Source organism: Peromyscus californicus, unplaced genomic scaffold (assembly GCF_007827085.1).
Source record: "Peromyscus californicus insignis strain IS unplaced genomic scaffold, ASM782708v3 Scaffold_20__1_contigs__length_68692818, whole genome shotgun sequence".
Lineage (NCBI taxonomy): Eukaryota > Metazoa > Chordata > Mammalia > Rodentia > Cricetidae > Peromyscus > Peromyscus californicus.
The window spans coordinates 41,762,179-42,246,894 of record NW_026294503.1 but is presented as its reverse complement, the minus strand read 5'-3'; the positions used below and the strand labels follow the sequence as shown (position 1 = coordinate 42,246,894).

At 45.7% G+C, this 484,716-nt stretch overlaps 10 protein-coding genes and 1 non-coding gene across 51 annotated transcripts; 5 read left to right on the top strand and 6 right to left on the bottom strand.

The window, feature by feature from the left end:
• Positions 1-33,633: 33,633 nt before the first annotated feature.
• LOC128116277 (60S ribosomal protein L31) lies at positions 33,634-34,079 on the bottom strand. The gene has a single exon (XM_052747460.1). It carries the CDS (start codon positions 34,043-34,045, stop codon positions 33,668-33,670), a length of 378 nt encoding a protein of 125 aa, XP_052603420.1. The 5' UTR covers positions 34,046-34,079; the 3' UTR covers positions 33,634-33,667.
• A 4,088-nt stretch (positions 34,080-38,167) lies between these two features.
• On the top strand, positions 38,168-292,877 carry Rbfox2 (RNA binding fox-1 homolog 2). Of its 34 annotated transcripts, none has more exons than XM_052748212.1 (15): positions 38,168-38,459; positions 126,176-126,226; positions 241,179-241,403; positions 254,944-255,087; positions 258,030-258,083; positions 266,262-266,354; positions 268,949-269,009; positions 271,838-271,891; positions 271,995-272,089; positions 273,521-273,663; positions 277,203-277,242; positions 282,001-282,032; positions 285,794-285,882; positions 286,274-286,346; positions 287,677-292,877. In XM_052748212.1, the coding sequence occupies exons 1-15, from the start codon at positions 38,280-38,282 to the stop codon at positions 287,729-287,731; spliced, it is 1,389 nt and encodes a 462-aa protein (XP_052604172.1). In that variant the 5' UTR covers positions 38,168-38,279; the 3' UTR covers positions 287,732-292,877. The 34 variants fall into 34 exon arrangements, with proteins under 34 accessions (XP_052604172.1, XP_052604183.1, XP_052604200.1 ...); XM_052748214.1 differs by having other exon boundaries at positions 38,171-38,459; positions 271,995-272,087; positions 273,531-273,663; XM_052748211.1 differs by having other exon boundaries at positions 38,179-38,459; positions 254,941-255,087.
• On the top strand, positions 60,178-60,285 carry LOC128117295 (U6 spliceosomal RNA). The gene has a single exon (XR_008220777.1). It is a non-coding gene; the product is annotated as a U6 spliceosomal RNA (small nuclear RNA).
• A 25,040-nt stretch (positions 292,878-317,917) lies between the features above and the next one.
• LOC128116697 (apolipoprotein L6-like) lies at positions 317,918-335,311 on the bottom strand. 6 transcript variants are annotated; one of them, XM_052748207.1, is made up of 5 exons: positions 335,165-335,311; positions 329,762-329,857; positions 325,644-325,740; positions 323,121-323,970; positions 317,918-319,783 (listed from the first exon to the last, which is right to left on the bottom strand). In XM_052748207.1, the coding sequence occupies exons 3-5, from the start codon at positions 325,700-325,702 to the stop codon at positions 319,643-319,645; spliced, it is 1,050 nt and encodes a 349-aa protein (XP_052604167.1). In that variant the 5' UTR covers positions 325,703-325,740; positions 329,762-329,857; positions 335,165-335,311; the 3' UTR covers positions 317,918-319,642. The 6 variants fall into 6 exon arrangements, with proteins under 6 accessions (XP_052604167.1, XP_052604169.1, XP_052604168.1 ...); XM_052748209.1 differs by lacking the exon at positions 335,165-335,311 and adding an exon at positions 334,664-334,976; XM_052748208.1 differs by lacking the exon at positions 335,165-335,311 and adding an exon at positions 334,664-334,976 and having other exon boundaries at positions 329,762-329,853.
• Positions 335,312-351,996: 16,685 nt separating this feature from the next.
• Positions 351,997-359,817, top strand: Mb (myoglobin). Its single transcript, XM_052747459.1, has 3 exons — positions 351,997-352,136; positions 357,285-357,507; positions 359,274-359,817. Exons 1-3 carry the CDS (start codon positions 352,042-352,044, stop codon positions 359,418-359,420), a joined length of 465 nt encoding a protein of 154 aa, XP_052603419.1. The 5' UTR covers positions 351,997-352,041; the 3' UTR covers positions 359,421-359,817.
• A 40,049-nt stretch (positions 359,818-399,866) lies between these two features.
• On the bottom strand, positions 399,867-402,034 carry CUNH8orf33 (chromosome unknown C8orf33 homolog). The gene is made up of 5 exons (XM_052748202.1): positions 401,701-402,034; positions 401,347-401,616; positions 401,145-401,229; positions 400,851-400,997; positions 399,867-400,418 (listed from the first exon to the last, which is right to left on the bottom strand). Exons 1-5 carry the CDS (start codon positions 401,704-401,706, stop codon positions 400,279-400,281), a joined length of 648 nt encoding a protein of 215 aa, XP_052604162.1. The 5' UTR covers positions 401,707-402,034; the 3' UTR covers positions 399,867-400,278.
• An 8,262-nt stretch (positions 402,035-410,296) lies between these two features.
• LOC128116679 (zinc finger protein 250) lies at positions 410,297-448,665 on the top strand. 2 transcript variants are annotated; one of them, XM_052748172.1, is made up of 5 exons: positions 410,297-410,408; positions 440,498-440,590; positions 440,784-440,910; positions 441,161-441,274; positions 446,582-448,665. In XM_052748172.1, exons 2-5 carry the CDS (start codon positions 440,549-440,551, stop codon positions 447,898-447,900), a joined length of 1,602 nt encoding a protein of 533 aa, XP_052604132.1. In that variant the 5' UTR covers positions 410,297-410,408; positions 440,498-440,548; the 3' UTR covers positions 447,901-448,665. The 2 variants fall into 2 exon arrangements, with proteins under 2 accessions (XP_052604132.1, XP_052604133.1); XM_052748173.1 differs by lacking the exon at positions 410,297-410,408 and adding an exon at positions 433,268-433,394.
• Znf16 (zinc finger protein 16) lies at positions 410,302-427,439 on the top strand. The gene is made up of 3 exons (XM_052748186.1): positions 410,302-410,408; positions 410,899-411,117; positions 424,427-427,439. The coding sequence occupies exon 3, from the start codon at positions 424,643-424,645 to the stop codon at positions 426,095-426,097; it is 1,455 nt and encodes a 484-aa protein (XP_052604146.1). The 5' UTR covers positions 410,302-410,408; positions 410,899-411,117; positions 424,427-424,642; the 3' UTR covers positions 426,098-427,439.
• Positions 448,666-450,737: 2,072 nt separating the features above from the next.
• Positions 450,738-452,940, bottom strand: Rpl8 (ribosomal protein L8). Its single transcript, XM_052748198.1, has 5 exons — positions 452,657-452,940; positions 452,431-452,572; positions 452,084-452,302; positions 451,084-451,199; positions 450,738-450,933 (listed from the first exon to the last, which is right to left on the bottom strand). Exons 1-5 carry the CDS (start codon positions 452,792-452,794, stop codon positions 450,775-450,777), a joined length of 774 nt encoding a protein of 257 aa, XP_052604158.1. The 5' UTR covers positions 452,795-452,940; the 3' UTR covers positions 450,738-450,774.
• Positions 452,941-457,073: 4,133 nt separating this feature from the next.
• Commd5 (COMM domain containing 5) lies at positions 457,074-458,924 on the bottom strand. Of its 2 annotated transcripts, none has more exons than XM_052748199.1 (2): positions 458,793-458,924; positions 457,074-458,392 (listed from the first exon to the last, which is right to left on the bottom strand). In XM_052748199.1, exon 2 carries the CDS (start codon positions 458,337-458,339, stop codon positions 457,665-457,667), a length of 675 nt encoding a protein of 224 aa, XP_052604159.1. In that variant the 5' UTR covers positions 458,340-458,392; positions 458,793-458,924; the 3' UTR covers positions 457,074-457,664. The 2 variants fall into 2 exon arrangements, with proteins under 2 accessions (XP_052604159.1, XP_052604160.1); XM_052748200.1 differs by lacking the exon at positions 458,793-458,924 and adding an exon at positions 458,571-458,786.
• Positions 458,925-466,632: 7,708 nt separating this feature from the next.
• Positions 466,633-476,441, bottom strand: Znf7 (zinc finger protein 7). Its single transcript, XM_052748171.1, is given in 5 exon segments — positions 466,633-467,334; positions 467,336-468,950; positions 470,283-470,408; positions 474,804-474,847; positions 475,946-476,441. Coding segments are annotated over 5 exon segments (1,956 nt in total). The 5' UTR covers positions 475,975-476,441; the 3' UTR covers positions 466,633-467,192.
• Between the last annotated feature and the right edge of the window lie 8,275 nt (positions 476,442-484,716).

Below are 484,716 nucleotides of genomic sequence, written 5' to 3'. Positions count from 1 at the left end.
TGATAAAGAAAGTGCTTCTGGCTTAAGGGCAGCCGCCAGGCACAGCAGCCATGCTCTGGTCCAGCGCGAAGCTACCGCTCATCTTGGCTCCAAACCCCTCAAGGCTTCTGTGTCCTTCAGAAGTTCTCATTCATTCGCACAGTGGAAGGCTAAGGAAGGGCAGGCTGGGGAGAGGTGTAGGCAGACCTTTGGGGATCTGCTCAAGAAACCTAGGAGGGGCTACTGGTCACAAAGGGACGGGCCAGCCCTGCTCCAAGCGAGCTGTGAGTCTCAGAATCTGGGCAGAGTCTCACGAGAAAAGCTGTGTGAAATCAGAGCTGCAGGTGTAATGGCTGCTGTACTGGGGCTGCTCCTCTCCATCCAGGCAGCACCACACCCCTGCTCCTCTCCATCCAGGCAGCATCACACCCCTGCTCCTCTCCATCCAGGCAGCATCACACCCCTGCTCCTCTCCATCCAGGCAGCATCACACCCCTGCTCCTCTCCATCCAGGCAGCATCACACCCCTGCTCCTCTCCATCCAGGCAGCATCACACCCCTGCTCCTCTCCATCCAGGCAGCATCACACCCCTGCTCCTCTCCATCCAGGCAGCATCACACCCCTGCTCCTCTCCATCCAGGCAGCATCACACCCCTGCTCCTCTCCATCCAGGCAGCATCACACCCCTGCTCTTCCTGCATCCAATCATCCTCAACCAGGGAAAGTCCTTACTCGCCTTGATGGGCATAACCCCTACTAAAAACATGGATTTGATTTCATTTTATGTTTGGGGGAGATGGCCAGAGAATACGGTGGCTGGTCCAGGTCCCATTGGTATGACAGGGGAACTTGGGAAGGGGCACACACACATGTGAGATTATTGCAAGAAATTGGTTTGTGTGGCTCTGGGGGTTGACTGGGTAAATCCAAAATCTGAAGGGCAGGTGGTGGAAGGGCTGGAAAGAGCGGGCACAGCTAGCTGCTGTTCACAGCAGAATTTCCTGTGTCCAAGAGCCATGGCTATTCTTAGATGACGCGTCCACTGATGAACTGAGACCCACCCAGCCGCTAAGTGACTTAAGTAAAGAAATCATATGCCGAGGGGAGCTAGCAATGCCCTCAAGTACCTCCGTGTAACAGAGACAGTGCCTAGGGCCTGGATGTGTGGAAACCACAGCCTAGCGTTGTTCATACATAGCACAGGCCTCTGGAATGGCTTAAGCCAACGTCGTGTCGGGAGGAGCCTGGGGTCCCTCAGATGTCCTACGTTTGGATCTGCTCTGCCAGCATTAACCTTGTGATACTGTTCCATCTTGGTGAGCTCCCTATGCCTCAGTTTCCCGATTGTGAAATGAAGATAGTTATAATTCATTACGACTGTAATGAGGATTAAAGGGACAAGAACGTGAAAAGGGGCTTGAAACCAGACAACACAAGCTCGTTATGTGACTTTGCCACCCTGAGTACCTCACAAGGTAAGTGGGCAAGCCAGGCTCCGGGACCCTGGTCCCAAAACTGGGCTTGGCGTGCGCACACCCCCTAGAGGAAAAGGAGACGCAAGAAGGCTTAAAGGAGGTTTTCATCTTTAGGGATTCTGGCAGCTTTGCTGTGGGGCTTTGCAGCACAGGCAGGTTTCTTTTCTCCATCAGTTAAAGGAGACTTGTAGGAGGCACGTGACGGGCCATCACACCACACTCTCCAAGCAGAGATGGAGGCAGGTCACTCCTCGCACCAGGAGGCAGGAGCCAGGAGTCAGGGGCGAGAAGCCTCCAGGGGGCGCAATAGAGCTTCTGCTGCGGTCGCGGGCGGGAGGCGCGGGCTTCTGGGCGTTCTTGGAAACCCTTGGAAAACACTGGACTTCCTGCCACGAAATGGGTGGGGACCGCAAGCGTTTGCAATTCCGGGTAACACTGCGCCTGTAACTCCATTCGCACTGCCAGATTGGGGGACACCCATCACGTGGCCCTGTCTGCTTTACAGGCCAGCCTGATTTTTTTGGAGCCAGGCTGGTTTCTCTTGGGTCCCTGGATGACCCACTCTTTCGGTTTGATCTATTTGAACGTGCCTGTTGTCCTTTACCTACTGTAGCCCAGGAGCGGTCTTTTAACTCCGCAGACCACGCAGTGATGCAGGATAGGCAGGGGGTCGTTTAGAGCGTGCAGGCAGTGGGAAAGCCTGCGGGCGGATGTTATATGCCGCGGTGGCTGACTTGGCTCACCGCAGGCTAGAAGGAATGGAGAGGCTTTAGTAAGAATCTCCCCAGCCAGGCGTTCTGAATCACGCTGGTGCCCTCGGACTCTGAGCCCTGCCTGGGCACAGAAGAAGTAGCTCTTATCCTGGGCTCTTACAAGCCATCTGAACCTCATACACACAGATTTCCCCCAAAGACGGCAGTTCACAGTCATTTTTACCCTCATCTCCAGGGGACCCATACCCTCTACAGGCACACGCACACATAACATAATTAATTTTTTAATCTTTAAAAAAAAGTTAAATGAAAATAGTAAATCCATCACATTCAATATTTGTGAAGAAGAAGAAGAAGAAGAAAAAAAAGGCTAAATCTTACAAGACACAGACACCGGGTGAGCAGCATGGTGGTGTTCCCTGGTCTTGTCCCTGTTTTTCTTGTGTGGCTGAAACAGAATAGAGCTTGCTTCTCTGTTTTGTTTGCTCAGCCTGTAGCACTGCGCGGCTCTGTTTGAGATTCAGGGAGGAACTTGGACCCACATGTACTTCACAGGAACACGAATCTGGAATGAGGAGTGTTTTAATAATCTCCCAGGCCCTTGTAAATAGTCTATACTCCACCAGAACTCAACAAGTGGTACTTTCTTCTTTTTTAAAGATGTTGTCTTACTCTTTGAGGTACGTGTTTTGCCTGCATGCATGTATGGGGCCCACATGTGTGCTTAATGCCCTCAGAAGACAGAAGAGGGTGTCAGGCCACGTGGAACTGGAGTTATGGACGGTTGTGAACTGCCTTGTAGTGAAAGACCCCCGTCTGGAGTCTTCCCTCTGGAGAGACCCTCACCCAGAGATCACACCGAGACCACAAGTCAGATGCAAACAGCAAGAGGCTTTATTCAGGAACACGGGTACCCGGGGCGATACAGTCCCTCCAGAGGCTGAAGAGACTGGCGCGCCCACGGGCTGGAGTGGAGGGTTTTTATAGGGTTGGGCAGCGGAAGGGCGGGTACAGAAGCAGGAAGCATAGTTTACAGGGTTCTGATTGGACGATTCGTATGAGGCCAGGTTCAAACTCAGGACAGCTCGTGGTTTTTCCCCGAGCTCGACACGCCTGCTGACTTGGCTCTTATCCAGGGTACAAGTTGTTTTTCTGACCTTTAGTTCCCTGTTCCGGGGCCAGGTGGCCGACCGCAGACACCCCGCTCGTTCCTGCGCCCATGTCCTCCAACTGAACCCTCCCCGTACTCCTCAGGCCCTGCTCAAAATGGCGTCAGGTCAAGCAAGCATGCTGGGGCCCCTCAGCACCACCCCAGAAGAGTCCCGGGGTCCCGGCCTGCACCTCCCTGCAGGGCTCCCCAGTCCTCAGGCCGCGCCACCCCCACAGGGTCCCCGAGTCCCCAAGCTGCGCCACCCCGGGGGTACCCGGGTCCCAGTTTGTACCGCCCGGAGGGTCCCCGGCCCTTGGCCTGCTCCATCCCGCAGGGCCCCCGGGCGCCCGGGTCGCGGCCCGCACCACCCCTCGCCGGCGGCGGCACCGGGCGCTGGCGCCGGGCAGCGGCGCCAATCGGGCTCGAGGACACGGCGGGCCCGGGCTGGGAGCCTGCGGTCTCCGCCCGCCGCGCTACGACGCGGGGCCCGGGCGCGCGGGCCGCTGCGGGGCGCGCATGGCGGGCGCGGGCGGCTGGCGCGGGGACGGAGATGCGGCCCGGCCTGCGCTGCCCCGCGGCTCCGCTCCTGGCGGCCTTTCATTCCCCCATTTTCTTATCTCGGGAATGGAATCCTCCATTCATGGGGAAGAATAGGGATGTGGCTAGCTGCTCCTGATAAGCCTTGGCTAGGGGCTTCCAGATCTCCCTCTGCACCAGTTGGAGGGCTTGAAGATGTGCCTCTAAGGTAGGGGTGGTAGCAAAGGAGGAAATATCAGGATGGAGAAAGTCTACAACAGGAGGTGGGGCCCCATACATGATCTCAAAAGGGGTTAGGCCGTGTGGGCCAGGAGTATTTCGGGCTCGGTAGAGAGCCAAGGGAAGTAGGAGCACCCAATCTCTAGTGTCAGTTGCAAGCGTTAATTTGGTTAAAGTCTCCTTGATTGTTCTATTAGCTCGTTCTACCTGTCCTGAGCTCTGGGGGCGGTATGCACAATGGAGTTTCCAATCATCCCCCAATAGTTTGGCCACCTGCTGACTTACCTGGGAGACGAAGGCAGGCCCGTTATCCGACCCCAATATTTGAGGCATCCCATACCCCTTGTTTAGATGAACCTTTCCTGCGTTGACTTGAGCACAGGCTGGGCAGGTAGAAGTTACCTGCTGGAGTACCTGATCCTGGTTCAGCAGCACTGCCCAGGTGTTTTCTCTGTCCAATAGGGTCTTTATCTTGTTTTTGCTCAAATGGGTCAATGCATGGAGGAATCTCAGCATATATCGGGTATGGGAGGTTGGCATGACCATCCGGTCCTCCTAGTATATATGCCTGTCTTCCTTGTTCCCAGTCCGCCCCCATTTTCTTTGCTAGCTCATGGTCTTCTGGGCTATAGGGCACGGGGTCTCTCTCAGGCTGTGGTTCTTGTATGGCCATCAACTGGCTGCTCCCTGCTGGCTGGGAAGCCACTGTTCGGAGCAGTCAGATCCGCCAGCCGATTCCCTCTGGCTACCGCAGAGTCATCCTTTTGATGCCCTGGGCAGTGGACAATACTGAGTTGGAGCGGGAGGAACAGGGCCTTTAGGAGGTCTAGGATCTCTTTTTTGTTTTTGAATTCCTTACCCGCGGACGTCAGCAGGCCTCTCCGTCTGTAGATTTCCCCGTGGACATGCGCAGTGGCGAAGGCATATCTGCTGTCAGTATAAACTGTGAGCTTCTTACCTTCTGCCATCCGGAGAGCTTGGGTGAGCGCAATCAGTTCTGCGCGCTGGGCCGATGTCCCGGGCGGGAGTGACGATGCCCATACTACTTCCGATTCGGTGGTTATAGCTGCCCCGGCTCTGCGTTTCCCCTCCTCCAGGAAACTGCTCCCATCTGTGTACCAGACAGCGTCTGGATTCTTAAGCGGCTGATCTGTCAGATCAGGGCGGGTGCCATGTGCTTCGGCTAGAATCTGGAGGCAGTCATGCTCCTCGGAGGGGCTAGGCAGTGGCAGCAAGGTAGCAGGGTTAAGGGAAACTGTCGGCCCAAAATTTACCCGGTCTGAGTCCAGCAGTAAGGCCTGATAGTAAGTCATTCTGGCGTTAGAAAGCCATCTGTCCGGTGGTTGTCGGACCAAGGCCTCCACTGCATGGGAGGCCAGCACAGTCAACGGCTGTCCCAGAGTCAGCTTCCCGGCATCCTTAAGTAATACGGCGATGGCTGCCACCATGCGGAGGCATGATGGCCATCCTGTAGCCACTGGGTCCAATTTCTTGGACAAGTACGCTACAGGTCTCCTCCAAGGTCCCAGTCTTTGCACCAGTACCCCTTTGGCAAAACCTGAGTTCTCATCCACAAACAGCTCAAAGGGCTTGGTTAGATCTGGCAGACCCAGAGCCGGGGCCTCGAGTAAGGCCTTCTTGATCTGTTGGAAACGCTTTCTGATGCTTTCTCCTCCCATTGGAACATGGCCCCTGGTTTAGTGAGGGGGTACAATGGGGCTGCCAGTTCGGCAAAGCCAGGAATCCAAAGGCGGCAGTACCCAGCCGTACCCAGGAGCTCTCGAACTTGGCGGGGGTTCCGAGGAGGGGGGATGGAGATTATCGTCTCCTTCCTCGCTCTTGTTAACCATCTTTGCCCCCCGCTCAGGGTGTAGCCCCAGGTAGGTAACCTTATCTCGGCATATTTGAGCCTTTCTGGCTGAGGCTCTATAGCCCTTTTGTCCAAGTCTGGCCAATAAGGCTCGAGTGCCCTCCAGGCACTCGGTTCGACTCCTGGCCGCCAGGAGTAGATCATCCACGTACTGGAGCAGAGTCAGGGTTGGGTGTTCGACCCGGAATCCGGCCAGATCTGCATGTAGGGCCTCATCAAAGAGGGTTGGGCTATTTTTGAAGCCCTGAGGGAGCCGGGTCCAGGTTAACTGTCCCGAAAGCCCTTTTTCTGGGTCCCTCCATTCAAAAGCGAATAGCATTTGACTTTGAGGGTGCAGTCTCAAACAAAAGAAGGCATCCTTCAGGTCTAGCACAGTGTACCAGACGTGGGTCGGTGGGAGGGTGCTCAGAAGGTTATAGGGGTTGGGCACCGTGGGGTGTATGTCCTCCACCCGCTTATTGACCTCTCTCAAGTCCTGGACCGGCCTGTAGTCCCCTGTCCCCGGTTTCTTAACAGGCAAGAGAGGGGTGTTCCAAGGGGACTGGCAGGGCTTTAGCACCCCTTGGTCTAGGAGCCTTCGAATATGGGGCTTGATCCCCTCATGAGCTTCCCGTGACATTGGGTATTGTCTAATTGAAACGGGAGTTGCGGAGGCCTTTAGTGAGATCACCAGCGGTGGCTGATCGTGTGCCAGCCCCAAGCCCCCAGTCTCTGCCCAGGCCTGAGGAAACTCTCTCAGCCAGTTCTGTAGTTCCTCAGGAGATTTCTCCGGGGGTTCTGGTTCAAACAAACGGTATTCTTCTTCTAAACTGAGGGCAAGGATTTGTAGAGGGTCTCCTTTAGGACCCGTGACCCTCGGTCCCTTCTCATCAAAATAGATTTGTGCCTTCAATTTGGTTAATAGGTCCCGTCCTAACAGCGGATGGGGGCATTCAGGTATGTGCAGAAAGGAGTGAGTTACTTGCCCTGATGCCAGTTGGACTTTTCTCTCGGCAGTCCAATAATACCTCTTGTTTCCAGTTGCCCCCTGCACCAGTGCAGAATGCCGGCTAAGAGGCACTCCGGCATGGGTTAGGACTGAATGTTCGGCACCAGTATCAACCAGGAAGGTCACGGGCTGCCCCCCGATCTTGAGGGTTATCCTAGGCTCAAGGGGGGGGCTCCTGGCCTCGACTCCCCTAGTCTTCCAGACTAAGGAGGTCTACGGTCTTGGGCTTGGGCCGGCGGGGTCCTTGTGGCTTCTTGGGGCACTCTCGGGCCCAGTGTCCCTTCTCCTTGCAGTAAGCACATTGATCTTTATCAAGGGGTGGCCTCCTTCGCTCTCCCGACCTATCTCCCTCTCTCCGCTGTCCCTGAGACACAACGGCGGCCAAAACCTTTTTCATCTCCCTATGCTGTTTCTTGTCCCTTTCCTCTTGTTTCTGCCATCTCCTTTCCTCACGCTCCTCAGGAGTTTCTCTCTTATTGAACACTTTCTCTGCTTCCTTCAATAAGTCTGGCAAACCTAGCGCCTGTAAACCTTCCAGCCGCTGCAATTTGGTTCTGATATCTGAGCTAGACTGATAGATAAATGATAGGATGACACCTGGTGCTTGCCCTGGGTCTTCTGGATCATACGGAGTGTACATCCTATAAGCCTCCTTCAGCCTCTCTAAAAATGCAGCGGGTGTTTCTTCCTTTCCCTGTATCACATTCCTTACCTGGGCCAAATTGGTAGGCCTTCTGGCGGCCGCTCGGAGACCCGCTAAGAGCAACTGGCGATAGAGACGTAGATGCTCCCTACCTTCAGGTGTATTGAAGTCCCAGTCTGGGCGGGTCAAGGGGAAAAACTGCATCGATGATATTTGGGAGTTGGGTTGGCCTCCCATCGTCGCCCAGAACCTGCTTCCGGGCCTCCAGGAAAACTCTCTGCTTCTCCTCTACTGTTAAGAGGGTCTGCAGGAGCTGCTGACAGTCGTCCCAAGTCGGCCTGTGAGTCACTAGGATGGACTCAATTAGGCCGGTTAAGGCAACAGGATCCCTGGAGAAAGGGGGATTATGTTGTTTCCAATTATAGAGGTCTGAGGCTGAAAAGGGCCAGTACTGCAACTGGCGATTCGGCCCCTCTCTAAGCGGGAAGGCCCTGGACTCAATAGGGGGGCCATCCCGGCGGCCGCGGAGGCGGCCGGCAATGGGGGACGGGGCTGCGTCCTCTTCTTCAGCCCCGTGGGTCCTGCGAGTCGAGGTGACTTCCGGATCTGCCACGGGCACGGCCGGGGACGCCGCCACCGGGGCGGCGGCTGGGGCCGCTTTGGCCGGCTCTCCAGGTGGTCCGGCTCGATATGGTGGTGGGTCCTCCGTCAGGAGATCTATAAGGGGAGTATTGGGGTCTGGGGGAAGGACTGGAGGCTTAGGAGTCTCCTTGTGAGGGAGCACGGGGTAAAGGGAAGAGTCTGGGTTGGGGGGCGCAGAAGGCCCAGAGACTGGAGGGGGCTGCGGAAGGAAAGGCTTAACCCATGGAAATGGGTTCTCGACCAGTGATCTCCAGATGGTGATATATGGGACCTGGTCGGGATGCCCATAAGGGCTAGGGGCGAAAACCTTACCCTCCACCTGCGAAATAAGAGAGAGGTTAAAAGATCCCTCTCGTGGCCAGCCGACATTCATCATGACCCATTCGGCCTCGCAGAAGGTGATCCATTTCTTCTTCCTGACAATGACACCTTCATTATTTCCTCGGGCCTTAACATCGGACCAGTGGTCCTTGGTTAGGCTCAATGGGGTGGCAACAGCCTGTCCCATGGTGGTCTCCAAATAAAGAAGGGTTAAACACACAACGAGAAACAAACAGACAAGACAGACCACAGAATTTTTCGCTGCGCGGCTCCGGCGTAAAACCGAAAGCAAAAACTCAGATGGGGACGCGGAGTGTTTGAATTCTCCGTCCCCTGCCAGTACCACGTATCCTTCTGATGCGTGGGTGGCCCCGAAAAAACCGTGCCCCAGAGGGGACTTCCCGTGCCCCAGAGGGGACTTCCCGTGCCCCAGAGGGGACTTTCCGTGCCCCAGAGGGGACTTCAGATACCCGTGGAACGTCTTCCAGGGTTTCGGTGGGCGAAGTCCGAGCTCGTCAGCTCCTTCTGCCCCCACCGACTCAGACCTGACTTAGGACGTCCGACGAAAACGAAAGACAAGTAAACAGAATGAGACAATACAGACAGACAGTGGCCGGCCAGCTTACCTCCTGACAGTGGGTCGGTGGTCCCGAGGCGGGGGTCTCAAATCCCGGACGAGCCCCCAAATGAAAGACCCCCGTCTGGAGTCTTCCCTCTGGAGAGACCCTCACCCAGAGATCACACCGAGACCACAAGTCAGATGCAAACAGCAAGAGGCTTTATTCAGGAACACGGGTACCCGGGGCGATACAGTCCCTCCAGAGGCTGAAGAGACTGGCGCGCCCACGGGCTGGAGTGGAGGGTTTTTATAGGGTTGGGCAGCGGAAGGGCGGGTACAGAAGCAGGAAGCATAGTTTACAGGGTTCTGATTGGACGATTCGTATGAGGCCAGGTTCAAACTCAGGACAGCTCGTGGTTTTTCCCCGAGCTCGACACGCCTGCTGACTTGGCTCTTATCCAGGGTACAAGTTGTTTTTCTGACCTTTAGTTCCCTGTTCCGGGGCCAGGTGGCCGACCGCAGACACCCCGCTCGTTCCTGCGCCCATGTCCTCCAACTGAACCCTCTCTGTACTCCTCAGGCCCTGCTCAAAATGGCGTCAGGTCAAGCAAGCATGCTGGGGCCCCTCAGCACCACCCCAGAAGAGTCCCGGGGTCCCGGCCTGCACCTCCCTGCAGGGCTCCCCAGTCCTCAGGCCGCGCCACCCCCACAGGGTCCCCGAGTCCCCAAGCTGCGCCACCCCGGGGGTACCCGGGTCCCAGTTTGTACCGCCCGGAGGGTCCCCGGCCCTTGGCCTGCTCCATCCCGCAGGGCCCCGGGCGCCCGGGTCGCGGCCCGCACCACCCTCGCCGGCGGCGGCACCGGGCGCTGGCGCCGGGCAGCGGCGCCAATCGGGCTCGAGGACACGGCGGGCCCGGGCTGGGAGCCTGCGGTCTCCGCCCGCCGCGCTACGACGCGGGGCCCGGGCGCGCGGGCCGCTGCGGGGCGCGCATGGCGGGCGCGGGCGGCTGGCGCGGGGACGGAGATGCGGCCCGGCCTGCGCTGCCCGCGGCTCCGCTCCTGGCGGCCTTTCAGTAGGTGTTGGAAATGGAACCCAGGTCCTCTGCAAAAGCAGCCAGTGCTCCTAATCACTGAGCCATCTCTTTAGTCCCCTGTGGCAGTTTTTCTTTTTCTTTTTCTTTTCTTTTTTTTTTTTTTTTTTGGTTTTCAAGACAGGGTTTCTCTGTGTAGCTTTGGAGCCTGTCCTGGAACTCACTCTGTAGCCCAGACAGAGATCTACCTGCCTCTGCCTCCCGAGAGCTGGGATTAAAGGCGTGCGCCACCACCGCCCAGCCAGTTTTTCTTTTTTTTTAATGTATTTATTTTCATGTGTATGGATGTTTAGCTGGCATGTATGTCTGTGTACCACATGCATACCTGGTGCCCAAGGAGGGCATAAGAAGTTGTTGAACCCCTTGAGACTGGAGTTATAGGCAGTTATGAACCACCACATGGGTACTGGCTATTGAGCCTGAGTCATGTAGAAGAGCAGCCAGTGTTCTTAACTGCTGAGCAATCTCTCCAGACCCCCAAGTGGTAGATTTTTTGTTTGTTTGTTTGTTTTTGTTTTTGTTTTTGTTTTTTCGAGACAGAGTTTCTCTGTGTAGTTTTGGTGCCTGTCCTGGATCTCACTCTGGAGACCAGGCTGGCCTCGAACTCACAGAGATCCACCTTCCCACCTGACTCTGCCTCCCGAGTGCTGGGATTAAAGGCTTGCACCACCGCTGCCTGATACCAGGTTGTAGATTCTTTTTTTTTTTTTTTTTTTTAAAGATTTATTTATTTATTACATATACAGCATGTTTGCCTGCAGGCCAGAAGAAGGCATCATTACAGATGGTTGTGAGCCACCATGTGGTTGCTGGGAATTGAACTCAGGACCTCTGGAAGAACAGTCAGTGCTCTTAACCTCTGAGCCATCTCTCCAGCCCCAGGTTGTAGATTCTTAAAGATCAGTTGCAATATGGAATATGGTTTCAAAGTCATTGGCCTTTGTTTGTTTGTTTTGTTTTTCAAGACAGGATTTCTCTGTGTAGCCCTGGTAGTCCTGGAACTCTTTGTAGACCAGGCTGGGCTTGAACTCACAGAAATCTACCTGCCTCTGTCTCCCGAGTGCTGGGATCAAAGGTGTGCACCACCACCACTGGGCTGTCATTGGCCTTTTCTTAGTGTATTACATTATCCATTTATTTTGCATTTTATTTATTTTTTTTATTTTATTTTTTTTTTTGGTTTTTCGAGACAGGGTTTCTCTGTGTAGCTTTGCGCCTTTCCTGGGACTCACTTGGTAGCCCAGGCTGGCCTCGAACTCACAGAGATCCGCCTGGCTCTGCCTCCCGAGTGCTGGGATTAAAGGCGTGCGCCACCACCGCCCGGCTTATTTTGCATTTTAAATGGAAGTTTCACACATGCATGAACTTACAACACTGATTCTGTGGAACATACTGACTTACCAGATCTCACCAGTGCTGGCACAGTTCATCACATGGCTAAATGCTGAATGATAGCTTCAGCTCCCAATAATACTGGGTTCTATTTATTCTTATTTATTTTTATTTATTTATTTTTTTTTTTTTGGTTTTTCGAGACAGGGTTTCTCTGTGTAGTTTTGTGCCTTTCCTGGAACTCACTTTGTAGACCAGGCTGGCCTCGAACTCACAGAGATCCACCTGGCTCTGCCTCCCGAGTGCTGGGATTAAAGGCGTGAGCCACCACCGCCCGGCTCTATTTATTCTTTACAGGCAAGGTCTCATGTAGCCCAGGCTAGCCTCCAACTCCAAAGTCCTTATGTAATAGACAACGGTTTTGGACTTTTGAATCTCCGGCTTCCATTCCCCCCCTACCACCCCCCCCACCCCCACCACCTACCCCACCACCACCACCACCACCACCACCACCCCACCCCCCCCCCACCCCCCACCCCCCCCCCCCCCCCCCCCCCCCCCCCCCGCCAAGTGCTAGGATTAGAGGCACGCATCACCACAAATGGATTTATACGGTGTTGGGGGCTGAATCCAGGACTTTGTGCATACCAAGCAAGCATTTTACCAACTACGTCCCCAGCCCTTACCACTCGTTTCATCAGGAAAATAAAAACAAACCAAAAATCTCCTAGTGTCATAGTTAGGGTTATTATTGCTGTGATGAACCCATGACCATAAATAACTTGGGGAGGAAAGGATTATATATCCTGAATCATAGTCCACTGAGGGAAGTCAGGGCAGGAAGTCGAACTGAGCAGGAACCCGGCAGGAGCTGATGCCGAGGTCATGGAGGGGTGCTGCTTACTGGCTTGTTCCTCATGGCTTGCTCAGCCTGCTTTCTTATAGAATGCAGGACCACCAACCCAGGGGTGGCATCGCCCACAATGGGCTGGGCCCTTCTATATCAATCACTAATTAAGAAAATGTTTTACGGGCTTGCTTACAGCCTGATCTTATGGAGGCTGAATTAGTCAGGGTTCTCTTGAGGAATATATATATATATATATATATATATATATATATATATATATATATATATATATATAATTTATTAGAGTAGCTTACAGGCTGTGGTCCAGCTAGTCTAACAATGGCTGTCTACCAACAGCAAGTCCAAGAATCCCGTAGTTGTTTAGTCTGTGAGGCTGGATGTCTCAGCTGGTCTTCAGTATATGCCAGAATCCTGAAGAAGTAGGCTCTAATGCCGGTGAAGGAATGGTTTGCCAGCAAAGTAAGGGCAAAGAACAAAAGCTTCTTTCTTTGTGTTCTTATATAGGCTGCCACCAGAAGGTGCGGTCGATATTCAAGGTGTGTCTTCCTACCGAAAAAGATCCAAATTAAAGGTGGGTCTTTTTACTTCAAATGATTTATTGTGAAAAACCCCCTTACAAGGTTTACCCAGCTTGGGTTTTAGTTAATTCCAGATGTAGTTAAGTTGACAACCAAGAATAGCCACCACAGAGGCATTTTCTCAAGTGAGGTTCCCTCCTCTCAGATGACTACAGCTTATGTCAAGTTGAACTAAAACTAGCCAGCACACCTAGTTTTAGGATTCTGTCAAATCTTCATAGTGTAAAATTTCTAACATTTTAGCCGGGCAGTGGTGGCACATGCCTTTAATCCCAGCACTTGGGAGGCAGAGGCAGGCAGATCTCTGTGAGTTTGAGTGAGTTCCAGGACAGCCAGGGCTCTCTTATACAGAGAAACCCTGTCTCAAACAAACAAACAAACAAAAGCCAATTCTAACATTTTAACTTCCGCTCAAAAGCTGAAATTTTTATCGTTGGCAATCTACACTAACAGTTGCCTGGAGTGTTACGCTCACTGCATTTATTTTCAAGAAAGCCCCTGCAAATACATCTGAATAAACAAAACTGGGGGAGGGTTTGCTTGCTGCCCCTGACACGCAACATCTGCATGAGCTCTCCCTAGAGACAACCAGGGCACTTTGCTAGGACACCAAATGGCTTCATGTGTACTCCCCATTGCACCCCACAGAAACTTTGGGCTCCTTCTGGGGAGGGATCCCTGGCTGTAGATTTCAAGCTACCTAGTAGGTTATTTTCTCGGGGAAAGAGGCACAAAGTGGCATTGTTTCATGACCTCTGGACCTTGCCTACATTGCTTAGTCTGCCGACGGAACCCTCTTGTACTTACCCCAGCAAGATTCCTCCACCTAGACCTCTCCAAAAAGTACCTCCAAACGGGGAATGATTCCATGAGCCTATGGGGAAACGTTCTCATGCAAACCACCATACCATTCTTTTGCTTAAGCAAAACCGATGTGTCCTCAGTTCCACCAGAGCACCTGGGAACAGCAGCAGGCAGCAGAATTTGCAGATTCAGGTGAATTTATAAGTTCTCCCTAGCTCCGTGGGGATCTCCCACACCACGTTTCATGAAGCAGGACTATAGCTTAGAGTTTTCTGGAAATGTTCAAGTCACAAAGACAGGTTGAATATGCGTCAGATTTTGCTGTCTCCTGAAACCTTACCAGAATTTCTAGAGAAAAAAAAAAAAAAAAGACAAACCCACACTGTTGAGAATAAAGAGGAATGGAAGCCACAGCCATGAGAGGGCTGGTGGTGACTAAGCTGGCAGGTCCTGGAAAACCAAGTCCAAGGCGGCGGCGGTGTGAAGGCTGAGCACCAGTGATTTACAGAGTGGAGTCTGCCAGGGACAAAGAGGCTGGCCGCCAGGGTGCCTCTGCAGTGGGGGGTGGAGCTAAAATAAGGCCTGGCAGCGGGACTCGGCAGGACTCAGTCAGATTCCTAGGTTTGCCTGCCATGACCCGCCCCACCCTCCTATTCTATAAAACAGCTCTAAGAGTATTCTCGGGTCGGGTCGGGGAGGCATGAGGTACAGTTGAGGATGTTACTGAAATCCCAGTGACCCAGAGTAGGTGGAAGCAGGAGGAGCCCAAGCAGGAGGAGCCCGAGCTGGAAGCTAACCTGGGCTACATAGCAAGACCCTGTCTCAAAACAATGAGATATCCAACAAACAAACAAACAAAAAAGTTTAAAAATAATAAAAACCAAGAAAAAATTAACTGGGTGTGGTGGCGTATATCTGTAATCTGAGCACTTGAGAAGCTGAGGCAGGAGGATGGTTGTGAATTCGAGGCTAGCCTGAGCTACACTGTAAAACCTTGTCTCAAAAACAAATTAAAGGGGTTGGAGAGATGGGTCTGCAGTTAAGAGCATGCGCTGTTCTTGTAGAGGACTCAGGTTTGGTTTCCAGCTCCTATCTGGAAGTTCACAATTGCCTCTAACTCCAGTTTCAGAGGATCCAGTGTCTTCTTCTGTCCTCTGAGGGCCCCAGGTATGCATGTGGCACACAGACACACACAGACACACACAGACACACACAGACACACACAGACACACACACACACACACACACACACACACACACATTCGGGCATTCACACACACATGCGGTCAAACACACATACATGAAGGCACTCACACATATACATAAAATTAAATTAGAAAAATGCAGAGGAAGAAACAAGTATGTTTTAAGAGCCAAATGTAGAAAGAGCACATTCTTGTTGCTTCAGCCCTCAGCCATTACTCAGTGTGACCTCACCCTCCAGGGAGGGAAGTGCAGGATGACCAAGTTCATGGAAACTCATAAAAACACTGGCATACTGGGGTTCCTAGCAAATAGCCACCCAGACCACCCTGCGGTGAAGCTCAGAGTGGACAGCCCATATACGCTCAGAGCTGCCAAAAAGCCTCTCAGCAGGGCCCTGAGGAGAGAGCCAGGAAACACCTCACAGCCTGGGAAAACTCTGAGCACCGAAGAAAGACCAGAATCAATGGGATAGGCAGCCTGGAAGAAACAGATGTGTATGGTGGGAGGTGTGTGTGTGTGTGTGTGTGTGTGTGTGTGTGTGTGTGTGTGTGTATGTGTGTGTGTGTGTAAAGCACTTGTCCTCAGATTAAAAGTACATGCTTTTAGTCCCAGCCCTCAGAAGGCAGAGATGGGCAGATCTCTGTAAGTTCAAAGCCAGCCTGGTCTACATGTTGAATTCCAAGCTAATCAGGACTACACAGTGAAACCCTGTTGTGACCCCCACCCCTGGAAAAAGGTAAAGATCTGAGTAGGGTATGGGGTACACCCTTGTAATTCCAATACTAAAGGATATGGACCGGAAGATCAGAAGTTCAAGGCCATCCTCAATGCATAGCAAGTTTGAGGCCAGCCTGGGCTACAAGAGACATTATCTCAAAAAAAAAAAAAAAAAAAAAAGGAAGAAGGAAAAAGAGAAGAAGGCAGCCCTGGTCACTGAAATATCTGAAATAATAATAAAAAGAGTCGGAAGACCAGGCCGGCAGTGGTGGCGCACGCCTTTAATCTCAGCACTCGGGAGGCAGAGCCAGGTGGATCTCTGTGAGTTCGAGGCCAGCCTGGTCTACAGAGCGAGATTCAGGAAAGGCTCCAAAGCTACACAGAGAAAGCCTGTCTCAAAACAAACAAGCAAACAAAAAAACAAAACAACAAAATAAAAACAGAACAAAAACATGATCAAAGAGTCGGAAGACCAAACTGAGGGGAGAAAGGAGCAAAAAAGAAAGATTGGAAGTGGGGGGCAGGGTTAAGTGGAAGTCTAGTTGAGACAAGCCAGTACTAGGTAATTGGCATTCTAGAAGACAGCAGAAAACCAGAGAGGATCACCTGCCTCTGCCTCCCGAGTGATGGGATTAAAGGCACGTGCCATCACCACTCGGCCAGAGAGGATCAGTGACGTTTTGTTTTGTTTTGTTTTCAAGACAGGGTTTCTTTATGTAGCCCTGGCTGTCCTGGAACTCACTTTGTAGACCAGCCTGACCTCAAACTCATGGAAATCCGCCTGCCTCTGCCTCCTGTGTGCTGGGATTAAAGGCAGATGTGCACCACCACCACCTGGCCAGAGAGGGTCATTGATTAAAAAAAAAAAAAAAGCCTACAAACTGGAGTCCAACAAGTGCTAAGCATAATGGGTGAAAAACTAGTTCACATTAAGGCCACTATGAAGGCTCCGAATACTAAGAAATGAAGAAGGAGGAGATGGGAAGTGAGGCGAATGCAGAGGAGGAAGACGAAGAGGAGGAGGAGGAGGAGGAGGAGGAGGAGGAGGAGGAGGAGGAGGAGGAGAGAAAAAGGAAAAGTGAATCAAGATCACATCAGACATCTGATAACACCGACAGCCAGAAATGACACGGTGCCTTTAAATGTCCAAGAAAAATCATTTGCAAAATATCTGGACAAAGCCGCTTCGGAGCTGTGACTCAAGAGTGGCAGTTGTGCCCAATTGTCCGGAGGGCAGACAAGCAGTTCACCTAGTCCAGAGCCTTGTGAATCAGCGGGTGGACACGGTTTGGTTGTTATCGAAAGGTCCTAGCTTGAGGAAGACACTGTGCAGATGAGCACGCTGGCCCTTCCTGGACTACCTAGCCCCAGGCAGGAGCTCCAGCAGGCCCTCTTCCACCTACAGAGTCAGCACAGCTCAGCTCTGTACTACCTTGAGGCCTAGAGATAGGCACTGAGCTAGGAAACAAATCAAACAAATCAAGGAAACAAGATCTTCCCCATCATGCAAGACTGCAGTCCGTGCCTTCCTCTCCAGCAGTCCTCCTGTCCTCTGGCCATCCCTGAAAGAAGGCTCAAGCCAGCCGAGGCAGCCTGTGACTGTGCTCTGTCCAGCCTACTCTGCTAAGTGACTTCATTTATTTGTACCCATATTGCCACTCCCTTACTACAGGTGCAGAGGGATTCTTGGTTTTCCAAACGGAAAAAGGAGTGTGTCACTTTCTGGGTAGTCACGTAGATAGTACAACTACAAATTGGTGTGAGGGAAATAGAGGACTGTGTCTGCAGCTTTGGTGGTAGAGCAGGTCTGGTAGGCAGGAGGGCCTGGTTTCCATTCCCAGAGCCCCCCAAGGAGAGGAACATCCTTTAAAAGAATCAGAACAGCCAGGCATGGTGGCACACACTTTTAATCCCAGCACTCGGGAGGCAGAGGCAGGTGGGTCACTGTGAGTTCAAGGCCAGACTGGTCTACAGAGTTCCAGGACAGCCAGGGCTACACAGAGAAAGCCTGTCTCAAAAAACCAAACCAAACCAAACCAAAACAAAACCAAAAAATCAGAACAGAGGTTGCCTTTGCAGAAGCAGAAGAATGAAATTCCAAGTAGAATTTCAAACTATAGGAAGAATTTTTCTTTCTTATTCCTTTAAGTGAATTCTTACACATTTATATATAATCCACAATTTAAAAGATAATTTAGGGTAAATGGGAGCTATAGCTGTACTTTCTTTGGACCATCAGCTCCAAAATAATGACATGGAGACTTCTTATTAATTATAAGAACTTGGCCTTAGCTTAGGCTTGTTCCCAACTAGCTCTTAAAACTTAAATTGATCCTTTTATATTAATCTACATTCTGCTACGTGGCTCATTACCTCTCCTCTATACAGTACATCCAACTTCCTCCACTTCTGGCTGGTGAATCCCCCCCTTTCAGACTCTTCCCCTGAGTTCCTCTCTTTCCCCAGAAGTCCCACCTATCCTCTCCTACCTAGCTATTGGCCATTCAGTTTTTATTAAACCAATCAGGAAGTGTCTTAGGCAGATGAGGCAAACAGAGACATCTTCACATAGTGTGATCTGCAAAGGGAGCATTTTAATTTTTTCTTTTGTTTTATTTCATTTTAAGTTTTAGTAGCATACTTGTGCATATTTATGGAGTATAGCAAGAATTTTAAATAGCAACTTGGAAATATCAGATATTTGATTTATGCTTATCTTTTCACTCCAAATTATAATAATAACCCCCTTTTATTTATTTATTTATTTATTTATTTATTTATTTATTTATTTATTTTAGTTTAGTTTTTTATGAGGGTTTCTCTGTGTAACCCTGGCTGTCCTGGAACTTGCTCTGTAGACTGAAATAAAAAGGAAGGACTGTCTGCTCCTAGGTGTGGTGGAGGAGGAAGTTTATTGTAGATAAAAGGGAGCGTATAGCCAGAGGCAGGGACATTTGGGAGAATCCAGAGTGGACTTGACCCTGAGCCATGTGAGAAGATGGGGGAGAGGAAGGGAGAGAGGTAAAGGGGAACCAGGTGCAGCAGCCAAGAGGGCAAAAGGTAAAAAGAGGCAGGCAACAAAAAATGTCAGGATTATGTGGGGAAGAGCCTCTGGGGGAAGGGCAACCCATCCCCTGGGCTGAAGAGTTCAGGGTAGAAGTTGAGGTTCGCCTGTCATATTCTGTAACAGGTGGGGACTGGGGGATGCTGGGAAAACCTGGCCAGGTCCACTTTGATATGTTAAATAAGCACCTCAGCCATTTGTCCCAGGGTTTGAGATGTGACCTAGACCAGGCAGCCTCAAATTTAGAGATCCACCTGCTTCTGCCTCCCAAGTACTGGGATTAAAGGCACGCACCACCACTGCCAAGCTTATAATTTGTTTTCTTAAAGATTTATTTTGCTGGGTGGTGGCAGTGCACGTCTTTTTTTTTTTTTTCTTTTCGTTTTTCGAGACAGGGTTTCTCTGTGTAGCTTTGCGCCTTTCCTGGAACTCACTTGGTAGCCCAGGCTGGCCTCGAACTCACAGAGATCCGCCTGGCTCTGCCTCCCGAGTGCTGGGATTAAAGGCGTGCGCCACCACCGCCCGGCGAGTGCACGTCTTTAATCCCAGCACTGGAGAGGCAGAGGCAGGTGGATCTCTGTGAGTTCGAGGCCAGCCTGGTCTACAGAGGGAGTTCCAAGACAGGATAGCCAGGACTGTTACATAGAGAAATCTTGTCTTGGAAAAAAAAAAAAGAGGTTTGTCTTTATTATTTTAACTATGTGTATGTGTGTGGGTATATGCACATGAATGTAAGTGCCCACAGAGACCTGAGGTGTCAGATGCCACTGGGGCTGGGCTTACAGACAGTTGTGAGGCACCTGCCATGGGTGCTGGGAATTGAACTCAGGTCCTCAGGAAGAACAGTATGTGCTCTTAACCACCGAACTGTCTCTCCAGCCCTCTATAATTCCCTATTTAATCCTGCAAGCCGCGCCTCCTCTGTGTCCTACACCTCCCCCTTCATCCCTTTCCATTCTCTCTGCTTTTTCATTTTCTCACACTTCTTACTAACTTCTTAATAGTGTCTACAATAACAAGGATCTCCAGGTTTTGGACCCCCAAAAGATTATGTTCTTCAATCTGATTGAAAGCTCTGACAGATCCATTACAGGGGTTATTATCTCTTGCTATTCACCAGGTTTTAGAAATAAAGCCAGCTGAGCCTGGAGCTCACACTTGTGATTCCAGCAGCACTCAGGAGGCTGGGGTAGGAAGTTCAAGGGCATGGAATCCTATCTTAAAAATGAATAAACAGGGGGCTGGAGAGATGGCTCAGTGGTTAAGAGCACTGGCTGCTCTTCCAGAGGTCCTGAGTTCAATTCCCAGCAACCACATGGTGGCTCACAACCATCTGTAATGAGATCTGGTGCCCTCTTCTGGCCTGCAGGCATACATGCAGACAGAACACTGTATACATAATAAATAAATAAACCTTTAAAAAAAAATGAATAAACAGAAAATGTTTTTAAAGGCCAGTGAGATACTCAGCAGGTAAAGGTACTTTTGGCTGGGCCTGACAAGAGTTTCATCTCTGCGACCCATGTGGTGGAGGGAGAAAACTGACTCCCACAAATTGTCCCCTGACTTCCACACATACTGTGACCGTCATATATATACATACACAAAATAAATAAATGTAATAAAAATCCTTAAAAGGGGGCTGGAGAGTTGGCTCATCAGTTAAAAGCCCTGGCTGCTCTTATAGAGGACCTGAGTTTAATTCCCAGCACCCACATGGAGGCTCACAACTGTCTGCAACTGCAGTTCCAGGGGATCCGATGCCATCTTCTGACTTCTCAGAGCAGCAGGCATACACATGGTACAGATATACATACAGACAAAGCATCCATACACTAGCCAGGTGGTGGTGGTGCACGTCTTTAATCCTAGCACTCGGGAGGCAGAGACAGGCAGATCTCTGTGAGTTCGAGGCCAGCCTGGGCTACAGAGTAAGTTCCAGGAAAGGTACAAAGCTACACAGAGAAACAGAAAAAAAAAAATCCATACACATAAAATAGTGAAATAATAATTTGAAAATCCTTAAAAGAGAAAACCAAAATAAAATGAAGCAGAAGCTTGAGAGCAGAAGAGTCCCAGACATACAGTGTGTGATCTTTCTTGTCAACTATCTCGTAGCTTTGAAAGTTCTGCTGTAACTGATAAGGTAACAAGAATGAAAAAGAGCCGTGCATGGTAGCACATGCCTTCAGTCCCAGCATGGCAGAGGCAGGTGGTTCTTTGTGAGTTCGAGGCCAGCCTGGTCTACAAAGCAAGTTCCAGAGCAGCCAGGGCTACAGAAAAATCCTGTCTCGAAAAACCAAAAAAAGAAAAAAAGCCTGGCAAAGTTTGGCATTGCTCTAAAACACTTTTTATCTTAACAATCCCCTGAAAGGGCCTTAAAAACCCTTATCAGGCCTGGACAGTACTCTGAGACCCATTGCTTAGAACAATGGCTGGCCCATGGAGGGTACAGGAAGCCCTGTGCCGGGTGCTGCAGATGTTTCTCACAGAGGAAAGACTCCCCCGCCCCCCCGACACACACACATGTCATAGACACCTTCTGAGGTCTCTGGTAGAAGACAGTATTACAGTCCACCCTTCCTTCCTAGTTTTTTCAACGGTGGATTCAACCAACCATGAGTTAAAAATATCTGAAAAAATATTGTGTGTGTCCTCAACGAACGTGTACGGTTTCTTTCCCCGACCTCCCCAAACAACAGAGTAGAACAGAGCTATGTACATATCACTCACTTGGCACTGGGCAGTGCAGGTTAACCAGGGAAGACTTGAAGAGTATGGGAGGAGCTGGGCGTGGTGGTGCATGCCTTAAATTCTAACACTTGGGACACCGAAGTAGAAAGCTTGTCAGCCAGGGATATACAAGACGCTGTCTCAAAGTATGTGGGAGGAGCCAAAGAAAATATATGCCGTATCATTTTGTGTTCAAATTCTGTTTCTAGACAGACCCTTTCGGGGCTGCAGGCCTGGTGTTAGGACAGAGTCTACAGCCTGAGAGCTAGTAAGATGCCTCAGCTGGTAAGCGCTGCATGAGCCAGGCAACCTGAGTTAGAATCCCCAAACCCCCACAAAGATGGGAGAAGAGAACTCACCCCACAGCCAGCCTTTGCCGTTCCCATTTGGGAGGCTTTGTGACATATTTGAGTGCCTCTTGCAAAGACTAGCCCCTGCTTTATAAGGGAGGAAATGAGTTCATGGGACTCTCACTGAGAAGTGGAGGAGAGTCCACACAGGCCCAAGAGTCATACAGCCAGTCAGTTCCCTCCTCTGCTAATTAAAGCTACACACTAGAGTTTATTCCCTCGGGGATGGGATACTCCAGGCTTCCAGAGTGCCGAGTCTACAGTTTTGTTAGCACCAACAGGGTTGCACTTAGCCAAGACATGTCTGTCTCATTACAGCGTGATCCAGCTGAGCTGCCTGGGAAAATTAGCCAGTTTGGGAGACATTTGATCTCACCAGAAAGCCCCTGGGCCACTCAAGTCGTTTGGGACAGTGGCATCATGAAGAACCCCATCACATAATCTTGTTCAGAAAACAAAGCCTACACTCTGTCCCCATGGAACCCGAACTCGGCTAAATGATGCTGATCTTGTAGTTACTGACAATCATTAGCTGCCATGCGGGTGCTGGAATTGAACTAGGGTCCTCTAGAAGAGCCGTCAGTGCTCTTAACCACCGAGCCATCTCTCCAACCCCACCGGGATACGTTTTTGTTTTTGTTTTTGTTTTTAATTATTCATTCATTTAACAAATAATGTTCAGTAGCTGTGGTCTGCCATTATTTATGTGCGGTACTGTAGAGATCTGAATGAGAAATGTCCCCCCATAGGCTCATGGATGTATTTGACCACTCGGTCCCCAGGTGGTGGTGCTCTTTGGGAAGGTCATGGGACTTTTAGAAGGTGGGGCCTTGCTAACAGAAGTATGTCACTGGAGATGGGCTTTGAGGGTTTATAGCCTGGCCCCATTTCTTCCCTCTCGCTGTGTGTGCGGATGAAAATGTGATCAGCCAGCTTCTGCTCCTGCTGCCATGCTTTTCCTGATCAGTGCACACCTTCTCTGCCATGATGGACTCTCCTTCTGGAACCATAAGCTGGAATAAACTCTTTTCTCCCCTCAGTTGCTTGTGTTGGGGCATTTTATCATGGTAACTAAGTAACTAAGGCAGACACTGATAGTTTGACTATAAAATGAGGTCCTCATGCTGAAGGTTCAGGGGGCTGTAGGTCAGAGGTGGTTTAGGTGCAGTCTGTCCCCTGAGGGTGTATGTGCTGGAAGCCTGGTCCCCAGTGCAGCAGTATGAGGTGGGGGAATGTTTTCGGAAAGTTCACTGTGGGTGCTGCCCCTGGATGGCATCCATGTCAGCATCCTGGAGTAAGCTAGTTCTCATGAGAGTGGCTGTTATTATAGGAGCAAGGTGAGCTGCTGCTGCCCTCTGTCTGTCTGTCCATCTTGCCATGTGATCTCTTGCCATTGTGATGCCATCTGCCATCATGTGCTCACCGGGGACTGAACTACATGGGGCTGCTGGATCTTAGATTTCAGCCTCCAAAGCTGGAAGATCCAGGCTTGTCATATTGCCCAACAGGAAAATGTGCTTGCTGCTGACAGCCTGAGTTCAAACCCCAGAACCAACTTGGTGGAAGGAGAGAACAGACGCCAACAAATAGTCCTTTGACTGCTACATGCTACACATGTGTGTGTGCACGTACTATCTCTCTCTGACACACACTAAACAAACAAACAATTGTTGAGGGAAACAATCTTTTCTTTATAAAATTACCCAGCACTGACTGTTTTGATATAGCCACAGAAAAACTTAACCCTTCAAAATTATGAACTAATTCTAACATTTTTCTCATATTCCTAAAGTAATTCTGAGATTTAAATATCTGGAGATTTCTCTCTCTCTCTCTCTCTCTCACTCTCTCTCTCTCTCTCTCTCTCTCTCTCTCTCTCTCTCACACACACACACACACACACACACACACACACACACACACACACATCCAACTTCATGGAATTACGTGAGAACTGGCTGCTATTACCAGGCTTCGTTCAAAGGTTACAGGCATGGACTTTTCCCATCCGATGGACTTTCCTCCATCAAGTCCTTGCTGTATAGTCGGAGAGGAAGTGTGTTAATAACAAAGATTGCATATCATACATGCTGCCAAGGAGCCCTTCAGTCTGAAGTTTTCTGCATACCTACTGTGTGTCCAGCATTCCCCTAAAAGAGGGACAAAAAAGAAAGAGACTCTGGCTCTATAAAGCCCCCAGTCCTCCCTTGGACCTTCCACCATGGCATCCTTTCTTTATGGAATGTCTCCCCACTCTATTTTTCTATAGTTAACACTGTCTTCTATTCTGCTTTAATCTTAAAAGTGGCCCTCACAAAGAAGCCTTCTGTGGGCCACCCATCAAAAACATGCCCGTTTCCACCGGTCTCCACCCACTTGCGTCCTCTGAGTGGCACTTACCCGGATTGCATGTCTTTCTTGCTACTTTCCCATCCTCCACACTAGAATGTAAGTAAGCTCACGAGAGTGAGACCTTTGTCGTCTTCATGGTCATGTTTGCAGTGAGGAGCTGCTCAACATTGGCCGAACGGTTCCGAAGGGACAGTTGACAAATCCTAAATTGCAGACTGGAAAGAAAGAAGGACTTCAAGATGTCTAAGCCAAGGCTGGCTGGCACCAACATGGATGACTACGAGGTCACAGTGGTTTGACAGGAAACCAGAAGCTTCTTCGAGAGTGCCCAGAGTGGACTGGACATCAGATGCTCCTTGGTGACAAAGATCAGAAGTATACGGCCCAATAATTTGGCAGAAGAATTCTTGCTGAATGACAAGAGATTAAAAGGGTCTTTTAAAAGTTTATATTTATTTTTAAATGAACAGATAAAATTATGCCTATTTATGGAATACAGTATGGTGTTTTGATATGTGTATATACATTGTGAAATGATTAGTTCAAGTTAATTAACCAACATACATTCCTCCACAACTTTGTGCATGTGTGATGAACACTTAAAATCTGTTTTCTGAGCAATTTTCGAGTCTCTGAGACAGTATAAGCACATGATGCTGTGCAGTAGATCTCCAGACTCGTTCTTCCGCTCTCCCTCAAACTCTTGGCCCTGAGACCAACAATGTCCGACCCTCCCTCCTCGGGCCCTGGAAGCCAGCGTTCTGTACTCTGCTTCTGCTAGTTCCACTTTGGTGGTTGTTGGTCTGTCCGTGCCCGACATGCTTCATTCAACACAATGTCTTCCAAGTTCATCCATGTGGTTCAAGTGGTAGAATTTCCTTCTCTCTTAAGACAGATGCAAGCATGGCGGTGGTGGCCCATGCCTTTAATCCTAGCACTCAGGAGGCAGAGGCAGATGGATCTCTGAGTTTAAGGCCAGCCTGGTCTACAGCGAGAATTCCAAGACAGAAACCCAGTTTTGGGGTGGAGGAATCGTCCAGCAGTTAAGAGTCCTGGCTGCACGGGGCGGTGGTGGCACATGCCTTTAATCCTAGCACTCAGGAGGCAGAGGCAGATGGATCTCTGAGTTTAAGGCCAGCCTGGTCTACAGCGAGAATTCCAAGACAGAAACCCAGTTTTGGGGTGGAGGAATCATCCAGCAGTTAAGAGTCCTGGCTGCACGGGGCGGTGGTGGCACATGCCTTTAATCCTAGCACTCGGGAGGCAGAGCCAGGTGGATGGACCTCTGTGGGTTCGAGGCCAGCCTGGTCTACAGAGCAAGATCCAGGACAGGCACCAAAGCTACACAGAGAAACCCTGTCTTGAAAAACCAAAAACAAACAAACAAACAAAAGTCTTGATTGCTCCTTCAGCAGCAGCAGCAGCAGCGAGCACACACACACACACACACACACACACACACACACACACACACACACACAGGCTTACAGCTGGCTCTAACCTCAGTCCCAGGAGACCTGATGCCCTCTTTTGACCTCTGCAGTCATGGCATGCATATGGTGCATTTAACATGCATGCAGACAAAACACTTAGACACATAAAATAAAAATTAACTAATCTATTAAGACAGAGGAACACATATACCTGACATATTCTTTCTTTTGTTTATTTTTAAATCAGCATACAGAATAACAGGTTTCTTTATGGCATTTTCATACATATTTAACTGTGACTGGTTCCCTTATCCCCGTTCCTCTCCCTTATCTTCCTTTTTTTTTTTTTTTTTTTTGGTTTTTCAAGACAGGGTTTCTCTGGGTAGCTTTGCACCTTTCTTGGAACTTGCTCTGTAGACCAGGCTGGCCTCAAACTCACAAAGATCTGCCTGCCTCTGCCTCCCGAGTGCTGGGATTAAAGGCGTGCGCCACCACCGCCTGGCTTCCCTGATCTTCCTAAGCCCCCTTCCCCACTTGAAATCTCCTCCCCATCTACTTTCATGTCATTTGTTTACTACTCTTTTGACACCCTCTCTTAAAACCCCTTTTTCCTGTCTCTTGGGCCCCTTTCCAGTTTCTTGACATCTACCCGCAGTGAAATACATATGCTTAAAATGAGAAGCAAGGTCGGAATATGAGAGAATATGCAACATTTCTCTTTCTGAGCCTCAATTACTTCACATAACATAATATTTCCAGTTCTCATCTATTTTGTTCTAAATTTCACAATTTCATTTCCTTGCAGATGAACAAAATCCCATTGTGTAAATGTACTGCATTCCATGCAGGCTGGTTCCACGTCTGCTATTGTAAGTAGAGCAGCAACAAATATGGATGAGCAAGCGTCTCTGTGGTAGGATATGGAGCCTTTTTAGAATACGCCCAGAAGTGGTATACCTGGGCTCTATAGTAATTCTGGTTTTAGTTTTCAGAGGAACCTCCAATGCCTCACACTATTTTTCCTTTTGTTAGGAGCTAGGAAACATCCTTGTTGAACTGGGTTTCTCCAAAACAGTCCGGGAGCCAACAATGTGGGTGCCGTGGTTTATGTGGGTGGTAGTTCTGCGTGGCAGGAAGATGGAAGGGAGAGAAGGAAAGGGAAAACTACTTCCCCTTACAATACCCAGAAACTCCTTAAAACAGCCCTAACAAAGGAGGAATGGGGCCGGGCACTTCATACAGACCTCCTCTGTGTGTGGTCCAGCATGGTTGCCGGCATGCTTAACCCCAGCAATGTGCCCAGCAGGCACAGAAAGTCCTTTGCCAGGTTAGGGCAGCAAATGACATCTGTGGGGCATGTGGGCTTTGCCTACAGATCTGCAGGAGACTTCACGGTAGAGCTAGAGGGTGTGTGGCCAAAGCAGCCGCTGCTTCTCCTGGGCTTTCGTACGGATTGGGAGAAGCAAGCCACGCCTTTATTCCTCAGCCCACCCAGGAGAAAAGGTATGGACAATGACCGTCCTCTCAGAAGGACTAAACACCCCACTCCACGGAAGGAAGAATCAGCCAACGGAACAAAAGCAGAATCTCGGTGTCTCCTCCCGTGAGAGTTGAGTGAAGATGACAGACAGCTGACCACAGGAACAAAGACCCTCAGAGACTGTCGGTTACTGCTACATTCTTTGGTGCACAGAAGCGGTGATTTATTGGATTTGTGACTTTGGAAGAAGAAACTGGACAGGGCTACAGTGAGGCTAGAGAGATGGCCCGGCTGGTAAAATGCCCACTGGGAGCAAACATAAGGACCTGAGTTTGGACCCCCAGCCCCTGAGGAAAGATTGGTAGAATCTACCCATAATCCCAGAGCCGGGATGGCAGAGACAGAAGGACTCTAGGGCAGCAGCTGATGGCTAGACGGGATAGCTGAAGCAGTGAGTCCCAGGCTCAGTCACGGACCTGTCTCAGCCAACCAACCAACCAACCAAGTAAGGAGAAGAGTGGTTAGGGAGATCCCAACATCAACCTCTGGCCTTCACACACACATGCATATACCTGCACCCACAAGTACATACATGAATATATACACACGCACATACATGCACACATGCCATACATGTACACACATACACGAACATGTAAAGAGAAATAACCAGGACCTAGGTTTTGAATCTCAAAACGTACTTTTGAAATGAGTTTTGAAAGAAAATCTCTGTTTTTTAAAAAGCCTGGCCTTTTTTTTTTTTACTGGCCGCACCTAACCCTGTATGACTCTGGACATGAAGTCTATGCTCTGGGAATAAGCAGAGGTTCAAAAGAGTCCAAATCAGCTGGACCAGTCTGGTACCCCACTCAGAAGAGGCGAATGCAGCTGGGGGTTACAGAGAATCAGGGCCAGGGCTGGGGAGGATGTCAGGAGGATGCTGATGCCTGTGTCCTCCGATGTGGAGCCTCAGAGAGGCCAGAGGGAGAGTCAGCACTCCAGGTCTGTGTGACATCTGAGAGGCGAGAAGCCCTTGCCTGCTCGCTCTTGCTCTTCAGGGTCCTGGGGAACAGCAGTTTAGCAGTTTCTCTCCAGTAAGGTGTTGGGAGCAGAGACACCTGAGTGTCTTCACCATAGGGGCAGCAGCTGAGTCAGCAGCTTGAAGTCCCGAGCTCCAGAGCCTGGGGGGCTTGGCGGCGGGGGGGGGGGGGGGGGGATGCCATGATATTTTTCTGTGCCCTTGACTGAGGAGACCTGCATGGCTCAAGGACTGGAGATCAGATAGCCCGCTCAGTGAAGGCTGATGGGATTGGTACTGACAGCCAGACAGGAACCCAGAGGAGGACACTTGAGCAGAGGCCATCAGGGACAGCAAAGATAACAAACACCTCATGCCTTGATTCAGAAAGCCCAGGAGATCACGCCACCGACACAGGGCTTGATCAAGGCACTTCAGTTCCTTATCTGAGAATAAAATGGTAAGCCTTTTTGGTCTCCTTTTTCCTGTAAGATCTGGACCTGCTCAAATGAAAACAGACTAAAAGATCCCTTAAGAGGTGTCTGCAGAACTGGTGAGAGGCCTCAGTCAGTAAGGAGATGAGTTCAGTCTCAAGAACCCACGTCAAAAACCAAAACAACAACAACAAACCACACACGGTAGTTCACCTTTACCAACCCCAGCACTGCGATGATGGAGACGGCAGATCCCTGGGGCTCACTGGCAAGCCTATTTAACAAGTTCTGGGTGGGGCCTGTTGGGATACATTTGAGCAGCAGAGGCGGACAAATTTCTGTGAGTCTGAGGCAAGCCTGGTCCTTGTAGCAAGTTTCTGGCCAGCTAAGGTTACATAGTGATATGACTCTGTCTCAAAAAAAAAAGGAGACTATGTGTCAAGATTGACCTCTGACACACACACACACACACACACACACACACACACACACACACACACACACGCACATACTTGCCCACAGTCCACACAAACAAAGACAGGGCTGCACTGGAAGGGACAGAAATGGAGTAAAGGAACAGAAGGAGGGTCTTTGTCATTAATGATCCCATGTGACCTTGAACAGATCATTTCATTTCTCTAGGTCTCCATTTTTTTCATTTATAAAAGGAGACGTAATGCTGCCCACTTCACGGGCCTTTTGTGAGAATTAAAAGCGAAAAGAGAAAGGCAAACAAAGTGAAGCATAAAACTATTCAGGGCTGCTATCCATGAGGGGCTAGGCCAAAATCTGCACCTCCCCGCCCTTCTCCTCTGAGGTTGTTGCCAGAACTGTGACCCCGTAATTCTCTTCAGGAAGGACGGCACATGAGGCTATGTATAGCCTCGCCTAGAAAATGGAATAAAATAAGGCTTTCCTCCATTCCGCGAGGAAGCAATAAAAGCCGAGGGCCAGGCACAGATCAGACAATGAAAACATGACTTAAGAGCAGGGCAGGGGGCAGGGGGCAGGGTGAGGGCGGAGACTGCACTAAATGAAAAACAACAGCTCAATACCCTGCTATCATCCTTCATCAAACTACAGAAATAGAAACCAGACAAACACATTATGTGAAGGGCGAAAGGGTTGGCAAGGTCCTGGCCTATAGGAAAAACCCAGGTTCAATAATGCCACAAGCAGAGAGGACGTAGGGAAGTGAGGTCAGAGTCAATAGCAGGGCTTGCGTTCGAACGGCCGCTTTTACAGTTCTAATGAGGCTTAAGCATCTCCTGGTCCTTTTCTGCTGAACTCAGTTTCTCATTAGACTCTGTATCTGCTCCGGGATCTGCCAGCCACATGGCAGAAGTTGCTTCCACTTCCTCTGGCCGCTGAATTGCCGAGGGTATTCTCCGCCTTTCTTTTTTTGGGAAAACGAAAGCTTTGGCGTAGAAAGCAGTCTCTTCTATTTATATGCACTCTGCTGGGTCTGATTCTCTAACATGGTCAGTTCTGGAGATGGGGTGGACTGGGTTCTGAGAACTCTGTTTAGAGGGGTGTACTGTGAGGACTGCGGTCTAGGAGTGCTCGCTCTGCTGGGGGTCTCTACCTGTTCTTGGGGGTGGGGATCTTAGACCTGACTGTACCATTGACCTTACCTGGACCATTGGGCTGTCCTTTTTAATATCTTTATGATTGTTAGAATAGCTATATTTTATGGCAATCTCACAAAACCTACATTGTGTGTCTCTGCTAGGTTCCAGGGACACAGGAATGAAGAAAAGGACTAAGTCAAGCTCATGTTCTCCAAGAACTTATAAATAAAGAGACGTCACCAGCTTGTCAATGACTGTTGATAACCAAGGGACTGGGTTAACTCACTTTTTGAACCCATCTTTCCTAAGATCTTTGATCTCCTAGGGGCCTTGTAATAGTCTTGTGGACGGGTGCTCTGGTCCCCACTTCCAGAAGGAAAGGCGACTTCAGTTTCTGTTTATTTGAAGACCACTGCCATTGTTCCTGAGCCAAACTGATAACGTCTGACTTCCGACTTGAGGAAAGGCAGATGCCGGCATTTTTTACTTCTCTTTCATCCGGACACCATAGCCTGGGGCTGCCAGGGTGGCCAACTGAGTTAAAGCCCTTGCCTTGCCTTCAAGCCTGAGTTTGATCCCCACCCCCACCCCCACCCCCTTCCCCGGCCCCGCCCATATGCTGGAAAGAGAGAACTGAAGGCAGCAAATTGTCCTTTGACCTCCACACACACAAAATAAACATGTAAATGTAGAAACAAAGCAAAACAAACAACAGCAACAAAAATCAACCAACCATAGTCTGGTAACTTGTTCATTTTAAAGACCCAGTTAAATGTAGTATTCTGGGTGGAAATTATTTTATCTCCTCGTGCCAGGGAGTAGTAGCATTTACCTCTGCAGCCCTCTTGGTTTGGGCACATGCGACAGTCATGGTAATAAGAATGGGACATACAGCGGGAGGAGTAAAAGGTCTTTGGTACCACTCGCTCGGTGTCTGTGAACCAGGTGTTCAGCTCACTGCCTTACATGCATTATTTAATGCTCAAAAGAACCTCGGGGGAGACACTGCCTTTATCCTGCTTATAGAGCCTATCAGTTAGGACTTGGGTTGGGCTGGCTGCATGTTGAAACCTATCCACAGTGGCTTAGCCAAATGCGAGCTGAGCTTCCATTTCTCAAATAACAACGAATTACAGGTAGCCCGGCTTGTGCGGGTCTGGTGGTTCTCCAATACCATTCTCAGAATGCTGCCTTGCTGCTGCTGCTGCTGGGCCAAGATGACTGCTGTTTTCCCAGTTTGCATTCTAGGCAGGCAGAAGGCTAAAGGGCAGAATTTCTTTTCTTCTTGTGATTTTGTCTCACTAGTTGAGATGGAACGCTACCTCGTATGGACATCTTGAGGGCCATAATCATGCTACATGGCTGTCCTTAGCTGCCAGCAAGTCTGGAATTCTTCATTCTTGGCCTTGCACTTACTAGGCAAGTGCTCTACCACTGAGCTAAATCCCCAACCCTCTATTTTCATTACATTTAGTATGTGTGTGTGTGTGTGTGTGTGTGTGTGTGTGTGTGTGTGTGTGTGTATGTGTGTGTATGTGATGGTGTGTGTGGAGATTAGAGGACAATGTGGAGAAGTCAGTTCTCTCCTTCCATCAGGTATGTCCTGGTGATCAAATACAGTTCACGAGGCTTAGCAGTAATTGCCTTTCCCCACTGAGCCTTCTTACCAGGCTCCCTCCTCCCCTCCCCTCCCCCTTTCTTTCTTTTTCAAATGTGGGAAGATTGAACAGAGTTGTGATTTGGTAAGTAAGAAAGTGGATGTTGGGCAGTGTATGTGATATAAAAGGCAAACAGGTCATCATCAAGGCGAACATTCTTGCACAAACGGAGCTGGAAGGGAAGAGAGTTCAACTCACGTCTAGTGGACGCCAGAGTCTGTGTTCTTGCCCACTGTGAGAAATGAACTCCAACCATGATGCATTACAGTTAGCTCTTTATTTGTTCATTCTTTCTTCCTGAGAGATGGGTTGTTTGGTACTAAGAACAGATTTTAGCTACTTTGGTATTTGAGAAGCCTGTCCACAATTTAATCCATTTGTTAAATGGATAGATGAAAAAATGTCAGGAAAGCAGTCATTTCTCCAGATAATTTTTTTTCTAAGAAAGTGTTTTTCTCTTTTTTTTTTTTCCAAGTAAGTTTGTACTCTATTTCTGAACTCCAAAAATCCATTGAATGTCCTCAGAGGGTGCACTAGATATTAAGGTAAGAACAGGTGCTGGTACTTGATATTAGTGGAAAGACCAAGGAACTATTAAAAAATTTTTTACCCCTCATGCATACATATGTGTGTTTGGTATGTGAACCCTTATATGTGTGAATGTGCACATGTGTGTGAGGCGGCCTGAGGGTCTTCCTCAGTCATTCTCCACCTCGTTCTTATGGCAGGGCCTCTCAATAGACTCCAGAGTCCATTGATAAGGGTAGGCTGGCTTGGCTCACTGCAGGTATCCCTTGGCTCTGCCGCTGGAGTGCTGAAATTACAGGAAGCAGGCTGTCATACTTGGATCTGAACTCTTGCCCTCACACAAATGCAGCAGGTGCTTTAACCATGGAACCAGCTCCCCATCTTGGACAGTCTTTAATGTTATCTTCTATACTTTGTTGTGGGACTTTTCCTGGGGCCATGTGAATAAACGTCTATTCACCCCAGACAGGGCACCAAAGACAGACCAAAGAAACAATTCCACCCAGGTCTAGCTTGTGAGCCATTAAGTTTACGAGGGCTAGTTACAGTAGCGTGGATGGGGGTTACCTTTAGCAACATGGACAGCTCAAAGGCAGGTGCATCAAAGAAAAGCCCATCCTAGCATGGATGATGACTCACAGAAGCTGCATCCCTAGAGCTCATTGCAGGACTTAGAGGCAGTTCCACAGGTCAGAGAATCTCTGGGGATCCTACTGCTTATATAGCCTTGGGGGAGGGAGCATTATGAATCTTTTACGTTTCAGGACCTTCCTGAGACCTGGGAGTTGTTTACTTCTTGATTTTGAACCTCCAGGATGGAATGTTTGATTTTCGAGGAGACTGCTACTTATGTAACTATTTCCAGACAAGATAGTAAGAAAAGAATGAACCGTCTTTTGCAGTTAGTTGTATTTGACATGTTCATTGACAGACTTCTACTCTCTCTCTCTCTCTCTCTCTCTCTCTCTCTCTCTCTCATTTACTTTTAGCTGGGCATGGTGGCGAATGCCTTTAATCCCAGCACTGGGGAGGCAGAGGCAGGCGAATCTCTGTGAGTTCGAAGCCAGCCTGGTCTACAAAGTGAGTTCCAGGACAGGCACCAAAGCTACACAGAGAAACCCTGTCTCAAAAAACCAAAAAAAAAAAAAAAAAATTGCCTGCATATATGTCTGTGAACCATGTGTGTGTATTGTCCTGGAAGGATAGAAGAGGGTGTTGGATTCCCTGAAACTAGAGTTAGAGACAGTTGTGAGCTGCCATGTAAGTGCTGAAAATCAAACCCAGGTCTTCTTTTTTTTTTTTTTTTTTTTTTTGAAGGTAGTTCTCCAACTTTATTTGACACTCTGCAGCTTAGTTCTCATCCACATTGACTGTCTGTAGATTTTTGAATGTGGTAACAGGTACGTAAGTTACCAATGTGTAGAGCTTGTTTGGTGAGTCCTCATCCTCATTACGTTTTCTGGACAAACGTACACGGATACGGTATGGAACATTCCTTATTCCTTTGGCCCAGACGGCTTTATTGAGCCTAGTATCAATGCGCACATCTGGAGTACCCATCTCCTTCATGGCAAATTTCCGGATTTCTTTGAGTGCCCTAGGGGCACGCTTCTTGAAGCCCACTCCATGGATGCGCTTGTGAATGTTGATGGTGTATTCTCGGGTCACCACCTCGTTGATGGCAGAACGGCCCTTCTTCTTCTCGCCACCCTTCTTTGCGGGAGCCATTCTGCCGGGCCCAAGCTGGAAAGGACCCAAACCCAGGTCTTCTATAAGAGCAGCAAATGCTGTTGTTAACTGCCGAGCAGTCTTTCCAGGCCCCTTTTAGTCTCTTCTTGTTCCCTAAATGCTTTATGTGTGTTTACAAAGCCATGGTGCTGTTTCTCTTTGTTCCAAATCATCCAAACACTCCTCCACTTTGCCGCTCTACTTCTTAGGGACTTTAGGACTACCTGAGTAGCTATAATTTGAGTAATAAGCAGCTTTGTTCCCAAATCTTATTTTTCAAGGATCTGACATTATTTAGATGATAGAATTTTGGCAAAGCAGGTAGGGAGGGGAGAATTATTCTAAAAATAGCAGTTTAGCAAGTAACAAAATTCAAGAAACCAACCATTTATGTGCTTAGGCTTGAAAGAAAAAAGCCATTGTCAGCCCTGAGGCACCTTGATTTTCCTTCAGGCTATTACGGTTGGGTGGACAGGATCAGGCTCCATCTGTTGTTGTAGGCTACGCCTGTAGGAGACCTTTCATTTAAGTGGGAGCTGTCTAGTTAAGCTCGGTGAGCTGGTAGGCAGATGGACTTCTCCTGTGGTGGTGCAAACAGTCCTATTAAGTAAGAGATGTCTGGGTTTCCACTCCCAGACCCATGAGCTCCTGGCCAGTAGCTTATTGGCACCGTATAAATTAGATGACAAATAATTACTACCTATTAAACAGTTACTACGTTAGGCATTCTGTTAAGTGCTTTATTTACTGCTCAGAAAAACATCATGACTATTATTATTGTCATCTTACAAAGGAGGGATGTAAGGCTTAGTAAAAATGAATAATTGGCTTAACATTAGTGGTTACACCCTTGGGTGACTTGTGGAGCTTTGTCCAGCCCATCTGAAATCGTATGAAGCCTTATCCAAGCCACCTTAGGTAGCAACCTCAATAATAATTAACTCTTTTCTTTTGCTGGACATCTGAAGGCAAGATGGGTCACTGCAGCTCTCCTGGAGTCACCCTTGATAATTCAGCCAGGGTTCTCACTCCTCATGTGTCTGCTAACTGCCACAGTCAGATCCAGAAATACTGGCTAAGCATGAGCCCGCAGTGTTTCCATCGGTATGGAAAGGACATACACTCATTAAGTTGGACTAAGTGCCCTTCCTTGAATGGATTATTCAAGACTCTCTACCCACTAAAAGAGATTCTGCTAGCTCACTGTGCACAAAACACTTAATAACCTTAAAAATAGTGATAATGACAGTTTTTGATTTCAATAAAGAACATTTATTTGGTCGATCTGACCTAGAATGTGAAGAAAACCATAATGATTGGGCCAGGAAGATGGCTCGGTGGGTAAGAGTGCTTGCTGAGAAATCCTGATCTCAGGGACCCAGTGGAAGGACAGAACCAGCTCCTAAAGGTTGTCTTCTGAACTCCACATGTGTGCTGTGCCATGTACATGCCTGCACTCACATGCCTACCTGCACACATGCCTGTGTGCGCACACACACACAGATATCTGAATAAAAAAAAAAATGAGGGGGCTGGAGAGATGGCTCAGCGGTTAAGAGCACTAACTGCTCTTCCAGAGGTCCTGAGTTCAATTCCCAGCAACCACATGGTGGCTCACGACCATCTATAATGAGATCTGGTGCCCCCTTCTGGCCTGCAGGTGTACATGCAGGCAGAACACTGTATACATAATAAATATATCTTTAAAAAAAAAAATGAAAATTCACAATAGCAATAATGTTAGTAACTAACACTTGCTTACATTGGCTATCCTGAACTTGTTAGTTTTTGTGTGTGTGTGTGTGTCTCTGTGACAAAGTACCTGAGAAAACAATGTAAAGGAGGAAGGATTTATTTTGTTTCATGATTTCAGATCGTGGTCCCTCTGTGGCTCCTGGGTCTGAGTGAGGGAGGTGAGGTATAAAAACACCACAGAAAGGATTCGGTGGTGGAGCAAACAAACTCACCTCCAGGGAGACTGGAGAAGGATGGAGACAAACAGGAAGAGGCTGGGGACTAGAGACAGGCTTTCAGATCACGGCCCTAGCAACCCACTTCCTCCAATCCAGCCTCACTGTCCACCGTTTTTACCACCACCCCCATTATGAATTAATCAATGCATTAATCCACTGTGTGGGTCATTAGGCTCTAGTAATTAGGTCCTCATGATCCAAATACTTGCCACAGTCTATCAGCTGTTAGCACATGAGCCTCTGGAGGACATTTTTGATTCAAGTCATAATACGATCAACTTTCTTAATGCTGATAACTCATTTGGTCTTCACAGTAATTCTTTTGAAAAATACTATTATTATGCTAATTTTAGGTGTAGAAGCTGAGGGACAAGAGCCACCAATTGGCTTCCTTGCATAAGGTGTCAAGATTTGTAAATAACTGAGCTATTTCAGCCTAAAAACATACAATGTACTCAGTAGGAAAACCCAGCTTCAAGGCAAGTTGTGTAGCCTTTTCCAATAAGCCTGCAAATCGAGCCTCATTGGACTGGTCTGACTCTGAAGCAGAGATCTTCACCACTCTGTCCATTTTTAGGTGCTTAATTCAAGTTCAAAGGCCAAGTCATAGTTGTTCCAAGTGACCTTAGAAATCATCTAACCCGGGATTTCTCAATCTCTGAACTGATTTGGACAACTCTCTCTTGTGCGGACTGTCCTATGCACAGTAAAGTTTCGAACATTCCCAGCTTCTATTCACTAGAAGCCAGCAGCAGCCCTCCATTTGTGAAAAATAAAATGTATCAAATGACAAACATGGAAATGGGTGGTGTTGGAAAGGTACCAATCCTTCCCTGGTTGGGAATCACTGACCCAAACGATTACTTTACAGATACTGACGTTGGGATCCAAAGAGAAAAACGAACTTGTTTAAAGTAGCAAGAGTGGGAAAGGCTAGAAGCTAGGCTATTGTGCAACATTCTTTCACAATGTACATGTCACAGTATGGGACCCAGAGAGGCAGACGCAGTTTCCATTTACAATCAGGTAGAGAACCTACTGGACAGACCTAACTGCATGAAGCTGATAAGCAGTGAAGGGCTACTCAGGCAGTAAGGAGTGAAAACAAGAGAATGCGATCTGGATCGACCACGTTTCTGCTCCAGGACTTGAAGAAATTCAGGTCCATCCACTGGGACCGAAAGCATGCTTTCTATTATCAGGCTCAAAACGGGTCCGTGCATGCATTGTGTAAGCCGTAAAGCTCTTATAAACATCAGGCATTATTAAAATCATCAGGAATGCGATCATTCTATTCATAGCAAAATTTCTCAGAAAAGCATATATGAGAGCCTTCATTCCTGGACTTCCCAGTTCTTGGGAGGGAGAGGAAGCAGGCAACGAGACTCTCCCCCCCCCCCCCCCCCCCCCCCCCCCGAGCTCCCTTCTGCTTCCCTATATCCCGGGCAGCCAGATGGGAGATACCAGGTCACCACTTCGCACAACTAATACAACTAGCGGGAGCCGCAGCCCTGTACTCCGGCCCTTCAAGCTCCGCCCTCCGGCCGCCGCCCTAAAAGAGGCGGACCGTTCCCTCGGCGAGCCTCCCTGAGCATCCCGGAGATTCCCGAGCTTTTCCGATCCCTTCCCGGCCTCCCGCGGGCCGCCCGCGCGGAGGGGGAGGCGGCGATTGCCGAGGGGCGTAGCCACGCCCCCTCGCCCCAGCCTCCTCTCGCGCGGGCGGCCCGAGTCCCCACACATCCAGGTCCCTCCTTCCCTCCCTCCTTTCTCTCTCCCCGCCTTCCCGGCGCTGCCACAGTGGCGGGACGGAGGATCCCGACCAGTGAGCTGGCTGCGGCTTCGCGCTCCTCCTCCTCCTCCTCCCAAATAAACAGCCCTCCCCACACCGGGAGCCCGGGCCGCCCCCTTCCTCGCGCAGCCGGCGAGTGCTGAGGGAGCGCGGGACTGAAGGACCAAGGGACGGAGGGAGCGGCGCACGCGCGTGCGAGCGAGCGAGCGTGCGAGCGAGCGAGCGGCCGGCGCGAAGCCGGAGTAGAAGCCGGAGCCCGAGCCGGAGCGGGAGCCGGAGCCGAAGCCTGAGTTGGAGCGGTAGCGAGAAGCCGAAGCCGAAGCGGGGCTCCGGGCCGGCGCGCACGCACGCACGCACGCGGGGGGCGGGGCCGGCGCGCGCCCGCCTGTCGCGACTGTCGGCGCCGAGGCCCAGGGGGGAGGTGGCCTGTCGCGGGTCGCCCGGCTCCCGGAGGCGAAGGGGGCGCGGGCGGATGGCGGAAGGCGGCCAGCCGCAGCAGCAGCCGCCTCAGCTCGGGCCCGGTGCCGCTGCCCGGGGCATGAAGCGGGAGTCGGAGCTGGAGCTGCCGGTGCCCGGAGCGGGGGCAGACGGACCCGAGCCCGGCCTGAGCAAGCGGCCGCGCACCGAGGAGGCGGCCGACGGCGGGATGCAGGTGACGGCGCGGGACGGACGCCCGGTTACGGCGGCGGGCCGCGGCGGGCTCGGGCCTCGGGGCGCCGGGTGGGCCTGGCTGGGGAGTGGGCTTGGGGCCCGGTGCAGGGGCTGTGCTCCCAAGGGGGCCCCCGGAGGCAGCGCGAGGGAGTGGGATTTTCCTTGTGGAGTTGGGGGATTGAGCAGGATCGGGATGCAGTCTGTTTCTTAAGCCCGTCCCCAGTTTCTTGAGAAGTTGGGGCATCCTGGATCTGTTGGTCCTGAGGAGAGCTGTTGGGCCGAGTCGAGAGCGAGGGAAGCTAATGGGAAAGCTCCCGAGAAGAAGGAGACTCCTTTTGGTTTACCCTGGGCACACTGGGATGGGGAAAGGGGAGCGGCATGTGGAGGACAGACTGAAAAGCCAGCCAACTCCTGGAGAGAGCCGAAAGGGGATGTGGCTTAGCTTGTGGGTTCAATCAGTTACACGGGGGAGTCCTGAGAAGTCCGCGGGGTTTGGTAGTGTGGAGGCACCGTGATGCTCAGTAATTTTGTGCAGCATGCTACTAAGTCTGGAGAGAGATATCAGGCATGTCCCTCCCGTGCTTTACCCGTTGCATTCTACATTCGTAGGACGAGTGTCCTGGGGTAGCGGAGAAAATTTATAGGGTTGTTAGGAGGCTGGTTTCTTGAGTTGTGGCCTCAAGGGTAAGCTGACTGATGAAGGTAGGGGATGGCCAAGATATTGATGCTGTCGTTATTACTTAGTTTGAGGAAGGGCTTTAGGATTTGGTCTCTGTTTAGAAAATAATTGGTTATGAAATGGAGAGGCTCATTCAGCAGCAGTGGGATGCTGTTTAATTCTTTTAGAATCGTAGAATGTTAGAGATGGAAGGGGCCAGAGATACCCACCTACTTTTCCACTGCGGGTTCTCAGTCTAATACACTTGGCAGAGTTAAGCAGAATGGCTTATGTGCACTTTCAGTGAAGGGTCAATACTTTGCATCTTTGTGTGTGTGTGGTGGGAAAGGGTGTGCTCAAGTTCCAGCATGTTTTAACAACCTCATTTTTATAGATAGGGAGTTAGAAGTCCTGAGAAGACGAGTGATTTGACTAAAGCCGCCCAGTTCACTGCTTCTAATTCCTATTCCTGTGCTCTCTCCATTACACCACTCTTGGAAATCTCTGCAGTGCTGAAAGACTTCCTGTGCTCTGCCTGACTTCCTGTGGCAGGGAAGGAGCTGTACTTAAAGCCTGGCATGTTTGCTGTGTGCCTCTTGTCTCCTTTGCAGAATCTGCCCTGTTAGCTCCATTGGTTTGGTTAAAAGGGACTCCCTGGCTGTTTATTTTTGAATTCTTTTGTTTGCTGGCTTTTACTTCCCTTAGAAGAAGTCTGTGAGGCAGAGGGATTGTGAAGTCAATCTCGGAGCCATAGAAGAATGGGGAGACAAAGTGAGGTGGGTTAGCACTGGATGATAAAGAGGGATCACCGGATACAGCTGTTGATGGGCATGTTCCCTTGGTGTGTGCACACATCTGAGTACACGTGTAGTCACTTTTTCCCCGCCTCTGTGTTAGTCTTGGTTAATAGTTCTCTTTGCTTTCTCATTCTTTTGCCTGGGGCCTATTGTTTGCTGACTGCTTTTACATTGGCTAAGGATAGTGATACTTGGAAATGGAGTAGTGCATAGGGACTTTGGGATGTTCAGAGGAAGGAGTGAATTAGGTCCTTTGGGTGCAATTGGATAACTTAGAACTATCCCACAGAGAATTATTTTACTCTGTATATTTATGAATATTCTTTACTTTTCCCTTTGTACATTCTTATGATTGTAGGTTTTGGTTTTGTTTTTGAGACGGAGTCCTATTTGTAGCCTAAGTTGGTCTTCAACTCATTATGGTAGCTGAGGATGACCTTCAACTCCTGGACTCCTGACCTTCCTGCTTCTACCTTCCTAGTAGATTTCTGAGATTACAGGCATGTACTACCATGCCCGGCTCATCATAGTAGTTCTCTCTCACACCCTGTCACACAGGTGTTAGCATGGTCATTGACTTAGCTCTCCCTCTGTTTTTAACTAGCTCTGTATTAACCCTGGGGAAAACCCGGGTTTTGGGACCTCTGTTTCTTATTTAGAAAAGTGTTTGTGTAAAGTGATTTCTAGGTTGCCTTCTTGAAAAACATAAGCTAAGTTCCCTTTCCTAACTGCATGTGACCTGGGCAGGGAGACAAATGAATGAAAAGTTAAATAAAAAAAACTGTGGGTGTGTAATGCTTATTTAACTAATGTTTATCAAGCGGCTGTGACACTCTTAGGCACTGGTTTTGTTTGTTTGGTTTTTTTTTTTTTTGAGTTTGCTATGTACACCAGGCTAGCTCTGAATTCAGAGATCTTCCTGCCTTTGCCTCCTGTGTGTTTGGCACTGTTTTAACCCTAGAGGATAAATAAAGAAACCCTACCATTATTGAACCTAATAGCCCATGGAAAGAGACAAATCAGTAGTTTTTCTTAGCTTGTGGGAAAATTAAGTAGAGAAAGAGACAACTTCAGAGATGGTGCAGGAAGGTCTCTCTGTAGGTGACCTTTGAAGTGCAGATGTGGGTCATTCAGAGGTTTTAGGGAAGAGGATTCAGGCCATTCAGTGGTTTAGGGAAGAGGAACCCAGAGGGCTGAGACATTGGGAGAGAAGCAGCTTGGTGTGCTGCATAGGAGGCCAGTGTAGCTGGGACAGAATGAGCAGGCAGGGGCCTTCTCAGGAGATAACATCAGCATTAGACGGGCCTGGAGGCGCTACATAGATATCTTATCTTTATGGATTTGTCTTAGAGCATATATGTATTTTTCTCATATCTGAAGACAGCTAGAGTTTTTTCTGAAGTCATAGCCGGGTCCTTGAAGATTTCCCAACAATTGGCACTATTAGACTTTGTTTTTGCCTGCTGGTATATTTATGCGTATTTATGCTTCATCTTTTATTGTCATTAGAGGCTTTATTGTGCCTGCTTCTTTAGACTGTAAGCTTCTTCAAGGCAGAAACTGTATTTCCTTTATTTATTCTTCATAATACCTGGGTTTATAGTAAATGTTCAATGTCTGTTAAATTGAAGTTGAGATTTATCACTTACAAATAACCTAGGGATTAATCGTGAGATTCCTGAGTGAAGGAACCATCACAAAATTATCAGTGCCCTAGAGTGCAAAGAATTAACTCTCCCCCTCCCCCTCCGAATTCAGTAGTTGACTGAGTTAATTCTACTTACTAAATGGAACTACAACCCTAAACTAAGTTTCAAGGCTGAGTCTTGTTAGGTTAGACCTCCAGCTTTTGGACATCATTACTTCCAAAGTGGAGTTCTGGGGCTTCAGAGTCTGGGCTTGTGTTGTAAGCCCTAGGCTCAGAAGGAACCTGAGGGAGAGAGGAAGACTTAGTGCTTTCTAGAACAGTGCACGAAGCCTCATGAGGGGAGAAGAATCCACTCAGCCTGGGGAAGAGTTAGAGAATTAGAGAAACCTGGACTGTGGAGTTGGAGGAAAGAGATGGAGTTGGTGTGAAAATTGAAGCATGGTGAGAAATGTGGCTATTAAAAATGGAGCCTGGAGATGAAAGCTAAGTGTGTAACATGTGTAGATGTTAGCACATCATCTCACTTTCAGCAAACAGACCGACAGATGCTTTGGGTCAGCCTTTCTAGTGATTGCAAACAATTTAATTATAAAGAATTGTATTTTTATGTAATCTAGGAATTTGGCTGCAGTATAAGGTAAGGTGTATTTTAATTATTACTTATACCTTCAGCAAAAGTCTTGGTGGCAGTGAAAAGTTGGTATGTGATTTTTGTGGCTTAGTAACTGCTTCTGACTATAGTCATCAGTCTAGAGTAGCTTAGTGAGTTCAGCAGTGTGAACAAGTGTGGTGTACATGTATGTGTGTATTAGTGTGTATATAAAAGCATACACTCTGGGGAATGAATCAAAGGCCTCATGAGTGCTTGGTAACTGCCCTACCACTGAGCTACCTCTGTGAGAGTTGTGTGTGTGTGTGTGTGTGTGTGTGTGTGTGTGTGTGTGTGTGTGTTTGTTGTTGTTTTCTTCCAGTACTGGAGATCAAACCCTTGATCATGCTAGGGAAGCATTCTACCATTGAGCTGTATCCCAGCCCTATTTTTATTCTTTATTTTGAGATAATATCTTACTGCTTTGCCTGGGCTGGTCTTGAACTTACTGTGGCCTAGGCAGGCCTGCTATCCTCCTGAGTCAGTCTCCTAAGTAGCTAGTATTACAGATCTTGGCCATCAGGTGTGGGTCGCTGTTTAGTGACTGTAGTAGCCAGAAGGCTCTTCCTGGTCTCAGGGGAGGGCTCTCAGCTATCCTGGTGTCTTTTGAAGTCAGTTATCTTCACATTTGCTCATTTCCAGGTTGATTTCCTTCTAGGTAGGTATCTTTTTGGACCCTTGTTTGGGTTTTTGGTTCTGAAACTGGGCATTGTGTTACTCTCAGTAAAGTTACTCAATAGTGTGCTTTCCTTACAAGTAATTTCGTGGACAGTGTCTCATCTAAATGACGTAAACCTCTTTCTTCTCTGCCTTAGTTTTCTTAGGCAGCCACAACCAAATGTCATTCACTGGTGATTAAACAACAGACATTTCTATCTCACAGCTGTGAACGTCTAAGATGGTGCCAAGAGGTTTGGACCTGGTGAGGGTCTGCTTCATGGCTTGCAAATAGTACCCTCTGGCTATCTGCTGAGGTGGCCTTCAGTCACTCAGTACATCAGGGGTAGAGAAAGTGAGAACTGTGTAATGATATTTATCTCAATGGCCCCAGCCTCAGGACCTCATCAAATCCTAATACTTTACAAAGACTCCCATCTCCAAATGCTATCACTCTGGGAGCTAGGGCATCCACTGAATTTTGGGAGGATATTCAGGTGGAAAAAAATTGAGGCATAGTCAAGGGAAAAAAAAATCACTGGAAATTTTTTTTTTTTTTGAAAAATTTCGGGTTGGGGATTTTGCTCAGTGGTAGAGAGAGCACTTGCCTAGCAAGCTCAAGGCCCTGGGTTCGATCCTCAGCTCCAGAAAAAAAAAAAAGGAAAAGAAAAGAAAAGAAAATTTTCCTTTCCTGTATGACGTGGAAGCCCAGAAATGTAAACCTGGTGATGTATTTGAGTTACAAGTAGAATTAGTCTTCTGGTAACTCAGACTGAGGGGACTGTGTCTCCACTCCCTCTCCTCTTCTAACCACCATGTCATTCTTTTCTCTGTCACATTGACATTTGAACATAACCTAAGCTGACTAAAGATTGAACTTTCTTCATGTTGTTGTAAAGCAGACTAGTACAGACAGGCCTCAGGATTACAGGATGAGGGGAAAGCAGTGCAGAAAATGAGTGTAAATGTGCACAGCACCGGTGGGTGCCCGTGAAGTGTCTCTCAGGCCTTTAGTGGCCATTGTTGGGCTTTAATTGCCGAAACAATTGTGAGTGGACGTGTTTGAATTTTTGTTGTATGTTCGTAAACACAACATCATAAACACCTTTTTCTGGGGCACACTTAAACTTCAAGAAGAGACAGAGGGAAGGAACCATAGAGATGGCGGGAAGGAAGCGGCAGACTCTGGAGCATGAACAGACAGATGGAGCGAGGCATGACGAGTGCATGCCATGTTTAGGTGGCCCCTAGCAGTATTGAGTTTCTTATTCTTTTCCCCTGCCACCCCAGGAGGAGCGGGCAGCTTACATGCTAAGGTTTCATTATCTAATCCATCACAGATCAGCTTGACTAAGCCCATTGGCCGCTGCTGATCTAGTTAGAGTGGTGCAAAGCTGCTTGAGCCAGGATTGGGACAAAGCGGATCAGAACTGCCATGTGAATCCTGGACATATTTCTGTAATTTGGGTTGGCAAAACGGTTTGGAAAATTAACTGAGAGAGCCAGGGAGCAGCAGGGCATTTCTCCCCCACCCCGCAGACATTATCTTAGGGACCCTGAGGAGAGTGTATATGGAGGGTATGTTTCTCTGGAGTATGGCTAAGTTGCTTTGATTATTTGAGCCTGAACTTTAAAAAAATTTTTTTTAGATTTATTTACTTTATGTGTACAAATGTTTGTTTTGCCTGTATGCATGTATGTGTAGAATATGTGTGCCTGTTGAATCTCCTGGAACTGAGGCCACACTATGGCTGCTGGGAATGGAACCCAGGTCTTCTACAAGATCAGCCAATGCTCTTAACCTCAGTCATCTCTTTAATTCCTGAGCCTGAATGTTTTTTGATTATTAATGTTTTTTAGCAGCATTTGGAAATTTAATTTGTTATCATCTGGTTGTGTCTGACCTTTCTGGGTAATCCCTTATCTGAGATTTTAAAGGGTTATCTCTTCCTTTAGAGGGGGAGAGCCTGTTATTACCAAGCTGGTTGTATAAACATTTGTTATCTATATATTTTACAGGTGGTGTAGTAAACACCACTGGAGTCTTCCCGGTTTGGATTTGAGTCCTGACTTCTCCACTTACCAACTCTTGGCAGAGTCCTGAGTCCTTGCACGCACATCTGTGACCTGGGATAATTAATGCTTATGAGCTACTACAATGAGTAACTGAGATTATTTAAAGTGCCTATCAGTGCTAAATGTTGATTCCCAGCTCTCCTTATATCCTGCTGTACAGCACTCAGTAAGTTCCTGCTTACTGCTTGATCAGCATGGAGTGGTTAATGTGCTTCCGATTGATTAAGTGCCAGAGTTGGGGACTGTTAGAGATGAGCTGATGAGCTGTGTGTTAAACTGGGAAACCTCATTTGCTCTATATCCAGGGGAGGAAGAGAATGAACCTGGCATTAAGGGTGTGTGTGTGTGTGTGTGTGTGTGTGTGTGTGTGTGTGTGTGTGTGTGTGTGTGTGTCTTTATTCTTTGTAAGAAGCGAAGGCTACTGAAGTGTCTTGGTTCTTGCTGGGCCTGAGGGTAGTGTGGCTAGTCTGTAGAATCCAGGGGAGCCTTCCTGGGAGGTGGGTGACAGATTGGCTGTTGTTCTTCCAGAGGACCAGGGATACAGGATCAGTGAAAACGTTTTTCAAATCATTAAAGTTTGCTGAATAACTGTGCTGCCTTAAGTAGATGGATTGCTGTCTTGTATGCTTTGTAATGGCTTGGGTGAGTGGAATTGAGCAGGGGTACCTCTTTTCTCAGTGTCATCAAACCAGCTTCAGACTGTAAAAGGAGTGACTCCCAAAGGCAGAGCCGCTGTTAACTCTGCTCAGAATGTTGTTGGAACCTGTGCTTGCCTCAGCATCATGTTCGTTCTCCTGTGTAGTCTACCGGCCCTCTTTTTCTACACTCCACCTCCTGTTCATGGCCAGAGACTTGGAGTTTCTGAGGACACCAGGCCTCCACTTTGTTTCTGTTCCTTTTCAGGAAACTCCTGTCTCTTCCTCTGCACTTGCCCCTGCCTTCTTACCCCTTATTTGTAAGGCCCAGTCTTCAAGACTTTCCTGAGTGTTGATCGTCCCCAGATGTCTCCTGACTACTCTCATCTACCAGTGTCCATGGTTTTGTTAGTTGTTTTTCTGTTGTTTCTTTGTTTTTGTTTTTTTTTGGTATGCACATGTGTCTGTGTGTTTGCATGTGTGTGCATGCTCACTGGTGCATATGTGGGTTTAGAAGCCTGAAATTGATGTCTGTTGTCTCCCACAATCACTGTCCGTTGTATATCTTATATAGGTAGGTCTTTTGCTGAACCCTGAGCTTGCCTTTTCTGCTAGTTTGGCTAATGAGCTTGCTGGGGTCCAGTCCCCAGTCTCTGCCTCTCTCTAGCTCAGAACATAGGCTGACCACCATGCCCATTGGCATTTATGTGGGTTCTGATCTGAACTCCAGTCTTCACACTTGTGTGGCAAGCACTTTACCCATGGAGCCATCTCCGAAGCCCGTTACAGGACTTTCTAGATTAACATTTGCTCAAATGTCTACCCCTCCTCTCCTGAATAGACTGTGAAATCTTTAGGGCTTTATAGGATTTCATACTGTGCCTGCCCCAAGAGGCCAAGGAACTCTGTTCTTGGAGAAGTGAAGATTTTTCTTGTTTCTCAGTTGTGGCTCACAGATGGCTTTAATAATTGCCCCAGATTTTCCCTGAGGGTCTGGCCCTTGGTGTCTGCCTTGCAGCTCCTGTGAAGGTTGGGGTGTTGCATGCTCTATGTGTGTTACTGGATCTCTCCATTGCCATCAGGGTTAAAGGTGAGAACAGGCTTTCTGAGAACAGAAGCTGGAGTGGAATTGAACAGCCAAATGTGTCAGGTGGGCATGGCAACCTGATATTTGGTTTCCTGTGCTCAGATACTAATTGACTGCACATGTGTATGTCTAAAAGCCCCTTTGTAACTGTGTTAAGGAAAACAGGAGCCATACCAGTGAAGGGCATTTGGAACTAACATGTCAGGTTCACTGGAGCAGCCTGTTGACTTGCCTTTTACGATGCTGCCTGGAGAGTGTGGAGAGCTGTGGCTGAGATAGAGCACTACAGTTGCCACGATGTACTTGATCAGTTGTGGATCTTAAACCTTTCCCGATCAACCAGGGCCTTTTCATCATACTGTAAGGGGTCCAGGAAGATTGGTAAGTGGAGACATTTTACACAACACACGTTTGTTTTTTAGGTCACCCATGTTGGGTATATTTGAAAATGAGGAAGTTTGACACATTTCTTTGAAATATCAGCTTTGGGGGTAGATTCATAGAAGAATTTTATAAACATTTTCTTCCTGGCCCTTGTTCTTCCTCCTGGTTTCTCTTGGAGCTACTCGTTCTGGATCCTCTATAACTCTGGCCTGCTTTCCACCTTCCAGCCTCCCCTGGTTAGTGTAATAGAGGCTTCCTAAGGGCATGTTTCCTGACTGGCCTTTTAGATTCTGAGTGGGTGTCACAGGCTCTAAGAGGAGGAGGGAGAGCAGCCACGCACCCCTTTTGACCTATCTTGCACTGTGTGGCATCTAGGAATGCCATGAGTATTCATGATAAACACCATCACAAAGTGGGTTATATTTTTGAATTAACAAAGATAGTAGTTGAATAACAGCATTAAAAACCTGCTTTTCCAAGGGAGGAAACTGAGTTTTTCAGATGGGTGTTTTAAACCATACATACTTTTTCATTTTAAAGGACCCAAGTCCCCAAAAGTGTTCTTGTGAGAACTTTCCCACAAAGAGGCTGGTTCCCTGGTTTCTCTTTGTTGAGGAAAAGTACTTTAGCTTTGGGTGTTTTTTTTTTTTAATTCCAGTTTTGTGGTTTTTTTGTTTGTTTGTTTTTGATACAGTGTCTCTAGCCCTGGCTGTCATGGAACTCACTGTGTAGAACAGGCTGGCCTCTGTCACCCAAGTGCTGGGACTAAAGGTGTGCACCACTATGCCTAGCTCAGGCATATATGGCATTTAAAGGAGACATTCTGTTTATTTTTCTTTCTGGCTGCATTGATTTTTTCCCCCCTTATCCTGATTGGAAGTACCACAAGCAAAGCATGACTATTTTGAGAGATGGGCTGGTGGCTGTGGGACTCCTCTCGATCTGGAGGTGGAGGTGGGTGTGGGCAGAACAGGGGGCAGAACTGGTACTAGGAGAGCTAGAGAAACTACAGACAGGGCTGTGGGGTCCAATGTGGCCTCCAGCTAGCTACAGCTTGAGTTGGAACATTTAAGGAACAGAGAGGCTCATGGGAAGTTCTTCCAACTGTTTTATTTTGAGAGCTTTTTCCTCTGCATATTGGCAGCTGTTTGGAGGAGGGGACATTAATTGCTGACAGTCAGAATGTTTTCCAGAGCAGACCTATATGGATCTCATTAGGGATTAGTTTCTGGGGACTTTGGTTCTGCTTCCCAGGTTTTTGTGATGGGCCTGCCTCATTTGCCTGGGACGCGGGCTGGTAGAAAAGCAGTTGCCTGAGGCATGGAGCTAGTCACAGAGATTACCTTTAGTGGGACTTTCAAACTCATTCCTACAACCTGAAGTTTCTTTTCTCTATCTTTTTGTTTGTTTGTTTGCTTGCTTTTCGGGACAGGTTTTCTCTGTGTAGTTTTGGTGTCTGTTCTGGATCTCACTCTGTAGACCAGGCTGGCCTGGAACTCACAGAGATCCGCCTGAGCACTGGGATTACCACAAAGGCATGGACCACCACAGCCCGGCTTATCTTTGTTTTTAACTGTTTTCTTTCTGCAATTCAGCATGCTCCACAGAGATTCTTGAGAGGGTTGGAAATAATCTTGGTGGAAGGCAGGGCTTGCAGATCTTTGCTCAGCGTCATCCCTCCTTCAATGTTCCACCCCTGTGTAAAAGCTTCTACAAATGAGGTCCTTACCCCTACTCTGTCTGGATGTCTAGTTTTGGCAGCCCTTACTGCTGCTGCTTGGTTTCTGTGGGATGGGATGGTAGGACTGTGTGACTTGAAAGCACAGTCTGGCAGAATTGGAGGTTTTATGGTAGTTCTCAGCATCACATTGCTTAACTTATCAGCTTTCACCTCATAGAAACTAGCAGGACCACTCTCACTGTTAGTGGTGGGCAGAGTGGGCTTGATGCCTTTGTTGGAACTTCAGGAAATCTCCACAATGACTGCCTCTTACACTGGGAGATTTGGCAGAACTTGTTGGGAGTTAGTAATGCTTCTTTTGAAAGTACCACCAGGTTTTGAACTGTACATATCTCCAGGAGAGAGGCAGAGAAGCAAATGGTTTACCAGAGTGGAGCGGAGTGCTAGGCAGGGTTTCATGTATCCTGTGCTTGCTGTACGCATAGGCTTTACTGCATGTTTTATATGGTGCATTGGAACTTGAAGCCATAGGCTGATTCATTCCTCCCAATAAAGCCAATTTAATATCAGTGAAGACTGAGGTAGGTAGTGCTGGTCTTGTTCAGATTTGCATCTGGCTTTAGACATTCCTTTTTTGAGGGATGGGGGGCGGGGGCAGCAAGGTCTCTTGTGTTCCTGGCTGGTCTTGAACCAGGTGTGTAGCCAAGGGTAGCCTTGAGCTTGGCTCTTTCTGTCTCTATCTTCTGAGGCCTGGGATTGTAATAAGCATGCACCACCGTGCTCAGTTTAGGCAATGCTAGGTGCTGAACCAGGGCTTTGCTCTTGCTAAGCAAGCTCTATACTACTGACTGAGCTACAGCCTGTGCCCCTAGATACTAACATTTTGACCACCTCTGGTTAACTCATTGCTCATTGTAGACATCTTTGGCTCCCTCCTGTGCATAGATCTGCTTCCTGTGATACTAAGTAGGTCTTTTTGCTGTAACAATTTGGCCTTGAGCTGGTTGTTTTACAGTGTTAGAGATCAGTTGGTTTCCTTGGTACAATCTACCTTCAGACTTTGTTACAGTAGTCACTCAGAAAAGATGCTTATCAAGGACCATTAATGATTTTTGTCAACTGGCTAAAAATGCTGTGATGATAGATGACCCTGTGTCTGTGTTTGTGTCCCTTGTATACTTACGTCACTGTAGGCTTTGCTTTTTAGCCATGGAAAGCCTATTTTAAGACTTCCTTTGATATTCTTGGGTTTAGTGGTGGGCTCATTTACTTTTTTTTGGATTTTAGCTTTAGTGTTAATTTTAGACAGTTAGTTAAAACTTAACTTGATCTCCAGAGCTTGACCAAACAACTCATCTGGTCTAACATTCTTTTAAGCAAAGCAAATTGTTTAATTTTTAGTGTCAAAAACTATTCTGTTGATCTTTGAGAAACATAATAAGTATCATTTTGAAAAAAAAAAAAGAAGTCACATCACTTTGGGAATTAAACAAAAAGGTAAAACTGCTTTATTGTACACTTCCAAGCAGATGTTGTGACTGTGAAGTCATTTGTTTTGGTTTTTCGAGACAGGGTTTCACTGTGTATCTCTGGCTGTCCTGGAACTCACTCTGTAGACCAGGCTGACCTGGAACTCACAGAGATCCACCTGCCATTGCTTCCTGAGTGCTGGGATTAAAGGTGTGCGCCTCCACTGCCGAGCAGTGAATGTGAAGTCTTACACGGAATTTCCAAACTGGCTTAACCGAGTCCAGATTTGTGCCCCTGTTTTCCACATCTAAGTTAATTCCTGACTCAGATTTTATAAACATAACATTTAATGAAATGCCTCCCTCTCATGGTGAGTCCCATCTGCCCCAGATGTGAGTGCATTGTAGTCACCACTTGTTCTTGGAATCCTACATTTTTCATTCGCTCTACTAGAGTGTAAATGCATTTTAATATGGCAGTGAGAGTGTTCCCGTTAATGGTTTCAGGCCTGTGATGCTCACAGATGCTTTTCTCAGTCCCCATTAGAAAAACTTGAATGGGCCTCACACAGTCTTCCATTTCCAGTGCCAGGGAATAGTCATAACTTACTAAATGTTTATTGAAAACAGATCAAACTGTGTATATCTCAGAACATCTCTCGATGATCACATCTCTGAATCTGAAGCATACTGCCTAAAGTTGCATGTAGTGGTCATGAAGCTCATGGTGTGTTTGTAAAAGGCTTCCCCACAGGCTTCAGCCAGTCCCTACAGCAGTCCTAAAAGGTAGGACTAGGGAGAGGCAAGCTGAGACTCCTCCTCCAATCCAGAGGCTCTTTATCAAGGCCTTCTAAGTTTTGTTCTTCCATAGGAATTAATGGTATGACAGATGAAAAATGGAGCACATAGGTACTTATTGTCCTTGAATGTCACATACTTAATATTGAAAGTATTTTCTCCCTCCTGCTTCAGGTTCCCAAGTGCTGGGATTAAGGGTGTGTCCACCAAGCCTGTCTCAAAAACATTTCCAGTGCTGTTGCTTTCTATAGAACTTAAAGCTAGCACTGAAACCCAGTTTTTTTCTTAAGTTATTTGGATATAGCCAGTGTATAGTCCAAGTGCCCAACAGTATATCAGGGCTTTGTGTTTATCTTGGTTTCCTGTGGTTTAGCTTTGTGGGAAGCAACATGAGCTCATTGGTTGTGGTGTGTATGATGGGTTGAGTTTTTGTTGTTGTTTTGCCTCTGAATTATCTCATTTCTAATTTTATTGTTGCTTGAATGATGAATTAACAGCATATCAGTAGATTGATCATGGAAGGCAAAATAGAAATCATTTAAGATGGAAGGCTTGGAAGGTAGCTTTTCCCTTGGCTTTAGTTAGGGGGAATAGTTGATGTATTTAATTTACTTTTGGGACAAGGTCTCGTTGTGTAGCTCTAGCTGGTCTGGAATTCACTATGTTGATCAGGCTCAGACTCAAGAGATCTGCCTACCTTTGGCTACTGAGTGATGAGACTAAAGGTGAGTGCCGCCATGCCTGGCTTTACATTATTTTAAAACTTAGAGTATATTCGCATGGTTACTGTGCAGAATACACAGAGATTAAGGGGTAGGAAGTCTGCCTTCACCAGCTTTCCATTCTCTCCCAGGGTAACTGATGTGGTGGTGGTTGTGGCTTCTCCACAACAGAGACAGTTCCTATATATTTCCCTACCTCTGACAACTCTAATGTAGGGCAATACTCACACTGTTCTGATTGCTGCTTTTCTCCGTTTGGGCATCCTCTCCTGTCAGTTTGACCCTGCCCCCCTCCCCCTTCTACTTGTTAGCTTTCTAGAATTAAGATGATTTTGTTTTGGTCTTTTGAGATAACCATATCTGTGTGTTCAGTGAGAATGAGTGATTAGTGTTGGTACACTGCCATATTTTTCATGGAACCAGAAATAAAAGGCCAGAGACCTAAACTGCATCTTTATCCCTGACTGGTGATGGAGTAAAGACAAGTACCATCAGCTTTCTGCCTTCCCAGCCAGCTGCTTTGGGTTGTCTGTCTGTCTGTACTAGTAGGGCAAGCTGTGGGTCAGATAGCCCATTTGTCATTGAGCTTATGGACCTCAGGATCTGCCTTGAGTCACTGCACATGCAATCTGACTGCAGTGATTTATTTCTTATGACATCTCTTGTAGATCAGACATCTCCCAGGTGCCCAGGTTTATTATGATTGAATGTCACTGCCAGGCAGTGAACCAAATTTGGTGTTGAGTTGTGAGAAAGGAGGGTTTAATTGGTAGTAGGTGTTCCCATCTCAGCAGCCATAATTGCCATTCTCCTCATGTAACCCCTATGTTTGTGGAAAGCCCCAGGTTGATGCTCTTCCTATAATATGGGCTCCATGTAACTGAGGCCTGTTGGAAAGTAAGATACTGCTCAATACACAGGAAATATCTTTGTTCCCGGATGGTAGAGGATTAGATTTCAAACTTAGGCTTGATTCTCGCTCCGTTACCTTTACAGACTGATGCATTTAAAGATAGGAAAGAGCTTTTATACTTTGCTTTGAGACAGGGTTTTGCTGTGTAGCCCTGGAACTCACTGTGTAGACCAGGCTGTCCTTAACTCACAGATTTACCTACTTCTGCCTCCCGAATGCTGGGATTAAAGGCAAACACTGCTGTGCCTGACTTGAGCTGTTTTTAGAGTTGTACTTGAGCTGTTTTTAGAGTTGGCTTCTGTAGTAGAGTTTGTTCTCATGAGGAAGAATGTATCGAGGACCAGCATCCCATAGCTTCTAGATGGATGTCAACCTCTCCTCAGTCCAGGCTCATCACACAGTCATTGTGACCTCCAAGGCTCCTCAATGGGTGAATCAGGTTTGCTCTGTCTTAGTGGCCTGAGTCTTTTGCCTCAACAGTGAATGGAAGCAGACAGGGCACCAGATGCTCTGTTGTTTCGCCTATTGCTCTCTCCTTCACACCCAGTGTAAGGTTTCCAGGCATTTGTGCAACCTGATCGCGGAAAGCGCCTGCCTGCGGGAGCAGTCTAGAGATGGGTTGGCGGGGGCTCAGGTTCCTCTTTGATCTTGATAAGAGCCATCCATCTAGGTTGGTGGCTGTTGGAGGTGGGGGAGAAGCTGCCAGTGCTGTCGCCAGTGGGAAAGGTGATGTGGGCCTCTGCAGGATCTGTAGAATGTCCCCCAGTTAGCCTGAGGGGCCTAGCCGGTATCTCTAGGGAAACAGCACACGTTTGATATGTCTATCTTACCTTCCAGAGAATGTGGCTTAGGGAATGATGGCATTCAAAAGTAGGCTAACAATGTAGGAACTGTGAGGTGCAGACCTAAGGGATAGGGTTATTATTTTAAAAACTTTACCCCTTAACCTAAAACCAGAATTTACTTGAATTATGAAGTGCCGGGCACAGTATCTTGAATTTTCAGTGGGGCAGTGACATGTGCATAGACTAGTGACAGAGGTAATGCTTTGGTGACACTGTATTTCCCAATATGAACAATTACTACATTGTAATAAAATCCCGAGTCTAGAGGACTCATGCTGGTATGAGATTGCCTAAGATCAAATTTTGTCTCCAGTTACTTATCTGAGAGTCTTATGGGCAAGTTACTTCTGGTTTTAGTTTTTCATTTGTACATTGAAGATGGTAATTCCTGACTCACAGGTGATTAGGTTAAATGAGTTAATAATAGGTAACTGTAGTGCTGCAGCAAGGGCTATGTGTTATTTGTTGCTAGGGGGCTGTGACACATATATGTTGACACATATAGTAAGGATACAGGAGACCATGGCAAGCACAGCTGACAGGTGTGCAGCTCTGAGTTTCTGTGTTCACGGACAGACTACCCGGAAGCAAGAGAGTACAGTGTTAATGTGACTAAGTACTTGGGTGGGGGTGGGGTGGGTCGGTGTTTTCAAGGCTGTGTAGAGTGTGGATGGATGCACTTTGGGTTCTGTGATGCTTTCAGAGTGGGATTCCCACTGTCCTGCAGAGCTGCATGAATGTCTTTCAGCCTTCTTGGCATTTGAAGGACAGACTTATGTACTTGAAGGCAGGACTTCTTAAGCTTTTTCTGCAAATAATCTCTTTTTGCCCTAGAATTTTAGAATTTAATTTAAAACATTATTTAGGTTGTAGAGATTGGTCAACAGTTAAGAGCTGTTCTTTTTGAGGACTGGGTTTCAATACCTAGTACCCACATGGTGGCTCACAACCATCTCTAACTTCAGTCCTAGAGGCTCTGACGCCTTTTTCTGGCCTCTAAGGGTACTGCATACATGTAGTCCACAGATGTATATGCAGGCAAAATGCCCATACACATGAAATAAAAATTAAAAAGGGGCTGGAGAGATGGCTCAGCAGTTAAGAGTGCTGACTGTTCTTCCAGAGGACCCAGGTTTAATTCCCAGCTCCCACATGGCGGCTCACACCTGTCTGTAACTACAGTTCTAGGGAATCTGATACCCTCACACAGATATACATGCAGGCAAAACACCAATGCACATAAAGTAAAAATAAATAAGTTATTAAAAAACTAAAAGAAAAAAATCCTATTTATTTAGTGTATGTTTGTTGTGTACCCATGCGACACACGTGAAGGGCAGAGAACTTATGGAGTACATTCTCTGTTTCTACCTATGGATCTCATGGATTGAACTCTGGTTGTCAGGCTTGGTGGCAGGTACCTTTATCCACTGAGCCATTTCACTGGCCCTAAATTTTTATTTTTTCAAAAACTTCATATATTATGTAGTACACACTAACCACTCTTATCCCCCACCTCCTTCCCGCGAATCTCTCTCACATTCATGTCTGTTCATTTTGTTTTGTGACCCACTGAGATTAACCAGAGTTGTAAGTGTGAGCATGGGTTTGGAGCTGCCCATTGATTGGATCTGGTGGACTCAGCAGAGGGCACACAGATGAAGACAGTGGTTCGCCCTCTCCCAGGTTCTGTTGCTAGCTAATAATTCAGAGGTGAAGTGGGGAGGGCCAGTAAGCTCCTCCTTTTTCTTTGACTAGTTTTGATGGGGCCAGACTTTGGTAACTACAGTTGTTGTGAGTGAATGATTATAATGGTTGTATCGAGTCTAGAGGATGGCACTTTGTAGCCCTTCCCATCTTCCGGCTCATATATACTTCTACCCCCCCTTCCCCAGTGTTCCCTGAGCCTTAGAGGGAGGGGGTAGTATGAATGTCTTTTTTTTTTTTCCCCAGAGACAGGGTTTCTCTGTGTAGCTTTGCACCTTTCCTGGAACTCACTCTGTAGCCCAGGCTGGCCTCCCCCTGGCACAGTGCCTTATGTAGAGGTGGTCATGATGGGGTTTGAACTAGAGTCCCACTACCTCAGGGGACACCTCTCCTCCCCCACTCCTGGCTCCTACAGCAGGAGGCCTCCATTACCTCTTACTGCCTCAACCCTTGAACTCACAGAGATCCGCCTGGCTCTGCCTCTGTGGGCCACCACCGCCTGGCTGAATGTCTTATTAGTGTTGCTCATGTGCATCTTGGGCAGCCATGAGTCTGCATTCACCACCATTCATTGTAAGGAGAGGCTTTTCTGATGAGGGCTGGGGCCAGCCTTTACCTATGGGTATAAGAACAGATACTTAGGAGGCAGTTTGCTGCTATGTCAGTTTAGTTAAGCATCTACAATAAGTTCCTCACTGGGCCTGCAACCTTCCCAGATATTTACTGTATTAGGCCCAGCCATGTTCCTTTTCTTCCTCCCTGTGGAGTAGACCTCAAATCTAGTCAGAACGCAGACTATGCCCCCACCATAGTCAAGCTGCTGTTACACAGGAGAGGTGGGCGCACGTATCTTGGCTGGTAGATTGGCCTTTTTGTTCATACAGTGATGCCTTTTCTGCCGGAGGCTAAGTTCCCTGAATGCTAGGCGCCAGGGAGGAAGTTTCCGGTTCTGTTCAGCCTGCTTTCTCTGTGTTTATGACCGAGGTGTGTTGTGTCTTTGATAATAACATCTTATTTCTCTACTTCTGGTTGCCCTAGAATTTTTTATACAACTCTGGGTTTTATGTGTATACAATATTTACACAATGGAAACATTTACTGGTAATAAATCACAAAGGCATTTATTTTAGGAGAGATGTTCCAGTGGTTAAGAACACTAGTTTCTCTTACAGAGTCCTGGGATTCTATTCCAAGCACAACCATTTCTAACTCCAGTGTCTGGGGATCTGTCTCTGTGTTCTGAGACAGACATTGCAGACACCAGGCATGCACATGGTGCATATAGACTGCATGTAGGCAAAACACTTATAAAATAAATAAGCTAAAAATATTACTTATTTTAAAACAGTTTTTGTATATATTTTACAGCCAGTTAAAGATGAAAACATCTGCATAGTGAGATATGTGTGGGTTCGAGGCCACCCTGGTCTTCAGAGCAAGTTACAGGACAGCCAAGGCTACATGGAGAAACCCTATCTTGAGAAACCAAGGGATAAAAAAAAAAAACTATTTTAGATCAAAATTTATTAATGCTTTTTTTTCTTTCCTCTCTAAAAGAAAAATTGCTAATGTTTTAAGAACTTTCTTATTCTTTGCAATATGAGTACATTTCTCAGCCCAGCATGGTATTGAATTTTAATTCCAGCACTGGGGTGGCAGAGGCAGTCAGATCTCTGAGGTAAGTTAAAGACCAGCCAGGTCTACATTGTATGTGAGGGTGAAAGGTCACATAACTTTCATAAAGACCTATTTGGAGAGCTGGCTCAGTGGTTAAGAGTGTTTCTTCTGCTCTTACAGAGGACCTAGGTTCAGTTTCCAGCACCCACATGGCAGCTAACACCACCTGTAATTCCAGTTCCAAGGACCAAGTGGGAATGTGGATAGTGTATTCTCATTTCTCAAAATAGCATACAATTGAAAACTTACGTCTTATTTCTGGACTTTTCTATTTAATATTTTTAGATTGTTTGACTGAATAATTGAAATTATGGAAGTTAAACAGTATATAAAGGGGACTAATATACATGCATTGGCTGAGTGTGCCACTCAGTGGTTGAGCACACAGTGTGAGAGTCATCCCAGCACTGCAAAAGAAAAGTTATTAATTAATAATTACATGTTAAAGAAATGAGTGAAGTGATGCATTAGAGCAGAGGTTTGCTGGTTCTGCCATAACAGTCAAGAAGTGAGTGGCACTTGTAGTGCCATACAATCAATTTAATTTTGTCTTATAATAATGTTTTGTGAACACATAGGGTATTTCCATTACTAAGCATATTTATGTTATGTATGTTGTTATGCATAGTTTTGCATATATTTATTGTTAGCTATGTCGTTTATTGTTGACTGGAAGTGCTTATATGAAGGGATGGGCAAATGCGGAGAAGAATTAAAAATGGAAAATAACATCACCAGGGAGGCTACCTGGAAAACAGGTCCCCAAGAAAGACACGGGGATCACCCAATGACAGAGATATGGAATGAGATCTACATGAACAGCCTGGACATGAGTGGGGGTAGTGAAGGGCGTGGGTCGAGGGAAAGAGAGCTTGGGGGAGTGGGAGATCCCAGCTGGATCAACAACAGAGAGGGAGAACAAGGAATAGGAGACCATGGTAAATGAAGACCACATGAGAATAGGAAGAAGCAAAGTGCTAGAGAGGCCCACAGAAATCCACAAAGATACCCCCACAACAGACTGCTGGCAATGGTCGAGAGACAGCCCGAACTGACCTACTCTGGTGATGGGATGGCCAAACACCCTAATTGTCATGCTAGAAACCTCATCCAACTACTGAGGGATCTGGATGCAGAGATCCATGGCTAGGCCCCGGGTGGATATCTGGGAGTCCAATTAGCGAGAATGAGGAGGGTTTATATGATCGAGAATTGTTGAGACCAAGGTTGGATAAAGCACAGGGACAAATAGCCAAATGAATGGAAACACATGAACTATGAACCAATGGCTGAGGGGTCACCAACTGGATCAGGCCCTCTGAGTGGGTGAGACAGTTGATTGGCCTGATCTGTTTGGGAGGCATCCAGGCAGTGGGACCGGGTCCTGTGCTCATTGCATGAGTTGGCTGTTTGAAACCTGGGGCCTATGCAGGATTGCTTGACTCGGCCTGGGAGGAGGGGACTGGACCTACCTGGACTGAGTCTACCAGGTTGATCTCAGTCCTCGGGGAAGGCTTTGCCCTGGAGGAGATGGGAATGGAGGGCGGGTTGGGGGGGGAAGGTGAGGGGGGCGGGAGGGGGGAGAACAAGGGCATCCGTGGCTGATATGTAGAACTGAATTGTATTGCAAAATAAAAAAAAAAAGAAAGAAAGGAAAAAAATGGAAAATAATATTAGAAAGTTTGATGTGCGTACAAGTGAGTCATTTAACAGTACAGTTATAAAAGGCCAAGTGCACATCAGGCAGTGGGCTGAGAAGAAGCCAGGTAACTCAAAACCAATGCATAAGCCTCTGCGGGTATCTATGTTTTCATTGGTTGGTTTTCTTTTTGGCATTTTATGGGCAGATGGACTTGGGAGCAGCCTTTTGTTCCCATATCTGAGCTGATGGTAGATGGAGGAGCTTCTGTGACCTGACAGGAGAGAGCACAAGCGTGGAGTGGAGAGTTCTCAGGAGTGTTCTGCTGGAGCTCTTGCTGAACTCTGAGGGAGAGAAAGGAGCAGTCCGTTCTAGGAGAAGCGATGGAGTGTTTATGGACAGGGCTTGCAAGCCTGGGGTCGGGACTGAGGGTGGGGGTTTTCCACAGTGTCATTGGCATTCCCAAGACAGCCATTACCTGACCATCCTGTGCCAGTGTTCACAAAGCTAGCTGCTTGTGGCTGTCTTATCCTGTTCCTCAAGGAGTGTGTACTGTGGTGTAGTGACACTGTGTTTTGTTCATTAATAGAAAGCTGGGGCTGGCCGTGGAGCACAGTGGGAAGGCACTTGCCTAGCAGTCCCAAGGCCTTGGCTTCCACCCTCTGTACTGCATCAGGAGATGATGGCAGGTCTCCATTGTCGTCTCCAGTGGACTCACTCATTTTCCTCTTTCTCGGCTGTCATTATTGTAGAAGAAACTCCCTCAGTTTGGAATCACAGTTTGCTCGGTGGAAACAGCTTGAACTTTGTGCTGTTTTTTTAATTCATGCAAAGCCCTTGCTCCCATTCGGGTGTAGGTTTTGATTTCATAGCCTGGGATGCTGCAGCTGGCTTGATGCTGAGAAACTTTGAGAAGCTCCCGAGAGTAAGTGCTCCATTGCCATAGTGCACTGAGTAGGTGCAGCTAGGCTAGTGGTGGTTTCCGTGAACCCTGGGTGTTAGCACATTGTGACTGTCTGTCTCTTTTGGAGAGAACTGTTCCTTTGGAGCTGAAGGTTCCATACTTTGAATCCACTCAAAGACAACTGAAAACAAAGCTGGAGCTGAACCTGGTCAGAACCTCTGAGTTAGGAGAGAGAGGGATTGAAACCAACTTTTCCAGCTAAAAATAATTTTGCTCACATGTTACCAAAAATGGCTCACTAGAACTGCTTTTAAGACACTTGTCTAAGCTTTTAGGTCAAGAAAAAGTTTAGAACACATCTTAAGAAGGATTTGGCTCTAATTTGCTAAAACTTTTGCCAGGCTGCTTACCCTGCAATTACCTCATGAGACAAAAGCTAGTAAAAAATGTTCTGCCTTGGATTCAGTAGGGGCCAAGTGACTCTTTTTGTTTGTTTGTTTGGTTTTTGAAATGGGGACTCATGTAGTCCAGGCTGGCCTAGATTTTTTTTTTTGTTTTGTTTTTAGTGTGTCATGAATGTGAGGTTAGGGGAAGGGAGAATAGTAGGTGTCAAGAGTGCTTTTGCTGGATAGGAGAAAGACTGTAGAAGTAGCTGCTCTTGGTCTGAGAGTAGTGATAAACACTTACAACGCCATGCTTGGGAGGGTAAGGCGAGAGGATCACTGAGTACAAGGTCAGACTGTATATCAAGACCCTGTCTCAGAAAACGAACAGGGCTCACGTGGGTAGCACATAACACTGAAATGGGAACTGTACAGAGAAGGTGAGCATGGCCCCTGTGCATCGGTAACATGCACATTTTTGAGCCTTTCCATATGTTTTTAAAATTGTGCTTATTTTTATGTATTTGGTGTTTTGCCTGCATGTATGTCTGTGTACTACTTATATGCCTGGTATCTGTGGAGCCCAGAAGAGGATGTAGGTTCCCCTGGGACTGGAGTTGCAGGCAGTTGTGAGTCACCGTATGGGTGCTGGGAATTGAACCTAGGTCCTCTGCTAGAGGATCCAGTGCTCTTAATCAGTGAGCACCTCTCCAGGCTCTTTGTTGCATACTGTTATGACGTGAAAGAAAGACGGGGTGGGGAGGTTATAAGGGGATGGGGCACAGGGGAGTTGGGAACATGAGGGAGAGGAGGATCTTCTAAAACATACTTTGTTTACAGTGTCATAATTATCTCTGACCCTTTGTATGCTAATTAAAAAATTAAAACAGAAGCAGCAGCAACAACAAAAAACCCCAAATGAAACAAGACAAGTAGTGAGGACTTGTGAGGAACTCTCAGGCTTGGAGTCAGGTGGTCTGGATGGTTTAAATTTTTTTTTTCCAAAATTTGTTGTTAGTGTATATGAATGATTTATGTATGTATGTATGAATGGTACATGTGTGTAGACACACATGCCATGGTGTACATTGTGTAGGTTAGGATAACTTTGTGGAAACAGTTCTTTCCTTCCACTATTATGTGGGTTGTAGGGATCAAACTGAGGTTGCCAGGCTTTGGGCCATCTTGCCAGCCCCAGTTCTCTTCAGTTTATCACACAGACTTACAAGTCCATGAATGTAGTCTAGTGCCATTACTCAGGACCAAGCACTGATCTGCTGCTGAGGCAGATGGGTTTGGGCAGACTCAAGGAGTAGGAGAGAAGGACGGGTAGGAGGAGCCTGAGATCTGAGCCTGAGATGAGGGCGTTGCAGGTTTGGGTAGTGATGAATCCTGAGGGTCTGGTGGGTGACTGGCGGGGTGACCCCTGGAAATAAGAACTTGGATAGAGTCTAGAGTGAGGATATGTCTGTCAGCTTGAGTGTTGAACAAACAAGATTGAACATTGAAATCACTGGGCAGGTTGGATAGGGAATGCTTCACAAGTTGGAGACTGAGAAGGTGGAGGTGGTGGAGGGCTGGAATTCACTTTGTTCTCGACTGGAGGCCATCATTGGACTCTGCTAATTGTGGAGATGCTGGCATCTAGTGGCTCTAGGGCAGGGGTGCTGCCTTCTGTTTGAGCAGGCCCAGTCCCAGGCCCGCAGGGAAGGGCTCTCCAGTAGTCTGGAGGTCCAGAAGCTACACTAACTTAAAGAACAGTGGCCATACAAGGCAGTACTTTTTGGAATATGATTTTCTCTTCTTCCATTCTGCTGTGTAAGCCTTGCCACATCATCTGGTGACAGTTGTGGAGCTCCAGTTACCACTAGGTACTGTGCTCGACAGGCCTAAGGACAATAGGTTAACTAGACATTATCACTTTTTTGAAGTTTCTTTTTTACTTCCATTTTTTAAAAAATTTAATTTAAACATTAAAAAAAGAAAAGACTCTTACTTTGTAGTTTAGGCTGGTATTGGACTTGTGGTCTCCTGGCTCAGCCTCCTGAATGCTAGGATTACAGGTATACACCACCACCACACCTAGTCAGTTAACATGTAAATCTGTTCTTACAAATATCCCATCCACACACGCACACTCTAAGATACAAAGCCGTTGGTCACAGTGACCACCACCTCCAATTTCTGTTGGTCTCTTAGAGATGCCCAGTGGTAGCAGTTTGCTTTGTTTAGCTGAATGCTTGACTGTTCCCTTCTGTAGTCCTTTTCTTTCCCATTCTTTTTCTGTTCGTTTTTGTTTTGGTTTGATTTTGAGACAGGGTTTCTCTGTGTAGTCCTGGCTGTCCTGGAACTCTCTTTGTATACCAGACTGGCCTCTAACTCACAGAGATCCACCTGCCTCTGCCTCCCAAGTGCTGGGATGAAAGGTGTGTACCACCATGCCCGGCGATTCTGTCCTATTATATGCCATCCTAAGAAGTTTACTACTGAAAATCTCTCCCTAGGCTGCAGTTTCTGAAGATGGGGACTAGGAACTAGCCTTTTCTTTCTTTCTCTCTCTAATTACAAGGAACACAGTTGTCACCCAATAAATATTTGTTTGTAGTAAATGAGATGAACTAATAGAGCTGTCAGTGGGGAGTGAAAGAATGCCAAGTCTCAGTAAAATGTCTTCAGGGCCTGCAGGCAGGAGGTATGCTGCTGGGAAGGAACAGTCAAAGCTGGGGTGAGTAGGGGGTCCCGGTGGGCACAACTGAAGACAGGACCCTTACTATGGAAGGTGCAAGAGATCAAGGAGTCTTTCTCTGTTTCTTTTTGAGATAGTTTCACTAAGTAGCCCAGGCTGGCCTGGACCTTGGTCATCCTCCTGCTGTAGCTTCCTCAGTGCTGGCCTACAGGCATGAGCTACTGAGCCCAAGAAGCACGAGATTTTTAAGGAGAGAAAACACTTAATTCACCCTTCTTGAGTTACTGCCCTAAGCTCCCTGCCTCTTGTCTCCCCTCCTCCCTTACTTTCTTTTTCTTTCTTCTAATCCTCTTCAGTTCCCTTTCTTTTTCCTCAAGGTTAAGTATAAGGCAAAGGTTATGAATAAGCATCATAAATGCAGAAGTCAGAGCTTCAAAGTCTTCCTTTTGTTACACATCCATAGCATTTATTTAAAGTCAGGTCCTTCTTGGGGTTGTTAGTCTGTTGATTTATTGTTTCTAGCTCTACGGATCCTTTTAAACATATATGGGCAGGCATTTTGCCATTTTCCTGGAATCTATGGCTTTTACATGTCCTCCTTTTAGATAGTATAAAATCAATACTGTATTTGTGTGTGTTTGGTGTTTCACATGTGCCCTCATGAATTCATGAAAACGAGCCTTTGTCCTGTGAGTGGGACTGTGAGTGTCCTGTAAGTTTGTCCTGTCCTCGGTGGGACGACTGTGAGCATGGCTGTTAATTGCTTCCTGGTCTGTTGAGCACTGAGGTACTGTCTGCCTCACAGTATGGAAGGCAGACTACTCGCAGGGACTTAACCTTTTGATGTTGTGACATGATGTTGTCATTTACAAAGTTCACATTTGAGAACTGCACAATGACTTACAAAAAAAGGACACAATTTTATGTTTAAGTAAGTTTATGAGCTTGTGTTGGGCTACATCTGTAGCTGGCTCTGCATGTAGGTCTTGGGTTGGACGGGCCTCAAGCATTGATTATTGTATCAGTTCTTTTTAAAAGGTCAGTTTGTGGCTTGAGGAATGCCTCAATGGCTTAGAGCACTGGCTAGTCTGCCAGAGGACCTGAGTTCGGTTCCCAGCACCCATTTGGTGGCTCACAATCATCTCTAACTTCAGTTTCAGGGGATCTAGTGCCCTTTTCTGATCTCTGTGGATACCAGGCTCATGAATACACACACAATGAAATAAATAAGCAGAAAAAAAACCCAACTGCTTTAAAGCAGGTCAGTTTGTACTTTGCCCTTAGATTCTAATTATGACTATCTTCTTGTTGTTATCTTGGCTGAAAACTGAAAAACCTGTAGGAAAAAATCCTGTGGTTACCATGTGCATACTTGGGTTGAATACTCTGACCTTTCACCTAATGGTATTTTCTTTTAAAAAACTCAACTTACCTTTCCAACTATGCTGGCCCCTCTGGAGCTGGCCTGGGCTGTTCTCTTTTGTTGGCTTCTTCAAGTTGCCCTTGAAAACATGATTAGACATATCAAAATGGTTTCTGTGGCATTGATTCTTCCTGACTAATTGGAGGAATTTTCTGTGGTCAGAAATTCGTAAGGAAGGAGAAGGAGTGAAAGTTCCAAATAGCTTTGGTTCCTTAGCTCTGTTACTGATCCTTTGTCAGGTGGCGGTGGAGAGATCACCCCTTCCCCATAACTTCCATGATTTGGTCGGAAGCTTTTACCTTCTCCACCACTGGAGTGTGGTTCACTTCTGTGATTCCTCATTTGTGTAGCTTCGATTCAGTCCATCCTAGCCCTACCCTCCTGTGTGAACTGGAACCTGGTTAGAGGTATTGTCTGAGGCTCAGCTGTGTGTGTATGGTAGTGTGGGAAAGGGATTCATAGAGGGTTCAGGATTTAGTTGGTGACAGTATGGAAACTCATCCCTTATTATTTATTTAAGTGGGTGATGAATAGTATAGGGTCATAAATCGCTGTTTTGTTGTGAGAAAGATATGACTATATTTAACATCAAATTGAACTGGAATTTAATAAATAGTTTTAGCTTTGACACTGACTGGGAAAAGGAAAAACAAAAGGGGTTGAAAGATAAAGACTGTTACCTAATGCAAATGAAAAAAATTCTTGTGACTATTTTCTTTCTTTTTTTTTTTTTTTTGTTTTTTGAGACAGGGTTTCTCTGTGTAGTTTTGCGTCTTTCCTGGAACCCACTTGGTAGTCCAGGCTGGCCTCGAGCTCACAGAGATCCACCTGGCTCTGTCTCCCGAGTGCTGGGATTAAAGGTGTGCGCCACCACCGCCCGGCTCTTTCTTTTTTCTTTTCTTTTCTTTCTTTCTTTTTTTTTTTTTTCTAAGACAAGGTCTTATGAAGACCAGGCTGGTCTCAAATTCATGATATAGCTGGAGATGACTTTGTACTCCTGACCTCTCAGGTGTTGGGATTGCAGGCATGCACCACTGCCACGTCAGGATAACTTTTAGATTCTTCAGTGAAATTGTCAGTAATTATTTTCGTCTTAAACCTGGTGTCCTCTGTAACTTTGTCTCACCCTGGAAACAGTCTCTTGGTCTGGTTTCCCCCCTTCTGCTTGCCATCCACTGCTTGCAGGACCTCCTTGACTCTTTGTTACTGCAAAATGTTTCACAAAATCATGCCTTAGTAAATAACATTTGTGGAAGAAATAAAATTCTGTAGAGAAAAAGAAAAAGTGGGAGGAAGAAGCATATAGAGTATTTGGTATCTTGTGTCTTGCTTAGGGACAGTGTTACTGATGGCCTGGCTGGCCTGGAACTGGCTGTGTAGATCAAACTGATCTTGAACTCACAGACATCTGCCTGCCTCTCCTTTCTGAGATAAGATGCAGGCCACCACGCCTGGCTTCATTGGCTTTTAGTAATCTCTACATCTCTTCTGAAGGCAGCCTTTCTTCCATTCTCATGATGGTTTGGCTAGTGTCTCCTGTTTGGACTGCTTCAATCATGTGACTGTCTGTAGTGGCTGAAGACTGACCACCCAAGGAGTATGTGGATCAAATTCATATGAATCATTGTAAGTCAGAGATTTTGAAGGATTGCCATGTGGGTGTAGAGAGAGCAAATGGGACAGGTTGCTCCTTAGTTCTCGAGGTCTTATAAACGGGTGCATACTGGGTCTTTGTAAGGTGCACAGTGCCAGGAAAAGTCTGTTTTCTTTCCTGTCAGTCACTGAGAAGTTCTTGTGTAGAATTGGTGCCATCTCTCTGGAGCACTGCTGTTCGTTCTGGTAGTGATCAGGACCTGTGTGCAGCCACTTTTCCTTCTAGAATTGATGTGTGACCAGTTTTGGGCACAGTGGAAAGTAGATTAACAGTACTGAGGCTGGTGGGCTTGAACTTGTCCAAAGAAACTCTTCAGAGTCTTCTTTCTTTCTTTCTTTTTTGTCCCTTTGTGTACAGAATTTTTTAATAACTAAAACACAGATATAGATGTCTTCTTTCTTAATCAACAGTGCTTGAAGATCTTTGTCATGTGAGGCCCAAGAGCTAGTTCTTGGGTTTCAGCAGCCTTGTATTTCTTGGTGTCTTCTCCCCCGGTGAGTGTGTGTGTGTGTGTGTGTGTGTGATGTGTATGCATTCACATGTGTGGGTGTAGGTAAGTGTGTGCTACAGTGGGCAGGTGGTCAGAGGACAGCCTTGCATATCAGTCCTCACCTTCCACCTTGTTTGAGATAGAGCCTCCTTGGTGATTTTTACCACTGCTAAAGCCAGGCTAACAGGTCCACAAGCTTCTGGGGACCCTCCTGTCTTTTGCCTCCCATCTTGCCAATGGGAGTGCTGGGATACAGACTTGTGTACCACCCTTGGCTTGGTGTGGATTCTGGGGACTCAGATTCAGGTACTTATACTCATGCAGCAAGTACTTTACCCACAGAACTATTTCCTCAGTTGGACATTTTTTCTTTTCAAAGTTTTACTTAAGTCAGAGGTATTGACTTTAGCAGATACTATTAAAACATTCTTTTCTCACTTGGTGGATTCTGGTCTACTATGTATTGTGGGAGACCCATGGTGGTCACACATACTGGCTAGTATTTCTGTGAGGTCTTTGGTTGTGAATCTGTCATTTCCTGCGTTAGGAAAAGAATCTTAAGAAGGGAGAAGAAACATTGTTTGGGAGAAATCAGAAGTAGCTTTTGTGAGGTCAGAGTGGGATCATGTGTGGTACACTGTGACCCCTCCTCCTGCTCTCATTCTGTAGATCTCGTAGCAGCTGTCTCCAGCCGTCTTCTGGATTTTGCCCAGGCCTCTTGGGATGGCTGCAGTGACTCACACAGCTGGACTTTCCCTTCCATAATGATCTGAGTCTAGAAATGGTGGAGGAGGAGGAGAAGGGTGTGTTGATTACACTAGAGTAGATTTTTTTTAGTGGGGATCACTCTTAAAGGACTCCAGGTTTGGTTGGTCCTTCTTTAAATTGAGGATTCTAAGAGGTAGCGTTGGTGGGAGGGAGTGTCAAAGGAGTTAACTAGAGAAAGCCAGATGTGCTGCTATGCTTCCTTCCTGCTTTTATTCCTTTACTTAGTTTTTAAATATTTGAATCTTTATTTTATGTGTGTGGGTAAAGTTTTGCCTGCATGTATGTCTGAACCATTGTGTATGCAGTACTGGGGAAGACCAGAAGAGGGCCCAGCATCCTCCTGGGATTGGAGTTAACAGATGGTTGTGAGCCATCATGTGGGTGCTGGGAATAGAGCTCAGGTTGTCTGGAAGAGTGGCCAGTGCTCTTAACTCCACGGCTCCCACTTTTTATTTGAGACAGGGTCTCTCTACATAGTCCTGGAACTCACTATGTCGACTAGATGTAGATTAGGCCAACCTCAAACTCACAGAGATCCACCTGCCTCTGCCTCTGCCACTCAAGTGCTGGGATTAAAGGCATGTGCCACCATGCCTGACTCCCTCTGCTTTTTACTCTTCCATTTCTTTCACAACCCTCTGCTTGAGGTCAAACCACATCTTGCCTTTAGTCCTAGGTCGGTGTGTGCAGTAGATGGCGAGGGAGCACCAGTTAATGAAGCTGCAGGCAGTGTTTTCTGTGCTCTTGGTTTTGGTGCTTTATAGGGAGAATTCATTTCTTTTGGGGTTTTCAAAGGGGTCCTTCCTTTTGCTGGCAGCAAACAATGAAGCACTGTCTTCTCCAGCTTTGGGACCTGTATAAGTGAACTAGCCAAGTGAAGAAAAGAGAAAGAAGCCTTTGGGTGTTTGGTGTTTCACATAGTATACCACACTCTGCAAGGGGAACAAGCTGCAGAGCAGACACTGCACAGGTCGTCACTGCTGGCCGCAGTCGGCCGTCAAGGACCTTAACCGGCTGGTCTGCATTCAAATGCACTGCAAATGTTAAACATAGGCTTTGAAGAACTACTACAAAAGTTATGTGAAATATTTCATTATGCTTTTAAAAACACCATGTTTTATCTCAATATGTGAAATTCCAATATTTCAGATATATTAGATTTAATAAAATATATTATTAAATCAGTCTCACCTCTTTTTACCTTTTTAATGTGATTGTTAGAAAATTTTGACTTGTGTAAATGTCCCATATTTCTGGCTCTCATTGTATTTCCAAGCCCTTTCTTGGTAGAAGTCACTGTAGTACAGGCAGTGACCCCAAGATCCAGAACCTTTAGTGGTTTGGGACTTCTGACACCGTGGGCTATAGTGTCATCTTGATATCAGCTGTCAGTTGGTGCAGAGCAAATGGCACCCATGCCAACTGGCTTCAGACAACAGTTTCTTCTGGTCACAAATTTGGTAGCAGCTTGGGGTCTCTCGTGAGGTTTAGGCTTGCAGTTGGCCGGACCTCAGTCATCTGAGGGCATGGCTGCAGCAGTGGATCTGCTTCCATTTCTGCCCAGGCTATTAGAAGCAAGTCTATCTCCTCCGGGTGGGAGGAGAATGAGGCACCGCTTCTTGAATGGACCTAGTAGCCGAGTATCTGTGATGTGGTTTAAAGACTGCCTGGATTTCAGTGGCTGCTGCTTATGGTCAGTGCAGTGGCAGGATCTCACTCCACCCTCAATCAGTGCAGTGACTGCAGTTCACTCAACCCTCAGCTGTCAGTTCTGCGGGATTACTTGGAATAATTGTTTATTTTGAGATCTCAAATTCTGACCTATTGTAAAAACAGACCTTTAGTGGGGAGGGCAAAGGTAAATTTAGCTTCACCATCACAGATGCACATGTGTGCGTCACCTGTGCCTCAGCTGAGGCTCAGGAGTGCAATAATGCTGCTGGGGCTTTGCATGGTAATTGTGTTAGGAGTACTAGTGAATTATCTGTGTATCACATTTCTGTTAAATCCAGCAACATAGCAGCTTTTTATGTTGTAAGTAGGGAGATGAGGTGTGTTCATTTCCACGTGAGGCTAAGTCAAGGTGGGTGGGGAATGTAGAAGTGGATAAGGCAGAGATGCAGTTGTATCGGCAGTGGGTTCACATGTCCCTCCTATCATAATATAGCTGTTTTGTTTTGGACTCAGCCCCAAACTTCTGAAGCTTATATTGTGGCAAGAGCTCTAAATTAAGTGGCCAGGAGATGCAGTCTTGAGAGTAGATTGCTGTCTGCTTGGGTCAGAAAATGAGCTTTAGTACAAGGTTAAAAGGAGTGCTGGAAAAAGGTTTGGGGTTAGGATAGGTCCAAGATTCAGGAGAGCAAGTATTCAAACCCCTTGGATGCATGTTTTATGGTATACTGTGCTTTACCCAGGTGTTTCCTACAGAGTGTAACCATTGCTGGGCGGTAGTGGACACACCTTTAATCCCAGCACACAGGAGGCAGAGGCAGGTGGATATCTGTGAGATGGAGGCCAGCCTGGGGAGTTCCAGGACAGCCAGAGCTGTTACACAGAGAAACCCTGTCTCAAAAAAAAACCAAAAAAACAAAAAAAACAAAAAAGAATGTAACAGTATCTCTTCAGCTTGGAAGTCTGAGATAGGCCCATGGACTGTGTAAGTTTGCTGTCTTAGATGAGAGTTAAAAAGCTGTTGACTTGGGGGTCCTCTGTGTCCTTGTTATTTCTGTCCCTGTTTAGCTATTAAGATTGAATTTTGGGGGGCTGGAGAGATGGCTCAGAGGTTAAGAGCACTGACTGTCCTTCCAGAGGTCCTGAGTTCAATTCCCAGCAACCACATGGTGGCTCACAACCATCTGTAATGAGATCTGGCGCCATCTTCTGGCCTGCAGGCATACATGCAGACAGAACACTGTATACATGATAAATAAATCTTGAAGAAAAAGAAAAGATTGAATTTTGGGCGCCCACTTGCCTTTCTTTTCAATTTAGAGATGGTCTCACCTAGCCCAGGCTGGCTTCTGTGAAGTGAGTATGGTCTCGAACTGCTGATCTTGTCTCTACATACTAAGTGTAGGGATCACAGGGATAGGCGACATGCCTGTGTGTGTGTGTGTGTGTGTGTGTGTGTGTGTGTGTGTGTGTGTGTGTGTGTGTAGTGCTGGGGTTGGAGCCAGGGCCTAATGTGTGTCAGACAGGCATTCTGTCAGCTGAGCTGCATCTCTAGCCCTGTGGTCAGTATCTGGTCACTCCCTTCATACTAAGTTTCTAACACTAGTGCCTTAGATTTCTTTATTCTCCTTGATAGCTGTGTTCTGAACTGTGTAGGCGAGGGGAAACGTACTTAAGCACACGGATGGCCATGGCCACTTTTGCAGTTCATGAGCAAGAAGCAGAGCCCAGTGGGCAAGAATCTCGAGTTTAAAGCCGCTTGGCTTTGCAGGCAAGTTCCTTCTTTGAGGCTGGATGTCCTCACCTGTAAGGTGTTGCTAGTAGTTTCTACCTCATAGATTTGTGGAGATTAAAGGTATGTTATGTGACAGGTACAGCACTTGGTACAAAAGAGCTATGCATATTATTAGGTCGGTAACACATATTATTTTATTTTTCACTTAAGACATCAAAGTTCTTGAGTCTTGAAGTAATAAGTTATTTACCTGACATTTATTGGTTAGTCATTACTGCCCGAGGTGTCAGGAGACTGAGTGTTAGGCCTGCCAGCCTGAATTGATCCAGATCATAAGTGACTCCATTTAGAGCTCTCTTGTCTGATCTGGGAAAATACAAGCACAAACCAATTCTTAAGAACTTTGCAGTGGCCCAAGGGCACAGCTCTACAGCTCTGTCTGCGTGCAGAAGGTACAGCTCAGGTGCCCGTGTGTTCCCGTCCCAGGCCCAGCCAACTTTGGTTTTCCCCCTGGACCTAATTGTCAGTGGCTCGCTCTTGTGTGGTTTGTCCATTTTGCTGTTGTGTAGTAGCAAAGCTCCTCCTCAGCCTCCTCACGGGCTTAGTCCTGCTCCTTTTAACTGAGCCCTGTTTCTTTCAGAGGGTCCTGTCCTCTCAGTGGGTGCTCCTAGTGCTCCTGTCAAGGGAGGTGAGGGTCTTCTCCTGGCCGCTCTTCCTTCTCCATTGCCCGTCCCAGAGCACTCTGCCCTGGGGCAAAGTCCCAGGTGTCTCACATTCTGATGTCACTTGTTTGTCTTACCAACCCCTCCTCATTTAAAACAAACAACTTCTGGCTCTTGGACTGTGGGCCATTATTTTAGGAGACTCCAGTGCCTCTGGGAAGATTTAACATCTGCTCTACTGACTGTAGTCTCCCCTCCCACCTATTTTAAGGCCTAGCTCTGTCAGGCTGGAGCTACTTCATTTCTGAAAAGGGTTACAGTGTCCTCGAATTAAGTCTGCCTAGTCTTGGCTTCAGGCACTTGCAGCCTTTGTGCCTCCAGTGTCACTTAGGAATGGGGGCGTTGGGCTTTGGCCTCTGTGTTCTTGTCTTTCTTCCTCTTTGTTCCCCTCTTCAGCTTGTTCAAATTGTTAGTTTGCTCTTTGCTTACACAGCCCTTTGGTCAGTATCCTTGCAAACCCAGCCCATTTCAGTACAGGCGCTGGCTGCCTTCTGCCCGCATGCTTTCCAGCCTTTCCTAGCCCAGGACTCCTGCCGTTTGTGCCTTTTCACTTGGATCTGGGGTTTTGAATTCTTGTCCTTACAAGTATGGCAAGTGCTTTTACCCAAGGAGCCACCTCACAGCCCCACCGGTCTGTCCGTCCTCCTTCCTTTGTGCTCCTTTTCTCCTGCAGGAAGGGCTCCTGGGCTTCCTAGATTTTTGACCTGTCTTTCTGTTTTATTTCATCAGTTGTGAACAGAATGTTTGAAATCCAGCATGTTTTGTCCCATGACTATGTTCACTTCCTGCTTCTTTTCACTCTTCTCCCTTCTACAACCCCCTTCTTGCAATAGCTATCCGTCCGTCCGTTTGAACTTGATAGAGTCGGGTTTTTCCCTCAGCTACTACTGTTTTCCTCCATATCCCTGTTTACCCTGTGCTGACCCTGGTGGGTTTCCCTTCCTGCCGTCTTGTCCTTGCAGTACCTCCATTCTGCTGCTGTCCTGGCACTATCCTTTGAAACTGTTCCCTCTCTCTGTCTGCCATTGCTCTTTCCCAGTCCTCTCAGGGAAAGATAGACTCCAGGCCTTTCATTTTGGGTTATTATATATGCTCTACTTGGGCAAACACATCTATGGATAACTTTATTTATCTGTATGGCGACAGTTTCCAATTTGCTTTTTGTGGCTTACCTGCATTTAGCTAGCTGTGTCTGCCTGTGTCCTGCGTGCTTACATCTGTATTTCCTTGCTTTGTAGCCACTGAAGATCTAGCATTGTATAAAACTGAGGGTTCCCATCTGGTTTTGGTGGCAAAACTCCTGACATATAACTCAGGAACCAATGCCACCATTTGCCCAGTTTCAGCCATTGCCTATAGCCTCCTAAATGATCCCTTTACTCCCATTTTTTGTCACTCTTGATTCCTGTCACTGCACCATGGTGACCTTAGAGTGATCTTCTGAAAAGCAGCTGTGATAACACCTCTGCCCATCAGTGTTTCAGTGATCTTTGTGAACTGTGTGTCAGCCTTCCACTATGGTTGCAAATTATCCAGGATAATCAGCTGTCAAAGGAGAAAAGGATTTAGGTGTTTTGGTTTATGGTCCCTTGGCCCTCCTGCTTTGGATATGTGGTGGCCAGAACAGTGTGTTGAGAGTATGTGGTACAGGAAGCCTGTTCACTCACAACAGTGGAAGGTAAAGAGAGAAAAGCAGGCCAGGGCCCTTCTATCTCTGTTAAGGGCACTCACTCCTAGTGACCTAACTGCCTTCCACTAGGGCCACCTGAATGGCTTCTCCTCCACTGCTGCAATAAGTCCAATTGAGCTGAATGAAAAAGTTTATTCAGGGCTTAGTCACTTTGGGCGGGCGAGTTCCTGGTCTCACAGTAGGAGGTCCATGAAGTTGAGGGTCTGGACTGGGTAAGGGGCTTTGGACTAGAGCAGGGTGGGAGGTAGTGACATGCTTGATAAGGTATTGGAGAATTGCTTGGATTTGGGGGTCAGTGTGTCCTGAGTCTAGTAGTCACTCTGGAATCTGGAACTAAGCGTCCACTTTGTCCAGCGTTTTGTGCGGGCCTTTTAAGCACTGGCTTCTGATGGGAATCTCTTTGTCTCATTCATGGACTTCTGCAAGCGTCAGCTTCTGCCTGGGGGTATAGGGGTGTGGATTTTTGTCCTGAAACCTCCAGCTTAACACTACTCCTTAAAGGTTCTGGCACCTTTCAGTAGTGCCACTGACTAGGGACCAAGATCTGGAGACATGACTGGAGGACATTCAAGATCTAAACTAGAGCAGACCATGCTGTAAATGCCTGTTGACTTCATATGATTCACATTGAGTTCCTCCAGGGTGAATGAGTGCCATGCTTGACCATTTCCCCTAGTATCTAGCACAGTGCCTGGTGAACAGTAAGGCCTGTATTTAATTAGATGGTTAATGGTTGGAGAGACAAGGATTCCTTTTGTATAGAACACATACATTCCAGGTTTTCAGGGTAAATGATGTTGTATTGTATTTGATTCCTGTGCACATGTCTTTAATACCAACACTGGGGAGGCAGAGGCAGTTTAATCTCTATGACTTCAAGAACAACCTGGTCTACAAATTGAGTTCCAGGCCAGGCAGTGTTACATACCGACACCCTGTTTCAGTATATGAAACAAGCCCTGGGTTTGATCCCCCAGCATAGCATAAAACCAGTTCTGGGGCTGGAGAGATGGCTCAGTGGTTAAGAGCACTGGCTGCTCTTTCAGAGGACCCGGGTTCAATTCCCAGCACCCACATAGCAGCTCACAACTGCCTGTAACTCTAATTCCAGGGGATCTGACACCTTCACACCAATGCACATAAATTAAAAAACAAAAACCAGTTCTGGTTGTGAATACCTATAGTCCTAGCACTCAGAGCATCAGAAGTTCAAGGTCATTTGAAGACTGGACTACATGATACATGAGACCCTGTCTTTAAAAAGAAAAAACAAAACAAAACACCATTGTACCAATATCATCACATGAATGACAGAATTAATTTTATTTTGTTTTGGGAAGATATATATACCCCATCTGTGGTATTGTGTTCCCCGAAATATTGTGCATGCTAATAAAATTTTCTGGGGTCAGAGACAGAACAGCCACAATGTTAAACATAAAGGATAGGCAGTGGTAGCACACGCCTTTAATCCTAGCATTCCAGAGGCAGAAAATCCGTATGTTCAAGGATACAGCCAAGCATGGTGACTCACACCTTTAATCCCAGAAATCGAGCCTTTAATCCCAGGGAGTGATGGCAGAAAGCATCTGGTGAGGACCAGAAACTAGAAGCATTTGGCTGGTTAAGCATTTAGGCTTTTGAGCACAGTTCAGCTGAGATCTATTTGGATGAGGACACAGAAGCTTCCAGTCTGAGGAAACAAGACCAGCTGAGAAGTTGGCCAGGTGAGGTTAGCTGTGGCTTGTTCTGGTTCTCTGATCTTCCAGTTCACCCCAATACCTGGCTCAGGTTTGATTTTATTAATAAGAACTTTTAAGATTCATGCTACACCCATCCATTTTCTGGTGTATTAAAGGTGGTCAACAGTGTTTTTTTTTTTTGTGTGTGTGTGTGTGTTTGTTTTTGTTTGTTTGTTTTGGACTGAAGAAAGAAGATCAGGTAAGACTATATTATCTCATTTTTAGGTGCAGCAGCCATTAAGCATCTAGAAATCTGGGGCCCTTTTCTATCTGAGACTTTGCCTTATGGACCTTGGATCATGATCTGTAACACAGTTTGAATAAGTTTCCATCTTTTGTCTCTTCTAGAGGGTTCTGTGGGTTGAGTCACTGCTGTTGTACTACTCTGTAGAATGGACTGGCAGATTAATTCCCTAGAGGTTGGCTGGTTGTAAATAGGAGCATTAGTTATCACTGGAAGAAGCCAGTTTTATTTAATTACTTTTCCATTTTAATGCCTTTTCTTCATTGCTTTTAGGGCTGAAGTATTTCCCAGTCAGCCTTTGAATTTTGAGAAGTTCTTTATGGCTGTTGATAACTGGGAAATCAGGTTAATTTTCAAAATGTTTTTTTAAAAGGATGAGCTCACACTCGGTGCATTTATTTGTGGCATTAATTGCTTGACAAGACACTTCCTGCTGCTTAGCCAGTGCAATAGTTAGGATCTGGTCTTTGCTTTAGAACATCTGTCTCTTTAGAGCCTTAGGATTTGAAGTACACCCAGATATGTTCTTCATTCTTGATTGTTGCAGCAGTGTGACATTAGTGTATAGCATTCAGAAGCCAGTGCATGCTTTGTGTGTTGTTAACAAGTAGCAATTTCACAGATGCAAGATGGAAGAGTTATCTGCATTAGTCAGTATTACAATTGGGGAATTTGAAACACTTGAACCATTTTGAATATTCTCCTGTTGTCATTAACAAACAAAACTGGAAAGTTAAAATGCCAAACTGGGCCGGGCGGTGGTGGCGCACGCCTTTAATCCCAGTACTTGGGAGGCAGAGGCAGGCGGATCCCTGTGAGTTCGAGGCCAGTCTGGGCTACCAAGTGAGTTCCAGGAAAGGCGCAAAGCTACACAGAGAAACCCTGTCTAGAAAAACCAAAAAAAAAAAAAAAAAAAAAAAAAAAAAAAATTAAAAATAAATGCCAAACTGATCACAGATACTTGAAAATGGGCTGCTCACCAGTTTTCTTCCCTATGTCATTTATGTAGTAGGTTTTTATTTTTAAAATCTTTACATATACCCCACCCATCAATCTTAAGAGTTAATGATGACTGACTAATGCTCCAGCTATAAACTGGATCTATTTTCTCAACAGGCCTAGGGGTTTGGGTTAATAGTGATGGGACGCCCGTAAGTCAGAGGTTGGCATTGCCAGCTTGCAGATAGATGTTAATGCTTTGACCTTGCTTCCTCCATGGGGTAGTAGTGGAAAAGGTTGGGAGGAGTGCCTCTACTTTTAGCTCTCCTGGCTGATAATTCTTTCTTTTATGGTTTTGTTGTTGTTGTTTGATTGTTTTGTTTTTTGAGGTGGTCTTACTAGTTTGCCCTGGCTGGACTTGAACTCAGATCCCCTTGCCTCTCTCTGCCTCTGATGTGCTGGGTTTAAAGACACATGCCCCCTAGAGGCATTCTTAGAAGATGAATGTGAATAAAATACACACACTAGTTCTTTTTTTAAACTGCTTACTTTCAGGTTTGGTCATTTATAATGAGTTAGCACTCAGAAAAATAAACTTCTCCCACCCTCCCCCCTCAGGTGCTGTCCATTCAGACAGCAGTCCCGGTGCTTTTAGCTGAGGGAGCTCAGTGCACAAGCCATGGGGCTCAGCTTGCACATGACAGGACTTGGTTAAGTGACTCAGGCGTCTGAATTTGTCCCTCTTCTCCATCCCACTGTTCATAGTCCATTCCTGCTGTGTTTTGGGGCATCTCGCCAGTCTGAAGTGTAACTGACCTCCTCATTGTCCTGTGCGGGGCATATGTCTGTGTACATGGCTTGTACCTGTTTAAGCACCTCATCACCTAGGGTCCTGCCTGTTGAGCACGCAGTCCAGGTTAGAGTGTCTCTTTTGGTGACACCTTTGCTGCTTTCCTGTGGGGCAGTAATGACGGCTTTCCTGTGGTCTCATTAGATCATTTGGGAGGGGACTGTTCTCTTTTTTGTTCCCTAGCTCTTGTTACCTCTTTGCTGTTTTTTGTTCAAAAGCTATTTAGAGTCTGGACTCTTAGAGCTATGAAGAATTTAGGGATGGTGTGGGCTGGAGAAGCAAGCTGTATGGCAGTGGATTGACCTGAGTGTGAGATTGTGTTTGACTACACCTAATTTTAAGGACAGGTTTCAAGAGTTCAGGATTGTTTTGAACTCATTGTGTAGCTCCCCAGGGTGACCTTGAACTTCATCCTCCTGCCTCCACTTCCTGAGTGCTGGGATTACTGGCATGCACCACCAGACCATGTTTATGTAGTGCTGTGGATTGAGCCCAGGGCCACACAGATCCGAATGCTAGAGGAGCACATGGAATATAGCAAGGAAATTTGAGGTAGGGTCTCATGTAGCCCAGGTTGGTCTTGAGTTTACTATATATCTGAGGCTGGCCCTCAACCTCCTATTATTTTTGTCTTCACCCCCAAATGCTGAGATTAAAGGTGTGTGCCTCCATGCCTGGTGAAATTCAATTTCTGACTTTTCCTGGCAGGGTGGAGTAGTCTGCAGTTGTGTAGATAGCAACCTCTCACTCCAGTTTCAGGAAGTCCCTGTCTGTGCACTGCATGATACCAACCCAGTTTGTTTGGTCTGCCTGTCTTACAGAGAAGGATTGCCTACAGTCCCGTAGATGATAAGAACAACTCAGGCTTCCTGGTTCTTGGCCTTTAGTTGGTTGTGATTACTGCTACCAGTTAGAAATTTCTACTTTCTCCTTCATATTTTAAAAATTAATTTATTAAAAATATTCATTATGATCCAAGCCTGGTGGTACACGCTTTAGTCTCAGAACTCAGGAGACGGAGGCAGGTGGATCTCTGAGCTTGAGGCCAGCTTGGTCTATGCAGTGAGTTCCAGGACAACTAGGGTTATGTAGAGACCTTGTCTTAAGAAAAGCAAACAAGCCAGGCGGTAGTGGCGCACGCACTCAGGAGGCAGAGCCAGGTGGACAGACCTCTGTGAGTTCGAGGGCAGCCTGGTCTACAAAGCGAGTTTCAGGAAAGGCGCAAAGCTACACAGAGAAACCTGTCTCGAAAAACAAAAAAACAAAAAAAAAGAAAACAACAAAACAAAAACCACAAACAAAATATTCATTGTTGACTAAGAATCTGAAAAGGAGCATGGCGCATGGCAAGTTTCTTGTTCTTGATTTGGCCTTGAGGACTCCATGAGCCTACCACTATTATTAACTACTGTGGCATTATGCTGTTACTCTTTCTGCTATCACTTTACCTTAACCACTGTCTAGAGTTATCTTTTTCTGGTGAGGGAGGGGAGTTGAGACGGTTTCTCTGTGTAGCCCTGGCTGTTCTGGAACTTGCTCTGTAGACCAAGCTGGCCTCGAACTCACAGAGATCTGCCTACCTCTGCCTCCTGAGTGCTGGGATTAAAGGCATGCACTACCATGCCCAGCTTCATGTAGAATTATCTTGTTTCCTAGTTTATTATCTGACTTCCTAATAGAATATAAGCACCATGAGACTACTCTATACTTTATTCATTGCTTTTATTTTATTTTATTCTTACTATTTTTGTTGGTTTGTTTTTTTCGAGACAGGGTTTCTCTGTGTAGTTTTGGTGCCTGTCCTGGATCTTGCTCTGTAGACCAGTCTGGCCTTGAACTCACAGAGATCTACCTGGCTCTGTCTCCTGAGTGCTGGGATTAAAGGCTTGTGCCACCATCGCCTAGCTTTATTATTATTTTTAAAAGACAGTTTCATTGCCTTGTTCTGGCTGGCCTGGAAATAATGTAGACTAGGCCAGCTTTGCTCTCATAGAGATTGGCTTGCCTTGGCCTTCCTGAGTGCTGTGTTTAAAGGCATGCACTTCCACCCCTGGCTTCATTGCTATATCTCCAATGCCTGTGTCAATTCAAAACACACCTGCTGTCACCTTAACCTAAGAGATAACATATACTAAGTCAAATATTAGTAACTATGGCCTGGGAATGTGGATTTCATGTTGCCTCACATGATGTGTTCCAATCTGGAAGTGTTTACATGAACGATTATAGTTACATAACAAAAGAAAATCACAAATTGGCGGCGCTCTCCCCGCTCCTTTGGGTTTTTGAGATAGGGTTTCTCTGTGTAACATCTCGCTGGCCTGGAACTTGATCTGTATACGGGCCTGGCCTTGAACTCACAGAGATCCACCTACCTCTGCCTCCTGAGTGCTGGGATTAAAGTCATGGGCCAACACTGCCTGGCTAATTGGTGGCATTAAAAAAAGAAAGTGTTGATGAGAGCATTAAGTGGGTGAGTTACTGGAAAGCAGGGAACACTATAGGTTAGATGTTACCTGTTGACATTCTCAGCCTTTGGTATGGTGGAGGCTGCTGGTCTGTTAATACATTCCAGATATTTTACCTGCTGATTAAGAAGATGCTAGAACTCACATAGAAGTAGATAGTGAATGACTGATTAGGGAACTAAAGATAACCCAGGATAATTTGCCTTTGGATCCACAACATTCCAATTCTTCATAATCAGAGATTTGTAATCCATCAACTGGCCTTATAAGAGTCATTAAAATAGATGTGGTTTTTATTTTCAGTTTATACTCTCCATGTAGTAGAGTCTTAGTGTTTGTTGAGTGAATCACTTAAAGGTAGTGGTTGAAGGGTTTTGAAAGATGAATAGGTTTCGTAGAGTTAACAGGAGTTAAGTATGCACAGGACAACACATGAAAATGCCTGACGTAGTCTTGTGCCTTGTTGGGGTTGGGTTTGTACATGTACCACAGAAAGCTGTTTTTGATGCAGAAAGACCATCTGGATTCTTGGTTTAAAAGAAAAAAAGTGAAAAACTAAATGTTTTTGAGTAAAAAGCCTCCCTTGCAGCCCTTTCTCCTTCTGTGCTCTTCTAGCTTAGTGGGATGCTAGTCAGTTGTTGTCATTACTGAGCTTTGGGACTCTGCAGCCAGACTTGTCTGAGTGCAGCAGGGAGCGCTTCCAGCGGGACTTCTGTCCGGAGCTCCTCTGCCTTGGTATTTTATCAGTCCAGAACTACTGGTAGTGTTTAAAATGGTGAACTTCTGAGGTGTCAGCCTTTGCTATCTGTGCATCAGAATCCCCTTAGGACCTTAGAAACATCCAGTGCTTGACAGCCACATCTCATTGGGAGCAGTGAAACCTGGATTCTGTGGATGGGGTTTAGGAATCTGTATTTCAAAACTTCCCTGGTTTTTATGCTGCCACTAGTTTAGGAGGCCACAAATAAGCAGGAGGAGCAGGCTTCAGGATGGTTTATAAGTTAATGTAAGAGGATTTCCAGAGAGGACAGTCTTTGAGAGAAGCTTGGTTAATTAAGAGAATTATTAGAAGAGACTCTGAATGGACAAAGAGGGATGTTTTAATTTACATTTTAAATTTAAATTTTGTTGTTGTTTTCAAGACAAGGTTTCTCTGTGTAGCCTTGGCTGTCCTGAAACTTGCTCTGTAGACCAGGCTGGCCTCAAACTCAGAGATCCGCCTGCCTCTGACGGAGTGCTGGGATTAAAGGTGTGCACCACCACTACCACCACCACCACTCAGCTTGTTATTTTTAAAAGATTTTATATGAGAACTGTATTTACATCACCTCTCCCTTCCTCTCCTCTGACTCCTCCCAAGTCCTCACCCCCATCCCCCAATGCATAGAATAGGGGTGTTTTTTGAAACTAGTTTAGAAATGTATAATTTTTAGAGTAGTTAGAAGAAAGGCAGTCTGGGAATCTCAAAGCTGGTTCAGGGATGAAGGAGTATGCCTGGGTATTGAAGCAAGATGTCATGGGCCATAGTTCCAGCTTTCCCATGAGTTACTGTGATCATCCAGTTCAGTTCATGTCAAGGGTTGAGCACTGCTGGGGGCAAATCAGATACAGCTCTGTCATTTTTGATTTGACAGTGTAACTGCCAATAGCAGTTTTTGATTCCTGTGAACCTTCCTCCATCTGTTCAGGGTTGGGAGAGGCTATTTCTGAGGTTGCTTTAAGCTCTGATGCCCCATTACATAAAATTTGGTCAAGACCAGTGCCTCCTGAAAGTAGTTGCTGTTTTTCATCAGGAGGGAGAAAACATCTTAAGCAAAACTGTGACTGAGGATGCAATCAGAAGCAGCCTCAAGACCTTGTAACTGCTTTACCTGCCACACTCTGTTCTGTTTGGGTTTTACCAATGTAGTTAGTAAGGAATGCTGGGACATTAGAACCAGCAGTCCTAAGATAGCTCTGTGCAGGTAAGACCCGCAGGGCAGGTGCTGTTGTAGGGACTTTTCACATGTCTTCTTCCCAGTACCTTATTGAGTTAATAAATGCATCATCACCCAAATGAGTTTTGCTGTAATTGGTAATAAATTACACATCTTCTTGACAGCCTTAAGAATCATATTGGAAGAAGTGAGGAAGACAGTCTTTCTGAGAATTTATGAGGATTGGAGTGCATTCCTTGTTTTCTTGGGGACCTCATGGGGGAAATGGTGAGCAAAAGGCCGAGAGAGGAGCCCTTGGAGAGCTGCTAGAGGATATAATACTAATATGAGAAGTGGGTTTTTGTTTTGTTTTAAGTAAATGATGCTCTTAACTTTATCTTATTCTAAAGTTCTCTGTTAAAGACTGTTAAGAGCCAATTTTCCCATATAAATATGCTCACCAGACAGGTTTTTTTCAGTGTAGATTTGAGCTAGCATGGTTTCTGTGCTGATAGTCCTGTACCCTTGCACCTCCAATTGCTACCAACTTTTTCCTTTCCCACAGCCCACTTCCCTGTTCATTCAGCACTTTTTGTACTGATCTAGCATATCTTTATTTTGCACGGTTGTCCTCAGCACTCTCTGTAGGTGTTGTTCAGGATCCTGGCGTGGGGGAGGGGAGGAAACTCTATCCTCAGTAGCTCTATTATAATGAGGAGACCAGTACTGGCCACATTGCAGTGGAAAGCTGAATATCTAGGGAAATGGGGAGGGGATTTTTAAGGCAGCCAGGGGCAGGGTAGATGTCAAAGAGAAGGGCTGGGCAGTGGGAAATGCCAGCTCATTCAATTGGAGACTTTTTGGTCTTTTGTGTTCAGAAGTACAGTGGCTTTCTTTGCTTCTTGTTCCTGGCAGCGGATTATCTATTCCTTTGAAATTATGTGGGTTGGAAAAGAATGGAAAGGAATTGGCCCACCTGCATGGAGGGAGAGGGTGGCATTAGGGATGTGGGTGTTTAAAAGCTCTTGGCATGCCTGCCTCTAAGTACAGATGGCTATTTGTGTTGCCATTATTGTAGCTGTTAATGCCTACATTCCCTTCGCTATGCCTCTCTACAGGGATAATTGTAGGGCCCTAACTTATATCTCTTCCTGCTGCCAGATAAAATGGATGCTGATGTGTTGTGTGCTGCAGAATATACAGTGAATTCTGTGTGGGCTGTCTGCTCCCTTAATCTTCTGGGGCTCCTGGAACATAAGAGAAATATGTTGCATTTTTACAACCCACATTGGTGAAAACATAAAAAACGAATATACTAGATTTTACTGAAGGATCTGCCTCCAAATGGGGCCAGATTTACTTTGGTGAATGTTTGGGATTTAAAAGTGTTAAATACAAAGGACTTGAATATCCAGGCGGAGGAGATTTGTTAGTGGAATCCAAGCAGCCTGTCAGGTCTGAGAATAACTCTTGAGGTGGTAGAGCAGGAAGATGGATTTTCCAGTCAGGCTGTTGTGTGTGTGTGTGTGTGCGTGTGCGTGTGCGCGCCTGCCTTCAGTTTCTGACTCTCAAGTCCTCACTTTCTCATTAATAAAATGAAGCTAGTGATAATTACCAGAGAGTTGTGGTGATTGTTTATTCCCTGCTAAAAAGCCCTTCATAGGATGCTTTATTAAACTTACGTTCAGTCGAATAGATTCATCCTCTGTTTTTCTCTTTTTTGCATTGGTACATTTCTTTCTTGAAAAATTCTTAACCGATTGCTTAAAATTCTCTGCAGAATTAAGATATGAACTTGACAGAGTCAAGTTGATGCTTGCTTGTTATTACTATATTTGCACACTTACACATGAATGTGTGCTATTGTGAGTGAATATGGGGGTGTGCCAGTCAGAGGACAGCTTCTGGTGTCAGTGCTTGCCTTCCACCTTGTTTGAGACAGAGTCCTTGTTTCTATTCACTCTGTACACCCGGATCCCTGTCCTGGGAGCTTCTGGGGAGCCTCCTGTTTCCACTTCCCAGATTCCAGACATGTGTGCTGCGAACCCAACTTTCATGTAGTTCTGGGACTCTGAACTCAGGTCTTCGTGCTTGATCAGCAAATACTCTCCACCGAATCGTCTCCCTAGCCCTTTCTTGTTGTTTAGATGCCAGCCAAGTGGTGTTTCCTTTTCGAGGAAGCTGATGGCTGGTTATTTTGGCTGATGGTTCTGGAGATTGAAGTTCAAGGTCTGATCTCTGGTGAGAGTGGCGTATCTTGGTGAGACAGTGGGTCAGAGCAATCTCACATCTGGAGCCAGGAGGCAGGGAGAGGGAGAAGAGAGAAAAGAGAAAAGACCCAGTTTCTGTAGTCGCTTTGAGGGTTTTCTAAAGGGTTCCAGTGCCTGAGTTGTTGTTTTTCGTTGTTGTTGTTGTTTTGAGACAGGGTTTCTCTGTGTCGTTTTGATGCCTGTCCTGGATCTCGCTCTGTAGACCAGTCTGGCTTTGAACTCATAGAGATCCACCTGGCTCTGCCTCCCCAGTGCTGGGATTAAAGGCATGCGCTGCTGCCACCACCACCCAGCTACAGCAACTCTTACAAAGGAACACATTTAATTGTGCTGGCTTACAGTCCAGAGGTTTAGTGTATTACCATCTTGGTGGGTGGTGTGCAGGCGGACATGGTGCTGGAGAAGGAGCTGAGAGTTCTACATCTTGATCCACAGGCAACAACAGGAAGTGAACTGTCCCACACTGAGTGCAGCTTGAACATATATGAGACCTCAAAGCTTGCCCCCACAGTGACACACCTCCTTCAGCAGGCCACACCTACTCCAAGGCCACACCTCCTAATAGTGCCACTCCTGTAGGCCAAGCATTCAAATACATGAGTCCATGGGGACCATACCTATTCAAATCACTACATAAGCTCACCATTTCCTCTCTTATAATTGGTTGCTTTCTTGTGGAAAGGTATTTTGAGATTATATATTATTGTGTTTTACAGCAGACCTCTACCTGAGGGCCTTAGGTTTTTTGTTTTGTGATGTTTATGGCGCTGGGGAGTGAATTCCGGGGCTTGAGTATGCTAGAGTGTTGTGTCAGCTACAGCCTCAGCCCTTACCTTAGTACTCTTGGTAATTCCTCCCTGGGCCAGCCCCTTCTGTGCTAGTTGAGTGATGAAATGATCCCATTTCTCATGGTCTGTGTTTATCGGTGCCATTCTGTTATAGGAAGGAATGTTCTTGTTGATTTCTCTGTGTGTCTTTTTCAGTGTGTTATAATGAAGTTATATAATTCTGCTACTCAAGCTGTTCTGCATTTGAGTAGGGCCAGTTGGACCCACCTTAAGCTTCTTTGTCTTTTGATCTGTCTCCATCATTCATGAGACATTTCCTTGCTTTCTGGTATAAGGTTTTTTCTTGCTTGTTTTGTTTTATTCTTGTCAAAGGCCTGGAATGAGTCATTTCCAAGGAGCTCCGATTCTTTCAAATGAGGACGCTGGTTAGAAACCAAGGTCTGGGTGGCAGCTATGCATGTTGCTAGGTTTGTCATTTCCTCTAGGCTCTCAGCAGACAGAGTAAAATGCTACAAATACAGCATACATATGTATTTTGTGTTCTGTGCATGTCCAGCATTTGTATGTCTAAATGTGTTATAAACCATGCATTTTATATTATAAAACCATGCATTTACACAAATAACTCCATTTAACACTTGCTCTCTCTCTTTCCAGTTTAGATATCTTCTCCAGCAGGGAGAAACTTGATTCCCTTAGTCTTAGTATAGTTACTTATTTGCTCAGTGGAAACATTTTCTAACCACCGTGACTATGTCTTCCACCTCTATAACCTGCTCTTCAGGCTTGGAGTGCTCAGTCAGGGGCTGTTAGCCCGTTCTCGATCATGTGACTTAGCTTTGCCACTAGTCCCTAACTCTCACTGTTCCCATAGCTTTGCTGTAGGTCTGCTAGTGTGGGCATTCCTCAGTGGGCATTCCTCAGCTCTCCATTTCACGTGCGTCCGTAGTTGCTTTACGGCCCAAGATGGAAGGAAAATTATATATATATATATATATATATATATATATATATATATATATATATATATATATATATATATATATATATATATATAGTTTGTTTTTGGAGACAGGGTTTCTCTGTGTCGTTTTGGTTCCTGTCCTGGATCTTGCTCTGTAGACCAGGCTGTTCTCGAACTCACAGAGATCTGCCTGCCTCTGCCTCCCAAGTGCTGGGATTAAAGCCCTGAGCCACTGATGCCCGGCCAGCTTTTTACAATTTTTTTTTTGAGGAAGATTATATATTTTATTTTATTTACTAGGTGTATTTTATGTGCAGTAAAATACATCCTTGAAGATTTTTTTTTTTTTTTTTTTTTTGGTTTTTTGAGACAGGGTTTCTCTGTGTAGCTTTGTGCCTTTTCCTGGAACTCACTTGGTAGCCCAGGCTGGCCTCAAACTCACAGAGATCCGCCTGGCTCTGCCTCCCGAGTGCTGGGATTAAAGGCGTGCGCCACCACCGCCCGGCTCATCCTTGAAGATTTTATTTTTAATGAATTCTGACAAACTTAGTCATGTAGCCATTGTCACCATCAAAGTACATACAGTGTTCTCATGGGCTCCTTTGAAGTAGGTCTCTCTTGTTCCCAGCTGCTGGCCTTTCCATAAATGCTTCATGTACATACCTTTTTTAATTTGGCTTCTGGTGTAATTCCTTTGGAATTAATCCACTGTGTTTTGTGTAATAATTAATAGTTTATACACTCACTATAGTTTGCGCATTCTCTTTCTGATGAACATTTGCATTGTCTTCAGTTTTTGACATTTCTGAATAACGATCTGTATGTGGATTCTTGTGCATATCTTTGTCTTTATTTCTTTGGGGTAAATAAGTAGAGGTGGGATTGGTGGACCATGTAGTTAAATGTATGGTTAACTTGATGGGAACACCAAAATGTTTCTCAAAGTGGCTGTTGTATTTTGGTTTCCGTCAGCAAAGACTATATCTGCCTTCTTTCCACTACCTGGTATTGTCAGATTAAGAACCCAGCCAGGCTTTTTCCAGGAGGCGTGCAGTGGTCTATCTTTGTGATTTCAATTTTTTTTTTAAAAAGATTTATTAATTATGTATACAGTGAGTGTTCAGCCTGCAGGCCAGAAGAGGGCACCAGATCTTATTACAGATGGTTGTGAGCCACCATGTGGTTGCTGGGAATTGAACTCAGGACCTCTAGAAGAACAGCCAGTGCTCTTAACCTCTGAGCCATCTCTCCAGCCCCGTGATTTCAATTTTTACTAATGAGGTTGAGTGTTTTTCATTGTATCTTTGTCCTCTGAACCTCTTTGATGGGTTTTATAAATCTTTGCCTTTTCTTTTTCCTCCTTGGTGACTGGGATGGAACCCAGGACCTTGTGCATGCTAGACAAGTTGCTCTACCATTAAAGCTACAACTCTGGCCGCTTTAAAATTTTTTTTAATTTAAAAATATTTGTTTATGTATTTTATATAGATGAGTGTTTTGTCTGCATGTATGTCTGTGCACAAGAAGAGGGCATTGGATCCCAGGAGCCTATGGTTATAGATGGTTTTTTTTGAGCTCTCATGTGGGTGTGCTGGGAATTGAACTCGGGACCTCAAGAAGAGCCGGCAGTGCTCTTAACCATTGAGCCATTTCTCTAGCTCCAGTTTTTGTTGTTTAGAAAGTTCTTCATATTTGTTACCAGTTACAGGTTCCCCACAGATGCATGTATTTGAACACGTGACCTGAAGCTGCTGGTGCTGTTTCAGGAGATTATGGAGCCTTCAGGAAATGGGGCCTGGCTGATTGAATCAGGTCACTGGAGGTGGACCTTTGAAAATATGACTCAGTCATGGTTCCAGTCCTGCCCATTTTGCATCCTGTCTGTGAGCAGTGTGTGACCAGTAGACTTGCTTTCTCTCTCCTTCAGACTGTCACTCTGAATCACTGTGCCTTTTCTGCCATCGTAGACTGAAAGGATGAACTCCTAGAATAAAGCCTTCCTGCCTCAGCTGCTTCTGTCGAGAAATAGAACTAAAAATTGCAACCCCTTTTCACATACGCATTTGCAAATATTTTCTCCTATTTTGTTCCTAGTTTTAAATAGAAATGTAGCTTTTTTTTTTTTTTTTTGTATACTAAAGTGTTGGATTGGATTCTTTGGGGCTTTACATATATCCTTTATGCTGTGATTCCATAAGGAGAATGAGTATTTGTGAGAGAAGGAACCTTATCCAGAGGTGGAGCTCTCGGGGATCAGAACTGCCTCTCCTCCGTGGCTAGGAAAGGAGGGCTGAGGGTGCTGGTGATCAGGGCCTTAGATGGTAGGTTAGCATGCTAAATGCAGTTGTGGGAAGAACACTGCTAAACTTTTGAGAACAGAAGACAGACAGCAGCAGGGTTTGACAAAGCATTGAGCCCAGATCAGATCTTACAGTGAACTGTAGAGAGTCTTAGCAACCATATTGCTCCACTTCTTTATTTGAGAGCTAGGAGTTGGCCTTAGGAAGGGATGGAGCTTCCTGAAGATCAGATGGGCTGTGGAATGGCTAAGTTAGGACAGCAGTAAGGGAGACACTGAATCCTATGAAGTAGGGTGGGTAGGAGGAGAACTAGAATATTAAATACATAGTTCCATTGTTTAAAAAATATCCTTGTCAGGCAGTGGTGTGCACACCTTTAATTCCAGCACTCTGGGGGCAGAGGCAGGCAGATCTCTGTGAGATCAAGACCAGCCTGGTGTACAGAGCGAGATCCAGGACAGGCAGAGCTGTTGCACAGAGAAACTTTGCTTCAAAAAACCAAGCTAAACAAACAAGCAAACAAAATTGTATCGATGTAGTATTTAGTATAATAGCAGTAATAACAAAAGCACAGTGGTATAATTAGTGACAGAACTGGGAATATTTTGACTAGAAATGAGATTGGAATATATCTCAGGTCAAACAGATACTGCAAGAGATCAATTGAGAATTTATGTTGGCAAGCAAGAAAGTGTTTTTTCTGAGACCAAAAGGAAATACAAGAGATTGTAGGTCTGGATTATGCTAGTTATAATTAGCTGTGAAAACACAAACTGCCAAGGTGAGAATTTCCTGGAGTTTGTATTGCTTTTGGATTAACAGAGTTTGCCAAAGGAAGTACCTAGAGGACCTGACAGTGGTATTGGGCTCCTTGCCTCTACATTTTCCTAATCCTTCATAACAATGAGGAGTATCTTGTGACATTACATTTCTATTTATAAATGCCAAAACTGGGATTCAGAGAAACTGGATGACCTGGCCAAGGTCATAAGACCAGGAAGTGGTTGAGCTGAGATTCACTGTAGGGATGGCAAGGTATTCCAGCATGCTTTTTCTGTGCTGTGCCAGTGTTAAGGTGTCAGGTGTAGGCTGGTATTATTTCACTCACCATTTTTTTATTTTTTTATTTTTTTTTGGTTTTTCGAGACAGGGTTTCTCTGTGTAGCTTTGCGCGTTTCCTGGAACTCGCTTTGGAGACCAGGCTGGCCTCGAACTCACAGAGATCCGCCTGGCTCTGCCTCCCGAGTGCTGGGATTAAAGGCGTGCGCCACCACCGCCCGGCTTCACTCACCATTTATTACCAGTTCATACAAGATAGGTACAGAAATTGAAAGCACTTTGACACTCATAGTAATTTGACAGTAATTTTCTGAGTGTGCAATCCAAGAAGGTTGTGTGTCTTTGGATTGTTTTTTAATTTGATTTCACACTTTTAGTAATAAATTTTAGTTCATTTAAAAAAGACAAAAATGCTATTCACTGATGGGTAGAAACCTATAAAGAAAGGATTTCTTTTCATGGTTGCTCTGAGAAGCCCCACTGGCCTTGCTGTAACCTAGCTGCAGCCATGTGAGTGGCCGGGAATGAGCTCAGGGAACAGGAGAGGCAGGAGTGGAGGGGTGAGGGAGGACCAGGGAAGAATGTGCAGCAGTGACAGTAAGGTGAGGGCTGCCCTGCCCTCTGTGGTCGGGATGTCTGGCTCGCTGCTTTCTGTAGAGCCCTGACTTGCTGTTTCTTACCCTCAGTGATTGCAGTTAGTGGCTGTGATGCAGAAGGGACCAAATGTAGAAGAAAGTCATAGAAATGCAGTTAATTAAAGATGGGAGTTCAGAAGAAACACACTCTCTCTCTCTCTCTCTCTCTCTCTCTCTCTCTCTCTCTCTCTCTCTCTCTCTCACTTACTCCCCTTCCTTTAAGTGTTTCCCTTTAAGGAAAAGGCTGTAGCGTTTTGGCAGAGCCAAGAGTTTTGATTGGCCCCTTCTGTTGTTTGCCAGAAGAATCCTGACCAGTCCAGTTTTGTTCAGAGTTGGTTTGGGAGTCAGCCCAGCAGCCAAGTCTCTGGATTTAATTTGAAGTGTATAATGTTTCAGAGAGGGTTGGACCCGGCAGATGTGCCCCCCTACTTTCAGCTTTCCACTGTCTACCAGGGAGTGTGCCTTTGCTGTTTTTAGAAACACTCCCCAATCCCCCGCCCTGCCTCATGGATGAGTCTTAGTGAATTTCTAAGGTCTTGACAGTATGGGGAGGAAGGAGGTTAACTGACTGAGGAGACTGGTGTTAGGGACCCCCATGCAGTGGCTGTGGAAGAAGCCATCCCACCTCTGTCTTAGCCTCAGGACATGAGGCTAAAGAATGTGCTCTAGGACTGGATAGATTGGTTTTCTCTTCTTGATCTCTACGAGCTAGATCAGTTTCTGTTTTGAGGAAAACATCTTGGACATTGACCGGAGACCAGAGTAGGTGTTGTGTATAAATGGACCCTCTTGCTGAAAACTTTACATTTGATTTTTTTAGTCAATCTTTGCCATCTTAGTTGGGTCCGAAGGCAAGGCTGCTAGCAAATGGCAATTTAATTCCCCAAAGTTTAGTTGCTGACTGATCGCAAACCCCAGAACTCAGCCTGAGGTCAGGAGCTGGCTCCTGACTGCTTAGGTATAACTGGTGCCCATTGGGACCACAGTTGGAGTATTCTGCTAAGTCTGGCCTGATGTGGCTTACTAGGTCTGCCCCTCTGTGTAGAGAGACTGCTTGTTTATTAACATTCATTGGCACTATGGGGAGGTTGGAGCCTGCACATTTCATGTGAAACAGTTTTCAGATTTGTTATACTCTTGTAACAGATTAACTGAATATAAAACAAAACAAAAAATACCCTCTTTGAAAAGTACCCCTTAAGGAAGGCTTGGGGGAACATCAATCATAGGACTCCGATAAGTATTTATCATTGTATACAGCACAGATGTCTCATGGTACTTAAGGGCTCCCTTCCCTCATACACAGCTCCCAGAGTCCCTTGTCTAAATGGCACAGTGCTTGATGTTAACCTGGGTATCCTGTATGTTCTCAGTGGTCTCTAGACCACTTAAGATATCTAATACATTGTCACGCTCTGTAAATAGTGGCTGCACTATATTGGTTAGGAAATAAGGACAGAAAATCTGTGTATGTTCATAACAGGTGTAGTTTTTTGGTTTTGTTTCCCTCAAATATTTACAGTTGATGGTTGTTGCAGGTGTGGAACCTATAGCTGTGAAAGGTTAGCTTTACTTATCAACAGTGTGAAGTAAAATTGCCTTCCAACACCTATGCCTCTCCGGTAGCCTGTAGCTTCCTGGGGTGCAGGGCAGTTTCTTAGTCTGCTTTCTTCTCAATCTGGTCTTGGTAATTTTGACCCTTAAGTGATTTAGTTATATAAGAAGAAGCTTTTAAACTGAGAACAAAGGATGGTGCTTTTTCTGTGGCTTATTTGCGAATTGGTGCTGTACTTCTCTGATAGTTGCTGGGTCCAGGGGCTAGTAGACACGTCTTCCTTTAACCCTGTATACACCTGCCTTGGGCTGTTGGTCTCTAAGCTTAGGAGGAGGATCTGAACATGAGTTTTACTAACAGACAGGCTGTGTCCATTCTCCCGAAATACACTTAACTCTTTATAGCCTGGAGGGAATGAGAAACTGCCTTGAAGTGATAGTTCTTATCTGTGCTTCTGTTTTATTAAGTATGTGGAATTGGAGGGGTTTGGTGGGTGCTGAAAGAGACTGCTGTGCCCATTTTACCGTATTAAAAGATAGAGACCTGGGAGAGTTAAGTAATAGCTAATAAATGATGGCCAATATTATTGTCAAGACTCAGATTTACTGAGCTGAGTCCCAGGCTTTCTCTACTTTATCAGGATTCCCATTTTTAATAGAAAGCATCAATAAAAATTGACTTCCTGAAGAAACAAGTGTTAACAACTAACTCAGGATTGTGAATGGGAGAAACAATCTCCCTCTGCATGCTAGGACAACTATGCAAGCCTTTTTTGTACTTTTTGCACAATTTAGAAGACAAGATAAATGCTGAAAGTTTCACAAAAGATATGCTTCGTTTACAGCTTTAAAAAAGTGGAACAATATTTGGATGTCTAAATATAGCATTTAAAAGTGCTAATTGTTAAAAAGGAATTTTGATTGCATGAATGGTATAATTTTCTTGGGGTTCCTGGGCCCTGAGAGAATGCTAGCCATTAATCATATGGGTCTCCTGATTGTGGCTCCCAGGAAGAAATGGAGAAGTGAAGTTTCTTCCCCTTTGTCCCCCTCCTTTCTCTCTCTCTCTCTCTCTCTCTCTCTCTCTCTCTCTCTCTCTCTCTCTCTCTCTCTCTTTCATCTTTAAGAGAAAGCCAACTACAAGCCTGGTCCTAACTGATTCCAGATGGGCTTGCTACAGTACAAAGGTTTTCAGTGTATTTGGGCTAAGGCTGACCATGAGGCCCCTGAGCACTTCCTGTGCAGCTCCGCAATTGTATTCATCTAATAAGAAACAGCCCTTACTGCTGGAGCCCAGAGCAGCCATGTTGGTGTCCTGTCTTTGTGCCTTATTCTCTGAACCACCTTGTCCTCTTGCCTTCTTTACCAACTTCGTTTCCATGGACTCACATGTACGCATATTTCTCATGGATGAGAGCAAAGTGTCCAAATAACAACAGATGATGACTATTTAGGAAAGCCAACCCCCCCCTCCCCCCCCCCCCCCCCCCCCGGTTTTTCGAGACAGGGTTTCTCTGTGTAGCTTTGAGCCTTTCCTGGATCTTGCTCCGTAGACCAGGCTGGCCTCAAACTCACAAAGATCTGCCTCCCGAGTGCTGGGATTAAGGGCGTGCGCCACCACCGCCCGGCGCCTTTTTTTTTTTTTTTCTTCCTCTTTCTGAACCTGAGGGGAGTTGGTTGGCATGTAAATCAGACTGGGAAAACCAAGGTACTCTTTATTTTTAGTTTTTAAAACATCCTGGTACTCTTCTGGAACAGTTAAGAATAACATGCGTGGTGGTTTATTCACTTTATACACTGAGTATCACAAGCTGTGTATGTGCGGAAGGGTGAGCATGACCTTGAACTCAGAGGAAGGTGTTTTGCAGTCAGACTTTGTGCAGCATTGTTGCCAAGGGAGCATGCCTGCTGTACTGTGACACTGGCTTGGATTTGGCTATCCTCCCAGCCACTGCAGTGTATCTCAGGCCTGCACAGCTTGAAAGAGGATTCTGTGATGCTCTACTGTAGGCTCTGTGAATTATTCTTTGGGGCCTTCTACATGTTGTCAAAAACATATTTTATGTATATACTTGACTTTCTATTTTGGTTCAAGTGCCTAATGACTGAGGATGTGCTGATCTCAACTCTCAATTTTTTAGATCTAGCTGATGATTGCAGAAACTCTGCCATCCCTGGGGTTCATCTGGGCCTTTGCAGCCAAATTCTAATCTATTTAGCTTAGTTGTTAGAGGAGAGCTTATGGGAACCTGTTTCTCCTTCCTTTGTGTGGTTCAATCTGGTGATTGAACTCAGGTTACTAGACTTGGTGCCAGTATTGGCAAGTGCCAGTACTCATGGAACCATCTTTGTGGCATTCCCCTCAGTTTTTTCTTGAGCCAAACATGAACTGTATTTGATGAATTATGCTGTTTCTGAGTAGTGAGGTTGGCTATCTGGATGTTCTGGTGTTTATGATAGGTCGGAGTATTTAAAGTGGGATGACTTAAGACAGGTCATGGAGTCACCTTTATTATGAATGAGCCCTAGCTTTGCTGCTGAAGATTACCTATATTTAAACACCCACATCTTGTAATGTTCTCAGATGACCAATAGGATCCTCTTTTCTTTATTATTGTTAGCTGTGGAGAAAAGGAGGCAGCCAAGGTGTGCACTCATTTGTCAAGTACAAGGCTCCTGTTATCTCTTCTTCATTAAACTGACAGATGCGCCACCTCATTTCCCCTTTCACATAGGAAAACTTCATTCACTATTGTCACAGAACTAGTGACTATCAGAGAGGTAGGCTTGACTGTTGCATGCTGTGTCCAAAGGTGCGTGCAGTACATTCTCCTGTCAAACCTTTCTCAGAAACTTCTCCAAAAGGATGCAGTGACCTAGAAAGACATAAAAATAATTTTAAGCTTTTTCGAATATTTATTTATTTATTTATTTAATATGCAGTGTTCTCCCTGCATGTATGCCTACAGGCTAGAAGAGAGCATACAGATCTCATTACAGATGGTTGTGAGCCACCATGCGGGTGCTGGGAATTGAACTCAGGACCTGGAAGAGCAGCCAGTGCTCTCAAGCTCTGTCTGAGCTATCTCTCCAGCCCCAATTTTATCTTTTTGTTTGTTTTCATCATCTTGTTAGGTTTGCTACCTTGTTGTCTCTGACATATAAAATGTTAATACTGGGGAGAGAAAGAGGCAAGCTATTTAGCCATTGTTTATAGAGAGACTTAGGTCTCCAAAAGATGCCATTTTTTTTTGTTGTTGAAATTTTTTCAGAGCAATTAAAGTGACACGTATTGTATAAAAAGCAGCTTTGAAATCACAAAAAGACAAACTTTCTGACCTGGACAGACACCATTCACTGTCTTCCAAGGCATTGTTCAGGGAGAGTATGTGAGGGGCTTTGGGGATCCCACTTTAGGATGCACACTGGTCAAATACTCTGAAGTGCTGTGCTCTGAGGCACCTGATGTGTAGCCCAGAACTCAGACTGTACCCTGAAATTTTACTGATTTGCCTGGGCAGACATAACATTGAGAATGTGGGGCTAGGTGGTGGGGTACAGTAGTTAATCATGAAACGTAGTTGGAATTGATGGAGGTGGGGTGGGTTCACTCAAGTCTCCTTATACATTTTTCTTGTGCTTGCAGTGGTGACATATAATGATGTATTTCATGTAATGTCTTTGTCCCAACTTAACTAAACTTCACGAGGGCAAACACTGGGTCTGCTTTTTCATGTAGGATTCATGGTGTTTGTTTATTGGGTTCTGGTCAAGCCTTTGTCTGTTATTTTGGGTCAGGGAACTGACTAGGCAAATTTTACTGAACTGGGTCTTTTTTTTTTTTTTCCGAGACAAGGTTTCTCTGTGTAGCTTTGTACCTTTCCTGGATCTCACTCTGTAGCCCAGGTGGGCCTCGAACTCACAGAGATCCATCTGCCTGGCTCTGCCTCTCCAGTGCTGGGATTAAAGGCATGTGCCACCACCGCCCAGCTGAACTGGGTCTTGTGGTATAGATTTGCATTCCCAGCCACGAAGGAGACTTAAAGCAGGAAGATTGAATGTTCAAGTCCAGCCTGACTGGGCAAGTGAGTGAGAACCTCTTTTAACATAGGTAGAAGGACTGGAGCTGTAGCTTAGTGTGCTAAGTGGTAGAGTGCTTGCCCAGTGTGAACAAGGCTGCTGGATCCAAACCCACCTACATTGGACAGAGGGGGAGGGGATTCTCTTGACCCTTGCTACTGTCTTGTAGTCTTTCTGAAGCTCACCAATAGTCCTTGCTTGGTGTGTAGGATGTGCTCACAACCTGGAAGTCTGGGTGGGTGTTTCTCCCTGTTTTGCATGTTTGGAAGAGAACAAGTTCTGTCTTAAGATGTACTATAAAATGGGGGAGAAAGAGAATTCAAGAACTGTGCTTTCAAAATTCTGTCCATCTAACAAAATTGGTTTAACTACTGTTCTTTCATTTAGCCCCTTTCAGCTTCCCATCTTGAATTGGACTGTAAATCTTTTTTTTTATGAAAAGTGTGTGTGTGTAAAATCTCTAGCTTACTGGTTCTCCTTCTTAAGACCTGGGTAAAGCCTTTCCAAGACCAAGAAGAAAGAGATAAACAGTTATGGGCAAGAGAATTAGAAAACATTTGGGGAAAAGAGTAGGGTTGTCTGGGTGTATGGCAGCATGTTTCCCTTCTCTGCTCTTCTCTGGCTAAAATGACCTAGTTATTTTGTTTGCTTTGGATTTTTTTTTTAACATTGTGGAAAATAGTGCATAATTTGTGGACTAGGTAGTTGGGTTAGAAAATACTGGACTTGTAACTTCCTCTTTAAAGATCTTTCTTATACTTTTAAGAAAATTGTTAGCTGGACAGTGGTGGCACGCCTTTATCCCAGCACTCGGGAGGCAGAGCCAGGCAGATCTCTGTGAGTTCGAGGCCAGCCTGGGCTACAGAGTGAGTTCCAGGACAGGTGCAAAGCCACACAGAGAAACCCTGTCTCGAAAAACAAAAACAAAAACAAAAAAAGAGAAAAAAGAAAATTGTTAAGTGATGTGGATTTTAGATATGTGAATTGAAGAGGCAGTTGCAGTAATAACGTAGTGGCTTTCCCCTCATGTTTTTTGTTGAAGTAGAAATTGCTCAGAGCTAGGATAATGGAGTATTATTTATTTTGGGCACTCTGATGTCAGAATCCTTTGATTTAATTGCTCAATTAATGTATTAGCTTGTTTTTGTTACTGTAATGAAGTATTTGAGACTAGATATGTATAAAGTTTTGAAGGCTGGAAGTCCAAACTGCATAGTACTCCTTGTGGAGAGGCCCCTTTGCTACACTATTTCATGACTGATGACCGCCTGTAGGCCCTGGGATAAAGTTTAAGATGTCCAACCTATATGGTAGAAGAAACTTCATTTATACATGTGGTGATACATTGTGTACCCTAATAAAATTTGCCTAAAGATCAGAGAACAAAACAAGCCACTAAATTAAACATAGTTACCAGGCAGTGGTGGCACACACCTTTAATCCTAGCACTTGGGAGGCAGAGATCTGTCTGGATCTCTGTGAGTTCAAAGCCACCCTGGAATGAGATTGACTCAGTCTAGGAGAGAAACAGCCAGGCAGTGGTGCTGCACACCTTTAATCCCAGGACTAAGAAGGAAGTGATGGCTGGATGGAGAAAGGTATAAAAAGCATGAAGAGACAGGAACTGAAGCCTTTTCAGGCCTATGAGTCCTAGAGGTAAGATGTGGCAGTGGCTTGTTCCTTTGTCTCTCTGATCTTTTAGCTCCAAGTTTTTTATTAATAAGACCTTTTAACATTTGAGCTTACATATACATTTTATGTATACATATCTGATATACAATATGCCTGGGAATCTTAAATGATTTAAGATTTTAAATTTAAATTTTAAAATTTAAGAACTTAAATTTTAAATGCTACTATATTAAAGTTTCTAGAAGAAAGCAGACAGATACTGTCTAAGGGTTTCTGTTGCTGTGTTAAAACACCATAACCATAGACAACTTAGGAAAAAAGGGTTTATTTCAGCCTAAAACTGTCAGCTCACACTTCATTGCTGAGGGAAGTCAGGGCAGGGTCTCAAACAGGGCAGGAACCTGGAGGCAGGAGCTGAGGCAGAGGCCATGGAGGAGTACTGCTTACTGGCTTGCTCCTTATGGATGATTGCTCAGTCTGCTTTGTTACTGCATCTAGGACCACCAGCCCAGGAGTGGCCACTGCCCACATCAATCATCAGTTAAGAAAATGTACCACAGGCTTGCCCACAGGTCAGTCTGGTGAGAGTATTTTCTCAGTTGAGGTTCCATTTTTCCAGATGACTGTAGCTTGTGTCAAGTTGGCATAAACCAGTCAGCACAGCCATCATTTCATGATACTCTTTATTTGAACAGGACTATTCAGAAGACTCAGGATAATCTGAATGCATTGATTTTAGGAATTGCTACTCATTAAGAGACACTTTTAAGAAAGTAAAAAAGCAAATCACAGAGTAGGAGAAAGTATTTGCAACACACAGATTTGACTGCTATCCAGAATAGGTCAGTTATTCCTGCAACTTAGTATATAAAAGGAATGCTATAAATAATTTTTAAAAAACAACCTATAGCAAAGTGGGCAATATATATGAATAGGTACTTTACAGAACATGATATCCTGCTGTTCAAAAATGGTCACATGACTCTTCCAAGGTAAAACAGATGACCACAATGAGGTTCTGTTACCCTGTCTCCTGAATGACTGAACAAAGAAGGCAGACATTTAGCACCTGGAGCCCTCATGCAGTGCTGGGGAAAGGTTAAGTAGCATAGCTTTGGAGAACTAAAAGTTGGTAGTATCTCCCAAAGCTGAAAACAGGAGTGCAATGCAGCAATCTTTTTTTTTTTTTTTTCTTTCAAGACAGGGTTTCTCTGTACAGCTTTGCGCCTTTCCTGGAACTCACAGAGATCTACAGCTTTGTAGACCAGGCTGGCCTCGAACTCACAGAGATCCGCCTGCCTCTGCCTCCTGAGTGCTGGGATTAAAGGTGTGCGCCACCACCGCCTGGCACAATGCAGCAATCTTACTCCTTGCCACAGCAGCAGAAACCTGAAATGTATATATATGATTGCTAAGAGTATGTACAAGGATGTACATGGCAGCATGTTTTTATAACAACTTGAGATAGTGACTCTTTGTTGCCAGCTTGGCTGGATTTGGAATCACTTAGAGATATACCTTGTGACATTACCTGTTCTTTGAGGAAGGAGACCTATCCTGGATGTGGCCAGCATCAACCCTTGCTGGGGGTCCAGGCTGAGTTAAAAAGGAAAAATGAGACAGCCGGTTGAGCACTAGTATTCATCTCTCTCTGCTACCTGACCTGCCCCAATGAGAGCACATAGCGTCCTGCCACCATGTCTTCCTTGCCGTGGTAGACTGTACCCTTAAATTATGAGCCACAGCAAGCCACCTTCCCCTTCCATAAGTTTCCTCTTGTCAGCTGTTTGTTAATAATCACAGGAAAAGTAGCTTGTACATAGCCCAAGCTGAAAATAATGGGAATATTTTTCAGCATCCTGAAGTGCTTTCCAGTACATTAGGATATTTAACACATACATGTGTTATTGAATACAGTGCTTCACAGAAGGAAGCATGGTGTGTGACCATTCCTCGAAAAGTCATAGCAGAGTCATTTATGTTGTTGTGAGTAACTGAGAATGACTGCAGAGGCACAAGACAGACCTCTAGGGTGCCAGTACGTTTTCTTCTCTTTGTCTTGGTGCTAGGTTTCTCTTGGGGTGGGCTCACTTTGTGAGAATGTATTACATTGTACACACAGGATTTCTGCATATATATAATTAGCAAAAAGTTTACATCCTGTGATAGCTGGCCCCTTAGATGTGGTGTACTTCATCTGTTCAACTGGTAAGATGTGAGTATGCACATACATTTATGTGTGTTAGAGTATTGCATGGGGATGAAGGGGCTTTTTGAAAATGGTAATTTCCTTGCCAAATAGTCAACATGCTAATAATCTTTTTAAAGAGACATAGGAAAAGAGATGTGATAAATAAACTCCAGTTTACTTTCAAACCAGGTCTCTGAGAAGAGCAAGAAAATGTTCACTGTCCTCACCAGACAGCAAATTTGGACTTGTTTTCTGGACAGAAGAACATTCTTCATGAGTGTTCTTAGCTGCTAAAGGCTTCGTTTTCAGGACATAACTTCATTTTGGCCTTTAATTTCACCATGGATACTTTAAAGATAAGAACTATCCATATAACATTAAAATGTTTTTTTGTTTTGTTTTGTGTTTCAAGACAGGGTTTCTCTGTGTAGCCCTGGCTGTCCTAAAACTAGTCTGTAGCCCAGCCTGGCCTCAAACTCACAGAAATCTGCCCACCTCTGCCTCAGTGCTGGGATTAAAGGTGTGCACCACCACATCTAGCTGACTTAAAATGTTTTAACCCATTACTTTTTGGAGATCTAACAGAAAAGACATTCTAGGCAAACCCTATCTGCTATGAAAGATTTTAAGAGAGATACCTGTGCCTTCTATTAACGGTCATTTCTCTCAACTTTCAACCTGGCCTTTATACTGAACCCGAAAGTTCTCTATGTTTGCTGTGTTGCCTTGCTTTCCTCTTTCATTTGTGCTCTTTGTTCTCTCTCCCCGAGATGCCTTTACCTTCATTCTTTACCTAAGAATTCTCTACCTAATAAATTCTGCTTCATGCATTCCCTGGTGCTAACTACGTGGCTTACCCACCCCCTACAAGTGAATATCTTTGCTGTGTTGCATGTCATGCATTGTTGTGTTTATTTGCCTAAAGCACTTATCTTTTGAGACTTGCTTATGATAGGTGTTTAATTAATATTGGAAGTCAGTATCTGTTTTCTAAAGGATAAAAGGGAGTTACATTACATGGTATTGGTAGATGCATGCTTTGAATTTGTTTTCAAAAGATGTAGGTTACATTACTTTTTGGTAAAAGCAAGCATACGAGTTTATAATTAATTGTGTGTGGCGGTAGGAGAGAGTGATGCCAACTGGATTCCACGAGTATCAGACATGTGACCTTGGCCTCTTTGCATGGTCCTCTAATCACCTGATTTAATTTTAGTGAAATCCCTGCAGAATTGCTCTGATTCTGTATGTAGAATGTGGAAATTATAAATTTAATATAGACTCTGACTGCATTAGGGTTTCTGGAGTAAAACTGATGGATGAGCTGAGGCATAGCTCAGTCAGTAGAGAGCTGCTCATGCTTAGCATGTGTGAAGCCCTGGGTTCCATTCCAGGCACCAAAACCCATTTACAACCGCTCCCCATCAGAACAGAACAAGCAAATGAGACCTTATAGGCATTATGACATTATGACTGGACCAGTATAGGCATTAAGACTCTGATAATTGTTTTTTTTTTTATCTCAAATGTAAGAAAATTAAATTCCAGAATATGTTATCCGAAGTTTTGGTATTTCACTTCAGCATGTAATTTCTTAAGCTAATCTTAATTTTAAAAGATCTGAGTAAAATCATTACCATTTGTTCAGAAGTTTAGAATAATAGGATTAGAATAATAAATTAATAAGTATTGAGTACCCACTTATAGTTAACTGTGGTTATTAATACATCAAAAGTATGACGTTAACTTTGATGTCCAACAACTTACGTTTTATTGATGATATAAGAGAACATAGACACAAAATGATACTTTCGACATTTCTTTATAATTATGACTGTGTGTGAATGGGAGTAGAAAAACTGCATAGGTTCTGGAGTTCAGAGAGACCTACTGTAGATACTAGACACACTGACTTTTTGAACTTCCCATTTTCAGAATGGAAATAAGAATATATACAACTCACTATTTTTGTCTTAGACATCTTTATTATAAAGGTTCAGTAACTGATGTGATGGATAGTCTCAGAGGCCACTTGGGTCTTCCCATGTAGAATAAGGTGACCATCTCTGAGTGTTAAGAATTGTTCTTGGTGCTAGAGAGATGGCCCAGTGGTTAAGAGTTCAAGCTGCTCTTCCAGAGGACAACTCTCTGTAACTCCAGTTCCAGGGGACCTGACACCTTCACATGAACATACATGCAGTAAAACACCAATACACATAAAATAAGAATAAATAAATTATATATAAATAAATATTAATATGTATATAATTATATAAATAATTGTGCTTATCATAGTTAATCTATGGAGTCACCTCTACAGCAGTGTTGTTGAGAGTGGTTTCACCTAAGGACTGGTTTGTTAGGGGTGAATTTGGAGAGCATCTACCTCCATCTCAGAGGCAAGCTAATCATATCTACCCCTACTGTTGGGATGAGAGTCTTCAGTGTCTCTCATGTACTTTCGAAGCTCATTCTAGATGCTTTGTGTATTAGTTTGAAAACACTGTCTTTTGCCATGCAGAATTATGCTACGTTGATGCCACCCCGCTTTGGAAAACGGGTGCCCTGGAGTTGGGTTTCTACCCTGTAACAAAACCACAAATTTCCTGGTGTGCCTTATTTTTATTCATCCCCTTTTCTGATATAAGGCCCTGACCTGCTTGGTGCATTTCCAACTTAGTTACAGCTTATGTTTTGTCTTTCAGAGTCATATAGGACATACTTAGTTTAAATCAACCAAATAGTTTCTGAGAAAGAATCCTTTTCTAGATGGGAAATGGATAGCTGGATTGAGAAGCAAAGCCTTGGTCCAAATTTACCTGTTGTTTAGGGAGAGTGGGGGCCACTTTAGAATTCAAGCTTGGATTAAGGCAAGAGTAGGACCAGTTCCAGATGTGCACTGAACACAGACCAGCTCCAGAGTAGAGACCTTCGAAGACTGTCCAGGGATTTGAGAGAGCATATACGTATTTTACGGCATTATGAAAAAGTGGTTTTCTAGAAGTTCATCTTCGGTGGCAGTTTCAGACTTCTCATTAAAACTTCAGGAATTTGCTTATGGTGTCAACTTACTCAGTCCCTTTGGCTCAGGGACCTAAACTACTTCCCATTTTGTCAGCAGTTTTGAGAGCATCCTTGTGTGGAGCTATGTTGTCGATAATGGGTGTGAGAGTGTGCTCCAGTTTCCATAGTAGGTCAGCCTGTGAGGTGAGCACTTGGATGCAGAATTTACAGTGTGTCAGCTTTCACCCTCACCTCCCCACTCGTGTTTCTGTGATGGAGGAAGTTCCGTCAGAGGGTAGATACTGTTCTGCCTGTAGGCATGGCTTTTCTCTCCTTGGCTTAGGGTGGAAGGAGTCAGCAGACTGATGTTCCCTACACGAGTGCCCCAACGGTGTTTTTGTTATTGTTCTGTTTTTTCCTCTCCTGATGGGAGGAGGTGAGTGGGGAATGTTCTCTGTATGTGGGGCAAGCCATCTGGTTGATTTTGAAGGCTCAGCACATGCTGCTGTTTGAGTTGGGGGCCAGACAGAAGGAGAAAGAACCACTTTGGGGTGTGGTTTAGGGCGGGTAGAATATAGGAAGGAGGATATTTCTGTGTTTTCTTAGTCATAAGACACAGAATCGCAAGTGGCTAAATTTAGCCCAGGTTCCTGTTGAAAGCATCATTTTTGCGGGCGGGCAGTGGGGGCAGAACGGAAAACCTTTTTGTGTATCCTGCTCCATGAAGCCAATAGGGAAGCAGGAGGAGGTGAGGTTGCCATGGAGATGGTAGCTGTGTGCAAGGGGAGAGCAGCAGGGTTTAGAATTCCAGGAAGGAAGAGAGAGTGATGTCATCAGATTCCATGGACCAGCCCAGGAACCCCTGTGAGGTTGGTGGGGCGTTGGGTGTGTGTATGGTGGGGGTGGAGTGGGAGTTTGTAGAGGGGAACGTTGGCCTCAGTAAGGTGTGGGGAGTCCAGTTCAAACAGAGGTTGGTTGTGTGGAATTATGCTGATCTGCATTAATGCTTGTTTGAGAAAAAATTTCGTAAATCATTTCTGAATTTGCAGAATATTTTCTTTGTTGAGAAAGGACATGTTTCTTCCACAAAGGAGCTCACCAGATATAAAAATGTAATGTCTTTTTATAGCTAAATCCCTATAGTATTTGTGTATGCTTTTATCCCTTGTATGTGAGGGTATTTGGGTGCATATTTTAGAAATGTACTTAGTTACCTTTGCACTATTTCTTTTATGATACTACATGCTATTAAATGATTCATTAATGCCAAATTATGGCACCTATTTTTATATGGATGGGTGTAAATAAAACACTTAAATTCTGAAATCAAAAGCAATTGCTTTTCAGCAGAGAGGAAAACTATATGCTTCAAGACAGTTCTGAGCACATAAATGTTTATATTGGTAGCCAAGGACAAATGAATTTGTGTAGATGTGACTAAAGGATGATTTTTTAAAAGGAAAACATGTGACAGAATCTGTGCATCCAGATGAGTACTGTCCTTCAAACAGTCACCTGGGCTCTGGCGATAGAAGCATTGTGCAAGACAGAAAGAACTGGTTTGAGTCGGCTTCAGAGACCAGTGAGGAGGAAAACATTTTCCAAATCTAACTGGATTTTCCACCAAAAAACGTAGTCAGAATTGGCTTTTCCTGATTATGTCCATGCTCAAATGGGCTTTTATCCCAGTTAAAGCTATTTCAAGCACGTGTCGGTTCTGAAGGCATTTTTGTTTTCTGAACAAGAGCTGTGGTATGCTGTCGTTTAGCAGTGATGTTTGGAATGACGGTAGCATGTGAGAATACGAGAATTAGCTTTCCCTGGATGACATCTCCGAGGTGACCCACTTGGGTTGATTTGTTCAGATGTACCACTGGGCAGTGCAGTTGGTGTGTTTGAGAGCCTAGGTGCTGGCATCAGAGAGCTCGAGTCCAGACCTGAGCTTCTCTAGCTGACCGTGGACAAGTCACTGTTTCTTGCTACCTTGTTTTTCTCATATATATGAGCTGTGATGTAAGAACCAGCTTGAGGATTAAGCAAGCCAATATATAAAACATTTCCAAATTTTATATGTTCTCAGTGCTTGCTGACTGGTCATTTAATAAAGCCTATTTCTTAAGCCGGTGTGATGGGACACTCTTAGAATTGCAGCACAGAGGAAGCTGAGGCAGGAAAGTTAGTTCAAGGTCATTAAGCCGTTAAGCCTGATGGTGTGAGCTTGATCCCTGTGACCTACAGTGGTGGACGGAGAGGACTGACTTCCACAAACTGTCCTTTGACCTCCATATGCATAGTGTGGCATATCTCCCTCTCCCAAAATAATTAAATAAAATGTTTGAAAAGTATTAAGACCTAACAGGCACTGGGGAGATGGCTTGGTAGATAAAGTGGTTGCTGTGCAAGTGAGGACTGGAATTTGGATCCTCAGCATCATGTGCAGCTGTGGCCGCCTGTGTTCCCAGTGTGGGAGGCTGAGACAGGATTCCCACAGCAAGCAGGCTGGCTTCACTGGCCACAGTTGGTGAACTCTGGGTTCAGTGAGAGACCCTGCTTCACAAAATTTATAGATTGAGGAAGACAACCTCCATCCACTTCAGTCTTCCACACGCACTAGCCAACTTGCACCCACACACAATGCGTTCACATACTTGGGAAAGCTCTTACACATGCATGCATCTCAGGGGTGTACACACACCACACAACAATGTGTTTTTTGAGATGAAGAACTATGAGAAACAAGTTATCTGGGATAGGATAGTCCAGTGGGCCCACTTTGGTATTAGAATCAATCTGGGACCTTTTCTACATAATTTGGGACCCAGAAGGAAGGGGCCCAGAACTCAATAGTTTTAAATGGTTGCCCAATTATCACTTAAGATTGAGAACCACGCAGAGTAACCTATTTAGAGTGTAGACCAGGTACCTTAGCTTCATCATGCGTCACCTAGGAGAGGTGAGAACTTCATGTATCCCTCAGAACAGCTCTAATTTACAGAGCCTGCATTTTAAGAGGGAACCAAGTGACCTGTCTTTAAATTAAAGTAAAAGGCAGCACTGGGAATAACTATAGGTTTCCTCCATTACCAGAAGAGGATCAGTTTGCTAAGCCAGTGTCCAGATCATCCCCTTCTTGCCTGGCCCTAAAGAGCAAGGCTTTTCTGCACTAAGCTCATGTTTAACGTATAATAGAAAGAACATTTGCAGTTGTGACTGTGGTTCAACCACAGGTAGCTGTTTGCTTCTCAGTTAACCTTTCTGAATCTCACTGTCCTCATTTGGTAGTGGACATAAGACCCAATCATGACCTAAAGTATATGAATTGTATAGCACCTTGTGCTATGTGAAAGTTACAGTCCCTCTTGCCTCTCCTTCAACCTTTTATTTGCAAATGTGTGTAGTAGTCCTGTTTCTCAGAAGGGTCCCTTCTTGAGTCTCAATATCATCTCATCTCTTTAGGTTCCTTGCCACTTAACCTGTCTCTCAGCTATCTCAAATATTTAATTGTACACACAGAGAACTGTATGAATAGGTTTTCCCTATCAAATGTTTATTATTCCCAATAAGGGTTATGCGAGGAGGAACTGCAGGAGCTGAATAGTTGAGTGGATTCAGGATTCAAGTGTTCTGAAAAAGAGAGCTGATGAAGACAGCTCTGTGAATTCCTGATAGTTGATCACATGTTTAAGAAAGAGGAGTTTGTGGTTTTTAGATCTTGATCTTGAGAGAAAAAGGATTGTTTGGCAGGGAAGGTACCAAGATCATGAAGAAGATTGCATTTCAAATGATATCCATTGCATTTTAGGTGAAATCCATTGCATTTTGGATGTGTTGACCCCTGCAAATTCTCAAAATTGGGGAAACTCGGTTGTGTAATTTGTGAATGAAGAAATTGTGTATACACACCCCCGCTGGCCCAAATCGAACTCTCAGGTGGTTTTATTTGTGGTTTCCTTGATTGATCCCAAGCCAAGAATAATCATGCTGGGCCGGAGAGATGGCTCAGCAGTTAAGAGTGCTCACTACTCTTGTAGGTGCCCTGGGTTTCATTCTCAGCACCTACTTGATGGCTTACAACTGCCCCATCCTTAATTCCAGTTCCAGGGGATCCAGTTGTTTCTTCTAGCTTCCATGGGCACCAGGCACGTCCATGCAATGCATTTACATATTCAGGCAAAACACTCATACACAAAATAAGATTTATCAGCTGATCATGGAGTCAACAGCAGTGAGTACTGCCTTCTTCCTGAAGGGAATCAACACAATGAGAGGAAGGTCAGGGAATTGTTTTAGGGACCCCAGGAGAGATAGGGAGTTGGCATTGGAAGCGACACAAGAGTAGGAAATAGAAAAGGCCCATTTGTACTTAGTCATGCAGATATTAAGGGAGGGAGAAGAAAGACAGGATTTCGAGCTCAAAGCTCACAATACCAGTGACTGTAAGCTTTTCTCTGTAAGGGAGGTTGACTTGCAGGTGCTTCTCTGCGTTATGCTGAATCTTAACATCTGTGTACAGCATAGGTATAATTACATACATGTTACAGATCAGAAAACAGATGCCTAGAAGGATTGTCCTAAGTCACCGGGCCAGTAAGCAGTAGAGCTGATTTGACATCTTGAATAGCAGTGTGAGTCAAGAGACAGCTGCAAAAGCTAAATTGAAACAGTCAGTATGTGCCAATTAAGAAAAAACATTATTGTTTTGTCTGTATTGACTTTGGATAGAACTGTTAATTTAAATATAGAGTATGATATTCAACATGTTAGTGTGTCTCAGAGGGACTTTTTTGAATGTTGCGGAATGGTTATTTGGGATGTTTCTTTTGTGCTCAAAAGCTAATTAAGAGGTATATTTTTTTTTAAGTGCCAAAGCTTGTGAATCCTTGGTTGGGCTGAGTGAAACACCAGTTTGAATTGAATATCACAACACACTAATTTGTTGGTGGTTATCAGTTGGCATATTTAGTCATAATAAGCATTGTAATCATGGCTGCTTCAAATCCAGATGCAGATGATTATCAATTATTGCACAAAACAAATATCATCTTCTTAGAAAGTTCTAAGTTCCAGCTGGAAGAACCCCAAGTCTGTAGTTAGAAAAAAGTCCAGGCCACTTTGTTATTTTACTGCCTGTGAGCCCTTGGGCATGTCATTTAACCTCAACCAGTCTGAACTGAGATTTCCCTTATCAGCCAAAAGGGGACATGGTTGTTCCTCAGTGTCTGCAGGGATTAGTCTCAGGATCCGCTCAGTCATCCAGATCTGCTTACACATCTAGCATAAATAGAGTGGGTTTTTTTCTTCTGTGTAACACATACACATGTATCTGTATACTTTAAATTTACAAATACATTGTCAGTGCTGTGTAAATAATTGTTATTCTATGTTGTTTAGGGAGTATTGACAAGAAAAAAAATGTATGCCTGTGTTCAATACAGACAGTTCCCCCTGCTGCTCCCTGAATGTTCTTTGTCAGATGCTGAGGTTATGGTATTGGGGTGGGGCGCAGCTTAATGTTACCTGTTCACCAGGACTGTTTCCAGTAAGATGTTTAATAGCAAGTGCTCCCTCTTCTCAGTTCTGTAACTGCAGGAAAGGCATCGGAAGCCTGCTTTGGCTTTCCTATGTGTTTTGTGTGAGGACAGTGCAGGTAAGGAGGGTGCATACCAGGAATCTCAACCTGTACAGGTCAGAACTGCCCACGTTTGTGGGTGTGGAAATGTGTACAGCTGAAGCATTGTTTCTCATTATCTTTGTTCTTTTGTTGTTGTTGTTTTGTTTTTTGAGACAGGGTTTCTCTGGGGCTTTGTAGACCAGGCTATCCTCGAACTCACAGAGATCCGCCTGCCTCTGCCTCCTGAGTGCTGGGATTAAAGGCGTGTGCTACCACTGCCCGGCTTTTATCTTGGTTCTTTAGCAAGGCTACCCCATTAAGGAGCAGGGACTATGCAGATAATTTTGCATATAATACATTGATCCTTAAAACAAATAGATGGTGCTCTCATTTATTAAGAATTAGAGGCTGAGAGACAGACTACCCTCACGATCACAGATAGTTGTGATACAACTGTTCTTTCCTCTTGCACAAATTGTAACATGTCAGACTAAGGCATGGTTCTATTATGCCATAGACAAAATGCTGGTAGTAAAGGAATGTAATGACTGTTAAATTATATTCTTTGTGAGTGTGTACTTATCCATGTGAGTATGTGCAAACATGCATTCCAGTTGTGTCCATGTATACACATGTCCCTGTGTGTGTGCAGGCATGTAGGTTGAGGTCAGAGGTTGCCATTAGATACTGCTTTTGGTCACTTTCCATCTTACTTTTTAAGATAAGATCTTGCTGGACCTAGGCCTTGATGATTTATTTCACTGACTGGCTGGGATTCACCCTTCTCTGTCTTCTCAACCCTGAGGTTACAGATGTGTGCTGCTGTCAGCTTTTATGTGGGTGATAGAGATCAGAACTCAGGTCTTCATGTTTTACACAGCAGGCACTTTACCAACCAAGCCATCGCCTTAGTCCCCAAGAAATGATATTCTTCACTGACACATATTTAGCATTAAAGAAGGGGAGAATAGCATAACTGTCACTGCTAATGTTTAATTTTCCACCCTGACTATGTATCTTTTTAAATACATAGTGATAAAATGGCAGTATGTAGAAAGCACTTGTGGTGTGTACTGAGTATAGTGTCTGTTGCAGTAGAAAGTGCTTTTGTGATTATTTGAGTTATCAGCTGAACTAGCTACTTTTCCAAGGGATGCCATTTTTAGTTGAAAGCACAACCCACAGACCATGATTACTGAGGCTTGGGTACTGGCAGACATTTTATTAAAAGTGGATGCCTGTTATTTGAAGGAAAACAGTGACAATATTTGTTGCAGATGATAAATTTTGAGTTTTCAAGGAAACATTAAAATTTTGGAAAACTTACCCAGAGGTGTGCTTTATTGATCTCTTAGGTAGGCACTCCTCAACCAGTTAAGTTGACAGTCAGAATTTATTTACACTTTCCTAGTCTACTTGCGGCCATATTCACCTGTTTTCCTTGGCCCTTTGCTTCATTTTATTGCATGGCTAATGTTAATGTTTTACGAGTCCTTCTCCCTTAGGAGTCAAAGTTTCTCGTGACAAGAATCCCTGTGGTGATTTGTTATTTGCCTTCTTTATGTTTTTGTTTGTTGAGATAGTTTTATGTAGTTAAGGGTGAGTGCTGGGATTACAGGTGTGAATACAAAACTGGTGTTTGCATTCTTAGTACAGAACTATACACATTAAAAAAAAAAGTTCCCTAGCAATACTTATTCAAGAGGCCACTAAACTAGTGAGGCCTGACTTAGAATATTGGGAACTTAATCTTTTAAGATAAAGAGTGCCATTAATATTGAAGTGAGAGAGTGTGGTTGTAGGCAGTTAACCCTGACCTTAAGAAAGCCTTGGAGAAAGTTTAGATAGCTATGTTGCTGGGCCAGCCAAGAAACTGTTATTATAGGAATTCAGGCATGAGGTAGTCCAAGTTCTAAATTAAGGAGAATGTTTTTGCTGTAGATGATAAGGCACTTAATTTGAGGAATATTTTGAAAAACAGTTGTAGTATCTAATGCCCAATAAGGGCTTTATGTGTGTTACCTGCTACAGTCTCTGTGTTTATCCCAAACTTCAGTAACATCAGGCTTGTTTTAGCATACTATATAATAAATATATTGCTTTCAAAACCATTTTATTTGAGTACAGATTCACATTATGATTAACCTTATTTTTATTATTATTGTTATTATTTTTTAAGATTTAAGCTGGAGAGATGGCTCAGAGGTTAAGAGCACTGACTGTCCTTCCAGAGGTCCTGAGTTCAATTCCCAGCAACCACATGGTGTCTCACAGCTATCTGTAATGAGATCTGGCACCCTCTTCTGGCCTTCAGGGATATATGCAAGCAGAAGCAGAACACTGTATACATGATAAATAAATAAATCTTAAAAAAAAAAAAGATTTATTGTGAGCTGGACAGTGGTGCTGCGTGTCTTTAATCCCAGCATTCAGGGAGCCAGAGACAGGCGTATCTCTGTGAGTTCAAGGCCAGCCTGGTCTACAGAACGAGTGCCAGGACAGCCAGGACAACACAAAAAAACTCTGTCTCAAAAAATAAAACAAAACAAAATATTTATTGTGGGTTTTTTGTTTTGTTTTGTTTTAGGTATGGTGGGTGTTTGTGTGTATGTCTGTGCACCATGTGCAGGCAGTGCCAATGGAGGCCAGAAGAGGTTGTTGGATCCCTTGTAGCTAGAGTATCAGTTGTGAGCTGCCATGTGGGTACTGGGAATCAAAGTCACATTCTCTGGAAGAGCAACCAGTACTCTTAACTCATGAGCCATCTCTCCAGCCCCAAGATTAACTCTTAAAATGGAAAATTTTGTGGCATATAGTACATTCTCAGTGTCAAACCTATCAGTGCCTCCATATTATTCTGACATTTTTCATGACCCCAGTAGAGATTTGTCTTTAGCAATCGCCAGTCCATTTTTGGTTTCCAGGATTTTGGCTGCTTTCCATATTTCATGCTCTTTTGTGTCTGACTTCTTCCAGTAGTGTAATGAACAATAAGTTGCTACATGGCACACGTGGATGGACCTAATAACAGCCCTTTGTTTATGTAAGTCATACTTTATGGACTGATGTGCTGGTTACAGTTGAGAAGAGTATCGGGGAGCAGTGCATCTAGAATTTGTTTGGGTACCCACTCTATGGTTTATGTGCCTGGGAGTGAAATGACTGGGTCATGTGATAGCTCTTCATTTAACTTCCCAAGGAACTGGCATGCTGTCTTCCATAACAGCTGATCTTTTACATCCCACCAGGAATGCTCAAGGGTTTATCAATTTATTATTAATGAAGACCACACTAAGATGGGGAAGGTAAGAGAGCAATGTGTGTGGTCTTTTGAGTTTATTAGAGCTCTGTATTTCAGATTTGTCTGATGGACTTATTAAATATTTATTTACCATCACTTCAGCACTAAGAATGAAATTTAGCTCAGGGAAATATATCTAATCCACTTAAGTGGTGCACAGACTAAGAAATGAAGACCAGAGAAGTGAAGGAAGGGAAATTTAAATAGCCTATGAAGTTCCTTGAGGGCAAAGGACCTACTTATCTGTACATCTCAGCATTTAACAAAGTGATTAGCGTGCCAGGAGGTTGTTTTGGGGACTCCCAAGACATTTCAGGCCCCATGATTTGCCCAAACTCACCAGCACTGAGTGCAGTAATGCTGCAGCTTTGTAACAAGAGGATGTGGTGAATGACAGCAGCTGAAGGAAAGGGCCGGGTTCTCTTTCTCATACCGGAACAGAATCTGTCACAGTGAGTTGTGACAGCGTTGTCTACTAGGGAAGCTCAGCAGAGACTTGAGTGCTGAGGTGGATATGGTGGGGCTGTTCACATAGGGGTACCCTGACCCTAAATTTCAGACTCTCAGTAGAACAGCAAGCATCAACTGATAGAGTCAATATGACTGGTTCTGAGCTAGAACCCTGCCCAGATCTAATTTCTTAGACTCCAGCCTTCTTCAAAGTGTGGCAGTGGGACTTGCGCTGTCCTTCTGTACATAGATGCATTTCTAGACTTTGTGAAGAAAAAGAAATAAGAGTAGAGAACCAGCAGACACTGGAGCATTGAATGGACCTGGAGTTGTAATACTGTGGAGAAAATGCATAGTTTTTCTGAGTCTGTTTCCTTACTATAGAATGATGTATCACAGGGTTTTAATGAGGTAATATATTAAGACATTAAACACAAAGTTTATCATGTACTAGTCAGTAGCTTTCACTGTCTCATTTATCTCACTTGTAGCACTCTGGGTCTTATCAGGAGAGAGAGACTGCTGGAATTTGGACAGGAAGTTTGGTAAATGTAATGCAGGATTGACTTATGTTAATCAAGGTAAAATCGGAAGAATGAGACAGATAGTAGTTATCATATGCTATTAAGATTGATACATGATAAAACATATTTAGTGTAACTTGTATATGATACCACCTACTCATGAAGTAGAACACCTAAAGAGCTGGCTCCTTCAATGGCTTCCCCACTTTTCATCTCTTCAGATCAGATCTGGACATTGTTGGAGAGGGTATGTCCATAATTCTAGATTGCAGAGAATGAAGTCTCATACCAAATTGCCACAAGTTTGCCCTCCAGGATACTGGAGAATTCAAGGGGAGCTGAATCACCAGAGGTCTTCTGCTGTGTAACAGTCTACAGGGGACTCCTGGGGAAGCTTCCAGCTGTTGGCTGCCCTGTATTAAAGGAGCTAGAAGGAAGGGGAACTTCTTTTCCTATAGGAGTAGCTAGGACCTGGAAGCAAGACCTTTTCCTCCTAAAGTGTCTCTGCTATGCCCTCTACTGACAAAATTCCACATTATGCATGTTTGAAAAGCAAAACTAAAGGGCCTAGGCAAAAAGGCAGTTTGGAGATAGAATCTTTGCAGATGCATAGAATGAGTATTTAATTCCATATCCTTAGAACTAAAGAAGATGGTAAATGGATGGAATTCCAAGGAACCTTTAAAAAATGCAAAGAAGTTGGATCCTTATGTGGTGTAGAGCGCTCTACTTAGGGTGGAGCCAAGACCTAGACATGAGGAGGTGAGACCTTAGAGCCATCAGAGAAATCTACGGTGAATCTTTATGACCCTGGGGTTGGCCCTGGATTCTTGGGCATGACACTAAAAGCACAGAATAAAGACAAAAGAAACCAATATGTTTGATTTTATGAAAATGAAAAGCTTTAGATGGGTTTGGCATCTCCTGCCTATAAATGTAAAGGAGGCTGAAGCGGATTGTCGTGAGTCACATGACTACATAGCAAGATCCTATCCCCAAAAGCAAAATAAAAATCCAGAGAAGATTTAAACACTTTTATGCATCAGAGGATACTAATAACAGAATGAAAGGCAACTTACTGACAGAAAAAAATATTTGCAGACGGGTGGTGGTGGTGGTGGTGCCCTCGGAGGCAGAGGCAGGTGGATCTCTGAGTTTGATGCCAGTCTCTAGCCTATAGAGTTAGTTCCAGGACAGCCAAGGCTACAGGGAGAAAACCCGTCCTGTAAAACAAAAAAAACAACAAAATTAAAAAAAAAAAAAAAAAAGGGAAAAAAGAAGAAGATGGTATTGGTAAACACAAGATGAACAATAGTACCTAGTAACAAAATAATCTTCAACAGCTCAATTGAGCAAAATAATTTAATAGGCTGTCAGGATAGTTCTGTAAACATATGTAAATGACCAATAAGAACATGAAAAGATGCTCAATTCACTGATCATAAGAAAAAGAAGCCGGACGGTGGTGGCGCACGCCTTTAATCCCAGCACTCGGGAGGCAGAGCCAGGCGGATCTCTGTGAGTTCGAGGCCAGCCTGGGCTACCAAGTGAGTTCCAGGAAAGGCGCAAAAGCTACACAGAGAAACCCTGTCTCGAAAAACAAAAAAAAAAAAAAAAAAGAAAAAGAAAAAGAAAGTTAAAGGTATCGTTAGATGCTACTTCATACCCACAGGATAGCTGTTCATAGAGGGGAAAAAAAGGGACAAAATAAGCAAGTGTCTGTAAGGAATGGGAGAAATGAGAACCCTTGTGTATTATTGCTAATAGAAATGTAAGATGGATAGTACAGCTGCTATGGAAAGTAGGTAGCATGGTGGTGACTCAAAAATTTAGGAGCACCACTCCTGGATGTAAACCCAGTTGAGCCGGAGTCAGGTAGTGAGCAGGTGCTTGTCTGCTTAGATGCTTCGCAGCTTCACTACAGTGGTCAAAGGTAAAAGCAGCCCAAGTGTCCAAGATAGTGAAATATGTTTCCATATGCAGCACAGTGTTACTGAGACGTAAAGAGAAGGGGGTTTGACACATGCTACAATATAGATAAACTTCAAAGCAACTGTGATAGTGAAATAAGCTACCCACAAAGAGACAGATGCCATGATTCCATTCGTAAAGTATCTGAATAGTTAGCTCTATTATGACCCATTGTAGAGTGGTATTTGCCAAGGCATATAGAATGGAGAGTTAGTGTTTAATGTACACAGTTTCAATTGGGGAACACAGAAAGTTCTAGAGATAGGCGATTGTAAAAATGGTAAATTTTGTATATAACAAATCACAACTTTTTGTTTGTTCATTTTTCAAGACAGGGTTTCCCTGTTCCCCTGGCTGTCCTGGAACTTGCTCTGTAGATTTTGAACTGTAGGCTGGCCTCGAACTCAGAGATTCACCTACTTCTGCCTTCCAAGTGCTGCAATTAAAGTTGTGCACCACCACTGCCTGACTTAAACCACAACATTTTAAGAAAGAAAAACAAAAACAAAAACCAAAAAACCAACTAAAAAACCTTTCCCTAGGTTGAATATCCTTTACCCAAAAATGCTCAGGATTTAAGATGGTGGTGATGATGATGATTGTGTTTTGGAATGTTTGCGTGTTTGTAATGAGGTTTGGGAAATGAGACTCATCTACATATAAAATTCATGTATTTTATGTACCCTTCACATATATAATCTGAAGGTGATTTTATGTTGCATTGTAAATAATTTTGCATGTGAAACAAAGTTTCATGGTTTGGCATTCTACATTAAGGCATCATGGTGATGATGTAAGGTGTTCAGACTAGGTGTCCTGTCTATACTATGAGCATGAACCTTAGAACTGGAAGAGGTAAACTAAGGAATTTTGTTTCTTTTTACTCCAAAATAGTACTCTGTTTTCATGAACAAATTTTAGTTAAATAATAAAAACAAGGACACAATAAAGTAAAAAACCCAGGGGATGGATGGCAGCAGCATGTCCTACCTAGTTAGGAAGGACATTCATTATAAAAGGCAAAGTTGCTTTGCGGTTAGAGGTAACCGCATTTGTTTCCTCCTCAGATACAGGGATTGAAGAGACAGAGCCTTGTTGTGTAAATCAGGCAGACGTCAAATTACATATCTCCAGCCTTCTCCTTTGGAGAGCTGGGATTACAGGTGTGCACCATGATGCCTAGCTAAGATTTGTTTCTTTCTTCTCTCTCTCTCTCTCTCTCTCTCATTCATTGTTTTTTGTTTTGTTGTTTTGTTTTGTTTTTCGAGACAGGGTTTCTCCTTGTAGTCCTGGTTGTCCTGGAACTTACTCTGTAGACCAGGCTGACCTCGACCTCAGAGATCTGCCTGCCTGTGCTTCCTGAGCACTGGGATTAAAGGCATGTGCCACCACCGCCCTCTATTATTCATTTATTTTAGTTTTGCTTTTCCAGAAAGGGTCTTAAGCTGGCCTTGAACTTTCTATGGAGCTAAAGCTTGTCTTGAGCTCCTGATCCTCCTGCCTCCACCCCTGTAGTACTTGGGTTACAGACATGAGCTGTCACTCCTGACTTTCATTATTTTTTAAAACAGTTTATTCCCTACTCCCAGGTCCATTCCTGAGCAGGCTTTGCTGTGTCACCCAGGTTTTCCTTGTACGTCACTCCTCAATTCAACATCACTTTTTTTTTTTTTAAATCAACTTTTTAACATCTTCTGTGAGACTGGGTGGTCATTTGACACATATTTCTGAGGAACTGATATTAGAGAAAGCTAAGAAAACAGTTGTTTGAAGACGTGGTAAGTTGTGGAGTGCATGTTCACTTGTCATATAATTTCTCTTTTGAGTCATTCTTCAGCTGTAGAAACTGCAACAGGGAGGCCATTCTTTTGAGCATCTCTTGTGTTAAATTCTGTACCAGGTAAGCTTGTCCTGTGTTACCTAGCCATCACTGCTGTGCGAGGTAGACATTCTTTCTTACATCATTGAGAAACTGACGTGTGGTTCCTTGCTAGCATCAGGCAGTTAGAAAGCAATATATCCAGTATTTGAAAATGTATCTTCCTGACTCCCAAAGCCCACACCTTCCCTGATGCATGGAGACAGGAGTTGGATATGTAAGGTCAATGGTCAGGAGGATTTGAGAGCAGAGAATTCTGATTTCCCTTTTACTTGGCACTGTCTGTTTGAAAGACAGAATAGAGAACATTTCTCAAACTCTTTGCGTACTCATCTCTAAAGAGAGGGGTTGATTCATATTTTAGATCTCATGACTTACTGAAAAGATGAGCTATGAGGAACCAATACAGTCTCCTTTCAGGTTTGGTATAAGATGCATTTCAACCATGGGTATTTCTTTCTTTTCTTTTCTTCTTTCTTTTTTTTTTTCTTTTCTTTTCTTTTCTGAGACAGAGTTTATCTGTGCAGTTTTGGTGCCTGTCCTGGATCTCGCTCTGTAGACCAGGCTGGCCTCGAACTCACAGAGATCCAACTGGCTCTGCCTCCCGAGTGCCGGGCAGTGGTGGTAGTAGTGCATGTCTTTTTTTTTTTAAAGATTATATATATATACACACACACACACACACACACACACACACACACACACACACACACACACACACACACACACACACTGTGTTCTGCCTACATGTGTATGTAGATACCAGAAGAGGGCACCAGATCTTCTTATAGATGGTTGTGAGCCACCACATGGTTGCTGGGAATTGAACTCAGGACCTCTGGAAGAGCAGTCAGTGTTCTTAACCTCTGAGCCATCTCCCTAGCCAGGGGTATTTCTAATTAAAGCAAACAAGTAATAAAATCAGCAAGATCAGGGTGTGTGTAAGTGTAACAAAGAACTGTCATCCATTGTGACCAGGAGCTGCAGTGAGCTGTATTTTGTAATGTCAAGAAAGCTCATAATGTAATGGCTTTAGCAGTTAGCAATTGAACGTTGAACTGGGAGCATTGCTAGACCTCCCAGGTCTACACCCTTAGAGCCTTCATCTCATCTCTAAGTACTTTGAACCCTGTGGTTTGGAAGCAGAGTGCTACCATGATTGCTTAGCAGCCTCTCTTCTTGAGTTAGAGGTGTTTGTTGCTGGGATTCATGTGCAGCTTAGGCTCATGTTCAGTGCCTATGGTATTTACTTCTTTCTCTGTTTAAACTAGAGTCAATACTTGAAAACGACCAACTTGCAGTGAACAAGGTAATGAAATATCCCAAAGAATTGCCCCCAGTCCATGTGGCAAAAATCATTTCTCCTTCCATTGTTCCAAATGTATGCAAGTCAATAAATTCATTTCAAACAGAGATTAAGTCATGGGACAGTCAGAGTTTGTGGTTGGTAGAGAAGAGGTCAGTTCCTACCTTCCTTTGCTTCCTTTCTTCTCCTGAGGCACAGATTTATTTTATTCATAGTATCCTTCCTCTTCCATTTTGTGAAATTGGTTTGATTTTGTTAGATACAAAAATAAAAAGCAGTGATGTTAAACTGTGTCCATTTGTGCCTCTCCTGGGAGGGGCCAGTAAGGAAATTGCTGACACGACCACTCCATTATTTGGGAAAGTTTTGTTGTAGATATGAGAGAGGGAGGGAGGAAGAAGTGGGGAGGAAGGAGGAAGGAAGAGCTAGAGGCCTCTGGAAGAGTCCAGAGAAGAGAGTAAGGGAATCAGACTGGACATGGCCAGTGCTAAGGAAATGGGAGAGCAGAGGAGACTAGTGGGTATAGCCAGAGATAGAGAGTAAGAGAGAGAGAGTGCAGGATAGTAGAGAGAGAAAGAGAGAGAGTGCAGGATAGTAGAGAGAGAATAAGAGAGAGAGTGCAGGATAGTAGAGAGAGAATAAGAGAGAGAGAGTGCAGGATAGTAGAGAGAGTAAGAGAGAGAGAGTGCAGGATAGTAGAGAGAGTAAGAGAGAGAGAGAGTGCAGGATAGTAGAGAGAGAATAAGAGAGAGAGTGCAGGATAGTAGAGAGAGAATAAGAGAGAGAGTGCAGGATAGTAGAGAGAGAATAAGAGAGAGAGAGTGCAGGATAGTAGAGAGAGAGTAAGAGAGAGAGTGCAGGATAGTAGAGAGAGAATAAGAGAGAGAGTGCAGGATAGTAGAGAGAGAGTAAGAGAGAGAGAGTGCAGGATAGTAGAGAGAGAATAAGAGAGAGAGTGCAGGATAGTAGAGAGAGAGAATAAGAGAGAGAGTGCAGGAGAGTAGAGAGAGAGTAAGAGAGAGAGTGCAGGATAGTAGAGAGAGAATAAGAGAGAGAGTGCAGGATAGTAGAGAGAGAGAATAAGAGAGAGAGAGTGCAGGATAGTAGAGAGAGAATAAGAGAGAGAGTGCAGGATAGTAGAGAGAGAGAATAAGAGAGAGAGTGCAGGATAGTAGAGACAGAGAATAAGAGAGAGAGAGTGCAGGATAGTAGAGAGAGAATAAGAGAGAGAGAGAGAGTGCAGGATAGTAGAGAGAGAATAAGAGAGAGAGTGCAGGATAGTAGAGAGAGAATAAGAGAGAGTGCAGGATAGTAGAGAGAGAATAAGAGAGAGAGTGCAGGATAGTAGAGAGAGAGAATAAGAGAGAGTGCAGGATAGTAGAGACAGAATAAGAGAGAGAGAGTGCAGGATAGTAGAGAGAGAATAAGAGAGAGAGAGAGTGCAGGATAGTAGAGAGAGAATAAGAGAGAGAGTGCAGGATAGTAGAGAGAGAGAATAAGAGAGAGTGCAGGATAGTAGAGAGAATAAGAGAGAGAGTGCAGGATAGTAGAGAGAGAGAATAAGAGAGAGTGCAGGATAGTAGAGAGAATAAGAGAGAGAGTGCAGGATAGTAGAGAGAGAATAAGAGAGAGAGAGAGTGCAGGATAGTAGAGAGAGAATAAGAGAGAGTGAGTGCAGGATAGTAGAGAGAGAATAAGAGAGAGTGAGTGCAGGATAGTAGAGAGAGAATAAGAGAGAGAGTGCAGGATAGTAGAGAGAGAATAGGAGAGAGAGAGTGCAGGATAGTAGAGAGAGAATAAGAGAGAGAGAGTGCAGGATAGTAGAGAGAGAATAAGAGAGAGAGAGTGCAGGATAGTAGAGAGAATAAGAGAGAGAGTGCAGGATAGTAGAGAGAGAATAAGAGAGAGAGAGTGCAGGATAGTAGAGAGAGAATAAGAGAGAGAGAGTGCAGGATAGTAGAGAGAGTAAGAGAGAGAGAGAGTGCAGGATAGTAGAGAGAGAGTAAGAGAGAGAGTGCAGGATAGTAGAGAGAGAGAATAAGAGAGTGAGTGCAGGATAGTAGAGAGAGTAAGAGAGAGAGAGTGCAGGATAGTAGAGAGAGAGTAAGAGAGAGTGCAGGATAGTAGAGAGAGAATAAGAGAGAGAGAGTGCAGGATAGTAGAGAGAGAATAAGAGAGAGAGTGCAGGATAGTAGAGAGAGAATAAGAGAGAGAGAGAGTGCAGGATAGTAGAGACAGAATAAGAGAGAGAGTGCAGGATAGTAGAGAGAGAGAATAAGAGAGAGAGTGCAGGATAGTAGAGAGAGAATAAGAGAGAGAGAGTGCAGGATAGTAGAGAGAGAATAAGAGAGAGAGTGCAGGATAGTAGAGAGAGAATAAGAGAGAGAGAGAGTAAGAGAGAGTGTGCAGGATAGTAGAGAGAGAATAAGAGAGAGTGTGCAGGATAGTAGAGAGAGAGTAAGAGAGAGTGCAGGATAGTAGAGAGAGAATAAGAGAGAGAGAGTGCAGGATAGTAGAGAGAGAGTAAGAGAGAGAGAGTGCAGGATAGTAGAGAGAGAATAAGAGAGAGAGAGAGAGAGTGCAGGATAGTAGAGAATAGGGGATTATAAGGACGGGGAGTAGCTGTTGGGAGGGAAGGGACAGGGTAGCTGAGTGGGGGCTTTGAAATGTGTAACAACTACTTGTGATTAGGGACTGAGAGAGCTTTGGAATAGGCTTTGGTATGCAGCCACAGGTATATGTCAGGGGAACCATGCATCCCTTCTAGCAGTAAGGGAAATGACTCCTTTTGGTAGCTGGGAACCAGTTTCACAAGTTCCTGAGGAATGCTAGCTTTTCTCTAACCACTAGAAATCCTCCTATAGTCCAGTGTGTGCTCATTTCTGGATATCTGGACAACTTGAGCCCTTAACAGTGGGATAGTTCTTGAACTTTTTTCATTGATTAGCTTATTTCATCGTATATTATTTCTGCTTCTATTCCCAGCCAGCCTTCATTAGTGATACTGGCCAGGATGACATGCTTTCATGATAAAGCTTTAGATTGGTACAGCATGATATGTACATAAGGCAGGAGGATGGCCAGTGTGGTGTCCCCCTAGGCTCCTGGGAGACTTCGCTTTAGTGCTGTATGGACTGCTGTTTGGGGTCTGCCTCACAACTGTAATTGTGAACCAGAAGCAGGACCTTTGATGCTCAGCATCGGTGAGTGTTCTCAGCACCCCTAGTTGTACTTACAGTTGTTCTACCTACCTCCCATGCAGTGTTCTTAACAAAGCTGGTGGTTTTATGTATTTGCTGGTGTTTTTGTACATATATTAGCTAATTCAGAGATGACACTGATAATTTTCACAAAGCAGTTTTTAAAGAGTGGCTTTAAAGATTACTGTGTCAAGAACAGAGTATGGTAGAGCTCTTGCTTGGCATGCATGGGGCCCTAGGGGCAGAAACTGACCACTACTGCAAAAAAACATACTGTTGTCGTTCAGCATGCACCAGTCTGTCAGATTGATTGATTGATTGTTCTAATAAAAAACTAGGGGTATTAGGCTATTGTGCCCCTCCCTCTTTCAAAAAAAGCCCTGTGGTTCTAAACAGCTCTACCCACGTTACCTTGTAATCATCAGGACTGCACCGTCAGAACCAAGGACACTGGTGCCTGGATTGTCACACAGCTGTTGCCAGGTTCGTTCTTGCTCCATAGGGAAGGTTCTTCTGCTCAGCTGGATCTTCCATACATAGGTGTGTCAGGGAAGGTAGGGAAGCAGGTAACATTTGTCTTGCTGTGTCACTTCACAGTGTCCACCAGCACACTCAGCATCCATTGTGGTTTTGCTCTACTTGGCAGTTACTTAGGGACCTTTTGTTGCCTTTTCACATGTCCACACAGGTTTAATTGCTGACCTCTGTAGCTAAGAAACATTTCTGTGGTAGTGATTCTCCTCCACCTCCTCCTTTTTTTTTTTTTTTTTTTTGAGACAGGGTTTCTCTGTGTAACAGTCCTAGCTGTCTTAAAGTTCGATTTGTAGACCAGGCTGGCCTTGAATTCACAGAGATCTGCCTGCCTCTGCCTTCCAAGTGCTGGGATTAAAGGCATGTGCCACCACCACCTGGCATGGTTATACTTCTTATATGTGTATATATTTAATTAATTAGTTAACTTATTATGGGTTTTTGAGACAGAATCTCATGTATCCCGGACTGGCTTGGGTCACTGTCACCAAGGATGGACTTGAATTCTTGGTCCTCCTGCCCCATTTCATCAGTGCTGGCGTTATATAGGTTCATGTGACCATGCCCTGCTTTTATATACCTAGTTTCTATCTAAGCTTTTAACTTTCTTTATAATTCCACCCCTTGTTGGTTTGTACTGATTAAAAACTCAACATTGGGCCAGTAAGATATCTTAAGTGCAATGAAGTGCATGCCCTGCCAGCCAGATTATATGCTTTTAGATCATTCTTAGAGATTTTCCTTGATTTTTAAATGTGCACATAGGATGTTGAGGGAAACTGAAGTTCCTCTTAGGTTTGTACTGTGACTGACAACACTGACAATCTGCACACATGCTTCCTGAGCACATGTACTGGTGATTCTCTAGAGTAGAGAGAATGATGAGGTTCTACTAGGTAATTTTGTCCCATTGCCTGCCAGTGGCCTCTGCATACTTATTTCCTACCTCAGGCATGATGATCCCTGTTTGTGCATCTTCTTGACAGTTGTAATAGTCTCATTTTACTTCTTGTTGCATGCATGAATGGGAAGTGGTGTCTCAACTCTAAAAGGATGCCCACAGGCTGTGTGGTTAGTAAACACAGAGTATAACCAAGAGGAATTTCAGTATTCATCAGCAAGAAAGTAGGATGGTAATACCTGTTGGCGTTTATAAGGATACAGTACTAATAGAGCAGTATTCAGAATGAGTGGAATTAGTGCTGTGGAAATGAGTCTCACAGTATTAAGCAAGTTGTTAGAAAATACATACCGCAAAGATCCATATTTAGAAAATCCAAAGCCATAAGAAGTTAATGCAGAGAGATGGGCATCTATACAGTAAAATTGAAAAGGAAAGCCATACTTTTTCATTTAGTTTGGAGTACTCTGAGGCATGGCTCTCGAACTCCCAGAAGAGTTCCCAGTAACCTTGGCCTTGTTGTACAACGGACAGTGATGTTGTTCAGTCTTTGCTTCTGGTGTTTTTGACGATACTGGCTTCCAGGATCATGATCTCTCTCTCTCTCTCTTTTTTTTTTACAGAGTTTTCTGTGTTGTGGATTTCTAGGATGTCAGGACACAGGATGTATATGTTGTTTGGAGGGGGAGTGGGTCTTTGTTAGTAAGCACTTGGACTTTTTGACTACTTTTTTTATTTTATTTAAATAACTTTTTTTTTGTTGTTGATTTTACTTACTGACCTCAGTTTCCCCTCCCCCTTCCCATCTACCCTGCTCCCCATCCACTCCTCCTCCAGCTTCATTCAGAAAGGGGCAGGCCTCCCATGGGCTTGAACATAGCATGGCACATCAAGTTGAGGCAGGACTGAACTCCTTCCTTTGTGTCAATGCTGGGTGAGGTAATCCAGCATGGGGAACAGGTTTCCAGAAGCCAACTAAGCTCCAGGGACAGGTCCTGATCTCACTTCTAGGAGCCTTACAAAGAGACTAAGCTATGCAGCTTTGACTACTTTCTTAGTCATATAACCTCTTTGAGAAATTGTTAAAGGGTAATATGGAATGGTCCTTGAGATGAGAACCTGCAGAATGGGTAGAACAGGTCCCTGGAGTACTGGGTTCTGCAGGCTAAGTCAGCAGTTCTCCCAAAGATAGGAAGTACGTACACCCTGACACATTCCTGTGTCATCTCCTCTTTACTTTGTTCTCTTCTCCCCATCCTGGAGTTATACTGCAGAGACTGCCCATTTTCTGAGTGCTTTCTTTGTCGTCATCACTGTTAGGGAATGGTGTGGAGATAAATCTGCGGATCCAGAACAAGTAAAGTGTGTGTGGACTTCAGGAGCCATGTTCTCTGTCCTCTCCTATCTTGTCGTCTTCTGTCCTACCCTGCCGTATCCTGCCCTGCCCCCTTCTCTCTCCCCTTTTATGAGTAATCTAAGTTATATATCTCTCCTGTAATTGCTAGTGTGAGGGAGAGGCAACATTGCTTTTAACTGTTACTGTTTTTGTTTTCTCATCTTTTAATTTTAAAAATGTATGTGTGTAGACATGTACATACATTTTGTATGTACAAATAAATACACGCCACAGTGCATGTGTGGAGGTCAGAGGACAACTTCCGGGAGTCAGGTCTCGCCTCCTATGCTGTGGGTCTGAACTCAGGTCTTCAGGCTTGGTGGCAGGCACCCTTACCAACTGAGCCATCTTGCTGGCCCCTAACTATTATTATTTTAAAGTAAGAGATTGACTGAGGTGTTCCTACACTATTAATTTCACCTTTTCAAAGGATTGGTGTATTTTTACCAGTATAATGACTGAGCTGTACATCTATCACCAATACCCAATTCTGAGCAGTTTCATCACCCCCAAATAAAGCCTATTAGTGTTATTGCTCATTTGTACCCTGTTGCCTCTGAAACCATTCATCTATTTTCTGTTACTGTGGATTTGTCAGGTTTGGACCTTTCCTGTAACTAGAATGGTGACATTTGTGGCCATTTTCTCTTTGGTCTTTTTTCACTTACTGTGCTGTTTTCGAGATTCATCCACACTTAGTATCTCATTTCTTTAATTATTCTGTTGTTCACTGTTTTGCTCTCTGGGTCCATTGGAATTAAGCTGCTCTGAACACTTATGTCCCAGTCTGATTGGACATGTGTTTTTGTTTCCTTGTCTGTATTCCCTGTTACGGAATTTCTGAGTCCTGCGGTAACAGCTTGTTTAACTTTTTCTTATTTTTTCGTGTGTGTGTGTGTGTGTGTGTGTGTGTGTGTGTATCTGTTTGTGTGTCTGTCTGTCTGTGGTGAGTATGTATATGTGAGTGCAGGGGCCCACAGGTGCTACAGGTATCATCAAAGCTGGAGTTATAGGCAGTTATAAACTTCTGACTTAGGTGCTGGGAATGAAGCTCAGGTCCTTTACAAGAGCAGTCTGTGTTCGTAACCACAGAGTCATCTCTCCATCTCTCTAGCCTGTGTTTAACCTTTTGGGGGACTACAAGTTATAAGATGACTTGCTACTTTTCATTTTCACCAGTGTTGTACAGAATCTTGATTGTCTTCCATCCTCATGTTGTCAAGTCTTGATTGGAACTACCCCACAGTGTGTTGTCTATGGTTGGGCTGTGTCAGTGGCTCATGAGACTGAGCCTCCTTGCATGTACTTTTCTTACCTGCTATCTGCATATCTTTAGGAGAACTGACTGTTCAAACTCTTATTTATTTTTAAAGTTATTTTTTCTTTCATTGTTGAGTTGTAAGAGTGCTGTCTATACTTTGTACACTTTTCCTTTGCAACTGTAACTTTCAAATGTTCTCCATTGTGTAGATTACCTTTTTTCCTGGTGGTCTTTGAAGGACAAATGTTGTAACTTTTAATGGTATTTAATTGGCCTCACTTTCTGATCTTACATGCTTTTGGTGGTGTAGTGGAGAAAGTGCTGTTTATCCAAAGGTACTGAAGATTTCCTTTTTAAGTTTCAGTTTCAGGCCAATCTATCTGGAGTTAATTTAATACATAGCACAGAGCTTTAATTTCTTTGGCATGGGGCCTATCCAATCGTCTTATCAAAGTTTTTCTTAAAAAGACTAGTCTTCCTGCCTTTGGCTTTCTTGGCATCCTTTAAAAACATTAATTGGTTATAATTGTGAGGCTTTTTTTTTATTTGCTCAATTCTCAGTTATACTTTATTGACTATATATCTAGTTTTCATCCCATCCAAAGGCTTTTATTTAAATAAATATAAAAGGACTGGGGACATAGCTAAGAGGTAGAGTGTGTGTCTAGTACATCTAAGGCCCAGGATTAACTTCCCAGCAGCACACACATACACACAAAGAAATGGATGCAGGGAGAGGATAGTTCATCCTTAGGCAGAAACAGACATGCCAGTGTCCCATTGTCCTGATTGTTAGAGCTTTGTAGTCAACTTCGAGATCCTGCTCTTCAGCTCTTTTCTTTCAAGATTTTTGTTTTTTGATATCTATAATTTTTTAAGGCAGTAGTCTCTAATGATGACTAGTGGTTGTTGTTTTGTTTTGTCTTGAGACTACAGATATTTAAGTGTCCAACAGAAATTTAGGTACAGAAAATAACTTAGATTAGAATTCTTAGCTTGTATAAAACCAATTCTATCTCTTTGCTTCAATATTGTTTTAGGTATCTACCATGTGTTAGTCATTGTGCTAAATCTTGGGAGAGAACAGAGCGTGATGGACAAGATACAGTGGTCCTGTATAAGCTTAAGTTGACTCTGCCTCATATTTTTGAAGTGAGCACATACTTTGAATGTATATGCATAAATATCAATGCTTTTGAATGTAATTACATCTTTAATGTCTCTGCCATTAAGTGGAAAATTTATTCTCTTCCCATGAAGCCCATCAGGGAAAATTCTTGCTGCTTCTCTTCAGATGAATGAAAATCCAAGTGCCTGGAAGAGCATGGGGCTCTTTAAGTAGTTGCATTGAGTTCTTAGAAACTAAAAGAAATTATAGGCTGTCATTACTCCTTTGTGTATACACTGTTTCCTCCTAAAGTTTCCTGGGATGCAAGGATATCGTTTTACTCAACTTTCTCATGTCTTCAGTCATATAACATTACTCTGGAATTTTCAGTGTTCAGTGTCTGTTGCTTGAATGATCAAGTGGGTCCAGCGAGCCCTAAGTAGATGCTTAGGCCATGGGTTGTGGGACTGAATTAGTTGCATAACTTTAGTTGGCTAGCACCTCTGTCCTTATGGATCTTGATTTAATTGTTTGGTGTGAAGATGAGACACACTAAATATGATGAATTTTTTTAAAGGAAGAAATTAAAATAGTAACATGGAAAGTGAATTGTGCAAGTAATTTAAGTAATACTAACATATATGCACGCTAGGTCTCACTTCAGTCCACAGATGATTAAGTGGTACGGAAGCCTTGAAGCGAAGTGGAATTTCTTTCTTTCTTTCTTTCTTTCTTTCTTTCTTTCTTTTCTTTTCTAATTTTTCAACAATTTTATTTTTAGATTTATTTTTTGGGGGTGAGGTGCTTGCAGGAGTCAATTCTCTGCTTCCATTCTGTGGAACTCAGGTCATCAGGCTTGGTGGCATGTGCCCTTACCTGCTGAGACACCTGACCAGCTCCAATAATTTAAAAAATTTTATTTTGTGAAAAATCTATTTCAGCCATAATGTCTCTAAGAAACAATGGAGATGTTTAGGAAATCAGACAAACACTGTATGGGAAGAAATTACTAAAAATTGTGAGCGAAGTGGAAGTTATCTGTGTTTTAAAGAACTGATAGGATGAACTGAAACTTCCCAGGTTAGAAAGCATTTCTCAGCAGAGTGAGAGCACACATGGAAGTGCGTGGAGCTCTGGTTCTCCTACTGTCAGCTTCTGGGTCTGCTCCAGCTCCAGGGGTGAATGAAGTTAGGAATAATTCTCCCTGTGTCCTCTCAGTAGTACTCTGCTTGAGGTACACCGTGAAGGAAACAGTTTATCTTCATAAAAAGGGAAACTAGGATTTGTCTGTAGTGTGTGTGTATATATGGCATTGTAAGGCTTAACTGGAGAGTGTGTGTAGTAGGCAGGTAGAGTACTGAAATGGCCAGTTTTCGTAACTTGGGCAGAAATTCATATTTGATTAGTTTGAATGATTTTGATTCTTAACATTTTCTTTCCTCTTAGAGTTTGATTATTATTTTTCTCTGTCTTAGAACGAGCCACTGACCCCGGGTTATCATGGATTCCCAGCACGGGACAGCCAGGTGGGTGTCTGCTATGTCTAATTCTGTTATGTGTGTTTTGAAAGGATGTGTTAAGAGAGAAATGGTGGCTTTTCCTGAAGTTATTTATTTTGGAAGGCAATATAGTTTGTTTCACCAATGAATTTGCTTTTAGAGGTTATGAGTTAAATACATTTCTTAATCCTAAAGTTATTGTAATCATGTTATTTTAATTATGGGTCTTATAGGAGGAACAATCTCTTAGCCACAATACCTGCTTTTGATCTCTAGGCTGTGTAATTTTTTGGCCTGGTTTTCCTGATACCTCCTACTTCTTAATACTGGACTTGTCTTTTATTTTCTATCATTTGGCTTCTGTTCACAGATTACTTGAATCTTTGCAATAATCTGCAGCAAGACAATTCCATTCTTCTCCCTGGAGTGTTCTTAGTTGGGTGGGTTTTAATAAGGGAAGCCTTACTTGAGAGAAAGCAGTTTCTGTTGCCTTCGTTGTTGGTTTGTTGGTTACAACCTCTATGGCAGCCTGGGCTGAAGTGCTTTCTATAAGACAGCCTCAGTACAGCTGGTGTGTAAACCCTCAGCCTCAGTACAGCTGGTGTGTAAACCCTCAGCCTCGGTACAGCCGGTGTGTAAACCCTCAGCCTCGGTACAGCCGGTGTGTAAACCCTCAGCCTCGGTACAGCCGGTGTGTAAACCCTCAGCCTCGGTACAGCTGGTGTGTAAACCCCCAGCCTCAGTACAGCCGGTATGTAAGCCCTCAGCCTCAGTGCAGCCGATTTGTAAAACCTTCAGTGTCTTTCTGATATTTAAAGATTTGAGTCATAAGAGACTGGAACGGGGTAAGGTAGACCCATAAGACCATCCCTTAGAGAAATGTTGTGAACTAACTTCATCTTGTTGGCAGGATATTGACATTTTTTCTTTTTCTTTTCTTTTTTGGTTTTTCGAGACAGGGTTTCTCTGTGTAGCTTTGCGCTTTTCCTGGAACTCGCTTTGTAGACCAGGCTGGCCTTGAACTCACAGAGATCTGCCTGCCTCTGCCTCCCGAGTGCTGGGATTAAAGGCATGCGCCACCACCGCCCGGCTGATACTGACATTTTAAAGGAAGTTTGAAAGGGTAGTTTCTGATACTGTCAAAGGTTTAGTCATGGTTTTTTATAGGGTTATCCAAAAAAGACACCCAGGTTACACTTGTCCAAGGAATACATGAAATGTCAGTGCTAAGTGAAAGATTAAGTAGTTCCCCGTTCTAGAAGGTAACTGAATCTCATCAGAGTTGCTGAAGCAAATCTCACCAACTAGGATAATCAATAGTCCCCTGCATGGTTGCCTTCTGCATTAAAGAATATTTGCCTGATGTTTGCATTTTTGCTAGGTTGATATCAAGAGCGCCCACAGGTAGGATAGGAAGGACAGAGGAAGAGTTGTTCTTCTCAGGATTCATCTCCCAGTGGAAGGAATCCTTACTGTTGAAATAGAAGATGAGCTCTTTTATTGAAAGATATGGTCACTGATCCCAAAATCTAAAGAGAATGTAGAGTGTGTGTATGTTTTTCTTTTTAGTGTAGGTCTGCCCTGGAGCTTCTACTGGCTGTGGTATTTATGACCTTCTATAGTTCTATATCTTGGCTGTGCATCTGAAAGAAAATGCTGGTGCCTGGAGATGAGCCCTGCAGATTCTGACTGAGCAGGTCACGGGTTGGGCTTAGTGGTTCTAATGTTAGAAATCACTATAGGTGGTTCCATCATGCATAGAGGGAATGATAGTGTTAGGGGCTGCTTTACAAGGAGGGATTTTTCTCTGTATTGTCTTTTGTTCTTCATCCAGGGTGCTAACATGAGAGATCATGCCCAGTCTCTTTTTTTTTTTTTTTTTTTTTTTTTTTTTTTTTTTTTCCGTTTTTCGAGACAGGGTTTCTCTGTGTAGCTTTGCGCCTTTCCTGGGACTCGCTTGGTAGCCCAGACTGGCCTCGAACTCACAGAGATCCACCTGGCTCTGCCTCCCGAGTGCTGGGATTAAAGGCGTGCGCCACCACCGCCCGGCCATGCCCAGTCTCTTAATCTAGTCTTAAACAGTAACACACATAGTTCATTATTTATAAAACATTGCCTATTTGGGGATCAGAAGGTAGGTTAATTGATGTACCTGCAGGGAAATAGACTTCTGAATTTGAAGGCTCTGAAAGAATCCTGTCCAGTTTTGTGTTCCTGTGGGGATTGCAGATCAATGAGCTAAGCAAAGGGACTTAGTGAGAAATTGTTAAAGCTCATACAGCAGCGTCTCTGCCCCACAACCCTTCATTTCTCTTCTTTTGCAATGTGGAGCTGTTGTGTAACTGTGTGCTCATTACTTGTGCTACTGTCTGTAGACTGGTGCAGATCGTTTGCCGTGGGGCAAAGCTGCTGATTTTACTTGAGCCACAGTCTGTTGGTGAAAGGTTTATTTCAGTTTGTTTTTTTGGGCTTTGTTTTGTACTGTGGCTGGGTCTTTGAGTTAGGGATCTTAGAAGAGTGCAAATATGCAAGTATTGAGTAGCTGCTTGTTGTATTTGATGAATACAGAATCCAAGTAAGTGCTGCTAATTAATGCCCTAACCTTGTGAACTCTCACTCGGTGCTTTGAGATTTGGGAGACATTTATCAGTGTGAAACACTGGTCACTGAGCAGGCTATGCTGGGCAGGAACTGAACTTGTGACCTTTACAGCTCCCCAGTGTGAATTTGTCTTAGCAAATTCAGGAGCTGTGGTGGAGGTAGGGTGGTGGGGTGAATTTTAATTGTGAGCCTTTATTTGCTTTCCTTATTCTTTTGGGATTCCACTCTAAACATGTAGGAACTATTTCTGCCCAGGGCTTTCATCAGCATCTAATGCTCTTCTGATTGTTGTGGAATGCTGTCATCAGAGATTCTCATTTCATCCCCTCAGACTACTCTTAAAATAAACAGGCAAGTGTTCACTTTGGAAAGGTAAAATGCCTTCCCCGAGGCTGCAGTTCCAGTCAGTACTTAATCAGATCTTACACTTCTTTTGTGCTTGTGGTCCTTCCCTTCAAAGTGGAGAAGATGATTTACACTCACTCACTCACTCACTCACTCACTCACTCACTCACTCACTCACTCACTCACTCATATTTTTGCTTCCATTTAGACATTTCCTAGACTTTGTGATGTTTAGTCGAGATCTTTCAGTTCACTGTCAACTTAGCGGACCAGCATTGCACTGTGTCTGCAACACGTTCATCATGTTACACACGATGAGACACAGTTATGTTAAAAACCTAGGAATAAAGAAAAGCAGAGGAGAACTCATCTACTGGTAGAGATTTCATTGTCTTCCTTTTTGGTGGGGTTTTGTTTTCTGTGTAGCCCTGGCTGTCCTGGAACTCTCTTTGTAGACCAGGTTGGCTTGCAACTCACAGAGATCTGCTTGCCTCTCCGCCTCCTGAGTGCTGGGATTAAAGGTGTGTATCATTACACCTGGCAAGGTATTTTTGTTGCTGTTGGTTTAAGATTTTTCATACATGTATGCACATGTATGTGCATGTATGTGTGCCTGGTGTCCATGGAGGCTAGAAATGGGCTCTAATCCACTGGACCTGGAGTTATTGATGGTTGTGAGCTCCCCTGTGGGTGCTGGGAACCAAACCAAGTCCTCTGCAAGAGCAGCCAGTGCTCTTAACAATCTCTCTAGCCTTACTTTGGGTTTCTTAAGCAAGGTTGGCGTAGTCTTTTTTCCTGAGCAATGACAGTAGTCCATTCATTCATAAAGTGCCCAAACCCACACTGGTACTTGCCAGTATGGTCATTCTGTAAAAGTGGAGAAGGCAAACATTGTTCCAGTTTCACAGATGTAGAATCAGCTCAAACATCTAAGTATTTATCAAAGCCATGCAGGATTTTAGGCTGGTAATGCCGTTTAGTGGTTTAGAATCTTAGCTACTGGGGGCTGGAGAGATGGCTTAGTGGTTAAGAGCACTGGCCGCCCTTCCAGAAGACCCTGGTTCAATTCTCAGCACTGACATGGCAGCTCACAATTGTCTGTAACTCAAGTTCCAGGGGTTCTGACACCTTCACACAGACATATATGCAGATAAACGCCAATGCACATAAAATAAAAATGTTTTTATTAGCATATACTGGTTATGCATAATAATGAGTTTTAAAATGACATTTTCTTGCATGTATATAGTATATTGATCATGTTTATACTCCGCTTGCTCTTTTTTGTCCTCCTGTCATTGCTTTTACTGACCCTTTCCTCTTCCCAGTTCGTCCCTCCTCTTCTGCTTTATCCTCCAACCTGTGACTTAATGGGTTTTATTAAGACGGCTTTTAGAAGCGCAAGGTGAGAGGTTATTTATAGTAACATTGCTATATCACTGGGGGGAAAAGGCCCCTCCCCTGAAAGAAACATTCTTAGGGGTAGATGAACCTCTTGAGTTTCATCCTGCTCCATAATGAATGTTGATGGCCCAATGTTGTGCAGGTAATTACAGCTTCTGTGAGTTCAAGAGTGCCACAAACATGTCATACTCAGAAGATAGCATTTTGTAATGCTCCACCCCATTCTTAGTTCTTTCATTGTTTCTGCCTTCCTTTGTGATGTCTTGGAGGGGATGACATAGATGTCTCATTAAGGCTGAATGCTACATGATCACTTACTCTCAGCACTTTGACCTTTTATGTATGTGTTAACACTGACCAAAGGGGGGGATTCCTCTATCAAAGCTGTCATCAGCACTTATCTATAGGGATAAGCATGTTGGTTTAGGTAGCAACTTGATATCAGGTCCATTCAGGAAAAACAACAGTTGGAGTGTCTCTACTAGAACCTACGACTCCATACCACCCTCAATAGGCTTTTGACTAGATTTATAACCCTGGGCATGAATTCCTTCTTATAGAGTAGATTTGATTCCAGTCTGAATGTGGTTGGTTGGTTATCCTCATAAAAGTCATGCCTCTGCACACCAGTGGGCACATCTTACAGCACTGTCTATCGCTGAGTAGAGCTTTGACAGTCTCCACAGCACCTGAGCAGCAGCTCCTGGCACTGTGCAGGCTGGCCAGCAGAGGATGCTCCCATCTCAACCCCAGCCTGAGCACTCCATGTCCTCCAGCCATAGTGTACAGATTCAGCAGCAGGGTCTTAGCATCTAATTCTGGTAGACAACTAGCTATAAATTGTCATGCATGTGCTTATAAATGTACCCAAGTATAGTAAAAACGAGACTTTATGGGCTTGTAGTTTTAAATGGGAAGATAATTGCATGAGTTCTTGTATAGAGGGATTTAGGAATGGTAATCCAATTAGAAGAGGGCTTAGTTTTCTATAAAAACTTCATTGATTTGCTAAGATTATTGATTTGGAATTGGCTGTCAGGAAACCTTGAAAGTACATGAGGAATTCTAAGGCTGGTGGTCCTTTGTCACTTCTGAGTGTCACAACTTTATGTATCTGCTATTATTAAGGTGACTATATTAATCTGTTGTTCAAGTTGGGGCACTTTTGAAAGTGTAAAGAGATGCTGACAATCGCACCGATACAGCCCCAGACCAACTGGGTGGCATGGGATGAAGGCTCATCTTAGCTGTGATTAAACAGCTTGTTCTTGTAGTGTGATGAGGACTAGCAGGCCACCCAGGGTTAACTAAACATTTGGTTAAAGTGGGGAGCAGTTTTAAACTTTTGTTTTAACTCAGAGTATTGTACTTTAATTTAAACAAACGTGTTTACTCTTTAGTCTTTCAGTAGGAGGTCAAGGCATTTTATGTGCATATTGATCTACTGATAGAAATGCTACTAAATTGTTTCATAATCTGGCTTCACAAAACGTCCAGTGCCTGTTAATTTTTGTTTGTTTTTTTTGAGACAGCTTCCCTGTGTGTTCTAAACTCACCTCCAATTTGGGATCTTTCTGCCTTAGCTTGCAAAGAACTGGGGTCACAGGTGTGTTGCCAGACTTGGCAGTGGGTGTGCTTTTCTGAAGAGAAGCAAGGCGCTAACGGCATTGCTAGTAGTTCATGGAAGTCCCTTCCTGTTCTCTCTCAGTCTTGACATTTGTCTTGCCTGCATCTAATCTGACTGAGCAAAAATTTCTGTCTTATTAAATGTTCTCAAAGCTTTCAAATGTGAACTGTTTGCAGGGAAACTCTGTTAATTTCAGTTTCATCGATTTATATAGTATTTACTCTGTACTCTAAGAACTTAAATTTATGTGGCCAGGTTGCATGTAGCCCAAGGGCTGTGAGAAGGGTTTAGAGGAGGAACGCAGAATTGTGAATGGGTTTAGCAAGCAGGATGGCTGGAAGCATGTTGGCTAGGAAATGCAGAGCTAGTGTGTGTAACCCGTGAGCTGATTAAAAGCACACTACCAGCTGAGATGGTTTTACTGTCTGGAGCTCTGTGTATTTCTGGAGTTACTCAGTTGACTTTTGTTTTGGAGTCACCTCAGTGCAGGCATGAGTAAGGGTAGAAGCAGATGTGTGCAGATAAACAGCAGCCCATCTAAGACATGCTCAGTAGTGCGGTATTTGTAAACTGGTATTGGAAGCTAATGCTGCAGTATCCCCTTGCACTCCCTTTCAGAGCTTTAATTCAGGCACATCTTGGTGTCTCCTACTTAAGCAGTTCGGAAATGAGGTGTTACAGTCAGGATTTGAGACAAGAACGCAGACTGGCTTAGGTTTAGTTGTTGAAGTCACCGTAGAAATGGAACTATCAGTAAATTAGCAAAACTAAGGTCTGTAAAGTGCTTTGTGGCTTAGGTTTACAGAGCTCTTTGTGTTTGATTTTTAGAGTGACTCTCCCAAATTGGGCTTTATTCCTGCTTTAAAAAAAGAAAACCAAGCACTCGTGTCCCAAAGTTGTATTTCTGTCAAGTTTTCTTCTTGTCTGTCTTTAAAGGGCTGGTGGCCTATAGTTTATCTCTTTATTTTAAAATTAGAGAAAATTACTCTTCTATTGTCAGGTTCTTGATTTGATTGAAGAACAACTTTCAGTTTTTAAAGTTCATTTGATTGTATGGATATGATTTACAGAAACCAGTGATTCACAGAAATAAGTGAAAATTTCAGAGCTGATGTTTAAGTTGTCAAGTACAAGGGAGTCACAGCTCCTTCAATGCTGAGAGCAGGCTCAAAGTGATGACTTTTATTTCAGACCAGCCTAAAATTTTTTTAGACTTATATATTTGTTTGTTTATTTTTATGAGTGTTTTGTCTGTATGCATGGGCACTATGTGTATGTCTCGTGCCCTTGAGGTCAGAAGAGGGGGTCAGATCCCCTGGAGTTAAGGATGGTTGTAAACCCCTGTATGGGTGCTGGGAACTGACCTAGATCTCTGTAAGAGCAACTAGTGCTCTTAACCACTGAGATACCTCTCTAGCCCTTCAGACCAGTTTTTGCGATGAACTTCCCAGAATTTTAGTTATTTTGACTGGGAAGTAAGGACAAACGCAAAGGAATCTCTTGTAGTCATTTGGCCTTGTGGCAAAGAAGTGCTGGCTGCTCTGCTTCCCATGGTGGTTAGGAGTGTTGGGTGGGGGAGGTGGGGAAGGGTTCCGTTACATAGCTCACTCAGAGCCTCCCAGCTTAAAAATGGACACAGGTCTGTGTGAGGTGTGCCTTTCAGGTCCTGAGCCAGTGCGTGCGTGCGTGCGTGCGTGCGTGCGCGCGTACCTTGCCCCCTCCCCCATTAATTTTTACCAGTGCTGTGTGTACACTGATCCTTGCTTTAAGTATTGTAAGATTTTCCATTTTATTTCGTTCCATTAAAAAATTGTCAATTGTGGTCAACAGTTGATTGATGGAAATTATTTCCTGGACTTGCTAATGGATTATAAGCTGTGACTCTTGAAAAACATTATTCCAGTCATTCTTGCCCTTTAGAATTCATTCAACCTTAGGGGCCGAGAATGTAAAGGGCACTTAGCATGTATAGGTCCTGGGTGTAAGCCCCAGCACAAATACAAACAAAAAAATATAAGGATGCCCATGTCTTTGAGCATTCACTGTCCTACCTGTACACACAAGTCCCCAGATCTACCCCCTCCCCCAGATAGAGGCTAGATTAAAATGATGGATTCCTAAGTTAAATATCCCTTCTGTTTCTTAAGTCCATAATCTTGTGCCCCCCCCCCCCCAAGTGTTGTCCTTACACCCTCTAGTGGAGGAAAGGCAGACACATGCAGCAGCTTCTCAACTACATAGGGAGCTCAGCCTAGGCTTTTGCCTCTCATCCCTCAGGTAGTTCACAAACTGCGTTCTCCTGGGAAGAGTTTTTTTCTGTTTTACTGTCATCGGTCTGCATAACTTGCATTCTGCCATATCTTCTGGCTTTCTGCTGCTGAAGATAGGAATTATGTTTTATAAGCATACCTTCTTCCATCTAATAAATTTATTATTTGTTAAGCCACTATTTATCATTGTGTTATAGGTTACATGGTACATCATCAGCACTGTAATTTTTTTTTATTTTTTATTTTTGTTTTTTCCAGACAAGGTTTCTCTGTGTAGTTTTGGTGCCTGTCCTGGATCTCACTCTGTAGACCAGGCTGGCCTCAAACTCACAGAGATCTGCCTGGCTCTGCCTCCCAAATGCTGGGATTAAAGGCGTGTGCCACCACTGCCTGGCTAGCACTGTAAATTTTTTATAGCCAAATGGTAAAGTATTATGACTATATTTCCTTTCTTATATACTGTCTTCCCCTCATTCATATCGGATATGAATCTATTTAAATGTATGTGTGGCAATTGCTTTTTTAAAGCTCCATTGAAATAAAATTTCCACACCATGAAGTTCGTCCAATATAACATTTTCATGTAACAACTGTTGGTAAGTTTTGGTGGAGTCATGGCCCTATCCCCATACTCTAGTTTTTTAATACCTCTGTTATCTCCTATATTCACTCAGATTCTCTTTTAGTCAGTTGTTGACTAAAAGACAAATGCTGTGATAGGCTTTCTGACTATCAGATGCTCTCTTCTGGATGTTTCCTATTGATGGACTTGTTTGATGTATATAATCTGGTATGTATGACTCTCTCCTAGCATAATGCTTTGAGGCTCATCTAGATAGTAGTATATATCACTATATAGTAATGTTTTAATCATCAACAGTGCTTTAGTTTTCAAATTTTTGAGCCAATAGAATTTGGTTGTAGCATGTTCTCTATAATTATGCATTTAAGCAAAAACAGAGCTCTGATCTCACTGGAGTCTTTATTACCCCGCTTAGCATGTATCTGCTGAGGACATGCACTGGTCCCAGCCTCTTCCCTTCTTTCTCATGTAAGATTCTCTGTATTCTAGCCTTACTGGAGGGCCGGGTAAGGGAAAGGTGTTGTACATTCTTTAGAATGGGTTTGGATTCCAGGACCCTCCATTGGGGTACTTCAAATGTTTAAATTCAGCCCATCCCTAAGTCTCACTTTAGTTGCTACCTCTGCCATGAAGTCTTGCCGATCCATTGATTTAGGAATAGATTCTTGGTGTTTGCTATCCTCTGAAGGACATACTTCCTACTTCTGTTGGTACTTTATCATTGCCATTAGGTGATGGTTAAAAGGTTATGACCCATTCAGCTTTGTGATAAGAACCCGATATATTTGAACAAAGAGGAACAGGACAGCTTTGGCTAGACTTGCCTGATTTCATCGCCTTTGGCTTGCCAGAGCTTTATGAAAAATTAATACTCAAGAAGCAAGATATCTGATCTGCTGTGAGAAAGCACCTCTTACAAATTTAATGAGTTTGGTCAAGTGGGCATTAAATGTAAATCTGTCATTTTATGTAGCCCTTGAAGGCTCTGAGAATACCCAATAAATGTCTTTATTGAATTAGTAGAACTTTCTCTGTGTGTGTCTCTTACTGTTAGGACAGTGCACCTGCAGCCAGTGCTCTCACAAGCTTCCTGGCGTCATGTAGATCACACTCACCTAGGAACTCGGTAACTCTGTTGTTTTGTGACTGTCCCCCACCCCCAACCCACACATTAGTTGTAGTAGATGTGCTCTAACCTAAGGATAGCTGGTAGCCACGTAGCAGTGATGTGATGAAGGCACTAACTCATGGAGAGCATGATGGTGCCAGAACCTATAGGAGTCATTCAGACATTCAGACTTGATAGGTACAGAAATAAGGCACAGGGAGGTTAAGACAGTATATAGGGCTCTGTGTCTCATAATTAGTGAATCTGAATTCTAAATTTAGATGTGCTATGTTTCAAATTTTTATGAATTTTCAAGTAGGCATATCTTGTATTTCATTACTTTCACTTTGATTAAAGAAACAATTTAAAGAAACCTTTTTGGGCTGAAGAGATGTCTCAGTGATTGAGATTACACACTGATTTTTTCCAGAGCACTGGGATTTGCTTCCCAGCCTCTGTGCCAGGTGTTCACAGCTGCCTGTAACTATCCAGTACCTTCTTCTGGCCTCTGCAGGCCCTTGCACCCGATGTGAACATACATTATTGTGTACACACACACACACACACACACACACACACACACACACACACACAGTTACAAACAAAATAGATCTTAAAAGAATTTTGTTTTACATTTGATTTTCCTTTAGTCAGCGTTAACTTCCCCTTCGCTGAGGGGTCATCGCTTGCTTGTTTCTATTGTCCTGCACGGTTTGCCTAACGTTATCGTCATACTGATTTTCCTTTGATCTCAGTGAGACCTCCAAGGAGTCTATATGCAGGGGGACAGAATTTTAATCTTTGCTGGCACATGAGGAAATTAAGATTTCCAGTTTTGTGAGAGCTTGATGAAAGGCTGTAAGAAGTGGCATAAGCTGGCTTCTGTTTTGGTGAGATGCACTGAACTTCAGACTAAAAAGCTTAACTTTCAAAAATAATTTTTCTTCAGGTGATTGCATATGGTGGAAATAAGGAGACAATCAAGTATGATTTGGTGAATCCTACAGTTTATTGCCACACAAAGAACAGCTTCTGAGGCTTACGGTACTTAGGAGGTAGAATGATATGGTTAGAATAGTACAGAATACACTGGGTAGACAGGCATGTTAACCACACAGTGAGAGAATTGGATGGCAGCAGGCCTCCATGGAGAGAATGCTTCCTTACAGTTCTTGGGAGATGCCAGCTTGCATGCCGTCACATTGGAGATCTGGGCAACACAGGAGTCCTGGATGCTAGAGGATTGTATTGTGTGGTCAGGCAAAGCTTTATAGCTCCCAGGTAACATGGTGTTCCTTGCGACAGTTCTTGGAGGACACAAAGAGAGTATAGCCCTGCCATGGCCTAAATACTCAGTGTTAATCAAACTCTTGAGTTTGGCATGTGTTGAAATCTAGTAGTTGAGGCTACTAACTCATATGTGGCTGTTGTCCAAAGGTTCTGAGGTAGCATTCCTAAGGGGTGGGGTCTGATGTCATACTCTAAGGAGGGAGAGGGAATGCATACTGTGTAGCAAACCATGGAAATGCCTGAAGTCATTTCATAGCTCACAATATGAATTACTCCAACAGTTTGTACAGATAGGTAAGTGGTGGTTGGTACTGCACAGATGATAAACTTCCTATGAAAATGAAGGCCCCTAAATCACATGTCTCAGTAGTTTAGAATGGGAGAGGCCCTGTTTTTGTCAAGTAGTGAGTTAGATATGTGGGCTCGTCACTGTTAGTTCTGGGGAAAGGAGACACAAACAGTAGGAAATTCAGTATGTGTAGCCTTTGCTCTGCTGACATTTCATTGGTGGGCCTAGAAATTAGAATTTTTAATCAAAGTTCCACCTGCTTTTGATTTTTTTTTTTTGTTTTCGTTCATTAAAAAAAAAAAAAAACCACAAAAACTAGGGCTAGGGAGCTAGCTCAGCTGGTAAAATAATTTGGTGCACAAGCACAATCTTCCGAAGCTGTGTAAGAGGCTGGGCCTGGTGGCACACTTTAGGTCTTACCACCAGGGAGGCAGAGACAGGTAGATTCCCTGGGCTTTGCTGGACAGCCAGCCTAACCTAATCTTCCAACCCTAGGTCCCAGCGAGAGACTGTCTCAAGAACATGGTAGGTGGCTCCTGAGAAGCAACTCCCAAGGTGGACCACGGGCCTCTACAAATACGGGCATCCATATATGCACACAAACACCAGGAAAAAGGGGGGTGGACTGCATGTCTCACAATCAGGCTCCATGCAGCTTAAACAACAAGTGACAGGCTGATTTTGGCCCACAGTCATACTTAACTGGTCCCTCATTTAGATATTTCTTTTTAATAGCCTATGCAGCCTTTGGCCCCATGAAAAACAATTTTTAAAACAGATTGTTATTAGTGAAAGATTGGGATTAGGAAAAGCTTAGTTGTGGTACTGGAAAAAGTAGGCTCACCCCTGTGAATAGTTACATGTTCGTTAGTTTTTCTTATCCCCTACTTAAACAGGTGGTTAAAAAGTGGTTGTAGCCGGGCGGTGGTGGCGCACGCCTTTAATCCCAGCACTCGGGAGGCAGAGCCAGGCGGATCTCTGTGAGTTCGAGGCCAGCCTGGACTACCAAGTGAGTTCCAGGAAAGGCGCAAAGCTACACAGAGAAACCCTGTCTCGAAAAACCAAAAAAAAAAAAAAAAAAAAAAAAAGTGGTTGTCTTCAGTGGCTGAATGAAAGAAGTGTTCTGGCTGGGGCTGAATCCAAGTGCTTAGGTGGCAGAGGTAGAGGCAGAGGCAAACCTCTGTGAGAGAGAGGATCTCTGAGTTCTAGGCCAGTCAGGGCTATATAGTGAGACCCTGTCTACCAAAAAGGGGAGTGTTCTAAGGAACAAAAGACCTGGAGTCTTGAGTTTGTTGTTGATACTTGTGGCTCATTGTCATTTGACCTTTGGCCCATTCATTTCCTCAAGTGAAGAGTTGAAGAAGGTGGACATGGAGACACTTTGTAGCTCTTGCTTTTAGCTGGAACAGGATGGTACAGTTCTTGCCAATATAGATGCCCAGGATACCATCAGCATTTCACATTGTACTGGACACTTTACAAGAGCAGAGGTTTTTTTTTTTTTTTTTTTTTTTTTTTTTTTTTTTTCTGTTGTTTTGTTTTCCTATGCCACTTCTGAAGTGACAGGCAAGTTTGGCTTATACCCACAAAATCATTCTAGCAAATGCTGGCCACTTAGTCTTTAATCCCAAAGCAGTAAACATGCATGGAGACAAGATGGGACCCCACATATAGGGAAAGGACCTAGGAGAGCTGCCAGAAGAAAAGTCTGTCCTGCCTACTGTGGGCTGAGGGAAGTTTCTTTCTTTATAATTTATTTAATTTAATTTTATGTGCATTGGTGTGAAGGTGTCAGATCTCCTGGAACTGGAGTTACAGAAAGTTGTGAGCTGCCATGTGGGTGCTAGGAATTGAACCCGTGTCCTCTGGAAGAGCAGCCGTGCTCTTAACCACGGAGCCATCACTCCAGCCCCTGTGGGAAATTTCTTAACTGGAAACTTTTTTTGTACTCTGAATCATACTCCTATGGACTCTTTAGTTTCCTGGGTGGGAGAAGAAAGGGAGGAACAAAGCAGAAATTGCAATGTTGGGTTTTGTCAGCAGAGGGCACCCAGAGCAAAGCAAGTACCCATTGGCCATGAGGGAGTTTACCAGACAGACACAGAACAACTTGCCCTGGGCTCACAGGATCTGTCTCTTGCATTTTGTTTGATCTGTGTTAACATTCTCAGATGGTTTTACATGCATAAGAGTTTGCCCTTGTTTGTTGTCCGTTTTCAGTAGAAACCCAGCTCCTAGAGTGTCCTGAGGTGAGTTATCCCACACCATAGATCTGGGCTCTTGGATGCATATGTGGCATTAGACACTGTTTATCTCATATCCAGTAATTAAATAGACCTGGAATAGCATTGATCTAAAAAGGCCCTTAAAGGCTGTGTGGCTTATTGTCAAGTGACTTTGTTCTTGCTACTTGAAACAGTGGTCTTCAGTGGGTGGCTTCTGGACCAGCAGCATCAGTACCACCTGGGAGCATATGTAAATTTATGGTCTTCCTACCTCCCAGGCTTACTGAACCAGAAACTTAGAGGATGGGGTCCAGCAGCCTGTTCCATCATGCACTCCAGAGGATTCTGGCTCACACTCACAGCAGAGAAAGCCTGCTGTTGTAGGGGAAGGGGTAGCAGAGCTGGTCCTTTCTGAAGGGTTTTCTGCCAAGTACCCAGCCAGGAATTTTCACCTTCACTTTCTAGGCAAGGATTCAATCCACTCACTTGTCCGTTGTATATGATAAGAGATGGGGAAAGCTCTGAGGTCTGGTCTTTCTGATTCACAGCTGTGTGCTAGTTGCTAAGAGAATGCTGAGTCATTAAATTAATGTTTTAAAGTTTTTAAAAGCAGTACACACCCATCAAAGAAAATGCAATACACAGTAGATCAAAAGGATAAAATAAAAGTTCCCCTGGCACGTTGAACCTTTTGTTCATTGTTCTAGTCTTGTTTGTATGCAGCTGCTTTGTGTGTATGCACTCTTAAGTTTTTTCCAGAATGTCAGTTGTATTGTAAGAGGCTTCCAGCTCAAGCCTACCCAACTGAAACTTTCCTCTCATGTTATTAACGACTACCGAGATTATATATATATATATATATATATATATATATATATATTGTGGTTGCTTAGTATTCCACTGTGAGAGTATCAAGTTCCATTACGATTCTGAGTCTGTCTTAAGTAGTTTTCATGATACACTTTTAGGAAGAAGGATTGTTAGTGCTGTACTGGGCAACAGTTACCCAGGGTGGCTTCCAAGTGTCATAATTAAGATGATGAATACAAATGACGATGGAGGGGGGAATGTGATGTTGGAGAGGCAGTACTTAACAGGTTTGGGATTAGAAGTGAGTTGAAGAATAGAGAAACAAATTGAAGAGTGGGCCAGTGGTACTCTGCATTCACCTGGCCTTGAGCAAGGTGGATCAGGTCGTCTAGGACGTGGTTATAACCGGCTTGGAGCTAGTAAACTGCTTTTATCACCGGCTTTTTGACATGGAGGCCAACCTGCTGTTTAGGTGCCATGAGAACTACTGGGTGGACAGCTTCTATAGTTGGCTTTATTATCGAGTACTTTCGGGTGGTAGGCACCATATTAATAATTCACGTAGATTTTGTTGCTTGTTTACCTTTTGTTATAGCTACATTTATTAACTCTTAGGTGGCATTTCTATTTTACAGAAGCGTTGATGCTCCCAAACCTGTGCCTTTCCTCTGTTCTCAAGATATGGCAGGCCTTTGCAAATCCTGCACTCTCATGTGTGGTTTTACTTTTTCTGCTGCACAAAGGACAATTAGATGTATGTGAAAGGATACTAAAGTCAGGACTGAGCATGGGCCAACTGTAAGACCCAAGTCAAGCTGACATGAGCCCAGTTGTTGTCTTGGGGAGGTGGAAGCCTGACCTGAATACTACTACAGAGAAGCAGAGAGTGGGCCTACAGAAGTTATAGGCAGGAGCTAGCAGGCACTGTAAACAGAGAGGCTGGCTGGAAAAACCAAATCTCCCTTAGCAGCTTTCTTTCCTGAAGAAAGACGTCATTTCTTAGGATGTTTTAAAAACACCCGCTCTGAGCTAGAACCCGCATGCTATACAGTTGAATCATTTAGCATATATAATTCCACCGACTTTGTATGCTCACAAGAGTTGTTCAGCTGCCTCAGCATCAGATTTAGAACAATTCCATCACTTCATCCAAAGCAGCTTCCCACTTAGTCATCGCTTCCTAATTCCTGTATCCCGCCCATGCTCCACGTTGTGGGCAGCTACAAGTTCTACTTTTTCTTGACAGATTTTCCTTTGCATATAGATAGGTGTGTGACCCTTTGAGTCTGCTTCCTTACGTTGACTATTCATGTATCTGTCCATGCTGGGTGGGGGATTGGGTCAGTGCTCCTTTTTTCTTTTGTTGTTGTTGCTAAGGCGTGTTCCTTTGCATGGCTGTGATGTAAAAACTTAGTTATTCTGGACAATATATTTTTTTATGCTAGAGAGAAAAGGGTAAAGGAAATGGAACAATAAATAAGCCTTGGTAATTCTTGGGGAGTGGGGAACTGCTATGTAAAATCCCAGCCTGCTTGAGTATCTACAGCTGACAGCATAGGAAGTAGGATGGCTGGTACCCGCTTCTTCGTGGGTCATTTGCAGCAGAGCACAGTGCTTTTGACCTGAGCACGTGTGGCTTTCAGGAACCTCATTGTGTAAATCTTGTGTGTTGGCCAGCATATCACCCCTGCAGCACCTCGTGTGGAACTAGAGAGGCCTTTGCTGATCTAATCTGGATATACTTCCCTTGATTCCTGCAGCTCTGGGTCCCTTGAGCATCCTTTCTAAAGAACTGCCAGTTTGCTGAGTGCAGGCAGTTGTGAGATTGCTTCTGACCATATGATTAATCCAGTGCAGATAGCTCCTTTCCTTTAGCCTTTAATCCATTGGTCAGATGTAGCAGTCATCATTTCTGTGTGTGGCGTATGAAGACCCCTGTTTGTCCTTCTTAGCAATGGTGTTTGGGAGGGTTCCTTTAGCAAGCCAAAAGAGTGCCCTTTCAGGGTGACTTTACACATTTGTTCCATTGTTTCCTGCTACTTGCTTTTAGTTTATACTCCAGAGTTGTGTCTTGATGTGAACTGTCAGTCTGGTCTAGAGAATGAGCTATAATTACTTGTCTTAGTGCCCTGTCTCTTCACTGGCATGTCTTCCAACATTAAAACAGCCCAGGTTAGGGAACATAAGCTGGGCCTTCAGGTCCTAAATCACTGAAGGTCAGAGCTGGGTCATGTCATCCAGGTTCTGCAGTGGGGGAAACCGAGTCAGAGAGTGGTTCTTGAACTTACCCCAGGCCATACTCTATCTGGTATGCCTATACTCTAGCTAGTAAAGAGCTGGGCCTGTGATACAGGGCCCTTATTATCAGTGTGCACTTTCCCCAGAGCAGTTTCCTGGTGGACTTGTACTGTCGTGACCAAAGCTTGGCTTGGCCTTGCTCCACTCCAGCACTGCAGGCTTTGAGGTGTGGGTGGGTGTGAGTTTGACAGGTTGGAGTGATGATGATGATGATGAAAATCTCAGGAGTCGACAATCGGAAACAGCACTGGGTTGTAAGCTCAGGAGCCAGAGTCGCAGAGTCCTCCTCCATGTAGAGTGTATATTTGTCTGTGATTATATGATTGTAATTCCTTGAGAGTTTATTTCTGTTGGATAAAAACGTGCTGCTGCTCTAGCCAAGCAGCCATCTTACAGTGTCTGGTAAAAATGTTTGGTTATGGTTGTCAGCTCCATGCCTGGTAAAATGTGCAGAGATGAGACTAGAGTCCTCCTTCTTCTTCTTGTCCACGTTTCCTGCTCTTCTGTCATTCTTCGTGTGTGCAAGTCTGGAAAGGGTTTGCTTTCAAGCACTCCACTTTTATCTCCACAGATCTGTTCACTATGGCAGCCCATTACAGTGGCGTACTTAAGCTGAGAGCTGACTGTATTGAGAGCCTCCTCACTATCTGACTTCATGACTTCCTTTTCTCTATGCTTCCTTCCAGCCATGAGCCTCTGGCAGAGATGGTGTATTGCATTTTACTCCTTCAGTGGTCTGGCATCCTCATCTTGTTTATGTCTCACCCATGGGATGGGTAAAGTACAGAAATGCTAATAGGATGGTTGTCAACTGGCAGTGTTAACCCCTTCACAGGAGTTGTTTTACAGTCCTCCATTATACTTTATAGCAACAGCTACTATTTATTGAATGCTTACTGTGCATCAGGTACCACACTAAGTACACACACCTATGTACACATCCCTTCAACTTCTCATTATCTTAATGACTACTCTCTTTCCAAGGTGACGGGAGAAGTTGTAGTTTGCAGATTCATAGACTGAGCTTTAGTGAGACTCAAGTCTTAGAGGCTGAAAGTGGTGGAACGGGTATTTAAATCTAGACCTGGCCTGACAGCCAGCCTGTGCTTCTAGCAGCTGTGCTTCTGTCTCCCCTGAGTAGTTAATTTGTGAACATTCCCGAGAAAAGACTGCCTGGTCACCAGTGCTTCTAAGATGTATACAGGAGACACTTGTGTTAGCAAAGGGCATTAGCAACATAGTTAAACTTGGCTTTGGGATAACAGCCAACACAGAAGAGCCTTAGGAGGACCCTGCCACTTATTTCTCCTCAGCTATGTTGAGGGAGATTTTTACCCTTGAGGTCAGAATGATTGCAGGTCTTCCATAATCTCCACTTCTGGAGAGATGGGGCTGTCCAGCATTTCTGGTTTGTTCGGTTGGGCAGGGGAGGATTTGGCCCAGCCCTGGTTCTTAGGCCACCCAAAGGTGAGTTCAAGTTCATTCCTGCACTGACTTGGTTTAGGTTCCCGAGCTTTGCCATTGAGCAGGAGCACTCCCCTCCCCCAATCCCTTACCAGGTTAGAATTTGTGATGCTTTGTAGGTACAAAGGCTACAGAGCTAGTTTCAGTGGCTCCTTACTGCTTAACATATGGAGTCCTTGTCAGCTGCCAGGCAGAGCAAATGCTACTCCAATTCTCTTCACAGAATTTACACTTCCTATAAAATTTTGAAATGGGACAGAGAAACTCCTGAGCAATAAAGAGTGGATAGTTACGGTATGAGGGAGTCTCACATTTCCTACCTCTACCCTGGGGGAGAGAATGTAGCTAGGACTGAAGGGCATCACCTCAACAAATTCAGTTAAGTGGCCCCAGCCCCGCTAATGACTTGGGCAGACCTCCCAATGGATTTGGCAGGGTATTAGGTTTCCCTCTTCTCTTCCTTCCGCACATGTGTGCTAACAATTGCTGAGTTATAATTTGCAATTCCTTCCTTCCTTCCTTCCTTCCTTCCTTCCTTCCTTCCTTCCTTCCTTCCTTCCTTCCTTCCCTCCCTCCCTCCCTCCCTCCCTCCCTCCCTCCCTCCCTCCCTCCTCTTCCTTTTCCTCCCCCACCCACTAAGTGGAGAGGCTCCTTCTGAAAGACAAAGCAGAGAAGGGAATGTGATTGAGTAGCCAAGTCATGTTTCCAAAATGACAGAGCAAAAACCAGGGAGAGAGAAGGTAGGCTGGGTCCACTCTGAAAGGAGAAGGGTGGCAGTGTTGATTTTCATTTCCAGCCCTTGAGTGTGGGGCACTCACTTTGCACTGCGGGTATATGAAACTGCCCTGAAAACCTTCAGTCATCCCTGCTGTATTCTTAGGAATCTAGTCCTTGAACAGCAAAGGCGGTGAAGGTCAGGAGTTACCATTTCCCAAGCTTGGTGGTCACAAGTATTCAGAAATATGTCACAGATTTAGTGGAAAACCTGAACAGATGCGCCTGCTGTTGTTTACTGTAGAGATCCGGTGACATTCTTCTTTCTTCTTCCCACCCCTTTGGGAACGGACCAATCACAAAGAGGAATGGATTTCAGTGCTTTTGGCCTCCTCCCATAAGGCCCTGCCTGGCAGCTCCAGTCCTAGTAAGGCTGGGGGTTTAACTCTTGGGTGTCTGAATCACAGAAACGGACTCTAACGGACTCTGAGCCACCCCCAAGAGATGTGGATGCATGAGCAAGAAGGAGCTGCTTTTTAGCGTGAATCCTGTCAGTAACCAGTAGCATTACCTTCGGAAAGCTGCTTTGCCTTCTTGGGCTTGATGCCCTATTCTCTGGAATGAGAAGGGGAAGAAAGAGACAGAGGGAGGATTACGGCATATTCCCATACAAACCACCAGCGTTCCATGTATTGCCAGGCTTTGAGGTGGAGGGAAAAGCATTTGACCTGTAGTAGCTGCCTATTCTGAAGCAGCTTACCTTTTGTTAAATTCTCACAACTCAGCAGAACAACTACTGCCCACTCAGTTTTATAGATGAGAAAACTGCTAGAGGGGCTGTCCTGCTCCCAAGGTCACTTCTCTAGGAAAGCCCGACGGTTCTACTGCCCAGACTCCCTCCATTCCACTGGATGGCAGAAAAAGCCCTGGACATCTTGCCAGCCATCTTACTCTAATACTCTGAAAACTTCATTTCTTAGCTTTTAGTCCTGTCCTGCAGAGCTAATACTGCCTCCTGCTCTGTTGCCCTAGCAGGCTGATGGCTTCTAGATGTTCTTTGTGGGCAGCAGCAGCAGGTGCAGCCTTGGGTATTGCCAGGATTCCCTTTCCTCCATGGTCTTGTATGGTCATCCCTCCCCTACCTCCCACCCCCATGCTCATGCATACACCTCTGTTTTTCTTTTTTCTTTGTCTTGTGTTTGTGATTACCAGGCACATATCAGTGGTTTAAAGGAGAAATGGAATTTTGAAGAAGTTTAAAACAAAAACAAAACTCCTTTATTAAGTCTTTTCCATCACATAGAATCAGTAGTATTTGGTTCACCTTTACACACACACACACACACACACACACACACACACACCCCTATAGAAAGGAATAAAGAGGGTGTGTGTGCAAGTGTGTGCGTATGCTTGGTTGGTCTTGGAAGAAGAATAAACTTTGGTGCTGTGGAGATGGCTCAGTGGGTAAATGTGTCCCATGGTAGAAAGAGAACTAGTTCCCGGAATGAATTGTTCTGAACTCCATATGCCAGTGTCAGCACCACTCCCCAGTATATATCTAAAACAGTAATTGTTTTTTTAAGCCAGGCATGGTGGTGCACCACTTTAATTCCTAGCACTCAGGAGGCAGAGGCAGGTGGACCTTTTGAGGCCAGCCTGGTCTACAGAATGAGTTCCAGGACAGCCAGGGCTACACAGAGAAACCCTGTCTGGAGGTGGGAGGATTTAAAAGAAAAGTTTTGTTTTTTTCTCATATCCTAGCTACCTGATTTGATAGGGACTCCTAATCCTAACTTCGATCTTTTCTTTGTTTTCTGTTTTTTCCTCTTTTATCAAGCCTAGGTAGGTCTTTAAGAATAAGATGCAGGAGGATGGAGACAAGGAGAAAGAATTTTCCTGGGGTAAAGAAAAGCCTTACCCATTGCCTAGTACATGTTCATTTTTCTGAACTCCTTTGAATGGTGATGACCCTAAGGAAAGGTGGGCCTTTGTTAATGAATGCCCAGGAATCCTGACTTTCACTCCTCATGAATTGCTTGCAGTTTAACTCTGCTGATGTTAGCTTGAGGTTCCCAGTCCTGTTTGAGGTTCCCAGTCCTGTTCTGTGTGAGGCTCATAGGAAGTACTTCTATCCAACACTGAAGTGTTCAGTCATCTCCAGTTACTGTGTGCCTGTGATGTGCATGGCATGATATTGTTGGTAAAGAGGTGGATGTGGCATGTCCCCCAGGAGGTCACAGTTTAGTGGAATTTGCAATCTCATTTACAGATAAGACCACTGCACATGAAATTAACAAGAGGCAGAATAAATACAAATTGCTGAACCAGACACTGCAAATGTCACCGGGCTTTAGATACAGAAGGACTTCGGGTTCGCCAGAGAAGTAAAACCAGGGTTCACTCAGAGTTTGATCTGGAGCTCAGGTTGGGGCAGCAGGGCTGGGTGAGGTGGAATCTGGGACCTGGCACAGCAAGTGGGAAGAAAGAGGGAAGTGGCTCAGTGGGTTAGAGGAGCACTCCTGCCTTCTAGGGTTGTTGACGGGGAGAGCTAGAGTTCGTATCTGTTAGCTCTTTAAACTTAGAAACTATTTATTTGTGGGAGGGGTAGGAACGCATACAAACCATGGTATATGTGTGGGGGCCAGAGGACAATCTTGGGGAATCGGCTTTCTCCTTCTGCTCTGGAACCCAGGGATTGAACTCAGCTGGGGCATCCTTCCAATCGCACTTAGCTTTTGTGTATGTATGTTTTAATTTTTTACTTATTTGTATGTGTTTTGTCTACATGTGTGTCTACCAATTGCATCCCGGTTGCCTGTGGATGTGGAGGCCAGAAGAGGGAGTTAGATCCCTTGGACTAGAATTATAGACTTTTGTGAGATGACATACAGATGCTGGGAATTGAACCTAGGTCCCCTGGAAGAGCAGCAGTGCTCTTAACCCTGAGCCATCTTCAGCCCCACTTCTTTTTAAAAACAGGGTCTTACTATGTAGACGTGGCTAGCCTGAACTCACTGTGCAGACCAGGCTGACCTCAAACTCATAGAGATTTGCCTGCCTCTACCTCCCAAGTGCTGGTGTTAATGACGTGGACCACCACACCTGGCTACCCCCTTTGGCTTTTAAAGTGAGATTGTAAAGGTACCAGCAACAAAAGTAAAAATGCCTATCTACCACACCTCTAATCCTCGAGATCACAGTTTTTAGAAAAAGTTAATGTCTTATGTTTAGTCTTTGGGTCCCTTGCTTAGCTTTGTTAGAAATCGGAGAATATATTATGCTTTACTTTTATTCTTTGGGGGGTGTTTTAAGACAGTTTCACAATGTAGCCCAGGTTAAGGAAGATTAGAGTGAGATCAAGCACAGATGCTCTCTCCCTCCCCTCAGCCATGCTTGCTTCATTTAAGTACCCTAGAGATAAAGATAAATGTGGAGACTTGAGATGAGAGGAACATTAGACCCAGAAAAGTCAGGGGAGGTCATATCAGCTTAAAGTGGAAACTATGTTACAACCTAAGTAAGGAGCAACTGATAGTTCTATTAATAGGATTTTATCTCCTCATAGAACATTTCTGGCATGGTTTGTAGCTTCCCATGTGGGGGACTATAATATTTACTAAAAATAAACCGTTTTTCAGAAATAATTAAAATAAATCACAATGGACTCAGTTGTGTTATTAAAAGTATTGTCATGGCCTGAAACTAGTAGTCTGTACTAATTTTTAGGAACTCTTGGTTCTTGAATCCATTGGTTAGATCTGGAATAGAACAGCGTGGTCCATCTAGTGTGGATTTAGAAAGGCTACCATCTTAGAGAACTAGGCTTTTCCAGTCAGTTCTGCTTGCTAGCTCAGAAGACCCCTGTGCTTTCCCTTGCATTCACACACAGGAAGAGTTAGTGCTGTAAGTGTTCGTGTAGGCAGGTGGGCCAGCTCTCACTGTTAACAGCTCGCCCTGTAAAGCTGCATGCACGTGGCAGTTCAGAGCAGAGACTACATAAACTAGCCCTTCCAGTGGAGAAGCAAAACCTGGAACTGTCGGGAGCCTGTTTTTCACACCCCCCTTATCCTGATTGTAGCTCTTTAAATTTTGTGGCAAATTCTTGGCATCTGCCTGCCTGTCAGCTCATCTCTGACACCCCTTAGTAGTTCCTTCCTATCAGTATTTGTAAACTGTGTCAAAACAGCTATTCATTCTTAAATTGGGCAAATAGTAAAATTGCTTAAAATGTAATTCTTGGTGATCTGACCCTAGAATTTCTTTAAAGTGTACTAGATTGAACAACACCGCACTGGTGACTAAGTTCATGTGGAACGAGAGTCACCAACAAGTGGCCTCAGAAAAGGTGATTTCATTTTGCCATTTAAACTGTGAAGTACATGTGAAGACCTTAAACAATTTAGGAATACAAAAATTTTAAGGAAACTGTGCCAGTTTGGTTTTGAAAATAAAATCCCAGAATGTTGAAATTAAATATTTACGATTTGTCTATCACCAGAGTAGACTGCATGTGTGACACACAGGTTGAAACTTGCCTTCCTGTGTCCCTCTTCTCAGGTCCCTTCTTCTCAGATCAGTTCTCACACACTGAGTAGAGCTGTATATATGCTTGGCTTATTTCACTTGGAAGCATTTTTTGTCTGTTTTTATACTTTGGTTTTTTAAAACAGAGATTCTCTGAGTTCCCGGAACTCACAGGCTGGCCTCAAACTCACAGAGATCCTCCTGACTCTGTTTCCGGAGTGCTGGGATTAACGGCATGCGCCACCATTGCCTGGCCCAAGAATTTTTTTTTCCAGAAAAAATGATAGCATCAATTAAAAAATTCTTGGGGGGCTATAGAGATGGCTCAGCAGTTAAGAGCACTTGTTGCTCTTGCAGAGGACCTGGGTTTGGTTCCCAGCACACAAACGGCAGCAAACAACTTTCTGTAACTCCAGTTCCAGGGAATCCAGTGCTCTCTTCTTTCCTCCTTGGGCCCTAGGCACACAGGTGGTGTGTGTGTGTGTGTGTGTGTGTGTGTGTGTGTGTGTGTGTGTGTGTGTGTACACGCACACATGCATGCATGCATATATATGCATACATGCAGACACATACAATAAAAGTAAGCAGATCTTAAAGATAGCAATAAAATTATATCTGGGCTGCCTATTGACAGCTTGTGAAATGTTAGAGCAGCTTATAGACTTCAGTGGATCCCTTCATAAGGCATTTTAAGTCTTTAACTATTCTTTGTTTTATTTTTGTTTCCTCCCCTTGCCAGCTACTCAACTCCCCTGGTGCTGTGAAGAAGGGAACTGAAGTTCCCAAACAAGAATAGTTTCTGAAAGATACAAAAATGGGAAAGTTGATAAAAGAGACTAGACAAATTCACTGATTGATTTGGGCTCCAAGCCCAAGTTTTTGTCTACTTAATTGCTCTCATAGAGTAATTTTTGTTTGTTTTTCGTTTTGTTTTCTGACCACATTTACCCATTGTCTGTTACAGTGGTAACGGTGAATGTGTGAATGTAAATATATGTGCACATACTGCTGTGCTTACAGAGTTTTCAGCATAGCTTGGATCTGTCAGCATTGCTGTTGTTGTTTCCATATTTTCAGATGAAAAATATGAGCATAAGTATTTGACTTTATAGAAGTGTGTAAGTGTGAGTGATTATGTGTGGGTGTGGCGTGCACATGGAGGTCAGAGGACCTTTTGGGAATCAGTTCTCTCCTTCCACTATATGAGTTCTTTAGATTGAACTCAGGACAACAGGCTGAGGTGCCTTTACCCCTGGGCCATCTCACTGGCCTGTGTTAAACTTTGATTTTAGTTATTCTCTGCAGCGTGCTTAGAGACAGGGGTTAGGGAGATTGACTAGTTAGTTCACTTCTTGCCAGGATTTCCTATGTAGACATTTCTTGGACAGTTGCTTAGTCATTAAATTTGTGTACTTTTGGTATGTATAGAAATTTCTATTTTTTCAAATGAATTCGAATTGTAAATTTTAAGTTAGTATGAAATAAATTATTTGGGTAATGGTTACTGTGTATAACCAAAGCAAACTAAACAAAAAACACCAAACACACACATACACACACACACAACAAACCACCTCTCAGATAAGAGAGGTTATTTACTTAAATAGGAAAGGTTTATTTGTCTTTAACAAAAAATAAGTCTGGACACAGGTGGCCCAGGGCTGATACTGTGCCTCATGGTTGCTGCTGTTGGCTTTTTTGCTGATGGGATGCGGCCCAGATGGTTGCTACCTTCCCTTTCCTTCCTCCTTCCTCCCTTCTCCCTTTCCCCTCCCCCCTTTATTTATTTTTTGGTATGTGTGTGGGTAGATGCTTTTGCCCGTAGAAGCCAGAGGTCAATTTCAGGTCTCTTTCTCTAGTGCCCCCCCCCCCCCCCCCTTTTTCCCTGACATTTTGACTGGCTGACCAATAATGAGCCTGGAGGACCTGCCTGTCTCCCCTCTAACTCCCTAGCACTGGGATTGCAGGCATACGCTGTCATGCTTGGCTTTTCATGTGTGTGCTGAGGATCACTTTAGCCAGAGACATTTCCTCAGCCCCTTATCTCCCTTAGGCATGTCTCGTAAGAGGACAGGATTTCAAGTAACTTTCTGCATGAACTTCTTGGCCAGAGCTTAGTCTCATGGCTACACCTAACTGCATCGAGGTAAGAGGAAGAGTCTCTTCTGACAGGTGTTCATGGTTATGTGCCGGAATGAAAATCGAGGTTTGATTACTAAGAAGGTGATATTCCCAGCGTTCTCAGCCTCAGTGCCTGTCCCAGTGGTCTAACTGTACAGCCATATGGCATTGAAGACCTTCTGCAGCCTCCCTGGGGGCTTGTTTAACCCTTCTTCCTATCCAGTGAACCAAATTATCCAGTAACATGACTCAGGCTTAAATCTACACATCTGTGGGCTGTTATTATTACTTTTTAAGTTCAGTGATATGGAATAGTAAAGACCATTGGCATTTGTTTTAACTTTGAGGGTTTAAAAAAAGTGTGCACGAATTTGTTGGGAGTGTTCATGCACTGCACGTGTGCACATCGGAGGGTAACTATGTAGAGTCAGTTCTCTCTTCTTCCACCTTTACATGGATTCTGGACAGCAAACTCGGGGGGCCAGGCTGTGGAGTGAATGCGTTTACCGGCTTGGCCATTTTGCTGGTTCCAGTTTCAGGGTGTTTTGTTTTGTTTCTCTTGGTTTTTCCAGACAGAGTTTCCCTGTGCCAGTAGCTCTAGCTGTTCTGAACTAGCTTTGTAGACCAGGCTGGCCTTGAACTCACAGAGATCCACCTGTCTCTGCATCCCGGAGTGCTGGGATCAAAGGCATGCCCCACCATGCCTAGTTTCAATTTCAGGGTGTTTTTTTGTTTTATTTTGTTTTGTTTTGTTTTTTTGGTTTTTTGAGACAGGGTTTCTCTGTGTAGCTTTGCGCCTTTCCTGGAACTCACTTGGTAGCCCAGGCTGTCCTTGAACTCACAGAGATCCACCTGGCTCTGCCTCCTGGCTCTGCCTCCGGAGTGCTGGAATTAAAGGTGTGTGCCATCACTGCCCGGCGGTTTTTTGTTTGTTTTTTGTTTTTGTTTTTAATGTTTTTATTAAAGAGAGAAAACATGAGTGAAACATTTAAATGTCTGATAAAGGAAAACAATTTTTAAAAAGGTTTGATTATATTTTAGTTTTTTAAAGCATGAATAAGCCATTGATTATACATTTTTGTGGGGAATACAGATACAAAAAACAAAATTGTTACTTTTTTTTTTTCTCTCTCTCTGTAGACCAGGCTGGCATCACACTCAGAGATCTGCCTGCGTCTGCCTCCTGAGTGCTGGGATTAAAGAGTTGCACTACCATTGTCCAGCCAAGATTGTTACCTTTAAAAAAAAAAAAAAAGATATATTTATTTATTTATTATGTACACAGTGTTCTGCCTGCATGTATGTTGTATGCCGGCAGGCCAGAAGAGGGCACCAGATCTCATTACAGATGGTTGTGAACCACCATGTGGTTGCTGGGAATTGAACTCAGGACTTCTGGAAGAGCAGCCAGTGCTCTTAACCACTGAGCCATCTCTCCAACCCCAATTGTTACCTTTTAAAAAAACTAATAACAAATTTATTTCAGTCAGTCTTAAAGCACACAGTGGTCACATGAGAAGTTGCCACCCCATTCTTTCCTCTAAAGCAGCGATTCTCAACATGTAGATCGTGACCCCTTTGCAGGGTACTAAACAACCCTTTTACAGGGTTTGCATGTCAGATATCCTGTATATCAGATATTTATATTATGATTCATAACAGTAGCAAAATTATAGTTATGAAGTAGCAATGAAAATAATTTTATGGTTGGGGTCACCACAGCATGAGAAACTGTATTAAAGAGTCACAGCGTTAGGAAGGTTGAGAACCACTGCTCTAAAGGTATTAGTGTTTTGGTCTTGTATGTGGCTCTTTCTCTTTTTTAAATAATTGGTAGTGTGATTTACATCATTCTGAACCTTTATCTTTTCACATGTGACGTATATCAGGCTATTTTGTGTGACACTATGTAATATCCCCCATACTCCCATAGTGTTTTGCTATATGTCTCAGCCAGTTCCAGAAAGCTAGGGGGCTTGTCTCACCCTCGTAGATACCTGCTTTGTGAACAGCATTTGCTCATGTTAGTTAAATTAAAGTCTTCAGTTTAAACATTCAGGACATTTTTAGATGGGTTTTGGTTTTGTTTTTGTTGTTGAGTATCCTAACTAGCTGAGAGAATTTCCTCCTTTGAAAACCAAGATGTTTAAGATTTGGTCATTGAAAGTAAGTCCTTTAAGAAAGTGCTGCATAACTGTTTCTTTTCAACAGTGAAATGTAGGCACTCCTGAAAATGGATTTTAACACAGTTGTCAACATCTGTAATGACTGGGAGTGTCATTGTGTGCTGTGGGAGTGGAGGCTGCTGTTCCTTACTCAATGCCGTTTTGCCCTTGTTTTGCTTATGTCTTCTGTGCCGTTTGGATCTTTCCCCGCTGTGTCTTCTTATATCTAACACAGTACCCTATTTCCTACACTCCCTACATTCCTTTCCTCATTTGCCTTTTGAACTTTGGTGCACAGTTAGCCAGATCACTAGGACAGAAGTTCTCTGAACCTAAACGAAAGTTCTTTAGAGAAAAGGCCTCACCAGCTTTCCCACTCGGAAGGCATGCACAACAGTGTCATCTTCTTTGTACTTCTGCTGCCTGGTTGTCACTGTTCTGTAGTAGTTCTGTCCATACAGCTTTCTGTTGGTGAAAATGCTTTATACTTGCTGTGTCCACTGTGATATCTACCTTCGGTATATGGCTGTGGTTGAGGAATTGAGGAATTTGAATACCCACAAAGGACCACCTCATGGTTCTAAACTTACATGTGCTTAATTTGATTAGAGTGCTGTTTCAGTTGGATGGTTTTAACATACTGAGAATAAATTTACAACATTGGAAATGAGGCAGTTTGGAATGTTGATAATTAAATTAGCTTAAAATAAATGAGTAAGTTGGATCTTCTTTTAATACTAGTATTTTGATTATTTTCAACTATCATTTTCAAGTCACTGATACTGATGTTTATTTATGGCTTGTAGTGGTGATAAAGCTTTCTGTCCTTTTGGTAACTAGGAGGAAACTAGTAGCACTCTAATTTTATTTATAGGACTTGGTTAGACAGTTGCTGAGTGCCAGAAATGCCTACGAATAACTTTGACCTTCCATAACAAAGAGTCAAGGGATAAAATGAATATTCCGTGACAGAAGGTCTCACTTGTGTCTGACTGACACACAAAGTATTGCTTTCTAAAGGTGAAACTAGCCACAGACAAGGGGAAAAAGACGTTTAAAGAGTTTTTAGAGCTGTCAAGAAGAAAAGAAGCAGGACATGGTGATAGAGAGCCAAGGGTTGGGAAGAAGGACCTCATTTGGATAGAGCATCTGGGGAGTCTTATTTCAGGGAAGGATGTTTAAGACTTGAAAGATAAGAGGAGCCAGCCTTGCCAAGAACAAAGGTTGAATGTAGAGGAATTTGGAGATGAGTTAATAAAGGGCTTAGAGTTTGGAGGAGAGAGATGGAGTTTACCTGGTCAGGAGCTGACAGAAGTATATTCAGAGCAGTGATAGAGAGGAGAGAGTGGTTTGAAGACAGATTGGAGGGTTGGGAACCTTGCAGAGCACAGAGGACATTAAAGGAGTTAGGATAGAAAAAGAATTCCTGTGTATTCTGACATTGTAGAGGGGGTGGGTGGTGTGTGCTGTGATCTTGTTTCGTGGCTGCAGTGAGATAGATATTTTGAAGGGGAACAGCAGCAGAAATGGGAAAAGTATTGTCAAGTTCAGAAAAGAGATGTTAACCCCTTGGGTTATGAGAGCCACATGAAGAGAAAGCAGATACATAGAGGGTACAGGAGGGGTCCATGTTCTTGTACTTGCCAGGTGTTACCATTCATTGAGGTAGGGAATGGCAGGGGCATGCTAGATTTCAGAGGTGATGGTGGTGACAGGTTAAAGAACCAGTTTTGAGCATGCAGTGTTTTGTCATGCCTGTGGGACAGCCAAGTAGTGATACTGGAACTTGGGAAGGGAGGCAGCCTAGGCTAGGCATGTCACTTGGTCATTAATAGCATGATCAAAGTAATGGGAATAGAGGAGACAATTCAGAGATAAGAGAATGACCTAGATTGAATAACAAGGAATATTTTCTTATGAGGGAAAAGCCCCACTTCCCAAAAATCATTTAGGATTAACCAGTGATAATGTTAAAACAAAACACAACACAATCCCCAAGTTGTAGCATGTCCAAAACTGCAGGAGAGCTTCTTGCTAAGAAGCCAGGTAACTTCAATGGGTTAGGCGACATGGAAGAGAGTGCAGGACTTGGAAACTTTGATCAGAGGGAGGTGAAGAGAAGACAGATCTAGACAACTTCTTTGAGTTCTGCTGTGAAGTAGGGAGCAAGAAAGTAGTAGGGTGGCAGGTAGCTGAAAGGGAGTGAGGGATGGGGTCAAAGGAGAACCTTTAATAACCATGCTTTATCTAGCCCAACCTGTCACTGGATATTTAGGTTTAATTTTTGTGTTTTACTCATAGAGATTGATGCAATAAACTTCCATTCACACTTGGTGTCTGTTCTCAGATGGGCCACTTGAGGGGCATTGCTATGCCAAAGGCTGCTGCATTTCACAATTCAGGGTATTGCCAACCCGACTTGCAAAGTCAAGAACTAATTCACAAGTTGTCCATCAATATATGAGAGCAGAAAGGGAGGTTTTCAAAAGATGAGGTTAAGTGTTTCTTCTTTGACCACGATCAACAAGGAGGCGAGGTTTCTTACAGTGACACAGGAAAGAGTAGATGGATGGAGAGAGTGTCAGATTTTCACTTAGGGGATAGCATACATGTGCCATAGTGAGGGGGTTACTTGGTGGGAGAAATACCCTTTCATTTTGTTGGAATGTAAGTAGATGTGTACATCTCTAGGCAGAACTGAAGATTCAGAAGTTGAGAAGACACTGTTCTTCTCTTTTAAAATGTCTAGTAAATTGTAGAGAGCACCACAGCTAAAAGTAGGTGGTAGGGAGAGAGTGAGACAGGTTCCAGAGGGTCCAGAAGCCTCCAAGGGCAGCCTGGGTAGAATCACCCATTTACAGTGTGCAGAGAAGACAGAGACTTGTGCTTACTCAGGATTTTGCTGGCAGTGACAGAGCAAATGCTTGAGGGTATTTGCAAGGCAGGGGTTATAATTACGGTTCTTGAATCAGTTGGACAGAGGCAGTAGAAGACAAACTGGAGTGGGTAGGCGATGCAAAGCGGTAGGAAGTCGTCTTAAGGTCTGAAATTAGGGTGTTGGGAGTACTAGAGAAAGTCAGAAGTTGGGGAGGTTCTTTGAGAGTATTTGAAACAAGACCCCTAAGACAATAAAGTTTTCTGTTTCAGGGATGGTGGCCCTGGTTTCTTTCCCTTGGAATTGGAGAAAAAGTCCTAACAGATGTCTTGCTTGCCTTTGCCAAGAAGCCAACTTGGAGATTTCCCCCTTTTATGTGTATAACTAGAGCTTATTTTAGTTGTCCTTGATAGAACATAGCCTCACCTCACAGGACCCTTTTGTCACCTACAGCATATGCTTTGGTCAGTGCATCAGCAGCACACATACCCTCAGTCTCTGTCCGCTCCTTGGCCTTCGTTTTCAGGTAATGGGCAGAGGTAGAATGCAGGGTGACATCCTAGTGGCCTTGCCAGTCTTGTAGCAAGGCGAGTAGGTATGGCATAGAAATGATCATGTCATCTTGTGCTCAACTTAGAGCCCTTTAGTCAGTGCTGTGAGAGCGTGCGTGCGTGGTGTTTAACCTCTTTTGACCTTCTTGTACTTTGTTATATGTGATAGATAAAGTTGACTTTCAGGAATACTGGGGAGATGTTAATGAGGTACTGAATGGTGTGTTGTAGTTCACAATGAGCTTGGAGTGCAGAGTAGATGAGGCTGCTGTTACTGCTGGTGCAGGGTCTCTCCACTGCTGCCTTGCATTGAGCCAGAGCTCTCTGACCAGCTTCTGGGATTGCCTGTGCATGAAAAGCACTTAGAGCCCTTGTTGCAGTGTGTATCCTGAGCCAAGAATCTCTGTATCTAAGAAGTTTCTCTTTGCTGATGTGGGTGCTGGACTTGGGGGCACATTTTGAGTAGCAGAGTTCTGTCAGAACTGCCCTGTGGGAATCCCTGCTATTTTAAGCTGAGAGGAGATAAGGTAAAAAGAGGCTCATTCTTTTGGGCTTTTATTAAAAGTCAAATTCAGCTGGACTGCCTATCTGATATCGCTAGCTTGCCCCCATCCCGGGCCCCCCGCGCCCCCTGGAGGTGAAAGAAATATAAAGTGTATAAAGATGATTGCCTCAGGTTCTTAAATCTCAATGCCTGACTTTTCAGGTGTGTTCTTGAGAAATTATCCTGACTCTCCATATATAGACTCCTCACCCCAGTCTTTCATAGTCACAGGGAGCTTACTCTTCATGGTATAAAATCCAGCACCTCTGTAAGCAGCAGTCAGTGTGCTTGCCGAGGGTAGCATTGTTGACAGCACCCACAAGCTGTTCTGAGTTATCTTTCTTTCCCAGAACTGAGCATACTAGAGATTTCTTCGGACCTTCCCTGGAAGAATGCCTCCTCTAGTGCTCAAACTGAACCATTCCCCCTGAACTAATAATACAGAGGCCAATAGAATTCAGGGCACAGACACACAGTCTCTATGTGTGGGTTTTCAGGTAGCTGCATAGTGTGGAATCCTTAGACCCTTTTGTGGTGGTACCCAGGGCCCCACACATACCACCCAAGCACTTTTACTCGGCTGTGTCCCCAGCTCTTTAACATGAATCCTATGTTGCTATAAACCACAGGTTTCCTTATTTGACTCTGATGATTGGAAAGACTTTTTTCTCCTGCTGCTTTGTTTCTTCTGTTTAAAGGTAGAGAATGTGAGCATGCATGGGCATGAACACAGGAGATTCCCTTGGCTTGTCCGTGTCCTTCCTGTTTGTGAAACAACACAGCAGTTTATTTTCTGACTGTCCACCTAATTGAAAAGTTATAATAAAGAAAGAATTGCATACATTTAAAACAAAAATTTTCATATGGTTTCAAAGATGTTTCTAAGTGATTCTACCTGTGAGAATTGTAAAGGTGGTTTTCTGATTTTTGTGAAATGGTTAGACTTTTCTTGCTTTATTTTGAGGATTTTTCCCATGTGATTTTCTCTGCTTTATGACTGTTTTGTTTGTCAAGACAGGGTTTCTCTGTGTAACAGACCTGGCTGTCCTGGAACTCGCTTTTAGACCAGGCTGGCCTCGAACTCACAGAGCTCCCCCTGCCTTTGCCTCTCAAATGCTGAGGCCAAAGGTGTGTGCCACCTCACCTGGCCACAGATACATTTTTATTTTTTTCTTATCCCTTAAAATGAGAATATGAATATTTGTACTTGATTGTGTTTGTTTTATTGATGCCACAGTTGATGAATGATTAAAGAATAACAACAATGTCTTAAGCTGGGTGTGGTAGCATAAGCTAGTACTTCTAGAACTTAGGAAGCTGAAGCAGAAGGATTGCTGTGAGTGCAGTGTTAACCTGGGCTACACAGTGACGCCGTGTCTTACCCCCCACCCTTCCCCTAACTACAGTTTTTTAATGTGATGTTAACATGTTTATTTCTCATAGGTGAGGGCCAGGTCAGGTGACTTCAAATTTAGATCATTGACTGTGAGACAGGAAAATTGCATGTACTGAGTAGCTGTGGACATATTAAAGATTCTAAATAACAGTTTGTTTAGTTAAGATTTGTTTTCTTAGGATTGGAGAGTTTCTCAGAAAAATATTTGTTTCCTTATTTAAAAAAATTTTAAAACAAAAATTCAGTGTCAGCTTTAAGCTTAGAAATTTTTCTCTGCTTTTATACTAGGAAGGAGGTAACCTTGTCCTCAGAAGAAGCAGAGAAAGGTTTTGTGGGAAGAACAGAAAAGGTTGAGACCATTGGTTCTCAACCTGTGGGTCATGACCCCTTGGGGTTGCATATCAGATATCCTGCATACCAGCTATTTAAATTTATGGTTCATAACAGTAGCAAAATTACAGTATAAAGTAGCAATGAAATACTTTTATGGTTGGGGGTCACTACAACATGAGGGTCACAGCATTAGGAAGGTTGAGAATCACTGCTCTAGACAAAGCCAAGAACCCTGCCCCAGCCCACCAAGTCAAACAGAGCTGATGAGGGAGGGAGGGAGGGAGCAAGCGAAAATTGTTATAGGCTCCCTGCAGAGGCCATGCTTAGAGTGGAAGCAGCAGAAAAGGGACTAGGAGGGACCAGGCCCCGACTCTCAGAGAACCAGCCCTATTTTCCAGGCATGTGGAACCAGAGCAGCACGGCAACAGTGCAGGAGATCGCTCCCTTGCCTTCCTGGTACTTGCATCTCTTACTCAGAGATTTCCCAAGCTGGAGGGAGCTGTTTAAACAGCTGTGTCAGAAGTACTTGAAAGGCAGTAGACTTTGTTTTTGTTTGTTTTCAGTTTTGTTTTGGTTTACTTTAAATAAGTTAACCAAGCAGAATATTCCTCAAAAACAGTAACATTTTGAGGATATTTTATAGCTCTATGCCAATCACTAGGCAAAAGACTCCAGGGCCAGAATTAGATAAACTGTACCCGAAGGATACAGAGAAGATTTGTATGGACATACCTGCTGTAGAGGTGGTGGATACTGTGTTAGAAGCTCCAGGCCCAGGAGGGGAGTCAAGTGCCAGTAGGGTGGGCCTTGGTTTGGTTGGTTTCACTTTGTAGCCCTGGCTGATTAGCTTCAGACTGTAGGATCTTCTTCCTGCCTCTGACTCCTGAGTGTTTGAGGTGGGAGTGCCTTTGAGTTTAAACGTGGCAAAGTGAGTCAGTGAGGTCAGGAAAGTGTGTGGGCATTGACGGGTGGGGGCAAATTGAGCTGTTTTGGGAATGAAAAGCACCAGGACAAGTGATTTGCTAGTTCTTACTCATCAGTGGTCATAATGGGTAGAATATTTGGCATGCAGAAGACACAGTGTTTAAATTGAAATTAAAAAACGTGGTGAGCAGGATTTGTGGCAGAGGATTAAACGGTATATATGCCTTTATTTAATTGCAGCTCCACCAAGTGTTACACCTGGGTTTTTTGGGTGAGGAATTTAGACCCAGGCCTTGTACCCTACCCTGTCCACATGCTCAGGTAGAGTCTGTGTAGCATGCTAGAGACCCAAGAGCTATGCGACTCTAAAAGCCCTTGTTGCTGGTCCTTTGAGACACAAGGCTGTGTTAAGTAGGGACAGTAGTGATGACAGCAAGGACTAGGAATGATGAAGATGAAAAGCCTTTTTTAAAAAGAAAGAAAAGAGAACCTTTTTAAAAAGCGTGTATCTAAGTTTTCCTGTATTTTACAATCTTATAGATGGGAGTTTTTAATGGTGAAGTGACAGAAAGCATAGTGGGCCCCAGGCCAGTGTCACGGAAGGGTTCTGTGTGCGTGCCCGGCCTCTGCCGGGGGACCCAGAAGAATCAGGACAGGGGGCAAGCTTGGTGCATTTGTCTTGATCTTGGAGGGCAGTTTGTTGGTTGCAGCACTCATTTGAGCTGATTTGTGTCTAGCACTAGAACCTGGTGCTGGTGGTTCATTACCAATGCTGCCCAGCCCTGCCTTTTGCAATAACCTTTGTGAGTGGCGATTGTGCCTGTAGAAGGAGAATGGCACAGAGATTCCCTGAAGGCAAACACAGAGAGTGAGTGCTGTACACTCCAGTTTAGACACTTGGGCCGGGAACTCCCTGCGGGGGGTGGAGGGAGGGTAAGAGGGAGGAGAGAACAACAGAACAGTCGGCTGGAGAGGAGGGAGGAGGGGGGAGGAAACTGGTGTGTGTGTTTTTTAAAGAGGATTTTTAGCTCAAGTGATTTTTTAGGGGTTCTCTCCACTTGATCCTTTGCCCCCCATTCTGGTGTCCTTTTTCCTCTGGTTCACTGAAGTGCCTTTTTGCAGTCCAGGCTCAACGCCAGCTGAGTCTGCAGCGGCTCTGCCATGATGTACCTCTGGGTGAGTAGAGTGCTGTGGTGAGGCTTGCACTTGCACATATAAGGAGTGGAAAGCTGAGATTCTGTTCCTGCACAGAGGCTCCGCAGAGCACAGGCCACAGCCCTTCCTCGAACAGGTGTGAGGGCCTTTGAACCCCGCAGATTATAATATTAGAGTCTGGTTTCTAAATGTTGTTTATCTTGTTAGACTTCATGCAAGGGCTGAGCTCCCAGAGCAGTGCTGTCCCCTGGGTTTGGTAGGTTTGGAGAAGGCAAGTGGGTAGATGACGTGAGCTGGAGGTTTTAGGAGTGGCAGTCTTCCTTGTGGGTCAGGATGGGCTTGCGTGTCATGTGTTGATAATCAAGCTACATCTGTAGATAGCACCAGTAGATGGCACAGTCCTTAATAAGCTTTTGTGAGTTTTTATCTAATAATTAATGTCCTTCACAGTTGTCTTGTGAAATAGGTCATTGTTGTTACTAAAACTACGAGGGAAGTAATTAAGTCACAAAGAATGTCTTGCTCATAGTTAGAAACAAGGCCCATGGCAGCTGGAATAGTAATTAATAACCAGCCATTATGAAGCATTTTACATTTGTAAATCCAGAACTTAATATGTACCTTACTTTATTTTTAACTTTCTGGTAATTGTGACATTGTAATTTGTGATAGAGTGAATATTCTATAGTTAGAGAAGTTTATAAATGGTAACTATAAAAACTTTTAGGAAAATGTCGGGGAAAAGAATCCTTCAGAGTCCTCTTCCCTCTTTGCTTTTAGCTGCAAAAACACTAACATCAGTAATCCCTTGTAAAGATGGCGATAGCTGTCTTGAGCAGACAGCTGTTGTGTGTTGCTAAGGGAGACTATTAGTCCATGTGATGCCTTTGGCTACTAGCCAGATTTTGGAAGTTTCACTTTGCCCTTTGCCCTTCATCCCAGATATCTGGAAATGTAGGAACCTTCTTGGCTCTGGGAAGCTACATTTGTAAATGCCAGAAGCCAACATTTTAGTGATGTTTGTGAAGATGGAGCTGGATCAGAGTGTGTATCTGTATGGCATGTTGGGGAGGCTTCTTTATCTGTTTCTCCTTTCCATTTGAATATGACCTTGAAATGTAATTTCCTCCCCTCTATTGATTTATTTTTGTAGTACTGTATTTATGAGAACTCGAGGGTTTGCTGGCACACTAATGCACACTAAGTAGTTTTCGCTGGGTGGGGGATTGATCCACGTCCTTCTCTGGAAGGATGTGCGCGTCTATCTTTTGATTGTTTTTAAGAGAGGTTATGAAGGGATAGGAATTGAATTAATCTCATTTCAGCTTACTTAGGCTTGATGAAACTGACACTGACAGTCTCCTTCCTTATTTCTTCTGTGGCTTACTGTTACACATGTATTTTTTCTTGGTCCAGTTACTATATTAGAACAGCTTGCCAACTAATACACCACATGCTGCATTGAGATGCTGTTGTGCCAAGAGAACTGGAACAAGCCAAAGGGTCTTGTGATTCCCCTGGTTGTGTTGACCATCTGCATCTGCAGTTGTCACTGTGTGCCATAAACTTTGACTACTCACCCAACCGTCCATCCGTCTATCCATCTGTTTACTTACTTATTTGAGACAGGGTCTCTTTATGTAGTCCTGGCAGTCCTGGAACTCAAAGTGTAGAACAGGCTAGGCTTGAACACAGAGATCCTTCTGCCTCTGCCTCCCAAGTGCTGGGGTTAAAGATGTGTATCACCAAGCCCTGTTCATAAAAATAAAAATGTTAATTTCCAGGGATGGAGAATAGCTCAGTGGATAAAGTACTTTCTGTACAAGCATAAGGATCTGAGTTCAGATCCCCAGCACCCATGTGAAGGAAAATTTGAGTGTGGCAGTGTGTACCTGTAACTTCAGCACTGGAGGAGGAGGAGGGTAGAGACAGGAAAGCTGGCCACCCTGATCGAATGAAGAGTTGGAGTGTTAGGGACTTCACTGAGTGCTACTTGTACCCTTCCCAATTGTGTGGCTGTGAACGAGTTACTTAACCTGCAAACCTCAGTTTCCTCATTTGTTGTGCAGGGAAATTAATTCATACCACATGGTTATCATGATTCGAGAAGACCTGTGAGACACACATGACACGGCATAGGCACACTGTAGATGCTCAGTAAATAACTAGCACACAGCACCTGTGTGTGCTTCGTTTTGTTCCTTCAACAGTCTCATGTAGCCAAGGGTGCTCTCAAACTGAGTAGACAAAGATGGCCTTGAACTCCTGGTTCCCCCATTTCGCCTTCCAGTTGCTGAGATAGGCATGCATCACCCTGCTCTTGCTCTTGCTGACCATCCTTTTGCTTTGAATATTTGCATAAACAGACTGCAAACCATCCCTGAATTTTTTTCCATTGTGTTGAGGATGTCCTTGAATTCACATAGGGAGAACTTTGACAAACACAAATTAGTTTTGTGTGAAATAATCACCCTTATTGATATTTGAAGTGTTAGTGGGTAGGAAGCCCTCATTACGGCTGCCTTTCAACTCTTTTGGGAGTATGTGCCATACTATGGAGAGTCCTTATGTCATTTATTCACCCTGTCTTCATAATCTCAAATGATGAAGGCAAGGAAGAAAGAGACAGAAAGAACTGATTCCTATGTTAAGCAAACATGCTTGCTTGATGATTATGTGATTTTTATCAAGTAAACAAAATTATACCTCATTTTCCAAAATTCCCAGAAGACACGGCCTGCTCTCTAGTCCAAATTGAGTTTGGTTCGTCTTGCCTACATGGTGTATGGCTGTACTTGTAGATCTCATTTGAACTGTTTGGTCATCAGTCAATTCTGTCTTAATAAATCAGTTCATCCAGTATTTAAGGAGCTCCTGAAATGAGCGGAACCACCTCTTGCAAATACAAAGATGGTTAAAGACATCTTGTGTCCTTAAAGAGTAAATCCAGTGTATGAAGAGTGTATATAACAATAGGGATTGTTATCTGATTTTATTCAGTCAAGAAAGTTCTTTTATGTATTGCATTGTTTTATTCATTATCACAGCATTGCTAAAGGATGTCACTACTGCACAAGTGAGGAAGAAGAGATCAAGAGAGAGTTCATATTACTTAGCAAATGGCAAGGCCAGAAACTCAACCTCATCTCTTAAAGAATGGCTTTTATTTCTTTAAGTAGCCTATTGAGTACTCACATGTCTGATGGACATAGATGTACCACTTGCAGTCCTTAACAGCTCTGGAAGTTCTCCACCCCTGCATTTTACAGACTAGAAAGCAGCCAAGTGTGAGTTACAGTCAGGATGTGTGTCCTGAAGCACACTGCACCACTCCTAAGGTCTCTCTTATGTGTTCACTGGTTTCCTGTTGGCACCACTGCACTCAGGATGACGACCCAGGAACAGAGTAGGGAAAATAAGGAGATTTGAATTCTGTTTCACCACCACTGGTTCCTTGAGCCATGCTTTGCAGGTTGTGGAAAGGATGTTATAGTGCTTGGGAACATTCTTGAAATGTTCGTGGAGTCCTTAGAAAAAAGTCTTTTTCGGCCATTTTAGAATGAATAGCAGCAACCCGTGGGTATCTTAGGCTGAATGTCGGCCTCGCTTGTGCTGTGCATCAGTGTGCAACATTTCAGAGTATTAGGTTCAGATTTCCAAAACAGGATGGGTAGACTAGTGATGTAGTTTCTGTGAAAATATAAGGCAATAATAACAGCACCTCTTAAATGGAAGTTATAGGCTAATTTTTTTAGTGACCACCTTCCACTTGCCATTCTAATTGGTGTATAGGACTAGAGAATGAGACAATAGTAAATTGAATGATCACAAAATGTAGTAACTGTTCAGCTCAGATAACATAAGGCTAGGTGCTACAAATGGGTACTTGGCAGTGAAGAGCCGTAAAAGACTTTAAACGGGATTAGGAGTACATGAAATAGAATTTATAGTTGGTTTTTGTTTTCTTTTTATTGTTTTCGAGTTGTCTATGCAGACTAAAGCAGAGTAAACATGCAGCGAAGTGCAATGACTGTAGTGAAGCGGCCTCAGGGACAAGGCTGGTAAGTGGGACTCGGGGAGAGAGACTCAGAGGTAAAATAGGCGGGGCGTTGCCATGGTGTGGATGAGTGACAGGCTTTTGTAGGAGGAAAGGTGAAGGGCATCATGGGCTTGATTTGGAAATTAATATTTTGGTTGTAACTTTAAGATGTTCAGAGAAGAAATACTGTTTAGGTAGCTGTCTACCTAGGTCCAGGAAACCATGGAAAGGTAGAGGTTTACTTTGTGGAAAACTGCATAAAGTGTCACAGAAGCTGCATGCTTAAAATGAGAATGGCTTCAGGAGGAAGTGGAGGGCAAGAAAGGAAGTTAGTTCCTGATGGAGGGGGACAAGCCCCGACAGGAAGCAGGGAGCCTATCCTTCAGGAGTAAACCCAGGATGTAGAAACCAAGGTAAGAGATTGGGGGTCAGCAACGTGATGGTCGCTAGTGACTTTAACAGGAGTCATTTTGGGTGAATGATGAGGACAGAAAGTTGCCGGTAATGGAGTCAGGTAGGAGTCCATGGGGGAGAGGCAAGGGAATAAGATAGAAACAGTAGATGCAGAAGTTTGACTCTGAGGAATTCAGTGGGGAGAAGCTGTGTTCGTATTGGTTTAAATACAGAGACTTCTGACAGGGAGTATAGCTTAGTGGTCAAGGTTCAGGGTTTGATCTCAGGTACTCCAAGAATATAAAATACAATAGAGTACACCCATGTTGAAAGGTGACCTGAGGACATCCATTAGAGTAAAAGAAGTGGAGTATATAAGAGTACAGAGGATACTTGCTTGTGCTCTGAGAAGGTAGGATTGGCTTTGGGAGTAGGACAAGCTCAGAAGGAGAAAGATAAATAAATAGTGGCTTGAGGAATTAAAAGGATTTTCTAAAAGAGAATAGGTTACTAAAACACATACACACACTCATATTCTCCCTCTTTCCCTCACCCTCTCTCCCTCTCCCTCTCTCCTTCTCCCTCTCTCCTTCTCCCTCCACCTCTCTCTTTCTGTGTGAGTGTAGATGTGTGTAGAACTTTAGAGAATTCCATAAAACCTGTGTGCAGGGCCTGAGTAGAATGGCAGTTATTGGTAAGAAACATTACAGACTCTTGGTTATCTAAAGCACTTGAGAATGACTGGGCCAGCCGTGGTGGTGTGCTCCTGTAACCCCAGCACTCTGGAAGGTTGAGGCATGAGAACTGAGAGTTCCATGCCAGCCTGTGCCATAAAACAAGACTTTGTCTTAAAAAACAAACCAAAACATAGGAGACTGCTTATTCTAATGAAGATCTACTAATGGATCTAAGCAAGGTGACATATCATCAGATTTATATATTAGAAAGATGACAAAAGGCTTCCTTTGTTATTGCAGAGTTTACAATCTGAATAAATTTGGGTTAGTACATAACATCTTAGAAAGCCAGGTGAGATCTCATACCTGTAATGCAAGTACTTGGGAGGCCAAGGAAAAAGAATTGCTTCGAGTTCAAAACCAGCTGTTGTACATAGTGAATGAGTTCTAGGCATCCTGAACAACAGAACGATAGTCTATCTTCAAATGAATGAATGAATGAATGAATGAATGAATGCCCGGAAAACTGGATTTGGGGGATGGCTTGGTCAATAAAACACTTGATGATTATATGAAAATACCAGGCATGGTAATAGCACTTTCCCCCACTGGGAAGTCAAAACAGAGACAGGAAGATGGATCCCTGCGAGTCTCTGGCCTTGCAGTCTGACCTAATTGTAATCTCCAGGCCAGTGAGAGACCCTGTTTAAAAGGAAGCGATGTCAACCCTGGGGTTGTTTGCAGGCCTCTATACACACACACACACACACACACACACACACACACACACACACACACACCTACCTGCACACAATATAGACAGACACATTAAAAGAAAGTTCAGTAAGCTCTTAGGTTATTATGTTAATAATAAGACTTAAGCAGTTAATGTACATTAGCTGAAATTGTGTTCCATTCATTGTGTTGTGGGTGGCAGAAGAGCAGCAAGCAAAGTGGGGAGTCTTCCATAGATGGTTTTCTTTCCTTGTTTAAACTGGTAAGAGAGAGCAGATTGAACACATCGAGAAAAGCTCTGATAACTCTTAGGTACTTAAGGAAACAAGGAAATGTGACCATGGATAGTTTCACTGGAGTAAACGAGACCGAGTGAAGAAGAACGCCTTTTGGGGCCTATAAGGAAGCACTCCAAGCAAGGGATAAGGTAGGAATAAGCTGAGACTGGAAGGGAGATGTGACTAGGGTGGAGAGGACAGAAAGGGGATGGTCTGGAGAACTTGGGAAGGCCGCCTCTCTCACTGCCTGTGGGAGAAATCTGAATTTTGTCCAGGATTAAAATGGCCAGTGTTGGCAGGTCTTAAGTGCGTGGCTCTCTTTGGGAAGAGAGAAGGGAAAGCAAGTGGAAGCTCTTGCCAGAGTCTTAAGCAAGAAGCTGGGAGTCTGAAGAGTTAGCTCGCTAGACCCAGCAGGCAAGTTTTGGATATGTGTTAAGATGGAGAAACCTAGGTACTCAGCTGTTGGCTTGAGGAATTAGAATGGAAAGGACTGTTTTTATGGCTTGTTTTTTTTTTTTTTTTTTGGTTGTTGTTGTATTTGTGCTATCTATTAGGTATGTAAGTGGATCTGGAGCTCAGAAGAGACGTGAGTCGTAGGTAGAAGGTTGAGGTTCATTGTGTATAGTGGTGTATTTAAAGCCTGGGGATTAAATGTAATAGAGAATAGGCTGAGATCAAAACCCTGAGTCACCTCTGAAAGTGACTGAAACGAATGGGTTGGCTAGGGGAAACTAGACAGAGTCGCCTGGAGAAGAAAGTGCTACTAGGTTTGGGTAATAAGACCAAGTAATTGACATTGGCCTTGGTAGGGTGTTAGGTTAGAGACTAGGAAAAGCTATTTTGGAGAATATTGGCATGAGCTGCATTGTTAATTGGTAGGTGTGGATGTTGAGACTAGGAACACTGTTGAGCAGAGAACAGAATTGGGCAGTAACTGCAGGGAAATGTAGACTGAAGGGCTTTTACAAAGGTAAGGGTCAGGCATGTGTCATGTCAGTGGGAAAGATCAAAGTAGAGGGAAGAAATACAGGGTGCTAGGAAGAAAAAGGCTAGTACAGGAGCAGAGTGTGTCTCGTCCAGCCCGGTGCACAGGTCTCTAATGGCAAGGAGGGCGTCTGCCTTACTGCCAGGTTGGATGGGAACATTGGTTCATGGAGGTCTTCTGGTTTTATCTTCTTTCTCTGTTGTGTCCCATGAACGTAGCTGAACCTTGAATATAAGGAGTGGCGAATACTACAGCTGTTACGCCTGAGGAAAGGTGTAATGAGTAGTATTAGACTGTTGCATCTAAGCTGCCCTAGGAAGAAAGGAGGGACATGATGGGGAGTAAAGACAGGAAAAAGGATGGAGTTGCTTTGTAGACTGGAAAGCATAAGAAGGCTGAAAACTGCTGTAGTGGGAAACCAGCACACACAAACTCTTCTTTAGATGCTTGACATTGTAAGAGGTGATGGTGGTGTTAGCCTGATGCTAGTAGGTGGTTCAGGGGAAGAGTTGAAAAATATATTTGGTGCTAAAAACATTGAAAAATAATCCTAGGAGGCCAGATGTTGGTTCAATATGAATGTGCAAGTCCCGAAAAGTAGACAAACAATGGAATTGAAGACAGGACTGAGACTAGGAAGTCAGTAAGTGAAACCGCTTTTAAAAGATGTGCAGTTTGGATGAGGGCAGGCTAGGGGTTTGGAAGCTGTGCTGGGAAGCAAGGAGGATGCTTGCCTCTGCCAAAGCCGGCAAACAGCTTTTGCTGCAGAAACAGCTGTATTCTCAGGAGCTGTCAGGCTTCCTTTAGAGCAAAGGGGTAGGGCACATCGTAGAATTGAGGGTGGATTTTTAGACGAGTCTGCTGAGGATACTGTTGACCTCAGTTCTTGGGAGTAGAAGGTAGGATTGGGAACAGATGTGGACAAGCATTCATGAGCTGTCCTTTTAAGACAGCGACAGGGGAGATGAACCAGATGGGGTTGTTTTGGTAGTCTCTCAGAAGAACAAGGAGCTTTAATAAACCCATTGGGCAGTAGCAGCAATCTCAGACGTACTTGTGCATCAAGATTTCAGATGGCTGAGCTCTGCCTCCAGCTTTAGATTCCTTGGATCTGAGTGGGCCTGGAACTTTACATTTCTAGTAAGTTTCCCATGATGCTGATGCTGCAGGTAGAAAACACACTTTGAGAACCACTGGTCTAGAGAGATGGTTGTGGTTAGTTGTGAACTGTAGCTTGCAATAGAGAATGCCCTAGCAATAGGCAGAAGAACTGACACCGATAGAGATATGGCTTCATGTATTGTAGGCAGCACTGGACCACTGATCTATATTCTCAGCCCCAGAATGAATGTCATGTGTTGTAGCCGTTCTCACCCAATCTCTGAGTAGTTCATATCTCAATCAGCATTGAAAGTCACATGCCCTACACTGGCCTTGGTGGCCCTGTTGTTGGTTCTCCTGCTTAAGTGTTGGCACCGTTTTTTTTAGAAGCCTTTCTCTGTTTGCTCCACGGGTGTCATACTGACTGACATCTAATATCTGAACATATCAGGCAGACTTGTTGCCTCCAGGCCACAGCACTTAGCCATTTCACTGCCCTTTTCTCAGATGTCGTCAGAAAGGAGTAGCCTACCTATGTGCTGATTCCTTTCTTGTCTACCTTCTAGTCTCAATTTTTATTTTTCTTTTATTTTTTTACTGTACCTACTACCGATTGATATTCTTCCTTCATGAAGTTACAGGTTATTATATGTCCCTAGAAAGGTACCTGACACATAATGGACATTTGTAGAGTGAAAAGAAGCAAGAGTGCAAAATTTGGGTAGAAACAAGGACACCAGTGATCATTGGAAGTGACAGGCATGGAAGAGATGTGTGGTGGATACACTGGAGGACCTTGAACATTAAGTCACTGTTTGCTGAGCCTAGAAAACTCTTGACAGTTTTTCAGCACAGTATCACGCATGTAGTATCTTGAAACACTTTTTTAAAATTTGGGTTTGAGGAAAGGATGGTTCGAAGAGAGACTATGATGAGGGAGACCTTTTTCCATTGCAGTCATACAGGAGAGAAAAAAGGTTTGGGGATGAAGGGTTTGCAGTGAGGTTAGACTTTAGTTAACTGAGTGTCTTCTGTAGAAATGTTAATGGTGGCCAGCTGCTGATTCCACAAGAAAGCTGTTTTTTATGATTGTTCTAATGTGGCCTTTAACTTTGAGTATTCTTAAGTATATTTGCCATGTTTCAAACTAGAGTGTAGTGCTTTGCTGTTATACAGTTTATAAATTAGAGAAGAAACCAAGTATGTAGAGACTCATTTTTCCATTTTAAACTGTTTGGAGGGCTAAAGCATCGTTGTGTTTATGTGGTCTACACATGGGCCAGAGACTCTGGAGGTCACTTTGTGAGGTCCTTTGTTCCATCAACAAAAAGCATCCTAGGAATGGTAGTCACTTACTCTCCCCCACTTTCTTGGATCTGGAAATATGGATTGTTTTAAAAAATGACATCCCTATATGAACATGAGCTACTGCTGCTCTTCACATGCTTCTTCTGATAGTCTTCACTTTTTTAAAGAAGAGAACACATGCTGCCTAGAGTATAAGTCTAGCGCAGACTAGGCACTTCACAAACACTGCACAGAAAGAAGGCTGGCTAGATATGACATGTAGGTGTAATGAGCTGTCAGTGGAGCAGTGTCCACTTGAGATCCTGGGTTTGTATTCCACTGCTCTGCACTGCTCTGAGTCTGAATGCCTGTGGGTCTACTAGCTTTGGTCTTAGACTCTAGATCATTCAGAAGCTAACCGAATTAAGGCTGGGTGTACATTATTTAAAATAACTGTTATATTGTTTTTCGTGAGTATGAAATGAACTGCTTGATATGTAGCAGTTTTAACAACGTCTGTACATTCCTGGAAATTAGACCCAGTGGCTGTGGCTCTGTTGTGCATTGTGTCACATCTGGTTACATTTCCATCGCTGGCTCAGTCATTAGTTGGTTCTGTGGTCCTTAAGGCATATGATCTTTATGCTGTTGTCTCGCATCTAAAAATGGGTGCAGTTACTTCCCAGTACTGTTTTAAAATGATATTCTTCAGGGAATTTGAAAAAAATTTAACGTGTGTGTGTGTGTGTGTGTGTGTGTGTGTGTGTGTGTACAGAGTTGGTTCTCTACTTCCACCATGTGGATTCCAGAGATTGAACTCAGGTTGTCTGGCTTGATGATAAGTGCCTTTACTCACTGAGCTGTTTCTCCAGTCCAGAAAAGCAGATATCCAAAGATTCTTAATGATTATTTTGTTTAATGTAGTTACAGTTACTGTTAGACCAAAAAAATGTTTTGGGTTAAGATGAGCTGAAAGTCTCCCTAAATGGTACAGTAAAGCAAAGGGGAGAGGTGTTAGTAGGATATATTTTTAGGGGGAGAAATTGCTGTGTGATCTTCCTGTTAGGTCTCATTATTTGCAGATGTTTATATTTTTTTAACTTCTGATTTTTATCAAATTTAAAAGTAAATGTCCTGGACTCACTGAAAATGAAAATCATTGTGTATGGTACTCAATGCCATTCATTTATAGATATCCACTGACAGAGTAAATGTCAAGATTGTTAAGACAGCTGAGATTGGAATGGAGAGGAGACTAGGAATCACCAGATGCTTCCTACAGATGAAGTGTTGGGTTAGCTGTTCAACTGTTACCTTCTTTTCTCTTCGTACAAGGAAGCAAAATTCAAACCTAGGCTGAGCATGGTATCTGTATTCCCAGAACTCAGGAGGCAAGCTGGAGGCCAAAATAGGTCATGTGGCAGAACTCTGTCTTTCAAAAAGATTCAAACCTTGCTGTAGTACTTCAGAATTGAGTGAGCTTCAACTAGACTGTGATAGACGACATCCAGGATACTGCTCCTGGTGATTGCACCTGCTCACATCTAGGCCCTTGTGCAGTTTCTTCCCTTAATGACTTTGTGGGACTAGAATATGACAGTAAATGTGGCTGTGGAGACCAGCTTTGCTCTCGAGAGCTCGTCCTTCCCAGTGCTTTCTCTTTGGGTCTGTCCTTTGGGGGAACAACTTGCTGTCTTATCAGTAGCCCCATGGAATGACCCATGTGGCAAGGAGCTGATGATTAGGGCCAACAGCCAGGTGAATGAGCTTTAGTTAAGCCGTGGTGACTGCCAACACATGGATGGCAACCCTAGGAGAGACAGACCCCAAGCCAGAAGCACCCCACTAACCCAGCTGGATTTCCTCTTAAGTGTGAGTGATGCTGTTGCTTTAAGCTGCTGTGTTTGAGAGGGGTTTATTACACAGAAGTAGGGAACTATGGGTTTTGGTAGCAGAAAAGGGGTGCTCTACAGCACAAGTCTAAAATACAGGTATGATTTGGAGACAGGGCAGTGAACTTTAAGGAGAAGGTTACTGTATCTTGAAGATTTCTAATTGAAGACTTTGAGGGGATTGCCATGAGGGCTAACAGGAATGAAATTGGGGATCCTTGCTTTGTAGTAGCAGAGAGTTTAGCAGTACTGTCATTTGTGGTTCTGTGCCTAGTGAGTTGGGAGATCTAGCTAAGATGTCTAAGCAAAGTACTGAAGATGCCTGCTCTTTTTTACTGCTTATAAGTAAAGATAGTGGGGAGTGGGATGAGATGAGGGAGGACTACTAAACACACAGGAGCCAGAATATGATGCTTTTGAAACTTCTCTGCCTTTCTGGACGATAAATGGTAATAATATTTAGGCATGTGTTCTTGGCCAATGGCAGTTCAATGAGAAGATGGTTGTCTTATGGTTTCTATTGCTTTGAAGAGACACCATGACCATGGCAAATCTTACAAAAGAAAACATTTAATGGGGTGGCTTATAGTTTAGAGGTTTAGTCTATTAAGGCAGGACATGGTGGTGTACAGGCAGACATGGTGCTGGAGAGGGAGCTGTAAACCATACATCTTGACCCACAGTCAACAGAAAGAACTGAAACACTGGGCACGGCTTAAGCATATAGGAGACTTCAAAAGCCCACCTCCACATTGACACACTTCATCCAACAAGGCCACCCGTACTCCAACAAAGCCACACCTCTCAGTAGTGCCACTCCCTGTGAACTTTTGGGGGCCAGTTATATTCTAACTACCACACTGGTCTAAAGAAGAGGCCTAGGACTATGAAACCTTTCAATAAGGCTTCACACAGACCAAAGGCATTAGCAAGGGCTGATGGCCGTTATCACAGGATCTGCCTTGCTGTTTGTGGATGCAGCTTTTCTAGTTTGCTGAACACCAATGCATCTGAGACAGGAAAGAAGAAGAAACTGTGTCCATGAGAAGAGGCGGTTGGACATCCCTTTATTTCTGAGAAAACTCCTTAGCTGTTAACATATGCCACCTTTCACAAAGATGGAATGACTCAGTGGTTGGAACTGAGTTCAGACAGTGGAGGTGAGAGTCAAGGAGAGCTGTTCCCCAGCCCTGAGACTGAACCAACGACCAGAGGTTCCCTTGTGCCTGCCTGCCATTCACTGTCCCTTTCTCAAGAAAACATTTATCCATTGATGATTTCAGAGAACAGAGCCCAAGAGAGTGAGGTAGGAAGGTGCTGCAATCTGTGCCAGAACTCCACACTTGCTATTCAGTCACCACGGGGGTGGGAAGAAGAGAGGATTCCCTATGGTTTTCAGAGGACATGTGAGAAACTGAAACAGCAAGGAGAGGATCTCCTGCACACCACCATCAGCCAAGGCTCTCCCCTTTCTCGGAATCATTGACTTTTCTCTCTGTTTTGTCTCTCATCTGTGTGTAGTATGCATGTCACCTGTGGAAAAGTCACAGTCCTCCTGCCTTCTTCATTTTTGCCGGCACCTGTGGGTTCCCTTTGCCTTTGAAGCCAACGCAGTAGGGCTGTTCATGCTGGGTCTCCCTTCATCCCTCTTCACCCACACAGTCAGGTTTCTCTTACCATTGTATTACGGAAATGGCTCCTGTCAACATTGCCAGCAACCTGCCTGCCAAGGAATCTGTTGATCAGACCTCAGCTCTCATTTCTGTGTCCCATTTCCATCCCCACCCCCGTGGTATAATTTGCTGGATGTTTGACTTCCCTCGATACTTGTAAAGTTGATCATCGTCAGTCTGAGGCTATAATACTCGAGGCCAAGTCCTTGCTCTTCTTTTAGTCAGCGGTTTCTCCATCCATGCTTTAGTGCACAGTTAAAAAGAAAGTATTTTTTAAATGTTTAGCATCTGAGTCCAGTGGGCCCTTTACATTTTTTATATTTTTCAGCCTTATGACTAATTTAGAAATAAAAATAAAAGGGCTAATGAAATAACAGATGGGTGTGATGGTACACACTTGTGGTCATAACACGGGAGGCCAGGCTGTGAGAGTCACAAGTTTAGAGTCTGGACTGCAGAGCAAGACCCTTTGCATCTCTCCCTCTGCCCCTCACAAAGCAAGTTGTGGGCTTTTTCTTGTGTATTTCATGTATATTGCCTCTACAGTGTTTACAAATCACACTTGTGGGCCCTGCCCCCATATTTCTGTTCTGGGGTGCTAGATGGAAATCAAGGCTTCATGTTCCCACCAGCTACATCTCCTGTCTTTATTCTGTGTTTTAACCCCCCTTTGCAACATTTCATGCTTTCTTTCTGTTTCCATTTTTTTTAGTTTCTGAGAGCTGCTCTTCTATATTCTTGCAGGCTCATTTCCTAGAGTGTGAGGACTTGTCTTGTTTGTGGTACTTGACTCACAGAAGCATTCACTGCATTAATGTCCACTGTATTGTAGAGTATCACATGGACTACCCTCTAGCCACTCTGCTGCAGCCGTGGTTCCTGGTCACCTTACCTCTTTGCCCTCCTTCAGTTTTGTAACAGTGTCAGGTCATCTTAGGTGTGTTTTGTTCTGTATTTATTTATGATGTATGCATGTGTGTATTTTAAAAATGGGGGTCTCACACAGACTAGGATGACCTTGAATTCCTGATCCTCCTGTCTCCACCTTCTCAGTATCAGGGTTATAGGTGTGTTCTGCCATGACTAGTGGATGCAGTGCTGGGGATTAAACCCAGGGCTTCACACATGCCAGGCAAGCACTTTACTGAGCTACAGGTGCAGCCCTTGCTTATTTCTTTCTTTCTTTTTTTTAAATAGCACTGGGAATTTAGGTCAGGGTCTTGCCATATGCTAGACACGTGCTTGACCACTGCAGGATGTCAACTTTGGGCTTTTTTGGTTTTGGGGTTGTTTTTTGTTGTTGTTGTTTTGTTTTTAACAGGTTTTGGATCTGTTAATCTCACAATGAGGTTAAGTTGAGATCATCAGTGGTATTCCTTAGGACAAAATTATTGAATCTCTTTGAAATCTATAGAATGTGCCTCATTTCTCATTTTTCATCTGTGAAGATGTATTAAAGCTGAACCGTGGAAGATGGCGAGATGGCTCAGCAGTTAAGACCAGTTGTTGCTCTTGCAGGAGAGGACACCCAGGTTCAATTCCCATCAGCTACCTAGTGGTGTACAGCTGTCCATAATTCTAGTTCCAGAGGATCCGATGTCCTCTTAGGACCTCCACCAACACTAAGCACACATGTAGTCATATACATACATGTAGACAAAACACTCACAAATAAATTGAATAAATCTAATCCAAAAAACAAAAGCTGGATTCTGTTGTATTAGTGCCATCTGAAGCAGATTTTCTGTTAAAAGCACAGCTAAAGCTAGTCCCAGTACGCAGGTTGTGTGGTGGCGGGTTGACTTGTTACATCAGCCTTTGCACTGCTTTCACTCTTTGTTCTGTTCTTGTTCTTCTGTAGGTCTCGAGCTGTGCAGATCTGAATCTGCCTAGTGTATCGTGCTTCACAGGCATACGTCATCCACATTTTGATTCCCTAGTTTCCTTTAGAAGTATATGTACCTCAAAAGATAACTTTCTTTATATGGACCTGATAGTCTATTACCTGCCACTCAACACCTTACGTAGCCTTCTTACAAATTCTGATTCCAGACTTCAGGTGTGTTTCCAACAGTCCCTCTTTACAACTACTCCTATTCTTCTCATGCACAACTTACAGAGCATTCAAAGGCTGTAAAAAACCTTAGTTACATAGACATAGCATTAAAAAAAATGAGCTAATTTTATTGAAGAAAAATAGGTGTCTTTGTTATATAGCTGCAAAACATTTTTATTTCTTATTTACAAACACTATTCAGAATGATAATGCAGTCTTTCTACGTTGTGCTTTTCGGTTCACTATGTGCGTGTCTTCCTGCACCAGGGGCTTTCATCTTTACAGGGATCGAATGGTTAGCTCACATTCTCACAGGGTTCAAGGCATAGTTTCTTGGGCCAGTGCCACATCATGGCAGCAGGCATCTAAGGTAAGGAGAATGTCTTTACCTCATTGTAGATAGGAAGAAGAGAGAGGGAAAGAAGAAGGGGACAGGAGTAGTTACCCTAACAACCTGTTGTTGGAGTGACTTCCTTCCTCCAAGTAGGCCTGACCTCTCAAGTTTCCAGAACCTCTCAAAATAGCATCAGCATGAACCTGGGGACATGTTCAATTCAAACTGTCACCCTACCACCACATTTACCAAACTGAACTATATGGGAGAGTTTTGTCCTATGAACATGATAAGGTGAGAGAAGACTGTTGTGTGCCCTCTTAGGGAAACTGACCTCAGTGTGTTTCATCCAGGTTGTTGATTCTTACCTTGAGAAAATCCATCTGTTAGGATATCCTCTAAAAAAAATCAGTTTTGAGCTGGGCATGATGGCTCATGTCTGTAATCTCAACACTTAGGAGCTGAGCCAAAGGTTTACTATGAGTTTGTGGCTAGCTTGGACTACCTAGTAAGCTCTAGGCCAGCCTGAGCTACAGATGTGACCCTGTATCACAAAACAAACAACTCTCTGCACCCTTGAGATTTCACTCATAATCTACTATGTCCAAGGCCACTGAGTTTAGAATGCTGCTATCTGTGCATCTTGTGAATCATTCAGTAGTAATTGTGAAATGTCTACTTTAAAAATTTTATTCTCTTCACTGTTGTGGGTGAAAAGACACTGAATTTGTAAATGTTCAGAGAAAATTAAGCAACCTGTAAAAGACAGTCTACAGACTTGTTTCTGCTCTTTTTGTGGCTTACAAAGCTTTACGATGCAGTGAGAGAACAGGAGTGTCCTTTCCGAGTGGCTTGTCCACGGTTCCACCGTTCTTCAGTCATTGAGTGCTGTTGATCTATTGTTTAGTCTTCACTGCAACACAGATGAGAGTCTAATAACAGACAGAAAATCTGTCGTGTGTCGTGTCCCCTCCCCCCGTCTCTCCCTCCCCCCCCCCCCCCCCCCCGTCTTCCCCTCCCCCCTCTCCTCCCTCTCCCCTCTCTCCTCTTTGGAGACAAGGTTTCTCTGTGTAACTCTGCCTGTCCTGGAACCCGCTCTGTAGACCAGGCTGGCCTCAAACTCACAGAGATAGGCCTGCCTTTGCTTCCCAGTGCTGAGATTAAAAGGCATGCACCATCACAACCCAGCAAACATAAATGTGAATAAGATTCCTAAAACCTCATCACAAGTATTGAATTTATAAAAGAATCTAAGGAATTATAATATATATATATATATATATATATATACACACACACACACATATATGTATATGTTAATCAAAGTAGAGTCAGGTTTTTAAAATATTTATTTTAGTTCTTGAGATTATAATATAATCACATCATTCCCTCCTTCCCTTGCCTCCCTTTAAGCCCTTCCATATAACCTCCTTGCTCTCTTTCATTTCATGGCCTCTTTTTCTTTAATTGTTACATACACACTTGTGTATGTGTTCGTTCCTGAACTAGAAACACCACCTGCTCGGTCCATATAATGTCCCTTTCCTTGTATGTATATGTACTGGACAGCCACGGTCCATATAATGTCCCTTTCCTTGTATGTGTGTATGGACAGCCACTTGATGAGCTCTTCCCTGGGCGAGACCTCGGTTTTCCCATTCTCAGCATTCTTTCGTTGTCTGTAGTTCTCTGTCTAGAGTAAAACAGAGTCAGGTTTTAGAATAACCTTTTCAGATTATTTTTGGGATAGTTCTATTTAAGAAAAAAAAAGTCATAAAATGTAAATCCTCCCAAATAGAAACCCCCAACTCCCATTCCCCTGGGGAAAAAAGAAAAACCTGTAGACTGATGGTATATTGAGATAGAGGACTAAAGTCTGTCTGAATGCTGAGGCTCTTAAATGCATACCCCTTAGCCAGACCTCTCCTAGCTTACAGATAATGCTCACACAACATTTCCATATGTAATAGCTACCTTAAACTTACCATTTCCAAAGCTGAACTTCTGATCTGTTTTTTTGTTTTTAAATATTGTGTGTGTGTACACACATGCACATGCTTGTACTTGCCAGCCATAGTCCACTGGTGGAGGTCAGAGGGGGGGCTTCAGGAGTCAGTTCTGACCCCACCATGTGGGGACTAGGGATAGCATTCAGCAGGCTGCTTGGCAAGTGCTTTCACCACTGAGCCCTCTCGTAGTCCCATGAACGGGTCTTTACTTGCCTTCTGCACCCTGACATGCCCATAGCTTTCCTCTTTTCAGATAATAACATCTCTCGGATTCTTACAACTACGGAATACTGTAGTGACTGTGATCTTATCTTTTTCCCTTGTGCTAGTCCTGCTCAATAGCAACTCCCCAAGGCTTTACCTTTCAAAAATAACGTAGGTCTGACCCTTTCACTAGGGCTACTATCTCTGTCCTGACTCAGGGGACCATCCTCCTCTGCCTGGGTTATTGTTCCTGCTCCTTGCTTGGTCTCTTCACCTCCAGCACTGAGTAATTCATCTCAAGCAGTCTTCTTAAAATCTAAATGTGATCATGCTCAGAATATGTATGTCACTCCGAGCAAAAGCACAGACCCTGCCAAGGTCTGGTGTTTGGATGACCCCTCGGTACCTCTGCTTTCCATTCCTCCTTCTCCTCCCAGTCTCTCTTTTCTAGCTGCTTTGGTCTTGCTTCTTTTTCTGTGGCCTTGCCCTTTGTGTTCTTTTCTCTGCTTGTAGTGGTTTTTCTAGGTCCCTATACCCTACTTCCTCAGTGTTCTCAGATATCTGCACAATAGGATCCTTTCAAAAAGCCCCTTTCAAGCCTTCAAATTCTCCATTACACTTAAATATCTTCTAAATACTGTAAAAAAATGTCTTGAAAGAACTCTCCCAACCCCCCCCCCCCAAAAAAACCCTACCTGTGTGTCCTATAGAGAGTTTTTATTTCTTGCTTTTTTTTTTTTTTTTTTTTTTTTGGAGACAGGGTTTCTCTGTGTAGCCTTGGCTGTCCTGGAAAACTCTATGTAGACCAGGCTGGCCTCAAACTCAGAGATCTGTGTGCCTCTGCCTCCCGAGTGCTGGGATTAAAGGATGTGCCGCCACTTTCCCTGGCTTTGTCCTCTTTTTATCTGGCTTTTCTACTGTTGTCTCCCCAATGTATATGTCAAATGGGTGCCAAATTCCTGACATTTCCTACTTGTGATCCTCTCTTTTACAAAGAGGTACTAAGTGGTGATGGAACACTCAGCCCTTGCCACCTGTCACTCTTCTATGAGCGCGTGTGTATCTGTGCGATGGCCCTGGTGCTTCAGCAGAACTCACCTGATTCTGGTGGGTGTACTGTTTGGATGATTTTTGACAAACCATTGTACTCTTGACTATAAAATCTAACAGCAGCATTGAAGACAGACGTTTGTGGCAACAGAAAGCTCTCAAAAATGCCTGGTGTGTAGGAGCTGTTGATACTGTGCTGGTTACCACGATTACTGATGTTGTAGCCCCAGACCAGCTGTGTGGTGCCAGCTGTGCTCCCAAGCAGCAGGACTGAGCAGGCTCTTTGCCATCTGCTTTCTTCCCTCTAGGGATACCCTAGGTGTTTGGGTCCTCTTCCTCTGCCCCCTCCCCCACCTCTCTCGTGCCTCCAGCATCTTTTTAGGTTCTCAGGTTCTTACTGTTTCTTCCCTCCACTCTATCCAGCAGCATTTAGTAAGGTTTACTTTTCCCTTCCCAGTCTGTTCAGAATCTTCCTGGGTTTTTGTTTGTTTGGTTGGTTGGTTGGTTTTGTTTTTTTGCCTCCCATCTTTTTAAAAGTTCTGTGTGTAAAATTTCCTTATCAATTGATTGTCTCTAATTGCATTTGTGTATATAAAAAAGGAAATATTGTAGGTGTCCAAACAAAGATAAAATTGATTTTTTATAGAGTGGAAAAATCCACAAGCAAACCCAACCTTAAAGGTTGTATCAGGCATCGAACCAGGCACTCTTGCTCCTTCTCTTGTCTCCACACCTCCACTTCCATGGCCAGTGATTAATTTAGTCTCCTACCACCCAACTTGGAACATGACAGGGGAATAATTTCCTATGTACCACATTAGTGTTGTTTGAAGCATCCTACTATTTTAGAGTCTTAGTTTCTATTGATATGGCTTAGTGGTCTCAAAGCCCCTCTCCACCCTTTATTGTATCAGTAGTTCTTGTGGCCCAGTCTGGAAATCTAGCCACCATTTAAAAACCTGTGTATGTATATGGGTGTGTGAATTTGTGTTGTTGGTGGTGGTTTTTTCCCCAGTGATCAAATGTGATCAGTGTTCTAAACTTAAAAAACAAAACATGTTTTTAGAGTGTGATCTATTTTGTGAATTTCAGACAAAAATTTCAGAGTGACCTCCTTTTAGCATGCACTTGAAAGGGCTTTATTTTGAGAGCTTAACAGTCTTTTATTTATAAGGTGAGCTCTTCTGTTAACCTGTTGTTACAGTATTACAAGAACAGCATTCTTTTTGCTCCTTGGCATTTTAAACATTATTGATGCTTTACTTCTATATGTGCACCATGTTTGTGCCCATTGCCCAGGGAGGCCAGAAGAAGGTATCATATGCCCTGGAACTGGAGTTTACAGAGGGTTGTGAGCATCCATGTTAGTGCTAGGAAGTGACCTAGGTCCTCTAGAGGAGCAGCCAGTGCTCTTAATTGCTGAGTGATTTCTCTAGCCCTCTGCTCCATTTCTTGATAGAATAATATTTTGGTGAGACCATATACTTTGATTTAATGGTAGTTTATAATTTTTCAGTAACACTTTTTTCTTTTGAAATGCTAAAATTTGCTTCTTTCACATAAGTAGACAAATTTTAATTTATACCTTTTAAAAATTATATTTGAATTGAGCAGTAAAGCTCTGTTTAGTCATTTCCCTGTGTGTGTGACAAAATACCTGACACATTGAGGAGGGGTTTCTTTTGGCTCACTGTTGATGGGTAAAGTCCGTCATGGAAGGGAGTGGGAGGAGAGGGAGGCAGCTGCCACATTCAGTCTGCAGTGGAGACACTGACAGAGACAGTGCTCTAGTGCCCAGTTGACTTTGCCTTTTTATTCAGTCCTGACACCAGGTAGTGCTTCCCACAGTAATAGTAGATAGTTCCACCTCATTGAACCCAGTCCAGCAACTCCTTCGCAAGTGTGTCCATAGATGTGTCTCCTAGAAATACACGTCTTCACTTGTATTTCTACTGTTTCTCTAGACAAAATTTATTAGGAAGATTTCTGAAACTAATGAAAAGTTCAAAGGAAGAGGGGAGGAGGAGAGGAGAGGAGGAGAGAACGTCTCATCCCTCTACTCATTCCTTACGCGGGAGCAGTTGGTGCATTGCTTGGGAACTAGGTAAAAGATAACATGACTTTTATACCTACCTCTACTTTGAACGAAGGTTCACTGAGTTTCTACTGTGCCTTTAAAGAATTTATGTGCAACTCTACTATCCTCCCACGTACGGATCTATAATCCCAGCATGTGGGAGGCAGAAAGACAGAGAGGACATAGATTTGAGGCCAGCCTGGGCTATGTAGCAAGTTCAAGGCTATTCTGGGTTATAACCAGAGCCCTGTCACAAATAGACACAGGTACATTGTCTAGAATTTTGCTAAAAACTAAACCTGGTCAGTGGCCCTCTCATAACATTTTTATTCTCATCAACAGGAAGAAAGGAGAAGGAAAAAGAGAGTAAGGCATATGTTTGTATTTTAAGTTAGAACTTAACCTTTTGAAGGCTTTTCCAGAAGACTTCAAGGCTTAATTGTCTTAGCCTGCTAGGACTAATGTAAAAAATTACCACAGACTGGTAACCCAATAGAAACTTGACCTCAGAAGATGAACCTATCAGCAAGGACTGCTTTATTCCAAAGTTTTCCTCTTGGTATATAGGCTTTTGCCATTTACCTTTTGACTCACATCCCTTCTTCATGTGTAATGTGGTTGGGGTCAGGAGGGAGGAGTTCTGGTGTCTTTTCTTACAAGGATACTAATAAAAATAGGACCCCCCCCTTTCTACCACTTTAACCTCATTGCCTTCCTTAGTGGTCTCCTATCATAACTACCTGGGGGCTAAGGCCTCAACATGTGAATGGGCAGTCAAGGAAGACATAGACAGCTCATGACACTTTAATTCACAAAGAAACAGAGTTTGTAGCCCAGTGTGGTGGTACATGGCTATAATAGAACCCCAGCACCTGGGGCACTGAAGCAGTCTACTCCTTCATGAATTGGACATGGTTTCTAAGAACTTAAAAGTTAAATATACGTGTTAACTCTTTAACAGATTAAGCAGTACGTAAAAGATTTCATGTATCTTTCTGTTAAGCATACTAAAACCCCATAATCTTACTTTAAGTGAGTTACTTTTTAGTTGCTGTAGCACAAACTTGATTAGTTTTCTTGTTGCTTACTGACTGCCTTTTGCTAAGCACATTTTTCTCACAGCATTGTTCCCAGATGTCCAGAGGTTGCTAGAGATGCTGTTGTTTATACATACTTTTACTAAAACATACTTTTATAAAAGTATGTTTATACATACTTATATTTTTTTATTTTTATTTTTTTGAGATTATAGTAGAATTACATCATTTCCCCCTTTTCTATCCCCAAACCCTCCCATATACCCCTCCTTGCTCTCTTTCAAGTTTATGGCCTTTTATTTTCATTACTTGTTAAATACATATACACACATGGATATATGAGTGTGTCTATATAGTCTTACATACATAAATATATAACATAAATATGTATTCCTAGATACATACAACAAGCTCAGTCTGTATAATGTTGCTTGTATGTTGTTGGGCTGACCTTTGGTCCTGGGTAACTGGGCTCTTCTCCGGGGAAGATGACTTCTCCTGCTCTCAGCATTCCTTAGTTGCCTGGAATGCTTTGTGTAGGGCTGAGGCCTTGTGAGCACTGCCCCACCACCACCCCATGGAACTTTTAGAAAAGAGCAGCCCAGATGAAGCTAGTTTGATATATCCATAAGGCTTGCTTCTCTCTGTGGAAGATCAGTCTTCCTTCAGTTTCTACTTTGACCAGCCTTTATTTCACTTTCACAATCTTGCTCCTACAATTTCAGTTTTCCTATATTCCCATTACTGCATTTTGAGGCTACTCTGGGTCTGAAGAATTCTTCTCCTTCTGCTTGGACATTCATAATTTCCTACTTTTTCCTTCTCTGATCTTCACATTTTTTATGTTCTCCTTCGCCTGGCTACCTGGTACATAGTACGTGGAGAAGCCCAGTTATATTTTGGAGTGTGGGCCTTGGAAACATGTTCGTTCACTGTCGAAGCTGTTTTTCATCCCTCCCTCCCTCCCTCCCTCCCAAGGTAATTAGCACAGATGAATATAGTGACCTTTTGGAGTCTCTTTCAAGGGCAGCAGCCAATGTGCCAGCTTCCCCAAGGAGACTGTTGGATGGAAGCAAGCTCCATGAAGTAAGAATGAGAAGTGTGAACCCTTAGCATAAGTGATTTCAAAAGTATGGAAGCAATAAAGGATGCCTAGAAATGCTGCTGTCCCTTAGCACTGAAAGGGTTAAAAACATCCAGTGAACTATTTTCTTTAAATTTCATGTTCTGTGTAGTTGTGTCAGTGTATTGATAAGTGGACTAAACTCACATTTTAAAACTCATTTTTTTGCATATAAAGTTAAATACATACAGTTTGTTAACACTTGCATGCTATCAATAAAGGGACCCTAAAATTTCAAGTCACTAACTGTCAGAACCTAAAAATATACTGCACTGTTTTGGGGGAGGGGATGAGACCAGCCTTTTTCAAACTTTATCAAAAAAAGCTGTAAATCCAGCCATGTGTCCTGCGCTGGCTACGTGTGTTCTCATAAAATAGTTGATATTCGTAATGAGGTCCTAATGTTTTCAGCACAGCTCAGTTAACCCAAAAGTTCTGGGCTTTTCTTTTGTCTTTGCAGTTTATTGTTTGGTTTTTTTGAAAGTGTCTTTATTGTTAAAAAGTGGGGTTGGGGATTTAGGTCAGTGGTAGAGCGCTCGCTAGGGCCCTGGGTTTGGTCCTCAGCTCTGAAAGAGGAAAAAAAAAAAAGTGACAGGAAGCATGATCCTGAAATGCTTGCCATAATGTGAGCATATCCTATCAACATTAATCCCTAGTACACTGGTGTAGATGTAGCTACCCAGACTACAGTGTTACCATTGGCAGGCTAGGATTATGCATGGAAATAATATTCTACTAATGAAAACTTGTTTTCTACCCAACTGGGCTATGACTGAACTGTTCTGGGGTTTCTCTTATAGCTCAGCAGTGCTGTTTTCTGTTAGCCTTACTCTGTTCATATAGATACTGTTCTGAAACTTTTAAAAGAGCCTTGCCACACCAGTCTACATTGATGTTTTGTATGTTTAGAACCCTAGTCCCAGAAAGGAATGGGAGGTCAATGAGACCAGAATCTTGGCAGTGACACACAGAGACTCTATGGTTCAGAGAGGAAGGTTTTTGCAGGGTGTGGTGGCGCACATTCTTTTAATGTGGAGGCTGAGACAGGAAGAGTTCTGTGAATTCAAGACCAGCCAGGGGTACAAAGTGAGACCCTGTGGAAAGAAAGAAAAGGTTTAAACCTCTGTGTCATACATAATAAGCATGTCAGAAAAATAGATAGTACATGCTATTCTGGGTTGCTGGAAGATTCAGAAGATAAGAGTAGGTATTATGAAACGAGGGTTTTCAAAAATGGTTAAACACTGGTTTAGAGTCTTTCATTTGCTCAGACTAAAAGAATTTTTACTTTGGTAAATCTGCAGTAGAAGCATGTCATTAGAACTTGTTCTGACTCCAAGATGTGGGACAACTTAGTAAAATATAGGACGACCACAGGGGTGATATATTCCCAACCCCACATTTTCACATGGAGAGTTGAAGCCAGATTAGTTCAAAAACTGTAAACTGCCCAGCTTTCTCAAGGGGTGGGGGTGACTGTCAGTGGGTGTGCCCCTTAGTAGGCACTGAGAGTGGGAGCTGGAATGTGCCCTGTCAGTTAGTCCCTGCCTTGAAAGAGTCACCATGGGGTAGGCTAGGGTTTAGAGCCTGGGCCATTAATAAACAATTAATGTGAAACAAGAATCAGTATTGCTTGACATGCAGCTAAAGGATGGATTAGATTCAGAATAGAAGTATCCATGTTTGTTAGCGCTGTACTCTGTGACAGGTGGAAATAGATTTTGGGTTTTAAGGAACTTACCTTCTTTTAGATCTTTTTAGTCAGTACCTTTTTTTGAAAATTGAAGATGATTGATACAGCCGAGGTATATGATACATTATCTGATGACTAACTGAGGAGCTTAGAGAAGCATGAGCACTTGGGACTTCATCACTTACTGTGGTCCTGGACAGAGCTTGCCTGCCACTTACCCTGTCATAGGAAACAAGAGAAAAGGACACTACTAATGATTCCAACTCTGGAGACGGTGACTTGAATGTGATAGCAGAGCTCTGGGGATACAGCTCAGTCTATAGTTCTTCCTTGTCTAAAAACCCTACTGGGCTTGAGCCCAGGACTTAACAAAATAACAACAAGAGCTTTCCTGGTGGTGGAACTGTGATATAAGAGATTGCAGAGGCCACTGTGAGGTTGGATGCTTTGGTGCACAGCGGACTTGTGAACTTGAAGACAGTAGGTTGGATCCAGGTTTGTATTTGGAGTGAGGATGAGAAAGCTTAAGAACACACTAGAGCCAGCGAGTAGCACACTTTCTCACTGGTGCTGAATGAGAACGGAAAGCCAGAGCATATTGAAGATCTGTAGGTAAGATTCTAGAATCCAAGGAGACAATCTTGGCAGAGGAATTTTGATGCTGAGGCAAATAACTCAGGCAGAATTTTAGGAATGAGATTCTTGGGTATGGTCCCTGAATTCTAGGGATTCAGTTTCTCCAGTCAGTAGGTTTCAGATACCATTTATTTCTGCATTTATTTTCTTTTACTTAGTGCACACATTGTGCAGACCTACCACCTTTATTCTTTCCTTTACAAAATAATTTTCAAAGACTTTTAATTAAAAAGATGAGGCATGCCAATGGAGGAAGCACCCTCCATTGAGTTCTAGGAGCCCTTAGGAAGGTAGTAAAAATGTAATATTTGACAGGCTCTTTATATACAAGCTCAGGACCAGAGAGGTCTTTCAGATTTGCAGCTCCTGGCACTGTGGGTGTTTGTTGCTTGAGCCTCCATGATCTGAAGATTTTGAAATCTAAAATGCTTAAAAATCTAAAAATTTTCAACAGGCATTTAAAAATTGCATTCAGTTTTTAGATTAAGGATATTTTACTTCTGAATTAAAAACATGAGCAATAAACCAGAGGGTTGTTACATGGTCTGCATACTGACTATGATTTGTACAACTGTGTAACCAGTGAACACAAAGGATACATTGTAAAGACAGGCGGTGATGGTAGCTCATGCCTTTAATCCCAGCACTCGGGAGGCAGGGGCAGGCGGATCTCTATGAGTTCAAGGCCAGCCTGGGCTATAGAGTGAGTTCCAGGAAAGGTGCAAAGCTACACAGAGAAACCCTGTCTTGGAAAAAAAAATATATTGTAGATTTCACAAAATATTTTTTTAGCTCTATAGAAACACATCATAAATACCATTTTGTGAAGTTTTGGGTGACATAAAATATAAAGGTGCTGCTGGGTGATGGTGGCACACGCCTTTTATCCCAGCACTCAGGAGGCAGAGGCAGGTAGATCTATGAGTTCCAGGCCAACCTGATCTACAGAGTGAGTTCCAGGACAGCCAGAGCTACACAGAGAAAGCTTGTCTTGGAAAACCAAATATATATAAAGGTGCTGACAGGTGTACTCAGATTATTCTTGATCTTGGTGCTAAGTAGTTTTTGGATTAAATGTTTTGTTCTGAGATAATTATCAATAATTATCCATTGTCCATGTTTGAAGTATGGTGTTAATGGAGGTTTGATATGGGTAAATACCCATGACACATTGCATTCAAGATTATACTCGCCAGGCGGTGGTGGCGCACGCCTTTAATCCCAGCACTTAGGAGGCAGAGCCAGGCGGATCTCTGTGAGTTCGAGGCCGGCCTGGGCTACCAAGTGAGTTCCAGGAAAGGCGCAAAGCTACACAGAGAAACCCTGTCTCGAAAAACCAAAAAAAAAAAAAAAAAAAAAAAAAAGATTATACTCATCAATCCAGAAAGATTTTTTTCTTTATCTTTTTGTCTTAATTGCTTTAACATCTTTTAAAAATCACCTGAAAATGAACTTTAAATTGTGTCTGTGCAAAGTGTCTTGAAGGTTCCCAATAATTCCATATCTAAAACAAGGACATTCTCCTACTTAATTCCAGAATCAGAATCAGACCATTAACTGTGGCTACTGTCATCAGATTGGCAGACTATAGTCTAGTTAGGGCTGGATTTTTTTTTTAAATTACATATAAAGTATATGGTTTGCAAGTACTTTTCTTCCAACACTGTCCTTGGCAGTGGCAGGCTTTCCTGTGATTGAACTGTGTGTGTGCGCACACGCGCGCAGGTTGGGTAAGGGCTTGTGGGAGCCAGAGATAGACACTGGGTGCCCTTCTTGATTACCGTCGTCTAGCACATTTTGAGACAGGGTCTTTCGGGGAGTGCTGTACTCACTGGTCAACCTTGGCTGGCTGAGCACTGAGCACCAAGGGCCTCCGTTCTTTGTTGTCAGTGAGTTTTCAGACAGGAGCTGCTGTCCAGACTTGAAGGTGGGTCTTAGATGTCAGAACTCAAGTCGTCCTGCTGACAGGTACTTCACTGCTGAGCCACTTCTGCCCCTTGTTGAACTTCTTGTTTCCAAATGCAGCTGCCTAAATACAGAGAGTTCCCATGGGCTTTTCTTCTCTAGTTTTTCAGATGACAACATGGAAAACTAGTGCAATACCAGGACCCTGGCTGTGGTGCTGTGGAAACCCAGACTCTGTCACCAAGAGTTTTCTTCTTGTTGCTCTTCTGCAGCCCCATCCTCTGCTCCTACTCCTTGAGTAATATGGCTTCCCCTAATCTGTTCTTCATTTCAGGAATCTTCCCATGTCACTGTAGCCCTGGCTGTCCTGGAACTCACTCTGTAGACCAGGCTGACCTTGAACTCACAGAGATCCTCCTGCCTCTGCCTTGATAGTGCTGGGATTAAAGGTGTACACCACCACTGCCCAGTGGGTTGAATTTTTAAACTCAGTGTAAACTGAGTTTCAGGAAGTTGCAGGTATCAATCATTTATTTGTCTTTATTGCTTAGTTCCATGGTGTAGATGTATCAGAGTTTAAGTGATCACACAGTAGAAGACATATTTCTTTCTATTTTCTCTGTCTCTTGTTTCTTACCCCTTCCCTTCCCCTGTCTCACCTATTGTATTACAAATAAATAAAGGTATTACAAACATTTATATAGAGATTTTGTGTGAGTATAAACTCTCATTTCTCTGGGTAGATGCTTAAGAGTGAAAATGCTGGATCATGTGGTAATTATATGTTTGTTTGTTTTTTTAAAGCAAAAATCTAAGCTGTTTCTAGAACTAAAGTACCATTTTCTATTCACCAGTGGTATATGAATGATTCAGTTTTCCCATATTCTCATCACATTTGGTATCATTACTCTTGTTAATTCTTTTTGTCAGTGTGTAGTCTATCTTGCTAGAGTTTCAATGTGCATTTCCCTGTTGGCTAAAGATGCTGAGCCCATCTACATGTCTGTTTCACTGACGGTGTATCTTTGGTGAGATGCCACTGTCTATCCATATTCTAATTGGATGATTTTCATTGTTGAATTTTAACAGTTCTTTTTATAATTACGTAGTTTCAGATACATGGTCTACAAATGCTTTCTTCAATTTTGTTGATTTTCTTCTTGTTTTATGTCACAGGGCAAAACAAAAACTCAATTGTAATACAGTCCGGTTTATTTTTTTCACTTATGGATCATGTTTTTGGTGTCTAAGAACTCTGCCTTGCCTTAGTCCTGGAGATTTTCTGGTATCCCCTCCCCTTTCCTAAAAGTTTTGTAACTTCTCAAGGTTAAATGTTGGTAATACTACCTCTGCAGACATGAGTCACCTGGTGAGGGAGAGGTCAAGGCCCAGCACCCAGCATATGCTTGCTTGGTGGTGCTGTTAGGCTGGATTTCAGAAGTCTGAAAGCTGTTTGTGTTGCCCTTCCTTTGGTTAGAGAGGCAAGGCACTTTGTCCATGCCCACTGGTATTCCTGGGTGCTTGTGCCACAGGTCTGGTCCACAGGAGACAAGGAAAATCAGAGAACTCCCACCCTTCCCCGAGGGCACCACCTACACTTCTCTGTTCTGAAGAGTCTTAGTGGTTAGAGATGGAGCTCATGGTCAGAGCATAGCTGGGGCTGGAGATGGAGCTCAGTGGGAGAGCATACCACCACCACCACCACCCCAAAAAAGAGAGAGGGAAAGATTTCCTTGGGTTTGTGTGAATCTAAATGGTTGTTGGCTTTTAAATTGTACCCAAGGGGCGGGCAGTGAAAACTGTGTGTGCACCATCTTCCTGGAAGCAGAAATCAGTAGTTTTGTTTTGCTAATTGAATACTGCCAAACAAGAAGATGCACAAATTAACATGCAGATATTCCCAGAGAAGTAAGTGGTGTTTGAAATTAACTTATAAATAGGTGAGTACAGAAGCCAATTTACTGACATAAACACTCAGAGGGAAATAAAGGGAACATACAGTATCTTTCAAATAGCCTTTCTGTGTTACTTTTTTTTCTTTTCAGGAGCTAAAACTCTGAAAATCACACCTCCAGACATATCCAGCAAATACTTACTCATCTAGTTATGCAGCCTCAGAAGAACAGTCATGTTACCTTCCCTGGTATATCACACAAAGCTTTTGCTGATCCCTTTTGTGTGGCAGCAAGTTTCAAAAACAGCCCCCAATCAAAAGTTCCGAGCAATTTTTCTTAACCCTTACTTCTTTTCTGGAGCTGGTGAAATGTAAAGAGCAGTGCATGGGCCTCTGTTGTGGTTCTCATCAGTGCACGTCCGCCTCACTCACATTGATAGCCATTATTCAGTGTGCTGTGTTTATAGAGGGAGCCAGCAGCTGAGCACATGTTCCAGATTTGCCATTGCCTGAAGATAGAGAACACCACCCTTGCACAGCGGCTCACAGCTCCTTCAGCTATGAGTGGATGTACCAGAATCCCTTGAGTCTAGGAATTCAGGGATAGCCCCAGCAAGACAGTCAGACCTTGCCTCTGAAAAACAATGAGTAGAGCTGGGCAGTGGTGGTGCACGCCTTTAATCCCAGCACTTGGGAGGCAGAGGCAGGCGGATCTCTGTGAGTTCGAGGCCAGCCTGGGCTACAGAGCGAGATCCAGGACAGGCACCAAAACTGCACAGAGAAACCCTATCTACAAACAAACAAACAAAAAACAATGAACAGGGCATGGAGACACAAGCCTTTACCCAGTACTTGAGAGGCAGAGGCAGGCAGGGGCATCTCTGTGAGTTCAAGGACAGCCTGGTCTACATAGAGAGATCTGTCTCAAAACAAATAACAATAAAAACAGTAACACATTTAGAAACTGAATACAGACTCACAGCCTTTACTTAAAACACCCAGGGCTGTCATCTGGATTCTTGGATTTTAGGAGGAGTAATGGCTGCACTCCCTGTTAAGAGTGCCCACTTGTTGGTTTGTTGATGTTTTTATTTTGTCTTTTTTTTCCCCCCCAGAGCTGAGGACCAAACCCAGGGCCTTGCGCTTGCTAGGCAAGCGCTTTACCACTGAGCTAAATCCCCAACCTGATGTTTTTAGATGTTCACACGGAAAAGCTCTAAGTCTACATCGGTTTAGCTCACATTTGTCACGCAATGAATCCTCTCCTACCACCACACAAAAGTCAATCTTAGGTATATGAATATAGAAGTGACGTCATGTTTACAACAGTGATGTTAATCTAGAGACCTGTGAAGGGCTCTGTAGCTCTTCATGACAAAGTTCAAGTTCTCTTTCAAAGACAGAAAGAGGGACATGGCTATCTTTGAAAAATAGTTGTGTACACACACACATACAAATGCATGCACACTTACCACTGAGCTAAAGGGTGTGTGTGTGTGTGTGTGTGTGTGTGTGTGTGTGTGTGTGTGTGTGTGTGTGTTTAGAGACTCTTAGAAATATTAGTTGAATTAATTATAATTGTGATAACTACTCTCCTGTGGTGGAACAGAAAACCAGATTTTTGTGTTTTGTTTTTATCTTTATACTGAAATTATGCAGTGTGTGTTAGGAAACAAAAATACACATTTAGTCTTCTAAAGGAAAAGAATGAAAAAGAAATTGTTCTAGACTTTTGGACCTTAGAACTAAGGAGAAAGGGTTTTGGACCCTAAAGTATGCTTATCAGCAGGACTAGCCTCAGCAGAAGCCTGTCATTAGCCCTCAGCTCTCCAAGGTAACCAGTAACGAGATGGAATAGGTCTGAACTGTGATTGTTCACATAATGAAAACAAAAGTAGCTATTGATTTCATCCTGTTACATGGTGTTGATCTTCGAAATCATTGGATTCATGCTAGGATTTGGGGTTTAATCCTGTAAGGATCAGACTTTCTCATCTTATTTATCCTAAGTCCTTTGTAATCTTATTAATTATGCCAGGCTATTTTCACAAAGTGCTAGTGCGTGCATGCATGTGTGTATGTGCAGGTGTGTGTACATACATATATATGTGTGTATGCACACAAGTGTGCATGCATTTGTATGTGTGTGTGTACACAACTATTTTTCAAAGATAGCCATGTCCCTCTTTCTGTCTTTGAAAGAGAACTTGAACTTTGTCATGAAGAGCTACAGAGCCCTTCACAGGTCTCTAGATTAACATCACTGTTGTAAACATGACGTCACTTCTATATTCATATACCTAAGATTAAAGTAGGTCTTGGCAGGCTTCTGGAGAGGGACTCTAGTCTTGGATTTCCTGAGAAGGCATGTGGTACTCTGCTGAAGGGTGTGTGTGTGTGTGTGTGTGTGTGTGTGTGTGTATGTGTGTGTGTGTGTGTGTGTGTGTGTGTGTGTTTAGAGACTCTTAGAAATATTAGTTGAATTAATTATAATTGTGATAACTACTCTCCTGTGGTGGAACAGAAAACCAGATTTTTGTGTTTTGTTTTTATCTTTATACTGAAATTATGCAGTGTGTGTTAGGAAACAAAAATACACATTTAGTCTTCTATTTTGTGTTCACTTTTGTAATTCATTTCTTAACTGAATGGGACCTTACGCTCTCTAGTTCATTCTCCCCCCCCCCCCAAGTATAATCATTATTGGTCATCCCAACAATCAAAACAAGAAATTTTAGGTAGCTATAAATTATTATTTGGGGGTAGGAATTTTGATAATTGGATCAGCAGTGTTATGATTGATGCAAGAACTATTTCGTGTGCTAAATAGTGCTGCCCCCCCCCCAGGTTCTCTGGTTGTTTGCACTCTAGTTACAGAGTGTGCCAGTGGTTGTTTTTAATTAGCATGTCCACATTAGTAGTTTGTTGTTTTTATTGGGAGGGAGGCTGCCATAGCACCTGTGTAGAGATCAGAGAACAATGTGTAAGAGATGACTTACACTTTCCACCATGTGGACCCTGGGGATCCACCTCTGGGCTGGTTTGGTGGCAGACGCCTTCACCCACAGAGCCTTCTTGCTGCCCCAATATGCAGTTTCTAGCAGGAGTGTTTAGTGCAGAGTCTATGGGTTGCTGTAAAAAGTGTTTTGATGTTGTAGGTGGGAAACCTCTAGAAGATGTTCTGAACCCTTACATGACTTAAGGGTTAAGAACATCTTACGGTAATCTTATGATTTAAGATTTCCATGTATACAATGTATGCCATAGCAAACTGTTGTGGTTTGAAGTGAAATAAAACTGGGGAGGGGGCTTTATTGATTTTTCAATAAATTGAGGTGTCCCCCCCTCCCCTCCCTTTTAAGACAGCATTTCACTAAGTATCTGTCCTTTATCTTGTGGTTCATCCAAGAGTTAGAGTTACAGGCTGGGCCTACAGTGTCTTTAGGCATGTATGTATGAATGTTACTTTACTTATTTAAAAGGAAATTAAGGTAATTTCTTTACCAGAAGGCAGGCTGAATCTTTAGTGAATTCCCTAATGCTGACATTATGGTCTTGAAAAGTAGAAAGAAGAATCTAATTATATAAAGGAGAAAAACGTAGGGCTAAAGAACCTACGGTAGGTATAGGGTAATTGTACAGGAAGGGGAAGGGGCTTTAGTTTCTAATCCTCTTTGGAGGAAGCTTCGTATCAGGCCTGCACAGAAACATTCAGTGGAGCAGCTCCTTTATCATAAAGGGAATTTTAATTTAAAAATGTTCTTGCATCATGAGCAGAGTAAGCGACAGACAGCTACACTGGGCATTTATCTCCTTCAAACCACATTACCAGTAATTGCTGCATTAAATCAAAGTCAGAAGAGATCACAGGTCTGAATAGAGCAAGGAGCCGGTGCCAACCCAGGGATTCCCACACGGCTTCGTGTTGTCAGAGCCCCACCCCTTCCTCAGCGGGGATGAGAGTCAGGAGCTGCCCTGATGTACACTGTCCATATACACTGTAGGGTGCAAGGGGATCAATACAGCCTGGGAAGAGAGGCAGCCACACATCCAAGACCCCACAGTCTTCCTTTCTGTTAACTCTTTCATGGACCCAAGGGGGTGACTAGCTATCATCTGTCTGTCTGTCTATGGAACTACTAGATAAATAAAGAGGTAGGCATAAAAATCATATTTTCCCCTAAACTCATGTATAGATAATATTCCCTCCTGCCTAAATTGTCAGAGATGATGCTGAGGATTCTTCACTATTTTCTGGGCTTGTTTGTGCACTGACTGATTTAATGAAATGCTATTGTTACCTTCTTCTTTCAGAGGAAGAATTTGAAGCAGAGATATTAAATAACTCCCAAGTCACACAGCTGTAGAGCCTTGCTGCTAAGATTTGACTCCAGCTAGTCTGGCTTCAGAGCTATCTCCAGCACACACTCTGTTGTGTAGGCCATTCCGGGATTCTGCTGAGTGTAGGTGACACTTGAAGAACAAAGGTCAACTATATAGTCCCTCTCTTCCCAGAGTTGGAGTGACAGAAGGATATGGACAACAAACTGAAAAGGCCATGTGCAAGTGTGAGTGAGGAGAGTCTGCCAGCCACCTAGCCTCGGCAGTTAGTAATTTCCAGAGCAGCTTGTCCTTCCCCTCTGCTTACATTTCAGACCTGATTTCCACCATATCCTTTATCTCTTCCCCCAGGACAGGTTGAGGCTTTCCTCATTTCCCTTGGCCAGCCCTTCCTCCCCTCAAAGCAGATAACTAACTCCTAAAACCTCTCTGCAATGAGAGGGTGGGAACTGAGTCTTTGATTGGCAGTTCTGCTGAGGTGTAATTAATACACAAGAAGTGGTACACGCTGAAGTCAGTTTGTTAAGTTTTGACATGTACACACCGATGAAGTTGTCATCACAACTGAGATCATTATCAGATTGAAGATCTCCAGATTCTTCATGTCCTGATGCCTCCCCTGTCCCAGCACACTAACAAGCAACCAGTGATTTGCTTTCCGCCATTGTAGATAAGTTTGCACTTTTAGCATTTGACAAAAATGAAATAATACAGTAAAAAGTTCTATGCCTGGGGTTTCTTGTATCGTTATTTTGAAGTACATCTTGTGTGCACTAAAGGCTTTTGTTGCTGTGTTACAAGTGTTCACTTGTGACTTTGGCGGTATGTCAAGCATTATCTCCTAACGGGTGTTTGGGTTGTTTGTACAGTAGGGTTCATGGACAGGTGGTTATATGGATATAGGTTCTCATTTCTCTTGGGTAAATATTAATACTAGCAGAGTAGACTGGGTAGGCTACATGAAAGGTATAGGTGTGATATTTTAGGAAGTTGCTAAGTACTGAATCTTGATCGGTTGTACAATTTTCTTATGTATTTTGGCTTAAAGCCCTTTATCAAAAACATGCTTTATAAATGGTATCTCTAATGTGTGATTTACTGTCTTCTCCTCACAGTGTTCATCAGTGAGGAAAAGTTTTCTGTGAAGTCTGATTTGTTGGTTTGTTCTTTTCTGGCTTGTTTTTAGTCTGTTTGATGCTAGGGATCAGACCAAGGGCGTTGACTATGCTAACCATGCACCCCACCACTGGGCAACACCCATAGGCAGTCATAGCTCAGAAATCTTGCTTAATCTAAGCCATTTTATTAATCTAAGGAATTTTATTCCTGAAGTTTGTAGTATCCTGTTTTGTGTTTTAGGCCTGTGGTCTAATTTTTTCTATGGTACAAGTGTGTACATTGGTTCATTTTTACCATGTGTGGCTGTGCAGATAGCCAGTTCCAGTTGTTCTGATACTGTTTGTTGGAAAGACTATTCTCTCTCTGTATTGCCTTTGTACTTCTGGATGTGTTTCTGGATTTTTCTGTCTGTTTCCCCTACTCCACCCCCAACATCAGTACACTCATTTTTTTTTTATTAAGAATTTTTTAAAATTCATTTTCCATATCAATCAAAAATCCCCCTCTTCCCTCCTCCCATCCCTCCAGCCTTCCCTACCCCAACCCACCCCCTATTCCCTCCTACTAGAAGGTAAGCCCCCCCCCCATGGGGAGGTGCATTTAGTAGAAGCAAGGTCCAAGCCCCTCCCCTTACCTCAAGGCTGTGCAAGGTGTCCCATCACAGATAGTGGGCTCCAAAAAGCCTGCTCATGCACCAGGGATGGATCCAGATCCTACTGCCAAGGGGCTCTGTACACTCATTCTTGTAGGGATGAGTATTATGGAGTCTAGTAGACTTGAGGAAAGTGATCAATATCACAGTGTTTAGCGGGAAGATAATCACAATCATAGAACATGAATAGCACAAAGAAGTGGGAGAATAGCTGTGCATGGACTCTGTTCTAGGATGCTAAGTCAGCTCCAACTGGTCTGTGTATTCAGTGTAATCTCAATCAAAATCCCAGACAAATTTTTATAGAAATTGACAAACCTATTATAAAATTACTATGGAAATGCCAAGGACCTAGAATAGTTCTAACAGCTTTGAAGGGAAGAAGGGCTTATTTTAGCTTGTGGGTTCAGAGATTTCAATCTGTAACCATTGGCTCCATTGTTTTTGGCCTGTGGTGAGGTAGAATATCATGGTAGAGTGTCAATGGGAAAACAAACAAAGCAGCTCACCTTGTGGGGGATGGGAGGGAGGTGAGGTGCAGGGATAAGATGCAGTTCCCGAGGATACACTCCACTGATCTGTTTCCTCCAGACTGCACTGGTACACAGTACCATCCCATTCCAAAAGGGAGGACAAGACTGTAGCAAAAGGATGAACCTTAAATCCTGTAGCCTCTTTCTGGCATTGTGGGCATGTGCTTTTGTGATATGAGATCAGAAGCAGGTAACCCCGTCCCTTTGGCATTGCTACCTTCAGACCCTTCTCTTGGGCTGGCTGCTCCTACCTGCCTGCTCCTTTCGTTGGCAGAGGTTTCATGTTCCTAGTCATCTTTTATCTCCTGTGGTCTCTATTACATCATCTCCTTTTCTGTCACAGCTTCACATACCATCCTTTTAGGGACTGCCCATGGGGATGCCAACACTGTCACACAGTTAGTGGCCTCCTAGGCTTTCTTCTGTAATCTTGGTAGAGGTCTTTATGGTCCCATAACTCTTTCAGCATACCTGCAAAACCAATATTACACACATGATAGCAAAGTTCCTACCAGCTTGACTCATAGTTAGAACCCCCAGAATCAAAATGCTGAGATTTCTGAGTGCCTCGATGTCTGAATTGGGGAAACATTTCCTAAGTGGTCCTGTGTAAACAAGGGACCATCATGGCTCTCTTCTCAAGGGAAAGTCATTCAAAATACATACATGTTTATACCCTTGAGGTGCGTGGGGTCTAGCCAATTTCTGAGGTACCTCTGAGGCATCTTTTCTGTTGCTGTGGTGCCAGATTTATTTTTCATCTCTTCAGTAGTCAAAATTTCTGAGGCCTTAATTTTATGCAGCTTCTTTTTTTTTTTTTTTGTTCAAACCACAAGCTTTAAAAATCCTTGTGCTCTGCTTTTTGCCCCAGATTCTTACTATATAAACCTAGCTAAAAGCAGTTAGCAATAATCATGCAATAGTCTACCTATTGGACTACTTGGGAATTTTTTTCTACCAGATTAGTTTGTAGCCTTTAAATAAGCCTTCCACAAAGTCTCAGGACACAGACAAAATGTAGATAGTTTCTCTTTGATAAAATAACATGAGTGGTCTGTCGTCCAGTTCCCAGAAAGTTGGTGTACCCATCCGAAATCACATGGATATAATCTTTTCTGACCATATTTCTGTGGCATCTTGGTCTTCTGGCCTCCTACTACTCAGAGCTGTACAGTAAGCTTGGTTTATATTCTAGGCCCTCTCTAGCCTACTTCTTTGTTTTCTTTGATTTTAATTTTATATGTATGAGTGCTTTTCCTGCATGTATGTTAGTGTATTATATGCATGCAGTGCTTGCAGAGGCCAAAAGAGGGCATTGAATTCCCTAGACCTGGAGTTACAAACAGATGTTATGAACTTGGACTCAACACTGGGCCTCTGGAAGAGCAGCCAGTGTTTTTAACCACTGAGCCATCTCTCCAATCCCTAGCCTACTTCTTCAGACTCTTCTAAATTTCTTGATAAACCAGTTTCAAAGGCTTATGTACTTATGACAGAATAGTTTTTAATTATCAACTTAACACAATCTAGAGTTTGCTTAGGATGAAATTCTCAATGAGGGATTGTCTAGATAGGTTTGCCTATAGACACATCTGTGGGGATTGTCTTGATTATGTTAATTGAGTTGTAAAGACCTGCCCATTGTAGCTGGCTTCATTTTCTAGGATCCTAGACTGTATAAGCCTGGAGAGAGTGAGTACGAGCATGTATACGTTATTCTCTCTGTGCTGCTGACTGCAGATGTGACTAGCTGCTCCACACTCCTGCCAGCTTAACTTCCCTGCAATGATGGACTCGAATCTGGAACTGTGAGCCAAATAATAAAGGAAGAGAAGCTAACACAGCAGGGTCTGGTCAGGGGCAGTCACAGCAACAATTCCACTTTCTGTGTTGGCTATGTCTTGTCCTGTGACAGAGCATCCGAGAGAACAGCTTAAGTGGGGAGGTATTGTCTCAGTTCTTAAAACAATGATAATTGTTTATTTATTGCATTTTGTGGGCCAGGAATAGGTGGGCATAGGTACTGTAGAATGATCATATCTGGCAGTTAAGTAGGTTGTCTTTTCTTAGGGGTCTTAATTAGAACAGCTCATTTTTGTTCTGTTTGGTCTCACTGTCACATTCCTTTACACGATGGCATCATCGGGACTACAGATAGATGCAAAATAAAGGCTAGCCCCAGTGAGGAGGCACCTGTCAAATTCTCTGCTTTTCATTTGCTAATTTTTATTCTTTCACTTAAACATTACTTCTTTTTTAATCTTTACTCCTTTATATTATCTATCAAGATTTGAATAATTATTATGCTATTATTTATAGATACATTTCACTATTTTCTCTTCGCTCGCTTCTCTTTCTCTTTCTCTTCTTTTGAGACAAGGACTCACCATGTAGCCCTGGCTGTCCTAGAACTCACTATGTAGACCAGGCTGACCTTGAGTTCCCAGAACTCCACCTGCCTCTACCTCATTAGTGCTGTGAATGAAGGCTTATTACTTATTAACAGTACAGGTTGATTACCCCTTATTGGAAATTTGAGGGACCAGAAGTGTTTTAGATTTTAGAGGGTTTGTGGGGCTTTGGAATACTTTCATAGACTGCACTGGTTGAGCATTCCTAATACAAAACTTTGAGATCCAAAATACTAAATCTGAAACTTTTTGAGTCAGTGTCAATGACCAAAGATTTTTATATTTCATAGTTTGGGGATCAGGGATTCAAAAACTTGGCCAATTTAGAAAGAGTAAGGACAGGCACTTCCAAGAAGTGTTGTCGACTTGCCATGCCTTTCATTCCTGAACAAGATGCTGTTTCAGTCCTACATACACTGGTTTGTTACTGCCCACATTTTTTATCCTCTGTGTCATGCAAAGGCATGTTTCTACCCTTTGCTGTGATTTGCCACGTGTCGTAGTAGGCATCATTTGAAGCCTTTCTCTTGGTTAGAAAATTCAGCTGTCTCATGCTAGAACCAGTAGAACTCTTATGCAGATAGTCATATGAACTTTTGGCTTTGTGATGTTTTTCTGACCTTCTGTGAGTACCTGAGGATGGCTTTGCTTATAGCATGTTGTTTATTAGAATTTGAATGGTGCTCCACTCTCCATCCCATACCCTTCCCAGTCTATCTGGAAAACTTGCTAAACCCTACAGTTTATTTAATCATTGTCTATGGAATATTCCCAGTCTTCCTCACCCTGGAAAATGAGGTAGTAACAGTGGAAAACAGTAGGCTGCCACTGTGTTTCACTTTTTCCCAGCTATCTTCAACTAGGTGTGGCATTCATCAAATGCAATTCCATGTTTCTTCCTTCCTCTCCCTGCATTGTCAGCTCTTTTGGGAGCTGTTTTTGCTCTTCATGCTTTACAGCATGTTGGGCATGTTGTGTTGCTGTGAGTGGACATGGACTGAATGAAGAAGTTAAGGATGGTTGATAGAGTAGCTCTTCTACTTTTCTTCTCACTGTAATCAAAATGCTTGGCAGAACCCAATTCACAGAGGAGAAGCTTATTTAGGTTCATGGTTTTAAAGAGACTGCAGTTTGTCTTGGTTCGAGGAAGCTGGGGTGGGAATTGACTCAGCTCTGATGGCAGAAACTTGTGGCAGTGACTTATATCAGCATTGTTTTGAAAATGATGCAAGATGAGTGAACAGGTCTTGTCCTTAAGCAAAGCATCTAATCAGTATGTACCCAGGATCACATAGGAAATGCTATAATACTCAGCAGGAAGGCAACTGGCCCTTATTAGACATAGGAAGGGAGAAGAACCTGCTGTGTGACTAGTTTTCCTGGGGAGACATAACATGTCTACTCACCCCAGAAAAGGATCCCAAAATAGACTAAAGTATGGATATCACCTAAGTCCAATTGGTGAACCAGTGAGTTTTATTGGGGTTACTTACAAGAGCAGAAATGACTCAAGACAGCTGCATCACCAGGGCCCACCTTAGTAGCATGGGTGACAGCTCACAAAGCTGGGAGCCTGGAGCATACTGCACAGCCTTTAGGCAGCTCCACAGGTTGGAGAGTGTCCCTTCCAAGTGACTCTGCTCTAAACCCCTTCAGGCAGCGCAGCTGCTTTTGGTCTGCTCACAGAGCCTTGCAGCTTTTCCCCTTTGAGAGTCGTCTCTGCAGCTCAGCTTCCTTCCTTGGCATTTACTGCCTCCTCTGCAAAGAAGGGTCTAGTGAATCTGGTCAGTTTCAGGGACTTCCTGAAGCTATTTTGAGTTGTTTCCCTTCCTGCTTTAAGAGCTTCCCTGTTGGATGGAATATTTCAATCTTGGAGGAAACCATAGCCCAAGTAAGCCTTATACAGCAGTGTTGAAGACAGGCCTTGAAAGGGCCTGTTTTTAGATTCAGACTCCAGGGTGCAAAAGGAAATAATTTGATCACAGGCACAGGGATGAACATCGATGGAAAAGTCAAAGGTATGCCACTGGTGGTGCCAGTAGCTGTCCTATGCATCCCACCTGGGCCCAAGGCAGAAAGTTTTGGTGAAATTCATATTCAGGTGTGGTTTCTACTTTTTTTTATTTTGACCAGCATTGAGCCCACCCTAGTACCAGTGTCACCAAACCAGCTCTGAGAAGTGCAGTTTTCTAAATCCTCATTCTCTTCAGCCTTTGCATGTTGCTAAATGGCATCGTTAAGGGATGTGGGGTACAGAAAAGTAGCAAATGCCCTCTGTGTTCTGGCTCTTGTGAGGACTCCCAAACCCCACTTAATCTTGTGCTGTCTGCTTTCTAGAAGTTCAGGGTTCTGTAAGATTCCATTTACAGCCCCTTTGCCTTCTCTCTGAGTGTCTCTCCCCACTCTCATCCTTTTGTTGTTGTTTGTTGGTTTTTTGTTTTTGTTTTTGTTTTTTTTGTGTGTGTGTGTGTTTTTTTTTGTTTTGTTTTGTTTTTTTTTTTTTTTTTTTTTTTTTTGGTTTTTCGAGACAGGGTGTCTCTGTGTAGCTTTGTGCCTTTTCCTGGAACTCACTTGGTAGCCCAGGCTGGCCTCGAACTCACAGAGATCCGCCTGGCTCTGCCTCCCAAGTGCTGGGATTAAAGGCGTGCGCCACCACCGCCCGGCTGTTTTTGTTTTTTGAGACAGGGTTTCTCTGTGTATAGCCCAGGCTGTCCTGGAACTCAGAGATCTGCCTGCCTCTGCCTCCTGAGTGCTGGGATTAAAGGTGTGTGTCACCACTGCCTGGATTCTTCTGTTACCTTAAATACAATACCACCTGAGCATTTAGTCTCCTGTAATTAATTCACCAGATAGCAAACTGGGTTAAATGATGAAGCTTTAAGTTTGTCAGACATAGTTTATTATTATGATCCCATTTTCAAGTTTTTACATCAGGAAGAATCTTAGAAGATTTAGTGGGCAGCTATGCTCACACTGACTGCACCACCAACACAGACTCTCAGAAGATTTATTGGTGACTTCAGTCAGAAGCTAACTGACAAGTGTCATGTGATCAGTCATGAAATACTGCTCTATACCAGTAGTGAAGTTGGAGTCACATAGAATTCCTTGATTTAAGAGGGTATTTTGGGTAAGATTTTTATTGCAGACACCTGCTCCTACCTCCCACACCTCCTCTCCCCACCTTAGGATAGAACCAGGGTCTTATGCATGCTAGGCAACTGCTTACCCTTGAGAGCTACCCCAGTCCTCTTCTGCTATTTATTAACTTCAGAGGGGCTTTTAAGATGTGGCCAAGCAAATGTAAGATGTTAGGAGGTTCTGATGATCTTCTTCCGAGTTGGCAAAGGAGGTGTTACAGTTTAGTGATAGGCAACACTGTAGAAGTATGTGTAGAGAGCACCTTTAAACAGTACTCGTTCAAGTATGCTAAGTTGCTCACAGTGCTTATATTTGTGCTATGGCAGTATTTCACCTCTGACTCACCTATACCTTCAAAGTCCTTTGCACCGGACTGTTGCTACTAATTTCTCTAGTACTTAGCATAATATCTTATGTAGAGTAGATGTAAATAATTGTCTTTTGATATGGGACTGGGTGATCTTGCTGTCCTTTGCCATTCGGGCCTTGAACTCTGAGCCTCTTTCCTTAGATTTTCAGTAGCTGGGATTTACAAGCATTCTCCATCAGACCAGCTGTTTTAGGGCTTTTTTTTTTTTTTTTTTTTTGGAGACAGAATTTCTCTGTGTAGCCTGGCTATCCTGGAACTCACTCTGTAGACCAGGCTGCCCTCAAGTTTACAGAGATCCTGCCTGCCTCTGCCTCCTTAGAGTGCTGGGATTAAAGGTCTGAGCCACTACTGCCCAGCTGAATTGGTTTATTTTTAATCTTCATTTGTAATTCATAGAGAATCAGTGCTAGCAAGTTTGAAATATTCTAGTATTTTGTGTGGTCCTTGTTGTAGCATGAATCCTAATTGGTCTTATAATAAAAACCCAGAGTCAGATATCAGGGTAAAAGCTGAAAGATCAGAGAAGCAGAGCAGCCAGCCACTAGAGTTCTTACCTCTACTGAATCCTAAGTCCGAAAGGGCTCTCAGCTCCTGTCTCCTCCTGCTTTGTATTTCTCTCTCTGCCCAGCCATATCCCTTCCTGTCTCCACTTCCCTAGTGCTGGGATTAAAGGTGTGCCACCACTGCCTGGCCTCTCTGGCTAACTAGTGGCTTAGCTCTGCACTCTGATCTTCAGGCAAGCTTTATTGTTAGATCACAAACAAAGTATCACCACACCTTGCAGTCTATTTGATTGATTTAGGGTACATGTTGTACCTGGAAGACCATCTCTAGATGTGTCAGTGCGATTTGAACCTTAAAGAGCAGTTTCTCCTGAACACTCTTGCACTTACCTTCAAGGGCCATAGAAGGCTGCATTGAAGGTGTGTGGGAGCAGCCATACCATCACAGGCCCTCACACTCAACCTTGCTAACCCCATGAAGGCATGTCCTAGCCTTCCTGGTTCTGCCTTAGTAGATTAAGAGGTCATAATACGGAAACAAACTTAGAATTACCATTTTGAATTTTTGAATGTTTGTCCCAAATACAGGAATAGTTTTACCTGGTGTGTCTCTACGATCTGTTTATTTTCACTTTTTGTGCATTGTGTGTTATTGTCTAAGGACTACTTAGCTGTTTTGATTGTAGGTGAAAGCCAACTCCAGCTTGCTGTGGACTGTCAACTAACCTCACACCTGTCCGTGTTTGTTACTGCTTTTAATATCAGTTACAGAAATAATGTGTGCACATGTGTGTGCAAACAATGGCAGGGTGGGTGAAGCCTCTTCCTAAAAGGAGAAAAGCAACTGCTTTTCTGTAGCGACCTCTCCACCCCCACCTCTTTACAGGCAGCCACAGTTAATCCCTCCAAGTTTGACTGGAACAGCTGAGAGCACGCCCTGCATATTTGCAGGCCTCCAGTGGACTCATGTTGCTCAGAGTTGGGGCCACCTTCCTCTTTTCTAGCTGACCCTGCCAGCTGTCCTAGCTCCTGTTAAAGCAGGAGGGGCTGTGTGTTAAACGATCCAAAACATACAGGATCATGAAAGGGACCCTTTATTGCATGTATCAGTGTGACTCTTTTCTGCCAGTTCTTTTCATGGCTCGGCTTTATGCCGTTAATCCTAACACCTGTCTCTGCCGGCAACAGTGAAGAGGGAGAGAGAGAGAGAGAGAGAGAGAGAGAGAGAGAGAGAGAGAGAGAGAGAGAGAGTGAGTGTGTGTGTGTGTGTGTACATGCACGCACATTCCCACCCAAGGGAGGGCTAGAGAAATACTACAGCCCCACTTGCCTCCCATGTCCTAGGTTGGGAGTATTCCCTTTGACACACAGCCTGGGACTTACTATTTGCTCTGGATACCTTGTGCTTCTGCCCTTGTTTGCCACTTTAAGGAGCCAGAGGTCTCTTCCCTGGCTGTCATCTTCTGCCTTTTGGCTTTCTGGTGGAGTTGTCAGCTAAAAACCAATCCCAAGTGCTGTCTTTAGTGTGTACAGCTAACTCAGTTGGAGCGGTTTGCTTTTCTTTGAACATCTCTTGTGGATACTGCTGAATCCTATTGGTCTGAACCAAACTCCGACTTCACCAGCTGAGCCAGCACAACTAACTGTAGACTGGAAAGTAGGACAAGGATTTTTTTTTTTTTTTTTTTTGAGGGCTTCTAGTTCCCTTGGACAGGACACATCAGACAAGACAAAAACTTAAGGTGATTTTTGTGCTGTCCAGATCTGGAGTCTCTTTCCCTTTGCTATGTATGGTGTATATTGCATGGATTATCAGTATCCTCTTGTCCAGGTAAGCTGGGATATGACTTGTTTTCCAAACACTTATTTGATTGACGTGAAAGTTTTATGATAGAAGAATACAGGCTTTCTAACATTTGACTTTCTAACATTTGCCATTTGGGTAGATTTCTGAAGTTTTGTTTTTGTTTGTGTTTGTTTGTTTTGCTAATTTGCTATAGCAAGAGATTTGATTTTAATGGTGATGGTAACTGGACAGGAGTGGTTGGCTTTTCAGTTTTAGAAATTCTGTAGCTTCAGCGATTGAGGGGCAGAATAGGTTGGGCAGTATAAATGTAATATTTATAATGCCACTATGATATAATAGACTTCAGGCTCTTGGGAAGCAACTGAGAGGTACAGGTAGCAGTCTCCAAGTGTTGCTATATTTTTCAGAAAGGTAATACATAATCAAGGCCATGCCTAGGCTATTTTAATTTGGTTTTAGCCTAGCATTTTCAATTATTTTGTGGTAGAATTAGTGACATTTTCATTGTTAACTTGTTGAAACCCAGAACCAGAAAAGATTAAGTCATTATAAAGCATATTACATTGTGTAACTGCCTTTCAGTTGGTAGCAGTATAGAGAGAGAGCAAATTGAGAAGAGTTCTGGATTCTGGCTCCCGCTATGGTAGTTCTACGTATCCAGCTCGAATATCTTCATTTTTATTAATTGTTTGAATTTTGATTTACACATATTTCATGATCCTTAATTACTGTCCTTCCAGGTGCCATTTCTAATAACCTGCACCTAAGTTGCAGGTTGAGCAGAGATACCCAGGGTTAAAAAAACGATGGCCAGAATTTTACCCCAGCCACCTCCATTCCCTCAAGACCTTACTGGGAGTTTGGGGCCTGGTAGGTAAACTCCCTCTCCAGGCCCCAGGCCTGGAACCATGCGGAGGTTGTGTTCTGTTTCTCTTTAACTGTGTCCTGACATGCTGATCTTGGCGTTTTATGAGAAGTCCATAGCTATTTCCATTGTTTTTGATTTTTTAAATGAAGTGCAAGTGTACATCACATTTGTCATGAGGTTTGCAGCATTTACAGATTTCGTTTATCTGTGGACTGTTTCTCCACTGACACATCAGGGTATTGGTCTTTCTACCTGCTTAAGACTGGACATGTCATGAGACTAGACTAGAAGCAACTCTTCTTACAAGTAAATACTGATGGGCCTCAATGAGATGCAGCTGTGAATAACTAGCAGTGACCAGAAGCATAATATCGCTTAGTGGAAAAAGTTCTCTTCAGACTATGATGCAATTGGATAAAAACTTTGGCAGTGAAATTTTGATTCTTTTGTGATAAGGTGAATTAATGTTCTAAATCTTTTTGGTCACTTAGATTTATTATTGGTTGGGTTGGGGATTTAGCTCAGTGGTATAGCGCTTGCCTAGCAAGCTCAAGGCCCTGGGTTCAGTGCTCAGCTGGGGCGGGGCCGGGGGAGGGGGGATTTATTATCGGTGAATACAGGATTAGTATTTTAAACCATACTTCCCGAGCCTTGCTCTGTTAGTAGGTTTATTCTGTCTAGCATTAAGATAGCTGAGAAATACAGGGAAAGGTGTTACAATTAAAAGTGTTTTCTTCTTTCTGCCACACCAGGAAATTAATGGCATTGGGGGGGGGACAGTTTTACGTGGAAGAATTAAAAGTTATTTTATGAAGATATTTATTAATTTTTTTTAATTATTTTTTATTTTTTTAAGATTTATTTATTATGTATACAGTGTTCTGTCTGCATGTATGCCTGCAGGCCAGAAGAGGGCACCAGATCTCATTATAGATGGTTGTGAGCCACCATGTGGTTGCTGGGAATTGAACTCAAGACCTCTGGAAGAACAGCCAGTGTTCTTAACCTCTGAGCCATCTCTCCAGCCCCCTAATTTTTTGATGGAACAGTTTTCAGTGCATTTGTAAATGGATGATAAATGGTTGTTTGTTACACACTTTTTTGTTTTTTGTATCTGCTTTCTTTCTTTTCTTTTCTTTTCCTTTCTTTCATCCAAGACAGGGTTTCCCTATGTAACCGTTCTGGCTGTTCTGGAACTCACTTTGCAGACCAGGCTGGCCTTGAACTCAAAGAGTTCCACCTGGCTCTGCCTCCCAAGTACTAGAATTAAAGGCACATGCTGCCACTGCCCCGATTGCTACACACTCTTACATTGACTATAAAATGCTTTCTTTTTAAATTTATATTATATTATTATACTTGTTTTAATCAAAACCCATTGCATAATACTTGGAGTCGTGTACCACTGCATTATACAGTGAACACACTTAAGGACGTGACTGAATAGTATTTTTAAATAAAATTTATATCTGCTTTTAATTGAGTATTTCTAGAATTGCTAATGTTGAGATAATGAAAGAAAGTGAGTTCAACAGAAGGCAATAAAGTATTTCACATACTTGACCTTTCATTACTCTTAATGTTAATAAAATAATGCCTGCCTAAGACGTGCAATTGAAATTTATTATTTTATTAGTTATAATTCCTGTAGAACCCAATCTGTTTAAAAATACAGATAGGTTAAAAAGGATAGAGGCTTGCTAGAGAAGGGTGTAAGAGACACTGAGTTTCTTTGTCCAGAAAAAAGATATGAGAAGTTATACATATCTAAAGTAATTCTTTCTCCTAGCTGGGCTGTGGTGGCACATACCTTTGCTCCCAGCACTTGGGAGGCAGAGGCAGGTGGATCTCTGTGAGTTTGAGGCCAGCCTGGTTACAAAGCAAGTTCCAGGACAGAACTATTACACAGAGAAACCCTGTCCCAAACCCCCCCCCATTCTTTCTCCTTTGTTTATTTAATTTGTTTATTTTTAGTCTTTTAGACTGGATTGCACTATAAACTTGCTGTGTAGACCAGGCTGGCCTGCACATCAAGATCCACGTGCTTCTCCCTTCCTAGTGCTGGGGTTAACCAGACCAGGTCCTGAAATTCTTGTAGGTGGTCTAGATTAAACACCACCACCTTGACTAGATAGTTACATGTAGCTGTTGTTGCAAATTAGGGGGATTATTTATTGTCACAGTTGTTCCTCAGTGAAAAAATGTTACAGACTACTGTCCTGTCACCCACTAGTAGTGAGGTGGTTAGAGGAGGAGGAAGCAGGGTCTTAAATCACTGGAGGCAACTAAATGTACTGATTGGATGGTTTAGGACAGCCAAGGGCAGCCCAAGGATGTTTGGCTGGCTTATGGAAAAATAAGACAAAGGTACCTATGCAAAAGATACTATTAATACTAAGATATGCTTGTATGTGCAAAGTACTAGAGCATGAATTAGTGCCTCTGCTTTGTAGTTCTCCAAGAAATGATGATGCTGACATATAGTGATACACATGTTCCTTAATTTCTCATCCTGAGTTAGTTTATTGTACCTTTTTTTAAAAGTACCTCCCATGTGCCAGATGTAGAGATACAGTGACAGCCAGCCCAGCATAGTCTCTAATAATTTAGTTGTAGACACAAGGCATATTTTAGTATTAGAAAAAGAGCACATTTTGGTTTTCAGTTTAATCATGTATTTTCTTGATAATTTAGTATTGACACATTTGTTTACATTGCACCCTTTTAGTATTGATCTGAGAAATTTCTCTTTAATTTGTTATGGAAAAATACGAAGAAGGGCATACATCATTTCAGTTGTATAAATGTTTAAGGTTGGAATGTTATATGGTATGAGTAAATTACCTAAAGCCAAATTATAGTTAATGAAGTAATAGGTTTTGATCTGTCTGGCTTTAACCAGGGTGTTAGTACATGTTTTTAATGTTCTTTTCTAATGGTTAGATTTGGGGGTACAGAAGTAAATGTGAAGAATTTGTGAGTGTATAAATGTATAAGGTTTAAAATAGTTTTCAAATTCTAATCTCACCCATTTTACTGAAACGGGCTGTCTGTATTGCACCTTGCAGTACAGAAGAAAAGCAGCTGGCAATTATAGAATTAAATCTCATCATCATATATCGAAAGGAGTATTGGAACAAAGGAGGATATTGAAGTCATATCTTAAGATGCTTCTGGAAAGGTGTCCAATATAGGAATAAATTTATCATTTAGGGTTATTGCAGGAGTGTGCTGTGAAGGACTTTTGTACTAACAAGGTTTCATTGTTGGAGGAAGTAATCTCTCGTTAATGTTGCTTTTCACTTAGGTGTCAGAGGCCCCCTAGGGAAGTGTGAGCAAGCCCCGCCTCTAGTCAAGGACTCTGGATCTGCTTTTATAGCATAGCTTGTATGTGGGTGGAAAGTAGGGAAGTTGATACACAACCATAAAATTACAAAGAGCAAAAGTATGTGAAGTGAGTTGTTTGTCATCCCCCCTCCCCCCCAAAGACAGGGTTTCTCTGTGTAGCCTTGGCTGTCCTGGAACTCATGCTGTAGACCAGCCTGGCCTTGAACTCACAGAGATCCACCTGTCTCTGCCTCCCTAGTGCTGGGACTAAAGGCATGTACCCCACACTCAGAATGAAGTCGGGTTTTAATTAGCAGGTATTCTGTCTACAATCTCAAGCAGTCTAATAAAGGTGAAAATAAAAATCTTTATCTCACCTTATCTTTCTGCATATCTTTCCAGTTCAGTGTTTTAAAAGATACTGAAATAAATTTATAAATTTGAAAATATTACCAAGAAATATATTCTTAGAATAAAGAATGCTTCCATAGTACTCAGTAACTACCAAGATACTTTCCATCCTTTTTTTGTTTCGTTTTAGGATTTTGTTGTTGTTTTTTTGTTTTGTTTTTGTTTTGAGGGGGTTGTTTTGTTTGTTTTTCAAGACAAGGTTTCTCTGTAACCCTGACTGTCCTGGAACTCACTCTATAGACCAGGCTGGCCTCAAACTCTTGAGATCCACCTGCCTCTGCCCCCTGAGTGCTGAGATTAAAGGTGTGTACCACCACAACTCAGTGATATTTTCCATACTTAGCAAAGTATGCCTAAATAATATCTAGAGACAGATTAATTCATCATTTGAGTTCAGCAAGCATCACCACCACCACCACCACCACCACCACCACCACCACCACCACCACCACCACCACCAGTTCATCTAAGCACTGGTAAGAACTGGGGTGTGATATAAAACATGATTTCTACCCTCTAGCTGCTCACAGGGTAGTAAGAATTATGCAAAAAGGCTTATGCCCATGAGAGATGCCAAGATAAAGTGTACACACAAATATGGGACGACTAACTGGGATGTAGAAAGCAGATAGATCAGGAAATGTTTTCAGGGCTAAGGATTTCTGTAAGTAAGCCTTAGAGAATGGATTCACAGATAGAAGGCTGTTTTCAAGGGTCAGAATAGAAACAGCATCGAACTAATGAGTTGCTCCCGTGTGGCAGGATGTGACAGAATACTAGAGGGATGGGAGCTGTGATTCTGACAGGTCTGCTAAACAAACAGGTGATGCTTTCAGTTCCTACTAAAGAGTTGGGATTTTCCCAGGAAAATGGCTTCATTTACATTAGCCTTTTAAGGAAGGAAAGGAGGAAAATAAGGAGGCAATAATAAACCCAACCAGTAAAACAAAAAATTTCAAAAATATAAAATGCCAGACAAGGAAATTGAAGGAGATACTATAAGAAGGAACGACATCCCATGTTCATGAATCAGCAGAATTAATGCAGTGAAATTATTGTATTACCCAAAGCAGCCAATAAAATTAACCTCAAAATTCACTGACATTCTTCACAGTGGTGGGGGGAAATTCTAAAGTTCATACGGAAGCACGAAGATCCTCAGATAACCAAAGCAATCCTTATCAAAAAGCAATGCTGGAGATAGCTAGCACAGTACCAACTAACCGTTATACTAAAGATCCATAGTCAGTATGGCTCTGGCACAAAAGGACCCATGCATTGAATAGAGGCCCTAGAAATAAAACCTCACATTTGTAGCAACCTGGTTCCTCACAGACACCAAAAACACACATTGCAGAAAAGCCAACCTTTCCGACAAATGGTGCTGGGTAAACTGGATGTCCACAGTTTGAAATCCCTTTTTCTTACTTTGCACAAAAGTCCATTCAAAATAGCCCAAAGGCTTTAGCACAAGATCTAGAACTTTGAAACTGCTAGTAAAGTCTTTCGGGAAATCATTTCAGAATACAGGCACAGCCATGGACTTTCCGAGTGGGACTCTGGTAACTCAGGAATGAATAGAAAGACTGATGACTAGGAGTGGATCCAGATGCAGAGCCTGCATGGCAGAGGGACAGACAGTGAAGAGAGCTTCAGAGTGGGAGCCCCTTCCAGCTGTTCATCGGCAGGGAATTGATACCAGAATATATGAACAACTCAAAAACCAAGCCCCAAATAACAACCCTTACAAATAAATAAATGGGCTAATGAGTGAAGTAAACAGTTGTCAAAGGAAGTACACATGAGTAATAAATACACGAGAAAATAATCAACATCCTCAGCCATCAAGGAGTGGAAACCAGATACACAGAGACTTTTAGCTGGGTGGTGTACACTGGTAAGCTTGTTACTGTGTACAATTAACACTCATTTTAACAAAACCGAAGAGAAATGGCAGGATGAGATCTGTGGTTAGAAAGATTACTGGCAGTAGTGAGATGCTTGGAGGATAGACCAGAGACACTAGTAGAGAAGCAGGTCCAGAGCAAAGAGTCTGTGGGCATGGGCAGGAAAAGAAAACAGGACTTACTCTAACTTAATGTAGCCTTGAGTAAGGAGGAGCCCTCTACCTGTGGGCTTGGGTTGGACCCCAACTTTTGTAGCTTGCTAGCTTGGCTGTCTGTGAGCAAGATGCTCACCCTAACCTAGCTGAGTTTCCGTCATCTCTACAAAGGGGAGTTCACTTTCTCACCAGTGTCCTGAGCATAGAGTGAGCTAATAATGCACAAGAAGCCACTTCGGAGTAAGTTCTTCAGAAGCAGTGGCTATGTTGCCTGCTGTGAAATCTAGCCTTCATCAATAAGACAGGCATGCTAGAATGCAAGAGTCACACGAGAAGATTCTGCTCTGCTTTGTCCATTGCTGTTTCCCTCCGAGTTAGAGGGATGCCTTGGCATAAGCACAGCAGGCACTTGGCTGTTCTGGACTTGATGGTTCAGTTTTAGATTTAAAGACTGGTTTGTTTTGTTTGTTTAAATGTGTGTGTGTGTGCGCGTGTGCTTGCGTGTGTGTTGAGGGGTGTGGATACACATATGTACCACAGAACATACATAGAGGTCAGAGACAACTTGGAATGACCGGTTCTCTTTGAACTTAGCTTGGTGGCTAGTGCTAGTGCTTGGTGGCTAGTGCTCTTTCGTTCTGAGACATCCCATCATTCCCAGTTTGGGACTTTAAAGAAGAGTACAGAGGTGACTGTTATGAGCAGCTGGATATTCTGCTCTGAAGTTAGGAAAAGATGTGGGTGAGATTCAGAAATAGGTCCTCAGGGTTGATGGGCATTGTTAACTGAAGTGATGGAGTGAGATCCAAACCTAGACAAATGTTGTCAGTGCCAGCCTCCTTGAAGTTTGGACTCCTGGAAATCTGAAATACCTGGCTCCTCTCTGCACAGAAAAGCACAGAAGACGACATGCTTTGACTGGGGTGCTGGTGTGAGGAGCTGTGTGCTTTGGGAGGATAAACTCCTATTGCACTAAAAGATTGAGGATGGCACCTCATGCAGTATCACCATTCAGAGAGTGCAGAGGAAGGAGATGAATGGGGAGCAAGAAAAGTTAGAAAAGACTGGTATATTGTCCCCCTTTCCCCTGTCTCCCTCTTGCTCTCTCTCTCCCCCATTTTGAGATGGGTAAACAGCTGAGGAAGCCTCATTGCCTGGAATGCTGCCAAGGGACAGCTGTAGTCTGAGGTCCAGCAACAACAGCACCCAGGCTCCTGTGTGGCTGTGGATGTCAGGGTGGCAGTAGATGAAGCAACATTTGAAGCTAAGGGTGAGTTTCCCAAAGACAGGAATCCAAATGCCACAGAAATGACCATTGAATTTGGTCATTACCTGGAGATCCTCGGTGACTCACTGAGATAGAGTTTCAGTTGAGCAGCATAGAAGAAAGGAAGCAGGGGTTCTGGAGACTGAAATGCCAAGGAGACGGTCAAGAAATTGAGACACAAAGTACCCTTCCCTGTGTTTGTTTATTCAGCAAATATTTCCAGTACTTCCCTTGTCCAGGCATACCTCTGAAAGCCAGAGGCTGCTCTACTAGGCTATACAAGATCTTTTTTAGCTGCCTGTTGTACTCTGTTCAGATGCCTGCTTCCTCATCACTCCAACCTCATCTGTCTTTCCAAGAGAGAGACAAACAGACTGTCAAATGAGCTTTTTCCTTGGTACACTCAGCCACCAGGGACTTCAGTGGTTTTGCTGGGTCAGATTCAGGCTCTTCAATTGCTCTTCTATCTCTTGGGCACCAAAGAGCAAATTGTCCTCTCTCAGCCTTTAAAGTCAGGGACATACTTCAAAATACCACTGGCCAGTGCTCACGGTGATCCTGCTATTCAGAGACTTTATAAAAAACATTTCAGCATATTTTATTTTTAGCTTATTATACGGTCCCTTGTGGTAATGAATTTGTAAGCCTATTATTTGCAGGTAAAATATTAATCCTATGTATAAAAATGCAGTTTAAGTTTCTGGGCTTGTGGAAACCTTTATCCTTGTCCAACACTTTTGTTTATGGGAACCTTGCATTTCTCATTTATTTTTTAAAGAAAAGAAGTCCCCTTGTCTTTATAGTAAGGGACTAAAGTCACACCCAAGCACCCAGGTAGCTTTCTTGGTGCTTGCAGCTTTTTGTTAAGGACGGTAGATGGCCTGATAGATTCAAAGCATACTGTACAGGGACATACAGGTTTATTTTGTATATCAAACTTTTTGTTAAGGACGGTAGAGTGGCCTGATAGATTCAAAGCATACTGTACAGGGACATACAGGTTTATTTTGTATGTCAAACTTTTTGTTAAGGACGGTAGAGTGGCCTGATAGATTCAAAGCATACTGTACAGGGACATACAGGTTTACTTTGTATGTCAAAGCTGAAAACACAGTTATTTCATAAGTATGACTTTTTTTCTTAAAGTACAGGAAGGATTGCAAGCATGTATTACCGCATTCTGCTTCTGCCTACCTCTTTTTTCTTTGCCTTTTAAAAATATTGATGTCGCCGGGTGGTGGTGGCGCACGCCTTTAATCCCAGCACTCGGGAGGCAGAGCCAGGCGGATCTCCGTGAGTTCGAGGCCAGCCTGGGCTACCAAGTGAGTCCCAGGAGAGGCGCAAAGCTACACAGAGAAACCTTGTCTCGAAAAACCAAAAAAAAAAAAAAAAAAAAATATTGATGTCATTTGGTTGCATATTCTGAAAGCCCTGGATGTTCAGACTTCAGCGTGTTCCTAAAGGTGTTAATTTTGTGATCTACTCCTCTCCCATTTTTGTTTGCTTAACATAGAACTTGAAGACCTCATCCTTTAGAGGTGCCAGCAGAATTGAGACGAGAGTGCCAGGTCACCTGGAGCTGCCCAGCATAGGTGCCAGGAACTGAACTCAGGTCCTCTGCAAACACGATCACACTCTTAACCACTGAGCCATCTCTCTAGCCCAAGATTATTCTTTTGCACGTATTTCTTCATATCTATGAAATATCAGGACAGCTTCTGCCCGATTACACAATCAGTATGCTGCCCTGACTGTGGTCTCCAGATTTCCTTCATGGTTCTGTAGTCTATGCATTCTTTTTGGGATTGTTAAAATAATTGGCAATTGAGAGAACATGGTGGTGGTGTGTTGGCAAAACGCCAACCAACTGTATTACATGTTACATTTTAAAAGCCTGGTTCGACATCAAGCCAGACAGTCCTGGTAGAGACAGCAAGGACCTCTACTATTGTGATTACTGACTTACAGGTTTTTTTTTTTTTTTTTTTTTTTTGGTTTTTCGAGACAGGGTTTCTCTGTGTAGCTTTGCGCCTTTCCTGGAACTCACTTGGTAGCCCAGGCTGGCCTCGAACTCACAGAGATCCGCCTGGCTCTGCCTCCCGAGTGCTGGAATTAAAGGTGTGCGCCACCACCGCCCGGCCTGATTTACAGTTTTGAGTATTTATTTTTAAAATAAGAAGCTAATTTTGCAATTGATCTCTTCTACATTTCAATGAATATAGTAGAACTAAAACATGTAATCTTCAGGACAGGATCTTGTCAGAATCTACTTAAAAATCTTAATTTATGAGATAATTGGCAGACGTCCTAAATTTATCAAATACTCACATAATTTGAGTCTTTATATAGAGATGATGAAATTTATGTTCAGAATTCAGTGGGTGTCTTCGTCGTCGCCCCCCCCCCTCCCGCCCAGATCACTAGTAATGGACAGAATGAGATGAACACTCCTGCCCAGCTCATCACTATGAGAGACTTTTTTATTTGAGTTTTAAATGTGAGACTTAAAAGAAGCATTTGTGTAGAGTAAACATTGTCCTGAGCCACTGCACTCTCTAGTAACTGTTACTGTTTGCAGTAATGACGCAAGTGCTGTGTGGGGATAGAAGAAAGGTGTTCTTTTTTGCTGTGGGCTGAAACACAGTAGGGCAAGTAGGCAGAGCAGTTCTCATTAACCTGAGCTTATGAAGTGGGGAGCTTCAGCAGTCAGATGTCCACACCTTGAGATTGATGGTGACACCTTTTTCAGAATCTCCAGGGCTTTTAGAGGAGAAAAAAATAGGCACGTAACTGACCTCCCTTCTCTCCTAGTCCTGTGCCCTCATTACATTGCCTGTCTTCCAGCACCATTCTGCATGCTGCTGTCCTTGAAAACCTTCCCGTGTACTCACTTGAGCAGCTCTTCGTTCCATACCTTTCAGTAGACCCACTCTTACCTGTGAATGTCCATCAATGGAAAAAAAACTTCCATTTCTTTTTATTATCAGATATTCATGGCCATAATCTTTTAAATCTATATTAACTGTAATAAGTTGTGGTAAGTGCTTCCAGAGCAATATAATTAATACCACCATCGCAACCTTATAATATGCCAGCACATGATGCCTACCCCCTTCACTCTCCCCCTCCTTCTGCCTTATGTGCTCGCGAGCATAAACACACATACACACACTCACGCACACGCACACACGCGTGCGCACAGTAAAGCACAGGCCGAACTGCCATTCTCCAGCAGGCCTGCTTCTGGAGTTGGGAGCTGTCAGCCTGCTGGGAGGGGTCGGGGGGAGGAGGAAGAGGTGGGGCTCCACTCTGATTAATTACCTTAGGCATTCAGGGGTGGGGCTTCCTTCAGCCATCTGCCTGAGATATGGGAGGGAGCTGGAGAAAGAAGGAGGGGGAGAGACTGCCAGAGAGGAAGAGAAAAGAAAGGAAGAAACACTAGAAAGAGAAAGGCAGGAAAACGAATAAAGGGAAGCCGGTCACCCGCCCTAAACCAGCTAGCTGGGGACGGGTGGCGGAGAGCCACAGAGGTGTGCCCCACTACGGCGGCTTCTACTGGTTATCATCTGCTTCTTCTGGTTTATGGAGAAAAAGAAAATGGTAACTCAGGTAAGACTTGTGCGTCCTCCACACATTTCTGTCTCAGGGATCTGCGGGAAGGTCTTGGGGTGGAGTGTAGCCAGCCAAGTTTTAGTGAGGGTTGTCTTCTTTAAAAGGCAGATTTATTGTTATCAGCTGAAGTGTTGGTCCTTCGAGCATGAGCATGTGTACTGTATCGGTGCCCTTTTCTCCCCTCCTCCGGCTCCATAACCGATCCCAGTTTCCTGTAGTGTGCAGCTGGAGCTCAGGAAAGAGCCTGTGGGGATTTGTCTACCTCTTTGTCTTGGTTCTGAGAAGAGGGAGGGAGAGAGACTGCAGAGGTAGGAAGAGATTCTTGTAGACTGCCAGAAAGGGGAGAGGGAGTGACTTCCTTTTAAGAATTGCAGAAGAATTTGTGTTACTGGGAAAGCTGATTCACGGGGGTTTCTTGGGCATGGCTATGGAATTGCAGTTTGCTGCTTTCTTTCTAAACGGATTATCAAAAATGAAGGCGAGGAAAAAACGTTTCGTTTCTGTGGCTTTGTCGTTGGTAAAGGATGTTTTCCATAGGAACCCACAGAACATCTTGGTGTAGCAGAGGCAGGTACTGCTTTTTCTGATGGGATAAATTACGTACATAAGTGACAATTGCCCGCTTTAAAAGACGTTTGAAGGAGATGGAGTAGGAAATGGAAGATCTCCATCTCTGTCTCCTCCCCATCCCCCTTCTCTCTCCCTCTCTGGTTGTGTCAAGCAGTGTCTACTCTGCATTTTAGCAAGTCATTCCCGACAGATGGAAAGGTGACTGCTGTTCCGTTCCTGGCAGGGCTGTTTTTTCTGGTTGACACGCTACTGATGCTCCTTTACCCCCTTTCCTTTATGTATGGCTTGGGGAAAGTGGTGAGGCAGTGTCACCACTTATCAGAGGACGTCATTTCCATGATAGGACTTTCAGACCCTTTAGTCTTAGACTTGGGATCAGTCCGCCCCAGGCTTCCCTCACAGGACAGTGCTTTCCTTTTAAGGAGGTTGCCCCTTTTTTGTATTCTCTCCCCTCTTTTCCTCTCAGAGTCGCCACCGGAGGGCGAGAGGCAGCAGGCTATCCGATAGAGGCATCGCCTTTGGGGCTGGAGCCCTGTTTAGTTAAATGTTATATAATGCCCTGCAGTGCCGTTTGGAAGGAGGGATGAATCCATCCTGACCCAGAGAAGAGGGAAATTTCAAAAGATAAATCTTCCCAAGGAGGATTTTCTCCAAATCTAAATTGAGGAATTGTCAAGAAATTTCTCCTTTGGAAAGTGGAGAAACTCTTGAATTTTTTAAAAAAACACTTCTTACTCCTTTATAAAATCTAATTAATGCTTTTGAAATCTCACTTTATTTTGTCAATCTCCATAGAAAGAAAGCCCATGTCTTGATTCTCTCTGAAGCCTGGGAGATGCTGCTCACTTCACCTGAGTCCACACCAGGTCTCCACTGAGGAGCTGTGTTAGAGCACAGTCGCCCACAGCTCCATGGAAGACTTTACCCTGCAGTTCTCACGCATTTTAAATTCAGTGAAGGAGCCATCTAAACAGCAAATGTTAGAAAAAGACTTCTATGGCCTTGTGGAGCATGGCCTCTTGGTTTTAGAAATTTGAAGTGTGTGTGACAAGTTAGGATGTGCACGCTCGTTCATACTTTGTATTGTGCTCCAATTCCTTAGGTCTATGGAAAGTGTAATTTTAGGAACAAGGTTGAAGAAATGAATGGAACCTGGAAAGAGACTGGTTTAGTGGTTAAGAATTCCAATAGATACATTTAATCTTTGTGCTTTCTCAGCTGTGTTAAGTGCTGAAGGAAAAAAAGCTCATTTTCTCATGTTGAGTTCATACAACTGAGAAGAGCAGGATCTGTGTGACATTTGTTTAAGTGTCTACACCATCTACCTGACAATCACGGAGATGGTTGGTTGTAATCTAGAAAACAGAATCAAAGGAAATGGTAAGTGGAGTCAAACCTTTGGGCTAGCCTGGGGTTTAGTTGGTGGGTTTGGGGTTTGGTGTGTGTGTGTGTGTTTTTTTTGTTTTTGTTTTTGTTTTTTTTGCTTTGTTGTACAGGTTTGTGTGTTTTGAGCCAGACAGCAGATCCAAACACTTGATAATGCCCTGTCACCTACATGTTTTCAGTATAAACTGTGTGTACTGGTCAGGGGTGACTGTCAGAGTTAAAATGGCTTGTTACCATACTTAGTGTTCTGGCTAGGATGTAAAAAAGTGGTATGATGTTTGCTCAGTTCACACCTTGGTTTGCTGTATCTGTGCCTTAGACTCTCTGCCCTGCCCCTCATCCCCATCACTGGGTGGAAGAACATCTTCATCATTTGTTGTTAGATTCCTTTGTGTACAGTGTGCTTTGTTATTACATAGACTGTAGTTTTATATGGCCCTTTTTGTTGTACTAGCTAACAGTTTTATCATTGACAGTAAATAGAACTTGGCTTTTTAATAAAAATAGTATTTTAGTGGCAAAATTTTCATGCAGTCGTAGCCAGACATGCTCATGTGATACTTTAAATAATACCTTTATATCTCTTGTTCATGTTCCAGAAGTTTTTCACTGAAGTCTCTTTAACTTGATGGACATACTAAAGATAGTGCGTGTCCTGTAGAAAAGCAAGAGGATAAAAGGAAAGAAAATCATTCTCATAATATGTGTAAACTAGAAAAACAGAGTTGAAAATGACTTTACCTAATTAATTTTAAAAAACATTTAGCAAGACACAAATTCTGTTTATTGTTGAGAGGGAAAGTATATCAGGCAAAGGGGAAAAGCTTACAGTACAACCTGAAAGCAGATGTTGGACTCTACGAGGGTGTGAGACTGCCAACTTGTGTGGAGCACAGGGCCCTCCCTTTCTTGGACAATTCAGTGCTTTGCTGGCATTTTCTTCAAAATGTGTTTTCCATCAGAACCAGGAGGAGAGAAGGTGTTAGGAATAGGGGAGGTTGGGAAGGAGGTTGCTGTTCCTTTAAATAGTGCTGTGAGCCCAAGTGGCAGCAGGCAGCAGGCTGCTCTGGAGTGTATTCTTTTGTAATGAATCACCAGCTCCATTGTCTGCTGTCTCCCCCTTTGTAGCTGGCAGGCCTGAGTCTTTCACCTGAGCTGTGTCCTCTTAGGTTCTGGGTAGTTGGAGGAGACAGTGGGAGGGGGTATTTTAGGCTCTAATTAAAGGCAGATAAGACAGCAGGTATGTTTGCTTTGTTTCGATTTCCCTCCCCCTTCGGTTTGTGCTTTTCTGAAATGGACTGTTGTTGGGAATCTGGTCTGTGAATTTTCTAAGCACATCCCATTCTGTGAATCTGGGAGTCCTGCCCTTCATTGAGTCTCCATTTTGTGGCCTTCGTCTGAAGTGTCTCCATTCTCTTGCCTGCACTCCTTTCCACACAGCCTCGTCCCCTCCTCCCGCAGAGTGGAGCCCACAGTGTTTGTGTTGGCACACTTTCCACTTTCTATGGGCTGCGCAGGATTCTGGGGGAAGTTTGGGGATAGGTGGGGATGTGGATTGGAGGCTAAATTTATGTTCCTTTACAATGAACCAAAATGAAAAAGCCGTACTTTTCCCAGTGATTTTGTTTCTTTCTGAATTCCTCTACACTGGTCGTTAACTTCAGTTTTAACCATTTCCTTACTGAGACCAAGGGTGACTATTTAAAAGTGTCACTATTCTAAAAAGTATTTATCTTTCCTGGAAGATACCCAGAATTCCATAAATGGGGATGTTACCGATCTGAGCATTTGTGATGCTGTAAATGTGTTCGCCTCGATCCCATACCCCTCTTCTCTTTTGTCCCTTCCCACCTTTATTTTTCCTTTTGCTGCTAGGTCTGGTAGTTGAGACTGAGAAAGCTTGGTGTCTGGCAGCTTCCTGTTGAAGCGTGCATTGCTAGAAGACAGCATTATGCTGGAAGGTAGTGACAGCCCTCATCCCTCTCACTGGTTGTGTTCTCCCTGAAGAAACTGCGAAGTCACATTGTCCAGATGGCTATCTGGAACAGGCTCATCTCTTTCTGACCTGTGGTTCGTGGAATGCTCAGCTTTTAACCTCTCATGATGTGATGTCTTTGTTTAGAATGTCTCATGGAGAACCTATTTGTGATGTTCATGCTGTCACTCAAGATCAGTCACACCCCAGTCTCCTTCCACTGACCCCCGACTCAGGGATCTACTGTACAAGCTTGATTCTAGAGCCACAAGTACTCACTCAGTGTCCCCTGATATTCCAAAACCAGTCAGTTCATTCCTTGCACGTTCCCACCCCAGAGGATGTACAAGAACTTGGCCAGTCACAGTCGCAGTGGCTTCCTACTGGAAAACTTTGCCGTTTGGACCACAGCACCTTTGTTCTTGAGCTCAGATGCTCAGCCTCTTGTAGGCAGCCAGAGTGCTGTGACCTTCCGCTGTGGTGCATCATTTCCACTTCCAGCCTCTGAAGTGTTCCTCTGTTACTTTTGGAATGACTAAATTCAGGAAACCATGGAGTCATTTAATTCCTGAGAGGACTCTGCCCAGGGTGACTCCCCCAGCTCTCCACCACCCGGCCACCTTGCACTTGTCTTGCCGGGCCTTTTCTTCTCACTTCACCTGCCCTCCAGAAACTGAGCCACCAGGCTTCCTCTGCATACTCCACTGTCTTGAAGGGAGTGTGCCTTTGACTGGCCCGCTTCAACCAGCACTCTGCCTGCTCCTGTTCACCACCCTTCTTTTCATCCTCTTGCCACTGCTCTTCGTGCTTATCATTGTCTGTTGTCTGTCTCTCCTCATCCCCTGGATTCCAGGAGGGCAGGAACTTCATAAGTAGTCTTCCCTTCCTGTTGTCTAGAACAATCATCACAGCAGCTAATCCTATATGCAAGTATGTAATGTCATTATCAAACACCATTCTCAGCACATTACCTAAATTAACTCACTGAATCTGGCAACATTGGGATTTGAGTAAACCCAAAGAGTTTATGTCCACCATTCTTGTTCTTAAGTATCACCAATAATGACTGTCGTTAAAATAAACATTTTACATACCTACTTTGCACTGATACATACATACATACTGCATTTACAAATGTGAATTATGATTGCTTGCCAATCACCTTTTGAGTAGTTGTCACACATACTGTTGGTTAAGGGGTGGCAGCCATGCCGACGGAGGAGAGTGCTGGATGCATTGGTGACCTTTCTAGAGCCTTATTGGGACAGAGAGAGAGACAGAGACAAGAGACAGACAGACTGCGAGGAGGGGAGAGAATGCGGAAAGAGAAAGCTCGCCCCCTTTTTAGGCTGGGATGCCATTGCAGGCTGGTGACGTAATTAAGGACATAATCCTTACACATACAACATACCCTGTTGAGGTAGTTTGATGTGTGTCTTGTCTCCTCCTCCCCACCCCCTTATTCCATGAAACGCTGAGATTCTGGAAGTCAAGCAACCTAGTAAGTCTTAAGTCCAGAGAGATTTCCAACCTGAGGGCGATTGACTTCCAGATTCCTATGCTGTTTGATTGTATTGCTGGCCTTGCAGTACTTTCCATGTGGGCTGCTGGGAAGCAGCCACGGTTTCCTTGTGGTGAGCTGAGTCAGTCTCTGCTGTTGCCTCTCACACCTCCTAGTCTTTCCTCTCCGGTCACCTAGTGTTCCCGTCACTTTTACTCACACACAGCCATTGGAAGATACTGTGATTGTCCCTTCAATCTTCTGTTGTCGTGGCCCATTTCACCTCATTCCTTGAATTAGTCTTCCTAGAAAAGAAAATGTGGTTTCCAGGATCCTTACTGTCCTAGACTAATTGTATTAATTTGTATAACTATCAGTTTATTGTATTTAGTATATTATACATACTTTTTTATATCATATACTTTAGTATATTAATATAATCAGTATTACTAAGTATCATGTTTTTATCAAAAGTTTGCTTTATACTATCTTTTCCCCTGTTAAAGTATTATTTTTCTGTTCCATTTTATAGCATGTCACCACCTTACTAGCAAGAACCTACTTGTCATTGAGCCTCTGAGCCTTGCCTCAACTCCTGAACGGCAATCAAGATTATTGATTGACTGAGTGTGTGTGTGTGTGTGTGTGTGTGTGTGTGTGTGTGTGTGTGTGTGTGTGTGTACCTGTGTATGAGCACTCTCATACACATGGGTGGAAGTCAGAGGACAACATGAAGAGTTGGTTGTCTTTTTCCACCATGTCATCTCAGGAATCAAACTCAGGTCATCAAGCTTGGTGGTAAACACTGTTACTCAAAGAACCATCTTATCCACCCAGGATTCTCATTTTAACTTACTTGTTAGAAACAATATTTTGAAAATGGTAGTTGAATTAACAGTGAAAATATTCATATTCCTATCATGCCCTTTAAAATTTCCTTTTAAAGGGACTGTCAATCTCAGAATATTAGAATAACATTTTCTATTTAACCAGTTCAGAAGAAAATGGATATGGCAGATAGTTATTAACAAAAGAATACAGTTTTTAAAAATTGTAACTTGAGCTAGGTGTGGTCATGCATACTTGTAATTTAGTACATGAGAGTCTGAGACAGGAGGATTGGAAATCCAAGGCCAGACCAGGCTGTGTAGTAAGACTCTGTCTCCAATTAATTAATTACTTAAAAGTGTGTGAGACTTACAGTCATGAAGAGATTTTAATTTCATTGAAAATTACAGGGAAAGATTTTGGCACCAAATTTTGAATGATATTTCCTTTTTGGTTAAAAGAATCTTAATACAGAAGACATGGTAATAGAAACCAGTAATTATTTGTGAAATTACTGATGAATGACTTTATATCCATGACTATGTTTTTTGTTTTAACCTAGTGTTTATTATGAGATTGCCTGGAAAACTCTGTGTGTGTGTGTGTGGTATGTGTGTGGTGTGTGTGTGTGGGGGGGGTGCGCACATGCTGGAGTTGAGTCTGTCCTTCCACCATGGGAGTTCTAGGGATCAAACTCAGGTCGACAGGCTTGATGGCAAACATCCTTGCCTGCTAAGTCATCTTGCCGGCTTTCCTTGCAAGGCATTTTAAAGAGACAATTTGAGACTTAAGCAAAGGAGATTAGATTTTGAAAGACTCTTAACTAGATCCACAAACTTTTTCTGGAAATGTTTGGTAATAACCAAGTTTTGCTCTACAGGCCTCTGTTTGTGTTTTCTCTGTTCCACTCTGTTGCTGTAGCATTGAGAAAGCCATAGACAATACTTAAATGAATGAATGTCTGTGTTCTATAATACTTTATCGACAATAACATTTGAATTTCATGTCATTTTCATGTTGCAAAGTGTTATTCCTTTGGGCTGTTTTTCAACTATTTATAAAGATAAAAGTTTGCTTGGTATCTTGGTTACTTTTCTATTGCTGTGCTAAACACGATGACCAAGGCAGCTTAAAAAGAAAGCATTTATTTTGGGCGTATATCAATGTCAGAGAGCTTGGCAGGATTCAGGCAGACAGGCATGGTGCTGGAACAGTGACTGAGGGCTCACATCTTGTGAGACAAGCATGAGGCAGAGAGAGCTAACTGGGAATGGCCTGGGCTTTTGAAACCTCATAGCCCACCCCCAGTGACACACCTCCTCCAACAAGGCCACACCTGCAAACCTTTCTTAAACAGTTCCACTAACTGGGAACCGAGTATTCAAATATATGAGCCTATGGGGGGGGGGGGGGGGGGCTTCTCATTCAAAGCACCACAATTGGTTTGCTGGTTATATAAAACTAGGTGGGTAGGCAGGCTTTGGACCACAGCCATAGCTTGTTGACCCCTGAGGGGTTATGTTTTTAGCATGGGTTAGGTTTTCCTATGTAGATTGATCATAGTAACATAGTTCCTGAGCAGTTTGGCAGGCTATTTTGAATCTCTTTTTTAAAAAAACCCTTTAAAGTCTCACCACCATGACTGCCCAAATGTGAGCTGAACAAGGTTGACACCAACAGTCATGCCAGAGTGCACGGGGAGAAACCCAGGAGGCCTCACCCTACACAAAGAACTAGAGCCAATTGAGGAAAACTGGGAGCGGAGAGCACACCCAAGGAAGAGCACACCAATTGGTTGTCCAGTACCAGTGGTCAGCCCTGAAGACATACAAACAAGTGACATACAGAGCAGGTGGTGTTTAGGAATGTATATGTATCTACATACATGCATGCAATAACAGTGAAAAAAGAAAACAGTGAGTTTAAAGGATAGTGGGAAGCAGTATATGGAAGGGTTAGGAAGGAGGAAAGGGAAGGGGGAAATGTAATTATATTGTGATCTCTCTTTTTAAATTTTTTTTTTGTAATCATAATCTTTAAACTCTTGACCTTTAACCCCCTTATGAATATTTTTCTTCTACCCTTGAGTTCAGTGTTTTTGTATTATTTTTCATATATCATTATTTTAAACCAGAGTGCTTCTTTCCCCTCAGTTTTGTTTTTGTTATTCAAGAATCACTGTAAAGCTACCCTGGTTTAGAAAGCTTGCCTGGCAGAGGTATGCCTCTCTGCTCCATTGGCCCCTGTGTAGCTCATCCAGTAAGCCACCCTTATGACGTACTTCTGTAGCTGGGATGTGTTGTCTGGTTCTTCTGTCAGGCCAAGTCACCAGTGTCCATCACCAGATCTGATTCAGTTCCGTGTTCTTGATGCTTTACTTAGCTAGAAGATAGGTAGATATGCTGCTCTGTGGGGACCCAAAACTTGTAGATGTCTTAGTAGAAGGCTGAGTAGATCTGAGGATAGCCTGAGATTCAGTGGCATAGGCCATTCCATCTCCAAAAAGTCAGCAAGGAAGGAAGAGGAGTATGGCAAAGAAGGAAGGGAAAGGCATAAAAGAAGCCTGAAAGATGGCAGCCCAGGGTGAGGATGGAAGTGCGGCAGGCTGCAGGCTGTCTGCCTCCCTTCCTTCCCACCATTCAAGATGGCGTAGAGCTAAGAGTCTTTGTCTAGTTTTAAAAGCTGCCAACCTAGATATGTTTCAGATCATTCCATCTTATTTTCAGGGCGCTCTCTCTCGCTCTCTCGCTCTCTCGCTCTCTCGCTCTCTCTCTCTCTCTCTCTCTCTCTCTCTGCCTCTTGTTTACTTTTGCATTTCTTACTACAATGTCATCATGTATACTGATCTTCCTGCTGTGCAGAGCTTAGTTGTCATCAGTCCAATCCAATTTCCACATCTAGAATTTTGATGTGGATCTTGTTTGTGCCTCTCAATTCACCCTAAGGCGCTCATGTTTTTTCTTCACATCTCAAACACAGGGAGTGCAGATGCCTTAGTGCCCTTCACTACTAACCCCAAATATATGTTGTTTCTGGGTGACGGGTTTGTGTTTTCCTGTTTCTTTGCAAGCCTGTGAACTTTTTAAAAATTGAATTTCAGACATAGTGAATTTACCTTTTGGGTGTTGGTGTTTTTAATCTTATAAATAACCAAGCTTTATGTTTGAGCTTCACACAGCTAAGTTTCTTAGCAGTACCACAGTCCTTTTGGTCTTGTTTTAAGTGTTGTTAGACGTGAACAGAGCTGTGTTTAGTCTCTGGCAAATTGTCCCTGCTGCAGAGCAAAACTGGAATTCCTAACTGATGGTACTGAAAGCATTGGTTTTCTGTTCTGGCTAAGAGCGGGCGCTCTCCCTGACACCTCGGGAGTTCCTAGCCTTGTTTTCTGTGTTTCTTTCCCTAGCCTCTTCTTCAACTCGTGAAAGTGACAGCCAATGTTTGGGGGCTTGTGTCTTTTGAGTCTCTGAACAGCTTTAGCTTTCCCAAGACTCCCATAGTGACCTCTGTCAGGCCTGGCTCTCCCCAAACCTCTTGCCCTGTGCTCACTTCCTGGAGACCACCAGCTGCATCCCAACACTCTTCTCATTCTCTGGGCAGCAAGCTAGGCAGCCGTACAGCCCATTTATATCTTGCTGTCCTATCCAAGGAGTCATTGCCCTTCTTTGCCTCCTGTACAGTCAGTCCTTTGAGTGCTCTTGTTTTATTTCTTTGAGCCTGTTTTGGGTTTGAGGTAACAAGGCTGGAAGCAGAAGAGAGATGATTTTTAAATAAAAATAAAATCGTGTCTCATTTAATGTATTAGATAGTGCATGAAAATCAGTTGAACAGTAATTTCAAGGAGCATCAAGAAAGAATACCTAAGATGCATGTACAGCAGTAATCCAAAGGAACACTGATTAATTTCTGTAACTGTGCTTTATGTCTTTAGTAGAGCAGAATGGGACTCCGCTTCCCTTATGTTTTTATTAATGTCAGTATTTATGGGGAAAAGAACACAGAGAATTTAAGATTCTAATTCAGCAACTGACTTGTATTTAGGACTGTGTGGTCTTTTTTCTTCCTTCACAGTACTAGTGACTATTGTCTCTAGTGTCTGTTTTTTATTTTGTTGTTTTTTTATTTTTTATTTTTTTAAGCCAGAAGCAAAGAGTTTTGTTCACCTGATCTCAGTACTTGTGCACTGATGTGTAGTGATCCCTTTTTCCATTTTACAGGTGAAAATCTTGAAGCAGTGAGGAATTGAAAGACTCATCCCACACATAGAGTCTGGATTTTAGCCTAGATTTATCCTTCCAGTGTCTTGATATCCTCTTTCTCCCACCATGGTCTGCATTATGCCAAATACAGCATAAAGAGTAGATAGACCTTGGGCTGGACTGTGGCTCAGTCCATAAAGTGCCTGCTTAGTATGCATAAAGTCCTGAGTTTGTTTCCCAGCACACATATGGTGTGCATTCCTGTAGTCTCAGCATTTGAGAAATGGAGGCAGCAGTATTGGAAACTCACTGTCATCCCTGGTGTATATGGAGAGTTGGAGGCTAACCTAGGCTATGTGAAACCCTTTCTCAAAACAATAATCTAGGCTTTAATATTTCTTTAACTTTTACTTAGCAGGAGTTCTTTCTTCACTTACAAAACTTTTGTAAGCCATTTTATCCAGTACTTTGAGATTTGTGTTCCTTTTCTGAGAGCCTGAAGTTCTTCTGGGATAAGTGGAAATGTCCTCAGTTTAACTATTTCCTGCCATTTTGTGTCAACACAGTGGTTGAGAGTCTGAGGGTGCAGTAATTCATGTGGAGAGCATTGTAGAAGGTGCTAGAGACTGGGAATGCTCAGTCACCTAGGTGTTCCCCAGAGAGTTGGTTCCACCCTCCTGAGGTATTTTCATAAAACCCATGCATGCCATCAAACCCTGATGCAGTGTAAATACTGTAAACAGTTGCTATCCTTGAGTCTTCCAAGAATAAAGACAGGGAAAAGGTATGCATCTTTAATACTGACTCATCTTTTTCTATATATTCTTTTTTTTTTTTTTTTTTTTTTTTTTTTTTTTTTTTTTTTTTTTTTGGTTTTTCAAGACAGGGTTTCTCTGTGTAGCTTTGCGCCTTTCCTGGATCTCGCTCTGTAGACCAGGCTGGCCTCGAACTCACAGAGATCCGCCTGCCTCTGCCTCCCGAGTGCTGGGATTAAAGGCGTGCGCCACCACCACCCGGCCCTTTTTCTACATATTCTTAATAAACAGTTGGGAATAGATGTAGCTGCAAATATGGAGGACCAGCTTTATTGGCTGTCTGCAACAGCTTGTAGCTATTTGAGCTTGGGAACAAATAAACTGTTTAATAACATTTTGTTGACTTTGTTACAGAGAAAACACTTTTATATGGTAATATACCAGACACATTTCTTCCTTTTCTAGAAACTTGATTCTTTCCCTGAGTAAAGCCCCTGTATCACAGAACTACAGACTATTAAATCCCAAGTGAAGTTCACTTAGAAATCAGAATACAGGCTGTGGGTTACTGGGGCACAGAACTCATGTTTCCGTGTTTGTGTCCTGCTGCCTAACAGATGGCTTGACCTGTAGTGTCCAAGTGTCAGGTGCTTTTAGCACCTCCTTCTGGAAGGAGAGGATGAGCAAGTTAAACTTGTGTGGTAGGACTTTGTCCTGGCGCGTGCGTGCGTGCGCGCGTGCGTGCGCGCGTGCGTGTGCCTGATACCCAAGGGGGTCAGTGAAGGCCTAAGATCCCCTAGAACTGGAGTTACAGATGATTATAAGCCACCATGAGTGCTGGAAACTGAACCCCAGTCCTCTGGAAAAGATTCCAATGCTCTACACTGCTGAGCCATCACTTCTCCAGCCCTGCTAAAAATAATTTATATGCAATTTTTTCCCCTGTGGTGGGGTTCAAACCCAGGGCCTTGCACATGCTAGGCCAGTATTCTATCCATGGCTTACATCTCTAATCTGAATTTTTATTTTTGAATAATAACTATGTAATTTTTATATGGTTGATCAAATTCAGGTAAGGAGAAGAAATAGCTCACACACCACTACCTCTTAAAATTGGCATTGACTTGGTTTTCACAGGAGAGTAGAGAAAAATCTGGATGTGTTTTACATATTAGATCCAGTGGAGTATAGATTCCTTCCCTATGGTGCTCTGAGAGGCGGTTTCTGCCTGCCTCCTTTCTGGTCCTGTGTCTTCCTTTCCTCCGAGACAGGCTGCCTTGACCAGGGGAAGAGGCCTGCTGGTGGTTCCTTCTCTGATTTGTCTTGTGAACAAGGATTAAATCTTGTAATCGCTAGTTTATGTTTCATGGCTGTTCCTGACTGAAGGATAAGAGTCCATGACATGCCTTATTGATCCATTTGTTAGATCAATGAGGCAACAGAAATCATTTTCCTCTTTGGGCTGCATTCTTGTCTGGGCCACTGTTGCATTCATTAAAGAGGAGGCTTTCTAGTCGGTAAATACTTGATTTTTCTTTTGTTTTCTGAGAGTAGTTAGACACTTGCAAATCTGTGTGTGTCAAGGTTTAGAATAACTGCTCCCACGTTGTCTTGGGGCACTTGGCTGATAAAATGCCCCATGCACTTGATTCTGATGTTCCTCTGAGTTGCTTTGCTTTCCACAGTCTCATTGTACCTAATTTTATCTTTAAAATGTTTACTTATTTTGAGATGTGTGTGTGTACATAACACATGAGTGTGCATGTTTGTGTTTGTGTGGAGATCAGAGGATAGCTTCATGGCTCACCTTCTACCTTGTTTGAGACAGGGTCTCTTGAAATTTGCCACTGGGCTGTGTATCCCAAGCCAGCTGGCTCACAGGCTTCTAGAGTCCCCACCTCAGTCCCCACCTCCCATCACAGTTGTAAAAATGATAGGATTACAGACACGAATCACTGAGTTTTACATGGCTTCCTGTAAACTGATCTGAACTCACTTGTACAGCAAGTGCTGTTCCCCACTAGCCATCACCCTGGCCAATGCACCTAATTTCTTGAAGCTTAAGTGCAAGGCCTGTCTCAGGAATTGTAGCAAACACTATTCATTTTCCTTTGAAGCTTTGGTTTGTTTTTAGGGAGCTTCTTGGTGTCCTTGATAGCCAACCTTTCTCACTTACATAGAAGTCTAGAACTAAGCTCACTTAAAGTTGTGATTGTCTTACATAATGCGAGCCTTGACTTCTAGGTTAGGATGCTTTTACATTGCCTCCCATCCCTTGTAAGATCCATTAGCAATATAGAAATATGAAAAAAATGGTATAAATCAGCAGAAGAAAGTGAGAAGTGGCATACCTGATAACAAGGGCTAAACAAAGTTCTGGAAAATTAATGCAGATGAAAAAACCTGATAGGTAAAAAGGAGGAGGGGCTAAAGCCTGAGGGCGGCCTTATGTGGCTGCTGTAGTAAAGGTAGTGTACCCAGCACAAAGTGAAGACAGAAAGCAGCAAAGGTTCTGTTTCTGTGGGCAGAGGCTGCTTGGCACTGTTCAGGCCTCTCCAAGCACTTCCTCGGTACTGTGCCACCCCCTTTCTTCAGCATCAAAGTGGAACAGCCAATGCTGTAATTGCCTCTCTCCAAGAAACCTGATCAACATGTTTGGGGGAAATTTAATGATGCTTTATTTTATTTTGTTTGTGTTTTGGGTTTTTTTTGAGGGGGGGGTTGTTGTTTGTGGGTTTGGTTTTGGATTTGTTTTTTTGTTTTGAGACCAAGTCTTAACTATGTAGCCTTGACTGCCCTGGATCTCCCTATGTAGACCAAGCTGACCTGGAACCCATAGAGATCTGCCTGCCCCTGCTTCCTGAATGCTGGGATTAAAGGTGTATTCTATCACACCCAGCTTTATTTTTATGTATGTGGGTGTTTTGCCTGCATGTATGTCTGTGTACCACTCGTTCAGTGCCCACAGAGATCAGAAAAGGACCTTGGATCCCTGAAACTAGAGTTGTAGATGGTTGTGAACAGCCATGTGGGTGCTGTGACTCAAACCCGGATCCTCTGGAAGAGCAGAGAGTACTTTTAACTGCTAAATGATCTAACTCCTTAATTTTTAAAAATTTTATTATTAACTGTGCATATGTGTGCTTGTCATAGGGGGGTGGGGCTGAGTATGTAGAGGTACCCACAGAGGCCCTAGAGGCCTGAGGCATCAGATCCCCTTAGAATTGGAGTTATAGTCCAACACAGATGATGGAAATGAAACTCAGATCCTTTGCAAGAACAGTATATACTCTTTAACTGCTGAGCCATCTCTCCAGCTGTAGAAGTTTAATTCATTATTATGATATTTGGTGGATGAAGAGATGATGTTCTACACTAACAGAAAGCCTATGGTGTCCTCCTGGCCCTGTCACATTCTGAATTCCCAGTTGGAATTTTAATGCCAGAAAACCGATGAGCAGAGGAAACCACAGCAGGTCTTTCTACCTGAGTCATTGGAGCATGAAGATCATTGGCAATCCTAGAGGAATCTGAAGCATCCAAGAGCCAGAAGGAACAAAAAGAAACCCTGACCTGAGGGGAAACAGATAACCCTGGGAACAGAAGAGAACTTCAGGAAACCTTGTGGGTTTCAAAGATCATGCATTCATAATTACTAGTAACTGAATGTCAAAAGAGTTAAGAAATGCAAAGGGAGCCCAGCACTCAGGAGGCAGAGCCAGGCGGATCTCTGTGAGTTCGAGGCCAGCCTGGTCTACAGAGTGAGATCCAGGACAGGAACCAAAACTACACGGAGAAACCCTGTCTGGAAAAACAAAACAAAACAAAAACGAAAGAAATGCAAAGGGTTTGAGACTAACAACATGCCTCAGAAAAGGACATGCAGAGGAAGGAGAGGAAGATGGACTTCAGACCTTCCAAGGTGTAAAGTAGAAGACACAGTGATTTCCTTAGCTTGTGTTCTCTAAGACAAAGCCTGCTTACACTGTTACCAAGAAAGATCTCGGGGCAAGGCAATAATGCCACCCAAAGCAATATGATTATTTATGATGCCTTTGGTAAAAGTCTTCCAAGAGACTGAGGGTGTTTCTCTACTCCCCCACCCCAGCAGAGGCTGGCATAGCACTGTTTTGTGGCCCATTTCCCTCTCACTTGTTGAAGTTTGCTTGGAACAAACTCACTTGATCCTTCCTTCCTCCAGGAGCCTCAGGAGGGGGTGCCAGGCCCCGCTATGTGTGCACTGTAGTATGTTGGCCTGTCTAAGTCTAAGAGCTTCCCCAGCATCTGCAGCCCCCTGCCTAGGACCTCTCCCTTTTTAAGAGATGTTAAAAGCAGACCCCTCCCCCCCCTGAAGACCGAGGGAGGAATAGAGCTGCTACTCTTCACAAGTTTGCTGTCAAGTTTGGTTTGCTGTCACCTGCATGGCACATTTAATAACAATAAAGGGTTGGGGATTTTTACCTTTTATTTATATGTATGTACCTGTGTCTATGTTGAGTATATGTATGCAGGAATCAGAAGAGGGCATCAGTTCCTAGATCTGGTATTATAAACAGTAGTGAGCTACCTGATGTGGTTGGTAGCAACCAAACTTGGGTCCTCTGGCCAAGCAGGAAATGCTCTTAAACCACTGAACCATCTGTCCAGCCCCAGAAAGAAAACTTAAAAGGGGAAAAATGAATTACCAGCTACACCTTAGAAATAGCTGTCAAGGACCTTTCTGAGTTAGAAGCCTTCCATCGAAGCTCCTTGTCTCTTCCTGCAGTCCCGTTTCCCCGTGCTGGGTTTTTCTAGTCTGTGTTCAGTATCACTTTGGGTATTTCTCAAAAGTAGCAGAAGTTTATATGCACTAGATGGTAACTCTTCTTCTGTGTCTTTAAAAAATACCCATGGAGAGGTTGAAAGGTTTAAATCGTTGCTGGACCTAAGAAGAGCTGGAACTGGGCATTTACTTGGTTAGGGAGTCCCTGCTCTGTGAAAGTCAGTGGGTCAGCAAACGAGGACTGGAGGATATAGTGCTAGGAAAGTTAGACATGAGGGTGGGAGGAAGAAGAGGGAGAGCTCTTTGGGGCGAGGAAAGAGCCTAGAGAAGAGTAGGTACCTGAACCACATATTAAACGTTGTGTGTGAATTAGCCAGATGGGGAGACGTGGACAGAATGGTTGGTACAAAGAAACTTGGAGGATTGGGCGGGCCTAGAGAGATAGATGGCTCAGTGGTCTTCCAGAGGACCTGGGTTCAATTCCCAGCACCCACATGACAGCTCCCAACTATCTGTAACTCCAAGATCTTACACCCTCACACAGACATACATGCAGGCAAAACACCAATGCACAGAAAATAATAAAAATAAATAAAATTTAAAAAAAAGAAACTGGAGGGCAACACAGGATAAGATGTCTTTTCAGGATTTCAAACTTTGAGCACCGTCTCTCTAGTGGACTGTTTGGAATGGATCCACCTGCTCCTGCCTTCACTGAAAGAACTACATACAACCTGACCTCTCCACACCACTTCTCTGCTCGAACTCTTTCTTAGACCACAGAAGCCAGAATGCTGGCTGGCTACAGCTCTACCAGCTCCCTCTTAGCTGTCAGTCTGTCCCCACCACCGCCTTCCTCACTTCCTCACCTGTCACTGTACCTCACCTGTCTGTTCCAGTCTCTTGCTGTGGACCTCAGTACTGTGTTCCTCTTGTCTGCCATGCTCTTGCATCCAAACAGACATCTTGCTACCTTGATTTCCAAAGAAACCTGACCTCCTGTAGAAGGTAACCCCCCCCACCCCCACCCATGACCTGCCTTCCAGCAGTCCACCTGGTCATTGCTTTGCTAGTTTGCCATTATGTTTCTCTCCCTACTAAAAAAGTCAACTCCACAAGGGTTTTGTGGCTAATTACTGGTGGTCGCCCCCAGCAGAAATTTTATCTGTCCCATGACAGTCATGGAGAGGATGAGCTGAGGGCAGAGTAGACCAGAGCACAAACAGCTTTATTTTCAAAGTAGCTTCTTAGAAATGAGTCAAGTTGAAGTTTAAAATTTTTTACTGTGTGTGTGTGTGTGTGTGTGTGTGTGTGCGCGCGCGCGCGTGCGTGCGTGCGCGCGCGCCCATATAGTCTGGAAGAGAGCATCTGATGCCTTTGAGCTGAAATTACAAGCAGTTATGAGCTTCCCAAAGTGGGTGCTAGGAACTGAACACAGGTCCTCTGCAAGAGCAGTATGTACTCTTCAACCACCCATCTTCAGCCTTCTATTGTTGATACAGAGTCCCTTGTAGCCCACACTGGCCTTGAACTCTGCATTCCCAGCCCTCTGACTTTTCATTCTCCCATAGTACATAACATAAGCCTCCCGACTCTCACTGTAGCCTTCCAGTGATTATACCTACTCTAGTAGAGCTGAAGGAGAGAGACGTCGTCTTTTTCACAGATGGTACTTGGTACAGAGTAAAGGATCAGTTCAGTAGGCATTCTCTGTGTGCCCATCAGCCACTCATGCAGGGAGGATCTTAGGATGAAGAAGTTTGTAGTTCATTTCTGACCAGCTTAGAGACTTGAATGCCCAAGCCATAATAGAATGATTGTAGACACGGTCCAGTTTTATTCTGGGAAAGGAATAGGGAAGAATTTTGCTAGTTACTATATGTGTATCTAATGAATTTTTTTCCTCATCATGAAGTAGACTACAGTAGAACACCACCCATAAAACGTAGTTATTTTATAATTCTGAAGACACTTTGAGCCCCTGCCACAGTGTTTTATTCTGAACCAGAGTTGTTACTATTCCTAATAATATTCCAGTTTTGACATAGGATGGATGTAAACTTAATTATCCATGAAGAAAAATAGCAAATTAATTTCAGTTGTTGTGGGAATTTTGGTTGAAAAGAGAATCATGTGTAGATTGCATAAACCATCAATCAGGTTGACAAGACTAAACTTGTAACCCATAGGAAGGGGATGGGAGAGGGGCTTCCATTTCCAAGCAGCAGATGACGATGGATAGAGTTGGTGGTCTTCTGTTGCTGATGGAAGGCATGCTTCATGGATGTTTGGGGCTCTGAGTGCTGCTTTAAGGGGAAGTGGAAGAGAGGTTTGAGAGTTTGGAGACATTAAGACTATTACAGGGTTTGTCACTTTTGTTGTTGTTGGGTTTTGTTGTTTTTTGTTTTGTTTGTTTGGGTTTTTTTCTTTTTTTTTTCTTTTTTTCTTTTTTTTTTTTTTGGTTTTTCGAGACAAGGTTTCTCTGTATAGCTTTGGTGCCTGTCCTAGATCTCTCTCTGTAGCCCAGCCTGGCCTGGAACTCACAGAGACCTGCCTGGCTCTGCCTCCCAAGTGCTGGGATTAAACGAGTGTGCCACCACTGCCCAGCGTCTTCAAATTTCTGATAAAAATAACCCTAATATTATTTGGCTGAGCAGATGCTATAAAACATAAAGCTTTATCCCAAGTCTATTCTCTTAGCCTATAAATATTTTTAGCAGAAAATTGAAAAAATATTGCTGTCTGTCACATCTCTCTAAGTAAAAGGTATTCCTGACCTCCTGATGGAGGCCTGCACCCCTTTTCTGGAAGACAGAGTCCCACTGTGGCTGCATCTCTGCTGTACTTAGACTGTGGCTGGATCCTAGAAACATCACCTTTCCCCCATCTCCCACCACTAGTTGGTGTGTTTATTCAGTTGACTGAGCCAGCCCTGGCAGGAGTGACCCCATGGTGATTCATGCTGTGTACTTGTGCACCCAGTCTCACTCCCGTCGGGGATGAGGTGGAGAATGGAGGTTAGACTTCAAGAAGAGCAACGTCAGAGCCAGAGGCAAGTCCTTGGCCACTAATCTGAACTTGGAAACTGGGTCTTTAAGTCCTCGTGTGTTTCTTAATAGACCCTTTCTGAAGATTTCTGAAATGCAGTACGTTAGGTAATACGACGTTAGGTGCTGCTCATCCACCAGTCCACCTGAGTTTGCACTTTTGTCTGTTTCACACCTTTCTTCAGGCCTCAGTCTTCTAGGGAAGCAGTGTGCTCTGCTAACTATGGGGACAGGCAGAGCAGCAAAAGATTTGGAAGAGAAGATCAAGAATTAAAATTCTGGGCTGCCAAGATGGTTCAGCAGGTAAAGGCACTTGTCGCCAAATCTGAGTTTGATCCTAGGGACTCACATCAAGGGAGGACATGGAATCATAATGCTCACAGGCACGCATGCACACACACACACACACACACACACACACACACACACACACACACACACTAGATAGGTAGGTAGATGGATGGATGGATGGATTGTTGGATAAATGAAGGTTTGAAATGATAAAAAAAAAAAGTTAAAATTCTGTATACATTAAACCATATTCCAACTTAGAGATAGTAAAAATAAATTATGTAGCAACATAAACAGGCATTTTTCCAGGAAAAAAAATTACGAATAAAAAAGAAATTGTGTCCTTATAGCATAATTTCTAAGAAGTAAAGGGAAGATTTTTATGTTCCAAGTCATATTAACCTGGTATCTAACTTACTTCTACACATTTTGTTCTGGTTGATTCCTCTGGGACTTTAAAATCCACTTATCCTCCAGGTCCCATCTCTTCCTGTCCCTCTTTTCTTAACTTCCTGATCAATATTGCTGAAGCCCCCTTTCACTTCTTTCTATTTTTTCAGGTTTCCTGTCTTAAGAATCCCACACACCTCAGTTATGCTCTCAGCTTTTCTTGTATTTCAGTTCTCTTCTGTGGAAGCTTCTGTATGAGCTCATCGGTGCTGCATCATCACTTGGTATACTGTTTGATTATGTAGTTTCATCGTATGATGAAGCACACCCCCTTTGCAGGCTTCCCTTTCTCCCTTCTCTAACATTCTTGGTATCATATTAGAAAAGCACCCAGTCTGCCGCCTCCCACAGGTACATGCCATTTGCTTCTAATCGGAAAGGGAATCAAGGGCCTCTTATTTGGATGATTAGTGTTAAGTACTCAGAACAAATTACAGCTTTTAGTTATTCAAGTTTTGTTTCATATGGTGTATGTTATAATAAATTAATAACTAGTTTAAAAATATAAACCTCACACATTTTTTAGTTCTAAACAGGTAGTCATTTTGGTCATTGATGAGTTTGCTCTTTTGACTGTAATTTATAAAAAAGTGTTTTCCTAAATCCCATCTCTGGTCATTTGCTAGCTATTATATCACAGTGTCTGAGACAAATGTTTTAATTGGTATCTTGATGTTGTCTTTCAAAGAACAGATTTTTTTAAATACTGATAAATTTCATTCATTAGTTTCTTCTTAATGGTTCTTGCTTCTGTCCTAAAGATTGTTCCATTAATTTTTCTTACACTTCTGGAAATCTTGCATCTTTGGGTGCGTATTAGGGCGGGGGGGGGGGGGAGGCGAAGTCATTTCTACCCACCATTTATTCATGTTTTAAGATCTCTTTTTCCGGGTTGACTTGTCCTGCTGCCTTTGAGTTGGCAGTGTGCATGGGCCCTGTTTCTGGGTTGCTTTCTGTTTTATTCTCCTGTCTTCTACTCCTAAGCCACTGTTCTAATACCGGCTCTAGAAGAGTACATCTTCAGTCAGTGAGTGGCAGCGTCGCTTGTTTGGTTGGTTGGTTGGCTGGTTGGTTTTTGTACACTTTCAGAATTGCTTTTCACTTTTCAGTTGAGTTTCCATATACTTTCATAACAACTTGCCAGTATGGATAAAAAATGCCTGCTGAGAATTTGGTTGGGTTTTTGGTTATTGATTGGGGTGGATGATCATTTTTTTTTTTTTTTTTTGGTTTTTCGAGACAGGGTTTCTCTGTGTAGCTTTGCGCCTTTTCCTAGAACTCACTTGGTAGCCCAGGCTGGCCTCGAACTCACAGAGATCCACCTGGCTCTGCCTCCCGAGTGCTGGGATTAAAGGCGTGTGCCACCACCGCCCGGCACATTTTTAAGAACATTGAATCTTCCAATCCACATCTTTTTTTTTCCTCATTTATACCAGGCTTTGCCAGTTTGTTATGTTTCAGTGTTTGCAGACTAACTGTACTAATGATAGCTAAGCCTTCCTTTAAAAAGTACCCTCAGCAGACTAGGTATGGCTTTAGTGATGGAGTGCTTTTCTAGCACACAAGAGACTTGGGGACTCCCCTCTCCACCCCCACTCCCCCACAAAGGGTTTCTCTGTGTAGCCTTGGCTGTCCTGGAACTCACTTTGTAGATCAGGCTGGCGTCAGACTCACTGAGATCCGCCTGCCTCTGCCTCTTGAGTGCTGGGATTAAAGGTGTGTGCCACCACAGCCTGGCAGCATGAGACCTTTTGATAGCTTTGAATTCATCATGTTTGAGACGGTGTGAGTCACAGCCAACGTGTTTGATGGTGAAAGCCTGGAGTAATGTTTAGAAAATGCTTTCAAGTTTAGCTCCCCAAAGTTCTTTCAGGCTGGAGAGTTCCCTCTCAGACTAAGGGCAAAGTAGATAATCAGGACTGGGGAGAAGGGGAATGATTGCCTCTTGGCTTACGGCTAACAGGAAACCAAGTGTTATAAACCCAGATTCTCTGTGATACCCAGCCTTAATCTTAAACATTAGGGGAGGGGCAACTTAGCTAAGTGCCTGCCTGTAGCTAGAGTTTTCCTGCCTGGCCCATAGTCAGGACAAATCTCTATCACCTGCCAGTCCCACAGCCGCTCAGACTCGACCAAGTAAACACAGAGACTTATATTGCTTACAAACTGTATGGCCGTGGCAGGCTTCTTGCTAACTGTTCTTACAGCTTAAATTAATCCATTTCTATAAATCTATACCTTGCCACGAGGCTCGTGACTTACCGACATCTTTACATGCTGTTTGTCATCGTGGCGGCTGGCAGTGTCTCTCTGACTCGGCCTTCCACTTCCCAGCTTTATTCTCCTCCTTGTCCCACCTATACTTTCTCCTGCCTGACTACTGGCCAATCAGTGTTTTATTTACCAACCAATCAGAGCAACACATTTGCCATACAGAACATCCCACAGCACTTGCCCTTATTGTGAAGCCTCTGGCCATCTTGGCATCTATTTCCAGAAAGACATTGCAGATTTATATGTTCAGTAAAATAGTGACATTTGCTTTTCTTGAGTGAATTGGAAGGTTGGGAAGTCTTGTTGAGAAGTGGGGTGATGGTAAGGGCTTCACAGAATCTGTAACAAGATTCCTTTTTTATATTTGATCTTCAAGACTGAACAGACAGGAGACAGAGGCCATGACACCATAATGGCTTCAGTTTCTGTAGTTACTTTATCTTTTTTAATTTCTTTTTTTTTTTTTTTTTTTTTTAACTTAAGTTTTTTTTTTTTTTTTTTTTGCTTTTTCGAGACAGGGTTTCTCTGTGTAACTTTGCACCTGTCCTGGAACTCACTTGGTAGCCCAGGCTGGCCTCGAACTCACAGAGATCCGCCTGGCTCTGCCTCCCGAGTGCTGGGATTAAAGGCGTGCGCCACCACCGCCCGGCTTTAATTTCTTTTTTAATTAGCATACCAAGTGTTAGTTTTTGTTATGGCATTTTCAAACATAGCTTGATTTTGTTCATCATCCTCTCCTCTCTCTTCTCTCCTATCCATTTACTCTCCACCCACCTGTCCACTACCAACAGCCTCCACTTTCATGTCACAGAGCTACAATTCTGTATCCCAAATCTGTGTCTCAAAGCTTCTGGGAATGGAAGTTGCGGGGCGGGGGTGGGGGGTGGTACTGTGCTTTCAGCTTTACAGGCTTGAAATAATTATTTAAAATGTGCATATTCAGTTCAGTCTGATAACTACCTTTCTGTTTTTAATACATTTTGACATTTTGTGTGTGTGTGTGTGTGTGTGTGTGTGTGTGTGTGTGTGTGTGTGTGTGTATGTGTGTCTGAGTGTCTGAGAGAGAGAGAGAGAGAGAGAGAGACTATGGGTTCATATGTGTGGAGGTCAGAAGACAACTTTCAGGAGTCAGTTTTCACTTCAGGTTGCCAAGCATTTGCTTTTACCCACTGAGCCATCTCACTGGTCCCTTATATTTTTTAACTGAAGGAAAGTTTTATTGTTAACCTAGTAGCCACAGTTTAAATCAATCTGTACTTTGATGTCTAAGCCTCTAAGCTGATTGTTTAATAATATTCTCTTTTCTGAACTCTACTTTAAAATTGTAGGTGCTATGTCTTGTTTCAGGCTCTAATTTGTAGTGTCTGTCTTCTAGATACCATGTATTGTAATTGTAATTACTTCCCTTTGGTTTCCTACGCAGACTCAAGTCATAAGAAATAAGAGTTATCTTAGTTAGGCTGGCAAAATGGCTCAATGGTTAAGAACACTTGCGCTTGCAGAGGGACCCAAGTTCAGTTTGCAGCGCTCATATGGTGGCATGGCCATGTGTAACTCCAGTTCTAGGGGATCTTATTCCTCCTTCTGACCTCTGCAAGCACCAGGCATGCGTGTGGTACACATACATATATTCAGGCAAAACATTCACATAAAGTTAATCAATTTTTTTTTAAAGAATGAAAGTTATCTGATGATCCAAACAGTTTTTTCCTAAGTGGGGGTACAGTGATAAAGCATGCCAAGAGTTCTATATACTTACCTTGTAAGTCATTCTATAATGAAGTTTTATTCACTCACTTCCACTCTCCTGTTGCTTACTCTAGGGTAACCAGGAGCCAACAACAACTCCTGACGCAATGGTTCAGCCTTTTACTACCATCCCGTTCCCACCACCTCCACAGAACGGAATTCCCACAGAATACGGAGTGCCACACACTCAGGACTATGCTGGCCAGACCAGTGAACATAACCTGACGCTCTACGCGAGTACACAGGCCCATGGAGAGCAGAGTAGCAATTCACCCAGCAACCAGAACGGATCTCTCACGGTATGTGAAGTAGGAGATGCAAGACAGAATGATGTGTGAAATCTTCACCTTCCTCTGAAGACAGAAAGCCCTTTGAGTTAGCTGTGCATGTACTGGCTGTTCTTCCTGGACCTGCCTTCCCACATCCTCTGTCGAACCAGTCCCCACGCTCTGCTCTCACCCACTCTGTCTCACAGCAACAGTCTCACATTGCCTCTCTCTGTTCCCTAGAGCAATGGGCATGGGGCTTGTACCTCCCTCCAGCTTTTCCTATTCAGCAATGGCTGTTCTGATGGCTGCTCCTCCTCTTACTCAAATCTCAACTGTTTCCGTGTTCTGGGTTTGGGTCTTGAAACCCCTTTTTTCGTATTTTATGTGCTTTCTCTATATTCTTACACTCAAGTCTTACACTTATGTACTTATACACTTACAACTTACACTTAAGTCACTCAGTTACTTAATAAAAGCTAGGCTTTGCTGGTTCCTTATCCTTCATTTCTACCCTTAATCATTACAGAGTTTAGCAACCACAGTTCCACAGTAATGTACAACTCAGCCCTTTTCTCGTGTCCTCTCCGAGGCAGAGAGCTTAGCTCTTCTGTCAGCTGCTTGGGGTCAACTCAGGTGGGTTGAGCTTAAATCACAACTTTACCTCAGAAGAATGAGTTTAGGCAAGTTATTTAATGTTCCTGTGCCTTGAAAGAGAAGAAAATAAAGGTCATAGTGTCTACCTCAAAAGCTGTCAGGAGCATTACAAGAGTTTCTGATAGGCCTGGTGGTGGCACAGGCTTATATTTTAGCAACTCAGAAGTCTGAGGCAGATGGATTGCCATAATTTAAAGTCTACTGGAGTTACAAAGAGAATTCAAGGCCAGCCTTGATACACTGGCAAGACCCTGTCTCAAAAGTACAAAGGGGCTGGGGATAACTCAGTTGTGGGGCACATGTGCTAACACCACTTGAGTTACCTCTCTCTAACTTTTCATCCCCTGCAAAGCAACCATGACGGTTTTGTTGTCTAGTCTACGCTGTCCTGTGCTCCTGCCTAACTCCTAATAATTGAAAGTCTACGCTGTCCTGTGCTCCTGCCTAACTCCTAATAATTTTCTAGCACAATTAGAAAAATGTCCAAACTCTGTACTTGGTTTTCTATTTTCCTCAGCTCCAACCCACCTCTTTGACCTCACCCCTACTACTTAATGAAAGAAAAGAAAATGTCCTAAGCTCACCACAGATATATGTCTCATACATATCTATAATCACATCATACTGCCTGTGGGATTTTATTCTAAATGTTCAAATGTTCTGTTGTCTGAATTGAGCTGTTTCTCATGCTTAGATCCCATTTTTCCTCAGTATCAAGTTAGCAGAGGGGTGCATTATTTAGACCTTAAGCATCTTGATAAGATTCATTTCCAGAAGCTAAAAGCGTCAATTGAATAAAGGTGAATGTAACCTGCAAAGACATTCATTTTATTTTTATAGATATCAGACACCCCACCATGAAAAAAAAACAAAAAACAAAAAAAACTTAGTTACATGAAAACATGCAGTCTTTCCAGTGATAGTTACTTCTGTGGGGTTTTTTTGGTTTTTTTGTTTTTGTTTTTGGTTTTTCAAGACAGGGTTTCTCTGTGTAGCTTTGCGCCTTTCCTGGAACTCACTTGGCAGTCCAGGCTGGCCTCGAACTCACAGAGATCCACCTGCCTCTGCCTCCCGAGTGCTGGGATTAAAGGCGTGAGCCACCACCGCCCGGCACTTCTGTGTATTTTATATCCAGTTGGGTTGAAGGAAGTATCTAGGTCTGAGACGTAACAAGAGGCTCCTGTAGCATTTGTTCAGGACATGGAAGATACAGATTGCTGGGTCAGACATGGTCCAGGTAGTTGCCTTTCAAATGATAATAAACTCACAGACTTTCTAAGACAGTTGGTTCAACCAAAGGACTAAAAAGGAAAAAAAAATATGTATCCGAGGCTTTTCATGATATTTTAACTTCAAACTCTATTTCTAGAGTAGTTAATTAATTAATGGTAGTTAGTAGTTAATTAACTAATGGTCTTTTTAACTGCTGTTTCTTCATTTCTATTTTCTTGGTAGTTTTGGTCTTTTGTATGTCTTTCTGTGGAGCTATTTTCTTCTGAGTTGATAATTTCATTAAATACAATTACTAAGTGTGTAAATCAGCTGATGAGTGCTTGCCTTACAGACATTAAGCCCTGGGTTTGATTCCTCAGAACTGCATAAAACCAGTCATAGTGGTGCATACCTATAATCCCAGCCTTCAGAGGTGGGAGGAGAGTCAGAAGTTTAAAGTCATTTCTGAGGGGCTTCGAGGCGAGCCTGGGTTCTATACCTTATCACAAAACAACTTAAGCATAACAATATATGATCCTCTTTTTACTTTCTATAGTTTATAATAATACCTTATTATTTTTGTTTGTTTGTTGGGAGACAGTTTCTCTGTGTAACAGCCCTGGCTGTCCTGGAACTCACTCTGTAGACCAGGCTGGCCTTGAACTTACAGAGATCCACCTGCTACTGCCTCCAGAGTGCTGGGATTAAAGGTGTGTACCACCATTGCCTGGCTCATTTGATTTTGATAATTTTTACCTTCACTGGTCAGTGTACAAATTAAAGTTTATATTTATTTGTGTGTGAGGATGTGGGTGTATGCATGCTCATGTAGGTGCACATGCACACCATATACATGTGTGTACCTGCATGTGGAGAGCAGAGGACAAACTTAGGTGTGATTCCTTGGAAGCCACCCATCTTGTTTTTTCCTTGGCCTGGAGCTCACTAAGTAGGCGAGGTTGGTCAGTCAGCAGGTCTCAGGGATCTGCCTGTCTCTGCTTCCCCAGAGCTGAGATCATAGGTGTCTGCCATCATACTTGGCTTTTCTGCTTCGGTTCTGGGGGTTGAATTCAGATCCTCACTCTAGCAAGGCAAGCACTCCACCCGGTCCCAAGGCTTCCTGTCGTCCCATTCTGGTCTGCACTGCCTCCCACTTTCCTGATTGCTGTGTGACTTTTCTTCCTCTACAGTGTGTTTTATGTGTCATATGTCTGCCTGCATGGCTGTGCACCATGCGTTTGCAGTGCTCTCAGAGGCCAGAAGAGGGCATCAGATATTCTGGGACTAGAGTTACAGGTGGTTGTGAGCTGCCATGTGGGTGTATCTAACCCAGGTCCTCTGGAAGAGTAGCAAGTGCTTTTAACTAACCTGAGCCATCTCTCTAGCCCCTTTTTAGCTTTTCAGGTTAGAAGCTAAGGCGATTGATTTTCAGGATTTCTTCCTTCTGTGTTTAAGCTCTATGTTTCCCTGTAAAAATCCTTTTAGGTGGAACCCACTATTTTCATTTCAAGACATTCTTAAAACTTCCTTAGTTTCAGGCCGAGCAGTGTTGGTACACACCTTTAATCTCATCACTCATTAAGCAGAGGCAGGCAGTTGTGAGTTTGAGGTCAGCCTGCTATATACAGAGAGCAAGTTCCAGGACAGCTAGGGCTACACAGAGAAACCCTGTCTCAAAAAACCAAAAGGAAAAAAAAATTCCTTAGTTTCTTCTTTGACCCTGAATTAATCAAAGTGTTGATTTCCAACGTTCAAGAATTCCCCCAACTTTCTTTTATTTATTATTTAATTTGTTTGTGGTTTGAGACATACTTTGTATGATATCAGTCCTTTGAAATTCATTGAGACTTATTTTATGGTTTAGTAGATAGTAGCTAGAAATGCCCTCTTTGTCTCTATTCACATTTCTTGCCTTAAAATATACTTTGTCCCCAGCACTCGGGAGGCAGAGCCAGGCGGATCTCTGTGAGTTCGAGGCCAGCCTGGGCTACCAAGTGAGTTCCAGGAAAAGGCGCAAAGCTACACAAGAGAAACCCTGTCTCGAAAAACCAAAATATATATATATATATACTTTGTCTCATTTTAATAAAAACCATGTAAGCCCTTTTTTGTTTGCTGTTTGTATGATACATCTTTTTTCTTTATTTGTTTTAGTGTCTTTTTAGTGTCTTTAGCATATATCTGATTTTAAAGAGCATCAAGGCCTGCAGTGGTGGCATATGCCTTTGATCCCAACACTGGGAGGCAGAGGCAGGCGGGTCTCTGAGTTCCAGGGCAGCCAGGGATACACAGAGAAAAAAACCCTGTCTCAAAAAAACAAACAAACAAACAAACAAACAAAAAGTCAAATCTTCCTTCTGTATCTAGTCTGGGAATGTTCACTTTCTTTCTGGTCCATCAGCATTTTCATGCCATTTACCAAGTCTGTTGTCTTCCTGTTTTCCTCTGCTCCTGACCCAGTTAGAACTTATATTACTTTGGTAAAACACCATGGCCAAAGAAAACTTGGTGAAGAAAGGGTTTATTTCATCTAAACTCCCACATCACAGTCCAGCTTTGAAGGAGAATGAAGACAGAATCTCATGTTAGGAACCCGGAGGCAGGAACTGAAGCAAAAGCCATGGAGGAATACTGTTTACAGGATCGCTCAGCCTGCTTTCTTAGGACACCCAGGACCACCTGCCCAGGTCGGCATCACCCACAGTGAGCTGAGCCCTCCCCCATCAATCAGCAATCGGGCAAATGCCCCTGGGGAGGCACTTCCTCAGTTGAGGTTTCCTCTTCCCAATGACTCTCGATTGTGTCAAGTTGATATAAAACTAATTTCAAGACCAATCAGTATAGCTCCATCTGCTTTTCTTTCTTTATTATTATTCGATCTAGGTGAGGGGAACACTCGTTACTTTCCTAGTAGACTTCTATTTCATTTTCAAGTTTAATCTGGATCTCAACAAAAATCTGAAATTCTGTTTATTTTTCTCCAGTCCTTTCCCCCTCTTTTGTCGTTAAATTTAATAATTTCTGTTTTCAGCTGATTCATTCTTTGTTGAGCCATCTCAGATCTGCATTGCTCTCAAGCTAGTAAATTTATTTGTTAATTCACTTTTTAATTCTGGAGTTGCCATTATTCTGCATATCTCTATATATAGATTTCTTACTTGTCATAATGTCCTCCTGTAATTCCTTAGCTATATTTGTATTTGCTCCATTGGCATCATCTCAATCCAGCATCTGGGCCTGGGTCCATTTCTGGTTACTGCTCTTTTTTGTATGTTGTTTTTGTTTTTGTGTTTGCTGCTCATGTTTTTAATCTGAGTCATGCTTTGCACTTTCCTGCTTTCTGTAAGTAGTGACTCTCTTTCATTTGTTTTCTGAGAGAGTGCTTATGCACATGTGCTCTAAGTGGTTTGCCTACACTGGAACCGCATTGCCAAGACACTGGTGTTGCTGTTCTCTTTCTCTCCTCCTTCCCAGCTAGAAGGCAGATGCTGCTGAAACACCTGCAGCTTTAGAGAATCCAATTCATCCTGTGAGCTGCCTGCCTATTAGGAGATAGATTCAGAGTTCAGCCCACTCATGCTCAAGTCTGCCTTGGGTTTTCTTTCTGTCGTTTCTAGTTTCTCTTTCCTCCCTCCTCCTTACCTGTGTGCTCTTGCACCCTCCGAGGAAAGGAGAGTTTAGCCTTTCTGTAGTTCTCTTTTTCCTGGGATCCCCCTTTCAGCTCTCTGGCTGGCTCCCTTCTCCTCCCCGCCAGAGCACAGCTTCAAGCTCAAACTGTGTGCTGTTGGGTTCTTACCGATTGGCCACTTGTTACTGACTGCATCCTGAGGTTGCTCATCTCCTCCCTCCCACGTTTGTAGGAGGTGGGGAGTCCATTGCTTAGAGATGAAGTGGAGCAGGAAAACTTAGACCCAATGTCTAGTCTACTAAACTTTTACCATCTGCTGTGGATCTCATAAAATAGCCTAGCAGTTTGTATGGCCAATTAAATCCAAGAGGCAAATAGGAAGCAAATTAATTAATCATAACCCAAGTTTGCATAGCACCTTTCAGTTTAAAATGCTTCTTCAAACATTTTATTGTGGCTTGTAAAATAACCCAAGTGGGCAGTTCTAGATCTGAACCCGTCACTGTGTCACTCAGATTCTGCTGCTCATACCCAGTGGAAATAGATTGTGTGTACATTTATTAATCTTCTCGGGCTGTGAGCATCTTGTCACTCAGCCCGTGCAGATGCTGTCATTACCAGAAAGCCTTCCTGACTTTCCGAAGCTTCTAGAAGAAAAAGTTCTGTCGTGTTCATCTACATCCCATAACTTCTCACAGTGCCTAGCATTTGAGGATAAAACAGGTATAGATATACTCAAGAGGGAGTGGCTGGGTTTCCCTGGTAGATGTCGTAAGTGATCTGTCCCTCGTATTATCAGAAGTAGGAAGTCAAGCCTGCATAGATAGTGATACAAAGGACTAAAAAAGTCACATCTCAGTTAGGGGTTGGAGAGAAGGACTCAAAATGACTACATCAGAACATGGATTTCCCTTTGGGCAAAGGTCAAGGGGTTTGATGAAGGCCTGTGGGAGAAAAACCATTTGAGCATGAATTGGTAAGAGCTTTTGAACCCTGGAATGAGAATCAGGGACTTCGTTGGAAGTTTTAAGCAAGGAAATGAAGTGAGTAAAATATGCTTCTAGAACATGGTCTGTTGCAGCATAGGCAGCAGGGATGCCAGAGCTCGAGTGAAAGTGCCCACCTCCACAGTGAGTCACTGGTGTGGTTCTTACTAGGGCTCATAACAGCTATGTAGAGAAGTGAATTTAAGAGAAATAGTGCAGGTGGGAGTCCAGAATTGGACAGATGACTGAAGTGAAATAAGTAGACAGGTAGCCGGCCACATAGTGATTGGGTACAGGGTATTTGGTTTCACTTCCCTTCTCTGTGTGATGAAGCTGCTAGTCACCTGAGCTGGAGTACAGAGTAAACTAGAAATGCACAAACCTTTGACAGAATTGCTGTGAACACGTCATCTCATTCTGGTGATGTCACAGGTTAACCAGGACTTTGCATATGATAGCTAGGCAAGTGCTTGCCTCAGAGTTACATCCCCAGCCCTGGGATTTTTGAGGCAAAGTTCACTTTGTATCCCAGACAGGCCTTCAATTACAGACTCTCCTGCCTTATCCTCCTGAGTCCTGGGATTGCAGTGTGGGACTGCACCTGGCCAGCTGTTCTGAGTGCAGCTTTTGCTTGTGTTGGATTGGATACTCCTGTCTTGTTGGAGAGAAAGGACTTTTCATTCAAAGATGAGAACTGAGCATTGAATTCTGGAGTTTTTATTTTTAAAATGAATTTTAGAAATTAATGTTAACATCAGGCTAGAAATTTGGCCTGCTTTTAAGATGCGAGCTTGTTTTGACAGTCGTTTGGTCCCTTGCTATGCATTGGTAAAAGCAGTAGCAGTTAGGGGCTGCCTCTTAGAGAAGAGAGGAGCCCAGTTCCTCCAGGAGTGCAGGTAATGAATTCTTTCTTCTAAGGACGGTGGGCTTAAATAATCAAAGCATTTGAAGTAGTCTAGTGGAAAAATTAAATCTACTGGATTATATTTTTCTTGAGAGCCCAATGCCTGCCCTTTTAAAAAATAAAACAAAACGCTTTTAATGAGAGAAGGCTTACTGGTGTAATTCAGCTTCAGTGACTGATTGGCAGTAAGGTTTTAGTCTTCCCTCTTTCTGATGGTCCCCGAGCTATGAGGGGTGGAAGATGTGATACAGCTAATCCCATTTGTGACCTAGTACTCTACTGACACTCTGTTGCGCTTGACCGGTGTGCATTTCCCTTCACTTCCATCTACTGCATAAAGAGACTTCTGATGAGGTCTGAGAGCTGCTCTAATTGATGGGTATCAACACATAAATTTAGAGAGCCGTTTGATACCATGTGTGTTTGGCCAAGTACTAATAGTAGGTTTCTCCCTGGACCTGTGAGCTCCCCACCCTTGAATTCTTGGCTGGATTCACAGTACCAGGCATGCATGTCCTCCTGTGGACGGGCCTTGAATACAGTCAGGAAGTGCTGGTCACCCCATAACATCTGTGCCACTGTTGCACCCATGGGCAGAGTGTGCGATGCCAGCCCTTAGTGTAGTCATGGAGTTGACATCTGAGGAAGACCGTTGAAGACTTGTTCCTCCCAGCAACCTGCATAACACCTGAAGAAGACTCTTTTGTCTTAGAAGATGACATTTCTGTGTGTGTTAATTGCCTCTGAAAACATTATAGTAGGACAGGATGTGGGGGTAAGTGATAGCAATACCCTGACTCTGGAGGCCTAGGCAATGATGTGTGTTGTCTGTGTCTTGTTTGTTTTAATTTATTTTATTATTTTATGTGTATAAGTGTTTGCCTGCATGTGTGTCTGTGCACCATATGTGTGCCTGGTGCCCATGGAGGCCAGAAGAGGGTGTCAGATCCCCTGGAACTAGACTTGCAGGCAATTGTGAGCCACCATGTGAGTGCCGGGAATTGAACCCTGGAAAAGCAGCCAGTACTCTTAAGTACTGAGCCAACTCTCCAGCTCCTGTGTCTTATGTTTTAATAAATAAGTATAAAATATAATAAAACTAGAAATTTTAATATAAATAAATTGAATAAGGATTATTATTCTAGTTTATTTTGTTTCTATGGTAAATGCCTTGCCAAAAAACTATTTGGGAAAAAGATGTATTAAGAGAGAAATGAGCCGGGCGGTAGTGGCGCACGCCTTTAATCCCAGCACTCGGGAGGCAGAGGTAGGTGGATCTTTGTGAGTTCGGAAAAAAAAAAAAGAGAGAGAGAAATGAATGTACGCATGTTCACTTGCTTGTGCTCAGCTCAATTTCTTCACTTTTCTACAGTTCAGGACCCTTCCCAGGGAATGATGTCACTCATACCTGGCTGGCTGAGTCTTCCCATGTCAATTAACTTAAGACCACACCCCCTTCCAGGTGATTCTAGGTTGTATCAAGTTGACGGCGTTAACCATCACAGATAAAAACATGTTTTATGTAGCTGTATGGTGCTTATGTTTTTGAAGCTAAGTGTTATTACAAGAGTTTTAAAAGTAGTTGACCCTGGTGACACATGTTTTTATTCCAGTTCTTGGAAGATGGAGGCAGCAGGGTCAGGAACTCCAGGCAGCTTCTGCTATCAGCAGTTCTCAACCTTTGGTTCACTACCCCTTTGGAGGTCGAACGACCCTTTCATGGCGGTCACCTAAGACCATTTGTATATTAGATATTTATATTACGATTCATGTCAGTAGCAAAATTACAGTTAGGAAGTAGCAATGAACATTTTGGGGTCACCATAACATAAGGAACAGTATTAAAGGGTCACAGCATTAGAAAGGTTGAGAACCACTTTGCTACATGATACTCTGTCTCTTTAATTTAAAAAAATATATAAAATAAATATAGAATTTTATTTTAAAAGTTTATATTAAAGTTATATAATAAAAGTATAAAAATAAATAATAAATATAAATTATTTTTAAGTAAAAAAATAATAAAATAGCAGGAGGTCTCTGAGTTCCAGGCTAGCCAAGGCTACATAGCAAGAACCTTGTCTCAGTTACCATCAACTATGATTCATTATTGAAAACATTATAATGTGTTTTGTGTATCCTGATGTGATGAGTGTGGTAGGGCAGTGGCAGCCTGGGTCTTTGTGTGTGCTCACACTCATCATGATCTTAGACATTTTTCAGTCCTGTAGACACCTCTCACGTGCCCTGCACAGGTGTCCACAGTTTAACCTTTGGGGTCTTCGTTTGTTTTTTGAGACAGTTTTACTGTGTGACCCAGTCTGGGTTTGAATTTGCAGCAGTGCCCCTCACTCAGCCTCCCAAGGGCGAGGATTGCAGGTATGATCTAGCACACCCTGCTCATTTGTTGACTTCTGACACTTGAGGATTTTTTTATTATTATTGACACTAGCATTTTAATGACATTTTATTTGTTTACCTGTATGTGGTGGGAGTGCATGCATATGTGCCACAGCATGTGTTCATGTGGAAATCTCAGGACAACCAGGGGAATTGGGCTCTTTCCCTCCATCATGTGGGTCCCAGGGATTGAAGTCAGCTTGCTGGCTCTGGAGTGCCTCTGCTTTCTGAACCAGCTCATTTTTATCTGTCTTTGTTTAGTTCTGTGTGCATTGACAGTGGTAATTTGTGCATGTTCATGTATGTGTAGGTGTGTGATGTGCATACATGTGTGTGCATATGTGCTTGTAGAAGCCAGAAGACAGTCTAGTCTTGGCTATTATTCCTCATGAGCCAGCCACTTTAGGATTTTGTTTTTGAGGGTTTTTCATTGGCCTGGAACTTCCCAAGTCAGTGAGGGTAACTGATCAGCAAGCCCCAGGGATCCACTTCTCTCTGCCTCTGCAGCTTTGGGATTACAAATGTGTGCCACAGCAGCCAACTTTTTATGTGGGTTCTGGGGGTGGAACTCAAGTCCTTGTGTTTGCAAAGTGAGTACATACTCAACTGATCCATTTCCCCACCTCATTTACAGTTTTTATACCATATTTATACTGTACCTTTTCTCTATATAGACATTATGTTAAGAACTTCCCCAAAATGTTCAGTACAGTAACATACCATGCAAATTTGTAGACTGGCAGTAATCAACTATACTTTATGGCAGTGGTTGAAACCCCTTTGGGAGTTGAACAACCCTTTCACAGGGGTCGAATATCAAATATCCTGCATATCAGGATTATGATTCATGATTCATAACAGTAGCAAAATTACAGTATGAAGTAGCAACAAAAATAATTTTATAGTTGCGGTCACCACAACTTGAGGAGCTGTATTAAAGGGTTGAAGCATTAGGAAGGTTGAAAACCACTGCTCTTTAGCCTAAGTATACAGTAGGCTGTTACATCTAGCTTTGAGTAAGCATATGCTGTGACGTTTACACAGCAATGAAATTTCCCCACACTTGACGTGCCTGTCATTAGGGATTTTGGGATGTACTTAGAAGAGTTTTCCAATGGAATCAATGGTGATTAGCAAATATGGTGGGAAGGGGGCACTCAAGGGTTAATACAGTAAAATGTAGAGTGGTTGGCACACACCTTTAATCCCAGGACTCAGGAGGCAGAGGCAGGCAGATCTCTGTGAGCTCCAAGCCAACCTGGTCTACTGAGTGAGTTCCAGGATAGCCAGGGCTACACAGAGACACCCTGTCTCAAAAACATTAATTAATTAATTAATTAATTAATTAATTAATTAATTAATTAATTAATTATCAAATAAATAATAAAAACTGCCTCATCATCAGCAAACCAACATTTTTTTACCATTTACAAATAATGTTACAAAATCACGCGTGGGTGAACTAGCCACACAAATTACTTGGTTGTCCAGTAAGCAGTAGCTTAGCGAATAGCATGAGGAGTTTATTGACATTGCCCTTAGCCTTGTAGAGACTGCTGCTTGTCAGGCTGAGGGTGTAGCTCAGTGGTCTAGTGCTAGCCGAGTTAGTGTATGTGTGGCCCTGGGGCCCATCACCAGCAAGAAACCACAGCTTGTCGACTTAGGGTATTTTATCCAAGAAGATAATGCGCAGTTTACTGAGAGGACTGTCAAGTACCTCTCTCCCTTTCCTAGCAGTCTCTATGGGTCAGAACAATGCATTACAACAGAATGAATGTATGTGTTATAGAGATCACTAATAGTTAACTGAGTTTTGTTTTGGAAAATAGTTAATTTTTCATAAAAATGTTACTTTAACAGACAGTAGGCATGTGACTTCTATGTAATCTACCTGTTTTAAAATATTTCTCGAGCCGGGCGGTGGTGGCGCATGCCTTTAATCCCAGCACTCGGGAGGCAGAGGCAGGTGGATCTCTGTGAGTTCGAGGCCAGCCTGGTCTCCAAAGTTCCAGGAAAGGCGCAAAGCTACACAGAGAAACCCTGTCTCGAAAAAAACAAACAAACAAAAAAATATATATTTCTCTTAATGGTAAATAATAACAAATATAAATCCACAGGATAAGAAACCCTATGTGCTCTGTAATGTAAAGTTGAAAGGGACCAGGCGTGTGTTGCAGTCCTTATAATCTCAGACCCCAAGAGACATGTGCAGGAGAATCAAGTTTGAGACCAGCCTTGACTGCACAACTAGACTCTTATCTCTAAAGAAAAAATTAAAGAGTAGAAATAAGAATGTACATTGAAACCTTTTTTATTGATGGTGAAAGGTGGCTCATGCTTAGGGTTATAGCATGGTGTTCTGAGAGCAGTGTATTTGGTGTGAACATGAGAAGAGAGAACCTCAGTTAAGAAAATGCCTCCATGAGATCAGGCCTGTGAAGTATTTTCTTAATTCGCTACTGATGTGGGAGGGCCCAGCCCATTGTGGTCCCTCTCACGTTAGTGAGAGGGCTGGTGGTCCTGGGTTCTATAAGGAAGCAGGCTGAGAAAGTCATGGGGAGCAAGTCTGTAAGCAGCACCCCTCCATGGTCTCTGATCATGGTCTCTGTATCAGTTCCTGCCTCCAGGATCCTGTCCTGCTTGAGTTCCTGCCCTCTGCTTTTGATGATGAACTGTTCTATCAAGGTTCTCAACCATCTCATCTGCTGACCTCTGGCTGCTTCATTCTCTTCCTTTGTCATGCTAATAGTAATGCCTTTCTCCAGGGTCTAGCTATAAAGAAACAGTACCTGAGAGCCTGTTCTGTGTGGGCTGGAGAGATGGCTCAGGTTAAGAGCACTGGCTGCTCTTCCAAAGGTTCTGAGTTCAATTCCCAGCAACCACATGGTGACTCACAACCATCTGTAGTGAGATCTGGTTCCCTCTTTGAACTGCAGGCACACATGCAGACAGAACATTGTAGACATAATAAATAAATAAATCTTTAAAAAAAAAGAAGAGCGCTGGCTGCTCTTGCAGAGGACTCTCTCCATTCCTAACACCCATATAGTGGCTCACAGCAGTCTGTAACTCCACCTCCAGGGGATCCAGCATCCTTGCCTGGCTTCCATAGCGCTCCACACCCCACCCTGTGCATACACTCATAAGACACAACAAGATTTCAAAGAAAAGGATTTAGAACACAGATAAGGGTCCCCTAATACCAGAGTCACTTGGAATTGAATCAGGGAGAGGTGAGAATAAAGATGAATTCAAGACAAGAAGCTGCCTCAGTTTTTAAGCAAACTGACTGTCGTCACTAGGTTTTCTGCCTTCATAAGTAATAGCATTGCCAACTCTGAAAGCAGTAAGAAGACTCGAATGTTAAAGTACTGCCTATTGGTTTCCTTGAGAGTCTGAGACGATGGCACTACAGAGGCAGTGACCTCTACAACCAAGCACAAGGGATGCTTTGTTATCAAAACAGAGAGATCTCCAAAATAGAAGGCTCTACTCAGGGCCTGAGAAGAGAAGGGCTATTTTTACATCTACATGTGGGCTTCAGCAAACCACAGAGGGTTCTGTGCCTGTGCTCCCATTTTGCTAATGGACTAAAAATAATCAAAAGACCCAAATTTTGTTTGTAGACTAGAAGCATTTTGAGCATCAATGACACCTTGGGCTTTTTCTTCTTTAAAAGAACAGTAACAAGTATGTTTTTCCACTGTTTGACTTCATTTCACATCATTCTTAGGAAATAATTACTGGTTTTGTGATGTTCATTGCATTTACTTATTTCTTTAGCAGACAGAAGGTGGAGCACAGACAGACGGACAACAGTCACAGACACAAAGTAGTGAAAATTCAGAGAGTAAATCCACCCCCAAGCGACTACATGTCTCTAATATTCCCTTCCGCTTCCGGGACCCTGACCTCCGGCAGATGTTTGGGGTAAGTTTCTAATACCTTTTTATGGATTTAATTAAAACAATTTAATCCACCAGAGGTGTTATTAGGACTTTAGGGTAAAACTATAAGGAAGTTAAGAAAGAGCCTTAATAAATCACTGTCGTCTGGACACCTTTTCCTGTCACCTTTCCTGCCCTAGACATAGTGTTACAGGTTGTCACACAGACACGGAAGCTGCATGCAGCTGTTAGCTAAGATGAGACATTCAGTGCCCATACCACTGAGATAGCCCCCTCCCTTCTCACACACCAACCTTAGCGAACATGTCAGTAATAGTCTTGGTTTCACTAAAAGAGCAAACGTGCACAATCCTCTATGGCACGATTCCTAAAGCTCTGGGTGCATTAGAATCCTCTGAGAAGCCTACAAATGCTGTACACCCAGGTGTGATGGAGTTCACTTAGGCTGCAGTTTAGACCTGTGCACTCTAAAAGGTCCTCAAAAGATTCTGTGTAGTGCTCGGTGTAGCAACATGTTCATTTTCCTGACACGTTACTGCTTCTGCCCTCGCTGCCTCTTCATTCCCAGGATGCATTAGTTCTGGTCTCTACCTCTGCACTGTCCCAGGACATCTGCAGTGTAGATAATACAGGTTTACAGGTGGCTCATCTAAATGGAGCAAGTATGGAATGGCATTTTAAAGAGCCCAGGATAAAATTCTAGTTACTTAGGACCTTGGGAAATTCATGTAATCTCTCTTTTGACCTTGAAGTTTATATCTAAAAATGGAGTAGGAATCTCTAACTTGAGTGTTAGAAGTAAATGAAGTACTATCAGTATTTCCAGGGCTTTGTTTTCAGTCCCTTCTCATACTCAGTAGTCTCAGGGCCAGCGTCTAAAACAGGGGACACTATTTTCCCACCTCTGATGAGTTCCTTCAACTGTTCACTTCTTCCCCAAGTCACCATCACAAAAACAAAAGTATAATAGTACAAAGGCATGTTGTTGAAGGTGAGTGGCTGCTAATGTTTTCTGAGCCTATGTGTTGCTGTCTGTTTTATTTTGGCTGCTGTTAACTTGACCTAGGACAGAAAATAGTCAATAGTTCCCTAAACATTTCCTAAGGACATCTGACTTTGTCAGAACAGATGCCTTACTATGGCTTGGCTGTGCTGCTTCATGGTGACAAGGCATGGGAACCAAGTTCTGTCACAGCTAACTACCTGGATATATTTTTGCCACCAAAGAAAAGGTTGGAGTTGAGGTGTAATGACATTCTTGAAGTACTTAAAGAGCTTTGCCACATATCATGGTGACAGCTGTTTTCCGTCGTTAGAGAAAAGAGAGCAGTGAAAATAGAAAGGACAGTTACAGGACTTAGTTCACATGGAAGAAGGCACGTCCTAAGAGGACAAATTGTGTGGTCTCCTCTGACCATCAGAGTCATTGCAGAGCCTTGACCTTGGATGCTGAGGATGGCAGGCTTTGGCATCTGCCGTTGGTGTTTCCTCTTGTGTCAGAAGGATGGTGACCTTGCAAGAGCTACCTAGGTCCTTTAGTGATTTCTCAAAATGGTTCAGACCTAATCCTAAAGCATAAAGTAGAAAAAAAGTTTTTCTTTACAAAGGACATCTAAGTGTCTCTTTTCTTCCATGTGGGTGATGCCTGTCGTTAGAACAATAACACTGAGAAACAGCAGGGATTCCATGCTGCATTCAGTTAGCCCTGTGAACTTCCACCACATCTACTTGAGCTCCATTCTTCTTGACCATAAAAAGAGGACAGACCTTGCTCCAAAAAGTTGTTATGAATGGGCTTGGAAAGTGCCCTGCTGTTAGAGCACTTACTGCTGTTGCAGAAGTCCAGAGTGCAGTTCCCAGCTCCACATGGTGGGTCACAACCACCTGTGACTGCAGGCCCAGGAGTTCCAACACTGTCTTCTGGCCCTCATGGACACCCACACAGATATGTGCATGCATGTGCACACACAAACACAAATAACAAAACTTTTATATAAAAAGGGATGTTTTAAGGGCTTTTCCCCCAACCCCAGCTAGTTCAGTTTGAAATTCAAAAGAAGCAGATAGTAGGGACAAGTCAAGTGCAGTGCTGCCTGGGAGGCCCTGTGGCCTCCTCTCACTCAGGCTTGGTTTAGCAGGTTGTCCCCTTAGCACCTCTCAAGTGACAGGTGTAAACCCTAGATAGGTGTCGGGGGCTTCACTCCATAAGATAGAGCTTTGTGGCTCTGTATCTTGTAGCTCTGACATGGTATTTAAATAATTATTGAACAAATTGTTACTTAAAAATATTCCTGATATTTTGTTACAAAACTATTAAAATGGCAAATAAATGGAATCATCCTTTATGTCAACAATGTTTTAAGTATGACAGAACATTATGTTACCTATAGAGACTGTAACAAATACATATGTATTGGGGTCAGTCATTGGTGACAGTTTCAAAAGACAAAAGCAGTATGTGGCGTTCATCTGGGGTTGTGTCTGTACACCTGAGGAAAAGCACAGAAGGCCATGTGGTCTAAAATGGAAGAAGGCCTGTGGTTGGTCTCTTGTTTCCTTTTTCCTTTTTGTTTATATTAACTCATTGTTGTACCATTTTTAAGGGAGGTGGGGTGGTAGCAGACTGCCCTCAACAGTGTATTGATTCTGCTTGAGATTTAACTTTTTAAATTGAGACATTAAAAAAATGAAGGCAGGTAGTTAGAAAAAGATCCAGGCCTTGGCCACATGGTTGCAGTAGGGCAGCTCTTTGAAGTGTTCGGTCGGTGACTCCACACATGGACAGGGATGCACCTGAGTGAATAGAGGAACCACTGGCCTTTCATGTCGGATTTGCTGACCCTCAGGAACATGCAGCTTAAGTGAACACTAGTTCAAAGAAGAAAAGCTGACTCCTTTAGAGGGAAGGCTAGTGTCTAGACAAAGGTTGACCTTAAGTAAATGCTTTTGTTTTTGTCTCTGCAGCAGTTTGGCAAAATCCTAGATGTGGAAATAATCTTTAATGAGCGCGGCTCCAAGGTAAGCCCTGTGTCGGTATCTGGTGCTCAGCTTCCTCTGACTTGGTTTATCAGCACAGTGAGCATTCAGAGAGCAAAAGCGGGTCCCTGCTGCACAGAACTCTGCCCAGTGTCTTCCCTGGGCCAGACTCTCAAGAAAGAGGCTGCTGACATCTGGAGGGTACAGGGAAGCAAGAGAAGGTAGAGAAGAGTGTGGCAGTTCAAGGGCAGGAGGCAAGGTTCCTCAGCCAGCCTGGGCCAGCCTGCACTGCCTTTAAAGGCAGGGAGAGGCACCAGGAGGATGTGAGAGTCCAAATTCTCTCGGAACGAGTCCGTTTGTGAAATGACAGGGTGGCATGCTTAGTTAGAAGACCTCTGTGAGGACTCTTTTCTCTCAGTTCTCCAGGTCACTTGTTCTCTTTGGAGTAAACTCTGACAAGCCTCTACTCAGTGAGTAGTGAGGTGTTCTCATTCCCAAGTCACACCCATGAGTGAGCCTCAGGATGCAGCTACTCTGGGCTCACAACAGGTTTCATATGAAGAATGAGAGTAGCATCGGTGTGCAAGCTGGTGTATGTAGTCTCTAATGTGTTCTGTGTAGGGACTGACATTTCAGTTTAAATTATTTTCCTTTTTAATTAGTGATTTTAAAACTAATTTTTATTTGGTCATATCTGCTGCTTTCCAAATAGGTCTTGGCCGTGATTAAAGCCCTAAGAGTATAATTTAAGGAAAAGCTGAATGCAGTAAATGAGTTAACATTTACCTTTCTTCAGTCCACTGCAGATTCCTGTGCTTTAGTAGTTGCTAGCCCTCACCTCCCGCCTTCCTGCACGGATGCACACACGCACACTGTTGTGATGCCTCAGTACTCTTGCATCCCTTATAGAGTGTACCAATAACTGGTATCTATTCATTGTTAAAGAGCTAATTATACTTTAAGCTTTCAGCTTTCATTTTAAACAAAAAAAGATTAACATGTCTATACAGACCTTCCTCCAGCACTTTACCTGGTAAGTATCTTTAAGTGAATCTGTTAACTAACCTTAAGACTACTGATGCTTGTACTTCCTTATATTTATTTTTATTAAGCATTTAGCTTCAAAGTAGGAAAATAACCATGGCTTCAAGGTGGAAGCATATGAATGAAGATGAAAATGAAAATCAGTAAATGAAGATCATTGACCACACTGTTTATCTAAAGTAGTTAACTGAGGCATTTTTTTTGGTTTTAAGTTGTGTGTACTTCAAATAACCTTAGCTAAGCTGTACCAGCCACAAGGCCAGCGTAATTGCCCCAGGTGCTAAGCACTTGCTCCTTACAGAAAAGAATGACTGAACTCTTGTAAGGAGAAGGGAACTGAGCTTTCTAAAGGCTTTCACCGACTTCAGGATTCACCTACTACCAATATTTAATTTCACCATGAGCAGTTACCTCTCCCATGTGATTTCATTTTAAAATAATGGCACCTGCCTGCCTTTTTCCCTTTGGGGACCCTCGAAGTGTGTGTTGCTTCTGTAGTTCCAGGCAGTGTCCTCACTGCCCCTACTTTCTTTGGGCTGTGATAGTGCTAATTGGTAAGTGTATCCAGAGCAAAGCATAGAATCACCCTGGACCCTCATTAAGGGCTGAGAAAACCCTGGATGGGACCTTTGCCTTCCTGACTGCTGTGAGGCCTTTCCCACAGTAGGCAGCCCTGGAACCCCACTCCAAATCTGCTGAAAAAGTGATTGTGGAGTCAGATCAGTAATGTCTCCTCTGGGATCCACCTAAGAGAAGGAATAAGCACTCGTCTTTTGGGAATGTAGCTTCTCATTTCTTTTGTTTTTTCTTTCTTGGTTCATTGTTTTTGTTTTTGTTTTGAGACAGGGTTTCACTATGTGTCCTGGCTGTCCTGGAACACTCACTCACTCTGTAGCCCAGGCTGGCCTTGAAATCACAGACATCCGCTTGCCTCTGCCTCCCAAGTGCTGGGATTAAAGGCGTGCACTACCACCACCTGGCTTCTCATTTCTTTTGTATATTTGGAGTTGACTACAAAATTTCAGAAAGACTTTACTGTGATACTATGGTTTTACCAGAAGCCCTGCCCAGGCTTTTAAACAGTACTTTTCTAATCAGAAATGAGCTTTATTAGAAGTTTTAAGTAGTAATAAACTGGTCATAAATAAGTCTGAGATAAGTAATACTGACATGTAATTTAATGTTTAACCAAATTATTCTAGAGCAAAACCCAAAACAAAACAAAAAACACCCTCCCCCACCCTGTGCTGGCTCTGGAGCCCAGGACCTTGTATCTGCTAGGCAAGCACTCAGCCAATGAGCTGCATTCCAAACTGTCTTCTTTAGAGTGAGTCCATTTGGAAGGAGGTAAGTAGTGCTCCCTGCACTCTCCTCAGCCTTCTGCAGCTCCTCCTGTAGAGTCTGCTGTGCTCTGCAAAGCAGTGATGGCCCCTGTTTGCCTAGTTCCTTTTTGCTTTGACTGTCGCTGAATTCTGCTAGGGGTACATAGGCCATCGTCACAGTGTTTCTTAAATGACTTCACGTGAGTTTGTTGTCATTTTATGTTTTGCTCTGTGAAAGCAATCAGCTGTGTCTAAATTCTGACCAGCTGAAGCAAAGATGAAAGAAAGCTCTGCCTTTGAAAATGTATAATTCAAATGTGTGGTGAGAAGTAATACTCCTGACCCGGAAAGTACCTCATTCCCTCGAAGGATCTAGAAAGTGAGTGTGAGTTACACATAGCTCTCCTGATTCTCAGATTTCACTAGTAGCAGCAGAGTGTTAACATATCATGAGGTAACCTAGATAGACTTGTCATACTGTTCCTGGTGTCTTACAGTTATTCATAATGCCCCTTTCTTCCTCAAAATGTCCTGATTTCATCCTCAAAATGTCCCGATTTCAATAATAAACTACAGTATTCTCTCCTTGTAGCTCCTTTTTTTGTTTTGGTTTGGTTTGGTTTTTTGTTTTGTTTTGGTTTGGTTTTTTGAGACAGGGTTTCTCTGTGTAGCTTTGCGCCTGTCCTGGAACTCACTTGGTAGCCCAGGCTGGCCTCGAACTCACAGGGATCCGCCTGCCTCTGCCTCCCGAGTGCTGGGATTAAAGGCGTGCGCCACCAACGCCCCACCTTGTAGCTCCTTTAAGCAATGACTTTAAAGTAACTTTTTTTTTTTTTTAAGATTTATTTATTTATTATGTATACAGCATGTATGACCGCAGGTCAGAAGAGGGCGCCAGATCGCATTATAGATGGTTGTGAGCCACCATGTGGTTGCTGGGAATTGAACTCAGGACCTCTGGAAGAGCAGTCAGTGCTCTTAACCTCTGAGCCACCTCTCCAGCCCCTAAAGTAACTTTTTAGAGGGGAAAACAGGCCCTTCATGAAAAGTTGGAAGTAAAAAAACATAGCCGCCTGTCCGCCCGTGAGTAGTTTTCACTTCCACACTGGTGTCTCGTGTGGACTCGTCAGCAGAACACTGAGTCATGGCTGCCCTTTAGCCCCAGGATGCTTGAGCTGCTAGCTCTTGCTTGTGGGTTCCAAAGCCTGAAAGCGTTTTCCTAAATTCATCCTATTGTTGAACTCGAGACTTTGCACTATCCTTCTGTTCACCATCACCTAGCTCCATAGCAGGTTGTCGTGATAATTGCCACGCTTATGATTCATGCCCCCCGTGCTCGGATTCCTTCCCTCAGGTGGATTATTTCTGTTTAGGCTGGAGTGCAGATGTGAGGTGTCTTGTCCTCACACACACAAGAACTGTGCTCTGGTTTCTTGACCATTGCCTTGGCTTTGATTTCACATGAAGAGAAATTATTTATTTCCAAATATGGTTAAAAGATTTTCTTTGAAATCACACTAAGTGAGCCTTTGTGATTTTAGGTGAAATTGATAGATAATGATAGTATGAAATGTTTCCCATTGTACTTAAAACTGAATTAACAATAAATATGTCCAGAAGGCTTCGTTTATTTTCTTTTGTTACCACTTTCTGGGTTTTTTTTTCTTCTCCTCTTCCCCCCCCCCCATTTATTTTTTTAATTTCTGTGTTCTGGCCATACCCAGGAGATCCGTCTGCTTTTGATTCTCCCTTAAAAGTTACATGGTAAATTTTCTTTCTCATTCTTCTGAGATGGAAAAATTCAAAAATTATACAAAATTTAAAAAAGAATGTTTTTACACTGTTCATCTTATTGCTTGTTACTTATTACAGCCTGAGGCCAGACCAAAAAGGTGACAGTTACTTGGCTCCTGTGTGCCATTGATGATAAATGGGTGTCAAGGCAGGTATGAACACACTATTCCTCCTGATAGAAGTTGGAACATGGCCATGTACCTAACACGGCGCTCTGTTTCTTAAGTACAGCTAAGACAGTTGGAAAAGTGCAGCTGCAACATTAGAATGTTTCATTAACATTGAGGACAGAGAGCCCTAAAACAAGTATGTATAGACCTGTGTTGTCCACTGTGGTAACCATGTGAGACTTTGAAATGTGAGGAAGTCTGAGATTCGCACCATGAGCACACACACATCAGACTGCAGGGACTTAGCACAGAAAGAGCACTAGGCACCTAGTAGGGTTTTTATGTTGCTCTCATATTGAAATGATGATATGTGGTTAGGCTGGGTTGAATATGTTGTCAGAATTGATTTCATCTCTGTTACTTTAATGTGACTATCAGGAGATTTAAAGTGTATGTGGTACATGTACTTCTTTCTGGTGGATGGTGTTGGTGTAAGCAAATGTGGCGGGTTTGTTCTTTAATGAAAAAGAAATTTACTTTTTATTATCTGTTTTCATTAGTGGGAGCTAAATAAAAATCATTGCCTTATATACTTGAACTATTTCCTCTTGTTAAGAATTTAAGAGTAAACAGGGCAGTGGTGGCGGTGGTGGCACATCTTTAATCCCAGCACTCAGAAGGCAGAGGCAGGAGGAGGATCTCTGTGAGTTTGAGGCCAGCCTGGTCTACAAAGTGAGTTCCAGCACAGCCAGGGCAACACAGAGAAACTCTGTTTTGGGGTGGGGGGGAGACAGGACAGTAAATTGGGCATGGTGGCACACACTTTTAATCTCCAGTACTCTGGAAGGCAAGAAGAGGCAGGCAGATCTCTGAGTTCAAGGCCAGCCTGGTTTGCATAAAGAGTTCTAGAACAGCAGGACTATATAGTAAGACCCTCCCCCACCCCCAAAAAAAGAATGAGTGATTACCTTTATTACAAATTATATCACGTATTATTATTACATACTATACTAGTGCAGGTTGAGTTTTATATTTCAGCATAATTTATATGGTCATTTTTAACTGCTTAAGTAAAATGTGTTGAATTTAGTTATGGTTTTATTTTCCCCTTTAAAACTAGAGATTCGGTGGGGTGGTGGTAGCATGCTCCTTTAATCACAGCACTCAGGAGGCAAAGGCAGGCTCAAAAAACCAAAAGGAAAAAAAAAAAAGAAACTGGAGACTTGAACTAACTTATTTTCAGTTCAATTTTGAAGGATAGAGGTACATTAAAACCTGGTTTTCTGGAGCAGGTTTTCCTGCGGGTGACCCTTAACCCAGAGAAGCTGTGGCTGCGCTTAGTATATAGTCCCTATGCCTTTTCCAATCGTCAACTTTATAGTATTGACACTGGAATATGAGTGTGTTAGGTAAGGAAGCATGGGGTTTAGGTTAATGGAAAAATGCCTTTTTAAAGTTTTCACAAAGAGCTTGGTACCCTTCTAACAATAGACTTTAATTCCTAGGGGTTATGCTTTGTTTTGTTATGTTTTCTTATGTTTCTGAACAAGTGACCACAAGTCTGATGGCTAAGAGCCACACAGTTATTACCTTACAGTACTAGAGGTCTGTGCAGTCTCACAGGGCTGCACAGAAAGTTAGCTATGTTGCTTTGGGAAGCTCCTGCCTTTTTGAGCCTCTAGAGGATGTCTGCTGCTACTAGACTGTGGCCCCGTTTCCAAGACCGACATGAGCAGTCAGGCCTTCTTTAGGCTGCTATCATTGGATTCTGGAGTCTGGCCCTCTTGCATTCCTTTGCTTTATAAATACTGTGGGGATTACATTGAGCCCACCCAGATTGTCGGGGTAATCTCCCTACCTTGAAATCATTTAATCACATCTACAAAATCCCTTTGGCCTTGCAAGGTAACATATTCTGTGGCTTCAGGGATTAAGACTTGAGGGACTTAGGGGTGGGGAGCATTATTCTGCCTACACAGGATCTGTTTATCTTCAAAGGAAAGAGTGAAATCTTACCTCTGCTTCATATCAAAGAATCCCAGCCATCCAGTGGGCCTTCCTCCTCTCTCACCAGGGAGACCTGCTTTAGTTTGATGTCTTTAGTTTGATTAGTATTTCCTTTGGCATTTGATCATCTTAAAATAGGAAACACTTTAATATAGACATTTGAAAATGCAGTTTTCCCCCAAATAGTCATTACTGAGAAAACCTAACGTGGATAGTCATGTTAAATTCCCCAGACACCACCTACCACCTACCTTGTCACCACTTAGACTGCTGAGGGATCACATCCTGGCTTTTGTAAGCTCTGCCTAAGATGGGGTTTATGTATGGAGGCATGCTTCTGCTTACACAGCAGTGACTCCTGGGAATCGTGAGGGGTTCCCCTCTGCAGGTGTTAACTGCTAGGGAAGTGAAAAAAAAAGCTAGAGCTGTGGAGGGTGGACAGTGCCAGTGCAGCTGTAGTGAAGTTGGTGGGCACTTGATGAAGTAGTCTGTAAGCACGTAGTGATCTTCCCTTGCAGGTAGTGGGGACACGTGAACAGAGGAGTAGGTTAACTAACTCCTGGCCTCCTGATTTGTGTGCTCTATCTTTGTGTCCACTACAGGGGCACATTATATTAATCCTAACTCCCATGGCAGCCACATCGTTACATCATAGCATTTTTTCCTGTCGAATAGGGGACAACCACCGTTCCTAACTTTCCTCACTCCTGATAATTGTTGACTATTCCTTCTTTTCCTCATATGGAAAATCACTAGTTTACCTTTAACAGCAGAGATAGACATCAACAGATTCATGATATAGGCAGTTTAGGTTGTCAGTTTTCCAAAATTTACCTGTACATATATTTTCTATAAAGTGCCAATCTGAATTAAAATTGTCATTGAAGAAACATCCTAGTTGTTGGTTGTCCAGTGATAGTCTCCCTTGCTTCCACAAGTGTTGCCTACAGAACTAGATCCTATCCCAAGACAGTAGTATAAGACAGGTTCAGTGGGACTGAAATAACGCCTTAAATCTTACCATGGAGCATCAACCTTAAATGTGAGAGAAAAACCTTAGGGTCTGGAAAGATGGCTCAGTTGGTAAAGTACCTTTCTTGCAAGCATGAGGACCTGAGTTTATTCCTCAGCACTCAGGGGAGAAAGGGAAAAAAAAGGCCAGGCATATTGAGATGCTCGGCAGATGAAAGATCCCTGCTGCCAAGTCTGATAACCTGAGTTTGATTCCCAGAACCCATACTGGAAGGAGAACCAGCTCACTCAAGTTGTCCTCTGACCTCCAGGAGCACACTGTGGCACACACATAGCTCACAGACACACAGATATTTTTAAACTGTATGTATGTATGATGACCCAAGTTCTATCCGTGGGAGCCACTAGCTGGAAGGAGAGAGCCAACTCCTGAAAGTTGTCTGCTGACCTCCTCTTGTATGCCATAGTACATGCATGCCCATACACATACACACTAAATAAATAAATGTTGAAAGAATAATAAAACTAAGGTTCTATTAAAATAATAAAACTAAGCAGTTGGGGAAGACACTGCATTTATCTCTGCCAGCCACATGCACCAGTGCATGCATGCACTCACAGTAAGAATAGTTTTATGGTTTGGTTTGGTTTTTTATGTTCAGATTTTTGGTTGAATAGTTTGACCCGAGTAACTTCCTGCCTTAATCTTGGTCTGGCCTCATGTACTTTATATTTTATTGTTATTGTTGTTAATTAAGTTACTGTTACTATTATTACAGTTCTTTATCCTTTTATTGGGTTTAAATTTCCCTTTACAAAATATGCATGGATCAAAAATGTGCCTTTGGAAGAAATTGCTGGTGTTAGTTGTGCTGATGTCACCTCATACTGTGATGTTTTCTCTGTTTACCAAGAGATGAGTATTTCAATATAACGATGTGCATGTTTTCCCCTTCTCCCGCTGCATGCAGGGATTCGGGTTCGTAACTTTCGAGAATAGTGCTGATGCAGACAGGGCCAGGGAGAAATTGCACGGCACCGTGGTAGAGGGCCGTAAAATCGAGGTGCATGTCTTCAATAATTCAATTTCTCGTTTATATTTTCCTTTCTCTTTGTGTCCCGCCTCACTTATTTCACATTTGGAACCCTGTCCTGTCCATGTGTGCACACCTGTCTGTCTGTCTTCACCCCCTTGCACCACGCTGTGTAACGTAACACCCTGTCTGCCTCTCTCCCGCCCTTGGTTGTCTGAGCTGCAGTGGGGGGCGGGGAATGTGTGCTTACCTGTGCTCTCATTTACTTTTTTTTCCTCTTCCAAAATGTTTATCCTCTGCTCTCTTGATTTTTTTTTTCCTTTGCTTCAGTTTCTGCAAGACTCTGAATTCCTATTATGAGGCCTAAGCAAAACTAACTTCAAAAACGTCTGAAAACTACCTAGCTTGTAACATTGTGTCTTGGAGGCCAGTTCCCCTCCACGTGCGTTTGATAAGTGTGGATACACGATGATGGAGGTTTGGGGGGGAGGACAGAATCCAGAACTCTGGTAGTTCAAAACTTTACTTAATACCAAAAATTTTACTACTTGATTACAAAGTTGACAGCAGAGGGTTCGAGGGCAGCTGGTGGCATAGATGGACAGATACTGTGATTGCTAAGTCAGCCCTGGGCTCACCAGCACTAGAGGTACTAACGCATTGAAGGTTAACTGGCTCCTCTCTCCTTTACCAGTTCTTTAAAGTATTAAATATAAAAGCCACCATTGGAGTAAGATGTCTGCATATTTTGCTTTTTTCCCCCTTTCCGATGGTTTAGCCTTTAGGGCCCTTCACTTGACTCACTCTTTCCATGGTAACTATACACAATGCTGGCGATGGTGCCCGTTGGCGGTAAGTGAATCAAAAGTACTAGAGAAGAAGCTTTTAAAAATGTAATCACCAAACAATTAAGAGAGAAAAAGTCCATCTGCCATCTCACATTAGCACTACCAGATGTGGTTTGACTTGCTTCTCCCCCTTCCTGCCCCTCTTCTTTTCCCTGCTGTGGGGTGATGTCGCCTGGACTGTGGATGTACCATCCTGTCTTGTAGCAGTCTGAGCTGTTTGGTTACTGACTTCATGGTGATTTTTTTTTCCCCTGGCGCATCTTACTCAGAGTCACTGAACTCCGGTTTGGCTGGTTTTATTAATGCACTTCCTCCTCCTCCTCCTTTCCCTCTTTCCCAAACCACTGTGCACCTCTTTCCTGGTAACACCCTTCCTCACGTTCTCTCCTGTTTTCCCCACCACTCTGTTCTTTCCTGGACTTCTCATTTCTGCCCCTTCCTTTCTTCCTTCCCATTCCCCTCTGTCTGGCAGCTATTGGTGTCTCTTGCTGACTGGTAGTGTCTGGTTGGTTCTGGCTGTTTTTCCTTTGAATTGCTTGGTGGCTTTCTGCTCTAGCAGCTAGTTCAAGCTTTTGCTCCATTCCGATCTTGCTATCCACTTTCCCTCTTCTTTCCAAGTTGTTTCTTTGTTTCTTTGTGTGAGTTAATTGCATGCTCTCAGTCTCATCCTTGTTGTCTCCCATTCGTTCCTTGTAAATGTGAAATGTTTCCATCTTCTGGTGGTCAAACTAGAGTAAATGGAGTTTCAAGCTGTCTTCACACAGGGAGGGCAAGGGGTCACCCTCCAAGTCATAAAAGATATCAATGCTTCTAAATTCCAATTTTACCTCAAATTGGTCTTCATAAAATAAATCTAGTTTATATATATATATATATATATATATATTCCTAGAGGCCAAGTAAGCTGGCCTTGGTGGCACAAGCCTATAATCTAAGCATTCAGGAGGCTGAGGCAGGAGGATCACAAGTTTAAGGCCAGCCTGGCTACATAGCAATTTCCAGGCTCAGTTGGAGCAACCTAGTGACACATTTATATTCCCTAAGCTCTGAGCTCAAGGCTGGCTGTAGTTGAGTTTATGGTGAGGCTTTATCCTCCAGACAGGAGCTCCAGGCTCCATCCCTCCTTTTCCAGCAGGACCATCTTTGTTAGGCGTGCTTACCTTGGCACGGAGAGTGCCTCAAACTGTGTGCTTTGTCAGAGGGGAGGACCACAGCACAGGAGAAACAAACACTCCACTTTTCACAGTTGAGTTGTGTCAAATGAGTAATCCATGTGGTCTAGAAAATTCAAGATGGCCCTACAGGCTGTCAACATGGGAATCTTTAGTTCCTCTATTTATTTAGTAATCCCAGACAATTAAAAAAAAAAAATAGAACATCAGGACAGAAGGGTGGCAAGCCTCTGTTTTACAAACAGGCTTCAAAGTTCATTTGCAGATATATTTGTTCCCTATTTACTTTTTTCCAAATTGTCCTCAGTACAGAGATATCTCAAGGCCATCCAGAGAACTTGTAAGTGCATCATTTCTCTGGAGTGCTGAGGGTAGACCAGCCACAGTTTTCTTTTTGGAGACCAAGAAACTGCATTTTACTCTTGTTAGGCTCATTTAATAAGTACTTACATAAAAATTCTATGACTATTTTATAATGCTGTGTTAATAATCTAAATGCTATCAGACATTTACATTTTAAATTACGTACTATGTTACTGGATGAGCAGTGTCGTGTTCCCTAATGTGTCGCTCCCCGCCCCTCTTGTCTGCTCCTTATTTTTAGGTGAATAATGCTACAGCACGTGTCATGACCAATAAGAAGATGGTCACACCATATGCAAATGGTGAGGAGTTACGTGCTGCCTTGGGGGAATGTTTGTTCTCATGTAAATATATGGAATTTTCATGACTTTCTAGGACCATCTGCTCAGTTCACATTCGGCCTCTTAGAAGAATGTCTTATCTTTACACATGGATTTTTTCCTTAAAATTAAGCTAAGCTTTTTACTTATGAAGATGTTTTGTTCTTTTCATCTTCTACGCAGTACCATCATGCCACTTGAGGCTACCTGTTAAATAGACTAAGTAGCATGTGGGCAGCCTCCTCTTCAGCCTCTGTAGTTCCTCGTAATGTGGGAATTGCCCATGGAGCCCTGGTGGTCCAGGTATATTTTCCCACTGATTCCTCTTCAAATAAGTGTGATCTGGATTAGTGGGAAGGAAAAACCTAGTCTCTTTTGTACGTATAGATTCCTTGCTTTCCTTAAGGCCTGGAAGTAATGGCCATCGGGCTTAAGGGTAGCTTTTTATTCCATGATGACAAGTCACGTAGTGAGTTTAATGAATATTTGTGAGAACGGGATTTTCAGCAATAATTTGCCCCCAACAAAAACAAACACTGGGCTGGAGAGGTGGCTTCTCAGGTAAAAAGCACTAGGTATGCAAACCTTAAAAATGGTGTTCAGTAACTGGAACCTCCATGAAAAGCCACATGTGGTGGCCGGTATCTATAATCCCAGCACTTTACCTAGAGATCAGAGGCAGACACAGGAGAACAGGCAGAAGTTTGGGCCAGCTAGCCTGAAATGGCGCCATACAGTGGCAGAAACAGTAGAGGCCTTTGCTTCAGCAAGGGGGAGGGGGAGAACTGACTTCAAGAAATTGTCTTCTCATCTCCACTGCCCTCTGTGGCACACCCACACCCATACTCTTATATACAAAATAAGTTTAATTTAAAAAACAATACAGAACTTAGGGCTGAAGTACAGCTCAATTTAAGAGCCCATACAGACCTTGCAGAGGACCCAAGTTCAGTTCCCAACACTCGTGTCAGGTAGCTCTGAACTCCCTAGAACTCCAGCTCTGGGGAGAAATGAATTTGTGCATGACTGCCCACATGAGCATTGTATTCATCTTGAGAGGTGTGTATGTATGTGTGTAGGTAGATGTACATGTACAGACACCCTCAGACCTACATAAGTCTGTTCTCTCCTTTCACCATGTGGGTCCCAGGGATCAAACAGGCATGGTGGTGAATGCTTTTACTTACTATCTTGTTGGCCCTCGTGAGCATTTTTATCAGAATAATGGATTGGATTGAGAAAGAGTTACTTGAGCCAGACAGTGGTGGCTCACACCTGTAACCCTGGCACTGGAAAGGCTAAGACAGGAGGATGATGAGTTCCAGAGCACATAGCCTGGACTTGGTAGGGCCCAGTAAGTAAGGATGCTTCCCTCCAAGCCTGATGACCTGAGTTCAGCCAACACACGCATGGTGAATGGAGAAAACAAGCAAGCACCTATGAGTTGTCCTCTGGCTGCTTCACATGCACCTGCGCGCGTACACACACACACACACACACACACACACACACACACACACACCCAGGGTAAATAGAAAAAAGACAGGAAAATTTATAATTTCAATAGAAGTAGCCTTTCCTTCTCTTCATCCTATATTTATAGTGTAGCAGTGACCAACCCCCTCTGGAAAATAAATGCAGTGTGTTGCTTATGTAGAGACGTCAGTAGATACTTAAGTTGTTATGTAGAGTTCTACTCACTACTAGAGGGAATAGCATATATTCCTTGCTTACAAACAAAATACTTGCCATATTCCTCCTATAAGTATATAAAAAAATAAAATTTTCTCCCAGCATAGTATTATTTGGAAACTCAACCTTTCTGAATCTTGAACTTAATGTTTGACAGCAGTCTGGTGTCCTTCAGAGTCTGAGTAATCTGTTCATTAAATGTATTTGTTATAAATTAAAACCTCTGAAGCCATACACAGAAGATAGGAATGGAGTTTGCATTTTATTACTGCCTATCTTTCCCTTCCTACTTAGTGAACCCCAGTTTTTACTGTGAAAGGGGATTTCCATTCACCCACAAAACTTGCATGATACAACTGAATGTGCCATCCAGTTCCAGGTCACATTTGAATTCAGTCTGAGGACACCTTACTGAATGAAGCCTGTAGTGGAAAGTACTGTATAAGGAAGTGTTGTCATGCGCTACCAAATGATAGGTGTTAAGATTTCTTTCCTCTTCTAAGCTCAGAGCAGGTCATCTGGGTACAGTTCTGAGCACAGTCGGCCAAACCCCACAGTTTATTTCTGTTTCCTCTTCCTCTTCTCCTTCCCCCTCCATCTTCCTCTCTCCATTTTCTTGCTCTGTTCTAGTTACAGTCTGTCTCTGTGACAAAACACTCAGAGTAAAAGCAACTTTGGGGTCACATTTTTATCATTAAGGGAAGTCAGGGCAGCTCTCAAGCAGAAACTGTGGAGGAACACTGCTTGCTGAGTCACTGAAAAGCTCAAGCTTAGCTATATAACACAGGACCACCTACCTGCCCAGGGAATGATGCCACCCACAGTAGGCTCAGCTCTCCTGCATCAGTTAATAATCAAGCCAACCCCCACAGATGAACCACAGAAATCTGATCTGGACAATCCCTCTGTCTTCCCAAACCTTCACTCCGTGCACCCCTGCCTGCTACCTGCCCAAGCCCTTACCCCTCAGTGATGCTGCTTAAAGATGCCCTCTCCTATAGACTCTAACTTAGGGGGGGAAAACAGCCCAGAGATACCTGGAGCCATCTTGACATGCAGCATTCACACCTGTCTTCACATAGTCTTAAAACGTTCACGGTCTTCTTTTTCTGTTCCAGGCTGGAAATTAAGCCCAGTAGTTGGAGCTGTGTATGGCCCTGAATTATATGCAGGTAGTGTTGTACTGCTTCCCTTTCTGCTACTTAATGACATCTGTGCTCTTCATTTGCCTATGTCTTTGTAACCTTTTCACATTTTTATTTTTTATGCACCTAGCATCCAGCTTTCAAGCTGATGTATCCCTAGGCAATGAGGCAGCCGTCCCCCTGTCAGGAAGAGGAGGCATCAACACTTACATTCCTCTAATCAGTAAGTAGACAACACTGGCCTGGCATGGGTTTTGACTGTTGCCACTGATGGGTTGGATTGGTCTGTTTTTCTTCTCCTAGCATGATACAGAACTGATAAAAGAACCATTCTTTTTTGTTTGTTTGTTTTTCGAGACAGGGTTTCTTTATATAACAACCCTGGCTGTCCTAGAACTCACTTTGTAGATGAGGCTGGCCTCAAACTCACAGAGATCCACCTGCCTTTTCCTTTGTAGCGCTGGGATTAAAGGCATGCACCACCACCACCCGGCTGAAACAAAACATTCCTGAGAGAGTAATAGATACCTCAGTGCCCTGTTCTGTATGACTCACACTAGAAGCTTCCACAAAGCAAACATCACTGTACACTCTACAGAGGGTGAACATGTAAATATCCTTTCTGTATTTGATCATGAGGAAATGAGAAGATACAAGGATGCAAGGATGTATAGACTGCATTCCTCAAGCCTACTCCCCGACCCCCGCACAGACACTCTCCCATGGAGTGCCACTTAGCACAGATCCAGTGTCAGTGACTGCTCTGCACTCTCTTACTGTCTCTAGAGCCACTTTGACCCGGGCCCTTTCCCCTGGCAAGAGGTGTAACTAAACTGGGTTCAGTAGAGTGAGGTGTTTCTGCATGACTTCCAGAGCCAAACACACTTAGAACAGGCCTTTCTTTGGAACAGGCCTCTCTTTGGAAAATGTCTGCCTCGTTAAAGGATACAGATTGACTGGGAAGGTTAATATTTCAGAGATGACTGGACAGTGATGGTGCATGCTTTTAGTCTCAGCACTAGGGAGGCAGAGGCAGGAGAATCTCTGTGAGTTCAAGGACAGCCTGGTCTACACAGTGAGTTCTAGGACAGCCAGAGCTACATGGAGAAACTCTGTCTTGAAAAACCATATATATATATTTTTTTTTAGAGAAATGAAATTGACAAATGAATTCTCTAAAAACTATTGTTTATCTTGGAGGTGAATACCATGTAAAAATACATAAAGAACATTTCTTTTGAGGAATAATTATTACATAATAACATTTAGAAATGAAATTGATAGTTAGCCAGTTCAAGAATTTATATTAATCTGATTTAAACCACCAACAGAAGGTAAAAGTTGTACATCTTATTGAGGTGAGCTGCTTCTGATAAAGAGTTTCCTATCAGCATGCATTATGACTGGAAAACCTGGAAGGAACAGAGTAAACTCAAGATTTGGGATGAGTGAGACATGGAACCATTGCTTGGTCATCTTGTGTCTCTTTCCACTTCTCCCTCCAAAACCCCAGAGTCAGGAGATATTAATAAGTATACTTGCTATCTTTTCAGGAAAAATTTGGTGCCCATCTTTCTACCTTTTCCATGATTGATTCTCAGTCTGGTTTTATACCAGCTCCTGAATGCAAGTTGAAATTTCTGTCATATTTTGGGTCTCCCTTTAGTTCCTGGCTTCCCTTACCCAACTGCAGCCACCACGGCAGCCGCGTTCAGAGGAGCCCATCTGAGGGGCAGAGGGCGGACAGTGTATGGTGCAGTCAGAGCGGTACCTCCAACAGCCATCCCCGCCTATCCAGGGTAAGCATTAGATTCCAAAATTACCATTTATAATGAGCAGTTGGATAAAAAGAAGAAGGGAAGAAAGAGTGCTCTGGACCTCTCTGATTTCTAGGATGTCACTGGGCAGCATTTAGATGCTGTATGAATGTTTGCAAATTAATGGATGGAGGGCAAGAACCAAAATACAGAAATATGACCAAGGGTCAATTCATTGTACAAACCCTCATTTTGGCCACCTTAAGCCTTCATGGTGACGGCTTAAGACAGTAGCCAGAGCCGTCTTGTGTTTGCTAGCAGTGTGTTGGCATGGAGTTCACTCAGCAGCGCACGAGTGTGGATTAACACTACTGCAGAGAACTGAGAAAGGAGCTGGAGATTTTAGTGCCAGACTCTGTCTGCTGTGCTCACCCCATCTCACCACTGTGTGTGGGGGGCCGAGGCCAGCACATGCGCCCACCCCATGGTTTCACTGCCTGGGTAGTGAGCAGCAAAGCTAGTTACCCACAATGGATTTGCTTTCTTTGTAGGAAATAGACTGAAAGAGGTGAATTCAAAGACAAACCAAGTCCAATTGAATGGAGGGAGAGAGGGAGCAGTAGGAGGGAGCCAGCTGCAGCCGGCTTCTGAGATGGCAGCAGCTGAAGTGGCTGAGCATCCCTCGCCTTCAGTTTGCTGCCGAGGGTGTCTCATGCAGTGGAAAGATTCCATAGCAACAAATAAATCCTTTGTTTTTGAATGGGGAGAAGGAGGGAAGATGGCAGATTGGCTTTTAGTTGTTTATCCGTGTCAGCCTAACGTATATTTTTATATAAAGTGAACTTCTCTAATTCAGTTGTGCCAAGGACTTTCTCTCTTAAAAGATTTGACATTTCTCTTCATCTTTTCTCTGCCTATGACAGTGGTTTTTTTTGTTGTTGTTGTTGTTTTTTGTTTTTTTCCTATATTCTGGAGAAATATAAATAGCTGCAGAAAAGCCAGATAGCTGCTTTTTAGTTAAAACATAAAGGAAGATAGCATGTCCCTTTCTGATAGCATAGTTGGCTTCACCAGGAAGTATACTAATTTAACATTCATTCATTCATAGACCAATGGACATACCATTAGGAGTCCTCCATGCCACAGAATTAAAGCATTTTTATTAGACAAGGCAAGTATGCATGCTGAAGTGGGCAGACTCCAAGACACTGCAAGGGAACTGCTTCAGAGAATAACTTTCATTTGCAATTTATAGATAATTAAATCCCATGCATTCCATCATCTCCATCTTCTGCCATGACTTGCTTTTAATTTTATCCTTTTTTGTCTCAACTTGACCTTTGACCTTCAACCTCTGACATCTCTTTTTTAAAAAATTAATTAAAGATACAACTTTGTTTCATCAAGAAATATTTGAGTGAAACCTGAAGTGAATCTTTTACAAGCTCAGCAAACTAGGAAAACTGCTCATGATGTGTCTCCATTTCAACCCAAAACGCATTTACTGTCACATTTGCAGGGAGAGAATGCCCAGAGAAACATGGAACTCCCTATTTTGTGATTTCCTGAGCTACTTCATAAAGTAGCTGAGTTGACTCCTGTTCAGTGTAGGGCCTTTCAGTGTACTGACCGAACTTAACCATTCCCTAGTGAGTCTGTGTCAGGTGTAGATTTGCTTCAACGAATCTTATCTTTTATGTCTGATCATGTCAGTTTCTGTGCATTGCATTGAACACTAATTTCCCTTGTATTCTTTTTTATTAACTATACCATCTGTTTACATGGAAGATGGCAAGGAATAAGTCCAGTACTTCATGGGGAATGAATGGCCTCGAGTTGCTTTCAGCCTTGTTAGTCACTGTGCTCTAGCCTCTTATGGCATTGGGTACAGGGATTGTCAGAATCTAGAGTTCAAGTGAATACTTACCATAAGTGATTCCCTTGTTTTGAGTGACAACACTCTTTATAGAAGGACTGTGTTGTAGTCTTTGCCTGTGCCCCTCACTGACATTGATGAAGACTAATTCACCACTTGGCCCCCATGCTGTCCAGTCATCAACCTTCTCCACCAAGTCTTTTGTGAGAATGCGGTGGAGCGGCAGATTCAACCTGATAGCAGACTTTAGCTGCAAGTGCAGACTGAAGCAGGTATAACCTGCTTTTCCTGCAGCACCAAACAGAGGCCTAGCACTCGATGCATTGCAAGGTGTGACCTTGGGACTTGTAGATATAAGACTCTGGCCCTGCTTGTTAGCTCATTCATTATAACTGAAAAAAGAAATTATCCATTCTATTTAACTGACTAAACAAAAAACAGATTTTTAAAAATGTACTAAACAGCCAAGTCTTGACCTGACAAATGTGAAGATGAACTTTGTCTTCTCTCTACCACTGTTATGTCTTCTGCTCCCAAAATAATGTTTTGGGGGAAATCTATGTATACAAAAGCACTTCATAAGGCTGGAGAAAAGTCTACATTTTAAGAATAACAGTATAGTGCTGCTCCAGATTTATGTTTAAAAAACTAATATTGCCTACTTGGCAAAGCCCATTACCAAATAGGAGAGGGAGCCCTGCCAGCAGCTTCCCCAAGTTCACTGTTTGTAATGAGTAGGACAGGCGCTAGTCATGCCCAGAACTTCAGTCACCAATTGTATGTTTCAGAATTCTTTAAATGCTCTATTAAGAAAGAACCCTTAAAATCTTCCAGTTGCTCCTTCCCACTCTGGATTATATTGTTACTATCTGGGATCCCACTGCACCTTTCAATTCTTGGACCAATCACCTTAACCTTGAGCTCATTACCTCTGCTTGTGAAAGCAATGCATTGTGGGTATTTTTGGTTGTTTTGTTCTTTCGGTTTTTTTTTTAATTACATTTCTCTGTTTACTTTGGTCAGAATTGATTGACTTGTTTTTCCAAGGTGTTGCATTGGTTCTCAAAAATGCTGAATAATAATACTTTGCATGCTTGTGTGATCAGCCAAATCTTATCGCATGTCTAATGTGCAGGGTGAAAAGCAGGTGATGTATGGATAACAAGAAAAATATACACTTTACTTCAAAAATATGAAATGAAAATACACTATTAAGCATCATTTAAAACACACTTTGCACATAGGTTCTGACCTAATGGAATTCATTTTGTTCACTCTCTTCATGAAGTTAAGCCCCCCATCATCCCTACCCGTTGTACACTTTTAAAGAACAGCGTTCTCCTAGGACACACTTCCATTTAAAAGTCCAGATTTTAAAGTGGATTTGTCAACCCAGCAGCTCTCAGACAACTACATGAGGCCCTGCCTGCCGGGAGCACTGTTTATTTCATTAGTCTGAGTTACCCAGTGTCCAGGTGCTCGGTCTAGTTTTGCAGACCCTTAGCTCTCCTTGCATGTCCTGGAGCCGTGGAACGCACGTGTGCACTTGGCACATCTCTGTCACCAGCTTGCCGCGGCCCCATGTCCAGGTCACATTCATACATCACCTGCCTGTGTAGCGCATGTGCATGCTGCCGTCCTCAATAACCGGAATGTGTTTCTGTTCTTTTGTTTTTTGTTTTTGTTTTTGTGTGGATTTCTGCAGTGTGGTTTACCAGGACGGATTTTACGGTGCTGACCTCTATGTAAGTACACACACCGGGGCCTTTTTGACCCCATCCCCTGACAAGCCAGCCTTTTTTTTCTGTTTCTTTAGTTTGTTTTGTTTTTATTTTTGTTTTGTTTTGTTTTCCTTTTTAAAAAAATATAATTTAAGTTTTGTTTTCCTTTTTCCTTGTGGATATATATATTATATATTTTAAGAATGCAAGCATGCTTCTCTGCCACTGCGCTTGCCCCTGGGTGCAAAAACTAAGCCTTTGGGTCTCATGGCGGTTGCTGGGGTCAGCCTACTGGACATATTCTTCCCCTTCCCTATGCTCACAAGTGTTCTGGGCATCTCTTATCTTGTGAGATGGTCAGCAGGTTTAAAGTCGTACTGTTGTCTCATCATCTACACACATGAACAGCAGGACTAGTTTAGCCTGACCCAGCTCTTTCCCTTTTGTACCTTTCATCTCACACCATCTTCAGAGCATTAGGGCTTTGGTGTATGTAAATGGCAATCAGCTTTCCAAACTGTATGCTTCCTAATTTGACATGATGTGAAGAACGTAAACTTGTGAAAGTGCCATCAAGGAGCTGATAATTCTGAGGCTCGTGTAGTGACTAAAGGATCTCAGATACTCAGTTTAAAACCCATCTGCCTGGAAGACCACAGCCAGTGGGTCTGTTTCTTAGGAGTCAGCCAGGGAAACCGAGGAGCATACTTCACAGCCTGGACTCTTACAGCCATTCAGGTTTGTGAAGATCTGCCAATTCCACCAGCCATAGTGACACTGAATCCATCTTCCATCTAGCTGGAGATGAAGTTCCATGATTTGTTGGTCACATACTGCTTAAAAGATGGATAAAGAGATGGATCTGACACAGGAAAAGCTTTTGAATGTTGAAGACCATTGTTAAGAGCCTTCCAGATGGTCTTTTTCTGAATGCCAGCATAGTCCACTGACCCAAATCATTAAGACAACTTTATGAAAAAGACACGGCAGTAGGAAGTGACTCTGTAGGTGGGTCAGCGTTCCCGGGAGATGCTTTTGGTGCCTTCACCTCTCTAGTCCTTGAGGCTGTTGATACCCGCTTCCCCGGCAGTCTAAGGGCAGCCATTCAGAAGGCACCGAGTCAGTAGAGCATGCTGAGTCTACACATGTGCTATTTAGAGTAGGCCTTCAAAGTGTACCTAGTAAAGAAACCTTAGTCATGATTCATTGATCCGTCTCTCAGATTGTGATTACCAACATAAAGACCACCTAGTCTGTATTTCACTATCTCTTTGTACTTTAATTAAAATCTAACACTTGCTCAGCAAATTTTCAAGAAGTAACATTCCCCCTGTGTTCACAGTTGAGAACTAGGCAATTACACATTTCTGAATGTGCATATTTACATGTGACGTTAGCATGTGCATCCTCCATATTCTCATGAAACTCAGCTTCATATTATTTACTTTTTTGGAGCCTGCTCTGGTAGAGCAGGCTTTCCATTTGAATTATTTCCTCAACTGAGGGTTTTGTTGTTTGTTTGTTTGTTTTAGGGGGTAGGTTGTTGTGTTTTTGTTTTTTGTTGTTGGTTTTTTGGCGGAGTTTTTTTGGGTTTTGTTGCTGTTGTTCTTTTGAGACAGGGTTTCTCTATGTAACCCTGACTGTTTTTGGAACTCTCTCTGTAGACCAGGCTGGCCTTGAACTCTCAGAGATCTGTTTGCCTTTGCCTCCCAAGTGCTGGGATTAAGGACATGTACTACCACCACCCAGATTTTTCTAAAATTATCCTATTTCTATTCTGGTTTTGCCTATTTTTACCTTCAACCAACCAAGTAAATATTTGTTTGAGGCTCTCCTACTTCCTTATTTTGCGTTTTCACATCTTAATGAGAGATGATTTTTCATCAAGAGAATGTTCTTATGGGTGTCTCTTTTGTTTGTTTGTTTTTGTTTTTATTTTTCAATCTAAATGAATAATCTACAGAAGCCAAGCAAGAAATCCAGTGGCTTGGCCACAGCACCCTCCCGGGGCCCTTGCTAAAGCACTGGTGCCTGTCTGCCGCCCTTTCTTTCTCCTCCCATCTGACTCAGTGTTGCTGGGAGGGGAGGAGTTACTCGCTAGTGCTGAGACCGCATCTGAGCCCTCCTCCAGGGAAAACCAAGACTACAGTATCTTCTCCAGGCTGTGGCTGTTGACCAGATGTCTGAGTGTGCGGGAGCTAAGGAGGCCTGAAATCACAAGCAAAAATGACTGTCCGCTTTGAGTTTGTTCTGCTTTTCTCTGTACATTTCCCTAACTCTGGGAACCTGTCACTGCACCTTTAGATCTAGTTTGCTCAGAAGGGTACTAGAATAGGATGAGTGCGGGATTCCGTGTGTCAACGGAACTCTGGCCAGACAGAGCGTGAGCAGAAGCCATCGGGAGGAGCCATGGCGCCTTGGTGCTGGCTTTACTTCGTAAATCCTCTTTCCTATTCCGCCTTCAGAGTGAGGGTTCCTGATAGCCCTTCTGCTTCCTCATGGTGCACTTGGTGTCCTCTATTTGTAAAGAGGCTTGCTCTTCCAGGATACATGTATGCCCACTCCCCATCCCCGCTGTCCCCTTTTTTCCCCTTGGAAAAAGCCATAGTTCACCCTAATTCATCCTTTTAGTGGGATAACAACTGCTCCTGATTCTCGCCTGTGAAAAGCATGCTTGCATCCAAAGGAAAGAAAAGGCTGGCAGCCCATGGTGGGCTCTTTGTATGATTGTTTTCCTTCCACAGCTGTGTTTTTGAACTGCTCTTCCTGTGTTCTGTTATAGAATAGTCTTACAGGAACCAATCATTAGCGCTAAAATACCTCAGGTAGGAGTGCCAGTGTGACCTGCCAATCAATCAGATTGTGGATTGCAGTGAAAAAATTGAATTATACTAACCATTCCAGCTCCACGTTAGAGATGGGAACAGAGGCTTTTTTGGACAATCAAGACTTGTGAGCGTGTGATCTAAGCCCTGCTACCTCAGCAGTGCACACATCACATCCACCCATCATGGCACTTCCTTCAAAATGAGCCTTCCAGTCCTCTCAACACACATCTGCACAGATCACATGCACTGTCCCACCACTGCTGCCTCTGCCAGCCTGTCAGTCACATTTGCCTGTGCTCTTTATTTCAACCAGTCTTTTGTATTGGAGATCTTACCAGCTGAGGGCCCTAACTGTGAAAGAATTGTCCAAAAGGGAGGAGGCAGAAGTCTGCCTGTGCAAGGCTTCCTCCTTCCTCCATCCCATGTTGAGCCGAAATCCTGGGCAGAGATGGCCTGTGCCACTGCAGAAGCATGAAGTCTCTACAGGTCTGGACACACTGGACTTGTAGCTCCCTGTGCCCTCTTTCCTTTCACCAAATGAGATCTGTGAGTGTTGGGATTAGCATGCTCGTTAAGAGAGTTTTCGGGCAGCTTGATGCTAGGAGAAGAAAAATAGTCCATTACTTCATAACCCAGTTATTTCATGTAACCCAGTGATGTTTTAGAAATGAACTAATTTGGAGAGATGTGGAATGATAAAGTATTTGAAAGATTTAATTCAAAAGACCATCTCTCATCTATCATGTAAGTCAAAGATAATCAAGTTGATCATAATAATCTCTCCTTAGTCTCAAATTTAAATAATCATGAGATAGAACTTTAAATGACGTTTTTCATAGTAGATCAACCTGTCCATCTAGAGCAAAAATTAAAAATTTTGTATTCAAGTCTGTGCCACGTCTGCATGAGAACTCACTGTTTAGGCTGTGGCTCTCAGTTGGAGTGTGGAAAGAGGCCACTAGGATCACCTACGGCCAAAACCAGTGGTTAGAGGCCAAACATTAGACCCTTGCTAAGTGAAATAGATCTACTCCTTGGTGGTGAGACTAACCATCATACCTGCTAATCCCCTATACACACGCACACACATGTCCACACTTGCCTTGCTCTGTCCATCTGCACACTACATGGGGATAACAAGCTTTCATTTGTCTGCTGGTCTTGAACTGCACACTTCCCTCCTCGGTGTCACCTGTCATTGTCTTTCAGGTAGAGAGAAGGTGTCTTGACATCACATGCTCACCAAAGTCCTGTTTTAATGTAAACCTAAAGCAAAAATACAGTAAGATTAAAGGCAGGGTTAAAACCAAGACAAGATAAAAATCTGTAGATGTGCAAACAAAGGTCACATGCAGGGGAGCAGTGGTTAGAGTCTGTTTTGTTTCAAACAAAGCTGCAGAAATGGTACAGAAGAGACCCAGTGGTACAGAGTTGATTCAGTGAAGAAGAGTAGCAGATCTCTCTGTGGGAGACAGACTTTCCTCTAACACTTCAGAAAGTCCATAGCAAAGGGGCTTAAAGCAGCAGCATTTGGCTTTGAAAAGCTGGAAATGGAAGCAAAGATATGACAGATAATTGAGAAAACAAAACTCTCAAATACAAGAGAAACCTTGGAAGAACACTAGATAAGAAGATGCAGTTGCTCCCAGAAAGTGGGCAGCTGGGGGAGCTCTGTGGGTTGGGGCTGAGTTCTAGTGCCAGAGCCAGGCAGGTTGACTAGCACAGTGATGTGGAATTGGGCCACCAGATTGGGAACACTAGGCGTTATTTAGAAAGGTTACGAAGAAAATTAACTATTTTTCAAGGAGCATGTACGTATTTGAACCAGGCTTAGCCAGGCCAAACTTAGGCAGCTCTTAGAGTTCCAGAAGCCGTCTGTGTGTGCCCTCCTACACTATGGTGTGCTGTGGCCATGCTAATCCCCATTTTTTGTTTTATTTCAAATCACACACAGATAGAATCTGCAAACTGCTTCAGATCAAACAGGTCTGATTGTGTGTAAATACATATGTCCTTTTTAATTTTTATTAATGGTTGCTTCAGTTTTGCATCAGTGCATGGTTAAAGCAATACACATCAGCTATTCATGACTTCATATCTCCAAATGAATTATTTCTCCTCTTTTTTTGTTTGTTTGTTTGTGCAGTCAGCTGAAGAAATGTTAACATCTCACTCTAAATCTCTCAGTGGAGTCTCTGTTCCCTTCTCTGATATAACAGATGGGTTACTGCTTGTTATAATTATTAACATTGTGGTATGGGCCAGGGCTCGGGTGGGCAAGATTTACTCCTCCTTTGGGCTGGGGAGGGGCCAGTTGTTAGGGTATGGAATGTTAACTCAAGTGGTGACTGACTGTTTCCGTAATACCAGGTCGTTGTGGCTGCACGCTCTAGTAATTGAGGCTGTGTACTTCACCGAGCTTGTGGTAGAGCCTAGGGCAAACCGCTGTCCCAAGAGAATGCTGGGATAGATAGAGTTAGCCAGTGCCAGTCTGGACGTGGTGGTTTTGCTGTTGTTTTAGCTCCGGATGTCGGCATGCTCAGTTTTAATGTGATTAATATTAATGTGGCGCCACCCCCCACCCCACGCCTGAGCCCTCTTCTCCTTCTTCCCACCTTGTTCTTTTTGAAAATTTTAAGAAACAGTAATGAAAACCTTGGTGTTTCAAACTGCACTTTGCTCTCATGTTCTATAAAAACCTTCAAATTTTCTGGTTAAAGTAAAATCTGGAAAAAAAAAAAAAACAACTTGGCCCTTTGTACACTCTGAAACCTAGAATACAGTTAAGTGAGTTGTAGTTTATAGATTTTGTCCAGAGTTTTGGGTAAGGTTCTGTAGATACCCAATTTAAGCAATAGCAGAAAGACTTCGGAGTAAGATGTAAGATCTGAAAGGATTAGTTTCCTGATGTGCAGTGCACTGTTCCTAAGGCATCGGTGAATTACGGGGTTGCTTTGGTAACTGCAGTTCTCAGGAACTGCTGAAAGATCATCGGCTTTTCAAAAGCATTAATGTAGTTTTTCTTATTGCTAGTATTCTCCCAAGCCCATCAGTACCAATAAAATATTTCATCCCATCCTGCACTTGAACCCCAGAGAGCTTCATCAGTCAAACCCCAAAGTCAGAGTCCACTCATAGAAGCAAATACTGCAGATGGAGAAGGCCCACTTCCTCCCAGTGGGAAGGACCTCAGCCACTGAGGAAAACCTTGCTGTCAGTTGCCTACTTAGGAGCCCTTCCTCCCCCAGTTAACAGCAGCCACAACTCCGAGCTCCCAGGGATCTGGCCTGAATCTGTACTTTCAGTGAGGACTTCCACTCTGCTCCAGTCTGTAAATGCTGCACCTAACTAAGCACTGATCCAACTGTGGTTGCTTTCACTACCTTAACTTTCTAAATTTTTAACGATTGTTTTGGTGTTTGAAGGAATGCTAAAGAGACCAAGCACATAGTGCTAAATTACCTTTGTTACTTACAAAGAAGTTTCACTAAAGAGTCAGCTTCTGATCTAAACAAATGGAATCATATAAAAACAGAATGAGCAGCTGAGCCTTTGTGGCCCAGATAAAGATGAACTGTAACGATGAGCTTTGTTTTCTCTACCCAATGCTTTCACCATTCCATGTCCTCTTTGGAGGCTTAAGAACTAAGGGAAAGAAGGACTGGAGCAAGCCCTGTGGAGCTAGATGTGAGGCGTTGCCCAGGTGGTCCAGCTTGCTCTCCCAGTAGATAGACATGGCTCAGTCACAAGGTTGCTTCCTGCCACATTCGCACCTAGGTCTTGTCACTGCTAGGGTTTTATAAGGGTGACTCAGATTATCCCTATGGACACCTACAGAAGGAGTGACAGCAAAGGAGTGTCGCAGAGCACCTAAAAGCCACTGGACTGGAGAAGTGTATTTGGAGCTGCTGACAGTGACGTCTTACAGCGTAGACTTGGAGAGCAGGATGGATGCTCCCTCATACTGCTGGCGCTTTGCTAGAGGAAGCTTAGACATTCATAAAATTATAGGTAGTCCCCAAATGAGATTCATCAGGAGTCAAAGAAGCCGGCCAGAGCTGCTAGGCAGGATGCCAGAGAAGACCAAGGATCTCATTAGAAAATACTTTAGCCTGGCGGTGGTGATGCACACCCTTAGTCCCAGGAGTCAGAGGCAGGTGGATCTCTGTGAGTTTGAGGCCAGCCTGGTCTATAGAGCGAGTTCCAGGACAGCCAAGGCTACACAGAGAAACCCTATCTCAAAAAGTAGAAAGGAAGAAACTGGAAGGAAAAAAGAGAGAAGTAGTACTGGACGGTGATGGCGCACACCTTTAATCCCAGCACTCGGGGCAGAGGCAGGTGGTCTGTGAGTTCAAACCAGCCTGGTCAACAGAGCAAGTTCCCAGACAGCCTAAGCTACATAGAGAGACCTTGTCTCCAACATACACACACACACACACACACACACACACACACACACACACACACACACACACATCTTTACAACCCTAAACAATGGGGGGTGGGTGAGTAAATGTGAGGTCTCTCTTGTAAAGTTAGCAAAAAAATGAACATTTGAAGGAAGAAAAAAATGGGATACTTCAGCTGTCATGAGATGTGAACTGTCTACAGGAACAAACATGTTTTATCATTCACAACTGAGCCAGTTTGACCAAGTGAACATCTATTTTTGATAGCCAAAGGACAACAGTTAAAAGATGTGTATCTGGCAGAGAGGTGGTAGCCTTTAATCCCAGCACTCGGAAGTCAGAGGTGGGCGGATCTCTGGAGTCAAGGCCAGCCTGGTCTGTGGAGTGAGTTCCAGGACAGCCAGGGCTACACAGAGGAACCCTGTCTTAAAACACCCCCACCCCACCACAAAAAAAGGAAAAAAATAAGGAAATGTGTATCTGAATTACATTTAGATAAAGTGGGTGAATTGTAGAAGGCTAAGTGAAATGAGGCTTATCAGGGCCTGTCTCAAGAGCCCTGATTACATGACTGTCCTTGAGTCCTTCTAGAAGGGAAAAAAATAAGCAGTTAAGTGATGAAGAGGTATGTCTGTCTGACTTCATCAGAGCTAACACTCCTAAGCCACTTGTAATCTGATTTCCCTGGGATGTGGACTGGTGTTAACAGTTTTCTGTAGAGAACTAGGGTCAGACATTTGGCTTGTAAAGCCACAGTCTCTGCGGGTGGCAGGCTGGATTAGCTCACAAGCAGTGCTCTCATACCTGGTCTGCTTGTCCTTCTCCGGGTTACTCTCCACAGACCTGCTATGCAAGACGGATCCAAGCTCTGGGTCAGACTTTCCTGTGACCTGCTGCATTCTCTAGTAATCAGCCAATCCCAGGACAGAGAATCTGAACTTGACACCTGAGTATTACAAACTTTAACTCTTTTTAGCTCTGTTATATGCATGTAGACTCAGAGTTCTCCCAACATACCATGAATATTTTTCCTATTGAGAGTTCCAGAAAACACTGTGAAGTAAGATTCAAAATCCTGTCTGTATTTCTTAACATTACTAGGTAGCATTTGTGTACTTTATTTTTCTTACTGTCACAAATTGGAAAGCAAATTCCGACATTGGCTGAACTTGATTGTGTACCACAGGAGAACATGTAGACTGGTGCAGTTTGAACCACCCCTTCCCATGTGTGTCTGTGTTTGTGTCTGTCCTGTGTCTACATGTGAGCGTCTGTGTGGGGGTGGGGTGTCTGTCTGCGGAGAGGTAGCCGTAAAGTCAGTTCTCTTCTCTCCTGTAGGGTGGATATGCAGCCTACAGATATGCACAGCCTGCTACTGCAACCGCAGCCACAGCTGCTGCAGCTGCTGCAGCCGCTTACAGCGACGGGTACGTACAGAGCCAGGGCGGGCAGGCTCTTCGATGCCCTGAGTACCGTGCCAGCTGCAGCACCCCTTCCTCTCTCACCATTTCAGAGCTGCCCTTAGTCCCTGAGCCTCCTGGCATGCCAGCACCCAGGCCTAGCCTCTTCCTGTACTCACTCTCTTGTTCTGTCTCTTCACGGCTGTGATCACAGCCCACCGTCGTCCTCCTCCTCCTCACCCCTTCTTTGCCGTTTTATAGAAGCACATCAGGGTTCCCAGTCACTGCATCCGGGGACAGAGATAGGAAGGCTTTTTCCATCTGCCATTTTCCCTCCGAAGATCCAAGTCTGCAGCACAGGGCCTTCAGTTTCAGTAGCACTTACCTTTCTCCATTTGACTGTGCTTCTCTTTTCCAGTTACGGCAGGGTATACACAGCTGACCCCTACCATGCCCTCGCCCCTGCCGCCAGCTATGGAGTTGGCGCTGTGGTAAGTTTATAGACCTTTCTTCTCCTCCTCTTCCTCTTTTTTTTTTTTTTTTTTTTTTTTCTGGTTGTCCTAGAACTCACTCTATGGACCAGGCTGGCCTTGAACTCACAGAGATCCACCTGCCTCTGTCTCCGGAGTGCTGGGATTATAGGTGTGCATCACCACAACCCAGCTGTATACCTTTTTTCTTAAACCATGTTACTCCTAACTTGTACACACAAACTTTGAGAGATCTGGGGAAGTGACACATTGTCATCTAATCCATTACCATGTGAGGCTCCGAGAGTTTGTTATTTTCTTTACCTATATGTCGGAAAGGCCATGAGAAGGAAGGATTGATGGTGACAGAGGCAGTTTCTAGTAGCAGTTATAGAGAACTGCAGAAGTACATAGAGCATGTCTACAATAATCCATGGGAATAATGTTCTTGCTGCGGCCCTCTTGGATTTGGCTTAGATGCCTTTACTATTGGCTGGGATTCATAAATACAAGGGCAAGCCACTCCATAATGACACTGACAGAAAGACCCAGGGTAAGATTCCTGGGAAGGTTCACATGAAAATAAATAAGATAGCAGAGAAAGTCAGTTGGTAAAGGTGAGGAAATAACCAGGGTGGCATGCACATCTGCACCTCACACTCACAGACCCAACCACAACATCAGGGAAAGATAATCACCACTGAACATATGTCGATTCATTCCCTCCATTAGTCTCCTAACAATACAATATGACAGCAGTTTACAGAGCACTTAACCTTCCGTTAGGCCTTTCATGTACTGTAGAGATGAGTCATTTGCAGAGGATGTGTCTGGTTATACATGTACACTAAACCTTTCTAACAAAGGACTAGAGTTGTTGAGTTTGGGCATCCCTGGGCATTTCTTGAATCGGTGCCCCATGGATATTGAGACAACTGTATTTTATAGATTATGGAGGAGATCTGTTTCATTGGTTGGAAGACTGACTTAGGTTTAAATGTAGCATCATCTCAAACACAGGATGTGACCACCTCTGCCGAGGAGAAGTCGGAAGTAACACACTCTTACAGGTCACATATGAGAAGGAAGTTTAGTGGTCCAGCTTCCCTCAGGACACTAATAGCATCACAAATGTCCTGCAGGATTTCTCTTTGTAAAACTGGTTGGAAACTATGCCAGGTCTGCCTTTTCTACCTAGTCCTGGAACCATGGAGTAGGCTACTGTGCTGCCCCCACCGCCTGGCTGCTCTGCCCGAGGGGTGGTGACTGACCCTTTCTCAGGACGTGCTGCTCCATTTCTAAGTCTTCTCTCATCACCTTTCAATTGTTCTTCTGTCTCTAATCACTGCAGGCGAGTTTGTACCGAGGTGGCTACAGCCGATTTGCCCCCTACTGAAGTGACGTGAGACCCCTGCAGATGGGACAGCCCCCAGTTCATGAGGCCTGGCTATTGCAATATTTACTAGTAGAGGACTCTGTAGCAGATGAAGAGGAAAACAAACAAAAAGAGAGAATACTTTTTTATACCTCACTATGTTCTTTGAATATGTATTTTCCTTTAAATTTCTGCCTTTAAGTCTTTTGTTCCAAAGATTGTGCTTTTTTTTTGTTTGTTTTGTTTTTTTGTTTTGGATTTTTATTTTTGATTTTTGGGGTTTTTGTTTTGGGGAGATTGTTTTTGTTTTTGTGTGTGTGTGTGTTTGGGGGGGGTGTTTTTGATTTTTTTTTTTTTTTATTTTTTTTAAACTGTGGTTAAAAAGAAAAAAAAAAGATACTGCATTTCCATATCTATATGTCCGTGCTTAGCTTATTCTGTCAGTCACAGAAGAGGCAATCCAGGAGGAAGGAGCTGATAAATGTATTTGATCAGAAGCCAGCAGACAGAATTACCAAAGTGTATCTGGTGCTGAGTGGCTGGGGGGACGAGCAGAGTGGGACCAGCTCGGCAGCAGTGTGCTCTTCTGGCCTGTCTTTGGCCGGAGGTTCTGACTGGCTGTGGCTGGAATCCACTTGCCTCTAGGTAGGAGTTTGTGCTTGTAAAACAGAATTTAGAAGATGCTTTTCTCTCCTCTTCCCTCCTGTCTTTGCCTTCTTTTTACAATCATTTACACTCACAGCCTGAGAGTGCCGGCATGGTTTGGGAATGACAGAGCTGATAGTTCCCAGCATGCTCTCAGGCTGTGGGTAAGAGACACCTCAGTAGAAAACTGATCTTGGAGTGAGCTCCAGATAGGAAATGCAACATCCCAGCATTCCTGCTGGGCTGCTGCCCCTCTCGCTGAGCCACTGCACGACTCATCTGTTCTTTATTAGCATGCTACTCCCATGTCCTCAAGATTCAGGAAGTTAGGACCCAGGGACAGAAGAATGAATAGTCGATGGCCAGATTTCCCCCCCCCCCCCCAGGTGTCTGGGCACAGCTCGAGGATGAAAAATACCAATTGTTTAACCATTAAAGAGTGTGTAGGAGAGAAAAAGGGATGTTCAGCCTGCTAGCCCTTCCTTTTCCTGCAGCACCAAGTCTGTACAGAGTTAACAAGGCTTCAGAAAGCCTCTGCTGGGCCAGGATGAGGAAGCAAGCCCCTAGGTTGTCTATCCCTACAAGTGTGGTGATGAGGCTGTAAGGGCAGGCAGAGGCCTTTTGTACTCACTCCAAAGCCATAGGAATTTCCATCTTCCAAAGCCTCTATGAGTCTCCCGCCCTTGCGACCACTGCACCCGGCTTCATGCTCTCCTCCAGAGTCACAGCCAAGCACCTGGACCCCTTGGGAACGTTAACAACAGGACAGGCCGTGGAATTCAGGCCTACCTTTGAAGGAGGATGTAAAATGCAAGGTCCTCCTGCAGGGGCCATGGCAGTGAAACCTGGCTTTAGTTTTGTTTCCAAAGGACTTCTCCTCCAGATCTGAGGTGTACCCGATAAGGCAGGGGTCCCACAGAGGCTCCAAAATGAAGACGTTAGGAAATGGGCGCATCAGCTGGCTCCCTGGTCACTTCACCTAAGGGGTCGCTGCTAAAGGGAGTAGTAGCTCAGAGACACTAGCTGCGGCTTGGTTTGGTTTGTTTTAGGTTTGTTCTTACTGGGGTTTTGGTTCTTTTGTTACTGTTTTTGCCTCTGCCTCTACACGTTTTTGACTGATAAATGATTCATGTCCCTGAATTAAAATGGCTGACATTTGACCGCATCAAGCATCCTTTGTAAGCCGGACCCTGGCCTGCAGTTGACACATACCATCTTGCCTCAGATCCTGTCTCCTGTGATATCTGAGGAAACAGTATGGAAGCCAGAGACGGCAGTGTAGTCATTGATTCTGGGACAAAGTGTAGAGTGGGAAACAAGACTGGCCATCCGCTGGCCATTTATGGAGTCCCTTCCCCCAAGCCAAAGTTTGGTTTGTTATTGCTGTTATGACAGTTTTCATTGTATGTACGTAAATATTTTAGTTGGGGGAAGGGATGGTTTGGGGCCTCTTGGAGTTGTAGAGAATGAGGGCAGAGGAATTTTTCTTTCCCTTATTTCATTTTGAGAAAATTTCCTGACTAAAGGAACAGAAATTTTGGGTCATAATTTAATAAGGGCCATTCTCACAAAAAGGCAAGCCTCTTCACCCGGTAGAGACTAGGCCAGTCCCTCAGCAGTTGTATCCACAAAGGGGAAAAAGGGAAAAAGAATTGAAGAAGGCTTCTTTTCTTTTCTCCTAGACAGAAAAAAGGGGCCCTGGCAGGGTGAGGAAGGCATTTCCCATGGCCCGTGCTGGAGGGGCCTTCATGCACTTCAGTTCAGCTGGTTCTGGCTGAGACCTCCAAGGCCAGTTGTTTGCCAGTGTGTCTCTGCTGTGTGTACAAGGACACTCTCCCATGCCACTTCCTCGGCTTCCTTTTCCAAGGAAGACTAGATGGAGTTGGCGTTTTATGCAAGGGTCTTTGGATTTCAGGGTGAGCACTGAAAGTTGGGGCTCCCCCAAGTGTCTGGATTCCACTGTATCTGCCTTGTGGTTGATCCTCAAGGCTACAGTGCTGGCATGTTGGACTGCTTTAGGAAGCAGGCTAGAGGAGACGGGCGTTTTGTGACTATTGGAGGATGCTGGGTGATGATTTCAAAAAGATGACTGATGCTGAATCACAGTATGAGAAGGACATTTTCAGCTTTGCAGGCATTTGTACCTGACCTTTCTATGCTGCGACTCTTACCTTAGAAGCTGGGCTCCTTTAAGGAGACTTGTAATGAAAACATTGGTCTGGCTGTCGCTCTTTCAGCCCGGAGAGCTGCCTTAGGTCTTTTCTAGAATTTCTGTGTTACTTAGTTCGACCTCAGCCCGGATCCACCATGTTACTCATCATTTTTAAGGCTCTCAGGTTTCCCAGAACCTCCCGTCATCAGTCACCATCACCCTGCAGCGACCACAGTCTGAATTGAGCCAACATGTTTTCTTTCCTTGGAAATGGCCTGACACTTGGCTCTGAGTTTAAGGGAGCTCGTGGCTCTTCCGAAAATGTGGACTCCGCGGGCCGAACTGCTTAGTTCAGGCTGCACTTTCCTAGAGGTGCAGCCTGCGGTCCATGACCACCTCCATCCTATAACTAGTCATGTAGCTTCCAGACATAAGGGACTTTAAGATGAATGGAGCAGCCCCAAGGATATGCAAGAAGAGCATAGTGTGCCCCCTTCCTGTGCCAGGCCAACAAGACCAACCAAGGGCAGTCTGGAACACAGGTGTGTTAGGAGGGGCAGGGAGCTGCCTGCCGAACCTTCCCCTTCGGCCCAGCTGGTTCTCCACTACTCGAAACTCTAGCATGGCAATGTTTTGCAGAACTGCAGCCTTTCCCCCGGATATTAGGAGGAAAGGGGCTTTGGGGGGTGGGGAAGGGGTTGTGGTGTTTTAAAGCATAAGTTACCTGTTTGCACTGTTTTCAGATAGGAAACAATAGTGGGCACGGTGAACATCTAATGTAAACGTGTGTTTTATTTTGTCATGCTCTTGAGAATGTCTGACCATTTGTAGTATACACCAGTGACACTCGATTCTCTGTTGCATAAAACACTATATTTTTGGAAATGTTGCTGTCCAGAAGCCTCTTCCCACGCTCTCCCTCTCCTGTAACTTCCTTCACCCTTGCTTTCCCCATCAGCCAGGCAATTGCCATGCCCGAGCCAGAGCGGGAAACAGGGCCCCATCCCAAGCAGGCTCTGGGTGTCCTAACCAGCATGTGCCCTCTAGGTTACTGAGTGCAGGACAGTCCCTGGCAACTTTCCTTTCGAAAGGCTCACCAACTACCAGAGGTTGCCGAACTCTTCAGCGAGGCACTGGGAGTGAGCCAGGGGGCACAGGTCCCTGAAATATTGTGGTTGGCTGTAGAAGCCATGTTCTTATGCAAGTTACCGAAACTGTAGCCAGTTACAGTGTACTCAGGAAAAACGGTAGATGAGTTCAGCCATGGTGGTGCTGGCTGGCAGGGATTGGTAACTGAGAACTGCTCATCAGCCAAAACTCACCCTTGCCTTGACAGAGACCTCCCGCCTAGGGGCAGCCCTCTGTCTGGCCGTTCTGTACATGCCAGCACTGGGAGGGCTGCATTCACCCTGGCAGGCAAAAAGGGAACAGTGATGCTCTTTCCTTCCCCTCCCCCTTCCGGTTACCAATGCCAGGTTCCCAGGGGCACGCAAGTTTTTGAGTTTTTCAAAAAATGCTTTTGGTTTGGTTTTTCCGGGGACTGGCATGCTTTAATGGCTGTCTGTCCCCATCAGGACTCCTAGCTTAGCTGTTTCCTTGTATTTTCTGTTCACAGTATTTTTGTGTGCGCGTGCTTGTTGGGCAGCTCATTTTGGCTGCATTATATATTGAGTGATGAACTGATCCTTCTTTTTTTCCCTAAGGGACATGAATTTTGCCCTTATGTCACCATTATGCTTGTGAATAGCTAGAGCCAACCTGGGGCTGCCACGTATAAAGCTAGAGCTGCAGAGCAAACTGAGGCTCTGGGTTTTGAGTCTCAGTCTTTTCAAGGCTCAGAGTGCCACAGAGCCTCTCTCTTCTCCACACCCCTGTGGCAAGGAGTGGCCTGCCTAGCACGTGCAGTTTCCCCGTGGCAGGACAGGTACCACTGGGGCATGGGGGCATACTCGGATGCTTGTACAATTGACCACCTAGCCATGTCTCCTTCCCTCCCGTCCTCTCCACAGTCACCCCCTAGGACACCGGAGCTGCTTGTCCAGGGTCCTGTTTCCCTGCCAACTCCAGAGAAGCACCCGGGGCTTTGTGACAGTCTCTAACTCCCTCCCCTCCTCCTCTCCCTAAAAATCATATTGTACAGTAGCTTTCAGACCATACAGTATTCATTGGGTTACTCCTATTATTATCACGTAGCTGGAATTGTGAGGTTGGGGTAGTTAGATGTTTAGCCTTTATTCCTTATTTTTTGTATTACTCTCCATGTGTATAAATTATTGATCATGTTGCTGGCTTTTATAAACTCTAAGCGAAGGAGGGGCCCTGCCTCAGCCTTTGCAAACGGTAATGAAGCACTGTTTTTAAATAAAAGAGAGAAACACCACCTCTGGCTGTGTGTGGATCCTTCTTTCTTTCCTGAACCCCAGACTCTAATAGGAAAGAGGAAGAGAAACCACAGCACTTCCTCCTGGAAGGCTTCTGAGGGCCAGGAGCTGGGAGGTCAGGGATTCCACCAACTGCTCTGGCTGGCAGCAGCCTTCCATCTGTGAAGTGAGGTACATCTGCAGCTCCCCTTTATTTTCCAGATGCCCGCTTGCAGGGCCTCGGGCACTGTTTGCCAGCTCCGCTGACCAGCTGAACCCTCCTGGGGTGCCTGCTTCCCTGGCTTCTGCCACCTTTGTTCCCCGTAACTGTGGAAGGCCTTTGCTCTTGGACTGGCCTTCCACCATCCCTCACCAGTGGTTTCTCAGCCAGTATCCCAAATACCTGAAATTTCCCCTCCCCAGCCACTCCCTTCCTGTGTCATAGGGAGAGTAGGATCATCTCAGACTCCTGAGTGGTTTCTGCCCAGATGTGTGAACTCTGGCCTCTTCGGCACTCAGATGGGCCCCATCCTGTGCTCTGCACCCTCCCCCTGTGTCAGCTGAGGGATTTGTCTCCTCTCTCATGTCATGAGCCTTTTCCTGTCTAGGATCTTAAATCTTAAATGCCCCCCCCCCACTAAAATCCCAAGTTTTCTCCATGGCAACCCAGAATAAGCTTCCACCTTCTGCCTCTGCCTGCCCTTCGAAGGCTCCACTGCCTCCTGGCTCTGCCTCCTACACGAGGAAGCAGCCCCTCGGGGTGAGAGCAGACGCCACTCAGTCCCAGGTGGTGTCCCTCAGCTGCCTCTGCTGGCCCCCATAACTGGCAGATCCCCTAAACTGAGAAACAACTACAGTGGAGAACTTGGGGCTCGAGGGACTGTCCCCTGTGCTGTTGCTCATACCTCCCACACTGCTGCTCATGACCTTTGACCCTGGGCCTCACTGTGTCCCCTTACTGAACACACACGCTAAAGCCTGGAGTAGGGATTGTGTCCAAAGCCACATGGGAAGTAGCAGGGCAGGGTCCAGGCCCAAGCAGCCCAGCTCCTATCCAACTGACCTCTTTTTTGCTCTCTGTGCACCCTAAAATGTCACTAATTTCAGCAGCAATTTCTGCCCATAAACTGGGTAGAATTCAACAGAAGCTTGTTTCTCGCCACTAAGGTTAAGTCATCAGCAGGTCTGTGTGGTTAGAAGAGGACAGATATCTTGGGATGGATGCTTGGACATGAGGATTTCAACATAAAAACTTGGGGGACATCCATGCCACAGCAGTCCCCTGGGTCTGTGAGTGGCAACTGATAAAACCCTTGATAAAAGAAGGATAACGGTAAGATGGAGGCTATAGGGGATTACTGGCCTAAGTATGTGATGCATTAGAAAGTGTCATAAACCACAGCTAGCTGGAGACAGAAGCAGGTGGATCTCTGAGTTCAAGGCTAGCCTGGTCTACATAGTGAGACCTTGTAGCAAAAAGAAACCCTTACTTTGTTCAATGAATGTGCTTTAGAGCAATGATTCTCGACCTTGCTAATGCTGCGACCCTGTAATACAGTTCCTTATGTTGTGGTGACCCCCAACCATAAAATTATTTCATTGCTACTTCCTAACTAGTTTTGACACTGTTAGGAATTGTAATGTAAATATCTGATATGCAACCCCTCTGAAAGGATTGTTTAATGCCCCTCAAAGGAGTTGTGACCCACGGGTTGAGAACTGCCGCTCTAGTTAAAGAGGAAAAACCTTCTGAAAGGAGGCTACACTCCTCCCTTCCCCTTCTGGGTCAGTTGTCACTGATCCCGGATCCTGTTCTAGCGATACTGCTCAGAAACACTGTTGCTGCAGCTCCCATGGGGACAGCATTACCAGCCAGTTTCTGAGCTCCAAGTTGTTCTTCACCTGCCTCTCACTGAGCCCTGACTGCACCCTGCCCTGACAGCTGAGCTCATTCCTGTCTTGGGTCCTTGACCAAGCTCTGCCTCAGCTCTCCCCTTGGTCAAGATCTAAGTACCCTTCTGGGAAGACCTGACCACCCATCAGCTTAAGTGCCTTCCCAGACTGCCCCCCCCTCGTACCTACCTGGTTCGCTTTCATGACACCCATCTCTCTGAGGATACATGACTGACCTTGCCCACTTGTGATCTTGTTAATGTGTTCATCTTAGTTGTGAGATGGCTTACTGACTTCCTCAGTTAGTCCACCAGGCTTTCCCCTGGATTCTTCTAAAAGCATGACCATATATCCAGCTCCTTAAAGACCCATTTTCCAGTCTACACTCTAAACTCAGTGCAACTCTCCAGGCCCTCAAGCACTTCAGCCGAGGTTACACCCCATCCCACAAGCATAGGTTTGTAAGTACCATTGTAGCTTGAGTTTTCCTGCCTGGCCCACAGTCAGGACAAATCTCTGTCACCCGCCAGTCCCACAGCCACTCAGACCCGACCAAGTAAACACAGAGACTTATACTGGTTACAAACTGTATGGCCGTGGCAGGCTTCTTGCTAACTGTTCTTACAGCTTAAATTAATCCATTTCCATTAATCTATACCTTGCCACGTGGCTCGTGGCTTACCGGCATCTTCACATGCTGTTTGTCATCGTGGCAGCTGGCAGTGTCTCTCTGACTCAGCCTTCTACTTCCCAGCTTTATTCTCCTCCTTGTCCCGCCTACACTTCCTGCCTAGCCAATGGCCAATCAGTGTTTTATTTATTGACTAATCAGCAACACATTTGCCATACAGAACATCCCACAGCATACCATAGGTGCACTGATGAGCTATGTGCATTAGGAAGGAGGGCAAAAAGCAAATAGGCATTTCCCCAGCTGGAGAGCTGGCCAGGTGGTTAAGAACAGTAGTAAATAGTCCTCCAGAGGTCCTGAGTTCAATTCCCAGCAATCACATAGAGCAACTCACAACCGCCTGTAATTCCAACTCCAGAGAATCTGATGCCCTCTTCTGGCTGCCACGGGCAGCTGCACACATGTATCATGCACACACATAAGTCTTTAAAGGAAAAGTGTGTCCCTGTAGTTGGTCACTGTGTGTACTCAGCTTTCAAACTGGTTAAAGTGCTGGGATGGACAGCCCTAATCCTCCAGGAGAGGGATCAAATACCACTATGGGTCACCACATGTACAGTCACCTAAGATCTGAAGAAACTGAACCTTTCATACATGGTATACAAAAGGCCTTTTTTTTTTTAAAAAAAAAAGCACATTCCAGGGCTAGATTGTGACAATTACATGAAAGCCCATGAAAGCTGGCTGACTCGTCCCATGATGAATGTTTTCGCTGTTTAAGACATGGCTGTCTTTAGAGCAGGCTTTGGCATTCCTTGTCTCCAAGGCTCTGTCTGATGATTCTGTCTGCTGACAGCAACGTTCTCTAGTAATTGTTCCTCCCACGATAAGCGTCTCCTGCCTTAGACACACAGCAATGCAGTCTTGCACACTACACTCAACTGGTGTAGACCAGACAATGTAGATGAGCCTACAGCATCCCCATTCTCATTTGGCTTCGTATCCTACACTCACTTCCACCCACCAAGCACAATGTGCACACAGTTATTTTCAAATAAGCTAGTAGCTTCACGGAACCTGGGGGAGTGCCAACTGGGTAAGTGATTAGTGTCCCGCGCCTCCCCACTCCCCCGGGGATGGGGAAGGACAAGGTCTATATATAGACCACACTGGCTTCAAACTGCCTGCCTCCACCTCCAGGGTGCTAGGATAATGATGAGTCTTTCAATTGAAGGTGCCCCCTTGCCGTGTCACAGCCAGTCCCCTCATCCAAAGGTTCCACCAGAAGTGGAAAAGCAATTGTCATCCCCTCGAAATTTGCTCTTGGCACCCTTGACCTTACCCATCCCAAGTCTGATGTTGCAGTTTGGGAATCCAAATCTATTCTTTCCCACAGTCCAAGTCTAAGCAAGTAAGTGCTGAGGGGTGCCTCACTTCTTCATGTGAGTGCATGGGACACTTGTCCAGGGTTGGAATCCCTTATAGATAGGAAGTCCATTTGATTAAGTGGGGATGTCTTCATTTCTTTCCTACTGCCATGACCAAGGCAACTTAAAAAAAAAAAGTTTAATTTGGCACCTACAGCTGCCGAGGGTTGGATGGAGTTCATGGCAGCAGGCTAGTAGACATGGCACTGGAGCAGTAGCTGAGAGCTTACATCCATGAGGCAGAGAAAGAAACACGGAGAATGACCTCATAGCCCACCTCCACTTCCTCCAACAAATCCACACCTCCTGCTCTTCCCTAAACAGTTCCAATTATTCTAACCAAGTATTCAAACATAGGAACCTATGAGACCATTCTCATTAAGACCACCACCAGTGGTTTAGAAATGCTACCCATCACAAAAGGAGGCATGTGCTAGCTTCCCTGGGTTTCACTGAGTCATAAATGCAGATCAGTCTTCAACAGGCAGGCCACTGCCCAAAGGCTTAGTTCATCCATCTTGTAGTCTAGAGAAACCTCTCTTCTATCCCAACATGCGTATGCCCCAATTTTATGTCGTATAAATAACACACAAGCCAGACTCCAATTAGTATGCGTGTGGGTGTGAGGCCATCAGTAGTGGAATATTTTAAATCAAAACACTTTCCACTACAGGCCAGTGGGAATGTAGACTCAATCTCAACTTGGCCAACAGAATCTTCAATGGAAGGCACAAGGGCAGAGTGAAGAGAGACAGTAAAGGAGTACCAGGGGAGAAGGGATTAATTTTTTTCATTGCAATTATAAATGGACTGTGTGGTCAAATGCAACTTGGGAAACACATCCTAAATTTACTCAGCAAAAGTTTGGAGCCAGGTGGTGGTGGCACACACCTTTAATCCTAGCACTCAGGAGGCAAAGACAGGCGGATCTCGAGACCAACCTGGTCTACAGAGTGAGTTCCAGGACCAGGAAGTTAGAGAAATTCTGTCTCCAAAAAACTAGAGGAGGAGGAGGAGGAGTGTTTGTTTAGTTTTGTTTTGTTTATTTTGACTTGTTTTTCTGAGATATGATCTCACTGTGTAACCCAGACTGGCCTCAAACTCATGGTAGTCCTCCTGCCTCAGGCTACCAAGCGCTAAAATGACAGGTAAGACCCACCACAGCTGTCCCAGCATCAGTTTTAATGACCACAAGTGACTAATTCTCACTGAGACAGTATCTAATGGGATCGGTCAGGGAAGAGAAGATTAGGTTAGCACATGGTCACAGGCGGCACAGTCTTCTGTGGTAGGAAGATGTGACCGGTGTGGCTTCTGTGGCAGTGGAAGCTTGAGATGGCCACATTGTAGCAGCAGCAAATAAGTAAAAACACACCTTTAATCCCAGCACTCGGGAGGCAGAGGCAGGCGGATCTCTAAGTTCGAGGCCAGCCTAGTCTATAGAACGAGTTACAGGACAGCCAGGACTACACAGAGAAACCCTGTCTCGAAACACCAAAAAAAAAAAAAAAAAAAAAAAAATTAGAAACGGGTGTCACCTTCCAGGCCCATTTCCCAAGGGTTCCCCAGCTCCCCAGAACAGCACTGTCATTGGGGCACCACGTGTTCAGACAGGAGTCTGTGGGACGTGATTCACATTCCAACAGTAAGGGTGAGTCTTTAGGTTTTCGTGGTCCCCCAACCCTATCTGTCTCTTGCAAATTTCTCTTTCTGAGTATCTTTGGGGTCCCTATGATCACTGCAAGCCATGTCTCTTGTCCTCATAGCCACTGGCTTCCTAGCTACTGCAGGAATTCCCTAGCCCTGAAATTTCTGGGCTGAGACCTATATTGATACTTTGCCCCTTTTAGACCTATTTCAAGGAAAGCTCACCAGTCAGGACAAGGCAGGTTTACAGCTTGGGTAGCACACAGGACCCACAGCAGGCTTGCTGAAGCCCCTGGTGGGGAAGGGCTGGGTGAACTCTTTCTTCATCCTACACACCCACCATGCCTGTCTTACTTGCTTCAAGCATCAAAGGGTGCACAGCATGGTCACCTGTGCCCTGAATAACAGAATGAGTGAACAGCCTGTCTGGATGCAAACGCACAGGCCCAGGGCCACACACTGGCAGGTGATGCAGTGGAAGGGGACCAGCTTCTCTCCTCGCTGGGTGTTCCCCTCCCCCAGAACCACCCCACCCTGTGGGGGGTGAGATGTAAGTTTGTCCATCGGAGATTCCCATTGCAACTGACCTCTTCATTAATGGCTTTCTCGGGGGGAGGGGTGCTGAGCTATTAGGGTAGAGACCGCCTCTCCCACACTATTCTCAGCACCCATCTAGAACCTGCCATTTATAAGAGAGAAGCCTGGGCTAGGGAGATGTCTTGGTAAAGCACTTGTCACGCAGGCATTTTTAAAAGCCAGGAAGGGGGTGCGGGTGGGGAGGGGTCACATTCGCCTGATCAGCGAGCTTTGGGTCCCAGCGAGAGGCTCAAAAAAACCAAGGTAGACAGAGCCTGAGGAATGACTCCTCAGGTTGACCTCAGTCATCCACACACATTCACACACACACACACACACACACACACACACACACACACATACACAAGGGTGGGGGCTGGTTCCTGTGAAAATGGAAGATTGCTCAAGAAGTCTCAAAGCTGTAGAGAAAAAGGACATGTCCCCTCCCCTTCTAAAGCAATGGGTCTTGCACTTGGTTGCACAGCAGAATCACCCAGAAAGCATTAGTATACCTGAGGTCCAGGCAATCCCCAGACCCCAGGGGATGGCTCCACCCCCCAGCTCATCTTGACACATCTCAGGTAGAGATGTTCCTTGGCCACTCCTTGATCCTGGTGCTCCGCTAAAATCTGACCTTCTGAAATGTGTGCCTTTGGCAAAGACTTCCCTCTTCCTCATCTCCAGCTGTGACCTTTCCTCTTGGTCACCTTCTCATCTCCTTATAAAATTGAGATGGATCTTGGAAAGTCTCTTATTTTCTTGTAGTGGTTTCTTACTTCGGCGTTTCCACCTAGATACTAAACTTTTCTCTAAGTAGGAAAGTTGAGAAATGAAAAGCTTTTCCAATTAAAAAGAAAAAAAAAATCTGTTCTCCAAGGCTAGAAGTGTGGGTGGGTGGTAGACACATGTCAGTCGTGCACACAAGGCCCTGGGTTCAATCCCCAGCAAACCCCAGATCGTCCTTTTTAACTCACCAGAAATGTCATGTGTCGTGTCACAAGAAGTCCACACTGTCCAACACCGTTCATAACACCTTCATGTGGTGAGTGCCGCCTGATGCTGCGGACACTGGCGTGGACAAGACAGGCCTGTTCCCCTCCCTGTCAGGTCTTCAGACCCCAGAGGGAACAGCACTGAAGACAGATGTCCTAAGGTCAGGACAGACAATGTTTAAACCAGGAGTGTGGGCAAGCCATCCCCAGAAGAGCAGCTGTGATTACCCTGAGTTTTTACAGTGACCAACGTCACAGATCCAGTCACACCCCTGTCACCTTCATCCCTCAGATCCGGCAACCTGGTCTTCCTCTCCAGCCCTGCCCAGGGGCCACAGGACAAGGCACTGTGGGGCCAGCTTGGCTCTTGCTCCGGATCCTTACCAAGGGTTCTCAGCCTTTGACCATCCCCTCGCCCTCCTCCCCAGGCTTCCAGTCACGTAGGAGCCTGTGCACATCTGGCCAAGCAAGGGGTAACCCCTCAAAGGTTCTCTGTACCCTGCCAGACTTCCAGAAAGGGCCAGTGGCCATGAAGCTAGAGCTGGCGTTGAGTCTTTGGGTGCTGCTGTATGCTTATCCGTGCACACTCCAGTGTCCCCCTAAAGTCTCTGGGTACTGCTGTATGCTTATCCGTGCACACTCCAGTGTCCTCCTAAAGCCTCCGGGTGCTCCTCAAATGCTTATCCATGCACACTCCAGTGTCCCCCTAAAGCCTCTGGGTGCACCTCACATGCTTATCTGTGCACACTCCAGTGTCCCCCTGAAGCCTCAGGCTGCATATCCATTCTTTCACACCAGACTCTGCTTTGATTCTTACCACTAAATTAGTTTTGTTTCCTAAGACATTTATCAAAATGTTGGTACCAGCAGCTGTTGAGAACACAGAAGTCCCACTGTGGCAGGTCCTAGGGCCTTGAGTGCATACTGACTGTAGGAGCAGCCCTGATGAGCTAGCTGCGAGCCTGGGTTCAGGGACCATCCTGGGGTCCTGTCAACTTGCCCTGCAATGGCAAATAGTTCTCTGGTGTTCTCATCCAGCTTAAACATTTGTAAGGGAAATTGCTGGAGCTGGTCTTGAACTTGTGATCCTCCTGCCTCAGCTTCCCATGTAGCTGGGATTACAAGCCCATGCCACCTGATGGAGCTAGAAAATTCTATTAACTAAAATGTCCCCTTAAAAAAGGCCCCTGTTGCCGGGCGGTGGTGGCGCACGCCTTTAATCCCAGCACTTGGGAGGCAGAGGCAGGTGGATCTCTGTGAGTTCGAGGCCAGCCTGGGCTACAGAGTGAGTTCTAGGAAAGGCGCCAAAGCTATACAGAGAAACCCTGTCTCGAAAAACCAAAAAAAAAAAAAAAAAAAAAAAAAAAGGTCCCTGTTAAGTTTTCCCTCTGAATTCTTTTGGTCTGGATCCTAGCTCATTACAGTCTACAGAGTTTTAAGAATCATGGCTCTAGGTCAATTTGTCTGCTAGGAGGCTTCCCGGGTGGCCATGGCTGACCTGTGCAATTGCTGTATAGACCTTCCTGTGGCACAGCAAGGCTCTTCTGAGGTTGCACTTAGTATCTCTGAGCTCAGGGAATGAACCTGTGAGGAGAAAGCCAACGCTGCAGACAAACTGGACTTGCACAAAGCAGCCCCAAGGCCTCAGAACAGTGTCAACCATGGCCTGGGGGTCCTCCAACTCCTGGGCAAGGTCATTATTAGATAATTATGGGCCAGCCTGTCAGAGCTTTCCCACTCTAAGGAGAGCATCATCAGGTTTTGTTAGAGACGTATCTGTGTTCCTAAGACAGCAAGTAGCCTGCTTCCTGACTCCCAGGGCTCTGGGGTGTCTACCCATACATGGGTGGCAAAGAGCGATCTGGCTGGCCATTGGCAAATACAAAAGATCCTGATGCTGGCCTTGGTGCAGACTCAAACCATAGGGTTTCGTCAAGGCTGCCCAGAGAGGAGTGGCCAGAGCCTCGGCATGGTGTCAGTGAGTGCAAACCCCTTTAAGAGAAGTAAACTTGGGCTGGGGAGATGGCTCAGAGGTTAAAAGCACTGACTGCTCTTCCAGAGGTCCTGAGTTCAATTCCCAGCAACCACATGGTGGCTCACAACATAACCATCTGTAATGAGATCTGGTGCCCTCTTCTGGACTGCTGTCATCCATGCTGTATACATAATAAATAAATAAATCTTTTAAAAAAAAAAAGAGAGAGAGAGAGAAGTAAACTTGCTGGTGGTGGTGGCACAGACCTTTAGTCCCAGCACTCAGGAGGCAGACAAAGGCAGATCTTTGTGAGTTTGAGGCCAACCTGGTCTACAGAGTGAGTTCCAGGACAGCTAAGGCTACACAGAGAAACCCTGTCTCGAAAAACTAGTTGAATGTGGTGGTATATACCTGTAATCCCAACCTTCAGGAGGGTGAGGCAGGAGAATTGCTGAGAGTTCAAATCCAGCCTGTGCTGCATAGCAAAACCTTGCCTCAAGCAAGCAAGCAAACAAACAAAAATAAAACAACAAGAGCACAGAGGCCAGTTAGGGCAATGTCGTATCAAAGGTTTCTACTGCTGTGAAGAGACACCAAGACCATGACAGCTCTTATAAAGGAAAACATTTAATTAGGGCTGGCTTTCAGTTTCAGAGGTTTAGTCCATTATTGTCATGTCGGGAAAGCATGGCAGCATGCAGGCAGACATGGTGCTGGAGAAGGAGCTGAGAGTTCTACATCCCGATTGGCAGGCAGCAGGAAGAGAACTGGCTTGAGCTTCTGAGACCTGAAAGCCCACCCCCTAGCGACACACTTCCTCCCACAAAGCCACACCTACTCCATTAAGGCTGCACCTCCTAATTGTGCCACTCCCTATGGGCCTATGGGGACCATTTTTATTCCAACCACCACAGGCAAAGAGATAGCTTTGTGGGTAAAATGCTTACTGCACAAGCTGATGACCTGAGTTCAAGCCCCAGGTCCCATATAGACAGCTGGATGTGGCGATCCAGGTCTGTGACCCCAGCACTCCTGTGGTGAGACAGGAGGTGGAGACAAGAGAATCTGCTGGAAGCTCAAATAACACACATAGAGGCAGACATAACAAGAGAGATACAACTTGTGGTGGTATGAAGGAGAACAGCCTCCCTAGGCTCATATGTTTGAATGCTTGGTCCCCATTTGGTGGAACCATTTGGGAAGGATTAGGAGGTGTGGCCTTGTTGGAGAAGATGTGTCACAGTGGGTGGGCTTTGAGGTTTTAAAAGTGCACACCAGGCCCAGTCACTCTCTCTCTGCCTGCAGATCAGGATGTCAGTTCTCAGCTCTGCTCCAGCACCATGCCTGTCTGCCTCCTGCCATGATGTGCGTGGACTCACTCTCTTGAACTGTAAGTGAGCCCCCAATTAAATGCTTTCTTTTATAAGTTGTCTTGGTCATGCTGTTTGTTCACAGCAATAGAACAGTAACTAAGACAGTTTAAAAGGGGGGGGGGGGACTGACTCCCGAAAAGTTGTCCTCTAACCCCGACATGTGTGTTATGGCATGCACACACACACACAAATACACACCAATTAATTAAATATTTAAGATGCCAATGGATATAAAATAAGATGCCGAGTAGCATTGATAGTCCCAGTGCAAATTTAGAGCGTGGCTGCGTATTTATTATCTTATCGAACAGTTTGGAGAGTGTAAAAAGGTATAAAGAATAAAGGAGTCTGGTGGAAGAGGGTCTTAGCTACTTTCTATTGCTGTGATGAAACACCATGGCCAAGGCAACTTATAAAAGAAAACGTTTAATTGGACTTACGGTTCCAGCGGGTTAGAGTCCATGACAGTGGAGTGAAGGAAGGGCAGAGCAGCAGGAACAGCTGGGAGCTCACATTTCCCCAGGTGCAGTCAGCACTCTGGGGGACACTTTGTGATGGCTCACAGGGTTGGAGGTGACATGGAGACCTCGTTGCCTTCCATCATCTCCATAGCTGCTTCCTGATTCAATGCTGTTTATTTTCCTTTGGTGCTGGGTACCCAGCCAAGGAGCCTCACATCACCATATTTCTTAATCTGCTTCCTCCTTCTTTCTTCTTCTGGAAATGCCCAGAACATTACCTGGTCTGGAGAGAAGTGAAATCACCCTCTTACATTACTTAGCTTTGTCTCCCAAAGAGGGTACACTGCTCCTCTGAGGCAGTTAGATCCCAGACACTTACAGGCTGTTCTGTAGACACCACAGTCTCTGGGTGCCACATGCTTGGCACACTCCTTTCTTTGTCTTTTCATGGAGAAAAGAAAAAAAAAAAAAAAAGACAGCTTGGTTGCTTTCTGATCTACCTCCATGCCACCAGCCAGGGGGCAGCACAGTCCTGGGTTTAGAGGATGGGAGGGTCTGTGGGACCTCAGCCACACAACCAGGTCTGTTCTGCCTGGGTTCTGCCCAGGGTGGAAGACAAGCCACGTTGTTCCCATGGAGCTGCCCTTTTGTGCTCCTGTCTCCTGAGCTAGTGTCTCCTGCAAGCACCAAGGCGAGGAGGAGTGGGTGGACCAGGGACTGATGCAGGCACTTCTGGGTTCCTGACCGCACCACAGTGATAACCAGCCTTACAGGCCCGGGCACTTTAGAGGCGTCCCTGCTTGCTTACTACACAGCAGCCAGCTCTGCTCGGCAGTCTCTCTCAAAGCTGCCAGGAGAATGACACAAACACCCTTGGAAACAGTGTGCAGAAAGCAGTCCTGCCTCTGGGGGGAAGGACAGGGCTCTGGGGGAAGAGCAGAAGGGATGTGGGCGACTTCAGATTTCAGGAGGGATGACCCTCTTCAAGGCGAAGGATGTCTCCAGATTGCATGCATAAAGTGTCTTGTATAAATAGTGAGAGAATGTGAGGGACTAGGCGTCAAACTGGTCCTGGTAAGCAGGCAGGCAGGCAGGCAGGCAGACAGACAGACAGACAGACAGACAGGGAAAAGAGGTCCTGATAGATTAATGCTGCTTTCACTTCAACATTTAAGATGGCTGACCTCCTGCGTCTGCCTTTCTAAGACAAAGACTTGATGGTCTCCCCTCAATTCCAGGGATCCAGTCAGTGGGTTATCTCCTCCAACCCTGGGGAACTGTTCAGTGGGTTGTTTACCCCAACCCCAAGGACCTGTTCGATGGGTTGTTTCCCCCCAATTCAAGGGATCCGGTCAGTGCAACAATCTCCCCCTAACCCTGGGAAACTGTTCAGTGGAACTTCAAGTCTCCACAGGAGTCAGTCAGCTTTCCTGCCTTCGTCTGGGTTATCCAGTCGCTTGCCATCCAGTTCCGCCTTCTGGAGAACAGGGACTCACCCCATCCTCAAACACAGAGAAACCCCCAGCCCTCGCCAGCAACCTTGCACACCATCTCTGCTGGGTTTGCTCCTCACCCTGGGAAGTCTGTCTCTTTGCTCATGTGCACGCATGTGCGTGTGCATGTGGGTGTGGGTGTTTGCCCATACTTTCACTAGTATCTGGCTGAGTGCTGAGACCTTGCTTTTCCTGCCTTTTTGGTTTTTGGTTTTTTCCAGACAGGGTTTCTCTTTGTGGCCCTGGCGGTCCTGAGACTCACTCTGTAGACCAAACCAGCCTCAAACCCAGAGACCCGCCTGCCTCTGCCTCCAGAGTGCTGGCATTAGAGGTGTGCACCATCACTGCCAAGCTTTTTCCTGCCTTTTTTATTCTTTACATTGTCAGAGAAAAACAACAGCTTTCCACAACCCCAGAGGATCTCACCCTGACAGCATCAGAAGATGAAGAGGTTGGCAGTGAATCGAGACTGTTCCCGAGAGGTAACACAGAGACAACCAACTGAGAACAGAAAACCAGCCAATTTTAGGGAGTGGGTTGTTAGCAAGGCACAGATGCACCATGAACACTCTGAAAACGGCCTGGGGGGGAAACTGAGGAAAAGTTGGACCCAGGTGCAAGGAACTGTCGTGCTGGAACACAGCCCTGGCTTGTCCCCTGTTTCATACCTGTAAACGCCTAGTCCATGGAGGGAAAAAAAGCCAGCCAACACAAGCTGTCTTAGTTAGGGTTTCTATTGCTGTGGGAAACATTTAATGGTGTGGCTTACAGTTTCAGAGGTTTAGTCCGTTATCATCATGGTGGACATGGCGGCGTGCAGACAGACATGGTGCTGGAGCTGAGAGCTCTACATCTTGATCTGCAGGCAACAGGAAGTGCACTGAAACACTGGATGTGGCTTGAGCATATATGAGACCTCAAAATCCACCTCCACAGTGGCACACTTCCTCCAATAAGGCCATATCTACTCCAACAAAGCCACACCTCCTAATAGTGTCATTTCCCATGAGCTTATGGGGGCCAGTTATATTCAAACTACCACACAAGGTCTACACAAAAACAAACTAAACAAAACAAAATAACAAATTAACTCAGCAATGCGGAGCCAACCAGCCTAATTTAAGGGACAAAGGACTAGGAACAGACATTTCTCTAGAGATAAATAAACCTGCGGTAAATGGCACCATAGAAGGTGTCCAATTCCTCTAAGCATTAAAAAAGGCAAATTAAAATAGCAGTGAAAGACAGTTTTAAAAATTCAGAAAGCAACATGCTGATGAGTGTCTCCTTTGCGGCTCAATCTTGGTTGTCTGTTCGATTGGATCTAGAATCAACTAAGAGCTGTTCCTCTGGGCGGTCTGTGAGAACATTTACTGGAAGCACTCATTATCTGAGGAGAAAGGCCCTCCCCCAGAGTAGGCGGTGGCCCAGGTGTAGGGAGGTGGCAATGTTACAAGATGGTGGCACCTGCCGGGCGGTGGTGGCGCATGCCTTTAATCCCAGCACTCGGGAGGCAGAGCCAGGCGGATCTCTGTGAGTTCGAGGCCAGCCTGGGCTACCAAGTGAGTTCCAGGAAAGGCGCAAAGCTACACAGAGAAACCCTGTCTCAAAAAACCAAAAAAAAAAAAAAAAAAAAAAAAAAAAAGATGGTGGCACCTTCAGGAGATGAAGCCTGTGTCCACCATAACGGCCCCTCTTCAAATCCCCCTCTGGCTTGTCTTACGTTGGGATTAGTCCGTCTTGCACTTACTCTCACAGTGACAGCATCTACTCGGAAGTCCCCGTACAGTGAAATCAATGCTAGGCACGTGACCCTCAAAACTATGAGCTACATAAAACTCTTCATCAAGTGTGCAGCCTCAGGCCCGTGTGGTGAGAGAGAGCCTATCCTGCAGTGACGGAGAGTAGGCTAGCCCATAGAAAGATACTCGCAGACCGATAGACTGCAGCCCTATTCACGGCAGCTAGAGTGGGGACTCTCCCCTGTGTCCTGTGATGTTCTGGATGAGGCCTAAGCAGACAATGTCATCCAACCTAAAGAAGAGAATTCACGCTTCAACATGGGTTTGAGGGACCAGGAGTCAGAAGGATCCCCAGCAGATAGACAAACAGGGAAGAGAGACGCCAAGTAGATGTACGTCTCATGGACACACTTAAAATGTCTGACTTACTGATCCCCCTCCCTCTCCAAGACAAAGATGTGACGAGCCTTCTCTACTTAAAGGAGGCCGATCACAAAAAGCAAAGGATTTTTGGAGCTGGTGGAGATGGGAGATGGGTTACTGTCTCAGGGCGGAGTTTCAGCTTGCAAGAAGAAAGATCTGGAGATGTGTAGTAGGTGCTGACTGGGGCGTAGCAGTGTGAATGCTCTTAGAAACAGAAGCTGATGGTGGGAATATTAGGGGATATATATGTGTAAAAGGTTATGTATAAGTAAGAACGGATGCTTAGGGGCCAACTTTAAGTTATAATGCTGTGTACAGTGAGGACACGACCACTCCGAGGTATGGTTGTGGAGAAGGTTTTTATTGTAAATATGAGGGAGAGCACAGCCAGAGGCATCTGGAAGAGTCCAGAGCAGGCAGAGGAAGTAGTGGACTGAACATGGCCCATAAATGAGCTGGGCCATGGTGGGTGGGGAGGCATGAGAACCAAGAGAGAGAGCCGAGGGTAAAGACGGTGCCTGGCCGAAATGGCAGGGTTGTATCGGAATGAGAGGCTGGGAAAAGGCAAGTCCAGGAGCTGGAGAAGTTTAGGGGAGGGGCTGGGGTGAGAAGAGCTGAGGGGAGCCGCAGGTACTGAGTGAGGCCGGCATGTGCCTTGGTGTGCTAATCGGCACCACAGTTAGCCGTTTGTCCGGAGTTTCTTTTGGACCTGACACGTGCCTAAAGCCACACTGAGAGAGAAGATATCTGCCACGTGTTTCTCACAAATATCTTATCTGTGGATAAGGAGAAAGAATTGGCCACAGCCAATAAGAAACACGGGCCAAAAGGAGTATTAGAGTGGCCCGTGGATATACTGCCTCTACCGGCGTAACATGAACACCCTGTACGCTGCATTCCCCAGAGTCCTCAGGTCCACCTGAAACCTCATGAAGTGAGGCCCACCCTCACTGTCACTGCCGCCACCGCCGCCGGCAGCTTTCTCTGCTCACCCCAGAATGACCCAGCAAGCCCTAGGGCTTTACTAGCTTCCAGATGTTTCCAAATTCCTCCCCCACACCAGCTCCACAGGCCGTGGAGCCCCACTGTGAAGACTGGTGAGAGCTGGTAAGGAAGGCTGTGAAGACTGACGTGACCTCAGAGTGATGAGCAAGGCAGCTTACTAGGGACTCCCTACAGTATGTTCACGGACCCCCCCAACCCCACTCCACCCCATTCCTGCTTTACAGAGCCATAAGTCCATGCAGCAGCCAGACCGGGGAGGGGAGCCACGTGTCTGGGAGCACCCCGAAATCCTCAGCCAACACCGTGGTGAAGACTGTCCAGCCTGGGTGCCCAGGAGCCTGCAGTGGAGGGTCACTGATGACTGCACCCGGCACAGGGACTGCAGATAGAATTGCAGCTGTGACCTTAGGAGAAAGGAGTCACCTGGGTGGGACCTTTCTGTGTCTGAAGGTGGAAGAGATGTGGCAGTCAGGAACCGGGGAGAGAGAGAACACATGAGCAGGCATGCTCTGGGAAGCTGGAAGGAAATGAATTCTGTCCACAGCTGTGAACCGGAAATGCCTTCTGTCCTACAGAGATGAGGCAAGAGCTGGGCCAGCCAAGGAGAGCTTGCCAACTAGCTGAGCTGCTGGGACTTTTCACACAGAACTGTGACATAATCGATGGGTGTCGTTTTAAGTAGCTAAGTTCACAGTTGTTTATCACATCCATTAAAAAAATAATAATAACAGTGAGTGTTGACCGCAGACAAGATGAAGCGGCTTAACGGGAGCTAGCTGTGTTCCATGCCTTGATCATGCATAATGAACAAGAATGTAAAAATTAAGCTTGATATTCTATATTAGTTACTTTTCTATTGCTGTGATAAGACTCCATGACCAGCTGGGTTGTGGTGTATGCCTTTAATCCCAGCACTCAGGAGGCAGAGACAGGCAGATCTCTGAGTTCAAGGCCAGCCTGGTCTACAGAATGAGTTCCAGGACGGACATCCAGGACTACACAGGGAAACCCTGTCTTGAAACCAATCAAATAAACAAAAAAACACCATGACCAAGGCAACTTATATAAATAAGAGTTTATTTTGGCTTAGGGTTTCAGAGGGATAAGAATCCCATCATGATGCGGGGCATGGAGGAAGGGACAGGAAGCTGAGAGCTCACGTCTTGAACCAAAAATATAAAGCAGAGAGAGCAAACTGGAAGTAGGTGAGGCTTCCCACTTCAAAGCCTGTCCCTGGTGATGGGCTTCCTCCAGCAAGGCTGCACCATCCAAACCTCCCCAATCAGTGCCGCCAACTGCAGACCAAGTTGTTCAAATGCCCAGGTCTGTGGGGGACATTTCTCATTTGAACAGCACATACTCTAAAACCCACATAAGGGGCTAGAGGGACAGCAGCTTGGAGTGTTTGCTGCTTGTGGGGGTTTGAATGACATCGTCCCTGTGGTCTTGGGCATTTGAACACTTGGTCCCTAGATGATGGCAGTGTTTGGGAGTGTGGTCTTGCTGGAGGAAGTGTGTCACTGGTAGTGGGTTTTGAGGTTGTATGCCTTTGGTTCAAAACATGAGTCCTCAACTTCCCGTTCCTGCTGCCACACCTTTGCTCGGCCATCTTGGACACTAAACCCTCTGGAACTGTAAGCCTAGATAAACTCATCTTTCTGGGAGTCTCCTTGGTCATGGTGTTTCACCATAGCAACAGAAAAATAACTGATACACTGTTCTTCCAGAGGAACCATCAATTCCCAGCCTCCGTGTTGGGCAGTTCACAACCACCTGCAATGCCCTTCCAGGGGATCTGATGCCCTCTCTTGGCCTCTGCTGATACCAGCATGCACACAGCATACACTCACATGGACGCACATAAATAAAAATAAATCTTTATAAACATCCAACTCAATTAAAAACAGTTAACAGGGAGGTGACCCCGTGGCTAAAATTACTCACCACAAAAGTGGCAGTTAGAGCATCTGTTACCCCAACACTCCAACCAGGAGACGGTAGATGAGGACAGGAGGGTCCCCAGGAGCTGGAAGTTCATTTAGTCTGTCATATATGAAAGCCACACCCAGCATGATGTGGCTCCTATCATCTCAAATAAGGTGGAAAGGCAAATGCCTACACCCAAAGCTATCCTCTGACTTGCACATTCACACCGTGGTATGAACAGGCCCACATTCTCATACACACACACACACACATACACACCAGATAGATAGATAGATAGATAGATAGATAGATAGATAGATAGATAGATAGACAGACAGATAGATATTTTCGAATTTTTCTTTCTTTCTTTTTTTTTCCCCTGGAGCTGAGGACCGAACCCAGGGCCTTGCGCTTGCTAGGCAAGCGCTCTGCCACTGAGCTAAATCCCCAACCCCATATTTTCGAATTTTTAAGTGAAGGCTTGGGAGATGGCTCTGTGGGTAAAGTGCCTACCACATAAGCACGGGGACCTGAGTTCGGATCCCCAGCACACGTCTAAAAAGCCAATTGTGCTGATATGTGAAGCGCCCAGGGGATCCCCAAGGGCTTGTCTACTGGTGAGCTCAAGATTCAGGGAGAGACCCTGCACCCCCCAAAAGGCAGAGAGACTGAAGAAGACAGTGTTGACAGGTTCTAAATGTGCACACACACACACGTGTATATGCACACATGCATGTACATACACATACACACATCTAAGGTGACCTCCAGGTGACATGTTGCCTATGACACATCTTCTTTCCTGTGTCTCCACTAAGGAAATCATGGCGGCTACCTCCCAGGCCCTCTCTAGATCCCCGGGGAGGAGTTTATCCACTAGTTTTTTTAGGCTGGAGCCCCAGCTGCCCAGCACCTCCTTCCCCTGTCCCTATGTCCTGCCTGAAGCGTGAGAGGGAGGCCCCAGGGGAAGCCTGCACCTGAGAGGGGCGCACTGCTCAGCTGTGCACCAGATGTTCTCATGACTCAGGCCAGAGCCTCATGCTCCAGCAGCTCTGGCAGGAAGTAAGGTCAAATTTTGACCTCTGTCTGCTAAATTCTTTGCGCTTTGCTTATTTGTTTTGGATGTGGGGAGTGGGGGGACAGTGCCTGCCACTCCATGCCTGTGAAGCCACAGGGCAGCCTTCAAAAGTTAGTTCTCTCCTTCTACCTCGTGCATCTCAGGGACCAAACACAGGCTCCATCAGTCAGCAACGCCTTTCCCTGCTGAGCCATCTTGCCAATCCCATCTTAATTCTTACGCTTCTTGTGAGCTGATGCATCCCGCCCCTCCAAAAAATGGTGCATCAGAATCCTCAGAAACTGTATTGCTCTGGCCTTTGGGATTGGGTGCATAAGTCTTTGTGGAGTTCCATGCTTGGTGCCACAGTGCTGGGTGGCTTGGACCTGTCATGTGGCCACTTTAAACGGAGCCAGCTTCATTTGCTCGATTCTCAGTTAACAGGGGTAGGTCCTAGTTCAAGCCAGCCCCATTGACCTCGGAAATCAGTTCTGGAGGTTCTTTAGACATTGGTAGATGGGTAACCAAGGAGCAAGATTTTCTCTGTTTCAGAGTTTCTTGGGCTGAACCACAGCATTAGTCACAGCGTGCACTGTGGGTAAATGTTTAGATCTGGGGTGCTCTCTGCAGGCTCGTGCTTGGACTGGTCCCCAGCTGGTGACTATGCCTGAAGGCAGGGCGGCTAACTGGCGGAAGTGGCTCAGTAGGGTTGGCCTTTTGAAAGTCATGGCCAGACCCCTGTGATGCCAGGAACCTCTAGCACACGCCCCTGCTGTGGGGAACTCAGCTACAATGCCCACTCCCCAGTGGACTGAGACCCTCTGAAACTGTGAATGCAAATGGTACTTTTCTCACTCACATAAGCTGTTCCTTTCAGGAATTTTTGTCACAGATCTCTGAAAGGTACTGACACAAACATAACACGTGCAGAAGCTATCTTCAAATTGTTGGTGCCCAGGAAAGTGAAAAAGTTACAGAGAAAAACCATAAACATCACTGAAAGAAAAGAGCGAAAACATATGTAGATGAAAAGATATCTGTGTTCGTGGGTTGGAAGCTTTAACATTGTTCAGATCAGTGGTTCCCGACCTGTGGGTCTCAACCAAGATGTTTACATTATGATTCATAACAGTAGCAAAACTACAGTTATGAAGTAGCAATCAAATCATTTTAAGGCGGAGGTCACCACAACATGAGGAACTGTATTAAAGGGTCGCAGTATTAGGAAGGCTGAGAACCACTGTTTTAGATGCTAATGTTGCCTAAAGAGATGACAGGTTCAGTCAACACCTACCAGAATCCCAACTATTCCGTTGGAAGCTCTGCCTCAACCCCCCTCCTCCCTTTCCAAATCCCTTCCCTTCTCAGAAAACCCCCAGAGCTTCTCAAGACCACGCCTACAGTCCATAGACCTGCCATGATTTCCCCTCTTCCCTGGAGATCACCTGGGAATGCTTTGCTCAGATTAAACCTGGTCTTATTAATTTGGCTTGATTTGGCTTCTTGTATCAGTGGAAAAACCCACTGCCAGGGATTCAAAATACTTATCATCTGGTGCCTAGCCAGCTAGAGTTGAGTCTCTCCCACGACCATGGCCGTGGGAAGCCACTCTCCCTCTTATCCACCCCACCCTCCACCTGACCGGCTTCTAACTCGGTAAGTCACCCATTTTCAAACCAAAAGCCTATAAGGAATCCAGGATCCCTTCCAAATCTTTTGACACCTCCTGGGTCAAAGGCTTTCTGTGTACTCTGCCAGGATGTGGCCACACCCGGGGTTACCCCGCCCCATTTCCAGAAAAGTCAATCTTTGTTCCGTAGGACCTTTGGTTAGAAGATGTTCTAACCAGAGACACCCCCCCACACACCCACTGCTTGACCCCAGGCTATCACAGGGGGACCAGAGACACCCCACACACACACCCACTGCTTGACCCCAGGCTATCACAGGGGGACCAGAGACACCCCACACACATACCCACTGCTTGACCCCAGGCTATCACAGGGGGAGGGCGCCTCACCATAGTCTTCGGTCTCTGGCACAGGCTTGGAAGTAGGCAATGCCAAGTCTAAATCTGATCTCCAATCACTATAAAATTTATCCAAATTGGGGCTGTCTCACATCATACATACACCCTCACCCAGAATATCGGGGCTTTGCACTTCTGCCCCCCCCCCCCCCCCCCGTTCTCTACCTGCATCTCTGCATCCTCCCCCCCCCCCCCCCCCCCCCCCCGCAACTCTCTGCTTCTGCCTAAGTCTCTTTCCAAGTCCTCCACTTGTTGCATGAATCCTGATTGGTCTTATAATAAAAACCCGGAGCCAGACATTGGGGTAAATGTTGAAAGATCAGAGGAAACAAGCCACTACAGAAACTTCTCACCACTACTGAATCCTCAGGCCAAAAGGGAGGTGAGATCTTGTCTCCACGAATCCTCAGACTGAATGCCCCTGAGTCCTCAGCTGAACCTTCCTAGTGCTGAGATTAAAGGCATGTGACTCCCAAATACTGGTAGCAAAGGCATGAGATCTCAAGTGCTGGGATTAAAGGTGTGTGCCACCACTGCCTGGCTCTGTTCCTCTTTTAGACTGGATCAATCTCATGTAGACCAGGGTGGCCTTGAACTCACAGAGATCCATCCAGATCCAGAAGGATCTCCTCCTTTGCCTCCCAGTGCTAGAATTAAAGGTGTGTGCCACCACTGCCTGACTTCTATGGCTAACTCTGGCTGGCTCTGCCCTCTGATCTTGAGGCAAACTTTGTTAAGAGTACAAACAAAATATCACTACATCCACTTGCTGTTCTGGCACGCTCATCCGGGCTTTCTTTCAGCCTTGGGCAGCCTGTGCTGCTACTGTTTTTCAGTCCCGTGTCCGTGTCCCGTCCATGGTCCCTCCCCCCACCCCCCACCCCCCACTCCCCACAATTGCATGCAGTGCCCTCTTCTCAGGGCTCAGGGCACGAGGCCCTACTGATTGCAAGCCTGCAGCAACCCACCCACCTTGGACCCTGCTGCATGTGAGCTGGGCATCATGACTGGCGATGCCCGGCTGCCCTCGGTGGGCTGCCCCAACCTGATAGGAACCACATTATGGCCAAGAAGCACTTTTTATTCCTATGTTTTTTTACATGCTACTCTACGCTGTAAACTCTTATTTCAGGATTTTTTAAGCTGATCGTCTGACATGGTTTCCCACGGTAAGTTTTGTTTCTCTTTCTGTTAAAAAAAAAATTCCCGGGTTGGAGAGATGGCTCAGAGGTTAAGAGCACTGGCTACTCTTCCAGAGGTTCTAAGTTCAATTCCCAGCAACCACATGGTGGCTCACAACCATCTATAATGAGATCTGGTGCCCTCTTCTAGCCTCCAGACATACATGCAGGCAGAACACTGTATACATAATAAATAAATTAATTAAAAAAAAATTCCCATCTAGTTTGTGTGCATGGATGGAAGGTGACCACTATGTGCTTGTTTCTGACTGGTCTTGGATGCCTGAGTGTACGTATTCCGTGTGTCAGCCGTTGCTATTAACAAAAAGTTAATTTAAACCTTGTAACTCCAAATTGGAACTGCTCTGAGAAACAAGACATGGTCTGCCACCACCTTAATTAAGTACAACACGTGGACAGCCACCATTTTGACTAAGGATGGAGAAGAGGGAGGTCATATGACCTCACTGGCATCTTAAATAAAGGTGACCATGTGGAGTGGGTCCACCAAGAGACAACAGGTCTCCAAAATATTTTAGATTAGGATGGATTTATATATGATAATTCCTGTCCTGCCCTAAAAACAATGTTTATGAAAGATAGGATTTAAAACAATGCTGGTTTATTGAAATATCAAAGCTGCACCTCCATACATCCATGAACAGGGATGTATCTTGCTGGCAGCCAGATTTTGTAATGTAAGAGTAATCCCCTTGGCATTGATTTTAAATTGTTACACTATTAAAACTGGGGTTTGCCTTTCAGAGATATTAAACTGCTCATACCTAGCAGATTATGATCCACTGATCCTCAAATGCTTCAGAGATCTGAGAATATGGCATTAATAAAAAAAAGCTTCATATGATAGAGACATTAAGCTCCTGGCAGCACCCCTCCTCCAAGGAAGATGGATGGCCGCAGAAGAACTTCCACCTGGAGCTTGCTTTAAATGTAGCAAAGCCAGCCACGGAGTGGAAAGCTGCCTTGCACCTTGACTGCTAAGACCGTGTCCAGACTGTGGACAAGCAGGACACTGGGGAATTGATTGCCCTGCTTGCCAAGACAAGGTAGACTGGTCTCCCTCAATTCCTACTCCACAGGAAAGTCTGACAGATCTTCTGGGCCTGGCAGCTGAAGACTTATGCTGCCTTGGCACCTCTGCCCCCAAAGACTACGGAGAAACCTGAGGTAGCTGCCTAGGTAGCTGGAAAACTTCTGCTTCCTCAGATGAAATTTATCCTTCTCAGATCTGATGGTGTTTGATGACTAGGGTACTGATAGATTTGCTGGTTTAATAGCTCTCCTCCAACCCCCAAGACTACAACCACCTTGGTAGCTCATCAGTTCATTAGTTAAGTTTCCTGTTAAAAATATAGACAGGTTTGAAATGCCAACTCCTCCCCCTCTGAAACAGGTTAGCATTAAAGAGAGTATGGAAGCCTGCAGGCGTGTTCAACTCTGTTCCTCCTCCCCTGCTCCTCAGCCTCCCTCCCTCCCCCTCCTTCACTCACTCAACCTCTTTCATTCAGTAAATTTCCTCTGGTTGTCTTCTAAGAATAGACTCAAAGGTACATTTCATCAGGCTAAAACTAGGCCCTAGGAAAAATGTTTTAACTCAAAGCCATAGCCTTTGCTATGACACCAAGGTGTAAATCTGTTCCAGATGTTTTACAGGCACCTGCAGGTTCCTGGGGAAAGAGTTCTGCTACTGTATCAAGGCGTCTGGTGGAAACTAGTATCAGTCTCTAGAGCCCTCTTTGACCCCACTCATCTTCGAGCCTGTATTTTATAGGCCCACTCCTGCCAAATGTGTGCCAGGGCCAATCCACAGGGGGCCCTCCAGATACACCAGCCCCTATGTCAGCTCTGAGGACACCAACTGGGCAAAGTAGATTGACTTCACCCACATGCCCACTCATAAAAAGCTCTGTTATCTCTTAACTCTTATTGACACCTTTACAGGACCGATGGAGGCACTCCTCACTTCCAGGGAGACAGCAGATATGATGGCTCAGGTACTCCTGGAGCACAACATCCCTCGATTTGGCATGCCATTCCCCCAAGCTCCTGGGACATCAATGCTGGTACTATCTCTCCAGGCTCAAGTGGGCACCTATCCAGGATAGATGGCCTGTCCAACGACTGGGACCCTCCACCCTCTGGTTTTCCAAATTGTCCCAATGAAGGGCCCGTCTGCTCTTCTGCCATGCTCATTCATCTTTGTCAGTACAACCAGGGCACAGCTCATTCCATTCTCACTGGCCATCTCCGCTCTCCCCATGGCCGGTTCTGTTCATAGGGCCGGTGTTAATATTCTATTTTTTCTCCTAGTAGCTCACCTTCTCTGCTTCCTCAAGAAACAGATTCCTGAGGTCATGGCAGTTAACCGAATGCTTCTTCACCCATACCTCCTGCTGAACACAAGCCTACTGACTCCCGACTCCCCCTCCCCATGTCATCCCTTGCCAGCAGGAAGGAGCCAGAACTGGTGCCCATATGTCCAAGAAGGTTGGGGTGACTGGAAGCTCTGCCTCAGCCCCTCTCCTCCCTCTCCAAACTCTCAGAAAGCCCACCAAGCGGTGGCTCCTCTTCCAGAACTCCTCAAGACTTCGCCTACAGGGTATTTACGCTCCGGTCCATAGACCTGCCGTGTGATTTCCCTTCTTCCTCTGAGATCACCTGGGAATGCTTTGCTCAGATTAAACCTGGTCTTATTAATGTGGCTTGATTTGGCTTATTGCATCGGTGGAGAACCCCACTACTGGGGATTCAAAACACTTATCGCCGACAATGGTTTTTACAGAATGCAAAACCCTTTTGATGCTTTGATAAAGCACCATGACCAAGGCAACTTGGAGAAGAGAGGTATTTCGCTTCTGGTCCCAGGGGATACAAGTCCACTATTGTGGGGAGACACAGCGGCCGCAGGAAGCTAAGAGCTCACCTCTTCAAATGCAAGCATCAGGCAGAGAGAGGGAACTGAAACTCTCCAAGGCCACCCCTGGAGGCATACTTCCTCTACCAAGGCCACACCTCCCAAACCTCCCCAAACAGTGCCACCAACAGATCCTGCTTCACCTGAGTGGAAGTTCCTAATGAATGAGGGGTCAGTTCAAGCTGCGGGTGCTCGAGAGGGCCATCCCCTGTTGCAGCACCACCCACCCAGCAGGCTGCTCAGAGGCACGCTTGCGAAATGTTTGTAAGAACAATGGAGGCAGACACAAAAAGACACAGTGCAGGAGTCTATTTATTCACGCTTGCGATTGTTAGTTTATTGCCTTTTTTAATGGTTTTTCGAGACAGAGTTTCTCCGTGTAGCCCTGGCTGTCCTGCAACTCTCTTTGTAAGACCAGGCTGGCCTTGAACTCACAAAGATCTGCCTGCCTCTGCCTCCCAAGTGCTGGGGTTAAAGGCGTGTGCCGCCACCTCCTGGCTTCATTAGTTTATTTCTTCTTTGATTGTTGTTTCAAACCTATAGGTCACAGGATTCATAAGCAAAGCTCATTCAACAAGCCCCACTCCGCAGTGCTGTGGGCCCAATCTCTCTCTGCTTCACCCAGTTGCCAGGGCCACGGTGCAGCTGGGCCATTACAGCACTGGTGTGTCCTGCATGAGGCCCTGCTTCCATCCTAAGCAGCACACACGCACACACGTATGCACACATGCACCCACAAACCCCAAATTTCTTCTACTGCGTTACAGTGTCCCTGTGGGTTCCTCTCCTTTCCCTTTCGAGGGGTCTTTATCTTAGGGCTCCCAGTTTGAGGACTTGATTTTGAGAAAGAGCGTCTTCAAAGTCACAAAGCAAGCTTCTGCCAAGGTCATTTCACGACAGCGAGGGTCAGAAAAGTCGCAACAACCTCAACGCTATGAAAAGCGGAGTGTAAATCTTTCTCCTCCCTCCCGGAGGAACCTGGTCCTGGCCAATCAGAGTACGTTCTGTGTTCTTACCCAATCCCCTTCCACGCAATAGAGCCTGCAGGGTGTGGCCTGGGGGTGCAGCTCTTCCTGGCCGCAGTCAGCACCCTTCCTCACCTGTCCCTGAAGCGGAAACAGACACCTGTGACCTGTGTATGCTCACGGTACCCCTAAGCCCAAGCGCTTGTGTGCCAACCTATCCTACCTGCCGTGTAAAGGGGTGAGGGCGGGCAGTTCTGTGGACTACAGAGAACGAACAGGGTGGGAGGGTCTGGCAAGTGAGGGATCACAAAGGATGAGAGAAAAGGCGCTCGGCACACTATGAAGGAGGAGCCCCCAGAGTCTAACGACAGCAGTGGACAGCCAGCACCTAGACACCCTGGAAAGAAAGAACACAGGAAGTCCTGTGTGCACATGCCACAATCTCAACCCTCCTAGGCCATTTCTCCCCCGGCCTTTTCCTTCCCAGGGTAGCTTTTGTGGTCTTTAAATGTTGGACCACCCATGTGTGACTTTCAAGAGATGTTTAAGACGGGAGACCCGGCAGCCAGGGGAAGTCCTGAAGGTTGCTAGCTCAGGACACGGGGCAGAAGAGTGGCCTGCAGGCCGCCCTCTGTCCTTCCCCTGGAATCTGGCCTAGCGGGTTCCAGTGACAGCCTTTGTGTGGAAACCTGGCTCTGAGCCAGCAGTTCCTCCTGAGAGGAGAGGAAGAGAACACGGGGAGAGGTGGGTGGACAGGGAACCTTCACACCTTATCATTGCTAATTACTAGTCATTGCTAATTACTACGGAAGCTGGCCAGAAGCCATATCTATCTGAAACCAAGCAGGGTCTGTGGGAGTGAGTGATGGGGACCAGGGAAAGTGGACGTGGTGGTTGAGTCAGCATGAAGAAGGGAGGCAGGTTCAGGAGTGGGGCTGACAGGACTCTCCCTTCTGAGACCCTAGGGACCTCCCTGGCACCTCCCTGTGTATGAGCCTCCAGGCATCACTTCTGCCAGCCTTGCTACCCCCACCCTGGTCCCCGTTTATTGATCTCAAAGACCCATGATCTCAGCTCCTCTATGCCACTGTCCCCTGGGCCTTGCTTTCTCAGTGCAGGATAGAGGTGGAGGCTGAGTCTCCATGGCTGTTTCCAAAGAAGACCCCGCAGGTCTCTTCTGTGAGTCTCTGAGTTTCTGAGGGAAAAAACAAAACCCAAGGTGAGCACGATGTAATTGTGATGTCCCAGGCTTGTTAGAAAAGAAGAGCCAGTCCCAGTGGTGCAAAACACAATCCCAGCACTCATGAGACTGAGGCAGGAGGACTGCTGTGAGTTCAAGGCCAATATAGTGAGTTAAAGACCATCGCAGACTATGTAAGTGAGGGCCTGTCTAGAAGAAGGAGGAGGATGAGGAGAAGGGGAAAGAAAAAGAAGGGAAGGGGGAAGGGAGGAAGGGAAGGGGAAGAGGGAGGAGAGAGAAGGAAAGTCACTAATTATAGGAGAGCCCCAGGCCAGGTTTGGCTTCATGAGGCAGCCGCTTCCCAGGCAGCCAGGTGTCGTGTGCCAGCATTTGCAATCCTGGGTCTGTCTACCACTACCTCATTGTTTGTTTGTTTGTTTGTTTGAGAGAGGGTCTCACTAAGTAGCCCTAAGTGACTTGGAACTCAATATGTAGTCCACTCTGGCCTTAAACTCACCTAGATCCACTTACCTCAACCTCTTGAGTGCTGGGATTAAAGATGTGTGCCACCATACCCAGTTTATGACTACGTAACCCCCAGTGGGACAGAATTAGGAAGTGGGGCCTCCTGAGAGGCCCTTAAGTCATGAGGATTGGGGTAGAGAGCAGCCCTCGGAAAGGGACCACTGGGAGTTGGTTCGTCTCTCATGCAACGGCTTCCTTCTTGTCCCCAGCTCAGCCCTGTTTTACAAATGGTGAGAGAAAGGCCACCAGAGAGAAGCCTTATTATTGGTCTAATGTGACTCCAGAAGCCCACAGCACAGGAGTGGGTCAAACAGCTTATATAACCCCAAGACAGGGATCATAGCACATCCTCATGCAAATTAAAGTCTGTGTTAACACCAGTCACATGACACTGTCACCTTTGCACTAGTCACAGCCTTCCCTCTGCAGGGCCACCAGCAGAACTACCTCAGTGGAAATGGCAGCAGGGCCATTTCACTGAGGGCTCTGAAGGTCACAGTTGGAACCATCATGGCCAGGGCTGTGATTTCAGGAGCTGGAGTTACACTTCAGCAGCAAGCAGCTGCTGTGGGATAATGCTCTTGTTCACTATAAAGATTTGTCACTTGAATTGGTTTAATAAACTGCTGATTGGCCAGTAGCCAGGAAGTAAATGTAGGCAGGGCGACCAAACTAAGAATGCTGGGAAGAGGAAGGTGGAGTCGGGAGTCACCAGCCAGATGCAGAGGAAGCAAGACGAGAATGTGGTACTGAGAAAAGGTACCAAGCCACGTGGCTAAACGTAGATAAGAATTATGGGTTAATTTAAGTATAAGAGCTAGTCAGTAATAAGCCTGAGCCATGGGCCAAACATTTATAATTAAAATAAGCCTCTGTGTGGTAATTTGAGAAGTGGCTGTCATGGGCATTTGGAGTTGCTGGTGGGACAGAAACCTCCGACTACAAGCAGCTGTCAATGTTGTGTAGCTTCCTTGAGGCATTCATGGGGCAATCAAAGCAACCAGAGCTGGCATGGGGATAGTTCAACTGACTCTTGGAAGATAGTTCTTCACTCAAGGCAACCAGAGAGTCAGGGAATTTAATAACTATCAACCAGGGAGTCAAGTTGCCCTGTCTCTCAATATCTTAGCTTATTTGCAGGTAAAATGAATATTGGAAAGAGTTCTTACTGGTAAGGCCTTCTCATTAATATTAATAATGATTTTAACAGTGGGTTAAAAATGCTTACACCAGGGATAGTGGCACAAACACATAATCTCAGCACTTGGGAGCTGAGGCAGAAGGATCATACGTTTGAGGCCAGCATGGACTACATAATCAAATCAGTCTGGGCTACCCACAGAGTGAGACTCTGTCTCAGAAAACAAAACCATCACCAATGCTATCCACCACCATCACCACCACCACCACCACCACCACCAGCAGCATCACCATCACCACCATCATTACCATCACCATCACCACCATCATTACCATCACCATCACCACCACCACCATCACCATCACCATCACCACCATCATTACCATCACCACCACCACCATCACCATCACCATCACTCACCATCATCACCACCACCATCATCACCACCACCATCATCACCACCACCATCACCACCACCACCACCACCATCACTCACCACCATCACCACTCACCATCACCACTATCACCACCACGGATGCTTTTCAGTGCTCACCACTTGTCCAGCACCCTAAGGAGGGGTAAATTGTTGACTCTGTCTCAGAGGTGCCGGCCTGTTCTGCTCTTGTCCGGTGCTGGCTTTTCCTCAGCTCGCAGATGTCTGATTGCTCCCAAGGGGAAGCCTTTACATAGTTTCTCTCTGTGCAGGTGCATGGGGCGGCTCTCCCAGTTTCTCCCTTCTCTTTGGTGGACATCAGGCCTGTAAGGCTCTATCTATCCACCCTCACAACCTTATTCAACCCTAACCACCCCTCAGAGGCTCCACTCCAGATATAGAAGGGGTAAAGCTTCCACACAGGGTTTGAGAGGGTAGTTAGTCCAAACACTCCCTGTGACTCGGAGACCCAGTCTATTCAACCAGGAAGCTCTCTTCCCAACATGGAAGCCATACAAAGAAAGTGAAGGCTAACCAAGCCAGCTGAGGACAGCCCTCCCTGCTCTCCAAGGGGCACCTGAGCTCTGGGTACTATTTGGACCTGTCCTGATTAATTGTTGTTGTTTTGTTTGTTGGTTGGTTGGTTTGTTTGTTTAGGGGGCAACTGAACAGAAGCCAGGGTCATCTGGGAAGAGGAATCGTAATTGAGAAAATGCCTCCATCAGATTGTCTATAGGGCATTTTCTTGATTTAGTGATTTATGTGTTGGGTCCAGTTTATTGTGGGTGGTGCCACCCTTGGGAGGTAGTCCTGGGTGACATAAGAAAGCAGGCTGAGCAAGCCATGGAGAGGGAGCAAGCCAGTAAGCAGTGTTCCTCCATGGCCTCTGCTTGAGTTCCTGTCCTGGCTCCCTGGATGGACAGTGACTCAGGATGTGTAAACCAAATAAACCCTTTCCTTCTCGATCTCAAATTGTTTTGATCATGGTCTTTATCACGGCAATAGAAACCTAACTAGAACAGACATCTGAGGCTACCATATGCCATGCAGTGAGAGACATCTCTAAAGCTTGCCATATAGCATGTACACATACACACACGCACACAACATACACAACACACATACACACACACACACACACACACACACACACACACACACACACACACAGGTTCCCTTAACCATGACTGTTTCACATGTCTCCACAAATGACAGTTTATGCCTCCTGGCCCCTTCCAAAACCTGGCCCTCACCTTCTTCAGGCTTTTGTAGAGACGGGTCTGTTCTGATAATACCCGATCCAGCACCTCAGCCCGCTCTCTTAACTCTTTTGCAAGCTCCGTTGGCGTTCTAGCCTCCAGTTCCTTCCAGTCCTCATAGAGAGAATGTATGTCACGGGCAAGAAAGAAGGCAGCAAGTAGACCATTGCTCATGAGAGCTTTTTTGGACATTGCCAGGGCTGTACCCCCAAACGCCTTTTGCACCTGCCTGCTGGTTTGGGTTGAGACTTGGCCACCACTCATGAGCTTCTTGGCAGCTGAAGTGACATGGGGGTGTGTTTTGGTTAGCCGGAGGGCTCGGATGTGATTGTTGATGGTTTCCCAGGCGGTCCCACATTTGGAGACAACCGCACCAGTGGTCGTGACATAGGCCATCTTCTTCCCTCTGACTTCCTCAAGCTCTTGGTCACTGGTAGGCATGACTCTGTTGGCCTCAGCTAGGGCTCTTTTGTTTCGAGAGTTTTCCTTCACATCGGTCACAATATTGGTGACCCCAGCAACCACCCCCAAACCTGCCCCAGCAGTAGTGAGTATCAGGCTTCCACCTGCAGTTACTGGAGCAAGGGCCAAACCCAGGAGACTCATGATCCCAGAGACGGCTGATGCAGAGTTAGACACCACTTTGGTCTTGGTGGCTTTTTGGTGGCTTTTGTCAATGCTGTCTGCGATGGCATAGAGTTTTCTGATGCCCTCTTCCGCATCCTTTTTCAAGCTGGGGAACTGTTTTAAAAACGTACGTTCTTCATCTGTCAGGACATCATCTTCAACCTCCACTTCTCCCTCATCAGTCGAATCTCCACCCAGAGGACCACCATCCTCATCCCTGTGGGTGAGGGAAAAAAGACTTGGCTTCAGCATCCCAGAGGAAGAAAGAAGCCCACGTGGCCTCCCAGGTGGCCTTTACTCCTAACTTTGAACCCTTCCCACATCTCCCTAAAAAGCTCCTATGGGGGAGAGGGAGGGCTGGCTCAATGGTTAAGGACACTGGCTGCTTTTGCTAGAGGTCCTGGGTTCAAATCCCAGCAACCACATGGTGGCTCACAACCATCCCTAATGAGACCTAGTGCCCTCTCCTGGCCTGCAGGCACACATGCAGACAGAACATTGTATATATAATAAATAAATAAATCTTAAAAACAAACAAACAAACAAACCGACCTGTGGGCCGCTGAGGGCGACTTTTGCGGGAAGTGACTGTATAATGAGAAGAATCACAGAAGAGGGACAGCCGGGCAGAGCACTGGGGGTGACCTCGGCCTTGTTCAAAGGCATGGAGAAGACAGAACGGCCCTGAGGGACATTCCCAGCCCTGCTCCGAAGAACTGGAGTGCTGTCCTGGAGGAGGGGAGGCCGCTGTCCTGACCAAGAAAAGGGCACAGAAGGCAGAGGGGGAGGGGGAGGGGGAGGGGGGCCAGGGGAAAGGAGGAGAAAGAGGAGGGAGGTGAGGAGGAGGAAGAGGAGAAAGAGACCACTCTGTGTAACACAGCTGCACTCTGACCATCTTGACTTTGGCTACAGCAGCTGGGCCTTCACATCTGCGCCACACTCTGAGAGGCCTGAGATAGATGGTAACCAGTTTCTGCACATCCTCCTTGGCCACCTCACTTGGTCCCTCAGAAGGTAGGATGGATCTTCAAGGAAGTCCTTTCTTCCTTCATGCCCAACATGGTGCATCTGACTAAATTTTTACTTAACCCTCCAAAATTTTTTCAAAATATTTATTTATTTGCTATGTATACAGTATTCCTTCTGCATGCCTGCACTCTAGAAGAAGGCACCAGATCTCATTATAGATGGTGAGCCACCATGTGGTTGCTGGGAATTGAACTCAGGACCTCTGGAAGAACAGTCAGTGCTCTTAACCTCTGAGCCATCTCTCCAGTCCCAACCTTCCTAAATTTTACAGTCACCCTCATGGAGTATTTTCTCCTTAAGGAAAACACACTTCCTTGGCATTATAGAGACTTTTGAAAAGATAAGCCCCCTTTCCCACAAAGCGAGCCTGGAGTGACATGGTAGTTTCATATATTTGAATGCTTACTTGCCAAGGGGTGGAACTGTTGAAAGGATCAGAAGGATTAGGAGGTGTGGCCTTGTTGGAGGAAGTGTATCACTGGGGGTGGGCTTGGGGGTTTTTTAAAATCCATTCCAGCCCTCCTCCTAGTCTCTGTCTCTGTCTCTGTCTCTGTCTCTCTCTCTCTCTCTCTCTGTCTCTCTCTCTCTCTCTGCCTGTCTGTGTATCGGGATCCAAAGCTCTCAGTCTCTACCCCAGCACCACGGGTGCCAACCATGTTCCCTGCCATGATGGTATGAACTAACCTTTAAAACTGTGAGCAAGCCCCCAGTTGAATGCTTTCCTTTTTAAGAGTTGTCTTGGTCATGATGTCTCTTCGCAGCAATAGGACAGTGACCAAGACAAGTGGTTATTCTTGATTGAAAGGACACATACTGCCCTCAGTAGAACTAGCCCTTCCCAAGAAACCCACCCTGGGTTACCTTTGCAAGTCAACATCAGCCTCATATTCCTTCCCCGTCAGATGGTTCATCATTTGCATTAGCACCAAAGCCGTGTCCTTATGGGTCAAGCTGTCTTCTAATTGGAAATATAGAAAGCAATTTTACTGCTAATATCATAAAATATTATAAAATTGGAGTGCAGAAGGATTTTAGATTATGCAGAACTGAAATCATGCCAAACCATGGTTTATACTAACTACAATATCTGCAAAACACTGTTTTTTAAATTTTAATTAAGGTATAACCTATATGCAGCTGCATACCCAGTGTAGCACTCAGTGTTAAGTATTTACATTGGAAGGCAGCAGAATTTTTCACCCCAAAATATGCTCCTTTGGCATCAGGATAATTCTTAGCACAAGGTAATTGAGAACCAGAGAGTCATTTCTCCTTAAGATCCTGATGGGCTGTAGAAACAGACCCAGGATGGTACCAAGCCCTCTAGAGAGCACGTTACACTGAGTGATTAATGGGTAGGTAGCATATCAGAAACACTGGATAGAGAATTGACTCATGTCACAGGTGGGACAACTCAGAACATTGTACTGTTTAAAACTTAGGGATGACTTCTCCCACTTTCCATTTATTATTCTTAGATTGCAGGAACCTTAGAAAGCAGAACAGAGTTACTGTCCACAGCATTGTCACAGTCAAGACTCACCCCATCCTCTCAGCACTACCTCCCCCAGAGGGCACCACATTCTGACTTCTAGAACCATTGATAAACTGGCTTATTTATTTTCTTGGTTTGTTTGTTTTTTTTCGAGACTTAGTTTCTTTTTGTGGCTTTGGAGCCTGTCAGGAAACTCATTTTGTAACCAGGCGGGCCTCGAACTCACAGAGATTCATCTGCTCTGCCTCCTGAGAGCTGGGATTAAAGGCGAGCACCACCACCACCACCACCACCACCACCACCACCTGGCCTGCTTATTCATTTTTTTAATGTGTATGTGAGTGCATATGTGTGCATGTGTGTTCTGTGGGTGCACATGTGTCTCCACATGCATTTGCATGTGGAGGTCAGAGGACAACCTCAGGAGTTGTTCCCCAGGTGCTATTATTGGTTTTTTGTTCTGTTTGTTTGTTTTTTAACTTTTTACTTTATGTGTATTGGTGTTTTGCCTACATGTATATCTGTGTAAGGGCATCAGATCCCTATAACTTGAATTACAGACAGTTGTGAGCTGCCATGTGGATGCTGGGAATTGAACCCGGGTCTTCTGGAAGAGCAGTCATCTCTCCAGTCTGCTATTTATTATTGCTTTTGAGGCAGTGTCTATCACGGACTTGTAGCTCTCCCAGTTGCATTGGGCTGGCTGCCCAGTGAGCCCCAGGATCGTACTGTCTCCCCCTTCCTTTCTGTGTAGCATGCTGCCATGCCTGGCTTTCCTTTTCTTTTTTTTTTAAAGCTGGGCTCTGGAGATTGAAACCCTGTGTTTGCATGGCAAGCCCTGTGTGGACTGAAGTACCACCCCACCCACTTGACTTCTGTCATTCACTAGGTCCTCTGTGGAATCCACACATGTTGTTGACGATATCCAAAGTTTTAAATTCACTACTGATATGTAGCATTTAATGATACAAATACATTGCAAGGGTTTTTTCTGTTTTATTGATTGATGTGTTGGGGTTGTTTCTTATTGGCTATTGAGAACAAATGATAATAATGATTAAAAGTTCATTTTCACAGAACAACACAACACTGATGAGGATTTTGTACAAATTGTATTTCCAAGGACATATGAACATTATGTTTGATTTTGTAATATATTTTCAGTAGAGAATTCATCCTTCTGGGCTGACCTCCAACACATCAAACAAAAGCCTAAGCTGAGGTGGCCCATGCTGATGTTCCAGACCAAAGGGACACCAAAGGGTGTCTGTCACCCTCAGAGAAGTCAGGAGAGAGCTGGCACCCCATTGCCTGCAGACCAGTTTCAGCAAAAGTTCTCTCTGCCTAATCCTCACCAAAATTAACTAATTAATTGATATATGTATATATAAATATATATGTATATATTAATCTATACATATATGTGGATAATTAGTGTGTATATATTAATATACATACACATATAAATATATATGAATAAATGAACTTGTGGTCACGTGAGGTCCCTGCTGCAGCAGGGCAGTAACTTTGACCTGACCACTGCTCCATGCTGATCCCCCTCGCCCCACCCGTCCAGGTCTGTGGACCCAGCCTGCCCACTCAGCTCACTGGAACACTCACTCCTTTTTGTGAAGTATTACTCAATTTTAGGAGTGAAAATGAGGTCAATTGATTCCTTAAAATTAAATGCATTTGGATTTTATTTTGTTTTGTTTTGTTTTGGTTTTTGGTGTTTGGTTTTCTCGAGACAAGGTTTCTCTGTGTAGTTTTGATTTTTATCCGACAGATTTTTACATTGATTACTTAATTTTGTGAGCGTGGGGTCAGGAGGCACCTTCATGCCACTGTGTACTTTGGATGGGTAGGGACAACTTGTAGGAACTGATTCTCCCCTTCCCCTTCTGGGTCCTGGGGATCAAAGTCAGGTCATCAGGCTTGGTGGCAGACACCTTCACCTGCTGGGCCGTCTTACCAGCCCCTGGTGTGGCAAGAAATGTATTTATTGTCTTTTTCCCTGTTCTAGGTATAGCTAAGACCCTTGGCATTCCCACGTGATAGGGCCGGAGAGATAAAACGATTATCCTGGCTGCTCACAGTGGTCCTTTCAACCCTGGAGCTTCTGGAATGAGGTGACCGTGGAAAGTCCCTAAAGACTGGGAAGCGATTGCCAAGACAAACAACTGTAAGTTAGGTTTCCAAGAGGGAACAGGGGCTGGAGATCAGCTCATGGTAGACATGACTTAACCACTCACCTGTCCATACTACAGCCTTTGTAAAACTCAAAAGGACCCTCAGAAGAGCCCAGAAAACCCCAAGAACCCAGGAACTCTGTGTCAGTCACCCTTGCCACTGTTGGAGACCAGATATCAGATCCAAGGTCTCCAGAGCCCTAGTCTGCAAGGTGTTAGGAGTTCAATGGCAGTGGAGGCACAGGCCAGTGTGGGGATTGAGGGGGGCACAGGCCAGTGTGGGGATTGAGGGGGCACAGGCCAGTATGGAGATTGGGGGGGCATAAAGGGCAGGGTGGGGGCATGGGCCAGTGTGGGGATGATAATTTTTCAGGTTGTGGAGAAGAAACAGAAGGAGTCACAGAAAGAATGGCCTTGTTCTTGGAGCAAATGGGTGGCAGCTTGGGCCAGGTTATGGAAACTCTTAGATTTCCCTGGTGGACATGAGGTATGAGATCCAAGAGCAACATCAAGCCTGAGGTGTGGACAACTATTCAGCTGACCCCTGCACTGAGCAAAGGCTGTTGGTGTTTATGTGTTGTGGGGTGTGATGGAGGCTGGCCGCTGGTTGAGCTCAAGAGGCCGTTAACCATCCCACTGGTATGAAGTAGGCAGGGGGTGAGTGAGTGACCAGTCAGAGTGGAGGAGGGAACAGTTAAAGGTGAGAAAGGCAGAGGACAAGTGGAAACTGAGCCACCCAGTGTCACAGCTCAGCAGGAGAAAGCAGAGATGAGGAGTGTGGCTGAGGAGAATGTACAAGTGTGCTTGACAGGTCTCTGTGCCCCACGCCCTGCACACCACCACACACACACACACACACACAGACACACACACAGACGTACACAGAGAGAGAGAGAGAGACACACACACACACACACACAGAGACATACACAGAGACACACACACAGAGACAAACATACACACAGACACACACACACATACACAAACACAAACAGACACATACACACAGAGACACACACACACACACAGACATACACACACACACACACAAACAGACACATACACACAGAGACATGCACACAGACACACACACACACACACACACACACACACACACACACACACACACACACACTGTCTTTGGTTGAACCCAGACCTCTCACACTCTAGGCAGCGCTCTGCTACTGAATCCACCCCAGCCCTCTGGGCATTTTTCAGTCTCCAGCCTGATTACTCCACCTCTGACCCATAATGGCCTTCCTCTGCCCCGAGTTGACTGGAGGGCCAGAACGTACCTTGGCAGATTCTGCTGTGGCGATGTCTGGAAGGATGGCCTTGCACTCCTTCACAGTCCTGGGGTGCTCAGCAGGGAAGAGGTCTGTCTGTCCTCCCTGCAGAAGACAGACACTCTCAGCGATGTGAGCACAGTCCAGAGAGGTGGAATCAGAGACCTGTTATTTTCCCGGAAAGTAGCTTGCTGTTGGAAGTGTCTCTGTCTGGGGAACAGCTAGCTAGAGCAATCCTTGCTAAGGATCCATCATCTCTGGACTTTTCATAATTACACAGGGTAAGAAACAAACCAAACTCAGTTCAAAGGAGAGAACTCTGAGTAAATAAGAATGCAAAGCCATGTGCCCCTTGCAAGTGGCACATCTGAACCAGGGAGGTTCCTGGTGGCTTGTCATATGTAAAGAGCAGAGCCTGAGACCACCCAGCTGGCTACTTCCTAGCTACCTGGGCTTTGAGCCCTGCTAGCCCACGTCAGCTTTTTCCTCAGCCAGTGCCTGGCCACTTGTTCCGTTGGTCTCCTTGTCCATTAGGGTCCCCAAAACAGCTCTCACCTGCCCGCTGTGCCTCAGAAAGAGGATGAGCCCAGGCTCACCCTTCACCTCACCAAGAGCCCTCCAGTCAGTCTAGCAGGACGGCTGAAGAGCGACAGAGAAGCAAGGGCCTCTTTTTATTCACCAGCTGGGCCAACCCGGAGGCGGGAGCAGGAAATGAAACTGAACACATCGTAATTTCAACGGAAGCTGTAGAGCCAGCCCAATGCAAAGTCCATTTCCCAGAAAATGGGCCTTGCTGAGAAGCGGCCCGTTCTGACATCTCTTACGTTCCTGTGCACAGCGAGGTGGAGGGGCAGAGGACCACCTGCGGCATGCCTCAGGGTAAGAGTGCTCCTATGTGCCTGACCCTGAACTCCACCCCCAGCCCTGCCACAGAAGCCCTATCATCTCTCCTTCCCAGATGTGTGCCAGGCTCCGTACTGAGTGGGCCACTGCTGTCCCGGGATCTGGTGGTCCACAGGGCATCTGCAGTACTGCCGTGGGTTCGCCTGCCCTTGGCCTCGATTCTCAGTCTACGAGGTGCACATCAGCCGAGTGCTGACGGCTTTAAACCACTGTGAGAAGCCCCGAGCATGCGCTGTGTCACCCTGCAGGCAGCCAACATGTGATAGATTCGCAGCAGCTGGACTCACAGTGTCCAGCTCCCCCACCCCTCCCTCGCCCGCCCCAGGCTGTCTCCCATGGTGTGGGTGTGTGTGTGGGGGGGGGGGGGGGTCTCTGCAAATGCCATAGCCAGTCAGCAGAGAAAGATCCACGTGAGGCAAGAAGGAAACGTAGTTCAACACAATTTAGTTAGCCCGTGTTTGTTCCAACTTCTAGACTCAGATGCCAAACAGTTTATTTCTGACATAGCTCAACAACACAGCACAACTTTGGAAACAAGTTTCCTCGCGACACTTACCACGGCAAAGGTGACATCAAAACTCCTCCCCAACACACATGCCTTTTGCAAAGTTATCTGTGACCTCTTCCACAAAAATGGGTTCTAAGACTCCGGAATAAACATACTAGTCTAGGGGATGCGGGTGAGGACTGTCTCTACAGGTAGAAAGGTCGCCAGGTTATTTTAACTACATCCAATCCATGGCAGAAACAGGTAGAACTACCTTCTGTTGAGAAAAGGCTGCGTGTGTGACATCCTTGGTTTCTCTAATGCTTAATCTGTGAACGCAAGGACCTCATGCCCTGTACACTATTGCATCTGATTCAGATGTGACACCCTTGTCACAAGCCCTCTAGGAAGATAGCATTAGGACTAATAACTCACACCTGAAATCCTTAGATACAAAGTGCTTTAAAGATAAAAACTGGGTAGAAGGCTCAGCTGGGAAAGCGATCGCCATGCAGGTATGACGACCTGCATTTGGTCCTCAGCTCACACAGTAAAAAGCCACCACGCCTCGCCCCTGTACATGTATGTGTGTACATGCCTCATACATGAATACTTACACACAATTAGCCCATGCATTTGGTGGGAAAACCTGACCTGAGCCTCAGGGAGGAGGCATGATACAGATGTCCTGAGCACTCCACGGTCACCTACTCTCTGCACTTAGACTAACTGTGAGTCCTGAGTTAACCGCCATCCACCACAGGGAGAAACGTCCCTCAGAGACACAGAGTATCAAATTGCCCTCTAAATCTATCCTTATCTTTATCAGCTTATGCTACAGTGATTCATATACACATGCTACAGTCTGTCAGCCCCATCTGGGGCTTCCACAGCTGCGGATCAACCAACCACAAATAACAATATTGGATTGGCAGAGATGCATAATCTCTTCCAGAGATAATGAGATGCATTCTCATAATCCCAGCACTCAGAAGGCTGAGCCCAGAGGATGAGGAGGTTCACGACAGCCAGGCTCCATGACACCACACTGTCTGGAACCATTACTTTTCCTTTTGGCTTGGGAAAGTACTGCACTACTATTGAACACATACAGATGTTTCCTGTTACCATAAATTGCTACCTATTTGCATATCACTTATATTGTATTAAGTGCTGTAAGTCACAGGAGGGCAGGATCAGGACCATACAGGAACACTTGCAGAGGTTTTCTACAAATACCATGCCACGTTATCTGAGAGACCTGAGCATCCCCAGGGTTTAATGTCTGAAAGGACCCTGGAGTCCTTCCCCAGGAGTATCATAATTTCAACATGTACACACATATGTACACATGGCTGTCAACATACCCACCACAGGGGGATGGGACCAGTGAGCATTCTGACCCAGCATCTCTCCAATTCCAGGAAACAATTATATTTTCCTGACCTCTGTTTCTAAGGACGCTTTGTGATGAAGTTGTCTGAGACTGCCCTGTGCCAAATGTAATAAAGTTTCCATCTTCGCCCTCCAGGCTCTGCCTACAAGCAACTTCTAGGACCCTGGGAGCCCCGGGCAGAGTAAAGAGGGAGGCAGTAATTGTGAGTAGAGTCAGGGGCACTGAAGAACGTGGCATTTCTGGTCTGGAAGCTTCTGCATCCGCTCTCTGACTTGGGTTCCTGTAGACATCAGATTGTCTTGAGTACAGTAGAAGTTGACACACACACATCAGATCCCCCGTGAGTGTACTTGCATATAGGCACTTATGTGCATGTATGTGGGATATTTATGGATATGTGCATGCTTTGTACTTGACTCTCTTAGGGGATGAGATGCTCTCTTTAAAAAGCATTTACTTATTTGTTTGTGTGTGTGCACACGTGACACTGTGCACACCACAGCACTCACATGGAGGTCAGAGGGCAGCTTTGGGGGGGCTGGGTCTTATTTTCCACCATGTGGGTCCCAGGGATTGAACTCAGATACTGTCAGGCCTGGCAGCAAGCATGAGTACCCTCTAAACCACCTCTGTGGCCGTTGAGAGGGCTATACCTCCACTTCATCCCACCGTGCATTAAAAGCTAATGTCACCCTGCATTCTTTCCTCTCTTCGATTGGCCCCCAGACCAGTGAGATGGGGGAAATGATTCCAGATGGCATGCAGCTGGCTCAGGGCTGGACCGGCTGTCCCCTGTGGGTAAAGTAAGTAGGACAGGGCAGGGTGTTCAGAGGTCTGGGGAGGTGGGGGGGGGGGGGCAGTCACCGGAACAAAATGCCAGAGGGGTCTGGGCAGAAAGACTTGCTGGGGCTATGGTCTCAGGGATTTCAGTTTGTGGTCAGTTATGGAAGAAACTGCTCACTTCAGGACAGCCAGGGAGGAGGGAAGGGAGGAGGGAGAGCAGGAGGGTGCAGGAGGGGAGCAGTGGAGGAGGAGAGGGAGAGGAGAGGTGGGCAGGGCAGGGCAACAAAGGAATAAAAAGAGAAAGAGAAGAGAACTGGGCTCCAATCCCTTTCCTTGTGCGGACTTAATGACCTCACTTCCTGGTACTAGGTCTCTCTTCTTAAAGGGCCCATCACCTTTTGGGCTGGAGATATAGCTCAGCTATTTAGAGCATGTAGTGGTCTTCCAGAGGCCCCCAGCTCAATTCCAAGCCACCATGTCAGGTGGTATACAACTGCCTATAACTCCAGCTCTAGAGGATCAAACTCCTATGGTCTCTTCGGGCACTTGCACTGGTGGGCACATACCTACACATAAAACACACACATAACAAAAAATAATAAAAATAATTTCTAAAAAAAGTTTATGTTACCTCCAGCAGCATCCTGTGTTGCCCACCAAGCCATTAGCATGTGGCCTCTAGGGGGCATTTCAGAGCCAAATCATGACAGGGAGGTGGTGGAATGTGATAGTGGCCCGGGTGTGGGCTGGGGATCTGCCAAATGGGCCAGAAGGAAAGAACAGGCCAGGGCAGAACCACCACAGAGCAAACTCGGGGAGCGGGGCTTGTTTGGCCCTGTACCTGGTATGGAGTCAGGCTGTGTGTGCCCTTCTGTGGTCTGTCACTCTGTCAGTAACAATGAGCAGCCAGCTCCTCCTGTCTCAGAGAGCAGAGGCTGAGTGGGCCTGGTGTCTGGGTTCCCAGGCCAAATCCCATTCCCTCTGCTCTATGGCCTCTGAAAACTGAGGACGTGGGTGTGGAACTATCGGCTTCAACCCTGTGTTGTGTGCCTGGCTTCCCACCAGAGAGCAGGGACCCTGTCCAGGAAGAATATGATCTAAAGGACAGAGAAGACAGGACAGGGACTCCCCCAGCCCCCAGCTCTGTGGTGGTAATGGCCTCCACAAGTGGGTGGAGGCGAGGACTCTGTGGGAATGACGTGGCCTGTTCCTGAGAGGTGGGAGAAGCTGTTCCCTCCCCTCCCACCCCCCCCACCCCCCCCACCCCCCCCACCCCCCCCCACCCCCCCCCACTCCCCCACCCCCCCCCTCCCACCCCCCACCAACCGCCAGACAGGGAAACCTGCCAGTCATCTCGGGAGGGGACTCCCCAGTGTAGCCTGAGCTCCAGATGGTTTTTCCATGAGTACTTTTCCAGAGTCCAGAACCGGAACCACAGCAATCCAGAGACTGGGCTAGCCTCCCTCCCCAGGGCAGGGCTTCCCTTGGCTGCCCTGATGTGCACCATGAGGTCCGAAGAAAATCCCTTCTGCTTCAAGCCTGCATTTTCCCTTCCGTAGACAGTTGAACAGCGGCATCCCCTCCCCCAGAGCTGAGCCTGAGACCATGGGACCTGCAATGGGACCGTATTTGGAAACATTTTCCGAGGATAAAAAAAAAAAAAAAAAAAAAAAAATCAACTAAAATCTGGGGATGAGATCATCCTGGAGCTTGTTGGAGCCAAGAAGCCAACAGAATGTCCTTGAAAGAGACGGGGCGAGATGGGGTCTCTGAGGAGCAAGTAGGGCCGGAAGGAAGAGAAGGAGAAGTACTTGAGTCCCAGACACCGGCTCTCTTAGCCTACCTCCCTGCAAGCAGATCGCCGCTCCCTGCCCCTGCTCTGTTCCAAGGCATGCGTGATAACAAAGAATATCAAAGCCTGTAGCCACATGACTCCGGGGAAGCTTGGGGAACTAGAGGGCTTGCAGAATTTGCCAGAATTGCCTCATCGTTGACTGTTTCTTCCCATCCTCTGACATTAAAGACCTGAATTCACGAGAGGAAGGGGGAGCAGGGAGGAAGAGGGGGAGGGGGAGGGGCGCAGACTCTAACCCGGTCTCTGAGTGGATTTAGCCACAGCTGGGGAGGGCTGTGGAAAGGCAAAGCCACACAGGACTTAAAACTTCTGCCTCATCATCCAGTTTAAAGTGACAGCGAACTGAGCCACAAAGACGGAGGAGGGGACCTGTGGAGTGTGACCTGCTGCTCTTGAGAAGAGTGCTTCCCTGAAGGAAGGGTTGCAAACAAAAGGGGGAGCACTCCAGGCTGAGGCAGCCCCAGAGAGGCTGACCAGGGAGTCCACCAACCACACATTACACCACCCAAAAGGCCCCAGGGTGCTGCCCACAGCCCAGAACGAGTTCCTGGGAGGACACCGAGCCCCATCCCACACAGCAGCACTCCCTGCCCAAGATCCCCCTGAGGCTGTAGCTGGCTGCCACACAACTCTCACACTGTGCCTTTGGGCTTCTGGGCCGCTGGGACTAATTTTAACTGACCCTCTGATTCACGCTGGAGCCCTGGAACCGCCCCTGACTCCAGCCGTTCCTTGGACTGCAGGAGCTTGACCAAATGCTCCAAGTTCAAAATCCCTCCCAATGAGCCCTCTTCTAAAACCTCATTCTTGACCAACCCACTTCACATATTTTCCCACCCAGCCGGACTGGTCATCTTGGGGTTTCCAGACCATTCCCTGTTATGTTTCTGCTCCCCAAGCTTGTGCTAATAATCATCTCTCAGACCCTCCTGACCAGAGCTCTTACGCTCCTGTCTGCCCCTGTACTTGCCCCTCCTGCCCCGACCATCTCCCATTACCAAGCACAACCATTAGTAAAGCAGATGGTTTCTGGTCTCAAGCAACGACCATGGCAGCAGTGTGGCCACCCACTTCTGGCCTCACCCTCCTGGCCCAGAGAGGCGTGTCATGGCCCTCCCTGCAAGTGTGAGGAGCTGGCTGGCTAAAGCAATTAGTCTCTAAACCTCTCTCTTGGTCCTGAGCACTTACTTCCCTTCCCTCACTGTGGCTTCACTCAGGAGATGGGGGTGTTTGGTGACCCTGAAGAAGGAAGGTAGGTCCTCTAGAGCTGGGTGGTAACATAAATGAAGCCTGGACCACTCAGGCCAGTGTGACTAGGGGCTGTTTGTTACAGCAGCGTGCTCTGCCTCCTGCCTCCTCTCACAAAGCCTCAGGCGCATGTCTTCCCACCTCCACCAGGCTCTCTCCTTTGTCCTCACAGTGCAGATCAGGCAGTCACTGTCCTCTGCATGGAGCTGTCAAGGCTCCAGGGTCCTTGGAAGTCTCTCCTCTGCTTTCTCCCGATTCCTCCACATCAGCATCCTCAGGGTCTGAGCAGGTTGGTTTTGTTTTTGTTAACTTGACCCAAGCTAGAGTCATCTGGGATAAGGGAACCTCAGGTGAGAAAATGCCTCTATCAGGTAGACCGGCCTGTAAGCAAGCCTATGAGGCATTTTCTTGATTAATAACTGATGTGGAGGGCTGAGCCCACTGTGGGTGAGGCCACCCCTGGGCAGGTGGTCCTGGGTTGTAGAAGAAAGCAGACTGAACCAGCCAGCGAGCAGTGTTCCTCCGTGGCCTCTGCTTCAGTTCCTGCCTTGGTGTCCCTGAACGATGGACTGTAATCTGTAAATCAAACATACGTTTTCCTGGATACAGTTGCTTTTGTGTTTATCCTAGCAACAGAGAGCACACTGAAATGAGGTCCTTCTTTTTGCCCTGGCTTCCTCTCTGTCCACTGATAGACCCTACAGCTGAAATCCAAACCTGTGCTCTGTGGGGCAAACGGAGGCATCTCCAATGGCTGGATAAACCCCAGGCTGTTCTGGGATACAACTAGGGAAGGGAGAGGAACAAACCCTCCCGCTCCGGTGACAGAATAAGATGGGGGATGTGCTAAGTTCAGAGATGCCCCAGCCCTGCGGATGGGAGGATGTGAATGCCTCCCAGGACTGCACTGCAGAGTGGGTTTGATTTTTGGAGACGCAAGGATGCCCTGTCCCTTTTCTTCCGAGTGCCCCTCCCACGGGGGAGCTTTGGAGAGCATGCCCTCGGTTTTCCAGAGGGCAAGGGGTACAGGGTGGAGGAGCTGGGAACCCAGGAGAGGATCCCTGGGGAGGACACCCCGTTCTGCGTGGACGCTGCCAACCCTGGAGCCTCTGCCCAGGACACGCTGGCAGGCCAGTGCCGCTGCAGTGACTGTACAGACACGTGGATGGTCCAAGCTGGAAAGGCGGGGACTCTGCCCGCCCGCCCGGGCCTGGAGGAATCCCAGTCACGCACGCCATCTGTCGGTGAGCCGTTCAGCATGACCGCTCAGGCCGCTCCCCGGCCCTCCCCCCTCCGCCACGTGGTTGCCCTCTCCTCTGCATTACCACCACCACCACCACCACCACCACCACCACCACCACCACCACCACCTAGGCCACATCCGCACCTCAAGCACCTAAGTGTCTTTTTTGCTCAAACCTATCGGTGGTTTAAAAAAACTGATGGGCCCTGGATGTAATCCAGCAGCCGAGAGCGCATGCCTCTGCCCTTGTCACCAGTGAAGAGAGTGTGTAGGAAGGAGGTGGGTGAGGCTGCAAGACGCGGCGGCGAAGGGGTGAAAGGGAACTCGGGGGGTTGATGACAGTGTTCTGTGTCTTGATAGTTTGGGTGAGCCAAGGGTGTGCTTTAACAAAACCCAGAGCAGCCTCGGGTGTGTGAGTGGCTCTGGATGTGAGCGTACACCGGGAAGAAAAATAGATGTAAAGCTTGCTTCTCCTTCGGAAGGCCTGGTGAAGCTTTACACGGGAGGCAACCAGAAGCCTGCAGTTATGCATGAGCTGGGGACCAGGTCCCTTCTAAAAGATGGCTGCTGGTCCTTCTGTGGCTATCACAAGGACGGGAGTAGCCTACTGCAGGCCTTGAATTTGGGACCCCTTTAAACCCCAGGCAGTGTTCCGCAATCTTAACTATATAGGTATCTACAATAACGAACTACGTAGCTGCTGACGCCTCTGACCCGCGTCGCTCTGCACCTTTTATGCGTCCCTTGCTGTGCTAGCCATGGTAGCGGTTCATAGGTGGTCCGGCTGGGTAGGACTATCTAATTGCTTCCCTCCCTTGGCAGCTGGCACAGTATTTTCTGGAACCATGGAAGTCAGACTACGGGAAAGAGACTTTCAGGTCAGACCCACCTCAAATCTTCTGAGTCCTGTGTCCTAAGTGTGCGGTGCCTCAGCAACAGAGGCCGATTCTCAGCGGCAACCAAGGGCTACATCAATAATCTATTGTTCGGGGAGTCACCAGGGCTACCCTGAGCAACCATTTGAAAGGTTTATTATGCCTGCTACTGGAGTTTTTGTTAGTCTGTGGTTCTTGTGGGGAGCATGGTCAGCCCGAGAGGTCTAGCTTCCTTTAGGTTATATTTATATCATATATAGTCTTTAATATGATTCCCCGGGGCTTTATCAAACAACCTGGTGTCATCCCTCCCACTTCTGTACTGATCTCCCTCCCTCATGCCCAGTTAGAGCCCCTCCCCCTGTTTCCATTTCCCACTTCACACCACCTGTACCCTGCTGTTCCCACCCCCCACCCGTGCTCCCTTTACACTTCCCTGCTCTCTGTGGTCACTCCATGTGTATACTCACCTCTGCGGATTTGGAGCTGGGAACCGCAGATGGGAGAGAACCCGCAGCGCTGAATGTCTGGTCTGGGTTGTTTCACTTAACATGATCTTTTCTGGCACCACCCATTTACCTGAACATTTCATGGTTTCATTTTTCTTTACAGCCGAACAATACTCCACTGTGGTTTATTGCCACGGTTTCGTTATCCCTTTATCTGTTGAAGGACAATTAGGTTTGTTTGTTTGTTAGTTTGTTTTCCATTCCCTGACTGCTGTGAGTAGGGTGGCAACGACCATGGCTCAGCAAGTATCTGTGGAGTAGGACGTCATCCTTCGGGCAGATGCCAAGTTCTCTCGCTGGGTCATATGGTAGATTTAGTTTTACTTTTTGAAGATTCGTCATACCGGTTTCCAGAGTGGCTGCACAGATGTGCATTCCCCACAACAGTGAATGAAGACTCACCTTTCTCCACAATGTCGCCAGCATTTATTGTCTATTGTGTGGTCGATCTGTCTCAGCTCTTCTGAGTGGGGTGGGATGAAATCTCAGAGTTGCTTTAGTTTGTATTTCTCTAATTGCTAAGGATGATGGACACATTTTGAGATATTTCTTAGCCATTTTTATTTCTTCTATTGAGAACTCTCTGTTTCGATCCCTAGCTCATTTTTAATTGTCATTTGTTTCCTTGACTCTTTGTTTTTGAGGTCTTTGCAGATCCTGGATATTGATCCCCTATGTGGACTTGAGGCCCACTCCACAGGAGGGAAACATGCCAGCTTTCCCCGGGCTGCTGAGGCCACGGACCTCAGAAGAGAGTCTGCTACCACACTTCGCTAGACCAGCATAATTCCTTCCTGCCTTCTAAAACTTTTTTGTTTTTTGTTTTTCAAGAAAAGGTATCTCTGGGTAGCCCTGGCAGTCCTAGAACTTGCTCCATAGACTGGGCTGGCCTTGAACTCAGAGCTCTCGCCTGCCTCTGCTTCCCTGGTGCTGGGACTAAAGGCGTGCGCCACCACCCAGCTCTGCATTCTAAATCTTATCCTTACACCTACAGATAAGTGTAGCTCCCACGGCTCATCAAGGAAGCCTCTCTCTACAGCACATGGAGACCATCACAGAAAACCACAACTGGACACAAGGCGGAGTTCAACAGACTGTGGGAAGCCAGCCCCAGAAGATCACAGCTCTTGCATCTGTGGCTCAGGGAACATCACAGAAGAGCGGGCAGAGAAATCATAAGAGCCAGAGGACCAGGAAGTCTGCTGTGAAACCGTCTCTCCTAGAAATGGCTGCATAAGCAAGACCAGGACAGTGGCCGTGTCATGGGAAACGTTAACATGAACGGGGAGAAACTTTTGCAGGGTCCCACCCTACACAAAGAACTACGGGCAAATAATGACCGCTAGGGGATGGAGACTTCGCTTCTCCCAAGAGTGAGCCTCCTTAGTGGTTGTCAGCCTTGGAATCATATACACACCACCAACGTAAACAGACTCGGCAGGTCATAGTTACATGCACTTGAGCATATACATGCGTACACGCACACATATATGTATGCGACAGCAATAATAAAAGAAAAAGAGGCTATCAGCTTGAGAGTGGGGAGTGTGGGAGGGTCTCTAGAGAGGCTGGGGGGGGCTGGAGAGAGGAAAGTGATGGAATAATATTACAATTAAAAACCTGCTTTAAAATTAAAAGGCAAAAAGTAGCTAGACAAATCAAGCATTTAATGATAACAAACCATGAAAAAAATTATTTTAAAACAATTCTTTAGGGGCTGGGAAGATGCCCCAGTGGGTAAGAGCTCTTGCTGTACAAGCTTTAGAATCTGAGTTCAAATGCCCAGTACCCACAAGAAAAGCCAAACATGGTTACAGGTGCAACCTATAACCCAGCACTGTGGAGGTGGAGACAGGAGAATCACTGTGTTCAGTGAGAGACTCAGCCGCAGAGAAATAGGTAGGGAGTCATAGAGCAGTCCGCTGGCATCCTCCAGCCTCTGTGCTCAGGTATGTAGATCAGTGTGTATGCGCGCGCGCGCGCGCGCGCGCGCGCGCGCACACACACACACACATGCACATATGAACGCTTGCACCACCACCACACACACACACACACACACACACACACACACACACACACACACACACAAGCACACATACAGAGAACCCAGTAAATGTCTTTCCCAGTGCACTTACAAATGAAAGAGAAATTAATACTTTGGGGACCCTGTTGTCTGGAATTTGGTGTCACCCACATCCAAGCCCAGTCCTAACCCACCAACCTGACCTGGCTTCAGTCTTTATGCCGGGAATAGCATGTGAGGCAAAACTTTTCAAAAAGATATCTGAAATAGAAGGGTTTGTTGAGCCATTTTAGATGTTATCCAGAAATAAATGACCCTGGGACAAGTCCCCACTGCTCACGGCGGCAGTGGGGGGCGTGTCTGCTGAGTCCAGAGCGAAGGGTATTTTGATAGAGAACTCGGAGGCAGGGAATGTGTTGTCGACAACGAACCTGTGATGCCTGTAGATAGATAAAGCAGAGAGGGGACCTTGGGTGAGCGGCAGTCCACACGAGGAACGGAGATGACTGTGCCTGACCGGCCTGGTAGAGCGGCTGTCTGGAAGCTCAGACTGAATGGGGCAGGCAGCTGTGGAGGTCAGCCCTGATGGAGTCCTAGGCAAGGTCACAGCACGTTCAGGGATTTGTCTGATTAACTCCCCGCCCCTCTTTCCCTTTCATCGTCTAAGTCAGTGTAAGTAAACGTAGAATGTTCCAGAATTTTCCTCCTAACACAGCCTTTCTTCATTCTGCTCATAAAAACCTCCTACTGGGCGGTGGTGGTGTACACCTTTAATCCCAGCACTCGGGAGGCAGAGCCAGGCGGATCTCTGTGAGTTCGAGGCCAGCCTGGTCTACAGAGCGAGATCCTGGACAGGCACCAAAACTACACAGAGAAACCCTGTCTCGAAAAACAAACAAACAAACAAAAAACTCCTATAGGTCAATACATCACATACACATGCACGCATACACACTACATATATGCACATACACAATACACATGTATGTAGGTGTTGATCGAACAGATCGGTCTCTCATGATTCCTCAGTCCCTTACACCAGAACATGCAATTACAGAGTGTCTGCTACACACCGGCCTCGCTGAGTCTTTGCATCTGCTCCCTGCTTTAGCACTCACGGTGAGGAGCTGGAGAGGCGGTGCGGAAAGGAAGAGTAACAAACCCCGTGAGGCCCTGAACCCTAGACCACCGAGGGGAAAAGTTGGGCGTGGCCCCCTGTGCTTGTGACCTTCGTGCTGGGCCTGGGGGTGGCAGTAGAGACAGGCTGATTGGAAGGGCGTGCTGGCCAGCCTAGCCCAACTGCAAAGCAGCATGTTCTGGGGTCAGTGAACGATCCTGTCTCAAGAGAATCAAGTGGAGAGTGATGGAGCAGGACCCCTGTGTATGTCCTCCTCTGGACGCCATGTGCATGCTTGCAGGTACTTGTGCGCGCGCACGCGCACACACACGCATACACACAGACACACACACAGACATGCACACACATACACACAGAGATACACACACAGACACACACACACGCATACACATAGACACACAGAGACATACACAGACAGACACACACAGACACACAGACATACACAGTCATACACACAGACACACACACACAATTCTCAGGATGACACTGGAGAAATGAACACCTTTTAAAATTCTCGTTTTGCAGATGGTGGAAGAAATAAGGTCATGACCCAGCTGAGCTACCCTTATGGCCATCCACACACCTGCCAAAGCGACCTTCCCTCCACCACGTTAGGAAGCCCGGGGGCCACGCGTTTCTCCTCAGCCCCTGGAGACCTATCCAACCACAGACCTCGGGCAGGGCCAGGTCTGCCCCAGGTCCTCACCTGGCCACCAGGTCCTTCCTCCCACTCTCATACACCTCAGCCTGTCGCTCTGCCCACAGCCAGGCACAGCCTGCCGGCCCTCCGTGGTTTCTGCCCCAATATCTGCCTCACAAGAATTTGACTTGGAGACCCTGAGAGCCAGGAGTGTGAGTGACTCATCTTCTAACAACGTGGAAAGCAAGCATTGCGGGTCTACCAGGGGCGGAATCATGTAAGGCAGTGGCGTTTCTCCTAGTCGCCACTAGATGGCAGCAGGTGCCCCAGTTGCCGGCCGCCAGGACCGAGAGAGACCGTTTCTCCGGGGCCCCTGGGACTGGATGGAATCCAGACACTAAAATAAGCATTCAGAACGCCCAGGCCTGGTGCTCATTAGTGCTGCCAGAAAGATGAGAAGGCGAAGAAGGGAAACCAAATCAGACCCCCTGCTGAGCCTCAGAGCACAGATGTGGACGCCGACGCCCTGGGTTCGGACGTGCTGGCTCACAGCTCTGCGGCTTTGAGCAAAACCCCTAACCTTCTGTGTCTCTGTGTCTTCACGTGTAAGAGTGGGGACTCTAAAAGTGTTCACCCCAAGCCAGGGGTGGTGGCGCACGCCTTCAATCCCAGCAGAGCCAGGCGGGTCTCTGTGAGTTCGAGGCCAGCCTGGTCTACAGAGTGAGCTCCAGGACAGGCTCCAAAGCTACACAGAGAAACCCTGTCTCGAAAAACGAAAAAAAAAAAAAAGTGTTTACCCCAGAGGAAGGGCTCTGGAAGGAGGGAGGAGACAGCCATGGTGTGCAGCGAGCATGGTGTGTTTGTGGAGCCTGTGCCTGAAGACTCCCTGTGTGAGGCTGAGTCTATACAGAAGATCCTGCGGACTGACTGACTGACTGGTTAGAGCCCTGTGGTTACGGAGAGTTGGAGTGTTGCAGATCCAAAGCCGGCATTATCGTGGGCTATCTTCCATATCCTTAGTTAGCCGTTGATCACCCACCCCTCTATCATCACATGTTTCTACCAAGTGAAACCATTAGCTCCCAACAGCCCCAAATCTAAGAATGTCTTCGGCTGGCATTTGGAATCTAGGGTCTACTGTAATACGCCTCACCTGCTGTCCTCACCAATGCCTTTGCTAAGTGCCTTGATTTCTTATTTTAGCTTGTTATCTGACTATAAAAAGTTCATGTAGGACATGGTGGTGGTGGATGTGTGTAATCCCAGCATTCGGTAGGTAGAGGCAGGAGAATGAGGAGTTCAAGGCTAGCCTGGGCTACATGAGACCTTGTCTCAAAAAGCAAGCTAGGAAACAAACACTTCACATAACCATTCCACAGTGAATAGTGTCATACACACATATGTGTATGTATGACATGAACCCATTCCCAACACTGTTCACCCATGTTTGGCTCCGAGTAAATGGTCTTACTTCTTCCGGAGCAAGAGCTGTGCTTTGTACCCCTGAGTTTATAATCCTGGCTCTGCTGTACTCACAGAGTAAAAATGGGGTTCTACTGGCCCAGATTGGCTGCACCCCCAAACAGAGAGGTAAGAGGTCTAAGCCTGCACTGTAGCCTGGGAGGTGAGGAGGGATGCTATCAGGGAAGCAGAAGAACGGGCGAGTCCTGGGGTGGGGGACTGTGGAGGGGGCTGGCTCATGCAGGGGACAGGTCTTGGAGGGTCAGTAGAAGGGGAGAGGGAAGCAGGCCAGCGCCCTGGGCCACACCTGTTGACTGGTACAAGCAGATCCTGTGTCCCTGCCAGCCTCCCCAGCAAGCCCCTAAGGGCCTTCGGGGAAGGAGAAGCCTGTGTGTGAACTGTATTTTTAGCTCCCTGTGCATCTCCTGGCCTCTGTGAGGCGCCTCCTTCACTCTTCACCTTGGTCACTGGCTCAGGCTCCAGAGGATATCTGGGGGAAAGGTTGGTGTGGTCAGTACGACAAAGGTTGGGAAGGGTAGCCTCAGCCATGGGTGGTGAGTTTGGGAGCAATCTGAAGAAAGCCTGTGGGGCCCCCACCCCATCAGGGTTTCCCAGGCCCTGACAACGTCAGGTTTGTTGTGCGGATGTCCTGGCCCATGACAGCCAGAGTGAGGACTGGACCAGGGATGTGTCTGAGCCGAGGGTAAGAGGAATCAGGCAGATGCCCGGCCCAGATCAAGGAGTAAAGAGGGAGGGGACCCAGGTTTCAGGAGCCAGAGTGCACACACACACACCCCAACTGTGTCCTCAGTCCCAGGAGAGTCGTCTAAAGGAGTCATCTCTCGACCTTGTAAGAGAGGCTTGTTGACTACCCAAAGGCTGTCAAGTTCCCAGGTCACCAGAGAAGTTTGGGGCCTTGAGTAAGGCCGGGTGCGCAGCTGCCGGGGTACATAACTGTCCCCTGGGCACTGGCAGACTGAACACAGACGCCGTCTCCTGTCCCAGACTGAGCTCCTGGCTTGCCCTGTCTGGTGTGGTTCTCAGAATCCTTGGAAGGTGTAGACTGAACAACAACAACAAAAAAAATTAGATGTGCTTTTAGCTCCCAGCCCCCCTCCCCCTGCTTAGGTGAGACTCGGCAGGCCCTCTACACCCCAGAAGCAAGCAGAGTCCAAGCAAGAGAGTGGGTGTACGAGGTGTCTTTGGGGTCAATATAAAGGGTTGGTACAGCTCTGGGTAGTGTTTACTGACCCTAGAGCCATTTAAAGGGCAATATGGTGGTCTGTCAGAGGACATTTAGTGGGAAATTGGATGGGGCACACTAAAAGGTCTCTTTAGCATCTAGACACCGTGGATCTGTCATTCTAGATGTCTCTATCCCTAGACGTCTATGATCCTGGAATCTAGAAACCAAGATTCTGGTTCTAGAGAGGTAAAAACGGAAGGCTTTGGTACACAAGAACTTTTGTCTAGACATCTTGAGACTCGACATTCTGAAGACTTGAGGTGAGTTTTACTAGCCTCACACCTGGGGATGCGAAACACTCTGGGAGAGGTGGAGAGTGAGCTGACTTGGGAATTTAGCTTGTTCCACAGGTGTCTAGCAAACTCTCATGTGTACATGTGTGACAAGAACGTGTAGAAATCAGGCTGTAGGGAGCTTTGCAAGGTATTCTGGCCTCCTTATGGTGGGTCTGCAGCCTCCTAGCCTGGCCAGGGTGCAGCTGGCAGAGGAAGACTAGCAGGCACCAATTAAGGGGCTGGCTCTGGGTTTCCATGGCAACCAAGAGGCGTGCTCTATTGTGGCAATGTATAAGTACATACAGTTGACCGTTGTACTGGCTGATTTTGTGTGTTAACTTGACACAAGCTAGAGTCATCAGAGGAAGGAGCCTCAGTTGAGGAAATGCCTCGATGAGATCCAGCTAGAAGGCATTTTCTCATTTAGTTATCAACGTGGGGGAGGGCCCAGCCCATGGTGAGTGGTGCCATCCCTGAGCTGCTGGTCCTGTAAAAAAAGTGGGTGGAGCAAGTCAGAAGAAGCAATTCCCCTCCATGGCCTCTGCATCAGTTCCTGCCTCTGGGATCCCGCCCTGTTTGAGTTCCTGTCCCGACTTCCTTCAGTGATGAACAGCAATGCTGAAATGTAAGCCAAATAAGCCCTTTCCTCCCCAACTTGCTTTTTGGCCATAGTGTTTCATCACAGCAATAGAAACCCCAACTGAGACAGCCATGCTTCCCCGAGAGCTCATGGCAACGCTTTAAAAAGTTCATCTACTTCGGAGCCACAGGCTTCCCCAAGCAGGCTGGCTCACGGAACACCTGCCAAACTAGTGACAGCTCCCAATTAAACACCTCAGCACCACTGTGGGGGTGATGAGGGTCTAACTACCTCGGCTACCACCAGACAACTCGGGGAAGCTGGAGACAGAGCAGAGCCTTGATGAGCCCTGGTAGGCCAATCCCTCGGGGTTGTTCCACAGGGACATACAACTAAGTCTGAGTTCCTCACAGTGTCCCACTGATGGAAGGTAGCACCTAGAGCTGCTGGTTGTGACAAGTATGTCAAGGAGGTGAGCCAGAGCACTCCCCAGCATGTGGCCTAGGTGGGTTGCCTTCTTTCCCACCTGCACCCAGAACTCATCCCCTCAGTGACCAGAGACGTGGAGGAGTGGAAGGTGCAGAAGGTCATCAGTTCAAGGCCAGCACTGACTAGACCCTCTGTCCCTGGCTGCAGAATGGATGAATGAACAGAGGGACAGACAAATGATACATGAACATTCACTCTGGAGCCCATGTCTTCTCTGCTTCATTAGATTGGGCCCTGGTGGCCTGCAGCCTAGGCAGGCCCCAGGCGTGAACAGGAGTGACTCTTGCCTTTCACTCCCTCACAAGTGGCTGATGTCCCAGAAGGATACTGGCAGAAGCCATGCCATAACCTCTGGGAACAGCACATAACAGTTTTGGGAATGGAGCACCTTAGAGCAGGGCCCTTTGGAGAATCCCCTCACCCGGCAAGGACCTGTGGCAGGGATGCTCCTGAGCGTCAGGCCTCTCAAACTTTGGCTAGACTTGTTCCTGTGGTAATTCTTAGCTTTGCTTTGTCAGTTACGATTGTGGCTGAGTTTACTGGGAACAAAAGCTTATAATTTTTCTAAAGTTTCTACAAGGAAATTAAGCATCTCTACAAGTCTATCACAGAAACCAGTTCCTCCGGTCACCCCTGGTGGCCTTTGCAGTCCCCCTGCGTAAGTACAATCTCACTAAGGTTAATGATTCTTGCCTACTTAACTGTTCTAAAAAAGAGATAACCATATTCTGAGAACTCAGGAGATGGTTTCTTTTTCTTTTTTCTTTTCTTTCCTTTTTAACGCCCCCCCCACCCCGCCCCGCGACAGGGTTTCTCTGTGTAGCCCTGCCTGTCCTGGAACTCACTCTGTAGACCAGGCTGGCCTCAAACTCAGAGATCTGCCTATCTCTGCCTCCTGAGTGCTGGGATTAAAGGCGTGTGCCACCACCGCCTGGCTAGGAGACGGTTTCTTAAAAGATGACATTAAAAATGTATAGGAACATATAAGGAAAAGATAAAGGACATGAAAGGTCAGACATCTCTCCAGTGCCAGGGCAAGAAAGGTTAGACATTTTCTAGTGCCGAAATATCAACAAAAGAATCTAAAATCCTAGTCGCCTTGGGAGTAAAAGAGCAAGTGGAAACTTCCAGGAAGAATAGAAACTTGGTCCCAACAGTTAAAGAGTCAGATACTAGTCATCACCACTCTGAGAATGCATGAAGAACAGAACCACAACTCCTGCTCACATAAATGTGATATACAGACCATTTAGAAATTGACTTAGACCTGAAAAAATATTCTAGGTATAGTATCATGCTCTTAGCTGACTACAAAAATGTAAGAGCATCATATTGCTAAGGACTCATCATAAGGCTGGAATATCTTCCATTTTTGGAATCACATCTTTGCTGCCAGCCTGGGCACAATACAAGTAAGAGGTGCCTGACTAGTTATAATCATCGGGCTTGCAATATAAAATGAATGCTTAGAAATGGGGTAAAGGTCAGTTAATGCTGTCAGGGGAGCGGGGAAGAGAGAAAGCAACCGAAATGAGTAAATGTTAATGATTCTCGGGAAACGATTAAGGAGAAATGAATTGAAACTGCTCATGCTGGAACGCACTAGAACCTGTATAAATAAAGACTGCTCATCTGTTTGAAAGACAACCAGTGGACACTCTTCATTTTTGCCGACTTCACACCTCCGTCCTGCGGCTCAGAACCCCGCTGGAGCAGGACTCTGGCCGGCACACAGAGACATGCTGGAAGTGAGGGCTCATGGGAACTGACCCAAGGGAGGGTGTGAGAACCAGGGTGGCAAAGAGCCCTCTTTTCTGGCATTGGTCTCCAGGGCTGGGCATGAGTTTCGCCCTTTCCCTGTTGTGTTTTCCCGCTGCCTGTCTGACTCTAGTCACAGCCCTGCTCACAGTCTGAAGAGAGACCTGGCTGGCTGGTCAGGTAGAGTCCTGCTATCGACGGCCCTGAGTCAGGTTTCATCCCTGGCCCTGTCAACTGTGACTGGTGGCTGGTTTGAGGGGATCAGTCGTGTGGTCCCCAAATATGGCTCCCCTGTCCCACCTTAGCAGGGCCGACTAGAGCAGGTTCTCTAGAGCCGTGGCTCTCACCCCCTCCAAATGCTGCGGCCCTTTAATATAGTTCCTCACGTTGTGGTGACCCCCAACCATAAAGTGATTTTTGTGCTACTTCATAACTGTAATTTTACTACTGTTATGAATTGTAATGTAAATATCTGTTATGCAGGATATCTGGTGTCATTGGACCCCATGGGGGTTGTGACCCACAGGTTGAGAACCACTGCTCTAAAGTGCTATGAAGATTGGGCAGTCACTGCTGACATACCCAGAGTAGACCCACCATAGTCAGACACATGTGGCCTGTTCTTTCTGAGCTGGGCTATAAATGGGACAGTGCCCCTTCCTCACTTGGTAATTGAATGGTAATTGCCAGGGAGACACTTTAAAACCTGAAAAGCCACTGGGTATGGTGTCACATGCCTTTAGTTCAAGGATTTGGGAGACAGATGCAGGCAAACTGCTGTGAGTTTGAGGCCAGCCTGGTCTACATAACAAGGTCCAAGCCAGTCAGGGCTGTATAGTGACACCCTGTCTCAAACAAAACAAGACAAAAACTGGAACACCTTTGTCTTCGTTAGCGTTTCTATTGCTGTGAAGAGACACCATGACCATGGCAACTCATAAAGAAAATATTTAATTGAGGTGGCGGCTTACAGTTCAGAGGCTTAGTCCATTACCATCATGGCAGGAACATGGCAGCATTCAGGCAGACATGGTGCTGGATACATCCTGATCAGAAGGCAACAGGAAATGGACTGTGACACTGAGAGAAGCTGAAGCAAGAGACCTCAAAGCGCGCCCCTGCAGTGACATACTTCCTTCAACAAGGCCACACCTTCCTATGCTATTATGGGGGCCTATTATATTCAAACTCCCACAACCCTAAACAAACAAAAATGTCCGTGGGATCGCCATCAAAGCACTGAGCTCTTCAGGAGTGAATTTCTTGGCCACAGGATTAATTTTGTTTTGTCAGCATGTGACAGAGTGGCTGTCATACCATGTGTACTCTCTGACTGTTGATAAGATGGTAGGTAAGTGATGGATGGGTAGATGGAGGGAGGGGCATGAAGGGATGAGGGATGACAGATAGATAGATAGATAGATAGATAGATAGATAGATAGATGATGGATGGATATAGATGATAGATAGATAGATAGATAGATAGATAGATAGATAGATAGATAGATAGATGATGGATGGATATAGATGATAGATAGATAGATAGATAGATAGATAGATAGATAGATAGATAGATAGATAGATAGATAGATGATGGATGGATATAGATGATAGATAGATAGATAGATAGATAGATAGATAGATAGATAGATAGATAGATAGATGATGGATGGATATGGATAGATAGACAGACAGATAGATAACAGATAGGTAATTGATGAGTAGAACATGGATGAAGGATGGATAGTAGATGGATGGATGATAAGTAATGGATAAATTATGGATAGATGGGTGGATAATGGATGAAGGATGGATAGAGATGGATGACAAATGGATTGATCGATGAGTAATAATTGGTTGGTGAATGATGTATGGGGATAAATGGATGGATGGATGGCTAACAGCTGGCTGCTGGCTGGCTGGCTGGCTAATGGACAGGTTGAAGGGTGGGTAGCCGGACAGACAGACAGATGGAAACTCTGCTCAGTCTCTGTCTTCTTTATACAGTCATCTATCTTTTTATTCAACAGTATCTCTTCAACTCAGATTTGGTACAGGGCCCAGGGCGGGGCTCAAAAGACACATGATAAATAAGGCAGACACTCTGACGCCTCATGAAACCCCAAAGAATATTTTAAATTTTATTTTTATATTTGTTTACTGTGTATGCACACACACGCACACAGAATTCAGAGGACAACTTGCAAAGTCCATTTTCTTCTTCCACCCTGTGGGTCCTGAGGATGGACTCAGACTTGGAGGCAAGTGCTTTTAGCCACTGAACCATCGTCTCTGTAGGCCCCCAAATAAGGTTTTCAAGAGCATGGACCGTGGGTCCAGACTCACTGGGATCAAATGCCAGCTGTGTTATACACTCTGGTGCCCATGTCATTGTTTACCCTGAGGGCTCCTGGGGGACTGTAAGAACTAAGCAAAGGGAAGAGGGCCTGGGCCCAGCAGAATCTGGGAGTGCTGGCAGCTACCACCTTGCTGGTGGTACTATGTGAGGCAGCAAGGGTAGTTGTGTGATAAGAGATCACAAGTCAAGGGAGGGGGCTGAGGGCTTCATGGAGCGTGGTAGCAGGACCTTTCAGAGGGAGCAGGCCCAGAGCCAGACATCCTTGGAGTCAGAGACGTGTCTGTGGTCCAGCAGCAAGTGCAGACCCGTTGGGGCTCCTTTTACTGCTTCCAGCTCAGTTTGGAGTATCAGGCGAGTAAGCAGAGGGCAGCAAGATGGCTCAGTGAGTACGAGGGAGGGCTTGTTGTTAAGGTCAAGGATCTGAGTATGATCCCTGGATCTTTCTGAAAGGAAAGAACTGACTCCTGAAAGTTGTCTTCTGACCTCTACAGACATGCTATGGCACACATGCATGCATACATGCACAACACACACACACATAATAACAAAGAAAAGCAGTCAAAAAGTGAGAGGAGACTTCTGGGGGTTGTGACAGCTGGATGTCTGTGCCCAAGCTTAGAAACATGACAAGTCCCCTTGGGGCAGCAGACAGGGGAGAATTGGGTTTCAGCTGCTGGCAGTGCTGCTGTGCCCTTTCTGTGGGCTTGTGCAAGTCCAGACAGTGGCCTGCCTGGTTCCCGCTCCCCGCCCCCTATTGCCCCAAGCTGTCCTAGCTCCCCACAATGGCACTTGCCCCAAAATAGCTGCCCATGTGAGGGCCAGAGAAAGGCAGAGATTAGACCCCTGGGGGGTTGAGGAGGGCGGCAGGAGGAGCATGTGGCACCGGGGGATCCTGGCCAGACTAACAACTGGAAAGGTATAAAAGCCCTTCAGGACCAGATGGCCTCAAACCACAGCTGACAGACGGCCCACACTCACTCCTTTCGACTCACTCCCTTTGTCCTCTTCAGAAGCTGCCATGACGCTCAGTGATGGGGAGTGGCAGCTGGTGCTGAATGTCTGGGGGAAGGTGGAGACTGACCTTGCCGGCCTTGGACAGGAAGTCCTCATCAGGTAAGAGGAAGAGACCCCCCAACCCTCCACTCATCCCCTAAAGATTACCAGTGTATGGCTGCAAGGTGGAAATTGGCAGGGTAGACCAGTTGGCTGCAATGATGAGATCAGATTTCACTTGCTTCTAAGTGCTGAGGAATGGACTGGGGGAAGGAAAAGGGGATCCATCCATCCCAGTTGATGTCAGCAACTTGAACAAGCTTGAGCATCTAGCAATCTACTAGAAGAAGCTTATCATGGCAGACAGCCAGAGTAACAAAGGCTGAGAGATCTTGTCCACTAGTGTGAACTGAAAGCCTGGAGTATGGGGTTGCCCTTCCGCTGCAAAGATCTCAAAGACTGGATATGCCCAGAAAATCCAAGATTCTGAGCCTGGGCAAGGCGAGGGTGCTGAGGCTCATACACAGGGCCTCCCTTCCCATGGCTCACCCAGAGGCTGGGGCTCTTCCCAGGGCTCTGGGCTCAGCTGGCTCGAAAGCCCGGTGGGATATCCATGAGTGATCATTTTGGCTCTGGGAGGAGGTGGCCCTGTTGCCATCAGTCCCTGCAATGTCCTTGAAACTGTAGTTTGGAAATGAATTCCTTGCTACTTATGATCCAGGGTGAGTCTTCCTCCTGATTGCAATGGTCTTGCATACTCCCTTGGCCTTTGTCCATTTCTAGCCCCTCTGCTTGGGAGCAAGGTCTTCTGAGGTCAGAGCCCTTTAGACAGCCATACTGGAAGGAGGCTGGGCAGCTGCTGGAACATCTGGTTCCTCCTGTCTGTCTTTCTCCCCCAGTGCCCACTTAGATGCTGAGCCCACAGGCCTGTCTGACTGGACTAACCCCCATCCCAAGTTGGCGTCAATTCCTAGGCCACAGATTTCCTGTGTGACCTTGGACAAGTTGTTTCCCCTCTCTAGGCCCTATTTCTGCCTTGGACTGTTTACCACAGTCTCTGAGATCCCTGCCCACTCTCATGCCCTGGGATTCAGGGTCTCTGCCCTCCTTTGCTGTGGACAGCAGGCTGTTGGGAGGCAGGGTTGGTAGAACTGAGTCTTGCAAGATTCCAAGGCTGCCAGGCCCTGGGCAGTGAGTGACTTGGGACTTTGAAGGAGACTCAGGGTATTGTGTCATCAGAGAGACATTTTTCCCTTCCCAGGGGTGTAATAGAGGCATGCCAGGACCCAGGGCCAGGTGGGACATGATGCCCAGGCTGCTGACCCTGAAAGGCCCCAAGGGCACAACACCCCACCATGTCTCAGACTTGGGTCATGGGGCCACACCAGCTGTTCCGGCCTTCTCCTGTTGGGGGTAGAGGGAGGTGGCCTCTCAGGGAGTCATGCCAACTCTCAGGGTAGCAAGTGTCCCATGGACACTGGGCTCCTGTCCTGTCCCAGACACCAACCCCAGCCTTGTCTGCGGACCTCAGCAAGGTCATTTCTCCTAGTACCTTAGCAGAACTCTAAGGCCTAGGCTGGTAAGCACAGAGTTCTAGAACAAGGAGATCCAGCAGCTAGCACAGCTGTGGGCTCCAGGTGGAAGGGGCTGGTTCCCTCTGAGCCTCACCTCTTCCTGCCCAGACCTTTTCTGATTCATTTAAACCTGAATTTTTTTTTTAAAAAAAGCATTTACCTTTTGAGTATTTTGCCTGCATATATAGATGTACACCACATGCATGCAGTGCCCAGGAAAGCCAGAAGAGGGCGTTGGATCCCCTGGAACTGGAGTTGCGGATTGTTGTGAACTGCCATGTGGGTGCTGGGAATTTAACCCCGTTCCTCTGGGGGAGTAGCAAGTGCTCTTAACTGCTGGGTTGGTTGACTCCCCAACCCCTATAATGACATTTTGGTTAGGGAAAGGATTTAGGAGCCAAGAACAGTTTGGAAACATCTGCTAGTGAATAGCAACCTCTCACATAACCAGAGAACTGACTCAGTCTCAACCAGGCTGTGTCAGCGATGGGCCACCCCTAAGAAAGAGTCCTCGTGGTGATAGTGGGGGTGAAGGTGGAGATGAGAAGGAGGAGGAAAAGGAGGAGGAGGAGGAGGAGGAGGAGGAGGAGGGGGAAGAGGAGGGGGAGGAGGAGGGGGAGGAGGAGGAAGGAGGAGTCTCCCAGAGCAAGTCTCTGTGTTATGAACACCTTTACGAACTCATGTATTACATCTAACTGAGAGGTTTAGCAACTTGTCCCAAATCACACAGCTAATAAGAATATGGATGGGATTCAAATTCAGGCTACTCAACCTAGCCAATGCTGTTGGTGACCCTTCTATCTACCACCCTATGTGTTCCTGGGCTGGGTTCTGATTGGTCAGCTGTGTAGAGGCCAGCAGAGAGGCAGCCTCCCTTCCCTTCCCTTCCCTGGCCAGCCTGTCTACTGAGCCTGGCCACAGGATGAAGAAAGGAACCCTGAGAAAACATCCTTGGTCTCTCCCATAGGAGCCAAGTCAGGTGTGCTCAGGGAAATCCAAGGGCTCTGGGTCACTAGAGAGACTCCAACTGTGGGACTCAGGGTTCAGGGAGGCAAGTGGCTATATGGGGCCTGTACCTCTTCTCCTGTGAGGTGAGCAAGCCTAGTCCTCTTCTGCCCAGTGCTGAGGGAGGACGAGGTTGGGGCAAGCCTTCTAGAAATCACCTAAACAACCATTTTGATTTATATTCAATGAGCCAAGACCCAGAAAGGCTGAGTGACTGTTTGAGCATCACACAGGACATTGGAGACTGAGCCAGAACTAGACTATAGTGTCTCTAAAAGCCTAAAGCCTCAAGTCCCTGTTCTTGCTCTCTTCTGGCCCCATCCAGCCTGGCGACCTTGGGCTCACCCATAGGTGTCAGGCCTCCCATCTGTCAGCAGGAACTCAAGGATCATTGTCACTAGATAATAATAGTCAGGAGCTCAGGGACCCTGGACAAGTTGGTGCCAGAAACAAGCTGTCAGTGACGCACACAGCTCTGGATGGGCTCCCGGAGTGACGCTGGGACATAACCAAGGCTGGGGACAGACCCACCCAATCTTTACGACACCAGCTTGTGTGCATGGCTCGTCACACACATGAAAAACAGACCTGCGTGTCTGTGTGCATGCCCTTCCGAGAGCATGTGTGTGTGTGTGTGTGTGTGTGTGTGTGTGTGTGTGTGTGTGTGTGTAGGGGTGGGTTTGCCTGTTATCATTTACAATGAGGATGCCTTTGTGTGATCGTGATAGGGTTCAAGCGGTCACCCAGAGGGTGAAGGGGAAGTCGTGAGGTCTAGTCAAACCCCTGCAGGACACTTCGGCTTCATGTGCCTCCATTTCTACAGCTGTCACATGGGGTCTGCTGACATCAGGCTCGCTCAGCAGTGTGCTACAGTAACGGCCGCCTTGGTGTAGCTTGGAATCACAGAGCAGGAAGTAATTCATGTGCGTTCCTGGAGTCCATGCACCTGGAATGGGCACATCAGGGGCCCCTGTAGTCAACAAGGAAGGGCTTGAGTGGGAGGAAGGCCTGTTTGTGATGAATGACCATGAGTATGGAAGAGGGCCGTAGACCAGTCGACCTCAGTGGCTATATCAGGCATCCATTGACTAGTGATAGGGAACTATCCCTGCTTGTGGAACATTGTGTCCTTAATTGTCCTGCACTGTCTGGGGACTGCTGGCTATGCACTAGAGCCCCCAGTTCCTTCTCTGTGGCCTGATGCAATGGCACATCTACTTCAGATATACTATGCGGATTTGGCAAGTTTGCAGGCAAAAACCTGCAAAGCACTTTAAACATGTACGTCCTTTGTGCATACTCTGTAGGCGATGTTCATACTCTCTCTGCAGTACTCTCACTCAAAACTCAGAAGCCACCCGTCCCTCACTGTGAGGTCCTAACCAGACTGGCAGGGCTAGAAGGAGGACTGGAACAGGAGAGAAAAACCAGTCCCCCCACTCACCCACCCACCCACACACAGACACGGGTCCCATTGTCCCCATGGGGGAGACCGAGCACCTCAAGAGAAGAGTTGGGGGCATCAGCAGATCACAAACTCAAGGGATCATAGAGGAAAGTAACTCTTCAGCAGCCAGACTTAGCCCTTGGGTTGGATGGAGAAGCCTGGTGTCCTGGTCATAGGAGGTACTACTTCCCATGGGACCTTGGGGCAGGGGCCATGGGGACTGTGTTTCCCACGCGCCTTGGCGCACAAAGAGGAACATACGTGCTCATAGAGGTGTTATAAGGATAATGCAGAGCCTGGATAGCCAAGGTCACCCTGATAAACACGTCAGGGCGGGGCTCTGGAGGGGACCAGATGTGAATTCTAGTACTGTCCAGGCTCCAGTTCTGAGCTCTGACACCCACCTGCTGTGACCTAGGGCAGGCCACCGCACTTGATGGTGTTTCATTTGGCCTCGAGTGGATTAGGGACTGGCTTCATCTGGAAAGGGTGGTGGTCCTTGCAGCCCTCCCCATATTCCCAGAGTAGGGCTTGGGTCCTTGACTAGGTGAAGCCAGAGCTCCCAGGGTGGCAGGCAGGCAGGAACAGCTGTGGCCTTTGGTGCCCCCCCCCCCCTTGCCATCCTCGTTGGAAAATGGGTGAGGTAGGTTCTGAAGACTATGCTGGTATAGGGGGGCGGGGGTCTCAGGGCAGCCACAGCTGGCCAGGAGGTCTAGAATTTCAGGTCGAGGCATCACCGACATACACTGGGGTGGCCTTCTGAGTCATTCAGATCCAACGGCTGCCTGGCTTCTCTGCACACCAGCCCTGAGAGCCTGCTGGGGACATTCCATTCAGAGTCCTGTCCCTGTCACCAAATCAGGAAGAGTGTGGATGACATGGAAGGTAGGTGTGAGCTGACACGCAGGTGCTTATCCCCAGCACACCCTACTCTCTGGATAACAGAGAAAATGGGGTGAGGACACAGAGACGTCACTGCCCTTGCCCCTCTCAGTCACCAAGAGAAGAAGAGGGTGATGGTATGGATGGTAACAGAACAGCAGACGTTTATCGCACACATACTGTGCCAGACACCTGATGGGTCACCTCACTTGATCCAGATCAGTTCACGCCATCCCCCTTCATAGGGAATACTGAAGCATAGAGAGGTGGGCCCAGGCCACACAGCTGGGAAGAAACACAGCTGGAGTCCGGTGGCCTCCAGACTCCGCACATCTCACTCCATCCTTCCTGGTCCTCTAGTCTGTTTACAAGTCACCCTGAGACTCTGGAAAAGTTTGACAAGTTCAAGAACCTGAAGTCGGCAGATGAAATGAAGGGCTCAGAGGACCTGAAGAAGCATGGCTGCACTGTGCTCACAGCCCTGGGTGGCATCCTGAAGAAGAAGGGACAGCATGCTGCGGAGATCCAGCCTCTGGCCCAGTCACACGCCACCAAGCACAAGATCCCAGTCAAGTACCTGGAGGTAGGTGGCCATGGCAGGAGGGCACGTCTCCAAAGGCAGATTTTATTTTATTTTATTTTTTTGGGTTTTTGAGACAGGGTTTCTCTGTGTAGCTTTGGCCCCTTCCTTGGAACTCACTCTGTAGCCCAGGCTGGCCTCAGACTCACAGAGATCTGCCTGCCTCTGCCTCCCGAGTGCTGAGATTAAAGGCATGTGCCACCACCGCCCGGCCAAAGACAGAGATTTAAACCCCCAGCCCAGCCCCTCTATGTGAGTGGCCTGGTTCCTCCCCACTAAAGGCCAACTTCTCCTCTGCAACCAGCCCCAGCTCTGTTCCCCTTGAGGATGCTAAGGACCCACCCATAGCTAGCATTTGATTCAGTGTCTAGCTCCCAATGCTGGGTAAGCACCTCCGTGTGAAATATGACTTGACACACAACTTGCCTTCTCCCCATCAGCGGGAGCCTTTGTTGTACCCACTGGACATATGGGGAAACTGAGGCACAGATGGCTCATGCAAGCCACAGAGGCAGGATTTCCACTCAGGGTTCTGTCAGAGAGCAGTGGGAGCCGAGGGTACCGTCTGCTTTCCAGTGCCTAGCTGTCCCACTCCATGATGGTTCAGATACCAGCTGTCCTGTGGCCTGCAGAGAAGCCAGGCCAGGAGCCCCTAGGAGGTCATCTCAGTCCCCATGCTGCAGCTGGGGTCACAGGGCGGGGAAGGGCCAGACACAGGACTCTCCCCACTCCCTGAGGATGGGCTTGGTTCTGCAGACCCAGGCCCCCACCGTCTTTGCTGTATCTGTGAATTGTGAGGCAGAGTTCCCAGGGGTCTGTTTGCAAAGGACCCTCTGCCCTCTGGGTATGGCACCTGTGTCCCTTGGTGCCTCCTTCCGCTGTGTCCCACTCTGTCTGCTACGTCACTTGCACGGGAGGGCCCAGTGTAAAAGGTCAAAACAGCAGCTGCACCCCACTCCTGAGCTAGCAGGGGCCTGCCTGTCCACAGTCCCTGGGACCAACCTTACTCATTATTTACGGGCTGCATGACCTCAACCAGGCCACTTGGTAGTCTCTTCAGTAAAATGCCACCACTTAGTACAGCAGCCAAGGCTGAATGGGACCAAAGTCCAAGTCACCGATGATAAGCACTGTGACCATTTCATCATGAGCCTGTGGATTGTGGGCGGTCCCATACAGATGCCCATCTCCATCTGGGCAACGAGGGGTGCCTGATATCACCTGTCCTTTCTCTTGGCAGTACCTGTGACTACCTGCTTGGTGTGGTCCTAAGTCAATAGTCATCTTCAGTCCCAAGTTCAGAGATGAAATGCACAGGATAGGAAAGCCTCCTCCTGGGTGTCCTGGTTGATCACAGATCCCAGGTGGGTTAGCACCCGGAGCAGGGTATCATGCCTGCTACCTATGAGCTCGCATGGGCTGGCTGCTGGGCATACGTCTTGCACTCAAAAGGTGGGGGGGAGGGGTCAAGAAACACTCCCTGGGTTCAAGTGCCCCTTCCTGGCTGTGTGACTTCAGCATACCGCTGAAGTCTCTGACACATCTGTCTCTGCCTCAGTTTCCCCATCTACAAAGCAGGGATGGTGGTGGTACTTGCCTCCCGGCGACAGTGGGGTTTAAAGGAGTTGTTTGACAACGGTTGCACAGAATGGCACCTGGGGAATCGTAAGAGCCCAGGAAATGGTCCTGGAATAAAGAGGAGGGTGAATGCCCTCGGCTCATGGCTTGCTCAGCCCCATGACTTATAACCTCTTGTCCCCTTCTTGCAGTTTATCTCAGATGCCATCATCCAGGTCCTGAAGGGCAAACTTTCCGGGGACTTTGGAGCAGATGCTCAGGGCGCCATGAGCAAGGCCCTGGAGCTGTTCCGGAATGACATTGCCGCCAAGTACAAGGAGCTGGGCTTCCAGGGATAAGCCGCCTGCTCCCACCGCCAGGCCCACCAAGCTGGGACCCAGTGGCATGTAGCAAATAGAGTGTGCAGTGCCCTAGCTTAGCAGAAAGCAGAAGACGGGAGCATAGCATGGCATCCGGCCATCTCACCCACACTCCCGGGGACAGGGCCCCAGGTGGCATCCCCTGGGACCCAGAGGTGCAAAGCGGCCTCTGCTTCCTCAGTTACGTTGGGTCAGCCTCAGTTCTCCTGCAACCTAAATCCCAACCCACTTCCTCCTGGTGTCAGGAAAATCCCCCTTCCCACTGTCACATTTGATCCCAAATCCAAGTCACTGACGACCAGACCCTGACCTTTGAGTGGGCTGGAGGGTTGCTTAGTGAGAGTAGAGGGTGGAAAGGGGGCCACGGGAGTCTGGACATCTCCTGCCACTCAGGTTCCCACTGACCCACCTTGTTTCAATAAAATCCCCTGAAACACCTCCTTTATTGTCTCTGCCTGGTATTTTTTTATCCAGCAAGGGAAACACCCAGGAGCCTCCCAGGGAGAAATGGGAAGGTGTGCTCTGGGATTGCAGGCAGACAGTAAGGATGTTGGACAAGCCCTTTCCTGTGGTCACCTCTCAATGGCAGGCACACACTGAGCTCAGGGACAGGGAAGAAAGGGCCCCTACCTGGGGTCCTATCAGTGCCATAACGATGGGAATGCAAACAGGGCCAGCTGACCTTGGCAATGTGGGGGTCAGTGCCAGGTGCCCGAGGCAGGAAACAGGGAGGAGATGCCACTGTGGATCCGACAGCTGAAGCAATGTGAGAAGGTCACCCAGCCAGGAAGTGGCAGAGCAGAGATCCAGACAGTAGCCTGGAAGGCAACGGGAACTCTGGCCCCAGGACAGAGCCAGTGGCCATGGAGAGGACAGACAGCTGGGAGACACTCTCCAAACCCAGGAGAGGAGAAGAAACCCGTGTCTCCAGTGCAGACTGCACGATGGAGCCTCACCAGGGGCCCGGAGCAGGTCTGTTCCTGGGGCTGATACAGTCAGAGCCGAATCAGCCAGGCTCAGCCATCAGTCCTCAACGGACCGATTAGACAGATGGTGACACGGAATGGCAGAGAAAGGAGACACATTCAGTGTGACCACACCAGGAACAGAGAGGCCCAGTGACCCCTCAAGTCTATCTTCAGGGTCCTAACATGAGGTTAAAATACAGGGCCAGCGGCATGCGTAGGTAGTAGAGCTGTCCTGGTCAAGGTATAGTCTCATCCACCACCGTCTCCTCTCCTCTGCCCTACAGGGGGGTCTGACAGCTGTCCAAACTGTGTGAAATTTCTTCCTGAGAGACAAGTGCCTCCTCTGGCTGCACCGAACTTCAACGTTTTCTTTCTTGACGTGAGATCCTGATTTGGGGGAATCCATTGTTTCAAAGGGAGGGACGTCTTTTCGAGCCTGGTCACCTGAATTTGACCCACGAGAAGATGGAAGAAAAGATCCGACTCTGTAAAGTTGTCCTCTGACCTCCGCCATGGATGCGTGTGTGCACATCTGTGTGTGCACACGCACACACACATCAAGCATATACACACAGTAATGATGATTCATAATAATAATAATAATAATAATAATGTCTTCATTCCCATGTGGGGTCATGCCCTTACCTTACAGAAATTCCGTTGACTTTCAGACAATGGGCCCTCCCTGACATGTGATCTCCCTAGGAGTTGAACGGGCTGGCTCTTCCCCTGCTATTAGCCATTCATCAGCATTCCTGTCAGGGAACACTCCTGGCTCCTGATGGTTAAGTCAGCAGGAAGAAATGTGGGCTGCAGAGGAATGCCAGGTATTTGTCATTTGCCCTGCATTCATCCTGCAAATCCTGTCAAACTTGGAGGTAAAAATAGAAGCGAGTTAAGAGCTCCACTGTGCACACACGGGCCAGCTGCCTCTTTTGTCATGCCTGAGTGTCTGCTCTGAGTCCTCATGGCGCCAGGGCCAGATACTTCAGTTTATTTGGGGTTTCTCTTCGGCCCCAGCCAAGCTTTGGCAAATTCCACCTGCTGAGTCGTAGTATATGAGTGTGGAGGGGGTAGTGTGACTCTAACCAGATCCTGGTATTGTCCTTGGGGGCCACTGTACCCCTGTCTGCTCCTGAAGGCCCCTCATGGAGTTGAGGTGCAGATTCCCTCTGTACCTGGACCCCGGATTTGGCTGTCTCCTCCAGGTCCCAGCCAGGCCGATGTAGGTGTGCATTCCACCCGGTGCCTGACCAAGGCAGCTCCTAAGGCTTGGGTCTCTGCGCCATGTACCAAGCTATGGCCTCAAAGAGAGAATGTGTTTTCCTAATCCACATGGGGTGCTCTGTGATCTGGAGGTGACCCCAAGCAGAACCCTGTTCTCTGAGACCCACTGCCATCTTAGTTCTGATCCATTCCCTGCGTCCAGAGAGTTTTAGAGAGAGGTTTCCCAACCCAAGTGACAGGGAGTCCTGTGAGTTAGTCCAGCCTTTGTCCTGCCTGCAATCTTCCTGGGTCTGGTGGGGCCTAAGCTTCCCATCCACACACTTGGGCAAAGACATGGGTTATTTTTCATTGGTTTTCAGTGGCCATAGCCTTCCCTGAGGCTTGGGCACAGATATCTTACAGTCTGAAAAGGTGTGGGCCAAAGAAACGAAGGCAGTTCCTGGGAGAAACACCCACTAGTGTCCAAACTACACAGTCTCACGGGGGCAAGTTAGCCCTATTTCAGCGTCCTGAGTCCTGGGATTAAGTGTGTCTGCCGCCATATCCAGCTGTTTTTTTGTTTTGTTTTAAACCCGGAATTACTACAGTGCTGAGAGTGGGACGGACTTGTGACACAGAGGTCACCATGGTTCCAGCAACAGAAGCTGTGATTATGGGCGTCCCCTGTAGGACAGTGTGTTTGGCTCTGTGTGCCGCCCATGGCACATCTGGTCAGCTTGGAACACCGCTGTGTATGGACTGCCGTGAGCACGGCTTGTAAACTGTGGGCATTTAAAACATTGCATGCAGGCCGGACATGGCGGTACAGGCTTTTAATCCTAGCACTGGAGAGGCAGAGGCAGGTGGATCTCTGGAGGCCAGCCTGGTCTACACAGGGAGTTACAGGACAGCCAGAGCTACATAGAGAGACACTGTCTCAATCAATCAATCAGTCAATCAATAAGTGAATGAATGAATGCATACATACATACATACATACATACATACATACATACATACATACATAAATGCTTAGGAGGCTTCAGGGGGACCCTGGAAGCTCTAATTCTGAGCTCTGTGTCTGTCTGTGTGTCTATCTGTCTGTCTGTCTGTCTGTGCCCATGCTTGCGTACACACTCAAGCATGCTCATATGAAATGTCCCCTGATGTATGTATGTCTGCCCAGCTCCACCCGGCTCCTCAACTCTTACCGTTATCTCAGTTTCCCTCCCATGCTACTGTCCCCCTGAAGTTCCCATGAGCACACAGTACAGTGGCCTCCTCAGGGTCTGTTAACACCCAGCTGTCACCATGCAGCCTGGGCTGTGACAAGTCGGGTGAGGTGGAATTGGAGAAAACACAAAGAGGGACCATCTGGGCCAGCCTGGTGCCACACGGAGAGCAGCTCCTAAAGCTGTGCTGACGTACCAAAGCGATGGACTCAACTGTGATGGGCTGCACCTGTGCACACTCCTCAGCCATCTTACTGGTGATTTAAACCGTCTACGTGTGGTTTTTTTTTTTTTTTTTTTTTTTTTGGTTTTTCGAGACAGGGTTTCTCTGTGTAGCTTTGCGCCTTTTCCTGGAACTCACTTGGTAGCCCAGGCTGGCCTCGAACTCACAGAGATCCGCCTGGCTCTGCCTCCCGAGTGCTGGGATTAAAGGCGTGCGCCACCACCGCCCGGCTTACGTGTGGTTTTTTAAGGGGAAAGAAAATCGAATGTATGGAGTACACCACTAGGGTTGTCAAATGAAAGGTAAACTCGGCATCTTCTCCTTCAATTGACCCACACCAAACTGGTCATTATCATCTGGTCACGGGTCACCCACAAATAGAACGCTTCTTCCTAAGTTGGCATTTTGCCAAGAACTAGAAATAAACACCTGCCCTGTGTTGACCCCTTTGACAGACAAGCAAGATCGCCTTGCGCATGCCTCATGCTTGGTGCCGTCTAGCAGGGGGCGTACCGGAGTCCAACCCAGCGGGGTTCAGGTCCCCAAGAGGAGGTGTGGAGTTGGTGAGGGGAAGGAGGAGACTGACACTATCTGAGCGTGAATCCCGATGGCTGCCAGTTTATTGAAAAATAGGCTACACCTTTTATACTGAATAATTTAGCCATAGGCAATATTGAAAGCAGACTCAATGATTCAGGGACATTAACTTCATTATAGCATTTTTCTTGAGACAAAAGTGGTAAGTTCAGCAAGTATCTAAATGCCTATTGTTTCCAAAGGGTCAGTAATGCCACCAGGCACCCTGTTACATCAATGGAAGGGTCACAAGTTCCTCCTGCCAGAGATAAGGACAGTGACTCCCTTTAGCAAGCAAGAACTTTCTCCTCAAGCCCCTGAGGGAATGGAGGCCCTTATCCAAATGCCTGGCCTTGGGAAAAGGACTTTTAGGAACCAGACATTCTACTACAATTTAGGAGCAATTTTCATTCCTCAAGGGGCATGATGAACACTGAGCTGTTTCCTAATTGTGTATCTTTGTGTCTGAGCCTTACTATATGGGCCTGTTCCCCTCATAGGCTCCCACAAGGAAGGCCTTGATGTCTTCCTCTTTGCCCATTACACCACACCATTCTGATTTCTCTATACTTATTAACTCAACTCTTGCCCTTAATGGCCTCAGGCTCTGCATCTGGATTGTAGGCATTTCATCCTTGGGGTCAGGTGTGTCGGGTTAGTAAATCTCTTACTTTCCTGTTCTTGGTGTAGTCAGGGGGGCACAATGGGGATTCCTGTGAATGGAGTCATCATGCTATATGGTTCCATGGTGGCAGGGATTTTTTTTCCAAAGAATTATTTTGTTTAAAGAGGCTACCATTGGGCTGGAGAGATGGCTCAGCGGTTAAGAGCACTGGCTGCTCTTCCAGAGGACCCAGGTTCAATTCCCAGCACCCACATGGCAGCTTATAACTGTCTGTAACTCCAGTTCCAGGGGATTCAACACCTTCACATATGCACATAAACCATGAATGCACATGAAATTAAAAAAAAAAAAAAGAGGCTACCCTTGTATACATCCTCACCCTCCATTGAAGCCCATGAGAAAGTCATAATAGTGAGAATCACTAAAAAATGAAAGTACTAGGGTGCTAGAGAATTGTGATCTGCAAAGTCAAGCAGCAATGGCCACCATGTGGTCCACACTAGGGTTGTGTGTGTCTGTACTGCCCACCACAGTCTGCCTGTTACAACACGGTCAGAAGGAAGGGTTTCCTGCCCCCAGCTAGAGACTGTGGACATAGAGAGTTATGACACAGGATTATCCAGAGCTTTCAGTGCTGAAGACTGACCCACATGGGAGGGGGTGGGACCCAGAGAGTGGGTGGGCATCCTTGGTTCCACGGAGCAGTGGTATGCCAACCAGTGCCCATGCAGAGGCTCTGCACCAGATTTCACCCAAAATAAGCCAATTGAGTTAGTCTACCAGAAAAGGTTAATCTGAGGGCCTGACTGGTGTGTGTTGGGGCAGAATTACATTTTTCTGGGAGTATTTTGTGGTAGTGATGGGGAGAACCAGGTGTGAGGAGTATATGTCATATTCAAAATGTTTCTGACCTGTGGGTTCTTTCAGTAGCTCTATGAGTGAAATATGACCATGGTCACCATCACCACAAACGTTATTTCTATGTGTCACCTTGGGCAGGCTATGTGGAGTCAAATGACATTCTTGATGTTGCTAGGAAGAGGAGTTTAACATTTAAATCAAGAGAGGCTGCCTAAGGCAGATGACCTCCATGCCGGTGGTGAGTCCTGTCCCGTAAGACGAAAGGACTTAAAAAGGGAGGCGGAGTCCCCAGTAAGAAAGGAATTCTGGGCCCAGTGACTGTGTGACTGTCCCCTGGGCCTCCCATCTCCCCACCAACCCTGCAGGCTTCCCCTGCACCAGCCCCAATGCCAGGCCCTTACCCTAAACCGCTCTCTCCACATCCTTTCGGTTTGGGTCTCCGGAGAGTCCTGATGGTACAGCTGCCACCTGGTTCACAGATGGTGGTGAACAGTTAAAGGGCCGGCCTGAGCTCACCCACCTGAGAAGAAGCAGAGTAGGATTTGCACCCAGAACTTCAGCTGGCAGTCAGTGGTGGGCAGCGTCATGGCGTGGTTCCAGAGGGAAGGCTACATGTGTGTGCACATGCATGTGTATTGTGTGTACATGTGTGTGTGTGCGTGTGTGTGTGTGTGTGTGTGTGTGTGTGTGTGTGTGTGTGTTTGCACAGCCTGCTCCTCCACTCTCAGCTCCCTGAGATATAGCAGGGAACAGACACTCACATGTGCTCTAAGCCCAGAGCTCACTAGTCTGCCAGCTGAGGTCAGACACCAAGTCCTATGCTAAGTGTTTGCAAGCAGGCCAGGCTTGCAAGGCTAGGGTGACATCCAGCCTTCCTGGGACAGCCAGGTCCCAGGTCACTCACCTCTCACCTGACTGAGGAGTGTCTGTGGGAGGCAACTGGGCAACTCTTCCTGAGCCATACGATATGGGGCAAGTTATCCCCCCCCCACTCCAATGCCTCAGTCTCCCCTCCTGAAGTATAATAATAATTTTATTATTACTCCAAAGTTCTCTGAGGTTGAGAAGAGCGAAGGTAGCTTGCAGGCCGAGAACACGCCTGGGTTGTGCTCATTCCTGTCACTGCCACCAGAACACAGTTCAGACAACATCCTGGCCAGGGTGGTGGCTGGAGCTGGCTCCTCCCACTCTTCCTCCGCAACCAAGGGCAAGGGGTCACCCCTGGAGGGAGGAGAGGAACAGTCTGGTGAGCCACCATCCATCAGGTCCCCAGACCTCCCAGAGCAAGTGTGGCACAACCAGGTCTACCTCTGTTACCATGCGGCACGTGGGAGGCCTTGGTAGGTTGGGCCAAGGTGTCCCAGTGGGTGAGGGAGACCCACCATGCAGACATGGCGGCGGGCTGTGGGGTGGAGCGGTGGAAAGTTACACCATGCAGACACGGCATCCACATGGAAAGGTTTTTTGGGGGGGAAGGGAGGGAAGGAGAAAGGGGAGGAGGAGAGGGAGAGAAAGAGGAGGTGCACACCTCGTGGGAATAGAGAGAAAGAGGGGGGGGAGGAATTTTCTCTTAAAGTGGGTTTTACGTAACATGACGTCAGGACGCTGGGAGGGCCAGGGTATTATCTGCTTATTGGTCAGGATTCCAAGAAGTGGGTCTGAATGCTAACAACCTCCCCTTGTGCGGGTCCAAGGGGACAGAGCATCAGATGAGAGGAAGCTGGTGACAGGGCCAGTGAGGGGACACAAAGGACAAACTCAGGTTAGGTCCACTCCGAGAAGAAACGATCAGAAGAGCCCCTGCTCGCCGCTCTCGGCAGCCCCAAGTCAGGGAGCTGCGACCCCAGTGTCTGTACAGCAGAGTTTGGGCACCTGTGGGGGTTGCCTAGCTTTGACTATATGGTTGAAGATATAGGTGTTCTCAGTCTCTGTCTCTCTCTTTATGTCTCTGTTCCTCTGAGTGCGCCAGCCCCACAGGCATATGGCCTCTGAACTCCTAACTCTCTGTCCTGGTTTCTGGCTTCTCTCACCCTCCAATCCCACCAAGTCTCCTGGACTCCGTAATGGTTGAACATGGAGAGAAAGGTTCACAAGCATGGCGTGGGCCTGGGGGGCTGCGGGACTTGCGACCACCACACAGTGAAGCCCGGCTCTTGGGGGGTGCCAAGTGGCTGGAGGTCAGATGCCAGGTCTGGCCAGATGATGACCCAGAATTAGCCAGTACCAGGGTAGGACGTGCCGCAGTGAGAACACAGGGCCGGCTGAGGCCACTAAGAGACGTGCAGAGGTGCACTGCCCTGGGCACTGGCCAGGCTCATCCTGGCACGGGCTCCTGGTGTTGGCAGGTCATGGCATCTTGAGAGGCAGCCTTACCAGAGTGACAGGTGAGGGGCGGAAGGGACAATGGCCCCATGGCTAAGCTGAGTCATCCTTCATGGCCAAGGGCTGGAAGGGGGTCACCTAAGTGACACAGGACTAGGTCCCTCCACCCCAGGGGAAATTCAGTCACAAGGCCTTCTCTACCCACTTCCCCGCATGTCCCTTTCTTCCTAGGACACTGAGGTCTGGAGGCACCACCCTCTGGGCCCTCTGCCCCTGCAACTCCGGAGAATGGCAAAATCCTTACCCTCAACCTCCTTAGTACCGCTACCCCAAACTCAGGCACCGAAGCTACCCAGTGACTTTGGGCTCCAGGCCTAAGAAGGAGGGCCAGGGTCCTGGGAAGTCTCACCAGCATCATCCACATTCACCTTCAGTTTCTGAGCAGTGTGGGCTCAGTCCAGGACTTGATCCCACTTTGCCTCAGACCTCTCCTGGGCAGCAACAGGAGCCCTGGGTATCTCAGGCAGCTCGTTCCATTTTAAATAAAGACCCAGGGGCCAAATGCAGGTCATGGTGCTAGGCTAAGCAGAGAACTGGGGGGAACAGGCAGCCTGGAGTAGACTAGGGCATCGGGGCCCAATCCTGGGTATACAAAGACTCACTGAACTGCCAGTGAATGAGGTTCCCATGCTGAGCTGGGGTAGGCGCTGGGCATATAGTATTTGCCTGCCTGGACAGAGACCCTGGGTTCCATCCTAATCACTGCCAGGAAGGAACGAAGGGTCTGGTAGGGCCTCTATCCTTTGGAATCTGCGAGGAGAGGAAGCCCCTGTGTGAGCCCCACCCCAGGGGCTTAGGGTCCCCTCTGCCTCTTCATGTGGCCCTCAGCCCCATGTCCTGTGTGCAACTGCAGATGCAGGGTGACGTCAACTCCTTGTCTTAACTCACTCAGTGCTCACTGAGAGAACTGAGCTGCCTGTTGGATCACATGAGGCCACTGGAGAGACAGTCAGCTAGGCTCCAGAGCCGGGAGCCCATGGCACTTGTCTCTACCAAGCTCATCCATTCTTGGAGAGTGGGCACCATTGACACCCTTGTGCTTTTCATGTGAACTTTTCAGAGACACAGAGCGAGTAAGGAACTTGTCTGAGGTAACGGAAAATGGGAGATGAAGCCAGGACCCAGCGGAAGCTGCCTGTGTTCCCGCCCATTGTATCTCACCCTTCCCTCACGGGTCCCAGCTCTGAGAAGCCCAGCTTTTCCCATTAGGCCTTTAGCCCAGGTGCTGTGAGAACCCAGAAACCTCTGGGAAGGCAGGGACAGCCTGAGGTTTTCCTCCGAGTCTCCAGCTTTGCCCGGCCATTGTCTTTGACACAGACAGTGGAGTCTCTGCGTCCTTCCCTGGTGCAACCAGCACCACGAGGTGCAGGACCTCAACACCCTGGGGTGTGTGATCTCGGTAGGCTTGCAGGAAATGCAGCAATGGTGGCCACCTGGAGTCTTAGCACTCTGAGCCTGCTCCCACCCACAGTGACGAGTGCGCAGGGGCCAGGCCTTCTCACCCACGCCCACTGGGCTGGCACGTCTAGACAGGGCACAACACCACATTCTCACGGACTCCGGGTTACACCACTGGGAGCTCTGCTACGCATGCTGATGTCACTCCAGTGTCGGCCTCGGTCAGAATCGGAGGCTGCAGGGAACCTGTCCTACCCCAGACGTCAGGCAGGGTCACCCAGACAGCTGGCTCAGCCACATGGCCAGTGGAGGTCCAGGGCTGCAAGAGTGATGTCAGGGGTTCCTCAAGAACCTGTTCCCATCTCTGCATCCGTGAAATGGGCACAGATGGCGGCCCCCTCAGAGGGTCTCTGTGATGGTCACTCAAAGGCCCAGCGCAGTGCCAACCGAGAATGGCTTAACCCCCAGCACCATCCACCCACTTATCCCCTAACAAAATCCAACATCTAAGTTCCACATCTTAGCACAGCCAGCAGGGACACTTGTGGTTCCGGGGACTGGGAATCTGGAGATAAATGAGTTGGCTCTGATCTCTCCTGAGTAGTCAGGCTTCAGGCCCTGAGCAAGGCTGAGGCATGAACTCTACTCTCTCTCACATGGTTCTTCTCAAGGCCAGCAGGCTTCTCCTCACAAAGAGTTCCACACAGGGCACCCCAAGAGCCCTTGAAGTACCACACAGGCTTCACCCAAGCTATCTGAGAGGCCACACAGAAGCTGCAGAATCATTATCACCCTGCCCCAGAAGTCAACAACATTTTCCTACTGTCCTGTTGGTAACCCAGGTCTTGTGCTCAGTGCAAAGTTAAGTAGCAGGAGCCAGGATGTTGGGGACCCCCTCTCTGGCCAACAGCGTGGTGCTCCAAGGTTGAAACACCTCTGTGGCTAGAATTTGAGACCCCCAGGCTCTGTGTGACCCCCTCTTCATCACTGGTGTTTTATCACAACACCAGAAAGGGAACTCAACACAGACTACATTCTTTTTTTGGTTGGGGTGGTTCAAGACAGGGCTTCTTTGTGTATCCCTGGCTGTCCTAGAACTAGCTCTATAGCCGATTCTGGCCTCGAACTCATAGAGATCCACCTGCCTCCGCCTCCTGAGTGCTGGAATTAAAGGTATGTGACACTACCACCCAGCTACACAGGCTACATTCTTTTGAAGACTAGGCACTTTCCACAGCAACAGGAAACAAAACAGACATGACCTGAACCTCAGTCACCTAGGAGGGATGACCTCTGACCTCTCATTTTTTTCTATGAGAATATTGAAGATTAGAGGGCAGGTAATTTGCCTAAAGTCACACAGCAAGAGAGGGTCATGATTTCAGCCCCAGCACATGGGACTCCACAACGATCACAATCAGCTAGACCTGTCTGTGGAGCCCATTGTTTTACAGAAACTCCCTCTCTTTTTTTTTTTTTTTTTTTTTTTTTTTGGTTTTTTTTTTGAGACAGGGTTTCTCTGTGTAGCTTTGCGCCTTTCCTGGGACTCACTCTGTAGCCCAGGCTGGCCTCGAACTCACAGAGATCCGCCTGGCTCTGCCTCCCGAGTGCTGGGATTATAGGCGTGCGCCACCACCGCCCGGCCCCCAGAAACTCCCTCTCTTAAAGAATGAGTATAGTTTATTTTTAGCAATGTGTGTATATGTTTGTGTGCAGCTGCCTGCAGAGACCAGAAGATGGCGTCAGATCATCTGGGGCTGGAGTTACAGGCAGTTGTGAGTGCCCTGACCTCAGTGGTATTGAACTTGGATCCTCTGGAAGAGCAGCAAGATCTCTCTTTTTTTTTTTTTTTTTTTTTTGGTTTTTCGAGACAGGGTTTCTCTGTGTAGCTTTGCGCCTTTCCTGGAACTCACTTGGTAGTCCAGGCTGGCCTGGAACTCACAGAGATCCGCCTGGCTCTGCCTCCCGAGTGCTGGGATTAAAGGCGTGCACCACCACCGCCCAGCACCTGCAGCAAGCTCTCTTAACCGCTGAGCTGTCTTTCCAGCCCCAGAAGCTTCCTCTCAGCTTTGGTCTAGCTTTCTGCTCCTCAGTTACCCATAACCAATCATACTCTGAAAATATTAAGTGAAAAATTCCAGAAATAAACCATTTCTGCCAGGCGGCAGTGGTGCATGCCTTTAATCCCAGCACTCGGGAGGCAGAGGCAGGCAGATCTCTGTGAGTTTGAGACCAGCCTGGTCTACAGAGTGAGATCCAGGACAGGCTCCAAAACTACACAGAGAAACCTAGTCTTGAAAAACAAAAAACAAAAAACAAACAAAAAAAAATTCTAAGGTTTATTTTTGTTTGTTTTTTGCTTATTTGGCTGGTTGGTTCCTTTAATAAAAGGTCTCACTATGTAGCTCTGACTGTCCTGGAACTCACTGTGTAGACCAGGCTAGCCTCAAACTCATAGAGATCTACCTGCCTGGTCTACAGAGTTCTATGACAACCAGGGCTACACTGAGAAACTCTGTCTTGAAAAACAAAAAGATTTATCATAGGTTTGCATGTGTAGGGAAAAGCATATTGTATACGAAGTTTGGTCCTGTCCATAGTTCCAGGCATTTCCTGCATGTTTGAGGTGCTTCTGGATCTTGTCCATTTCTTGCAACCATGCTGTTTGTCTGCCCAGCTGGGCTGGAGGGTCTGGTCCTGCTTGGCCTATGGCTCCTAAGCACACTTCAAGGGGCAGCTATAGAGGACAAGCTTTTTTTTTGGGGGGGGGGGGTTCAAGACAGGGTTTCCCTGTGTGGTTTTGGTGCCTGTCCTGGATCTCGCTCTGTAGACCAGACTGGCCTCAAACTCACAGAGATCCCCCTGCCTCTGCCTCCCGAGTGCTGGCATTAAAGGTGTACACCACCACTGCCTGGCTCAGCAAGCTAATTTTTAAAGTGAATGAATAATATATCAAGCTCCTTGAGGGCAAGAGCCTTCACAACCATGAGATTTTTCTGGCTGTGGTTGTCCCTAAGCATGATGGATTTCTCTAGTCATGTCTATCCCTCAGGATGATGGGAGTATTCTGGCTATGGATTTATCTGTGGAGAAACATTGACCATCACCTCAGCTTTTTGCTCGGTAATCCAGCTTCAACCTGATCCTCAGCTGTTGGCTCTTCACTCCAAATCATAAGGGATCTGCCTCCACACAGACCCCTCTGCACTCACAGAGCCCTCACAGCCTTCCTGCTCAGACTCAGGGCAGCACCTGAGTCACCTCTTTGCAGAACCCTCAGTCACCCAGGTCTGTCCTTGACTGGGCAGGCATGCTTCAACCAGGCCTTAGTTTCCTCCACTGAAAATGAAAAGGGTCATTTTGTCCACTTCCGACTCACCTCCAGCCAGCTGCAGGGAGGATAGGGCCTTCTATTTCGGGATCTCAATGGGCTCTGCGGTTCGGAGGTTGAGGATAGACAGCATGTCTCTTCGATACCACTAGATGGCACCCGGTGGCCATCCTTCTCCCTGGAGGCAGGCCACCCCCGAGCACCAATCCCTGAGCCCAGCCTGGCCAAGGTAAGGGGTGAGTGTGGGAAACCAAGTTAGCATGAACTTGGAGGTTCCTGGGCAGCTCCTCCTCTTAGTGAGTGCCCTGGCTCTCCTTGGCAGTGAACTTGCTGGGTCTCTGAGACCTCAGGTTCACCTCTCAAGGAAGAGAAAGTACTAGCACCCGGCACATACAGTGTCCTTGCCGACTCCTGGCACAGCACAGGCTTCCTGGCGAGCCACGTGTCCCCGCTGTTGCCAGTGTTGCGTTGGGTCTCAGGGTCTCCGCTGGGCAGAGTTCTGGGCATGGTGCCTGGGAATCATCTGCATCTGCATCTGCATATGGCTGTTCTCTTGCAGTGTGACCTTTGGCCAGTCACTTCCCATCTCTGGTCTTTTGCTTGGCTATAACCAGCCTCAAGAGGTTTGGAGTGTCATGGGAAAATGAGGGCTTGGGAACCAGGCAGACTTGGATGTGAATACTGCCAATGTGGCTTCCAGCTGTGTGACTTTGGATCTCCCTGAACTTCTCTGGACCTCTCTGGGTCTCTCTGGACGTCTCTGGGTCTCTATAGCAATCATGATTGTTTGCTCTGAGTCGGTCATCTTGGCGCCACTGAAAGTTCCACAAGGGCCTTCTGACTCATGTCTGTGTAGCTCAGCGGTTAAGAGCCCTTGATGCTCATCATGTTTTTAGTTTTGGTTTCTCCACCCACCCACCCTGAGACAAGGGGGAAATATAGCCCTGGATCTCACTATGTAGACCAGGCTGGTCTCAAACTCACAGAGATCTGCCTGCCTCTGCTTCCCAAGTGTTGGGGTTAAAGGCATGTGTCACTACACTGAATGAAAAAAAAATCAAATAAAAGGAAAGAGTATGACTTGTTTCAGGTTTCAGCACAAGATGAGATACATAGATAGATAGATAGATAGATAGATAGATAGATAGATAGATAGACAGACAGGTAGACAGATAGACAGATAGACAGCAGGTAGATAAATGATAGACAGACAGACAGACAGGTAGACAGACAGATAGATAGAAAAGGAACATTACTGGTCCCGGGTATAGTGGAGGAAAATGTTTATTATAGATTTGTGGGAGCGTACAGCCAGAGGCAGGGACATCTGGAAGAGTCCAGAGTGGTCATGACCAGACTGAGCTGTGCCATGTGAGGAGAGGGGGAGGGGAGAGGAGAGAGGGGGGCACCAGGTGCAGCAGCCAGGAGGCCAAAGGTACAAAGAGGGCGGGTAACCAAAACGGTTGGATTATATAGGGAAGAGCTGCCCAGCCCCTGGGCTAGAGAAGTTTAAGGTGGGGTAGGGTATGCCAGCCAGGAGGGCCCTGTAACAGGTAGGGACTGAGGGATGCTGGGAGAAGAGGGCAGCCAGTGTCCACTTTGGTATCTTAAATAGGCACCTCAGCCATTTGTCCCAGGTTTGAAACCTAACCAAGGCCTGGCTCTGTGTGTTCACCTCCATAAACTCAGTTCTCAGCGTGGGGTCTGGCACAGATGAGTCCTCAGTCTTCGAGATCTGCTGTGACGATTTCCATTACTGCTGGGCCGTCCATGCGCTTGGCAGGAATTGCTCAGAACAGTGCCTACACCATCCCTAATCACCACGGGGTCCTCAGAGCTAATGGGCAGATGGGGAATTCAGGGGCCAGGGAAGAAACTGAGTTCTTGGAAAAGGTCACACAGCCACGAAATGGCAGAGGCTGGTTGAATCCTAGCTTTGGGAGATACGAGGGTCAATGGATGTAGCAACTCAGCAGCCTCCAGAGACAGCCGTCTGTGTTACTTTAGATGGCAAAGAGCCCCTTGCAGATGTGACTGGCTGAAGAACTAGAGACAGAGCCCCAACCCGGGTGGGCCCTGGAGACCTTTCCAAGGGGGGGGGGGAGGCAGGAAATAGGAAAAGTAACAGAACAGGGAAGCAGAAGAGGAGCCACATGTAAGAACAAAGCAGAGACGCAGCCAGTCTCACAAAGAGAACAAAACCTCTGCTGCTGACCCCTGTGGTCAGTGAGGCAAGAACTGAATTGTGGGGCTCCGATCTGTAAGCGTGTGTTCTGGGCTGGGGCTCAGTTGACATCACTAAGCCCAGGTCCCATTCTCTCAGGTGAGGACTCAGAGGAATTCAGTTAGAGGATTCGTGGAATTGGCAAGGTGAAACATGGTAGTGGCTTGTTTCTTTGTCTTTCTGATCTTTCAGCATTTACCCCAATATTCTGGCTCCGGGTTTTTATTAAAAGACCTATTAGAAATTTGTGCTACACCTCCCAGCTCAAAACCCCACTAAGCCACTAAGCCCAGGCAAGAACCACTCAGTGCTGTTTTCCAGGTGTGGGGAGGGCACCACTTCTACGGCAGCCCTCAAGTTGCTCTGGTTCCTAGCACTGGGCAGTCTGGGAGAAGCTGTCTAGTTGGGGCACATTTTCCAGGCAAAGACACTGAGTCCTGGCATTGCCCAGGCAATGGACCACCATACTCCAAGCTGGTGAGGTGTGGGCGAACCTCAAGGCCTATGAATCTTCTTTGAAACACACTTCTCTCCCCTTCTGAGCATAGCTCCTGTTTGTCCCCAGTGGGCAGGGGACAGTGGGGTCTGGGAAAGCCAGGCAGTGCAGAGCCCAGCTGTGTGGAGGGAGGGAGCATCTTTAGCCTGGGAAAACTCTTGAGTTCTTCCTCTCTCCACCCCTAGGTCCTCCTAGGCTCTGTCCTCTGCATGAGGTTCCCTGGAGGCTGTGACCAGTGAAGCTAGGTAGGGATAGGGTCAGACAACACAGGCTTGACCCCTGACCCCTTGGTGCACTAAACAAGGCCCTCAGAGGGCTGATCTCAGCCCTGTTTATTTTCCACCTAATATCTAACATCAGGGGAATCTCACCTCCCCCAGAAGCCGCCTATGCGCTCCCAACTTGGCGCTCACCCATGATGCACCTTGATAGCTTAGCAAAGTTGTTCCGTCCCCTGTGTGATGATTTTCTTGCTGTCCGTCTCGATGGCCAGCCCCACAAGGACTACTTTTCATTTGGGGATGAAATTCTAGGGGCTCCCCACTTTCTTTCTAACTCCCAAACACACTATAGAGTTCAGGGCCTGTGAGTTCCCACCTTGAGCTGTCCCCGGATCCAGGCCTAAAGGCAGATGGGTCAGGCAGTTGGATCAAACGGTCTTAGACTGGAATGGGGGAGGGGAGCCAAAGGCTCCATTCCTAAGCGTTATCAAACCAGCCCCTCACCTGGAGGACTTACAGCGTGACAGGTGAGACTCACTGGCCCATCCCAGAGTGGCCAGGGGTGCTGTGGCTTTGAGTTCTTTTTCTGACTTCCTCTCTGGCTTTCGCCTCCTGTCTCTGGAATTCTTCAGTAGGTGGGCAGACAGGGCCTGCCTACAGCTGATGCTCTTGGGAGAAAGCATCCTGGGACCTTGTATCCTGGGCCCTGGAAGGGAGACTGGAGAGCAGCCACCTCAGGGAGAATCATCTTTTCTCGGTGTGTCTAGGTCAGGGGCGTTTCATGGTCTGGTTCATAATTCTTGCTTTACAAGTAGAGAAACTGAGGCACTGGGTGAAGGGGAGTCCCAGAAGCAGACCGCCTAGCTGAGCTGTTCCAGTGCTCTGATTCCCAAAAAAGGGCACGAGAGGATGAAGGTGCCTGCTGGGGTCACTCTCTGATATCTTGGTACATCACTGCAGCTGATTGGCTGCTGCGTTCTGCCTCCTGTGGCCTCCAGTGGCCCTAGGCTGCAGCTCAGAATCAATTGCCCCTCAAGAAGGATGATCTGCTCCCCCAGGGGCTTTAGGAGTGATCTTAACCTATCTGGGTGAGCACTCGGCTCTCCCGGGAGGTGGGAATAAGATAATGGTGATAGCCAGGCGGTGGTGGCGCACGCCTTTAATCCCAGCACTCGGGAGGCAGAGCCAGGCGGATCTCTGTGAGTTCGAGGTCAGCCTGGTCTACAAAGTGAGTTCCAGGAAAGGCGCAAAACTACAGAGAAACCCTGTCTCGAAAAACCAAAAAAAAAAAAAAAAAAAAAAAGATAATGGTGATAAAGGGAAGCCATGGGAGGAACAAGATGTGCAGAGCCAGGGGAGGTGGGGGCCTGGGTGGAGTCTGGCCTCTGCTGCCTGCCTCAGATAAGTGATACAGTTTCCCACGAGTGATACAGTTTCCTGTGCCACACCGACCTGTTCATTGGGTCTAATCAGTTTAGCTGACAGTACCATGCCAGATTGACAGCTGTTCTGGCTCCCAGTTCCCTGCAAAGGGATCTTTTAAAATCACAAATCCCATCATGTCACTCTGGAGGCCTCACGCTGCCTGGATGAAGACACAAGGCCTCAGCTAGCCTAAGGCACCCCAGTGTCTGGCCTCCCCGCTAGTGTCAGCCCCATCCTTTGACTTTTTGATGGAGATGTATTCCATCTGGCCACAGGACCTGTGGCACATGTGGGCTTTTCCTATTCAAACGTCTCCCTTGCTAACTGGTAAACTTCATACCCTCTGATCTCTGCTGGGATGGGCAGCTCCCCTTGGGTGTCTAGGGTATTCTTAAGGTATTCACCACTTCTAATTACAGGTGTGTGTGCATGTGTCTGTGTGTCTGTGTGAGAGAGAGAGAGAGAAAGAGAGAGAGAGAGAGAGAGAGAGAGAGAGAGAAACTGATAGACGAATGCCTCCCACAAAGTCAATAAGTGTCCCAGACAGTACCTCTGATCTTATTCTTGGTCACATGCACTATTCAGGCAGGCTGTAGTCACTTAAGTGCACGTAGGTGAGATGGACTGCCGAGTGTACAGCAGAGCCCAGCACCATGGGCAGTTCTTCCCATCCACTGCCTTACATTGCATTCCTCTCCTCTTTTAGGACCTCCATGGGGACTCAAGACTCAGGCTGAGGAAGGCTTGCAGGCAAATGCTGAAGCTTGCTGGTGGCTGGATGGCTGGGTCTGGAAGTTACCAGGAGATTTTTCTAAGCATCCGATGCCCAGGACCCCATGAAAAAGGCTCTGGTGTAAATTAGGGGTACATGCAACAGGGATGTACAACAACTTCCCCAGGCCAAGCCTCAGAGCCCGTGCTTTGGCCCAGGTATAGACTGAGGTCTGGCAGAAGACTTCTAACCCCAAGGACTGGAAACCATCTCAGGACCCCAGCTGGTGGCTCACCAATGAGAGGAAAGCCTCGCTATGGAGAGGCCACTTGTCAACACACGTCTTTCAGCAGGGTCTTACTCAGAGAGTAGTATGTCTGTGTCACAGATAGGGAGACAGACATGAGGCCATTAGAACCTTGCAAAGTCACGGTCACCCAGCCATGAAGTGGCAGTGTCAGGATTTGAGCCCTGGGTGGTTTAGCTCCCAAGTGGAGGTGCTTAGCCACTACCCTACATGGTCCGGGAGAGGTGCCCACTGACTGTCTTTATCCTCATCACCACCTTCCCATTCTTGGGGAGATGGGGGAGGGGTCTTGTGTGTCTGGTGTCTGGTCCCTCTTTAAAAAGCTGCTCCCCAAGCCACCAGCAGGCACCATGGGGCTGGGATTAGACAGGCTCAGCTTGCCCCCTTTCCCAGCCAGGCTTCTCAGATGCTAAAAGCCTTCATGTAGCTACAAAGCCATTGCCAGCCTTCTGAAGACACTAGTTGCTATGGAAACCCTGGGACTCTACGGAGTCACAACGGGTTGGCTTTCAGGAAAGCTTTCATGGTTCCACCGTGGCTCTGCTGCAAGGTGGGAGGGAGGGCTGTCGCTAATAGGGTCCCATTTAGCCACCATGCCAGGTTAACTCCAAGCACTTGGCAGCAGCCTTGGCCAGCTTTACACCTTTCATATACACTTGTGGAGACGCTCTCCCCAGGCCTTCTGTGGGAGGTGCATTGGCAGGAGAGGCCTGCTGATGATCGACTTGGGAGTTGAGCCTCTAGTTACAGTATGCATTATGTGCCAGTCAGAATAAAAGAAGGCTCACCTCTGAGCCAGGGTCTGTATCCTGGACTTCCCCTGTGCCCTTCTCCATAGGAGGCATGCACCCTTGCCTAAGAGCAGCGCCAGGGCCTTTGCAGCCTTTTGCTCTGTCTCCAAGCCCTGCTCCTAACTGTGACACCAATGAGTATACCAGGCCCCTGGACTACACAGTGGCAGTGATCGCCTCTGCCCCCAGACTTAGGGGGTCACCTGGCCTGTTCAATTAAATGAGAGCTCTGGAGTGGCACATGGGCTAGATGCTTGGCACAGCTGTGGTTCTGATGGGCAACCAGGAAGAGGACACACCCTGCCTCCTCTTTGTACCTACAAGGAAATGGAGGTTCCAAGAGGTGAGGGACATGCCCAGTGCCCCCCACCCCAGTAGCAAACAGTTTTGCAAATCAGGTCTTCTCCGTCCCGCTGACCACTCCCAGCTCAAAGCAACTCAAGGAAAAGAGAAGCAGGTGTCACTGGGCATGCCCAGAGAGTGAGAGGAAAGGGGCCAGCTGGAAGACATAACACCTTCTTGTCCCAGTCAGGGGGTAGGGGCTATGCAGGAGAGCTGAGACACAGATGTACCCCTAGACCCACACTGAAGGCAGATCGCAGGTGGTCCCTATGGGTTCAAGTTTAGGAATCCCAGGAAGGACCCTGGAGCAAGCTAGAACATCCAGACACTCACGCCTCCCTCTAGGGAACAGGCCTCTAACCTGCTACAGTTTCTCCATCTAGGACATATGGGATAAAACTGAACGGGGAACGGTGAGCTGGGAGGACCAGAGATGGGGAATCAGGTGACCCGGCTCGGCCAGCGGGAGGGTCAAAGCAAGTGTACAGCTTCCAGCCAGCAGATTCCCGTGGAGGATGCCCCGGGGTGGGGGTGGGGAGGGGTGCTGATCACGAGCCTTCCAAGAGGCCCCCCGAGTTCTCTGTTCCAGAGTCTGTTCCAGCAGACTCTGCTAGAAAAGAAATCTTACCCCCCACTTGTAAAACCCAGGGATTTGGTTCCAGGCCCATGTCTTAATGATCTAAAAAGACAACAAAAGATAACCAAAACACAACTTTGTGCCAAGGGAAAGAAGCTGAATGAGAACGAAAAGAAAAATATGTCTACCCTCCCCCCCCCACCCCTTCCTTCAAGTCCTCCCCCTCGTCATTTGTTCTTGGCAGAGCAGGTGCATGCCTGGGCCTGCTGAACCTGCTGGGCCTGAGAATGCCGCCTCCTCCTCCTCCTCCTCCTCCTCCTCTTCTCTCTCTCTCTCTGTCTCTGTCTCTCTGTGTGTGTTTATGTATGTATATGTGTGTTTGCGTGTGTCACTGCTCTATGTATAGCATGATGCTAGTTGTATGTGTGCTAGTAGATGTGGGCATGCATGTATAAATGTATCCCTATACAGATGTGCACATTTTTTGCATATGCCTGTATTTGAATGCTAGTATGTGCACGTAAAAATATACTCGTGGCCTTGTGAGCCTGTACTCAGAGCCTTTGTGTGCAAATGTGTGCCTGTGGGTTCATGGTGTGTGTACATATGGGTGTGGGAACCATGGGGTGAGCTAAGGCTGCCTTTAAGAAGCAGCTTGAGGGCTGGAGAGATGGCTCAGTGGTTAAGAGTACTACTGGCTGCTCTTCTAAAGGTTCTGAGTTCAATTCCCACCAACCACATGGTGGCTCACAACCATCTATAATGAAATCTGGTGCCCTCTTCTGGCCTGCAGGGTCACATGCAGGCAGAACACTGTATGCATAATAAATAAATGTTTTTTAAAAAGCAGCAGCTTGAGAAGTCCAGGAAAGCCTGGATACTGGAGGATTTACCATGCCATTCTCACTGGTTTCCAATGCATTATGGGTCCACAGTTTTCATCATGTCTGATTTTGCTGAGGCAAAACTGTCAGTGCAGAACTATGCTGGTGGGTGAGCTAAGCCAACCCACCTGGAGATGAACAGTTCCTTCTGGACAATGACCTCGAAGAAGCCCAATTGCTAGGCTAATGATGAACCAATAAAGACATCCGCTAAAGAATCAAGAGGGGCCAGGATGAGGGCAAAGTCAGTCAAGTGCTTGCTGTACAGGCGTGAGGACCTGTTTGCATCCCCAGGCTTGGCATCATGTGCCAGCAATCACGGTTCTGGAAAGAAAGGCAGAGGCAGGAAGATACCTGGCCAGCCACACAGGCGGGAAGGTACCTGGCCAGCCACACAGAGGCAGCAGGATACCTGGCCAGCCACCCAGCTGAATCCCTGAGCAGCAGGTTCAGTGAGAGACCCTGTCTCAAAAATAAAGTGGAGCTGGAGACATGCGCAGCAGTGAAGGGCACATACTGTGTTTGCAGAGGATGTAGTCTGGTTCCCAGCACCCACATCAGATGCCTCACAAAGGCCTGTCACTCCAGGTCGCCAGGATATAGTGCCCTCTTCTGGATCCTGAAGGTGACTGCACCCATTTGCACAGGAACACACACAAATGAATATACAAACAGTAAAATAAGGTTTGGTTTTTTTAATTTTTTCTCTCTTCCTCCTCTTCCTTTTCTTGTTCCTCCTTTCTCTCCTAGCTACTGGCCATTCAGCTTTTTATCAGAGCAATCAGGTGTCTTAGGCAGACAAGGTGAAACAGATGCAACACATCTTTACGTAATTAAACACACATCCTTACCTCCTTAAATGCAGCATAAGAAACAGTGACACACCTTCACACAGTTAACATAATATTCCACAGCAGGACTACGTCTGCCAGAGGCTCTACAGATATGGAGCATATCGAGGGAGAAATGAAGGTATGCCGTGTCTGCATCTGTCTGAGGACTTAACTGCTATAGGCCCATTTGTTTTTCCCTCAGAGTAGGGCTTCAGCACTAAGGCAGCAGTCCCCGCCCCTTGCATCCCTACGATCTGAGCCCTCCTGCATCACTTGTGGGGCAGCACAAGGGGGAATAAGAGGAGGTCCCCCTCTGGTCCTGAAGAAGCATACATTTGGGGAAAGTACCTGTACAATCATACATAAGCCTGGACTATAATGCAGATGTTTTGAGGTCCTACAGTGAGCAAGACCAGTGGTATAGGCAAATCAAGTTCCTGTGGGAGAGAAATAAGCTTCTACATTAAGAGTAGCCATGAGACTAGTATTACAAGAGGTGGAAATAGGGGCGGGAAATAACCAAACAGGAGTCCTATGTGAGAGAGTCTCAGCCTGTGTGGATCCAGATGAGATGTTCTATTTCTGGTCCTGGTCTGGAACAGGCTTGGCATGGGAGTGATGAATCCTGGGGAAGGAGCTGGTGTGTGTGTGTGTGGGGGGGTCAACCTTGACTGCAGTTAGTGCTGTCAGGACGGCAGTATGAGGTCCTTTCCAGGTCTGTGTCAGTCCTTTCTGAAACTTCTTTTTTTTTTTTTTTTTTTTTTTTTTTTTTTTTTTTTTGGTTTTTCGAGACAGGGTTTCTCTGTGTAGCTTTGCGCCTTTCCTGGAACTCACTTGGTAGCCCAGGCTGGCCTCGAACTCACAGAGATCCGCCTGGCTCTGCCTCCCAAGTGCTGGGATTAAAGGCGTGCGCCACCACCGCCCGGCTCTGAAACTTCTTGATGTATACTTGGTCCTCTAGTTGGAATGAATGACGAGGCACCTACCGAAGAGGGAACTGGATGGGCATCTCGAACTCTAGAAGGGATTGCAGTCTGAACCTGTTGGAGAGATGGGAGAGACTTTCAAAGAGGCTGATGAATAGTCTCCTCAATGATAGGCTCTCTTAAATGGGGCCACAGTTGGGGGGATAGTCTTCCAATCATAATCTCATAGGGGCAGATTTTGCCTTGTAAGGAGTACATCTTGTGCCAAGAAGGACCAGGGGTAAAAGGTTTGGGGCAGTGTTTACTGGTTTCCAAAATTAATTTAGAGAGAGTGGACTTAATAGTCCAGCTTATGTGTTCAACCTGCCCAGAGCTCTGAGCTCAGTAGGTGCAATGCAGCTTCCAGGTTACATTTAAGTAAGGCCTTACTGACTACTGGAGCTATGGACAAAGTGAAGGCAGGTCCATTATCAGAGCCAGTTAACAGGGGCAGCTGGAACCTATGAATAATCAATGTTTAAAAACATAATTTTTGGGTCACTGTCAGAGCAGTCTCCCTCAGAATGAATAAATGAATAAAGGGTGTCCACAGACATTAACAGATACTTACACCCAATATGAGAAGGCATCATTGGAGTGCTTATGTAATTACTCTTTATCAATTAAAAAAAATCAGGAGTCAGATATTGGGATACGAACCTGAAAGATCAGAGAAGAAGGGGAGCATTAACCAGTCACCTCCTACCTCTTCTGTTCCTTCCTCCAAAATGGCCAAGATTCTCTCTCAACCCCACCCTACTACTTTCTGTCTCCAGTTCTCTAAACCTCTATGGTTAATTTTGGTCGGCTAGTGGCTAGCTCTGCCTTCTGACTCCAAGCAAGCTTTATTTGTCAGAACACAAGCAAAATATCACACAACATTTCCCCCTTTTTTGTCTAAATAAAAAGCAAAGGTTTTAACAACCATAGTAAATCTATGTACAATAAAAGTACAATAACTATATATAAATATATACAGGCAAGAATTACATTAACAATGTTCAGTCCATTTGCATTTGACAAATTCAGAGAAAATACTCCATTATCCTATCTTGGTGAGTCCAAAGTGTTGTATCTAATTCACTTCCTATCCTAATTTGTATTACCAACCCAAAAACTACCTTTTGATGTCTCTCAACCTTGTACATTTTACACCTCTTTTGTGAGTTTCTTTTCTGAATTTGGTAACAAGAGAACCTACAACTATCTATTCCATCAGAGACCTGAGAAGGATATAATATTACCTGAGTAAACAAGAAGTGCAGAGCAAACAACTTCCAAAACTAAGAAATGAGAGAAACAGCTGACTGCCTGGGCAGTCACCCGAGGTTCCTCTATAATGTTGGAGCATCCATCTTCGGCCTGCAGGCCTAGAACATCTAACAGACTTTTCTGTGAGGCAGGATTTTGGAAGGACTGTCCTGCCTTGTCTTGGCAAGGTTTGACAGTCACTTTCTTTTGTGTCCTGCTTGTCCGATTCGGACAGCAACTGTGAGCAATTGAGACAAGGGCACTTTCTTGCCCAGTGACTAACTTTTGCCACAAAGAAAGTAAATTACATACGGAGTTTCTTTGATGCCCATCATCTTCTCTGAAGTAGACTGGTGCTGCCAGGAGCAGACGTGTCTCATTGTCATAAAAAAAAAACCCTTATGTTATTAAGACATCTTAAATACCATATTCTGTAGATCTCTGCAGTGTTTGGAGACTGTCTGTCTATCTAAAATATACTTCTTTGACCTTGAAAACATACCTAACATGACTACAAGTATGATTTTAATAGGTGACTAACTACTAACCTGCATTTCTTTATTATCCTAAGTAGTTTGTAATAGTAACTTTTAAGGACTAGAAATTTATATTACATTGTTAAATGAGCCGCATGGGTACAATATCTTAAACAAGCATAGAAATGTATGTACAGTATGTTCTAACAAAAACAACCTTACCTTTGTATCAATATACAAAAATATCTTAAACAAGAGTAGAAACATATATACAGTATAACAAAAATAACCTCAAATTTGTATCAATATACAAAAATCCATATTTAAGACTAGTAGTTGCTTTTTTGGTTTAAAAATAGATTCAATAATCTACCCTTTTATCCTATCATTTCTATATCTCCCCTTTTTCTTTTCAGAACAAGATCCCTAAATCTAATCTCAATTGTTTAGCTTTTTCCTGACCAGTACCAATAACAACTTATAACCAATTGCCCTAAATGATGACAAATACTCATAACCCATTGACAACCAAAAACCACCCACCTTGGGAATGTGGGCATCATGTTCTTAAAATTACTTCCTGTTGTCTGGGGGTGATGGCATAATTGTCAAATCCTGGGAGGGCTAGCTGTATCATTTGTTGTCCAGTTTCTGTATAATGGGACAGTGCAGGGCTTATCTCAAGTCCTGGCTAGAGTAGTCTCTGAGGCTGGATCATCTCAGCTAGCCACCTTGAGATTGTCGTGAGCAGTTTGTAGTCCAAAGCCAATCTTTGGGTGGTGTTTGTCAGCTTAGTGGCATTACCACAATCCCCATCCTCTTTTTGGAAACTTCAAAGGTCACTGTTAGGCATGGTCATAGTTCATTACATTCATTATTTTAAATGTCATATGCAGCAGATCTTGAAGAGATTAAAGGACCATAATTTGTTATGTACATCCAGAGTACAAAATCTTAATTCCTAGTTACCTGATAGAGACTCAAACCCAAAATCATGTACAGGAAGCTAAATGAAACCTTTTCTAGATTGGTTAGTACTCTATATGACCATTAATGTCATGACAAAAAGTTTAAAATATATATATTAATTTTATAATTTTTGAGATAATATTTATACCTTAAGAAAAGTTTTAAAGAGTCAAAATAAAAATCAGAGAATTATGAGATTAGTGGTAATAGAATAGTTAATAAATAAACCTTAATTTTGGTTTTTCTTCTGTCCCATATCAGGTGGCTCTTCTGACATAAAACAGAGATTTTGGATTTTTCTTTAACAAACATTTTTGGATTTAGAGAAGGAGAGAGCCACGTTCCAACTCCAAAACCAGATTTAATTTTTAATTGAACTTGGACTACAAAAAGGCCATTTGTATTATATGTCTGTAGAGAACAGCAGAAACAAACATTTGGGAAGATTCATGAAATTTTATCCTATTGGAAATGTGGTATACCATTAGGCCAATTTACTCTTTTTCTTGGGACTTTTTCTCTGGATCAGTAAAGAGATGGGCCTTTGCCTCAGGCAAGGCAATGTCCTCGAAATCTGAGAAATGTCCAGCAAGTCCTCACAGTCATAGAAGGGGTTGTCATCAGGCCTCAGTGTTGCAGGGTTGAGACTTTGTTCTTCAGCAAAAGTGAGACAGGAATGATCAAGCAACGGACTATGATACTGAGTGGTGTGGGCCTTTGACATCCACTGGCCATTCGCCCTTCAAAGGAGGGTTTTCATAGCATGAAGAGCCTTTAAACTCAGGTCCTGGCTCAGCGTGAGCTTGTCAGCCTCCCTTAGCAGACTCTGGCATGTTGCAGGATATTTGCTCACACTGTGACACCTCAAGACCATGTTCATAAAGTTAACCTTGAATCAGGGGGCGGAGCCAGTGACTAGTTGACCAGAATTAGCCATAGAGAAGCCAGGAATATGGATAGAGAAGATGCACAGGAAGGAACAGGGAGAGACTTAGAGATTTTTTTCGGTCTCTTTGAGCTGGGAAATGTGGAGAGGAGGTCAGCTGGTCCCTCCTCCACCACTCCTTTGGTCTATCAGGTTTTCACCCCAATATTTGACTCCCGAGTCTTTATTGGTAATAGAACAACTTAGATAAACACATCAATGGCGTGCAGACAGGATGGCCAACTAGAGGCCACTGGGTCCGGATACTTGGACAGATTTGCTACAGACCCCCACTAGGGTCCCAGGGCCTGAGTCAAAACACCTTTTGCAAGGCCCGAGTCTTGTGGGTGAAGAAGTGGGATGGTTTAAAGATACCTGGGTCAAAGCTGGGGCTTGGATCAGAGCTTGACTTGGTTCCTGGAAACCCTTTTTCTCTGTTTCGGTTCACTTTAAAGGCTGGTCTCCTGCAGTGGGAGAATAAAATGGCTGGGAAATCCAGCCTTTAGCAAACTCAGAAATCCAGAGCCTACACACCCCGCCCCCACCCCCAGGAATTTTCCTACCTGCTTCTCTGTTTGGGGAATGGGGATCTGGAGGATGGTTTCCTTTCCTGCAGCACAGCAAGGATGATTGATTGATTGATTGATTGATTACTTTGAGTGAGCTTGTATCCCAGACAGGAGACTTCTGTTTGGCAGAACTGAGCTTTTTTCTCAGAGACAAGACATCTCAATGTCTGGAGCAGCTGGAGCAAGTCTTTTGTGTCTTTCAAACAGCTGGTAGTGGCGGCGGCTGCCAATAGATCATCTACATACTGGAGCAGAATGGAATGAGGCTGTGATGCCTGAATCCTGTTATGTATTTTGTAATGCCTCCCCAAAGAGTGTAGGGGAATTTTGAGCCCTTGGGGTAGTCATGTCCAGATTACCTGACTAGCCCCATTGAACACTGGATCAGTCCATTCAAAGGCAAATATGAACTGGCTCATTGGCGCCAGGGGAATAAAGGAAGGATCCTTAAGGTCCAGGGTGGTATAGACCTGGTGGTCTGGTGGTAGGAAACTGAGCAACATGTACAGATTGGAACAACAATATAATTGGTTTCAGTCCGTTTATTTACCTCCCAGACATCCTAGACTGGCCGATAATCTGCAGTCCCTGGCTTATGGACAGGCAGGAAAGGCAGATTCCAAGCTGACTGGCAAGGGGTAAGGATTTAGCTTCTAACAGCATCTTGATATGGGGAGCAATTTCCAGTCTAGCCTTTTGGTTCATGGGATATTGCCAGACCTTATTGATGGGGCTGTAGCCAAGAGACTTACAACTTGGTGGGTGATGTACTGCCAGGGCTGGAGGATTTGTCTCAGCCCATACCTGAGGAAACTGTTGTTGCAAGTCCTGGAGCAAGGTCCCTGGGTCAGGAATTGTTTCTGTTGTAGAGTCTGGGGGAGCTAGAAAGTGTTCTTCAGACTGAGGGGCAGTTAAGCTGAGTTGGTAGCAGGTGCAAAGGAAATTTTAGAAATTTTAGTTTCTTGAGGAGTAAAGATGATACGGTCCCCAATTTTCTAAGATCTCTGTCCACAAGGAAAGGGCAGTCACTGCCACCACGAAGGAGTGAGTCACCTGCTTGTAGCCTAGGCTGGCTGTTCTCTCAGATGTGAGGTGATCGCCCCCAGTGGAGCCTCTGGCTCCCTGGCACCCTGGCCTGGCGTCTTTTTATTGGTAACTGGCCCTACTTTTTGTTTTTGAGGCTTTCCCCATTGGACACGTGCAGTATGAACGGAAGGGAGCTCAGGGTCCTGCCTGTGTGCGGCTCGTCAGTCGCCAAGACAGCTTGCCTCTAGGGCTTTCGGTGTCTCGGTTTTTGTGGACTTTTGGGGCCACGTTGGTGAACTAACAGGTATCCATCTCTGCAAAGCCCGTTAACTTTGGGGGTTTGTTTTTGTTTTTGTTGTTGTTTTCTTTGTTTTTGGATATCCGGAGCTGACTGAGTTGACAAAAACCAAATTTAATGCCCTAGCATTTTCTGGAGCCCGTGGATCAAAAAGGGTATGAATTCTGAAAGCTTCTTATAGTCGTGAGAAATACTCCAGGAGACTCTTCTGGGCCCTGAAGGACCCCAATAGTCTTAAGACAGATTAGCGGGTTTTTGAGCTGCACCTGAATTCTAGTCATAAGGTACCTGTGAAAAGTGTCCGGGGCCTGGGAATCTGTGTACAGATTGGGGTCCCAATCACATTGCTTTGATGGGAAAACTGCCTCAAAAGTAGCTTTTCAGTATTCACGCCAGTGGTTGAGGCCCCCCCCAAAAAAAAGCTTTTATTGCCTCTGCCCCCTAAAATGTTCTCTTTCCTCTGAAGAGTCGGGAGTTGCTAGCCATCATCCCTGGTCGGACAATGAGTCTGGAGGACAGATTGAAGGAAGGCAGTTAGGGCTTCGAACTTATTTAAAAGGGGCTTGGGGGGGGGGGGCTCTGAGTCTTCCAATTATATGGATCTGATATAGATCAGGAAAGGGCAACGCCCTTCCTCTAAGTCATTGCCCACTGCTGGTGGTGCCTCCCGTGACACAAAAAAACAGAGGCTGGGACCTGAGTCTAGGGCGTGGCTGGCCCTCCAGAGGAAAACAAGGATGGTGGGTGAAGTAGGGATGGGGTTCAGGTGCGGAGGTGGATAGAGTGCGGTGGGACCGGATAGAGGGGCCTGGGGTTGGGGGGAGGAGGAAGAATCTGAAATAGAGGGGGGAGAGGGGTTGTACAGAGAGGGAAGGGAGCCAAGTAGAAGGCAGCAGGACAGCTGCGGGAGGCTGGTGACAGGAGCCCAGCGTTCTGCGCCGAGCTGAGAGCAGCCGGCATGTGTCCCCCTCCCCTCCGTCCCCACGGCAGGAGCAGGAGTCCCGCACCCCGGATGGAGCTGGGCCGGGGCCCACAGCGAGCGCAGCCTGTGCAGCAGGCCCGGGCTGGAGGTCCCGCCACGCCCGAAAACGACCCTCCACTGTGGATCCCCAGGCCTGAGAGGCGCTGGGGGAGAGACCAAGGGTGTGGCTCCAGGACCTGGAAATTTCCAGCCCTGGAGAGGAAAGGAGACCTTCCTAGCAGACAAAAAGACTGCTAACCATGACATACAGAGGGTGCCACCTACTGGCAGAATCCGGAAAAAGCAGCAGAACGTCAGACTCCCTTGGGGAGTGGGGGGGGCGGAGGGGGGGGAGAGACAAAACAGAAAGACTGGCAACAAAATCAAGAAATCAAATAAACAACTAACTCCCTAAGCCAAACGTGCCTGTCATGCATTTAGTCGTTCACACAGTTGGCCAGCCATCCATTCCAGCAAAATCGGAACCATCTCTCTCTTGAGAGACGGTGTCCGAGCCATGCTTCACCCTAGTAAGGTAGTGGATAGCTGTTACACATGCCTATGACCTTGAGGTACTTGCCCCTGGGGCGTGGCCACTGGGGGACCCTTAAGACCTGGGATGCACAAACGCGCTCTATTCTTCGCTGTCTTGTGGTTTTGGAAGCTGGGACAGACCAGGGCAGAGCTCGCCAGAGAACCACATTGGACCGTGCCTCACCCTTCCAGGATCCTGCGACAAATTCCTTTATTCTGTCTTGTGAGTTAACCCCCAAATAAATTCCTTTGCTCGTTAAATAGACTCTGCGGATTAATCCCATTATTGAGACCTAACTATCTGAGCTTTCCTACAGGACCCCACAGAGATACCGTCGCCCCCTCCCTAAACATCAAGAAGCAATTCTAAGAAGACAACGCCCCCTCTCCCAAAGGTTTCATGTTTCTCAGGGTTAGGGATGATGGCTATAGGGTTGGGAGTGGAACAAAAAATTAGACTCAGTATTCTGCTGAGCTCCGTTAACTCATTAGGGATCACACAACTTTGAGAGTTTTCTTTCTTGGCTAGGGTATTTCTGAGGAGCATTCCTGACTTAGCTATGGATCACTCATTGGGGCTTTGTCAATATCTTGTCAGTGATTGCTTGGTTAAAGTTTGTTCCTTTAGAGGTCACTCGATAAAGGCATACACAAATAACTTAAGTTTTGACTCTTTGTGTCCACACACAAATATACAGATGTACCTACATGCATATACACAAACATGAAAATGAACACACATAAACATATGCATGTACGCACAAATAGTCCCATGTACACACATGTATATACACATAACTATATGGATGCACATACACACATAAATATACACATGTACAAATAATTATACACATATACACACTCATACACACAACAGACTCTTACCATAAAGATACTTTCAATAAACTCCATCCTGGCAGTTTTCTTTCTTTGGGTGTTTTAAATGTGATACTCCATTGTCTTCTCAAAAAGGGGAGTTAATATGAGTCTGATGATAATCTGAATTTCTAAGATTGGGTCTAAGGACCCACATAGAGAAGGGCAGTACCAACTCCCACAAGTCACCTGACCTCCACATGTGTGCTGTTGCACATGCACACACATACACTACATGCAAAAAAATGAATGTAATAAATGTTTAAGCTTATTTTAAATGGTTTGCAGGGGCTTATTGTCAACATCTTAATGTTACCTATAGTGTAAACTCTGGGTTACTATTAATTTTCATATTATGCAAAAATTTTTCTTCCTATTTATTCTCTGCCCCTTCCCTACTGCTTTTATGGTCATACGAACCACATATTTCAAGGTATGTACATATCAACACAAATTCATAATTGTTATTTTCTAGCTCTATCTATCAAACAAGGTAATTACAAATGAAATACACTCAGACTTTCTTTTTTATTTATTATTCTTGTATATACATTGGTGTTTTGCCTGCATGTATGTCTGTGTGAGGGTGTCAGATCTTGGAGTTACAGACAGGTGTGAGCCACCATGTGGGTACTGGGAATTGAACTCAGGACCTCTGGAAGAACAACCAGTGCTCTTAACCTCTGAGCCATCTCTCCAGCCCCTCAGACTTTCTTTTTAAGATTTACTTTATTTATGAGACTGACATGCTGCCTACTGTGCTCAGGAGGCCCTGCAAGGCTTATTTTTTTTTCCCCTTTGGTTTTTCAAGACAGGGTTTCTCTGTGTAGCCCTGGCTATCCTGGAACTCACTCTATAAGCCAGGCTGGCCTCGAACTCAGAGATCTGTCTGCCTCTGCCTCCAGAGTGCTTAAAGGGATTAAAGGAGTGTGCCACCACCATCCGGCAGCTTGTTCTATTTTTAATTATAGGTATTCGTGTGTGTTTCTGCATTGGGGTAAGTGCCCACGAGTGTAGGTGCCCACGGAGGCCAGAAGCAAAAGAGCCTTTGGAAATGGAGTTATAGGCCATTGTGAGCAACCTGACATGCATGCTGGGATTCGAACTCAGGACTTCAATAAGAACAGTATGTACATAACTGCCGAGAAGGCCCCTATTTACACTTTCTTTCATATTTAACTGTAGTTTTTATTTGCTGGTGGGTAATAGTAAATATAACTGTTTGCTTCTTCATCTGGATCCAGTGTACTGTCTACCAGTCCTTCATTTGTACCTAGAGAATTCTTTTAGTATTGTTCGCAAGATGGCCTACTGCCAGTGAGCTGCCTCATGGTTTTATTTATCTAAATATGTCTTGGTTTCTTCCTCACCTGAAAGGATGGTTTTACTGGACATAGATTTCTTAGTGGGTAGTTATTTTCTTTTTTATCCCAGAGTTATTTCTTGTAAACATTGTAGGCCACTGCATTCTGCTACCGTAGATTGAGATGAGACATCCCCTGAGGAGCTGAGACATGAACCCCTTCTTTCGCTCCACCGAAATCCTCTTGGTCGTTAGCTTTTATAGCTAGATTATGAAGTACCTCCGTATGACTCTCTGAGATTTTTTCCTGCTGACTGTGTTGAGCTTGCTGGATTCACAAACTAACGGTTCTTGTCAAATGTAGGAAGTTTCTGGTATCATTTCTTCATCTACCCCTGCTCCCCTCCCTCCCATCCTCCTACAACTCACTTTAGAGTCATAGACTAGATTACATTCCCTGACTCTCTGAGACCCCATCCATCTTTCTTTCTCTTCCTCAGTATCAGTAATGCCAAATGACCTTTCTTGCAGTAGCTGGCTGCTTTGCGGGACTATTCAAATCTGTTCATCTAGCAGGATCTCTTTTGGTGTGTGATTCAGATTGCCTCCAAGAAGCCCCCATTTTATCCCCACATGAAAATAGCATTGTTCTTCATAGAACAGTTGGAGTCATGGTCTGGTATAAGGAAGCAGGATTGAAAGTCCTGCCATTTTGACAGATGCATCATAATTTTATCAACTTTAATGAAGAGTTTATGACAAAAGTCCTAGCAATGGATCCGACCTAGTAAACTAAATTCTGCTGTTCATGACTTTTTGTAAGTACAGCTGTGAATGTTTCCATCACCATCTTTATCTGACCTCTTAGGTAAAAGACCTAATTAGTCATCATTGCAAGGCAATATAAACACTGTGGCCCCTGTATTTCATTCTAATCCCAAGCCATAATCCTTCACACACTTGCCCCTCCTCTGCAGCACCTAATTGCTGTAAATATAGCTTGCTTGCTTCTGGGCAGTGGTGGCGCATGCCCTTAATCCCAGCACTCAGGAGGCAGAGACAAGTGGATCTCTGAGTTTGAGGCCAGCCTGGTCTACATAACTGAATTCTGGGACAACCAGAGATACATAGAGAAACTGTCTTACTGTCTTAAAACACACACACACACATATGCACGCACGCACGCACGCACGCACGCACGTATATGTATATGTATATGTATATATTTGCTTGCAAGCAGATATTCTTTTTTTTTTTTTTTGGAGCTGAGGATCAAACCCAGAGCCTTGTGCTTGCTAGGCAAGCGCTCTACCACTGAGCTAAATCCCCAACCCCGCAAGCAGATATTCTGAGGCATGTATTTCTTGTAGTCCCCCAACAGCAAGAACAACCTGCCTGAAAGTTATATCATTTATATTAAAGTTGATCCTTTCATATATCAATCACAATCATGTGTTCTTTCTAGATAAAAAGGAAAAGGGAAGGAAGGAAATTCTTTGTTATTCCACCAGAGGGCACCATGACAATTTTCACTTTCAAAAGAAACTATTAATAGGCCATCTAAAAAAGAAAAAAATCCAAAATTGGAATATTGAAATAAATGGACATAATTAAAGCAGCAATACCTTGACCAAGACTGAGTCAGTTGCCGGATGGTAGTGGTGCACACCTTTATCCTAGCATTCAGGAGGCAGAGGCAGCCAGATTTCTATGAGTTCAAGGTCAGCCTGATCTAAGAGAGTTCCAAGACAGCAAGGGCTATACAAAGAAGTCCTGTCTCAAAAAAAAAAAAAAAAATTGATCCAATTATGACTTTAAAATCCCTGTAGAGACAGGCAGCAGTGGCGCGCGCCTTTAATCCCAGCACTCAGGAGGCAGAGCCAGGCAGATCTCTGTGAGTTCGAGGCCAGCCTTGGCTACCAAGTGTGAGTCCCAGGAAAGGCGCAAAGCTACACAGAGAAACCCTGTCTCGAAAAACCAAAAAAAGAAAAAAAAAAAAAAAGAAAAGAAACTGATGGGGTACTTACCAGCTTGTAAAACAAAACCCCTGTGTGGGTGACCTGAGACAGGAAGAAGAATCTGCAGTGTGATAACCATAACAACAGCAACCGGGTGGCTGAAGGCCCCTCAGCTGGAGTGTTCTGCGGGGACACCAGGGACACAAGGGAGGCCGCTGTGTGTGGAGCGGTGCGCCCTGGGCAGAGGCAAGCGAAGTGAACCCAGGCTGGATCGCGCTGAAAAGCTTCACATTGTATTCTTAGTGTAACTTTTAAGGCGATGACACAGTCCAAAGAATTGATTTGACAGGAGGAAGACAAAGTTAGCAAAGAGAGGGTACAAGAAACTGGAGAAATGAGCTAAAACATCATCACAGCGGCTCAGAGGAGAAAATGGTGTCTAGGCGTATGACTTAGGCAACCCGGACTAAAAGTTTTTAAAATGACATCTACAGGCCTTACTGAGGTGTTGTATGTGGGGGGAAAATTAAGACAAAAGCGACTTGCCTGTTTTTAGCTGGGACAACTGGTAAAAGGCTGTGCTGTTGAGTAAGCCTGGGAAAGAGGTGGTTTCCAACTTACACATCGGGGCCTGTGAGCCAACCATCCCAGGTAAGCATGTTCACTCTGAGCACTCAAGACGCAAGCTCCATTTATACCACAATGGTCCCTCTTCCTAATGTGCACAGAGATGTTTTCAAGGTCTGTGTAGTGAAGGGCTAAACTGTACCTGATGTGGCTTCCAATGTTCTCTTCTGTGGACAGAGTATTTGCTCTCTGGCCCTCCGAATAACTCCAAATTGCTATTTCCAGAGAATCGATAGTGCCAACGACCCTGGGTTTGCGCTAAGATACCCAGGCTGTTTTCTTACTAGCAGTGTAACCTGGGGGAATGTCTTTAACTACGGAAGCCTTGAAGGTCTTTCTGAAGACGGGAGCAGTAATTATAAGTAACCCATTTTGTAAACAGTAGGCAGTTACAAAAATAGGTGTTTTTGTTTTCATTCATCTCGACTTGCCACCACTGTTACGAACAACCCGTCACATTTGGCCGATCTCTTCCCTCTGGCCTGCTTCTTCTACCTCCTGTCCTTTCTGCCAGACAAATTTGTTGCCCTGCAAAAGGCTGATTAGTTGGAGACATCATCACCAGCCAATCAGAGCTCAGCATTCCTTGCTGCTAAGCCAATCAGATGTAAGCTCCAAGCCTCCTTTCGGTGTTGCTAGGGCTTCAGGTCTACTTTGCAAAGCTGACTTCCTTGCTATTGGTTCATCTGTCCCTGTCTCCCTCCCTTTTCCATTCCCACCTCCCCTCTTCTGGATTTGGAGCAATTCCAAATGCAGCAGCCTTCCGGAAATTTGGGTTATTATGAATAAGCAAGGTTTAAACAGTGCATTTTCTCCCTCAAGAAACGCAGGACACCTATTCCATATTCAATTTTTAAAGCATGTGTTTTAGCAGTTTAATGTCTCTTGGATCCATAAAACAGAGTTTGTGTCTTAAGGAAAAAAAAATTTTGGTACATTGACTTTTATTCAGACGACTAGAACACAAACTGGCATTAAATTTGGCAGTGAAACGTCCTATCACTTGAACCTCATTGGGCTCAATAGAATGAATTCTAAGCGTTTCAAAGTTCTTCCCGTTTTAACTGATGATGGATGATAACATCTAATAGCATTGCAGTTGTTAACTTCTGTCTTACACTTTCAGTGCTGGGATTCCTGGAGGAAACGATTGCTGGGCAGTGATGGGGACTCTCACCGCACTGCTAAGTGAAAATCCCCTCCCTCACACCTGGCTGCCTATGGACCCATGGGTCCTTTTAGATGCTCTCTAGCTGGGTGTGTGAAGATGCCCTAAACACAAACTGTCTCTGCCTTCAAAAAACCTAAGGGCAATGCTAAATTGGCTAGGAAAACAACAACACATGTTGTGTCTTTCTCTTAACCTTTACCGTGTGCTTAAGAACTAGAATGGTACAAGGACTTGCAGTGTAAAATGACCAAAGACAATAGCAAAAAACCTTAATGATTAACACAGGGTTTGCTGCCTTCAGGCTCTGACCGTTACAACTAACCCGTCTTCACTAGGGTTTCATTGCTGTGAAAAGACACCATGACCACAGCAATTCTTACGAAGGAAAACATTTAATTGGGGCTAGTTTACAGTTCAGAGATTTAATCCATCATTATCATGATGGGAAGCATGGCAGCGTGCAGGCAGACATGATGCTGGAGAAGGAGCTGAGAGTTCTACACCTGGATCCACAGGCAGCAGGAAGTGACAGTGACACACTGGCCAGGCTTGAGCTTCTGAGACCTCAAAGCCCACCCCTAGTGATACATCTCCTCCAACAAAACCTCACCTACTCCAACAAGGCCACACCTCCTAATAGTGCCACTGCCTATAGGGCCATTTTTATTCAAACCACCATACCGGCTTCACCCGTTAAGTTTTGCTCCTTTAGGCTAAAGGAATTACCATCTAGCTATCCAAAAAGAAAGAAGACCCAGGCGGTGGTGGCGCACACCTTTAATCCCAGCACTTGGGAGGCAGAGGCAGGCGGATCTCTGTGAGTTCCAGGACAGCCAGAGCTACACAAAGAAACCCTGGGGGGGGGGGTGGAGGTGGGGGGAGCAGAATAAAGCACTTTGTTAGGGACGGACCGAGCCATCAGACACACACTGCAGACAGTCCAGTAGTAACAGACACAGAGAGAAGCGGAGAATTGAAATGTGGGCTCCCTCTTGGTCAAACTAATCCCAGAAGAAATTGCTTCATTTTCATTCTTTAATACATCTGACTCACTTTGATGACGCCTTCTCTGTGGTTAACTTTAGTGGGTTAACTGATGCATTGTGATACTAACATGAGAACTTGGAGATAAACAGGAGGGAAAGTTATTTGGTGATGATGTCTTTGAGTGTCAAGCTGACAAGGAGTCAATTGTTGGCTAGTCTGTCAATGTAACACAAGCCAGGATCATCCGGGAAGATGTAACTTCAGCCTATAGGCAAGTCTTCGGGGGCATTATTTTCTTGATTAATGACTGAGGTGGAATACCCAGCCCACTGCCACCATGGCCTGTTTGAGTTCCAGCCTCCGGTTCTTGCCTTGGCTTCACTCAGTGGTGGACGGTGATCAGGATATGTCAGACAAATAAACCCTTTCCTCCCCAGGTTGCCTTCAGTCACTGGTTTTTGTTTTGTTTTGTTTTTCCAGACAGGTTTCTCTGTGTTTAGTCCTGGCTGTCCTGGAACTACCTCTGTAGACCAGGCTGGCCTGGAACTCATGATCTGCAGGCCTCTGCCTCCTGAGAACTGGGATTAAAGGCACCAGACAGCACAGGCCGGCTTTGGTCTGTGTTTTACCACAGCAATAGAAAGTCATGCTAAGGCAGTGACGCTCAAGCTATCTTCTATAACTACTTCCATATTGATGATGGGCATAGTCTCTGCCAAGAGGGACCACAAGACTTGCTGTTTTATCTGGCTGAAGAGGAGTTTGAATCCCTGCATCATAGGGAGTTTAGTTTGAAATCATTACATCTCCAAGAAGACAAGAATCTTACTAAAATACAAGGGTTAAGGAAGAGTAACAGGATTGTGTCAATCAACCACAGAAAGGGCGAGAGCAAGGAAAGTCATGGCAGTGTTCGTTTTCAAAAACCCATCCTTCATGGGTACAATCCCTTGATTGTGTTGTTGTTGTTCTCTCTCTCTCTCTCTCTCTCTCTCTCTCTCTCTGGTTTTTCAAGACAGGGTTTCTCTGTTTAACAGCTCTAGTGTTTTGGAACCACCTGTGTAGATCAGGCCTGCCTCTGCCTCCTGAGTGCTGGGACTAAAGGCATGTGCCACCACCTCCCCGGCTGTTGTTTTTCAAACATATTGGTGACATTACATTAAGAATGTGGCTTAGCCGGGCAGTGGTGGCGCACACCTTTAATCCCAGCACTGGGAGGCAGAGGCAGGTGGATCTCTGTGAGTTCGAGGCCAGCCTGGTCTACAGAGCGAGATCCAGGACAGGCACCAAAACTACACAGACAAACCCTGTCTCGAAAAACAAAACAAAAATGTGGCTTAATGGGGCTGGAGAGATAGTTCAGTGGTTAGGAGCACTGGCTGCTCTGGCAGAGGACCCAAGTTCAATTCCCAACACCCATATGGTGGTTCACAACCTTCTGTAAGGCTTTAATGACCTCCTCTGACCTCTGTGGGCACCATGCACACATGGTACACAGACATACATAGAGGTAAAGCATCCATACATATAATAAAATAATGTGGTTTAATACATAGAATAATTTGAAGAATCTGATGGTGAGATAGAATAAAAGGATGCCTGCAGGGCATTTACCCACCAACCCTACAGCTCCCCAGAGTTTTCTTGAGTTGAGCAGCAGGAAGTATTAGATAGAAGGATTTAGATTGTGGAGCTAAACAGATAGAAAATAAAGGATAGCCTGGAGAGGGCCTAGAACCTATTCCAAGCCCTGACTGTCTCTGCCCCAGGGTTTTTATAGAGACGCCAAGGGGTGGAGCAAAAGACCTCCTCCCCCAGCACAGCAAGTGCAGACCATCTCAGACACCTGCACTCAGGCCCGTGGTCCAATCATCCTTTCTATGAGGACCTGTTGGGCAAAGCCACGAGGAACCTGAAAACGGGTTCCCAGAGATGCCAATCTTTTATTAAACCATAGAACAAGCATCAAAAGAAAAAAACAGCCGGGCGGTGGCGCACGCCTTTAATCCCAGCACTTGGCAGAGGCAGACGGATCTCTGAGAATTTGAGGCCAGCCTGGTCTACAGAGTGAGTTCCAGGAAAGGCACAAAACAAAGCTACAAAGAGAAACCCTGTCTCGAAAAACAAAAAAAGAAAAAACAAGAAAACCAGAGCATGTGAGGCAACAATTACTGAGGGATTTAGATAAACTATCTAAATAGTTTATTCTTGTATTATAGCTGAGGTACCTATGGCTATTTTATAAGGAATCACAGTACCTCATACACAGGGTCTAATGAAAGGTATATTTAAGTATGAATTTTTTTATCCCCTTTAAAGTCTACTTTACTTTTGTGTTACGGCAATCATTTTAATCTTTGGGCATTTAAGACCATGCAGGTGGCCAAAATGAACCCCCCACCCAACCCTGGCCCTTTAAGGCCAGTTGACATTAAATCCTTAAGGTTCACTTGGGCTGAGAAGTCCCTGGATCTTTTTATTCTTTTATACCAGTAATTTCACATGTTGACAATGAACCAAAGGCCTTGCTTGATCATGGCTTCACTTAGGACTGATGACATTTCCCTCTAATTGGACCTCCTCTTTGTAAATGTGGACTATTAAGAGTCCATCTGGCCGGGCGTGGTGGCGCACGCCTTTAATCCCAGCACTCGGGAGGCAGAGCCAGGCGGATCTCTGTGAGTTCGAGGCCAGCCTGGGCTACCAAGTGAGTCCCAGGAAAGGCGCAAAGCTGCACAGAGAAACCCTGTCTCGAAAAACCAAAAAAAAAAAAAAAAAAAAAAAGAGTCCATCTGCGCCGGGCGGTGGTGGCTCACGCCTTTAATCCCAGCACTCAGGAGGCAGAGCCAGGCGGACCTCTGTGAGTTCAAGGCCAGCCTGGGCTACCAAGTGCGTTCCAGGAAAGGCGCAAAGCTACACAGAGAAACCCTGTCTCGAAAAACCAAAAAAAAAAAGAGTCCATCCGCATATAAAAATAAATAAATCGGAAAAAAAATAAAATAAAAAAGAAAGGTTAAATACAGCAGGACTCCAGGTTGCATCTAGCCTAGGATGTGAGTTTGGGCAACACCAGCAGGTTACACTAGTGTGAAGACTCCTGGTTCACCCGAAGATCTCGGCTGGGTGGAGCAGGGGTATACAGTACTGCTGTCAACCCTTAAAGAGGCAGTGAGTAGGCTGGCAAAATGGCTTAGTGAGTAAAGACAATTGCCAGCAAATCTAGAGCCTGACATCAATCCCTGAGACGTTATCCTGTGACCTCCACATGTGCCTAGCATGCTTATACATACCTACGCACATACACGTTGGCACACATAAATAAATAGTTTTTTTTTTTTTTTTTTTTTTTTTGGTTTTTCGAGACAGGGTTTCTCTGTATAGCTTTGGTGCCTTTCCTGGAACTCACTCTGTAGCCCAGGCTGGCCTCAAACTCACAGAGATCCACCTGCCTCTGCCTCCCGAGTGCTGGGATTAAAGGCGTGCGCCACCTGCCGCCCAGCTAATAAACAGATTTTTTTTTTTTTTTTTTGGTTTTTCGAGACAGGGTTTCTCTGTGTAGCTTTGCGCCTTTCCTGGATCTCGCGCTGTAGACCAGTCTGGCCTCGAACTCACAGAGATCCGCCTGCCTCTGCCTCCCGAGTGCTGGGATTAAAGGCGTGCGCCACCACCGCCCGGCATAAACAGATTTTTAAAAAGGACTCAGTACTAGTTAGGGCAAGTAGCTCCTTGGCTCCTAAGAACAAACGGTGGCCTGATGGAGGCCACACTGGCTCTCTGACGATGAAAACCTCCTCAGAAAAAAAGTCAACACTGACAAAGGGCTAAACCGTGACATCAGAGCTGGACCAAGTAGTGGCAGCCCCCTGCCTCACCTTACTCCCTCTAATCAGACATTACACTCTTCCACGCATCACCTATTTCTTTAAAAAAATATTTATTAGGGTGATCTAACAATATAGAAAGCACTAAACCAGTGGCCAGGCCATCCTTTCAAAAGTGAGCCCATGTATAATTACACAGCTTCTTCAGTTCCTTACCACCAGAAGCTACTCCCGGAGACTGGAGCACCATTTCCTTCTACAACCCACTCAACAATCAGGCTTGTCACAGAAGAGTTCCCAAACGCATCTCTCTTCTGACAGGAGGAAAATTTCCTAGAAAGTTCCCACATGACAGGTTCACGCTGGCTAGCAGCTTCACGTCCACACACCAGTTAGGGACAAACCAATCCCACTTCTACTGAGAGGATTCCTAGAAGAGCCTTGCACTCAGGACAAATCCCCACATCTCCCTGGAGGACGATGAATAGTCCAGAATGTGGGAGAATCTAGAAGAAATTGAAGCGAAACTCTTCACCAGTGGAGTCCACAGCGGCCTTGGTTCTTCCCGCTGCACGAGGCCTGCAGACCCTTCCACTCTTCTTCCTGGCCGCCTCGCCTACAAGCTGTACCTGGGCTGAATGGGGAGCTGTAGGAAGCGGGAGGGAAGAGTCAGAACTGAGTAACCGCTAACATTATCCAGGCAGTTATGATTGCCCACACAACGTTCCTATAATGTCGATATTGTCATTCCCTGATGAGATTCACAAGAGATGCAGTAACTTGCCAAAAATGTTAAGATCTAAAATGACAGATTCAGGATTTTGAACCCAGGTTATTTAGTTCCAAGAACTACACTCCAACTGGTAAGGGGCTTTGTGGTCAGTAGAATGAACCAAGGCCTAGACAGATGAGCTGGTTTTTCCCACCCCAAAAGCAGAACCAGATGAGGACCTGGGTCCTCCTTATTCCAGGACCACTGCCCCGGAGAGGTATATACATTGTCCCTGCTTAGGCGTTTCCCCTGAGCCCATTTCCTCCCGCATCAACCTTGATGTAGATATACTTCCCAGTTCCTCACCAGTCTTTAGAGCCCTCAGGGCTTCCCGCCATTCAGCATCCATTTGAGCCCTGTAGTCCCCAAACAAGGAGCGCATCAGCTGTCTCTTCCGGGGCAACGGCGTTTTTTCACTGCGCAAGGTTCGGATTGCCCCAACAGCCTGCTCTTCTGCAGATAAAAATAAGGAGCTGGTAACTTCATACATACTCCCTGCCATCCTACTACAAAAGCAAAGATTCCGTCCCCTGGCAACACCATCAGGCCACAGCACTGTCACCGTTTACATTTTCCTAACTATAAAGAAGGAGCTCTCACTCTGCTTGGGGGTGGGTCTCTGCGTCTTGAGACCCAGCTCCAGCTGTTCCACACACCAGGCCAGCTCCCTCGCCAGCTGCTCCGCCTGCGATAGAAAGAAGGATGTGGCTGTGAAAGGCATCAGGATCCCGCAGACCCCAGTCCCATCCCTTCGAGTGCCTTAATTCCACATACCTAGACCACAGAGGAATCCCTCTCTTACCTGGGCCTCAGCACTGGGGGGAGCTTCGTCTAGGACAGGTTTCTCGGAGGTCTTTTCGTCTCCATTTGTCCCAGAGACCCTATTCGGGATTTTCTTCTTCTTTTGCTTCATCGACACTGTGCTGCCTGGCGCTCTGGTGGCGGACTCACAAGCAGGTTGCACTGAACTGAGAAGGGGAGGGTCTGAGGCACCGGAAGTCGAGCGGGGGAGCCGGCGTCGAGTTCTCCGGCTGGAGGCTGCTGGTGCCTCCCGAGCAGGATGCCCTGACTCCTAAAAACACGTGCGACAGGACGAAATTCACAGGGGCCCCACACCCAGGGCCTCGCCACAAACACGCCTTCTCCCAGAGCTCACCGCCATGTGCCGGAGCGAACACCGGAAGCTACGTAAGTCCTAACTAAACCAGTGAACTCAGTCCTCTGGAAACACGTCTAGGGCACAGAGTTCCGCAGAAAGCAGCGGCCCAGTGGTCGGTGTGGCAGGGCAAGCGCTCAAGGAGCGGCGCACAGCACTCGGGGAGACCCTACGCTCCAGGCTGGGCATGCAGCCCTGGGAGGATCCGGACAGAGAGCGCAGGGACGAACGTAGAGAACCCAGCAGAGTGCACCTTCGAGAAACCAGACCCGTGCGCGCTGAGCTAGGGTTGGAACAACACCCGCCTCCCCCCGGGGCGGGGCAGAACGCCCAGAGGTGGGGCAGGGCGTGGCAAAACACAACTGTCCCTAATTCCAGTTCCAGGGAATCCAAAACACACACACACACACACACACGCACGCACGCACGCACGCACGCACGCACGCACGCACGCACGCACGCACGCAGGCAAAGCATATATACTAAAAATAAACGTTAAAGAGAGTTGGCTCACTGGTTAAAAGCACTTCTTGTTGCATAGGACCCTGGTTCAATTCCCAGCACCCACATGGATGCTCACCACCTCCTAGGGCACCAAGCATGAATGTGGTGCGCTGATATACATGCAGGCATAACACTCATATACAAAAGTAGTAAAAATAAATCTTAAAAGAAAAAAAAGGTGGTGGTGGCGCACGCCTTTAATCCCAGCACTCGGGAGGCAGAGCCAGGTGGATCTCTGTGAGTTCGAGACCAGCCTGGACTACCAAGTGAGTTCCAGGAAAGGCGCAAAGCTACACAGAGAAACCCTGTCTCGAAAAACCAAAAAAAAGAAAAGAAAGAAAAAGAAAGAAGCTGTGTGTGCCAAGACCAATCGACTTTAGAACTACAGTAATAAGAGGATATTGGAGTGTTGAAGGTCTAGTGGCTAATTACCTTATCTTGGACTAGTTCTAGAACAGCCTTCCCTTACCCATCTCTGTGTCAGAACTAACTTCTTGTTGGGATTAATAGATTAAAAACCTTTTAGAATCTGTTAACTTAGCAGACCACTAATTCCCACCAACGCCAAAGCTCCAATAACACCTTAGACCTATAGAAATGCTTCCCCATCTCATTGTAACTGCCTCTCTGGTGTACCCACCGAGGTATTTTAAACTTGTCTTGATTTATGACATGCTTTGTTCTGTAAAACTGAGACTCTGTGAAACTGTTTGCACATTGGAACCTGGATTTTAGGATAACCTAAATCTGTGTTCCTGGGTCACGGCCACTCAGAATGGCTCCAGAGCAAACCATCTCTTATTCCCTTTTAGTGCTGTGAGCTTTGCTTCTACAAGGCACTCGATTATTCGGTACATTTCTTTTCACATCTTGAGGAACAGCCCGTGACTACTATTGTATGGCATTTTCCTCAGAATCCTTGACAGGATGGGAGGAGGAGGCTTATGAGGTTCTGGGGGAAAACAAAAGGTCCAGAAAAAAATAGGGAAGACAGAAAGATTCTCACCAGCTGTGTAAAGGGAGTAAGAACTGCTGGGGAGGGGAGTTTGACCGGCTTTGGTGTGGGGAGGGTTCTCAGACGTTGAAACTGCTGCAGGCTGTGCAGAGCCCCAGGGCTACACTTTCCCCAGTCATCACCCAACCTGGGGGAAGGATTTAACATGGTGCAGTGGTTTGGGGGTCATCCCTGCTCCTGTTAGTAACCCTTCACTCAGACTCCTGTTAGTAACCCTTCACTCATATTCCTGTTAGTAACCCTTCACTCACAGACGCCTGTTAGTAACCCTTCACTCAGACTCCTGTTAGTAACCCTTCACTCATATTCCTGTTAGTAACCCCAATAAAAACTCATTGCTTCACCAACTTGGACTTCAGTGCTATCATTACTTTGGTCTGTCATGGGTTCCCTGTAGCTAGAGTTTTCCTGCCTGGCCCACAGTCAGGACAAATCTTTGTTACCCGCCAGTCCCACAGCCACTCAGACCCAACCAAGTAAACACAGAGACTTATACTGCTTACAAACTGTATGGCCGTGGCAGGCTTCTTGCTAACTGTTCTTACAGCTTAAATTAATTCATTTCTATAAATCTATACCTTGCCACATGGCTCGTGGCTTACTGGCATCTTCACGTGCTGTTTCTCATCGTGGCGGCTGGCAGTGTCTCTGACTCAGCCTTCCACTTCCCAGCTTTATTCTCCTCCTTGTCCCACCTACACTTCCTCCTGCCTGACTACTGGCCAATCAGTGTTTTATTTACCAACCAATCAGAGAAACACATTTGCCATACAGAACATCCCACAGCAGTTCCCTTTCTGGGGTGAGTAGCTCTGTGTGTGTGTGTGTAGACCAGAGGTCATTCTCAGGTATCATTCCTCATAAGGGATCCACTTTATTTTTGTTTTAATATAAAACTATGCCTTGCCGGGTGGTGGTGGTGGTGGCACACGCCTTTAATCCCAGCACTCGGGAGGCAGAGGCAGGTAGATCTCTGAGTGTGAGGCCAGCCTGGGCTACAGAGTGAGTTTATGCCTTAGTGGTCAGGCAGTGGTGGCACACACCTTTAATCCCAGCACTTGGGAGGCAGAAGCAGGCGCATCTCAGTGAGCCAGCCTGGTCTACAAAGCAAGTTCCAGGACAGCCAGGATTGTTAAACAGTGGAACCCTATCTTGAAAAACCCCAAAGAAACAAAACAAAACAAAACACAAAACACAAAAAGCCTATGTCTTAGTTAAGGTTTTTATTGCTGTGAAGAGACACCATGACCATGGCAACTCTTATAATGAAAACATTTCATTGAAGTGGCTCACTTACAGTTCAGAGGTTCAGTCCATTATCATCATGACAGGGAGCATGGCAGCGTGCAGGTCAATGTGGCTCTGGAGCTGAGAGTGCTACATCTTGCAGGCAACAGGAAGTCAGCTGACTGTCAACACTGAGGGAAGCTTGAGCAAAAGAGACCTCAAAGCCCGCCCCCATAGCGACGCACTTCCTCCAACAAGGCCACACCTCCTAATAGTGCCACTCCCTTTGGGGGCCATTTTCTTTCAGATCACCACTTTGCTCTTCTTTACAATTTTCGTTACATATTTGTTTGATTTGTGAGTGTGTGTGTGAATGTGTGTGCATACACTCCTATAGACCATGATACACAGGTAGCGGTCACAGGAAGATTTTAGGGAGTCAGTTCTCTCCACCATATGGATCCCAGGGCTCCAGCTTGAGTCCTCTGACATGGTGGCAGGTGCTGTCACCATTGAGCCATCTCACACCACCTACCTGGAGACAGGGTTTCTCACTGGGATGAAGGCTAATCACTTAGGCTAGGTTGGCTTGTCAGCAAGCCTCAGATGCACTAGCCTCTGCCCCTCCTAGCACTGAGATTACAAGCATGTCACTAAACCCCACTTTTACATGGGTTCTGGGGATCCACCTCAGGTCCTCATGTCTGTACTTTACCTACAGAGTTAGTTCCCCAGCCTCTGATTGATTTGAAATAGGGTCTCGTGTCCTAGGCTAGCCTTAAACTCACTATGAAACTGAGGATAACCTTGAACTTCTGATCCTTTTTTGATCCTCCACCTCTTTGATGCTAGGATTACAGGTGAGTTTATGAATTGCTGGAGATCTAACCAAGAGAAAGGTCTGTGCATGCCGGGCAAGCATTGTACCAACTGAGCTCCTTCCAAAGCACAATATACATACACACCCGAATGCACGCACCGAGAGTGTCTGTGTGTATATTTGTTTGTTGTTGCTAGTCAAAAAAAAAAATACTAGCTTAGGATAAGTACATTTGTCTATATAAACAAAAATAATTTTCTCTTGAGTACACATTTGGGAATGAAGTGTTTCTTTTTTTGTTTGTTTTGTTTGTTTGTTTTCTGAGACAGGGTTTCTCTGTGTAATAGCCCCTGGCTGTCCTGGAACTCACTCTGTAGACCTGGCTGGCCTCGAACTCAAAGAGATCCACCTGCCTCTGCCTCCTGAGCACTGGGATTAAAGGTGTGAACCACCATGACCCACCCGCCAGCCTAAATATTTTCCTTTTTTATTTGTTTTTTATTTTATGTGCATGGGTGTTTTTATGCATTGTATGTCTATTCAGGACTTGTGTGCCTAGTGCCCAGGGAGGCCAGAGGGCTGCAGATCTGCTGGGAATGGATTTAACAGATAGTTGTGAGGCGCCATGCAGATGCTAGGAATCAAACTCTTGGTACTCTGGAAGAGCAGCCAGTGCCCTTAACTTCTGAGCCATGTCTCCAGTGCATTGTTTACTTCTCTTCGATTTATAGTCTGCAATTTTCCAGGTAATTTTTATAAGGTTATCTACTCAGTATATCTGAAATTCCAACAGGTTTTTTGTGTGTGAACGTTTTGTATAGTAACAATTTTTGTCTAATATGCCTATAAAACGAGCATATAATTAATTTTTGTAAATGTTCTACAAAAAATAAATTACTTGCTTAAGGAATTTTTTGTTTTGTTTTTTCACTCACCTGTCAAACTGTTGATTCGTTCTTACGTGTTTACTTTTCATTTACCAGTGTGAGACATTGAAGCTGTGGCCTGGCACACACTAGGCAATCCCTCTGCCGCTGAGCTACACCCCAACCATGTTACTTTTTCAATCAAGCTACAATCTGTTCTAATTCTTGGAGCCTTTGAATTAAAATCTCCCGTTATCCCGGTACGTTTAGTTCTTGCTATGCTTCGGATGGCATCCTCTATACTAAGATGAAACTTGGTTGTGTGCTCGGGTCCTTTATAAACGCCTACATCCGTGAGGGGATGCCGGAGTTCACCGGGCCTAGCTTGGAACCATCGAGTCGCCAGAGTAGCCGGACCTTCTTGGGTCTAGAGCGGCCATGCGGAGGGGTACGGGGCGGGGCCGCGGGCCGGAAGTCGGGCGGGATTTGGAGGGTTGATTGCGGTTGATTTGGGTTAGCACCGTGCCCAGCGCGACTGCGGTGGTGAGTTCATTAGGCGAAGCGTCCGCTTGGGAACCAGCATCCTGTGTCCCTGGCGTGGCGGCAGCCGATGCGCGGGGCTGGTTCGAACTGGGGCAGAGGCGGCGTGGGAGGGATTGTGATGGAGCTGGGGCGGGGGGACTTGACAGGTGTGCGATGAAGGTGCTCCGGACTTGGGAACTCACTTGACGTTAGAGAAGAACACAGCCTGGGGTTGCATCGGTCTGACTCCACCCCAGGTGTTCTGTCCTTGATGCCCAATGGTGGTGGATCGGTGGAGCCAGTTCTGAGAAGAAAGAATTTTATAGCTGTTATGGGGCTTCTGGGAGGGTCGTGGAGGAGTCCTGCAGAGGTAGTGTGATAGTGGGTCTTTCAGTTAGCTCAGCCTTTAGCCAGGAAAATTTGCCTCCAAGTTTATTCAAGCCATTGGCAAGATCGATTGCCTTGTGGTTGCTACACAGGTTTATATTTCTTTGCTGCGTTCTGGCCAAGAGCAGTCCGTAATTCCTGGAGGTTCCTAATGTGGCTGCACATCTGGGGACCGACACTGACTTATCAGGGCTTTTACGAGTTGGTGTGATTAGATTGGGCCCACGAGGGTCATCCTGTTCATAATCCTAATTCTTTTGCAAAGTCTCTCCTACCCTGTGGTGTAGTGTATCTGCAGGTCCCAGGGATTAAGACATGGAATATCACAGATTAAGTATATGACCACTGGACGAGATGATTAAAACAAGTACACACTTAGGTATACTTGATAACAAAAAGGACCAAAAAGTGTATATTTGCCTGTGGAAGTCTAGAGTGATCTGGACGGATGCATCAGAAACTAGGAAGGGGCATTTATTCATTACTTTTCTGTTGCTGTGATAAAATATTATGACCAAAGCAACTTATATGAGAAGGGATTTAGTTTGGTTTGCGGTTCCAGAGAAGTAAAAAACCCATCGAGGCAGGGAGACATAGCAGCAAGTGTCAGGCATGGCAGCTGGAACACGAAGCTGGGGACCCACATCTTCAGATGCAAGCACAAAGCAAAGGGAGTGAACTGACCGTGGAATGGGAACATAGAACCCTCATACCCCCAGTGATGTACCTCCTGCAGCAAGGCCACACCGCCTCAGCCTCTTCAAACAGTGCCACCAAAGACCAAAGTTCCCAAACCAACCAAAGACCAAGTGTTCACAAAACAAGCCTATGGGGGGCATTTCTCAGTCAAACCATCACAAGAGGTTTTGTTCTGCTTCTCCTGGTACAGACACAGGTTTATATTTCTTTGCTGCGTTCTGAACTGTGCCTTTTTAAAAAAAAAAAAATACCAGTGTAGAGCAGAGGTTTTATTTATGTATTTTTTTAGTGTGGTTTTGCCATGGTTGTCAGATCACCTGGAGCTGGAATTACAGGCAGTTGTGAGCTGCCATGTTGGAGCTGGGAATTGAACCCAGGTCTTCTGGAAGAGCAGTCGGTGTTCTTAACCACCAAGCCATCTCTCCAGCCCCTAACTATGCCCTATTTCATCGGGCAGCCAAGACCTCTTTGAGTCTGTCCTCAGTGCCCACCCCTCTGAGCTCTGTCCTTAAACTTGCTGTGTGACGTCAACCTGAGAGTTAGGTGTTGGTTCCTCTGACCTCAGTCCAGCAGCTTTCCAGCCCTTCTTCCTTCTCAAAGCATCCCAGTGTTGGTCCCTGTACCACCCTCCCTCCACCCTTCTTCAGAGAAGCCATTGCTCAGCCCCGTTCTAGACCGTCTTCGCGTCACTTCACTCCACAGATGAGACTCTTGCTGCCTCCTGATATCCCCCTCAACTATCGCTCGTCCTGAAGCCGAACAGAGCACCCCTCCTCCCGGGGGAAACAGAAAGAACAGCCCATTGGCCAAAGACACTGCATTTGGACAGCGTGTTTTCCTATACAGGGTGTGTGCAGGGTGGGGGGGTACCTATGTTGCCCTCTAAGCACCTTCAGGCCTCATAGACCTGTGCTGCAGAGCCTTTACCTACGGATGCAGGCCTGGGGGACAGTATCGTGCCTCTAGGGTGTGCTCTGCTTTCTCTGTCCACCCTGGCCGGCTCACTGCTTCTAGAACCTGCCCCGCGTGCCTCTACACTCCCCACGTCCTTCGCGTCCACCACCCTTTCCCTTCTTCATCTTTCAGTCACCTGTTGAGTGAGACCTGCTTTACTACCGAGTTAAAATGCCCCTTCTTCAACTCCTCTGCTGCCCTGTCTCACTGATGCATTTACTGTGTTCTTTTATCCCAGTGAAAGGACGGCGTTCCTTGCTCTGTCACCCCAAGAAACAAGCACGATAGTTGGTGTGCAGGAAACACTCTTTTTATTTTACTTATTCTTTTTTTTTTTTTCCCCAAGACAGGGTTTCTCTGTGTAGCCCTTGCTGTCTTGGAACTTGCTCTGTAGATCAGGCTGGCCTCAAACTCAAGGATCCACCTGCCTCTGTCTCCTAGATGCTGGGATTAAGGGCATGCACCACCCTGCCCATTTCAGGAAACACTCTTTTTTTAAAAAGAGGGGGAGGGGAGGGTGGTTACCCAAGAGGAAAAAATCCAGTTCATAGGCTGGCGGGCATTAGCCACTGGAGCAGTGGTTCTCAACCTGTGGGTCTCGACCCCTTGGCGTTGCATGTCAGGTGTTTACATTATGCAAGATTACAGTTATGAAATAGCAATGCAATCATTTTATGGTTAAGGGTCACTACACTGTGAGGAACTGTATTGAAGAGTCTCAGCATTAGGCAGGTTGAGAGCCATATTTCTTGCCCTTTTTCTACTCCGGAGATGGAACATTTGGAACGCAGGGTAGAAAGACTGAAGAATGTCAGTTCCTTTCCCTCGTGCCCCCTGAGGCGAGGTCTAAGTAGAGAGGAGCCAGGGGCAATCAGTGACTCACCTACGTGAAGAGCTCACAGGCCTCTAGGTGGGAGTGTCCTGTCTTCCGCCCAGAAAGAGTAGTAAAGACTGGAGATGAGCCCGAGTTGAAGAGGCTTCACAGGGTTTTGCTTCCTTGGGGTCAGATAAAATCACTAAGGAATTTAAAACAGGGACTGAAGTGAACCCTGAGACACCAAGAGAAAAGGAAAACTGAGGCTGGACCAATGGATGGTGCTGTAGTGGGAGGGCATTGGCAGGGGTACGAAACAAGGGTACCCATGACTGCTGCCACACCCATCTCAAACTTGACTGCTACGATGGGCAAGCACTGAGCATGGCGGCTGTTGTGTCTGCTGCCCTTGACTGTTCAGACGTTTAAGGCCGCTGCTTCCTTGCAGTAGATGGTCTTGCACGTTCAACTCCATAGGACTGTGTGACGGGAGCCAGGAGTGAGAAGACTATGTCAGAGCTGTTCCCTTCTTTATGTCAGGACAGGGCCCTTCAGTGAGACGCTTGCCAGGCACCAGGGGCTCACTTTGCCTTGGGGATCAGCACATCTATTCTTCGTACCTATAGTCTAAGGTAGAAGAAGAGCCTCTCTCTTGTAAGATGATGGATTCCTGGTACTGGCTCCTGTGTACACTTACTGTGTCCTCTCTGGTCTTCAGGTCCCAGCCTCAAAGTGCACCCCAAGGAGGCAGAGAGGTGAAGCCCTCAGCTCCAGGACCATCTCCTTGGACTCCTGCAACGCAGGCCTGTACCAGTGATACTTGCACCGTGGATCTTCAGTCTGTGACCCCTCTGCTGTCAAGGAGCTGGAAGCCGTCCTCCCTCGCCATCAGGAGGCCAGGTACTAGGAACTGGTTCCCCACCAGTTTCCTCATTCTGGAATGATGGTGGCCACATCCCCCTAAGCTTGCCTTTGAGAAGCAGTCGCCTGCGTTATGTTTCATGCATGGACTCAAGGGGCCAAGGATGGATGTCAGAGCACTGACTTCTCCTCACCCCTTGTCCCCTGAGTGGGACATTTGGCTGTCAGCACCCTTTGCTTTGGCCTACAGGCCTGACCCCCATGACCAGGCTGGCAACAGCTTTGTACCTTGTGACCATCTTGCCTTCTGGTTACGTCCACATCACCCTGTTGTCCCCACTCAGAGCCCTTCCCAGCTCACGTGGGTAAGCGGTAAGCAGGATGGCTCCTCGGCATTTGCTTCCCTTGCTCTAGTCAGATAGCAATTTTTTTTTTTTTTTTTTTGATTTGGGATTTTTCTGTTGTTGTTGTTTTAAAGATTTATTTATTTATTATGTATACAGTGTTCTGTTTGCATGTATCCCTGCAGGCCAGAAGAGGGCACCAGATCTCATTATAGATGGTTGTGAACCATCATCATGTGGTTGCTGGGAATTGAACTCAGGACCTCTGGAAGGACAGCCAGTGTTCTTAACCTCTGAGCCATCTCTCCAGCCCGCAAATGTTTTTTTAAGGGAACACTGTATTCACCAGAGAAGACTGCTCAGACATGGATTTAAGCCACCAGAAAGTCTTTATTAGCTGGCTGGTGAGTACATTGGATGCTCAGGATCCCAGTGCAGTCCCGAGCCTTTCTCAGGCTGAGCTTTTAAGCACAAAAACCATGTCCTGAGTTGGCATACTTCAGTTAACAAGAACGGTTAGCCAGAAGCAGAACTACAGAAGTTAAAAAGCAAGGTTAGTACATTTAGAGACTTTCCCAGAAGTACAGACTTTGATGGATGAGGTCTTTGTTTTAGTCATGGCAAGTGGTGCTGTCTATGTGCTGAGTTTCACAGCCTGAATGGTACTTTCATCATGGAGTCAGTCATGCTAAAGTGTGAGGCCCCGTTACAAACACCCAAGCCAGAACCAATGCCAAAAGGGATGGTTAGGCTAAGGGTAGAGATGGTTCAGACCATGTAGAGACACAACATAGACTAAACAGAGTATGTTGTAAATGGGCAGGACTTGGGGGGGAGATGTGAGGAGATCCCACAAGTGACCCTGAGGACAGACCTGCTGACCACACTGAGCAGAGGCAAGATGTTAATTAGCTTGCCAAGAGGTCCCTGCTGGGGATGTTAAGCAGAGAAGGATAAGAAATACAACACCCAGGGGCTGGAGAGATGGCTCAGGGGTTAGGAGCACTGGCTGCTCTTCCAGAGGACCCGGGTTCAATTCCCAGCACCCACATGACAGCTCACAACTGTCTGTAACTCCAGTTCCAGATCTGACACCTTCACGCAAAATGCAAATAAAATAAAAAATAAATTATTGCCGGGCGGTGGTGGCGCACGCCTTTAATCCCAGCACTCGGGAGGCAGAGGCAGGCGGATCTCTGTGAGTTCGAGGCCAGCCTGGTCTCCAAAGCGAGTTCCAGGAAAGGCGCAAAGCTACACAGAGAAACCCTGTCTCGAAAAACCAAAAAAAAAAAAAAAGAAATACAACACCCAGCCAGGCGGTGGTGGGGCATGTCTTTAATCCCAGCACTGGGAGGCAGAGGCAGAGGCAAGTGGTCTCTCTGAGTTTGAGGCCAGCCTGGTCTACACAGCGAGTTCTAGGACAGCCAAGGCTACACAGAGAAACCCTGCCTTGAAGAAGGAGGAGGAGGAGGAAGAGGAGGAGGAGGAGGAGGAGGAAACACCCTTCCAGAGTAGGGCTGGAACCTTTGCTGATAGGGACCCCATTCTTTTCTGGTTTTGTTTCTGTTTTTGCTTTGACCCATATTCTAAAAGCCACTGTTGGGGCCTGGGGAGATGCGCAGCACTTAAGAACACTTGCTGTTCTTGCAGAGGACCTAGCTTCACTTCCCAGCACCCACACAGTGGCTCACAACCCTCCATAACTCCAGGTCCAGGCATCCAAAGCCCTCTCCTGACTTCCACAGGCACTACCTGTATGTGGTGTACATACATATATGTGCAGGCAAAACATCCATAAACATAAACAAATCTGAGAAAAAGAATTTTAAGCCACTGTGGAACAAATTGTCAAGGCAGGCATCTCCAAGGACCTGGTCCTCGACATAAATGTTTAAATAGATTAGAAATTGTCAGAGCCAACTTCATCAGAAAAGTAGAAAATGGTCACGGGTTTGCAGCAACCAGTGACATACTACGTGGAGAGCAAGGCGGCTGTAGGCTAGAAGGACTTTGTCACGTCCTGCCTGCCTGTGCCCGCACCCCTCCCTGCCTGTGCCCCCACCCCTCCCTGCCTGTGCCCCCACCCCTCCCTGCCTGTGCTCCCACCCCTCCCTGCCTGTGCCCCCACCCCTCCCTGCCTGTGCCCCCACCCCTCCCTGCCTGTGCCCCCACCCCTCCCTGCCTGTGCCCCCACCCCTCCCCCCTCCCTGCTTGTTATCCTGAGAGCAGGAAACCTGCATTACCAGTGTCAGACCTGGACCCCTAGTTCCAGAAGGAACATAGCAGCAGATCTTGCTCAGAAGTTCCTGACTTTGCCCTGTCTGGGCTTCTCTGAAAGGACAAGACTTAGCTCTGTTCTGCCTAACTCAATTTAGGACATGAAAATAGCCAGTTCAGAAACATTGTAATTTTTGTTGTTTTTCAAGTCAGGGTTTCTCTATGTAACCCTGGCTGTGCTGGAACTCGCTCTGTAGACCAGGCGGGCCTTCAACTCAGAGATCCACCTGCCTCTGCCTCCCCAGGGATGGGGTTAAAGGCGTGCACCACCACTACCCCCTGAAACATTGTAATTCTAAAGAAAACCACCTGGTTTATTGTTTATAGTTAACATATAGTCAGCTACCAGCAACCTGGGAAGATACTCTGTTGGGAGAAATGAGAGAATTCAGAGGTACAGTTGGAGAATCTAGAAAGCTGAACATGGACCCAGCATAGGGGAGGAGCCCAGAAAGACATCTGACGACTGTAAGCTTCAGCTCCAGCGGATCTAACCTTGCACAGGAACCGAGAGAACATTGTTATTGATATCAAAGGGCTGGGTGGTGGTGGCGCATGCCTTTAATCCCAGCACTTGGGAGGCAGAGGCAGGTGGATCTCTGTGAGTTCGAGGCCAGCCTGGTCTACGAAGAGAGTTCCAGGAAAGGTGCAAAGCTACACAGAGAACCCTGTCTCGGAAAAAAAAAAAAAAAAAAAAGAGGAGACTTATTGGCAGAATTACAATACAAAATCTAGTTTTTAGCAATTCAAAGAAAAAAATAAGAGCCCCACAAAATATCATTGAGAAAACCCAGATATTGGACTTAATAAAGACTTTAAGCAACTGCCTTAAATACACTCAAAGAACTAAATGAAACCATGAGCAGAAATTAAAGGAACCAAGAAAAAGTTTTGTTAATGAAAAGATACTATCAATAAAGAGACACATTTTTTTAAAAAATGAACCTAATGTAAAATCTATACCAAAAAGTACAATAAAATGAAATGAAAATTCACTAGAGCATTTCAACAGCAGATTTGAGCAGGGAAGAGAAAGAATGAGGAAATTCCAAGTTCAGATGGTGGATTGTCCACTCTGAGGAACAAGAGAAAAGTTCAAAAAGAGACCAGAGCTTCCTGGACCTGTAGGGCACCATCATGTATTCTGTGGACCCAAGAAAGAAAAGAGAGAGGGATAAAAATATGTATGATAAGAGCTGAAAATATCCCAGATTTGATGAAATAACCTCAGTTTACAGGCCCAGCCCAACAAACGCAGTAGGATGAATTTAAAGAACTCCACACAAAGTTCCATTATAATTCAATTGATGAGAGACAATAAACATGATAAGAGAGAGGTATTTAACCATTACCACGTTATCGTGGGGCGAGGTGGCTTGCATCTGTAATCCTAGCGGGTGAGAGGCTAGAGGATGCTGACAAGTTTGACGTCCGACAAGGCTACAAAGGAACACCAGTATTTCCTAAAGGGGGAAGTGATTAACAGCTGATGTTCGATAAGGTTATCGGGATCAAAAGGCCATCAGAGTAAGACATATTTAAAGTGCCAATGGCCTTGTCACCCTAGAAATCTGTGAACAACCAAGGCACAGATTGAAGGAGTAGTTCAGACGTCCCAGATAAACAATAGTTTGTAGAGGGATCGTCATGAGTATACCTTCCTCTGAGAGATGCTGAAGGGAGCTGAGATGACAGGATTCTGGTCAAAGAATTACATTGCTAAGTACTGTATTTTTGGCTTGTGAGTTCACGTTTGTTGTTTTGAGACATGGTCTCACTATTGGAGCATAGAATGGCTTCAGACTCATGATCTTCTTGCCTCCGCTTCCCAAGGACTGGGACTACAGACATGTGCCACCACTCTGGGTTCTGTGAATCCACTTTTATTTCCCACAAAGAATAAATAAATGTGTTCATACATACATACATACATACATATATATATATATATATATATATATATATATATATATATATATATATATATATACATGCATACATATGTTAGTGCTGAGAATGGAACCCGGTGCCTCCTACATACTAAATATGTACTCTCCCACCGATCTAAACCTCTCGCTTCATAAACCTTTTGAGCCAAGAGTACAGAAAGATAGAATCTGTGATAACCAATTGTAAGGGTAACAGCTGCGTTGGGAAGCGTTTTGACATCAGTTACTCTAGGATGTTTGTTATAACTTCGTGGTAAATATTAAGGAAACATCCAACAAAGTCACACACGAAAAGGAAAAAAACCAAAACGACACTTTACTAAAAAAAATAGTTGAATATGAAAGAATGTGGCAATAGAAAAATTCAAGAAGAGAAACATGAAAAAATAGCCGGGCGGTGGTGGCGCACGCCTTTAATCCCAGCACTCGGGAGGCAGAGGCAGGCGGATCTCTGTGAGTTCGAGGCCAGCCTGGGCTACCAAGTGAGTTCCAGGAAAGGCACCAAAACTACACAGAGAAACCCTGTCTCGAAAAACCTAAAAAAACAAACAAACAAACAGCAGCGTGACAGAAACATTCCATCAGTGCTGAGCCTTATAATCCCAGCTACCCGAGAAGCTAAGGCAGAGAATTACAATTTCAAATCCAGTATGGGCGACACAGTGAGATTGTATCTCAAATGAGGCTGTGGAGAGAGCCCAGTAGATGGAGCGTTTGCCGTGTGAGGGTGAGAACTCCGGTTTGGATCCCCGATCCCATGAAAAGCACGGCAGGCGTGGTCACCATCAGTAACCCCAGCACTAGGGGGGCAGAGAGGTGAACTAGCTAGACTAGTTGGTGAACTTGGGGTTCAGCAAGAGACCTTGACGCCTCAACAAGTGAAGGGGAGGACAACAGACGAAGGCACCCCACATCAGCTTTGCTCCTCCAAACTCATGTGCACACACTGCAGCCACACACGTGTGAACATGCATTCGTTCCCACATCAGCTTTGCTCCTCCATACTCTTGTGCACACACTGCGGCCACACACGTGTGAACATGCATTCCCACATCAGCTTTGCTCCTCCATACTCTTGTGCACACACTGCGGCCACACACGTGTGAACATGCATGCATGCACACCACATACACAGAGTTTTCATTTTAAGGTAAGAAAGAAGGGAGAGGTGTAGCACGAATTCTAATTGGTCTTAATAATAAAAACCTGGAGTCAGAAATCAGGGTAAATTCTGAAAGATCAGAGAGACAAAGGAGCAAGCCACAGCCACCTTTTACCTTGCCAACTCCTCAGCTGAAAAGGGGGAGATCCTGTCTCTAGAAATCCTCAGACTGAATGGGATGAGCTCCTGTCTCCTTCTTTATATTTCTCTCTCTGCCCAGCCATATCCCTTCCTGTCTCCACGTCCGTACCGCTGGGATTAAAGGTGTGCTACCACTGCCTGACCTCTCTGGCTAACTAGTGGCTAGCTCTGCACTCTGTTCTCCAGGCAAGCTTTATTGTTAAAGCACACACAAAGTATCACAGCTAGGGATGTAGCTCAGTAGCAGAGCATTCGCTTACTATGCACAAGGCTCTAGATTTAATACCCAGTATTACAGGAAAAACAATTAAAGACAGAAAAGAAAAAACAAACCCTTCCAGTCAAAATGATATATTGACAGAATGGGCTGGGCGGTGGTGGCGCATGCCTTTAATCCCAGCACTCGGGAGGCAGAGCCAGGTGGATCTCTGGGAGTTCGAGGCCAGCCTGGTCTACGGAGCGAGATCCAGGACAGGCACCAAAACTACACAGAGAAACCCTGTCTCGAAAAACCAAAAGGAAAAAAAAAAAAGGGAAGAAAGAGGCTTGGCAAGATGGCTCAGCAGTGAAGGTGCTGCTGTGATTGATGGCTTACAGCCTGACTTCCATCCCCAAAACGACGTGAGGGAGGAGGGAGAACCACCCCACTAACTTGTCCCCTGGCCTCCACCTGGAAGTGTGCATGCCCACATATCATGCATGTGCACACACACAATAATAACAAATGGTGTTTTAAAAAGGAAAGCTATTGAATCAGTAAGGTAACTTAAACCTTGAGAAACAACAAAACATAAAATAAAACAAAAATAAAGAGTGAAAATCAACAAAAAGTTAATTATTAGAAAACTGTTCAATTTTAGAGTAACAAGGAAATAAGATACAACTAAAATCAAAAATGAAAGTGGAAACATTTTTACCAAACTTGTTTGTTTTTTGAGACAGTGTCTCCCTATGTAGTCCTGGCTGTCCTGGAACTCACTCTGTAGACCAGGCTGTCCTGGAACTCACAGAGATCCACCTGCTTCTGCCTCCCGAGTGCTGGGATTAAAGGCATGAGCCACCACGCCCAGCTAGGCAAACATTTTTTAAATGCTATAGCTCAGTGGTAAATCTCATAACTAGTATGCACAGGGCCCTGGACTCAATCCCCTGCACCATTTTTTAAAGGAAATAAGAAAAACTTAGAAGCTAGTACCCTTTATGGTTAGAAATACACACTCAACAAAATAAGGGCAAGCAGAATGAGGAGTGTGTTAAAGTATACTCCATGATCATCCAGGATTGAAGGCAGGAATGGAAGTACAGTTTAACAGGAAACCCACCAGTGTAACTTATCGGTAAATACAAAGTGGGAAAGCCATGGTTACCTCAGGTTAGACAGAAAAACCAGCTGCCCTGCAGATAACACTTAGAAAATAATACTCAGAAAGTTTGTAATTGATGCAGACCTATTCAACATGGTGGACCTACCACCAAAACATACCTAACCTTTGTAAAGAACTGTTAACAAACATGTCTAACTTAGTTAAGAAACAATCTAAGCCGGGCGGTGGTGGCGCATGCCTTTAATCCCAGCACTTGGGAGGCAGAGCCAGGAGGATCTCTGTGAGTTCGAGGCCAGCCTGGGCTACCAAGTGAGTTCCAGGAAAAGGCGTAAAGCTACACAGAGAAAAAAAAAAGAAAAGAAAAGAAACAATTAAGTATTTATCATGTGCTGCTAACAATCTTAACAGCTTTGTCCTGTAGGGCTTGGGATGTGTGCCAAGTTCACCTGGAAGACAAAATGCAATTATGAGAAATGTCAATAATGTAACCTCATCATAAGTCAGAGAACCTTACACCCGTCAGAATGGCTAAGATCAAAAACACTAATAACAGTCAATGTTGGAGAGGATGCGGAGCAAAGGGAACTCTCCTCCACTGTTGGTGGGAATGCAAACTTGTACAACCACTGTGGAAATCAGTATGGCGGTTTCTCAGGAAATTGGGAATCGATCTACCCCAAGACCCAGCCATACCACTCTTGGGCATATACCCTAGGAATGCTCAATCATATCACAAAGATACATGCTCAACTATGTTCATAGCAGCACTATTCATAATAGCCAGAACCTGGAAACAACCTAGATGCCCGTCAACTGAAGAATAGATTAAGAAAATGTGGTACATATACACAATGGAGTACTACTCAGCAGAGAAAAACAACGACAGCATGAAATTTGCAGGCAAATGGATGGAACTAGAAAATATCGTTCTGAGTGAAGTAGCCCAAACCCAGAAAAACAAACATGGTAAATACTTACTCATAAGTGGATTCTAGATATAAAGCAAAGGACAATCAGACTGCAACCCACAGAACTAGGGAGGCTATATAGCAGGAGGGACCCTAGAATGACTGTGGCTTATAATAAGTTTTGGTTTTACTCAATTACTGGGCAAGCCTCAATCAAACATTTCACTATTAGGATAAGAATTTATACTGTATCAAGCTGATAATAGAAAAATAAATAAATAAAAATGGGGGAAAAAAAAGAAAAAAAAACAAGTCAGAGAGTCTGTGAATGTACATGTTCATAGCATAGTCTCTATAACCAAAAACTGCAAGCAGACCAACTTATATCAGTAGATGGAAAGATGAACAGATGGCTATACACACAATGGGATATAATTCAGCCATAAAAAGGAATGTAGTTCTGATACACACAATAAAATGTATGAGTCTCTAAATCAGTATGCCACATGGAAGAACTCAAGACATATATTGTATGATGACATTTGTATGAAAAGTACAGAATTGGCAAGTCCATAGAGAAGTAAGGTGATAGTTGTCGGGAGCAGAGACATAGGTTGATGGTTGTCGGGCACTGGAAGCAGAAAGAAATGGGAATAAACTCCTTACTAGATACAGTTTTGTGGGGAAAGGGAAGAGGGACTAGTTCAGGGTTTAGCTACATGCCTGCCAATGCTAACCTCAACTAACACCTAAGCTCAAGTGATCCTCCTGCTTCAACTCCCCAAGTGGCTGGGACTAGAGAAACATGTATGCCTATATGCCAGTGAAGGTTTTACTTGGGAGCGATGGAAATGTCTTAGAAATAAAGCTGCCTGAGTCTAGTAGTGATGCACCTTTAATCCCAGCACTAGGGCAGAGGTGGAGGGGCGGGCAGGTCTCTGTGAGTTTGAGGCCAATGAGGTCTACATAGTGAGTTCCAGGCCAGCTAGGACTACGAAGTAATACCCTATCTCAAAAGAGAGGGAGAGGAGGAGGAAGAAGAGAGAAAACGAGCTAGTTGTTGGTTGCACAACACCGAATGTGCTCAATGCCGCTGCAGTGTCTTCTGGAGAATGACTAATATGTGACTTTCACCTAAGTAAACCATGAAATAAAAATGAAACAAGTCAGCCGGGCGATGGTGGTGCATGCAGTTAATCCCAGCATTCAGGAGGCAGAGGCAGGCGGATCTCTGTGAGTTCGAGGACAGCCTGGTCTCCAGGACAGCCAGGGCTACACAGAGAAACCCTGTCTCGAGGAAAAAAAAAAAAAAAAGAAAAGAAAAGAGAAACATGTCACTGTAGGAGGTGGGAGACCGATGAAGCCACTACTTGAGTGTGAGGTATTTCTTGGATCTATACAGCAGATTACCAAGGCACTGAAGTTTCTGCTAAACCACATTCCAAGAGTAGGAGTGTGACCAGGACTGTAAGACGTTTGCACACATTAACCATGAAGGTGTTTCCTCCCAAAGGAGCATGTTTTGTCCTAGAAGATCTGAAAACAAATATAGTTTTCAGGGCTGGGAAATGGCTCAGTGGTTAAGAGCACTGACTACTCATATATATGGGTTCAATTCCCAGTACCCACATGACAGCTAAAAATCAATCTATAGCTCTAGTTTGAAGGGATGCAACATCCTCTTCTGACCTCTCAGGTATGCCACACATGTGATACACAGATATGCAGACAAAATGCTCCCCCCCACACACACACATTAAAAAATTCTCATGGGCGGTGGTGGCACGCGCCTTTAATCCCAGCACTCAGGAGGCAGAGCCAGGCGGATCTCTGTGAGTTCGAGGCCAGCCTGGTCTACATAGTGAGTTCCAGGACAGGCACCAAAACAACACAGAGAAACCCTGTCTCGAAAAAAAAAAAAAATCTCACAAATACAGTTTGAATAGATCAGGCAACTATTTGCTCTTAGATCTTTGTCTTTGAGCCCAAACTTTACTTAAAAAAAAAAAAAAGTTAGCTAGTTGGATATGGTGGCATTTGCCTTTAAATTCTCAGCATGGAGGTGGAGGCAGAGGCAGGTGGATCTCTGAGCTCAAGGTCAGCCCAGTCTTAGTGAGTTTGAGGCCAGTCAAAACCACATAGTGAGACCCTGTCTAACTAAATGAATAAAATCTTCCATACTCTTGGTTGTTTTTGTTTGTTTCCCTGGCTGGCTTGGAATTCCCTATGTAGAAATCCACCTGCCTCTGCCTCCTGAGTGCTGAGTTTAAAGGCGTGTGCCACCATGGCTAGTAGAGTGGATTCACTTTTGTTTGCTTGTTTGGTTTGGTTTGTTTTTTTTTTTTCCGAGACAGGGTTTCTCTGTGTAGCTTTACGCCTTTCCTGGAACTCGCTTTGGAGACCAGGCTGGCCTCGAACTCACAAAGATCCACCTGCCTCTGCCTCCCGAGTGCTGGGGTTAAAGGCGTGCGCCACCACCGCCCGGCTTTGGTTTTTTTTTTTTTTTAAAAGATTTGTTTATTTATTATGTATACAGAAGAGGGTGCCAGATCTCATTACAGATGGTTGTGAGCCACCACGCGGGTGCTGGGAATTGAACCCGGGTCCTCTGGAAGAGTAGTCAGTGCTCTTAACCTCTGAGCCATCTCTCCAGCCCTCTTGGTTTGGTTTTGAGACAGGGTCTCACTGCGTAGCCCTGGCTGTCCTGAAATGCCCTATGGAAACCAGGTGGTCCTTGCTCACAGAGATTCACCTGTCTCTGCCTGTCAGCGCTAGTATTAAAGGCATATGTCATCATCATACCCTGCGTGGATTCACTCTTGTTTCCTAATAAAAGACTCATCTAAATAGTGGCTCAAACTGGAAAGTTCCTTCCTTTTTTTGTTTGTTTGTTTTTCAAGACAGAGTTTCAAGACAGTGTAACCACCCTGGCTGCCCTGGAACTCACTCTGTAGACCAGTCTGGCCTCAAACACAGAGATCCACCTGCCTCTGCCTCCGGGGTGCTGGGATTAAAGGCGTGCCCTGCCATATCTCTTGATCCACTGCAGTGATACTTCATCTCAGTCAGGGTCATCAGATCCATCTAACAAACTTTCTACAGCCTGTAAGCTAAGATTGGACTTGGGTTGTTTTTAAGGGTTATGGGAAATTTGTGGGTTTATGTTTGGTTCTTTACGGCAGGGTCTCATCTGTCACCAGGCTTGCCTTTAACTCGCTGTGTAGACACTTCACCCTGGAATGTGTGACAACCTTCCTGCATCAGCCTCCCAAGGACTAGGACTGCAAGCATGGCCCACACACCTTGCAGTTTCCTGTTGCAGTGCTTGGGACAGAGAGAGGGCCCTGTGCTTGCTAAGCAAGTGTTCTCCCATGGAACTACGACATCCCTAGTGCTTAAAGGTTGTTTTAAAAACAACGTGTACAGAGGCTGGAGAAATAGCCCAGTTGCAAGAACACCAGGGTTTGGTTTCCAGCACCCACATCAGGCAGCTCACAGATGCCTGAAACTCCAGTTCCAGGGCACCCAGTGCTCTCCTCTGGCCCCTGTGGACAGCTGCACACACGGTGTGTAAACTCAGGCACACACATGCACATGAAGTAAATAAATACACATTTTTTAAGACATCCATGACCTGCACAGACATGGCAGACACACACCTGTGATAACACTTAGGCAGCTGAAGCGGAAAGATCAGGAGTTGAAGGTTCATCTCCAATACACAGGAAGTTTGAGGCCAGCCTGGGCTACGTAAGACTCTGACTTAGAAGAAGAGCTCAGGCCAGACGTGGTGGCGCATGACTTGAATTTGGAGGTAGAGACAGGCTTATCCTGGTAGTTCAAGGGCAGCCTGGTCTACATAGCAAGTTCTAGGACAACTGAGGCTACCCAGTGAGACCCTGTCTCAAAAATAATAAGAGGAGGAGGCAGAGCTGGATAAACTGACATGTCCTTGTGATTCCAGCTTTTGAGAGATTGAGGCAGAAGAGAAGGATCACTGCCAGACCTGGCTACATAAAAAAAAAAAAAAAAAAAAACAAAAAAACAAACAGCCAAGACCGTTTATGACAGAGCTCATGAGATCATACAGCCGGGAAGTCTTGGGTGGGCACTATCTGACTGGCATGAAAAATAGTTACAGGCTGTTATTATTGTCATTGTCTCGGCCTTCTTCCTTCCCTGGCTGGTATCTTCTCACACAGCTAGAGGAGGGCAAGGGACTCCGGATGGGCAGAGGCACGGCAAACTCCAGGCTGTCCCTGAAGCCCTCACCCTTTCCTCTGTCATCACTGGGGACTCGGTAGCATGGGCACACCATGTTTCTAGACACCCGTGAAGCTGGTGCTCCTGGAACCCACGTAAAGTGTGTGCCATAGCATTCCCCGGGGCAACGGGAAGGAAAGGCAATCACTGTCATTTGTGCCAGCCCAATGGCAGTGCCGCAGGAGGGAGTCTTGACCGCAGGTGCAGGGTAGGGGTGCACTGTAGCTGAAGTGCCACCACACTGTGGCTGAGCCCCGGGTGTCGGGGAACAGCATGGCACATTGCCAGAAAATAGGCTGGTGCTCTTGAAGGCTGGGCTGAGGACAGGTAAGATCTGCAGGAGTGGCCCAGAGGATTAGACATATACAGACTAGAAACAGATCCTGGGCCGGGCAATGGTGGCGCACACCTTTAATCCCAGCACTCGGGAAGCAGAGCCAGGCAGATCTCTGTGAGTTCGAGGCCAGCCTGGTCTACATAGTGAGATCCAGGACAGGTACCAAAACTGCACAGAGAAACCCTGTCTCGAAAAAAACAAACAAACAAACAAACAAAAAAACAGATCCTGCTTGTCACAGATAGAGATATGTACTGGTGGAAGTGGCGAAGGGTAATGGAGACATTCACCACTGAATGTCTCTGAGTGGATCTCCACAGGGATCCTTCCAGACTGTCATAGGAGACAATAGGGATGGGTGAGGAAAGTCCAGAGCTATTGTGTGTGTGCAAGAGTTAGGGAACGACTCTCCAGCAAGACCAGTCGGGGAGCCATACAACTGAGAACCAGTTACTTCATTAAAATTAATGAGCATCTCCACACCTACAGCAGGGTGTCACCTCTGCATGCTGGTGAATTCTGAGACTGAGTCTAAATTCCATTAGCGACACTGACCACATAAAAGACTGCATTCTGGGGAAGAAAAAGGAGTAAGTGTGTGACAGTGTAATACAGCTGGTCAGACAAGGTGACTTAGAGGGTAAGGGCTTCTGTCACAAGCCTAATGACCTGAATCTGATCCTGGAAACCAGCAAGGTGGGAGGAGAGAACAGACCCAGTAAGGTGCCCTCTAACCGTGCATCTCATCATGTGCATCATGACATGCACACACACACGGTAAATTTTTTTAAAAATATGTGTACCTGTGGTATTTCCTTTTACATGGGGGAAAGGTGAGGAACACCTGGGTTGAGGTGCTTTTATTTTTTTATTTTATATTTATATATTTATATAAATTTATTATATATTAAATATGGATATAGTTATAATATTTGTGAGAATGTTAAATATTCATATTGATATGACACATTAACTGTTATATGCCATATATAATGTTATATATAAATACATAGTAAATAATATTAAATTTTATTTTATTTTTGGATAAAGCCAGCAATATTTGCTGGGTGTGAACAGAAGGGGGCGCTGAGGGATGCTCAGAATCTTGTCCTGAGCCAAGGGCAGACTGAAAGTGCATCCTTGGCGTGTGGAGTCCTGGAGAGGGCAGGTGGTTCTTGCTGGTGTCCAGCGCCTGTGTAGCCCTGTCACTGGGAGCTCTCCTAGTCCTTCCTCAAGGTCTGGGGGTCGCCTGTCCCATTGCTTCCTCCGGAGAAGTGAGGCCAGTAGTTCTGTAGCTCTGTTCTCCTGTTCAGTCACAGTCCCCCCTTTGACTTCATATTTATGGTTTCAGATCGCAGTACTGAGAAGTTTTATCCCGAGGAACACACTTATGACGGTTTGGAATCACAGGCAGCAAGCAATACCAGACGATTGTGCTGGCGATGTTTCTCGGTCTCCACAGTGTGGAGGGCCCTGTGATGAGATACTAGAAAGAAACTGGAATGTCTCTGAAGGTGAGAGCCTGGTACAGACCCTCTACTGAAAGGATGACGTCACACCAGTGACCATGTTCCTTAAGGGCCCCTTAGGGGAGAAGGGTCTGATTTGTAACGGCTTTGACAAAAACTTCCGTTTGAGCCCAAGGCCATTAGTGTGTCAGGGAGTCTCTACAGAAGAGAGGCCACATCCTGACTACACTCCAGAGAACTTGGAGCACAGGAGAGACCCAACTGGCCAGGAGGGGCTTCCTACACTTGAAAGCCCATTCATATGTGCTGGGTGTGGGAGAACATTCAGAGGAAGCCTTGACCTTGTTCAGCATCAGAGAGCCGACTTTGGAGGGAAGCCTCTTATGTGTTCTGAATGTGGAAAATCCATTAGCCAGAACTCAAGCCTTAAAGAACACCAAAAGTCTCACATGCTTGAGAAGCCTTATGAATGCAATGAGTGTGGAAAGGCTTTCAGGCGGAGCTCGAACCTCATCCAACATCAAAGAATCCATTCTGAAGAAAAACCATATGTCTGCAACCCGTGTGGGAAAGCCTTCAGGCGGAGCTCAAACCTCATTAAACACCACAGGATTCACACGGGTGAGAAGCCTTTTGAGTGCAATGAGTGTGGTAAAGCCTTCAGCCAGAGTGCACACCTCAGGAAGCATCAGAGGGTTCACACCGGAGAGAAACCTTACGAGTGTCATGACTGTGGCAGGCCATTCAGTCGTGTCTCAAACCTCATCAAGCACCACAGGGTGCACACTGGAGAGAAACCTTACCAGTGCAGCGACTGTGGGAAGGCGTTTAGCCAGAGTTCCAGCCTGATTCAGCACCGGAGAATTCACACTGGAGAGAAGCCTCATGTATGTAGTGTGTGTGGGAAAGCCTTCAGTTACAGTTCCGTGCTCAGGAAGCACCAAATAATTCACACAGGAGAGAAGCCGTATGGGTGCAGTATCTGTGGGAAGGCCTTCAGTCACAGCTCAGCCCTCATCCAGCATCAAGGTGTGCACACTGGAGACAAGCCCTATGAGTGCCATGAGTGTGGGAAGACCTTCAGCCGAAGTTCCAACCTCATCCTTCACCATCGAGTCCACACTGGAGAAAAACCTTATGAATGTGCTGAATGTGGAAAAACCTTCAGCCAGAGCTCAACCCTCATTCAGCACCAGAGGATCCACAATGGCTTAAAACCTCATGAATGTAACCAGTGTGGCAAAGCCTTCAACCGAAGCTCAAATCTTATCCACCACCAGAAAGTTCACACTGGGGAGAAGCCCTACACGTGTGTCGAATGTGGCAAGGGTTTCAGCCAGAGCTCGCATCTCATTCAACATCAGATAATCCACACTGGAGAGAGGCCCTATCAGTGCAGTGAGTGTGGAAAGGCCTTTAGTCAGCGTTCCGTCCTCACCCAGCACCAAAGGATTCACACTGGAGTGAAGCCCTATGGCTGCTCTACCTGTGGGAAGGCATTCAGCCAGCGGTCAAAGTGGGCTAAACACCAGTTAATCCATGCAGCGGAGTAGCCTGGAGGCTGGGAGGAGTACAGCCAGCCATGGTTCCTCTCTGATTCTTCCCTTCCTAGACCTGAAGCCAGGCTCGCTGTGTTTTATGTCCAGTTGCCACAAAACCGGGAGCCCTCCTTTGTAACGACCTACAAGGCTCTCTTCGGCTGTTGCTGCTGACTCGTGTGACCGCTCATCTGCATTGTGTCCTTTTTATGGTTTGAAAGCAGACTCATGTTGGTTAGAAGGAAAAGATGACAAGACTTTCACGTTCTCAGTTTATTAGTGTAATCAAAAGGAACAAAAATAGGTAATGTGACCGTTGGCTGGAAAGTACCTCAGTAATCCTTCGTTTAGCATTTAGTCATAGGGAGTGAGTTCTGATTTAGTGTTTATTACTGATATTTTGTTTACATAAGACCAATGTGAGGGTTTTTCACCAATTGCCATCCTCTCTGGAGGTATTTCTCCACTTCCTTTCCCCTCCCATCCTGTATCTTACTCCAGATCTTCCTGTCATCCTGTTTTTATTTATATCTTCAGTCGGTATTGAGTGTTGCCATACATACCACGTGCCCCACAAAGCTGGAGTATTCACTCTCGGACCCTTTCCAGGAAGTTTACCTGCTTTGCCATAGGACGCTGCCCTGTTATCATAGGGACTCTCAAGGTCATTGGAGAGAGGCTCAAGGCTCTTGCAGGAATTGAAGTATTTGTGACTAGAAGTCTAATCAGTGTGCGTGTGCTTGCCTGAGAACCCTGAGGCTCTGTCCTAGTTAGGGTTACTCTGGCTATGATGAAACACCATGACCAAAAGCAGGTTGGGGAGGAAAGGGTTTATTTGGCTTACACTTACACTTCCATCCTTGAAGTCCATCACTGGGGGAAGTGAGGGCAGGAACTCAAACAGGGCGGAAACCTGGAGGCAGGAGCTGATGCAGAGGCCATGGAGGAGAGCTGCTTACTGACTTGCTTCCATGGCTTGCTCAGCCTACTTTCTTATAGAACCTGGGACCACCAGCCCAGGGGTGGCCCCATCCACAATGGGCTGGGCCCTTCCACATCAATCACTAAGAAAATGCCCTATAGTCTTGCCTACAGCCTAATCTTATGGAGGCATTTTTCCAGTTGAGACTCCCTTCTTTCCTGACTCTAGCTTGTGTCAAGTTGACATGAAACTAGCCAGACTCTTGTCTCAAAAGTAAATAAAAAGATAGATAGGTGAAATTAATGTCCAAGTTTCTCACTCTGAAGTTGTTATTTTCCTTTTCAACTACTATAGACAACCTGTTTCTCATCAATATCTACCTTGTTTGTGTCTCATCATGATTCTTCTAATTACCAAAGAAAGAGTTTCACCTTCTCCATGGTCTTGCCAGTTTATTTCATATGGGTTCATCATTGGTTCCTACTCGTTTAGTGAGCTCCAGTCTGGAATTCTCATCATGTGTTGTGATACTCGGATGGTCCCCGCTTTGACCAGCAGAAACTTGTTCTTCATACTCCTTCCCGGCCCTTTGCACATCTTGTTATCTCTTAGTCTTTCCTTTGCTTTCTGGCATAAAAAGCTTTTCCAAGCTCATCCTGTATGTTCCTTTCCCCAACTGTGCAGTGAGTCCTTTTTCCCAGGAAGTCTGCATCCCTGTTGTGAACATGATATTTTAGAAAGCAAGATCTAAGTGCTGGGTGTATGCCTCGTTAGAAGGTTCCATAGCTTCTAGGATCTCCCAACAGACCACTCAGAGGAGAGCTAGGAATCAGATGAGTGTGCATAAATGCCATCTTATAGCAGCTCTCTTACCAGTTAGTATATCAAAAGACACCAATTCCAGTCCAGCACCAAAGCTCGCTCTACCCTTCCTTCTTTCTGTATTTGTAACTGCATTCCCATTTTACAGAAACACATTCTTACTATCTTCAGCACATTGACTTAAGTTTTTGCATAGGAATTTCAGAATCACCCATCTATTATCCCTGTAAATATTCAGTATTTGTCTACAGGTCTCCCAACTGGTTTGAGAATTGTGAGAATATTTTTCCCCTCGGGGAGACTTAACACCTTCCTGCTCCTCATAAAGTCCCAATGACAAACAAAAGTATGAGTCCACTAAAGTTCACGCCGGTGGTGAGTTGCTGGGCTCACTTACAGAGCACAGGTGAGGGGTTGCTGGAAGGAGCGTGGGTGACCCTAGAGCAACTGTCACACTAGAAAATCTTCACCAGCAGAGAGGATGGCTTCTCTACAGCTGCATAGATCGAGCCTAATAGGTTTTCTGTAATGATAATAGGTTTCTCCACCGATGCAGTAAGCCAGATCAAGCTGAATTGAAAAAGTAAAAGAACAGGTTTATTTGAGCAAAGTAACTCCCGGGTGAGTTCTCCAGTCCCCCAGAGATTGAGGCAGGAGAAGTCATGTGTCCGAACTAAGACAGGGAGCTTATATGCCCTGTAGGCAAGGGGGTGATGATGTATGCACCACAAGCTAGGTTTGTGCCCAAGTGTGGTCAAAAGCTGAGCACTTTAGGTGGGGACTTGGGCTGCTGGCAGCTTCAGGGGAGGAGCTGCTGCAGCCACCAAGAATGCGGAACTGGGCTTTTTGATGCCTTTTCTTTGTTGGAGATTCTCTGAGAGGATGGGGTTTGGAGAGAGATCAAGTAGGAGTGAGCTAGAGGTTCCAGCTGAACAAAGCCCCCGTTCAGTTACCCCCCCCCCCCATATATTGTAGCACTTCGGTGAAGATAGTGGCTGTTTTGCTCCAAGGAACGCATTCCACGCCTATCAATATACTGTGAAAATACTATACTCGTGTCTTTTTTTTTTTAAAGATTATTTATTATGACTATAGTGTTCTACCAACATATCAGATTTCATTATAGGTGGTTGTGAGCCACCATGTGGGTGCTGGGAATTGAACTCGGAACCTCTGGAAGAGCAGCCAGTGCTCTTAACCCCAGCCCCCTATGCTTGTGTCTTGCATGGGTCCCCCCCTCTTTCATAGTAGCTTTGTAACTCATTTGTAACAATTGTTGGGGATCTCCAGCTTGGGCCCCATTCCAAACCCTGCCCGCAGCACGCCAAGCAGCGGCTCCTCCCTGGGAGCTCCTCAAGACCGACTCCAGGGTATTTAATACCCGGCCCACAGACTTGGCCTTGCGGTTACCCGCTCGTGGTTCCTCCTCTTCCCCTGGGACCACCTGGGAATGCTTTGCTCAGATTCAACCTGAACTTATTAATTTGACCTGATCTGACTTATTGCATTGTTGGATTTTTTTTCCTGTTTTTTGTTTTTTTGTTTTTGGAGAGAGGGTTTCTCTGTGTAACAACCCTAGCTGTCCTGGAACTCACTCAGTAGACCAGGCTAGCCTCAAACTCACAGAGACCAGCCTGCCCCTGCCACCCAAGTGCTAGGATTAAAGGTATGCGCCACCACACCCGGCTTAAGGGACTTCCACTTTTAAACCATAAAATTCTTCAGATGTGAAAGGGAGACATGAATAAATAGTAACAACTCTTTTGTTTGTTTATAGACCCATTATATGGAAGCTGAAAGTTCTGATTTATCTATGGGTTCAGTTTAGTGCGCCCCCCCCCAACCCCCCCCCCCCCTGTATAAATCCAAGTGGAAAACTGGCTTGTAGTAATTCAGATCGTGCTAATGGCACAATAATACAGGACTTCCTCCCTTCCCTACCATACTTCTGAACTGCTCAGAGAGCACCTTGAGATGCTGAATCGATATCTGCACGGGGAATTCATGACCACTCACAGCTGATGGTGCTCAGCAAGAAGTAGCTGCTTTCCTCTTCTTGAGTAGGACATCCCTGGCCAGCCACACACAAAAGTCAATACATCTGGCCAAACTGGAGCATGTCATCTTAGCGCTGGGATCCTTAGCCAGCAAACATCCCTCTCTGCACAGGTCTATAAATTCTTAGGCCACTTCTGAAGACTTGCGCCTTTGTTGTAAAGAACTCTAGGAACGCCTTACTGTGCCATAGCTCAGATACAAATCAAGACCACAGATGTGTCAGACTACAAATGATGCTTCAACGTAAGAATCCTCACCACACCCTGAGCTCTAGACACCTACCGATAGTGGGCAAAGTATCTTATTCATTCCTCTCTCCCAACCCCCTTTTTAAAATTTTTATATATGGATATCTTGCCTACATGTATGTGTGTGTACCACATGCATGTCTGGTGCCCACAGAGGCCGGAAGTGGATGTCAGACCACTTGGAATTTGAGTTACGGACAGTTGTGAGCCACCATGTTGGTGCTGGGAATCAAACCCGGGTCCTCTAGAAGAGCAGCTAGTACCCTTAACCACTGAGCCATCTCCCCAGCCCCAATATTCATTTCTCAGAATATGTAATCCTGGACACTTTCACAAATTAAATTCAGTTAAGTAAAATAGAATGGGTCAGTTAAACATCAGCAGTGAATTCTAATGAACAGTATGGCTCTGTGTGTATGTGTGTGTGTGTGTGTGTGTGTGTGTGTGTGTGTGTGTGTGTGTGTAGGTAGATGTATGCAAGAGTGTAGATGCCCACAGAGACCAGAGTTGGATTCCCCTGGAGTTGAAATTACAGGCAGTTGTGAGGTACCTGACTTCTTATCATTAATATTTTATGTGTATGGGTGTTTTGCCTGCATACACACACACACACACACACACACACACACACACACACACACACACACACACCACCTGTATTCAGTACCCACAGAGGCCAGAAGAGGGTAGCAGATCCCCTGGAACTGGAGTTACAGGAGGTTGTGAGCTGACAATGTTAGTGCTGGGATCTGAACTCTGTTCCTTTGGAAGAGTGCTCTTAATCACTGAACCACCTTTCCAGCTTTCCTGATGAAGGCATTAGCCTCAGACTACCTCTTCTTTTTGCACCCACATATAGATCAGTTGATAAGGAAGCCTGGGTGCTTTTTCTTCTTCCTTAGAAGTCAAAGGAAACCATGCAAACCTCTGTGTAGTCTTAGAAACAGTCATGCTGATGGCAGATGTATTAGTTAACTGTCACTGCTTTGACAAATACCTGACAAAAGAAACTTAAAGAAGCAGTTAACTTGACTCGCAGGTCAAGGACAGTCCATCATGGTGGGAAGGCGTGTGACCTAAGTTGAGGCAGTTGGTCACATTGCATCTGTGGTCAAGGGGAAGGGAGTGTTGCCAGCTCGTACTAGGTTCACTCCTTTTCATTCAATCAAGAATAGCTCACCGGGCGGTGGTGGCGCACGCCTTTAATCCCAGCACACGGGAGGCAGAGGCAGGCGGATCTCTGTGAGTTCGAGGCCAGCCTGGTCTACAGCGCGAGATCCAGGAAAGGCGCAAAGCTTCACAGAGAAACCCTGTCTCGAAAAACCAAAAAAAAAAAAAAAAAAAAAAAAAAAAAAAAAAAAAAAAAAGAATAGCTCATGGAATGGTACTGCCCACGTTTAGGGTGGGTCTGCCCTCCTCAATTAACCTAACCTAGACAATCCCTTATAGACATGCCCATGTGTTTCCCAAGTGACTCTAAATCCTATGAAGCTGACAAGATGAACCATCACACTACCTTAGCCCAGTTCTCTTTGTGCCTTTGAGCAATTTTGGGCCTGTGTAGAGACATGCCTGACTCTTTCCAGAGAGCTCAGCTATATCTTAGTAAATGTGTTCATAGCCTCAAAAATATCTCTAGGGTCCCCACACCGTCCCTTCTGCTTCATTGTTCATGGACATCATCAGCCTCTCTATGTTGTGACTTCTCTGAATGTTCCATTCAGCTTATTGTCCTGATTTAAAACTGGTTGCCCCTGGGGCTGAAGAGAGCTCAGCCAGGCAGCGGTGGTGCATGCCTTTAATCCCAGCACTCGGGAGGCAGAGCTCAGCAATTGAGAGTATATACTGCTCTTGCAGAGGACCACTCAAGTGTGCAAACACACACACTTTAAAATAAAATAAAAATTAAAATTCAGTGGCAGTGCCATCACACAAATCCCAACCTGGTCCACAAGGTCTGGAAACAAGGAGGCTGTTCTTGTTCCTTATCTCCCTTTCCAGACATTAGTCCCACCTCCAGCCCCAAACCACCATTCTTTAAAGAACAAAAAAACCCCACATATAGCCGGGTTGTGGTGGCAGATCTCAGTGAGTTCAAGTGAGTTCCAGGACAGCCAAGGCTGTTACACGGAGAAACCCTGTCTCAAAAAACCACAAAACAAAACAATAAAAACCCACATCTAATAACCAGTTAAAAATAATAATAAACCCTTCCTTAAGTTTTTGTTAGGTATTCTGTCACAACAGAAGACAAGTAGCTAATAAAATTGGAGAAATAAAAATTAAAACCGTAATAGAGGGGTGGGATCCAGTGCAACTCGGTGGGAGACCATATGTTTAACATACAAGAGTGCCTGAGTTGAATTTTCAGCAAAGAGTGTGTGCATATGGAGGCTAGCGGTCCATCTGAGGAGCCATCCATGTTTTGTTATTTGTTTTTTGGGTTTTTTTTTTTTTGTTGTTGTTGTTGTTGAAAAGGATCGCAGGAACTTGACGCTTGCCAGTTAAGACTAGTCTGGCTGGCCAGAGAGGCCTGGGGATCTTTCTTGTCTCCCCTTCCCGTGTTGGGATTACGAGCACCATCACACCCAGCCATTTTTTTTACGTGGGTAAAGGTGACCAAACTCAGATCCTCCAAGTCAGGCAGCACTTTGACTGTTGTGTCTCTCTAGCCCCAGAACAACTCATTTTTAAAGACCGTTTATATCAAGTGTGGGCAAATACAAGCAGCAATGGAATAGTCATACATTGCTGAGTCGAGTCTAGAGGATGTGCTGATGGTATAGCATAAACCCAAGCAGCCCGAGTCAGCGTGATGGGTTCCGGGACGAGTGCTACCTCCCGGCTACCTGACCACCGGGGAAATGGCTAGATGGCAAGCACGAGCTTGGCGGAAGTGACCGAAGCCCCCCTGGAGCAGAGGGGCCGCGGGGAGGGGGCGAGGCGGGGAGGCACTCGGATTTGTAGGGACTGTGGGCGCCCGCTTCCGCCGCTGTCTCAAAGAGCAGGCGCGGTCTCTCTAGGCACCGCGGAGGCCTCGGCTCTCAGTGGCCCCGGGGCGCGGGCCAGGAGTCCTTTACCAAGAGAAGCCGGAGCCAAGAAGGCAATCCGACCCTCAGGCGTCGCGGTCCAGGACTGGGGTTGGGGGTGGGGACAGGGGGCGGGGTCCCCCGGGATTGACGACTGCGCAGACCCGGCAGGACGGCCCCTTTGTCTCAGGGAGCTGAGACAGCCGCCACGGGGCGAAAGGTTGCAGCAGATGGTGAGTGGCGTTCGGTTGGATGCGCGGGACCCTCTCCTTCATCCGCACCCAAGCTCCGCATCCTCACGTGCGCCAGCCCTTCCCCCGATGGATGGCTGCGGCCCCGCTGCCGCCCCCAGGCCGCACCCTCCGCCCCGGTCCCTCGGACCCTCCAGGCCCCTCTCTCCTGGACCCCTCACAGTGGCTCCCGCTTGCCTGGGTCGGGATGGATGGATGGTTCTGATAGTGCATAAGGTTTCTTAGTGGCTAGTTCGGTTGGGATGTGGATAAGATTCTGTTTGGTGAAATAACCGCGTCCCAGACTGCTCAGGAAGTCCTGGGTTCGCACGATCCTCCCCCATAGCCGGAGTTACCGGTAGGGTACCATACAGAGTGTGAACCCAGGCACAGACCCGTGCGGCATCCTCAACAGCTGTGGCTATTTCCTGTCAAAGTGAAGGTGCTCTGCCCTGTTCCACATAACCCAGCTTCTTCTTGAATTTATTTTTCTGCTGATGCTCTCTTGTTACTTTGCAAAAGCCCCTTTTAATGGGTGACAACAACTTCTCTAACGTGGCATTTTCTTGTTGAATTTTTATGTGTCTTTGTGTTTTATCTACCTGTGTATCTGTATATTATGTGCATACATGGTGCCAGCGGAGGCCAGAAGAGGGCATCAGGTCCCCTGGAACTGGCTGTGAGCCTCCATGTAGGTGCTGGGAATCGAATATGGGTCCTCTGGAAGAAGAACATGTGCTCTTAACTGCTGAGCCATCTCTGCGGTCCCCGCATTTAAATTTTAACAGAAAGTGATGCCGGGAAAAGAGGATGGCTCAGTTGAACACCTGAGTCCGGATCACCAGAACCCACTTTTTAAAAACCGGATGTGGTGATGAATGCTGTTATCCCCAACTCTGGGGAGGAGACAAGCAGATCCCTGGAGCTCACCAGCTTACTTGGTGAGTTCCAGAGACACAGTTGCCCCTCATCCCCAAAGGTGAAAGGATTCTGAGTAATGACCTCTGAGGTTGTCTCCTGGCCTCCATGTGCCTGCAGGTGTATGGGTTCACACACAGAGGAAAAATATAGACAATAATTCCCTTGTATGTGTGTGAGGGGAGGATTATTCCCTAAGGCCAGAGGACGTTGGACGGAATGCCCACTGAGCCATCTATCTCCCCAGCCCACAAGAATTCTTTTAAATGTCTATCCGTGAATGCACAATGGGAGCAGTTTCCTGTGTATCTTTCTAGAATAGTTGGAAGCAAGTACTACTGCTGGTGCATGTGCACACTCCCTTGGTATTCATATAAAAGGGAGGCTCCGATGGGCTCGCTCCGATGGGCTCTACCACCTGCTAGATAGATGCTTCTGTGTAAAGCTGTGTGGACATCAATTCTGTCACTTTGCACACTGGGAATTTCCTTGTGAGGGACACAGAGAAGTGGAGTGAGGTTATAGGCTAGGGTTAGTAAGCCACCTTGCCATCATCTATGGAGGCCAGTCCCTGGGGCAGTCTTGCCATAAAGATATTTCCATTTCCATCCTCACTTGTTACTGGTGAGGGTGAAACCTCTGCATGTATATGTCTTTTAGCTGTTTGTATTCCTGTTCAGATTAACCAGCTTGTGTTCTTTTTGTGTATATTAAAATACACATTTCCCTGTGTGTCTTTTTACGCCATTGAAAGTGTCTTCTTTGATTTTGTTTTATTTATTTCTTTGTTTGTTTTATTTTATTTTTGGTTTTTCTGAAGGAAGCTTTCTCTGTGTAACAACTCTGGCTGTCCTGGAACTCGCTTTGTAGACCTGGCTGGCCTCGAACTCACAAAGATCCGCCTGCCTCTGCCTACCCAGCACTGGGATTAAAGGCGTGCGCCACCAGCGCCTGGATGTTGTTTCTGGTTTTTTTTTTTTTTTTTTTTTTTTTGGTTTTTCAAGACAGGGTTTCTCTGTGTAGCTTTGCACCTTTCCTGGAACTCACTTGGTAGTCCAGGCTGGCCTCGAACTCACAGAGATCCGCCTGCCTCTGCCTCCCGAGTGCTGGGATTAAAGGCGTGCGCCATCATCGCCCGGTTTGGATGTTGTTTCTGTTTTATGGGCAAATAATTTCCATTAAAGTATGTTGGCTTTTTGCTATGTTTTAAAGGGCTTCCTTATTTCAAGATTATTTTCTAAATAATCTGGTTTTGTCTGTACTCTGTTTTAAATAACTTACTTCTTTTTATGTGCATTGGTGTTTTGCCTGCATGTGTGTCTGGGTGAGGGTGTTGATCCCCTGGAACTGGAGTTACGGACAGTTGTGAGCTGCCATGTAAGTGCTGGGAATTGAACCCAGGTCCTCTGGAAGAGCAGTCAGTGCTCTTCACCATTGAGCCATCTCTTCAACTCCTTGTGTGGTACTTTTAAAATGTTGGTTCTATATGGAATTTATTTAGATAAGGAGTAAAGTTAGAATACAGCTTCACTCCCCCCCAAAAAAATCATAACCATTGCTAACATTGTGCACTGTATTAGATAATTTGTCTTTCAGTTTACTTGAAAATACACCTGTGTCATAGACTAAATTCTTCCCTATGGGTAGGCCTGTTTGGAGAGGGATATTGTTGTTAGATCTATTTATTTTATTTGTGTAGGTGGGTGTTTTGCTTGCATGCATGTGTTTAGTGCCCAGGGAGGCCAGAAGAGGGCATCGGGTCCCTTAGAACTGGAGTTACAGATGGAGCCTCCATGTGGGTGCTGGGATTTAAACAGCAGCCATCCCCTCAACCTGTTTTGGAGTTTGGGGTGGTTTTGGTGTGCATAAGGTTTCTTACTGGTTGGTTAATTCTGGTTTGGCTTCGGGTGTGGAGGAGGTTTTGTTTGGTAAAATAACTCAGTCTTTAGAACAAAAACAAGTTTGTTTAGTACACGGCAAAACGCAAGGGGGCGTGGCCGGATAGGAACTTGCTTGAACATGCGGATAGACTATGGGCAGCTAGCTTGGCCAGTGGTGGGCCTGGGTGGTTAGGATGAGTCACATTGTTTGTAGTTTCTCACTATGCAAATGAGGGCAATCCGGTGTAGAGTTTCAGGTCATTTTGTTTGGCTGTTGTCCCAGCTTTTGGCAGAAGAGACCTGTGGCTGTTAGGTTTGATGTTTTCTGGTCCAGGCTTATACTGGAAATGTTTCTGCTCTCTCACTCACACTTTCCGACCACAGTGTTTGGTTGGTTGGTTTCACTTGAGACATGATCCCTGTGCGGCGTCAGCTGGCCCAGAACTCTTAAGACCCTCCTGCCTCAGCCTCCTCAGTGCTGGGATTTCAGGTTTCTGCCTCCATTACAGCTTGATGTGATTTCTTTGTCCTTTTTTTTTCTCTTTTTTTTCTTTGTCCTTTTTAAAATCTCTTGCCTTTGCCCCATTTTGTGATAGTTTGTTGAAGAGTGTATAAAGATTTAATTTTATTTATTTTTTTTGTTGGTTTTTTTTTTTTTTTTTTAAAGATTTATTTATTTATTATGTATACAGTGTTCTGTCTGCATGTATGCCTGCAGGCCAGAAGAGGGTGCCAGATCTCCTTACAGATGGTTGTGAGCCATCATGTGGTTGCTGGGAATTGAACTCAGGACCTCTGGAAGAGCAGCCAGTGCTCTTAACCACTGAGCCATCTCTCCAGCCCTTTTTTTTTTTTTTTTTTTTTGAGACAGGGTTTCTCTGTAGTTTTGCGCCTTTCCTGGAACTCACTTTGTAGACCAGGCTGGCCTCGAACTCACAGAGATCCTCCTGCCTCTGCCTCCCGAGTGCTGGGATTAAAGGCGTGCGCCACCATCGCCCGGCTAATTTTATTTATTTTTCTTTGTTTTTTGAGACAGGGTTTCTCTGTGTAGTTTTGCGCCTTTCCTGGATCTCGCTCTGTAGACCAGGCTGGCCTCGAACTCACAAAGATCCGCCTGGCTCTGCCTCTCGAGTGCTGGGATTCAAGACATGAGCCACCACTGCCCGGTCTAATTTTAATTTTTACCAAAATACTTAAGCATTTAGTTAGTCATTTCTTTCTAGCAGTTTGAGTCTCTCCTCCAACCTGGACTGTGCTGTGTCTGTTTCTGAGCTGTCTACTCTTCCTTCCTCTACCTCCGCTATTTCCTGCGTTTCGTTTGTTTGGTTTTGTTTGAGAGTCTTGTTATGCAGCATATATAGTGGCTTAGAACTCACTGTGTATGTGTCGTCTCATGTTGGCAGTCTGCCGAGCTCAACTTCCCAAGTGCTGGGATCACAGTGTGTGCCAACACACCTGGTCTGTCTGAGCTGTCCAGCCCAGGCCCATGTGGCTCTCATGAACTCGGTTGGCCCTGTGGCTGGTGGATCTCCCTCCCTGGTGTTTCTGAGATCTCCCTGTGTTTGTTGAGTCTTCCCAATGAATATAAAACTATTTAGTTATGACACCCCGTACCCCTCTAATCCTCCACAAAAATCTTGATTGATGTTGTGAATAAAGTATACAAATTAGCATTACTATGAGTTGTGGTGTCTCTTCTTTCATGTCTTGGACCAAGTGTCACTTGGTGTGTAGGAAAGGTATCAACTAGATAGATAGATAGATAGATAGATAGATAGATAGATAGATAGATAGATCTAGATAGATCTATATAGATAAATCGATCCATAGATAGATAGATAGATAGATAGATAGATAGATAGATATAGATAGATCTATATGGATAGATCGATCCATAGATAGATAGATATAGATAGATCGATAGATAGATCTATCTAGATAGAAGAATAGTGGGGGAGAACTGAGAAAAGGAGGAGAGGAAGACACCAGAGGCCAGCCACCCAGCCACCAGGCCACACAGCCACACAGCAAGCCATGGAGTAAGAAGGAAAGAAAGACATATAGAAGAAAGAAACGTAAAAAGCCCAGAGACAAAAGATAGACAGGATAATTTAAGTTAGAAAAGCTGGCAAGAAACAAGCCAAGCTAAGGCTGGGCATTCATAAGTAAGAATAAGTCTCCATGCATGTATTTGGGAGCTGGGTGGCAGGCCCCCAAAGAGTAAAAACAAAATAAACGGAAAAAAAGAAAACCAACTACAGTTGGACTTTCTTTCTTTGTTTGTTTTTTTGGTGTTCTGAGACAAGGTTTCTCTACATAGCAGTCAGTCCTGGCTGTCTTGAAACTCAGTCTGTAGACCAGGCTGGCCTTGAACTCACAGAGATCTGCCTGACTCTGCCTCTCGAGTGCTGGGATTAAAGGCGTGTGCCACCACTGCCTGGCCAGTTGGACTTTCTTGTCGGACTTTCTTTTGAACTGCCAGCCTCCAAATAATGACATGGAGACTTCTTACTAATTATGAAAACATGGCCTTTAGCTTAGGCTTATCCCCAACTAGCTCTTATAACTTAAGCTGTTTCTAATAATCTTCCTTTTGTCACATGGCTTTTTACCTCTCCATTCTGTGTGTCCAACTCCCTCGGTGTCTCACTGATGTCTTTTTCTCTCTTCCCAGAGTCCCTCCTAACCTTTCTGCCTAGCTATTGGCCATTCAGCTCTTTATTAAACCAGTCAGATGCCTTAGGCAGGCAAAGTAAAACACATCTTTACACAGTTTGCTCAAATATCCCACAACGAAAATGAATGATTGGTTTCTGATTTAGCTTACAAAATAAAAGGGTGATAACCGCGGGTGTTAGTGGCACATGCCTTTAATCCCAGCACTCGGGAGGCAGAAGCAGGTATATTTCTGAGTTTGAGGACAGCCTGATCTACAGAGTGAGTTCAAGAACAGCCAGGGCTACAGAGAAACCCTGTCTCAAAAAAAAAAAAAAAAAAAACATAACAGACCTAAATTCTAAGTTCTTCATGCTATGGTGAGAGCAGATCCCCTCAAACATACTTGGCAAAACATATCTCAATATATTGTGGCTTGTACTGATTTTCAATAAGTGATTTTTGCTTCTAAGATGATTGATCCCTTGTTTTTCTTTTGTGTTATTCCTTTGGAATGTGTTTTTTTTTTAAAAGATTGCTTCCTGCTTCATTGCTTTTCTTTTTTCTCTTTCTTTTTCTTTTTCTTTGTTTTTTTTTTTTTTTTTTTTTTTCTGGTTTTTTGAAACAGGGTTTCTCTGTGTAGCTTTGGAACCTGTCCTGGAACTCACTCTGTAGCCCAGGCTGGCCTCACCTGGGTTCTCTGCAAAAGTAGCAAGTGTTAGGATCCTGCCCTCACTCCTCAGGTCTTGCGTTTTTGTTTTTGTTTTTTTTTTTCCCAAGATTTATTTATTTATTATTTATTATGTATACAGTGTTCTGCCTGCATGTATGCTTGGACACCAGTAGAGGGCACCAGATCTCATTAGAGATGCTTGGGAGCCATCATGTGGTTGCTGGGAATTGAACTCAGGACCTCTGGAAGAGCAGCCAGCAGCCAGTGCTCTTAACCTCTGAGTCGGGTCTTGCGTCTTACGACATCAGCAGGCACTGGTGACTACATACCTGCGCGTGGTCACAGAGCGGACCCCACCTTCCCTCTCTGTTCCCTCTGCTCTCTCTCTGTACCCTGCTCTGCTCTGCTCTGCTTCTGCCATCTTTCTCACTCTCCAGGCCTGGCTCTCCTCTCTCCTGTCCCCTCCTTCCTTCTAATAAAGCGCTCTGTAACTCTGGTAGTCATGGCCGAGGCTCGTGACTTTTCCACTGGTAACCAGCAGGGCCACCTGTCAGCAAGTACTCTTTAACGTTAAGCCCTTGAGCTCTCTTTCTCTAGCCTTACTTACCTTATTTTTTTAAAGGGGGGGAGGCAGGGGAGTGAAGCCCTGCCTGGCCTAGAACTCACTATGTAGACCAGTCTGGCCTTGAACCCACAAAGATATAACAGCCTCTGGCCCCCCTTATCATTTTCAAGTGGGACTTTCTTTCCCTGACTAAGCCTACTAGATGCAGCCGGCCCAGGAACCGTATGTTTGCTCAGGAATCTGCACTCGAGAATCCCAGTGTGAGCGTGGGCCTGGGGACACGGGACAAAGCAGGACTACAGTGGCTTCAGCTCCTGGGAGCTCACTTCAGCGTGCCTTTCACTGACTTTACCTGACGAGGGATCCCCTGGGATCTGTCGAGCTGGACTCTCATGTGTTCTCTCTTCTTTCTCAGCCCCACAGGATCCTCTGACCCCTCTTGTCCTCACAGACCCAAGAAACCAAGATGGCAGCAGCCGGACTTCTGCCACTGCCAGCAGGACCTCAGGTGAGTGGTCCCAAAAGCTTATTCGGTGGCTTGGCTGAAGCTCCTTCTGTGCCCAGGCAGTCCGAATATCACTGCAGCTCCTGAAATGGATTCCTTCTGATCGCACGTGACTCTAAGGGGGCCCGCCACCAGTCTCCCGTGTCACATGTACTACCTGTCAGATGTGGACTTACTCAGAACCCGGTCATTCCAGGTCAAGGTGACCTTCGAGGATGTGGCTGTTCTGCTGTCTCAGGAGGAGTGGGCCCGCCTGGGCCCTGCTCAGCGGGGCCTCTACCGAAATGTGATGATGGAGACCTATGGGAATGTGGTCTCACTGGGTAAGGCTCCTCCGTAGCCCCATCCGTGTGTCTTTGTGCACTGGACTCCTGTGGGGGGTTTCCCAGGGGAGGCAGCTGCTGGGAAGAGGGGCACTTGGTGCAGACTGATCCTGAGGCTGGCCGACCTCCAAGGGTTCAGCTGCAGCGGAATGGAAGTCTTGTCCTTTTTCATGTTCCTACGTGGAGCGTGGGTTAAGGGAGTATCTTAGCAAATATTGTATAATCCAGGGGCTTCCCTCCTCACGAGCAGGACTCCCTGGATCCAAGCCTGTTGTGATCTCCCAGCTGGAGCGAGGAGAAGATCCATGGGTCCTGGATGGGCAGGAATCTGAGCAGAGCCAGGGCCTGGGAAGTGGCCATTCAGGTGAGTAAGGAGAACTGGTCCTGCTTTCACTGAAGGCATACTTCAGACGGAGCCACTGAGGGAAGAAGCTTCCATTGGTCAAAGGAGAGTTCTGTCATTCTTCCTCTGACAGAATGTCCAGACTAGGAGGTCCTGGGCCAAGAAGGAAGTGTGGGTGTAGTGGTGAAGCAAGATGAGGTTGGTAAACCTTGTTACCAAGGAGAAGGACAGACAGCTGAGCTGTGTAGAGGCAAGAGATTTTGCCACTGCTCAGAAAGATCATAGTTGGTTACCCAGGTGTTAGTGGAATATTTAGGCTGTGAGGGTTACAAGACTTTTAGTATAGAAGGGAAATTTCTCAACCTGATACTCAGGCTGAAAGTCTGAGCTCAGTTATAAAAGAATCCACTGTCCCCCTGACCCATGATCTATTGTACTGCAGTCCTATGTATGATATAAAGAAAAGTTTAAAAAAAAAAATAAGAATTGGAAGGGAAAAGTATTGTTTAAAGTTTATATGATTTTTAACTTAGAAAGAGAGATTGGTATTCACAAGAGAATTTAGCAATATTGTTAGATAGTAAAAATCATTTGTATTGTTATCAGCAATAAACAAAGGTATAAATATTAAAATTGTAACATTTATAATAGCATCAGAAAGTTACTTAGGGGGTCTGGAGAGATGGCTTAGTGGTTAGGAGCACTTGCTGCTCTTCCAGAGGACCCGAGTTCAATTCCCAGCATCCACATGGCAGCTCACAACTGTCTGTAACTCCAGTTTCAGCGGATCTTATACCCTCTCTCTACTGGCTTCCACAAGCACCAGGCACACAAGTGGTGCACAGACATACATGTAGGCAGAGAACACTCATACGCATAAAGTAAATAAAAGCTTTTTTTTTTAAGTAAAAAAAAGTCATGATTCTATTGTCTGTATAATGAAATTAGCTTAGAAATGGATCACTTGGCTCTCTCTCTTTTTACCAACTCCCAGTTCAAAATGCCGGCATCTCTTATTAGCCAGCATCCTCTTAGATCTCGGTTGGGCTCAGCCCACTCAACTCTCAGCATGGTCTTCTTTATAGGTTTTTTTTTTTTTAATAATTTATTTTTATTTTATGTGCATTGGCATTTTGCCTGCAAATATGTCTGTGTGAGGGTGTCAGATCTTGGAGTTACAGGCAGTTGTGAGCTGCCATGTGGGTGCTGGGAATTGAACCCTGGTCCTCTGGAAGAGCAGCCAGTCCTCTTAACTGCTGAGCCATCTCTCCAGCTCCACTACTATGTAGTTTTAGCCTTTTCGTGGAAAACAGGCCTAGTCTGTCCACCATAGCTACCGTTTCCTGTCCCAGAGCCGCTTTCCCTGGGTATATAAAGAACCCGTGTCCTTGTACTCTGTTACCTTGTGGGATTGGCTGGTGCTTACCACATTTCTTGCAGAATGTCCGGTGGGTCTTAGGAACATTCACCATGTTGGGAGGAGTGATATCAGCACAGAAAGAAAGAGGCGAGGCAAGGCCAGCAACCATAAAAAAGTTGTTGTTTTTTTTTTTTAAGTTACTTGGGAAAAATTATAAACAAGGAAGATGGTATGATGTGGCTAGGTCCAACCTGGAAGTCTGTGTTTACAGTTGTATTAGATGAAGAATCCCCAACTGCAGATAACCTCAGGGTCTCAGGAAAACCACAGCCAACCTGTCTGTCCTTCCCGAATGCGCCCTCAAAGTGGGAAGGGATAGCATAGCGACACCTGTACTGGCTGATTGGCTTCAGCGTTTCAGTGGGGCCATTTTCCCCTTAAGAATTACCCTTTCTCTCTAGAGTGGTATGGACAGAGACGTTAACAGTCAGTCTTCCTCTCACTGGCCTGAAAATCATGTCTCCTCTGAGCAACAATGACGTCACATCTCAAAGGAGACTGGCTTTCCAGGACCATAAAGAAGAGGGCACAGCACTATGTACATCACAGATATCTTGCAATGACCTTTTTTGGGGCTCTTTTTCTTTTCCTCCCGAAGCTCACCTGATCCTTCTGCCTAACCTTTCTGAGGAGCTACAAGTGTGCCTGGCTTTGTAGAGCAAGCTACTGATAGCGGCCATAGGAGGCTGGAGTGGGGGAGGGCGGCGTTTTCAAATACTGCCAAAGCTGTCTGTGGAGGCCGGCCATAGGGGATTGATAGACCCTCTTTAGAGCCTTTGAATTTCATGCTGGGGGAAAAAGAAAAACAGATTCTGTAGAAATGCAGAAGCACTTCTGTGGCACAGGCCACCACAGGGTGCCACAGGGTGCCACTGAGAGCGTGCATGTGCTGGGCTGGAGAGATGGCTCAGCAGTTAAGAGCTCTGGCGGCTGCAGGGCGGAGGTGACACACGCCTTTAATCCCAGCACTCGGGAGGCAGAGGCAGGCAGGATCTCTGAGTTCGAGGCCAGCCTGGTCTATAGAGTGAGTTCCCGCATAGCCAGGGCTACATAGAGAAACGTTGTCTCGAAAAAACAAAACAAATAAAAAAGCGCACTGGCTGCTCTTCCAGTGGATCCAGGTTCAAGTCCCGGAATCCATCTGGTAGTTTATAGCTGTCCAACTCCAGCTCCAAGGGAGTTGACACCCTTATGCAGACATACATGCAGGCAAAATATCAATGTGTATATAACAAAAATAAGTAAATCACTTAAAAAAAAAAAAGCGAAGGTCGGCCATAGCCTCTCTCCTATCAGGGGCCCACACATGGCACACCAGTTCAGTCCCAAGGAGTGAGAACACCCAGTTTTTTCCTATACTAACATCGAAGGGAATGGAAGAGGCATGATCTCTGATGCTGTACTTGCGTGTGATCCTGGCCAGCACTTACTAAATCTGTACTTTGCCCCAAAGTTGTTGATCCCACTGGTACTTGCCAGAGACGCTTGTGTGTCCTGTCACAAGAGTGAGACTTTTGGAGTTGCAAGATGGCTCAGCAGATAAAAGTACTTGGCAACCTTTCTAAACAGAGGCGGGGGTGGGGTTGATAGATGGGAGGTGGGGGGAGGAAACAGGAGGAGAGGAGGGAGGGGAAACAAGAAAATAATAATAAAATTTTTAATTTTAAAAGCTGGATTTTTTTCACAATTAAACAGAAATCTAGATAGCTAATAAAATATTTTTTAAAGCCGGGCGGTGGTGGCGCACGCCTTTAATCCCAGCACTCGGGAGGCAGAGCCAGGCGGATCTCTGTGAGTTCAAGGCCAGCCTGGGCTACCAAGTGAGTCCCAGGAAAGGCGCAAAGCTACACAGAGAAACCCTGTCTCGAAAAACCAAAAAAAAAAAAAAAAAAAAAAAAAAAAAAAAAAAAAAAAATATTTTTTAAAAAATTTAAAAAAGTGGGACTGGAGAGATGGCTCAGAGGTTAAGAACACTAGCTGCTCTTCCAGAGGTCCTGAGTTCAATTCTCAGCAATCACGTGGTAGCTCACAACCATCTATAATGAGATTTGGTGCCCTCTTCTGGCATGTAGGCATGCATGCCGGCAGAACACTATATGCATAATTAATTAATTTAAAAAGCTATTGTGCCCAAAATGTAATTGGAGATATATTAATTTACTTACTTATAATCAAAACATGAAAAATATTTTTGTCCTCTGACCTCCATGTGCAGTCAGTGCATGTGCACCTCCCTCCCCCCCCCATATTAAATTTAAAAAGTAAGCATTACCTTCTTACATCTTTCTCTGCTGTGGGACTTCCTGTCCTAGGCTGTTCATCAAGTATGACAACCCATTCAGGGAGTTCCACAGCCGAGACCTGGATAAGTGGTTAAGGACTGAGGGCAGGCTAGCATCCTGAGCCTGGCAACTAGGTTGTGCCCTATGGGAGGCCACAGGATGCACAGGAGCCTCAGGCACTGAAAGGGCTGGCCACCGTCCTCTGCAGCAGGAGAGTATAGTGGACCTTTTTGCCTGAGGAAACCTGAGGGGACTAACCCCCGTTAGGCCAGTTCTGCATGAGATGGAAGGACCTCTCACCTCTCCACACTGTGGCCCAGTGTAGCTGTCTCTACGTGAAGACTCAATGTGACAGACATCTTTAAACTTAAGACATGAAACATGGTTATTCTCAATACTCATATCCCCAACCTGGTCTCCCTGTAGAGCCTGTCTCTTGGTTCCAGAACGTCTCCACTCAGCCTTCCTTCTTGTCTACACTGCTGCTGTCACCAGCCTGTGTCCAACCTAAATGTGGCACCAGGTGCCCGTTATCTGTCTCTAAGTATCCAGTGCATTCTCCACATTGAACTGTTGTCCACAAAGGTGACCATCGTACATAGCATCCTCTGACCTGCTCAGGCTTCAGGCTTCCCCTCCCAACCCCAGGCCAGGCTCCATTGCTCCTGTGCTGCTGCCTGCCTCACACAGACCTGCCTCACACAGACCTGCCTCACACAGACCTGCCTCACACAGACCTGCCTCACACAGACCTGCCTCACACAGACCTCTTGGTCCTGCGATCACCACCACAGCCTCTGGAGACTCGGTCATGGTAATTCCAGGGAGAACACGAGGATGTGCCGCCACTATTACGTGCATTCTGCACAGGGCAGACACTTTGAAGCCTTCCCCCTTCATCCCATTATTGGTTGTTTTGTTGAAAGATGTTCCGTTCTGATCTCACATCAGAGACTATGCAGCAAAGCTGACTTTAGGAGTGGATTGCACGCTGCAGCTTGGGGACGTGCTAACCTTTTGTGGGTTTTTTGTGGTTTTGTTTTGTTTTATTTTTTTGTGTTTGTCTTTGTTTGTTTGTTTGTTTTTTCCTTTTTTGTTTTTTTCGAGACAGGGTTTCTCTGTGTAGTTTTGGTGCCTGTCTTGGATCTTACTCTGTAGACCAGGCTGGCCCTGAACTCACAGAGATCCACCTGTCTCTGCCTCCTGAGTGCTGGGATTAAAGGCATGCTACACCACTGCCTGGTCCTTTTGTTGTTTTTATTCTGGTTTGGGTTGTTTTTTTGTTTTGTTTTAAGATTTATTTATTTATTATGTATACAGTGTTCTGCCTGCATGTATGCCTGCAGGTCAGAAGAGGGCGCCAGATCTCTTTACAGATGGTTGTGAGCCACCATATGGTGGCTGGGAATTGAACTCAGGACCTTTGGAAGAGCAGGCAGTGCTCTTAACCCCTGAGCCATCTCTCCAGCCCTTGGGTTGTTTTTTAAAGTCGCTCTTGTAGGTAGCCCAGACTGATACTGAATTCACAGTCCTCCTGCCTCAGCCTCTCCAGTGCTGGGATTATAGGCATGTACCACCCACACCCTGGCTAGTGTTCACCTTTTCATTTTGTATTTGTTGTTTCAGAATGGAAAACCAAGGACGAGAACCAGAACACAAATTTGAACTTCCAGCCATTGATCTCAGATGAAAAGACACTGCTCCTGGGGGACGCACTGTTGAAGGCTAATGAAGATCATTACAAAACAGAGAACTTCTACCCGCGTCCAACCCCTGTCAAGCCCCGTAATGTCCAGGGATCGAATCCTAGTGTACCTCTTGCTCGCCACCACATGGCTCCTAGTGGAGAGAGACCCTATATGTGCATTGAGTGTGGGAAGTGCTTTGGTCGGAGCTCCCATCTCCTTCAGCATCAGCGAATACACACTGGTGAGAAGCCCTACGTGTGCCATGTATGTGGGAAGGCCTTCAGCCAGAGTTCTGTCCTTAGTAAGCACAAGCGGATCCACACAGGCGAAAAGCCCTATGAGTGTAATGAATGTGGGAAAGCCTTTAGGGTCAGCTCAGACCTTGCCCAGCACCACAAGATACACACGGGAGAGAAGCCTCACGAATGTTTGGAATGTGGGAAAGCGTTCACTCAGCTCTCACACCTCATCCAGCACCAGCGGATCCACACAGGGGAGAGGCCGTACGTGTGTGCCTTGTGCGGGAAAGCCTTCAACCATAGCACTGTCCTGCGGAGCCACCAGAGAGTGCACACTGGAGAGAAGCCTCATGGGTGCAGCGAGTGTGGGAAGACATTCAGCGTGAAGAGAACATTGCTGCAGCACCAGCGGGTCCACACTGGGGAGAAACCCTACACGTGCAGTGAGTGTGGCAAGGCCTTCAGTGACCGCTCGGTGCTCATCCAGCATCACAACGTGCACACTGGGGAAAAGCCGTACGAGTGCAGTGAGTGTGGCAAGACCTTCAGCCACCGCTCCACCCTGATGAATCATGAGAGGATTCACACCGAGGAGAAACCCTATGCGTGCTATGAGTGTGGGAAGGCCTTCGTTCAGCACTCACACCTCATCCAGCACCAGAGAGTCCACACCGGAGAGAAACCCTACGTGTGCGGCGAGTGTGGGCATGCTTTCAGCGCGCGCAGGTCTCTGATCCAGCACGAGAGAATCCACACAGGCGAGAAACCCTTCCAGTGCACAGAGTGTGGCAAAGCGTTCAGCCTGAAAGCAACTCTCATCGTGCACCTGAGGACCCACACAGGCGAGAAGCCCTACGAATGTAATAGCTGTGGCAAGGCCTTCAGCCAGTACTCGGTACTCATCCAGCACCAGAGGATCCACACGGGAGAGAAACCCTATGAGTGTGGGGAGTGTGGGCGTGCCTTCAACCAGCATGGGCACCTGATCCAGCATCAGAAAGTGCACAAGAAGCTCTGATCCATGGCTGTCAGAAGCCCAACTTAGAACATACACGATACATGAACAGCCTTCCTCCTCCTAGGAAGGAATTGTTAAATCTGCAGGACCTTTCCTGAGTGACTCAATGTCACGATTCCTTTTCCTTCCTAGGGAAAAACATTCTTCTGTTAGTTTTATTTTCCTCAATATCTTGATGTTATATTGGAGAATAACCCTACAGTTGTGGATATTGATTGGTAAAGATAGCCATAATTCTTCCTTTGCTTATTTGGCATTAGCTTATTGAAGCACCTGAAAAGTTCAGACGAAGGGACTATTGACATTTCAAATGACATTCCTTTTCTTACTAGCTTCATGACTTTCCTAAATGCATCTGATCATTCTATTTAAATTTAGAACACTGGGCTATTTGGGGTATTTTTAAAATTTTTTTTTGGGGGGGAGGGCTTATTTGAGACAGGGTCTCTGTGTAGCTCTGGCTATCCTGGAACTCACACCTACCTCTGCTTCCTGAGTGCTGGGGTTAAAGGGGTGTGCCGGCACTGCTCGGCTTATTTTTGGTACTCTTATAAAACACTTATGTACTATGTGAATAAAGTGATATTAAAAAAAAAAAGATCCTGGGGGCAGATGGTGGTTCAGTGGAGAAGACCTGATAACCTGAGTTTGCGTTCTAGAACCCACATGGTGGACGAGAAAACCAACTCCAAGTTGTCTTCTTGCTTCCATGTGAGTTCCGAGTACACGAGTGTGTGATAAGCATACACACATAAATAAAATCGGTATTTTAAAATATTCTTATGAAATATTCTGAAACGGCAGTTCTAAGTGTTTGGAAAAGTGAAAACAGCTACATTAGTGAGAATTTACGTAAACTGAAAAAGCCTGTTTGGTGTCTGCCTTGGGTTTTCTATTGTCCTGATAAACCACCATAACCAAAGCAATTAAGCGAAGAAAGAGTCTATTCCACTTCCACGTCACAGTGCATCAAAAGAAGTCAAAGCTGAAACTCAGTACACAGGCCATGGAGTAACACTGCTTACTGGCTCGCTCCTCACGGCTGCTTTCCTATCAAGTACAGGTAGGATCCACTGACACCTGTTGGTCCCATGGTACCAGCATGTCCAGAGTGCTAGGCTCTCTCTTCAGGGACTCTAAGCCGGCTGTAAGGTGTCAAGCCTGTTTCTCTCCAGGATCCCTTCTACCCTAGGGCTTCTATGACTGAGGCAGCACCTTCACTGGCCTCAGTGCCTTCAAAACCTGAACCACCTTGAAAAATCTTACACATTACTGAGTTCAGTTGCCTGCCCCTGGACCACAGCTTCTGAATGCTAACCCTGAGCAAAATGACCTCTCCCCCCCACACACACACACCACACACACACACACACACACACACACACACAGTTTCCTATGTAACCCTGGCTGTCCTGGAACTCACTTGGTAGACCAGGCCTATCTGTTGGGATTAAAGGCATTCACCAGCTCTTAGTCACAGCTAATTCTTCAACTCCAGCTGACCCAGACAGTTCCAGCAAAGCAAAGGTTCACTTTAATGGTTCAGGTCTCTTGCTAAGTTCTTTACTCTCAGCTGACTAGAACAAGATTTTTTAAAATTTATATATGTATACAGTATGTATGCCTGACTGCAGGCCAGAAGAGGGCACCAGATCTCATTACAGATGGCTTGTGAGTCACCATGTGGGTGCTGGGAACTGAACTCAGGAGCTCTGGAGCCATCTCTCCAGCCCCAGAACAAGATTCTTAATTGAAGTATCACACACCCTTAGTGCTAACACTTGGGAAGCAAAGGCAGATGGATCTGAGCTATATAGTGGGATCCTACCTCAAAACAAAAAATGTCAGGCATGGTGGTGCAGGCCTTTAGTCCCAGCCCTCAGGAGGCGGCAGAGGCACCAGAACTAAATTCATACCCAGAGCTACAGAGAACCCTTGTTTCCAAGAAACCGTAAAGACCAGCCCCTCGTCTTTAAGGGCTCTCCAAACTTCCCTCTGAGACACCACTTGCACTGCTCCCAGCATTCTCTTCCCACAAGAGCTCATGACGCTCTGCACACTCAATGAATGGTTCTACCCTACAATCCTCCCACCAAAACTGGCCAACAATGTTGGTACCTATTCTGTCTTAGGGTTGCTGTTGCTGTGACAGGCACCATGACCAGAAGCAACTTGAGAAGTGTTTCTTTGGCTTACATTTCCACATCAATCACATAAGGAAGTCAGGGCAGGAACATGGCCTCAGGCACATGCCACCAAGATCGACCCTTAATGGCTTGCTCAGTGTTTTCTTTTACAACCCTGGACCACCTGCCCAGGGGTGGCAGTGCCTACAATGGACTGGGCTACCACATCCATCATTAATCAAGAAAACGCCTGACAGACTTGTCTGTAGAGGCATTCTTTCAATTCAGAGTCCATCTTCCCAAATGACTCAAGCTTGTGTCGTTGAGAAAAAAAAGTGCTATAATTGTATCCATTAGATAGGATGCCCTAACCCTCTAGTGAAAATTCAACTCATGTCCTAGCGAGAGGGCTCAGCAGGTCAACGCACTTGCCACCAAGTCTGACAACCTGAATTCAATCCCCAGCGCCCACGTGGACAGGGAGAACACCTAGTCCTGACATCCACACTCATGCACACAAACACACACAATAAAAAATGAGCCGCCCACCCAAATTCCAAGCCCAGCACATCATGTCCCTCTAGGGTGCAAGCTTCTGATCCTGAACACTTGGGTGTTTTAAGTTCCTGCACCGTTCACTTCCCTGTAAACTGAGGGGCTCCATGGCAGGGATCCCATCTGTCCCCCCAAAAACCGAGGCTCACACACACCTATTAGCCAAAGGACAGACTTTATTAGCTCCTGAGCTCTAGTTCTCCTTCTCCTGTACAGTTTTGGTTCCTCGTAGTCGCCCAGTCCGGCGGGCAGCAATGAGACCCACTTTGCGCCCAGCAGGGGCATCTCTTCGGATAGTGGAGGGTTTGCCAATGTGCTGGTGGTTACCACCTCCAAAGGGATGCTCCACAGGCTGTAGAGAGAGCATGAGGTTAGTTAGAGTGGGGGTAACCTCACCTATCCAGGGAAGACAGTGGCAGAATCCAGTGCCTAGGACCCCCACCCACCCACCCCGCAGATCCAAGCACAGGAAATACTATCCACTCAGTTTGTGGTTACTTACATTCATGGCCACACCCCGGACACGTGGCCAGCAGTTCCTCTTTGCCTTGTATTTGTGGTAGGCACGACCAGCCTTTAAGATGGGTTTGTCAATTCTGCCCCCACCAGCCACAACACCTGCAAAAATATAGGACACCTCTGAGATGTGCATCACAAAGCCCTCCAGTCACCAAGACTGCCCCCCACTAGTGCTATGCCAGGAATCTACAACCCCAGGAAGACCATTTTCAGCCTCAATGAAATGTACCATCCAAGAGCCTGTACCAAGTTTCGCCTAGGAAACCCCTTACACTCTGCAATCCGTCATTTCCACTGACAGGCAATCCAAGGCCCATGCATGTATTAAGCAAAATGTTGGCTCTGTCCGTTCCCAGGGGTGCACCTCAACATTCAGTGTCTGAGATCAGGACAGGTCCTCCAACCTCTGAAGACACCTTCCATACAAAAGGCAAAATCCACTGAGCAAAGGCATCCTCTGTGAACATCTATCCTCAGAATCTACCCTGTGCAGCAGATGAATTTACCAGATTGTGAGATGCTGCCAGGTAACAAGAGAATCTGACTCAAGTTCCATTTCACTGACTTGGATGTCTTTTTAAAGTCACTAATGCTGGCCCTATCTTCTCTGAAATTAACACACACAAGAGCAGCATTCAAGTCCTAGGTTAAGTCACAGTGTACAAAAATGGATGTATTATCTTATGTATGTCTGTACACATCTGTGCAGTACCGGAAGAGATCATCAGATCCCCCGGGACTGGAGATACAGTTGTGAACTGGAAGAGCAACCAGTGCTTTTAACCACGGGGCTATCTCCACAGTCCATGCTGTAACAAACCCACAAAGTAGACAATGTACTACTCTACAATTCAACCCAAGGTTGTATGCCGTGTTCAAAGACGGTGTCCCCAAGAACCAAGATTAAGGGCCCAGGCCCAGCAGCTGGCAGTTCATATGCAGAGCACCCAGTCTTCAGGGTTCCACTACCCTCCGGCACTCACCAACAACAGCTCTGTTGGCTGAGGAAATGACCTTCTTGGACCCTGAAGGGAGCTTCACTCGCGTCTTCTTGGTCTCTGGGTTGTGGGAGATGACTGTGGCATAGTTGCCAGAAGCTCGTGCCAGCTTGCCCCTGTCCCCCGGCTTCTCCTCCAGACAACACACGATGGTACCCTCGGGCATGGTGCCCACGGGCAAAACATTGCCGATGTTCAGCTGGGCTGTCGAGAGAAGTGGCAATGCGACCGATAAAGTCGAAAGCAATGCGAACCCACACCGCTCCCACACTGTAAAGCACGGGCATACAATGTCCGGGGTCCAGCCCTTCCTTCCCCGCTTTGGAGCTCACCCTTCTTGCCGCAGTACACAAACTGCCCAGTGTGGATTCCCTCCGCGGCGATGAACAGCTCCGTCCGCTTCTTAAATCGGTAGGGATCACGAAAGACCACTTTCGCGAGGGGAGCGCCGCGACCAGGGTCATGGATGATGTCCTATGGGTCGAGGTGGCAGGATTAAAAGGTCTCCTCGGGGCGCCCTGTTCCCCGCCTGCTTGCCCCCGCCGGTGCCCTCTTTACCTTCACGATGCCCTTAATATAGCCGTGCCGCTCGGCGAAGTCCACAGCACGCAGGCGCGCGGCGCCCTTACGGTGTTTCACGTGCGCGCGGAACACAGAACCCGCACCTTTCCGCTGCCCTCGGATCACACGGCCCATGGCGGCGAGTCTGGAAAGGACTCACGTTCAGCGTCCAGATAAACAGATCCCCGCCGGCTCCCAAGGCCGAAGACACCGCCATCCTTCCCTCCCTGTCCTGGATGGGTGGGCCGGGCCGCACGACACACCACCGAGTAGCTGACGGTGGCGGATGGCGGTGGATGATTTCAAGCCCCCAGCGCCCCAAACACAACCTACCTGCCGGCAAGCACGGCCGAAAGAGGAAATACGGGGCTGCAAGCAGCCTTATCTTCCGGGGCGGCCCGCCCCTTCCCCTGCGCGATGTCTGCCGGGGCTTGTAGTCACGCGCCGGATGTCCCTTGTCTCTACCTGATAGCCGCAGTGAGGTTAGGCACTGAGGTTTACACCTACCTAGGAGCCCTGGGGAGAGGCGGACTCTGTGGAAACTGACTCAGGAGTCTTATGGCGGGCAAGTGGGCCGCGGCGGAGGCTTCCAGAGGTGGAAGGATTTGCCCAGGGCTAGCCTCACTTTTGGTCTACAGAGTAGCATCACTACAGAAACGAACATGCTGTGGTCATTTGGGGCCTACATAAGGTGACCACCATGCTGGTGTCCTGGTCTTCAACCCTTCTGTCCTTGTGACACTTTACTGTCTACCCTATCTGTATGCTCGCTCAGGGCACATAGGCCCTGTCCAAGATCTGGAGAACCTGAGTCTCATGTTGAGATTGCATCTGTCCTTTTTAAAAACAACAAAACAACCTCTTTTGAGATGGTCTCTTCATGCTGTGCTGTCCATGCTGGCTCTGCTGTGCTGGTTAAATGCATCACAGATAGCCTCAGAGCCTGGCAGCAGTGGTGCACGCCTTTAATCCAAGCACTTGGGAGGCAGAGGCAGGCGTATACTCTATGAGTTCAAGGCCAGCCTGGTCTACCGAGTGAGTTCCAGGAAAGGCACCAAAACTACACAGAGAAACCCTGTCTCGAGGGGGGAGAGGGGAAGCAGGTTAGACAGGCTGAGTACACTAGCAGGCTACCAGGCTGTTTTAAGTGGCCGCAAGGTTTATTACTAACATGACTGTGAGGTCAGCTAAAGTGCCAGCTCTTTTAAACGTAAAAGATATTTTCATAAAATGGTCTTACTACAGGTCCGAGCGATTGAATTTCTGAGCAGCTCAGACCCTAGGTTTGCACTCCTGTGCCCAGCGATGTTTGCTCTCTGTCCTCCACGTCAGAGACGACGTCCATGCTCAGCTTCCACCCGTGCCAACAGCTGACTCTGGAGTGAAAGCTGTGGAGCCAGACGCCGAGCTGAGACCCGAGACAATTCTAGGAGGAGCGTTAACTGAACGCAAGGCTCGGGCTTCAGGGACCCCAACAGATCTAGACCCCGACTTAATGTAGCCAAAAGTATGCTACTAGCCAGAAAAATCAGAACCCCCCCCCCCCCCACAAGACTGACCCTTCTTGCCTCAGCACACACTCATTTCCATAATTTGGCCATCGAGAGCTATAGACTGTCCCTGTCCGCCTCCTTCCTTGCTATTTTTATTTCCTATGGATAGCCAGCTTGTCTTTTCTATGATTAAGCCTGGGGAATGGTCAGTGTTCTCCAGGATCTGGTGAGTTCCTGTCTCCAGTCAAAACGACATCACCAGTATTGATCACATCTATGAGGGTTCCTTTCTGTCATGAACACCAGCCTAGAGGTGTGCAAAGGTCAACCTGTTGATACGGGGCTGCTCCTCAGCCCTTGGCAGGATTGGCTATCTCAAATCCCGCTGCATTAGTCTTCTGAGGTTGACACAGAAGTCTACCAAAGACTAGGTGCCTTAAACAACTGAAATGTATTCCCTCATTGTTTTGGAGGCCAGAAGACCAAAGACAAGTTGTCATTGGGCACATGAAGTGGGTCTGGGTTCTCAAAGTCACCACACACTCCAAAGCATTTCAGCAAGACCAAAAGTTGTTGCTGTTTTAAGATTTATTTTACGTATATGGTGTTTTATCTACATGCCAGAAGAGGGCATCAGATTCCATTATAGATGGCTGAAAGCCACCACGTGGTTGCTGGGAATTGAACTCAGGACCTCTGGAAGAGTTGCCAATGTGCTGGGCAGTGGTGGTGCATGCCTTTAATCCCAGCACTCGGGAGGCAGAGGCAGGCGGTTCTTTGTGAGTTTGAGGCCAGTCTGGTCTACAGAGCAAGTTCCAGGAAAGGCACCAAAACTACACAGAGAAACCCTGTCTCAAAAAAAACCAAAACCAAAACACAAAAGAAAAAAAAAAACAAAACCAAAAACCACCACCAGGACTGTTAGAAGTTACAGTGACCATTCTCCAGAGGTGATCTGAAAGCAGTAGCAGGACACTGAGTTCCCAAGAATCGTGTTTGTTGACTACACGGTATGACAGTTCATCTTGCTATGCTCTATGTAAACCTACTTGCAATTCTGTTCTTTATTTTGTTTTGTCTCTTGAGACAGGGTTTATCTGTGTAGCCTAGCTGTACTGCAACATTCTCTGTAGACCAGGCTGGCCTTGAACTCAAGAGATTTCCTGTCGCTGGAGAGCTGGGATTACAGGTGTATGACACCATGCCTGGCTGCAATTTTGTTCTTTACGTGATACTCCTACAAAAGGTGTTTTCAAAATGTGTCCTGATAAAAATTCCTGGTAGATCTTCAAAACCTTTGGATTCGGAGTGTTATGGTGCATGCCAATTAATTGAGTCAGGATTGAGTTCCTCAGGGGCAACCTGACCCACACAGTGAAACAGTCTCCAAAACAAAACCTTTCAATGACATGGACTGCACAGAAGGGCCAATTAACTTACTGACTTGTAAGTCTGTACTTGTGCCAGAAGGTGTTTTTTTTTTTTAAAGATTTATTTACTTATGTATGACTGCAGGCCAGAAGAGGGCACCAGATCTCGTTACAGATGGCTGTGAGCCATCATGTGGTTGCTGGGAATTGAACTCAGGACCTCTGGAAAAGCAGTCAGGGCTCTTAACCTCTGAGCCATCTCTCCAGCTCCTGTAAGGTTCTTTTTGAGAAAATCAATGTCATCCTAAAATCTCCCTGCTCCACAGTAATACGCCAAGTTTTTCTTTTATTCTTTTCTTTTCTTTTTTTCCCCAGACAGGGTTTCTCTGTGTAGCTGTGGCTGCCTGGAAATCACTCTGTAGACCAGGCTGGCCTCGAACTTGCAGAGATCCGCCTGCCTCTGCCTCCCGAGTGCTGGGACTAAAGGCGTGTGCCACCACCCAGCCCAAAGACATTCTTTATAAGCCCAGTGCTTCCAAACTATCCATGGAGAGACAAGGGTAATAGTACTAGGCTAGTCCAGTGGACATATTCCAAAGTGGAAATACACTCAATGAATGAACCACTAGCACTGAGTAACTTTTTTTTTTTTTTTTTGGTGTTTGGTTTTTTTGAGACAGGGTTTCTCTGTGTAGTTTTGGTGCCTGTCCTGGATCTCGCTCTGCAGACCAGGATGGCCTCGAACTCACAGAGATCCGCCTGCCTCTGCCTCCTGAGTGCTGGGATTAAAGGCGTGCCCCACCGCCCAGCTGCACCGAGTAGCTTCACTTTACTGGCAGCCATCCACCAGTTGATGCCTCTAAAGAGTACACAGCATCGCTTACCTCCTATGTTTGCATAGACACCTACCTGTTCAAAGGCCACGCTGTGACCAACCTTGTCATGATGGCCCACCTTCCAGACATACCTGTCCTCACCTGACTGGGCTGTATCCATTGGCACAAGCTGTATTCGTGCGTTTTTTGTTTTAGATTTGTTAGTTTACGTGCTCGCTTCGACAGCACATATACTAGATTTGTTATTTTATGAGTGTGAACATTTTGCCTGTGTGTGTGTGTGTGTGTGTGTGTGTGTGTGTGTGTGTGTATACCACATATGCGCCTGATGTCCCTGTGCTGGATCCCCTACAACTGGATTTACAGACAGTTGTGAGCCACCATGTGGGTGCTGGGAATTGAACCCGAGTCCTCTGCAAGAGCAGTAAGTGCTCTTAACTGCTGAGCCTTATCGTCTATCCCTGTACTCATGTTTTATTTTTTTTTCTTCATTTAAAAAAAATTTTATTTATTTATTTATTTTTCTATTATCAGCTTGATACAGTATAAAGTCTTATCCTGATAGTGAAATGTTTCACTGAGGCTTGCCCAGTGATTGAGTAAAACCAAAACTTATTGTAAGCCACAGTCTTCCCTGCTATACAGCCTCCCTGGTTCTGTGGGTTGCAGTGTTTCAATATTAAAAACATGTATTTAATGTCATATATACTAGACATCAGGTAACACACATTTAATATTTATGTCTCCCCCTCTAACCTGCCCACTAGGATGTCGCTTCAGCAAGGCAGGAACTTAAGACAAAAAAAATAAAAATAAAAATAAAAAATAAACCTGTGCACACCAAAGCACAGGATTTTCGAAACCAAAGAAGCAGAGGGCTCAGGTCAGGCTGAGCAACCTTGCTGTATACTACAACAGGTCCTTACCTGGACCCTACATCTCCACATGGCCTCATCCTGCAGCACATGCCAACCTCTGGGGAGGGGACATGTATAAGGTTTAACACCCCAGTAGAAGAACATGTTTTTAATAGTTCTTTACTTGTTTAGTTCAAAATTGAGCCTTGGTATGTAACCCAGGCTGACCTTAAAATTACCATTCTCCAGCCTCAGCCTTCCAAATGCTGAGATTATAAATTGTGCCACAATGTCCATAGTTCGCTCATAAAAACAAAACCAACCGCGAACTCACAGTTGTCTTTTCCCTTAAACAAAATACATCCTTATATGCAGGACCTCAGTTGAGTTGGTCTCATGACCAGTGGGGCTGTAAGCTCTGGTACTGGTTTCAGCATCCCCACCAGGGTTCAGTCCTGCAGTTTGCGCTCACACTTTTTCTCCAGTTCGGCCATCTCCTTAAGGACCAAGGCTACACTGTACCGCAGCTCCTGGAATTTGGCTATGGGTACCTCGAAGCGGTGTGCAGATCCATCTGTGAGCTTCAGCTGCATGAGAACACTCGGTTGCAGGGAGCGGGTCTGAGCACTGGTGGAGATGGCCACATCCACCCGCCACCGGAAGTAAGACATGTGGGGCAGCCAGGACCCCTGTTGTTGGGCGACAGAGTCGAGAAGAGGGCGCTGACTCCCAAATGCCAAACTGGCCAAATCTCCAATCATATCTTGAGGAATGCCAAGCTCCTGGAGCTCGTCCTGGAACGCATCTGGCTTCAGACTGGCAGGGGGTCGCCGGAGAGCCTGCTGGAGCAGTGTGTGTGTGCCTGCCAACAGGACGGCCAGACGCTCCTCGGACAGGTTGGCACTGGCACCAAGGTGCTGCACAGCTTCTCTGCAGTCTTTCCCGTGCAGGGCTCCGACTACAAGCTTCAGCAACTTCCTGAAGGTGCTCCTGTCCAAGTCCTTCATGAGCTGAGCCAGTGCCGCCACTTCTGGAGATGGCTGGGCTCCCAAGAAACTGACCCGGCCACTGTGACTGTCAGCTGGATGGTGCAAGTATGGAGCTGCAGCCCCCAAAGCAGACATCCTTGCTTCCCCTTTCCTGATCAGTCCGAAGAGAAGGTCCTAACCACAGCTGCCTGGAGAGGTGAAGGAGAGACAAGTGACTTCCTGGTCAGGAGCTTTATGTACCAAAAGACGAGGGTCGATGTGGGACCCCATCTGCCTGTCACTGTCCACGTGAACTACCAACGATAGATAGCAAATAGGACGCGTGTTTGGGAGGCGGCGCTGAGACCGGATGGCAAAGGAGCCCACCTGAGTCTAGGAGAAGGGAAGCCTCCCAGAGATGAGCAGTTGGCAAGGAAAAGAGACAAGAAACAGAAGCGCACGCGTAAGTCCTACGTAAGCGATATTAGTGAATTTAGATAACGCAGCTGAGACCCCTCTCCTACTCAACCCCGAATCCTAATCATAGCTCTGGAAAACCTAATGACATCACATTACAAATATAAACCAAGCCTTTAAAGCCCTCGGCACCTGGAGGAAGCTGTCCGCAGGTAGCTGGCGGCGGCTGGCAGCAGCAGGAAGTCAGCCGGGCCTCAGGAAGGGCCCAGCGGCACTTCCGGGCCGCTCTAGGATAGCGCGATAGAGGCCCTCTATGGTTCCCGGAGTCGCGCGCACGCGCCGGAGGGCAGTCCGTCCCTGGAGTTGTCTTCTGATGCTTGGGTCTTAGGGAAGAGGAAGCAGAAGTCAAATTATCTTCCGGGATTGGACCCGGAGCTGCAGCTGTCCGCGCCTAGGCAGTCCAGTGTGAGGGGCACACGCTAGAATTGTTGGAGTTGGTGCTACCGAATTGCATATTTTAAAATAGATGGGTCAGGCGGTGACGCCCATCTTTAAAACCAGCGCTCCGGCCGGGCGTGGATCTCTGTGAGTTTGAGGCCAGCCTAGTCTGCAGAGTGAATTCCAGGACAGCCAGGACTGTAAAAACTATAATAGCAAAGTAACACACAGGAACTCTGTCTTGAAAAACCAAACCAAACAAACAACAACAAAAACAGCACTCGAGAGGTACAGGCAGGCAGATCTGTATGAATTCTAGGCCAGCCTGATCTAGATCTAGATACCGAGTTCCTGGCCTGCCGAGGCCACAAAGTGAGACCCTGTCTTAAAAATAAAAACAAGGGCTGGAGAGGTGGCTCAGAGAATAAGAGCATTGGTTGCTCTTCCAGAGGTCCTGAGTTCAATTCCCAGCAACTATATGGTGGCTCACAACCATCTATAATGAGATCTGGTGCCCTCTTCTGGTGTGCAGGCATACATGCTGACAGAACATTGTATACAGTTCCCCACAGGGTTTGGGGTGGGGGTGGTAAAAGTGTGTATGGTCTAGGCAGTATAGCTCCATAAAGCTTTAATTGAGGGTGAGGGCTAATTAAGTGAGCAAAAGTAGATAGACATCTCATCAGGATGATATGAATGGCTAATGACACAGACCTGGTGATATAAGGCAGCTATCCTAAGAGGCTGGGGCACACAAAGGCAGGATGATCACAAATCCAAGGCAGGCCTGTCTGGGCTCTAGAGTTGGTTCAAGACCAACCTGAATAACTAGGGAATTGCTTTATCAAAAAAGATTGGAGGAAATTGTGCATTGTGGCACATGCCTTTAATCCCAGCACCTGGGAGGCAGAGTCAGGCAAATCTCTGAAGTCCAGGCCAGGCAGGGCTACACAGAGGCTCTGTCTTTAAATAAATTAATAAAGAGTGGTGTGTGTGTGTGTGTACACATACATATGTACATAAAATGTGTGTATATACATATACACATATATGTTCAATAAACACATAAAAGAACGTGCTTACCACTACTAAACATTAGAATCACCATAAGGTGCTATTTTTCACCCTTCCAAGAAACAGATTGATGACATCACATGCTGAGAGGTGTGTGCCGTGCAGTAACTGCAACAACCGCCCTTGTCTGTCGAGTGGAAAGCGGGACAACTACTTGGGGGACAACTACTTGGGGGAGCTGTCCAGAGGCTTCTTTTAAATTTAAATACCCAAGGGTGAAGGGAATAGTTCAGTGGGAGAGGTTTCCCTAAGAATCTTGAGGCCCTGTATTCATCAGACCCACAGGGGGAAAAACTTTTTAAAAGGACAAATGCCCTAGGATCCAGCAATCCCACAGCTACATATTTCTCCATGATAAATGAAAGCAATTTTAAACAAAAACATTTCCTAAGCAGCCCAAACAAAATATTATAAATTTGGTGACGGACGGCAGAAATGTAATGGTTCTAGAAGCTATAAGTGTTGGCAGTACCATGGTCTCCTGCCTCTTGCCACATCTGCTTGTAGCCAAACATCCCTGGCATCCCTTGGCTTGGATATACCACTCTAATCTCTGCCTCCATCTTTATGTGAAATTTCCACTTTCTTGTAAGCATACCAGTCGCTGGCTTAGGACCCATACTACTCTAACAACTTTATCTGCCGAGACCTTATTTCCAAAAAGTACGCCATTTATTCTCAGGTTCTGGGGATCTTAGGACTTCAGCATATCTTTTGAGGAACGTAACTTGAGCTATAACTAATAAATAAAGAAGTCTTATTGTTTGGGGGTCATTTGGGGAAGGGAGGGTATGTGTACTTCTGTGTTTGTGTGTGTATTCATGTGTGTGCAGGTGCACGTGTGTATGCATGTGTGCGTGTGTAGACAGAGGTCAACCTTAGGTGTCACCCTCAAGTGCTAGCCACCTTGGTTGCTTGCTTCTCTTTTTTTTTTTTTGGTTTTTTGAGACAGGGTTTCTCTGTGTAGCTTTGCGCCTTTCCTGGAACTCACTTGGTAGCCCAGGCTGGCCTCGAACTCACAGAGATCCGCCTGTCTCTGCCTCCTGAATGCTGGGATTAAAGGCGTGCGCCACCACCGCCCGGCTTTGTTTTCGTTTTTGTTTGTATGTTTGTTTGTTGTTTTTGAGTTTCTCTGTGTAGCCTTGGCTGTCTTCTGTTGATCATTCTGTTGATCAGGATAGCCTCGAACTCAAGAGATCTGCCTGTCTCTGCCTCCCGGGTGCTGGGATTAAAGGTATGTGCCACCATGTCCAACTCCAGTCTCCAGGTTTTCAAAAAGCCTAAGGAGTTGTTTGCTAGGTGGACAGCAATGGCTTCAGCATATGAAAATTTCTGCTACTGTGGTGTCTACAATAGCATCACTATTACACTACTGAGTACACCTTGTCTTGTGTCTTGGTGCTGGGTTTTAGGTTCAAAGCAGGCCCCAAAATGACAGTGCTGCTGCCAGTGTCCTAAATGATAGTCTGAGCTTAGCTCAGGCTGGAGTCTGACCCGGTAAACACAAGGATTGCTAACAGATAAACAAAACTTAAGCTAGGCGGTGGTGGAGCACTCAACTTTAATCCTAACACTCAGGAGGCAGAGGCTAGCCTGGTCTACAGAGTGAGTTCTAGGACAGTTAGGGCAACAAAGAGAAACCCTGTCTTAAAAAAAAAACAAACAAACAAAACAAAATCCCAAAACAACAATAAAGCTGGGCATTGGAACGCTGGACTTTCATCCCAGCACTCGGGAGGCAGAGGCAGGCAGATCTCTGTGAGTTCAAGGACAGCCTGGTCTACAGAGAGAGTTCCAGGACAGCCAGGACTGTTTCACAGATAAACCCTGTCTTGAAAAAACAAAACCAAAACCAAAATCTAAACAACAACAACTCCCCCCCAACTCAGCATTCTTCAGAAACCTTGTGAAGCAGGTTTTTGTTTTTCAGGAAAGCCCTATTCTTTCTAGATACTAGATACTATTCTTATCCACCCGCAACACCAATTATCTCCAGCTGTACTGGTCCAAATGCCCCTCCACCCCTGCCCCTGCCACTTGTCCCCTTAAAACTGGCAAGACTCTTCTGCCATTCTTGTTCTCTACCTCCTGAGAAACAGTCCCAGCAGTTTGATTCCCTGAATGAACCTTCCTTTACCCATGAAGTGGTCTAGTTCGGTGGTTTCACTGCACTCTCACTTACTGTGGGAAAACCTAACTAACATAGCCTTTGGTTTTGTGTTAATTTCCCCCCTAGAAATTCTAGCAAATTTTGATAAAATTTGATACAATTTTTGCCATATTTTCTTTTGAGTGACCTAAATAGACCCCCTTTACCTGTTTTACCTTTTTATCAACCCCTATTTTTTTCTAAGATGTACTTTTTTATGTGTATGAGTGTTTTGCCTGTATGTCTGTGCTCCATGTGTGTTCCTGGTGTCCATGAGGACCAACGGAGAGCATTAGATCCCCTGGAACTAAGGTTTCAGATAGTTGTAAGCTGCCTTTGTAGGTGCTGGCAATTGAACCCCTGGGTGTTCTGGAAGAGCAGCTAGTGCTCTGAGCCATGCCACCAATCTCTGAATTATTTACTCTTTATTTATTCATTAATTCATTTTTAGTTTTATTGTATGGGAGTTTTGCCTGAATACTTGTATGTGCATGACATCTCTGACTGGTCAGAGGCCAGAAAAGGGTACTGGACTGAAACTAAAAACAGTTGTGAGCTGCCTCCCTCCCTCTTGATTGCCTGAACACTTTACAAACCAGTTAAAGTGACTTTGATTTTCCAGAGCTTCTACCTCCTAAAGATTCTGCCCACCATGGGGCTCAGCAAAGCCACTAAAGTCTGTGTCATCCCAAAGCCCCAAATAACGCCCCCCCTTTTTTCTTTTGAGCTAGGGTTTCACTATGTAGTCCTGGCTGACCTAGGGTATGTAGACCAGACCTGCCTCCAACTCATGGAGAACCACCTGCTTCTCCCTCCCAAGTGCTGGGATAAAGGCATACACAAGCAAACCCTTTTTATTTATTTATTTTTATTTATTTATTTATTTATTTATTTTTTTTTTTTTTGGTTTTTTCGAGACAGGGTTTCTCTGTGTAGCTTTGTGCCTTTCCTGGAACTCACTTGGTAGCCCAGGCTGGCCTCAAACTCACAGAGATCCGCCGGCCTCTGCCTCCCGAGTGCTGGGATTAAAGGCGTGCGCCACCACCGCCCGGCGCAAACCCTTTTTAAACTCTACTGTGACATGTAATGTGAATTTTGAGATACCCCCCATATTCTCAGGCATTTAAATTCTTGGTCTTCAGCTGGTGAGGTTTAGTAAAGCCTAGGAGGTGTGGTCTTGCTGGAGAAAGGACATCAGCAGAGGTGAGCCTTGAGAGTTTTTAAAGACTCTTGCCAGTTGGGTGTGGTGGCCCCCAGCTTTAATCTCTGCTCTCAGGAGACAAAGGCAGAAGGATCTCTGAGTTCGTGGTCAACCTAGTCTACATAGTGAGTTCCAGGACAGCCAATGCTATATATAGAGAAAACAACAAAAAAATAATTGATTACAATAAAGATGATTGCCATGTAGAGTTTGCTCTCCCCGCTTCCTGTTTGTGGTGTGAGATCTCAGCCTCCAGCTCCAGCTGCTGTGCCTGCCTGCTGCCCCGCTTCCCCACCTTGATGATGATTGACTTTTTTTTTTTTTTAAGATTTATTTATTTATTATGTATACATCATGTGTGCCTGCAGGCCAGAAGAGGGCACCAGATCTCGTTACAGATGGTTGTGCGCCACCATGTGGTTGCTGGGAATTGAACTCAGGACCTCTGGAAGAGCAGTCAGTGCTCTTCTCTGAGCCATCTCAGAGATGATTGACTCTTATCCCTTCGGAACCATGAACCCTTCAAAAAGTGGCCTTGGACATGATGTTTTATCACAGCAACAAGAAAGTAACTAATACAGAAATTGGGACAAGGGAGTCTTCTATTACTGTGAAGGTCCTGGTCATGTGGTGTTTTTTAGAGGAATGCAGAAGACTTTGGGACTTTGGGATAGAAAAATGGTTAAATTGATGTGTAGAAAAGTGACTGACTTCATCCAGTAACCGATGGAAGCAGATGCTGAGATCCATGGCCGGGTGCCATGCCAAGCTCCAGGAGTCCAAACAATGAGAGAGAGAGGAGGGATTCTATGAGCAAGGGACATAGAGATCATGATGGGAAAACGAACAGAGATGGCCAGCCAAACTAGTGGAAACTCATTAACTGTGGACCAATAGCTGTGGAGCTCCCATGGGACTGGACCAGGCCCTCTGGATAGGTGAGACAGTTGTTTAGCTTGAACTGTTTAGGGGGCCCCCAGGCAGTGGGATTGGGATCTGTCCCTGGTGCACCAGCTGGCTTTTTGGAGCCCAGTGCCTATGGTGGGACACCTTGTGCAGCTTTGGTGCAGGGGGGAGGGGCTTGGACCTGCCTCAACTGAATGTACCAGGCTCTGCTGACTCCCCATGGGAGACCTTGCCTTGGAGGAGGTAGGAATGGGGGGGGGGTTGGGGAGGAAGGCTGGGGGCAGGAGAAGGGAGGAGAGGGAGATCTGTTGTTGGTATGTAAAATGAATAGAAAATTTCTCAATAATAAAAATAAAAATAAAAAAAAAAGTGGCTGAATTGTTGTGGCATCCAAATCTACTGGGAGAAACCAAAGTCTTAGATTCAATTCAAATTTATATTAAATGAATTTACTCTTTGTTTTTCTAAGACAGGGTTTCTCTGTGTAACCCTGGCTTTACTGGAATTCATTCTGTAGACCAGGCTGGCTTCTAACTCAGGGATCCGCCTGCTGAGTGCTGGGATTAAAGTCGAGTGCCATCACCGCTGGCTCCATCTTCTGTTTTTTGGTTTGGTTTTTTTTTAGCAGTTAGGGTGCTTTACAAAACACAACTCCAGGGGTGGGGTGGGGACCAATGGCAGGAGTGTGGCAAGGCCCAGGGTTCCATTCCAAGCTCAAGTTCTGGGGAGAAAACCACTGAAGAAAACCTAAACAGCCCGGTAAGATCCTCCTAGTGGTGCCCCGTGCCCCATATTCTAGAGCAAATCTCAAAATCCTAACGGGGCTTCCAAGATTTTGGTCCGTTCTTCACTCTCCCATCTCATTCCCTGGACCCCAACTCCAGCGTCAGACCTTCTATTCTGTCACCCTGTCCTGGACCATGAGGCACAGGGTTCCACAGCCTGAGCCATTTCCCTCCTGACAGTGGCCTCAAAAGGTCTGGTAGGCAGACATTCAGGAGCAGAACTGAGGGACACACCCAGGGGGAGCCCAGTTCCGGCTTGTGGTTCCTTCCCTTGGTCCAGACTGACCAGTTCTCTGACTTCCCCTGGGAAGTGGAGAACTGGGTAGGTGCTGTTTGTGATTCGAGGGAAAGGATGCTCATGTTGCTTTCTTATCCTCTACCAGGATGTTAACGTATACATCTGCACATTAATTCTGTATATGGCAGTGCATTTTCAGTGCATCCATTTTAGGGTGGGAGATATTCTGGGTCACACAGCAAGCTCCTGAACCCCAAAATGACTTCAAGCCCTGGTCAAGTGACCATGATATTTCTACTTTATTTTTTTTTTAAATCAAATCTGTTTTCACTTTATTTTTTTAATTTTATGTGCATTGGTGTTTTGCCTGCATGTGTATCAGTGTGAGGGTGTTGGATCCCCTGGAACTGGAGTTACAGACAGTTCTGAGTTGCCATGTGGGTGCTGGGAATTGAATCCAGGTTCTCTGGGAAAACAGCCAGTGTTCTTAATCACTAAGCCATCTCTCCAGCTCCTGGCCATGGTATTTCTAAACCTGGCATTGGTGTATACTCAATGCTGGCCATCCTCACATAAAAGCTGCATTCAGGAACCATACCTGCCTCTCAAAAGAAGGGGGATGGAGCCCCTGAGTGGCTATGGTGGGGGATACATTTTAAGTGGGGTCAACTGGGGCTAGGATTGTAACTCAGTGGTAGAGCATTTGAATAGCACATTTAAGCCCTCAGTCATTACCTTACAAAGGAAAACAAAAAGGGATAAGGTAAAGCAGAAATGAATTCTAACATCTTTGCATTTGACTGCTTTTAAATGAGCTACAAGATTTCCTTATTGTTGAAGCCATGTTAAGTAAATGACCCAGAGGGAAAACATTTTGGGTGACTTTTTTTTATATAAACACATGGTCTAGATGACTTTTTGCATCTGCCTGGATGCTGGGATTGCAAGTATGTACCAGCAAACCTGGATTTGGTGGCTTCAATTTCTTTCTTTCTTTTTTTTTCTCCCCCGAGACAGGGTTTCTCTGTGCAGTTTTGGTGCCTGTCCTGGAACTCTGTAGACCAGGCTAGCCTCAAACTCACAGAGATCCACCTGGTTCTGCCTCTGAGTGCTGGGATTAAAGGCTTGTGCCACCACACTGGCTTAATTTGTTTCTTAAAAGGGCTGCCAAGGCTTTCCTGATATCTATTTCTCATGTGTAGGGCAGAAATCCACTCTGAGTTCAAAATACAGGCTACACCTTGAGTGTGACATATATTTTATTTAATGGGTAAATGCCAAACATTCCAGAAACAAAACTTATTTTCATAAGTAGAATATTCTTAAAGAAAAAATCTGAATCTTCCTCAGCATTCTCAAGTTTCTGTTAGCATAAATTACCCAAATAAAATAAGGCTTCAGGTTTAGTCACAGTTACATATTTATATAGTGTGGTGGATTGAGTAGAATGGTCCCATAGGCTCATATGTGTGAATATTTGGTCCTCAGTTGGTGGAATTGTTTGGAAATTATTAGGCAGTATGGTCTTGGAGGAGGTGTGTCACTGAGGGTGAGCTCTGAGGTTTCAAAAGATTCTCGCCATTTCCAGTTAGTCCTCTCTGCCTAATAACTGTCTCCAAATGTGAGCTCTCAGCCACAGCTCCAACACCATGCCTACCTGCTTACCTGCCTGTCATGCCCCTACCGTGATGGCCATGAATGTTCTCTGGAGCTGTAAGGTCCAAATAAATGTTTTAAAGTTACCTCGGCCCTGGTGTCATCACAGCAGTAGAGAAGGAACCAAGACGTTTAGGTGAAGGATTTATCCCATGTGAATCTTCTGGTGCTGCGTGAGTCTTGAGCTCCGATTAAAAGCTTTGCCACAAGCACTGCATTTGTAAGGCTTCTCTCCTGTGTGAATCCTCTGGTGTATAATCAGGTGTGAACGCCACCTGAATATCTTCACAGTCATCACACTGGTGCAATTTTTTTACAGTGTTCACTTTTTTAGGGTTCAAAAAGGTGTTACTTTCAACGGTGTTTCCACATTCATAGTACCACTGGGCTCTAGTGTGGATTCTCTGGTGTTCAATAAGGTATGAGCTCCGACTGAAGGCCTTTCCACACTCACTACACTCATAGGGCTTCACTCCAGCATGAATTATCTGGTGTTGGAAAAGGGTTGAATTCTGACTGAAGGCTTTTCCACACTCACTACACTTATAGGGTCTCTCCCCGGTGTGAACCCTCTGGTGGATGGTGAGCTGGGTGCTCATACTGAAGGCCTTCCCACATTGGATGCATTCATATGGCTTCTCTCCCTTATGAATCCTCTGGTGGTAGATGAGACTGGAGCTCTGGCTGAAGGCTTTCCCACAGTCATTACACACATAAGGCTTCTCTCCTGTGTGGATTCGCTGATGCTGGATAAGATGGGAGCCCTGGACAAAGCCCTTCCCACACTCATCACACTTAAATGGTTTTTCTCCGGTGTGAGTCCTCTGATGGCGAATGAGCCGCGAGCTACAACCAAAGGCCTTTGTGCACTTGTTACACTTATAGGGTTTCTCTCCGGTGTGAATCAGCCGGTGCTGGCTCAGGCGAGAGATCCACCTGAAAGCTTTCCCACACTCCTCACACTTAAAGGGCTTCTCCACAGTGTTATTCTTCTCACGGGCAATAAGGCTTGGGCTCTCTGAAGCTCTTGGCATGTGAGATTTTTCCCCAGTATGCATCCTCTGATGATGGGCTAGAGTTGAGCTCTGGCTGAAGGCCTTGCCACACTCCGGACAGGGGTAGGGCCTCTCTCCAGTGTGAGTCCTCTGATGTCTGACTAGCTGGGACTGCTGGCTGAAGGCTTTCCCACACTCTTGACAACTATAAGGCCTTTCTCCTGTGTGGATTCTCTGATGATGGATAAGGCTTGAGCTCTGCCCGAAGGCTTTCCCACATTCCTCACATCTGTAAGGCTTCTCTCCCGTATGGATTCTTTGATGCTGAATCAGTTTTGAGCTCAGACGGAAAGCTTTCCCACAATCAACACACTTAAATGGTTTCTCTCCAGTGTGGATTCTCTGATGCTGATTGAGTTGTGAACACAGCCTGAAGGCTTTCCCACATTCCTCACATTCGTAAGGCTTCTTCCCAGGGAAGTTACTTGTGCATTTCTCCTCTAAGTGGTCAGGTAATTGTTTTTGGCACTCCGGACATCTGAATGGTTTCTCCTGCACACTCACTTCCAGATATGGATCCAGGTTCAAAGTTGGTCTAATGACGACTCTACCACACACTTCACAGTTTTCCCATGTCCCTTTCACACTGTCTCTCTGTTCATGAGGCTGAGAACCCACGACAGTGGCCGGTAGCTTCTTACAATCCTGGACCGTGTCCTTGGGAGCCATAGTCTCATTATTCAAATGCTGCTTTTGGAAAAGTGAGCCACTCACTCTTAGCCCAGGGCTACCTGAGCAATTCTCTGAGCAGACCTTAGAATCCCAATTGTCTCCACAGCCAGGAATCTGCCTTTTGGCAACGTTCATATACTCACAGTTCTGCTTGTGATCAGTTCTAACAGTAGAATCTGAAAAGAACACAAAGTGAAAATGTTCCTTACACCTGAGCTCCGAGAAAAGGCAGGAACAACGGGGGCTTGTGGGAGTGTCAGCACTACAACACACCCAAGTGGAAAGTGTGCCAAGGAGATCTGAGGGGAAACTCTCACAATTTAGTCCATTGGACAGTGACGATATGCTCATGTCTACAAGGCAGGGGGCTGAGAGTTTCGTGTCCTAAGAGGGTCCACGAGCAGAGTTTCATCCTATAGGGCACTGAGGAGGGACTATCCTAGAGCAGGGCTGAACAGAACCAACCTGAGGACAGAATGTCAGTCAAGAATTCATCAAAAGAGGTCAGAGGCCCCAAACATGCTAGCTGGCCAGTGAGGACAAAGGGGGGGGGGGTTCTGACCAAAAAATAGACAGGCACCTTGAGACCGTGGCTGAAGAAGAGGTGGTGTCTTAGCAGGAAGGGCCCAGAGCAGAACTGGGTGCTCAGCCTATCCATGGCTGTCCTCTAAGGAGGGGTTTCTCTGAGAACTCAAGCTGCAAACCCACACCTCACAAGCCTTGCTGTAGGTGTGATGGCTAGTTTTTATTGTCAAATTTGTACAATCTAGGATTACCTGGAAAGAGGGACCCTCAACTGGAAACTGCCCAGATCAGACTGGCCTGTGGCCATCCGTGAGATTGTCTTGATTGATGATTTGTTATGGAAAGACCTAGCCCACTGTGGGTAGCATCATTACTAGGCCGCTTTGTCCGGACTGCATATGAAAGCTGGCTGAACATCAGCCGGAGCGCAAGACGGTAGGTAAGCAGTGTTCCTCCACCGTTTGTGCCTCAGTTTCCGCCCTGACTTCCCACAATGATGGCTTACGACCTGGGAGTGTAAACTGAAAGAAACCCTTCCCTTCCCAAGTTGTTTCTTCTCAGAATGTTTTGTCATGTGACACAGTAAGATTAGAACACCAGGTCATTGATTGACTGAGTGACCATATCCAGTAGTTCACGATGGTTTCTTCCCTGGGGCAAGTGTATGCAAGGGTCTGAGCATCCAGAACCAAGAGGCTTTCCTGATAGCTACTTCCCTTCTAGACTCTCCAAATCCACACAGGCTGCCTGCCTGTCCTGATCCCACAGGCCAGATTTCTCTATGACCATTAATTACATGACACATGCAGTTGAATGGACGAGTGTGTTGTGCCCTTGCCTCTTTGTGGTATAGCCTTCCCAGAAGTGGCCACACACCTAGGGTTGGTCCTCTGCAGTGTTCTTTAGCAGCCCAGCCTGGTCAGCAGGACTCACCCCAGCTATTCCTTATTCAAACCTTCTCCGTGACAGGGCCTGGGCCTCACCTGTCTGGCAAATCCATGGTGCCTCTGTCCCCTCTGTCCCCTCTGCTCCCTGTAGGTCAATGACCCATGGCTCTTGTCCTTGTTCCAGTCGAGAGATCAGTTCAGGCTTAAAGACCAGGAATCCTGCTGTGTGTGAGGCAGAGAAGGAGAGGATAGAAACATGGCCAGGAGTCAGCCCTGCTCCTAGGTTTCAGCCATGAAGAACAGGAGCTGCTAGATAGATGGGTAACCTATTCAGGAGGGTGATGAGGGATGAGGAGCTGGATACACAGCAGCCCCTTCTGTCTAGCTCCTTAGACTAGACGGGAAGGGGCACCCAGGCTTCCACAATCTTCAGGGTACATTGTCACCAAAGAATAGGCTGGATCTACTTGGGGTACAAAATGAATAGGAAAGCTTAAGCCCAGGCCAGCACCACATTCTGCAAAGCCACAGCTTTTTCTTCCCCCAGGTCAAAAGGCAAGGCTATTCCAAGAGGTAGGGGTAGCCAAGAAATAAAAATTTTAAATTAGTAAGTAATTAAATGAATGAAGCAGATTTCAAATCACAAGTAGTGGTCCCAGACTCCCTTTATGGCCAATTCATAAAAGTGGGGAAGGTGTGATCCAATCAGGGATCAACAAAGCGGGACTAGACCCATGGTTCAACAGTTAAGAGCACTTGCTACTCTTCCAGTGGACACTTCCTAGCACCTACATGGCAGTTCTCAATTGTCTGTAATTCCAGTTCCAGCAGGTATATGGACATACATACAGGTGAAATACCCATACACATTAAAAAAAAAAAAAAAAGAAAGCTAATAGAGCTTGAAGCTTCCCTCAGGCTTCCCACAACATGGTAAAAGAGGCAGAGAAGTCTGCAAGATCCATCAAGCATGTCTAACCTGCAGCCAACAAGTCACACTCGGACAAAGACAGTTATGAATGTGGTCCAACACAAAATCATGAACTTATTTAAAATGTGAAATGTCTTTTTGTTTTGTTTTGTTAACTCAATTGTAAGTTTCTTGAGTGTGAATCCTGTAAAGGACATCATGTCACAATATCAACAAGTTAAACAAATGTTATAGCAACAGGTTCAAGCTTTAATTAAGAATAGGCAGGGTCTCACACTCATCAGAAAACAAACACCCTTTTTTAAAAAAGAAAAGAGAAGCCAGGTGGTGGCGGCGCATGCCTTTAATACCAGCACTTGGGAGGCAGAGGCAGGAGGATCTCTGTTAGTTCAAGGCCAACCTGGTCTAGAGAGTGAGTTCCAGGACAGGCTCCAAAGTTATACAGAGAAACTCTGCCTTGAAAACCAAATAAAAAGGGACTGGAAAGATGGTTCAGAGGTTAAGAGCACTGACCGTTCTTCCAGAGGTCCTGAGTTCAATTCCCAGCAACCACATGGTGGCTCACAACCATCTGTAATGAGATCTGGTGCTCTCTTCTGGCCAAAAGTCATACATGCTGTATACATAATAAATAAATAAATTAAAAAAAAAAAAAAAGAAAAGAACTACCGCTCAGTGACTAAGAACACTAGCTGCTTTTCCAAAGGACATGGGTTCAATTCCAAGCACCCACATGGCAGCTCACAACTGTCTGTAACTCCAAGATCTGACACTCTCACACAGACATACATTCAGGCAAAATACCAATGCACATAAAATAAAAATAAATTATTAAAATAAATAAAAAAGAAATCTGACCAAAGTTAACATGAGAAAAGGAGAATATATAATACATAAAACATGCAACTACTGTTAGTTATATTCTTTTCTTTTCTTTTTTTTTTCCCGACAGGGTTTCTCTGTGTCACCCTGGTTGTCCTGGAACTCGTTCCGTAGACCCAGCTGGCCTTGAACTCAGAGACCCACCTGCCTCGGCCTCCTGAGTACTAGGATTAAAGGTGTCACCACCATTAGCCTCCTAGCAACCTGGAGGCAGAAAGAAGCGGCCTCCACCGTGCACGTGTGAGCTTGGTTACACTCTCAGCTCATCACTGCCGCAGCTGAATCACTAACACCATCACATAAACACATACTGTTGATTTACCCTGTACTTTTCAAAGCTATCCTATGCTGGGTGCTATGTTATACACTTATCATCTCAGCAACAGCTCAGGAGGCAGAGGCAGGAGGATCACTTACTTTAAGCCCAGGAGTTCTAGGCCAGCAGTGGACCAGACTGGGCAGCAGAGTGAGGTGCCCATCTCAAAAACAATAATAATAATAATAATAATAATAATAATAATAATAAATGAGCAACTTGGTGCTGAAACACAAAGTTATTGCAGAAGTAGAAACTGTGGGAAAGAGTAACAGGTTTACTTTTGAAACTGGGTAGTTTGCCTAAGGAAGCCCTGCAGGTCCACTCCCGGGCACACTGTAACTGTGTGTACCAAGGACCTGAGGAAAGACAGAAAATGCAGAGGAAGCTGTCTTTTGTCACTGAGCAACATGCAAAAGGAATGGCTGCTATGTGCTGGGCAAAGCTTAGGCACTGACCCCACAGAAGGTAAAACCCTAAAGAAGAAAGAAAAGCATCATCACTTCTGGCAGGCCAGAGCCCCATGGGAAGTAGATATGGATGATCGAGCAAGAGGCAATCCTGGCCAACATACTCCGTGTGTTCTCCTTCTTATTAGTGACGTGATAGGCTATACATAGTCTATGATAGCACCTGCAAAGTACCAGGGAAGTTTAAATTGTTGGCGGTACAATCAGTAGTATCCTTCGTTAGAATTCTGATATGTACATTTAATAATGCATCTATAACATGTCATCTTGGTTTTGGTGAAATCTAACACAAGGAACACTAAACATCTAAATACCCCCAAGTCAGTAAGGCACAGCAATCCATTTTTTGTTTTGTTTTGTAAAGACAAAAGAGCTGCACAAATATATGATTTCAGAACCTACCAAAGTAATAAGCAAGGATATGACAGGATGCCCAACCTCTCAAAAACTAGACAAACAGAACAACGGAATCTTAAGTTGTTTTAGTTTCCTTTCTTTTTCTTTTTCTTTTTTTGTTTTGTTTGCTGTTGTTTTCAAAACAGGGTTTCTGTGTATCCTGAACTCACTCTGGAGACCAGGCTGGCCTCAAACTCAGACATCCGCCTGCCTCTGCCTCCTGAGTGCTGAGATGGGATGCACCAATATGCCTAGCCTGTTTTTTGTTTTGTTTTGTTTTTCTTTTTGCTCTCTGTGGTGCTAGGGACTGACCCCAGAGCTTTGTGTGGGACCGAAGAATGCTCAACCACTGACCTGTATATACTCCAGCCCTTGCTCTACACTACTTAACTAAGACATCACAAAACTGGATTTTGCCAGGCTGTATGGGATGAACAGTTATTGGCCTGGATTAACACTGAGTGAAGTACCTGGTAAACCTACTACATCCCATCCCCACCTAACCCACTCCTGGTCTACTAGCCCAGGCATCCTCTCAAGAACCCAGGATACTCCCATGTTGTAGGGGCCAGCATGATGTGGGGCCAGCTCTGAAGAGGGCTCAGTAACAGGGGAGAGACACAGCAAGCCACAAGTAAGACATACATTCTACCATAAGCTGAAGCAAACTACAATGTTGTATGTGCTGGAGCAGCCTGCAGGGAAGCTGGCAAGAATGGGAGAAGTCTGATGGCAGGACAGAAGGAAAGAAGGACAGAAGGAAAGATTGACACTCTGATTCTAGAACAGTTTTTTCTGGCGACTCCTCAAGCTAACAAAGATCTTTTTCCTTTTTTTTTTTTTTTTTTGTGTGTATGTGTGTGTTTTAAAGCTATTTCAAGTATGGATTCTATTTCTCTTATACTAATTTAATAGCTTAGGAAAAACAGAGGTTTTCCTAGTTCCCAGATGTCCACCTACCTAGTCAGGGTTAAGTTGGGTGACAAGTATAAAGCCTGCAGCTAGCCTGGCACACTCAGCTTCAAGGTTTAACCCCTAAGGCCCAAGGAGTTAGCATCCACATCCCCTCTCTCTGACAAGTGTTGGAACGGATCCTGACTTGTGTATGGAACGGATCCCCAGGTGTAGCCTCACCTAGTCCAGCCACACTGCTGTGGTTCTCCAGCATCACCTCCCTGTAGAGGGCCCTCTGACCAGAATCCAGACATTGCCACTCCTCCCGAGAGAAGTGCACAGCCACGTCGCCAAATGTCACCGCCTCCTGAAATCAGGACACACACTAGCACCCCAGATGTCCTTCGGAGCCAGCTCCAATCTGACACTACAGCATGGCAGGTGACCCATGGGATTGGACTAGAGTCACAGGGATCCTTTTAGCTCTTAAATCTTGGGTGAAAAGAAGGGACTTAGTCCACAGTAGTTAACCTCTCCACTGAGCAAGCACAACTAGGCTCTGGTCTGGGCAGACAAACTAACTGCCTCAAGTATTGAGCCTGGCAAGAGTCACAGTGAGGACCAAAGCTAGATCTGTGCTCAGGCCCAGTGGAAAAGGTAGATCCCCAAAGTAGGAAGTGGAGGCTGGACAGGACAAGTGGGGGGATACAGGCAGCCAGGCTTCCTACCATGAGATTTGGAGGGTGGGATCCACTTGTCTTGACTCAGACACCTGTGAGAAATTGTGAAAAGATCAGAGGTCAGGGTTGGGGAAGCTCCCCAATTCCCAGGGTAATCCCCTGCTTCTTTACCAAAAACCTCAGGCATACCGGGACACCAGACTGGGCAAGCACAGCGCTGACATTTGAGTATCAGCCCCTGAGCCCCTTGCCTGTGTGGGGTTGGGGGGTTTAATCACTTCACAAACACATTAAGAATGGCTGCCAGGGGCCACACATTCAACTAAACAATGAATTTACAAGAAGTTTGCCTTCACGAGGCACCTAGAAGAGACAAACAACCACACATAAAATCACAACCATGATAGCGCTGAAGTAAAGGGAACTAGTAAGGTGTTTAAATGAGAAATTCTGGTAAAGTCTAAAAAAGTCTTACCCCAAGGGCCCGAGCCAAAGGGATGGTGGTAGGGGGGGCCTCAAATGGGAGCAAACTGAACCAGTGTGTCAAAGCAAGCAAGGAAGTAGAGTTAACTGAAGGCCAGAAGAAAGGACTTCGGGGGGGGAAACAGAATCTCTGTTCTCAAGTATCTAAATTCCAGAACAGGTACAGCTGTCCTAAGTCATCAGGATAGTAACACTAGGGATTCGCGAAGTCCCCTCCGCTAAACCAAAGCCCTTAGGCCCCTCCCCAGTCCCACCCCCACCCCAGCCCCCGGGCGAGGTCAGAATGGGAGGAAGCTGGCTTCCTCGTAGCCTTTGGCCCAGGTGTCAAGCCATTGGCTAACCCAAGCAGCAGTGAACACTGGGAAAAAGGTTCCCCTCTCAGACTCCAGTATTTGAACAGCCAATGGGAAATCGCGGTCCCAAATAGAGGACAAACCCTGAGGGTGCCATCTGAGTCCACAACCGTGACAACACTTTCAGCCTCTGTCACTGACTCTAGGTTTTCAAGGTGCAGAAACTGAGGGGAAAGATGGTCCCAGGAAGTGATTACTCAGGAAAAACTAGGGAGGCGGCAGGCAGGTCCAAGCCTGGAGGGAAGCCGCCTAACTCAGGCCCAACTCTGGAGCTCGGGAGCAGGCTGGAGAAGCTGTGGTGCTCGGCTATTCGACTCGCACCCGCTGGGACCAAGTCCCCCGCCAGGCACTCACAACAGCCCCGAGCCGCCCACGCCTTTCATCTCTTCTGGGGGAGAGCCGGGTGCCCCTTGCCCACACGACAAGGATTGCCATTGCGCCGACTCACCCAGCCTGGGCGCGTCTGGGACCCGCCAACAGAGCGAGCCACCGGAAACGGCTCCACACGCCCATCCCTCCGCGTCCCTCCCTGCAGACTTCCGCCCGTTCAGATCCGCGGGCTGGCCAGAGCATCTCGATGGTTCTCCAGCCCCGCCCCCGAGGTTACAGGGGTGGGGGGCGGGGCCAAAGGCTGTCAGCCGGTAAAGATCTGGGCTAGAGTCTAAGGGCAGGTCCAGGAATGGGGAGCCCGGAGCCCCGAGGAGCCGCTGAAGATCACGGAAGGCGAGGGCGCGAGCGGGAGGCGGGGCCAGAAGCGGAGGCGGGGTTAGGTCCGGAACCCAGCCGGGCGCGGAGGCGTGGCCAGAAGCGGAGGCGGGGTTAGGTCCGGAACCCAGCCGGGCGCGGAGGCGTGGCCAGAAGCGGAGGCGGGGTTAGGTCCGGAACCCAGCCGGGCGCGGAGGCGGGGTTAGGTCCGGAACCCAGCCTGGTGCGGAGGCGGGGCCAGAAGCGGAGGCGGGGTTAGGTCCGGAACCCAGCCGGGCGCGGAGGCGGGGCCAGAAGCGGAGGCGGGGTTAGGTCCGGAACCCAGCCTGGTGCGGAGGCGGGGCCAGCCGTGGAATGTTTCGGAGCTTGCAACAGGCTGCTATCTATGGATGTTGAACCGAGCTGCGTGGGTGAAAATCCTACCAGCTAGCTGGAAAAGCTGACCTCGGGGGGAAGGTCACTGCAGCTGGGACAGATGCCTCTCGAATCACCAGCTTAGGGTTCTGGTATTTCAGGCTGACCCTGTCAGGGCGTAGCCCAGTTAGGTTTTCCTTAGCAGAAAGAAGTGGTAAGCAACAGAAGCCTTTATCCTGTGGAGGCAGAGCGCCCTAGCATGGCGCTCTAGGGGATGGCACCGGTCGGGGAAGCCGGAGGTTTGACAGGGGTCCATTGCAGCTGTTGGGCCAGATGCGCTAGGATCTGAGAGGCTGTGGAGATCTCTTGCCCACTGCTCTATCCTGGAGGTCAGGGACTTTTGACACCGCACTCCAAACCTTGCTCAGCTTCTTGCAAAAAGGAGCCGCTCTGGGTGTCTGGAGCTCCCAGACCAAAGATCTCAGACTTAGAGACTCTCAGAGCAGAGGTCACAAACAGGATCTGAAGATACACACAGATGCCAAGACAAAAATGTGAAAAAGTAAGGTAAAGTCTTACTTCAATAATCCATCTTCAACCACAGCGACAGAGTGAGACAAAGGCAGACCAGCCTGCTGGAGATGTTTAACTCCCAAAGCCTTCTTGGGAGTCAAAGACCCCAGACATCTGATGGCCTTTATAATAATACCCTTCCTTGGTCAATCTTTCTTCTCTGTCTCTGCCTCCGCCTCCTGACAGGATTTCAAAATACAAACTAGGGTAGCCTAAAATTCACTATGTAGTCCAAACTGGATTTAACTTGCAATCCTCCTGCCTCTGTCCCAAGTGCTAGAAGCACAGGGGTGCACTACCATGCCAGCGTCTTCCTCAGTCCTTAGGTAGCCACAGGAGGTTAAAGTGTAATATTCAGACTGGAGAAGGAAAGAAGGGTACACTTCTGATGAAAGATCCTGTCCAGCTCCCAGTCTTTTGCCTTCTCCAAAGCCCTTTCCCTTACCCAAAATCCCTTTGGGGCCCTGAACCCTAAAGATAAGAGTTTTGAGGAGAAAGCACGTAACTTCTCAAGAATGCTGGCTCCTGAGTGAATCTGATCCCTCCTGCCAACTCTCCTTGCCCAACATTGTCCTTCAACTGTAGGAGAGCCTGGGCTCTAGTACCAAGGAGAAACTAGCAAAGGGTTGAGAGGTTGGCAGAACTAGGTGAAGGATGGCATTGTTAGTGATAAAGAAATGAGGATTTCAGGAGGGTAGAGGGCCTCTTGTATCCCAACTGCAGAGAGGGTGTGAGACGAAAGGAAAAACCTCAGGGAAAGCAACACTGGGTGAGATGTTAACAGTATCTAGAGGCTATTAGGAAGGAGAGAGAGAGAGAGAGAGAGAGAGAGAGAGAGAGAGAGAGAGAGAGAGAGAGAGAGCTTGCGCGCGTGCGTGCGTGCGTGCGTGCGTGCGTGCGTGCGTGCATGCATGTGTGCATGAGCTGCCCCTATGATTCCGGCTTTGGTCACCACTTAACTGAAGGATTTTAGAACCACCTGATCTTTATGTCCAAACACACAAGACTTCTGTTTCATTGACATGTGCTTACATTCTGTTTTTTTTTTATTTATGTGTATGTGCATGTGTAAGAGTTTATGCCTTGGAGGCTAGAAGAGAGTGTAGGAACCCGTGGATCTGGAGTTACAGATGGTTGTGTGTCACCTGATGGGAGTGCCGGCAACAGAACTCCAGTCATCTGAACGGACAGCAAGCGCTCTTCGGCACTCAGTCTTCTCTGCAGCACCCACATTCTTTTCTTTTTCTTCTAGTAGCGATAGCCTGTTCTGCAGTCCCTGTTCTTCTGAACATTAAATAGAATTTCTTACAAAAGAATTGTAATAGCCACTGAGTCAGGCAGCTTCAGGGGTGAACTCATGGATTAGTATACCTTCAAGTATCTTTTTATTTTCAGAAAAACGAAAAAAAACCTTTTTGGTTCAAGCTGAACCTGCAGAGAGGCATCCCATGTACTCTGTGACCTTGAACTCAGCATGCTCAGAAATGTATTCTTTAACATCTTTTAGGAGAGGGCCACCCCTTAAATGAATCTGTAGAGGCTCCCTGGATTAAATCTTTATGCTTCCTTTGTTCCAGGAGGGCATTGCTTTTAGCTTCCTCCATTCTCTTGCCTGCTGCAGATAATAATTTCTCCACTCACTTAGGTTTTGATTGTGCTTTTTCTGGCTTTGCACTTATCAAGATGGGCAACTGCTGTGTTTGGTCACAGAATTTACACTTCTGTAACTTACGCAGCAGCATGCATGGATAAATTACCAGTTTCCCTGTATCCTGCAGAACACTGAGCTATCTGAATGAACCTCTGTCTCCCGATGTAATTTCTAAGAGCCTAGCTATAGTTTATTTACTTTTACAGTTTTGGAGTTTGAATTGATTGACAAGATCAAGTGAAAAGAAAACTAAAAAGTATCCATTGTTTTTATAGTTATAATCTCAACTCAACTGCCTGCTGCTTCACCAAAACACCACACACACACACACACACACACATACACACACACACACACACACACACACACACACAACTGGTAAGAAAAAAGAAGTATTTAAAAATTTGGTCAGAATTAGAGAGAGAGAGAGAGAGAAAAATATGTTTCTCTCCACCTTGACTGTAGCAGTATTACAATTTATAGAAAAGATTAATAAATGACAGAAAAGCAGCTGGGTGGTAGTGGCGCACGCCTTTAATCCCAGCACTTGGGAGGCAGAGGCAGGTGGATCTCTGAGTTCAAGGCCAGCCTGGTCTACAGAACGAGTTCCAGGACAGCCAGGGCTACACACAGAAACCCTGTCTCAAAAAAACAAACAAGGGCAGGAGAGATGGCTCAGCGGTTAAGAGCACTGGCTGCTCTTCCAGAAGATCCGGGTTCCAGGTTCAATTACCAGCACCATATGGCAGCTCACAACTGTAACTCCAGTTCCGGAGGCCTGGTAAACCATGGATATGGCAAAACAGTAATGCATATAACAAACAAAAGAGAGAAAAGCAGCAGATACGGATTTATCAGTAAGTTATCAGGATCTTTCTCTCGGTGACTGGCTGCTCCTTCTCCGGCAGTTAGAGTTTCAGGTTATTCCCACCCCAACATGAGATTCCCTGGAGAAATTAAAATTTTTTTTTTCAAGACAGGGTTTCTTTGTGTAACAGCCCTAGCTGTCCTGGAACTTGCTCTGTAGACCAGGCTAGCCTTGAACTCAGAGATCCGCCTGCCTCTGCCTCCCAAGTGCTGGGATTAAAGGCACTGGGCAAAATCTTAATTTTTAAAAGGTCTGTGTAACACTGTCACAATCTCATCTATTCATCAATCCCAAGAGATGTGTACTGGGTTTATGTGAAAATATGCTTGTGCCTAAAAGGAATAGCATGAGCTGAAAATAAGTAGAAACCAACATCAGAAGGCATGCTATGAGTGTTAGGTAACTTTACTTTAGCTACTTTTGGCAGGTGTGATACAAATGACTTGGTGTGTTGGGATTTTGAGGGGTAGAAATTGTAACAGGGTCTCACTCTGTAGTTGGACTGGAGCTCACTATACAGCCCAGGCTGGCCTTGAACTTGTAGAGTCCTTTAGCCTGAGCTATAGAAGGCTAGGGTTATAGACATGCGCTACCAGGTCTAGTTTTTATTGTAATAAGAACGGGATGAGTGAGATGGGGAAAGTACTTAAAACAAAGCCTAGGCACCTTAGTGTGATCCCTAGAGCCTACATAGTGCAAGGAGAGGACCTGCACTCTGATGAAAATATGATGAAACATGATGGGTCAAATGACTCCTCAAGTTATCCTCAGGCCTCCTCCACACATGCACTGTGGCACACACATGCATGAACACACACACACACACACACACACACACACACACACACACACCACACCAGTGATATGGCTTGCTAGGAAAGGTGTTAGCTGTCAAACCCGAGGATCTGCGTTTGATCCTCAGGCCTCTTAAAGTGGAAGGAGAGAATGAACTGCAAATTGTCCTCTGGCCTCCCCACACAAACTGTGGCAAGGGAACTGTGGTGTGTGCCCATCCCTCACCAATAAATAAGAAATTAATGCCATTTAAAAGTTAAAGGTAGAAAAAAAAATAAAGATAGGGCTGTTATTTGCAGCAGAAAAGATCTCAGGGACTGTCAATATGAAGCAAGTTGGAGTTTATTCAGAAAAGATTTCAGGCTGGGTGGTGGTGACAGTTCCTCCCTTGGTGCCCGGGTTTCCGAAGGCTATTCTCAACCCTATCATAGAACTTTCTAGAGAAATTTTAGTTCTTTAGTATCCCTGTTACAGTTTTAGAAACCAGGAGATCACTGTGTCAGAAACAGCTCTGCCATGCTATCTTGGCTTTTCCACAGGCTATGTGGGGACAAGGATTATGCATCACCTGTTTTGAGTTTTGAGACAATGGCCTGCGGCTCCTCCAGAAGTGTAACAAACATCAGTGGCAGCGGTCCCATTTTCAGGGGACTCTGGGACTTTGCAGCTCTCCTTGGCGGTGCCACCCGAACTGCAGGCTACAATGTGTCTCCATACCACTGCTTTCTCTGCTGGTTCCTCAGCAGCAAGAGCAACAAATAATCTAAACTATTTCCCTTCACACTGTGGGCCTAGGAACATGGCTGCTTGGGAATCACGCTAACCTTGCTTAGCTGTTTGGAGAAGAAACAGTCTGTACCCTTTTCACTCACGATGGGTCAAATGGTTTGGAAATGCAGTAAAGTAACCTGAACATCTGTGGTAGTGACAATGTGAACTAGAGCCAGCAGCAACCACATTGCTGTCTAGGGACAGCCTGGCTGGTGGTAGTTGGTAACCCTATCAATAGGGGGCACATGTGGCTACAAACACAGGCACTTGTGAAGGAAAAGCAAAAAAGTCAAACATGCTATAGTCATCCAACCAGGATGATAGGTTTTTATTTATTTATTTATTTATTTATTTATTTATTTATTTATTTATTTATTTATTTATTATGTATACAGTGTTCTGCCTGCATGTATGCTTGCAGGCCAGAAGAGGGCACCAGATCTCATTTTTAGATGGTTGTGAGCCACCATGTGGTTGCTGGGAATTGAACTCAGGATCTCTGGAAGAGCAGGCAGTGCTCTTAACCCCTAAGCCATCTATCTCTCCAGCACTGATGGATTTCTTTTTAGTCTTTATTCACCCATTCTTCATGCGTTTATACTGTGCCTGCTGAATCAGGGGTAACTAACACAGTGGGTTCCTACTTAGATAAGTGCAAAACCAAACAACCTCAGCCGAGACACACTAGAGATCTGGGCACAGTGGCGCACGCCTTTAATTCCTGCACGTGGGAGGCAGGGCAGGAGGGTCTCGGTGAGTTTGAGCCCAGGTTGGTCTACACAGTGAATTCTAGGCCAGCCAGGGCTACACAATGGGACCCTGTCTCAAAAGAAATAAGCAAGTAAATTGATTGATTAAAATGGAGGACAGTTACACATCTGAACATGTTTAATGTGCATAAATTATTTTTTATTGGGAGGGGAGAGCTCAAATGCAGTCCTCCACTACCGTTAATTATACAGTCCAGTTTCCCGTATGTAGGGGTCAGTACATCTGAAGTGAAATGAATAAGCTCTGGGAAAACACCTTCGTGATCATGGTATCTCCCTTGCCAGGTAAATATATAAGTTCTTTAAATTTTCTTTTTTTTCCCTTTTGCTTCCATGTATGTCTGGGCACCATGTGCATTGAGTATTTTGCTCCATGTATGTCTCTGCACCGTGTGCATGAAGTACCTACAGCGGCCAGAAGAGGGCATCAGATCCCCTGGAACTGGAGTCACAAACAGTTGTGAGCAGCCATGTGGGTCCTGGGACTTGAACCCTAGCCTTCTGGAAGAACAGTTAGTACTCTTGACTGCGGAGCCATCTTTTTAGCCCCAGTTTACATAAGTTCTACCTGGGAGAAAAAATGAAAAGGAAAAGGCACTTTGAAAATGTATCAATATTGTAGTTTTCCCCTAAAAGGTGCCTGCCATGCTTATCAGTGAACACAGGCGCTGTCACCAGCCTGAGCTCAAAAATTATAATGGACTTTTCTATTCATTTCTGTTTATTTCCAGATGCTGCTTGCTAGAGGTAGGTAAAGCTCTGTGCCAGTGACCACATGCTTTCAGCTGCCAAGGATTAAGTTATCACATATTCCCAAATGTGCAGGAGTGCCGGGGCAGGAGGTATCAGACAGGTTCCATCTAGTCTGGAGGTCATTTTGACACTTGGAAGATAACCTTGGCATCATTATCATCTCATTATAATGATGAAAACCACCCACAGGCTCCCTGAGAGATGCAACCAAATTAGCAAAGAATAAAGGTGGCACCGTGATCCTTGGAAATAACTCTTCACAAAGAACTCGGGCATGGCTGGTTTGGAGGCTATGCTTGTGATCACGGTACTTAGGAGGCCAAGGCAGAAGGATTGAGCATCCCACACCAATCTGGGTAAAACTGTCTCAAAACAAAGCTCTCAAAATTTCATTGATAGCATTCATGCCACAATTGTCATAACCCAGTCCTAGTAAAAACCCAGGCTGCGAGGTCATCCTTTCTGGCACAGGCCTGTAATCCTAGCACTGAGCAAGGGCTGAAATAGGACCGATCACCACAAATTCAAGACCAGCCTGAGCTAGTGAATTCTAGGGGAATATGGGGTAGAACGTGAGAGCCTGTCTTTATAAAGCAACCACTGTTGCGGGAATCTTTCTGGAATGACCGCTCTGACACCAGTGAGAATGGAAAAGGTGTCCTCTGTTGACTGAAGCCAGGACAGCTCCTGAAAGGCTTCGATCCTGGGTCCAGTCTGTATACTCGTTTCATACTTTAAAACCACAAGGTGGGGCAGGCAAGCAGCAATGACTGACCCATGGCCCATTATTTCAGCTCTCTCTCCAGGTCATTCTGTTTCAGGTAGCGAGTAATGTCATGTTTGGCAAATCGGCAGTACACACAGTGCTTTAAGTAAAGCACTAAATAAGTCAACAGATCAGTATCTAACAATTGATCTTTTCTATTTCACTGTTACACAAAGACTCAGGCCTTAGATCTACCCTGGGAAAAGAGGATACATTCTCTCTATTCATGACCATTAAATAAAATACGCTGTCAGCCTCAGGAACTGTTTGGTTACTTGCCAGCAGTACTACCCAGTGAGAAAAGAACCTGCAAGTTCAGAAACAGCATCAAAGGAAGCTTTGTAGTCAGGAGGCTATTCAGAAGACCCAGGCAGGAGAATTGTACAAATTCAAGGCTAGCCAGGGCTTCATAATGTCCGTTTGAAAAACAAAGGCTTTGTTTCTGTGTGGCTTAAACGCCCACAGGTACAATTGAGATTACATCACGACTGATTTTCCAACAATTTCCACATTTTAAAAAACATTACACTGTGGCAGTGAATTGGAGGGCTGGAGAGATGGCTCAGCAGTAACTATTCTGTCTAATCTCCGCCGGCTCAAATTTGTGTGCAGAGTGCAAAAATTATTTTGGGCGAAAGACAGTTCTAGCTTTAAACAATCTTTCTTTGTCCCCGCCACCAACTCTGCCTCCTTTGTTTTACCAAGTTCGTTCCCTTCCCCCCACCTCTTTTCTCTTCTCCTTCTCTCTCTCTCTCTTCTCCCCTCCCTCTCTCCTCCTTTCCCCTTTCTCTCTCTCTCTTTGAAAACAGGGTCTCTACATAGCCCTGGCTGTCCTGAATTCCCTATGTAGACCAGGCTGGTCTCGAACTTATGGAGATCTTCCTGCCTCGGCCTCTCAAGTGCAGGGATTGAGCTCAGCTGTTGTGGCTTTTTTTGAGACAGGGTCTTGCAATATATTTCATGCTGGTCTGGAATTCGTAATCCTCTTGCCTCAGTTTCTCAAGCACTGGGATTACAGACCTGCCCCAAACACTCAGTTCAGGCGTTACTTATAACCCGTGCTTTACTAGCGACTTGGTTTATGAACAAGAGGAAAAGCAGCGGAACGCGGTGGATTCG

Bases quoted from the DNA above. Each gene is read 5' to 3' on its own strand.
- Commd5 (XM_052748199.1), bottom strand. From the start codon at position 458,339: ATGTCTGCTTTGGGGGCTGCAGCTCCATACTTGCACCATCCAGCTGAC.
- LOC128116679 (XM_052748172.1), top strand. From the start codon at position 440,549: ATGGCAGCAGCCGGACTTCTGCCACTGCCAGCAGGACCTCAG. The intron at 440,591-440,783 runs GTGAGTGGTCCC...CGGTCATTCCAG, and splicing joins CACTGCCAGCAGGACCTCAG to GTCAAGGTGACCTTCGAGGA. The intron at 441,275-446,581 runs GTGAGTAAGGAG...TTGTTGTTTCAG, and splicing joins CCTGGGAAGTGGCCATTCAG to AATGGAAAACCAAGGACGAG.
- CUNH8orf33 (XM_052748202.1), bottom strand. The intron at 401,230-401,346 runs GTAAGAGAGGGA...TTTCTATCGCAG, and splicing joins CCCCCAGTGCTGAGGCCCAG to GCGGAGCAGCTGGCGAGGGA. The intron at 400,419-400,850 runs GTGAGGAACTGG...CGCTTCCTACAG, and splicing joins CCTGAGGGCTCTAAAGACTG to CTCCCCATTCAGCCCAGGTA.
- Znf16 (XM_052748186.1), top strand. From the start codon at position 424,643: ATGTTCCTTAAGGGCCCCTTAGGGGAGAAGGGTCTGATTTGTAACGGC.
- Mb (XM_052747459.1), top strand. From the start codon at position 352,042: ATGACGCTCAGTGATGGGGAGTGGCAGCTGGTGCTGAATGTCTGGGGG. The intron at 352,137-357,284 runs GTAAGAGGAAGA...CTGGTCCTCTAG, and splicing joins GGACAGGAAGTCCTCATCAG to TCTGTTTACAAGTCACCCTG. The intron at 357,508-359,273 runs GTAGGTGGCCAT...CCCTTCTTGCAG, and splicing joins TCCCAGTCAAGTACCTGGAG to TTTATCTCAGATGCCATCAT.
- Rbfox2 (XM_052748211.1), top strand. From the start codon at position 38,280: ATGGCGGAAGGCGGCCAGCCGCAGCAGCAGCCGCCTCAGCTCGGGCCC. The intron at 126,227-241,178 runs GTGGGTGTCTGC...TGCTTACTCTAG, and splicing joins TCCCAGCACGGGACAGCCAG to GGTAACCAGGAGCCAACAAC. The intron at 282,033-285,793 runs GTCTGATTGTGT...TCTCTCCTGTAG, and splicing joins AACTGCTTCAGATCAAACAG to GGTGGATATGCAGCCTACAG.
- LOC128116697 (XM_052748207.1), bottom strand. From the start codon at position 325,702: ATGCAAATGATGAACCATCTGACGGGGAAGGAATATGAGGCTGATGTT. The intron at 323,971-325,643 runs GTAACCCAGGGT...CCTCACCCACAG, and splicing joins GCTGATGTTGACTTGCAAAG to GGATGAGGATGGTGGTCCTC. The intron at 319,784-323,120 runs GTGAGGGCCAGG...TTTTTCCCTCAG, and splicing joins TCTACAAAAGCCTGAAGAAG to AAACTCAGAGACTCACAGAA.
- LOC128116277 (XM_052747460.1), bottom strand. From the start codon at position 34,045: ATGGCTCCCGCAAAGAAGGGTGGCGAGAAGAAGAAGGGCCGTTCTGCC.
- Rpl8 (XM_052748198.1), bottom strand. From the start codon at position 452,794: ATGGGCCGTGTGATCCGAGGGCAGCGGAAAGGTGCGGGTTCTGTGTTC. The intron at 452,303-452,430 runs GTGAGCTCCAAA...TTCTCTCGACAG, and splicing joins TGTGTACTGCGGCAAGAAGG to CCCAGCTGAACATCGGCAAT. The intron at 451,200-452,083 runs GTGAGTGCCGGA...ATATTTTTGCAG, and splicing joins AGCCAACAGAGCTGTTGTTG to GTGTTGTGGCTGGTGGGGGC.